This window comes from Triturus cristatus, chromosome 2_1 (genome assembly GCF_964204655.1).
Source record: "Triturus cristatus chromosome 2_1, aTriCri1.1, whole genome shotgun sequence".
NCBI classification, from domain to species: domain Eukaryota; kingdom Metazoa; phylum Chordata; class Amphibia; order Caudata; family Salamandridae; genus Triturus; species Triturus cristatus.
Genome location: NC_140581.1, coordinates 394,454,179 through 394,992,305, shown reverse-complemented (window position 1 = coordinate 394,992,305; position 538,127 = coordinate 394,454,179). Strand labels below are relative to the sequence as shown.

At 46.1% G+C, this 538,127-nt stretch overlaps 1 protein-coding gene across 8 annotated transcripts; it reads right to left on the bottom strand.

The window, feature by feature from the left end:
* Window positions 1-85,781: 85,781 nt before the first annotated feature.
* KIF2A (kinesin family member 2A) lies at window positions 85,782-504,231 on the bottom strand. 8 transcript variants are annotated; one of them, XM_085631526.1, is made up of 22 exons: window positions 503,952-504,115; window positions 499,196-499,298; window positions 433,226-433,320; window positions 412,901-413,020; window positions 401,025-401,079; window positions 375,382-375,507; window positions 368,889-368,989; window positions 357,048-357,143; window positions 322,342-322,396; window positions 321,816-321,978; window positions 311,804-311,894; window positions 304,733-304,796; window positions 286,338-286,429; window positions 260,148-260,290; window positions 240,394-240,598; window positions 233,989-234,099; window positions 225,379-225,446; window positions 205,386-205,499; window positions 194,002-194,152; window positions 148,151-148,252; window positions 138,120-138,255; window positions 85,782-86,718 (listed from the first exon to the last, which is right to left on the bottom strand). In XM_085631526.1, exons 1-22 carry the CDS (start codon window positions 503,973-503,975, stop codon window positions 86,633-86,635), a joined length of 2,301 nt encoding a protein of 766 aa, XP_085487652.1. In that variant the 5' UTR covers window positions 503,976-504,115; the 3' UTR covers window positions 85,782-86,632. The 8 variants fall into 8 exon arrangements, with proteins under 8 accessions (XP_085487652.1, XP_085487660.1, XP_085487686.1 ...); XM_085631534.1 differs by having other exon boundaries at window positions 375,439-375,507; XM_085631560.1 differs by lacking the exon at window positions 499,196-499,298 and having other exon boundaries at window positions 375,439-375,507; window positions 503,952-504,231.
* Window positions 504,232-538,127: the final 33,896 nt, after the last annotated feature.

The window sequence follows — 538,127 nt, the reverse complement described above, 5'->3', positions numbered from 1 at the left end:
CTTCATTGAAGTCATAAATATTATCATAAATCCCCACTGCATGCAGGGACCCCAAAATAATAATTGTCCATAAATTGACATCAAGGGTGCAAATGTCTATAAAATTAGCACAACCTGCAAGAGACTACCCAAGGCTAGATTTTAGATTAAATATAGACAGCCAAAGTGCAGAGATGTCTACTTCATGACTGTATTGTTGCATCTGTATTGAATAAAATGATGACACCAAGTCTAAGAATGCAGGAAAACCACAGCCTTGTAGGCTTACATTGTATAGATGGGATGAACAGTCTCTTGTGCCGTTTTAGGCTCCAGGAGTTTCCAGACCCATGAGTCAGTTTTGCAGAAAGTTTTAACCCTTTAAGGCCAACCAGGCTTTAAATGGTTAAAAACTTATTTATACCTTTGCCGCTGAAAATCAAAAGTTAAACCTGTCAATCATATTTAAAAAAACTTAAACCTTGTGATTGGCTGAATTATGGATCAGTTGTGGTGTACCTGCAGAGTCTGACCTCCCTAGAGGTAAAGGTGGTATACAAGGAGATCCTGCTTCTGGTAATTGCAGGGCATTATCAGCTACATGGATGTCAAACAAGAGAACATTCTTGGTGGTGGAGGCAGATCAAGAGGTTGCAAGCAAACTTGCAATAGGTTTTGTGGTGGTATGACAAACCCTGGAAGGCCTGATGGTAGAGGAGTCTCTTGAGGCGTGAGTGGTAGTGTTTTCTTTGGAGCAGGAGTAACGGGCAAAATCGAATCTCTTGATCAATCTTTATGCCAGTGAGAAATGTGACAGAGTTTACCCTCGGGAGTTCAGTAGTGATGTAGAGTGTATCACCTGTGATAAGGGTTTTGACATCATTAGTTTCCTGGGCCGCAACAAGGCATAACTGTGTATTCCAATCCTGTCTTTGACAATGAATATGTTGGGACCAAAACCTGCCACGTCGTAATCTTTTACATCAACTAGGAATGCCACTGAGAATAGTGGCAATAATGCATCTTGTTACCGTTACTCGACCTCATGTCTTCAGATCTCCCTCTGTGAGAGTCTTTGTGAGAGGCTGGATCCTTTTTTAGACTTAATCTTAAGGACATTTCAGTCTTCTTTTTGTTCTTCGTTGGCCCTCATGTCCTCTAATTTACCATGTAGCCTGCTACCTTCTCTGTCCTTTAATTTTATTTTTTATATTTTCTGGCAAAACTCAAAATTTGTGACTAATTGTGAGGAGGGAAGACACACCACACACACTTTGTGTGTGGCAGTGGTAGGTTTCTTCCTTTACTAAGAGAACGCATTTTAACAGACACAAATCTCTGTAAAATGCAACAAACCAGGTTTAGTCGGTAGATGGAAGATTAAAGTTACATTTTGTGTGATTTTTCTGTGAAAAAATGATGGGTAAAAGTAAAACCTCCAATGTGTTCTGCGATACTTATAAAATGAGTCAAAAAAATGATCGGGGGGGGGCCTGGCCAACCATCATGGCCAACCGGACGTAACGCCGATCGCTCCGCGAGGCCCTAATGATTTGGTAGCTTGCGAGGCACTTGCTACCCCAAAGCCGGGACGCCTGCTCATTGGAGGAGCCCAGGGGTGTGGAGGCTTGCGGACGGTGCACTCGGACCCCACTGATGAGGTTTGCGGGGTGAAAATATCTCTACCGACAGACCCCCGTGGCACGAAGTGCGATGGCGGCTTCCACTGCACTTTGCTGAGGAGGCGCACATCGTTGCACCGTGGCTTGTGAGCCGGAGTCGCCTGCTAGTCTGAGGCGCCCAGAGGTGTGGAGGCTTGCGGGCGGCTGACTTAGATCCCCCTGAGGTGGACTGCGGGGTGAGAATATCCCTACCTCCAGAGTCCGCAGTGCGAGACAAAATGGCGGCTCCTGCTGCGTTCAGCTGCTGAGGCGCTCGCCGCTGCACCGGGACCAGCAATCCTGCACTGTGTGGTCTGCGGGGTGAGTCCATCCCTAACAGTGGAGCCCGCGGTGCACAGCAAGATGGCGGTTCCCGCCGAGACGTCCCGCTGAAGCACTCACCGCTGCGCCGAGGCTTGTGGGGGTCCACACTACCTGCACGCTGGTTGGGAGCCTGGCGACCCCCCCCCCCCTTGCTTTTCCCCGGAGGTGTCCGCCAGTCACAAATCGGCAGCACCTGACTACCAGTCCCCGCGTCTGGAGACGTGAACCTCCAGCTGTGCCCTGGATTGAGGGGTGGGGTTGTCTGGCCGGGCGGAGACACAAGGGAGCCTTCACAGGTGACAACGATGGACACAGAGAGGAGCGGAGGTCCCCCCTATTACACCGCACACTGCCAAAACTAATCCTGACTGATCGGTGCCTGACCCTAAGATGGCGGAGGTCAGGCACCTCTCCATAGATTCGTGAGGAGCCCTTGGGTGGAGACTCCCTATTCCTGATGGTTGTCCTCCTTTGCAGCGACATGTCAATACCCCTGCCTCTATTCATAACCCTCCCCGCAATTGCTCTTTGAGAAGTCACCCTAGCTTCTTCGTCAGGGGGCATCAGAGCTGATCATCGGGATTCCCATGAGCCCATGGAAGGCGGAGCGACCCTGCTGAAGGTGACCTTGAGCTGCTGACTGGGCATAGTACTGACTAGAGGTTTGGACAGCGAGGGACCTCTGGATCCAGATGAATAGCGCAGCGCCCCCGGGAGGCTGGCTACGCTCTCCGGGCCATGAGATGCCTATATCCAAGGAAGAGCGTCTCGGACCTGCCCCCGTTGTACTCGTGAAAACCTCTAGCTGATAAAACCAAAGGGTGGCGGGCTACCCAACCTACACCCCCGCTCTTACACCTGCGATCCCTGGGCCCTACGGTGCATTGCGTCAGCATCTTTGAGCCCCTATCATCCAATACAGAAAGGTCAATTCAGGTGAACAGAGTTGGGGTGCCACGATTGTCACCAGGCTCACCTGCAATTTTTTACTAAGTGTTGGCCCCGAACACGCGGTGGGTGCGAGTCCCTATGCCACCCAAAAAAGTACAGTCCACAAAAGTCTCCAGCTTCTTCTCCCACACCACCAAGGGGGCAATCAGTGAAGAATCGGCACGGACTGACAGCAAAATGGTGCTCACAAGGAAAGACCTGATGGCCTCGCTCCGAGAATTCAAACAAGAACTCAGGGACGATATTAAGGCAGACATGGGAGCCTCTTTCGATGCGTTCAAAGACGAAATGGGGGGCAGGTTGGTGGCTCTACAATCTGACGTTGATTCAATCGGGGCTCGCGCTCTTGATTTAGAGGCAAAGTATCAGGAGCTGGAGAATCCGGTACGGCCCTTGGAGGCCCAGTCTGATGATCTGCGTGCTCAGTTGAAAACGACATTGCTCGGTTTCGAGGATCTGGAGAATTGCTCCCGTCGAAATAACATTCGGGTGAGAGGCCTGGAAGAAGGATGCGAAGGCCCAGATCTGGATGCCTTTATGGTCGGGCTTTTTTCCATGGTGCTTGGAGACTCTGAATCAGAGATTCCTATGGGGCGAGTATACAGGGTGGGGCCACGAGCTCCGGGAGATTACAGAAAACCCAGGGACGTATTCACAAAATGTAGTTCTTTTAAAACTAAGGAGTTGGTCCTTCGGAAGGCGCGTGCCCTCGACAAAGTGTCATTCCAGAACTCCACTTCTCTTTACCAGAATGTTGCACAGGCCATCCTTGCGTGACGTCAGCAGTTCTGACCCGTCACTGCAGCCTTTAGAGAACGCAAGGTGAAATACCGCTGGACTTACCCCTTTGGCCTGGCTTTCACACTAGACAACAAAAACTATCACTGTACGGAACTCGAGGAGGTGTTTGCTATCCTGGGGCTTGAGATGCCAGCCATGTCGCAAGTGGTGGAGTCAAGCGGTGGGGAGACGGCAAGCTCGAAGAAGCAGGGGGGTCTGGCTTCAGCAGCTGAGAACAAGCAAGAAAACTCCGAGATGATGCGGTCCAGGTGCTTTGTCGTTCAGAGACTTTGTTACACCGGAGATATCTGGTCTGTTTAGCAGTCTACGGTCCTTGCTGGCTGCCAGGGGAACCCGCTGGTCTGCCGTAGGACATTCTGACTTTCAAGCGGAGTCAGGGAGGGGGGAGAATGCTCAAAGTAATCACGCCGTCCACAGCACACAAAGATATTGTTAGCTCTTCTCACTTTTTTAGGTGCCTACAAAGCTGCGCTATGGGCCCTGGTGATGGACTTTGGTCCGCCCTAAGTACTCCGCGAAATGAGGTTCTCCTCTATTATTGAGGTCCTCCGAGCTCAAAGTTCGGATTCTTCTATGTTACTGTTCATTTTTGTTTTGGTGTCAGTCTTTTTTACAATTTTGTTACGTTGCTTGGGTGGGGCGGGAGGGGTAGGAGAAGTTCATTGTGGGTGTTGACCCTGGGAGCGGGGCTGGGGAGACAAGCGGACAACCTTTTTGTAAGATGACTGATGGGGGGTTAACTGTTTAACGTGGAATGTAAAGGGTCTTAACTCCCCTAACAAGAGGCAACAGATTTGGAAGTTTTTTAATGACCACCAGAGTAAAATATCGGTCCTGCAGGAGACCCACTTCCCGCGCAAAGAGGAACAACGATTAAAACATAGGGCCTACCCACAGATCTTCCGCTCTTCAGCGCACTCTAAACATAATGGGGCGGCACTTCTTTTTCACACTTCCATCCCGTTTCTCCATCACGACACGAAAATGGACAAGGAGGAAAGATTCCTGATGGTTAGGGTTGAAATACGGGGTAGATTATACACTATTGCCACGATCTATGCTCCCAACGCAGAGAAACATGATTTCCTGATCTCCTTCTTAACCTTGCTTCGCCAGGAGTGACATCTTATTGCTGGGAGACTTCAATTTGATATGGGATCTGGCCCTGGACACTACACATTCCCATAGAGCAGCGGAGCAAATCACTTAAGGCAACTTTGCAGGGAATGGGGCTGGTGGATGCTCTGAGGGATGCCCATCTCACGACCCGGGATTACTCCTTTTTTTCACATTCACATAGGACATACTCTAGAATTAATCACGTATTCATTAGTCAGTCCCTTCTTCACATGATGGAAGGATCCCAGTTTCACCTGATCTGCCTATCGGACCACGCTCTCCTAGAGCTTGCCCTTGATTGGCCCGCCCCGCGCTCTAGGCTTGTCTGATGGTATTTTCCTAATTTCCTTTGTAGGGACCGGATTCTTGGAGATGATCTTCGAAAGGCAATCACAGAGTTGTTTGACCTTAAAGACCCAGCGCAAACCTCCCTAGCTAACAACTGGGACACCTTCAAGGCAGTTATTAGGGGAAAGTACATCGAATTAGATGCCACCCTCAAAGTACAACGTAAGGGGGAACGTCTTCTCGAGGGGAGCTCCAAAAGGCTGAAACTGACCATAAATCTAATCCCTCGATCCAAACACTTCGTAAGACTACCCAGGTTAAGGGGAAGCTCCAGGCTATTTACACGAACAGGGCTGAGAAGACCCTAGCAAGCCTGCAGCTACGAGGGAGGGAACAAGGTTGGGTCCCTTTTAGCACGCCATCTACAAGTGAGACAGGAAAAGGTCTACATTAAACACATAATAGATGGGAAGAGGATCTCCCACCTGAGCGAAACAGGGAAAGCCAATGCCTTTGGGGACTTCTACCGCTCCTTGTATACTGCGGACCCGTTAGATCCACAGGTTCAGGACCAATACCTAGGGGCTCTGGACCTACCCCAGGTCCTGCTCTCTACAAACGAGGACTTGAGTAGACCCATATCTGCGGAGGAGATCCAAAAAGTGATTTGACTCCCTCAAGCTCCAAAGAGCGCCTGGCCCTGATGGCCTTACTGCCCACTTCTTGCTCCTGAATTAGTTCCACCGCCTCCTGCTACTCTTCAACGATATAGCCGACAGGCAAGAGGGTACCCCTTCTATGAGAGAGCCTTTGATCTCCGTCATTTCCAAACCGGGGAAAGACCCCACTAGCTGCGCCTCTTACAGGCCTATAGCGCTCCTAAACTTGGATGCCAAGTTATACTCTAGAATACTGGCTTTGCTCCTGAAACAGGTTATGCCGGCGCTCGTGCATCCAGACCAGGCGGGCTTCATCACGGGGAGGCAAACTCATGATAATCTTCGGAGGGTGGTCCACATTATTGAGAAAGCCCAGCGCAAGGCCATACTTACGGTACTTCTCTCGCTAGACGCAGAGAAGGCCTTTGACTGGGACTTTCTAACCCATACCCTACGACGATTTGGTTTTAATGAGTCCTTCATTGGAATGATCCAGGCAAATTATTCCCCTCTGAGATCCAGGGTCTTAGTGAATGGGGTTGCATCGGAACCTTTTAACCTTTCCCGGGTAAACAGGCAAAGATGCCCGCTATCCCCCCTACCATTTGCGCTCAGCATTGAACCTCTGGCGCAACGCATTCAATCCAATCCAGACACGGGGGGAGGGTACCATTTGGCATGGATGAACATAAGATCTCTCTCTTTGCAGATGATGTGCTACTCCCAGTCACAAAGCCGCAGTCCTCTCTGCCGGCGATTCAATCTGAGCTGACCTACGAAAGGGCCCCAGGATTTAAGGTGAATCTCTCAAAATCTTTCCTTCTCAATCGAACCGTACCTAAGGAGTCCCTGCGGGTTATCGAAAGTGCGCCACCCTTCCAGGCCACACACAAATACAGTACATATCCTGGCATCAAACTCACCCACAAGCTGGAACATCTCTACGGGGCAAATTACCCGCCCTTGCTGCTCCAGCTTAAAGCAGATTTGACTAGATGGAGGACTGCCTATCTCATGGATTGGGCGTGTCAATGCCATCAAAATGAATATCCTCCGGTGCCTGCTGTATCTCTTTCAAGGCCTTCCTATTCCAGTGTACCGGGCGCTTTTTTCTGAGTTGAAGACAATGATGAGCAAGTTTATTTGGCAAGGTCAGAGAGCGTGACTCTCTAATCGAGTGCTAACCAAGTTGAGAGAGGAGGGGGGTTGGCCCGGCAGGACTTCCTGGGGTATTCTAGAGCGGCCCAACTTCAAGTGATTACGGAATGGTCCCTCCGAGAATCCGATAAACTGTGGCTTCACATGGACGACAAATAGTGGTTAGGACAATCTGAGACCTCGTGTGGAAGCAGAAACACAACCATCCACGTAATGCTTATATTAGCACCCCTACTGCTACCACTTTAAGAGTCTGGGATGAACTAGCTAGATCCCAGTCTATCACCTCCTTCCTTTCTCCCTACACGCCCATCCACTTCAACCCTGAGTTTCCTCCGGTGCAGCGGGAAGGGTCCTTTGAGGCTTGGCGGGAGGGTGGTTGTCTCATGCTCTCATCTGTTTGAAATGGGGAAATTGCTGTCCTATGCGGAGTGTGTTAAAGCCTTTCACCTTCAGCCCTCGGAAGAGTATCACTACATGCAGCCTAAACATTGGGTTCTCCAACTGCAGATAAAGCAGGCTGCCGCTAGGGATCTACTCCTGATCGAAAAATTTGCTCAATCAGGAGCCTCTTCGAGGGGGACCATCTCTTTCCTTTACTCATTCATACGGTCTCTGGGTTCATGCCACACCCCTAGACACCAAAGGTTCTGGGACTCAATTTTAGCCACCCATCTGGAGAGGAAACAATGGTCTTCCCTGTATAGGGACATTCCCAAGTATAACCGCTCCATGTTTTTAAGGGAGGCTCATTACAAAATGATGTACGATAGGTATTTGTACCCTCAGAGGCTGCTCACTATCTTCCAGATCTCCTCCGTTAGGTGCTGGAGGGGATGGGCTTCTTGGACACTTCAGGCATATTTGGAAGGATTGTCTGTCCATCAGGCCCTTCTGGAAGGAGGTTCTCTCCCAAATCAAACTAATCCTAGGTTATCCGATTCCGGACACACTAGAACACACTCTCCTGGGAATCAGGGATCCCAATTTGAAGCACCAGACACAGGGCGATCGCTCCGTGATGTGGCTGTGCCTAGGGGCCACTAAGATGGCTGTGGCGGCTGCATGGAAGAAAGTGGAGACCCCCTCTCTCACCCAGGGGCATGCCAGATTGTGGCGTGCATTGGCAATGGAAAGAATGGCGGACATTGTGGAGGACTCTAAGAAGGGGTTTGATTATGTGTGGGCTCCCTTGGTGGAATATCTATCGGAGCGACTACCTCTGTTTGCGTGTGGGCCATGACTGCGAGCTTTCCATCTCTTTCATATCTAGAACGACCGTAAGCTCGCCTGGACTGCCGGAGTGGTTCATGAGGGACGAGAGGTCCCCCCCTTCTTCATAATCCAGCCCTCACCTGCAACCACATGTGATCTTTGCTTGACCGTGACACCATAGTTCGTATTCTGTTTGTATTTTTGTGTTTTTTGTTTGGGAGTTAAGGGGGAGGGGGAAGGGAGGGATGACTGTCATTAACTTTGTTGACCTTTCATGAGACCTTTTTGACATATGCAATGTGAGGGGTCCGTGGGAGACCTGGGAGGGTCACGTTAAACCTTTTTTAAGGGCTCACCGAGCCCTAGTGCACAAACTGTATTTGATGCTTTAGCTTTCTGTAGCTCTCGGCATATATGATGCATTGTTGTCTCTTTCTGCAGTCTGTTTTTTTTTTTGGTGTACTATCTTACCTTTGAAAACCAATAAAAATATTTCTGACAAAAAAATGATCCGACTCTGCCAGCATTATACATAATGGGTAGCGGAAACTCCTGGAGTCTTAAAGGGACAGGAGTCTATCACAACTCTAGATGTAAGCCTATCAGGCTTTGCTTTTATCTCAATTTTTCTTCATATAGCTTCTGCAATCCAGTGTTAAAATGGACATCTTTGAAATTGGGCAGTTAAGATTTTTTTAAACAAATCTTGCCTTGGATAGGCTTCTGAAGGGTGCTGTTCATCATATGGACAATTGCACCATGGATGTCAATTTGTGGACAGATATGTGGAGAAGAAGTTTTCCAGGGCCCATATACGCAACGAGGACCATTGCTCATACGATGCAAAACAGTGCTTTATTATTTTGGGGCTAAGAACCATTGGAGGCAGTTTGAGCAGTGGGAGGTGAGGCATTTTTTGTTTAGGTGTCAGTGAGGTTGGAGATTACTAAACTAAATCTGTAATAATTGTTGCAGTTTATCCCTGGTGTCCTGGGCTCACAGTATTATCGCTGTCAAACTAAATGGCCAAGTACTCTCTTTTCAGACTTGACTCTTTCGGGGTAGTACGATTGAAAAGTCAAGGTTGGTGTGAAGGATTAGGAACTAAGAAACAGTAAAATACTTTAAAAAATATTGAACTTGAATGACCAAGCAGTTCTTTACTTTAGAGAAGGACGTTATTACAGATACGTAAAAGGTCTACACACTAAGCCCATAAAACTGTGACAAATAGGCCACAAAACCAGTCTCAAACACGTTTGTAGTTCCTTAGTGCGCTATGCTATACTTTAGCTAACACTGAGCCATGCAGCCAGCGTTCTCTGTCACGGGGCTGTTCATTTGTGCTCACATTTCTAACTAGAGAAACGAACTGCCTGTACTTTCAGTGGTTAGTAAGGAGGAGTGACCTGGACTCTGCTCATCTATGTCCATTGGAGGAAGCCCAGTCATTGAAGCTGAAAATCAGTAGTAACTGGGCTAATGAGGGGACTGTGGCTGGCTAGTGTGCCAGTTTACCACAGGACTCAGTTGTGCTCCGTAATAATACCGATCCACAATCTGAACTCAGTTAGACACATGGAGGTGACTCAGTTCACAATGTGCACTATAGAAGAGTCATAAAATTACAAATATGCATCGGGGAAAAAAATGCTCCTAGGAAATGAAGGATGAAATAAAAATGAAGGTAAAAAGTAAACGGGGTCTGCTTTGCAGACATGGATTACTTGTGGTTTTTACATGCCCTACTGAGAAATAAATAGGCCTGGGCTAAAATTCCGTTCCGCTCGTGGAAATTGCGATAATTTGACATTTTCGCGTTCCGCGGAGAGCGCGAAAATGTTAAAATTTCCGCAATCCGCATTTTACGGGAACATTTTTGCTTGCTCACGCTGTAAATAATACATTCTCGCGTGCGCGCGATCGCCTTACCTGAATCCCCGCGTTCGCCGACAAGTTTTCCCGATCCGGTCGCGTTCTCCACGAGATGTTGGATTGTTGGTAGCCATTTGCGCTGTCTCGCGACAGTTCGCGCCCGCAGTAAAGTCATTCGTCGCGCGATCACGTCTTTCTTCTCGCGATCACGTCTTTCTTCTCGCGATCATGCACCGCGAGACAAGTGAAAACAAGATGGCCGCGCCAGTGAGCAACCGCATGGGTAAGTTGGCGAGCCGCCACCACGCAGAAAATACCGCAAACGGGTGGGAAAAAAACGTCTGCATCTTCGCGATATTTCCGCGTGTTTGCGGAGATTTTTAACATTTTCGCGATAATTTGCAAAAGTGAATTTCGCAAATTCCGCCCACCCCTGGAAATAAATACATGCTTTTACCTTAAAATGTAAGGATATGAACATAGGCCCCTTAAGGGACCAATTTCAAACTTACTTTTAGGACCTGCCCCACTTACAGCCCAGGGTGGATGATAGTGTAAATGAGCTGTGTAGCCTAATGAGACTTTAGAGGTCGGGCGGCGTGGCTTGCCAGCCAAGATGGCGGACACGAATTAACTCCGGTCCCCGTCCTTTCACCTTGTTATCATTCGTAATCACCCTGAATTAAGACAATGCTGGACCATCAGCAGCTGTGGGAGCTGCTCTGGAGCTGCCCGCCTAGAAATCATGGCAGATCGCGCCGACAATCCTACCCAAGATGGCACTGCCAACGATGCGGATCAGGCCCACGCCTGAGGTCGCCACGGCGCAACTTCCCTACTCTGACCGGGTCCTGGAGCGGAGGCAGCATGCGCCCTGGCCGACCAGTTCTGTAGCGGATAGAGGGCGGCTGCACCGCACTGTCAGGGACTGCCTGCTCACTGAGGTCTGGTGCTTGGAGAGCCGTGACTACTCTGAATTCTATGGCCGGCAGCGCATGGACACACAAGCCGCTCTAGGGCCTTGCGAGGTGGTGATGTGTGCCATGCTGGCTCGCTGCCCGACAGTTGGTGGATCTGGGTGCAAGGCTGGAGCATGCCTGAAGACTGTGCCTGGGACCCCCACTCCGTGCCCTTGGTCGGGGACAGTGACCGCAACCTATCAACAAGCAAATGTGATCACATGGAATGTGAGGGAATACATTCTCCGTTGTGAAGATACTCTACTCCTACTTGCAACGCAGGACCACTAGCATTGCTCTCATCCAAGAAACTCACCTGACTCGCTTGGAGGTGGACCATCTTCGCTGACGCTGGAGAGGGCAAGTATAATTACTCCTCCCAAGCTAGTGAGATCCTGATATGAGCGAAGGCAGGAGTTCCTTATGTAGTAGAGGAAGTAGAAACTTACACAGAGGGCAGGTATATATTCATTAGAGGTAGGCTGAATGGTCAAACACTCCTCATCGGCTCTATATATATGCCCGTAATGTGGAGCAAGGCTCATTCCTTCATAAGTTGACTGAGGTACTAGTGCGCTGGAGCAGTATTCCCTGGCTTAAAGGTGGCAACTTCAATTCAATACTTTATGTGGGGCTGGACCGTTTACTCCCGCCCCTGTCCCGCACCTCGGCCGCGTCTGATGCACAAAAATGAACAGCATGGCTAGCCCTTTGGTCCCTTATTGACATATGGCGCACTCGCAATCCCGACAGACGTATATACACCTACTACTAAGTCCATGGACACCATATACGATTAGATCGTATTGTAGGGTCTCCCTCCTTGCTCCCCCTAATGAAAGGGATCAAATACCTGGGACGCACACACTCTGATCATAACCCTCAACTTCTACAGCTCAACTGGGAAGTAGGACCACCACCAGTTCCCACTTGGCGCCTGCAACCGGTAGCGTTAAGATGATCAGGCATTCCGGGTGTCGTTGGAGGGCCGCGACTGCGAAATACTTTGAAATAAATAGTGGCTCTACCATTGTCATACTACTAGAGTGGGAAGCTTTCAAGGTGACTATAAGGAGGCACTGGCTCAGACTTGCATGGAATATTTGCAAACAAATGAACGACTCACTCAGTACCATAAAACACGAGCTACTCCAACATGACACAGATGTTGCTACACATCATGGGGACACAAGATGGTTAGATGAATTACGCAGTGACCATATAACATTACTGGATTGGCTACTACACCAAGAGCAGCCCCCCGGCCTATACACGCTATGTGGGACAGCACGGGACACATGCTCTACATGCAACACGAAGTTCATGCAGCAATGACGAGGCACTATGCAGCGCTTTACAAATCCTCATTTTACAGTGACAATAGGCAGCTGAGGCCTTTCTGGATTCAGTGAACCTTCCCACGATAACCCCTGACTAACACATGGCGCTCGTTGCCCTAATCACACCTGATGGAATTAGCGATCACTGCAATGGCGACAGGTAAAACTCCTGGACCTAATGGGCTCCCATCTGAATATTGTAAAACATATATCACTACACTGACTCCAGACCTACACCCCCTCTACACTGCAGCACTATAAGAATCTATTCTACCCTCATCGATGCAGGAAGCAAGCGTAGTCTCCATGTTGAAATCGGATAGAGACCCCGCAGACCTAGGCTCCTATAGACCACTGGCCATACTGAACGTGGACTACAAAGTGCTGGCAAAAATTCACACTGACTGTCTGGCGCCTCTCATCCCCACCCCAGTTCACTTGGACCAAAACAGGATTGTTCCCTCACGCAGCACCTCCCTGAATCACCTGCTCTTCTTTCGGGTCCCCACATATGTGATGTATCACTGGCCACACTTACTATGTTTAATATTAGACCTGGAGAAAGCCTTCAACTCCCTTGAATGGGAGTACCTGTTTGCTGCTTTGGCCAAATACGGCCTTGGTGCGGCGTTCATTGGCATGGTTAAATTACTTTGCAAGCACCAGACTGTTCGGGTGAAGACAGGTCCATACATGTCCAAGCCTATTTCAGTAGGACAGGTAATAGTCCGGGATGCCCATTGTCCCTGCTTCTCTTTTCCTTAGCCATGGAGCCCATGGCTGAGGCCATTCTCACTAAAGTGGATGTTGGAATTCCCCTCTGGGACGCAGAGCACACAATCTCACTATACGCGGATGATATCCTGAAGTATGTGAGGGACAACCGATCCATCTCCCCCTTGCTGGCACATATCCCAGGAAAGTTTGCTGAATTGTCTGGGCTAAGGGTCAATGCAGCAAAATCCTGCCTATACCCCTTTAGCAAAGCCTGCAAGGAACCTATATATGTCCTTAATGGGCCGTGTACAATGGAATGCCGACACCTTCCACTACCTTGGCATCTGGACCTATTAGATGGCAACCTTGATAGAGCATTGACTGCCATCCGCTCTCAAATCTCCTTCTGGAGTACACTCCCGTTATCCGTGACCGGACGGATTGCTCTCACTCAAATGGGAATCCTGCTGCGATTTTTATATTACTTTACGAAATCGCTCCACACCTCTCTCCGCCCTTTTTTAAAGCCCTCAAAAAGACAGTCAGGGACTTTATTTGAGACAACCCTCACCATCAAGTGGCCATAAAAATCTCTACCTATCCACAGACCGCGGCGACCTTGCGGCACCTAATATGGAACATTACTATCTTGCAGCGCAGCTACAGTGGGTGGCCAGATGGCTAGCTTCCCGCCAACTTTGTGACAGGGCGGCCACAAGTCCACCCCTGTCTCTTGCCTTTCTGTTAGGCCTATTCTGCCCTTGTACAAAACCCATTGCACTTGAGCCTTTACTTCTTAGAGTGGCGTACAGATGCTACCGCAGATGTTTATACATTACCCGAAACACAACACCATATGCACTTGACATACCATTCCAGGGAACGCCATGGGTCACTTAGTCACCACAGCAGCCGAACTACACAGCTGGGGTGAAGCAGGTATCCAAGATATAGTTGACCAGTATCGAGATGGAGCCTTGATACCATATGCTACGTTAGTTGAAGAGGACGGGATACACCCCGTCCGAGATATGATTAACAAACCCACTACACACTTGACTATCCAGTACTTGCATGTGATGGGACTTGGCAGGCACCTCGCGCGGTGGTTTGCCGCTTCCCTTAGGCAGCATTCCGCGATCACATTGGCACCACTACGGCTCAGCTGTGGAGGGGACCTAGCCCAACCGTTCACTGACCCAGAATGGGCAGCAGTACTAGAGAGCCCCACTCATATCCCCCGAAACATGCGCTTCCACCAGATCCAGTATTATAATCACACATAGAGCATACCTCACAACAACTAAGATTAACAGATTTTTCCATTGTAATGATGCTGCCTGCCCTTGTTGCCACCCTGATGATGCAGACCTTCTACACATGCTATGGGAATGCCCCTCCCTTCAGGGATATTGGAGCACGATTTCGGATGCCATCTCCCGATGCACAGAACGCGACATTCCTTTCAAATGGTAGACTTACATCCTGCACCTTTATAGCAGAAACAAGAAGCACAAAAAGTTTTCTAGACGTAGGCCTTGCAACAGCTAAAAGACTGATCACTAGGAGATAGAAGGCCCTGAGCCCCACAATTGCTAGCTTGGCGGTGCTCCCTATTGGTATGGGCTAAAGCAGAACGTGTTGTGTTGCATCTGGAGGACACGCTAGACATTTGCAGACTCCCCATTGCCACAAAGTGGGATGCAATAATGAATGAACTACAAAACATACACAATCCTGAGATAGATGTGGCGGGTTTGGGAAGCATTAGCACCCCTGGACATACACGTACAGGCTGATGTAATGCTTGTTGTGGCTGTGGTACAGTACCGCTGGCAGGTGTACAGGCTTTGTCCCGACTGCGCAGCTCTTGGAGTAAGCGCTAATTCATTTACACTGACAGTGTATGGATGGGTCAGATGGAAGGGCGGCGAGGGTTAAAAAAGTGCCCCAGTTCCACACGCAAACTCTACATTATGTTTATGTTGTCCCGGTTCATTATAATCCGCTTCCCCTTTTCAAGGACCATTACTTAGTGGACATTTACTAAAACTGCTATTAAAGTGAACCTGGGTACAGGAGGAGGTGGCGAAAGGGGAGTAGTAGTGATCGCTGGCAACGAGGCTGTGGCTAAAGTGTAAGGGAAAGACAGGGATTCCTAGTGGAGGGCGAGTACCCATGTCTGATTTATGACAGGGAAGGGGCACATCGGGAGCGAGGTGAAAGACAGGAGGCACACTGACATGGGGTGGGGAGGGAGGGGGGAGGGCCGGTAGGGGCCGGAAGCTCATTCTCCCGGTTGTTGGCTGGTAACTTTATGTGTACTAAACATTCTTTGGCCGTGGAGGAAGCGGGTTTGTACTGTGTTGTTGCTATGAAAACAATAAAAAATGTTTCAACAAAATTAAAGTGAACCTGGGTGCTTAAAAATTGAAATTACCTTCTGCAGTCAACTGTGCTATGATTCTACTTTCTTGTTGCTCACTGTGGCAAACTGTTGGACAATGATGCTTGTTGATACGTCTCCTCTGTATCACTATTTGCTATCCATCAGTGCTATTTACCACCCATGTCTAGGGCAACCAGCGTGTTATGCTGTATATGTCTCTGTTATTCCCAAAAATCAACAGGAACAGATTCAAACAAAACAAAAATGTTACTGTACAGGTCGGAGGTAAAAAGTGAGTGGGACAGTGCTAATGAGGAAGGGGAATGGGGTGGGGCAAGTGTTCAGCTGTTGGGGGAGGGTATCACTAAAAGGTTCAGGAAAGGGGTCTTTTTTCTTTTTGCTCCAAAAGCCTTGCTTTCATTTGGTCCCCAAACAAACCCATCTGCTTCTTTCCAACACTAGGAGCTTTAGTCTAGTCTGTGCTGCTACAAAAAGGCACCGACAAAGGTCCTATATATTATTTAGTGCTAGAGTAAGTTGTCACAGTGAAGGACTTAAGAGTGGAAGGCAGGGACTCATCAGAGCATGTGATTATCTCCTTCCTGGCATTGTAAGTAGAAGGAATGGGCCTCTTGTTGTACTGTGATGACCCTTTCAGCTTGCCAAACCAATCATGATGGAATTGCTTTAACACCAGGGCGGTTTCTTAATATGTGTATCATTGTGTGGTGTTAATCCTGCAAGAATAATTAAATATACTGGTTAAGCATACTGTTTTAGGAGCCACATTACTTGGACTTAATTAAGATGGGTTATAGTCTGCTCTTGTAAAGTTCATCCATCAGTGCCAGGTTTAGATTTGTGGTGATAGAAGTGCCAGTTAGAAAGTCATAGAGGGGATCAATCCTCAAAATCAGTAACGATTAATACAATTTGGATATGATTGCAGAAGTGTCCAATGAAACTCCTCCCATTATACGCATATTGAATTGAAATTAGATGTATGGTCAGAATGTTTCCTGAAGGCTGTTTTTTCATACTTTGCAGGTTGCAACTTTGGACTGGTTTTTGTGCTTATACTAGTCAGAGCTGAGCTGATTTTGGGCTTGAACCTGGAGAGCTTTAGGCTTGGGATGGGTTTCAGAATCTGGCAACACTGGTTGGTGCACCCAGGATCACCTGTGTGGTTCTTTTATAGTAATTACGATAAGTTCCTAGAGGATGTAGAAATAGCAGTTTCACTTTTGCACCCTCCTCCACCCTCACGTGGACTTAAACCAACAACCTAATTTTTTTCTATGTTTCAAAAACCTTCATTAAGTGCTTACAAGTTTGCAATACATACATTATAAAGATGTGGCAGTCACTTTTTTCAATTGCACTTACACACATACGTTTAATCGGGGAGGGATTCAAAGTCACTTGTTATGGGGAGTTAGTCATGGTTTTAGTGGGTCATTTGAAGGAGCTCAGTGGAGAAGGAACAAGGATGGACTGTAAAATAAACCGACAACCCCAAGCCGGTTGAGGAAATAAAGCTTGCTGAGGGTGGATGATTTTGGCTTCTCACCAGGTGACTGTGCGAAAGGAGCCGATCTTGTGTCACATACTGTGGGTGTGAGTTGGCAGGTAATGGGTCACATGCGGTTTGTTTAATGCCCTTCCACCGCTGGTGAAGAAACAACTCTGTAGCGTCCAAAGACTGTGAGTAACAGAAGCTTTCCCCACTATCCTTTGAAAAATATCTGCATACAAACTCTCTTTCATTCCTACAGGCATAAATATTCAAGAAATTATTTTCACTGCCATACAAAGTGCAAGTGATCATCACACTTGGCGTTGATTATTGGACATTAGGCAAAGCTGCTTGTTGAGAGAACCAAAAAAATCGAATTACCTGATAATGTTAGTGCGAAACTGCAATTTATAACGATCAACAATAGAGAGTATGCTACAAAAACCTTCAACATAATCTGTTTACATAGGATTCATTAAAAGCTTTATTTTTATCCTACGAGAAGGCAGTGCCGGTAGAAAACCTGCCAGGTGGCAACCCTAGCTGCGAAGCTCAGGAAAGGGGGCCCACCTGCCCTGGGCCTCGCAGCACTACATAATGGCTACAGGGCCCAGGAAAGGGGGCCCCCACACATGGAACTTGCAGCTTGACCCAGTACTTCAAGACTCGGGGAAGGGGGGGCCCCGCTCCTGGGCCTCGAAGCAGTAACGAGGCACTTCGCAAAACACTGCTGTACCACGGCAGTTCTACATACATTTTAAATGCACATTCCTATTTACAGAAAAAACATTTGCTATTTCTGATGCAAAGGTTAATAAAAGCCAGTTGATATGGCTGTTCCCTCCTCACCTACCTCTCCTTACCTTTGTCCGGCTTGTCCTGGAAACAACATGGCCTTCTGTTGCCTAGAAACAAAATGCAGAAAGGGCAGACTAGAATGGCCTGTACTTAACTTGACACTGAGCCAACATAATTGCTGGTTCAGTTGCTGTCCGCCCCCATTCTATTTGTCCCTTACTTCCACCCTAGCACCCCTAGGAATGCCACTATGCCCTGACCAGCTAGGTCACATTCATGTGATCGGGTGGGGAAAGGGGCCCTGGAAGAGCAGGAGGGCTAACTGTGAAAGTGTGGCCTTTCACAGTGAAGCGGCCCCCTGTTTTTTAGCTGAACACGAGGCCCTGGGCAGCAGCCCACATGCCCATGCCTAGCGCCAGCCCTGGCCTCAGTAGTCCACACAAAACCTAATTTCTCACTTTCCACCCTGTAGATGAGGTTTAGGGACTAGGATCCCACTGGGCTGGCCCAGAGATACTCGAGCATTTTGCTGCACTCAGCCTTGATGCTTTCCTTAACTTGGACAGACTGGTGATAGATTTTGTTTTTGATAGGCAAGCTGCCTACTGTGTCCATATCATGGGCACGCCAGTGGGTGTGAACAGGTGTTAAGGAAAAGAGTTGTGCATACTGTTGCAAGACCTGTCTGCAATTAGCTTGCTGTTGGGCAGAGAGGGTGTCTGAATAGACAAGGCAAGTAAACCTCTATGCCGACCTATTTAATTTAACAAACAACCAAAAAAGGTTCTATGCTGCCACTAATCCTTCAGTACATGTTAGCTATTTATACACGTTTCATAGCATTTTGTAAGTTTCAAAGCTTTTTATTATACATTAACATGGTGGCTAAACCTTAGGCCTCTCCATACATCGCGAGATTTGTGGGTACGAGAGTAACCAGGTTTTATAAACGCATTGCGGGGAGATAGACAATTTATCACGATCAATCACTATAATTTTCAATGGAATATAGCATATATGGGGAGCAGCATGTTAGCTGCTCCCCATGTGGAAAAGCAATGCCACGCAGGAAGCGGGAGTCAGCTGGGACCGTGGGGGGGATTGGGACCCCCCATGGTCCCCAACGAGGTGGCCAGGCCCCGGGGGATGGGGTCCCCGGGGCTATTAGTGGCCCGGGAGGGGGGGCCGCGCGGCCCCCCTCCCCAAAATGTTAAAAAATATTTTTTTTTAAAAAGAGCTGGCCCCGGGTGATGGGGTCCCCGGGGCCATGAGTGGCCATAGGAGGGGGTCAAGGCAGCCCCCCTTCCAAAAAAAAATTAGTTTAAAAAAAGGCCCATGCATCGGGGGATGGGGTCCCCGGGGCAGATTAAGGCCGCGGGAGGGAGGCCACGCGGCACCCCTCCACAATTTTAAAATGAAAAAAAAAAAAATTAGGGGGCAGGCCCTGGGGGATGGGGTCCCCAGGGCCAAAAAATAAGAAAAAGAAGGGGGGCTACACAAAGAAAAAGATTATTTTTTTTTTTTAAACGGGATCGGGGAGGAAGCCATGCCCCCTCCTTTGGGGCGCGTTTGCAGAGGGAGAACGAATTCCCCTTCAATACTGGGGGTCCCTGGGGGCCAACTAGCCCACCAGGAACCTCCAGTATGCGCCAGGGGGCTGCGTTGCAGAGAGGTGTTCTGAGGCCACGCCCCTTTTTACACCTCTGCAACGCAGCTCTGTGGCGCTTAATGGAGGTAACTGGTGGGTTAGTTGGACCCCAGGGACCCTCAGGATTCAAAGGGACATAATCCTCCAACTTAAAACGCGCCACGGGGCACGTTTGCACAGTGGTGAAGGTAGGGGGCGGGGCCTGAGGTGATATGTGTGCACACACGCCCTGTGGTGCGTTTTAAGTTGGGGAATTAATTCCTCTTCAATCCTGAGGGCCAACTAGCCCACCAGATACCTCCAGTAAGCGCCACGGAACTGCATTGCAGAGTGTTGTAAAAAGGGGCATGGCCTCTGCACACCTCTCTGCAATGCCGCTCCCTGGCGCATACTGGAGGTACCTGGTGGGCTAGTTGCCCCCCAGGGGACCTCAGGATTGAAGAGGAATTAATTCCCCAACTTAAAACGCGCCACAGGGCGTGTTTGCAGACATGTCACCTCAGGCCCCGCCCCCTTCCTTCACCATTGTGCAAACGCGGCGCGTTTTAAGTTGAAGAGTTAAATGTAAATGTCAAGGTACTTATAGAGCGCACTGTCACCAGACGGCCACCTTGCGGTGACGCCTTTGCGGTTTCCTGGCGCTGATACTCATACCGCTGTGGAACCCCTCCTGGCTTTCCCTGTGAAGTGTCCACTCCTGGGTACCCCCAGGGTGAAGCCAGGCATCCTTAGCGCTGTTGGGGCCGGTGTGGAGGCTAAGCAAGCTATTGCCCAGAGTTGCAGCGTGGGGCCCGTGATTAGAATAGGCACCGAGGCGAGAATAGACATGTCTGAGGAAATTGAGCCTAAGCCCCGCCGAGGCAGGAATCGAACCCTGGTCCCTGGCCAGAACTCTGCTTCAGGGTCTGCCGCTCTAACCATTGAGCCACACTCCTCCACCGTTAATTCCCCTTCAATCTTGAGGGTCTCTGGGGGCCAACTAGCCCACCAGGTACCTTCAGTATGCGCCAGAGAGCTGCGTTGCAGAGAGGTGTTCAGAGGCCACATCCCTTTTTACACCTCTCTGCAAGGTGCTTACTTGAGGTACCTAGTGGGCTAGTTTGACCCTAGGGACCCTCAGGATTCAAGGGGACTTGATCTCCCAACTTAAAATGCGCAATGGGGCGTGTTTACACACTGGTGAAGGCAGGGGATGGGGCATAAGGTGATGTGTGCAAACACGCCCTGTGGCGCGTTTTAAGTTGGGGAAAAAATTCCTCTTCAATCCTGAGGGACCCTGGGGGCTAAGTAGCCCACAAGGTGCTTCCAGGAAGTGCCAATGCGCTGCGTTGCAGAGAGGTGGTGCAGGCCGTGCGCCTTTTTACATCTCTCTGCTATGAAGCTCTGTGGTGCTTACTGGATGTACCTAGTGGGTTAGTTGGACTCTACGGACCCTCAAGATTGAAGGGGAATTATTTCCCCAACTTAAAATGCGCCTCAGGGCGTGTTTGCACAGTGGTGAAGGGAGGGGATGGTGTAGGAAAGTGGCTCTATATATACCGAAGTAAAATCAGCCGAACTACGAATTCCGATTTACTCACCTGTTATCAGGAGAGACCTCAGTGCTCCATCTTTAAGCCCAGTACTGATCCTGAAAAGTAATTCTAACCGTACTTACCAGTAACTTGAATTTCATTCCATAGGCTAACATTGTCTGGTTTCACTTAGAAATTCTTCTAAGTGTGGAGTTTTGGAACTTTCAAATATTTCTCTAAAATCAGATGAACTACGAATTCCGATTTACTCACCTGTTATCAGGAGAGACCTCAGTGCTCCATGTTTAAGCCCAGTACTGATCCTGAAAAGTAATTCTAACCGCACTTACCAGTAACTTGAATTTCCTTCCATAGGATATCATTGCCTCCCACCCCTGTTCTTGTTTAATAGTACTTCCGTGAGTCATTGAGCTGACGAGCTCGAGGATGAAGCAACCGCATGCCTGTGAGAGGTACCAGACCTGAGAAAGATGTTGGCAGCCTACTCAGCAAACCCCAAATTTCAAAGACTGTAATCTCTACTGATGATGGTTAAAGAACCAGAAACACGTGTCAAGAGATCAGCACTATCTGCGCCAACTGTGGCGAAACACTCGAACACTCTTGAAGCAAACAAGTAACTGCAACTGCATTTACCACAATGCCAGTGTGCTTACCTTGCTGGGAGGGGAAGCAGTGTGCTCCCACCCCTGTTTCTGTTTAATAGTACTCTCGTGAGACATTGAGCTGACGAGCTCGTGGATGAAGCACCCGCATGCCTGTGAGAGGTACCTGACCTGAGAAAGATGTTGGCAGCCTACTCAGCAAACTTCAAATTTCAAAGACTAATCTCTACTGATGACAGTTAAAGAACCAGAAACACGTGTCTAGAGATCTGCACTATCGGCGCCAACTGTGGCGAAACACTCGAACACTCTTGAAGCAAGCAAGTAACCGAAACTGCATTTACCGCAATGCCAGGGGCGAACCTTGCTGGGAGGTGAAGCGGTGTGCTCCCACCCCTGTTCCTGTTTAATAGTACTCTCGTGAGTCATTGAGCTGACGAACTCGTGGATGAAGCACCCGCATGCCTGTGAGAGGTACCAGACCTGAGAAAGATGTTGGCAGCCTACTCAGCAAACCCCAAATTTCAAAGACTGTAATCTCTACTGATGATGGTTAAAGAACCAGAAACACGTGTCAAGAGATCAGCACTATCTGCGCCAACTGTGGCGATGCACTCGAACACTCTTGAAGCAAGCAAGTAACTGAAACTGCATTTACCACAATGGCAGTGTGCGTACCTTGCTGGGAGGTGAAGCAGTGTGCTCCCACCCCTGTTCCTGTTTAATAGTACTCTCGTGAGACATTGAGCTGACGAGCTCATGGATGAAGCACCCGCATGCCTGTGAGAGGTACCTGACCTGAGAAAGATGTTGGCAGCCTACTCAGCAAACCCCAAATTTCAAAGACTGTAATCTCTACTGATGACGGTTAAAGAACCAGAAACACGTGTCTAGAGATCAGCACTATCGGCGCCAACTGTGGCGAAACACTCGAACACTCTTGAAGCAAGCAAGTAACCGAAACTGCATTTACCGCAATGCCAGGGGCGAACCTTGCTGGGAGGTGAGGCGCTGTGCTCCCACCCCTGTTCCTGTTTAATAGTACTCTCGTGAGTCATTGAGCTGACGAACTCGTGGATGAAGCACCCGCATGCCTGTGAGAGGTACCAGACCTGAGAAAGATGTTGGCAGCCTACTCAGCAAACCCCAAATTTCAAAGACTGTAATCTCTACTGATGATGGTTAAAGAACCAGAAACACGTGTCAAGAGATCAGCACTATCTGCGCCAACTGTGGCGATGCACTCGAACACTCTTGAAGCAAGCAAGTAACTGAAACTGCATTTACCACAATGCCAGTGTGCGAACCTTGCTGGGAGGTGAAGCAGTGTGCTCCCACCCCTGTTCCTGTTTAATAGTACTCTCGTGAGACATTGAGCTGACGAGCTCGTTGATGAAGCACCCGCATGCCTGTGAGAGGTACCTGACCTGAGAAAGATGTTGGCAGCCTACTCAGCAAACCCCAAATTTCAAAGACTGTAATCTCTACTGATGACGGTTAAAGAACCAGAAACACGTGTCTAGAGATCTGCACTATCTGCGCCAACTGTGGCGAAACACTCGAACACTCTTGAAGCAAGCAAGTAACTGAAACTGCATTTACCACAATGCCTGGGTCGAACCTTGCTGGGAGGTGAAGCGGTGTTCTCCCACCCCTGTTCCTGTTTAATAGTACTCCCATGAGTGATTGAGCTGACGAGCTCGTGGATGAAGCACCTGCATGCCTGTGAGATTTACCTGACCTGAGAAAGATGTTGGCAGCCTACTCAGCAAACCCCACATTTGAAAGACTGTAATCTCTAACTATGACAGTTAAAGAACCAAAACCATGTGTCTTGATATCAGCACTATCTGCGCCAACTGTGGCAAAACACTCTTTAAGCAAGTAAGTAACTGAAACTGCATTTACCACAATGCCAGGAGCGAACCTTGCTGGGAGGTGAAGTGGTGTGCTCCAACCCCTGTTCCTGTTTAATAGTACTATTGTGAGTAATTGAGCAGACGAGCTCGTGGATGAAGCACCCGCATGCCTGTGAGAGGTACCAGACCTGAGAAAGATGTTTGCAGCCTACTCAGCAAACCCCAAATTTCAAAGACTGTAATCTCTACTGATGACGGTTAAAGAACCAGAAACACGTGTCTAGAGATCAGCACTATCGGCGCCAACTGTGGCGAAACACTAGAACACTCTTGAAGCAAGCAAGTAACCGAAACTGCATTTACCACAATGCCAGGGGCGAACCTTGCTGGGAGCTGAAGCGGTGTGCTCCCACCCATGTTCCTGTTTAATAGTACTCTTGTGAGTCATTGAGCTGACGAGCTCGTGGATGAAGCACCCACATGCCTGTGAGAGGTACCTGACCTGAGAAAGATGTTGGCAGCCTACTCAGCAAACTCCACATTTGAAAGACTGTAATGTCTACTGATGACGGTTAAAGAACCAGAACAATGTGTCTAAAGATCAGCACTATCTGCGCCAACTGTGGCGAAACACTCGAACAGTCTTGAAGCAAGCAAGTAACTAAAACGGCATTTACTACAAGGCCAGAGGCAAACGTTGCTGGGATTTGAAGTGGTGTGCTCCCACCCCTGTTCCTGTTTAATAGTACTCCCGTGAACATGGAGAGACCTTAGTGCTGCATCTTTGAGCCCAGTACTGATCCTGAAAAGTAATTCTAACCGTACTTACCAGTAACTTGAATTTCCTTCCATAGGCTAACATTGACTGGTATAACTTGGAAATGTTTCTAAGTGTGCAGTTTTGGAACTTTAAAATATTCATTTAAAATCAGCTGCACTACAAATTCCGATTTACTCACCGGTTATTAGGAAAGACCTCAGTGCTGCATCTTTCAGCCCAGTGCGGATTCTGAAAAGTAATTCTAACACTTATAAATTCACCCAGGCACTCTCCTTGCAGTACTCTAATCATTCAGTCAGTATCCAAGTACTCATGCAGCGAGCCAGGCGTTAGCACATGGACTGCCTCAAACCCCTATCCACTATGCATGCAGTACCCTAACTAACCAACACACTTATAGTTCTGCACTTATAAATTCAACAAAAAAACAATATTTAAGTTTCAATATTTTAACAAACATGTTTATTTCCATTTATATTAAAAATATTTAATGTAATTTGAAAAAGTAAATATGTAAAAATACAGTTAAACTGTAAAAATCAGTATAAAAAATACATATAACTATTATTACATTTAAAAATTATAATTTAAAAAACCTTCGAAATTCACTGAAAAAAACATAGGTTTCAGGGCTGTTATAGTTAGCTGGACATTTCACTCATACAAAACCATTGAAATTCCTCCGTTATAGTTAGTTGTACTCACTATAACTTGCGCGCCCGCAATCCACTGCTGATGATGTTACGTATTACATCATTCATGACATGGTCAGTGACATCACTGATGACATCATCCACGTGACAATCGTACACCTTATCATACACTAGTATAACCTTTCATCACTCACTGTAAAATACAGAGTACCATATTTGAATCCATTGACACACCAATACAAGTTTCTAAAAACCTACTCAGTGATTCCTAGATCTACACATACATCTAATCACTTACCTATAGATTCACTCATACATGCTGTCAATGATCAATAGAACACTATCAAATATACTTATACACCTATATCGACATTACACACTAGCACACATCCTATTCACTTATGCAGTCATCCTACTCATTTATGCAAACAACGAATCCAACTTACATTTACTCAGCTACACACATTATACAAACACCACTTCATTTATTCATATAGATAGTAACTCATACTTAGTTTGTTATAAAATCACTATTACAAGTATACAGTTATCCATACAGTCACTCATACAATCACTGAGTCTTATGTATACTTATTTATATACAACAACTGTCACATACACTGCCTTTTATTTTTCTAGTTTGTTGGACATGTACCATTAAGAGATAGATTTGTTCATCAGCACACCCATAAAGATATTCACTCACCCAAACAACTGTTATAACATGTAGTCTTAACCTCATATACCTACTGAATCAACTATTCACACATCTTTCGGCAGTCACACACCCCCACCGAACCACACACACATTTACTCTCCCATACAAATACTCAGTTAACTAATCAACAACTAATATAGACTTTCACATAGCTAGTAACCAACTGGTACAGCAGTTTACACAACAACTGACAAAGTGATACAGATATTTACACAGTTTAGTCCAGTTTCAGTTTTCAGTTTCAGTTTTTAACGTCTTTATTTCGAATATTCTTCATAAAAGACAAAATATTTACAAACATACAATTAATAGCAATATTACATAATCAATGACGTTATATACAATATAAAAACACATAAAACCTCAATTAAATTAGATGTGTGCATAAAGACGATAAGGAAAAATTATTGTTATACAAATACAATTAAAAGATACAACATCAATACTGGTCAGAGACACAATCTAGCAAAGTAACAAACTATATAAGATGTTCATGACAGGGTGTTACAAACTATCTTAGATCTTAGTAACCAAGCCCATCCAAGAAATTTAGCCATTCCGATTGAGAGACATTCAGAAGTATTAGTTCTTAAGATGAATAGGGCTTCTCTGCTCGACCTGGTCTTTAGTCTATAGCAAATAGGTTTTAACCACTTATGTCGTGGTTCACGGTAAGCATTACAAACGAACAAGAAGTGACCTATTGTTTCTTTATGGATTATACAACATGGACAAAATGGAGTCACCGGCTTCTGCCAACCACTGGTAAAGGTCCGTAATGGCAGTGTACCAAGACGGAACTGAAAGTAAAGTTTCCTATCAGTGGTTTTAACAATTATATCCCAGAAACATTCTGTATGGGGGACTATTTTATATAGCAGAAACAAACCAGTCAAGTTTGGTTTCTCCGAAAGAGCAACGTATTCATCCTTGACCATGGACCAAAAGAGAGATTTAAAATCTTTCTTAGAAGGAAAGATATGGGAGCCCGGCTCAGACCACAACAGTGGGAGGCCCATTCCCAAAAGAATGTTTCTAATAGACTTAAACCAAGGGATATCACCAGCCCCCTGTTGTGATCTAACATCCTGAAGTTCTTGGGCGAACATGGCAAGTTCCGGTGTGGACCATATTCGTCTCCATAACGCCACCAACCTGTACTGGGCTTGATGTTTAAATGAGTGGAGCCCCATGTCCATCAATAGTGGCAGAGTTGGTGTTGATGGCGGAAGACTAACTAAATTTCGGAGAAATTTGTTTTGTATCCTGTCAAGGACAGCCAGGTCTACACAGCCCCATATATCCGCCCCATATAATATGGCTGAGCTAATTTTTGCACTATATATTTTGAGGGCGGGCAACACCCTTTTGGTCAAAGAGCTCCGCTGCTCCTTCACCAAACAACCGGACAGGCGCATTAGTTTCAAGCTAAGCGCTGTTATTTGCTCTTTCCAGCGTAATCTATAATCCATTGTGACACCAAGATAGGTCATAACTTCAACCTGTTCCAGTGTTGACCCGTTCATCGTGACATTGCCCCTTTGTGCTTTTTTCTTCGTAAAGACCATAAATTTGGTTTTATTAATGTTAATTTCTAAATCGTTCTCTTTGCAGAAATCCACAAATTTATCTATAGCAACCTGCAAACCCTTCTGAGTTTTGGCCAGTATGAGTGTATCATCCGCAAATATTAAAAGGGGGAATTTACTCCCCCCCCCCCCCAACGATGGGGCGTCTGTAGGAGTTTCTGAGAGAAACTTAACCACTTGATTAATAAAAAGTATAAAAAGGGTAGGGGCCAGGACGCAGCCCTGTCTCACTCCACGAGTCACCGGGAAGGTTTCAGTAACCTGGCCCTGACGACCCCACCTTACTCTAGCAAAGTTTCCCTCATGCATCCTGATGGTAAGTTCTAGGAGCGCAGAAGGAACACCCATCTTTCTCAATGCAGCCCACATCTTTCCTCTGGGGACCAAATCAAATGCTGATTTGAGGTCCACAAATGCAGCGTAAATCCTGCCACCTCTCAGAAACACAGTTTTCCAATAGATCATAACGAATCTTAAGATCTGGTCAACTGTGCTAATGTAAGCCCTAAAACCAGCTTGTAGTGGGGAAAGAATGTCAACTTCGACCATCCAAGTGTCAATTTTTCCTAAAAGCATTCTAGCCACAATCTTTTGAAGGGCATCGATAAGACTAATTGGACGGTAGTTTCCTGCATTAGTTTTATCCCCTTTTTTATACACGGGAAGGATCTCTGCCCCTTTCCATGAATTTGGAATCTCCATCCCTCTAGCTATCGCATTTGCTAGGGTGGTTATATACGGAACCCAATGCACCTGATCATACTTAAAAAGGTCCGCAGGGACACAGTCCATACCAGGAGCCTTACCGTTCTGAACTTGTTTAAGCGCAGCTACAGTATCTAATTCTGTAAAAACAACGTGGTCAAGTAAAGGCGCCGCAGTCTGAACACTGGCATCTTCCCAATGTTGGGAGATCCGTACCGTGTCACTAAACTGCGTAGCGTAATGTTTGACCCATTGTTCTGCAGACACGTGGTTAACAGGTGTTTTCGAGTCCCCAGTCCCACCCCACCTCACAACCTCCCAGAATTTTTGTTGGTTAGATGAGGTGCTTGCTTGATATAAATCTAACCAACGCTGTTCATCCCAATTGGTTTTGCCTCTTTAAGTATTTTCTTGTAGTTAACCCTAGCTAGCCTAATATCAATGGCTGACTTCAATTTAATAGCATCTATTAAGGTGCTATGTGCTAAACGACCAGATTTATCGTACCATTTAGTCCTAGTTGGTACTAGACTATTGTTCCCTCCTTTTATGGGTTTGTTAAAAAAAGTTTTTATCTTATTAAACAATGACTCATGGATCATCCCTATTTCTTCCGGGGAGGTACCTTCATTAAGTATCGGTACCATCAGATTAGTGGCTACTGAGACCTCCACCGCAATCCTTTCTAACACGGTAGGGTTGTCTATAAGCCTAGTCCAGCGTACTCTTCTACAGTCATTCGTGAGAACAGCCTCAGCTGTAACAGTAGTAGACGCAGAAGCCAATCTGTAACCCTCATTCAGTATTAATTTAATTGCCAGAGGGTTATGGTCGCTTTCAGGTCTTTGGACTACTTCCATATCCTCTAGGATTTTCCAGAATTTTATCTTTATTAAGAAGTAGTCAATACGACTCGAATACTTGGAATTGTCAAAAGTGACCTTTCCCATTGAATCTGATTTAGTTCTGCCGTTAGCTGCACGCAAATCCCATTCAAGACAAAGGCCTAGCCACTGCATTGCTGCCTCGGTAACCTTTTTGATGGGGGGGATTGATAATGGTGGAATATTCCAGATTTGATCAGATTCCCCGTATCCTTCATTATCAAGATTAGGAAAGGGTTCAAATGAGCAATTAAAATCACCAGCCACCATTATACAATTATCGCTAGAAATGGTGTTTAATAAGCAGTCTGGATCACTGACTGCTCTCGGAGGCTTCCCACCAGGTAGCCCTCTTGCATATATATTAATCAGAGAAAAAACCTCTTTATTTTTACCAGACAATTTCAAGGCAAGAATATCACTACTTAAAGTAGGAATATCTTCAATTATAAGGGCTAGAGATTGCCTGATCCAAATAACCAAATCACCTGAGGGACGGCCTTTTGGTCCTTTACAGGCTGGTTTATAATAATTAAGATAGCCAACCCGAAAGATGGCAACAGTTGACCAACTTTCCTGAAACATAATAATATCGAAAGAATCCACAAAAGAGCCCCAGTCAACTTCGGACATTTTCCCCAACAATCCCGCTATGTTCCATGACAGGACTGTAAGAATATTACTTGTGTCTTTCAGCAGGTTGTTGGGTGGGTTAATAGTCTCCTTCAGTACTAGAGGACTATATATGGGATTCAAAAGTTTTACCCCATCTTCCTCCCCTTGGGAATTACCACTCAACCCTGTTACAATCTCAGCCCTAAGAGATGGAACAGGGTTAGGGGAACTCGGTACGACTTCACTCCGCCCTGGAATCAACATTGGATCATCAAGTCAATCCACACCTTCCAAGCCGGTCAGCGGAGCAAACCGGTTTGTGAGTTGCGGGTAAAACAAAGGATAAGCTGGAGTGTCTAAGTGAAATCTCCCTCTTGGCCTGTCTCTTCTAGAATATTGAGGTGGGGTGTGGGGACCGCTTGTGCAAAAAGCGGGATAAAAATAATTCAACAATAAGGTTTGCACATCCCCGACTCTTCCAAATCTAGGTTCTCTGCCAATAAAATTAGCCACCCATGATTCTCTAAAATTAATCACCACACAGTCCCCTTCGAGATCTTTCTTACCATAACCTATCCAGTCCACCCTTCTTACATTAAGAATTTCAGAATACGTATTGGGTGGAAGCGGGCGATTTTTGTTGAGCCAAAATGTAACCTTATTGTGGAGGTCCATGTGTGTTTCTCTTTTACCTTCAACTAATGGAGCCACGCCAGTTAAAATGATGGTATAGGGCTGTGACTCAGGGGGGAGATTAACACATTGTTTCCTCGGGATAGGTTTAGAAAATGGCCGAGGATTATGTTCATGACTGCTAGGTGTTTTCTTGGGCTGGGGTTGTTTTATGGCCTTCTGTCTAGGTGTAACACCAGAGCTAACTGTCATCTTAGTGGCCGATACTGATGTTGGCTGCGGGGATTTTAACATATGAGATCCCGCCTTTAAGCTTGACGTCCCAGCTTTTTTTTTGTTTATCGGTTTGGATTTCGGTGGTGGCGGAGCAATGGGGATCACACCTTTAGGGATAGGACTGTCTAGCTTTTTATTTGATGGTGCTATATTCTCTTTAAGCAACCTATCCAGTGAGTCCATTTTTTCATTCAATAATCTTGTCCTTTCTAATAGCGGTAAAAGCAAGGACTTCATTAATAACTCTATCTTTGCCAGGAGTATGCCTTCTACAATACTAACAGTGGTATTATGATCTACGGGTTGACCTGCCACGTTAGTGTTACGCAGCCGAGTAGAAGAATCAATAGTGCTTCCCACCCCCTCATTATGTTCATCTATGTGGGGAAAGTCTAGCCTTTTGCGTTTCCCAGGGTTCTGTGAGGGAAAAAGATGTAAAATGGGGGGGGAGATCACTTGCTCCTTACTAAGATTTAGATTAGGTGAGTCCGAGAGACCTGAATTCCCTCTAGACTGATCTAACAAGATAGTAGTCCGACCGTTTAGCATGTTATCATGAGCAGTGATTGATGAGCTATCTTGACCCACCTCCGCCATCTCCCCTATTTGGGTCTCAGGGACAGTTATAGGCACAAGATCAGTATTAGCAACATTGCTATCAGAATCTATAAGGGAAAGCGAAATAGGGGAAACTGCCTCATTAATTTTCCCAAGAGAAGATCGCTTGCCTGTAATTATATCTAATGAAAGACGTTTTTCAACTATAGCAATTTCTTTCTCCAGTATAGCAGTGGAGCGTTTAAAAAATTGGTCAATTGTACCCGTATAAATGCCATTTGAAGTAGAGACCTGGATTTGCCTCTTTTTTCCAGATCTTAGGGTCATCTTTAAATCGACAGATAACCAAATTAATAACTCAAAAAACGTGTATATTGGCAGTCAATGATGGATCTAAGAGATTATGCTAACAATGGGAACACACGCCTAACAATGGTTAGATGCAAAGATAGAAATATGAGCATTTACATCGACAATGAGGAGCGACCATGTGATGTTTGAACGAAATATTTTAAAATGTTAGGGAGGTGGCCCAGCCCAGCCGCTGCCAGCCCCTGACGGCCACAGACGGCCCGCCCTTTGCCCGGGCTTAGCCCCGGGCGCTCCCGCGCGCTCCCGCGCAGCGGGAACAGTGGCTGGCTATAAGCTAATACGTGGGCGGGACAGGCAGGGAGAGCGACCCAGGTGTTACGGGTCAGAACCTCACGCAGGGACTCCTGGAACACTGAGTCCCTGCGGGTCCGCTCGCAGCCCCGCGGTCCTGCACAAGCGCGCGCAACCACGGCAGCAGCCCAGCACAGTCCAAGGGAGGCACAGTGGATAGCCCAACAGCAGTTTCGAGGGTCCAAGGGAAGTCCAGGGGTCCAAGGCGACGAAGCGGGACCCGCGAAGCGGGTCCGGCGAGGAGCAGCAGCAGGGAAGAACAAGAGGTGAGTTTCCACACTTTGAGAGCAGGTGTTAGTCCCAAAGGTTTCCTCTGACACAGCCCTTCTTAATGACTAATACGAGGGCGGGACAGGCAGGGAGAGCGACCCAGGTGTTACGGGTCAGAACCTCACGCAGGGACTCCTGGAACACTGAGTCCCTGCGGGTCCGCTCGCAGCCCCGCGGTCCTGCACAAGCGCGCGCAACCACGCCAGCAGCCCAGCACAGTCCAAGGGAGGCACAGTGGATAGCCCAACAGCAGTTTCGAGGGTCCAAGGGAAGTCCAGGGGTCCAAGGCGACGAAGCGGGACCCGCGAAGCGGGTCCGGCGAGGAGCAGCAGCAGGGAAGAACAAGAGGTGAGTTTCCACACTTTGAGAGCAGGTGTTAGTCCCAAAGGTTTCCTCTGACACAGCCCTTCTTAATGACTAATACGAGGGCGGGACAGGCAGGGAGAGCGACCCAGGTGTTACGGGTCAGAACCTCACGCAGGGACTCCTGGAACACTGAGTCCCTGCGGGTCCGCTCGCAGCCCCGCGGTCCTGCACAAGCGCGCGCAACCACGCCAGCAGCCCAGCACAGTCCAAGGGAGGCACAGTGGATAGCCCAACAGCAGTTTCGAGGGTCCAAGGGAAGTCCAGGGGTCCAAGGCAACGAAGCGGGACCCGCGAAGCGGGTCCGGCGAGGAGCAGCAGCAGGGAAGAACAAGAGGTGAGTTTCCACACTTTGAGAGCAGGTGTTGGTCCCAAAGGTTTCCTCTGACACAGCCCTTCTTAATGACTAATACGAGGGCGGGACAGGCAGGGAGAGCGACCCAGGTGTTACGGGTCAGAACCTCACGCAGGGACTCCTGGAACACTGAGTCCCTGCGGGTCCGCTCGCAGCCCCGCGGTCCTGCACAAGCGCGCGCAACCACGCCAGCAGCCCAGCACAGTCCAAGGGAGGCACAGTGGATAGCCCAACAGCAGTTTCGAGGGTCCAAGGGAAGTCCAGGGGTCCAAGGCGACGAAGCGGGACCCGCGAAGCGGGTCCGGCGAGGAGCAGCAGCAGGGAAGAACAAGAGGTGAGTTTCCACACTTTGAGAGCAGGTGTTAGTCCCCAGTTTAGTCACTATCCAATATATTTAGTGAGACACTATAAAATAGTCAGGTAAATAGTCAATCACACTGCTACTAAATCCTCCATCCAGATATTTATATTTATATATCCACTCATTCTTCAATGCAGATTGCTATATACATCATACATATTTAACTAACAATCCAAACCACATTCACTGGATGATGTCATCAGTGATGTCATTTGAGATGTCATCAGTGATGTCACTGACCATGTCATGAATGATGTAATATGTGACATCATCAGCAGTGGATTGCGGGTGCGCGAGTTATAGTGAGTACAACTAACTATAACGGAGGAATTTCAATGCTTTTGTATGAGTGAAATGTCCAGCTAACTATAATAGCCCTGAAACATATGGTTTTTTCAGTGAATTTCTAAGGTTTTTTATATGCTAATTCCGAACTATAACATGTCTGAAACCTATGGTTTTTTCAGTGTATATATATATATATATAGAGAGAGAGAGAGAGAGAGAGAGAGAGAGACTGAGAGAGAGAGAGAGAGAGAGAGAGAGACTGAGAGACTGACTGAGAGTCCTAGTGAGCGCTCACATTTATTCCACCACAGATGATAGCTGTACCTATGGTTTTCACCATAGACGGTTAGCCACCCCAGCACACGACAGTAATGTAAGAGGATGCCATCTGTACGTGTCGGCTATATTTTAAACTACGACTGTGTAGACATCACGTATATTAGTTCAGCTCCAATTCTGCTAGTACATACCGGGGCAATTCTACTAATATATCACCATCGTACTGTGGCATTCTTACCTCCTACAATGAAGGGAACTCGAATGACCTGAGGCCCTTTTGTAGTTTTAGCCTATCACCCCGTATTTTGCAATATTTATTATGCCATATTTCCATCGCTGGATCACATATAGGATCAATGTACATATACAGGATTAATGGTCAAACCTAAGATGAATATTCTTGTTTCCCACAACAGTATTGCTCCTCAAAGGACCTTTACAGCCTTCAGAAGTAGAAAAGTCGGGGCACTCCATTGTTTATTAAACTAAGGAATTATTTGAAGAGATTCCACCAGCCGAATCTCGTGTACTCCTATAGAAAAGAGGCCCCTGTGCCACTTTTGGTAATTTATCCCTCTACTATAAGAGTTCTAACCATTATCATTCACTAGATTTCCTTTATAATGACAACTATAAATTTTGTGCCCGCAGAACCCTGGAATCAGATTGCTGACTGATAGGCGACTCACTAATTTGATCAGTTCATCTTTACATATAAATTAAGAGGTAATGTCTAGGCGTCTATATTGCCTGATATTTTAAGACTATCTAGTGGTGTAACTCACTATCATTTTCCTGAATATTTCTCTTCTAACACTGAGGGGTCTCCAGCTCTCGGGTAAAACTCTACTTCTTTTTCCTCTTTCACTTTTCATGCTGCACCAATTAGCACTTTTTTCCATTTTATGTTATGTCACATATTGGTTGCTGTACAGTGAGACATCACCCTATAGTCACCACCTTATAGTCATGCACCAGTATGAGTAAAGATGTAAACTCATTTTAGCTAAAAATATAAGAGATTTCGATTGCCACAGTCCTTACAGACACAATTGTTTTCATTTTTCAAACATCCCATTCCCTTTAATGAGTTTCAGTACACCTTGGTCCTGAGGAAGGTGGTTTGTCCACTGAAACGCGCGTAGACCATAACAGTTTCTGTAGAAGTGGTCCCTGCGAGCCATCGAGCTGGGTGTTTCTTGGAAACAACTCAACCTACATTCCTGAAATTATTTGGGGACCCTCCACAGGGTCGAAACTCTTTTATCTTGAATGTTATATGTGTAGTGTGGAACGGTAGAATGAGGTTTGAATGATATTGGATTTTGGCAATGAATGATGAGAGCTAGTTCTTTTTTATTTTGGGATGTCCAATGTTACGTATCATGGTGTGATACTTACAAGAATTAATTCGTGAAAATTTAGGAATCTCATATGTCACATATGATTGTATTTTTGCAGTAATCATTTTTATAGATATGTGTTTATACAAAAAATAAATAAAAATAACTTAATGTATAATAAAAAGCTTTGAAACTTACAAAATGTCTGATGTTCAAAATAAAATGCTATGAAATGTGTATAGATATCTAACATAAACTGAACGAATAGTGGCAGCATAGAACCTTTTTTGGTCGTTTGTTAAATAGGTTGGCATTTAGGTTTACTTGTCTATTTGTATACGTTTCTCCCTATCTCCTCTTGGACCTAAAAGTACTACGGGGGGCCTTCATCCTTTAGGTTGTATGAATAGACAACTCTATTTACTGACCCATCTTGGGGGCTGTAAGAGAAGAGGTCAGGGAGAGGTTCACTCTCTGTCACCTGATCCTCATCAGTAACCATCAGCATGGTGACAGCCCTGTTACAAAAGAGTTTACATGTATTGCCCTTTTGGGGGACTTGCTAGTGCCCAGGTCTGCCAAGTAGGTGACCTCACACCTTTATTTTCAGGATAGGTAAGGACCACTACATTTCTCCTTGAGAGCCCTTGGTGCAACAGGCTCCAAAACCCATACCTGTTACCCTGGTTAGAACTCCATCAGTGCAGCTTTTTGGTCATACCAAAGCTTCTTTAGCTCCTGGCTGGCCTCAAGATTTTTTGGGTGTGCTCTGCATGAACAAAGGCCTAGTACATAGTCCACCACATCTTGCTTTGGAACATGATAGTGTTTCTCCCATCCTTCCCTCACAAGAGAGAGTGGTTCCCTTACAGGGTGGCCAAACAGAAGTTCAAAGGGTGAAAACCCTACTCCCTTCTGAGGCACCTCTCTGTAGGCAACAAGCAGGCAGGGTAACAGAACATCCCATCTCCTTTTACATTTTTTAGGGAGTCCCATTATCATGCCTTTCAATGTCTTGTTGAATCTTTCAGCAAGGACATTAGTTTGTGGGTGATAAGGTATTGCAAACTTATTGACCACTCCACACTCATCCTACATGTATGTCAAGTATGCAGACATGAAGTTGGAACCTCGGTCTGATACTACTTCCTTAGAAACCCTACCCTGGTGAAGACAACAATGGGGGCCATGGCTGCCACAGGGACTGTAGAAGACCTGAGGGGTATGGCTTCAGGATACTGGGTGGCATGATCCACTACCACCAGTATGCATTTGTTTCCTGCGGCTGTGGGAGGTTCAAGTGAACCCACTATATCCACACCTACCCTCTCAAAGGGTACTCCAACCACTGGTAGTGGAATTTAGGGGGCCTTTGCCACCGGCTTCACAAGTGACACAGGAGCTCACAAACTCCTTCCCTTTTTGGGACATCTGTGGCCAGTAAAAGTGGTTGACACGTCTTTCCCAAGTTTTTGTCTGACCCAGAGGTCAAGCTGGGGGATGTCATGGGCCAATGTGAGCAGAATCTCTATATACAACTGAGGCACTACCACTCTCCTGGTGGCACCGAGTTTGGGGTTTCTGGCCTCAGTGTGCAGGAGCCCCTTCTCCCAATAGACTGTGGGAGCCACTAACATGTCCTTGCTCCTGTGCAGCAGCTTGCTACCTCGGGCTTTCAAGAGTGGGGCAGACCTGCTGCCCCAGGTACAGCTGTTCCCAAGAGGATCCCCCTGGGTACAAGGTTCAAGTTCCATGTGCTCAGTTCCTCTCGGGCTGACAAGTCCTCTCTCTGAGGAAAGGGGTTCTGATCCCTTGGCTATGTGGAAGCTGTTTCACCACTCTTCCTACTCTTCCTCTTGGGAGGTTCCCCATCATTTTAAGCTCCAACTCTCCTTTTTCCCCCTGTGCTAGGCACTGTGCTCCAGTTTTCACACACATTATCTCAGGGATGTTTAGCATTGCTGCATGTGTCCTTCTTTCTACCTAAGCCCATGCTGCGGTCTCCAGATCATTTCCAAGCAGACAGGTGACTGACTGGTAGCTTTGGAGAGACCACTACTTGTGTCAGGCCAACAACCCTCCCCCCTAGTCTAAGTCACCATGGCCATTGCATGGTTAGTAGTGACACTGTCAGGATTGGTGACTGGATAGACTTTTCTAGTCGGGTATTGCTCAGGAGAAACCAGTGTACTCTCACCATCATGATACAGGCACCTGTATCTCTCAGGGCTTCTATTTTGGTCCCATTCACTAATGGGGTACTGTTAGTACTTGGTCAAGTTAGAGGGCCAGATAGCTAGGGTTGCCACGTCTACCCCACCAATGGAGACTAGTATAGCTTCTATGTGCACTCTGATTTGCTAAGGGCACACCATTGATTCCATCTGGAGATTTGCCATTCCAGGGTTAGCTGGAGGTGGACTAGGGGACGAGGTACTGGTTTTGTTGAAAAAGGGAGGATCTCCAGTTTGGTGCCCCTTCTTGTTACAGTGGGAACACCAGGCCTAAGCAGGATCAAACTTTTTCCCCTTATATCCACTGGTGGGCTGGGGAGGATTCTTGGGCCCACACCCTTGAACAGGATTTTGGGGGCCTTTAGAAGACTCTTGGCTATTGACTTTAGGCTTATCACCCTCTTTCACCTGGGGAGGCTTTGTAAGCCCTTTCTTTTGGTCACCCCCACTGGTTGTCTTGGTCACCCCTGTCTTGACTCAGTAGTCTATCTTCTTTCTTAATTCTTGGGGAGAAATTGGACCTAGGTCTACCAGATGCTGATGCAACTTTTCATTGATGCAGCTACTTAACATGTGTTTCCTCATAAACACATTTTATAGTCCCTCATAATCCTGCACTTTACTTCCAGTCAACCAGCTACCTAGTGTTCAGTAGTGAGTCCAAATCCCTCAATCAGGGTACCCTTCATGAGTTAATAAGACTCAGCTCCTGTCCCAGTAAGGGTTAGGAGTCTGTCCCTGCACTTGCTAGAGAACAGTTCCCAAAGGAGTGCCCACCAGTGAGTCCTCCTCACTTGTATGGCTTTACAAGCCCTCGCAATGGCTGTGAACCACTTGGTGATAGCACCATCCTCAAATTTAGGGACAATCCCTTTGGGGATTTTAGTGTCATAAGACCCTTCCTCCTCTCTGTTGTTTAAATTGCTGGCACAGTTGATGGGTCCTAGGCCCATCTCTGTTGTTTCTTTTTCTAGAGCTAGGAGCCTAGTTTCTAGCTGTAGCATTTTGGCCATTCTTGCTAAAAGGTGGTCCTCCTCAGTGAAGTAGTCCTCACTGCCTGGTATAGAGTTAGCACAATCTCTGTGGGATCGAGACCCTGTACGCCTTGGGTTTGGAGGGTAGGGCACAGAGATCCCATCCTCCCTAAGTAGCGTTAAGGTGGGTGGTTTAATCATGCTCACTACTTTCCCCATCTGCCTGGAAATCTTTTCTTTCAGTAGTGGGGTGGTCCTTTGCATGCCCTGCCAGAAACTCCTGGAGTTGCATTCTAGTAGGGTTGGACCCAGTTCTTATTTGTTTAGCTTTACAGAGAAGCCTTAACTCTCTAACCATTAGGTTGGAGTAAGTGGTGAGGTCGAGCTCCTCAGCCATCTTCTCTGGGTTGCCCATTGTTTTACTAAAGTGAGGTTCTTTTTAGAAGACCTAAAACAGTTCTAAGTACTTTCCCCTTAACTTCAGTGACTTTTAAGTTTAAAAAAAATTATTACAGAGACTTAATACAAGGCCATAACAAGACTTGGAATTTTGGAAAATAGTCAATTCAAAAAATGAGTTGTACTAAAGTAACTTTTTGGATTCTTGTTGTGTGATCAGGTGTTTGACTAAGTTAGTCCAACAAATGCGAAGTCTTAGACCCCACCACTGATCCACCAATGTAGGAAGCTGGCTCTGTATATACTATACCAAAGTAAGGTATAGTGTGCACAGAGTCCAGGGTATCCCCCAGAGGTATAGCAGAGGCTAAATTAGATGATCACTAACCGCTCTCTTTGTGGTAGTGTGGTCGAGCATTTAGGCTTATGCGGTGGGTATGTTAAGCATTTTTTTGTATTCACTCCATCAAGGACAGATTACACACACTCAGAGACAGAATCCAGACCAATTAGGTAAGTATGAAAAAGGTATACTTATGTTTTATTTTTAAGATCAAGCCGGACTTGGTATAGGTAAGTAGAATGTGCTTTCAAATGCAAAACTTTACAAGGAAATGCAGTTGTGGATGAAATTGCAATTGTTACAGGTATGTATTTGATTTTTTTTTTTTTATTTATTTTTTTTTTTTTTTAAAAACCTTTATTGACATTTCAGTCATTAACAAGTATGGGCCTACAACCCCCCGGGGCCGGCCGCTAAGCAATCAGAGCAATAAGAGCAAATGTAAACACAGGCGGCACCTCGGAGAGCAGAATCTTCATTCCAATATAGTCCGGCCAGTGGGCCGCGCAGGTAGGACACCAGGAGAAAAAGGGTTTTTCATTTTATAATGAAACAAGACAGTAGGATCAGGTGCCAAACAATTTCCCAACAGCGATAAGGAGCAAGAATAATAGACGTAAGCAATAAGCAGCAATCTATTGGATCAATGGCGCAGACACGGGAAATTCCGGATGGGGAAGAATATCAAAAACAGTTGCGCCTGCAGGCCCCGGTACCTAACGCCCAGAGAACACCCCGGAAACTGTGGCACACATGAAGAGGCGACGATTCACAACAAAGGAGGTGTACCGCGCTGATCCCAGAAAAGAAAAAACAAGAAGAAGCGGAGAAGAAAAAGGAGGCCATGGAAAAAGAGATAAAGACTAAAGAGTTCCCTCCCCCAACCCCCCACCCTGCACCTCTGCAAATGAGTATGGCCCCCCCCCCCAGCAGTGTGCCTGTCGCCCTGGAACTAGACCCGAAATATAGAAGAAACAGGGAAAAAGGAGTAAGAAAGTATAATAAACTGGAGGAGGGCCTTCAAAACATACCCCCGGCTTCTCCCTCCCGCACGGTGAAGTCTCCCCACAGCAAACAATAAGCAGCACCAAATCGACCATATCAAAAAAGGGGAATGGGGAGCATTATGCACCAACTATGCTAATAACCATGAGAGTACGCAACCAAGAGTCCGCCCGTCTACTAGATGACCACCCCCGAAGGATCAGCCTCATCCTTGACCACTCTTTGCAATTCTGCCCATGCCTACCCCTCGACCCAGCACCATGTCCGATGTTCCAAGGTAAAGGAGTGTCCAAAAACAACCGGGAAGCGACGCACACAGGTGGGGTGGAAGTCTCTGAGTACCAACACAGTCCGCATCATGGAGGGACGTCTTTCCCAGTGCTGCCCCAGGATCTGCACTGCACACAAGGTCCAGGAAGGCTGAATCAGCCAAAGTAGACAAACGTTGCTGGAATTGTCCCTGGGTCGCCGGAGGCCGTGCACGGAACAAGGCCACCACCTTCCACTCAGGTCCAATACCTCCGGAACAGATCAAACCCTCAGTTAGCCGATCACACGGTAGCATACTGTCCGGAGTGTCTGCCTGTGCACTAATCGCAGGGGTGGCCGCGACATTATCCTCCTGTGTGCAGTGTGGGAAGCCCCTGTGTACCTGTGGACCAGCATGCCGCCACTGTCCCAACGCTGATGCCACACCATCGAGCTTACTCCCCAAGACCCCGGCGCCACGAGCCAAGGAGAAATGAAGGGCACCAAGGGCCTCTAGGAGGTCGCCGTACCCCAGCACAGCTCTCTGCGATCGCTCCGCCACACTCCCAAAAGTCACACACTCCCAGTCCTGCTGCGACCCAGTGGACAGGATGGTAGGCTGCATAGCAACAAGATGGCCGCCGGGAAGGCCCGACTCGTATTGGGGCCGGGACCCAGGGACAAGCGCCTCGAGGTCCACGTCGCTGAAGACAGGGGTCCGGGGGCAGGCACAAATTCAGCCGTTGCGTGGTCACGGGCAACAGTCGTCCCCGCCACGGACCAGCTCCCGCGAAAAGCCGGGAGCAGCCCGCAAGGATCAGGGCGAGCTAGGGGCGGCGTCCGGGCAGCTCACCGTCAAAGGCAGGGGCAAGCACCGAAGAATCTGAGAATTGCACCCCCGGGCATGTCCTCGGTCCGCTACGCTTAGCAGTGGGAGCGACTACGGCAAAATGCAGGCCGAGGGCAGCACCGCTCCGGTGGACCGACTCCACCCAGTCACCACAGGCCGCTGTTGTTAAACTGCCACCCGGCCAAGGCGTCCACTCGAGGTCCCGGCTCCGGGGCTGCACGGGCCGCAAAGTTCAACTGCAGATTTCTCCGGCGGTACGGCAGCCAGAAACCTCGGAGTCACACGATCGGTTGCCACTCTCATTCACAAACACGATCTCATAGCGCAGACTGAGGATCTCGTGCAGGATATCCGTGCGGGATGCGGAGGTTCACGGAGCCGGGAATCTACGCTGCCGTCCCGGTCGCCATCTTGGCTCCTCCCCCGCTGCCATGTATTTGATTTTAAATCAGTTTAAAATACATAGGAATTACTTTTGGATTACTTTTCAGTTACTTTGAGTATTGGAGGTGATATGCCAAGATAGCACACACTAGAGTTTGCCACTGACAGGTAGGTACTACAATTTGGGGTTTAAAGCAAAGTTACCTTGTTTTCAATACAAAAGTTCAGCTCAATACATTTTCAGGAACAAAACATCACAACATTGGTTCCTATGTGAAAAAGAGGTCATGAGTTTGCAGGTAAGTAAACGACCAGCAAGAACAGTTTTAGGTAGTTAGAACCAGGGTTCCCCAAGGCTCAAGTAGGCACTCAAACTGCACCACCAGCGGCACAGTTGACTAGAGGCAATGGGGCCTCTAGTCAGGGGCTGCTTTCGAGCAGGCCACTCGGGTGTAGGAACAAAGCTCCTGGGGTTAGGATCAGCACTGCAGAGTCCAACAATCAGCACAGGAGCTGCACCACCACCAGCAGCACGGAGGCGGCAGGATGCAGACTGTCAAGAAGACACCGGGAGGATTGTGATTCGCAATAGGGATCTCCGGTTTGGAAAAGATGCTGCAAGCTCGGTCAGAGAGGCTTCCTGAAGGCGACTACTGGCCAGAAAGTAAAGTTGGGTTCTTGGGGGATTTCTGGACAACGTCGGTTGGGCCACCCAAGGCTGTGGGTCATCGGGTGCATGGGTGTCTTTGGGTATCTGATCTTCTTACCCTCCAGGTTGCGGCTGCAGGCGTTGGGTTGGAGCTCGAGGTAGGTCGGGATCACCAGATCAGGATTACTGGGGAGACCGCCTTGTGGTGTTGGGCCACTTGAACTCGGGCCGTGGGTGTCGTGTGCAGAGTGGTGCAAAATTGCAGAGCTGCCTGGATCCGGATTCTGTGGTTGGAGTCTTTGTTGAGCAAATTCAGTGCTCACGGGAGACAGAGTCCTTCAGATGAGTTCAGGGCAGGTCCTGTAGGCTCTGGGGGGCTGCTGAACATGCTGGGGTTTCCTCTCTAGGCAGGTCAGAGTTGGGACAGGCCGGTAGGGCTGGGGCCAAAGCAGTTGGTGTCCTCTTCTTTCTGGGTCAGCACGGCTCTTTGGTCTTTCTTCTTTTTTCCTTGAATATGAGGAGACAAGGTTTGGGGTTGCATCTAAATAACAATTTTGGGGGCGTTTACAGGGCTGTGCAGGTTAGGACCAATGGATCCCTTCCTTGGGCTGTGTACACCCCCTAGCATGCTACCCTCAAGTGGGAGGGGCGGCTTGAGCCTCTCCCAAATTGGTTGGGTCCCCTCAACTTTAAGATGGGGGAACTGAGATGGGTGCTTCCCCTCGCCTCCCCCACCTGAGGGGTGGGGTTGGCAAAGGTGGGCACACCTCTCCTCCTAACTTGGTTTTCCCGCCAATTCTTCCGCCCAAAATGGGGGTCAGAACCGGTGGGAGCCGGTTGCTGGGGACAGCAAAAGGTAGGGACAGCCTACAAAGGCAGCAGGCCTTTGAAACTTCCCCTTCGTGGACCCAGCTCGCCCTGGAGGACACAGGGGTCCAGAAACCTGTCTCGTAGTGGCAAATGGTGGGCAGCCATTCAAGAACCACACCTGGGCTGGTTGTTTTACAGGGGGCATCTCTAAGATGTCCTTTGAGTGCATTTCATATTAAATCCCACACTGGCATCAGTGTGGGTTTAATGTGCTATGAAGGTTGCTACTAAGCTTCCCTGGTTTCAGTAGAGCCATTATGGAGCTGTGGAGCTCGTAATGACCTACTCCCAGACCATATACTCTTTATGGCTCTACTGCACTTACAATGTCTAAGAATGGACTTAGACACTGTAGGGGTACAGTGCTCATGCAACTGTACCCTCGCTTGAGGCTAGTGCACCCTGCTAGAGTGATGACTTACCTAGGCCACACGCAGTGGGTTGTTGGCTCTTCACTTTTCTCTGCAGCAAAACACTCAGCCTGCAATGGCAGAGTGTGGGTGTTAGGGTGCAGGGCCTATAAGGGTGCACAATAGGTGCTATAGACCATTGTGCCCTTGGTACCTTTTACAAGGGGCCAACCTGTGGCCAGAGATGTGTCAAATGTGGATACAAAGATATAGGTTTGGTAAAGAACACAGGCCCTGGGAACCTGATTGGCAGCGACATCAAGTCAAGTTGCATCAGATGTCAGGCAAAAAGCGGGGGGTAACCCTGCAAAAAGCAGCACTTTCCTACAGTCATCAGCACTGATTAGCCGAGACCCACAGACAAACTCGATAAGGACATCAACAACTGGATAAAGAATTGCGCAGACTCCCTCACATCCATCAATCCCAACACGCCTAGAAGATTGAACAAGATGGCCAGGTGGCATGCAGAAGTACTCTGAGACACCAAACACTGTAAACAGCTAGAAAGGAAATGTAGAGCCAGCCACAACACCACCGACAGAACTACCTACAAGGCTGCACTCAGACACTTTCACCAACAAATTAAAGACACCAAGAAAAAAGCACTAGTGGACCAGATGGAAAACAAGCTCCAACAGCTACAAGGAGATCTTCTCTATTGTCAAGGATTTCACTTTGCCCTCAGTCAACAACACTGCTGCCTCTCAACGACACTGCTACAACCTATCCAACTTCTTCCACAGTACCATCGCAAACATATACAGCAGCTTCGCATACCAACCCAACCCGAGAGAACTCATTGCTAACCTACCAACCAAAACGGCCACCTGAACAAATGGTCAACCCTCACCAATCATGTGGACCATACACTCAATGACCCTATTGGATCAATGCCCCAATCACCTCTACAACCTGAGAACATCACCAATCGGTACCACCCTGACCCACATCATCAATGCTTTCATTAGGTCTGCCACTTTCCTAAGTGAATGGAAACTTGCAGAAATGAACGCTCTCCTCAAAAAGCTCACAGCCTACCCGAATCAACTGAGCAAGTTTTGATCCAAATCCCTACTCCCCTATCCAGCCAAAGTGATTGAGAAGGCCATTAACAAGCAACCCACCTCAAATTTCACTATCTTGTAGACCATACACAATCAGGATTAAAAAAGAACCACCGAAAACGCACTCATCACTGCCACCAACGACATTCGAATCATCTTGGACCGAGGACAAACCGCATCGCAGCATTGTGATTGGCTTAGGGGAGGGAGCCTGGCTGCCTGCTTCCTGGAGTCTGTTGCAGGAGTGCAGGAGCAGAGACAGCAAGACTAGGTGGCAAGGTAAGTAAAAACAAATTTCCCATTGCACCCCTCCCAACCTTCACTGTCCCCACCCCCACACACCTCGCCACCTGCAAGCTGTGCTGGCCACCACTGCAGGACATTATCACCTGAGGTAAGAGGAGTGTGAGGGGGGTTCTGAGCTAAAGTTAGCTTTGTGTTTTTTTTTTTTAAAGACCTTTATAAGATTTGCATTACACAAAGGGTGAACAGTTTAAAAAATACACAAAGTTATGACTCAACCTACGTTACAACTTTACACCCTTCAACTTTAAATCCGATCTAATTGATAGGATTTAAAGTGGATTTTTGAAAGCTGATTGAGTGTGCTTTGATATATACCTTAAACAATTCACGTAGTCCTTCACATAAAATCACAGTGTGCTCCCTGAATATCAAGGACAGAATATTGATGGCACAGAATATCGAGGACAGACTATTAAATACAAAATATCGACATATAAGTAAGTATGAAGTTTCTGTTCCTTTCTCCAAATATATGTACCTAGGCAAAGTGTAGATATATATATATATATATCTTCAAGGTATAACACATGGCCCTGACTTTTCAGATGAGAACATTTTGACACAATAGAAAATCGAAAAATGTGCATAAATGATTTTTGACGAAAGTCAATTGTGGGTTTCTTAATGCAATCACCTATTGACCAAGTGGTATCAGCTAATGCAAAGTCTTGTATCCCACCGCTGATCCACCAATGTAGGAAGCTGACTTTTTACGCAGTGTACCAAAATGAGGTACACTATGTAGAAAGCCCAGACGACCCTTATTGTTTTACAGGGCTGAAATTAATAATACCACATGCTCTCTTTATGGTAGTGTGGGCAAACAGTTTAGGCTTATCAGAGGGTAGTGCTAGGCATTTGTTGTACTCAAAGAATCAATAAATGAGACACACACTTAAGAAGATACTCAAGGCTAATGTAGAAAAAATAACTTATTTGTATATAAATTTTGACACAAAGATTATCAGAATCAGGTAAGTATTTTAGATGTTATCAATGTTTACAGTAATAATAGTAGAAAATGAACGCTATCAGATTTGAGGCATGAGCCTTGAACGCGGAAATGTTATCCTATAAGAGGAACATATACTGCATAGGCACACTTACAGGTGACTTAGAGGACTGTTCTTCTGGATTTAAGGTAAGTAGGGGCCAAGGTCCAAGAAAGCACCAACAGTTCAAGTTAACCTGCTCTGGGGTGTCCGGGTGGAGAGGTGCTTTACGCGGTATTAGCCTTGAACACTACCCGCTAAAGTCAATGGGAAAAAGTACCTGTAAGAAGGAGGCTACAAGGGGGAGGGAGGTGGGGGACCAGTCAGGCAGAACACAAGGGGCGAGCTCAGCTCTTGGGGATCTCAGGACCACAAAGATATTGTCGGTTTACTTAAGCTCAGGCTGGGAAGTTTGGGTGCAGAGGTGTTTTGTCCGGTGGGTCAGTGAGTTAGAGGCCCTCATGGTTCTTGGTGTATCTGCATAAGAAGGAAAGAAACAGAGCAGGGCCACTTTCGAAGAGGAGCTGGCCTCTCTCAAATCCCCTTGATGTGAAGGTACGTTCTGGTGACAGTGGTGTTCCGAGTAAACACAATCAAGCCTTGGTGCTTGTAACTGGCACCTTGGGTATTGGCGCTGTGCCTCCTGGGGTCTCCACACATGGTAGGGAGATGGATCTGACCTCCTGGAGCAACAATTACTTCTTTTGGGGGTGCTGCTGTCTTGGTGGACCCGGGGGGTCGACAGCACGCTGTATTAGGCAGATGCGGTCGGTTCCTGCTGGTGCAGGGAAGTAGCTCCTCCAGCAACATCTCTCTTGGAGTGAAGTGCTGGGTAGACCTTCAAGGGTTTGGGGAGGCTGTTCACCTCTGGACGAGTCAGAGTCAGTGATAGTTGGGAGAGCAGCAACCAGGCAGGGTTTTACGGCAAGTTAGGTGCTGGTCCACAGTTCTCACATCTTCGGCCCTTCAATGTCCTTTTTCTTTCAGGGAAACTAATCTAAGTTCTGGTGTGGAGGGGCCAACTAAATACTAAATTTAAGGGCGTTAAATAGGTGTGAAGAGTAGTGGCCAATGGGCTCCTTACCCCTGGGGTCACTACACCCCTATATGACCACTTCCTGTGGGGAGTAGGCATAACCCTGTCCCAGAGTCTCCAAATTCCACCAAAAACTAGATGGTGGAACCCTTCTTACGTGGAGCACATCAGGAAGCCCACCTTACGGGTGTGATTAGGCTGGAGGTGCAACACACCTACTGTATAGCTACTTTCCTGCCTGTCTAATGGGCCTCAGGGCAGGGGGTGGCATCTCCTAGGTCTGGGGGAAGCCGGCGTCGCATATCAAAGGTGGCAGGGGCTTTGAAGTCCCTGGCCTTGATATGCTAAATCACTAGCCATCCTGCTGGAGGAGGTGTGAACACCTTCCTTCTGAGCAGACATTGTTTCTGACCTGAGAGAGCATGGGCTTTCACCTGAAGGGAGTCAGAAACTTGTCTGTGGTAGCAGGCTGGACAATACCAGTCAGCCAGCACAGTACAAACTGGTAGGTTGTTCAGGGGGTACCTCTATGGTGCCCCCTGGTTGAATGTCATAATAAATATAGTACTGGTAACAGTACAGCTTTATTAAAACAAAGTGGTTGATACCATACACCATAGGTTTCAGTAAAGCCATCATGTAGCTGGGGAACTTGTAATGACCAGTGCCTAGTATAGTTACTAAAGATGACTTCCTTGCTTACTTTTAACATCTTGTAATAGAACTAGACATAACAGAGACATAGCTGCTCTTTCAGAAATGTCCTCACATAGAATATAATGCACCCTGCCTTAGGGCTACACAGCTTGCTGTATGGGTGACTTGCAAACATATATTATAGGAACTGACTTTGTCAGGTCACACAGTGAGTGTGCCATGTTGTGTTTTCACACATGGTTTGCCCCGTCACATAGCCTGCAATGGCAGCCTGCATGCAATTTGCATGGGGGTCGCTTAGGGTGGCATAATACAAGCTGTAGTCCTTAGGGACCCTCTTTAGAACCCATGCCCTAAGTACCAGTGGTATCATTTGTTAGGGCCCAACAGGGGTGCTAAAGTGTGTGCCAATAATGTTAAAAGTAGACTATTTTACCTTGTGTGTAGGGAAAGAGCACTGGGTCTGGTTAGCAGGGACCCAGTGCACACCAGTCGAAAACCATCAGCACTAGTGTCAAAAAGAGGGGGTGACCATGGCAGAAAGGGGCACCTTCCTACCTTCCTACCTTCCTACTGTATGTAGTATTTATTTTTAATAATACATTTTTCTTAAATTTAAAAAAAAAAAAAATGGGAGAAACTCAGATTCATTGTGACTGGAAAAGAGCTGCACTCTGCAGACTTTGTGATGCTCAGCAATACGTTGGGAAATGTTGAACTGCATAGCCTTGTGAATAACAATTGTTTGACTTTCTAGGTGGTGAAATACACCTTGTTCTTATACACCCAATTCTCTTTCCCTCCTAATTGTAGGTAATTTGAGTTATTTCTAGTATGAAGACAGCCAGTTCTGATCTGTCTTCTCTTCTCGTCGACAGGTGTCCCTCTCCCTAACCCTCTACCTCACGATTTTGTTACAGTCATGGGGTTTAACCAGTAATCCACAAGTGTACCAGCAACTATTTAAATTTTGCTCCCACAAAAGTATTCAGGCGTTGACGAATATGGACATTTCCACATTTACAGACAATTCGATCACATGGAGATTATGTCTTTAAGCAAAACCTCTTTAACTATAAGGATGTAACATGTCTAGCCGCATTATAAAATTATTGCAGTGTCCGCAATTTTGAAATGGAATTGCACCTTTGTTGCCTTAGCTTTCTTGATAGCTGCGTCTAATGGATACTTCTACCTGCAGATTCTTCTCCTTTCAATGTATTTCAGAAGCAGGCGTAGACTTGCGATGAAATCATTGTAGTCTTAAAGCCCCGAGAAATCATTGTAGTCTTAAAGCCCCAAGACTGGAGTCCCAATGGCAGTTCTGTTTTTTCCACCTATCGACATGATCCAGAGCTTTGCTCTATTGTGTGAGATTTATTACAGTTCAAAGTTTCACTTTGGTGCAGGTAGGGTCATGTCCCCCTCCGAAAAGATTGGTCTTTAAGGCCTGTCAGCGTTGTGAAGGTTGTATGACTATCATGGACCCTTTTGACAACCATCTGTGGTGTCTCAGTTTAAGACAAGACACATGATTGTGTGACCCGTGTCGACTGTTGCACTCAAGGCCATCATAGAAAGCTGATCCAAACACTTTAGAACGCATTCAGAAGGCCATAGAAGTTCAGGACGAGGTAGAGATTGTGACAGATCAAAAGCCCCTCAAGATCTTCCCAGTCCACCAAGTTTTCAAAACCGAGAAATGGCTTCAGTAATAGAAAAAGCATACCACCACTTCTCCTTGCAGGGCCAAAAGTACGTGTAAGTCTTCTCCAGCTTCACCCAACTCGGAGCCGGTTTTAGTGGAAATGTCCCTAGCACCGTCCTCTGTGGCCTGGAACCAATGCCGTTGACTCCATCTCCACTATTGTTGGTGGCCATTTATTTGGAGAGCCCGGTGGCGCCAGAAGCAGGTCCATCTGGCTTAATGCAAGCCATTATGAATATCTTTAGGAGAGCTATTGGCCTCTGGTGGGCTGGCTGGCCCCATAGGACATGCTGGTGGACATTTTGGTCTTGTACCACCCCAGCATTTGGCACCAGACAGAGTTTTCCAAGCACCTCCATAATGTGGGTTTACACCTGGTGCATCACAGATTCCAGCCATACATGGACTGGTGCTGAGACCTGCACAAACGTCCACTTCAACTCCACAAATGGTGCTGATCCACTCACCACCTCAGGTGCATTCTGATCCATCGCTGCAACCTTTATCAGCGCCACCTCTGCAAGAGTAGATCCAGAAGGGAAGCCTTACATTTACAAAAGCAGACGGAGAAACATTTCCTCCAAGATGATATAAGCAAGGGGGTGATGATGACCTTCCTACAACCGATACTCTTGCGCTTTAGCAAGTAAGCGGCCTAGCTAGATACACCTCAGATATAGATGTAGATCTAGCTTCAGGTCCTACTCCACCTAAAATGGCTTAATTTCACTCTGTGGTGAAAAAAGCCATGGAGATTCTTGAACTACCTCCACCAGCAGTGGAGCATAATACTAACATATGAGCTTGAGATTGGTCCCTACACCAGCAAACTCTTGCTTCCATTTAATGAAGCTTTGATGGAAGCATTACAGAAGCCACTTTCAAAACCTTTAGTGTCCCCAGTTGATCAGCGTAGTGGTTCAGAGTTCCTCAATTTGTTATGGTATATTGAATGGTATAGCGCACTAATTACCCGAGAGGGTATTCAGTTACTTGTGTAGGTGTGTGGTCCCCAAGTTGCTTATAAGGAGAGGCAGATCTTCAGCTTCTTGCAGAACTCAAGAAGTGAAGAGGAGGCTCTGATGTGTTTAGGGATGATATTTAATGTCTTGGGTGTGATGTAGGAGAATGAGCGAACTCCAGTTTTGCTTTTACAGATGCGGGGAATGTGTGCGACAGAGTGAGGCACAGGGTAGGTGTCTGGTGCGTTGGTGAAAGTGTATGTAGAGGTTCAGGTATTGTGGTCCTGTATTGTGTAGGGCTTTGTATGTGGACATGAGAAGTTTGAATTGAGTGTGCTTGTGAATTGGGAGCCAGTGAAGCTTATTGAGGTGAGGTGTGGTGTGTTGTGGGTGCAGCATGGGAGGTGGTGTATGAGGCTTGCAGCAGTGTTCTAGATGGTCAGGACTCCATGAAGAGTTGTTTGGAGATTCTGGCATGTTGCTGTTGTCCAGCCTGCTGGTGATGAGTGCTTGTGTATGGGTCCATCTGGTGTTCTGAGGAAACCATTTGAAGATCTTGTGTAGCATGCGCAGGATGTGGAAGGAGGAGGTGCACACTGCATTCACTTGAGCAGTCATGTTGAGCTTGTCATCTAGGGTGATCCCTCGATTTCTTGCGTGATCTTTGAGTGCACATGTTGGTATTAGTCCTAGGTCTGACGGCCACCAGATGGAGTCCCATAGGGAGGTCTTGTCGCCAATGATCAGTACCTCCATTTTGATAGAGTTGGGCTGCAGGAAGCTGGTTCACACCCAATCTCGGACCATGGTCATGCAGTTGGTGCTGGTGGGGGTTGTCTTGCCTGTCAGGGAGAGGATGAGTTGGGTATCATTGGCGCAGGCGATGACAGTGATGTCTTGCAACCTCAAATCTTACCCCAAGTGCATTACAAATACACCTTTCAGATAGAGAATTGAAAAGTCAATTGGAGACTATGGGTAAGAAATAATTTTCAGCAGGAAGTCTCACACTCAAATATATTAATGCTGCATGTCTTCATAGTTGCAGCTAACTTACCATACGAGGTAATATACAATTCTTAGGAAGTGGTTAAAAATGGAGAACATGCTTCTAAACATATTGCGAAAGCCTGCTTAGTCACTGCTGACTAAAGCTAAAGCCCTTGTTTCATCTGTTACCTTTGGAAGATATTCCTGGCTCTGAGTTATAGGGTTCTCCATGGATGTTCAGAACACCTTAAAGGACCTTCCCTTTGATGGGGAATGTCATTTTAGTCAAGATTCTGTCTTGGAACCATTTAAGTAGAGTAGAGCCACTGCTAGACCTTTTGGACTAGAAACCTATGGTTCTTTTTGTCCTTTCAGAAAAATGTGTCACTTTACATGGGGTTTTCCCAAACAACAACCCCAAGGGCAGCAACAGCAGCAAAATCCTTTTTTTCCTCCAACACAGAGGATAATTGAAAGGACAAGCAGTGGTTCCAACATCGTGAAGACATGATGGAATTCATTACAGTCTCCAAGCAAGCTGCAGTAGAATCAAGCTGGTGGGGAAAAAGAGGACAATCTCACTTAAGGGGGGTAGGGTTTGGCCCTCTTCAGTGGTGACCATAGTTGGAATGGACGCCTCCACCTTTTTGTAAGGTGAGCATCTAGAGGACCTAGTGAAGAGGCCTTTGGTCTCCAGAATAGCAGAGGTTACACATCAGTCAGCTGGAATTGAGGGCTATCCGGTTGAGGCTCAAAGCCTTTCTCTATTTATTTGAGGTCAGTGGATCCAAATCTTAATCGATAACATGTCCACAATGTGGAATCTTAGCAACAAGTGGGAGTAAGGTCTCAGGCTGTCTGTCAAGAAGCCCTGAGGCTCTGGATCTGGGCACAACAACACACGATATGGCAGGTGACTAATCACTTGTCAGGCGCCTTGAACAGCAGAGCCAAACGTCTCAGTTGGTGGCATCTTGCGGATCATGAGTGCACACCTCCGGTAGATCTATTCACAACTCAGAGCATTGTTCATTACAGGAAGTTCTCCTCCCTCCACTATCCGCAGCAAAGTGCACTGGTGGATGTGTTTCAGTTGCAATGGAAACTTCCACTTCACTATGCATTTCATCCCATACGCTTGATTCCTCAAATTCTATGGAAGATTTGCCAAGTTCGGGCTCAATTCATTTTCATCGCCTCTGATTGGCCAAGAAGGGTGTGGTACACAGATCTATAGCACCTCACTTTAACAGCCCCTCTTCATCTATCACTCAGAGATACCTGTTGCCTCAATTGAGAGGACATATTCTGCAACCCAATCTTCAGTCTACACCTTCATGCGTGGAGTTGAATGGTGTGATCAGAATACATTTCAGATCCCACCAGAAGTGGTGGGCTTGATCCTTTCTGTATGATGTCCTTCTATCAAATGTATCCAAACAAATTTCTTTCCTGGTGCACTGAGAGATAGACCCACTTAAAGCATCCCTCTCCAAAGTACTACAATTTGCGCTGTTGTTAGCTCAACAAGGCAGCGTGGTAACTCCTGGGAAGGGTAATCTTTCAGCCCAATTAGCATTTCTTTGTCTAACCAACCCACTCTTTAAAACTCCGGGGGTTGCAATATTCCTGAAAGATTTGACAATTGCGTCCGCAAATCCCACTCATTATGGCACAATGGGATCCTAACCTTATTTTGACATTTCTCAAGAGGACTCTGTTTGAGCCCCTACACATTTGTCAACTGGGACTACTAACCCTTAAGACTGCTATTACTTCACTGAATGTGTTAATGAGCTTCAAGCCCTTTCTGTTCACCCCCCGTTATGTGCTTCTTCTGACGGGAGTTGGTGCTGTAAACTAAGGCAGCTTTCCTGCCTAAGGCGGTGTCCCATTTTCATCTGGGACAATCCATCACACTACTAACCCTTTGTCCTCCTCCCCATTTTCATGAAGAAAGACTGCACATATTAGATCCTAGAAGAGTACTAAACTATTATATTAACCGCACTAAGGACTGATCAGATGACCAACTGTTAATTGGCTATACTGGTTCCAAAAAGGTTAAAGCAATACAAAACATATGCTTTCCAGGTGAATTATTCTGTGTATTAAGATCTGTTATGCCTTGGCTAAATAAAAAAAATCCATCTGAAGGGATAACAGCTCATTCCACCAGAGCTAAATCTTCCTCAAGAGCTCTAATTAAGGGTGGATGCAAAGCGGCTACTTGGTTCTGTGAAATATTACGGTTTGATTTCAGAAGTTAGATGAGACGTACACTTTGCCGGTTTTGTACTTCAAGATTTTCTTATACAAGTACAACGTTTCTCTACTTCCTCCCCCAAGTTGTAGCTTAAGAATGTACCCAAAGACGAGGAATTTGCAGGTAGAAGTATCCATCAGAAGAAAAAGTTACTCATCTTCAGCAACAATATTTCTAGTGGACACCCTACCTGAAGCTTCCTCACTGCCATCTCTATATCTTCCCCTCTAGTAGAGATACAGCCCTTAAAACTTGTATATACTTTTTTTTATACAGCACTAAATTCAATTAGAAATAAGGAACAGTGTTGGATGCCTGTGGGATCTCGTATAATTATCTTTGGTACAGAAGTATAATCACAGGTAAGTGAGAAGCACTGCATCCTATTTCAGAAAACATCGTTTTCTGACTCCAGGGACCTATGACTTTACTGGTGGACACCTGAACCACCAAGTACTCTGGTGTTGGATGCTGTGTGAGAAACCCAGGGTCAGCTGAAACTGGTATAGGATGATTAGCAACCTGACTGTTGAACAGAGGACCAGACTATAGGTTTGTCCAAGTAGCCATGAGTGTATTTATAAGGGCCTCATTAAATGGCAGGAGACGTTTGGTAGTAGCCAGAATATGGGTTTGCTCAAGTAGCTATGAGTGTATTTGTAAGGGCCTAAGAGTAGTTTGGTAGGAGCCTGGCTAGGCTGAAGGATCTCCATTAGAACATATGATGTAACCTCCATAGCGGGGAGCTTCAGGTCATCGACCTCGGCAGCCCTTTTAGCCCAGGATCTGAGGAGAGACTAATCCAGTTTTTGGAGACGTGTCTAAGCCACTAGCACCCTGCAGTTCCTCATAGTGATGATCTCCATTGTATTGTAGAACAATTATCCTCAGAAATCTGGCTTTGATCAGAGTTGAAGCCAAAATGTTGATGTGGTGTGTGTGTGGCTGCATAGTAAGTGTAGTGTGTTCGAATACAATTGATAGCCAGTGGGCTGTGCTCTACTGCCGTCGGAGCGCGGCCCCAGCCAAGGTCGGGGTGAGTTCAATTTGGAGTCAGAGACCACTGTATGGTGTTGATCCTTCTTCGGCACTAACATCATCGACTGACCTGGTTCAGAGTGTGGTGCCAATACCAAAGCCAGTGTGAAACCTAAGGCAAGTTTGAGGCACAGAAAGCGCCATGGGTGAACCCTCCAGCAGAAGTCTGACTGTTGGCCCCTGTGGATCCTTGGGGCCCAAAGCCATGCCAGAGAGAGTCAGAAGCATGCCCACAATGTGCAGCTAGGTTTCCCTGAAAGCCATGTGGTCGCCAATGAACCTGGAAGTCAAGATGCATTGGCATCAGACTCTGAACCTGCTCCTCGGGAGTTCAATAGTGAGACAGAGTGGCATGCTCAAGCCCTTGCACCTTCTCGGGTGATCTAGGATGGCCAGAAGGGGCCCTATTGAATTTCTTGTTTTTCTTCTTTGACTTTCCAGAGTACTTTGACCGCAACAATAATCTGCAGTGGGAACGACTTGGAGAACAGGAGCTGGAAAGGAACAGGACCTTCTTTTTGACTTTGTCTGGTCACAGCATGGAGTCTCGCAGTGTTTTTTAATGTAGAGCTTCACTTCACAATCCCATATGGTCTTCAGGTTCATCTGTATGCAGTTAGAGTAGGCCCTGGAATCATGTTCTGACCCTGTGCATCAGAGGCAAAACTTGGGGGAAGGGGGGGAATCTGTAACAGACATCTGTTTGCAGCAGTTCCAACAAGGTTTAAGTCATAATTTAAGGCAAGGACATTTCCCTCGCACACTGGTAAAATTTTGTGAAAATGATTACAAAAATCTTGTCAGACTAAAAGAATAGAGATCTGGATCAATGGCTAAAGACCCAGAGAGAAAGGAACTGATTTCAGCACACGAGGGGTGCATAATGTCGCTCTGTTCATCACTTTTGGAGTGGAACGATGTTGATACAGACCCACACAAAGCTACCAACCTGCGCAGTAGTACTGCTTTTGAGATTTCTGACACTAGTCTGGAATCATTCTGATGTCTGGGTAATATTCACATGGTGAGGAATCTGTGGTTATAAATACATCCATCACAAAAGCAAGTCTTTGGACCATCGTACAGACCACCTGTTCGAGTTCTTGGGATAGAACAGGAATGTTGCCACAGCTTCCTGGTGCAAAGAAAAACAGGAAAGTGTTAATCGATCAGATCAAAAAGCACAATGTAGCCGATTTTGTTCAGCAGACCTCCATAAGTGCTTTTGGAGTAGGTCAATGCATACTCTCCTTATTCTGGAGGATCCACCCCCAAGAACAGTACAGACATATTGAAATCCGACTGATTAATCAAATGATGCAATACAAATGCCAGTTTCAGCGAGTGACCCTGATGATGTGATATCAACAATTGCAATCTCTGCAACAACCAACATAAACCACAACAGTTGAAATGATACCGCAAGAAATGGTGCTACGCAAAAATTATTGATTCGGGTTTGAAATAATCAACTCTGCAGTTCGTCACTACAAATGGATTCTTGCTTGTTGTTCCATGATAGGTACCTCTTTTCAACAGGACTATATATCTGGATTGCTATTGAAGTTCTTTCCATTCTAATGTGGATTATTAAATTGATTATAATCTTGCTATCGGTACATGGGAACGACATTCCTGATAAAACAGCACCACTGACTTTGGTTCAGGAACTGCATCTGCATTCTTCGGGTCACCGCGTAAAAATGGATTATCATGTCGTAAACATCACGATGTATCCTACGCCTGGTGGTGTTGATTGGGAAAGTTCCGTATCAAATTATGGTTCAGACAAAGGATTCAAATGCTCTACATTTTCAAAATCTTCCTGCTTGACGCACTTCCTGGTCCTTTTGGAAATTCATGGGACATACATGCTGTTAAACAAGTAATGAATGTTTGAGGTTGCATGCGTCATTGGACAATGAAGGTCCCTACGCAATACAGGAAATCATCAACAGCCACCATTACATTCATCAATCTAACAGTCCTAGAGAAATATATAATTAGATTCAGTTGGAGCTGTAAACAGTCCTAAACATTTTGAGATGGTTTTCCTATTTTTACCAGTGATTACAGGATTGATCCACGTTTTATTATTCTCAAGAACCAGAACAACTGAAAAAGATTCTTATCACAAATCACAGGTTTAGTTAATCCACCCAGTTAATGGATTTATTTGCAGAACTAGGTTATTTATATTAGAAAGTATAAATGAAAAAAGAATATGGGGGAGCTACGTTTTAGCAAATTAAGTGAAATGATAACAGGCTTAGGGCATGCATGAGTTCCAGAGAAATTACATTATCAAGTAATATGGTTCAGCAAACTACATGCATGAAGTTTGCATCTTTTACAGAATGAATGGTGTCTTTAATTGCAAAAAATAATTTGGCACAGTTGGCGGATTTTAAATGATTGTTAAATATTCCTAGTAATGGGAGGAAGGAAGATGGTGGATTGAGTCAGCTCTGGAGGAGACTTGTAGCCTTCGGTCCCTCAGCTGTTGTAAGGGAGGTGTAGGGGAGCGCATTTATATGGTGCATTTCTGCCGAACATTAAGTTAAGATTTATGAAGGTAAAGGGTCCACAAAGTCCTCTCATTATAAGTGCTGTACAAACTGAGTAAACCGTGAGAGCCAACAGTGAGCCACAACCTATAAGAGAGGTATATTGAATCTAATGAAAACACATCAGTAGAAAGAAGGGGGGAAGGAACTGTCCAAATAATAGAGCTGAACAACAGTAGGGGATTAGTACCTTCATTTATCAGGGTGTGTACAATGAATATATAACGAGGTGCACAGAGAGACTTGAATTACTTATGGTCTTGAAAAAGATGGAAAAGTAATAGAAACCATCGAAACGAGTCAACGCAATTTGTGGCATAATCCGTGGGAATACTTGGCTTTATAGATGTTGAAAGATTTAGTGCATCAAAGCGAAGTTATTAAATTGTTCCAAATGAGATGCTGTACGAATGACAAAGTATATTGTCAACATCACATATAGTTTGTGACTTTTAAAGACTTGAAAATTGTATACAAATGTTTTAAATAAAAGTAGTATTTGTGATAAATTTGGAGTGGTATAACAAATATTTCTCAGGAATATAGAAGGGTGTTGAATACATGTGAAGGAACCATTGTGTGATGTAAAGGTTTGTTTTACTATTGTACTATTTGTCCTAATTATACTCTAAGGGATAGTGTTTTTCTAAACCTACTTAATAGTATCCCAGTCCCTTGGTGTTGAAAGGGGTCTCTCTCTATCCTTATATACATTGGAATGCCAACTACAACAGAGTCATTTGCAGGTTCTGGGCATATCCATCTTGCTAATCCTTTCTCAGACACTAAGGCCTGTGCCCAGCTAGAGTCCACGGTTCAGCAGATGGATGCAGCCGATAAGGCTGGCCAGACTGACGAGATCCCAGAGTCGAGTATATTAAATGCACGCACCCCGGCGGGGGAGAAGTGTTAAAAGGCGAAAGATCCCAAATGCTCCAGAGGGGGTAAAGGTGGCAAAGGCCGCGGTCACACTAAACCCCCACTTCCTACAGCAGTGGGGCGACTCAAGGACAGTGCTCGAGTGGCACCAAGGCTGGTCCTCACTTTAGTCCTCTATGCAAATTGGTTGCATCTAAAGGAGAGATTAAAGCCATCATCTCTCAACTCTCTAACTCTGGCAATATGGAGGCTACAGCATCTTCGGCCGTTGAGGCGGGAGACCCTTTATCACTTTCTCACTCTCGCCTGAACATTGTGGCCTTGCTAACGGCTCAACCAGGCAGCTCTGAGGGGAACCCGGGCATAGATCCTGAAGCACTTGGTTCTGCATCCGCCCCCCTACATCGAACGGAGCATATCGATCCTATGGAAGGGCAATCTACTGGTGACCTGCAATCTCTCGAGCATGAGGAGCCCTCCCAATCTACAATCTTGCAGGCACTATCTATCCAGAAAGCTTAGGCTCAAGAGTACTACCTCCAAGCTAAAGTGGATAGCAGGGAGATTAAGCAGGCATTGACGGATGTCACCATTAAGGTCGCCTCACTGTCCTTGGAAGTTACAGATTTGCAAGAGTGGGTCGCAGCAGTCAAAGAAGTCAACACCCTCACCTCAAGAGTAGTTAAAACTTGTGAGACTCAGATGGGATTCCTACAGGCTAAAGTCGAGGATCTTGAAAATCACTAACGGCGACATAATCTAAGGATCTTCGGTATAACAGAAGGGAGGGAAGGTTCTGACCCACGAGCGTACGTAGTCAATCTATTTCAGCAAGTGTTCCCAGATCTGGCGGATTGGGATATGGACTCAAGTCCAACGGGCGCATCGATTATCTCTCACTATTCCACAAGGGAATCTACCCAAGTCATCTCGCCAACGCCCGATTCTGGTCTTCCTGGGCAATTTTTTGATGCGTCAAGCAAGTTATATCAAAGCCTGCCCTTCCACCCCTGTCAAACTAGATATGATCTCAATGTTTGTGCATTCAGACTTGTGCAAATCTACAATGGACAAGCGGTGGAAGATTTGTCAGTTCATGGATCCCTTCAAGGCAGTCTGCTCTCAAGTTTTTTTGCAGGAACCAGCCTGCCTAAAGATTATTAAAAACAGACACTTGCATTACTTCTATACTGAACATGCTGCTAGACCAGCACTCTCAAAATGGCAGTCTGAATCTGCTGTCTAAATGCATAGAGAAGAGAAGGCAAGGCATTCAAAAGGAGCACAGAGCTGCTTTCTTTTCTTCTTCTCTCTCAGTGCCCTACTTTTTCAAATATCTCAAATATTTTCTTTTCTTACTCTATGCACTTTTTTTCTTACACACTGGTGGGGGACACAGAGGGGAGGAGGTCTGCAGGTCTGTGGGGGGAGGTGCTCTCCTCAGGCTGTCAGTCATCGACAGTAGGGAAGGGAATGAATCCTTTCTGCAGGTACCGGGGGGTCCAGTAGGGGTCAGGTGGGGGTGGTATTGTCGGATAGCAGCTTTTCATCATGCTGTTGAAGGGTTGGGATGGGGTGGTGGGGGCTGGAGGAGGTTAAGTAGCCAAACAACATTTAGAAATGTAGCCGCAGAACAAAAGGGGCAAGAGGACGGAATCAGATGGGAGGCGGCGGGAATAAAACTATGCAATGTCTGATTTAAAACTTGTGTTGGAACGTTGTAGGGCTTAAATCAAGCTCAAAAGCGGTGACTAATTGGGGAGAAACTTCGCATATTCAAACTCCATTTACTTGTCTTAACCGAGACTCATCTTACATACAAGGATAGATCACTGCTGAGACAGCTTGGGTTTGACACACTAATATGTACTTCACAAGAAGTCTATCCGTGGGGTTGCTATACTGAAATCCAGGAATTTAGCGGTTACTGTTCTGCACACATCAGCCGATATTAGGGAAAGATGGGCAATTGCTCAGCTGCTATCGGGCGCAAGGCTACGATTTGTCTAGTGTATGGCCCTAATACGGACCGTCCCGATGTCTTTGACCACTTAAGTTCCGAATTGTTGGGGAGGGCCGGGGACTTGATTATCATGGGCGACTTTAACTGTATTATGGATAATAAAATAGATACTACTAATAGTAAAATACGAGCCAGAATGGTAAGGACTAGGGCAGCTGTGCAGGAACTACTGCATATACATCAGCTTGATGATGCCTGGAGGACACTGTTTCCAACGATGCCAGGGTATTAAGTTCTACTCTCACCCACACAAACAGTACTCCCGTATTGACATGATTTGTATTACGAGTGTAGAAGAGTAGGATCTGCTTCTTATAGTTACCCCCACTTTGTTGCTGACGTTTCACTGTTTTTGACTTAGTCTGGCTCGGATCCTACTATCCAGGACCCTAGCCTAGCTGCTTTCTCCTCTAAATTGATCGCATGTACTTTAGGTACACTCCAGATTGGATTCTGGGGTACCCCTATAAGTCCCTAGTATATGGTAAACTATGTACCCAGGGCATAGGTACCCCAGAGGCCTCTCAGGGGCTGCAGCATGTATTATGCTACCCCTGGGAGACCATTCAAAATGACACCACAGGTCTGCTACAGCAGCCTGTGTAAGGTGGTGCATGCACCCCTTACTTAGATATAGGATCACTATATCTACTCCATATCACTGAACATATAACCTATCAGTCACCCCTATGGCAGGCCTTATCAATCCTGAAGGCAGGGTGCTGGGTTTTATGTGAGAGGGTGCACCTGCATGGGCAGAGCCCCTCTGTAACCTACGGAACCTATATTCTGGGGTGGTTTGTGATGCAGCCAACCATATATATTTAAGTGCATTATAACATCGCAGTAAATGCTAACTTTAAAACGGCTGCATGGAAACATGTCGTGTTTGGTGTCAAACACCTTGGAATCTGGTGTGGGAGGTATGATTCCACCCTCCTAAAGGGACATATGTGACAACACCAGTACACCCGGTACCAGCTTTCTCGACCCTGGCATCAAACAATGGATGCTGCCAGCCACAGACACGGGTCTGCACTCCTGCTGCTGGATGAAACTCGAGCAGAGGAAGGCCTGACAATAGGTTTCCTGTCACAGGGAGGTGTGACCACCTCCCAGGCAGGATTTAGTGTATTGGGGCTGGGTGGGTGCACTCAGACTGCTTTGATGTCTGCACTGGGGGCACATTTGGTGTCCCTGTGCATAGTCCAGCTCAAACCGGTTGCAGGAGCCATTTGCTCCTGCTCTGGCGCGAAACTGGACAAAGGACATGTGTGTAGCCACCCCTCTGTCCTGACCCTCCCATAGGTGGGTCCCCAGAGTTTGTCCCACCCCTTCCTTGGGTATAAAGTAGGAACCCTTGACTACAGGACTTTAGATTTTACCTGGACAAAACTCTGCTACAGTAACCAAGTAGTTTGACGATCTGCACAATGCTGGTGCCTGAAGAATCTCCCTTGGAGTAAAGGAGTTACTCCCCTGCAAGGCAGGCATCTGAAACGCATCTGACCGGTTTGCATCTCCCAAGCTCCTGAGGACTCCGAAGATTTCTGCAACACAGGAGGTGGGGGTTCCCAAGGTCTCTGAGGTTGATCTGTGCTCTCAGCACTTCTGAGGCATGTATCCCTCGTGGGGACCATGCAACCTGAACCCCTGTGCACTGCGTACATTTGCAGCAGCATATGCTTTTTGGCGACCCCTGAGGCTGTGCTTTGGGCTACTTGTAGTCATGACCCAGAGCAGTAATTCCACTGAAGATTTCCGGCCTACACTCCACGAGTGTTCCGTGGGCTGGTATTTTGTTATTCAGCTCGAGGTCCGTTCGCGATCCCTGGTCCGTCGACCTGGGGGTCCCTGTGAAGGTAACTTTAACTTTCTGTGGGCTTTCCTGGTTGCTCCAGACATGCCCGGACTCTCTATAGCTTTGAGAGTACTCAGGACCTTGCTGGTCCTCACCGAAGCATCTTTCTCCTGACCGTATGGGTTGCTGTTGCCAAGGCTTGTTGGTGTTCAATCCGGACACTGACCCCCACCCCAGCACTCTACATCCTTCATGGGACAGCTCACCTCCGGACTTTGGTTGTCGTCGACGTCTCCTGGTCCCCGTGACTGCAGAGTCAAGCTTCACCTCTTCTCACCTGAAACACCCGACATCGGTGGGCATTCATCTATCGTGCCCCTGGTCACTGTCAAGTGACCCAGACTATGTCCCCTCTGCTTTCAGGTTCTTCTCAGCTCCGATCCAGGCTTGGATCACACCAGCCACTTTTCATTTCCATGGCAGCAGCACTTTTCCGCATCACGCCAGTGAAAATTACGAAGGTTTCCGACATCACTTGACCCATATGCACCCGACTCCTTTGGGATAGGTAACATGGGTATCTCGGTACTCTCAAGGGTGCTGACCTTAGAACCTTATATGTTTAGCTGGGTTTGCTTAAAGTCCTCTCAGAAGTGTCCTTAATCTTTAAAATTCCAACTGCGACTTTCTTATAGAGTTGTACGGAACTCGCGTCTGTGTTCTCACACTGCACCCGTCCTCCGTGGGTCCCTTATGACACTACCTTGGGTGGTTCCTTGGGGTCCCAGCGATTCTACATGCTCTAGGCACTGTGTCTAGTCAAGTTGTGGTTGTTATACCACTTTCTTAGTATATGGTTTGGTCTCCCCCTGGAGCCCACTGTGTATTGTGCTATTTACTGTCGTTCTAGTGATTTAATACTGTGTGCTTTATTCTCTGATCTCATAAAGAGGTTAGTAGAGAGTGTTTAGTAATAAATATATATATATTATATATTCCTTATGTGGTTCTCATTTCATTTGGTCATTCAGGAGGTTTTACACTGGTAAAACAAGCTGCTTTACATTCCTATTCCTTCGAGACTTAGCCTGAAGGCTGCTCTCCATAGCTACCACTAGCATAGCTTTCAATAAAGGTTGTCTTTAACCTAATCATCAATAAGGGTTGTTTGGACTGGTACAAGGTGCCCACTTTAATTAGTAGTCAGCATACACCAGGCCAACTTCTCACAAAGAGGTCATTATTGGAAAACGCACAGAGAGAGGTCTGTCCCAAAATTACATCTGACTATAATCCAGTAATGCTAACCCTGCAGAAGCACCTCAGGGCCAGAGAAGTTCCTCTGGGTTTTTCATTTCCTAGACACTTATTTAGCAATTCTGAGTATCAGGCACACATAAGATGAGCATTGAGGGAATATTTAAGTAACAATCTAGGTACTGCGTCTACCTCAACGGTATGGGATACTATGAAAGCCTTTGTCAGAGGGGCTACTCTCGTGTTCATCATAGCACAAAATCGGCAGGCAACCCAAGAGGCAGAACAGGATCGTCTTGACTACTTAGACTTGGAATCCCAGCATGCAAGGACAATTGTAGCAAGGGATCCAATGGAGCAGTTAATATATCTTCGGCTCCTAGAAGTCCGATCTAAACTCGACACAGGGCTGGGCTAGATCCAACATTAAATTGATTAAAGGAGATGGCGGTCTGTCTTCGACTCAGCCACCGGATAGAGTTGACCAGTTTAGATTATTTTATGCCAACCTATATTGTGAGTCAGCCTCATTTATTAAACACACTTTTCTTGAGTACTTGCAGGAGAGTCATTTGCCTCCTCTCAACCCTCTGGACTCTATAGGATTACAAAAAGAGATGGAACTGGTTGAGGAAGCTATTAGGTCTCTACCTTCAGGAAAGGCGGTTGGCGAGGATACCATCCATCTCAAATTTTACAAAATGTTTAGGGATATTTTAGCACCTGTCTTCATGCAGTTGAGTATTGGTATTACTATTGGGGGGGGGGGGCATAATGCTCCTGCCTCTTGGAGTACTACTAATATTGTGGTATTCCCTAAGAAGGGGAAACCAATTGATGACAGAGGCTCTTATCAGCCAATATTCCTAATTAATGCAGATGCAAAAACAATTCTCTTATCCATCAGTTCGTTTCGGAGCAGCAGCATGGCTTTGTCCCTGGCAGACACGACGGCTCATAACAACACAGCTGTTGCTGCCTTTGATGTCTCTGGCCAACTCAACAAACAGACAGGGATGGCTATGCTTGACGCAGAAAAGGCGTTTGACAGAGTTGCCTGGGAGGCACTCTGGCTTACCATGGCAACATTTGGCCTCAGTTCTAGGTTTATTTCCTCTGTGCAGAAACTGTATAAAAACCCGGTAGAAACCATTAAGTTGAATGGCATGACAACCGCCCTCTTCACTGTTCAAGGGGGTACACAGCAGGGTTGCCCACTCTCCCCTCTATTATTTTCCCTTTACATTAAGCCTTTTATAAGGCATTTGTTGCAGAATGGAGGGATCTCCCCAGTGTGTCTTAATGGTGTGGAACCTCTGGTAACTGCGTACGCAGAGGATATCGCCGTCTTCTCCGCCAACCCAGGAGACGCTATACCTGATATCATGTGAGAGGCCAAGTATTTCGGGTCTTTTTCCGGCTACAAGCTAAACTTAGCAAAAACTCAGACAATACTAAATTTCCAACCTGAAACTCTGCCTCCCGCATTAGGGATTACGAAAACCGCTACTTATCTAGGCATATGTCTCAGAAGACAAGTTGATGACATTGTATCTTTGAACTACAAGCCGCTTCTAAAATAGTCTCGGCTAAATTGCATAGTTGGCATCAGCTCCCTCTCAGTATATATAGGAGATGCAACATAAGCATGAATATCCTTCCTAGATTCTTATATTTATATTGTTCAATACCTCTGCGGGTCCCATGGTCTTTTTTTAAGTGATTAGACGGTGTCATAGACAGCTTCATTTGGGGGTAGACGTGCCAGGAGGGCTCTTCGGCTTATTAAATTACCCTATACACAAGGGGGTTTTAAGCTCTCAGACTTTAGGCTTTACTACTGGGCTGCGTTTGTAGGATGTATCCGGGGCTTGCTTAACGGGCTGGATGCTGACCAGCCCGTTGTCTTAACAGTTAGCCTTCGGACTGTCTGTCGAGTTCACGTTATGCAAGACTTCTGATCCCAACTACTTTAAGCGTGCCATGTTTAAGGTAGTTAGAGACATCACCAGGATCTGGCAAGAAATTAGTAAGAAATACTCTTTGCCCTTGCTGCATCAATATACGGTGCTTTGGGGCAACTCTGTGTTGCCCGATTTATTTCAGGACCCTATCGGAAGAGGCTGGCAACGTAGGGTCATTAACAGAGAAGGACAATTGTATGATGAAAGGGGGGGGGGGGGTTCGATTCTTCGTTGTATTGAAAGATGAATTTGGGCTTCCATAAAGTACCTTTTTTAATATTTGCAAATAAGGGACTTTTTTTCTACGAGGTCAAAGGGTATTAGTAATGCCAAACTTGTCAGAAATATTGTCTGGAATATATATGAGCCCTGTTCGAGGTACAATTGGTGCAGCCTACCAGAAACTACCAGAAATTCCTTGCAGCAGCTAGTGATGATAGCTCACAGATAGCTACTAAACTAAGTTGGGTTCTTAAAGCAGACGTTCCGGTTGAGGAAGTACAGGAGTCAATGGGCACATTAGATCGAGTAGTAACCTCTGTTAATTTAAATTACAACAGCATCGGACAGTCTTTATGCTGTATTACATTCCAGAGATTATCTTCAGGTGGGTGACATCTCGATCTTCCGTTAAGTCATTTTGCCCAAAATGGCAACTTTTAGCTGCAGACTTAAGGCACATGTTGACTGTCCTAGACTTAATATAATCTGGAGTGAGGTCTCCAGTGTTCTCATCTTACATCTTGGACGAAACTCTCAGCTTACTGAAAAGGAAATATTCTTGGGGATTAAATATGAAGTAACTAGTTATGAGAGTCTGCTAGCTACTATCATTATAGCATGTGCCCAATTATGTATTGCTAGAGCCTGGATCAAGAATGACAACCCAAATGTTAATGAAGCTTGGGTCTTACTTAGACAGGTGTACGAGATGGAACTTGCTCTGGCTAAGGCAACAGGGCCCCGCTCTTGGCTTAAATGTAATCGGATGTGACTAGACTTCAATGGGATTAACGTTGCACTGTCACTTTCTTATATATGCTTTATTATGGTTCCTTCTGAGATTGTGATGTTTATTTTAAATCTAAACTTCAGTCTGAAAATTGCTTTGTTTCCCATATGTTCGTTTTTCCTTTATTTTTTGCTTTATCTGTGTTCTGGCTACAATGTAGTCATTTACTGAATTGGATTCATGTGATGTTAACATTTCTAACCTTAGTATGAAACTTATGTCCTACCTATTTTTGTTTCTTTTTCATCAATGGCTAAATAAAAAATAATATTCCTGGCACTGAAAACTGATGTGGTGCAGAATAGAACCTACAACGCAACAGCGTTTGGTTCAGATGGAATACCCTTATGGCCAATAGATATAATGATGTGTGTATGCACAGGTTTTCATCAAAAGGGGCTGGTCCATTGGCAAACACACCAGATTTGAGATACGGCTGATATTCTCACATGACTGTAACTATGTACAGTGTTTGAAAGTTATATTAGAGATGGCTATTCAATTCCATTTTGAATGCTGTGAAATAACACCTATCAAAGTGTGAGTGAAGATATGGACTAAGGTAATTTTAATGGGGATGCAGCATGCAAAAAATGAAATATTTATATATAACCCTAATATATTCTGCTATGAAAGAAGTATGTGCATATTTTGAAAGAAAAGCTGCAGAAAGGAATTAGGAAGACTGACAAAGAAATAATGCAGAGCACATTAAAAATGATTGATAATGGCTTTCAAACTCTTGCCAAACGAATATAAACAATCCTAACCATTATCTCTTACCTCTCCATCTTTTAAAAGAAGATACAATTGCCTACAATAAGAGTAGACTCATGCGGGCCATAACAAAATTACATTGGGAAAACTCTGAAAATGAATAAGGTACCATGGCAGCTCATAATCAAATTAACTGGGTTTCTCCCCTATAATGTAACTTCAAGACGGATAACGATCTCCAAGAAGAACAGATAGCTCCTGCATGGGGTAATTTGCTTGCCCATCACTGCTTTTAATTTATATGATTGTCAAAAACATACATCCTTGGGTTGGTATATAAAACGTTTATTCAACATGTCTGAAAAATTCCTTGTGGTTCAGCTGTTGGACAAAAGACAGACCTGAAAAATCTAGTGCAGTTTTTGTGTAGGCATGGTGTATAGAATCTATAAATTTAACAAAAGTACTTGTGGGGTTCCTATAACAAAAGAACACCACAGGTATCTTATTGGTACTAATAAAGGCCATGTGACCCACATGGGAAGGAATAATCAACTGTAACAAAAGCACTAATATACTCCAAGAATACTCCTATTTTCTAATATTGCTACACGTCCCAAAGGTTAAAAGAACTGTAAATAGGGCATTCCTAGACGCAATTTTTAACCATTAATTATATAGATCCCCTTGGCAGAATAATATCTCAAGACGACAAAATGTTCACTTCACGTCCCGTGTTCTGCTCTCTTACTTTCTCTCCATTCCCCACTTCGGAGATTCTACGTACAAGCGCCTGGTATTTGCTAAGAATGTTAGGATGAGTAATAGCCTGAGGTACTGTGCTTTGGTTCAGAAACGGATACTGTGCCACTATTGACTGTATAAAGAGCTGTGTTTTGGGCAAATTGGTTAAAATCGTCACAGATCCCTCTCTTGCAACAAATACTTTTTCTACATCTGGGTGCAACTTCAGACAAAAAAAAGAAAAAAAAAAAAAAAAAGGAGCTTTGTCAAAGAAATCCAACTAGAAAAGGGCAGTAAACTGGCTCTTTGCCTATTTCATGTTATATGGCAGACCTTGTATCCCACTTGTCAGCAACTCCGCCTGGTCTCAAAATATTTATAATTATTAGCTAACATTGACAATTTAGTTCTGACTCACCAGACTCCAAGAAAATCACACAGGTTGCTGGGCTCCCTAGTAAGACTAAAGTTCTAACCTTGGGAAAATGTCTCCATTGGCATTCCAGGTTTATAAGCGGAAAAAGTTGCATCTCATTACAATAGCTCGGCATTAAGTCTGTTAGATTACTAAGCTACTAACCCTATTTTAACAATCGGTCTCTTAACACCAAGAGAATGTGGTTAGCCAGTCTCGTGATTCAATGCTTTCTACAAAAGTTGCTTCTCTTCTGCCTTTGTGTAAAGTCAATGTGGTTGAAGCTGTCTCGGTTTTAAAATATTGTTGCTTTGTCCTCAATTATGCTGTTTTATAAAGTTCTACTTCTCCTCAATGAATGGTCGAGCTGGGCTTGCGGGCAGTCTCTTAAGCATCCTGACAAAGCAATGATCATAAACGTCAGTAAACTTAGATTGAGCCCCCACTAGTCTAGCTGCGATAATTCGAATAGCTATATCATACTAATGTTGGATTAAAACATGCTTTTAGTGGTTTGTAACTATTTGAACACATGAGGTACTGTCTTTGGAGAACATCTTAACTAATAAAAGATGAATTCAAAACAAAGTTTCAGTACAAAGCTTAAATGAAAACTTAACACCTGAAAAAGCTTAAAACGGTTATCATGTTGAAAGTCATAGGCCTTGAACTACAAACCTATTTGGTAAGTGGTGAAAATCCCTGTACAGAGTGCTAGATGTAGGGGTTGGTAGATCCCATCAGATTAAACTTTTGTGCCATCTGACCCTGTCAAATAGATAAGACAATCACTAATGACAAATGTAGATTCAGCTCTATTAACAAGAATCACTATTTCATATATTAACAATATGACTTGGTGTATACCAATTGAGAAAACATTATTTAGCCCCAGTGTTCAGAGAATTTAGATTTCAATCCCTTTGGGAGTTCATGAAACTGTGCTTGGTAGGCTCCACCAATAAGTTGTTTATAAAATAACAAAACGTGTTACAGAAGCAACCAAAATGCTTGAGAATTTGAATTTGGAGGGCTGTTTATAGCCACTGGTGACCAACTAAACTATTTTACATTTTGTAAATGTAGGCTTACCAATTTGGGTAAACCAGTTTAAGGAATACACACCTTTGACGCATCTTTCTCTGCAAGGAATCAGCCGTGTGCAAAACTGTGCTTGTGATTAACACATCCATTCTAGTGTCTACACATTTACGACTAGTGTTTGGGAGAACAGGATTTTGGGAACATAAAATTTGACATACCACATTTTGAAATGGATGTGCTATTTTCTTACTTGATGTAACTTTCAATTTTCTATGAAATTACGTTATTTCATCTCAATGGACAGCTCTGTACTACTTTAGTTAACAATTTTAACTTTGGCGTATTTTGGTTAGTATTAATCCTTTTTGCTTCAAAAGAAACTTGAAGCAAAACTACTGTCTACAGGTGGCAGCACAAATAGACATCCATATGACTGGAGGTGCTCCAACATCTTTCAGCAAGATGAGCCTTCTTTCTATTTATCATCATCCATTGTTTTGTTTGTTTATAACGGATTAACTGCTTAATATTAGGTTTTAGGCATGTTAATATCTTAAAGATCCAGTGGTACCGAAGAACCAAGTTAGTAATATGTAGGTACAGTTCTCCTTCAGTGACATCTTTCACAGATTCAATGGATCCAACCCTCAGTCTCAAGAGAGGTTAACCAACCAGTTACGATCACTTTACATTTGTGCTACGTCCATCAAACCAAGAAAATATCCATTTTGAACATACCCCGCAGGGTATGTATTTAGAGGAGCTCCTCGCTGCAAATGCTTTGGTTTATCCCGCTAATCATACAGATGAAATCCCAACATACAAAGGAAGTGGCCTGGGCTCTACCATTGATTATATTTTTGTTAGTACAATTCTAGTAGATAGTGTGAGTCAGTACAGGGTCAACTGGTCTATTTATGGTGACCATAACTCTGTCCAGTTGACCTTGTCTGACGACTTAAGGAAAAGAATCTGACACTCTTGCTGCTGGAATTTTGGATATAAGGCCCATTGACCAAACACGTCGTCTGAAATGGTGCCGATACCAAAGGACTTTAACGAAAATTTGTTGGGAAAGGTTGGGGAGGAAATGTCTACCTGTTTGAAAGATGGGATTACTGGCGATGAGGTCCTGGTAGCCTATGGTAAAATTTGTTTACAGGTCAATAGTGACCTTAAAAAACTATGGAAGGGGCAACCCATGAACGGGGAGAAATGGTTTGATCATAATTGCTCAATAGCCCAACGGAAGTTAATGAGAGCATTGAAAGCTGTGCCATCTGACAAAACTGAAATCGCTGTACTTAGGAAAGCTTATAAAAAGGCTCAGAGTAAGCGTAAAAATGAAATTAGGGAGGAAGCATGGAATGAACTTTTATCTACAGATGTAATTAAAAATAGTGCCAAATTTTGGTCCGTGGTCAATAAGCCTTTTTTTCATGGCAAAAATAATAATGAGCTTGACTGCGGTATTCAAGAAAAAAAATGGTTTAGTCATTTTAAGCAGGTGTACGATGGAGATGGGACAAGGGTGGCCCCTACACTAAACTTGGAGAATTATACTCTGTCTTTTACTGAACTAGAGGTTACACATGCCATCATGCAAATGACAAGCAATAAGGCACCGGGACCCGATGGAGTCCCGGCAGACCTTTTTAAGTCAGACATAACAACTTGGTCCAAAATTTTATACAATGTCTTTGTTAATGCCTGTCAACTGGGTCTTCCTCCCACTTGGGCGAAATCGGTTATAATACCTATATACAAAAAAGGCGACAGAGGTGACCCGAGTTGCTATCGCCCAATATCCCTAATAGATTCCTCAGTGAAAGTACTGGGTAGGGTGGTCCTTGCCCAACTGACTGGTTGGTTAGAGGAATCAGGAACACTCTCTATGGCTCAGTACGGATTCAGAAAAGGGATGGGCACCATAGATCAATGTATAAATCTGCAATTATTAATAGGCAAATATACGGTGGCCAAGAAGGGAGTCCTATTGGTAGCTTTCATGGACCTATCATCGGCTTTTGACCATGTAAATAGGTCAAAATTGTGGTCCTTGCTCCTATCCTACGGAGTAGAAAAAAACATCGTCTACTTCTTAGCTGATTTACATAGGGATTTATCGGCCACGGTTCGGTATGACCAATTGGGCAACTGTACAGAAGACATACCCATATCTAATGGAGTTAGACAAGGGTGCATTTTGGCACCCCTGCTCTTTACCCTATATATAAACAAATTAGATAATGCTTTAATCACCTCATGTAATGATATTCCGCGTGCAGGGAAATGTCTAATTCCCGCACTTTTATATGCGGATGATGCCGCCTTACTTGCAAGAACGGGGGTGGGCCTTCAGTTATTGTTAGATTCATTCGCGGGTTTCATGAAGGCGTTGGATCTTACTGTCAATTTCTCAAAATCGCATGTAATGGCCATTGGACCAAAATCCTCAAAGATTAAAACCTTCAAATGTGGGGGCCATCCATTATCCAGGGTATCATCATTTCCCTACTTGGGCATTCTTTTTGATGATCAAGGTTCCTGGGTAACCCAAATAACAGCCAAAAAGATTGTTTTATCTAGAGCGACTGTGGCTGTTTTAGGCTTTGCTAGGAAGTTAGGCGCTAGGCCAATGAAGGCTCTTATTCAAGTATATAGAGCCAAATGCTTCTCTCTAGCAATGTACGGAGCCGAGGTATGGGGTATTAAAAATGTTAAAAGTATACAGATTGTTGAGGATAGGTTTTTAAAAACCTCCTTTCAGTTCCGATTTCAACTGCTAATTATAATACTCATCAGGAGCTTGGAATTGGTTTTGTAGAAGACTCTATTGCCTTGGCCCCTTTATTGAAATGGATCAGCATTTGGTTAAACCCGGACCTACAGTTCAATCGTACGATCATGAGAGATTGTATGTTACTACATCATGGGTCATCTATACCCTGGCTGAAATATATTCAGAAACTGGCAAAAAAGTTGGGTCGACCTGAATTATACCATTCACCAGAAGCCCTAGTAAAGGGAGACATAAAATGGTGTAAGAAAACCTTTATGTACATAGCTACTATGGATCGGGAAGGAAATGAGCTGACAAAGGTTACTGTCAGGGCTCACCAGCTATGTAAAACAACACCATCTATGGAACCATACCTAGGTTATGTCACAAATGCAAATCACCGTTTTTTATTGACCAGATTTAGACTAAATCAATTACACCTATTGTTTGGAGATAAGAAAGGTTGGAAAAGGGTTGAGGATCTCGGCCCTTGTTCCTGTGATAATTTTTCGCAACAGGATATCACACACTTTCTCTTCTTTTGTGAGCACTTTATTGATATTAGGAAACGCTTCTTACTCTCTATTTTAAAAAACAAAGGTTTTGTGCAGGTGAGACCTGCTCTTCTCTACCTTCAAATGTTAACCGATGTTTGGGAAACTTTTAACATTGCGAATTTTTTATCTGTTGTCATTAGATTTTTGAGGAAATGAATTGTGTCCTCTTTTAAATGTTTTTTAACTGGTATTGTTCTTCCTATTTAAATTGTATATTTAGCTGTTTTTATATGTTTATAGGTGCTATAGATTATTTAAAATGAAATTTGTCTTTTATCTATTATATTGTAGTATGCTTTTATGGTTTGCACTTAAACCGAATAAAGACTTTTGACTGACTGACTCCCAGATAATAAATTTAAAAAAAGAATGTGCTCTAGCTTGTGAAAGTGTTCAAGGATTTTGCTCATAGCACGAATATATTCAAGATTCATAAATGGTGGTGAACTGCCTATGAGGAATAACCAAGTATACCATGCTGCACAAACAGGCCTCTTAACATGATGCGCTGACGAACAAGTTACTTACCTTCGGCAACGCCTTACCTGGTAGAGACAGGATCTAGCCGTAAATTCCTTACCTTTGAAATCTCCCCAGGCGCCAGACTAGATCTGGAAAGGGTTTCAGCAGTACCCCTGCACATCGGTAGAGGGCACCGTGCAACTCCATAGTGATGTCGTCCACCGGATGTGATGTTGACAGAGTCCATCTAATACTCCTTACAATGAGCCACTTATAGAAACTGCCTGAGAAAACAGTGTACCAATAAAGAGACATTTTTGTGTCAAGTAATTATGAACCCCCAATGAAGGTATCTTAATGCCAAGGAAGGGACCTATTAGGCAAAAAGAAACAAGTTCGCAGAACAGGGAGGATGGGAGGGCGGGTAAGGAATCTGAAGCTAGATCTTGTCTCTACCAGATAAGGCGTTACCGAAGGGAAGTAATTTGTTCATCTGATAGAGACATCTAGCCGCAGAGTCCTTACCTTTGAATCGGATACCATAGTAATACCATACCCGGAGGGTCTGCAAATGGATCCTACTAAAAGTCACTGACTAGAACTAGCTAGTCTGCAACAAGAGAGAAAAGACCTATGAATTTAGGTAAGCAAGAGCATACACTACACCATAAGAACTGTGGTAAGGACCACAGGCAAGTGAAGTCATAAAGGCATTAAAAAGCAGGAGAATGGCAGTGGAACAAAAACGTGTCGGAAGACAATAGTCCTATATAAACAAACACTACTCGCTCCCATGGTGGTATGGGACTTGGGGGATCAGAGTCAACAGGCAATGCCAATTAGCTATAGCTCTTTGCAGTAGAAAGCCACTATTTTAACCAAACCTGCTCTGTAAAAACACAGAATAAAGGGGGTTCCAAGAACCCATCTTTTTTTTTTTAATAATTGTTTTTATTCGTCAAACACATACATTGCCGGCCCCTGAAGTCCCAGGGGTACCGGCCCAAGCATTGCACCAATAATGACATTGACATTTTTATCGTAATAGGATACTTGGAATGCATCTCAGATGAAAACAAACCCCCCAACTCTCTCCCCCCTCCCACCTCCCGGATCCCCCCCCCCGACCGCACCGTACCGTATCCAACAAACGACATCTTGAATGAGCATAAGCCTGACAGATCCAACCCCAGTCCCTGCGCACGCCCCCTCTCCCCCGGGGAACTATATGGACACCTCCTCCCGCTCCTCGGGAACCGGCTCCAGGGGGAGAACCCTATAGTCTGCCCAACGCTTCAATATCTTGTAATGTTTACGGGGGCACGCCCTAGCTGCAAATATGGGGAGCTCCAGGCCCATACTAAAGTCCAGACCCCTCTTCCACACATTCAGCGAGGGAGCCGCCGGAGCCTTCCATGCCCGGGCGATATCCCTCTTGGCCAGTGTAGGGCCCAGCAGCAGTAAATGTCTCTTGTATATGTTGCCACCAATATCCTCCATAACGTGCAGGAGTATCAACACCCCTCTCCAAAACCGGGACAATGACCCACAGAGCCAGTGTGTGTGGAAGAAGGAGCCCTCCTCCCGTCCACAGCGGAGACACTCCGGAGAGATAATAAGGCACGCCCGCCACAGGCTCCTCCGAGTAAAATAGGCCCCATGCAGGTATTTAAATTGTATGAGTCGTAGTCGGATAGCTATGGCCGCCCCCCGAGGTGAGGTCAGCGCATCCGTCCAGTCCGTCTCGTCGAGGGGCCCAACATCGTCCTCCCATTTCCCTTTGAGCTGCTGGAGCGAGGGGGCGCAGTGGATAACAAGCGTTCAATATATCTTGGAGATTTTCTTCTCTTGGAGGTCACCCATAAAGAGCTTCGCCTCCCCTGGGCTAAAGTCAGCTATGGAGTCTAAGCCCGCCAGGCTGGGGGAGAGTGCGTGACGAAACTGTAGGTACCTATAGAACTGCGTCCGTGGCATGCTGAATTCTTGTTGAAGATCCTGGAAGGACTTCGGAGCGCACCCCCGCACCACATCGCCTATGGTGGAGATGCCTATCCGATCCCACCCCTCAAACCCTGCCAGGGCCGCCATCTGTGGTAGTCGCCCATTGTGCCACAGAGGGGTCTCCCGCGTGATCACGTTCCACCACCCAATGCGCGTCAGCGCCTGGCGCCAAACCTGAAAGACTACCTGCGTCACCGGTGGCAAACGCGCCCGATGCACGGCGGAATAAAGCAGAGTATGGAGTGTGTGTGTGGGGCCGTGAGCCGCCGCTCCACAGCGTATGCCGGGTCCCCCCCTTCCCCATACCACCACTCGTTCAGAACTAGCAGGTGGGAGGCATGATAATAAGAGAGCAGATCCGACGTTGCCAGACCCCCGTGATATGTTGAGAGGAAGCACGTCCGTAGGGCCACTCGTGCCACCCCACCCTCCCACAGGAACTGACCCAGGGTCGAGTTCACCCGACAGAACCAGTCCGGTGGAATCACATACGGATGATTCTGCAGCTGGTACAGCAGGCGAGGAAGAGCCACCATCTTGAAAATCGCAGACCGGCCAAAGATAGTGAGCGGCATGCGAGACCACAATTTGATGTCGCGACAAACACGCTGCCACACGGGCACCACGTTTCGCCCCCAAAAGACCGCCGGAGTAGGTGATAAGAACACCCCTAAATACTGAAGCCCCCCCCACCGCCATTCGCACCGAGGACGCCCACCCCTGCAGCTGAGTCGAACCCCCCAATACCCACAAGGTGGACTTCCGGGGGTTCATGAAGAGACCCGACGTCTCACCAAATATCTGCATGATACGGAGCAGCCGGGGCCCCGTGCGGTCGAGGTCCGTCAGGAAAAAGAGGACATTGTCCGCATAGAGGGCTATACGATCGGCCAGGCCATTTTCCCACTCAAATCCGGAGATCTGCGCGTCCATCCGCACCCACACCGCCAATGGTTCCATGGCCAGGGTAAACAGATATGGGGACAGGGGGCACCCCTGGCGTGTTCCACGCCGTACGGGGAACGGCAATGAGGAAGCCCCTGCCACTCTGACCAAAGCCGTAATCTCCGTATAAAGAAGCCGCACATAGGACAGGAACTGCGGCCCGAAGTTCAAGCGTTGCAGCAGCAGGAACATATAGCGCCAGCTAAGGGAATCAAACGCCCTATCCATATCCGCCAACAACAGAGCTGTCGGGACCACCAACCGCTGCACTTCAGCGATCGCCACATGGGCCCGCCGAATATTATGTTGCGTGGCTCAAGAGGGCATGAACCCCGCCTGATCCGAATGGACCAACGAGGCAATGTATGGCAGGAGACGACTGGCCAAGGCTTTCGCCAGAATTTTGGCCTCCACATTGAGGAGGGAGATTGGACGATACGAGGCATGCTCCTCCGGGGGCCTGCCCGGCTTGTGGAACACTACAATCTCAGCATGCCTCCAGTCCCGGGGTAACAATCCACACACTCGGGCCTCCTCCACCACCGCCGTATAATGCGGACCTAATTGTAGGAAATACTGCTTAAAAAACTCACTCGGGAACCCATTCGGGCCCGGGGCCTTGCCCGGGTTCAGGCCACCCAGCGCCTCCCCTGATTCTTCAACCGTTAGCGGAAGATCCAATGCCATCCTTGCCGTCTCCGATGACGCCGTGACAGGGTGATCACTCAGGAATCACTCCACGGCCGCCTCCGTGAGGCTCTCGCAGGGACTATATAGACCTGCATAGTATGTAGCGAAGCTATTGGCTAGCGTACCCGGGTCCACTATGGGCGTGCCCCCGGGGTCCACTATCCTCGGGAGGTCCTGAGTATGATACATCCCCCGACATAGCCTGTGCAGCATTGCACCCGACTTGTCCCCCCACTGGTACACTCGACTCCTAGTGGCTAGCCACACCGGACGTGCCTCGTCGAGCAGCAGGGAGCCATATGTCTGCTGTGCATAAAGTAGCCGCCGACAATACGCCGCACTCCCATCCCCCCGGCCCCTACGCTCCAACTCCAGAACCTCAGCCTCTGCCCGAACTAGCCCCGCTCGGCGCTCACGGCGGGCCGCCGCACAGAAGGAGATATCTGCTCCGCGTAGTGTCCGCTTCAGCGCCTCCCACAACATGTCCGCCCTGGGCACGGATCCCACATTCCGTGACAAATATTGATCTACCGCCGTGTTCATATGCACCCTATAGTCATTTTGTTGCAGGTGCCACACCGAAAGCCGCCAGCGAAACGACCGCCCCACGCCCCCCATCCGTAAGACCGTAGACACCAGGGAGTGGTCCGAAAGCCCTCGCGAAAGGATCTCCGCTGCTTCCAACCGGGACTCCGCGGCCCCCGATAGGAAAACGTAGTCTAGTCGGGAGAAGGAGCCGTGCACCGCCGACAAATACGTGTACGCACGAGCAATACCATGGCACCGCCTCCAGGCATCCACCCACGCCAGGCCACCCACCAGCGCATTAAGATTCGTCCGTCCACCCTCCCCTCTCCCCCGGCCCCCTGTCGGTCCCTAGAAAGGTCCATCACATCATTCCAGTCCCCTCCTATGGTCCCCGGGACAACCGGGACGTCCGCCCAGTGCGCCATGAGCTGTTCAGCAAATGTCCAGGACAGGGGGGGCGTACACACTACCAAACACCACCTGCTCCGACCCAATCCGCCCCAAAACAAAAACGTACCTCCCATATGTGTCTGCCCAAGTCCGCTAATGCGCAAATGAAACCCGCTTGTGTACCAATATACCCACACCCCTGGAACCCTGAACAAACCCCGCATGAAACACTTGTGTGTATCCGTAGCGTTGAAGGCAGAGCACTTTCGTCCCCAACAGATGTGTCTCCTGTAGGAGCAACACATCCGCCGAGGCCCTCTTCGCGTACTGCAGGATCGCCCCCCTCTTGATCTTATCTAGGGCACCCGAACATTCCAGCTCAACACTTTGATCGTGGCTAATCGCCCACTAGTCCCCCGGGAATCTGCCTCCATAGGAAACATAACCAAGACATAATGGCCACCCAGGGACTCCGGCGTCCGTCCCGGCCCAAGCCCAGCTCTGTACTAAAGGGCGGTCAACCCCTAATCTAAAACCCGCACTACCCAACAGACCCTCCCAACCCCACCCCCCACCCCATACCTCACAAACATTGAAGTACTTGTCGCGGTGAGAAGCTTCCCCAGGCCCTAACCGTGAACCTCAGGAGTTCCCAACCATTGGATCCCCAACGTGCCCTCCACAACCAAACCCCAAGGACCCCACCCGCAACCTGCTACGGTGGTGTCCGCCCTTCACATCAGTCCCCCGGGCCAAGCCAACCCCATGCACCAAGGAGGATGAAGCAGCCGACGGCAAGTCCATGACGCGAAGACCCATAAGACCCGCTCCCCAGGAGCTCCCGGGCCATCAGGATACAACCGGCAGGCGGCCTGCCTCCGGGCCAGCCCCACGCCGGCCCCCCCCGGACTTATTGCGACGGCGGGATCTGGAACGCCACTGTCTCTTAGAAGTATTTCCCGCCGCCTCAGTCTGGGATGAGTCTGATTCTCTACCGGGGGGTGTATGAGGACGCAGCTTTACTGTCTCATCTGTCCATTTAAATACGTCCTCCGGCGATTCAAAGAACAGTGTTCGGGACTCATACACGACCCTCAGGTGCGCTGGATAGAGAAGAGCGAATGATACATGAAGCTCTCGCAACTTGGCCTTGGCTGCTAGGAAAGACTGACGCTGCTGCTGGACCATACGTGTATAGTCCGGGAATATGAGTATACGGGAATTTTCAAACTGCAGAGGTCCTTCTCCCTGGCCTGACGGAGGATGACATCCCTGTCGTGATAGTTCAGGAGTTTGGCGATGATTGGCCGAGGACGTGCCCCCACCGGCGGCTTCTGGACAAGGGCCCGATGCGCCCGCTCCACCACGAAGCAGCGGGACAGCGATTCAGGCGGGAGCCAGCCCTCCAGCCACTGGGAGAGGAAGCGCTCCATGTTGTTCTCCTCGCAGCCCTCCGGAAACCCCACAAAGCGAAGTTGTTCCTGCGGGCCCGCCCTTCTGCGTCCTCGACCCTGCCTGCCAGGCCCCGCTGGGTCGACTCCAGGGCCGCAACCTGCTTCCTCAGCGTCGCAACCTCGTCCTCCACACTCGACACCCTGGTTTCAGTCTCTGTAACGCGGGCCACCGCATTTCGCAGATCCTGGCGCAGCAGCATCACGTCCGAGCCAACTGCCCCAATCTTGGCATACAGCATGTCTCGGGATTGCGTTATGGCTGCTAGGAGGGCTGCATTGTCCGGCGCCACCGCCGAGGAGCCCCCCGCGACCGTCCCCGCCAGGCCCGGGCATTTATCAATTGGCCCCTGCTTCGCTGCACCTCCACCAGGTTTGTCTTTGGTCATTGTCGCAGCCCTGTACTTCAAGGCCACGGCCGTGCAAGATCCAGCGGGCCCAACGGTAGATCTTCTCCCCCCCTTGCGTAGCTACCTCCAGGATAATGCCCCCGTTACCAGTCCTCCGCCCCAGTCGTCAAGGAGGAACCACGGGGGTCGGGCCCAGCCGATCCACTGACACCCAGCCCACTCCGGACCAGGCCCGATCTCTGAAAAGAGGAGCCAGGCGCTGCCTCTCCAATACTGTCCCGGGGCAGACGCGACGTCCACCCCAACCCAGCCGGCCAAACCAGTCGTGTCCCGTCGTCTCCGGGATCCAGCAGGCTGCAGCCCTCACCAACCGGGCCGGACGGCCGTCTGTCAGCCTCCGTCGCTCCCCACCAGGCTCCTCACCCCCTGCGACCAGAATCGGCCGCCGAACCCCCAAAATCTCTGCCACATCCAGGGGGGGGGGGGGGGGAAACCGAGCACAGCACACTGGGGACCGGGGCACCACACCAACTCAGGGCCGGGACACTCACCACACCTCGCTGTCATGTCGGCCCCTCCGGGCCGGGACCCCCAGGATGCCTCCACCGAACCCCTCCAGTCTGGGCCAAATTGTCGTCCCCAAGGCGCCGCTCTACCTCCAGCCTCACAGCGTCGCCGTCCGGTCGCCGCCTGCACAGGGGGCCTCGCCGCCGCAGCCTCTCTCAGGCAGGCCCAGCCCCGCCTCTTCGCTCACACGAGGCCGCGGCTCCCAGCGCCGTTACAGGCTGAAACCACCGCTCAGCCACCCAGCGGAGGTCCCGGGCCGTCAGGATCGCTCCAGGTGCCGCCGCTACTAGTCACCCTTCACAGCTCCGGGGGCAAGGATATTTAAGACGGATAAATGAAGCGGGCGGGCGGGAGCCGGCTCAAAGCGCGTCCGCCATCTTCGCTCACCAAGCCCAAGAACCCATCTTTGATGGAGGAAGGATAGATCAATGCTTTAACAGAAATTTGTTGAATACAACAACAAACACTATTGGCATAGAAATAACTCGTCCTAACAAATAACTGCCAGAGGTACTGTTAACACACCTCTGGGATCATCCATTATATTTATAAAGCACAGAAGAGGAAAACTAAAATAATTGCCTATGTAACGACAAAGAAATATGTATCAGCCATAGACAGAAGCCCTCAATACAATGATGTCATAAATAAGTATGAGGACTGAGCCAGGTAATCAGCAAGATAGTTCTAATATAAGAATGGAAAGTATGGAGGACATCACACACCCCAGTAAAGTAATGGCTTCCAGGGCATTTAAACCAATGCTAACTGACTTAGTCGACAATCAGGCCGCTGATAGCATATTCTTGAAAGACAGCAGGTGTGGAACAAAAACCTTGCCAGTAAAGAAAAAACAAGGCCACAACTGGGATCCACAAGAAGGTCATGGGAAAACAAAGTCCTACTCATGGGAGGCCTAGAACAGGTATCCAGCATTAATAATGAACAATACATTAGATCAGAAAGAGCAGCACCCGACTAAAGGATGGAACGGAATAGTCCTCTAGGGACAACCCCTCCACACCCCCAAGTGGAAGTCCGAAAACTAAAAACAATATATTAAAAGCTGAATCAACGGAAGGAGTTGCAACCTAAGTAGAACGTGGAAGCATGATAACTAACTCCTAGAAAATATGACACCCTGTAGAATAGAATGAAAGGAACCGACCAGGGAGATTGTGTCTGAAGGCAACAACCAATCTCCATTGCAAAGTAGTCCCAAGAAAAAACAGAGCCATAATGTTGAAGGAACATGTGTAAACAACAAGGTATCCACCGTAAGATTGAAAATAGACATTAACATAGAAAATGGCATATGGCTGCGCTATAAGAATATATATTTAGAAATCTTGATAACCTGGGTCCTGTGTGAATTCTTGCATAAACAAAAGGAAGTGGTCGGGGCAAGGCATTGTCAATCGAGGTAGCACTAACGCTGCTTGCTAGGCAGTTTCCGGCCCACGTCTGTACCCTCTATTAACGGTCATGAAAGCTAAAACCTCCAACTATCTATCTTATGGCCAGGAGATAATGCTGGGGAAAGACTCCTGTCTGGTGAACAAGATAATAACAAGAATTTTCAAGGGAGTATCGAGTTTACCAAAAACCTCATCCCCAGCTCAGATAAGACTCGAGTTCGGCCTATTAGACCATCGAGGGGTTGGGGCCAGACCTTTTAAGAAGCTGTGCAATAAGCTGCGCATCTTAAGCAAAGGAAGCCTGGAGGATATGCTGTGGCAGGAAATATCAACTAGCCAACTGGGATGAAAACACAGTTGCCACCTAGAACACTCACTGCAAATGCTGGACGCGAATGAAATCTGGGGAATTAATCCATCCCAGCAGGTCCTAAAAACGTTCATTAAAAAAAAAAAAAGTCCAGTCCTGGTCGTTTCACTCTGACAGGGCACAACTGGCAAAACGTAAACATGCCTGGACAGTTATATCGGGGTTCAAGCCAGGGACCGCGGTGCCATAACTATCGTGCACCTATGCAGTAGAATGGGAAAAAAAAAGTTTTGGGGCCCTTAGTTGGGGGAAAGGGCCTTTTTTGCACCACTTACCAGATTGGCACCGTTCGAATGATCGTACAACGTGCTGGGGTGTGGGTGCAACGCGGAGTAGGTAGAGCATGTGGCGTGTTTGCCCAGCCCTACTTAATGACCAAAGGATGCTGCTACGGGACGAATGGAACGAACCTGGTGTTCGCTCTTGCCGTCAAGCCATCTTAGCAGCCATGAACCCAGAGAACCCGGTGCTCAACATCCGGTTCACTAAGTTTGTCGCAAGAGCGTCAAAAAGGATAATGCAGTGGGAGTGCCAATAACCAAATCACTACATTGCACCGGGTCCCATGCAATTAATGGTCACCTTCTCTCTGGATTTTATTGTTAGTGGCCTTGGGTGGCATACCGGCCGCTCATCTCACATCTCCGAGTTCTGTTGTGACTCTAGAGTTTTTCCTTCTCTATGCACGGTCTATCCTCCTTTCAATCAGAGCCCCAAAGTGAGTCGTACTGATAGTTGGACTTCTCTGGACTAGTGCCTCGTCCATTTATTTTTTATTTATTTTTAATAGAGGTTTTATGATATTAGGAAAATCATGAAAAATCAAATCTGGTGCCATCTTGGCTTTAAGTAATAATGTATCGTCACACATTTTAACCTTTGTAATCACTTTTTATAACATTTTATTATTATTTTTTATAACTTTTTTTTTGTAATTAATCGAACATTAAAGTTTCATTACTCTTGCATAATAGGTGCCTGTGGCAGCAAAAGTACAAGACCTTGCCTCTAAGCGATAAGTGAGTATTGCAGATGTCCATGCGAAAAAAAGTCAGTGTAACGACAACAAGACTGGCAGTTCAAGAGAAGAGCGCCGAATTAACATGACCCGCACAGACTAGGAATGTAAGCAAGATACCACAACAAGGAAGACCAGCAGTATACAAGGATGAAGGATAAAATCCAGATTCTATAGAGAACACAAATAGAAATTTGAACCCTTGTACCACCAGTACTGGAGAGACCAGCAGCAAGAGCATATCCGGCCGAGGAATAGAGAGAGCAGCTCGCTAAGGAAGTACAAGGACACAATGATGTGGAATGGCGTTACCACTTGTCTCACTGCTCTACGGGGAAATTACTAGTCTCTCAGGAGAAGTAGAATAAGCCCAGAAAGAGAAATATATGTAATGCTCCATAGATTGAAGAAAGGAGAAACGGGAAATTCACCGTAAATAGGCTCTTGTGCAAAGCGGTGACCGTGCACAAAGTCTCTCAGAGAGTTATAATTATAAGCTCGCTAGAAGGAACACTAAAAGTAACGCAAATGCACCTATTTATGTCTATATAGCATACAGAAGATGATCTACAGAGGGCTGGGAACATACCATACAGGCAACTATCTCTAGTGCAGGAAGCACATCTTCAGAGAAGACGAAAAAACCCTGTCCGGTGTTAAACACACCTAGGGCCACAAAGAAAATACATCCTAGATAGCGGAAGTTAAAAACTGTCATCGACAGGCCTTAAGAAATACCTGCACAAGGCAGGAACATCTCACTGGGTGCCATCAGAAAGTGGGATGGTTCCTATGAAGCAAAAAGGGTGGGGTAAAACCTACAGGGGAAGGCCGTGGAGGGGGGTTGAAGCTTGCTCTCCACAAGTATAGCACTCCAAACTTGTATGGGCCCACTTGTACGAAGAATCAAAGATGAGCTTCTCCCTTACCACCTGAGTAAGTAGGGAGCCAGATGGTACAGGAATAGACATTTTTAAGATTCTGTAGCCCCAGCTAAACCTAAAAGCGCTGCACTGTAGAACTGACATGTGTGTTGAACAGGCGGGCGCCACTGAAGGGCATGTCCTCCAGGGTGGCTTGGACAGCCTCCGAAAAGCCAGAGCGGCATAACCAGGCATGATGGCAAAGTGCCACCAAATGACCCATGGCTCGGCCTACTGAGTCTGTGGTATCAGTACCACATCTTATGGCAAACTTAGCTGTCTCCCGCCATGCTGGAGTGTCAGAGCGAGTTTGCTTCGGGTCTCCTTCATAAGCGAAGCCACTGAATTCCACAGTGCTTGGGAAAAGTGGCCCAAATCGCATGCATTGTTTACTGACCACAAGTCTGAGCTGGCTGAGGAGAAGAGGTTTCACTGTAGAGGAGCACAGACTCCACTCCTGATTGGCTCTAGTACCGCAGCTGCCCTCAGTGAGGGAGGAGCTCACCTCTGTAGCAAGGCTTTGTGTGGGGGAGGAGCACTCAAGGTCTCTAGCCTCACCCAAGTTAGTCCGTAAACTAACCTGTAAAGGAGACTGGGCAGTCTTGTCCATGGGGTTAATAAACCCCAGCTCCTCTCCTTCACCTCCAAAAGACTGTTCTCCCATGGGAAAAACAGCAAGGGACTGAAGGAGGACGGAAGGTGTCCGAGCCGGATGGCCCCACTGTCGCAGCAATAGACACCGTCTGGCATCACAGAGGGTAATCGCCGCAGAGTCGATGGGTGCCGCTGACTTCACTGTCGCCGTCAAATGATCATATTTCGCCATTGCAGCAGGGAAGCACGAAAGGCTGTGCACCGGAGCCGGCACAGATTAGACTACATATCCAGAGGGCCTACCTGACGCTAAGAGCCTGCCAGTGCTGATTCAGGAAGGACACCTCTCACTTCTTTGGGGCTCAAAAGCACACATGAGGAAGATAGGGGGCCCACAGATGTCATGGAAGGAATCATAGTAATCAGGCATCTGGGCTAGAGTCTCCCCAGCCGGCAGCTGGGAGAGGGCATCGTAAATGCAGGGTCAACATGGTGAAGTTAGGGGGTCCGGCAACTTTGACTGTCCGTGCTTTGATGTCTTGTCCCTCGACGTCGCGACAGACGCTCGCGAGAACGGCTTCTGTATGGTCTCGCGATTGCTTCCAGGACGTTAAATGAGATTGACCATGACGGAGAGCCTCCTCCTGTCTCGCGGCGAGATCTTCATGCGTCGTTCCCGCAAAGCCTGCTGGCGAAGGCAGGAGCCGTAATTCTCTGAGTCGTGGTGCTTCCTGAGGCACCACATACAAATACTATGAGGGTCTGTTGCTGACATTTGCCTTCCACAGGGCCCACAAGGTTTGAACCTGGAGGACATGAGAAAAAAAAGGCACACCATTCTTAGACAAAGAAACGTCGAGACATGCCAAACAAGCATTGGCATAGCCAATAGGTCTCGCCTTTGGGACCTTACAAGTGTTTAGCATAACTAAATACTTATAAGGTCCCAAAAGCGAGACCTATTGGCTATGCCAAGCGGCTGTGTGGCCGCGAAAGAGATCGCGATCAAACATCAAAGCGGGCGCTAAAGTGAAAGCAATCACGGTGAAGCGCGGCGCGCGCGCATGCACTGTAGCTCTAGGCTGGCCTGGTAGCACTTTTTGGAGCCCTCTCAAAAAGTCTCGCCAGACCAGCGCATGCGCTGGGTCAGGCGAGACCTAAAAACGGCCTGAGGAACAACTTCGGATCTGATTTGAAAGCGCAGAAAAGGAGGAACTGATGTAGGCGCATCAGAAAGTGAATATATGCACTCAGTTGACATCACAACCGAAGGACTAGGTCACTACGGAGTTGCTTGAAGCCCTCGACCAACATGCAGAGGTACTGCTGAAAAAAATTCCAGATCCAGTCTGGCGCCTGCAGAGAATTCAAAGGTAAGGAATCTGCGGCTTGATATCTCTATGAGATGTAGCAAATACCAACCATAGAGTCTGGTTGGACCCTTTCCCACACAGTTACAGGGAGCCACTAGAGGTAAGCAGCTACATAATGGCCAACTAACAAATGCATTTTGATTAACTTAATGTAGTACTTCTGTATTACTCTTGTACGTATTCTTACATACATTGTTGATTTTCCTGCAAAGCATCTAAAATGGGAATATTCATATACAGATAGTACAAATAGAAAGGACTGTATACGCCTTAAACTTTTACTAACAGAGAGTGGCAATTCAGGGAAGATTTGCAAAGGCATCTAAAAGTACATAAAAGAGTACTCTTGTACTAATACTCCCAGCACTCGTAAATGCATTTGAGGATCAGCCCTAAATATTTCCACTCTATAATATAGTCTTGGGGTCTCTGTATTTGTATGTAACACCAGCATTTTCTCGATAGTGCCATGCAGCATAGCCTTGGTTCCAAATACCACCACTAATGGTATGACAACCTTAAAGAGTTTTATTGTGCTACTATACACAAGCAGTCCACAGTGTGTGCCGAGCTGGTGAGTATTGGAGCGTACGTGTAGAATTTTAAAAGGTGTGAGATAGATTGACATAAATCTCTAGTGTCAATGAAAGTCTTGAACAGTATTCTGTACTTGCAAGAAAAGATTTCCAATAGGTTGGTCATCTGAAGCACAAGGATGAAGCGCACATTTGTTTTAGGATCAGTCTTTCTTTTTAGCATTTTCATTTAGTAGTATCAGGCATTGCCCATAAGCATTGGTTAAAGGTACAACTTCTCTCAATTTGTTAGGTTACTTTTTTTTTTTATTATGTCAACTAACATAATAGTTGATTTATTTTACAAATAAAAAATGGTTAGAAAATTAAAGAAGCACTTTTTACAGTATTGCAATAATATGGTTTGCAGATTTTAAACAAGTGGAGAATGAAATATCCAGCTGTTTGCCCATTATTTTGTAACAGTTTTTGCTTTTTGTTCAGTGATATGGCACATCCTGGAAAATAAATGACACAAAAATCTGAACACATTAAAATGTATGCACAAGAAAAGCAAATTTACATTGACAAACAAGGAATGTTTTATTAAGTTAAGGCTGTGCTTCATCGAGATGAAATTGGGGTTAGAAGCCTTCACTCAAGGCACCAAGTGGGAGAGAGGGAGCACAGCTATCTCTGTAAGAGGGAACATTTTGTACAATCACTGATAGGATGTGCATGCATGCAAACACAATTTAAAACTGCACAGCTGGTGTGTGACAACGATTTTGTTTTTAAAAAAAAAACTGTAACATCATCGCATCACAGTTGTAATTCATTATTTTTGAGGAAAAAATATTGGCAAGAATTTCCAGACATAAAACTTCTTGTTTACATGAATGAAACATCATACAAAGTGCTTAATGAATTCTAACCCTGCATGGTTGTGCTGTCTGGCCAAAGGAACAGTTAACGACATCACTGAAGCGTTTCACACAAATTCGAAATGCCTTCTAGGGAGCAGGTAAAGAGCATTTCCACTGTGGTTTTAAAAGTCCTGAAGCGTTCAAGTCCGTGTCCTTTCATAGCCAGAGGTTCATAACGTTATTTTACAGTAGAGAGGATTTTATACAATGTTCAGCAGCTGACGATTATTTTATAGGGCTCGTGGTCTTTTCGGATTGATCTGCTTACTAGCCTGTTCCTCTTCTTGTAGAGCAGCACGGAAAGATTTCACTTTATCTATCAAAACAACAACAAAAATAAGATGAAACCATAATGAGAATTTCAACAAAAGGACATGAATTCAACAACACATTTATAAAAGCATTGTTCAAGAAAAAATATTCTCTGTGTTGGCCAATGAAACTGAAGAGAATGTTAGTTTTGACAGAAAGCGGTTTCTTCAGATGCGAGTTTGAAAGAGGACGCACATTTAAGAAGAAACAATCTGAACACTCTCCTAAAATAAAGGTAAGGTGCAAGGAAAATGTTACTTACATTGTAAGTAAGCATCTGTCTGTAGAATGTAACGTTGTAAATATGCATGCTCTGCATACTACTGCCAGCTAGTGTTGGGCTTGGATGTTTGCAAGTTGTTTTTTTTCCGAAGTAGTCTTTCGAGTCACAAGGCTGTAGACAAGGACAATGTGCACGTGCATATCTAGTGGCGAATGAAAGTGGCATGACAACCATGTGTACTGAGAGTGTAAAAGTAGGAGACAAGACGAGACGTCTGCAGCAGTACACTCTGTGAACAGATGATTACAGAGTAATATTTTCCATTCATAGCATGTGTGGCTGTAGGTACAAACCTCTGAATAGACTGTAAAGCATTACCCTCTATAAGCGATGGCTAGACTCTGGATGGTGCAGAAGTCTGGAACAAAGATCTTATTACAGTCTGGATAACCATATGTGGATTATGGATTGGATACCCACGCAATGGTTGGTGAACTTGTGTGTCGTTGACCAGGTGGCCGCTTTTCATATGAGCTAGCATTATGTGGGCCAAAAAGGCGATGGTTGCACCTCTATTGCGGCCCGAGTGTGCCCCAGCGGAGAGGATATGGTACATTTACTTGTATAGCGCACTAATCACCCGTGACAGTATCCAGGCACTATGCGAGGGAGGGTTCTTTTCACTGACCACGCTTGACTATCCACTTAGTTATGCCAGTCTTTGAGAAGAGACGGCCTTTGTGGAGTTAGGTAAAGGCGACAAAGAGCTGGATAGATTTGCTGAAGTGCTTAGTCATATCAGTACAGTACATGAGAGCTTGTTTCACATCTATAGTATGCAGAGTTCTCTCCGCTACATAGTCTAGCTGCAGAAAGAGGACTGGTAGCACTAGAGTCTGAGGCGAAAGGGGAATACTGCTTTAGAGAGCAATTTAGAATTAGTTCTGATAAAAGCCATAGTCTGTGGACCTGAATGAAATGCTGTTGCAGGGTACGTGTCTGCAGCTCACTGATGAGTCTGAGGGAAGTATGGCTTTGAAGATCACCAGCCAAGAGAGCAACTGTGAAGTCAAAGATCGAAGAGGTTCCAAGGGAAGATCTACAAGTGTGGTGAGCACATCATTAAGGTTCCAAGCAGGAGCATGAGACACCCAGTGAGATAGGATCCTCCTGAGGTCCTCAAAACATTCCTTAATAACAAGGATCCTAAAGGAGGGAATGAGGGCTTCGTGGACTATTGTAATGCACACTTGTGGGAGACTAAGGTATCCAAATATTAGGAGCTCAGGTGCTAGATCACTAGGCTGAGCAGTCTGATTTGGCCTTGGCTCGGTTTGAAAATGTCTGGCCTGTTGGGGAGCTTCTTGTGGAGGCTGATGGACATCTTGAGGAACATTGAGAACCAAGGGCGTCTGGTCCCAGTGAGAGAGACTAGGATGAGTGCGAGAGAGGTTTGCTACATCTTCCTTATCACGTGTGGAAGGATTGGAAGAGGAGGAAAATATCCCTGACCAGTTAATCTACAGAGCACTTCTCTTGGATTGTGGGTACCTGAATGCAAAGTTTGGGCATTTTGCGTAATGGGTGGTGAACATGTCTATCTGTGGGACCCCAAACGTGAAAGCAAAGGAGTATGTTTTGTGGGTGGACTACCACACGTGGACTTGTTGACAGATCAGCAAAGTCTTTGTCCACTCTGGGATGGTACTCTGCCAGGAGATGTATGCAGTGGCAGATGTCCCAGTGCTAGATCTTTGGCGCTAATAATGATAGTTGGGGAGGATGTGTACCACCCTGCTTCTGGAGGTAATACATGACAGTCACTTTGTCTGTCTTGATGAGGACTAATTTACCCTAACTGACCTGAAAGAAGGCTTTGAGAGCTAAGTGAATGACCAGAAGCTCGAGGTAGTTGATGAGTACCACTGGCAATGGGGAGACTGCATCCTCTGTATAGCCATTTCATCTTGATGTGAACCCTGAGAGAGAGAGCAGTCTGTTGAAATGGTAACCTGCACAACGCAGTCTTGGAAAAGCCTGTCCTGAAAGGCACTCCTACAGTGGGCACATTTGAAGGTATGCAGGCTATGGTGAGTCCATCATACCTAGGAAGCGCATTACTGTTCTGACTGTAAGCTGAAGATGGGGCTGAAAAGGAAGCAGCAGCTGCTAACATGCCAGCACCCTCTGTTGGCAGGGGTAGGCTTTACCTGCACCAGCATTTAGGGTAGACCTCAGGAAGGGCTGAACTTGCAGGGGTTGAAGGTGGGACTTCTGGCGTTTATGGTTAATCACAGGCTTTGGAGTAGGGAGACTGCAGCTTGAGTGAGGGCTAGGCATTGCTGCAGGCTGGTGCTCCTGATCCACTAATCGTGGAGCTAAAGGAACGCAAGTTCTAGCCCTCTTTAGATAAGCTGCTAACATTGTTAAGCACTTGACGAACGCTCATGGGGCAGAGATGACCACAAACGGCAGTACTTGGCAGGGCTGGTCATTTATCACAAGGCAGAGGTAGTGCAGGTGCAGAGCATGTATGAGTATGTGAAAGTAGGTGTCCTTCCCAGCTAACGCAGTCATGTACCCTTGCTGGAGCAGAGTAATGACATCCAGCATGGTAATCATGGAGAAATGTTCCAACAGCAGCATCTGTTGAGGGGCTTGAGGTCAAGGACTGGCCTGAGGGAACCATCCTTCTTGAGAAAGAGATGGTAAGGGTGTGAGTGTGAGGGGTTGGAGGGGGGTGCGATGTTAGGACTGTTTTGAGGAGTTATAGGCAGTAACCATGGCAGATGACGGCAAGAACCCATTGGCCTGAGATTTCCTTCCAGCGGGGGAGGACATCTTGAAGCGCCCTCCTGAAGAAACCAACAGCCGACCCCTCCGACCTCAAGAACTTTCGCCCCATCTCGCTCCTCCCTTTTCCTGCCAAAATCATCGAGGACCGTCAACAGACAGCTTGCCGCCTTCCTCGAGACGAACGGATCCCTCGACAACTCGCAGTCCGGCTTCCGAGCCAACCACAGCACCGAGACAGCCCACATCGCAGCCACTGATGACATCAGATCCCTGCTCAACAACGGGGAAACAGCGGCCCTCATCCTCCTGGACCTCTCCGCAGCGTTCGACACGGTCTGCCACCGCACCCTAGTGCAGTGCATCAGCGACATCGGAATCCAAGAGAAGGCACTGGAGTGGATCATCTCGTTCCTCGCTGGAAGAACCCAGAGAGTCCGCCTCCCCCGTTCAGATCCGAGGCCACCGAAGTCATCTGCGGCGTACCACAGGGATCTTCGCTCAGCCCCACCCTCTTTAACGTCTACATGAGCCCCCTTGCAGCCATCGCACGCCAACACAACCTCAACATCATCTCCTACGCCGACGACACCCAGCTGATCCTCTCCCTCACCAACGACCCAGCCACCGCCAGAACAAGCCTACACGAAGGGATGAAAGACGTCGCCGAGTGGATGAAGAACAGCCGCCTGAAACTGAACTCAGACAAGACGGAAGTCCTCATCCTGGGATCATCGCCCTCCGCCTGGGATGACTCCTGGTGGCCCCCTGCCCTGGGCACCACCCCCAAGCCAACCGACCACGCACGTAACCTGGGCTTCATCCTGGACTCCTCCCTCTCGATGACCAGACAAGTCAACGCCGTCTCATCATCGTGCTTCAACACCCTGCGCATGCTCCGAAAGATTTTCCGATGGATCCCCACCGAAACCAGGAAGACGGTTACCCAGGCACTCATCACCAGCCGACTGGACTACAGAAACACCCTCTACGCCGGAACAACAGCCAAACTTCAGAAAAGACTCCAACGCATACAGAACGCCTCCGCACGACTCGTCCTGGACATCCCCCGACACAGCCACATCACCGGCCACCTGAGAGACCTGCACTGGCTCCCCGTCAGCAACAGGATCACATTCAGACTCCTCACCCACGCACAAAAGGCTCTCCACGACTTGGGCCCCAAGTACCTCAACAGCCGCCTGACCTTCTACACGCCCACCCGCCAGCTACGGTCGACCAGCCTCGCCCTTGCCGCCGTCCCACGCATCCGCAGAGCCACTGCCGGAGGAAGATCCTTCTCCTACCTGGCAGCCAAGACATGGAAGTCCCTCCCCATCCACCTTCGGCTAACTCAGGACCAACTCTCCTTCAGGAAGCAACTCAAGACCTGGCTTTTCGAGCAGTAACGGACCCCTCTCCCCCAGCGCCTTGAGACCCTTCCGGGTGAGTAGCGCGCTATACAAATGACATGATTGATTGAGGTCTACCACAGACAGGTGATTTGTGATCAGGGTCTTGGGAGGTGGTGCAAGTCAGTGTTAGGAATTGGAGGTCCCATAGCTAGAGCCTTCTCTACCCCAGGCCGTATAGTTAATGCCCTGTAGACAAGCCTCCTCTTTCGAGGCAGAGATTCTGCTGGCTTCGACAGAGAAGGTTTGACTGAAATCTTCCCATTGACAAAATGAATAAAGAAAAACTTCTGTCTTGCATCAAGCTCCTCTTAAATTCTTTGCAGGATGGGCTTTTCTGAAACATCGGAGCTGGTAGTCAATGGTGCTCTTGGCATCGACAGGTTACTAGGTGCCAGTGCCTAAGGCTTCCAGTGGTATTGAGGCATGTGTGTGGCTTTGGGCTGTGTGGGACTTGACAGCTGTGAGTGGACAATCCCCCTAGCTGGGTCCTTTCTCAAATCTGTGACTTTCACCCTCTGCCGACTGGAGGCCAAAGGTGGTAGAGTTATTAAATGTGGCAATATCTTGTGTGCTGGGCTCAACACAAGACTCCCTCAAAAGCAAAGATCTACCTCAGCATGAGGCCTCTTGTGAGTCTTGATGTGAGAATCGGAACTAAACTTAGGCCTTGGTGTGGTCTTTAATTGAGGGCTGCTGGTCTTGGGAGCTTAGGGTCTGCGGTGCTGGGTGTGGCAGAATGCTGGGAAGTCCGGCATCCTCTCCTTCCTTAGCTCCGAAGGAGTCTTGATCATCCAACATGTAACGGGTATCGCAGTGGACTGCTGCTACGTCTTACTGTGCATCCAATGACTCTCCCTTCAGTTTGTTTTCTTTGAATGAAAGGGGAGACAAGATTCACGTGAGCCATCGTCATGGTCCAGTGATGGGTGCCCATTTCACCACCCTTAAAGCTCCACTTTCTCCAGTGTGAAAAGCTGGTGAAGAGGGCACACAGCCCAGAAAAAATGCTAGAGCCACGGTTATTGGGGACTTGGTCACTCGCCATCTCCACAGTATGCGTCACCTAGCCTTCGTGGGAGGGGTAAAGCCCCGGAAGGAAACTACGTGGCACTTGGCTCATTTTAACTTTTTAATTGACTGAGCATTCGTTATGTCCGTCTTTCAGCCCACGTTCTTCCGTCACGGGTTTGTAGGCCTTGGGTAAGAGTACTTCGCCCCTCCTTGAGCTCGCCTGGCTCCTTGGTCACGTTCTGGAATTTTATGCCCCTCGGGCAAAGAAAGAAAAACTGGTGATCGTCGGGAAACCGACCATAGCTTGCAGGGTATAGGGTAGTGCGGGAGGTATCACCCAAAGAAAAAAACAATAGGAACCACCACCAAGTGAACTCTGGTTAACGCACCGGTTCCCGTCTTGTCAGCCAAGGTGTATCCTCCCCTTACTTATTTTGCTCCCCCATCCAGTGCCCTGTGATCCACCCGCAGTCTGAACGTACCTTGGTATGCCACACTCCTCTGGAAGTGTGGCGGGGTGAATTGCAGGACCGTTGGCCTCCTGGCGTCTCCTCTTCTTCGGGGAAGATTTCTCCGCTTTTCGCTGGTGCTGCTTTTCCAGTTGTCTTCCACTCTCTCTGGTTCTCATCAGTTTCTCTGCGTTGTCTGGGGCTTGTTCTTCCTCCAGCCTCAGTTCCTGCATCCTTTTCCGGCTTCATCAGAGCGGTTCCCTCTCCCCATTGGTCAGGGGGTGGAGGGCTGGCGGACCGCCTTATTCTGGTAAGTTAGACTCCGGATGCTTAAAGGGACAGGCAGGAGACGAAGACTGTGCACTACAGACATCGGGGAGTATGGCATTTTCTCCCCTACGTCCTCCTCGACAGTATGTCAATAAGATCGGTCAACAAATTGTTTTTACCAATGGTGTCTGTTATCATCATGTAGGCCCGAAAAAACGAGAGAGACTCATCAAATCTCAGAGCCCTATCGGTACATGTCCAAACCAGATGGAGAGAGAAAAAATATATAAATCAAACATGTGGTCAGTGCCCATGCACATTGTCCACATAGGGAGGAGTCGTAGTGAATCCCTTGACTCTAAAGACTTCTTTGATGTAAGCCTCAAAGGCAACCACTACATGGCTGGAATATGCACAGCCTTTGTATATAGTGACACACATGCTATGAACACAAAAGTAACTTTCCCTCAAATTCTCTTTCACCTTTAACCAATTTACAGACTTTTTTTGCGTAGTACCTCATCCCATCTTCTTCCCAAAGTTGTTCCTCAACTTGCCCGCTGCAGCCTTCCATTCCACTCAAGACTACTTTCATGGCGCATTAGAAGTGAAGGTCCTTCGCTGCTGCCCTACATGCCAGTCGGCAAACAGGCAGTAAATCCTTAGACCATCTGGTCTGCTCCCATATTACCTAGCACTTTGAGAAGGGCGTAGAGCAGTTTAAAGGGATATAGAAGCGACAAACTGAACATTAGATGTCCCTATGTGTGGGTAAAGTGGTCTATGTGCATGAGTGCCTGTTTGCTGGTATGGGTGTGGACAGCTGCAGATGTTTGTCTTTGAGTAAACACATGAATGTTTGTAAGTTTGTTGTTCTATCAACATATTTGAATGAATGTGTCATGATGGCAAGGTGGCTGGCACATAAACTTGTAGGTATATGAGGCACAGCAGTTAGAATCTCTGCAAATCAGATTTTTCAGAGGTCCGTGAATTTAGTACTAATAAAATGGGTGATACGGGTTTCAGGCTTCCCTGCTCTTGCTCACAGGCCATGCATCACAAACTGGCCTCACGGTCGATTATCATTCATGAATAAATATTCCGCCCGCAGGTGAGTTTAAGTGCATTCTGGTAATCTTAGTTCTGCAAAAAGTGCATTACCCCAGTGGGTTTGCTGTTTCTCCCCAAACAATCCAAATATAATTCTTCACCCCTCAGTGGGATGATTAAATGGCAAATTTCCGTGTTGCTGGCAATACTCTCACATAAAAAAAAAGTCTGCAGCCCCATTTGTGACTGTCAGTCCGAATCACAACAGGCCTGCAAAGCAGAGGTGCACTTCCACGGCTGGACCGACCGCCATAATTTAGAAGAAAAGGTTTGCCCAAAGACGGAAATTTGACATTTAATCAGCCCACTCAGGGGTGAAGAATTATATTTGGATGTGATTATTCCTTGTCAGCGTTGAAAATAAATGATTTGGTGCAATTGTTCATGGAATGCTGGTCTCTTCTTTAATTACAAGGAAAGAGAGTGGAGTCTAGTTTAAGACGCGAACAGTGGCCACGTCATATATAGTGCATTCACGATGAGTAGTACCCTGAGACAAGGAGTAAGGCCCTGGGAGGGAGCAGAGGCCCCACGGGAAGGCATTTAACGGAGCACCGGATACGAGGACCATAGACCGAGAATGATGTATGCATACTGATCCGTAAAGATTGTTTTGGGAATGGATTGGTCGGAAAGGCCCAAGAGAGGTGCTATCAAGCGCTGACTAGGAGCCCGATCAGAACACGTATGAACCCGAAGGAGGAAGAAAATAATCTAACAGTGGAGCCGTTGCCAACTAAGGGACTCAAAAGATTTCTTTGAAGAAAAAGAAGTTGCAAATGTCTCAAGTCCAACACTAGATAGTTGAAGTATGGAAAGCATGTCTATTTACAGCCACACATGCTAAGAACAGATTGTTACGAAGGTAAGTAACTTGTCTTCAGATAAATACTTCTTACCATGGATTCCTCCCCTTGTAAATAGATACCAAAGCAGTATCTTTGAAGGAGGTGGGTCCGTAAACTGGGTCCTGCAGGACCGAGTAGGCACAATGCCCCTCTTGATGGAAATGACTCACGAGGCAGTATTGCTTTGGGAAGGTGTGTACTGAAGCCCACGTGGCTGCCTGACAGATGTCCAGGGCAGTCACTCTGCATGCTAGAGCAGAGGTAGCAGCTTTGTCCCCTATAGAATGAGCCTGTAAGCTTCCGGAGGCTGTTTCTTTGCTAAAGTGAGGCAGATCTTTATGCAGAGAATAAGCCATTGGGAGATTGTCCGTTTGTGCACTGCCTTGCCCTTCTTCGCAGCAGAACAACCACTGATTGTCAACCCAATGTTCCTTGGTACATTTGATATAGTAGCTCAATGCTCTTTTAGGACCCAAGCAATGGTCTGTCTTCCTCCTTAGACGGATGAGGCAGACAAAGAATGTCAGGACTGTGGTAGCCTGACAGACATAAAAAGGAATGATCACTTTAGGTAGAAAGGAAGCCCAGGTCTTTAAACCACTATATCAGGGAAGAGGTGGTGTAAGGTGGAAATACACAGAGAGCTTGAAATTTGCTAACACAGCTAGAGGTGATGAGAAAGACTGCCTTCAAGGTCAACTGTGCAGCGGCTCAAAAGGGGTATACAACAAGAATGAGAGGGCTCAGTCCTCTGAGGCATCACTAACGGTTTTAGTAGGAGCAAGTGTTACAAACCTTCCAAAGCCCTCATCGCAAATGTTGATTTAAGTAATGAAGGCTGATCCGCCAACAGCAAGAAGACTGAAAGAATCGATAAATAACCCTAAATAGTGCCAAAGACAAGTCCTTGATGGGCTAGGGACGAAAAAAAACCCGCAAAACTTCACACAACTTTGCCTGTACAGGGTCAATTTGCTGGGTGTCGCACCAATCCACACATCTGTCCCAATGACTGGCGTATATACATTTAGTGGAGGAATGCCTCACCACCAGGATTACATCAAAGACATTGGCATAAGTCGAAGGAGGTAAACTGTTGCTGCTCAATCTCCAAACATGGAGATGGAAAGCTTTCAGAATTTGGTGGAAACCGGACCACCCTATTGCAAGAGATGGTCAACACATGCGGAAGAGGGGGTGGGGGAGAGTGCCAAAAGATCTGTGTTACTTCAGAGTTTAGCTCGCACTCGTGGTCCTCCAGTGAGAGGAGACTGAGCATCCATTATCACGTTGAGGTGTACTGCTGTCAGGAAAGATCGGCCAAATTTACAACTCACTAGACAGCATGGTGCTGCAAGTTCTGCCCACCTCACACAAAGGTTGAATGGACAGACACAAAGATTAGGCATGTGCATCAGATTGTGCATAAAGGGGGCAGAAGCATTGAAACCAGCAAGAGACTCAATTGGCCAAATGTTCATGACAATTGAGAAACTCCTGCAAGAGCAAAGAAATATCAGCAGCCATTCTGGAAGATCAGACTTTAAAATGGGACCGTGCCCATACCGCTGGGTTGTGGTTCCTGGAAGCAGTTCAAGAGGGAGTTTAAGACCATGGTGTAGCGAGCCCTTTGGCCGCCGTGGCGGTTCCTGGTGTTTGCCGCTCGTGGGCGTATTGAATAGAGGGAGGGGGGGGGGTGCTGGCGAAATACCGCACCAAAATGGCAGGTAAGAGCGGGAGGAGGCCGCCACCCCCAAAACTTGCCAGTGTCCCCTTACTACGCCACTAGTTTAAGAGTACGGGAGAGCAGAGCTTTGGGTATTCTGGAGTCCTGAGTGGCAATCTGTGCAGAAAAGAAACCTTTCTAAGAAGATCACAGTGATTTTTTTTAGAACTAAGAACAGTGAAACGTTTGTCAAGTCAAAGAGAAAAGAACGTGATTTTATTCACCACAACAACCACCTTTCTAGGCTTTTTATAGATAAAGGACGGAAATTCAAGGGAACAGGAAATTTAAAGTTAAAGGCTATTTTATCAACAACTAGCCAGTTAATAAAGAGTAACCACAAATTTGTGCAAAGACCGAGTAATATTTAATTTCTTGTGAAGAATTCAGATTAGCAATTTCTAAACTAGCTTGAAGCTTTTGATTTTCAGAGGGAAATCTGTGTTAGGCTCTGAAAGACGGTCATCTGATTGTTAGCTCAGAATCAAAATCTTGAACCCATTTATATTCTGTATAGTGATAAACATAATTTATGAATTTTTCAGTCATTAACCAAATGTTGCTTAATCTCTTAGACCTGCACGCTGTGAGTGCAGAATAACTTAAGAGTGAAATTTCAGATAGCAAAAAACACAAGTATTCCTAACCAAATTTCTTTCAGGTCAAGGAGTTTTTTCTTTTTTTTTTTTGTTATAACTAGTAACTGTTGCAAAGTCAAGTCAATAGGATCAGCCCTAGCTTTTGGGCCTTCTCATTCCTGATCATTCATGAAGTAACCTCTCTAAAACCTTTCCCCCCATTTAGCCACACTGAGCAGCTGAATTATTGCACATAGCAGAAGCGGTGCTGCTGAAAGGTGGGCCTTGGGAGAACTCCTGAGAACTAGGGTCCCGATACCTACAATGCACGCTTGTATATGGAAAATAAAATGCTTTCTTACCTGTTGGAGTAGCTTTGCAGCTTGAAGAATTTTCTGGATTCACATGCTGTGCATTATTCCGCCATCTAGTGGTTGGTCCGAAATTTTCCAGTGTTCTGGTAGCCTCTCTCATTTATTGTTTTTGTTGGGCGTCGACTGTCCCACCATTTGGTATCTAATACAGCCTCTTCCTTACGTCACACGCCCTCCCCGGAAGCTTCCATGCATTGTCGCCATCTTCAGATTCTTTTTTTTCCTTGCTCCCCTGTCATCTGGGTAGCTTGGTCATTGCCTGTGAATCCAGAAAATTCTTGAAGCTGCAAAACTACTCCTACCACTCCTCCTAAGAAACCATTTCGTTTTGTAGGATGAATCTTTTATGGATTCACATGCTGTGCATTGTTTTTGTGGCGGTTGGGATGAAGATGAGCTTGAGTTTGTAAATAGATGTTTCAATACCTTTTGTTCAACTTGAGTTTCCTTATTCATTTGAATGTCTATACAATAATGTTTCGTGTACGTGTGCACCGTGGACCATGTAGCTGCCATGCAAGTATTCTGCAATGGTATATTTCCTAGAAAGGCTATTGTTTCTCTTTTTTGCAAGTAGGGTGTGCCTTTGATTTGGTTTGTAGTTGTATACCCACAATTGTGTGACACATTTGGATCGTTTCCGTAATCCATCTAGAGATTGTACCTTTTGTCACTCGTTTCCTCATGTTATTGTCTGTGAATGACACACTCCTGATTGATTCTGTTTTCGCCATATAGTACATGATCACTCTTCTTGCTTCTAGTGTATGTAACACTCTTCCCGCGTGGTTCTTTGGTTTTTTGGAAAAAAACTTGGTGTTTGAATTGATTGTTTTATATGGAAATGTGAGATTACCTTGGGTAGGAATTATGGATCAATCAATCAACTCGGATTTGAATAGCATGGTAATCACCTGTGAGGGTATCCAGGTACTATGCTGAGATCACCTGAAAATCCAGGTCTGGAGTCCTTTTCAATTCAGGGAGAGAGGATGATGTTCGGAGGTTAAGGAGAAGGTCATTCCAGGACTTGGTGGTGAGGAAGAAGGAGCGTCCTCCACTGTACCTTTGGTTGGATGTTGGGGTTTGAGTGGCAGAGTAGGTTTCTGGAGGGTTGGGGTAGGTTCAAGCGGTGGTTGATGTATGCAGGTCCTTCGTTGTGGAGGGCCTTGTACGCGTGTAGAAGGATCTTTAATTGGCATCTCTTCTGGATAGGGAGCCAGTGCAGGTTCTTGAGGCGAGGGGTGACGTGGGTCCATTTGGGGGAGTCAAGGATGAGTCTGGCAACTAAGTTCTGTATCATCTAAAGTCTCTTCACAAGTGGTGAGTGGTGATTCCAACATAGAGTGCATTGCTGTGGTCCAGCTGACGTTTTTCCTAGTGTGTCCAGAGTGATGGTTTTCCATGCGAAGGCTTTGGAAGCAGGCGGAGAAGTTGATCTGCATTTCATTGTGAGTTTGCTGTCTAGAATAATGCCAAGATTGTGGGCCTGGTCCATAGGCGTGGGAGTGGGTCAGAGTTCGGGGGAGCCACTAGGTGTCATTCCTTGGAGAGGTTTTCCCAAAAATCAGCACTTCCATTTTGTCTGTGTTCAGCTTCAGGCAGTTAGTCTCCATTCAGTCGGGGACACTCGTCATGCAGTTGTGGAAGTTGTTCCTACTGGTGGAGGGGTTGGCTGATAGTGAGAGGCTTAGTTGGAGGTCGTCTGAGTCGGATATGATGTTGAAGCCATGGGTTCTGATGTAGGCCAGTGGTGTCATGTAAGTGTTGAACAGGGTGGAGCTGAAGGATGATCCTTGAGGGACGCGGCAGATGATTATCTTGGGTTCTAAAGTGAAGAGTGGTAGGCATATTCTCTGGGTTCGTCCTCTGATGAAGGAGGCGATCCATTTGAGGGCGTCTCCCTGGATACTGATGTGGCATAGTCTCTTGTGGTGGGATGCAGTACTGAACGCTGCTGAGCGGTCGAGGAGGATCAGGGCTGCTGTTTCTACCCATGCTAGGTGGGTCATGATGTCGTCTGTGGCACCGATCAGCACAGTCTCGGTGCGGAAACCAGATTGGGAGGTGTACAGCATATTGTTGCTCTCCAGGTGTTTGGTGAGTTGACGGTTGATGGCCTTCTCGAGGATTTGGTGAGAAAGTGGAGCAGAGGGATGGGGGAGTAGTTCTTGAGTTCGCTGGGGTCAGCAGAGGTGTTTCTTGAGGAGAGGTCCGATCTCTGCATGTCTCATCTGGGAAGGCGGCCGTGGTAATGGATGCATGAGAATGGAGGTCAGTTCGTTGCCGATTTCCTTGCTCCTGAAGTTGAAGAAATGGTGGGGGTAGGGGTCTGCAGGTTCTCCAGAGTGACTGGTGTTCATGTTGGCTGTGGTGCACTGTGTGGTGAACTGTTTTCCCATGCAGCAAGCGGGTGGCATGAGGAGGCTGTAAAGGTTGGTGGGTTGGGGATTGAAGTTTCTGTAGATGGTGGATATCTTGTTGTGAAAGTAGTCCGCCAGGTTGTCGCAGAGTTCCTGATAACATGTTCTCTGTAGCTGACGGGCAGGAGAACTCTCTGAAGATGTTGAAGAGATCCTTGCAGTAGTTGGAGCTGGCTTAAATGTAGTCTGCCAGGGCGCATCTTGTCATCTCTTTTAGGTGTTGGTGGTATTTGTTGAAGGCTGACTTGACGATGGCTCAGTCTGTGGGTTTCTTGATGGTGCGCCATCTTCTTACTAGACGTTTGCAGTTGCGTTTCATGGTCCTGAGTTCTGGTGTAAACCAGTTAGCTTGTTTGGTGGATCTCCACGTCTTGGTGGGCCCGATAGGGGCAACCCAGTTGGTGATCCAGGTGGAGATATTCTTAACGGCCTGCTCAACGTTAGTTGCAGAGTCAGGATGGGTGGTGTTGAGGGCATTCATCAGTTTGATCTCTGTTACTTTGTTCTAGTTTGTGGTGGGAGGAGCTGGGAGGCTTGGTAATGGTGTGTGTGGGTCCTGCGATGGTGAAATGGACAATGGCATGGTTTGTCCAGGTGAGTTTGGTGACATGGATGTACTTGACTTTGTAGCTGGCAGTGAAAATGAGAATGTGTCTTGTGCTGTGTGTGGTGTTGGTGACCAGTTGTGTGAGGCAGGTGCTGCTCATGCTTTTCAGGAAGTTGGCGGTGTTTACGTCATGAGGTGGAAGTTGAGGTCACAGACGAAGATGTAGTGCTTGGAGTCAATGGCGAGTGGGGCGATGAATTCGGGGATAGTGTTGCAGAAGCTGGGGTGTGATCCTATCTTCTGCAACACCCTCTGATGGTGGTTCTGCTGTAGGTTTGGAGTTGGAAGTTGAGGTGTTCTATGATCGGTGTGGTGTCGTGTTCTGCAGTGGTGCAACTGATGGTTTCTTGGATGAAGTTGATGCCGCCTCCGTGTTTGTTGGTGCAGTCTCATCTTGCAGCCATTGGGCGTTGCTGTGGCAATGTCGAGGATGGCGGAGAGGTTGACTCATGTCTCTGTGATGATGACGCCGCGGGGTGACGGTGATGATGTCTCAGATTTTGAAGGCCTGTTTGCAGAGTGATCAGTCATTGAGTAGGAGGCAGTGGAGTGGTTCCAGGGTAGTGGCAGTCAGTGAGGCAGGTGTTGGGAGCGTGTCCGTGAGGGAGGGAGGTCTTGAGTTACACCCTTGAGTTACGTGTAAAGCCCTACCGTTGATCGGAAAGTTGCGATGCAGCAGCTGTTGCGCATCTGGGGTCCAGGGCTCGGAGTTCTGCAGCAGATCATCTGTGAATAGCAGGAGGGCCAGGATTCCTGGTGCTGGGCGTGGTCTGGTATCAGACGAGCTTTTCTTCGATGCACCAGCTGCACTGCCATACTGCGCCCTCCATGAAGTAGATCTTGGGAGGGGCAATGGGTGTGAGGAAGTGGGAACCGTGAACAGGCAGGAAAAATGAGCGCCCAGCGAGAGCCAGCTCCTTAAAACTGGCGTGTACAACAAAAAATATACAGCAGTGACAAATAAGCATTATACAGGCAGAAAAGACTAAGTTACAGGCAGAAAAATGGATGAAATTACTGGCAGTAAAGAACAAGTTACTTACCTTCGGTAACGCTTTTTCTGGTGGATACAGTATCTGCCTGTGGATTCCTCACCTTGTGAATATCCCCTGCGCCAGCTGCGCCAGCATTCCATGGAATTTTTCCCCCCAGCTCTCCAAGCCGATGTGGACGTCAAAATACCACGGCTCTGCTCGCGACTCCGTATGACTTCACCGGAGCCATAAGAGAGCCACGTCGGAGTGATGACGTCAGTTCCACCCATTTTTTCCATGCCTCCGAGGCGAACAGGTGGACCGACAACAGATTCAAAGTATACATAGTATACAACATTCGAACAAATATACATAGTACATAAACAAAAGGAAAGCTAAAGAACATAAGCATTTCCTATAAGTGTACCAGATAGAAAGAAAATACAATGTAAAACAACATGTCAAACAAAGCATCCTTTAAGGTATACAAAGGTGGACAAAGGGGAGGCGGGTAGGTTAGTGAGGAATCCACAGGCAGATACTTTATCCACCAGAAAAAGCATTACCGAAGGTAAGTAACTTGTTCTTCTGAAGGATACATCTGCCAGTGGATTCCTCACCTTGTGAATAGATTGCCACAGCAGTCCTGCTCCTGGAGGAGGGTGTCCACCTTCCTATACCAAAAAGTCTTGCACGACAGAGCGCGCAAAATGGCCCTCCCTCCTCGTCTCAGAGTCTAAGCAATAATGCTTTGCGAAAGTATCGAGGGAGGCCCAAGTCGCGGCCTTACAAATGTCTGCAACTGGAACACCCCTTACCAAAGCAGAGGTGGAAGACTTAGCTTTAGTTGAATGAGCTCTAATACCGTCAGGAGGAACCTTACCAGCAAGGGCGTAGCAGATCTTGATGGTTAGGTTGATCCACCTGAACAGAGTGCGCTTGTGCACAGCTTTGCCTTTAGAGTGTCCAATATAACCCACGAAGAGCTGATCATTCAAACGAAAATCCTTTGTTCTGTTCAAATAAAAGCTCACTGCTCTTTTAGGGTCCAAGTGATGAAGTCTCTCCTCCTCCTTGGAAGGATGAGGGGGAGGATAAGACACAGGGAGAGTAATGGACGGCCCCAGATGAAAAGGAGTAACTACCTTAGGTAGGAAAGCAGCCCTGGTCCTGAGAACCATCCTTTCAGCATGGAAGGATAACAAGCATTTGCAATGCAATAGGTCTCGCATTTGCGAGAGTTTGAGCTATTGACATTGTAAATGACACTGCCTTTTATTTATGTGTTTTGAAAACCTGCATGCGGTGAGTAAACACGTACTTTGCAGGTTTTCTTAACACATACATGAAAGGTATTGTCATTTACAATGCCATATTGCATTGTAAATGCTTTTCGCAGTGTTGTTTATTCTATAAACTAGCCTTTCTGTGCCTTCCCTCTCACACATTTTTCCATCATTCTCTCCTTTTCCACAGTTCGCTCTCCGCATTACTTAACCAGTTTAAACAATGTAGTTAAAATAAAGCAATCAATGCAGCTATACATAACTTTCTTGGCGTTTGGATCTTTCACAGAAACAATAGGCTGCAGCTAGTGAATAAATAATTCATGGTCCTGGAAAGCACTTTTGAGTGTGACATCGCAGATATCATCGTGGATAAGCATGTTGAAGTTAGCAGCTGGCTGGGCTGCAGTACATGAAGAGGGAATGTCCTGAAAGGAATATCCTTTGATAGGACAAGCCTGCTTATTTACCAGCTACATAATGTTCTCGTCCGGCGTATTTCAATATAGAAAGTGGTCAAAGCTGGTGAAAGAAGTTCAGGGGCCTGTCTTGAAGTAGCAGTGATCCCCAGATCACACAGCGAGGAGTCCAACAAAATAATTGGCTTGGCTCAGCCAACCAGGTCTAGCACTTCCTGCAGGTCCACGCGGTGTGAAGAGAAATCCCAGGCCTCCACGGGGCTCAGATGCCGCACTGTGTTATCAGCGGCACCATGGCCATCTAACTGCTGTGACTAAATGGAGATTAGGAAGGCCCGGGCAGCGGATGAAACGCCAGGCCTTCCCAGAGCAGTGGGATGAGAGGTGGGATAGTCCGACATGCCGCAGCTTCAAAGAAAGTGCAGCAGAAGGTACCGGCGCATCCTGTAAGAGGAGGCGATAACGAAGGACCGAGCTAAATCAGTACCGCCTGCTGACTGAGCCCTAGGGGGTGCAGAGCAGGAAAGCCAATGTTGTCCAGCATTCAGATGCAGTGAGATCTGATTGGATGAAAACGAGTACTGCAAGTTTAAAGTTTCCTGTCGGGGGAGTCAGTCCCTAGATTAAGGCGGTTGGTATGAGAGTCTGGAGTCAAGACATGCCGCCCAATGGGTAGAGAGGTAGGGTGGGTAAACAAACACAAACCTACATTTTGGGAAGGAGCTGGGAGGGGGTGCTGAAGGGAACGAAGGTTGTGTTTGTCTCTTATTCCGTTGCGGAATAAAAGAATGCTGGACAAATTAGAAGGCTTCGGAAATACAGGGTTTCGGCTGCTTCAATAATATCAGCTAGGTGAATTGTGAGCCAGGATTTTTTTTTTTATATGCATCTCTTGAGAAAGAAAAGAGAATGTCACTGAGGAGGAACTGACACGGAGTTAAGGGAATGGCCACTCCTGGCACCTAATGTATTGTGCTTACACAAGTATCCTGAAAACAAATACTGTACATACGAATTTGTGCAGGACATAAGGCTGTGTCATCATTATTCCTGGATGAAGGATAAAACCCAAGTGGCCCTAGAAACCAAAAAGGTCGAGTGTGATGAGCTCGAATGCCTGATGGTATGCATTTTGCTCTGGCCGAACTTGGCGAAATCGTGTCTGTGATTGATGAACATCGTTGAGTTATATGAGTCTAGTTGGTGAAATAATGCTTAAACTATCTCTGGGTAAAATTGCATTTTTAATCCAAGAAGCTTCAGAATGGGAAACGGTGGACACGCCTACAGGCTCAGCCTCAGTTCGGGTGTAAATGGCTGAAACGGGATGGTTTCAAGACAAAACTACGGTGCTTGGAAATCTAGAAACGAGAAGCATGCCATGATGGAGCACAACACACGAGGGACTGCAATGAACACTGAGTATGAAAGCAAACGTGCTCTGCAACGTTTTGCATCCGTCTCTTATCCACTGAGCGGATGCAGCAGTGAAAGTGAAACCGAACGCGCTGACACGAGAATATACAAGCCCGGCAGGCCGTGGCGCGCGCGGGGGCGGGGGAGCGCATTCCAGGCGGGGGAGTGAACCCTTTGAAGTGCTCCCAAAAAGCGGAGTGCATGGCGGCACCAAGTGCATGATTGTGCGCGTGCTAGCAATGCAATCCGCTTTTTGGGAGCACTTTGAAATGCCCTTTTACAATAGTCTCGCTTTGCCATCGCTTACGCGATAGCAAGGCGAGTCCTAAAAACGGGGGTTTCGAACTAAGAGTTTGAAGCTCACTCACCCTCCTTGCCGAGGTTATGGCTACAAGAAAGACTGTTTTAAAGGACAACAGTCTCAAAGGACAGCTATGAAAGGGCTCAAAAGGGGACCCCATCAAAAAAGTTGAGACAAGATTAAGGTCCCACTGTGGCATCACAAAGGGAGTAGGTGGAAACCTGTTAGTAAGACCGTTGATAAATCTTAATACAATAGGAGATTTAAATAACGACGGCTGATCTGGAAGACACAGAAAAGCAGATAAGGCTGATAAATAGCCCTTAACCGTGGCCACAGCACAACCTTGCTGAGTCAAGGAAAGAGCAAACTGAAGCACATTAGAAAGATGGGCTTTTAAAGGGTCAATGGATCTCTCTCCACACCATTTAACAAATGTCGACCACCTGTAGGAGTAAATGGACGTAGTGGAGTTTCGCCTGGCCGATAAGATAACATCCACCACGTCAGGAGGGAGAGAGAAAGAACTCAGGTTTCCCCGTTCAATCTCCAGGCATGAAGGTGCAGGCTCTGAAGGTGGAGGTGTAGAACCTGCCCCTCCGATTGAGAGAGGAGGTCTGCCCTGAGAGGGAGACGGAGCGGAGGGTGCGATGAATGGTGAAGTAGATCTGTGTACCACACCCTTCTTGGCCAATCCGGAGCGATCAATATAACTTGGGCCCGGTCTTGGCGAATCTTCCTCAGAACACGAGGAATCAAGGGTATGGGAGGAACGCGTAAAGGAGTTGTGAGCCCCAACTTAACTGAAACGCATCCCCCAATGCCCCCTGCATCGGAAACTGGAGACTGCAGAATGACGGGCAATGCACGTTCTCTTGAATGGCAAACAGGTCCACCCGAGGAGTCTCTCACGTCCGGAAGATGTGCTGAACTACCTCTGGATGAAGCCTCCACTCGTGATCGACGGAAAACTGTCGTCCGAGACTGTCCGCACATACGTTCAGCACCCCGGCCAGATGATTCACCATCAAGCAAATGCTATGGTCCTGAGCCCTGGACCAGAGTCGCAAAGCCTCTCTGCAGAGACGGTGCGACCCTACTCCTACCTGCTTGTTGACATACCACATCGCGGTAGTGTTGTCCGTCAGGACTTGTACCGACAGACCGCAAAGGGAAGGGAGGAAGGCCTTGAGCGCCAAACGTATCGCCCGCAATTCTAGAAGATTGATATGAGACAATCTTTCCTCTGGAGACCAAAGACCCCTGATCTCCAGATCCCCCAGATGAGCACCCCACCCCAGGGTGGAGGCATCCGTTATCACTGTGGCCACCGTTGGAGACAGGTTGCCCTCCACGCTCCACCAAGACAGATCCACCGCAGCTTCTCTGGAGATCCTGACTGACTCCCTGAGATCCCCGTTGTGCTGATAACACTGCTTGCGGAGAGACCACTGGAGCGCCCTCATGTGCCAGCGTGCATGGTTGACCAAAAGAATGCAGGAGGCGAACAGACCGAGCAGGCGAAGGACCTTAAGAACTGGAACAACCGCTCCATTGTGGAATAAAGGGATCATCTCCTGAATGTCGAGAATTCTCTGTGGAGGAGGAAATGCTCGACACACAGTAGTGTCCAGTACCGCCCCTATGAACAGGTTGCGCTGAGAGGGCACCAGGGGAGATTTGGGCACACTGATTGAAAAACCTAACAGCTGAGATGTTACCTGCAGATGATGTTGCACCATCCCTGGCGACTCTGCTTTCAGAAGCCAGTCGTCCAGGTAGGGGAAAACCGGAATCCCCGACCTCCTGAGATGGGCAGCCACCACCGCCATCACCTTGGTGAAGACTCGAGGTGCAGTAGTAAGACCAAACGGGAGACCCGCAAACTGGTAGTGTTGCAACCCAACCGTAAAACGGAGATACTTCCTGCACGACTTCAGGATTGGGATGCGGAAATACGCATCCTGCAAGTCGATCGACACCATCCAGTCTTCTTGCTGCTACGCCTGAAGAACCTGTGCAAGGGTTAGCATCTTGAATTTCTCCTGCTTTAGGTAAAAGTTCAAGACTCTGAGGTCCAGGATCAGACGCAATCTGCCGTCCTTTTTGGGAATCAGGAAATACTGGGAGTAACATCCCTGAACCCTTTCCTGCTCTGGAACCTCCTCTATCACACCTTTTTGTAGCAATGCAAGAACCTCCTTCTGCAGAAGAAGCAGATGGTCCTCTGAGCAAAAACCTTGGCAAGGAGGGTAAGGGGGGGAAGAAATTCCCATTAGGGAAGGGCGTACCCATTCTCCACGAGGTCTAAAACCCAAAGGTCCGTCGAGACCGATTTCCAACCTCGCAGAAAGTGGGACACCCGACCCCCAACAAGCCGCACATGATCCAGGATGGGGGATCTAGGGCTGCTTCCCTTTAGCATCATTGGGAACAGAGGAGGCTGAGGAGGAGGAGGGATTGCGGCCAGAACCACGCCGACCCCTTTGTCTTCCTCTATAGGATCTGTAGAGAGGATTTTGTTGCTGTTGCTGCTGCTGCTGCCGAGGTTGACGTAAGGAACGAAAGGATGACCTTCCAAATCCCATATACTTCCTGAAGCCAAACCCTTTAGACTGCATCTGCAAACCTAAAGACTTCGCAGTAGCTCTGCTATCCTTGAAACTTTGAAGGGCGGAATCCGCTTTCTCCCCAAAAAGCTTTTCCCCATCAAAGGGTAAGTCGACCAGAGTGGCCTGAACATCCGCAGAGAAACCGGAAGAGCGAAGCCAAGCCTTCCTTCTAGTGGCTATAGAAGATCCCATAATTCTGGCCACGGAATCAGCCGTATCTAGGCCCGATTGAATAACTTGCCTGGCAGCAGCTTGAGTGTCTGAAACAACCTCCATAAAAGAGCCTTTCTCCTCATCAGGCAATTTCGGAGCTAACTGCTTCAGAGAGTCCATAAAAGCATGAACGTAGCGGCCCAATAAGCAAGTGGCATTTGTTGATTTAAGCGCCATACTTCCAGATGAGAAGACCTTTTTAGCCGACTGCTCAATCTTCTTTGAGTCCCTGTCAGCTGGAGCTTGTGGAAAAGCACCTGAAGATTGTTTTGAACAGGATGCCTGCACTACAAGACTCTCTGGAGAAGGGTGCGAGGAAAGGAAGCTCGGATCCCCCGGAGCCACTCTATATCTTCTCGCCACAGTCCTGGAAACCGCAGGTGAAGAAAGTGGCTTGCGCCAAACGTCCATAACAGGCTCTAAGATAGCCTCATTAAAAGGCAACAGAGGCTCGACAATAGAAGAAGGAGAATGAAAGACTTCAGTCAAAAGGTTTGGCTTATATTCCGCAGAAGACAACTAAGTCCAACAGCTCCGCAGCCTTCCTGATTATCAAATGGTAAGGAGCCAACTCTTGAGGAGGAGAAGACCTGGAAGAAGAATGCTCCCATTCAGGAGTGGTGTTCAATCCACTTGCCTCCTGAATACCGTTAAATTCATCAGTGGAGTCACCCACATCACCTTCCTCCACTTCCTCTGCCCTATTTAGCTCTTCCTCTATAATCCTCTGAGCTTCTCTTCGAGAGCAGATCAGAGGACACGGCGTCGGCGTACGTGGAGTCGGCGGCGTCACACACGGTGCAGCTGGAGTCGGCACCGGCGTTGAGGGAGGCTCCGGCGAAGGCACGCGAACCAGTCGAGGCCGGGAGGAAGGCTCTTGTTGGGCCCGGGTGTTTGCACTTGTTTTTGTCTTGGAAAAGTCTTTGGAAGTCACAAGATAGGGGACTTCTCCTTTGGACGATAGTGCGCATGAGCATCGGCTCCATCTTCAGATTGTTTTTCGCCAGCAGGGAAATGATGGAGTTTTGTAAGAAACAGATAAGATGCCCATGTATGCTGTATCTAAATAAGATAGTACTGGAACAGATAAAGGTAGCCGGGGAGGCGGGTGGGCGTGTGTGGATCTGCAGCTCTACATGCCAAGAACAGATGCATACTGGTAAGTAGCATTTTCCGTTCGAGGCATATGAGCTGCAGATCACACACTATGCATAGATTGTATAGCAGTACCCATTCCTAGCGGCGACCACCAGTATCTGCTGCAGTAGTTTGAAATAATGCTTTGAGGACAGCCTGGCCCACACTAGCTTGCGGTTTTGTTTGCACATCTACACAATAGTGCTTTGTGAATGTGTGCGGTGTAGACCATGTAGCTGCTTTGCAGATGTCATCTAAGGGAATGTTTCCTAAAAATGCCATTGCTTTGTGATAGCAAATCTGTATGTATTTGACAATCCACCTTGCTATCCCAGATTTTGATATGGGGTTGCCTTTATGTGGTGGTGAGAAGGACATGAAAAGTTGTTTTGTCTTGCGAAAAAAGCTTTTGTTCTTTCAATGTAATAAAGCAGTGCTCATTTTACATCTAAAGTGTGAAGAGCTCTTTCTGCTCTGTTTGTGGTTGCGAGAAGAATACTGGCAACTCCACAGACTGGTTGAGGTGGAAGGGAGAAATAACCATAGGGAGGAATTTTGGATTGGTTCTGTGAACCACTTTTGTTATGATGGAGTTGTAAAAAAAGGTTATTGAATAGTGAGTGCCTGTAGCTCACTGACTCTTCTAAGTGAAGCAATGGCCACTAGGAAAACGACTTTCCAGGTTAGAAATTGTAGCTCGCATTTGTGCAGAGGTTCAAAAGGAGGGCCCATTAGTCTTGTGAGAACTATGTTTAAATTCCATACATGTGAGGGTGGTACCCTGGGGGGAATTATTCTTTTGAGGCCTTCCATAAATGCTTTGATGGCAGGTACTCTGAATAGCGACAAGTGTTGTCTATTTTGTAAGTAGGCTGCTATGGCAGCGAGGTGTAACCTAATAGATGTGTATGCTAAGTTACACCTTTGGAGATGCAGTAGATAACCTATGATGTGTTTAATAGACACATCTAGAGGATTGATGGTGTTATTATGACAATATATGACGAATCGTTTCCACATGGCTGCACAGCAGGCTCTAGTGGTGGGGCGTATAGCTTCCTTGATAATGTTCATACTGTCAGGGGAAAGGTTAAGGTAAGCAAATTCTAAGACCTCAGGAGCCAGATCGCTAGGTTGAGCTGTGCTGGGTCCGGGTGTCTGATTTCTCCACGGTTCTGGGTTAAGAGGCGTGGGGAGAGGTGTAGTTTTTGGTGCGGGACTACGGATAGTTCCAGTAATGTGGTGTACCACAGTTGTCTGGCCCATGTTGGAGCAACTAGGATGAGAGTGAGTGAGTGTTGCTGTAGTTTGCGCACCACCAGTGGAATGAGTGGGAGAGGCAGAAAAGCCTATGCAAATCTGCCTGACAAATTCATCCAGATCGCATTTCATTTGGACAATGGGTGTGGATATCTGGCGGCAAAGCTTGGGCATTTGACGTTTTCGTGTGTGACAAAGATCTATCTCTGGTTGCCCCTACATGTGGAAAAATGGTTGAAGAACTTGCGGATGAAGTTCCCACTCGTGAATCTGTTGCGTCTGATGACTTGAAAGATCGGCTATTTTGTTCTGGACTCCCGGGACATGTTGGGCTAGGAGAAAAATGTCCTGAGGAATAGCCCATCTCCATATGCTTTGCGCTAGTTGAGAGAGCTGTAGGGAGTGTGTCCCGCTTTTTTTTGTATGTAGTACATGGCTGTCATGTTGTCGGTGCGGACTAAGACAGCTTTGCCTGATATTTGTTTCTGGAATGCCTTCAGGGCTAGGAAGATGGCTAGTAACTCCAGGTGATTGCTGTGGAGTAACTTTTGTTGAGGCGTCCACCTGCCCTGCATGGTGTGATGTAACAGATGAGCTCCCCAGCCGGAGAGCGATGCGTCCGCTGTTAGCACAATCTGTGGAACGGGCTCGATGAACGGTCGCCCTTTGGAAAGGTTTTTTGCGTTCCACCACTGCAGAGAGCGGTTTGTGCGACCGTCCACCAACACCACATCTGTCACATGCCCTTGAGCCTGGTTCCACTGACGTGCGAGACATTCCTGTAGGGGACGCATCTGGAGTCTTGCGTGAGGTACTATGAATATGCAAGAGGCCATAATCCCTATCAATTGCATGAACACTCGAGCTGGAAGAGTGTGTTGCGGCTGAAATTGTGATACGAGGCTTTGTATGCTTGCTATCCGGGCTGGGCTGGGATATGCAAGTGCTTTTGAGGTGTTTATTGTGGCACCGAGGTACTGTTGTATGTGGGATGGTTGTAGGTGAGACTTTGCGTGGTTTATGGTAAACCCTAAGTCGTGGAGTAGTTGGATTGTGGCGTGAGTGTGATGTACACACTGATGGTATGAGTTGGCTTTTATGAGCCAGTCGTGTAAGTATGGGAAGACGCGACTGTGCTGTCTTTTTAGGTGAGCTGCAAAAACCGCCAGACACTTGGTGAATACTCTGGGTGCTGTGGTAACTCCGAATAGGAGGACCGTGAATTGGTAGTGCTGACCGTCCACTACAAACCTGAGATATTTCCTGTGAGAGGTGTGAATGGGAATATGAAAGTAGACGTCCTTGAGATCTAAAGTGGCAAGGAAATCGCCTTGTGAGAGAAGAGGAAGGACCTGTTGAAGCGTGACCATGTGAAAATGGTCTGAGTGTATGTACAGGTTTAAGGGTCTGAGGTCTAGGATAGGTCTTCCTTCTTGAGAATGAGGAAGTACAGGGAGTAAACCCCTGTGTTTTGCTGCTGCAGGGGGACTGGTTCTATTGCATGTTTGTGCAGGAGGGAGGTTACCTCCTGCTTTAGCAGCGATAAATGTTCCGATGACATTGGGCGCTGTGTGGGTGGTATGTTTGGGAGGGTAGAAGTGAGTTCTAGACAGTAACCCGATCGAACGATTTGTCTCACCCACCTGTCTGTGGTGATGTTGTTCCTGACAGGTAGGAAATGTAGTAATCTTCCCCCGACCGGAGTGGCATGGTCTGGGGGGAGTGGAGGGAAGTCATTGGGTAGGGGTGGAGGCGGAGCGGGTATTATTGGTATTGCCTCTACCCTTGTTATTATTGCCTCTGTAGCCTCCTCTTTGATAGGCTCTGGTGAATGTGGTCTGGGTGGGAGTTTTATAGGACGTGGAGGAATTGTCAGAGGAGTAGCTTCTTGAGGTGCCCCTGTCAGAGGAGCTACGAAAGGAACGTCTGGGAGCCTGTGATTGCAAAGCTCCCATTGATTAAGCTGTGTCTGTATCTTTTTTCATCTTTGAGAGACGATTCCACGGCAGGCCCAAATAGATGCTCCTGGTCAAATGGTTGGTTGAGAATGGAAGTCTGTACCTCCGGTTTAAACCTTGAAATGCGGAGCCCTGCATGCCTGCGCAGGAGGACACTTGTGTTAATGGCCCTGGAGGCGGTGTCTGCCACGTCTAGAGAGCAACAAATTGTGGGGTTTGTGATCATTTTACCCTCCTGTATGAGGTCAAAGGCCTTAGTTTTGTATTTATCAGGGAGGTGTTGCAATAGGGACTCTAACTCATCATAGTGTGCTCTATTGTATCTGGCTAACAGAGCTTGAGTATTGGCGATGCGTCATATATTAGCCGCTTGCGACGCCGTACGTTTACCAGAGGCGTCCAAGAGTTTCGACTCCTTGTCGGGAGGTGGAGCGTCACCTGAGGTTTGCGAGTTAGCCCTTTTTCTGGCACTGGAGACCACTAAGGAGTCCAAGGGTACCTGGCCTTTAATGTAAATAGGGTCTGCTGGAGCAGCTTTATATTTTTTCTCTATCCTGGGGTTTATAACCCTAGCCCTAACAGAATCTTTGAACACCTCAGGTGCATGTTTGATGACCCCTTTTAACATAGGGAGGACAGAGGTGGACTATTGTGAAGTGTCAAAGGTGTCCATTAAGAAATCCTCTTCCACAGGTTCTGTGTGTAAGGCAACTCCGTGGTATTGTGCAGCTCTGTGAACGAGCTTGTGAGACCTATGGTATCCTCTGGAGGGGAAGGTCTAGAGGGGTAGATGTCGTCCTGTGGTACATTAGGGACATCTGGTGTGTTGTAATCATCCCAGGGGTCTGGGGTATAAGGTAGACTAGTGTCCCCTAGTGGTTCGTCGTCCGCCCCCTCCCCTGTGTCATCAGAGGTGTCATCATCGTCCACTGGTGGAGGAGATGGTGGAGGAAAGTGGTGTGGTGGGGGAGGTGAAGGAGGTGGAGAAGAGACTCAGAGGCGATGTCGCAATGTCTGTTTTCTTAGGTGGTGGAGGCGTGTCCAGTGGTCAGTGGAGAGTCAGTTGGCCAGTCTTTGGGTCTTTTAGAAGAGTTTTTTTGGTGGGATCCGGTTTAAAAAGCTCTTCTGTTGGAGGCGGATGTTTCGGCGCCGATTTTTTCGGTTCCGAAGGCTCACGTGGCACCGATTCTGGAGTGGACTTATGCTCTGTAGTCTTTGAAGCGTAAGCTTTTTTAGTCTCTGCAGGAGTTTGCGGAACCGGTTGTTTTTTCGGTTCCGATGTTTTCCTAGGTTCCGGTGGGGTTTTCGGTTCCGAAGCTTGCGAATGTGAAGTCTTCGGTAGCGTCTTTTTGCTCGGTTCCGACTGCTGCTTCGGAGTCGAGGGGTCGGTGCCGGTAGTTTAGGGTGCCGAGGCAGCGGTTGGCACGGATATGGAGGAAGGTCTCTTTTTCGGTGCCGGGGCTTGAGTTTGGGCACGGCAGGCTGACTCGAGCCCGAGTGGCCTGAAGGCTTCGTTGTGGGCTTCTTTGCCGGGCCTGAAGGCGGGGTGTGAGAAGTATTGTCTCAGTGTGCACCTGGGCCCGAAGGTGAAGGTGTCACCGAAGCCTTTTTGGGTGCAGGGGGAAGGGGGTTGGTGTTGACGTCACTACTTACGACCCGTTGCCCAGGAGTGATGTCCTCGAGGTCGGAGTCATCGGCTTCGGAGACGCTGACTGGGCCTTCTTCGATTTGCTCCTGTTCTGGTACATCGACACCCTCCTGGAAGATGTCATCGGGAATGGGTGCCGACGAGGGAGCCATTGTTCTTCGAGCTCGACGATCCCGAATGGTATTTGGCCTCGTGCTCTGGTGAGAGGCAGAGGATACACACCTCATGAAGATCTGTGTGTGGGAACTTCGACCCACATTAAGGACACTTCTTAAAAGGGGTCCTTTCCATGAGCCAGATGGAACGGCCTAAGTAGGTCCAAAGGCCTTTGTCGACGACTGGAATAGAGGACTTCGAAATTGAAGAGATGCACGACGACTAGGGATCGCGATCGAGACAAAAAACCGGAGAAAGGGTGAGGATTGCACGTCGAAAGTTGGAGCGGTAACGGCACCGAACTGGAGCGCGATAAACAGATCTGAGCCCGACGGTGGAAAAAAACAATCTGAAGATGGAGCCAATGTCCATGCGCACTATCTCGTGACTGCCAAAGACTTTTCCAAGACAAAAACAAGTGCAAACATCCGGGCCCAACACCAGATGGCGATCTATGCATAGTGTGTGATCTGCAGCCCATATGCCTCGAACATCTATTTCTGTTGTCCAAAATTGCCTGAATATCTGTTGAGTACTGTTTCATTGAGTTCCCACTCGTGGGAAGGAGGATGCTTGTCTGCTTAGTCTGCCTGCTTAGGCATTGTCTTTTCCTGGAAGATGTATTGCTATTATGTTTGTCTCTGAATGGCCCACCTCCAGATTTCTTGAGCTAGACTTGTAATAAAACAAATGATTACCTTTCTCCCTGCTTGTTGAGATAGAACATTGTCGTTGTATGACTGCTTCAACTAGCAAAGATGTTACCCACAGCTCTTTCTGGAAGGCTTTTAAGGTTGGAAGCGCTGTTTTAGCTCTAGTACATTGATATGTTGTACCGCTTCCTGTTCCTTCCATATTCCTATGACCTTGGGCTGGACAATATGAGATCCCTAGACCATATGTGAGGCATCTGTAGTAATGGTTACTGTGGGAGTGGGGTGTATATATAAATGGTCTTCCTGCAGTTAATTGTGACCTGTTCCACCACGCCATCCCCTCATCTACTTTTTGCTTGGTAACCACTCTAGATCTTCCCAACTCGATGTGGCTTGTGAACATTGGTTTTGAACCCATTCCTGAATTGGTCTCATATGGAGCAGTGCATATTCTTTTAGAGAGATGAAGGAGGCCATCTTCACAGGTATTTTGCCCAATGTCCTCACTGTCACAGACTTCCCCTTCTGGTAGAGGCGATTTCTTTAAGTATTGATATTATCCTTTTCTCGCAATGATAAGCCTTTGCTTCTGATGAGTTGATTCTTGCTCCCAATTTTTTTTCCCATATTTTGACAATGACCTTTCTTTACTTATTGAAAACCCCAGACCGAATTGATATGACCTTTTGTATATCTTTCTTGCATTTGTTTAGAGAGTTTGTTTTCACCAGTAAGTCGTGTAAGTAAGGATATACATGTATTCCTTGCCTTCTTAAGTGGGCTGCCACTGCTGTTAGGCACTTTGCAAACACCCATGGTGCAGATTATATTAACAAGGCCAGCATCTTGAGTTAATCATGTATTTTGTTCATGGCAAAACACAAATATCATTTGTGTCTGTAATTCATTGGGATGTGTAAGTAAGCATCTTTCAGATCTATAGTTGACACATAGAGTGCTTGTTGTAGCTGGGGTATGACACCTTGTAGTGTTGTCATCAAACAAAGAATGAAATATTTCCCTTGGGGAGACTATTGGACATGAATTCATCGCAAGCGTTTTTGAAACCTATGGACATTTTCCCCCGATGAGGGGCTACCCCGAACTGCATTGTGATTCGTATTAAATTAATTGGAAATATTTCAATCATTGTGTGATGTTTCAACACTATGAACATTAATAATTTCGAAATTTATTAAAAGATTGACATTACAAGAACTGATTACTGATTGGTTACAAACAAAAAAACTCTGAAAAATGTCATAATTGGAATGCAAAGTGGGGATGTTGTTCTGTTCTAGGACAACGCAATTAAAGCATTTTTCTACACACGGAGTCAATAAATGAGACGCACTCAAAAAGAAACTCGAGACCAATTTAGAAAAATATTAGGTATTTTTATACATATTTGAACACCAAGAACTTTGTAATTGGGTAAGTACTGTGATATCAACGTTTACAGGTAAGTAAAAATGTCACACAAATGTGTTTTTATGTGGTAATGCTTTCCTATGGAGAATGAAACATATACTGCATACAGGTACTTGCAATCTTATTTTGGGGGATCCTGTAGGACTTAAGATGCTAGGGGGCCAAGGTCCAAAGAAACACCAGCAATTTGGGTTTATCTTCCCTGGAGTGTCCGGGTGCAGAGGTGCTGGACGCGTTGTAGCCTTGCGTGCTACACTGTTGACAAGGAAGGGCGGGCACTTAGATACAAGCTGCACAGGGGGACAAGTCCAGGAGCTCTCAACAGAAAGCTCAGTTCATGAGGGCCTTGGGAGCAGGAGGAACACTGGGTGTTCGTGGACCCGGGCCCAGAGGGTTTTGGTCAGCTGTTCCCATGCATCAAAGGCGCTCTTGGTCAGACCTGCAGAGGGAGACAAAAACAGGATGGCTGGGCCATTCTTGGTGCTGACCTCTACGATGCGGACGTCATGCGTCGGCTGGTTAGTCTTTGCAGGGTTGAAGCCCAGATTGGACTTCAAACAAGTATTGGTTGCTGCAAGGGGTGTTGGTACAGGGCGGCTCCTGGGGGTCCTGGCATCTCCAAATTTGGTGGGGAGACGGATCTGACCTGGTTGGCGGAGTGCTGGCAGCCCTCCAAGGCTTTTGGGGGATGCACAGTTGCAGGAAAAGTCGTGTTCTCCGCGATTGTCTGGACAGGAGCAGGCATGCAGGGTTTGGTGCCAAAAGTCCACAGGTAGTCCGCAGGCCTTGCTTCTTCAGCTCTTCTTTGTCTATCTTCATCTTTAATCTGGCAAATCTAAGGTCCTGGTGTCAAGGGGTCACCTAAATACTGAATTTAGAGGTGTTAAGGGGAGTGAAGGGCAGTAGTCCATGGGCTAATTACCCTTGGGATCACTACGCCCCAGATGACCACTTGGAGAGTGGTCAAAATAGAGGGTAAACCCATATATAGTCACTGGGACCTGGGTATAGAGCAGTATGAGAACAGTGGTCCCAGCATACAGAATCACTCAATACAAAACATTTAGACAACAATGTACCAAGAAACCTTATTAGAGGGGTTCAAATGCCTATTTAATCACATTGAACAAAAATAATTTCTTATTACTGAGCTCCATAGTACAGACAATATTTGAATATCATAACAGTGCCCAGGAAAGAGGAGTAGGGGTAGGGAAGTGAGTGATAAAGTGTAGGATTTGGAAGGAAGTGAATACAAGAATTAGATGCATTAAGAACACAATCAAATTTGTCGGCAAAATTAACTCTCTGCCGCATTTATATTCCGATCAAATCATGATTCAAATATCGACAATTTTTGTAAAAGCCATATATATGAAGAAAAACACAGTACATCCTGAACTGGTGATAATATTGGCAAAGATGTTGTGTCGACGTTTCGACCCCTTAAGGTATGTAGGTACTCATTGCGACCTTACGGGATGGGGTCTTCATCAGGACTGGGGTGCATGTGGAAGGGGGGGGGGGGTTTTATAGTGGGCACCTAAAAAACAAAATTAAACGTGCGTAAGGCTATTTGATCTATAAAAAGGGAAAAATACCTAATTACATAGTTTTAAAAGAAGGTTACCCTATCTGTCAGAAGACAGGACTCTGAGACGTCAAAGGATCGTCAAAGGTAGAGGGTAGCAGACTCCTCGAGGGTAACGACAGAAGCGGGAAAGACGAAGGTATCCACCTAGAATGAATATGTGAGTTAGTGGATAAGGTGGAGATAAAATTCCAAAAAAGTCCGCTCCATGATTGAGCGCATAACTTACTGAGTCGCAGAAGAGCTTTTCTGTCGAGTTACATCGGGAGGCTCCTATTAATCGGCAATCCCGGAAAGAAATCCATTGTAAACAAGGCAAATGGGGACTAGTCACCACTGGTTCACCATCAAGGAATTAATCTAACAAAGGGAAGGGAGGGAGGGAGAGGAATTACACAATCAGAAGTCAAGCAGGACCTGCATAGATCACAAAACATGAATGAACGCCCTTAATGCGCGCGTTGCCATCAGAATCACGAAGGTATCGTGATCTCAGAAATAAGACCCCGAGGGTTCTTAAGTGTGTTAAAGAATACCCAAAAGGGGGCCGGTCACTGTGGGAGGTAGGACCGTGTCGATCAAAGGAATAATCAAAAGTTTAAAAGAGCGGCTTGAGTCTGGGGTTGATACAGCATTACAGGAAAAAATTATACAGTTGTCAGGGAGTTAAATGGACAAACTGTACAAAGCATTGCCAAAGTCAGTTAAAGCGAAGCTACAGCGATGCTCTTACCCTGCTTCTCTGGTCCCGGATGAAGGATGAATGGGGAAGCGAGCCGAGTGATCGTAGGTTTACTTAAGACGCGAGATCGTCACGTGATCTCTGTTATTGTGCTGGCGCTAGATGCCGGTGACTTAGCGTAATGGAAAAAAGACTTTGGTTGGAAGGATTACCGGGAGCGGTGGACGCAGTTCTGTGGTTGGCAGAATTCTCTACAATGTAAAAGTTGTCCTAGTATGGTTCCAACATAGATGAACAAAATGTATATATACATACGTTATAGCAGAAAATAATAAACGTTGTCCATAGGTAGTTTAAATATAACAGTCAATTGTCAAGTAAAGTTTATCATAAAGTCATATCACATAGAACAATAGTTCGTACAGATAGTAAATGAACTGAGTACTCATTAGTATTAGTTGACAACCAATGATTAAAAAAGGGTGTTTAGTAAACGGTACAGGAAAATTTTTTTACAAATCCATAAGATGGCCCAAGAAGTTAAATTCTAAGGACTGCTAGCTGGGCATAGCTACCATCAAGTTCATTTAATCCATTGATTACAGTGTCCATTTTGGTCATCCATTTAGATTCTCTTACATTTAGAATAGCTGAGAGATTGCCGCCTCTAGGTCCCACTTTTACCTTTTCTAACACCAACCATTTGAGATCATCAGGCTTGTGATTTTTTAGGACACAGTGTTCAACAAGGGGTGCACCCACTACATTACACCTAATACGGCTGTGGTGTTGCAGAATGCGGGATTTGACTTTTTGTTGTGTCTGTCCAATGTAGAGAAGTCCACAGGGACACATGATGCCATAGATTACATGAGTAGAGTTGCAATTGGTAAACGAGCTCAAAGTGATCGAGTGTTCTTTGTAGCAGAACATTTTAGTGATAACAGTAGATTCACAGGCCTTACAATGACCACACTTAAAATGCCCCATCACTGGTGGCAGGTTCCAAAGATCTTGGATGGTTGGCACTGCAGTGGTTTCAAGGAAAGACCGAACTACATAATCCTTCACACTTCTGGCTTTCTTGAAAGAATGCATAGGTGGGGTGTGTTGGTCGATGTCATCCGCTACCAATTTCCAGTGTTGGTTAATCACTTTCTTGATTGCGTTGCTACGTGTTGAAAATGTAGTAACACAAATCATTCTCTGCAAAGACGAGTCTTGTCTAACCTTGGGTGTTAGGAGAGTTTCTCTCGGGTTGTACCAAGCCCTCTTACGTGCTTTCTTGATCAACCTCCTAGGGTAACCCCTATTGGTTAGTCGGTTACTGAGGTCTTCAGATTCTTTGAAATAGTCATCCTTTTTGGTACAGTTTCTGCGGATCCTCAAGAACTGACCAAAAGGTAGATTATCCCTTAAGCCACGTGGATGATGGCTGTTGTATCTTAGTAGGGAATTTCGTTCGGCAGGTTTGCGATACAGTGTTGTGTTGAGTTTGTTGTCCTCACTGTAAATCTTAATATCCAGGAAAGGAAGCTCATTGGCATCGGAGTGTATGGTGAACTGAATATTATCATTGCAATGATTAAGCCACTCATGAAAGTTCGTCAGATCCGCCGCATCCCCATTCCAAATCATGAGAATATCATCGATGTAACGTCTCCACAAATCAATCTTGTTAGAGAATGGATTGTTATTGAAGATGAACGACCGTTCAAAGTGATCCATATAGAGTATTGCTAAATCTGGAGCAAAGGCTGCTCCCATGGCTACGCCCTTGGTTTGGACGTAGTATTCTCCTTGGAAAACGAAGAAATTCTTATTCATAGCAATCGTCAAGAGTGAGATTATGAACTCAGTTGGTACTCTCATCGGGGTTGGTCGTGTGTCCAGAACTTCACTAATCACAGCCAAAGCAGGTATCTGTGGAATACTTGTGTAAAGGGACACGATGTCACAGGTCACCAATAGCTGGACGTTGGGATCAAAGGCTAATTGATCAACCAGGTTGATCGTCTGCATCGTATCCCTTAACCCCTTCCATGCTGGGCGGATTCCCCTGCTGTGCTGATCTTTTCCTGCGCGGGCGTGGTCATGACGGAACGGTTCCGTCATGAGCACAGCTCAACCGACGCTCATGACGGAACCGTTCCGTCATGAGCGTCGAAGGGGTTAAGTAGGCTTCCGTGTTTTCCGCCAGTGGTTTCAGGAAAACATCCACATATTTGCATAAAGGTTCCAAGATGGAGCCACATCCTGACACGATAGGACGTCCAGGTGGTTTCTGGAGATCTTTATGTATTTTAGGCAAAGTGTATATGGTAGGTAAACGGGGATGTCTCTGGTTGAGGTAGTCAAACTCCAGTTTGCTCAGAATACCTTGCCCATAAGCTTCAGTAGTAACTTTTAGAATTTCCTCTGCTAGGTCATTAGTCGGGTCGGATCGTAGTTTGGAATAACTGACTCCATCTTGAAGCTGTCTCAAAATTTCATCTTTATATGTTGATGTATTCTGGATAACGATGGCTCCACCTTTGTCGGCAGCCTTTATGACAATATCTCTATTGTTCTTCAATTTGGTAAGAGCCGCCCTTTCCAATTTGGTAGTATTTGGGATGGCCACTCGCAAATATACCATCCCAAATACTACCAAATTGGAAAGGGCGGCTCTTACCAAATTGAAGAACAATAGAGATATTGTCATAAAGGCTGCCGACAAAGGTGGAGCCATCGTTATCCAGAATACATCAACATATAAAGATGAAATTTTGAGACAGCTTCAAGATGGAGTCAGTTATTCCAAACTACGATCCGACCCGACTAATGACCTAGCAGAGGAAATTCTAAAAGTTACTACTGAAGCTTATGGGCAAGGTATTCTGAGCAAACTGGAGTTTGACTACCTCAACCAGAGACATCCCCGTTTACCTACCATATACACTTTGCCTAAAATACATAAAGATCTCCAGAAACCACCTGGACGTCCTATCGTGTCAGGATGTGGCTCCATCTTGGAACCTTTATGCAAATATGTGGATGTTTTCCTTAAACCACTGGCGGAAAACACGGAAGCCTACTTAAGGGATACGATGCAGACGATCAACCTGGTTGATCAATTAGCCTTTGATCCCAACGTCCAGCTATTGGTGACCTGTGACATCGTGTCCCTTTACACAAGTATTCCACAGATACCTGCTTTGGCTGTGATTAGTGAAGTTCTGGACACACGACCAACCCCGATGAGAGTACCAACTGAGTTCATAATCTCACTCTTGACGATTGCTATGAATAAGAATTTCTTCGTTTTCCAAGGAGAATACTACGTCCAAACCAAGGGCGTAGCCATGGGAGCAGCCTTTGCTCCAGATTTAGCAATACTCTATATGGATCACTTTGAACGGTCGTTCATCTTCAATAACAATCCATTCTCTAACAAGATTGATTTGTGGAGACGTTACATCGATGATATTCTCATGATTTGGAATGGGGATGCGGCGGATCTGACGAACTTTCATGAGTGGCTTAATCATTGCAATGATAATATTCAGTTCACCATACACTCCGATGCCAATGAGCTTCCTTTCCTGGATATTAAGATTTACAGTGAGGACAACAAACTCAACACAACACTGTATCGCAAACCTGCCGAACGAAATTCCCTACTAAGATACAACAGCCATCATCCACGTGGCTTAAGGGATAATCTACCTTTTGGTCAGTTCTTGAGGATCCGCAGAAACTGTACCAAAAAGGATGACTATTTCAAAGAATCTGAAGACCTCAGTAACCGACTAACCAATAGGGGTTACCCTAGGAGGTTGATCAAGAAAGCACGTAAGAGGGCTTGGTACAACCCGAGAGAAACTCTCCTAACACCCAAGGTTAGACAAGACTCGTCTTTGCAGAGAATGATTTGTGTTACTACATTTTCAACACGTAGCAACGCAATCAAGAAAGTGATTAACCAACACTGGAAATTGGTAGCGGATGACATCGACCAACACACCCCACCTATGCATTCTTTCAAGAAAGCCAGAAGTGTGAAGGATTATGTAGTTCGGTCTTTCCTTGAAACCACTGCAGTGCCAACCATCCAAGATCTTTGGAACCTGCCACCAGTGATGGGGCATTTTAAGTGTGGTCATTGTAAGGCCTGTGAATCTACTGTTATCACTAAAATTTTCTGCTACAAAGAACACTCGATCACTTTGAGCTCGTTTACCAATTGCAACTCTACTCATGTAATCTATGGCATCATGTGTCCCTGTGGACTTCTCTACATTGGACAGACACAACAAAAAGTCAAATCCCGCATTCTGCAACACCACAGCCGTATTAGGTGTAATGTAGTGGGTGCACCCCTTGTTGAACACTGTGTCCTAAAAAATCACAAGCCTGATGATCTCAAATGGTTGGTGTTAGAAAAGGTAAAAGTGGGACCTAGAGGCGGCAATCTCTCAGCTATTCTAAATGTAAGAGAATCTAAATGGATGACCAAAATGGACACTGTAATCAATGGATTAAATGAACTTGATGGTAGCTATGCCCAGCTAGCAGTCCTTAGAATTTAACTTCTTGGGCCATCTTATGGATTTGTAAAATTTTTTTCCTGTACCGTTTACTAAACACCCTTTTTTAATCATTGGTTGTCAACTAATACTAATGAGTACTCAGTTCATTTACTATCTGTACGAACTATTGTTCTATGTGATATGACTTTATGATAAACTTTACTTGACAATTGACTGTTATATTTAAACTACCTATGGACAACGTTTATTATTTTCTGCTATAACGTATGTATATATACATTTAGTTCATCTATGTTGGAACCATACTAGGACAACTTTTACATTGTAGAGAATTCTGCCAACCACAGAACTGCGTCCACCGCTCCCGGTAATCCTTCCAACCAAAGTCTTTTTTCCATTACGCTAAGTCACCGGCATCTAGCGCCAGCACAATAACGGAGATCACGTGACGATCTCGCGTCTTAAGTAAACCTACGATCACTCGGCTCGCTTCCCCATTCATCCTTCATCCGGGACCAGAGAAGCAGGGTAAGAGCATCGCTGTAGCTTCGCTTTAACTGACTTTGGCAATGCTTTGTACAGTTTGTCCATTTAACTCCCTGACAACTGTATAATTTTTTCCTGTAATGCTGTATCAACCCCAGACTCAAGCCGCTCTTTTTAACTTTTGATTATTCCTTTGATCGACACGGTCCTACCTCCCACAGTGACCGGCCCCCTTTTGGGTATTCTTTAACACACTTAAGAACCCTCGGGGTCTTATTTCTGAGATCACGATACCTTCGTGATTCTGATGGCAACGCGCGCATTAAGGGCGTTCATTCATGTTTTGTGATCTATGCAGGTCCTGCTTGACTTCTGATTGTGTAATTCCTCTCCCTCCCTCCCTTCCCTTTGTTAGATTAATTCCTTGATGGTGAACCAGTGGTGACTAGTCCCCATTTGCCTTGTTTACAATGGATTTCTTTCCGGGATTGCCGATTAATAGGAGCCTCCCGATGTAACTCGACAGAAAAGCTCTTCTGCGACTCAGTAAGTTATGCGCTCAATCATGGAGCGGACTTTTTTGGAATTTTATCTCCACCTTATCCACTAACTCACATATTCATTCTAGGTGGATACCTTCGTCTTTCCCGCTTCTGTCGTTACCCTCGAGGAGTCTGCTACCCTCTACCTTTGACGATCCTTTGACGTCTCAGAGTCCTGTCTTCTGACAGATAGGGTAACCTTCTTTTAAAACTATGTAATTAGGTATTTTTCCCTTTTTATAGATCAAATAGCCTTACGCACGTTTAATTTTGTTTTTTAGGTGCCCACTATAAAACCCCCCCCCCCTTCCACATGCACCCCAGTCCTGATGAAGACCCCATCCCGTAAGGTCGCAATGAGTACCTACATACCTTAAGGGGTCGAAACGTCGACACAACATCTTTGCCAATATTATCACCAGTTCAGGATGTACTGTGTTTTTCTTCATATATATGGCTTTTACAAAAATTGTCGATATTTGAATCATGATTTGATCGGAATATAAATGCGGCAGAGAGTTAATTTTGCCGACAAATTTGATTGTGTTCTTAATGCATCTAATTCTTGTATTCACTTCCTTCCAAATCCTACACTTTATCACTCACTTCCCTACCCCTACTCCTCTTTCCTGGGCACTGTTATGATATTCAAATATTGTCTGTACTATGGAGCTCAGTAATAAGAAATTATTTTTGTTCAATGTGATTAAATAGGCATTTGAACCCCTCTAATAAGGTTTCTTGGTACATTGTTGTCTAAATGTTTTGTATTGAGTGATTCTGTATGCTGGGACCACTGTTCTCATACTGCACTTGGAGAGTGGGCATAACCCTGCCCCAAAGTTCTTAATTCCACCAAAACCAAGATGGTGGAATCCTTCTTTCGTAGAGCACATCAGACAGCCCACCTTAGGGGTGTGATTGGACTGGCAGTGCACCACGCCTCCTTGCATAGTTAGCTTCCTGCCTGTCCTGGTGCCACAGGGGCCGCAGGGCAGGGTGCGGCATCTTCCACGTCTGGGGGAAGCTGGGGTCACATATCAAATGTGGCAGAGACTTTGAAGCTCCTGGCCTTGATATGCTAAATCACTAGCTATCCTGCTGGAGGAGGTGTGAACACATTCCTCCGGAGTAGACATTGTTTCTGGCCTCAGAGAGCGTGGGGCTCTCACCTGCAGGGGGTCAGTCATGTCTGTGGTGGCAGACTGGACAATACCAGTCAGCCAACACACTAAGGGGCCCTCTGGGTGCATATCTTAATAAATCCACTACTGGCGTCAGTATGGATTTATTAAGACAAAGTGTTTGATACCACACACCATAGGTTACAGTGAAGCTGTGGAACTCGTAATGACCAGTGTCCAGTGCATATACTTAAGATGGCTTTCTCTACTCACGTGTACTATCTAGCAAATTAACTAGACAGCACAGGGGCATATCTGCTCTTGCAGATATGCCCTCACATATAATATAATGCACTCTGCCTTAGGACTACAAGGCCTGCTCTAGGGGTGACATATATACTACATGCAGTGACTTTGGCATGGCAGACAGCGAGTGTGCCATGTTGTGTTTTCACTCCGGGTTTGCACCACGACACGCAGTCTGCAATGGCAGCCTGCATGCAATTTGTGTGGGGGATCCTTTAGAATGTCTTTAAATGCTGCAGCCCTTAAGGACCCTCTTTAGTACTCATGTCTTTGGTACCAGGGGTACCATTTACTAGGGACTTACAGAGGTGCTAAAGTCCATGGCAACTGGGTTACAGTTGGACTTTGCTTGTTTTAGGGGAAAGAGCAATGGCACGGAGATATGGTTAACAGGCCTCATAGCACTGTCAGAGTCAAAAACCAGCATCTGGTAGTTCTAAAAGGACGAAAAAAGTGTGGGGGTTGGGGTGACAATTGAAACAAAATTCCAGTTTCCTACAAGGCCCATCCCGTCCCAACCCACCAGAGGATGTTTGGGAGAATACTACGTCCAAACCAAGGGCGTAGCCATGGGAGCAGCCTTTGCTCCAGATTTAGCAATACTCTATATGGATCACTTTGAACGGTCGTTCATCTTCAATAACAATCCATTCTCTAACAAGATTGATTTGTGGAGACGTTACATCGATGATATTCTCATGATTTGGAATGGGGATGCGGCGGATCTGACGAACTTTCATGAGTGGCTTAATCATTGCAATGATAATATTCAGTTCACCATACACTCCGATGCCAATGAGCTTCCTTTCCTGGATATTAAGATTTACAGTGAGGACAACAAACTCAACACAACACTGTATCGCAAACCTGCCGAACGAAATTCCCTACTAAGATACAACAGCCATCATCCACGTGGCTTAAGGGATAATCTACCTTTTGGTCAGTTCTTGAGGATCCGCAGAAACTGTACCAAAAAGGATGACTATTTCAAAGAATCTGAAGACCTCAGTAACCGACTAACCAATAGGGGTTACCCTAGGAGGTTGATCAAGAAAGCACGTAAGAGGGCTTGGTACAACCCGAGAGAAACTCTCCTAACACCCAAGGTTAGACAAGACTCGTCTTTGCAGAGAATGATTTGTGTTACTACATTTTCAACACGTAGCAACGCAATCAAGAAAGTGATTAACCAACACTGGAAATTGGTAGCGGATGACATCGACCAACACACCCCACCTATGCATTCTTTCAAGAAAGCCAGAAGTGTGAAGGATTATGTAGTTCGGTCTTTCCTTGAAACCACTGCAGTGCCAACCATCCAAGATCTTTGGAACCTGCCACCAGTGATGGGGCATTTTAAGTGTGGTCATTGTAAGGCCTGTGAATCTACTGTTATCACTAAAATTTTCTGCTACAAAGAACACTCGATCACTTTGAGCTCGTTTACCAATTGCAACTCTACTCATGTAATCTATGGCATCATGTGTCCCTGTGGACTTCTCTACATTGGACAGACACAACAAAAAGTCAAATCCCGCATTCTGCAACACCACAGCCGTATTAGGTGTAATGTAGTGGGTGCACCCCTTGTTGAACACTGTGTCCTAAAAAATCACAAGCCTGATGATCTCAAATGGTTGGTGTTAGAAAAGGTAAAAGTGGGACCTAGAGGCGGCAATCTCTCAGCTATTCTAAATGTAAGAGAATCTAAATGGATGACCAAAATGGACACTGTAATCAATGGATTAAATGAACTTGATGGTAGCTATGCCCAGCTAGCAGTCCTTAGAATTTAACTTCTTGGGCCATCTTATGGATTTGTAAAATGTTTTTCCTGTACCGTTTACTAAACACCCTTTTTTAATCATTGGTTGTCAACTAATACTAATGAGTACTCAGTTCATTTACTATCTGTACGAACTATTGTTCTATGTGATATGACTTTATGATAAACTTTACTTGACAATTGACTGTTATATTTAAACTACCTATGGACAACGTTTATTATTTTCTGCTATAACGTATGTATATATACATTTAGTTCATCTATGTTGGAACCATACTAGGACAACTTTTACATTGTAGAGAATTCTGCCAACCACAGAACTGCGTCCACCGCTCCCGGTAATCCTTCCAACCAAAGTCTTTTTTCCATTACGCTAAGTCACCGGCATCTAGCGCCAGCACAATAACGGAGATCACGTGACGATCTCGCGTCTTAAGTAAACCTACGATCACTCGGCTCGCTTCCCCATTCATCCTTCATCCGGGACCAGAGAAGCAGGGTAAGAGCATCGCTGTAGCTTCGCTTTAACTGACTTTGGCAATGCTTTGTACAGTTTGTCCATTTAACTCCCTGACAACTGTATAATTTTTTCCTGTAATGCTGTATCAACCCCAGACTCAAGCCGCTCTTTTTAACTTTTGATTATTCCTTTGATCGACACGGTCCTACCTCCCACAGTGACCGGCCCCCTTTTGGGTATTCTTTAACACACTTAAGAACCCTCGGGGTCTTATTTCTGAGATCACGATACCTTCGTGATTCTGATGGCAACGCGCGCATTAAGGGCGTTCATTCATGTTTTGTGATCTATGCAGGTCCTGCTTGACTTCTGATTGTGTAATTCCTCTCCCTCCCTCCCTTCCCTTTGTTAGATTAATTCCTTGATGGTGAACCAGTGGTGACTAGTCCCCATTTGCCTTGTTTACAATGGATTTCTTTCCGGGATTGCCGATTAATAGGAGCCTCCCGATGTAACTCGACAGAAAAGCTCTTCTGCGACTCAGTAAGTTATGCGCTCAATCATGGAGCGGACTTTTTTGGAATTTTATCTCCACCTTATCCACTAACTCACATATTCATTCTAGGTGGATACCTTCGTCTTTCCCGCTTCTGTCGTTACCCTCGAGGAGTCTGCTACCCTCTACCTTTGACGATCCTTTGACGTCTCAGAGTCCTGTCTTCTGACAGATAGGGTAACCTTCTTTTAAAACTATGTAATTAGGTATTTTTCCCTTTTTATAGATCAAATAGCCTTACGCACGTTTAATTTTGTTTTTTAGGTGCCCACTATAAAACCCCCCCCCCCTTCCACATGCACCCCAGTCCTGATGAAGACCCCATCCCGTAAGGTCGCAATGAGTACCTACATACCTTAAGGGGTCGAAACGTCGACACAACATCTTTGCCAATATTATCACCAGTTCAGGATGTACTGTGTTTTTCTTCATATATATGGCTTTTACAAAAATTGTCGATATTTGAATCATGATTTGATCGGAATATAAATGCGGCAGAGAGTTAATTTTGCCGACAAATTTGATTGTGTTCTTAATGCATCTAATTCTTGTATTCACTTCCTTCCAAATCCTACACTTTATCACTCACTTCCCTACCCCTACTCCTCTTTCCTGGGCACTGTTATGATATTCAAATATTGTCTGTACTATGGAGCTCAGTAATAAGAAATTATTTTTGTTCAATGTGATTAAATAGGCATTTGAACCCCTCTAATAAGGTTTCTTGGTACATTGTTGTCTAAATGTTTTGTATTGAGTGATTCTGTATGCTGGGACCACTGTTCTCATACTGCACTTGGAGAGTGGGCATAACCCTGCCCCAAAGTTCTTAATTCCACCAAAACCAAGATGGTGGAATCCTTCTTTCGTAGAGCACATCAGACAGCCCACCTTAGGGGTGTGATTGGACTGGCAGTGCACCACGCCTCCTTGCATAGTTAGCTTCCTGCCTGTCCTGGTGCCACAGGGGCCGCAGGGCAGGGTGCGGCATCTTCCACGTCTGGGGGAAGCTGGGGTCACATATCAAATGTGGCAGAGACTTTGAAGCTCCTGGCCTTGATATGCTAAATCACTAGCTATCCTGCTGGAGGAGGTGTGAACACATTCCTCCGGAGTAGACATTGTTTCTGGCCTCAGAGAGCGTGGGGCTCTCACCTGCAGGGGGTCAGTCATGTCTGTGGTGGCAGACTGGACAATACCAGTCAGCCAACACACTAAGGGGCCCTCTGGGTGCATATCTTAATAAATCCACTACTGGCGTCAGTATGGATTTATTAAGACAAAGTGTTTGATACCACACACCATAGGTTACAGTGAAGCTGTGGAACTCGTAATGACCAGTGTCCAGTGCATATACTTAAGATGGCTTTCTCTACTCACGTGTACTATCTAGCAAATTAACTAGACAGCACAGGGGCATATCTGCTCTTGCAGATATGCCCTCACATATAATATAATGCACTCTGCCTTAGGACTACAAGGCCTGCTCTAGGGGTGACATATATACTACATGCAGTGACTTTGGCATGGCAGACAGCGAGTGTGCCATGTTGTGTTTTCACTCCGGGTTTGCACCACGACACGCAGTCTGCAATGGCAGCCTGCATGCAATTTGTGTGGGGGATCCTTTAGAATGTCTTTAAATGCTGCAGCCCTTAAGGACCCTCTTTAGTACTCATGTCTTTGGTACCAGGGGTACCATTTACTAGGGACTTACAGAGGTGCTAAAGTCCATGGCAACTGGGTTACAGTTGGACTTTGCTTGTTTTAGGGGAAAGAGCAATGGCACGGAGATATGGTTAACAGGCCTCATAGCACTGTCAGAGTCAAAAACCAGCATCTGGTAGTTCTAAAAGGACGAAAAAAGTGTGGGGGTTGGGGTGACAATTGAAACAAAATTCCAGTTTCCTACAAGGCCCATCCCGTCCCAACCCACCAGAGGATGTTTGGGTAGAGGGGGGGGGGGGGGGTGGGGGGGGTCAGAAGTTGTGAGCCAGCAGAAGATGCCAAGATGATTGGTTTAGACTGGTAGTGATGTCATACCCTACATCGATCTGCCCCAAAAGGAGTGGAATATTTGTTGGGGCATTCGGATCACTTGTTAAAAGTTGTCTCTGGAATAGCGTTGACATTTTCTGTACTGTTGTGGGAGCCCCAGCAGTGCTGTTCTTGAATCAATCCAGTAAAGATTCAGCCTTCAGTTCAAACAGTTGCTTGCTTTCAAATGGAATGTCCATGAAAGATGCCTGGACAGCTCTTGAGAATTCAGTGGTACGCATCCAAGCATAGCAGTGCAGCATGTTGGCTGTGCCCATGGACCCAGCCAGGGTGTGCGCAGAGTACAAGCTGCACTTCAGGATCTCTTTGGTGGCACTGAAACAGTCATTGACAAGACTGGAATGTGATCTTGTACATTGATGACTAGATGTTATCCTGTCTTGTCTCCACAGGGTGCGACATTACTGTTTGAAATGTGAGACTGCAAGAGGTGAAAGCTTTACAGCCCATAGTGAATATGCTACTTACCAGTATGCATCTGTTCTTGGCATGTAGGGCTGCTGACATTCATATCTGTGCATAGATCGCCGCCTAGTGTTGGGTCCGGATGATTGCACATTGTTGACCTGGAAGAGTCTTCGAAGTATCACGAGATAGGTGGCTCCTCCCCTGAACTACAGTGCGCATGGGCATCCTCTCCATCCTTAGATTGTTTTTCGCCATTGTGGCAGTGATGGAGTAGCTACAGTAAGTGATGACGATACTATACAGTAATTCTGAGTGCTGCAGCCGCTACAGGCGCCGGGGAGGAGGGTGGGCGATATGAATGTCAGCAGCCCTACATGCCAAGAACAGATGCATACTGGTAAGTAGCATATTCAGTTCGAGGCATGTGGGCTGCTGAATTCATATCTGTGCATAGAATACATAGCAGTACCTCCTATTAGCGGCGGCTACCAGTGCCAGCTGCAGCAGTCTGAAAAAGAGTTTTGAGAACAGCCTGTCCTACAGCTGCCTGCTGTTTTGAGTGTACATCTACACAGTAGTGTTTGGTAAATGTATGTATAGTGGACCATGTGGCTGCTCTACATATTTCCTGTAAAGGAATGTTTCCCAGGAAAGCCATGGACGCCCCTAACTTTCGTGTTGAGTGGGCTCGTGGGGGAATCGTTAATGTGCGTTTAGCTTTTTGATAACAAATTTGGATACATTTAACGATCCATCTGGCTATACCTGCTTTGGAAATGGCGTTGCCCTTGTGTTGTGGAGAGAAGGCAACGAAGAGTTGTTTTGTCTTCCTAAAGTTTTTAGTTCTGTCAATATAGTACATGAGGGCCCTCTTTACATCTAGTGTGTGGAGCATTCTCTCAGCGACATTTTGTGGGTTTTGAAAGAAAACAGGCAGTTCAATGGTTTGGTTCATGTGGAACTGCGATATTACTTTAGGCATGAATTTGGGGTTGGTACGTAGTACGACCCGGTTTGCGTGAACCTGTATGAATGGCTCCTGAATGGTTAGTGCCTGGAGTTCACTAACTCTCCTTAAGGAAGTGATGGCAACCAGGAAAGCCACTTTCCAGGTGAGGAATTGAATCTCACATGAATGGAGAGGTTCAAAGGGAGGACCCATTAGTCTGGTGAGGACCAAGTTGAGGTTCCACACCGGTGCTGGGGGGTGCCTTGGGGAAATCACTCGTTTAAGTCCTTCCAAGAAGGCTTTGATGGCAGGCACTCTGAATAAAGAGAGGTGCTGCCTGTTTTGGAGATAGGCTGCTAGTGCGGTTAAATGGATACGTATTGAGGTGTATGCCAGATTGCATCGGTATAGGTGTAATAGATAGCAGATTATGTTCTGAATAGATGCGTCTAGCGGGTTAATGTGATTGTTGTTGCAATAAATGACAAACCTCTTCCATTTAGCTGCATAGCAAGCTCTGGTAGTGGGTCTCCTGGCCTCCTTGATGATCTCCATACAGTCAGGTGGCAGGTTTAGGTAGCCAAACTCTAGGACTTCAGGAGCCAGATTGCCAGGTTCAGCTGTTGCGGATCTGGGTGCTGAATTTCTCCATGGTTCTGCGTCAAAAGCGCAGGTTTGATCCGCAGCCTTTGATGCGGCACCACGGAAAGTTCCAGAAAGGTGGTGTACCATGGCTGGCGTGCCCACGTTGGAGCAACCAGGATGAGTGTCAGTGAGTGCTGTCGCAGTTTGCGTGCCACCAGCGGTATCAACGGCGCTGGGGGAAAAGCGTACGCAAATCTGCCGGACCAGTTCATCCATATCGCATTGCCCTGCGACTGTGGATGTGGGAACCTGGCGGCAAAGCTTTGGCATTTTGCGTTTTCGTTTGTGGCGAATAGGTCTATCGCTGGATGACCCCACTGCTGGAAGTACGGTTGGAGTACTGATGGGTGTAGCTCCCACTCGTGCATCTGGTGGCTGTGTCTGCTGAGCAGATCCGCCATCTGGTTGTCCTTGCCGGGGAGGTGTTCCGCCATGAGGAATATGTTACTTTGAATGGCCCACTTCCACATGCTCTGAGCCAGATGAGACAACTGTGGAGAGTGTGTTCCTCCCTGCTTCTGTATGTAGTACATGGCAGTCATGTTGTCCGTCCGGATCAACACGACCTTGTTGCACAGGTGTACTTTGAATGCCTTCATGGCTAGGAAGATTGCCATCAGTTCCAGAAGGTTGATGTGCATCTTCTTTTGTTGTGTAGTCCATAGTCCCTGCACTGTGTAATTGAGTACATGAGCTCCCCATCCTTGGAGAGACGCGTCCGCTGTCAGTGTGATTTGTGGAACAGGCTCTTGGAACGGTCGTCCCTTGCAAAGGTTTTGTGGATTCCACCAATGCAGAGAGTTGTATGCCCGACCGCTCACCAACACTAGGTCTTTTAGTTGCCCGTGAGCCTGATTCCATGGACGTGCTAAGCACTCCTGAAGCAGGCGCATATGTAGTCTCGCATGTGGGACTATGAAAATGCAGGAGGCCATCATGCCTATCAACTGCATGAACACTCGCGCCGGAAGGGAGTGTTGAGGTTTGAATTTCGAGATCAGCAGTTGCATGCTGTTGATTCTCACTACAGTTGGCTGAGCTGTGGCAGCCAGAGTGTTGATTGTCGCGCCTAAGTACTGTTGTACGTGCGCAGGTTGGAGACTTGATTTTGGGTAATTTAGTGAGAATCCCAGATCGTGAAGAAGGTGAATGGTGTGGGATATGTGGGTGGCACATTGTTGTGCTGACTTGGCCTGAACGAGCCAGTCGTCCAGATAAGGGAAGACGTGAATGTTTCGTCTTCTCAGATGCGCGGCCACTGTTGCCAGGCACTTGGTAAAGACTCTGGGTGCTGTTGTTACTCCGAAGGGGAGAACTTTGAACTGATAGTGATTCCCTTGAATAGTGAATCTGAGGTATTTCCTGTGTGAAGGGTGTATTGGTATGTGGAAGTATGCATCCTTCAGGTCTAGCGTAGCTAGGTAATCCCCCTGACTGAGTAGTGGGAGAACCTGCTGGAGGGTGAGCATATGGAAATGCTCTGACAGAATATATAGGTTTAGGGGTCGCAGGTCTAGGATAGGTCTGAGCGAGCCGTCCTTTTTTGGGATTAAGAAGTACAGAGAGTACACCCCTGTGCCCTGCTGGGCGATGGGCACTACTTCTATGGCCCCTTTTGCGAGCATAGCAAGCACTTCTTGCTGGAGTAAATCTAAGTGTTCGGCTGACATAGGACGGTGCTTTGGTGGTATGTTGGGTGGAGTGGAAGTTAGTTCTAGACAGTACCCATGTTGGATGATGTCCCTGACCCACCTGTCCGTGGTGATGTTCTTCCATGCGGACAGGAACAGCTGGAGTCGTCCCCCGACAGGTGTTAAGTGGTCGGGGGGTAAGGAGAGGGCGTCACTGTTTGTTTTTTGGGGAGGACCTGGTGTTGCCATAGCCACGTCCCCTGCCCTTGGTGCTGGATCCACGATATCCACCCCTGTTGTTTTTGTCGTAGGTGCTTTGTGTGCCACCTTTAGTATACTGTTGTTGTGACCCCTGACCCCTTGACGTTCCCCTATTTCCGGTGCGACGAAAGGAGCCACTACGAAATTGTTGTGTTTGTAGAGCCCCCATAGATTTCGCAGTGTCTGTGTCTTTTTTCTTTTCTCTAGGGTAGTGTCAACGTCTGGGCCAAATAAGAATTCTGTGTTAACTGGTAAGTTCAGGATATTGTTTTGGATCTCGGGTTTGAAGCCGGAGATGCGTAACCAGGCATGGCGTCGCAGCATGACACTTGTGTTTATTGCCCTGGCCGCTGTGTCAGCTGCGTCTAGGGCGCATTTTATGGATGCATTAGTGAGGAGTTGTCCTTCTCTAATGAGGAGTTCCGCTGACTCTTTATACTCCTCTGGTAGATGTTGGAGCAGTGACTCCAGCGTGTCATAATGTGACCTGTCATAACGTGCCAGGAGTGCCTGTGTATTGGCAATGCGCAGGATATTGGCTGCTTGCGCTGCAATGCGTTTGCCCGATGTTTCAAGTACTTTTGACTCTTTGTCTGGGGGAGGAGCATCACCAGTTGTCTGCGAGTGGGCTCTTTTGCGAGCGTTGGCAACCACCATAGAGTCTAATGGCAACTGGCCCCTAATGTATTTGGGGTCACCGGGTGCAGGCTTATATTTCTTTTCAATCCTCGGGTTTAACACCAGGGCTCTTGTGGTGTCTTTGAAAATGTCTTTGGCAGGTTTCAGAACCCCTTTTAGCATGGGCAGAGTTTTGAAAGTCCTTTCTGAAGATGCGAAAGTGTCAAGCAGGAAGTCCTCCTCAATGGCGTCAGAATGTAGCTCCACCCCATGATGAGCAGCAGCCCGTTCGATGAGGGCATTAAATGCGGCCGTGTCCTCTGTAGGAGATGTTTTAATGTTGTAGAGTTGCGCATCCTAAATATGTGGCGCGATACTTAGGTCTGTGGGGTCATCCCACGCCTGTTCAGGGTCTTGTAGTGGTTCATCGGGATCCACGTCCCCGGGGTAGATGGTATCCTCCCCGCCATATTCCTGCATGGGGTCCGATTCGGAAGGGGTAGGAGAAAAGGACTGCGGATCTAGGTGGAGGGGATGGAAGTGTTCTTGTAGCCCTGGTTCCTGCTCCGCCGGCAGCTTGCGTTTAAGAGGAATTTTGTATGGCACCTCTTTGACTGGCGTTATTTTGCGCTTGTGGAGCATTAACCTGCCAGTGTCGGCGTCGATAAATTGTGGCCCCGAAGAATCTTGTTCTGTTAGGCCAGTGGTGGTGGACTGTGTGTGGAGGACACGTGTCTGAATTTGAAATAGTTTCGGTGCCGATGTCGGTCGCAGCCCAAATGTAATGTTGGTGGGCTCCGAGTGCACTCTACAGGGTGAGGTAGTGTCAGGACCCGAGGTAGAGTGGAGGGCTACCCGGTCACGGATGCGTTGTAGAGATGCAGAGACCTGCTGCACAGCAAACTCAGATGGTGGTTTGGTGGGCACCTTGGTAGTAGACGTCGAGGCCGGCCCGGACATTTTTGTCGGAGGGGGGGGGGGGTCACTGGTCTGAAGGGATGCATCGACAGTCGACGTAGTCGAGGTCTTAGTCGGCATCGGTGCTTTAGGCGTCGACATAGCCGGGGCGGCATTCTTGACTGCGGAGGTTACGGTCTTCGGTGTCGGCACCGAAGGTCTCGGCGCCTTGTGGTGCCCGAGGGCGCGCTTCTTCTGTGCGTCTGCTGCGGTGAGCTCGGCGCCGAAGTCTCTCTGTACGCGGTCGGAGCCGACGACTTTTTTCGGCGCCGGGGCAGGTTTGGATTGTTGACGCCTTTGATCCGACCACCACCAGTTTTACTTTTGATTTTGAAGGGACTGGAGCGATGGATGTGTTTGGGTTTAACAACCCAGTTGTCTTTGGTAATAGTGGCTCTTGCAGAGTGTTCGAGGCCGGGCCGGAAGGCGGGGCCGAGGAACCATGTATTAGGTCTTGGGTAAGGCCCGAAGGCGATCCCTCGACCGGAGCCTGATGATGATGTACAGTTTCGGCCTCCGTTTCGACGGATTGGCCTAGCTCTTCGGGAGAGCTGTCCTCTTCGGCCCAATAGGCTCCGTCGAAGTCCCCTACCTCGTCGACTGCTTCTTCACGTCGAAAGATCACTTCGTCATTGTTATCCGATTGGGAACCACGTTCTGAAGCGGGGCTAGAAACTATTTCTTCCACGCTCTCGGCGTCCTCGTCCTCGGTACTGAATATATTGGTGGGTGCGGGCGCTGCCTGCTGCGCCTCGAGCCTCGCTGCCCGTCGGTTCCACAGAGTCTTCTTGGATCGGAACCGTGCACAGGCCATGCATTTCGATTCGCCGTGATCCGGTGAAAGACATTTATTACAGACTGGGTGGACGTCGATATGAGGGTACTTGGCGTGGCACAACGGACACCTCTTGAACGGAGTCCTCGATTCCATCGTCGATCGAGCGTCGAAGTTTGGACTAATTCGGTACGAAAGTTGGAAGAGGGTGTGGAGCACTAGAGCTAGTAGTCGACACCGAACGGAAACTGTACCGACGCAAACTATAGGCCTTTTGGCCTAAAACTAAGTATTCCGAAGTTGAGCTAAGATAGTTGCATCCGAACCCAATGGCGGAAAAAAACAATCTAAGGATGGAGAGGATGCCCATGCGCACTGTAGTCCAGGGGAGGAGCCACCTATCTCGTGATACTTCGAAGACTCTTCCAGGACAACAATGTGCAATCATCCGGACCCAACACTAGGCGGCGATCTATGCACAGATATGAATTCAGCAGCCCACATGCCTCGAACATTCAAGTTTCTTCTACTCTCCAACCACAGAAGCTGTTAGAACGTAATTGGGATACAGTCTTAAGGAAAAAGCTTTGACCATATAATTCCCAATGAAGGGCGTTTGATGCCAGGAATGGTTATCACCCAGGCACAAGGCCACAAGTCTATGTGGATTTGCAACTTGTCTGTAGGCAGCTGGGCCTGATAAGGGTTTCTTTCCATGCAGAAAGGACATGTTTCAGAAGAGCCTCAATGACAACAGAACAAAGGCTCTGAAAATGAAGAGCGATTGTAACATTTCAGTCAAAATGTTAGATAGAGTCTACATAGATGCTGTTCATGCTTCTCAAGCCACTGTGGTGAAATAGGAGACTTTTTCTAAAGAAGAACGTCAAGGATCCCTTTCTAGTTAGGTTACCAGGCAACTTGCATTTAGTAAATCTAGGTACAAGCCAAAATCAGTATTAGAATGAGAATCGGGTTATCATCCTCTGAGCATTCCTCTTCTACGTGGCTGTAATCCTCATCAGGCATGACTATGGCAGCAGTAAGAACCATATAGTTTTTCCATCCAGGCAAATCTTTGGGAAGAAGCTCTTTCAAAGGTTAGTCATAAAAACATGCTTTCATACATTTTAAAGCTACCAAATGACTTAGTCTAACTCTGAAAAAAGCACTGTACACTGCCGAAGAGCAATAGCCAGAGAAAAGTCTGCAAACATGCCTAGCGCCTGGAGGGATAGTCATAAGGTGGAGAATCTGCAGAAGATGTATTCATCAGATATGGATTTGAAAACAAGCACATGGAAAACAACAAGCAGATTTTGTAGAGCCGAACAAAACGTAGAGTAGAGAAGAAGGTAAGCGCTTTAGTGTCATGTATCTATCACTGCAGACATTAGAATGTTGGTTAACATTCGATACAAGCCTTTTGCCCCTAGACACACACATATCATGGTCATTAACACATTTCTCAGTTTCTGAACTTGAAGCCTCTATGCACACTTTTTCATCTTGTTTCCCTGTTTCAACAGATGCTGGAATATGCAGAACCAAAAAACAGAAGTCTGAAAGAGCAGGGGTGATGTGGATGAATATCAGATGGGCTGAACACTCATATAGGTTCCTAGTTTTCCATAGTACCACAACCATTTCCCCATAATAGCTCTGAAGAGCTTTAATAGACTAATCACAGGGGACCCACAGGTTGCAGCTCACTACCCCATGTGTGACTACTGCAGCATACCTCGTAGTTCAGTAAGAATATCAATCTTCTGTTCTAGGATTATTTCAAGTTGCGTGGCATAGGAATCAACATCATAGTCCACTTCTTCAGTCATTTCTAGAAGAGCTTTTTCATCCTCCAGCCATCGTATGGACTCCTAAATAACCAAAACAACTGAGTTACTAGAAGTATGTAGTAGACATTTTTTGTTAATTAATTATTCAATGAATGTCCCATGGTACAATATCAGATTTTAAAAAATCCAATGATTATTATAGTATCTTACTTAACAAAACGACATCGTGCACAACTTTACCTTTCAAATGCTTCAAAAGTTACTTTTGGTAATGCTCTTTTCGCTGCAGGTTCCTCACCTTTTGAATTCTCCAAGACACCAAACTGGATCAGAAATGTTTTATAGCAATTGCTCCCAAACATCAATAGGTGGCACTACTGAAATGTATGGTAACCTCTTGCCTTCACTGAAAGTGAAGACACTGAACCCTACATTATCACAATCTATACATACAGAAGTCTGTTCTGCTTGGAACTCTTTCATGCCCTCAAATACAGATTGACAGTGACAGATTGCAAGTGTGACTGTGTCTGAACCCTCGAAGTCAACACTACATAACAGGCAGGCAGGCAGGAGCACGGCGAGATATCTGCAACTGGCTAGAGTGCCCATTTATGAATAACAGATTCCTGACATATTGAACAGATGTCAAAGAATACAGCCAAAAAGGTGGAGGGTCTGACGAGAGGACTTACTTCAGGAAGTCCTGCAGGATCAAGTGGGCGAAATGACCTTCCCTGTGGACTTGATTGTCGAGACAATGTTACCTTGAGAAGGTGCGAACACAGATCCATTGATAGCCTGATAAATACAGAACACCAAAACCCCTGTAGCCAATAGCAGCCTTAGCTAGGATGGAATGAGCACAAAGGCTCTTGGCAGGCTTCTTTTTAGCCACAGTATAATAATATACAGAATGAAAAGACTGGATTAGGTTCACTTTTGGACTGCTTTTCCCTTCTTAGGATGAAGAAAGTCATTTAAGAAGCTGATCTTCAAGTGTCCAACCTATAAGTCCCTCTTCCTTCTTAGAGGGCCGGAGTGGAAAAGGCAGGGAGAATGATGGATGGTCCCAAATGTAATGGTGACACCACTTTTGGCAGAAAGAAAGGACAAGTTCACAACACTGATTTGTCCAGAAAGAAGGTGGTAAATCGAGGCTGCACCGACAATACCTGCAGCTCACCGACAGCATGCAGACTAACTGCAATCAGGAATACTGTCTTAATGAACAAGTTACTTACCTTGGGTAATGCTCTTCCTGATGGAGACCAAAAGACCAACAGCAGATTCCTCTCCTTTTGATTATTCCCCCAGATGTGAGACTGGATTTGGAAAATCCTCAGTACTACCCCTGCGCAGCGGCCTAATGTCATTCCGTGCACAGGCCTATATAGCGCACAGACATTAGCTGCTTTCTGATTGGTTCTCACCTGAAGAGTGTAGGAAAGGGCCTTGTTTGGTATAACCACCACATCAATCCCCCCCATGCCCCTCCTCAAAGTTTACAGACTGATGCTGCTGGTTTTGTGCCCTGGGGTCGGCTGTCCAGGCCACAGCGCATGTGCTCTGACCCCCAAAGTATGTGTACAATTGGCTAATTCCTGATTGGCTCATTTAACTTATCTGTACGTCTCTAGTATACGATACCAGAGGTACCCAGAACTAGTAAGTTAAATGTCACTAGTCATCAACCCATAGCAAAGGAAATTAATCCTTAGCAAAGGAAAGCTTATTATGATAGATAGGAATATGCTACTTACCAGTATGCATCTGTTCTTGGCATGTAGAGCTGCAGAGTCACACACTGAGGATAAGATCGCCATCTGGTGTTGGGCTCGGATGATTGCAGGTTGTTGTTGTCTTCGGAAGAAGCCTTTGGTCACGAGACAGGTGACTCCTCCCCTGGACAACAGTGCGCATGGGCATCCACTCCATCGTCAGATTGTTTTTCGCCATGATGGGAAAAGATGGAGTGTATAGGAATGAAAAGAAAGGATGTCCATGTGCAATGTCTAAGTAAGACAAATGCTGGAACAGATACAGGTCCCGGGGAGGCGGGTGGGCGTGTGTGACTCTGCAGCTCTACATGCCAAGAACAGATGCATACCGGTAAGTAGCATATTCCGTTCGAGGCATATGAGCTGCAGATCACACACTGAGGATAGACTATATAGCAGTGTCTCCCCTTAGCGGTGGTCACCTGTATCCGTTGCAGCAGTTTGAAATAAAGTTTTTAGGACAGCCTGGCCCACTGAGGCCTGTTGTTTGGCTTGCACATCAACACAGTAGTGTTTAGTGAAGGTATGCGTGGTAGACCATGTGGCTGCCTTGCAAATGTCTTCTAAGGGAATGTTACCTAAGAAGGCCATAGAAGCCCCTATTTTACGCGTGGAGTGCGCCTTAGGGGGAACTGTAAGAGTACGTTTAGCCTTTTGGTAGCATATTTGGATGCACTTAACTATCCACCGGGCTATACCGGATTTGGAGATGGGATTGCCTTTATGTGGTGGTGCGAAAGCAACAAATTGTTGTTTTGTCTTTCGAAAAGGTTTTGTCCTGTCGATGTAATAAAGCAAGGCTCTTTTAACATCTAAGGTATGTAGGGCCCTTTCAGCTACGGAGTCTGGGTTAGGGAAAAAGACCGGTAGCTCTACTGATTGGTTAAGGTGGAAAGGGGAAATCACTTTTGGAAGAAATTTAGGGTTTGTCCTAAGAACTACTTTGTTACGGTGTAGTTGTAAGAAAGGTTCCTCTAGCGTAAGGGCTTGTATCTCACTTACTCTTCGTAGGGAAGTGATTGCGATAAGGAAAGCTACCTTCCATGTTAGGAACTGTAATTCACATTTGTGCATAGGTTCAAATGGGGGACCCATAAGTCTTGTTAGAACAACATTGAGATTCCACACTGGGGAAGGTGGTAATCTTGGGGGAAGAATTCTTTTAAGACCTTCCATAAACGCTTTGATGGCTGGCACCTTAAAGAGGGACAGGTGTTGCCTATTTTGCAAGTAGGCTGCCAAGGCTGCTAGGTGTAAACGTATAGAGGAATACGCTAGATTGCATCTTTGCAAGTGTAGTAGATAGCAAATGATGTTTTGGATGGAAGCATCCAATGGATGTATGTCATTATTAGCGCAGTAGATGGCAAATCGTTTCCATTTTGCGGCATAACATGCTCTAGTAGTAGGTCGTCTGGCTTCTTTTATGATATTCATACAGTCTGGAGGGAGGTTGAGGTACCCGAACTCTAAGACTTCAGGAGCCAGATTGCTAGGTTCAGTGTTTGAGGATCTGGGTGTCTGATTTCTCCATGGTTCTGGGTTAATAGATCCGGGGAGAGGTGTAGCTTTTGATGTGGAACTAAAGATAGTTCCAGAAGTGTGGTGAACCACGGTTGGCGTGCCCAAGTGGGAGCCACTAGAATTAGTGTTAGCGACTGTTGTTTCAGTTTGCGTACCACAAATGGAACGAGTGGGAGAGGAGGAAAAGCGTATGCAAATCTGCCTGACCAGTTCATCCATAGGGCATTGCCCTTCAACTGTGGGTGTGGAAACCTGGCGGCGAAGGTTGGGCATTTTGTGTTTTCGGGAGTGGCGAACAGGTCTATGTCTGGTTGTCCCCATTTTTGGAAGAATGGGAGTAGAACCTTGGGGTGTAATTCCCATTCGTGGATCTGCTGTGTGTGGCGACTTAGGAGGTCGGCCACCTGGTTGTGGATTCCTGGGAGATGTTCTGCTAACAGGTAGATGTTTTGGGGAATTGCCCATCTCCAGATTTGTTGTGCCAGATGGGACAGTTGGAGAGAATGTGTCCCCCCTTGCTTCTGTATATAATACATTGTCGTCATGTTGTCTGTGCGTATGAGGACGGTTTTTTTCTTTAGGTGTACCTGAAAGGATTTTAGTGCCAGGAACACCGCTAAGAGTTCTAGGTGATTGATGTGGAGCAGTTTTTGTTGACTGGTCCATCTGCCCTGAGTGGTATGTTGAAGGAGGTGGGCTCCCCACCCCGTGAGAGATGCGTCGGTAGTCAGCACAACTTGTGGAAGAGGTTCTAAGAACGGCCGCCCTTTGGACAGGTTGATGGTGTTCCACCATTTCAGTGAGCGAAGTGAGCGACTGTCCACCAACACCAGATCGGTAAGTTGTCCGTGAGCCTGGTTCCACTGTTGTGCTAGACATTCCTGTAAGGGATGCATTTGAAGTCGTGCGTGTGGGACTATGGAGATGCATCAAGAGATTGATGAGTTTGAAATTGAGAGATGAGATTTTGTATACTGGTTATCCTGGCAGTGCTGGGATAAGCAATGGCTTTGGATGTATCTATGGTTGCTCCTAGATACTGGTGTAAGTGGGAGGGTTGTAGATGGGATTTGGGGTAGTTGATAGTGAATCCCAAGTTGTGGAGGGTTTGAATAGTGTGATGAGTGTGGAGAACGCATTTTTGGTGAGTATTGGCTTTTATGAGCCAATCGTCCAGATAGGGGAAGACATGGATCTGTTATCTTCTGAGGTGCGCTGCCACGACTGCTAAGCACTTGGTGAACACTCTGGGTGTTGTTGTTACTCCGAATGGGAGAACTGTAAATTGATAGTGTTGCCCGTCTACTACAAATCGTAGATATTTTCTGTGAGCGGGATGCATAGGGATGTGAAAGTACGCGTCCTTGAGGTCCAATGTGGCGAGGAAGTCTCCCTGTTGTAACAGTGGGAGGACTTGTTGGAGGGTGGTCATATGAAAATGATCTGATTGTATATACTGATTTAGTAGTCTGAGATCCAGTATGGGCCTTAACGTTTTGTCCTTTTTGGGAATGAGGAAGTATAGGGAATATACTCCTGTTCCCCGATGTTGAAGAGGGACTGGTTCTATTGCATGTTTTTGTAACAGGGATTGAACTTCTTGTTTGAGGAGAGAGAGAGATGATGTGAGGACATTGGACGGTGTTTGGGCGGTATGTTCGGGGGGGATTGTATTAGTTCGAGGCAGTAGCCAGACTGGATAATTTGTCTTACCCACCTGTCTGTGGCGATGGAAGTCCAGACAGGTAGGAATTGTTGGAGCCGCCCCCCGACCGGAGTGGAATGGTCTGGGGGGAGTGGTGGCAAGTCACTGTTTAGTGGCTGGGGAGGTGCGGGTGGTGTTGTTGTTGCCCCGCCCTCGACCTTTGTTGTTGTTTCCCCTATAACCCCCTCGAAAATATCCTCTGTTAGGGGATGTTTGTCCAGAATTTTTAAAGGTGGACGTGGTCTCAGTTCCCAGATTTTTGGAGGCTCCTCTATAAAAGGAGCGACAAAAGGAACCCCGGGTTTGAGGAGACTGCAGTGCTCCCATAGATTTGGCAGTCTCATTATCTTTCTTCATTTTTTCTAATGCAGTGTCCACTGCAGGGCCAAATAGCTGCTCTTGGTTGAAAGGTTGAGCTAGAATCGTGGTTTGAACCTCCGGTTTAAAACCGGAAATACGGAGCCAGGCATGTCGTCTGAGTAAGACGCTGGTATTGACCGCCCTAGAAGCAGTGTCTGCCGCATCTAAGGCGCATTTAATGGAGGCATTAGGTATTAATTTGCCTTCTTGAATGAGGTCAGTAGCCTGGGATTTAAAGGGCTCAGGCAGATGTTGCATAAGGTCCTCAAGTTGGTCATAATGCGCTCTATCATACCGGGCTAACAGGGCTTGGGTATTGGCAATACGCCAGTGGTTTGCCGCCTGTGCGGCGACTCGTTTGCCTGAGGACTCTAAAAGCTTAGACTCCTTTTCCGGGGGAGGCGTTTCTCCAGTTGTCTGTGAGTTAACACGCTTCCTGGCATTTGACACGACCAAGGAGTCTAAAGGGAGCTGAGCTTTAATGTATGCGGGGTCCTGCGGGGCTGGTCTGTATTTTTTTTCGATGCGGGGGTTGAGAACCCTTGCTCTAACAGGGTCTTTAAAGACTTCAGTGGCATGCTTTATAACCCCTTTAATCATGGGCAGTATATGAACAGTTTTTTGTGACTGCTCAAAAGTATCGAGGAGAAAGTCCTCTTCAAAGGCGTCCGTGTGCATCGTGACGCCATGGAATGTTGCTGCCCTATTTATGAGTTGGCCAAACCCCAAATGGTCATCAGGAGGGGAGGGCTTGGAAGGGTAGGTAGTGGGGTCAGGCATGTCAGGTATTGGATAAGACCAGTCATCTACTGGTGCTGTGTCTGGGAATGTAAAAGGGTCGTTTGGATCAAGAGGATCATTAAATAAATCAGGGTCCGCCCCTCCCCCTAAATCATCATTATCATCCTGTGGAGGAGGTGAATGAGAAGGAGATGGTAAAGGTAAAGGAGAAGGAGGAGGAGGAGGGGGGGGATGGGGCAGGAGGTAACACAGGAGAGGAAGGACGAAGCGGTGAAGTAGCACAGTCCTTCTTCCGTATGGGAGCTGGAGGTGGTGTGATGTCCAGCTTCCGTTTTTTGTATGGGACTGCAGTCACATGTCCGGTTTTGGGATTAATGTAGATCCGCTTTTGAGTAGGATCTGGGCGAAAAAGTTAATCCGGCTCCGAAAGTGGTGGTGGCGATGGCCGTTTCGGGTCTTTATGAACTTTTTTCGGTGTGGACAGAGTTTTCGGTGCCGATGGATTTTTCGGTGCCGATGGAATCTTCGGTGCCGATGGAATCTTCGGTGCCGATGGAATCTTCGGTGCCGATGGAATCTTCGGTGCCGATGGAATCTTCGGTGCCGATGGAATCTTCGGTGCCGATGGAATCTTCGGTGCCGATGGAATCTTCGGTGCCGATGGAATCTTCGGTGCCGATGGAATCTTCGGTGCCGATGGAATCTTCGGTGCCGATGGAATCTTCGGTGCCGATGGATTTTTCGGCGCCGATGGATTTTTCGGCGCCGATGGAATCTTCGGTGCCGATGGAATCTTCGGTGCCGATGGATTTTTCGGTGCCGATGGAATCTTCGGTGCCGAGGGACTTTTAGGCATCGGTGTCGAAGAACGTTTCAGTGCCGGTGGAGACTTCGGTGCCGAGGAATGTTTTGGTGCCGAAAGAGATTTCGGTCTTGAAGCCTGTTTCGGTGCCGACAGTGGAGTTTTCGGTGCCGAAGGTATTATAGGTACAATAACATGAGGTTTGCTCGAGCCGAGCCACCTACAGGCTTAGATGTCTTCGGAGCCGGGCCCGAGGGCGGGGCTTCTGAAGAGGATTTTCGGTCGCGACTGGGCCCAGCTGGCGGAGTCTTGACCAATGTCTTTTTGGATGGGGTAGGGGCAGGGGGGGTGGTACTCACACGCTGCCCTGGAGTGATGAGGTCATCGGAATCGTCGGCCTCGGACACGATCTCGAGATCTTCGGTGTCATCTTCAGGAACATCCTGAGCAAAGATGTCCTCCGGTTCTGGAGCTGGTTTGGCCATAATATGGCGTCGAGCTCTTCGGTCCCGGAGGGTCTTCTTGGAACGGAAAGCGGCACAAGCTGGGCAGTTCGATTCGTTGTATTCCGGCGACAGGCAGAGGTTGCAAACCTCGTGGTGGTCACTGTGGGGGAACTTCGCTCCACACTGGGGGCATTTTTTAAAAGGTGTCCTGTCCATCAGCCGCTTCCGGAACCGGTCCGAGTTGATTTCGACGTCGATGGAATGAAGATTGAAGAGTTAGTTTGATTGCTGGAAGTTTTCTGCTGGAGCGGAAAAAAGTTCATCCGAACCCAATGGCGGAAAAAAACAATCTGACGATGGAGTGGATGCCCATGCGCACTGTTGTCCAGGGGAGGAGTCACCTATCTCGTGACCAAAGGCTTCTTCCGAAGACAACAACAACCTGCAATCATCCGAGCCCAACACCAGATGGCGATCTTATCCTCAGTGTGTGATCTGCAGCTCATATGCCTCGAACATAAGCTTTCCTTTGCTAATTAGGTCAATGCCCTGAAACCTCCATGTTATCAACAAGATCCTAGCTTTTAATCCTGTAAACTCTCAAAATAATTGTCATATCGGCCCTGGTGATGGCCAGGTTAGATTACTGTAATGGATTATACCTGAATCTTCAGCGACAACATTTAATAAAAAATTACAGGTATTGCAAAACACAGCAGCAAGAGTTCTTTCACGCACTCCTAAATATGTCTCTGTGAGGAAAGTCATTAAAAAGTTGCACTGGTTGCCAGTGAAAGATAGGATAACATTTATGGCCCTGTGCTTTGCTTATAAAGCTTTGCACAATCAAGGACCTTCCTACCTCATCCAGATATTCAGATGGTATATTTCTAATAGACCACTTAGATCATCCAACTTCAAAACGCTGGTACCAAGATTCAAAGAAATGAACTGGGTGGAAGAAGTCTCTTCCTAGGAACAGTAGAAATCTGGAATGAACTACCTTTGCAGATATTTAGAGGGTTGTTGAAAACATGGCTTTTCAGTAATTCAGATCTCTGTTAGGATTTCCGTTCTTTGTGCCAACCCCAGTAAGCCAGAACCAGGACACCTAAGGGTAACAATGCGCTTTCCAAATCCATTACATTAACATTATGCCATGGGTGAGATAAGCACGTAGCAGCGGAACTTTAGAAATACGAGTAAGCCTGTAGGCCTCACTTCAGTGACACTGGTTAAAAAGGACCTGTTCACTCTTACTGATCACTACAAGGTATGCCGCCACAACCTCACGTGTGCTGCTTAACTCCTGGTGAAAGAAGTAACCTTCCACCACTATGAGGGTGGAGCTTTGGGTGCCACTCTTGGTCCAACAAGACCCCAATCCATGAGACAGACCTATGTCAAGGCACACTAGCATGATCCAGTTTACCTTTGACAACAAAAATAAAACTTAGGGATCCAGACAACATTACAGGTGGGCAATGAGGGCAGTGGTACACACCATTTAACATGCAGAGGACGTTTTCGTCCACACAGTGCCGATTGTGGTTCCATGTAGCGAATTGCAGGGTCGAAGTAGTATGGCGCAGACTCTGAAAGAACAGCTCCAAATGGTATTAAGAGCAGAAAACAGTGCAGCTCCACTGGGCCCAGTGGTGTGCTGGATGGCTTCGACGCTTTTGCGACCGTCGCGTCACTGCGTTGAAAAATGTTGCCGGGTTCGCTCCCAGTGCAAGATACTCTGGCAGAGCCAGAACTGGAGGTCTATACAAAGCTGATCCCATTGGTGGAGTAGAGCTGTACGGAGGATCCTCTGTGGGAATAAGGACAAGCTCCCGCTCAAAGGATGAGGGGTCTATTGGAGATGGAGAACAACATGGTGCATAACCTCTAGCCCGCTGTTTCTCCTTTTGCCTGTGCCTTTGCTTCTTACTGCCAGACGATTATGGAGAACTGGAGCGATGGGAGCGTTTACGGCACCACTGGTCATCTCTTTGCTCGGGCCATAAACAGTTTGGCCTCCTGCAACTTAATGGCCTTGAGATTCATACTGAGGCATGATGATGTCAAAGGTCGTACCCCAAACAGCGCAAACAGATAGCATGAGAGTCCGTGATGGACATCTTTCCCTCACAAAACATACAGGGTTTGAACCCAGAATTTTTGGAGGAGACATTTTTTGTACTACTTTTAGATTAGGGAAAGGTTTGTGAGGTACATTTTTCCTTAAAAGTGAAGCCCCAGATTCTCTTATAAGGCGAGAAAAAGAAAAAAAAAGGCTGGCAAGCTGGGTCAGGTGCTACATGACCTCAGTGGAGTCACCTGACGTCTCTTATGGCAACGATTGAGACCAGCAAACTCTACTGGCTTTTGAGTTTTCGGATCCAGTCTGAGACCTGGGAGTCTTCTACAGGTGAGGAATCTGCAGGTAGAAGCACCCCTTAGAACTGGCAATTTAGAAGTTTTTGAAAGCTAAGGATATCTGTAAAAACCAAAACAAGTTCCATACACAAACATAATCAAGACATACTTTCTCAAACAGAAATCATTATGTATTATTTAAAATAACGAAGAAACTAAATTCTTGTTAAAAAAAAAAAAGTTAATACATTACCTGGAAGACTGCCCTGTGGTCTTCTACAACTTGTTCTTCCATTTCTACCATTTGTGAAACAGCTTCATGAAAAGTAAATAACTGGGGAGAAACCTCTTCCTCCTAAGAAAATCAAAATACAGCATTGAAAGTAAAGTAGCAATAGATCTACAAATGTCAATGAATATTTCATATGATGCAGCAATTAACTTTACAATATTTAATACTTAACACAATAAACCTAATAGAGATGTTACAGAACAGACTTGCCAACTGTCTAAACCTTAAATTAGCACTTCAAAGTCATCGTTCAAAGTACCTTGCTAGAATATTTACATGATATATTCTTAAGAGTCAACCACTGTTGTAAAATGTCATTATTATGGCCTAGCAAACTCTTTAGTTTATCCTCTCCTGCTCAGATATATTGAAGAGCTTAGTCAAACTGCTCATCTTCAATAGAATTTCTTTAACAGCCCTCTGCAAATCCAAAGAAAAGGGAAGCGGAACAGTGGCACCTTGTAATATGGTTAGGAGAGGTGAAATGGTAACATAATTCAAATATAACAGCAATATTACACATCACTTAAAAAAAATGTAGAGCTCCATGCAGTTAACCTGTCGGATTGACTGATGGTAAGCCAGAGAGGGGACCCAACATCTCAAACCCGAAATTACCCCCCTCCACCAGATATTACATTGGTGGAGACACCAAATAGCTTGCACTGTTATAGGTACGGCACGAGAGCTACAACTGAGAACCCTAACATTCCAGAGCAGCAAATAAGGCAAAGGGCTAATTGCTCCAGCAGCAGAACGAACATTAATATGGAACACGGTCATAGAATTTTGCTGGGGTCAGATCTAAGTGTGGAGATCCACAATGGGGCTCATTTATAGACCATCCCTATATAGCCCTACTGCAGTACAACATGGGCCACAGAACCAGTCTTTAGATCTAGATATATCTAGTTTACTTGAAATACAGTACTTTCTTCGCAGGGAGGGCGTCCGGAGGGTTGTTTATTTGGCTGAGGATGACCTTGTTGCCTTCAGTCAAGACACTACCCACCAAGATTAGAGACTTGCTGGGGATAAGCATTAAAACAGGTACTATGCTAGGGGCCAGGCAAATCGACATTATAAACATCTACTTACGTTCTGTTCCCCCAAATGTTCAGTCAAGTACCATAGTCCATTTTTCGGCCCTGACTGAGCAGTTACATCACAGATGACTTTAAAATCAATGCGGGTCATTGCAATATGCAAATCTCTTCTGCTCCTAAAGCTTTGCCTCAGATGGGTCCAATAAATGACCTTAGGGTTTCGTCTTGTGTTCCACCTGCTCCTGAAAATAGGCTTCACAAGGCTTCCCTACAACTTGGTGATTTATTGGAAGCACAGGGGATGAAGTTCATGAATGGAACTGTCATCTGATTCTCCCCCACAACCAACTTTTAGGAGAGCATCTTTACAAGCAATATCGACTCTATATTCCTGGATAGAACACTCTGGCCCTCCTTAGTTGATATGAGGGTAGTACTCAGATCCGATAGCAATCACAATGCACTGGGCTCCCTTTTCCAAGCAGACCTGTTGTTAAGTGCTAAACCTCTAGTACTATTTCCATAAGTCCACTAGAGACCTGCAATAATAGAAAGAACATAAAATGGAATGGTCAACATCACAATAGAAACTCAAATATATCATTTATATTTGGAGATACTGGCCCCTCTAGAGTAAACAGGTGAGACAGAGATAAATGTTGTCAATTCCCACTGCAAACTAATGGACTCCCTAAAATGCTTCTTACTAAGGAGGGGTGAAGGGGACATTACTGAATAAATTTTCTAGGATGGTATAGAGGAGAGTGTAGGCAAGCAAAAAACACGACTTCTCAAAGCAATAAAAAAAAAGGGTGAACGAATGGCAATAACTGATGCAAGAAAAGAGCATAAAGTTACCCTAACCTATGCAGAAAGTCAATGGGAAGCACATCTATGGGACAAACTAACAGATTCCCTACAGAATAGGAATGATAAGACTTTTTGGAAGCTGATAGCTGCTGGTTCTTAAACTATAGATAACCATCTGGAAACAGTGGTGCAGCCATATGTGTGGGTAGCCCATTTTAGAGATCTATATAGCAAGTTGTCTGATAATGATGAAATCCAGTGGGAGACTGCCCCTATCTTGGACCACATAACACATGAAGGCAGACCTAACAATGAAGACTTGGTTGACTCTCTGTACTTAAAGAAGAAGGGGGGGGGGGGGGGGGGGGGGACCGGGAGCTAGTTATGGTCCAGTGTCTGTGCTCCGTGTTATATCTATAGTATTCAAATGGAGACACTGTTCCTAGAGAGACAGAGGGAGATATATAAATGAAGCGAGAAGCCTAGGCTAATATTAGGCCCAACTACCTAAGGATAGGGGGGGCATTCCTTAGTTTCTCATGTTGCCCTCACACACCCCGAAGGATGTCATGCTTCATCATTGGGCGTTTGCTCCTCGTCGGGCCGGCGCTGCAATGCCCTACGGGTCCCCCGAAGGGTCACTTTAGCGGAGATCTTTTCGAGAAAACGCCGTTTGGTGCATGCGGGTGTGTGGTTTGGGTCCTAATAAAAAGATGTGTGGTGATGGAGTGTGTTAGTGAAGTGGTATCCTAAAAATGTCTAAGGGTTACTGGGATAAAGTTTAATGTGAATAGCACCCTTGACATAATAAAAGACCCGTAGGTTAGGTGTTACCTTATTGAAAGTAATGTACCAATAGGTAACTTGTGTGTGGTCAAGCGGTCGACATGTTTCGCGCCCCAATGGTCCAAAAAAGGATCCCTGGCGCTTCTTCAGGACCAAAAAAAGAGTGAAAGTGAATGTGCCCTAAGGGATATTACCCTCAGTATACTATCCGGGCGTACACTCCGAAGTAGCACTGCTCTCTGTGTGAGAGTCAGGTCGCACCAGGATAGACAGCCTAGGAGAAAGTGGAAATAAAGAGAAAGGAGAACATCCTACCTATTAAAGAATGTTCACCTATTCAAGATATTCAAAAAATGAGTGCATAATCAAAGTATATACAACAGGGATATCACCTCCACTCACGGGTGGTGGCGTGATGGGGTCTCAACGGTAAGCTTACAGGTGCCTGGGCCAGGAAAAAAGGGGCCTGGGAGGGAGACAGCCCGTCGCCGACCGGAGTCGCCCATCTGCGCAGGCAGTAACCGTGGTAGAGGTTGAACCAAATGTCCACAGACTAAAGTGGTATCCAATCTATAGGTCTTTTATTACGATTCTTGCTCTATCAAACCAAATTAAGAACATTGTGAACCATAACTGGAGAATTCTGAATACAGGTAATCTCATGCTGGAGCGCCCTAGGTTTGCGTTCAAGAGGACCACCAACCTACGGGACCAACTGATCAACACGAGACCACGCGTGAAGACCATTCGTCAGGATTCCACCTTATGGTCCCTCCCTGCTGTTAAAGGCCACTACCCATGCGGTAATTGTAGTGCATGTCCCTTCACAAAACATACTACACACTTGGAGCTGGACAAAATCAGGTGGGACCAACGGAGCCACACGAATTGCAACACAAGAAACTGCGTGTACCTCATCACCTGCCCCTGCACACTGCGCTACGTGGGGATGACCACGAGACAGGTGAAACTAAGGATAAGCGAACATAGAAGCACGATCCGACGGGGGAGAACAGCAACCAGACTTACGAATCATTACATGGAAAAAGGACATACATGTGACGACATCAAGTGGACAATATTGGAAAACAATCAACATTGGAATAATAACACCCTTCTACGTAGAGAACAACGCTGGGTACATCGCCTCCGGACCAATGAGGTGGGCCTGAACGACGATATACCATGGACTGAACTATAATCCAACATGTGGGTTTGGCAGCGAAATCAGCAGTACACACCTATGACTACCTGACCACGAGGTCCCACTGAACAACATTCATGTCCATGGTCTCCCCTATCCTCGCGAAACCTCTCCTCTTTGAGCATCTTTATGAGATCAGAGGGTCAAGAATAGGCTTCCCGGGGTCACTTGCCACACAACGAACCCCCCCCCCACCCCCCCTCTTTCCCCCCGTTCCCCCCACCTTCCTCGATCCCCCCCGAGACTCACGTAATCAATCATAATACCCTCTCGAGTCCACCATTGACTGTACTTCAGTGGCACCATGAGGCTCCTACAATTATACGAGTCATTCATACTATTACCGCCCGTTTATTACACCAGATGGGCTTTTTCGAAACGTTTTGACAGTTTACGAGCACTATTCAGCTGGACATACATAACACTTAGTACTACACAGAGACGTAACCATGGCAACAACAATACGTGAGCCGGAACCACTTTTTTAGATACACGCATGCGCATCGCTCATCTGTCTACCCTTTGCGCATGCGCGGCAAACACACACTAGCGAGAACACAGCTGCTCCTCGTTTGAAGACCGGACACGGATCCCGCCCTAATTAAGTCAACACGGGCAGTACTTAAGAAACGCGGGGTGATCTTCGTCTCCATTCCAGGTAGGAGGACGACTGGGGTAGGTGGTAAAGAGGCCACGCCGGAGCAAAACTGTGAGTAAAAACGCTCTAATGAGTACTGAGGAAACTGGCTATTTACTTAAATACAGTGTACAAGACAGCTCAGACCAGTTTGGAATGTGAAGGAGTTGGATTGACTAGCAGTTGCCTGTCGTTTATTCCTTTGTTCACAGCACTAGAAGGTGTGTACGCTCGTCCCCTAACCTATGGAGCATTATTCTCCGCGCCTTTAGGTGAGTTGCTTGCAACATATCTTAGCAAGAATCGTAATAAAAGACCTATAGATTGGATACCACTTTAGTCTGTGGACATTTGGTTCAACCTCTACCACGGTTACTGCCTGCGCAGATGGGCGACTCCGGTCGGCGACGGGCTGTCTCCCTCCCAGGCCCCTTTTTTCCTGGCCCAGGCACCTGTAAGCTTACTGTTGAGACCCCATCACGCCACCACCCGTGAGTGGAGGTGATATCCCTGTTGTATATACTTTGATTATGCACTCATTTTTTGAATATCTTGAATAGGTGAACATTCTTTAATAGGTAGGATGTTCTCCTTTCTCTTTATTTCCACTTTCTCCTAGGCTGTCTATCCTGGTGCGACCTGACTCTCACACAGAGAGCAGTGCTACTTCGGAGTGTACGCCCGGATAGTATACTGAGGGTAATATCCCTTAGGGCACATTCACTTTCACTCTTTTTTTGGTCCTGAAGAAGCGCCAGGGATCCTTTTTTGGACCATTGGGGCGCGAAACATGTCGACCGCTTGACCACACACAAGTTACCTATTGGTACATTACTTTCAATAAGGTAACACCTAACCTACGGGTCTTTTATTATGTCAAGGGTGCTATTCACATTAAACTTTATCCCAGTAACCCTTAGACATTTTTAGGATACCACTTCACTAACACACTCCATCACCACACATCTTTTTATTAGGACCCAAACCACACACCCGCATGCACCAAACGGCGTTTTCTCGAAAAGATCTCCGCTAAAGTGACCCTTCGGGGGACCCGTAGGGCATTGCAGCGCCGGCCCGACGAGGAGCAAACGCCCAATGATGAAGCATGACATCCTTCGGGGTGTGTGAGGGCAACATGAGAAACTAAGGAATGCCCCCCCTATCCTTAGGTAGTTGGGCCTAATATTAGCCTAGGCTTCTCGCTTCATTTATATATCTCCCTCTGTCTCTCTAGGAACAGTGTCTCCATTTGAATACTATAGACTTGGTTGACTCACCTCAAACGAATATTGCCTCCTCCACGGCCCCCAGCAGCTAATACATCATCTATCAAAGTGGATAGCACTGGCGACGCACCAGGCTTCAAGATGCTGGAAGCGATAAGGGCCCTTAAGCTAACTAAGGGAGAAAGACCCAGGGAGACCCTGACCCCGATGGTATCCCGAGAGATCTTTACCTGTCACAGCCCGAAATCTGGCTCCCCTACCTGAACAGAGCCAACAACGGTAACCTGAAAACGGATCTCTTCTTTTACTCTAAAAGCCCTGCAAAAATGGAGAAACACTTTCCTACTCCACCTACATATCACAAAAACAATTACAATTCCTTATTGAAGTAAACTCACAACCGCCCTCTACCCCAGAACTCCTCAAACACTCAATCCACCACTTCCCCCTCCTCCTTTACATGCCTTAGTCCAATGAGTGCAAGTAAAACCAACACCACACACACCCTTACACTTGATCACATGGCTACACTGCACCTTGACATGCTCACGGAACGCGAGAGCGCCAGCTCAACTTCTAGTCCTTACACTACTGTTCCCCCGAACACGATTCTCCATGTTCAACCCTCCCAACCAAATCAAACCAAACCACCCTTTCCTCCCAACTTGTTGAGTCTGCCTCTTCCTCCACCTTTGTGGATCGCCTGCCGAGCTCTGAATGTAGACCCTCAGCCTGTCCATGCCCCCCAAAACAGATAGCCTCCTCGATACTCTCAACTAGCGCTTAAGCCAATAGAATAAACACTTGACTGCCTAACTATAGACCTCTCTTATGTAAAATCTGCTTTTCTGAGTCTGGCTAAATCACCACCCTACTCCGCCATGAGAATAGAGAACTACTCTCCCCAAAACAGATCTCCTAGCAACAGCCAACACCCCGTCCTGTCCACTATACCCCTGAGCCAACGATCCCACAGCCCCCCACCACCATGAGCCTTTAACCCCTCTATCCCCCTTGGAAGCAGAATCACTCAGCAAATGCTACAACACAAATACCTCACCTGCAGACCTTAAACCTCTCACTAGAATCCCAGTAATCTTGAGCACAAACAGATTCCCTAGAGCAAGCACATCACCCAGACCATACACTCAATGCACCACCATTCAGACTTTACACTCCATGAATACTAGTCCTAGCTCACTATCCTGCATGCTCCTTAACAGCAGATCAGCAGTGAGACACGCCACCGAACTAGCCGAAACGATACTCGAGGACAACATTGACACAGTACTTCTGACTGAAAGCTGGCTCAATGAACACTTTACCCCACTGCTAGACCTGCTCCTTCTGCCTGGCTATTGTATCCTCAGACGGAACATACCAGAACAAACGGGGGGTGGGTTAGCGACCATCCACGAAGAAGAAATTCACCTCATTGCGCTACAACCCATGAACCTACGAACCTTAGAATACAGTGGGGTCAAACTCACAACTAAAGCCACCACTCCCATCAAGCTCCATACCATCTACCACCCCACTGGTGATTGCACAATCTTTGCTGAAGAATTAACTGACTTCATCACACACCACTCCCTTACGGACTCCATTCACATTTTTCTTGGTGACTTTAATCTGCACTAGAACGACAATGCTGATACCACAGTCCGTAACTTAAACAACCTTCTTGATATCAATGACATTAAACAACTATGCAATGACCCAACCCACAAGAAAGGCTCAAATCTCGATGCTATAATCTCCAGATAAGAGCTTGCCTTCCTCTGATTCCTCAGGGCTGTTGACTGGTCCGACCATCATACTGTTCAATCTCAATGCCCCTCCCAGACTCCATCCAGCCCCTGCCAACAAACCCTCGCACTGGGAAAGGAACATCAAACACATCCCCCCAACGGACCTGTAATCCATGGTCCGCACCCAGCTACACTCGCAACCTTTCCTTCACACTGTTGATGACCTTACTGCCCACTATAGCTCAGCGATGACCACAGTGCGCAACCAAGTTGTACCGCTTAATTTTAAGTGATCCAGAAAAATGTAATCCAGATCCTGGTTCAACTATGACCTCAACATAGCCAGGAGACAATTAAGACCAACTGCAAGGCACTGGAGACAAAACCCCTTACTGGTTCACCTCTAACTCTTAAGATCGGAACAGCACACCTACAAGAAATACATCTTTCGAGAAAAAGCCACCTTCTTTCGCAAACAACTTTGATTATGCGAATAAAAGACCCAGAGAGCTCTTCAACATAATCAAACATCAAACGACCACTACCTCCCAACCAGATTAACAGTCACCATTGAACACTGTGAAGAAATCGCTAACTATCTCACTGACAATGTTGCGAATATCCAGCAAACGTATAGCCATGATACCAGTCTGTCATCCCTGCCCAATTGCACCATTGACCTCTTGGTCGCCACTGAAACCCCCTCCCAGGGCTCAATCAATGACCATCACATCCCAACAAAACCTAAATTTAATTAGGATCGCCACCAGCTAAAACAAGCATTGGTATAGCCAATAGGTCTCGCCTTTGGGACCTTGTAAGTGTTTAGCCATGCAGCACATTATCCCCCACTGGGCAAATTTCTGTTATGGAACTAGTGCTTATCTAATGCGCTTTGATACCTTGATTTGTGCTATATAAAAATGCAAAAAATAAAAATTAATGAAAGGAGAAGTGCTTGCAGGTTCCTGAGGTTGCGGGGCGAAAAGATGCACTCTGTACAGTGATTAAATAAAGCATGTTTCTCTGTGAGACAATCTGGCTGGGGTTGCTTGAGAGGGGGGAAAGAGGCGACGGAGGAAAGGTTTGAGATGAGCAGGTAGTTAGTTGTTCTAAACTGAGGAGGACAGGTCTTAGATGAGCAGTTAGGCGTTCCAAAGTGATGAGCCCTGCACACAGCGGCATCTGCCTCCGTGGTTCTTGAGTCAGGCTGGGATGGTGAGAAGTTTGTTTTGAGTGGCAGATTTCAGGGAGAAGTGTATTAAGGCTTGAGACTAGCAGAAGTAATTTGGGGTTCGTTTTTGGATTACCATATAGGTAAAGCATGGAGCCTTGGAATGTCCTCTTTCATGGACAGAAGGTTAGTGAAAATATAAGCCCGGCCACATCGTACTATACACTCAGAAGAATGGCGAGCACATTACTTGGGAGGCTAGTAAAGTCGATGGCACTAACCTTTACAACCTATTGTCCTTGCCAATGCCTTTACATCATGCTGTACAGCATAAACTAAATAACAAACAAGCATGCACAGTGCACTGGGAGAACATCAAATGAAACGAGGAACAGCGGGAGGAGGATAGAAGGGGTCAACAAGATAGGGGTGAAGTGGAGGAGGGTCAGGAGAAGTCAGCAAGAGGACAGAGGGCGGGGAGGGAGCGGTCAGGAACATAACAACCAAGAACGGTGGTAGGGTGAAGAGGACAGCACACAGAGAAACGGTGGGTGAGAGGAAGGGGAAAGCAGTACACTGAAATTAAATATTAACGCAGCACCTAAAGTAAACATCAAGAGAGCTCGGTGGCTGTGAGGAAAGATCAAAGCAAACACAAGGAGATGACAGACGGAGTGATAAAACTTTTCAAACACTCACCCCCAGTCACAGATCTGGGTTGAATCCATCATCATTCTTTAGCTCACTTTGCCACCCCAGTTCAGACACAGCTGCATGTAAATCAGTCTTGATCCTGTGCCTCATGGGAACAGTCCAGCCCAAACTGTACTGGGGTGAATGTATGACATTGTTCTGCTTTCTGTCCATCAATTGTTCTTTTTGCATTTGTCACCCTGAGTGGGACGGGTATGCCCAGACGTGGGTCCCGTGCTCTCCATGCCACTGGAATCAAGCTATCCTGACTGATGAGGGCTGAAAGCCCGAAACCGGTCCTAGGATGCTTGTTTACAGTCCAGGGAGGACCTGGCCTGGCAGTTTGGGCTGGACTGTTCACATTGGGCGCATGGCCAAGACTGATTTGCATATGGCTGGGTCCAAACTGGAATGGCATGGTGAGCAAAAAAGCGATGGATTTAGGCCCAGATCTCTGTACTGGGATGAATGTATGACATTGTTCTGCATTCTGTCCATCAATTGTTCTTTTTGCACTTGAGGAAAGATCAAGCACAGCAAATGATGCACGTCTCTCTCTCACCTCCTCGTCCATCATAACACTAAGCTCTGAAACTCATAAAACGATAACGCAATTCACTGAGCATCATGCGCCACACGGACACTTTCCATACACGATTAAAGCGAAAACAACACTGTCCCACCACACACCCACAAGTTGTAGCATGGACATGCGTTTCAGAGTATGCATGTCTTTCATGCTGACCCTGGTCTTGGGTGAAGCGATTAGAAGCCTTGGGAAGGACTATCCAAAAAGCACCAGATCCATGTGCATTGGACAGGCCGCTTTTCCCATCAGCAGTAAGAAGACCCCCACTCTTACATCCACAGGTGTTAAATATTTTCACTTTCGTCCTCGGTGTCCTGAGAGTTGGTGTGGGGCTGGACCTGTTTACGAGCTTCCATGATTTCTACGGTAACGGCACGCGAGACTGCTGGCTGGGAAAACGGTATCAATGTTTTGAGACGCATTTATAGTACGCTATAGTACCCCACAATCAAGGAAGGCTGCAGGGGGCGATCAGTGAACGTATGCTCTCTGGATACACAAAGACGGGGTTCTCGACACACTTTGCAGTCTCGGTTACACAGCCCCATCTCCTTGTTACTCACCGTGAAGGGCTGCTCGCTGGCGCTGCCCACGGAGAAACAGTGGTCCCCGGGGTTGACAGCCCCGGTCAGCACCTGGTGCAGGTTCATGGATGCTGTAGCGCCGCTGGTCCCCCAGCTGTGGCCTCAGCTGTCATCGGGGCCGTGGGCTTATCACGGGAAGCCCCGGAAAAGAGGAGGAAGTGCAAGTGACAGCAAACCGGGTCGCTGTGGCGGAGGCGCTTACAGCACGTCACGAGGAACAGTGACGCGGTGTGCGGAAGGGGCTGGGACGTGCTGCTGGAGCCACGTGACGCTGCTCGCAGTAGGCACCAGCGTGCTTTAGTGAGATGTGGCATGCTAAACTCGCACTGCTGCTTTTCGTGTGTGTGAAATGCTGATCTTTCCTGGAGGATCGGTGTTCTCCATCTCTAGTTGCTCTTGACTCTCTGTGATCCCCAAATATCGTGAGGTTCACGCTCTTCTTGTCGTGTTCCTGAAAGTAAAACGTAAACAAACACAACCTCTACTCTGTGGCGAGTGTTGCTCAAACGGGCCGGCAGTAATAGGTGATAAGTGGAACTACATCATCTGATCCAGTGACGCGCTGAGAGAAAGACCCTGTGTTCTCAGCTTTATGGGGGCAGTGAGATTCTAGGCCGAGGTCTGTGCGATTGATTAAATGTAACTTTATTTCAAAAACAAGTCATAACCTTGTAGCTAAGTAGAAATTAGACAATCAATTGGTCAAAGTCGGGGCAGGGGAAAGAATTCAGCACAGCACGTCGCAGCTCAAGAGGAGTGTTGAGGGCGGGCACAGGGAGACAAGGGGAAGTGGTGCAGGGGAGACAAGGAGGCACTGCAGCTGCCACCCAGTGCGCCGCTGCTCGCTCCCGCAAGCAAAACGCGGTGGGAGTGAACCTTTGTAGAAGAGGTGGGACATACACCCACCTTTAGCCATTTGCAGGCTATGATTACAAAATGACACACGCAAATGCCAACCCAATGCTCGGGGGAGTGAGACCCACACAGTAGTTTAGAGTAGCTACAAGAAGCCTCGCAGAGCAGCGCATGCATGCTGCGCTAGGCTTGACCTAAAAAAATGCTAAGTGGACAGACTATGACTGAAAAGGAAGTCTTGAAATTAAAAGCAAACTTGAAGCCATGCTGCCCGCACTTCTGACCCACTGCTCTTCACCCAAGTACAGAAACTCAACCATATCTCTACCCGTTCTGGAACAAAATCAATAATGCTTCTCTTTCTTCAGGCTGTACTCCGGATTCCCTCCAAATAAGTCAAGTCACTCTCATTCTCAAAAATACACAAACGGACTCCAATGACTTCAACAACCTCAGACGGGTCACAAACCTTCCCTTCATAGCCAAAACGATTGAGAAATGTGTTCTCTTTCAACTAAACCACCACATTGAAAAGTGTCATGGAGGTTGAATTCCTCAATCAGGATTCAGGAAAGGTTGTAGCACCGAACCACTGTGCTCAATATTTCTGATCACATTCACAGACCCTGCATGAAGATGATCCCTACCTTCAAATCATACTTGACATATCAGGGTTATTCAATACAGTAATCACCCCACTTCACTTGAAACTCTCACATATCGCACGGGTGTCAATGGCACAGTCCTGAAATGGTTTACACCCTATCTGCAACATTGCTGTCAGCAAATCAAAATCCACAGCCGTCTCTGCAACCCGTCTTCTGTGACGCAAGGCGTATCCTAAGGCTCTATCCACTCCTCAGCCCCATTTAATCACTTCATGGAACCCCTCACCGCCATTTTAAACAAAGCAAAGTCGAATAACACCTATATGCTGACGACATACAACTCTACTACAAAATCAAATCACTCTGTGACCTCCAACAACTGAACATCACACTTATTAATATACAATCATGACTCCAAACCAATCATCTTAAACGAAACCCCAAAGAGACAGAACTACTTCTCTTCTCCCCAGAACTAATTGTTTCCCTATCCTAGAATGGATCAAGAATCTGGACGCTCCTAACTGCTCTTTCTCTCGCTCTAACTCCATTAAGTCTCTGGGCATCACTCTGGACAAAAACATGTCCATGGAGGAGAACATCAACGACTCTGCCAAAGGAGCGCTCTGTACACTCAGACATCTCAAGAAAGAAAAGCCGCTTATCCCCCAGACGATAGTGCAATCTCATATCTCAAAACTAGACTAAGGCAATTCCCTCCGTACAGGAATTCCTAAATGTTACCTGGCGCCCCTTAAAACTGCTCTCAACACGGCTGCCAGACTCCTTACAGGTACTAACAAATTTGACCACATCTCTCCTGCCCTCGGTAGTCTTAAATGGCTTTCCATCAAAGGAAGATACTTTTTCAAGAAAGCCTGCATCCCCACAAAGTGATTCATACAAAGCCCCCCCCCCCCCCCCCCGAATACTTAAAAAACTGAATTTCAAGAGCTGGAAGAGCCTGAACACTAAGAAGCTCCAACATTCATCTCAACTTCAAGAAGAAATAATTTCAGGCTCGCTCCTTGGGTAATGCTCCGAAGATCTGGATCCAAAGATCTCCGCTGCAACTCCTACCTCCCCTCCTTCAAATGGGATCTCAAATCTCTCCTCAACAGCTACCTCAACATGCACACAAACTGTTCTATGTTTCGCTCATTGATTAACGCCTTCTAGATGGTCACACAACTTGCTCAATCGTCTTTTTGTCCCTGTTACCCTTTCTCCTCCATGTGCCCTGTGTTATACTTTGTGACTTAATAACCACTTAGTGATGTACTGTCTTAAGACTTTCACATTACGAATTCCCTCATGTACTTCTTGTAAGCGTATTTATGTATTCTCATAACCTGTAAAGCACTCCAATACCCTCGGGTCCAGCTGGCGCTAGGTAAAACTCAAATTAAATAATTAAACACCATTGTGAGAGGGGAGGAGGTTCCTCCTTCTCGGAAGGGAGCCACCATCGTCCCCAGCTACATGAAGGGGAGGCGGGATGCCCCATCCAATTATAGAACAATCAACTTAACTGATAACCTCCCAGGCAGTTTCTAGCAAGGTTCCAATCTTGGATGAAAGACAACATTCTCTCAGATTGTCAAGCTGTGTTTGGATCCAAGACCAATACCCTTGATTAAGTCTTCAGATTCAATGATGATATGCTGAAAGTATGTAGTCATAAAGCTAGACCATCTCTAGGTTGCCTTCATTGACTTAAGTGTGGCATTCTGATTTGGTTTCGTGGGTACTGGAGACATATGGCATTCCCACTGACATTTTAAGAATTATTAAGGCACTACATAGGGACATATATGCACAGGTCAGGTGCAATTCAGGTGGGGATCTCACAGCGAGGACACCAATTAACTGTGGTGTAAGGCAAGGATTTGTGCGTGTCCCACCCTATTTAGCTTGTACATCAACGGAGCAGTAGACTGGTTGGCCAAGAGCTTTTCCAATTTCTGCACAAAGAGGGGACTCGAGGGGAACCACTCTAAGTCCAAATTCATGGCACAGAATCGTCATAGATTCTTTGGAGGCAGGATGACACTGGATGGGGTGTCCCTTGAACAAGGAAAATGATTTGACTACCTATGAGTCCGACTGTCTGACAACCGGTCTTGGGCCCCTCAGGTGTTGAAATGCAGGGTGATTCCCCCCCAAAAAGGGCGTATGCTATAGGTAGAAAATATAAGGCTACCTCCAGTGGTGCTGTTTCCCCTGCCCTAGAAGCGTATAGGGCTAATGCTCTGGCGGGGGCCCTTATATGGGGCTGAGCTATGGGGTTGTGCTTGAGAATTTGCACTTAAACAAATAGAAAATAACTTTGAGGCACTGCTTAATCTTCCTCAAAGCACTCTCCTTATCCCTCTTCGTCTTGATCTTGTATTAGCTAGAATAGTAAATGAAGTGCTGTTAAACCCATTGCTATATTGGGTGCGCTTGAGGTCAACGCCAAAACTGGCCTCGTACAGGGACGGCCTGGCACAACTAATTGACATTGACATAGGAGTACGTGTCCCGTGTTTAAGTAAGGTCAAATTCCTGAGCGAAACCAACATGATGGGGTTAGTGTGGTATTCTCCCGCTACACTTAAACAAGGTATCCTCACAAACCTTAAGCAGGTTTTTTTGGAATCTTATAATGCACCAGATCTGGAACGAGCACCAGATCTGGAACGAGCAAAAATAAGAGAATACCACTGTTGAAAATGTTTTATTGTTTAAATGTCATTTTAACTTTGAGCTGTATCTGAATAGGATTCATGCTCTACAAGCCTCTATATGAAACTCCATTTCAGTACCCTTCCCTTGGCTTCTTTCACAAGTGTATGGGACAAAAGAAATTTTGTAACCCCAAATGGTATATTTTGCCCAGGGTCCTTCGAGACAGATGATCATTTCATTTTTTTCTGCACAGTGTACATTCGTCCTCATAGATTAATTATTCTAATATGTAAGATTTTGGGCATCTCACACTATTGGGAAAAGAGCAGACTTTTTAGATGTGATACAATGATTTTACTCACCATGTAAAGTATTGTAACAAATATTATGCAACAATGTGGTTTGTAACATTGTTTTATTTGATTGTACATTTTACTGCATGTGCAAAAAGTCTCTTTAACTAGGTATGTATGTTTCGCTGTCATGGTGTGCACAAACAAAAATAAAGAAATTGGATGACCAGCAATATTTGTCCAGAAGCAGTTCCTTAAATGCCAAAAAGGTGACAAGCATCCACAGGCCTCTCCCTACACCTCCATCATCAGCTGCATAACTCTTGCTACAGCATAGCAAACCACATCAAAAACGTTGCTTCCATGACAAGAGATGTAGACCCTAAAATATTTCCATTGTCATTGCTTCTGGAGCTGGAGACAGCAACAATGTTAATATCCGAATGACTAGTTTCAGAAGATCAGTGATTAGGAGTGTTACACCTGTCCAAACAGCTCTAGGCATGAATATCCACTCTCCTTTAGGACTGGGCTTATATAGACCCACTATCTTTTGTTTGAAAAACTGCCTCAAAGAGATGAGCGATCACTCCAGATCCATGTCTGGTGGCACAGAAGAACAGGCATTTGCAATAGGTCCTGCATTCATGCAGGTTTGAGCTACTGGCATTGTAAATGACAATTCCTTTCATTTATGTTTTGGGTTTTAAATAAATAATAAATAAATAAATAATATAAAAAAATAAAAATAAAAAAGCATTGTCATTTACAATACTAATAGCTTAAACTCTCGCAAATGCAAGACCTATTACATTGCAATAAAGGGCCTTCTCGACCACTTGGTAGAATGTAAATATCAGAGGAAGAGACCTGCCTGCGACGTCTTCAAAGTAGTGATAAATAGTGCAGTGAAGAATAGGTGTAAGTGTTGTAAATTACACAGACACAAAGTGTGAAGTGAGAGTTACATATGATCCAAGCTATAAACACCAACAAAGCGCTCCAGCTCCAACACCTTTCGATCTGTGATTACACTGTGGCAGCTCAGGAGAAGGGCGGGGGTGGGAGAGGAGGCTATTTCCTGCCCTCTCCGTGATTTGAATGCGCAGTGTGGCATTGCGTAATGTCATTTCTATCTTTGGCCTAATAAGGGGGGATTAAAACAGACATGAGATAATTACCAGGTTAAAGTGATTGCAAGCAGGCTCCCGTGTTACGGGGCGGCCATGCTGCTTTAAAAAACACAAGCGGTTTTAGCTGAAGCAGCGCATGTTCGGCCTGCAGTTAGAGAAACTCAAAGTAATTAGTGCTTACAGACTAAATAACAGGTTCCATGTAAATAATGAAGTAAAGGGGCCAGTAGCCATGGGAGGTTACAAATGAAGACAAGGCCATACTAAGGAGGGACTATCAAGCCTATTAATGAATCTGAAGGCAGCATTTAAGAAAGACAATGACACAAGCCAATGAAAAATATGGGCGGAGAGTGGGTGCTGGCTTCTCTCCCATAATCTACTACAGCACTCTCGCAGAGCGAACAGTGCATGCGCACTGCGGCTAGCTCGACCTAAAAAGCAACCAACGTCATCTTGTGGGAGTGACACCTATATAAGTCTACACGTTATTTTCGGTGTGGAACTGCACCAATGTGTAGCCGCATGGCACCACCTACCGGCACACAGAGGTACTGCTCAAAAGTTTTTGGATCCACTCAGATGCCTGGGAAAAAGGTTAGAAAACTACAGTTAGAAGTCTAACTGGATCCACTCAGATGCCTGGGAAAAAGGTGAGGAATCTAAAGTTAGAAGTCAATCAGAAGCAAAGAATATAAAAAACATGCAACAGAAGCCAAGGCAAGCCACAACATAACAGAAATCGACATATCTAAAAATCAACCGAGAAAATGGTTTCATTCCGTCTATAATCTAACCAGTCCAAAAACTGTCCAAACAATCCTTATCAAAGAAGCCTGAGAAAAATTTGCCCTTTTTAGGTTTCGCCTGAGATAGCGCATGCGCTGTCTCAGGCGAGACATTTAGTATACGGGTTTTCGAAGTGCTACCCACCGGCTTTTGCTGGCCTAAAGCTTGCATTCACGCGAGCGTGAACGTGCACAGCTGCCAGCTTTCAGCGCCCGAGGCACCATCTGGAGCGTGATTGCTTTCTCTTTTGGCGGTACTGCGCGTGCACCACTCGCGTGTTTGCCGGCGCGCGCGCACACCTGCTTTTATGTTTTTCGCGCGATCGGGATCACTTTACTTTTCCCGTGCGGCCAATGCTTGTTCTTTTTGGTACTTTCCTTGTCCCCGTTATCTGCGGTTACTAATCCCTTATTCCTCATTGGTCTGTTTGATGACCAGCACTTCCCATTAACAGATTCCTTCTGTATCCTAGCCCCCTCCTGCTTAATCATGCCTTGGTGTTTGTTGAATTTCTCCCTGCTGCCATCCTGCAATCTGTTTCTTGGGCTTATCGATTCATTACTGCAGTCATACACCTCCAGTATCCAACAAGGTACGGCTCATTGCTCTGTTTCTCTCATATTGCCTTCAGTCTCAGTGTGAAGTTTACATTGCTTTCACTCCTTTGCTATTCTGTTGCTAAAGCCCCTTTCTCAGTCTTTACCTGCCACGTAGGTACGCTCAGGGGCTGTTCCTGGTTGTTCATTCCGCTACCTATACTGTGTTTCCTGTCGGCTGTCTTTCTACTCTGAGCATTTGTATGACACAGTGCTCTCTCACACACACACACCCCTCAAGGCCATATGACTGCACAGGGCCTTTGGTGCTGAAACAGTGACTTCTATAAACATGTTGTATTTGGAGCAGTTCAGATGGTTCTGATGGCCTTCCATATACTACAAGACAACACACTAATTCTGCACAATATCAATAGGCATGGTGACGGGTTCTGACCTGGTATTGAGAGCCCTTTGCTTGTGGCACTGTGCTCCTAAAATGGGCATCTTCCCAGTGGCAGCCCATCTTCTGTGATGTCATTTGCACCATGTTGCCTCTAGCTCAAGGACCTAGAGAGGGCAGGCCTATCCAAAGGGATGGGGATGTTATCTTCTCAGGAGTGGGATGCCCACTTGGGTATCTGTTTGCCACAGCCCAGAATATGAAGTGTCCCCTGAGGTTATGAAACAACCCATAACTCCATCTCTTTGGATGCCTTTAGAATTGACAAGCTGCAGGGTCTGCCCTTAATTATTCCTACTAATTGACTTTCCCCCCCTCCAATGGAAATTGCGCTGGGCTAAAATCTGGGCTGAACCCCTGACTTGGCTTTATTTTTTATTTATTTTTCTCGCCATGCCTCCTAAGACCAGAGCCAGACCTATGCAAATCAGCCATGGTCCTGCTCTAGTAAGAAAAGCCAAGCCTGAACTGCAATGCCTCGCTCCCTTTGAACGGTAATACATGCATTCTCAGACTAGTTTTGGCCTATTTGGGCCTCATGAGAGGAATGCAACTTGGATTCTATGGCACAGTGAACACTGTACCCATGTCTTGGCAGATTAATCTGTTATGCCACTGATTCTGCGGGTTCTTCGATATAGGGGTGACATGCTTTCACAGCAAAAGTGTCAGCTTCTCAACACCAGTTGTCTGACAGTTTATTGTTCCACGGTGGGATTTGAATTTCTTGTTACCCCCTTAGTCGTGGCTTCACCTTTCAAAGTGTCTTTACAGTTATCCTGTACTGTTACTGACATCAAAGTTTCTTACCAGTAGAGAAAACATTGGCCTATAGACTTGGCAAGCTTCAGGGTCTTTCAAACTAACCACATTACAAGTTTGTTCTAGTGTGCCAAATTGTTCTTTGAGCGCAACCTTCAATCTGTCCGAAGGTTTTGTCTGTCTTCCTCATGGGCCAAGTTATTACTTTTGCATTTTTTTCCCTGCTCCTCATCCCACCCAGAAGGAGATACTACATAGGCTGGAACCAGGCGTGTGGTGCCATACTACAGCACCTGTAAAAAGCAAGAGAGCAGATCCGCTCATGGTAGGCCTTGCTGGAGCCAAGAAGGCTGATTCACACAGTATTGTGTTAGGTTACTGTTACACAAAGATGTGTACTTCCGGCTGAAATTTGTGTCCACTGTAAGAGATCTATGGCAGTGTCTGCTGCTCTTACTAGTAATGTCTCAGTGACTGAGGCGTTCAGCCACTTTGGAACTATTTGCATACCTTTGCAAATTGTCTCACTGCTCAGGCTTGCAGTAACCAAAAGTTTGCCAGGATCGTATTACATTATAGTTCATAAGAATCTGTGGTAAGAAGCATCGATCAGAAGCAAAGTTAATTAATGTCTAATGTTGTTTCTGGTGGATACTATATCTTCCTGCAGTTTACTCACCACCTGCACTCATCCCATATTAAACAAGCATTGGCATAGCCAATAGGTCTCGCTTTTGGGACCTTATAAGTATTTAGTTATGCAGTACAATATCCTTGGTGCAACAACATCAACTATTGCATGGCTAAACACTTATAAGGTCCCAAAGGCGAGACCTATTGGCTATGCCAATGTTTGTTTATTTTACAACAAAAACAAATGATTGAGCTATCTCTCAAACCAATTTCAGACTCCATCCCAAAGGAACAACCACAAAACACAATCAAAATAGGCCTCCTTCCAGGACGTTTCATACTTGGATGTTTTATCTACAATCGCCAACCTCAAGAAGTCCAATTATTAACTGGATCCCTTACAGTTTAAAATGCTCAAAGGGATAAGGACCTCCTTTTCCCCTAACATGGCAAAAATATTAGTGGCTCCCTGTCAAATGGAATTGTCCCAGACAGTAGTAAAGAGTGTTAGGTCACCCCTCTTCTAAAGTAAGAAAAAACACAATGCCGATACTGAAGACATGAAGCACTTCGGAACAGTCTCCACCCTCCTTCCCTTCCTTGAATAAATATTGAAAGCTGCATAAAAAACAACTAAACGTCTTCATTAAAGAAAATAACCTTGACTGACACCATTCCAAGGACCCTGCCGTCTAGTTCTTGAAGACGTTTCGCAGCAGAACATGATCATCTATGCCTCCCCGTTAAACATCCACAAAAAACGTATCTGTTCTTTCATGGTTCAAATCATACCTTCACTACAGCTTACAACAAACACTGTCAAAGACTTCTCAACCCCTAGGCCCCTCGAAGGAGAAATACAAGGCTCCATCCTCTACATTCACACTTTTCTACTTATACATGGAATCTCTGATGTCCCTAAGGTGCAACTTCAACATCTTATTTCAGCTGTATGCCCATAACATCCAATTGTAGTGGTGGAGTCATGCACAGGACCAGGATGGCTGCTTCTCAGTGAGACTCTGAAAGACCACAAGAAACATGTGACTTCTGCTTCCGAGCGTTGCAGAGATTACCATCTTTATTTGCTGGCATGGTGTTTCTCAGACACGTGTGATCACTGTGAGCCCTATTACCAGAAGATTTCTACCTCAAGTACTGCAGAAACTCAACACAGCATCATAGCCCTGAGATGTGCCCATCCCTTCTTTTCGCCATTCTTGAGGAAATGGCGTGGACAAAGCCGCACGCACCTGAGACTACAGGAGCATGCCTCGTTTTATCAGACGCAGCCTTGCTTGAACTTTACTCACCATGACTGGGAGTCAGTACGGTAACCAGGGGTTACTCAATGAACGATCACTGGCAGGTGCCCCTGCATGCTAGTATGGGTGATGAGGGGAGCATTGCGCATGCAGAGAAACCGGACTGGACCATCGTGGTGACACTGGGGTCCAAAGGGTCCTCTCAACTGCAGGTGGGAGGTAAGTGAAGAGAGATCCTCCACTCCTCTCTCTCTCAACCTGGTGACAATATGTCCTACAGAGACGCATAAAATCCAATACTGGCAGTCCAGTTCTGCTTTTACCTGCACACAGGCACCCACTTATGGAGCTAATATCGGGAGATTACCCGGGGGTGCAAACCCTTCAGGAACTGTTTGTACGATACACAGATCTTCCTCTTTTCTACTCCTTGGCGAACTATCCACTAGTCGGTAAAGGGTGACACCTGAACCACCCACGCCACCTTCTGTCATGCGTACCTTCCACAACATCGACTGACAACATAGATATTTCTCCTGGAAGCCAAGGCCTTGTATTGCATGGAGCAGCAGAGCACCTCCAACCACAACAATGGGTCAGGTCAGTATCTTAAAACGTATACCTTTTGAGAAAAGACAGCACTGCATAAAACACTAGTGGTGCTACAGCCTGGAGTAACACAGCACACCATCACGATCTTCCGCTGAAAGAGAGAATAACTGGAAGAACCCCAGGTGGTGACCTGCCTCTCCCTTTCTTGCTCAACTTTATTTATACAATGGTGGAAAAGGAAAGTGCTACTTACCCGGTATGCATCTGTTCTTGGCATGTAGAGCTGTAGAATCTCATGCTTTGCATAAGATCGCCATCTAGTGTTGGGTCCGGGTGTTTGCACTTTGATTTTCTGGAAGAAGTTTTCCCTACTCACGAGGTAGAGAACTCCTCCCTTAGGTGATAGTGCGCATGGTGATCGGCTCCATCTTCAGATTGTTTCCGCAGAGGGTAAGAGAATGGAGTAGTAGTAAAGATTAGAGATGTTCATGCGTAAGTATTTGTAGTAAAACAGAGCTATAGCAGTTACAGGTACCCGGGGAGGTGGGTGGGCACATGAGATTCTACAGCTCTACATTCCAAGAACAGATGCATACTGGGTAAGTAGCATTTTCCGTTTGAGGAATGTGAGCTGTAGATCACATGCTTTGCATAGACTATACTGCAGTCTCCCCGAAGCGGTGGCGTTCCTGTAACAGTTGGACTTGTCTGAAATAACGTTTTAAGTACTGCTTGGCCCACATTAGCTTGTTGTCTTGCTAACACATCTACACAATAGTGTTTGGTGAATGTGTGTGGTGTAGGGCATGTTGCAGCTTTGCAGATATCCGTAATAGGGATATTCCCAAAGAAAGCCATAGTAGCCCCTAACTTGCGAGTGAAATGTGCTCTAGGGGTATTGTGAGAGTCCTTTTGGCTTTTTGATAACAAATCTGAATACACTTGACAATCCACCTAGCAATTTCTGATTTGGAGATAGGATTGCCTTTCTGAAGTGGTACAAAAGCTACAAAGAGTTGTTTGGTTTTACAAAATGATTTTGTTCTTTCACTGTAATACAAAAGAGCTCTTCTGACATCTAAGGTATGTAAAGCTCGTTCTGCAACAGAGTCAGGTTGAGGGAAGAATACAGGTAATTCAACCGACTGATTGATGTGAAATGCAGATACAACCTTAGGTAGGAATTTAGGGTTGGTACCAAGAACCACTTTATCTTTATGTAACTGGAAAAAGGGTTCTTCTATGGTTAGTGCCTGTAGTTCACCCACTCTCCTTAATGAAGTGATTGCAATGAGGAAAGCTGTTTTCCAAGTAAGGAACTGTAGTTCACATTTGTGCATGGGTTCAAATGGCGGACCCATTAGCCTTGTGAGGACTATATTAAGATTCCATACTGGGGCAGGTGGGAGTATTGGTGGTATTACCCTTTTTAGCCCGTCCATGAATGCTTTGATGACAGGCATTCGAAATAGAGATAAATGTTGCCTATTTTGAAGGTAAGCTGCTATGGCAGCAAGATGCAGTCTGATGGATGTATAGGCCAATGCTGACTGCTGCAAATGCAATAGGTAGCAGAGTATGTTCTGTATGGAAGCATCAAGGGGGTTGATGTGATTGTTATTGCAATAGATGACAAAATGCTTCCATTTGGCTGCGTAGCAGGCCCTTGTGGTTGGCTTTCTGGCCTCTCTAATAATGTTCATACAGTCTGGTGGAAGGTTGAGATAACCAAACTCTGATTTCGGGAGCCAGATCGCAAGTTCAGTTGTTTGGGATCTGGGTGTTTGATTTCTCCATGGCTCTGTGTGAGGAGACTGGGAGTCAAATGTAATTTTTGGTGTGGTACCAGAGAGAGTTCCAACAGGGTTGTAAACCAGGGTTGACGTGCCCATGTTGGAGCTACTAGTATTAGCGTGAGTGATGTTTGCCTGAGTTTCCAAACCACTAGTGGAATGAGTAAGAGAGGCGGAAAAGCGTAGGCAAATATCCATGACCAGTTCATCCATAGAATAGAAAAAAACCACAGGAGTGTAACCCGTAGACCCAACTGAGATCAGGGTGATAACAATGTAATTGCAACAGTATCTCAGTAGGAGTTATTAAATTATTTGTAATCGTATGTACAAGACATTACAAACACACAAAGAGAAAAAAGAGGCTACAAGAGTTTTTTGGTCAATGCGCCCGTAGGCGTCATATATTAAGGGAAGATTAACAAATTATAGCAGCACTATACGGTATAATTACCAAAACAACCCTAAGGGAAAAAGTGTACAATGTGCTCGTGACAAAAGTGTGACGGCGCAAGTGACAACGTGTATAAAACCATAGCAAGGGGCGCAACACAGTAAATACAAGGTATGTACAATTCAAGGTTCCGAGCAATAGTTCCAATTATTCATTTAAAAGTTCTCAGGGAGTAATTTTTCGGGGAACCAAAAAAGATCAAAAAGCGCCAAAAGCATTTGGAGCTGATGGGAACAGATTTTCCCTTCTGGTCCTGTCTCTCGCCCTATAAGCAATTCTCCTTTTTTCAACCCCCCCCTATTATCACCTTCAGTGCAGATTGCAATTCACAATCACCTTGATCGTGCCATCGCATCTTTAATTTACTTCGGCCTCTCCCGCCGTGCATACGTGATTAGTTTTCACGCGTCCCCGTAACTTTTCTCTTTCCCTCTATTCACGTTCCCCAGGCGTCCTTGGTTACCACCCCTGATCCTATCATCCTTCCTTACTCACTCCCCCCTCTCCCCCATTGGTCACTGCCCCAGCGTCCTTAGTTACCGTCCCTCCCCCCTCACATTGGTCCAATCGGCGCTCCTCACCATGACGATTATTTTCCTTTATGTAGAAGAGAGCCCGGCTTCTCTACACAGGCTTCGGTAGAGCTCCGCACACATCCGTGGCGGCTTGGTATACCTTGTGGAATTTTTGGACCACGACTCCCCTGACCTGCCTTCTGTAAGTTGACACCCCTTCCCCTTCACCTTCCCTCTCATCCCTTGCTAAGTCTGCGGAATCACTCATCCGATCCTTTTCTCCTTTCGCAGGAATACATTGAAGCGCCTCTCTGCGCCCCTCCGGTTCCGCTGCTCCGCTCCTGCGGTAAGTGGACAACTCGATAGCGCAGGCTATCCTCCACTGTTATTTCTCTCTCCCTATTCCCTGGCTCATTTCACCCTCTTATCCCGCAGAGACGCTTGAACTTACTCCGAGTCCCTAGATGTCTCTCCTGGACACACCGTGACCGTGAATCTACTTACCCGGAACCTTAGCTAACCAAGTTCCCCTTAACCTGGGCCACAGGTAGGCTTTAGTCGAGACCCTCCTACTCCCTCGCCTGTTTCCTATGTCCGTTTTCCCACCACCGCTCTGATACTGACCTTTATTTTATACAGCACTCCCTGAAATTAACGACCCTGGTCCTGAGGATGATCCGAATTTATTAAGGATCGAAACGTCGTCGACCTGTTCCCATCAGCTCCAAATGCTTTTGGCGCTTTTTGATCTTTTTTGGTTCCCCGAAAAATTACTCCCTGAGAACTTTTAAATGAATAATTGGAACTATTGCTCGGAACCTTGAATTGTACATACCTTGTATTTACTGTGTTGCGCCCCTTGCTATGGTTTTATACACGTTGTCACTTGCGCCGTCACACTTTTGTCACGAGCACATTGTACACTTTTTCCCTTAGGGTTGTTTTGGTAATTATACCGTATAGTGCTGCTATAATTTGTTAATCTTCCCTTAATATATGACGCCTACGGGCGCATTGACCAAAAAACTCTTGTAGCCTCTTTTTTCTCTTTGTGTGTTTGTAATGTCTTGTACATACGATTACAAATAATTTAATAACTCCTACTGAGATACTGTTGCAATTACATTGTTATCACCCTGATCTCAGTTGGGTCTACGGGTTACACTCCTGTGGTTTTTTTCTATACTGTGAGCAGCGGCTTCGCTGCGAGAGTAGGCCTTAGGGCTTTTTATCTCCAACTAATTTACTTAGTTTTTTCTGTCAGCATTTTTTCTGATTGAAAATGTCTAGAGAGGCTCCTAATTACACAGAAGATTATATACAACGTATTTTGAGCGGTCCCTCTCTCCTCACGAACCCGACATCCACCCCCTCCACCTCCTCTACCACCACCAATCCCTCCAAGATCCTCCTTGACAGACTTGAGAAACTAAAGAAAAAACAAATTCGTACCACCCTCCATGCCCGTATGCTGACAGAATATCTCAAATCTAGAATTATCCCATTGGGCTTACAAATTCGCAACGTCCCGGCAATATTCACCCAAGACCCAAAATTCCGTACTGGGTTCAGTCACTTGGCCACCACTTGCTCACGCCACTGGATGGTGCTAGGAATCGATACGGCTTTAGAACACAGCCAAAAGGAACTAGAAGAAATTGCCGAAATTGAGAAGCTTATCTTGGAAGACAGCTCCATCCCTGAAGCAAAGAACCTACTAGATAAAATCAACTCATCCATTGCCACCTTCAACACATTTGAAGTGAATAAGAAAATTACTAAAATACAAAAGGACATAAAATATTACAATATTGACAAAACCTATCCTTACCTGAAGGAAGAATTCTACAACACTCCTTATAATCCGCCAAGAACACGCAATTGGGGCAGATTTAGGAACAACCAACGTATCACCTTCTCGGACTCCTCCAATACCTCAATCGAAGAAGTTGACACAAACGAGGAACCCAGCACATCCAGAAACATCAACAGACCTGCACCTCTTTTGCCTCCCGGTTTTTTAGAACAGGGCCGCGGACGCGGCCAGAACCGCCGACGAGCACGCAATCACTACCAAAATCAATACTCCGGAGAGAGACAAACCAGAAACAAATTCTACCGCTGGGGCCCCCAGCAATAACTACTCCAGAGATGCCAGCAAATGCCCCCATCATAAACCTGGACTCTATTGCTCCTGCCTCGAACTCCAATTTGGACTTAATCCCCATTTTCAATCTTTCTAAACACAATCTCTCTGAGAATGAGACTAAACTACTCAGTAGAGGCCTGAGCTTTGTACCCACGGAACGAAGTAACTTCTTTGAACTACATACACACCTACTACAGTTCTTCCGACGAATCAGGTTACGCCAATTCTTTGCAGATAAACCTGGTCCTATTCATTCCAACACCAATCTCTTTCATCCACCTTCCACCTTTAATCCACCCTCACACACCATGCCTCCTGAAATTCTATCCTTTGAGAGAATAGTACTACATGAAGTTGCAAATGTACAAAAGGCTTTTGAATTTGTTCCCTACAACCTCCCACTGGTCGAAAAACAAGCCTTAATCAGCCTCAAGAAGAGAACAGATTTGACCATCAAGCCAGCGGATAAAGGCGGAGGTATTGTTGTCATGGACAATGAAAAATATGATGTGGAGATCAAAAGACAACTGACCAACTCTGCCCATTATCGCAAACTCACCCAAGATCCCCTTCCTGATCTCAAAATTAAAATCAACGATATTACCAAGAAAGCACAGATTCAAAATATCATCTCACCCAAAGAGTTTACCTTCCTCAACAATGCCCATCCACGTACACCAGTTATTTACGTTCTACCGAAGATCCACAAGGACACTCAAAATCCCCCCGGTAGACCCATTGTCTCCGGATGTGGCTCTATTCTGGAACCCCTGGGCAAATACATAGATGCCATCATCAAGGAATTTGTTCCTCTCACGGATACCTATATACGAGACAGTATGGACCTGATCAGAACCATTGAAGACAGACCCTTTGATCCAGAAACTGAACTGATGGCGGGTCTAGACATCGAATCCTTGTATACCAATATTCCACACGATGAAGGTCTACTAGCTATTCAAGAACTACTGGAAAACAGACCAAGACCTACACGGATTCCCACAGAATTTATCATGAGTCTCCTACGCATTGCCTTAGAGAACAACTATTTTCTATACCATGATGATTTCTACCTTCAAGTCAAAGGAGTTTCAATGGGAGCTTGCTTTGCCCCAAACTTTGCTATCCTGTTTGTTCACAAACTTGAAACATGCCTCATACTCAGTCCCAACAATCCATTCCGACCTCAAATTTCCTTATGGCGACACTACATAGATGATGTCCTCCTATTTTGGAAAGGTGATGCTGACACTCTCACAGCTTTTGTAAATTGGCTGAACAACTCCCAACCACATTTGAAGTTTACCTATGAATACAAAAGCAATGACCTTCCTTTCCTTGATCTTAACATACATGCGGAAGAAGGAGTAATTGGTACATCGCTTTATCGCAAACCGACGGAAAGGAACACCTTACTACACTACTCCAGCTACCATCCACGTGGACTCAAAGATGGCTTACCCTATGGCCAATTCCTTCGCATCCGAAGAAACTGTAGCTGGCGTAAAGACTATTTCAGGGAATCCGATGTCTTACTCAAAAAACTTATAGACAGAGGTTACCCTCGCAGATTGACCTCACGCGCCCGCAAAAGAGCTTGGTATTGCCATCGCGACGTCCTTCTCACACCACAGCCGAAAAAAACAAACTCTCGCATCCCCTTTGTTTCCAAATTCAGCCCCAGCAGCAACCAAATCAAAAAGATTATTTCAAAAAATTGGACTATTTTGAGAACCAACAAATCCTTCCAAGAGCCACCGCTCTTTTCATTCAAACGAGGCAACAATCTTTCTAACCATTTGGTGCGTGCTATCACCTGGCCCATCAAACCTGCTCACTCTAATGCCATCACCACCGCGTGGGGACTACCACCTGTACTAGGTCACTACAAATGCCAGTCATGCAGTGTGTGCGATCTTACCATCAATACAAAGGAATTCAAATTTGACAACCAAACACACTCCCTCAACACTTTTACCAACTGTCGGTCACAAAACGTGATATACGCCATTGAATGCCCTTGTCATCTCCTCTACATCGGTCAGACAACTCAAATGGTCAAACAGAGGATTATCCAACATAAACTGTAAGGTCATTACAGCTCCCTTGGTATCACATTTTCTTGAAAAAAACCATGATGTTCTTGACATGAAGTGGCAAGTTATTGACCAACCGCGGCTTCCTCCCCGTGGGGGTAATTTACAACAACTCTTGAACAGATGCGAATGCAAATGGATTACTCGTTGTAATTCTGTGAACCATGGTTTGAACACTATCGATGAGTGGAATAGCACCATTTATCTTCCTCCATGATCTCCCAGTGGTCCTTCTCCTCTTCCCCTGCCCCCTTTCTGTATTAGTCATGCTGAACACCTTTTTTTTTTTTTTTTTTTTTTTTTGATCATTCTGAAATTTATGTTAAATAGATTTTCCAGAAATTGTATGATTTATACATGTTGTTATTGTTCTTAATGGGTCTCCATTTACATGTATCACCAACCAGACATCGCCAACAGAAGACGATTTTCCCTTCTGGTCCTGTCTCTCGCCCTATAAGCAATTCTCCTTTTTTCAACCCCCCCCTATTATCACCTTCAGTGCAGATTGCAATTCACAATCACCTTGATCGTGCCATCGCATCTTTAATTTACTTCGGCCTCTCCCGCCGTGCATACGTGATTAGTTTTCACGCGTCCCCGTAACTTTTCTCTTTCCCTCTATTCACGTTCCCCAGGCGTCCTTGGTTACCACCCCTGATCCTATCATCCTTCCTTACTCACTCCCCCCTCTCCCCCATTGGTCACTGCCCCAGCGTCCTTAGTTACCGTCCCTCCCCCCTCACATTGGTCCAATCGGCGCTCCTCACCATGACGATTATTTTCCTTTATGTAGAAGAGAGCCCGGCTTCTCTACACAGGCTTCGGTAGAGCTCCGCACACGTCCGTGGCGGCTTGGTATACCTTGTGGAATTTTTGGACCACGACTCCCCTGACCTGCCTTCTGTAAGTTGACACCCCTTCCCCTTCACCTTCCCTCTCATCCCTTGCTAAGTCTGCGGAATCACTCATCCGATCCTTTTCTCCTTTCGCAGGAATACATTGAAGCGCCTCTCTGCGCCCCTCCGGTTCCGCTGCTCCGCTCCTGCGGTAAGTGGACAACTCGATAGCGCAGGCTATCCTCCACTGTTATTTCTCTCTCCCTATTCCCTGGCTCATTTCACCCTCTTATCCCGCAGAGACGCTTGAACTTACTCCGAGTCCCTAGATGTCTCTCCTGGACACACCGTGACCGTGAATCTACTTACCCGGAACCTTAGCTAACCAAGTTCCCCTTAACCTGGGCCACAGGTAGGCTTTAGTCGAGACCCTCCTACTCCCTCGCCTGTTTCCTATGTCCGTTTTCCCACCACCGCTCTGATACTGACCTTTATTTTATACAGCACTCCCTGAAATTAACGACCCTGGTCCTGAGGATGATCCGAATTTATTAAGGATCGAAACGTCGTCGACCTGTTCCCATCAGCTCCAAATGCTTTTGGCGCTTTTTGATCTTTTTTGGTTCCCCGAAAAATTACTCCCTGAGAACTTTTAAATGAATAATTGGAACTATTGCTCGGAACCTTGAATTGTACATACCTTGTATTTACTGTGTTGCGCCCCTTGCTATGGTTTTATACACGTTGTCACTTGCGCCGTCACACTTTTGTCACGAGCACATTGTACACTTTTTCCCTTAGGGTTGTTTTGGTAATTATACCGTATAGTGCTGCTATAATTTGTTAATCTTCCCTTAATATATGACGCCTACGGGCGCATTGACCAAAAAACTCTTGTAGCCTCTTTTTTCTCTTTGTGTGTTTGTAATGTCTTGTACATACGATTACAAATAATTTAATAACTCCTACTGAGATACTGTTGCAATTACACAGTTCATCCATAGAGCATTGCCTTTGGACAAAGGGTGTGGCTACCTGGAGGCAAAGCATTGGCATTTTGCATTTTCGGGTGTTGCGTACAGGTCTATGTGAGGGACTCCCTAAGCTTGGAAGTATGGGTGTAGAACTTGAGGGTGAAGTTCTGTAAGGAAGTGGGTTTCTGTTGCAGTAACCCTCCCACTGTTTGCCTGATAACTGATGCACTTTTCCTTGGTGTGCACTGGGCTCCTGCCAATCAGTTGCCCAGGGCCTGTGTTCCTTCCCTAAAAACTGCTTAACAGCCAAAACCCAACTGGCATCTCTGGTCACATGCCAGCCCCTGGTAAATGGTACCCTAGGTACCCAGGGCCTTGTGACCAGAGCAGGCCCCTAAGGGTAGCAGCACTTATTGGGCCACCCTTAGAGGCCCTGTACCCTGACACACACACACACACACACACTGCCTTTGCAGACTGAGTGTCTTGGTGCAGAACAAAACAAAGAGTCGACATGGCACACATCCCTGTGTGCCATGCCCACAACACACACTGCCCTGGCATACCTCAGTCACCCCTCTAGCTGGGTGCCCTATGCCAGTGGTGTGGGCGCAGGTGCATGAGCCCTGTGCCCCTACAGTACCCAGGTCCATTCCTGGGCACTGTAAGTGCAGTGCTGCCATTAAGAGTATATGGTGCTGGGAAGTTGTCAACACGAAGTCCACAGCACCATGATGGCTACACTGAAGACTGAAGTTTGGTATCAAACTTATCAGCACAGTAAACCCACACTGATGCCAGTGTGGGATTTACTGTAAGATGCACGACAGAGGGCAATTTGGAGTTGCCCCCTGAACCTAACCTACAATCCACGTCCTGTCTGAGGGGCTGCCTAGGCTGCCACACAGCAGACATGTTGCTGGACCCCTGGGTAGAGAGCCATCCGCTCTCCTGGGCCTGCAACAATGCACATCCTGGGCGAGGTGCTAGGCCTCCTCCCCCAGGATGGGCAGGGGAAGCTTCAAAGGCATGCCGCCTTTGTGAGCTTCTCCAGGCCACTTGCTGCACTGGCCCCTACCGGTTCTGACCCCCACTCTGGCGGGAAGACTGGCCGGAAACCCCAAGGAAGGAAAGGGGTGTGCCAGCCTCTGCCAACCCCACCCCTCAGGTGGGGGAGGCGAGGTGAAGCACATCCCCGGGCTCTCGCCATATTGAAGATGTGGAGACCTGCCCAATCAGGATTAGGCTACTGCCCCCCACCCACAGGAGAGTGGCAGGATAGCGGGTGTACCCATCCCAGGGAAGGGACCCATTGGTCCCTGCCCTTTACCTACCTGTAACGCCCCTAAATTTAGTATTTAGGGGCACCCTGAACCTTCCTTCCTCAGATACAGATTCCGAAACAAGAAATAAGAACAAGGAACAAGAAGACCTGCCGTGCAGCTGCTAAAAAGAGGAAGACACCAACTGCTTTGGCCCCAGCCCTACCGGCCTCTCGATCCTCAAACCTGCTCCTGCTAAACACCGGCATCTCCAGTGGAGGTGTTATTCTACTCCATGGTGTTGCTGGGGTAGGGAGGCTTTAGAAATTTGTCTATCAAGGACCTCCAGCCTATTAGCTCCCAGGGACACCGCATATTGAATATGCGGTGTCCCTGGGAGCTAATAGGCTGGAGGTCCTTGATAGACAAATTTCTAAAGCCTCCCTGCCCCAGCAACACCATGGAGTAGAATAACACCTCCAAACAAAAACATCGACCCTATACAACTAAGAAATTCTTGGTGCAAGGGAATCGTATGTATGTAGCAAACCAAATATGTTACAATAAGTATAAAATCAACAGAGTGTTTTTTTAATGCACGGAGTGGTACACGCAGGGCTGGTACTTGTGTAGTCCCAAGGAAGTGGTTGGGGTAACCACGAAACATGTCGACTAAGTAAATAGGGACAGCTTCACATAATGGTTACTGTGCTCTGTTACTAGCCCCATTTTTATTATATATTTACCAGATAGGAGCAGAATAAAGTTAGGGCTCACTATCTAGGTAACTTTTATTCATTTTTTTCACTTTTCACTCCACACAGCACATCACTACACATAGTTTAAACAAAAAAAGTGCTCCTACGTATTTCGCTAAGTTGTAGCACGCCCCAGACAGTAGATGCCTGGGAGGACTCCTATGATGAAGCATGTCACCCAGGGGAAACCCTAGGTGAGTGAGGGGACTCTAGAAAAACAAATGTCTTTTTCTAGTACAGGACTCTAAAAAAATTGTGGAATATACAATTTTTGGTAGGTTTTTATTAGGATCTTTGCGGATTCTTTTGGTAGATATATCTAACTTTAGCCTCTGCCAAACCTCTGGGGACTGTGGACTCTGTGCACACTGTACCTATTTGGGAACAATATATACAGAGCCACTTTCTTACAAGTTCCCACTTGTGTATTTGATACATCTGCCTGCTGAGGAGGTCCGCAATCTGATTGCTGATTCCTGGGAGGTGTTCCGCTGGGAGATAAATGTTGTGGTGAATAGCTCACTTCCATATGTCCTGGGCTAAGTGGGACAGTTGGAGAGAGCCCTTTTGATAGGTTTTGTGTGTTCCACCACTTCAGAGAGCGAGGAGTACGGCCGCTTACCAACACTAGATCGGTTAATAGACCTTGAGACTGGTTCCGGAAGTGACTGAGTGGGATGAAATTTGAGAATGAGCACCTGAATGTTCAAATTCTGGCTGCATTGGGATACGCTAGAGCCTTCTGAGTATCTAGAGTGGCTCCTAGGTAATCTTGTACTTTGTTGGCTTGAAGATGTGGTTTCAACACATTGACTGAGAACCCTAGCTGTTGAAGAAGCTGAATGGCTAGTGAACTACTGACTGAGTTTATTGAAGGGATGAACCTACTGCACCCAGCTCAGTCAGGCTTCCGGACCTCCCATGGTACTGAGTCAGTGCTCATGGAGATCTCAGAGGCCATCCAGGAGTGTATGGACGCTGGCGGGAGAGCGGCTCTAGTTATGCTCGACCTGTCGGCGGCGTTTGATACGGTGCCACACTCATTTACTACTGACTCGACTCGCTGAGATTGGCGTCTCGGCCTGGGGCTGGCTTAGGTCCTTCTTGGTAGGATGGATGCAACAAGTCTGGCTGCCGCCGGCCGAGTCAGCCCCCCGCCCCCCCCCCCACTGGGGTTCCGCAGGGGTCCTCCCTTAGCCCCCTCCTCTTTAACATCTATGTCACTCCTCTGGTCTATTTGGCTGAGGAACTGGGGGCTAAGGTCATTGCCTACGCGGATGACACCCAGCTTCTTTTTACCTGGGGAAAGGATGCGGACTACGTCTCTTCAGCTCAGCACTGCTTGGCCTCTGTCTTCAAGTGGCTCGCCGCCGCACAGCTTAAGTGCAATGAAGACAAGTCGGAGATTCTCCTGTACGGTAACTTACCTGCTTTAGAGACTGGCTCTGGCCTCCAGGGTTCCCTCTACCGACATCCAAAGGGAACTCCGGCAAGAATTTGGGAGTGTGGTTTGAGGATAATCTATTCTTCTTCAGCCAGGTTAAGAAGCTCGCAGGCAATTGCTTTGGACTTCTAAAAACCTTAAGGAAATTCATCCCTCTTCTCCATAGACCCGCAAAAGAAACAGTCATTCGCGCGCTGATCCTTTCTCGCCTGGACTATGCCAATGCGCTGTATGTGGGCATCACGGGATACTTACTGAACACGCTTCAGGTTGTCTAAAATGCGGCTGCCACGCTTTTCTTTGAAATTCCCACTAGGTGTAGTAGTGTGCAACATCACCTGCGCTCACTTCATTGGCTTCCCGCAGCAGAACGGGTTAAGTTCAAATCACTAGCCATCGACCACCGTGCCCTTTATGGCTGGGGTCCCTCCTATTTGCAGAAGCGGTTCTCCTTTTATGTCCCGCTGAGACAATTGCGCTCATCAGCACAGCTTCTGGCACAAGTTCCCCGCTTCTTTCGTCACAGGCTGGGCGGTTGCTCGCTGGCTGTGAAAGCGGCTCAGGCATGTAATGCCCTTCCTTTCAAGCTTCGCAATCCCCAAGATCCCCCTGTCTTTAAGAAAAAATTAAAAACCTATCTTTTTGTCTGGTGGTAATCAGCTGACCCCTTTTGGATCGCGCCGGGACACTCCTCGGAGTAGCCGCGCGCGTTATAAAATTAAATAACATAACATAAGTGTGCGTGTGACATTGCTGGTACGTGCTGGCTTTGATGAGCCAGTCGTCCAGATAGGGAAAGACGTGTATGCTTTGTCTTCTGAGATGCGCAGCTAGTACCGCAGGACATTTTGTGAAGACTCTGGGGGTAGTGGTGACTCTGAATGGGAGTACTTAACTGGTAGTATTGACCTGCTACCACAAACCTGAGAAATTTGCGGTGAGCCAGATGGATTGGAATATGAAAGTAGGCGTCCTTTAAATCTAGAGTAGAAAGAAAATCGTTCTTTTTCAAAAGAGGTAGTATTTCTTGCAGTGTTACCATGTGGAAGTGTTCTGACTGTAAGTAAAGATTGAGTTCTCCGAGTTCCAGTATGGGTCTGAGAGAGACGTCTTTTTTTGGAATTCGAAAGTAAAAGGAGTACACGCCCGACCCGTGGTGTTACGGGCTCTATGGCTTGTTTTAGGAGCAGGGATTGTAATTCCCGTTTGAGAAGGTCTAGGTGATCCAATGAAAGTCTGTGCGGCTTTGGGGGAATGTTTGGAGGAGTGTTGATGAACTCCAGGCAGTAACTAGAATGGATAATTTGATAGACCCATTTATCTGTTATTGACTGCCACTTTGGTAGAAATTGTGACAGTGTCCCCCCCCCCCCAACAGGTGTTAAGTGGTCGGGGGAACTATGGGCAAGTCACTGTTTTGAATTCGATGGCGAGGTACATGTGTTGGAACCTCTACCTCTGCCCTTGCTGTTGTTTCCCCTTTAAGTGCCTAGAAAGAAACCCTTGGAACCGGAGGGCTGGTTATTGCCCTTATAGGTAGACGCATTGTCTGAGGAAGTAGTTTTGGATCCTGCTCGATAAAAGGAGCGACGAAAGGAACAACGCCCATGTGGAGACTGAAGTGCTCCCATGGATTTAGCCACTTGAGTATCCTTCATTTTATCCAATTAAGTGTCTACCACCGGCCCAAAAAGGAGATCCTTGTCAAAGGGTGTGTTTAGTATGGATGTTTGAACGTCCGGTTAAAATAGCTGATATGCGCATACAGGCGTGCCTTCTTAAAAGAACACTATTGTTTACCGCTCTGACAGATGTATCAGCAGCATCTAGGGAGCATCTAATTTGGTTATTAGAAATGAACTGCCCCTCACGAACCAGGTCTTGCGCTTTTGATTTGTGTTCTTGAGGGAGAAACTGGATGAGTCGTTCCATTTCATCCCAGTGTACAAGTCATAGGTCGCTAGAAACACCTGTATATTGGAAATACACCAGAAGTTAGCAGTCTGGGAGGCTGTCCTTTTTCCTTAAGCATCAAGAAGTTTAGACTCTTTATCTGGTGGTGGTGTGTCTCCAGTAGTTTGGGAGTTTGCCCTTTTACGTGCATTAGAAACTACTAGTGAATCTAATGGTAGCTGACCTTTTATGTAAACTGGATCTGATGGGGCAGGCTTGGATTTCTTTTTATCTACCCTCGGGGTAAGGACATGTGCCCTAACAGGATCCTTAAGAATGTCGGCTACATGTCTGGTCATGGCTTTCAATTTGGGCAATAGGTGTGTAGACTTTTTAATGTTTTGTAGAGTCTCAAAAATAAAGTCCTCTTCAAGGGATTCTTTGAGTAGTGGGACTCCATGGTAAGTAGCAGCCCTACTTAACAACTTGACAAATCCTACACTGTCATCTGGTGGAGAGGGTTTGGTAGGATATATGTCTGAGTCGTTATCAGTGGGAGAATCAGTATTATAGTCATCCCACACGTCTCCAGGGTGATCGTCCTCATTATCCCCATCCCCCTGATTGTCAGGTGTTTGTGGTGGTGAGTGCTCAGGTGAAGTTGGCACATGTATAGTCCGGGTAGAGAAGGAAGAGGAAGAGGAGGAGGGGAAGGATTTGTCCCAACAGTTCTCTTCTTCAATTGTATGTGGTATTCCTTTTCTGTAGTAGCACCTCTTTTTAGAGTCACTTTAGTGGCGATATGTCCAGTTTTTGGGTGTATAACAAGGATTTTTTTGTTTAGGATCCAGTTTGTCGAGTGGATCACCGAAAACAGGTTTTTTGGGTGACTTTGGCGTCTGTGGGTTTCAGCTCTGAATGTTTTGGGCCGATGGGTTTTTGGCTGGAGTTTTCGGATCCGAAGTTTGTTTCGGTGCCGATGGAGGCTATTCGGTGCCAGACTTTTACTTCGGCTCCGAAGTCTTTGGCTCGGTGCCCGATTTATCATGGGGCTTTTCGGAGCCGGAAGGCTTTTTACTATGCTTCGTTGCCAAGCCCGAAAGCGGGGCTTCGGAAGCTTGTTCCCAGCACCTGAGGGCGCAGGTTGGTGCAGAGCCTTTTTCTTGGATGGAAGTGGAAGGTGGGGCGAGGTAGGGGCCGTACTCAAGGTACATTGTCATTGCGGGATGTCTTCATCCTCATCGTACATATCTTCGGAAACAAAGATGTCTTCCTGTTCCTCATCGGCTCCGATGGGCTCGTCGCCTTCTTCCTCTTCTGATTGAGGTCCGGAATGGAACCTGCTTGTTGTCTCTGCATGTCGCGTCGTCGGGCCAGAGGATCGCGAAGAGTCTTTTTGGAGAGGAAAGCTTGTCACGCGTCGCAGTGGTCTTCTCTGTGGTCGGGTGACAAACACAAATTGCACACCTCGTGTGAGTCGGTGCGCTGGTATTTTGCGTGGCACCGAGGACAGAACTTGAAAGGAGTTGGTTCCATCGAATGCAAGTCGAACCAGGGGCTAGGCCTGACTGCCTACCACGAGCTCTCCTATCGAATTAGGAATAACAGTCTGCGAAGAAATGGGAACACAAATGGAAACAATATCGTTGATTGTAAATGTGATACGCGCAGAGAAGGATCGAAGTCAAACCGGAGCGCAGCGAGGTACATCCGAACCCGATAGCGGAAAAAAACAATCTGAAGAAGGAGCCGATGACCATGCGCACTATCACCTAAGGAAGGAGTCCTCTACCTCGTGACTAGGGAAAACTTCTTCCAGAAAAACAAAGTGCAAACATCCAGACTCAACACTAGATGGCAATCTTATGCAAAGCATGTGATCTACAGCTCACATGCCTCGAACTAGCATCTTTCCTCAACTACTATTCACAGAGATGGTATGGGCAAACAAAAACAACTACTACCAATCCGACTTTATCCTCAAAAAGTCCCCTTAGTAGTGGCCAGCCTTCTGCTCACTGATAATAAGATCACTGATCTCACCCAAGATGTTAAAACCTTCAAGAGAGATATGGGATCAAACCAGGAAAAGGTGGTGAGCACTGATCAGAGACTAACCCACAAGGAAGACAGAGACTTTAACAAATGGAAAATGTGGGACCAGGGATACTTTAAACAAAACCTTGTGGACCTGGAGGACTGCTCAATTTGCCATAATGGCAGGTTCTATGACATCCAACAACAAAATGGAGAGAAACGATCTTTTATGATTTTTATTAATCGAATATAGATAATTGACTGACTGACTGACTGACTTGAAAAGATTTCCTAACTTAACTTATAATGTGCATCTCTAGTCAAAGAGTGCAGAGGACCCATTGACAACTACCATCTAATAAAGTTCTACACAAGTCCACGCCAATTATTGCATGCTTCCTCCATCATACACAACAGAACCTCTTTGAGACAAGAAGGCATGGACCATACGATCTGGGCGGGAATAAAATCCAAGTTATGGGAACTTCTCTTTTGACACCAATGTATAGCGCAAGACCTTTCACGCTCTCTGTCCACAGATCAAAAAATGGGATATTAAGTGTGGCCTTCTTGAACCGGAAACCATGTGTGTAACTAAATATAGGACTTCTAATGACTCCGTCAATCCAGAATATATGACCTGCTTCCTCACCAGCTTGGAAAACCCAGAGGCACAGCTTCCCCAACGTTACGGACCAAATTGGTACCTAAGCATAAAGACACTGACTTTACAACATGACAAGGGAGACCACCTAATCGAATGTTCCGGAACTACTCAGAGAGAAAAAGTGCTCAAAACAGTGCTGTTTATTCCCTGTGACAAATCTTGATCACCATTGAAACTGACAAACTCCATCTCGAACAGTACCACCCATAGCGTCAGTGAGACCAGCTAAACACAACTGAGTTTAACCGAACACTATCTGAATAGATTGTTGTTGGGCTCTCCGAACTACCCTGCTATTACTTCTTTCTTTTTATATGATAATGCATTTCATGTTCTTGCTTTACATCTTTTCTTGTTAATGCACTTCCTACTCCCTTTTGATCATATGCTTGATTGCGGTTTTACTGATTCACGATAGGCACCTCCAACTGCAGAGTGAGCACAAGTGACATGATAGCTGGTTGAGCATTCCACCTTCTGCTTGCAATTGTCTTCAAGGATACCACACTCCTTCACGCACCTCTGAGCCACAGGACAACTCTACTACTTACCTACAAAGTGTTCCCTGCAGACTTCTAACCTGATCTCCTTCCCACCCACAGCTCTCCATTTTCATCATGTTCGACCCCGAAACAATTAACAGCACATTGGAAGTCAAATAACAAGAGATGTGGGGCAGTATCATTCTACTTTCTCTATTCTTCAGGTCTAAAAAACACAAGAAGCTACCAAATCCTCATGAAAATTCCCCACTTATCAGACCCTCCAGGATTTCGCAACTTTGCGATTAGCAAACAAATCGCGAAATCAGCAGTTTTTCAAAGAGGCCGTAATTTTTACAAAACTGCCCATGAAATGCAGCATCCTAGTGCAAACCAAACCGGAGGCATAGGTAAACAGATATTGGAATGAAACTTCTATGCCCAGCTTTGGTAAACGGTGCCGCCCTATTTGTTCACTTTTCTGGGCTAGTCATGTCTTTTCTCCAGTGACCTCTGCAATAATCCAAGCTTGATGCAGGTGCTCCCTCTTTTTGTTTCCTCTTAGTCAGGAGAGCTGTACTTTTTCAGACAATGGGCCACCCAAAAAATACCCATCTCCTGAATCAAGGTTGCTAACACCCCCTTAACCAAGCTATCAACTGAATGGTGGTAGTGCTGGCATCAATAATTAGTCCAGCGGTAAAAATCTTTTTATGTGTTCCTCTCATAATAATTAATATCAACTGGCTCTTCCCAGCTAAAGGTATATCAGATCTCTGGGGTCCTTTCTCTTCCTTCTGTGTGGAAGATGTGGGCATGTGTTTCACATCAACTTTGTGAATAGTGAAGTCCACTAGAAACCTCTGAGTGTGCTGGTGTCCCATCTCCTTCACACAGGCTCCTGTTCCGCATATACTGCTGCTTAGGATCCCCCCTCTGAAAACTGATTTACCTTGGGCGTTGAGGTGAATCTGCCAACTCTCTGCTGTGTTACTGTAGATTCTTATAAGCTGGAGTACAATCCACACCTCCTCCATTCTTCCTGTGTTGTTATTGGTTACTTAGCAGAGGGGACCTGTGCTGGGATCGGTCTTACTCGAATACACATCGGTCTTACTCGAATACACAAACGTTCCTTTACCAGTTCAATCCGGAGACTCCTCAATTTAGGAGTTTGGAAAACCCAGACACAAAGAAAGGATGGAATTCCCTGGGATTGAGGTAAGTGTTTGAACTTTGAAAAGGGCAGCCTCAGGTTCACTTTACTTTCCCGGTTTAATCTCCAGGAGAACAGAGTCACTGGCACCACTAAGCCAGTACTTTATATATATCTTTGACTTTTGGCAGACTTTCTCCACTAGTGCACGCAAATTGTCAGTATTCTGGGTTGCTGCTCTCCTACTAATAATGGTTGCAGTTTCACTCTAGTTCCAGAAAGACTGTCCCATTTCTCCCCAGTGCATGCTGCTACATGCAGCCAGTCTTTTACTCGCTGTAGAAAGTTGCTGCTTTAATGTTCAAGAGCAGCTTTGCGCTTGATAACCTTGACACATGTTTAATATCAGTACACTTCTGAAGGGTAAGTCATGGTGGAGGAGGGCTTCTAGACCTGCACCAAGTCCGGATTCCTGCGCAAAGGTTTGTTGCTGTAGAGGGAAGGAGACCGTACCCGCCTGCCTGCAGGAGAAGCTAGACTGTGCCTACCAAGAGAACAGCCATCAACATCCCAGCAAGGCCTGCACAAGGCCAGCAAACTTGGAGAGTCTGCATGGAAGACTCCTCAGCTGCCCAAGACAGCTCAGAAGCCTCTAAGTTCCCAAAAGCCCAGCAACCCAGAATAAGAAATAAAAATAATCTGATCTGTGAAGCTCCAACAACATTTGTATAGCATCAAGTGGGTGAGCCTGCGCCAAATACATGTTCACAACCCTTAGCAGCCTTAGGCAGAAAGTCTTACACCATTGACTCTCAACACCATCACCAGCAAGAACTTTGAAAGAATTTAAAGGTCCACTTAGTATACCACAACATGAATCAGTACTGTGACACTGACCAGAGGTGTCCTGCCTCACGGATCCGGGAGGCAGCGGTGTGCCCCGGTAGGGGTGCATACATGGGCACTAGAACATCCAAGCGAGAAATACAGCTCCCTCCCATGAGGTTAGGAGTGGAGCTGTGCTTCCGTAGAGCTGCAGACACATTAAACATGCCTATTTCAAAGTGGAATACTCTGCTAAAACAGTTTCTATTGATTTCAGGCTGAAGATGAATGATTATGAGTCAAATAAAGTGCAGCAAAAATGCTGCTCGATTTCCATATTTGTGCTGCTAAATTTGCTAATCCATGCTGCAATACCCTGGGGGGGTCTGACTTATTCATGCCTTATAGAAATTGATAGCCTACCCCCCTCATCTCATCCCACTCTCCTTCCCTGGACCCTTTTATGGCAACTAAACGTCTTACTATTATCACATTAAATGGCTTAACCAACAATATTAAGAGAAAGTATTATCTCATCTCAAATAAAGCGGGTATAGGTCTGATACAAGAGATGCACCTATCCACAAACATAACCAAGATAGATAAGAGAGACTGGGTGGGGAAAGTAATTTATAGCCATAAATCTGTAAATGAACCCCCATGAGCTCACTCTCCTACTACAGCACCCAACCCCAAAAACATGTACATGCACATACACAAATCACTCATGTGCACAATCCTCCGATCCTGGACAGACGATGAAGGAAGATTCATCTTTGCGAAACTGCGGATCAACCCTAAAGTACTATGTATAAGGTCAATCTATGCCCCTAATGGTTTCATTACTCCTACATCTCAATAGGATCATTATAGGGAAGGATGGGCTAGAAACTGGCACCAGATGCGATCCTGGACCGCACTGGTCCAATAGACATTAACAACAATAGAAACAGGGCACTACTATGGGACATCCTGGATCATCAAGGTCTTCTACATATATGGTATCTTCTTAGCCCACAAGATAAGGTATACTCTTTCTTTTTGGTCGTACAGAGCACCCAATCACGGCTCGACTACTTCTTAACCTCCCACCGACTACACCAACCATATTAGGCTGCTATCTTAAAAGTGCCCCTTACGGTTCATGTCCCAGTGTGCTTGAAAGTAGACTGGAACATCAGTAAACCAATCAGGAAACCGTGTTGTCTCAATATTTCATCCTATACACTGCCCAGGGAAAAGACGCAACTGAAACCCCATATGCATAACTAATTTACAGACAACGGTATGGTTCAGTCGGCACAGGCAATATGGACTGTGGCTAAGGCCACTATCAGAGGTTGACTGATGAGAGATGTTGCACAGGCAAACAAACAAATACTACAGCAAAAACATACTTTAGAACAGGACATTAGGGCATATAGAGCAAACCCGTTGGACAAGATTAGGCAGACACTTAAAATTCGATCTAAAGGACCAATGTACCTCCAAAGCAGACGACACACTTTACAGACTCAAAGCCCAACATTATGAAACAATAACAAAATGAGCATGGGAAAAATAGGTGGCAGCAACACATTTTGCAAACAGCTTAAAACACTTCTGTGTAAGATGTCTAAGACTTGGCTAACAAAAAAACTACAAAACATGGCACCATTGAGATTTAGAATCCCCTGCTAATCACTTCATTTTCTAAAACGAAGATGCAAATGCTTCTGCATAAAGTCAAGTGGTCACATGCTCAGTCTGTTCATCCCTCTAAAGTTTGCCATTTTTAATATTACATTTATCACCTTTGCAAGATGTCCCCTAATATTGGAAATGCCTATAAGAGGGACCCTCCACCTTCCATGTGACACATTCTTTTTTTTTTTTTTTAAATTGTTTTTATTTGTCAACAAACACATAAATTACCGGCCCCTGAAAATCCAGGAGTTCCGGCCCAAGCATTGCCCCCATGATGACGTTGACATTTTACCAAAGGAGGATATCTAAAAATGCATTTCAGTTGAAAGCAAACCCCCCCAACACTCCCACACCGTACCAAATCTAACCAGCAACATCTGCAATGAGCCTAAGCCCGACAATTCCAACCCCAGTCCCAGCACATGCCCCCTCTCCCCGAGGGACCTAGATAAACACCTCCTCCAGCTCCTCCGGGGCCGGCTCCAGGGGAAGGTCCCTGTAATTCGCCCAGCGCTTCCATACCTTATAGTGTTTACGGGGGCACCCCCTGGCTGCAAAGATGGGGAGTTCCAGGCCCATGCTAAAATCCAGACCCCTCTTCCATACATTCATAGAGGGAGCCGTAGGGGCCTTCCACGCCCGCGTGATGTCCCTCTTGGCCAGGGTAAGGCCCAACAGCAGTAAGTGTCTCTTGTATATGTTGCTGCCAATATCGTCCATAATGTGCAGCAGTGTCAAATTAGGATCTGCGGGGAGATCCCACCCCAGCATCTCGGATAAGCATGACAATACCCCTCTCCAAAACCGGGAAAGCGACCCACAAAGCCATACTATATGAAGGAAAGAGCCCTCCTCCCGTCCACATCGGAGACACTCCGGAGAAGCTATCAGGCCCGCCCGCCACAGCCTCCTTCGGGTAAAGTAGGCCCTATGTAGGTATTTAAATTGTATGAGGTGTAGTCGGATAGATATGGCTGCCCCCCGGGGCGAGGCCAGCGCCTCCGTCCAGTCCGTCTCATCAAGGGGCCCTACGTCATCTTCCCATTTCCCTTTGAGATGCTGGAGCGAGGGGGAGCCATGAATAACAAGCGTTCAATAGATCTTGGAGATCTTCCGCTCCTGAAGGTCACCCATGAAGAGCTTCGCTTCCACTGGGCTAAAGTCTGGTATAGAGTCTAAGCCCGCCAGGCTTTGGAAGAGTGCATGGCGAAACTGTAGGTACCTATAGAACTGCTTCCGCGGCATGCTGAATTCCTGTTGGAGGTCCTGGAAGGATTTCAAAGCGCATTCCCGCACTACATCGCCTATGGTGGATATGCCTATCCGGTCTCACCCCTCAAACCCTGACAGGGCCGCCATCTGTGGTAGTCCCCCATTATACCACAGGGGGGTTTCCCGCGTGATCACGTTCCACCATCCAATGCGCGCCAGCGCCTGGCGCCAAATCCGAAAAACTACCTGCGTCACTGGCGGCAAGCGCGCCCGATGTATGGCGAAATAGAGCAAAGTATGTACCGTGTATGGAACCATGAGCCGCCGTTCCACCGCGTATGCTGGGTCTCCCCTATCCCCATACCACCACTCATTCAAAACAAGCAAGTGGGAGGCCTGATAATAATACAGCAGGTCCGACGTAGCCAGACCCCCGTCGTACTGTGAGAGGAAGCACGTCCGCAGGGCCACCCGAACCGCCCCACCCGCCCACAGGAACTGACCCAGGGTCGCGTTCACCCGACGGAACCAGTCGGTGGAATCCCATACGGATGGTTCTGCAACTGATACAACAGGCGGGGGAGAGCCACCATCTTAAAAATCGCGGACCGGCCAAAGATAGTGAGCGGCATGCGGGTCCACAATTTAATGTCCTGACACACACGCTCCCACACGGGCACCACGTTTCGCCCCCAAGAAACCGCCTGGGTAGGTGACAAGACCTCCCCTAAGTACTGAAACCCCCCACCGCAATTCGCACCTGGGACGCCCAGCCCCGCAACTGAGTCGGACCCCCCCCAAAACCCACAGGGTAGACTTCCGAGGGATCACGAATAGACCCGACGTCTCACCAAAAATCTGCATAATACGGAGTATCCGGGGCCCCGTGCAGTCCAGATCCGTCAGGAAAAATAGGACATCGTCCGCATAGAGGGCTATACGGTCGGCCAGGCCATGCTCCCTCTCAAATCCAGATATTTGCGCGTCCATCCGCACCCACACCGCCAAGGGTTCCATGGCGAGGGCAAACAGATACGGGGATAGGGGGCAGCCCTGGCGTGTTCCACGTCGTACCGGAAATGCCGACGAGGACGCCCCCGCTACCCTGACTGACGCCGTAAGTTCCGTATAGAGTAGCCGCACGTATGACAGGAACCGCGGCCCGAAATTCAAACGCTGCAGCAGCAGGAACATATAGCGCCAGCTAAGGGAGTCGAACGCGCGGTCCATATCTGCCAACAACAGAGCTGCTGGAACCCACAACCGCTGCACTTCAGCAGTCGCCACGTGAACCTGCCGAATGTTATGTCGCGTGGCACGCGAGGGCATAAATCCCGCCTGGTCCGGGTGGACCAACGAGGTGATGTATGGCAAGAGACGATTAGCCAATGCTTTCGCCAGGATTTTGGCCTCCACGTTGAGGAGGGAGATCGGACGATATGAGGCGTGCTCCTCCGGGGGTCTGCCCGGCTTGTGGAACACTACAATCTCAGCGTGCCTCCAGTCCCGGGGTAACAGTCCCCGCTCCCGGGCCTCCTCCACCACCGCCGTATAATGCGGACCCAGCTGTAAGAAATATTTCTTAAAGAACTCACTTGGGAACCCATTCGGGCCTGGGGCCTTGCCCGGGTTCAGGCCACCCAACGCCTCCCCTTGCTCCTCCACTGTCAGCGGAAGGTCCAAGGCCGTCCTCGCTGCCTCTGATAACGTCGCGATAGGGTGATCGCGCAGGAACCGCTCCGCGTCCGCTTCCGCGAGGCTGTCACAGGGACTATATAAACCCGCATAGTATGTAGCAAAGCTATCTGCTAGCGCCCCCGGCTCCACTATCGGCGTGCCCCCTGAGTCCACTATCCCCGGGAGGTCTTGACTGCGGTACACCCCCTGACTCAGTCTGTGCAGCATTGCACCCGACGTGTCCCCCCATTGGTACACTCGACACGTGACACATTCTTAAAGAATAATCTCATTTCTCCATGGATGGTCCTTGCACCAGCAACCATTCCTCCATCCCCAATCCTCCCCCCCCCCTCCCCCAACAGAAAACCATTTGGAAATTTCACCTTAAACATCCCGGTCAAGAGTCTTGCATGACAAACATGACATAAAATGCAAGTTTAAAACCCTGAATAAACAATTCTGTTGTATGTATAATTCCTAATCGTTACAGTATGATTCTACATGAAACTGAAAGTTTAATACCGGTTTTAATAAGTGTATCTTTATCAAGGACTGTAAAACATTTCAATATTGTCTAAGGTCTTCTCATGGTAAAAAAAAACGAATTCCGACTCTTTGAAAAACAGGCCTGCTCAGTTCAAATGCCTCATAAAAATTAATATCAGTGTAGCGTTCATATTCTGGGTAAAATACTAAAACTACAAATAGCTTTTCCTAAAAAGAAAGGTTAGACGTTACAAGTGAAATGAATGAGAGAAAAGGACCAAGGTGCAGTGATTGTTTAAAATTAAAATGGAGGATGTTTTGTAAAAAATGTAGTTCACTCACATTTTGCTCACAAAGCAGTTTCAAATCATCCCTCTGAGGAGAGCTTCCTACTCCCCACTGCATCTCCAAGTCATCAATCTGATTTGGTCCATGATGTAATACAGGACGGATATCGCCAGCAGCACTCGGATCTACAGTTAGTTCTTTTACTCTGGAATGATGAAAAGCACAATTATACTCCCAAAAAAGAATGTGAGTTTAAAAGAAAAGCAAAAGCAGCAATAAAAATTAAATATGCAAAAACAAAATGGCAAAAATCATGCAATGTTTGAATGGTGATGTCAACTTTTCTTATTACTTTTAACATTTAACCCATAGAAAATATGTTACTGTAAAAATTCCTAACCTGTCTGTTGTACCATTATATATTTGGATGTATAAGTGAAGGTCTTTTGTAGAGTCATATTTTAAAGAAATATGTAATGAAAAAGCACATCTTAAGAATCCTCAGCAATGGGGTGATTTTATTTTTGCGAGTATAACTAAATTGCTCATATTTGATGCCGCCAATGGCCTATATGGATGATTCAAACTGTTAATTAGAGCTCAAATTTATTTCAAGACAAAGATGGTTTTTCAAAGCATTTTTGGTTGAGGGGTTAAAGAATGAATTGTGTATTAAAGAACAAAAATGTTGAATCAGTTTTTAGGAAACGCAAGTTCTAGTAATATGTACCCTACTGGCAAGTGAATGAAAAACAGGCGGATTCAAATCACTTCAAAGTAATTAAAAGACAGCAGACAAAGACTACATGAAAAGAGTCAATCATGCTCACTGATCAGATGTCTGAGATGTCATTTCCATTTCTGGAGATTACAGGAATCAGAAAGATGTCGATAAAGAAGGGAGGCAAGGGCTATAAAATGGTCTGGATGTAAAATCAAAAGTTCCATGAAAAGACAATCAAAGGCAATAATGTAAAAGGATGAATGAGTGAGGCTCTGATGTTGCCCGCAGTGAATAAACAAGAAGTAATCACATCTCAGGTGAAGTAGCAACTTCAAAAGTGAGGTTTGTGTTACAATAGTAGAAAAAAAGAGATTCTTAAGTAACACTACTGACAAACTTTGGCAGAGCATGTCGTTATCCTCACCAGAAAAGTTCACATAAAGCTTGCCAAGCGAGTGATACACAAGGTACCCAATGAGGAGGAAGGTACAGGGTGCTACTCTCAATACTTCTTAGTGCCAAAGAAGGAAGAGGGGCTGAGGCTAATATTAAACCTTAAGTTTCTGAACACCTTCATCAGGACTTTAAGCCAGGTCTTGCCTGACCTATACTAGGAAGACTGGATGATATCCTTGGTGCAGAATGATAAATTATTTTCATGTTCCAGTTCTGTAGTCCCACTGACACTTCCTCCTGTTTATCGTTGGGGTGGAACACTCATTTCATCATTCTTCCCTTTGTGCACAGTAGTAGTTGCTGCCCATCTTTCCCTATTCCTAAGACTAGCTGCTGAAGGTGGGTTCACTCTCAGTCAGTTGCAGCCCCCCGGCAAAAGACATCCCTACATTTCCACTTCGGTTTTCCCCATCGATATGCTGAAGTTTAATCTCCAGCTGGTACAGAGGATTGCCTTCACAGGGGACTCAATAACTTTGAGAGGTGTTCTGCACTCACAAGGAGTCTGAGTAATTCAGGATATGATCCTGATGTTTCAGCCTTGTGCCTGTGTTCCAGCCCAGACAATTATGAATCTTCTTGGTCTTCTGGTCTCATACATCCTGCTGGAGCCTCAAGCCTGATAGCATATGTGGACCCTGAAGTGGTACCTTTTCAGTCAGTGACGTCAGCAATAAGGATTTCTCTCGAACATTATCTGCTTTGTAGACAAAGCTCCCTGGCGCTTCTGTGGTAGATGATGGATGCCAAATTGAAGTGGAGCATGTTTCTCCCTGCCCCATCTAGACCGCACAGTGCCCCATTCAGCCCTCATAGTACAGGCATCATCTCGGAGTTGGGTCCACAGCTGGATGAAATTGGATCAGGACACTAGCCTCAGGTGGAGCAGCGACACCCATTTATCTTCTGAAGCTGTGATGAATTTGAATGGTGCTCACGGCCTTTCTGATGCCAATCAAGGGTAGGTCTGTTAACAACACAACAGTTATGTGGTACTGCATCAAGCAGGGCAGTGTGGTGTGGTGTTTTGTGCGCTGTGGCTGGAGGCTCTGAGACTGTGGTGGTGACTGGACCATCACAGGATATCCCCAAAGGTCAATCACCTGGTGAGCTCCAAACTCAGCAGGCATCATCTTGCCGGCCAGTAATAGCGTCAACATCCAGAAGTAGTTCTAGGTGACTTTCCAAAGTTAAGCATGCCTGGGGGAGATCTTTTCGCTACCGATGAGAATGCACAATATTAAACCTTTCGTGCCCTAGAGTTACTCTCTTAAGGCCATCTGGGAGATGCGTTCCACCTTCATTGGGACTCTTCCATGCTTTCCATCCTCTGCCTCTGATCCAGAGTTCTTAAGATCAGGAGGGATCAAGCATAGATCATCCTAATATCCCCTGGTTAGTCTATAGAGTGTGGTATTCAGATCTGCTAAACCTAAGGCTTTGTCATCCACTTCTAATTTATCTTTGTGATGATAAGCTGTTCCAGCAACAGGGCAGATTTCTGCACCAGAAGGTCCACAATCTATACCTAAACGCCTGGAGATTGAGCAGAATCAGCTGACTGGTTTTGATCTGCAAATGGAGGTGGTGGTTGTAATTGTGATTCTTTAGTACCTGCATGCAAACTCCATCTGCTATGTCCGTTGAGCTAACCTTGTAGGCTTGCTGCCAAGAACTACAGGCCGAATCTTCAGGCTAAGGTGTCTGATTGCCTTCTATTTGGTTTGTCCCTGGCCAGAAATGTTTTGCTGTGGGCAATATAAAGAATTACATGTCTGCCCTTTTGGCCTTTCTAAATTTGCCTGATCAGCCCTATTTAAGTCACTGGTTGGGATACATGTCTATGTCGCAGTGGCACTTAACTTGGTCTTACTTTTTTGATGTGTACATCACCCTTGCAAAGTTGTATCCAGAGGCTGATTCTCCAGACAGATTTCCGAACTGTAATCACGTCTGTGCATTGGGTCAGTGAACTGCAAGCACTATCTGAACACCCACCATATATCTCCTTTGGTCTTGACAAGTTGCTACAAATGACCAAGGCCTCCTTTCTTCGATAAGAGGTGTCTTTTCATTTGAGGCAGTCCATCACATTTCCCACTTTTTTCTCTCAGTTACCTTCCACTAAGGAGAAGAGGAGACTTCAGTGCCTGGATTCTAAGCAGCTCTTTAGTTTCCACGCTGAAATGACCAAGGAGTACTGGATGAGCAGCCAACTTTTTGTTGGATTTGCCAGTACGATAAAAGGGAAAACAGTCCAAAAGAAGATCTTATCTTTGAGGACTGTTATGTGTAACAAACTCTGCTATGCTTTGGTAAAGAAGGATCCTCCAGAGAGCTTACGCCATACTTTAGCCCCAACTACAGACACCTGCCAAGCTGCGACATAAGCATCCGTTCATATCTTTATCATTTTCTGCTGCATCACCTCTTAGGGTTGTATGGAGGGCCTTTTTGCATGGACTGTTCTGCAAGTCTTCCAGATGTAAACTCCACTCCTGAGAATCACCTCCAGTGGGAGGATACTGCTATGGTACGGATTCAAAAGGTCAGGACTCTGCGGCAAGAAGTATCCATCACAAGTTACTTACCAATGGTATCTGTATTTCTGGCGGCTAGTCTCACAGAAGATTCCTCAACTCCTGCCCTCATTCCTGGTCTGTGGAGTGGGTTTCTCAATTAAGTAGTACACCGTGTACAACACTCGTTCTGTTAGCTTCTCAGAGTCTGAGAAAGCAAAAGTTGTTTTGAGGGACCAACATCAGCACACAGGGTGGCATCTGTCTACAACTCCTTGTCGTCACTATCGGGAGCTATTGCAGGAAACAATTCTGGATCCAGTGTGGTACCCGGTGGTATTCAAAGGAATATGCTACTTACCAGTATGCATATGTTCTTGCCATGTAGAGCTGCAGATCTGCACACTTTTGCATAGATCGCCATCTGGTGTTGGGCCCGGATGTTTGCAGTTAGTTTTTCCTCTTGGAAAGTCTTTGGAAGTCAGGAGGTTGGTGACTCCTCCCTTGGTTCGTATTGCGCATGGGCTTCGGCTGCATCCTCAGATTGTTTTTCGGCAGCAGGGAAAGATGGAGCGTAGTAATAATAGTGAAGAAACCCATGTGTGTTGTATCTAAATAAGATAGACTGGAACGGATACAGGTAGCCGGGGAGGCGGGTGTAGATCTGCAGCTCTACATGCCAAGAACAGATGCATACTGGTAAGTAGCATATTCCGTTTGAGGCATATGAGCTGCAGATTACACACTTTTGCATAGACTATATAGCAGTACCCAACCCTAGCGCCGACCACCGGTATCCGCTGCAGTGGTTTGGAATAGTGTTTTTAGTACAGTCTGGCCCACACTAGCTTGTTGCTTGGTTTGCACATCTACACAGTAATGTTTTGTGAAAGTGTGCGGTGTTGACCATGTCGCTGCTTTGCAGATATCATCTAATGGGATGTTACCTAGAAAAGCCATAGAAGCTCCTATATTCCTTGTAGAGTGTGCTTTAGGGGGAACAGATAGCGTTCGTTTTGCCTTGTTGTAGCAAATCTGTATGCATTTTACAATCCACCTAGCTATCCCTGATTTAGAGATGGGGTTGCCTTTATGTGGTGGAGAGAAAGAGACAAACAGTTGTTTGGTCTTTCTGAAAGGTTGTGTTCTCTGGATATAGTAAAGTAAAGCCCTTTTAACATCCAGAGTGTGTAGAGCCCTTTCTGCAACAGTTTGAGGTTGCGAGAAAAAAACCGGTAATTCTACCGATTGATTTAGATGGAAGGGGGAAATGACTTTGGGTAGGAATTTTGGGTTGGTCCGGAGGACAACCTTATTGTGGTGCATTTGAGGAAAAGGTTCTTGTATAGTGAGTGCTTGTATCTCACTGACCCTTCTAAGGGAAGTGATGGCTACAAGAAAGGCTGTTTTCCATGTGAGAAATTGCAGTTCGCATTTATGTAAAGGTTCGAAGGGCGGTCCCATTAGAATTGTGAGAACTATATTTAAGTTCCACACAGGTGAGGGTGGTACTCTGGGGGGAATTATCCGCTTGAGGCCTTCCATGAAGGCTTTAATGGCAGGTACTCTGAAAAGTGATAGGTGCTGTCTGTTCTGTAGGTAAGCAGCAATTGCTGCGAGGTGTAACCGAATGGATGTATATGCTAGGTTACACCTTTGTAGATGGAGCAAGTAGCATATGATGTGCTGGATAGATAAGTCTAGAGGGTCGATTGTGTTGTTATGGCAATAAACAACAAATCTTTCCCACTTTGCAGCGTAGCAGGCCCTAGTAGTAGGGCGTCTAGCTTCTCTGATGACGTTCATGCAGTCAGGGGGAAGGTTAAGGTATCCGAATTCTAGGATCTCAGGAGCCAGATCGCAAGGTTGAGCTGAGCTGGGTCCAGGTGTCTGATCTCTCCATGGTTCTGGGTTAGGAGGCATGGTGAGAGGTGTAACTTTTGGTGTGGCACTACCGAGAGTTCCAGCAGCGTGGTGTATCACGGTTGTCTGGCCCATGTTGGAGCTACTAGGATGAGTGTGAGGGAGTGCTGTTGTAGCTTTCGCACCACTAATGGAATTCGTGGGAGAGGTGGAAAGGCGTACGCAAATTTGCCTGACCAGTTCATCCATATCGCATTGCCTTTGGACAATGGGTGTGGGTATCTGGCGGCGAAGCTTGGGCATTTTTTGTTTTCGTGGGTGGCGAAGAGGTCTATCTGTGGATGCCCCCACATCTGAAAGAACGGGTGAAAAACCTGTGGGTGAAGTTCCCACTCGTGGATCTGCTGCGTCTGTGTGCTGAGCAGATCTGCCATGGTGTTTTGGACTCCTGGGACATGTTGGGCTAGGAGAAAGATTTTGTGTGGAATTGCCCATCTCCATATGCTCTATGCTAGTTGAGAGAGCTGTGGAGAGTGTGTGCCGCCCTGTTTTTGAATGTAGTACATGGCAGTCATGTTGTCTGTGCAAATCAGGACTGCCTTGCCCGAAATCTGCGTCTGAAAGGATTTTAGGGCTAGAAAGATTGCCAGTAACTCCAGATGGTTGATGTGGAGTAACTTTTGTTGAGGCGTCCATGTGCCCTGCACTGTGAGGTGTAATAGATGAGCTCCTCAGCCAGAGAGCGATGCGTCTGTTGTTAGGATTATTTGTGGAACCGGGTCCAGGAACGGTCGACCTCTGGAAAGATTTGTGGTGTTCCACCACTGCAGAGAGCGATGGGTGCGACCGTCTACCAACACCAGATCTGTCAGTTGCCCCTGGGCCTGGTTCCACTGGCGTGCTAAGCACTCCTGGAGTGGACGCATCTGGAGTCTTGCATGAGGCACTATGAAAATGCAAGAGGCCATCATCCCTATTAGTTGCATAAATACTCTTGCTGGGAGAGAGTGTTGAGGTATGAATCTTTGACGCAAAGCCTGGATGCTTGCAATCCTGGCAGGATTGGGATAGGCTATGGCTTTTGAGGTGTCTATGGTGGCACCGAGGTATTGCTTTGTGTGGGATGGTATTAGCAGGGACTTTTGGTGGTTCACCGTGAAACCTAGCTGGTGAAGTAGTTGGATTGTAGTGGCGGTGTGATGTACACATTGATTGCAGGACATGGCTTTTATTAGCCAGTCGTCCAAATATGGGAAGACGTGAATGTGCTGTCTTCTGAGGTGTGCCGCCACTACCGCTAGGCACTTGGTGAATACCCTTGGTGCTGTTGTGACCCCGAATGGGAGCACCTTGAACTGGTAGTGTTGCCCGTCCACTACAAATCTGAGGTACTTTCTGTGAGCATGGTGTACCGGAATGTGAAAGTATGCGTCTTTCAAGTCCAGTGTGGTGAGAAAGTCGTTCTGGGAGAGGAGCGGAAGTACCTGTTGAAGGGTTACCGTGTGAAAATGGTCCGAATGTATGTAAGTGTTTAGAGGCCTGAGATCTAAAATAGGCCGTAGAGTCTTGTCTCTTTTTGGTATCAGAAAATAGAGGGAGTAGACCCCTAAATTTTGCTGATTGGAGGGGACTTGTTCTATGGCATGTTTTTGTAGGAGGGAGATTACCTCCTGCTTTAGTAACGTGGAATGTTCTTGTGACATTGGGCGTTGCCTGGGTGGAATGTTTGGGGGGGTAGATGTTAATTCTAGACAGTACCCTGAACGAATAATTTGGGTCACCCATCTGTCTGAGGTGATGGTCTCCCAGACGTGAAGGAAATTTTGTATCCTGCCTCCGACCGGAGTGGGATGGTCTGGAGGGAGCAGGGGGAAGTCATTGGGTAGGCGGTGTGGCAGAGCGGGCAGTATTTGTTTTGCCTCTGCCTTTATTGTTATTGCCCCTATATCCGCCTCTTTGATAACCCCTTGTGAAGGTGGATTGAGCAGGGGATTTGTAGGAAGTGGACGCGCTGAGGAGTATCCTCTGGCGGTACCCCGAAAGGAAGAGCGGCGAAAGGAGCGTCTAGGAGGGTGTGACTGGAGGGCTCCCATAGATTTCGCCGTATCTGTGTCCTTCTTCATTTTCTCCAGGGCCTCATCCACCTTTGGACCGAATAGATGTTCTTGGTCAAAGGGATGGTTTAGAATGGAGGCCTGTACCTCAGGCTTAAAGCCTGAGATTCTGAGCCAAGCATGGCGACGGAGGAGGACACTAGTGTTAATGGCCCTGGAGGCTGTGTCTGCTGCGTCTAAGGCACATCTTATAGAGGTGTTAGTTATGGTTTTACCCTCTTGAATTAATTCATTGGCCCTATTTCTGTATTTTTCTGGAAGATGGTGCATGATGGTCTCTAACTCATCATAATGCGCTCTGTCGTATCTGGCCAATAGCGCCTGAGTGTTGTCGATACGCCATATATTGGCTGCCTGTGACGCAGTGCGCTTTCCTGAAGCGTCTAGCAGCTTTGACTCCTTGTCAGGCGGTGGTGCTTCTCCTGACGCCTGGGAGTTTGACCTCTTCCGTGCAGTGGAAACCACTAGGGAATCCAGTGGCGCCGGCCCTTTGATATAGGCAGGATCTGTGAGGGCAGCTTTGTACTTCTTCTCTATACGTGGGTTAATGACCCTAGCCCTAACTGGGTCTTTAAAAACCTCTGGTGCATGTTTAATTACCCCCTTGAGCATAGGTAGTATAGCGGTAGACCTATGTGGCGTATCAAAGGTGTCTACCGGGTCAGTGTGTAGCTCTACCCCGTAATAATGTGCCGCGCTCTGAAGTAGGTGATGGAAACCTAATGAGTCTTCCGGTGGGGATGGCCTGGATGGGTAAAGGTCATCTTGTGGGACATGTGGAATGTCTGGATTATTATAGTCGTCCCATGAGTCTGGGGTTCCTGTAGGGGTGGGGTCTTGTGGCACATCCCCTGGATAATATGGGTCCCCCTGATCATCATCGTCTGGAGACGGGGTCGGGGAGTGATGAGGTGGGGGTGGAGAAGGTGGAGGGGGCGGAGGTGGTGGAGGAGGTGGGGAAGGAATTCTGAAAGGGGAGGTAGCAGAGTCCTTCCTATTTGGAGGTGGAGGCGGAGCCGGTTTGTCCAAGTGTCTCTTTTTAGAAGAGAGAGTCACATGTTCAGTTTTTGGATCCTTGGTAAGTGTCTTTTGCAAGGGATCCGGCATAAACAGTTCCTGTGACAATGGTTGTTCCGTCGGCGCGAAGGTTTCAGGGCCGATGACTTTTTAGGCTTGTCCGTGCTGTGCTTTTTAGGAACCTCCGATTTTTTATTCGGCGCCGAGGTGGACTTCGGCGCGGGAGTCTCGGTGCCGAGGGCCTTATGTGGTTTGGTCGGCACCGAAAGGCTTCGGTGCGGAGATCGGTGTCGAGGTAGAGGCCGATTTCTTTTTCGGTGCCGAAGTGTGTTTTTCGGCACCGCTGGCAGGCTGGCTCGAGCCCGAGCCGCCGGAAGGCTTATTTGGCTTCTTCACCGGGCCCGAAGGTGGGGTGCTTGAAGCAGTGTCTTTGGTCTTGCCTAGGCCCGAAGGCGAAGGCGTGACGTGACCGGAGCCTTTTTGGGTGTCGGCGCGGGTGTGGGAGGGGGTATGGTACTCACGACCCTCTGCACCGGGGTGATGTCCTCCACATCCGAGTCGTCGGCTTCGGAAGCACTGACGAGGTCTTCTTCTTCGGTGTGCTGCTGTCCCGGAGCTTCGGCGTCGTCCCCGAAGATGTCGACTGGAGCGGAGGTCGAAGCGTGCGCCATGTTGCGTCTGGCCCTTCGATCTCAGATAGTCTTTTTCGATCTGAAAGACTTGCAGGCGGGACAGTCTCGAGCCTCGTGTTCAGGGGAGAGGCAGAGGTTGCACACCTCATGAAGATCGGTGTGGGGGAATTTGGACCCACATCGAGGACACTTCTTGAATGGAGTTCTTTCCATCAGCCGAGACCGGAGCGTGGATAGGCCCGAAGGCTGCCGTCGACGACTGGAATCGAAGAAGTGTCGAAGAGAAGGTGTTTGAAGAGATCTGATCTGAACAATACCGATGAGCGAGGATTTTGCGTCGATCGTTGAACTGGAAAAGTTCGGAACCAGAGCGCAAAGTATTACATCCTAGCCCGATGGCAGAAAACAACAATCTGAGGATGGAGCCGAAGCCGATGCCCAATACGAACCAAGGGAGGAGTCACCGACCTTGTGACTTCCAAAGACTTTCCAAGAGGAAAAACAAACTGCAAACATCTGGGCCCAACACCAGATGGCGATCTATGCAAAAGTGTGTAATCTGCAGCTCATATGCCTCTAACACATAGTTACTAAAGGTAAGTGTCTTATTCTTTTTGTAGAAAAAGCTATCTTCAGAATCACTGCAATTGCGGTATGAAAGAGAATGTAGAATACTTAAAGTAACTCTGCATAAATTCTATATAGGTGGCCTTTGCTGCTTTGCATAGCAACCGTTATCAAATGGTTACTGCTAAATTCAAGACTTAGGGCCTTCATGTCCAGTCCTTCAGTGACCTGAGAATCCAATATCAAGGCTCTCTGTTTACAAATCTACACTTGAAGATGACAGGGTCAGTTTCACCAATGGTGTTCAACAAACTTTGTTTGGACCAAAGAGGTACTTTTGGTTTAGTTATTTTTACAGATCTTGCATTTTTTTCTGAATTTCTTTACAGTTGGGGAATCCAGAGTAAAGCAGCCCCTACCATCCATTTCCTACTTTAAAACTGAAAAAAGTTCACTAAGAAGACACAAATAAGTCTAAATGTGTAGAACATACAATGGTTATAAATATAAGGTATGGGATTTTGAAATCATGGAAATGCTGCACAGCACTGTGTACCATTAATCAGAGGTGACAACGGTCTCACTCGTTATTTACAATGTAATGGTTTATTCTATTTATTCATGGCTTAAAGGGATAGACGAATAAAAAGACTACTGTGACTGTGTAAAAAAACTTTTTAAAGCCTGAGGAGTGAAGAATGCCAAGGACTACTAAAATAAGTAACTACATGAATACATTTAGAGGCATTACATATGTTTCACCTCGCTTGCTCTTTCTTGTAACTAAAATATAGCCGACGTTATAAACAGGTATTATCCCATGGAAATGTAACTGGCACTCAGAAGCACATGCCCCATTTGATAATTTTGGGGTGAGACACAGGGAGTATGGAAGAACCAGCGTCAAATTGTAAAACACCCATTACACTTTCCTCTGTTCTACATTTAGTCTTAAACATTTGGTACAAGTAGGACTTATAGGTTGAATTATCACTTTGTTATACAAAGCCCAAAATACATCACAAATCTTATGATTTACGTTACCAATCTAAACAAGCAAATCTTGTTGTCAAAGCAACATATATATCCCATTGCATTTAATGTGCAAAGTGCTGTTACAATTTTTCAGCCAGTTAACTATTCTCTTTACTGAGATTAAAGGATAAGATTCTGTAAATTCGGTGCACTTAAATGATCTTTTACTTTTATTTTTATCGTGTTATTCCTTCAATGACACTGAACTATGGTGGGGTATTCTAAAGCTACTAAAGCCATAAATTATGAATGACATCACCAATTATCAGATATAAAAGTAAAATAGCAATAACCACAAAAAATGCAGAAATAAAACAAAAATATACATCTCGTGCAATTTGTCTGACAAACTGAAAGGAAAAAAAACTATAAAGAAGCACAGCTAATAAGAGCATTCTGCAAATTATAGAAACATGTTCTGCGACATATCTAGAAAAAAAGTGTTTTTTAAAATTGTTCAGGAAAGTAAAAAACGAAAATAGCAATAGATAATATACAGAATTAAGTAGACCTGGTAAGCGTAGGAGAAAAGTCGTCATATTCATAAGAAGGAGACAGATCAGAGCGACTGCCACTACCCTGGGAGAAGGGAATGTCCGAAGGACTAATTCCAAATTCCTTTACTCTGCAGCGCCAAGATAAAGCAAATTGGAAAAGGTTTAAAAAAAAAATCTTTATAAGGCCTTACACGTTTTGCATACTTATTTCAGCTTACTGACAGAACAAAGTAAAAAATTCTACCCTACATGTTTCTAAACGTGCAACTTCCAACTCCACAGATCAATGCCTTCTCTGTTTTTCTAGTCACATTACTGTCATTGGTGGACACCAAGCATCCCTTAAAAATATGCTCACAAAGCCAAGGCAGTAGTACACTTCAAACCAGTATGAACACAGTCACTTAAAAATGTGCAGGCAGGCAGCCTGTGCAAATCAGTTTACAGAACATCTAAAAGCCACGCAAGAGAAGGGCTGTGGTTCCAATGGAGTCAAACTCTTTTTCAAGGGTCTCTTGAGTTCCCAAAGCTGGTTTTCACTCTCACAGGTTGGAACAGCCTATCCCCAATGCACTGTGACATGTGCTGTTTACTCACATTCAAGTTATTTTTGCAGTTAAATATTTGCTAATTTGTACTGTAAATGCCCAGAGGGTTTTCATTTTTTGCCATTTTCAGAGGGTGCCAGTATTCCTACCATTCTGGGGTTGACATGCTGCTTATTTATTAGTATGTAATAGCAATGCAGACATACGCATGTACATTAAAGTTGCTGCACCAGAATGCCGAACAAGGTTTTAAGAGATTTTACAATACTGTAGGTACATAAATAGAGAAGAACGTCTCTATCAAAGGGAAATCCCTTTAACACATATTTTGGTAACCTGTGATCATCAATAAAGCATATGCTTATTTACGGTGGATATTTGATTCAGCCCAGATCTCTTATTAAGGACCAACACACAGCACTTTAATGAGGGCATTTTTATTACAACAGGAGTACCTCTAACTTGGGTTGAATCATAAGATGTGTGTGGAATCTGATTAAGAATGGGTCACAAAAACAACAATGTGACTGGGCTGAGAGTAAAATGACTTGAAACAGTTCTAAACAGCACACAACACAGTTGCTTTTATACATATTTACATTATGAGGCAAAGATTGAGTGACTTTCCTAGAACCTGGGAAATGCTGGATTAGAATGTGCTTCTCCATGATAATAGATAATCAACTAGACCACATCACTTCATTGCCAGTGAGTAGTGGAGAATCAAGAACCTTTAAAAACTGTGCCAGAGTATACCACCTCCTCATGCACTGTAGAAAGCTGGGAAGCTGTTCAAAATTGATAAAAATTGTGCAAACAATGTTAGTTTTCACCATGCAATTCACCTGCTCTTTGTTTAATTTAAATGAAAACCAAACAAAATATGCTCTTGGTTAAAATACAAAGCCTATATTTCATTCACTTGCCTGGCATAACTTATACGAAAGACATGAAGTTTAGGTTTAAGTCATCATCATAATCAAACTAACTTAATTCGAATTGACAAAGCAAATCATAAAAGTACAGATTTCATTAAAAAAGACATTTCATATCACTTTAAGAATCATATATTAGCATGATACAAACCAGCTACAAAACATGTACTATATTAAAAAAACATAAAAATTCTCTAAAAACTGCAAATATAATAATGCCGGCTTAGCTTGTTGGAAATTCAAGAGTAAAAGAAGGGAACAAATATACTTATGTCATAAACTAGCCCACCTTGACAGATAGGAGTAATGTGTAAAGTGTCTAGTGCAACACCCATAATCAAATGAACAGGTTAAGGAATCTGAGGGCCAATTTTCTTTTTTTTTTTAAAGAATGAGCTATAATTAGCAAAGGACCACTGACAAACGGAAGGGTCATAAGATTAGAGACATAGCAAAATCACAAAGTAAAAGGTACAAGTATGCACATCTGTGCTGTTGAAGAACCAAGACTGCACGCTCAAGAAAAACCTGTCAGGACCTTGAATGGCACAGGGATGCTGCACCAATAATTACAATCACAAATTTAATCATTTGCTCTTCCTGACCCCTCTTGTTCTACATACTATCTTGCTTCATTTCTAAAATCTTTATTATTTGTGATTCTTTTCGATCCTCAAACCCCGATTCAACACCAATTCCTCCTTCTACCACTTCTACACATACTTCCAAGTCTGTTGCTGAGGCTTAGGTTATGGCCCTTTTAAGCAAAGCATAGCATAACATAGCTGCATCATGTTAATTTTTTCCACGTAGGTCTGTCCTGACTTTGCCTTTCAATCTTTGTCTTTAGGAAGAGTTCCTTTCTCTTTCAGATCTGATATTGTTCCCGCTTTACTGAAGTAACCATCCTTTAATCTTGACTATCTTTCCAATTTTCGACCTATTCCTTTACTAAAGCATTCTATAGAATATTTTTTTTTCTGAATTGCCTTCTTTTCTACATGTTCATAATTTTATTTCTCCTGATCAATAAGAGCTTCATTCAGGATACTCAACAAAAATGGCACCGGTTTATGCAACTAACTGTCTTCACGACAAATATTTTTCGATGCACATTTTGTTAGACATATCTGCAGCTGTTGACAAGGAGGATTGCTCTATTCTTTCACTTCTGTCTGCTTTTGGTATTTCTGGTATAGTTGTAAACTGCTTTTTTTCTCATCTGATTTCTCAATCTTTAAGTCTCAGGGAAGGATTTAGTTTCTGATCCCATTCCTATTCAATACTGTGCTTCCCATTTTTTTGTTTTCGGGGGAGGGGAGGAAGGGTACGGACATGCATAGTGTAGTTCCACTTGGACTGAAACTCATCCCCTAATGGTCCTTGAATTATGTTGGAGGGCGCAGAGTTTCGGTCAATGTGAACTGGAAAGAGTTCCAAACAGATCCATGTGGGGCACTCCCCGTGCATCGATCGAAAATGCTCTTCACAAACTCAGGGCAGAGACACCACTTGTGGTCGGCAAGATGACAGACATAGGGAGGCAGCTTTGGTGTTCAACAAGTTAGTAGATGATTTGCCACCAGCTACATTCCCTGGTTGTGCATCCATGACCAGATTATCAGGGCTTCTTGGCAGGAAGATTAGGACCCTACTCCACCTTGCTTGTTAAAATATCACACCACTGTCCTATTGTCTGAGAAGATCTGGAAATATCCAACAGTGAAGGGAATGAGGAAATATCAGTTCAAGCAGACTGATGTGAAGATTCTTCTCCTCTGGAGGACCTGATCTCCAGGTCCTCCAGATGAGCCCCCGCACTAGAGTGGAGGCACAAGGTCACAACCATGGCCACAGCTGGAGGAGAATGGAAGACCTTGCCTCTGGAAAAGTTATCCTCCATACCCCACCAGGCAAGCTTAGCTGCAGTATTCCTGGAAACCACAATGGAATCCGCAAGTTCACCCCCATGCTGGAACCACTGCCTGCAAAGACACCAATGGAGAGCCCCCATGCCAGCAGTCATGTATGACCAGGAGAATGGCAGAAGCTATCAAATCTAGCAGGCTAAGGATATACAGGACTGGAATTGTAGCCCCTTCCTGGAATCATGGAAGCAGTACTTTGAATGTCTTGAACTTTCTGCTTGGGTGAAAGGCTAGTCCCAATGTGGGTATCCCAGTACTGTCGATATAAACCCTAGGCGCTGAGAGCGCTCCAAGTGAGATTTGGGTACACTGAACCCAAGTCATGGTGCAGTGATGCTATTGACTGCAGATGTGACTGCACAATCTCTGGAGCACTGGCTTTCAGAAGCCAGATGTCCATGTAGAGATAAAGTGAAATCCCCCGACCTCCTGAGATGGGCTGCTACAACCGCCATCACCTTAGTAAAGACCTGTGGGGCTGATGTCAGGCAAAAAGGAAGTACCACAACTAATAGTGAGTCGAGCCTGACACAAAAAGCAGGCCCATCCAGTGGGACTTCAGGCTCGGTTTATAGACTATCCAGTCCTCAAGCTTGAGTGCCAAAAATTCTGGCAAGGACCAGCATCTTCAATTTCTCTTTGCAGAAGAGGTTCAAGACAAACAAGTTACTTACCTTTGGTAACCCTGGACTACTGGCAAAATGCCTATCCTGAAGGACTTTTGTCAAGGCAATAGTGCATTGTGAACGTATGCTCTGATGTCCATATAGCAGCCTGACCGGTTTTGAGGACAGGACAGTAGTAGTAGCCTTGAATTGAGTGAAATGAGCGCTCAATTTCAGGTGGCTTCTTCCTACTTAAGTAGCATAGTTTAATGAAGAGGACTATCTACCTACAGATGATTCTTATCTGCACTGTCTTGCCTTTCTTTGCTGCTGAGAACCCCACAAAGATTTTATCATCCACCTGAGGGTTCCTGGCATGATCAATGTAGAAGTTGAGGGCTCTCTTGGGGTCTAAATGATTGAGCCTCTCCTTCTCTTTTAAAGAATGAGGTGGGGAAAAGGATGCCAAAAGAGTGATACCCAGCTTGACATGGAAAGGTGTTACCACTTTCAGCAGAAATGCTGTTTGACTTTTCAACACTAGCTTGTCTGGAAAAAATGTTGTGTAAGGCAGCTGGACCGAGAGTGCAAGCAGCTCATTCAGGAAGCAAGCTAACATTCTTGAGACCAGAAAGAACATTTCCAGTGTCAAGAGCAAAAAAAGGAACATTTAGAATGTACTTACCTGAACAGCTGTCTCTCCCACGTCGTCTCTCCTCTGCTCCTCAACCAGGAAGCACCCAGGCTCCCCGAAGCCAATCACAACTGCAATGCAGCGTTGTGATTGGTTCCCCTAAGCCAATGGCAATGCTGTGTTCGGTTTGGTCTGAGCGTTGTGGTTCGGTGCTCAGACGAGGACTGGAGCCCGGGCATGTTCTCCACCCAGGCGGTAATGTAGCCTGGGTGGAGAACATGCAAAGTGCAGATGACTGTTTGGCCAGGCCAAGACGACTGCAACAATGACTCCTCCTCCCCGACATCACGGGAGACAAGCCCCGCCTAACCTGGCAGATATTGAAAATAAAATGATAATAACTTCTGCTATTATCATCTTATTTCTTTTTATTACAATGCTTTGAGAGCAGTGGGGCGACACTACTCTACCTTAGCGAGGAGCCGCCACTGGCTACCGCATTATCTTTATGCATGGAGGTGCAGATTGTGGAGGCCAGGGAGCAGGACCCTGCCATGTAGATGCAACAGTAAATACTCCCGAAGTTGCAGTTTGATCGTAAGACAAACGCTCATGCTCAGAAGTACTGAGTACCACACTATCCTAGCCCAATCCTGAGCCACTAGGATGACGAGGGCCCGGTTGGGTTTTATCTTATTCAGAATTCAAGCTAGCAGGGGAAGGCATAGCGGATTCCTGAGCTCCACTCTAGGCAGAATGCATCCCCAGGAGAGAGATTTCTAGGGAACTCTAGCCTGCAAAAAAGCAGACATTATGAGTTCTCCGTCATGGTCAAAAGATGAAGCCAGGGCTCTCTCCCCATTGCTGAAAAACATCCTGTGCCCTCTGGGTGTAACTCAATTGTGATTCGCTAGGAGTCGGTGACTGTGTTAGTCTGCGCAGGCATTCAGAGATCCTGCCAGCCACTTACAGTGGCGCATAGCCTCCTGACACATGACTTAGGACCTCACTCCACCCTGCTTGTTGAGGTACCACATCATGGTGGTGTTGTCTTGTGAGTACATGTATAAACCTACTTTTGATCGATGGTATAAAGGCCTTCAACGTCAAGCGGTTTGCCCGCAATTCCAATAAACTAATATAGAGTCTAGTTTCTGACGAAGGCCAGAGTCCTGATTTCTACCCTTTCCCAGATGGCCTACCCAGCCCAGTAGTGATGCATCCATCATACCTTTTAGGTCTGGGTGGCATAAGGAAAGGTCTCTGCCACTGGTCTAATTGCAGTCTAGCAGCCACCACTGTGCATCTTTTGGAATCGCCTCCGAAACTTGGATGGAATCCGATAAGATTCCCCAGGTGATGTGCGCACTTCAGATCCTACTGCAGAGCCTGCATGCGTCATCTGGCGTGATCGACTAACAGGATGCGAATAGTTCCAGGAGCATCAACATCATCCTCACTGAGCTCTAGGACAAAGGCTATCAGGTCATGGATTCTCTGTTCCTGGGGAAGGTACAAAACTGCACCGTATCAAGGATAGAAACAATGAACGGGAGCACGTGTGACTTCAGCACGTTGACAGTGAACGGAAATGATGTCAGAAGGTTCACAAAAATCTGGAGGTAGTCTATTTGGGGCGACACTGCAGTCAACAGCCAGCCATGAAGGAAGACTGGCACACCCAACCTCCGAAAGTGTGCTGCAACCACTGCCATCAGTTTTGAGAACATCTGAGGGGCAAAAGTAAGGCCCAAAGGGAGCACCGCAAAATAAATGCTCCTGGCACATTGAAAAGGGCAGATAATGCCTGTGGGCCTGAAGGGAATATGGAAATTTGCATTCGGCAGGTTCAAAGCTACCATCCAGTCTCCAAGACAAACAAGTTCTTGGCCTGCGTAAGCATCCTGAATCTGTTATTCCGCAGGAAGGTGTTTAGAGGGTGTAGCTTTCAAATAGGATTTAAGGCATCTATCCTATCCGTTTGAGGAGTTGCACTCAGTTCCTACTTCTGAGGTTGAAGTCCTCCCTGTGGCTCCTTTGGCCCAAAATGGCCTGTACTTCCTGCTCAAAACTGACATTTGATCTTCCGTCAGCTGTGCTAATGGGCTTGGAAGGTGACGCAGGGTACAAAGAAATGGGAGGGTGCAGCCCCTTTGGTCAATTTGAAAGATGCATGTTTCCCAAGTGATGTCTCTACACCTTTGGAAACAATATCTGACCCTGTACACAAACTACACAAAAGTAGTTTTACAGTTGAGGGCTGTGGAGGGGCGGGGGACTAAGCTGCATGGGGGACCCGATACCCTGAAAGTTGCCTCTGGGAGCCTTGGCGGGGTCTGGCAATAATAAAAACTTCTGGTATAGCCCCAAAAGGTGCTGAACGTTTGGGAAAATTGAGCAGACAACCCCCAAGTAACGTGCTGTGGTGTGATTTTCTTCAAAGCGTTCCAGGGCAGAGTCAGTTTTCTCACCGGAGAGGTGAGAGACCTAGAATGGAATGTCTATTAAGGATGAAGCCTGGACATCCCCCGAGAAGCCGGCAGACCACATCCAAGTATGGAGCCGAAACATCACACTTGTGCCCCTTGCCAATCCAAGCAATCGGTTATGTCACGTCAGACCGAATAACACATTTTGCTACATCCCGGCCATCTTGAAAATTCAGACTACAGACATCAGGAGGACCTCTGGAACTGTCAGTAGCATTTGAGCTACCATATTCCACTAAGTATGGGTGTAGTGACCCAGGAGGCAGCTGGAATCGAAAGATCGTATAGAAAGGCTGGAAAAAGAGAACATGTGCTTGCCAAATGTCCCCATGCACTTGGATTTGGGGCCAGCTAGGATTATAGAAACAACGAAATGTCCCCATGCACTTGGATTTGGGGTCAGCTAGGATTGTAGAAACAACGTTCGGGTCTATTCCGCTGGTGGATGTGTGTACCAAAACTCTCCAGCATTGGATATTGAGTCAGGCAGTGGGGGTTGCCCAGCACTGGTCTGTGGCGACGAGCTACCAGACTACTGACAGAAAACCCAGAACATGGTTTTACCCAAGTGCTGAAGAGGATATCTGTGAGGCAAGAGAGATTCAGTAGGTGCCTTGCCAGGCTGGAGAACCTCTGTGAGGATGCTGGTCTTTATGCCCATGGTAGAGAGCTGCAAGTCAAGCACCTCTGTAGCCCATTGCATGACAATGGTGAAATAAGCACTCTTCTCTGTGGAGGGACCAGGGGGAGAGACAATTCTGGTGTCTGGTAGGGGGTGTCTAGACCACGGTCTCCCTGTAATTCTGCATAGCAATTGTTCTCCTGTTACTGTGGGACAAACTCATCTCTCTTAATCATAGTCATTATGAGCCAGACTAAAGGCCTCTATGGATCCTTGGGGTCCAAAAGCTTGCTGGAAGGAACCAGAAGCGTGCCAAATATGCACAGAATGGCTTTCCTAAAGGCCTCGATCGGCAGATGGACCAAGAAATTCTGGTAGCCGTAGGACCAGATCAACAGTAGGAAGTCATGACTTCACCTACAAAGGAGCCACCTCAAACCTATGACTTAATTCCACCTCATTTCCCAGGTCTCTAGAAACTAGAGAAAACTTTACTGAAAAATCCTAAAACCCCAAATGAGAGGATGACAACGATATAACAGAAGGGATTGAGTACCAATCATAAAAACTGATACAGATGGTAACTTCTAACGGATACTTCTTCCACCCGATAGCTCCTCTGTTGAACAGCTACATTAGCAATGGTACCGAAACACATAGCAACTGTGGAAACTTAAGAACAAATCAACCACGCATCAAGAAAAGACTAACTGCATCAACCAACAAATATCTAGTAAACTTAAGTACTCAATCTCTGATACCCACCTGGCAGATATTCAAAAGCAAACCTCCGAAAATGTCAAAACTAGTAGAACATCTTGTGGACAAATGAGTTGCAATCCTCTGTGGTCTACTTAAAAAGCTCATAGCAATTCAGAATACAAAAAAAACATTGACTGAAATTGCCTGCTTAAATTACTGCCTTTCCAACTTGGTACCAGAAAAATCACAAAAGGATGGTAAACTGTTTGGAAAACGCTTAATTTCATAATGAATTAACCATAGAAGGATGGGGAAAAAATACGACCAGCAACCACCTGTTTTGTCACAAATGAAATTCTATATGGTAGGAAGAATGGTTAAGGGGAGAGAATGTGGCCTAACGGCTAGGGCGGCCGACCTCGGAGCTGGAGAACCGGGTTCGAGTCTCGGCAGGAACGCTCAACATTCTGTGATTCTGGGAAAATCACTTAATCTTCCCGTGCCTACTAAAAATGAATGTGTCCATCTGTAACGTAACTGGTGCTCATGTAAAGTGCTCCGATACCTCCCGGTCCAGTTCGTGCCTTATAAAACTCAAAATAAAAAATGGTTAACATTGAGGACACTGCAGAAAATACGTGAAAGAATCTGGAGCTCACAAGATTATTCTGAAATGCCAGTCTATAAAGCACAGCATGACCACATGTCACAATCCCTCCTGAAAGTGTGCCAAGACAATTTGGTGTCAGAGAGGAACAATTGTTACTTACCTGTAAACAGGTGGTTCTCCAGTATTGGTGTCTTTCATAGATTCACATGCTTGAATATTCCCCGTCGTCGGAGTGGGAGTCCCACGGTAAATAATATAGCAATATATACAGCCATAATATATATATATATATATATATACATATACATAAGTAATCATATAAAAACAGAGATATAAGTAAGTGATAACATCAAGAATGTCCCTATATGAAATCTCCATAGAGATACATGGAAAGAGAAAAAAGACATTCGCTGTCTATCTCTGTCATTATTTTAGTCCAAACTACGGCCAATCAGGCGCCAGCTCCTCTCTAGAACCTTCTCCTCAGAGCTCCTCACCTCAGATTTTCGTAGGACCAAAGTGACTTTTAGAGTGTATGAGGAGAAGAGAGCCTCTGAAGGAAGGAGGGAGGGTCGCATGTGAATCTATGAAAGACACCAATACTGGAGAACCACCTGTTTACAGGTAAGTAACAATTGTTCTTCTCCAGTATTGGGGTGTCTTTCATAGATTCACATGCTTGAATATAGAATAGCTAGCAGTAACAATCATCATTGTTTCCATGATCACACAGCTTCGAAATTGTAATGACAATCAATCTTCTTATGCATATGACAGTACTGAATAACTGTAACAGTATAAATGCATCATTATGTCAATTATAAATGGAAACAATATGGAGGAGGGAAGGAAGAGGCTCATCTTATTTAAAAAGATTGCGAAGCACTGCCTGCCCAACTGCAGCATACTCCTCGTTTAAAGATTGTCAAGCAATAGTGTCTTGTAAACGTGTGTCTGCTCGACCACGTAGCTGCTCTGCAGATCTGATGCAAAGGCACTCCAGCAAATAAAGCAGTTGAGGAAGACATTGCTCTGGTGGAGTGAGCCCTCACTGGTGACTGCAATGGCTTGTTTGCCTTTTTATGGCAGAAGACGATGGCAGCTGAAACTCAACGTGCAATAGTTGGTTTCGTCACTGGACGACCCTTGTGAAAGCGTCCAAACGCTATGAATAGTTGATCAGTCTTTCGTAAAGCAGCCGTTCTGCTGATGTAGAATGTTAAACATCGTTACACATCCAGGGAATGTAATCTCTGCTCCGCAGGAGTTTGCGGATTAGCAAAGAAAGTTCTTAAAATCACTGGTTCATTAATATGAAAGTCTGAAGGCACCTTCGGCAAGAAAGTTGGATTTGTACGCAATACCACAGAATCTGGTTTGAACTGTAGGAAAAAGGTGGATTTATTGTAAATGCATGAATGTCACGGACGCGACGTGAAGACGTTAGCGCCCGAAGACGAGCCACCTTACATGTTAGATACTTCAACTCGACCTTGTGAATCGGTTCGTACGGTGGTCTCATTAGTTGAGCCAATACGATGTTCAGATGCCACAATGGAGGAGGGCGTCTAACAGGAGGAAAATTGCAAAATAACCCCTAGAAGAATTGATGGATAATCCTTGAAGAACAAAGGGAAGTTGAACCATCCTGACGGAAACGGGAAATTGCCGCCAGAAAAAACCCCTAAAGGTTGCATGAGAGAATCCGGAGTTAGCGAAATGCAAGAAAAAACGGTAACAATTGTTCTGGATTGGAGTGAAAACGGGTGCACCCCAATAGATGCACACCAGTGGAGAACCTTTTCCACTTTAATTTGTACGTTTTCACCGTAGAAAGAGCCCTCGCCTGAGCCAAAATGTCTCTACAGTCCTGTGGAATGTCTAAATGGGTAAATTCACAGTGCTCAGGTTCCAAGCTGATAAGCTCAGTGAGGAGGGATTCGGATGACAATTTTTTTTTTTTTTTTCTTGTCCATCGTCAGAGATCTGCACGAGGATGTAGAAGGATTGGTTCGCATTGAGACAGTAGGAGTAGTTCTGAGAACCATGCCTGTCGAGGCCAACGGGGGGCTATAGAAGTAGATGGCAAGGTTGCCTCCGCATCTTCCACAGAAACCCGAGGTATGAGTAGGATTGGGGGGGAAGAAAAAACGTAGTCAAACAGATTGTACCAGTTCATCAAAAAAGGCATTGCCCAGAGATCCTTTGTGGGGATGCCAGCTTGCGTAATCTCGGCATTTCCGGTTCTCTAGTGTGGCAAAGAGATCCAGCTGTGGGCGACCCCATCGTTGAAATATCCTCTCTAGAGTTGGTTGATGCATCTCCCATTCGTGGGTCGATGAGGAGGACCTGCTCAGGGAATCCGCCAGGATATTGGATACTCCCGGTCGATGAACTGCTGCAATCGTGATGCGATGGTTGACAGACCAATCCCAAATCGACTGAGCTAGTCGAGACAGTTTCGGAGATTTTGTTCCGCCCTGCTTGTTTATATAGTGCATGCAGGTTGTATTGTCTGTCTGTATCAGGACTGATTCTCCTTGGATTAAAGGATGAAAAGCTTTGAGAGCCAGAAATATATAGCCATGAGTTCCAACCTGTTGACGTGGCAGGTTTTTTGACATATTGACCATTTTCCTTTTATTGATAAATCCTCCAAATTAGCACCCCATCCTTCCAGAGAGGCGTCTGTTATTGTCATGTCTGGTACCATTGTCAGAAAAGAAATGCCTTCCGTTAGATTTAACGGTTGTGTCCACCACCTTTGCGCCAACCTCATCCGATCTGTGACGTTTACAACATCGTCTAAAGAACCTGTAACCTGGCGTTCTTGGACATCCAGTACTCCTTGGATGGGGCGTGTCTGTAATCTGTAATGAGGGATCAATGCATGATGACGCCATTTTCAGAAAAGACTTCAATATTCTTACAGAAACGGATCTTTTTGATCTGATAAGGGTTACCAGTCGGAGAATTTTTTTTTTTTCTTTTTTTTAAAACGGTCTTGGGAGAGAAGTGCCCTTGCTGACACTGTCAGTTGCTCCTAGAAAATCCGTGCGATGAGAAGGCTGTAGATGGGACTTTGTGGTATTTATGGAGAGCCCTTAGGCGCGAAAACACCTCCTGTCAAAGATGTGTGTGTTGTAGAAGTTGAACTTTCGATTGTGATTTTAGGAGATAGTCGTCCAGAAATGGAAAGATCTGAACACCCTGGAACGTAGGACGCTACCACAGGGGCTAGCACCCTTGTAAACACTCGAGGGGCCGAGCGTAGTCCGAATGGTAATACTTTGAACTGGAAAATCCTCTCGACCCACTCGAAAACGAAGAAATTTCCGATGTTGTCGTAGTATGGAGATATGTAAATATGCATCTTGGAGGTCGATTGTTTCCATGAAATCTCCTTGTGAAAATAATCGCAAGATCTCTACAAGCGTTCGCCTACGAAAAGATTGTTTCTTTAGATACCTGCTGAGAGCCCTCAGATCTAGAATGGGCTTCCATTCCCCCTTCCTTTTGGTGATAAGGAAGAATCGGGAATAAATCCTTTCCCTCTTTTGAGATCTTGGTACTACTCCTATGGCTCCCTTGTGTTATAGAAATTGAACTTGTTGTAACAGTTCTTTGATATGAGCCGGTGGTAGTCCGGTAGGTGGTGTGGGTGGAGGGAATTTGATGAACTCCAAAGTGTGACCTCTTTCTATAATTTCCAAAACCCAACGGTTCCTTGTATGGAGGACCATTGAAAATAGTACCGATAGATTCGACCTCCAATTTTTTGGGACTGATGGAAGTCATGTCTCTTAGGAGTGTAACCCTTGTAAGAGGATTTTCCTCTGTATGTCTTGGAAGACTGCTGTCGAGAAGTTTGCTGTTGGTTAGAGGAATATCGGTTTGAACCCTGGTTATAAGGTCGATATTGATTGATTCCTCTTCGAAAATTAGAGGAGGTGCCGCGTCCGCGTGCACCCCGAAAGGGCTGTTTTCAAAATTGCAATGTGCCCAGAGAGCGAGCAGTATCTGTATCTTTCTTTATCGATTGGAGAGCTTCATCCACCTGATCTCCGAATAAAACTTCTTTGTCATATGCCATGGTCTTTGACGGTTCCGGCAGTTGCTCAACTAGTGTTGACATATCCGCCCATACTTGACGGTCCTAACGACCCAGGATGGCTAAAGCATTAGCCGCTCTCACCATGGTGGAAGCCATCGAAGAGAATTTTCACCCTATGGCATCCAAACGACATCCACCACGATCAGGTGGTGCAGTGATCGTAGATGCAGGGTTTCTAGCCCGGCGTTGCGCTGCCTGTGTAACTACAGAATCTGGCTTCGCTTGACCAGTGAGGCACGCTGGTGCTCCTAATGGTGATTTGTACTTTTTCTCCAATCTAGGCACCCGTGCCGGAAGACTATGAGGCCTTCATAATCTTTTTGCCTTCCTCTCCAATAAATTCGATTATAGGGATTGTATGTGTTTGTTTAACAGGCTGATTTTTGAAATCGTACAGGAAATAATCCTTCGTTAATTTGAACGTTAGTGCTGTCCTATCCCTTAACTGGTGGAACTTGCATATCAACAGGTGGTGAGTCACCAGGTAGCACCGGAGAGGGAGATGGTGTTTGGGCATGATAGTTATCCCACTCCGCCATACCATCATCATCATCATCGCCACCATCATCGAGAATCTCACCATCCTCCCTGTCCTGAGGAATTTCTTCTTCAGTATCATGAGGAGGTACTGTCCGAGTTGAAGAATGTCTCAGCGGTACTGTAGGTATTACCACAGAAAGTATTGGAGCCGGTACCGGTTCCGATATAGTTGTTGGCACCACTGGAGTAAGCGGAACCACAGACACTTGTGGTGATAAAGGAAAAAAAACGCCGATTATAGTCGTCCAACATAAGTTGCAGAATAGTTATCAGTGACAATGGTAGCGTCGCAGTTTGTCTTCCGTAGGAATTTCTTCCTGATAAAATTGTTCGTCACTATTATCTTCCTGGCATCTTATTACTAAATCTAAGGGACTGTGTGCCGTCACAACCGATTCAGCTAAACTTTCTTCTGAATCTTGATCTGAGTCAGTGGTAAAACAATGGTGAAGGAAGGCGGGAATCCTCCACCGATATAACCTCACCCGACATATCTTGTCAAGTACTCGGTGGTAATGGTATTAAAGGAACAGCAGCAAAGGACGAAGTAGTCGCTGTATATGTGGAAGAGATTTGGATTTTTAATGACCTTTGTGCAGAAGTCGTCTTTTTTAAACCCCTTATTTTCACCGATGAGACTGCAGTCGACGGGCTCTGAGGCATAGAAGGCTATTGAAGAGATCTTCGTAGACTGAATCGTCGACGTAACCATCGTCGACGGAACCACCATCGAAAGATTCATTGCCGACAGAACCATCGTCGACGGAATCACCGTCGACGGAACCACCGTCGACGGAACCACCGTCGACGGAGCCACCGTCGACGGAGCCACCGTCGACGGAGCCACCGTCGACGGAGCCACCGTCGACGGAGCCACCGTCGACGGAGCCATCGTAGACGGAGCCATCGTAGACGGAGCCATCGTAGACGATGAAGCCATTTTTTTTTTTTTTTTTTGAAAAACTGGAAAGTTGAAAACCTCACTAGCCTGAGAACTATGTCTCGTGGGCGACACAGCAGTATTCAAAGAAGAAGAAGTGGCAGATGTCATAGTCAAAGACATTTTCTTCTTTTTAAGGAAAGGAGTAGGTAACTCCTGTACACTACTGCGTTTTGAGGCTGTGTGGGAACGGCCAGAAGTAAAGTTTTCTACCTCAGAAAATTACTTCATCTTCATCCTTAAGTCTCTGGAGCCACAACAAGAGACGGCCTTCCCTGTCTTTCAGAGTTTTTGTAGAAAAATTCTACAGAATTTACATTCACCCACTTCATGGTTAGGGTAAAGACAGTAAATACACTTACTGTGTGGATCTTCTGAGAATAACGTAGCTTTCCACAAAAGAACAAGGTCTAAACAAAGACTTCTTACTTGAAGTCATCCTGAAGAGAAAAAACTGAGCAGAGCTCAGGGAGACTCCCTTTCACACGACGTGCGGTAGAAAATCTGAGGTGAGGAGCTCTGAGGAGAAGGTTCTAGAGAGGAGCTGGCGCCTGATTGGCCGTAGTTTGGACTAACATAATGACAGAGATAGACAGCGAATGTCTTTTTTCTCTTTCCATGTATCTCTATGGAGATTTCATATAGGGACATTCTTGATGTTATCACTTACTTATATCTCTGTTTTTATATGATTACTTATGTATATGTATATATATATATATATATATATATATATATATATATATATATATATATATATATATATATATATATATATATATATATATATATATATATATATATATATATATATATATATATATTATGGCTGTATATATTGCTATATTATTTACCGTGGGACTCCCACTCCGACGACGGGGAATATTCAAGCATGTGAATCTATGAAAGACACCCCAATACTGGAGAACTCTTGATATATCGTAGCACCCTTTCACCGCACTCACTCCCCACCCAAGGTGACTGGTTTAAGTTCTGGAGAGGACCGAAAACCCCTGTCCTCTATCTTGGCAAGGGCCATGTATAAAAGTCGAGCAAACACTTCTAGAACAGTCATGTTAGTGCTCCCTCCAACTTCCAATACTTAGCTATCTGTCAGACAACACAATTGCCGTTTGCCACCTATTTACTTCTCAGAAGATTCCAGAATGTTGTAATAATCCCCACAAGGATTTTAACACTGAGAAATTTTACAAAAAAAATAATGTTCAAGCCACCAGAATCCAACACACTGAACCACATGCCTATTCACAATGACATCCCATAGTCTGTTATAACGTCCTTCTGGATCCAATGCATAAATATTATAAATATTATATATCTACAATTCTTTACCTTACCACATTGGCAAGGCATGATTATGGCTTGATCAGTTACCTCTTCCTGTCTGTTACAGGCTTCAAGCCGATAAAAGACATATGTACACACTACATTGTGCACATCAATTTTGGTTAGGAGGAAAAAGAATCCTTGAATTGTTATGCACATTGATATCATCTCAACAGGTCTCTTGGAACATTTCTGGTTCCAGTAATACATAGGAACAGCACGTTGTAGTGTTAAGCTGGGTGATGTTCCATACATATGTTATGCTGTGCATCTCTTTGGCAAATTTCAACTATAAATCACCAGTGCGTGTTACCAGGCTTCTTGCTCGTATAATTGTAATTGTTAAGGTTTACCCGGTAATTAAGCATACTCTTTTCACTCACTGAATTATAGTGCATGTTAGAAAAGCGATTTCTGGTTGGCTAGGGCTTGCGCCTAAGTCAGGCAGAAACCATCACTCTAGTCAGGTCAAGGGAGTTACACCCCAAAGATAACCCCTGCGCACCATCTTGGTAGCTTGGCACGAGCAGTCAGGCTTATCCCAGAGGCAATGTGTAAAGCGTTTGCGCAACACACACAGCAGCAACATACTAGGCACACCACAAAAGAAACTCCATACAAGGTTATATAAAAATACCTTTGTATTATCCAAAACACATTAGAATCATAATCACACAATATACACTGTGCCAACTGGCACCAGGTAGGAATTCACAGGGAATTATATACATGACAGGGCCAATCGGGCCACTGTCAGAACCATCACAAAGCACAAGTAGCAAATATAAAACACAACCAGTAACTACTGGCAAAATACTGTACTCCGCATAAGCCCTAGCAGCATAAACGCATTATGTCTGCAATACATTAGGCATAAAACACATTATGCATAAATCGCAATTTGGAGAGCACCTTGGTAACACTCCCCAGGTGCATACATCACCTTACGCATACACGCATTATCCAATCTTTTAGGGCCTTGCACCCAATCAGCACACATAGGTACCAAACATGACCCCAGGCCAACTGGCCTTTCTCTGGGGCCCAAATGCCCTTTGTCCGAAATATCGGGGAGTAATGCTAAAGCCTTCCAAGAGGCCCTCTGGCTGCCACAGCAGCAAAAGCAATGTGTGTAGAGCACTGGGGTAGGGGGTGCCACTCACCCCTTCCTCATTATCAAAAGAAGAAGTGACCCCCTTCGTTGCAGCTGCCCATGCTCTCGGCATCAACTGTGCCTTTGGGGGGCCCCCTTCAATGGGGCCCATAGGGTGCTGCTCTCGGCACCTACAATGCAGCCAAAACGAACTCTGCACTGGCACTCTCCGTGCCTCTCAAGTCCCAGTCAGGAAACCATATTGACCCCACTCACTGGGGCTCTTTGGGAACTCCTCTGGTCTCCGTCGAGTCACTCCCTCGGAATTAGACAGAGAGCGGCAGAAAGGGGCCTGCGAGACTCTGCTCTTCACATCTGGTAATGCACCTGGAGCGAAGTCTCCACCGATCTCGGCTTCCTTAGAACCCTTTCATGGGGTTACAGCCCCAGTATATATACTTAATTTTCCTTTGTCTGCCCTTGGCACAGGGCTTTGGGAACCAGTCTCAACTGGTTCTGGGGGGTAGTGGAGCACTTTGTTTACCGGGCTCCTCTTCCCCTTTGTCAGGTGGGGGCTCAGTCATCAGACACACTACAGGGGCGGAGCCAGCATTCACCCAGGCAAGCACAGACCTATTCAGGGTCAGGGGACTCCTCCCACTACTCCAAATGCAGATCTCCTATTCAGCCTCACCCTGCCCTCCCTGGAGCCAGACACACCTCACCAGCCCCTGTCACTCCAGAGCCAGACATGCAATACACATGGCAAACAGAAATGCCAACTTCTAAAAGTGGCATTTCTAAACTAGCGATAATAAATCTGCGCACACCTGTGCGCCGCATTTATTATTACTATTCCAAACATAACAAACTTGACCACGCTGCTCCTCTCATATCAAGAATTACCACTGAAACACTTATCAGGGAATCCACAATGCATTCCTATGAGAGGGCAGCCTCACAGCAGTCAGAAACCAAAATGGCTGTTTGTCACTACCAGGACATATCACGCACTTAAGGTACATGTACTACCTTTTACCTACAATGCACCCTACCTATAGGGCTAGATAGGGCCTACCTTAGGGGTGACTGACATGCAGTAAAAGGATGGTCTCAGACGTGGCACACACTTTATGTGCCATGTCACAGCGGCAGTAACACTGCGCGCACAGGCCTGCAATGGCAGAGGCCTGAGACAGGTTTGAAAGTCTACTTTGGTGGGTGGCGCAATCAGCGCTGCAAGCCCACCAGTAGCATTTAATTTACTGGCCATGGGTATCTGAGATACCACTTTACAAGGGACTGACAGGTAAATTAAATACGCCGAACAGGTGTAGACCAATCTTACCATGTTTACCACAGAGAGCACACCCATTTTACACTGGACAGCAGTACTAAAGTGCCCAGAGTCCTAAAACCACCAAGACCATGCCAGAAAAAAGGCTAGGAGGAAGGCAAAAAGTTCAGGGATGACCCTGCAAAAAGGGCCAAGTCCAACAGTACACATTTAAAGACTGAACGCCCTGGCACCCATTTCCAAGCTGTTCTTCTCTTGTTAGAGAAGGGTAAGAGTTTCATATAGGAAATCTACAGAAAGACAAAAAAAATTAAGAAACCCATGTGCCGCCTTGCATCTGTTTGCTGTGTTTATCATCACACGGCTGGGTTTAAGCAGCTTTTATGTGGCCTTATGAAGAAAAAAAGATCCAAAGCTACACTGATTTTAATTAGGTGAAAATCAGTATATATTTCTCTTAGCCATACAGGTGTAATACTATATTTCATCAATATGAATTTGCATTCCAACATAAGCATAACAGATTGCAGACTGAAGGATTTGTTTATTACTATAAACATTTTTTTGCTTATTCTTATCACATTGATACTCCTTGGCTACCACACAATAATGCAAGATTTCACAGAGAAAGATGAGGAGAGGGTAATTCAGTCTCTAGTCCTGAAGAAAGCTATAGAACCCAGTTGTGGCTCCAGTTTTTTGGCTGAAAATGTTGAATGATTTATATTGGGGGGATGGTAACCACCCTTAACATCCACTTACATTGTAATGTTACTACAGGAGACACAAATAAAACCGAGTCTAATAGTTAATTTGAACAGTGTTTTGGATCTTGCCTACCCCAACAACTATAAAAATAGCAGGAGCCCACTGTGTCGGGTGAGAGTCTTGCGTCCACTAAACAAAAATCTCTGTAGACATAATCCAATTTAGCTTTAATTGATACGCCATCTGATTTCCCTACCTTAAACCGGTCATGCTTGTTGTCTGTATATTTAACGCTGGGACACGCTATTCTAAAATCTCTTACTGCTCTTTGGTTTTCACAATTTCATTGACCATATTCTGAACTCCAGCACTCCAAGATGGCCAAAAGGTAAGAAATAGTACTCTTTAAATCGGCAACATGAAAGGGATACCAGAACACAAACCTTGATGTAACCATATCAAGTTGGAATTTATGACTATAAGTAGCTTACAGTTCTCTAAAAAAGAAATATTATGAGCCAAACTCAAGAGTACATTGTGCTCTATACAGTTGGATCACAAAACAGTAAGTCAAACAGTAGTTTTTTTTCCCCTTAAAGCAAGTACTTCAGTATTGATTACACAAGTATATTAGGATGTTACGTTTTGAAATCTACACCATGAATAAGGGAAAAACTGACATTTCAACCACGAGTTGGGAAACAGTGAAGACAAAAAAGTAGGAGGAAACAGTGAAAGCAGAGAAATATTGATGGGAAAGGAAAATAGTTAAATATTTTACAAGTACAAACAATTAAAAACATATATGCAAAGTTAGATCAATAAAAATGTCCTACAGTGCACAATTTCCATATTACACATTAAAATACTTCCATTCTGAAAACAAAAAACATACCTGTTTGCGTATCTTAAAGTATTTAAAGTGTTTTCACAGGATGCCATTCCTGGTGAGATAGTAGCAATCTGTGGAAATTTAAATAAGATTTTAAATGAGAAAACGACAAACGCGAACTAGGTCGAAATTACAGCAGAGATCATTCCCTTTAGCATAATGTATATATTTTTGTGTTAAAGGAAAACCTACTAGTCACACAAAATATCACATCTATCGGACTAATTTCAGGAGTTAAAGGCCGAATCATTATAAGGGTACATTATTATTACGATTGGCTCCCAAAATGTACCCTTCCTGTACGATCCCTTAACTTCCATCCAGGAACTCGCTAAAATGGACCAAGCCGCTCGTGGAGTTCATGGAGGGCCCAGAGAACTGGTGGCACAAAATTTAGCAAACACATTTACGCCAACTTTCTCATATTGGTGTCATGTTAACAGCAGAGCTCACTCCAATGCTGATGATGAATCATACAGATTAGAACAGACTTTTAAAAATGGAAAACTAAATAAAAATGTTCAGAAGGTGAGATGAATAATTAACAAATAAAAAGACAACCACAATTTTACATGTAGTTGTAATTTGATTACAGCCAGTATTTAAACAAAATGAAGCTTCAAAATGCAGTCCATGAAAAGGAAAACCAGATCAGTTTGTGGGCAATCACAAGAATAATAGAATTTAAGATGTTTGAAGGTACAATTATCCAACCTAGGGTTTGAAACGCAAAAAGTCTCCAGAAACACTTGGGTTTCCACATACACTGTTCTTCGGAAAACATAAATGCACCATATTGAGAAGCTAAACATAACTTTACAATCACTGTGTGAAGGGCAAACAAAAGGGCATTGACATCCATGACAACTGAGGCACTTGCAAACACAGGACAAACAATCAGCAACTACCTGTCTACAACAAAGCACAAGAGGAAAAATGTTGACAACAGTATCACCATCCACATTTTTATTTACAATTTACAGATTCATACCAAAATACAAGTTTACTTCTATCAGCTAAGCTCCTAACTAGATTATACATGAATACCAATTTTTATAACCAACATTGTAAATTGTAGATTTATATAGCACAGCTTATCACGTGTGAGGGTATCCAGGCACTGTCCATGGGCACAGGGAGAGTAAGTGCTTTGGGCAGAATCACAGGATGTTGAGCAGACGGCGAGATGCGAACCCAGATACCCAGTTCCCAAGTCGGCAGCTCTGCCCACTGCGCCAAATCCTCTCCCTTGTCAAAGATAAAACAATCAAACAAACAATTATACTTGTATAGCGCGGTGTAGGGGTTCCCCAAAAGTGTACAGGGCTCAATGTAAAACCCAAAGTGCTCTATTAGTGGCAGTGTGGGCGAGCAGCCTTAGACCCAACACAGATGAATGTAAGACATATTTTGCACAACAGCGATCAGTAATGGACACATGACTCAAGAAGGAGATACAGACCAATTTCAGAAAAATATACGCTGCTTGTTTATTTTAAGACCAAGGTCTTCGTAATAAGATAAGTACGTTTTTAATTAAATATACTCTGCACTTTGAAAAATCAACACTTTTCAACACAGTCCAATGTTATCCTATGGGGAAAACAATAGTGCAGTTAAACAGTTAAGTATTAAACTTCCAATCCCAGTTTTCAAAGCCAAATGTCAGCAAGGGTCAGGTGAGTACCAAAACTGCACGGGAAACATCCTTTACCCCGCATGCTTTACAACGCATGCCATTACCCTGCATTTTTTACACAGCAAAATCATTTACAAAGCTGGGATTTACACCGCAAACTATTACAAAGCATTCCCGTGGTGGAGTTAGAATAGTAAATTGGGTTGTAATGGGGAATGCGTTGTAATGGATTGTGTTGTAGAGCCCTGCGTTGTAAAATATTTTGCGGTGTAAAAACTGTGGCGTAATGGCACGCGGAGTAAAAGTGTGCAGGGTAAAGTGTCCAATTCAAACTACACCACCAAAGGCGCAGGGGTGGCTGGGTGAGGTGGTCAAAATCGGAATTCGGCCCAATGCTTTCCAAGTAAGTATATCAGTTGCAGGGACTAGGCTTTGGGGGTTAGGTTAAGCACAAGGGGGGCCACAATGCAGGAAACATACACGACCAGAAGCACACGGGCGACCGGGTGAAGGGTGCAATTTCGATGTCGGGTGCCCAATGCTTTTGAATGAGGATTCTTCTTGCAGAAAAGAGGCGGAAGCCGTGGTACCCGAGGTTGCAGAAGGAAGACACACGACAGCATAGCTAAGTTGGGATGTAGGGGGTCGTAGGGACACCGTTGATTCAGCTTACCAAGGCCCAGGGGCTTCGGGTGCATGGGTGTCTTTCGACGTCTGAGTCTTCTTACAGGAGCCGCTGGATTCACACTGCATGCGCCGTAATGGAGGGTGGAGAGGCCAGCCAACACTGGACACAAAGTCAGGCTCGCCAGTGAGACTTCAGTGCACAGGTGAGCCACTCCAACTCAGCCTGTGGGTGTGGACGGCAGAGTGGGCACGAGACCAAATCTCTCTGGATCTGGAGTCCGTGGAGTAGGTTTCTTCAGGGCAGGTCCGCTGTCCACAGGAGATTAGAGTCTTTTTTGAAGGCAGCAGTCCTCCAAGGTGTTCCAGAAGTCGCAGGATTGCAGAAGCTGAAGACAGGTGGTTAGGGCTGGGGCCAAGGCTGTAGGCGTCTTCAGTCTTTCTTTCTTAGATCGTGGCAGATCTGAGTTCTAGGTCTGGGGGAGCCACCTAAATAGTATATTTAAGGGGGTGTTTTAGGGGAGTAGCCGGTAGGGCCAATGAGCACCTCACCTGGGGTGCCTACACCCTCTATTATGCCACCCTCTTGTGGGAGGGAGGCATAGACTTAGCCCTGATTGGAGGGGTCTCCCCATATTCAAGATGGCAGGGACTGAAAGTTGTTCTTCACCTTGCCTTGGGGTTAGTAGAGGTGGACACACCTCTTCTTTTGAATTGTTCCTGCCGGTTTCCTCGCCTATAGTGGGGGTGTAAACCAAGGTTTGCCATCTTCTGCCAGCAGCAGAGGCTGGGGGTTGCATTACAAACGTGGCAGGCCTTTGAAGCTCCCCTCTTTGAGCACTGGACCGTCATTGAGGAGGAGGCATGAAACCTCTGTCCAGGATGTACATTTTGTGTGGTACCAGAGAGCAGGGGCTCTCTACCCAAGGGTCCAGAAACATGCCTGGCGGTGGCTGGCTGCCTACAGCTGTTCAGAGCCACACCTGGGTTGACAGGTTTTTAGGGGGCACCTCCGAGGTAGCCTCTGGGAACATGGTACAATAAATCCCACACTTGCATCAGTGTGGATTTATTGAGAGGAGAAGTTTGGTACCAAACACTCCTGTGTTCAGTGAAGTCATCATGGTGCTGTGGAACTTGAGTTCTCTAGTTTCCAGTCCATGTACTCTCTATGGCTTCACTGGCACTTACAATATCAGGAAATGGACTCCAATATTGTAGGGGCATATCTGCTCATGCAGATATGCCCTCACCTGTGGAATAGTGCACCCTGTCTTAGGGATGTGAGGCCTGCTAGAGGGGTGACTTACCTATACCTTCAGGCAGGGTGCCGTGTGGACTTTGTCGTTTTCTCCCTCACAGGGGCATGCAAGCTGCAAAGGTAGTGACATGGTCCAGTTAGGGGGGTCCCAAGGCACTTTCCAAACTCAGCCAACCCCAGGCAATCTTAGTCCTGATGAGACCCTATTATCCTTAAAGGGTCGAAAGGGTCGAAACGCCGTTGAAATCATTAAAGAATCAGACAACGTTTCCATATTGCCGATACAATGATTGATACTTTGTATCCAAAATTGTTTTGATTAGAAACTGCTGCCTCTTATGTGTATCAACCAATACACCTCCTATGCTAATGTTTCATTTCACCTTTTTCTGTTTTACTTTGGTTCTGGTTTGATTACACACCTGGGGTCTTCTTATCCTAATTTTCTTTTCCTTGAAAACACTCGTTATATGTTTTGTTATTATATATCTTTGGTCGAATTGAAGTTCTAGGTGAATAAAAACTCAGTTCAGCTGAACCGCAGTTCTGTACTTAAATACTGACTGTGCTATTATTGCTTGTTTAAATGCCTAATGAATGTTGCTTTATTTTGATAAAGTCCACACAGAAAAATCTATGACATTCATAATTTTCTCTCGAATGAGTACCATGTGAAGGCCTGTTTCAAGGATAGCAATTGCAATGCTGCATGCCTAAAGAGGAAACCAAAAAGAAATAAGCATTGGCAAAGCTAAAAGGTCTCGCCTATGCAAGAGCTATTTGGCTTTGGCAATGTTTTTTAACCATTATGTACACCATTGTGGTTGCTGTTCTGCATGGTTAAAAGTTAGTCAGATGGGGTAGAGCGTAATGGGGTAGACTGGCGTGGAGTGGGGTCGAATGGGGTGGATGTTTCAGATTGGAGTAGGGTGGAGTGGATTGGGGTAGATTGTAGTGGGGGGTTGGGTAGATTAGTGGGGTAGATGGGAGTGAGGTAGACTGGATTGTGTTGGAATGGAGTGGGGAAGATTGGCGTGGGGTAGATTGGAGTAGGTTAGATTGGGGTAGAGTGGAGTGAGATATATTAGTGTAGATTGGAATTGAGTGGGATAGTTTGGAGTGGGGTAGATTACAGTGGGGTATGTTAGAGTAGGGCAGATTGGGGTAGACTGGAGTGGGATACATTGGGGTAGACTGAAATGGAGTGGGGTAGTTTGGAGAAGAATAAAGCAGGGTGGATTGGAGTGGAGTGGGGGTTGACTGGAGTGGAGTTGGGAAAATTGGAGTAGGGTAGACAGGGTGGATATCGTAGGGTAGAATGGAATGAGATAGATTGGGCTAGTTTGGAGTGGGCTAGATTGGAGTAGGGTAGATTAGGGATAGGTACATTGGAGTTGGGTAGATTGGGGGAAGGTAGACTGGAGTCCAGTCTACCCCACTCCAGTCTACCTTCCCCCAATCTACCCAACTGGGTGGAGTGGGTTAGAGTGGAGTGGGGCAGATTAGGGTAGAGTGGAGTGGGGTAGATGAAAGTGGAGTGGGGTAAAGGAAAGCAGAGTGGGGTAAATTGGGTAGATTGGAGTGTAGAAGACTGGTAGATTGGAGTGGGCAGACTGGTAGATTGGGATGGAGTTGGATACATTAGAGTGGAGAGGAGTTGGATAGATTGCAGTGGAGTGGGGTAAATTGGACTGGGGTAGAGTGGAGTGGGGTGGATTGCACTGGAGTGGGGTAATTGCAGTGGAGTGAGGTAGACTAGTGGAGTCGGGTAGATTGGTGTGGAGTTGGTTGGACTGGGGTAGAATAGTGGGGTGGATTGGGGTTGATTGGAGTGGGGTTAATTGGAGTGAATTTGGGGAGTGGAGTAGATTGGAGCACAGTAGGGTAGATTTGAGTAGAGTATAGTAGACTGGGGTGGAGTGGGGTAGCGTAGAGTGGAGAGGATCTGGATGGATTGCAGTGGAGTTTGGAGTGGGGGTAAATTGGCATAATATGAGTAAATTGGACTGGGGTGGAGTGGGGTAGGTTGGAGTGGAGTCAGGTAGATTGTAGTGGAGTGGGTTGGATTGGGGTACATTGGAGTGGGGTCGATTGGGGCAGATTTGAGTGGAGTGCGGTAGATGGAGGTGGGGTGGAGTGGAGTGGGGTTGATTGGGTTAAGCGGAGTGGACTGGGGTAGATTGTAATGGGGTAGACTGTAGTGGAGTGGGGTAGATTGAAGTAAGGTGGGTTGGAGTGGGTGGGATAGATTGGGGTGGGATGGAGTGTGATGGGTAAATTAAGGTGCGGTAGATTGGAGTGGCGTGGGGTAGACTGGGGTGGTGTGGGTTAGACTGAAGTGGAGTGAAGTAGATTGGGTGGAGTGGGATAGATTGGAGTGGAGTAGATTGGAGTGGGGTAAATTGGGGTACATTTGGGTGCAGTGGAGGGGTGTAGAGTGGAGTGGCGTGTTGCGTTGTGGAGTGAATTGCGCAGCTTGGAGTGGAGTGTAGTCAAAAGGTGTGTCAGAGTGTTTTAGAGAGGAGGGACGTAGAATGAAGTAGCAGGTCTTAGAGTGGAGTGTTGAAGAATGGAGTGGCGTGGCAGAGTAGAAGGGCATAGAGTGGAGTGGCTTAGTGTGGAGTATGCATAGTGTGGTAGCGCACTGCCATTACAGAAAACACATTTTAAATGGAAATGACCATTACATTTTCACCGAAATACAGTTTTATTGCACACAAACGATAATGTGTGCAAATGCCATCACCTAGTATTTAAATATGTTTCCACCACAGTTCAGAATTTAAAAAACAGTGCTTCATTTGTACTAATTCTGATATATTCTGAAACATCAGCACAGTTCATGTTTTTCTGTGTGCTAGGGGAAAAAAATCCTACACCCTCTTCTCTTACATGGATACTTAGCAGGATTGTAATATAACTCCTCTCACTTTAACGTCAGAGAAAGAAAAGTAAACACCAAGCTCCTTCGGAAGAGCGAGTTTGACATTTAACCTCGGTCTTTGAATGCACAGCAAATGTGACAAGATGAGAACAAGATTTAAAGGCCTGTTTACAGAAAGCGAGTTTGTGGAAGAATACAGTAAATAAGGTCTGAGCAACAGAAGGAATAAACTCAAGCTGAACAACCTAAAGAAAATAAAGCCAGCAAATAGAATGCCACCAAATTTGAGTTACAAACCACAAAGCCAATGGTAAGTAACGGACAGAATGCATTCCTAGGTCAGCATTCTGAATGTCACAAAAATGCCTTTAGTGACTGGTAGGCTTCAACCTAAAAAGGATGCTATGATGCGGCCATGTCACTTTGAAGGCGTGCCATCACTCACGTGTGCACCTCTAAAGTGGGTCAGGAGAGGGAGGGAAGCAACACAATTAGGCAACACAATGCATGGAGAAAGGCAAGCAACACAATGGGTGGAGAAGAGAAAAGCATCACAGTGGGTTAAGCAATGCAGTGTATGGGGTGAGGGAAGCACCAGAGTAGGTACGGGGAAAGCAACAAAGTGGTTGCTGTGAAAGCAACAGAGTGGGTGGGGGAGGAGGAAGCAACGCAGTGTGTGAGGGGAAGAGGAAAGCAGAACAGTGTAGGAAAAGCAGCAAGGAGAAGCAGCACAGTAGGTGGGGGTTGGGGATGTAGCACTTTGGATGAGGGAGGGAAAGCAGCAAATTGGATGGGTAAGAGAAGGCAACACAGTGGTGGAAGAAAGCAAAACATTGCGAGGAGGAAAACCAACAGCGGTTGGGGGAGAAAAAGCAACACAACAGGTGGAGGGAGGAAAAGCAACCCAGCGGGAGTGGGAGGAAAATCAACCCAGCGGGTGTGGGAGGAAAATCAACACAGCGGGAGTGGGAGGAAAATCAACACAGCGGGTGTGGGAGGAAAATCAACACAGCGGGTGTGGGAGGAAAATCAACACAGCGGGTGGGGGGAGGAAAAGCAACACAGCAGGTGGGGAAAGAGAAAGCAACACACTGGGTGGCGGGAGAAGAAGAAACACACTAGAAGCAACACACTGGATGTTCGGGAGGGGGAAGTAACACAATGGGTGAGGAGGGAGGAGGAAGCAACTCTAAGGGCGGGGAGGGGATGGAAGATACATGGAGGGAGGGGGAATGAAGGACCAGAAAGAGCAGGGGGACAGAAGCAATACATAAGGGGTGTAAGAAACTGGGAGGGTGGGAGGAAGGTAACACTAGGATGGGAGAGTAGAAACAACACAAGGGCGGGTGGAAGCAAATAGAGGGTGGAAGCAAAACTAGGAAGGAAGCAACAAGGGGGAGGAAACAACATGAGGGGTAGAGCGGAAACATGGGTGCAGGGGTGGAAAAACAGAAGGGCGGGGGCAGAAACAACACTAGGGCGGGGACAGAAACAACACATGGGCGGGGACAGAAGGGGGCGGGGACAGAAACAACACGAGGGCAGAGGCAGAAACAACACAAGGACGGGGGCAGAAACAACACGAGGACGGGGGCAGAAACAACACGAGGACGGGGGCAGAAACAACAAGAGGGCAGAAACAAGAAGACAGGGCAGAAAGCAACTCAGGGGTGGGGGAGGAACCAATAAGAGGGTGGGGAGCAAATGCAACAAGGAGGGCAGAAGGCTGAATGCAACACTACGGGCACGAGAGCAACATTGACTACACGAAAAGAGAAGCACATGGGGGAGACAGGAAGGTGGAGCAGGGGCAGAGAAGCACATGGGTGAGAATAAAATGTAGGGTGAAGAAGCGCAAAGCATGGGAAATGGGTGAGAAGCAAAAAAGCGCAGCAGAGGCGAGTAGAGCAGTACATGAGGGAGATAGTTGGGGAAAATTATGCATTTTCATGTAATGCTTAACCAAAATGCAGAAGAAAATGCCTAAAAAATAACCAGTGAAGGACACAAGTAACAAGGCTATGCTCTAAGGGAGGGGCAAACACAAGAAGACAATGAAAGCCCACACGAGCCAATGGATAAAAAACAAACAAATAAGAATGACGATAAAGCCAATCAACTGTAAGAATTGGGCGGGGTCTAAGCCCCCTGTAAGCGGACAGGTCTTTTTGTCTGGTAGACAAGACCTAAAAAAAGCAAACTTACCATGCAAGTGCGCGAGTTTTCACCTATAAACGAATCCCTGAGGACTTGTGTGAGCTTACTCGCACGAAATGGTGTGTGAGGTTTGTTTCGGCCCAAGGCTCTGATGCACTCCTGAAATGAAAAGCACACAAGAAATATCCAGTTATCCACTAGCAAAAAATAGAATCTTCCCCCCAAGGAGGACTACTTGTAATCCAATTAGTGCCCTTTTTTGTGTCAACCTGAGTCAGTGTTATTTCCCTACTTTTGTCTTCAGTGAGGTTGTCACGTCTCAGATCAAATGAAGTGAGATAGAAAGTTAGGGAGGCAGAAAGGTACAAAGTAAGTAGGCAGAAAGATAGAGTGTTCTGTCAAAATAAAATGAAAAAAACTGCTAGCAGAACAAAATGTTAAAAAAAAACATCTCAGCACCCAAATATACACACACAGAACCTTACACCACTGGTCTACCTCACCCACCCTAAAAAAGTAGAAATCAAATTAAACAATTATTCCATGGTAATCTCCTAGGAGCAAAGAAGAAGATAACAAAGCAACTGAATGAACACAGTACCCACAAAAGCAAGATGGCCCAGCATTTCAATGTTAAAGACTTACAAAAAAAGTATATCTTACAGCTTTTAACATTACTTTTCAATAGGGATCGATCAATCAATCAGGTGTTTATTAAGGGTGACTACTCACCCGTAAGGGTCTCAAGGCGCTGGGGGGTGGGGGAGTCGCAGGTTCCAGTCCATCAAGGAGGGGGTCTGTCGAAGAGCCAGGTTTTGAGGTTCCTTGCGAAGATGGGGTGCGATGTGGTCTGTCTGAGGTGGAGCAGAAGGTCGTTCCAGGCTCTGGCTGCGCGGAAGGAGAAGGAGCGGCCTCCCGATCTGGTCTTTCTGGTGCGAGGGACCACGGCATAGGAGAGCTGGGCTGATCGCAGGGTCCTTTGGGGTGCGTGGAATTTGAGTCGGCTGTTCGGGTATGCTGGTCCTGTGTCGTGGAAGGCCTTGTGCACGGGGGTTAGCATCTTGAAGCTGACTCTAGCTTCGATGGGGAGCCAGTGGAGTGTGTGCAGGTGCTGGGAGATGTGACAAGTTCTTGGCAGGTTGAGGACCAGTCTTGCGGCAGCGTTTTGGATGTTCTGTAGCTTGCGGGTTAGGTTTTTGTTTATTCCGGCTTTGAGTGCGTTGCCGTAGTCGAGCCAGCTGGTGACCAGGGAGTGAGTGACGGTCTTTCTGTGTTCGAGGGGGATCCATTTGAAGGTCTTACGTAGGAGGCGGAGGGTGTGGAAGCAGGAGGACGAGACTGAGTTGATCTGGCCATCCATTTTGAGCTCCGAGTCCAGGATGAATCCCAGTTTGCGTGCGTGGTCCGTGGGGGTGGGCGAGCTTCCGAGAGCGGGGGGGCCACCAGGTGTCGTTCCAGGCGTCGAGGTTTGGGCCCATGAGGAGTACTTCCGTTTTGTTGGTGTTTAGTTGTAGGCAGCTGTTTTTCATCCATTTGGCGACTGCTTCCATGCCTTCTCGAAAGTTGTGTCTGGTGGTGTTGGGTTTGTTGGATAGGGAGAGGATGAGTTGGGTGTCGTCTGCGTATGACAATGTTGAGTCCGTAGGTTCAGACGATGGGGGCGAGCGGAGCCATGTAGACGTTGAAGAGCGTAGGGCTGAGGGAGGACCCCTGGGGGACTCCGCAGGTGGTAGGTGTAGTGTCCAACAGGAAATGGGGGAGTCTGATCCGCTACGTTCTGCCGGAGAGAAAGGAGCGGATCCAGTCGAGGACCTTGTCTTGGATCCCTGCGTCGTGGAGTCTGCGTAATAGGGTGCGGTGAGAGACTGTGTTTAACGCCGCTGAGAGGTCGAGGAGGATGATGGCTGCTGTTTCTCCTTTATCCAGTAAGTTACAGATGCCGTCTGTCGCTGTGAGGACAGCCGTTTCCGCACTGTGTTTTTTTCTGAAGTCGGATTGGGAGGAGTCGAGGATGTTGTGCTCTTCGATGAATGTGGTGAGTTGGCTGTTGATGGCTTTCTCGATGACTTTCGCTGGGAACGGGAGCAGGGAGATGGGTCTGTAGTGTTTGAGGTCGGTGTGGTCCGCCGAGGGTTTCTTCAGAAGGGGGTTGATCTCAGCATGTTTCCAGTCGTCCGGGAATGGCAGGGAGCGGTTCATGGTGTGGCAGAGCATGGGTGCGATGGTGTCGGCAGCTCTGTTGAAAATGTGGTGGGGCAGGGGTCCGTGGGGGCCCCGGAGTGGATTGACTTCATCGTCTTCAGTGTGTCTTCGGTGGTGAGGGCTATTCAGTTGTCGATCGCTGGCTTAAGGGTGTCGGGGGTGGTTGGTGAGGGTTCAGTGTGTTGGTTGTCTTCGAAGTGGTCGTAGATGCTCTTGATTTTGTGGTGGAAAAAGGTGCTGAGTTTGTCGCAGAGGTCTTGTGAGAGAGGGATGTTGGTGGACTCGCTGGTGGGTAGGGCGAACTCCTTGATGATGTTTTAGAGTTCTTTGCTGTTGTGTGCTTGAGTGGAGATTCTGTCTCCAATCACTTTTTTCCTCGTTTTTCTGATGAGTTGGTGGTGGGTGTTGCTGGCGGCTCTGAAGTGGTTGTGGGCTTCTGTGGATTTGGTGTTCCTCCAGGCCTTTTCGAGGCGGCGGCAAGTGCATCTGGACTCTCGAAGTTCGGTGGTGAATCATCTAGCTTTCTTGGCATGGGTGTTGTTTTTCTTGAGGGGTGCTATGGTGTTGGCGCTGTCGGAGATCCATCTGTGCAGGTTCGGGCTGTGGTTTTGGGGTCGTCGTTTTCCGCGATGGTTGGGGTGGAGTTGCTGAGAGATGAGGTTAGCTGGTCGTCGGTGATTCTGGTTCAGTTTCTTCGTGGAAGCAGGTGCTGGTGTCTGTGGATGGTGGGTGTGCTGAAGGTGAAGTGGACGCATCGATGGTCAGTCCATGGGAGTTTGGTGGTGTGGCTGAAGGTGATTGAGTTTACTGTTGTGAAGAGGGGGTTGAGGGTGTGTCCTGCTGAGTGCGTGGGTTCGGTCACAATCAGGCAGAGTCCAATGTTGTGGAGGTTGTCCAGGAGAGATGTGGTTCTGGGGTCCAGTTGGTTGTCGAGGTGGAAGCTGAGGTCTCCCTGTAGGGTGTAGTTGGTGGACGCGATGGCATGTGGGGAGTTGATGTCCGTGATAGAGTTGGCGAAAAATCCGCAGGGTCCTGTCGGTAGATGAGGGTTCCTCGGAAGGTGGAGGTAGGGCTGGCCAGTATCTTGAAGTGAAGGGTTCCATCAGGTCTGTGGGTTCGTCGGGGAGTGTGTTCAGGCGGAGGGTGGATTTGTGGACGATGGCGATTCCTCTTCCCGGGCGGGTGGGGCGGTTCTTCCTGGAGATCTTGTATCCTTGGGGAATGGTGATGGCAATGTCCGGTCCCGAGGTGGCGTTGGTCCAGGTTTCGGTTAAGAATGCTATATCTGGGGTGGTGCTGTCGAGGAGGTCCCAGATTTCGGTGGCGTGTTTGTGGAGGGATCGGACGTTGAGGAGGATGCATTGCAGGGTCTGTGGTTCGGTTGTGTTCCTGCTGGCGGGTTGCGCTGGGTCCGTGGTCTTGGCGGTGCTGCAGGTGTGCCGGCAGCGGTGACAACTGAAGGGTCCGTGGGTGTCGGCTGGTGATGCTAGCTTGCAGTTGTTGTTGCGACCTGGGTTGAGAGCATGGAGTGCCGCTGGGTCGTAGCGTTGGCGGTGCAGACATCCAGGGTTCCTGGCACTGGTCGCAGTCGGGTCGCGGACGGGCGCATACGGGCTTGCCTTTGTCGTGCCGGCGGGGCACCCGCTGTGCGATTAAGTATGGGTTGGGGAGGGATGGACAGCTGGGAGGCGGGAGCGGGGAGGGGAGCTACATTGGGCCGGTCGCACTGGTCGTGCTGGGGTTAGGGGCCGCGGGGGCAGCAGCGGCGGGGAAAAACGGACTGAAAAAGGTCAAAATGAAAAAGGCAAAAAGTGAGAAAAGTGAAAATAAGGCAGCAAAAGTGCAAGAAAGAGTGAAGTAAAGACAGAGGACACAGAAGGAGAGTCAAAGGGGGAGATTGAGATGAGGGTAAAAACGAGTGAAAAACAGAGGAAAGACACAGAAGGACAGTGAAGGGGGGAGCTTGAAATGAGGGGAAAACGATAGAAAATGGAGGAAAGACCCAGAAGGAGAGTGAAGGGGGGAGATAGAAGTGAGGGAAAAAAACGAGTGAAAAAGGAGAGAAAAAGTGGAGCCAGAGAATGGAGACAGAGGTCCACTGGACCACCAGGGATGAGGCGCAGGTGAAACCTGCGGGTGGAGGAGGGCCTCGAACACCAACACTCAAGAGTGCAGGGGCTCGGGGGAAGGCCTCACTTAATGATGGAGCTGCGAGGGAGGGAGAGCAATTTCACTAACAATGAGTCAGTGGTCTTGCTCGCCTGTCCCCGCAGTGTCCGCCATTAAGTAGGGGTCGGGGAGGGCTGGACAGCTGGGAAGCGGGAGCGGGGAAGGGAGCTGGATTGGGTCGGTCGCACTGGTTGCATAGGGATGCAAAACGCTAAGCTTTAAACCAGTTTGCTATCTTGTCACTAGCATACTAAAATAAAAGGCTATGAGACAGGAGTAAGAGAAGTTTGGAACATTCTCACCCGTGATGTAGACACCATTAATAAACAAAACTTAAATATTCTAACATATTTAACTGTTATATTATGAGAAATGATAATGTAGGAGTAGGCAGTCCTGGTAAAAGTATGTCAAATACATTTCACACATCTGACTATCAGTTTTTGCGCGGTTGATCAGTAACTTGTACAAGTGACAATAATTTATAAATCTAAATCTATGCTCTAATTCAGAAGGTACCTAACCTTTTGATATCCTGTCATTCCTATTCAAATACGGATTGGAGCCAGGGACCCTCGCTAAATTTCTATAATTTGAACCTCAAAACAACAAAATTAATGATACAGGCATGCATCAAACACAAATGATGAAATACTGTATTTACTTTATAAATAAAAAAGGGAAGGTTGGAGCTTTTCAAAACGTAGTTTGATTTCCAAAAGGTGAAGGGATGTGCTAGACTCAAATCTTCTTTTGCTCCTAATGCACGCTCTCTTTTTGCCTGTGCACAACTGTGCTTCAATTGAGGCCATCAATATTCCATAGAAGATTCCATTTGCTATACTTGTACTGCTCCTACAAATTAAGAGAAGCACCAACTTAATTTTAGTCCCCAATTTCGAATCCCTTTACATTAACAGAATGGTTTAAAAGTTATTTGTAATTTCCAAGTTGTATTTCACCTCTTATTCAAGAAAACAGAATTAGTATAATATTTAATTCCTGTAGGTTTCCATGCCTCCATGTTTTCACTCCAAAATGCTTTCTATCTTAGAAGTTTTTCTTTTAGTTTTCTCCCTTTGTTATTTCTCTGTGTCATTTCCAGTATTTGTTAATGGATAAGTGTGATGTTATGTCCTCATTCTTTGAAATGTTTTGCTAAAGGATATTTAACATTTTGTAATTTTAATAGATATGAACAACTTGTTTCGTCTCACATACCACCTAATCTTTTTACCTGTGTATGGATGATGTGGAATTGATACCCATAATGCAAATTACCAATTCCTGCAATTTAAATACAGGTCTGTTCCTCTTATTTTTCGTAAATTAAAGTTATTGCTCTTTTTCATGGTTATAGCTCCAATCAAATAATCTAAGTAATTTATAACAGTTTTACAATTGTATGCATGCAACACATTGAAGAATTTGGATTTAAGAATAAATCAATGACGGAATACCAAAAACATTGTATTCACTTATATCCTAAGTGAGCATAGCTTTTCCATTTAGAATTGATCTTGAATGCTTAAACAAGTTTTTTTACTAAGCACATATATAAGATACTTGCTCTTACAAGAGAAGGGAAGAATTTGTCACAACATGGTCAATGTGATTTATTGTATTTTTATATAAAGCAATGCAGCAAGTTGCTGAAAGAATTCAGGAGCACTATTTTTGATAAAAAAACAATGAGGATGCCTGTGGAGAAAAAACATGCTGGCACAATAAATGCATGTCTTTAATCACCTATGACATGTTAGCATAAAAAAACCAGAATATGAATGAGTGAAAATGGGTTCTTATAAGCAGTTCGGTAGGAATACAAAAAAAACTTTAATATCTGAACTCAAATTGGTTGTGAATGAAACGTTTTGGCTAAAGAACGTCAGACGTTTCCACAACAGTAGAAAAGAAGCAAACTAAGTTTGCAATGTATCAGAGTTAAGAAAATCAGGTATAGAAATAGCAAAAAAACATATTTCTAAATGATATATTTATAATATGCCACCTACGAAAAATAAATCTCTAGCAATCCTTCAACAAAAACTACGTAAAGAAATAAACTGTAGCTCTAGGTACCTTAAGGGCTAAAAGACTTTTGTTGATTTCAGCACCTTCAAGTCTTGTTTGCCTATCTGCACTGGACGTATCTGCTCCTCTTTCATTGCCAGCCAAGTCAATTAGGGAAAATTTTCCATGCATTTTCCCTTTCCTTCGCAGAATGATTTGAAACACAGCATGGCTTCGAGATGAGTGTGCATTTGCAGATGTCTGACCAGATGTTCTGATGAGAGAGGAAAAGAAAAGCCAATTAATGGGTTAGTGAAAATAAGCACCTCTGTATATACAAGGCAGAATGCCATTATGCAATTTGAAGATCATGCCTGGTCAGAAATCAAATCAAAGATTCCTAAATGATCAGCCCAGGTTGAGGACACACGATTATTAATCATTCGTTAAGTAACAAGTTTAGAAAATCTGTGCTACCCGCGTAGCCAAAATAGGTAAAGGTATTGAGATGTTTAGAAAAATAAACATAAAATTACTTACTTGTAATCCTCGTTCTCCATCATGGGTATCTACCTATAATTCATAAATATGGACTATCTCCACTTATGTGTAAGATCTGGAACACTTCTCAAACCGAAATATCCACCCCCACAATATTTCCCCTCTGCAGACACTACTATACTATTTTAATACTGCAAATTTAAAATTAAAACTTGTTTTTGTAAAGGCTTAAACCTCTAAAAGATTTGAATTTCCCCCACCATGATACCAAATGTAATGATTAAAGGTTCTTCAGCAAGAGGACTCCATGGCCACTGAACAGAAGATCTGGCCAGCAAGACAGTCATCTTCTAGGAAGAGGTGTGGCGCCGCGGCCAGGGCGACTGACTCCGGAATCTGGGGATCACGGTTCGATCCCCGGCGGCAGATTAGCCCAGCACCATGTGACTCTGGGCAATAGCTTGCTTAATCTTCCCGACGGCCCCCAGCGCCTAGAGACCCTTATGGGTGATTGTTCGAGCTTTACAAATGTGGATTATTATTATTCTAAGAGATAAAATAGCACTGTAAATCTCCAATAACAAGTCCACTATAGAACTTTAATCAATTTCAACTAATAATGGATGAATGCTGCACAACATTATGTGAAAAAAATCACCAACACTTTTTTTATCTTTTTTTTTTTGTCTTAACTTGACCTTCATCTTACAGCCATAATCACAAATAAATGTTTCATAGATACTTTTGGTCAACAGTTCAGTATATTTTGTGTTAATCAATCAATCACGAAATTTATAGAGCGCACTACTCACCCGCGAGGGTCTCAAGGCGCTGGGAGGGGAGGGGAGGGGAGGGGGGGGGGCTCGAAGAGCCAGGTCTTGAGGTGCTTCCTGAAGGAGAGATGGTCCTGGGTCAGTCGTAGGTGGGTGGGGAGGGTGTTCCACGTCTTGGCCGCTAGGTAGGTGAAGGATCTTCCTCCGGTGGTGGTTCTGCGGATACGTGGAACGGCGGCGAGGGGGAGGCTTGCGGAGCGGAGCTGGCGGGTAGGTGTGTAGAACGTGAGGCGGTTGTTGAGGTATTCGGGACCCATGTTGTGGAGAGCTTTGTGTGTGTGGGTGAGGAGTCTGAACGTGATCCTCTTGCTGACGGGGAGCCAGTGCAGGTCTCTCAGGTGGGCGGAGATGTGGCTGTGTCGGGGATGTCCAGGACGAGTCGTGCGGATGCGTTCTGTATGCGCTGGAGTCTTTTCTGAAGTTTGGCAGTGGTCCCTGCGTAGAGAGCGTTCCCGTAGTCCAGTCGGCTGGTGACGAGGGCCTGGGTGACTGTCTTCCTGGTTCCAGTGGGGATCCAACGGAAGATCTTTCGGAGCATGCGGGGGGTGTTGAAGCAGGAAGAGGTGGCGGCGTTGACTTGCCTGGTCATCGTGAGGGAGGAGTCGAGGATGAAACCCAGGTTGCGTGCGTGGTCCGTGGGATTGGGGGGGGGGGGGGTGCCCAGAGCCGGGGGCCACCAGGAGTCGTCCCAGGCGGAGATGGATGGGCCGAGGATGAGGACTTCCGTCTTGTCTGAGTTCAGTTTCAGCCGGCTGAGCTTCATCCATTCTGCGACGTCTTTCATACCTTCCTGGAAGCTGGCATTGGCGGTGGCGGGGTCGTTGGTGAGGGAGAGGATCAGTTGGGTATCGTCGGCGTAGGAGATGATGTTGAGGTTGTGCTTGCGTGCGATGGCTGCGAGGGGGCTCATGAAGACATCGAAGAGGGTGGGGCTGAGCGAGGAGCCTTGGGGTACGCCGCAGATGATCTTGGTGGCTGCTGCGCGGAAGGGCGGGAGACAGACTCTTTGGGTTCTGTCGGAGAGGAAGGAGGTGATCCATTCCAGGGCCTTTCCTTGATTCCGGCGTGGTGGAGGCGGGTTTTCAGGGTGCGGTGGCAGACCGTGTCGAAAGCAGCCGATAGGTCGAGGAGGATGAGGGCGGCAGTTTCCCCGTTGTCCAGCAGGGTCCTGATGTTGTCGGTGGCTGCGATGAAGGCGGTCTCGGTGCTGTGGTTCGCTCGGAATCCGGACTGCGATGGGTTGAGGGAGTCGGTCAGCTGCTTGTTGACGGTTTTCTCGATGTCTTTTGCAGGGAAGGGGAGGAGCAAGATGGGGCGGAAGTTCTTGAGGTCAGTGGGGTCTGCGGTGGGTTTCTTCAGGAGGGAGTTGATCTCCGCGTGCTTCCAGCTCTCCGGGAATGTGGCGGATGCGATGGAGTTGTTAATGATGTCCCGGAGTTGGGGTGCGATGATGGCGTCCGCTTTGTTGAAGATGTGGTGTGGGCAGGGGTTGGCTGGGGAGCCTGAGTGGATGGTGTTCATCGTGTGGGTGGTGTCTTCTGTGCTGACGGGGGTCCAGGTGCGGAGGGTGGTGGTGGGGTCGCTGGTTCGGTGGTAGGGTCTGTGGTCTGAGCAAACTCAATTTAATGCATTTTCATGCTCATGCACAGTCCTCAGGAGCCAACACAACATTGTTATTATGCTGAAAAACAAACCAAAAATTAATCAGTCTAACCATCATTTTTTGTTAATCAATCTTTTCACAAGTCTTTCAACTCCAGTCCCACACCTGCATTTCGTTCGTAGTGACATCCCCAACCCCAGTGTTCCTCTGCTCAGTGTGTTGCTGGCGACCAACTGCTTCACAGTTATTTTGCTTTTCAGATAAAACACAAACTTCTGTGACTCACTGAGACCATTTAAGATTTTGATTCACTTTACAATAAATGTCTCCTGCCTCCAGGTGTTAGGGAATCAAGTCCACTACTATGCTATCAGCATCATTTTCATTTTATATTCTTTCAACTTGAACATAACCTTTAGTATTAGGAATATTTATGGTACTGCATTAGAGATTAAGAAAGATCAATTCATCAAAATAGTTATCCCATTTTGGCCTCTTGGTATCTGGTTGCAGAGTATGGCATTTGGTCTTTTCAGGGCTAGTAAAAGGTTTACCTGTGGTATCTGTGGTGTTCGTAGTGATAGAAGATCTATCCAAATACTTTACTACAGACGACCATTTCATTAAGAGTTGGAACTGCTTATGACATCAGCTTGTACAATCTGGACACGTAGATGAGCCACTGCTACAGAAAGAGCGTGAGTGATCAACTAATGCCAAGTTGCCCAAATATCCATTTAAATGCGAGTTCAGGTATAATATGATCATTGGGTTATTGTGAAGCAAGTGATGTGGACATTTTGGAGGCAAGAATTAACTTCAGGGCATAATGGACAGACTTTAAATTACAATATTTCTGTGATAAAGTGATTTCTTCAGAGAAATATGGCTGACGGACGTGAGCCCACTAACCAAACATGAATTATGTTTTATTAAGGACTTATATGAGAAGAATTGTTGGAATGAAATTCAATCAATATGATCCAGACTTCAGTCCATCACGGAAAGGATTGAAGAGCTGCTGCTGAATGTTTCAACTGCTATCCCACTGTACTGGGCAAGGGTAAACCTGGTTCCTTAGGAACTACTGTGCATGTCCCATATGTAGACATTCATTACACAAAAATACACAGAAAGCCATTACACTGAGAAAAACTGACATCTGGTGAGCTCCTGGATCTGACTCCGTTAAAAGAAAAAATAAGAAAAAACAGTTCTCCAAAGAAATATACACTTTTCCCCCCGTTTATATCTATCAAAGGCCCTAGGCACAGATTCTGCAGCACTGGACAAGAATTATTGGGACTGATCTGAACCATCAAATTCTATAAAACACTGTAGGTTACCTGCAAATCCTGAAGAACCTTCTGGAAGCTACTGGCATTTAGCAACCAATCATCAAGATAAGAAGAGACAAAAGGATTATGTCACTTACCCAGTAAGCACTTGTTCTTGGCATGTAGAGCTGTAGATTCACATTATTTGCATACTCCTGCCATCTAGCATTGGGTCCAGATGTTGGCAAGCTGTTTTACTTTGAAGAAGTCTTTCCTATCATGAGGTAAGGGGACTCCTCATTTTGGAGATAGTGCGCATGGGTATCGACTCTAATGTTAAGAGTGTTAACCCGCGAGAGGGTGAGAATGGAGTAAGTGAGTGTAGTAAAGAGATGTCCATTCATAGATTAAGTAAATAATGAGAACTGCAACAACTACAGTTGGGGACATGTGAATCTACAGCGCTACATGCCAAGAACCGATGCTTACTGAGTAAGTAACATAGGGCCAGATGTACGAATATTGACATTTGCGAGTCTCAAATTACGTTGAATAGTGACTCGCAAAAGTGAATGTACAACAGTGTCTCGGACACTGTTTGCGATTTTCAATGGGGTCCCAAATTGCGTGCCTCAGTAATATTCATGAGGCCGTTGCAATTTGCGACCCCTTTGCGAATGGCTAGCACTCACAGGGATGGTGGCCTGCTGGGGTCAGCAGACCACCATGTCTGTGACTGCTTTTTTAATAAAGCGTTTCTTTTTTTTTTTTTTTTTAAACGCAGCCCGTTTTCCTTAACCCCTTCGCTGCTAGGCCTTTTCTCCCCCTGTCCTAAGCCCTTTTTTGGTTATTTGGGGTAGTTTGCGCTTTGGACTGTAACTTTTAGACCACATAAAGTATCCACGCAAACACATCATGGGGATTCTAAAGCCAAAATACAGCTACATTTTGGGGGGGGGGGGGGGGTCTTGGGGGCTAAAAATGGGAAAAAAACTGCTGCAAATGAAAGCGTCTGTTTTTTTCCCTGCAAATGGTATCAAAATAGGGTTTGTGGAGCTGAAATCACCATTTTCCCAGCTTTTAGGGAATGACAGACTTTTGTCAGTTAATGGTAGAAATGGGTATGAAAGCAATAATGGATCCTGGAAAGCTATACATTTGTGAAAAGTAGACAAAATTCTGAATTCAGCAAGGGGTCATTTGTGTAGATCCTTCAAGGTTTCTTTATAGAAACTAACAGTTAAATATAGGACAAATTGAAAATTAGTTGAGAAAAGCAGCTTTTTGTGTCAACGTTTTCACCTGTAACTTCTTCTAATTATGGTAGCTCTTTGAAAGCAATATACCGTTACATCGGCAGGACCTTACTGGTTGTGGGGATATATAGGACTTGTAGGTTCACCAAGAACCCGACGAACCCAGAGCCAAAAACTGAGCAGCGACTTGCGATGGTTTTTTTATTATGTAGCGGGTATATAGCAATTACTCTGGGAAAATGTATACATGGAAACATTGGTATGAAAGACACCTATGTATTTCTGAAATGGGAACAAAATAGAGTTTAGAAACAGTAGATATTTGCACATTTCCCAAATTGGGAACACTCATACTAGTTGCTGCTGCCCCCATCTGCCCCCCGGGGAGGGCAGAAAGGCTGTAATGGTGGCGAGGTGGGGGCATTGGCGTGCCCATTTCGGCAGCCCCCACCCTAAAAAAAATGCACCAAATAAATCCCTGGTGTTTAGTGGGCGATAAAGGAAAACGGGCTGCATTTAAAAAAGAAAAATGAAACTTTTCAGTTTAATCTTTTAAAGGCAGGCAGTGGTCCCTGGGACCACTGCCTGCTTTTACAATTTTTTTCACACCCATTCACAAAGGGGAAGGGGTCCCTGGGACCCCTTCCTTTTTGCGAGCTTCTTACCGCCCTTTTGAAAAGGGTGGTAAACTGCGAGTGTTTCGCTACCGCAAATGCGGTCTCAAAACAATCATACATTGCAGTCAGACTCGCTATTAGAAGGGACGCCCTTGGCATGCCCCTTCCTAATAGCGAGGCGCAAACCATATTTTGTAAGTTGCTAATAGGTTAGCGACTCATAAAATATGGTTTGTACATGGGGCTGACCAATTTTGCTGTCGCAAACAGGCTGAATTCCCGTGTGCGCTTTAAAAAAACAGTTGTACATCTGCCCCTAGATCCGTTCGAGGCATGTGTGCTGTATGCATGTTTTGCATAGACTATATAGCAGTATTATCTCTAAGAGGTGGCTAACCACTAGATGCCTCCCCTACATTGGCTTGTTGACGTGCCGTAATAGTACATCCACACAATAGTGTTTGGTAAGTGTGTGTGGTGTAGACCATGTTGCTGATTTACAAATGTCAGCTATAGAAATGTTACCTAAAAAGGCCATAGATGCCCCTATTGTGCGAGTGGAATGCGCTCTGGGGGTATAAAGTTCTTTTAGCTTTTGCGTAGCAAGTTTGAATGCACTTAACAATCCATCTTGAAATGCCAGATTTAGAAATAGAATTGCCTTTGTGAGGTGATGTAAATGAAACAAATAGTTGCTTTGTTTTATGAAAATCTTTTGTTCTTTTGATGTAATACAATAAAGCTCTTTTGACTTCAAGTCAGTGAAGAGCTTGTTCTGGTTCATGACAGAACACAGGTAACTCAACTGATTGGTAATATGGAAAACAGAAACCACTTTGGGAAGGAATTTGGGATTGGTGTTAAGAACTACCCTATCTTTATGGAGCTGAAAGAAGGGTTCTCCCAAAGTTAATGCCTGTAGCTCCCCAACTCTCCTTAATGAAGTGATTGCAATGAGGAATGCCACTTTTCAAGAGAGAAACTGTAAAGGACACTTATGTAGTGGTTCAAAGAGTGGACCCTTAAGTCTTGTAAGTACAACATTAGGATTCCACACTGGTGCCGGAGGAATTCTTGGTGGTATAACTTTTTAAGCCCTCCATAAATGCTTTGATAACAGGAACTTTGTAACAAGAACAAATGTTGTCTGTTTTGCAAATGCGCAGCTAATGCTGCAAGGTGCAATCTAATAGACGTGTAAGCTAGCCCACATTGCTGTAGGTTTAAAAGGTAACAGACAATGTTCTGAAAATAAGTATTTAGAGGTAGAGTTTTGTTGTTACCGCAGTAAACAACAAATAGTTTCCATTTTGCTGCATAGCAAGCTCTGGTAGTACGTTTTCAAGCTTCTTTCAAAATAGTAATACAGTCCATTGGCAAATTTAAATGTCCACACTCTAGGACTTCAGGAGACAAATCGCTAAGTTGAGCTCCTTGGGATTTGGATACTTGATTTCTCCATGGTTTTTAGTGAGGAGACTGGAGGTGAAATGTAGATTTTGATGAGGAACTACTAAGAGCTCTAACAAGGTGGTGTACCATGGTTGACGGGCCCAGGTGGGAGCTACCAAAATCAGTATCAGCGATGTTTGCCTGAGTTTCCAAACCAGAAACGGAAGGAGTGAGAGAGGCAGAAAAGCATAGGCAAATATCCCTGACCAATTCATACGCAGGGCACTGCCTTCGGAGTGAGGGTGTGGGAACCTGGAGGTGAAGGTTAGGCATTGTGTGTTGTCTACTGTGGCGAACAGATCTATTTGTGGGTATCCCCATTGTAGAAAGTATGGAAGGAGAACTTGGGGATGAAGTTCCCACTCGTGTATTTGCTGTCTCCTTCTGGTGAGGAGGTCGGCAATTTGATTGTTCACTCCTGGGAGGTGTTCTGTGCCAGAAGGTGAATCTTGTGATTGATAGTGCTAGAAGCTCTAGATAGTGGATGTTGAGACGTTTGTGTTTGTTGTCCCATAGACCCTGAATTGTTTAATGATGGAGATGTGCACCCCAACCCATGAGAGATTCGTCTGTTAGCATGAACTTGTGGAACAGGGTCAATGAAAGGCCGCCCTTTTGATAAATCTTGTGGGTTCGACCACTGCAGAGAGCGATGGGTGAGGCTGTCGACCAACACTAGATCTGTTAATTGACCCTGTGACTGATTCCACTGCAATGCTAAGCATTCTTGTGATGGACACATGTGTAGTCTTGCATGAGATACTATCGCAATGCATGACTCCATCATTCCCAGTCGCCGCATAAAAATCCTGGCGGGCAAGGTTTGGTCCGTTTGAAACTGCAGCAACAGAATTGGATATTGGAAATTCTGGCTGTACTGGGGAAGGCTAGAGCCGTGTGAGTGTTGAGAGAGGCTCCAAGATAAGATTTATCTGTGAATACTGTGGGTGAGACTTTTGAATGTTGAACGTGAAACCCAATTGGTGGAGTAGTTGTAGGGTGGTCTGAGTGCTTTGTAAACACTTTTGGTGTATGCTGGCTTTGATGAGCTAGTCGTCTAGGTAGGGGGAAGACATGAACCTGCTGTCTTCTGAGATTAGCTCATACTACTGATAGGCATTTTGTAAATACCCTGGGAGCAGTAGTTAGTCTGAATGGAAGTACTTTGAACTGATAGTGTTTGCCTGCTATCACAAATCTGAGATATTTGTGATGAGCTGGATGAATGGAAAGTGAAAATATAGATCTTTTAACTCCAGTGTGGATAAAAAATAACCTTACTGTAGGAGAGAAAGAATATGTTGAAGCATCACCATATGGAAATGTTCTGACCATATGTACTGGTTCAACTCTCTGAGATCCAAAATTGGTCTTAAGGATCTGTCCTTTTTGGGAATTAGAAAATAAAGAGAATAAACCACTGAACCTTAGTACTGAAATGAAACTGGTTCTATGGCTCCCTTTTGTAATATCTATCGCGCACTCCTGAGGCGGAAGCCGGGAGCTTTTAGAACTGTTAAAACTTCTTTTTGTGTCACGGAAATAACTTGTTGATTTCAAAACTCACCACACGCTAGCAAAGCGCCAGGGCACTCACCTTTTCTAAAAGCACAGCGAGCAGCGGAACTAGCGCTTACTCGTAACCGAACCAATCTCGGACAAAACGCCAATCTCGGCGAGGACTGAGGCCACGCCCCCTGAAGGCCACGCCCCCTGTCGCAGTACTTAAAGCGCTGACCACTAGCGCCTAAGTCAGACTATCGCGCACTCCTGAGGCGGAAGCCGGGAGCTTTTAGAACTGTTAAAACTTCTTTTTGTGTCACGGAAATAACTTGTTGATTTCAAAACTCACCACACGCTAGCAAAGCGCCAGGGCACTCACCTTTCTAAAAGCACAGCGAGCAGCGGAACTAGCGCGGACTCGTAACCGAACCAATCTCGGACAAAACGCCAATCTCGGCGAGGACTGAGGCCACGCCCCCTGAAGGCCACGCCCCCCCTGTCGCAGTACTTAAAGCGCTGACCACTAGCGCCTAGGTCAGACTATCGCGCACTCCTGAGGCGGAAGCCGGGAGCTTTTAGAACTGTTAAAACTTCTTTTTGTGTCACGGAAATAACTTGCTGATTTCAAAACTCACCACACGCTAGCAAAGCGCCAGGGCACTCACCTTTTCTAAAAGCACAGCGAGCAGCGGAACTAGCGCTGACTCGTAACCGAACCAATCTCGGACAAAACGCCAATCTCGGCGAGGACTGAGGCCACGCCCCTGAAGGCCACGCCCCCCTACCCCCTACATCATGTGCTGTCACCGGAAGCGCAGCGGACGAGCGCAGCGGGAGCGCCGTTTGCGCACCGAAGGCGCGCCTAAGGCAAGCCCGTCTGCGCCCGTCATCGCCAGTCCCCCTGGTCTAACCAGGCCCCACTTGCTCATACGATATGACCGTGAGGAACTCCCTGGCATGAACCCTAGCCAAAGATGCTCTGATGCTACTGGCATCCTGGGCCACTCGCAACTCTACTGCAATCGATGCCATTTTTCCACCAGCATGCCTACTCGCGTGTGGGGAGGCCGTGCCAGAACCACAACCCCGCCTCTGACGATACTACAGCTCAATGTCAGATCCCTCTCTAAACACCATCTAGAGGTAAATTCACTCTTACTGGATGAAAATCCTGACATCCTCTTTCTCTGCGAAACATGGCTACGAGACGGCGTAACTACCATCCCTAACCTGATGCTCCCAGATGAGTTTCACCTGGCCACCATAAACCGTGAAACTCGAGGCGGCGGCATCGCAGTCATCTATAAAAAGCACCTCACCTGCTCTTTTACCAAAGAATCTCTCCCAGACTGTGAATGCGCCCAATTTAAAATCAGCATTAGCCCTCAGTCTACGATATCTGGTCTATACATATATCGCCCACCAGGCCCGTCCTCGAGGTTCATTGACGCCCTCCTCGAAACGTCCACGGCGCTCATCACCAAATCCGCCAATTTCACGATTCTAGGTGACCTTAACCTGCATTTTGATTTAACTAATGACCATACAATCGCTAATCTTCTTGCAGATCTCTCGGCACTGCAACTTAACTCTCTTATCCATGCTCCTACCCATACAGCCGGCCATACCCTAGACCCAATTTTCACCAACATCCAAGAGGCAGTTACAGAGATCCCCACCCCATGGGATGGACGGACCACTACCTCATCAAACTAATGGTCCCAGCACCAAAACGTCAGTATAAAACTGAATCCAACCGTCGCTTAAAAAGACCTTGGCACAAACTCTCCACCCCCGCTCTTCATGAAACCCTAGGAGATTTCCACTGCGAAGCCAATCAGGAGATAGATGCGACCTATACCTCGTTCACTACCTGGATTACTAATGGGCTTGACACTCTCATCCCAGCCAAGCTGACTAAAGGACGTAACACACCCTCTAATCCGTGGTACGATGATACCCTTAAAGCGATGCGTAAGGACTGTAAAAAAGCCGAGCGTCAATGGAGGAAAAACTTTGACAATCAGGATAAGGCTAACTATTTATCCAAGCTTAAAATCTATCACAAAGCCATCAGCACTACCCGCGCTACTTTCTATGCTGACAAAATTAGCTCCAACCCGAACCCATCTAAAGTGATCTTTAAACTAGTCAAAGAACTCCAAAACCCTAGGTCGCCCTCTCCCAAAATCTCATCCAACGAACAATGTGAGCAGCTGGCCACATACTTCGTTGAAAAGGTCCAAAAAATCTATGCGACCTTTCTGCAGAACCCTCCTCACTCTGGAGAACTTAAGACACCAGCTTCCACCATCACCCCTCTTACCCAAATCCCTGCCATCACGGCTGCTGACCTGACCAAACTCTGCAAGAAAGTGAAGTCTGGCTCCCCAGCTGACCCTATGAGCCCCTCTCACTTCCTGGACTCGATTGACTTTTTCCTATCCCCCATGCTGGATATCCTCAATCTTTCCTTCACCTCTGCTTCTGTACCCATAGCTTGGAAGCAAGCGTGGGTATCACCGATAATCAAAAAACCCATCCTGGACCCTTCCAAGCCGGAAAACTTCCGGCCAATATCCCTCCTCCCCTGGATATCTAAAATAGCAGAAGCCCATGTCAATGGCATCCTCTCGAAACATGTGGACCACCACGGAATCCTGGATCCATCCCAAAATGGCTTTCGAGCGGGCCATAGTACTGAATCTGCCCTACTGGCCACCACCGAACATCTCCGGACGATTTTAGACTCCGGTCAAAGTGCTGCGCTGATCCTTCTAGATCTCAGCGCAGCCTTTGACACGGTATCCCACGACATTCTTCTGAAACGTCTGGAGATGGCCGGTGTGACTGGCATCGCTCTTGCATGGTTCCAATCCTTTCTTAAGGACAGATCCTTCAAGGTGTCAGCCCCCCCATTTCTCTCTAAATCCCATCCCATAGCTCCAGGAGTCCCCCAGGGCTCAGCGCTGAGCCCCTCCCTCTTTAACTTATATGTCCAGCCACTTGCGGATGTGGCCAAAGAGTGGGGGCTCACGGGGGTTTCGTACGCTGACGACACCCAGCTGGTCGTCACCCTCTCGGAAAGCCCGTCCATCGCGGCATCCAAGTTCAGAGAGGGCATGGCAGCGGTGGCACAATGGATGACGGATAATTACCTCCAACTTAATGCTGGGAAAACCGAGGTGCTCCTCCTTGGCCGAAACACCAGCCTATGGAACGAGCACTGGTGGCCGTCATCGCTTGGCACCACTCCACTCCCTAAAAACTGTGTAAAAAATCTGGGAGTCTGGATGGATGCTAACCTTAGCCTCCAGTCACACACTAAAAAGGTGGCAGCCGCCTGCATAGGTCTCCTAAGGAACCTCAGGCCTATACTCGGACTCTTTGACTCAAAGGCTCGCCAGCTAATTGTCCAGGCAACCATCTTGTCACGCCTGGACTATGCGAACGTCCTCCTCCTGGGAGCAAACAAAGCAGAAAAGGCTAGGTTCCAACGAATCCAGAACGCGGCGGCTACAACGCTGGTCGGTCTCCCACGCAGATGCTCAGCCAGAGCCACCATCCGCAAACTCCACTGGCTGCCCGTGGAACACAGAGTTAAATTTAAAGCTCTCATCACGATCTTTAAAATTGTCAAACAGGGAATTCCCCTCTGCTGCGAAACCTGGCCCGACCCTATGTTCCTGGGCGTGAACTTCGCTCCTCTAACCAACTTCTTCTGGAAGTACCCAGAAGTAAGCGCTGTCGCACTGGAGGTCGCTCCTTTAGCGTTCTCGGTCCCAAACTATGGAACGATCTCCCGCTCAGCATACGTTCCATAGACTGTCTCCCAGTCTTTCGCAAAGCAATCTAGACCCTCCTCTTTCCTGCTCTCTAGGGCCCTTATCTACTCCCCCGTCTAGTAGGTGTGAGCATGTCTCTCAGCGCCGGGACGCCCCATTGCTGGGGTAGCTGTTGCGCTTCACCAAACCTAGAAATTAGAAATTAATAGAAATTGCACCTCCGGTATGAGTAACTGCAAATGGTCTGACAACAGTTTGTAAACACGAGGTGGAATGTTTGGTGGATTGGAGGTGAGCTCCAGACAATAACAATGTTGGATAAGGTCTAGTACCCATTTGTCATTTGTTAATGGGGAGAAACTGTTGAAGTCTTTCCCCATAGGTGTTAAGTGATCGGAGGGAAGTGTGGGCAAGTCACTGTTTATTAGGGGAAGGGGTGTTACGTGATGTGGCGCCTTTAACCCTGCCTTTGGAATTGTTTTCTCTATATCCTCCTCTGCAGAAACCGCCAGATGAAAAGGATTAGTTGTTCCCTTTGTAAGAGGAGACATTTGGGTCTGAGGATGTTGTTTTGGACCCTGCTCTGTAAAACGAGAGGAGCCTCTATTAGATGAGGACTGGAGCGCTCCCATGGATTTTGCTACTTCAGTGTCCTTTTTCATTTTTTCTAAGGATTGGTCAACTATAGAACCAAACAGGTGTTCTTTATCAAAGAGGGTGCTCAAAATGGACTGTTGAACCTCAGGCTTAAAACCTAAGATCCTAAACCATGCATGCCTTCTATGGAGAATGCTGGTATGGATCTCTCTAGCTGCGATGTCAGCTGCGTCTAAAGCACACCTTATTAAGGAGTAAGAGATGAGTTTTCCCTCTTAAACTAACTACTGTGCCTTATTTTTGTGTTTGTCTGGGAAATATTGGAGCAATTGCTCCATCTCACCCCAGTGTGCCCTGTCATACCTAGCTAATAGGCCCTGGGTGTTTGCGATACGTAAGTGGTTAGCGGCTTCCTCACTTTGCTTTGGGTACACGGACCGCCGTGACCCAATTCTTCGTGTGTGCTACCGAAAATCGGAGCATTTGTATTCATTTTGGAAACGCTTATCCTTCCCATGCTTCTCTCCGGGTAACTATTGTTCTAACCAACTCTAGTGTTACACACTGTGACAACCGCTACAGTAGTAATAACCCCTTGTTCTTAACAGAGGTCACACTGGACTGTATGTTTTCATAGTACAGCGCCACCTGGTGCTCTTGTCTCCCTGACAGCGCCCTTCCCCTCGCTGGGGTAAGTTCATTATCAGTTGACATACATGGTTATTCACACTGGCACGATTCTGGCAGTTTTACAAACGATGACCAACGGCTTATTTTGCCTTGTTTTTTCCCCCCTTTACCACATGTGCAGTGCCCGGCTGGGTCCCAAGTGAGTACCCCCCTCCATTTGACTCTTTTCACTCCCCGAGGCGCCATTGTTCACGCTGTCAGATTAACCTCCGTCTCAGGTATAGGCCGTTCCAATATAGCTACGCTGTTGCCTTTATGGCTCACATTGATTATACTATTTTCCTCTTACATTGTAGATGTCTCTATATCACTAGGTCCTGAAGAGACCCCTTATCTCCATAGGGGTTGAAATGCCATCGACACTAACAAAGCGAACCATTCACTAGTGCCTATTATTATATAAGGACGCGGTTCCTACTACAAATGTTTCTTGATGGTCGACTTTAACAATTAGTTGGAAACCAAATGTATATGTCACAAATATGTCACAATTTTTTCTAGGTTCCATGTCCACTGGGGACACATTGCACTGTTGTTTTGACAAAAATTGCATCTGTGTGTGTGTGTGTGTATATATATATATTCACTGAAAAAACCATAGGTTTCACACGTTATAGTTAGCGGAAATTTTACTGATAAAAAACCAATGAAATTCCCCCGTTATAGTTAGTGCAGGCAACTATAACTCACGCGACCGCAATCCTCTGCTGATGCTAATACTGTATTTAGACACTTATTTGCCCATGTCTTCTTCCATACATTTTTAGCTATACATATATTACAAATATTTTTTTTTCATAAAGACACATATGTCATCAGCAGAAGATTGCGGTCGCGTGAGTTATAGTTGCCTGCACTAACTATAACGGGGGAATTTCATTGGTTTTTTATCAGTAAAATTTCCGCTAACTATAACATGTGTGAAACCTATGGTTTTTTCAGTGAATTTGCAAGGTTTTTTAAATGCTAATTCCTAACTATAACGTGTGTGAAACCTATGGTTTTTTCAGTGAATTTGTACGGTTTTTTAAATGCTAAGTTACTTTACGCCATTCGTGGCGTGCGCACCCACTTAACGCAGTTCGTTCCGTGCGCGCACGGTGCGCTTCGCGCACCGTGCGCGCACAGTGAGCACGCGGTGCGCTTCGCGCACCGCGCGCCCACTTTACGCAGTTAGTGCCGTGCACGCACGGTGGGCACGCGGTGCGATGACAAAGCAAGAAAGCACGTCAACAAATCTGTTTCTGCTTTCCTCCGTGACTATGGTATGGGTGCCATTTACCACAACAACTTGCGTTATGACATGCAAGACATTTATAGAGGAGATGGTGTGCACTTCAATGATGAAGGGAACAGAGTCTTCCTCTTAAACCTTAGACTCTGCATCGGTACTTACTTGTAGGTACCACTAAAAAATCATTTCATAAACACAACGGCTCTTTTTAGAGCCCCCTAATATCTAAACACTTAAATCTGATTTTTTTTTTTTTTTTTCTACCGTACGCTTACCGTAAGCTTACCGTACGCGTACCCCGTGATTTTTTTTAAAATCAATAAATAATTTCTTTGTACTTTACAGTCCTTCTTTGACCCCCTCACAAATGTAAGGGGGTCTGTAACTCTCCTCATTGCCCCCTTTCCTTGTTTTCACTCTTTTTTTTCAGACTGAAATACACAAAATGGCGGCCGCCGCTTCCTGGTTTCGGCCGATTCGAATGTTTACTAAGATCTAAGAGCCAATCAGAATCGCGCTCGCGCACGCCACCGTACGCTTACCGTAAGCGTACGGTAAGCGTACCGTAAGCGGGCTCAGATATATATATTGATTTAAAGGCTATTTTCTCAGAATCTACTGAACAGATTTACACCAAACCTACAAAAGGCACTTCCTTGACCTAGGGACTACCTCTCTGCCAAATTTTGAGTAATTCTGTTCAGCCGTTCGGGCTGTAGCTCGTTCTAAAGGTCCTATGGAAAAATGCATGGGAAAAACGCGTTTTGGGACCCCCCTTTTATCTCAGCCCCCGCTTGACGGATCCCCCCGAGACTTACAGGGTAGGAGCGGAGCGTAGCGCCCCACCTATTTTGAGAAATTCGCGAGGATTCGTCGACCGGCGCCAAAGTTATTCAAAATAGAATGTTGAGGTTTTCCTATGGAAACGTGGTCCTAACTATAACTACCTACTGGCGACCGCCAGTAGGTAATATATATATATTCACTTAAAAAACCATAGGTTTCACACATGTTATAGTTAGCTGGACATTTCACTCGTAAAAAAACAATGAAATTCCCCCGTTATAGTTATTGCAGGCAACTATAACTCACGCGACCGCAATCCTCTGCTGATGACGTCAGATATTACATCACTGATGACATATGTGTCTTTCTGAAAAATAAATATTTGTAATATATGTATAGCTAAAGATTAATGGAAGAAGACATGGGTAAATAAGTGTCTAAATACAGTGATGTAATATCTGACGTCATCAGCAGAGGATTGCGGTCGCGTGAGTTATAGTTGCCTGCAGTAACTATAACGGGGGAATTTCATTGGTTTTTTACGAGTGAAATGTCCAGCTAACTATAACATGTGTGAAACCTATGGTTTTTTAAGTGAATTATTTATATAACTACATATATATATATATTCAGTGAAAAAACCATAGGTTTCACACACGTTATAGTTAGCGGACTAGGTACCACTAAAAAAAATCACTTCATTAACACAACGGCTCTTTTTAGAACCCCCTAATATCTAAACACTTAAATCTGAATTTTATTTTTTTTAATTTTTTTTTTCTACCGTACGCGTACGGTAAGCTTACCGTACGCGTACTCCGCGATTTTTTTTTTTTAAATTAATAAATGTTTTTTTCGTAATTTTGTGTCCTTCTTTGACCCCCTTTCAAATGTTAGGGGGTCTGTAACTCTCTTCCTTGCCCCCTTTTCACGATATCTCCCTTTTTTTTTTCTGTTTGAAACACACGAAATGGCGGCCGACACTTCCTGATTTCGTCCGATTCGAATGTTTACAGTCATGTGACAACCAATCAGATTTGAGCTCGCGCACGGCACCGTACGCGTACGGTAAGCTTACCGTAAGCGCACGGTAAGCTGCCACAGATATATATATTGATTTAAATGCTATTTTCTCAGGAACTACTGAACAGATTTACACCAGACCTACAAAAGGCACTTCCTTGACCTTATGGCTACCTCTCTGCCAAATTACAAGTAATTCTGTTCAGCCGTTCGGGCTGTAGCTGTGTCTAAAGGTCCTATGGAAAAATGCATGGGGAAAACGCGTTTTGGGACCCCCCTTTTTTCTCAGCCCCTGCTTGACGAATCCCCTGAGACTTTCAGGGTAGGAGCGGAGCGTAGCGCCCCATTAGTTTTGAAAATTTCGCGAGGATTCGTCGACCGGCGCCAAAGTTATTCCAAATAGAATGTTGCGGATTTCCTATGGAAACAGGGTCCTAACTATAACTATCTACTGGCGACCGCCAGTAGATAATATACACACATATATATATATACACACACACACAATTACTGTTCGTACTAAATACTGCGTTGTATATGTTTTTTCTCTTTTTGATATCGACCTAACCCTTAGTAATTGCGATTGCGCACGTAAGTATTATTATCACATACATTGCCCCACAGGAACCATTGTTTCTGCTTATATCATCATGCCTTTAAGCATAGGGAGTGTTCGACTTAACCCATGTGTGGACTCAAGTGTTTCAAGTAGAAAGCACTCTCCTAATGTTTCTCTATGTAATGGTACCCCATGATATTCTGCTGCTCTAGCAATGAGCTGTTAATAAGCCAAATTATCATTTGGTGGTGATGGTTTTGCAGGATAAATGTCTGGCTCACTGTTTACTGGAGGGTCATGGTGCAATCATTCCATGGGTCTGCAGGCAAATGAGTATCATCATCACCCTGATCCACATCTGGATCTGTATGAGGAGATCCCTGGGGTGTGTAATGGATCTTCAATTATTAATTGTGGAGAAGATGGTGGAGGTTGAGAGGGTTGTGTGGCAGGACAAACAGGGTTAGTAGCCATGTCCTCCTTCTTTAAGGGAATCTTATCAGATGTGTTCTCTGCAGGAAGCTTGTGTTTTGCGGTTTTGTTTAGCCAAAATATGTCCAGTTTCAGGATTAATATACATTTTCTTTTGTATGGGATCCAATTTGGGCTTAAGAACATCTAAGATTGGTTCTGGAGGCTCGAGAACATTGTCTTTGGATTTCGGTGTTGAAATCGACTTGTCTTTAGAATGTTTTAGCTCCGAAGCCACTTGTAATACCACTTTATGCTTAGCGCACGCTTTACAAAGTGCAAAAATAAATAAATACGCGTGTTTGTGCTTCGAAGAGGAGGGTTTCAGCTCCGACCCAGATTTGTCCTTGGAGCAAGATGATTTCAGATCCGAAGGTAATTTCGGCTGACTCGGTCCCCATAGCCGGAAGGCTTGACTGTTTGTTTCTGTGCAGAGTCGAGAGGTTGGGCGGGGCGTCGGAAACATTGTCTCAGTGCCACCCTTGGCCAGAAGGCAGAGGTGGTACCGTAGCCTTATGAGTTTTAGAAGAGGACTTTGGGAGCAAAGGGTCTTCGGTACTCACAGCACCCTGGCCCGGAGGCACATCTTTGGACTCCAGATTGATCTTGAGTTTGGAATCAGACTCTGGAACGGAGAGGGCCTTTTCTTCTGTATCGGACGCTTCGATCTCTTCTTGTTCGGATTCCTCCCCGAAGATATTCGGAGTGTGTTGGATGCTTTGGCGCTGAATCTCTTGTCTTTGAAACCAACGATCACGTGGAGCCTTCTTGGACCGAAAAGACTTACATGCTTCACAGTCTTCCTCTTTGTGCTCCGGAGAGAGGCACAAGTTCCAAACTCGGTGTAGGTCGGTGCGAGGGTACTTGGCGTGGCACCCAGGACAGAATTGGAATGGAGTCCAATCGTTCGGCAGAAGGCTGGCGCAACGTGGCAAGGCCAACAGCCGCCCACGAGGTTTTAGATCGAAAATGGAGAGTTTGCCGATTGGTCTGATATGTGGAGAACAGGGAAATGCATACGGAAACAATACGTCAAGTGTAGAGTGGATTGTGCACAGAGGGGAATCCGAAGAACGGTTTCAAATGGGAGCACGGCAATACATGTTCCAACCCAATGCACAGAGAATCAAATTAGTGTGGAAAGATTGGGATTTTTGGACTTGCTACAGGTATCCCCATTCCATAGTGAAAAGAAATCAGTTTGTCCTTTCTATGAGGATGCAATTGCAATTTATAGAATGTCCTTCTACCTTTTGATTTGTGTTATTAAAAAGTGCTGACAGATTTGAACATTTAAGAATGTACTTGAAAGGACTGAATTAGATAAATAAAAATGTGTCTTTAGAGATGCGATAAAACAAAAATTTTACAAAGCATTTGAGGATCTCACAATTAGGCAGAGATAACTAGGATAAGTGATCAATAAACCTCCATTGAAGAAGCAAACAACCAATCCCTACCACTATTCAAACTGTACGTTTGTTAATGACATTGGTTTTGACAATTCATAATTTTTTAATTTATAGAACTTACAATGAATGTGGAGTCAAAAATTAAAACACGTAAATAATTCAACAATGTTTTATGATTCCATTAAAAAAATACACAAAAAGACTAACTAAAACAAGTCGTATACCTGCAGCTGTTTCCTATTTCAATAAGCTTCAATACATCTTCAACACATTTCACTTCGCGTTCCTGCAGTCCTACCACCTGGACTTGCTGTTTGCCATCCTCCAGCACTCTTAGCTTGGTCTTCCGGTTCAACAAGTCGAAAACCTTGAATCAGTGTTTTTAAAATGATTAGAAATAACAGAAAATACACAAATATATTTACTGCATACTAAACTGAGCAAAAGAGTGCTGAAAAATAAGCTTGCCAAAAGCTAGTTTCTAAAACAGACTTAATGCCATTTTCATGTAAAGCCTAAGAAACCAAAAGACTTTAATTCCATAAAATGGATTAAACATTTTAATCAAGTTTGGACATTTACCTTAAGTGCCCATATCTATACTCGGGATGTGTACCATGTAACAGTTGACACTGCTCTGTAAGCTTTAAGTAAAACTTGTTCGCTATTATATAATATAAGCAAGCCTTTCTCTACAGTATGGAATAATACATTATCACTTTCATTACTGATACAATCTACTCAAAATAAATATGTATACAGACATGTGGTAGTGTCTTAACTGAAAGGTCATTTGAAGTCTAGAGTTCAGAGAAAGCACTAAAAGCATTGTACAGTAAAAATCTTATCAAATATCTTATATGAGACATACGTTGCAGAGCAACAGATTCTTTCACAATATCATTCACCTCTCTATGCTTGACAATGTTACATCTGTGTAGTCCATTAAATTAATAGTGCGGATAAAAGTGAACCAGGTTAAGCAAAGTCATGCAACATCTATTTGATTGCTAGCAATGATATCATGAGGTTCTTGAGTGTTTGATTTCAGAGCAAGTATGTAGCAGACAGCAGTTCCAAACAAAAGAGGGGTTGGCGGGGGTAAAGACAGTAGTCCGAGCCACAGATGCTGCCATATGGGTAAGGGAGAAGAGAGCTAGAGGAGAAAGGTTATACAAAAAAGTCAGTTGCATGTTGTGCATGGAGATCTTTGTAGGTCCTGTCAGGTGTAGCTAATCAAAGGAATTTATAAAATGCAAACCAAGCACCTTGTTATTATACTACCGCCAGAATAAGTCAAGATGTGGAATGGAATCCAGCTTGGTAAAAGATGTACCTCAGGGAATGCTGCCATTGTTTGGTAAAATACCTGCTTCGGTAAAATAATAGTAAAAGAAAAACCTCTATCAAATGAACTTTATTTTGTGGACAGTTACAAAGCAACAAAAATACGCTGAACAATTTACAGGATCAAGGGGTTAACAGATCGCTGATATTCTTGACATTACGCAAGTCAGCAGTAAAGTGCGCTAAATGTTAATCTTTGAAGAGGAACTTAAGAACAGCCAAGTAGTAAGAGCATTCTGAGAATGAAAAAGGTAAAGACAATCCTGTTGATACGTTTAAAATATCAGATTTAACACTGTGCACTCAACTGCAACTGTCTTGCCTTCAATTACAATTAAGTAGGTAGCAGGAGCAGCTGTGCACTTTTAAAACGGCGCAGTATACTAAACCCTAACTTGTGGTAATTTCAATTAAGAAATGTGTTAAACGTCATGGGCTTCAGCTAATAATGTAAGATGAAAAAAAAGTAATCACAATAAAGAGAGAGAAGAGAGAGAAAGAGAGAAAGAGAGAGAAGAGAGAGAAGAGAGAGAAAGAGAGAAAGAGAGAAGAGAGAGAAGAGAGAAAGAGAGAAGAGAGAGAAGAGAGAGAAGAGAGAAAGAGAGAAGAGAGAGAAGAGAGAAAGAGAGAAGAGAGAGAAGAGAGAAAGAGAGAAAGAGAGAGAAAGAGAGAGAAAGAGAGAGAAAGAGAGAAAGAGAGAGAAAGAGAGAGAAGAGAGAAAGAGAGAGAAGAGAGAAAGAGAGAGAAAGAGAGAAAGAGAGAGAAAGAGAGAGAAGAGAGAAAGAGAGAGAAGAGAGAAAGAGAGGGAAGAGAGGGAAGAGAGGAAGAGAGGAAGAGAGGAAGAGAGGAAGAGAGGAAGAGAGGAAGAGAGGAAGAGAGGAAGAGAGGAAGAGAGAAAGAGAGAAAGAGAGAAAGAGAGAAAGAGAGAGAGAGAGAGAGAGAGAGAGAGAGAGAGAGAGAGAGAGAGAGAGAGAGAGAGAGAGAGAGAGAGAGAGAGAGAGAGAGAGAGAGAGAGAGAGAGAGAGAGAGAGAGAGAGAGAGAGAGAGAGAGAGAGAGAGAGAATCTATTGCAATTTCCATCTAACACTTTAGATTCCGGGAGCACACTTAACTCTGGGACACTTTTCGGTAAACTGCATCACTGGGGTACAACATGTACAACATCTTTTCGCAGAGTGAACAAAACTAAGCAGAAACAGTGTGGATATTTATAGTTTGATGTGTTTCGATTGTCTTATCAACCACAGCTAAGGGACTAATATACAAAATGCTGTTCATCCATTATCTTTTGCCGATAGTCAGAAAGCAAAATGAAACAGGAGAGTATGCAAGATTGTCTGTTGCACGCTGGAAGAGTTCCAATCTGTCTGGTGAAGGACTAAGATGAGATGCTGTGTAATCCTGAGGTGCAGAACTGTGGAGTAATTACTTAAAATTACACTGATCGTAAGTTCCTACACAGACAGAGAAGTTCTTACCCTCATTTTTAACTTCGTATCTAGAGACAGTCATGGTAGTAGGAAGCCATGATAGTAGGGAGCAACAGTATTGAGAGGTGGCTGTGCACCAAAATCAACTGATGAATATCTTGACTTTCTCATAAAACGCCCTGTACCAACCACTAACAACTATGTAATAAATAAATATGATGAAATGCATCAAATTGAAAATGTCCCTTTTGATACGGAGCACATCTTCTAGTTTGCCTCACATAGAATTCCACTACACAAATACCCACCAGGATGAAGGGGTCTTAGTAACAGAAACGTGGGTCATTGTTGAGGATAACACTCAACAAGAACTTCTTATAATTGGAAGGTGATTTTTACATTCAAATCAAAGGTGTATCTACTGGCGGAAACGGATACCAGTTTTGCTTAGTTGTACTGTCTGCCAAGCAGGTACTGGGAGAACATGGCGGCCGGCTAGGAGGTCTGGTCGGGAGAACCCTGCCTGCTCTGGTGATTAAGAACGCTTTGCGCATGTAAAAGTCGACACTCCACTCCATGTGGGGGAACGTGAAGGTGATTTGGTCAATATCGCGGGCTTGGAAAAAAAACATAATCTGTAAAAGCGGACGCTACGGATTTTTCTCTAGTAAAAGATCTATATCCTGGCCAGTGTGGCCAGATTGTTAGACCCGTCCCAAGCCCAATGCAGCTCAAATATAAGCCCAAAATAAGCCCAATCAGACCAGTTCCAGACCAAAAACCAGCCCAAATTAGCAAGTGTCCAATTAAGCGCAAATCGACATCAGAACCAATTTTAACGACAAATATACATTCTATTCAATATACAGATGGTGGGAGGGTGTTAGCAGCAAGGCACATACTTTGCATATGCTTCATTTAAATTGTTTTTATCATTAACATGGCCATGGATGCAAGGCAACATTAAAAAATGTCCAGCGAACTGGTGATTAATGATCCTGCTGGAGAGCAGTCCTTTGCCTGTTTGTAGTTTTGAAATGCAGATAGGCTGTATTTTATTTGGATAGCTCAGTGGGTTACTGCCTTTGTCACAGAGATTCTTGTGTTACTTGCAGTTCAGAAATTACAATCCTAACATAGGACAGTGACCTATGAACTGTCATCAAAGAGCTGCATACAAACATGGATGGTATAGTTAGAACTTCACTTTTTGTGTTACTATATAGTTAGAAATTCCCCAGTCTTTCATTATTTTAATGTTGCTCAAATGAGTTTGGGCCGATATACATTTTTATTAGTAAAGCCAACCCCCAACCACTGGGTATGCTTTAAATCTTGAGTTTGTGCTTTCCCAGCCCAAACCCGCTTAAAATATACTGCCCAACAGTATGGATGACATTTAATTCCTACACCTTGTAATCCTCATTGACTTATGTGACATTCCCTATAGACTGAATGACATACTTGTATGATTCATTGTCTCTGTATATTGTGATTACGAGTAAGTGAAAATAAAACAAAACAGTACCTTTATGCCACAGCTTCTCAATATAATGTAGCGAAACGTACACCGGGACGTAGCAGTAATTGAAGGAACTATATGTGTATGTGTTGGTTCATTTGAAGTCTTCAAACGTAGATAAATGATTAGTTTCCACCTCACTCACTCACTGTGATGAGGCACAAGCAATCGTTGCCAAATAGATGTGGATAAAATCATGCACACCTCAGATTTGCACAGTTGAGGAGCGTGATCCCTCTCTCGCACACTACGTCAGTCTCCTCTCCTGAGCTGCATAAGTACTGTGACACCCTACACTGTCATATGAATAGCGCTATACAAGTTACAACAAATGAAATGCATATGATAGGGGGCTACAGAGACATGAAGGGCACTGTTGGAGGTTGGTAGCAATGGTATCTGTGGAGAAAGAGGTCATTGGTGCGGCGTCAAAAAAGACTTTCGCACTAGCGCTAAACACGGCCCTGTCATTGCCTTTCTGTTTTCATTTAACTAGCAGTCAACTCAGGTCATTAGGGCAACATATTTTAAAGTGCGTGCTAATTATATCCCTTTTACTTTCAAATAACTCTCGACATACACACAGAATTGATCCTTTGGATCATGGGGTGACTGATGTCTCACTTACCTGGTCCTGGTCGGTGGTGAGTCACGCGGTCACCGGTGGTGGGTGGCTGGAAGTGGACTGGAAACGAAAACTAAAGCTGCCTGGCAGCAGGCATGGTGGCGTGGCACTGGCAGTGGCTGGGCCTAGGCGCTGGCGGGCCTGGGGCTGGGCGCTGGGGCAGGCCTGGGCGCTGGCGGGCCTGCCCGGCTGCCCTGGCTGGGCACTGGAGTGACTAACCCTGGGGGCTGGGGCTGGAGCGAGGTGGGCCTGGGGGGCTGGGCCTGGTGATGATGATGAGTGCACACACACGTCGGAGTCGGAGGACTCGTTGTCGCCGTCTCCAGTCCTCTCAGGCAGCACAGTGACAGACATCTTCTTCTTCAGTCAGACAGTAAAGTAAGTAACAGTGAGTTAACACTGCCTGCTGGCTGCTGCACTGCACTGACTTGACTACACTCGTCATCAGCAGACAGTCAGCAGTGGCAGCACCACCAAGCACCAACCATCAGTGATCACTTCACTTCACTGAGATGGATCAATCGCCGCCGCACCGTGCCGAAAAGACCGTGCTGAGTGCTCACGTCAGCCCCCGCATTATATGGGAACCGCGGGGGCTGACCTAAAATTAATTCCAAGTGCCGTCATTGGTAGCGTTTTCGCGCGCTACAACATTACGGCCCTGGAGACCCCCACATTGGCTAATTATTTGCCACGAGGGGTACGGTAAAGTTAGGTGGTGCCTGCGTGGTCTGGCTCTTCTTGTCGGTGTGACGTCACGTCGTGACTCGTGACTCACAGTAGAGTGTGTGTGCACTGTGCCTGAGCCTGCCTGCGCAGCTGCGTTCTGATTGAATGATTTGTGCATTGCTGCCAATGCCAATTAAATTCCAATGCCAATTTAATGCCAGACTCAGACAGTGCGATCTCATGCATGTGGCGATGGTGGGCGCCCGCCCCAGGCCAGTAATTCCCGCACAACTACATAAATCCAGCCCAAAAGTAGCCCCCCGCCAGGCATGGGTTTTTCCCGCACAACTGGGGAAAAAGTCGCCCAATTGTGCGGGAAATAGCCCAATCTGGCAACCTTGATCCTGGCGTTGATGCGAGGAGTCACGGAGACTCAGTGCGGGGGCAGGCGGGTCGCGGAGGAACCAACTCCGGAAGGCTCTTTACGGTGGGTGGAGTCAGCCGTCAACGCAAGGCGGTCCAGGAGAGCTGTGGGAAGGATTTGCTTTCGGGGAACGATTAGCTGCTCTGGAGCAATACCACAGCAGAGCCAGCACAGGAGCCTGTCAGTGGAAGGTGAAAACTACGTTGTGGAAGCAACATCTTGCATCACTAAAAAGGGCAGGGTCAGCGAGCATGACTTCGGAAAGTGTCTTGGGGGTAAATAAATAAATAAGCATATGGCCTTCACTTTCTGACATGGGGAAGGAAGGAGGGGATCAGAGGAACCAGGAAAAGGAAGAAACTGTACAAACCCCTCAAAAAGAGGGCAGGGAACTTGAAGCAGGGAAAAAGCTACTGCTTACAAACAAGGAAATTAGGTATCCCCCCCTCCATCATCTCCCCAATTAAAAGCGCGTCTTTTTTACTAGTATATATTTCTCAGAAACAAAATAGGGGGCACGCTAAACTTCTAGCCCCACCGCTATCTGCCCCGTCTAGGGAAAAGGGTAAGGCTCTTAAGCCTAAAATCACATTGTCTCTGTGCTCTTTTTTTAAGGTGCAAGCTAGGCTGCCTTCTCCTCCAGAGTCTGACGATACAAAACTCTGGGAAAAAACCCTGCCTCGGAAGAGTCACAGGGCACCTGCGGAGGCAAATATTGCGCTCAACAATAGGTTTCAGGTTCTGGCGATGAGCGATCAGGAAGTGTCTCAGGAAGCGACTCGGGTAGAGTCTTCAACCCCGCAATTACATGGCGGCCAAGACGACGTACAAAGCCAAGGCCGGAGCAAACACCTGACTCCAAATCCCAATAACCCCAGTAGTTTAACCAGTATGCGGTCCGATCAACAGATATCTAAGGAAGCTGTATCAAATTCTGGGGTGGAAAAACTGATGGAGTCCATGATCTTGGAGATGAGAGAGAAGTTCGCCATCTCGGAGAGAAACCAGGGCAAGATTCAGGAGTCGTGTGAGGCATTGGAGGACAAAAATGACCGCCTTGATGAATCGAGTGGCAATAGTTAAGGCCTCTCTGACAGATCTTGCCAAGGAAGTCGTGGAAAACCGAGAGGAAATAAAGGCACCAAAATCAAGGGAAAAATACCTTAGGGACAAGATGGAGTCCTTGGAGAATAATGCCCGAAAGAATGACTTGAGATTGTTAAATATTCCGGAGGGGAAAGAAGGTGAAAGTGTCAAAAGTCTTCTAGTGAAGATGCTTTGTGAGTTTATTCCGGGCCTGGATCCATCAGTACTGGAGAAAGATATACAAAGGGCTCATAGAGACCCTTTCAGGAGTACTGGGGCAAGGAAGAATCCACGGAAGTTTCTTATTAACTTTGAGTCCTATTCTCTGAAAGAGAGGATCTTAGCATAGGCGGGTATATACAAAAAAGACGATTGGTCATTTAGGATCCGCTCCGACATCTCCAGGGTCACCCAAGATCACCAATGGGAACTAAGCAAATTTATTCAGGAACTGAAATAACTGGGGGCAACAGCGCAAATGTGTTTCCCTGCGTCCCTAAGAGTTATGTGGCAAAACAAGATGGATAACTTCAGAGATCCCCAAGTAGTGGAGTTATTTATAAACCAGATTAAGCCACAGTAGAAGATGTTAGATAGGGTCCAGAGCAGGCAGGGCCTCGAAGGGCAAACATATTCAGCCCAAGGAAGGATGGGAGGGTTCTCCGGGGGTTGTTCACGAATCTATTAACACACATTTTTTCACAGGGGAGTTGGGAGCATATAGGGGGGGGGGGGGAAGGAAAATGTCCAAATTTGTGGTTTAGAGGAATTGTGGACAGAGGGTGAAAACAGGGTCTGAAGCACATAACCACTAATCTTAATGATGATTAGAATATAATCCTGGAATGTTAACGGGTTGAGGGTAAGGAGGAGGAGGCAGAAGATATCGGAATATCTGCAAGTGGTCGATAGCGAGATTATATTGTGAAGACACATTTGATAAAATCGGAACGGGAGGAGGCAACAAAGAAATTAAAATGGGTGAATGTTTTGATATGCACCAATCAAAACTGCTGTGTCAAGGGAGTGGCTATCATATTTAAGAAAGCAGCGAAAGTGGTAATAATAAAAGACTACTCAGATCCCAGAGGGAGATGGGTGGTAGTTAAAGCTAAGATTCAGGGGAAACCATATGACATTGCTGGTTATTATGGGCCGACTATGGATGACCCCCTCACCATTACAATCCCTGTATAACCAATTGTTGGATTTTACTGCCCCCATAATCTTGGAAAGTCATTTTAACTTATCACTAGACCCCAGGAAGGATAGGTGGCCGATTATAAAGCCATCCATAGAATCAAACTTACCTCAAATGAGGTCAGCACTCAGATGTTGCATGCAGGACTCTGGACTGCAGGATGTGAGGAGAGAGAAGGGGGTGGGTGATCAAAAGTACACTCTTAAGAGTTGAAGACATGGCCACGCCTCAAGGATTGATTATTTTCTTTTGGATAAAGGAGAGAGTAGGATGATTAGTAAGGTGGAACATCTGCCAGCCCACTTGTCAGACCATTCGGCAGTCAGTCTGGAACTGAAGGTGGGAGTTAGGCCCCCCCTCCAAGATGGACGTTGGACAGAGCTCTATTACAAGGTCATCAAGTGGTGATGCAGTTGAAGGAGAAAACAAGGGAATATTTCCATATAAAGTACATGAGTACTGCACCACTGACGGTCTGGGATGCGTATAAGGCTGTCATAAGGGGGAGGCTGATTGGTATGGCTGCTTTCAAGCACAAGGTTAACAGAAGCAAAATAGGGTCCTTGGAGGTTAGGTTGGAACAATTGCAGGGATTGGTTAAGCAGAGTCAAGGACAAGGGACCCAGGGTGTTAGCTTGTTTGAGGAGGAAATGAAGGAAAGGGAGGAAGAGTTAGCTTGTTCGTTGGAGGGAATAGTTGAAGGAAAGTGGGAGGCGTGCAAGCTTGCACACTATGAATAAGGGGAGAGGTACGGCAAACTGTTGGCTTGGAAAGTAAGAGCCAGAATAAAAATCCAGCCATCAGGGTAGGAGGGCAAAGTGCGCTTAAGTGTGAGGACGGGGAGATAGAGGGAGCCTTCACAGAGTTTTTTCAAACACTATACACAGAAGAGGAAGGTGTGTCAAAGGAGCAATATGAGAAGTATTTTGAAGATTTGCAAATACCAACACTGTCAGATGTGCGGATATGTTGCCTGTTGCTCCTGCGCCGTTTCTTTAACCATAGGTCCTCAATGAAGATGTGTGTCTGGGCGACAATATATCAATGTCTGTTCTGGAGTTAGTGTCTTTAGCGTCTCGATTCGATTCACTTTCGCGATGTTGCCTGTCCGGGTCAGGCGTCAGTGGGAATTGCGATGACGTGCCTGTGTATTGTTGTAGTATAATGAGGAATGCTTCACATTGCATAGCTATTGGCATTTTCCTAATGCCTGTGGTTTCTTCCTGATGAATTGCTATGCCTTCTGCCCTAGCCCATGCGAATGAGGAATTATTTCAAGCCTGAAAGTGCAGGGGGTCGATCTTCTTCCATCTTTTCGTGATTAACCTTTTTGCAGCTATTATACCCAGATCCAAGAATCTGGATGTGACCTTTGTGTTGCGCGTCCTGCGGAATCCGTGCAGTAAGTACACCGGCCAGTCAAAGGGTATCTCTCGTTCGGTGCAATTATGCAGTGCTTCCGCTACCTCTCTCCAGTATGTACTAAGGCTGGTGCAACTCCACAGCATATGTAACAGGTCTACGTCTAGAGCAGGCAGAATCAGTACGGTGAAAATATCTGTTGATTTTGGCTGGGGTATAATACACCCTGTGTATAATGTAGAATTGGATTTGTTTGAACCTCATGTTCCTGGGGATCTGGATCGGGCTAGCCAGCACTCATCCCCATTCTTTGTCTGAAAATTGCCTGCCTGAGTCTTGCTCCCATTTTTGTCTGAGGAAATCTAGCTTGATCGCGGCATGTTGGCGCAGCGAGGCTGCGAACCACCGCGTCAGATGTCTGCCTTGTCCCATTACGTGCAACTATTGTATGGTAAGGTGTGTGGGTGGTTCAGTGGTCAGGTCTCCCCATCGCACCGTGAGTGTGGCTATCAAAGACCGGTGTAGGAGGAATTGTCCTGTCGGGAGCTCATCCTCCTCTACCAGTGTCTCATAGGGAATTAGGACGCTGTCTCGGTAAAGGTCTCACAGGGTCTGCACCCCTGCCGCGAACAATGGTTGTAGCTCTGTTGCAGTAAGTGTTCCCTGTCCTTTAGGAGCGCCCTCCAGTGGGAGAGCGGGGGCGTATGGTGTTATGTGTCGACTTATGTAGAGGCTCCTTCTATAGCATTTATATGCTATGTTTAGCCACATAGATTCCAGAGGTCGCGCTCGTGCGCTGGGGTGGAATAGCTGGAGGGTCTGTGACGGTGTAAGTGGTGGGACCATGGTCGCGGTATCTTCACACAGGCGGTCTGCTATCCATCTGGCCACCCACTGGAGCTCCCTGCTAGATAGTAGTGTTCGAGACATAGCATGGCTAGACCACCCTGGTCAGTGGGTAGATAGTTTTTTAAAAATGTTTTTAATCGCCACTCTGTGTCGGCTGTGGCCCCATATGAAATCCCTGATTATCTTCTCCAATGTAGCAAAAAAGGAGACCGGTATGTGGACGGGTAGAATGGTAAAATGGTACAAAAATCTCGGTAGGGCTACCATTTTCACAAATGCCACTGCCCGTCACTGCAAGTGGGAGTGTGCTCCAGAATTGCATCTGGGATTTGATGGGCGTTAGCGTCCTACCTAGATTACCATCTAGAAGATCTGTGGGCTGGCGATGTACTCTGATTCCAAGGTAGCGGAACGTGTCTTCAACCCACGTTACATTCACTCCATTTAGTACGAGGCATGGATCAGGGATCCATGCATTAAATGTATGAAGTTTTTATTTGACGATATTGACCTTTAGCCCGGATATGGCTGCAAACTCTCTTACAATTTAGGCCAAGTTGTCTGGCACATTGTTTATAGTCCTGAAGATATATTACTAAGTTGTTCCCATAGAGCGACACTTTATGTGTGCCATCACAGAGCAGTATGCCTTCCTGTGTTAGTGTCCGTATCAATATCGCCAGCGGCTCCATTGCAAGGGCGAAGAGAAGGGGGGACAAGGGGCAGCCCTGCCTCGTCCCCCGTCGAACTGGAATTGCCTCCGAAACATATGGGCCCGTCTTTACTCTTACCACTGGAGTTGTGTAGAGCAAGTGGGTTAATTGCAAGAAGGCGGGCCCAGCTTGTACTTCAAGAGTGGTAAACACGTAGTTCTATTCAAGGGAATCAAAAGCTTTTTTGAGGTCAAGCACGAGACAGCCTGCCCTCGGCCTAATGCTCGTGGAGTATGCGGCTATTCGGAAGAAGCGGCGCAGATTAAGGGAGGTGCTGTGAGCTGGCACAAAGCCATTTTGGTCCACATGTACCAAGGCGGGAACCACCTGCGCTAACCTGTCAGCCAATACTTTCGCTAGAAACTTATAGTCGGTATTTAGTAGGGCGAATGGACTATAGGAGCCCATGTCAGGTTGGGTCTCTGTCGGGTTTGGGCAGCAAGATCAGATGTGCCTTGCATAGTGAGGGGGAGGGGGAGCCGTCCAGCGTCTATGGCTGCTGTGTAGAGGTATGTGCAGTTTTAGGCCTATTGTCACCCGGTTTGCCTTATAATATTCTGCTGGGAGCCCATCTGGTCCCGGGGTCTTTCCTGTGGCCAGGGACGAAATCGCTTCTTCAATCTCCTCCACGGAGATCGGTTCGCCTAGCATCTCGCTGTGTGTCAGCTCCGCCTCTGGTAATTGTATGCGATCTAAAAAGTTAGGGCATGTGGCTCATAGCTACATTGGGATTGATACAGTTGACTGTAATGTCGTGTCAGAGCTTCATGGATGCCTCGCTGAGTGTGTATTAATGTTCCTGTGGCGGTTTGCTATGCTTCGATGGGTTTGCAGGTGTGTTCTTGGCGGATTAGCCAGGCTAGCAATCGACCTGCCCTATCGGCAGTTGCATGGGTGCGGGCTGTGTGTGCTGCGTTATTGTGGCAGCGAAGGCGCTCTAATAGTTCAGCATGTTGTTTGCACAGTGTTTGCAGGCGCTGTGTGTGTCTGCCATTATCTTCCCCTCCACTTCATATCGCAGTAGCTGTTTTTCTATTTTGCTTAGGTCAGAAGACAGGTGCCTCCATATGTTCTAGGTCATACTCAATCAATCAATCAATCAAAGCATTTATATAGCGCACTACTCACCCAGAGGGTCTCAAGGCGCTAGGGAGGGGGGGTGGTCCGCTACTGCTCGAACAGCCAGGTCTTGAGTTGCTTCCTGAAGGCGAGGTGGTCCTGGGTCAGGCGGAGGTGGGTCGGGAGGGAGTTCCATGTCTTGGCGGCGAGGTAGGAGAAGGATCGTCCCCCTGTGGTGGCTCTTCGGATGCAGGGGACGGTGGCGAGGGCGTGGCCGGTCGATCGAAGCTGGCGTTTGGGAGCGTAGAAGTTGAGGCGGCTGTTGAGGTATCCTGGTCCTTGGTTGTGTAGGGCTTTGTGTGCGTGGGTGAGGAGTCGGAAGGTGATTCTTTTGTTGACCGGGAGCCAGTGCATGTCTCTCAGGTGTCCGGAGATGTGGCTGCGGCGGGGGATGTCCAGGATGAGTCGTGCTGAGGCGTTCTGGATCCACTAAAGTCTTTTCTGTAGTTTGGCGGTGGTGCCGGCGTAGAGGGAGTTGCCGTAGTCCAGACGGCTGGTGACGAGGGCCTGGGTGACCGTCTTCCTGGTCTCGGTGGGGATCCACCGGAAGATCTTTCGTAGCATGCGCAGGATGTTGAAGCACGACGAGGAGACGGCGTTGACTTGTCTGGTCATGGAGAGGGAGGAGTCCAGGATGAAGCCCAGGTTGCGTGCGTGGTCTGTTGGTTTGGGTGCGTTGCCTAGGGCGGGGGGCCACCAGGAGTCGTCCCAGGCGGAGGGTGAGGCTCCCAGGATGAGGACTTCCGTCTTGTCCGAATTCAGTTTCAGGCGGCTGTTCTTCATCCATTCGGCTACCTCTTTCATCCCTTCGTGGAGGTTGGCTCTGGCGGTGGCGGGGTCGTTGGTGAGGGAGAGAATCAGCTGGGTGTCGTCGGCGTAGGAGATGATGTTGAGGTTGTGCTGGCGTGCGATGTATGCGAGGGGGCTCATGTACACGTTGAAGAGGGTAGGGCTGAGCGAGGAGCCTTGAGGAACGCCACAGATGACTTCGGTGGCTTCAGATCAGAATGGGGGGAGGCGGACTCTCTGTGTCCTGCCAGCGAGGAAGGAGATGATCCACTCCAGTACCTTCTCCTGGATTCCGACGTTGCTGAGTCGCTGCACTAGTGTACGGTGGCAGACAGTGTCGAAGGCCGCGGAGAGGTCTAGGAGGATGAGGGCCGCTGTTTCTCCGTTGTCAAGCAGAGCTCGGATGTCATCGGTGGCTGCGATCAGGGCGGTCTCGGTGCTGTGGTTGGCCCGGAAGCCAGACTGCGAGAGGTCGAGGGATCCGTTCGTCTCGAGGAAGGCGGCCAGCTGCTTGTTGACGGTCTTCTCGATGACTTTTGCAGGAAACGGGAGCAGCGAGATGGGGCGGTAGTTCTTGAGGTCGGTGGGGTCGGCTGATGGCTTCTTTAGTAGAGCGCGGAGTTCGGCGTGCTTCCAGCTCTCCGGGAAGGTAGCGGTGTCGAGGGAGGTGTTGATGATGTCCCGCAGGTGGGGTGCGATGACAGCGTCGGCCGTGTTGAAGACGTGGTGAGGGCAGGGGTCGGTAGGAGATCCGGAGTGGATGGAGTTCATTGTGCGGACGGTGTCTTCGGTGCTGATCGGGGTCCAGGCGCGGAGGGTGGTGGTGGGGGGCGGTGGTTCGGTCGTGGCGTGCGTCGGTTGGGAGCTGAAGCTGTTGTGTATGTTTGCGATCTTGTTGTGGAAGTAGGAGGCGAGGGAGTTGCAGAGGTCTTGCGAAGGGGTGATGTCGTTTCCGGCGTTGGGGTTGGAGAGCTCTTTAACGATGTTGAAGAGTTCCTTGCTGTGGTGTGCGTTGTTGTCCAGTCGTTCCTTGAATGCGGTTTTCTTGGTGGTGCGGATGAGTTGGTGGTGTTTACGGGTGGCGAGCTTGAGGGCAGTCATGTTGTCCGGTGTTGGGTCTCTGCGCCAGGTTCTCTCGAGGGCTCGGCAGTTCTTCTTGGAGCTCTTGAGTTAGTCGGTGTACCATGGGGCTTTCTTGCTACCGGGTCTGCTAGGCGGGGTCTTCAGGGGGGCGAGGTCGTCTGCGCAGTCGCTGATCCACTTCGTGAGGTTGGTGGCCGCTTGGCTGGGGTTCGTTGCGCTGGTGGGTGGGTTCTTGCTCAGGGCGGTCGCGATCTGGTCGGCTGTGATCTTGTTCCAGCTTCTGCGTGCAACCTGTTGCTGGTGATGGTGGGTCGTGGTCCTTCTGAAGCTGAAGTGGACGCAGCTGTGGTCCGTCCAGTGCAGTCCGGTGGCGTGGCTGAAGGCGATGTCCTTGCTGGATGAGAAGACGGGGTCGAGTGTGTGTCCGGCGTAGTGGGTGGGGGTGGTTACCAGCTGCTTGAGTCCGCGATTGGCGAGGTTATCCTGCTGGGTGGTGGTGTTGCGGTCGTTGTTGTTCTCCAGGTGGAAGTTGAGGTTCCCGAGGAGGATGTAGTCAGCGGAGGGGAGGGCGTGCGGGCTGATGAAGTCGGCGATGTCTTCGCTGAATTGTGTGCGAGGTCCCGGGGGTCTGTAGATGAGGGTGCCTCTAAGGGTGGTCTTGGGGTTGATGTGGACCTGGATGTGCAGGTGTTCGGCGGGTGCGATGGTGTCGTCGGTGTTGGTCGTGATGTGGATGGTGTTCCTGTGGATGATGGCAATCATCCACAGGGGGACAATATTACAGTACTCGCTGTGTTTTCATTAGTCTCGCAATAGGCAAGTAGGGCTGTGTTAAGTGAGGAGCGGTATGCCGGGTCTTTTAATGCTGCAGTTTGGAGCCTCCATGTGGGGGCAGGGGGCCGCCCAGGTTCCCAATTAAGTTGTAATATTTGTGGGTTGTGGTCAGAGTGTGTCCGACAAATATTCTATCTGGCGTACCAGGGGGAGGAGTGCTGGGGATCCCACCATTCTATCAAGGCGTACATGCTGCCAATGTACTGCTGAGTAGTATGAGTAAACTCGGACATTGGGGTTGATGGCACGCCATATGTCTGTGAGCGCCCAATGTGTCACCCAGTCTATGAGGGCCTGCGCATTGGACGCTGTTGTGGTCCTGGACAGGGGCGGGAATGATTTATCCAGGTCTGCACTGAGTACAGAATTGAGGTCCCCCCCCGAGGAACCAGGGAATTCCACTCCACAGCTAGTATCTATGTGAGATTTTTCAAGAAGGCCGGCTGGCCTACATTCGGGGCGTAGATGGAGCTGAGGAGTATCAGTTGATCATTAAGCCTTCCACTTTCTAACACATAGCTTCCTTCAGGATCTGTTACCACCTTTTCACATGTGAAGGGGACCCCAGCTCTCACCCAGATAAGAACGCCTTGCGCATGTGCTGAGTAATTTGTGCCGTGTACTTGATCTCTCCATCTACTACGCAGGCGCCCCAGCTCCACCTGAGACATATGTGTTTCTTGGAGCAGCGCAATACCAGTGGATCTGCGCTGCAGGTAGGAATAGATAAAATACGTACGCGCCGGTGAATGCATGCCGCGCATGTTCCATGTGATTACGTTGACCTTCACCATGATTCTTTCTTGGGTTTATCACACTGGCGACAGGAGGGCAGGGCATTTTAATCTCAGATTTGTGTGGGTGTGCTCAAACTCTGTATTATCAACAACAATGTATAGGTATAAGCTGAACTATGCATAACTATCTGGGGCGAATTCCAACGGGATGTTCGTCCAAACTAAACTGCGTTTTGTGTGGCTGTAACAGTGATGCTAAGTCTTACAGGGTGGATGTGTGTGATGTGTTGTTGGTGTGAGTTGCGTCAACCCTCAGTGTTGAGTTTTGACTATGCGTCCTCTCAGCCAATCCATCATGTCAGGGGAGCGTGTGCGCTGTGTGTGACTCACGTTGTGTCAATGGGCAATCGCTGTTTGCGGTGGTGTGTCGGGGAATGCCATCGTTCGTACAGGACCTGGACAGGGGGAGATGTATAGTATTTTACACAACATTTTTTTTTGCCAGTAGTGTAGGGACTTGCATGTGCTTGTTTCCAGTTCTGTGCGGTAATTTGTCCAGAGTCATATGATGTCATCTGCCGTCTGCGGTGTGACTTCTGGCAGCAGATACTCATCTGGATCACCTATTCTGAGGGCGTGGAGGAGCAGCGTCAGAGGACCTGGATGGGCTCCGCTGGTGTTCAGAGTTTTGTGACGTGGTCCCCAGTGCAGCAGCCACATGGATCGCCTCCTGTCTCTCCATCCTTCTCTGTTCCAGTGGTGGATACAGTAGTGTATGACCAGCATCTGCCACGGCTTCCAAGATTCCGCTGTCTTCTGTTGTGATTCCGGAATTCGGCCTCTGCGGACGGTCTGGGCACAGTCCACGTTCCAGACTCTTCCAACCAGTCCCAAACATCTGTGGGTGAGTCGAAGAAACGAGCCACTCCTTTTGCAACTACCCACAGCCTTGCTCGGAATATCAGAGAGTAGTTTACTCAGAGCTCTCGGAGTTATGTTTTGACTTCTGTGTATGCGCTCCGGCGACGTTGAACTTGCGCGGTGTAGTCAGGGAAGAACATAATCTGATTATTGCCTATTTTTATGTCTGGTATCTTGCAGATTTCACGTAATATCAAGTCTCTGTCCCTATAGTTGAGGACTTTGAAGAGGAAAGGCCGCGGTCGGGCTCCCGCTTGGGGCTTTTGTGCAGGGACGCGGTGCACTCCTTCGAATACAAATTGAGGAGACAGAGTGTCAGCTGGTAGTAGGTCTCTTATACAGCGTTCGGTAAATTCTTCTGGTTTACGTCCCTCTTCACCCTCCGGCATTCCCACTACTCAGATATTGTTCCTGTGTGAGCGTCCTTCTGAGTCTTCCACTCTGTCTTTCAGTTCATGCACTCAGTCTATTAGATCATGCAGGGCTGCAGTGTGACTTTGGGTGATGGGTTTTTAGTTCTGTGAGCGTTTTTTCTTGTTATCGCTCTCTATCCCCTAACTTGTGGTGGTCGGCTGGTAGCAGAGTCAAGTCTGAGGTCACCTTGTCGATCTTGGACTCGAGCAAGTCTGGTCAAGAGTGGAAACTATCTTTTCGACCGCTGCATGTACTGAGTCGAGTTTGGCAGCGAGTGCCATGTGCGGTGTCTCTGAAGCCATGCCTCCGGTCGTCGTTTCCGCTGTGCCAGTACGCGTGTGGAGTTGTTGGGCGTAGTCGGCCCATTACTAGTTGTTGTGCCGTCGGCATCCAATTTGATTCAGTTTGAGCAGTACTAGTCGCCTGTGTCGTAGCTTTTCTAGCGGGCCGAGGCTCTTTTATGGGCTGGTAGGTGTCTTAACAAATTTTGCCCTGTATGGTGCGTGCGTCTTTTGGTTGTGGTGTCGACGCGTGGCTGAATGCTGTGGTCCTCTATACGAAGGGTCTATCTGTGTCCCAGTTACGGGGTCTGTGAGGCTTTGCTTTGGTTCTTGCGGTTGCCCTCTTCCGTCTTTCTGGGCATGGGGGCCGTCTCCGCCACCTGTCTTATCGTCTCGTGCCGGGTCCAATTTGTTGTACCAGTGTGGGAGCAGGGCAGGTCTATGCTACTCCTATCTTTTCACGGTAACCCGCTTCCTAATGCAATATCTCCACAGGAGGCACGCTTGTTGCAGGGTATGTGGGGGAAATCCCTTAGTTTCTTTCCTGCCCCCTGTTGTCTTATGGGCCCAGTTCAGTCGTCACGCCTGTTGCAAGGTAATCCCGCTGTTTTTGTCCGGCCCTGTTGATCAGGCGCGTTAGGGGCCACGCAGCGTCGTTTGGAGTCTTTCTTCCTCGTGCTCCACACCAGGCCAGGTACGTCCTTGGTTGTTGTGGCTACATACAGGCGGGGGTTGCTGGATTCTGATGGGTGGGACCACCTGTGTACACAAGCCAGGGCCCACAAGGGTCTGTTTCTCCATTGTGGACGCCCTGTATAGTATTGGTGTCCCCACTGTCTGTACCACTGCAGAGTCCTGGGTTCAGTCTGCTGCCTACGTCCGAGGGGTGGATGGGTTTACGCTGTCTCTTCCCTCTCCACAGCAGCCACCCTTGCTCTTGGGCCTGCGGAGGGGGGGGGGGGGGGGGAGTTGTCACTGCTCTCACCCGGGTTCAGTCCAGCGTGTATGTCCAATGCAGGGCGGTTCTGCGTAGTTCTGGTGCTGCCTTTCCCTCTTCTTTGCTCGTTTCCCGCTCCCTACAGGTCGAACACCACCTTGTTAGTACAAGGGGGGCCTCTTCTGTATATGTATGTACAACATCGCGCCACCCTCGTGGCAAAAAGCGTCTTCAGGTCTTGTGGTGTTCCGCTTGATGTCTCCAAGTTGTACTCACCCCGCTAGACTGCACGCACCTCAAGTGGGGCTGGGGGAGTCATACAGCCTTCCCACGCGTAGCTGTAGAGTGGGACCGATCTGACCCTCGCTCTTTGCAGGGCCAAAATTGTTACCCCACACTGCAATCCGGTCTGACCACGTCTGGGTTAAATCGGGGGGGGGGGGGGGAATAAAGGGGGGCCCGCACACCCAACACTTCGTATGCCTTGCAGTATTAGCTCACTGAAAGCAGCCTCCTCAGGCTGACAGATTGCTTAGTCAGCGGTGCAGGGTGAGCGTATCTCCGCGCAGCCTCCTGATCCCGCCTCCTGGGCCAGATCCGACCTCCGGGCTCAGCATAGGGACGAGCGTCTGCCTGCTTCATTATTCCCTCCAGGCCCGCGCCTGCGCCTCTGTGGCCTGGATCAGTCTCGTCAAGTAGGGCAGGTGAAAAGGCAGGGAGCGGGGAAGGTCAATCCCCACAGCGAGGTACATCATTTTGTGTTACACCACTGCTCTAAGACTCCGAGGTCTTAGACCCCTCTCTGCCCCCTCATTTCCTTCTGCACCTGATGTGATAGATAGTCACTCTGGGGTCATTTCCCCCCCCCCCCCTGCACACCATTAGAGAGACAGGCTAGCTCTATGCCTGAGGGGGCGGGTTGGGGGTTTACTGCGTACCAGAGAGGACGAGGTCTGCAAGCCTCTCTCCATTCCCAGCAGTACGGGGGGCTGTGGGCTTTGCAGAGGTCTCTGTGCGCTATGGGATGTGAGGAGGCCGGTGAGTGGGGCTGTGGTCTGAATGGGGTACTCTAGGGAGCTCTTTGAAACTAAGGGGGGACTGGACCTTGGAGAACTCTGTGTGCTGTGGGGGGCACTGGGGTGCATGGTAAGGCCCAGGCTTTGGGGAAGCTGTTGATAAAGCATTTTTTTATTTACCTTTTCTGCTGTATTTTTGTGTCATGGGATTTGCACTGCGCAGGTTGTTTGTTTGTATCACATAAGATCCCCCCTACCAACCTTACACACCCTCTCCTCGACGTTGGGCATTCGCTTCATATAAAATCGATTTTCAACAGGAAATGGGAGATGTGACTTCCTGTCAATGGCTTCCTGTTACTGCTCCGTTGCCAGCACCAGTGTGGTTCAAGGATGTGTCTATGCTGTCACTGCAGTTCAGAGTGAAGCTGGTGTACCTACCGCACAGGAATTGTGTTAAGGCAGCTCAGAACGTATGCCAGTGCAGCCCTGGACCGGGGCCTCTGCAGCATAGGACAGAGTCCGTGCACTTCAGTGTCACCCAGGGCTCAGAGCAGTGCAGTGCTTCATTGGCCTAGCTCAGTTCGGCACCAGTGGAGCGCACAGCCAGTGTCACTGTGGCTCAGAGGCAGCGTCAGTGCAGATCGGGACTGACTTCCTTGCACCTCAGTGCCACTCTGGACTCGGGCGACGGTGAAGTGCAGTCCATGACTGTCTGATGTCGCAGGGATTGGTACTTCAAGAGAACGTTGTCTTTTGTATAGCGCTTTACACCGCCATAAGAACGCCGACAGCCCTAAGGGGGAACAAGCCATACAGGAATGAAAGCGGAGTCTTCTTGTCAGAGTTGCCGACTTTAGAAGTCGGGAGACCTAGGTTCTAGTCTCAGCGTCGGTTCAACGTTCCGTGCTTCCATAAATTCACTTAATATCAACGTGCCCAAAAGAATTAAAAAAATAACAACGAACGTGTGTGTCCTTGTGTAAAGTGACTGGTGCTCATGTAACGCGGCCCAATACTTTAGGGTCGAATTTGCGCTACATTAGAAGAACAAGCGCTTGGGTGACCGTTCGCACGGGCCTCAGTGTGCAGGGTAGTGCCTGCAGACTTTCTTATCTTTAGGGGGGGCCACCTGTTTCTAATTAGTATGGCCGCGCTAAGGCCATGCTAATTAGAAACAGATGCCCCCCCCTAAAGATAAGAAAGTGCTTCACGACAGCCGTGAAGCACACAACCGAGTCCAGATGGGCCGGACGAAAGGGAGAAATGGCAGTGGCGAAAAAGCATCCTTTTCAATTCCAAGCCAGCGTTTAGCATAAACGCTGATGCGACCCAATGGAAAGGATGGGTGGGGCTTCAAGTCCCCTTCTGAAATCTCCTCTCTCACTATATGTCTCGCCGAGCAAGCAACGCATGCGCTGCAACGCTAGGCGAGACCTAAAAAGGGCTACCAGATGGTTGGTCAACAAAGTGGTGACTTTAAGTCACTTTTGCCTTCAAAGTTACTTTAAATATGACTTTAGCAATAAATCTAGTTAAATGCAACAATAAGTCTGAAACCTTTAAGTAACACATTCAGTGGTCCCATAATGAAGGTAGCCCTTAATGCGGGGTGGCTCATGAAACTCTAGGTCAGCCTATGGGGCTACTGGCCTTACCAGTAACGACAACCATTGAGAGTTTTTACTGTCAGTACATGTAAAGTATAAATTCAACATGTCCTGCTTTTTAGTATCAGCACCCTGCCTAATGGGTTTATAAGGCCTTTCTTGGTGACATAGATATCACCAAGCATTAAAAACAACAGGTCTCGACTTTGTTTAAGTTAAAGCAATATTGTTTGTGAATGGGGTTGCTTTTCAGCTGTGCTTTTATTATTGTTTTTTCAAAACTTGTATGTACACATATGCATATATGGAGCTCCAACTCCAGCCATCACCAGACTACAAGCAGTCTGTCCTATGGGCACGTTGCCACCACACACCGCACCGGTGCCCCTCTCCACGTCAGAATGGCAGAGAACTCCAGCTGTCTGCTTTCTAATTTGCATCCCAGTGCTTGTCACCGGTTATAAGGAAAGGTCCTGAAAAATTTAGATTTTAAGCACTACAAGGACACTCGTTCTCCTTACACAGAATTCCACAATCAGTAACATTTGGAATTCAGGGCCATCGGAAAAATGGACGAGAGCGCGCAAGTCCATTTAAAGTAAACCAAGAGGGCGTTCAAGTTGTCCAGGCGAGCGCGCATGCACATGTCAGTCTGTGCGCATGCATGATCCCCTGCAGCCACTCCAATGCCACCTGTGCTCACCAACACATATGCATATATGGAGCTCCAACTCCAGCCATCTCAAGACTACAAGCAGTTTGTCCTATGGGCGCGATGCCACCACACACAGCACCGGTGCCCCTCTCCACGTCAGAATGGCGGAGAACTCCAGCTGTCTGCTTTCTAATTTGCATCCCAGTGGTGCTTGTCAACGGTTATAAGGAAAGGTCCTGAAAAATTTAGATTTTAAGCACTACAAGGACACTCGTTATCCTTACACAGAATTCCACAATCAGTAACAGTCGGAATTCAGGGCCATCGGAAAAGTGGACGAGAGCGCGCAACTCCATTTAAAGTAAATCAAGATGGCGTCGGGTTGTCCAGGCGAGCGCATGTGCATATGTGTATGTCTGTCCATGCAAGTGCATTTTATGTGCCTGTCCGTGCATTTTTTTGTAAACCAAGATGGTGTTGGGTTGTCCAGGTGAGTGCGTGTGCACATGTGTAAGTGTCACTCCGTGCGCGTGCATTTTTTTGTCCCTCCGTACGCGTGCACATCTAGCTTTTCAATGTGAATTGATTACAAAAAGCCCTCGCATGGCAAGAGCAGCGCGGCGTCCGGTTGTCCAGGCGAGCGCGTGTGCACATGTGTATGTGTCACTCCGTGCGTGTGCATTTTTTTGTCCTTCTGTACGCGTGCACATCTAGCTTTTCAATGTGAATCGATTACAAAAAGCCCTCGCATGGTGAGAGCAGCGCTGCGCGCTGCTAACACCAGGCGAGACCTAAAAAGGAAGGTTTGGACATGCAAAAGGGTATTTTGCCATGTCCAGTTGGTAGTTTAGAAGCTGCCTGACTAGGCTGAGATGGCGGATCTAGAGCCATGTCTTCACTTTATCATAACAGTGGTGGCACAACAAGTGCTGTAGTTCTTTGGGAACATTCAACCTACTAAGCCTGGGTATACTAGGGTCTCTGAAGTAAGTTAACTCTGCCCAGCAGGGATTAGCCAATTGGACATACACATGAAGGATCAGAGCACATGGACTCTCACTTGACAGCAGGGTCTAGTGCACTACATAGTCAAAAAACAGCAGCATCAGTCCTAAATTGGGGTGGGTGGGTAGGGGGGGGGTGTAATCATACAGAAAGAGGTACTTCACTATGAAGGTCTTCCATACCAATGCTCTGGAAAGTACAGTTCAGATCCTGTCCATCTCTCTACACTCTGATAACTAAACAAGCGCTTGCCAAACCCACAAATTTCTAGGAGCGAGGGGTTTTCTCCTCAGTTTTTTTACTTTGTATATAATTCGCTCAGACAGAGGTACTTGCAGTGCGAAGAAATGCTATGTACCAGAGGTGCAGCACTATGAAGAGGCAAAGCATCTAAAAGATGTAGGATGCCCATAGCCAATAGGACTTCATAGAGGAGGACATTATATATATGCAAAAAGAGCAACTGATGGACAGAATGATGAGCAAAAAATGCATTTAACCCAGATGGGTGACTGGGGAGGGAGGGGAGCAGAGGAGGGTGTGAATGTTTGACAATGTTCACCATTCCGTCCATCATCTTTTTGTGTTGAAATAATATACACGCCTTATTGAAAGGCCTCCTCTGATTGTACTGCTTGAAGGTCAATGCACTGAGTAATTTTAGCCACCTAGAAACCCCTGAGTAAAAACTGAAAATGAGGACTAAATGCAACACACAGCCACCACTTGCCAGGAGGGGGGATGAAAAAAGCTCTACTAGAACCATGTATGATTCAGAGAAAGACGAAAATTCTGTACACTCCAACACTAAATGCAAGGCTGTACCATCTTTTTCTTGCGTTAGTATCTCAATTTAGGGTTGAAGACATCCCACATTTCAGGGCCTTGATCTCTTGAGGATCTGCTTCTATATTTCAAATTTGGTTTGATAAGGATGACAGAGGTGTCTTTTTGGTTTGTTGTGTGCTGTCAATTTCTGCAGGTAGTCTAGTCTTTTACCCCAATACCCTTTATAACTGATAATCTGCCAAAGGAAATCGGTCAGGTGATGAGTTGAGCTTATTTAAGGATTACCATGAAGTGCTTATGTGATAGTGCAATCTGTTGCACAAAAAAGGAAACATTGTTGCATCCTCGTGTGGATGGCCAACATTTTGATACATCTGTCACCTGGGATTGATGTTGTCCAAACTGGTAGTGGAGTTGGAAACGGGTTTCTGCCATTATTGCACAGACCACACATTATCAGCCACAGCAGAATACTTTATCTGAAGACAAACATGTTTGGTGGCCTGAACTCATAGACCCTTAAGGTTTCCAGCAATTGGAAGTTGATTTTAGGGGTTTTCAAGATGATGAAGGGTACCTGGTGCCCATGCAAGATATACTAGTTTTCAATGTCACCTGAACAAGCAAACTCTACTCCTGCTGGAAACCAGACCAGGAAGTAGTACATGCTTTCCTGCAGGATTAGAGAGGAAGCAATGAGGAATTAGGTCAACTGATGCCGCTGTGTAAATTATAAGTTTGGTTTCCAGTTCTTCTGGAACTTTTTGGGGATTCACCAATCTTTCTACTTTAGTTTCTGATGAAATTCTAGGAACATTAAACTCCACTGGTGTAGTAAGACCACTTGTAGGGTTAGACAATTCCTTTTGCAGGATTATTTCTATTCTTTATTTAATTGGCAAAGAATTCAACTTTGAATATTTTAATCAATTTGTGGTATGACTTAATAGCAGCTCTGTACAATACTGTTCTTGAAAAATCATGATTACCTCCAAGAACTTTTTTCACCAATATCAGAGATTCCGTGAAGAGGGAGGCAACCTGCTTTTTCCTGCCCTAGGCTGGTCTAAAGGGGACAAAGGTGTGTAGCGCAGAGAACAGCCAATACTGGACATTGTTGTTTACATCTTCCACATTTGGTTCCAGCATCAGCCACCACATCTGAAGAAGTCTGCAAATTTTGGGAGATGGAGCTTGTGTCATGGATGTTAAAACTAAGGACTGAGCGGGAAGCCTCAGAGAATGATACATCAAAGTCATAGGAAGAGGAGTAAGTACATTCGAAGAATTAAGATTGGAAAAAATTGGATCCAGGAGCTGCCCCGCATCGCGAGTGGCGCCAACAACACGCTGCGTAAACAGACATGCAGGAAGGTCATCTAAAAAATTAACAATACCACCATCCTGCCTGGCATCCAAATGAAGATTCAGATTGCCCACTATAATAAAACTGGCTGGCTTGATAGTCAGGGAGGCCATCAGATTAGTTAGTGCCTCCCTAAATGTGTTGGAAGGGCCAGGAGGGCGGTAGATTAACATCCCAGATAACATGAAGTTACTGTTCAATTCAATATTAAAGAGGGAACTTACACAGTCTATGACGTTGCCTAGTGACATCATGCAAATATAATGCTCTTTAAAGATCACTGCAATACCCCCACCCCTACCACTAACTCAATGAAATTTTTCAAGTAGCCCTGAGGGAGTACAAGGGCAGGTTCTGCCACGGAGTCCTGGGTTAACTGGGTCTCCATCAGGAATATAATGTCAAGTTTTGGACTTGGATCGGAAAAGTTTTCAAAATGTTAAAAATCCTTTAAAACCAATTCTCAAAGCCCAAATTTAATACAGCATAAATGAGTACATTAATCGCAGTCTGGGAGAAGCGAGGTTAAGACATCTGGTTAACACTACTAGAAGCTTAAACCTATCTGTTAAGGAGGGCCTCACTTACAACTCTATGGACAGTTACATCTATTTAAGAATCAATGCACAGAATAAACAAGTCATATACCTATCATTGTAGTTACACAGCTTTACATGATTTTGAATTACAATCAGTTACAGATTTACATGTAATTGAAACATCCGTACAGCAGGGTTAATATGTCCACTACTAATTGGACACAGTAGGTATGTATTCACATAGCTGGCAGGCTAAACATTTCAAAGAAAGCACCAAGGCTTGTGTTCCTGTGTGCTGTGGTAAACCTCTTTAGGATTCACAATTCAGACATACATTTGAAAACCAATCACAACATTAAATATTACCATCATTATGGGTCTAATCACAAGATGACAGGGGTAGAAATTAATTATAGGACCTTTTTAATGGAACCACTTACCGAAAGATTACAATCTTGTAGGACCTTAATACGTTTGCCTAAATTTGCACACTGAATAGCAAAGAAATATGTAAATGGACAATATTTAATGTTCTCATAATATCGGTGTTCTGACGACAAATTAAATCATTAATCCAATATATATATATATCGTGAACAAGGCAGCGTGAGACTGCTGAAACACGTAGATGTAACTTCGTCTGATAATAAAAACTGACCGAGTGATGACCAAATATATATATATATATATATATATATATATATATATTTCTTTTTCCTGCAATGTGGTTTGATGTCGGATCGCACAGCAGCGGGTGCGAGCGTTGGGCCAAACCCAGGCCAAGTTCAATTTTCTGACAAAAGACGCCGCACTCTGGCGCCAGTAATTTAAAAATTTATTTAAGCATAGCCCAGTCGGCCGAAACGAGTCAGTACGACAGACTGGGCTATGCTTAAATAAATTTTGAAATTACTGGCTCCAGAGTGCGGCGTCTTTTGTCAGAAAAAAAAAAAATTATATATATATATATATATATATATATATACACACACACATATATATTTTTTAATGCATACACACATTTAGCATTAGATGTTCTATCAACAAACAAATATGGCATTCCGTGAACAATAACATGAACATATACTCACCTTACCACTATAAATCTCAAAAAACGTTGCATAAACTTGAAGTTCTAATTTCTTATTGTTTGGTTTCTTTAGCATTAAAAACACATCTCTAGCTGTAAATAAAAAAAAGATTAATTAATTGGAATTTTGTAAACTTTTTCTTAATCTAGCATAAACATTTACAAGTTTCAATACCAGCATTTCTTTTTCGTAAGCGGAGATACAACTAAATGAATAAGTTACATATGCTTGTTAATGCTCTTTATGGTGGGTACTCTACCTGCATATTCCTCACCTTTTGAATTTTCCAATGGGTCACATTGGATCTGGACCAAGTTAGCTCTTGAGGCACCATTAATCTGTATTACTTCTAAATCTGTAACAAATCAGTCCCTACCTGTAGGAAGATGTTTTTTTATATTGTGGACTAAAATGAGGTATACTGTATAAAAAGTCCAGGTAAGGCCCATAGGAATTACAGAGGCACAAATGACATCCCAAATGCTCTCTTTTGTGGCAGTGTGGGCGAGCAGTTTGACATATCAGAGGATAGTGCATTTATTGCACACACCAAGGCAGTAAGTGAGACACATTCAATAAAGAAATCAGACACCAAATTATTATTTTTTTTTAAACAGAACATACTTTTATATGAATTTAGATACCAAGATTATTGAAATCAGGTAAGTAATTTTCGAGTTATGAATTTTTACAGTTTTTCAAAGTTGACACTGCAATTTTGGGCGGGGGTGAGGGGAGGGGGATGGGTAATGGTATCATATGGCAGGAAAACATGTACTGCTTTTGGCCAAGTAACAACTTATGGAACCAATCTTATGGAATTAAGTTGTGTATGGGTCAAGGTCCAAGGCAGCACTGACAGGTTACCTCAGAATGCACTGGGGCAGCCATGTGCAGAGGTGCTTTTCAGCTTTGGGTGCCCAATGTTATCCTATGGGGGAAAACCATGTACTGCATTCAGGCACTTCACAGCAACTTAAGGGACCAATCTCTTGGACTTAAGGTGAGTATGAGGCAAAGTCAAAGGCCACACCAACAGGTCACCTCGGGAGACTCTGGGGCTTACGAGTGCAGAGGTGTTATGGCTTCGGGTGTCCTATTCACTTTAATGGGGAATGGTCCAGTTGCAAAGAGACTGCAAGCTGAGACTGTAAGACCAGTCAGCCTGGACCAAAAAGGGGGCTCCGCTTTCTCGATACTCTGGTACACCTTTGGTCCAATGTCTTCTCGGGCCAAGGTGGTTGGGTGCAGAGGTGTTCTGAGGCGTTGGATTTTCGTACCCGGAGACACTCTCAGTAGTGGGGGCCTGCACAAAGAGGCTGCAAGTGGCATTGTTAGTCCACTGTGGGCAAACCCAATGTGGACTTTGTCTCTGGAGGATTGGGGGACCACCCTGGCACCATTGGTCCGCATCAACTTGGGCTAGGGGGCACGGTGCAGGGGTGCCTTTCGGTGTCAGGTTTGCAGCAGTCCGGAGTCCTCACAGTTCTTATGGAGTGCCTGCAGGATGCAGGGAAGCAGCTCCGCTACTCCATGGGAGTTCCTTGGTCCTTGTTGAAGGAAGGTAGTCCTCCCACACTTTTGGATGCACAGCAGCTGTAGGACGAGGCCACCTTAGCGCAATTTGGTGGGACCAGCACACAGGCTGGCACGGTTGACATCAAGTCAGTTGCTTCTTCACAGTCCTTGCTTCACGTCCTTCTTAGGTCGGCAGAAATCAGATTTCCTGGTGCCAAGGGGCTCCCCTAAATACAGGATTTATGGATATGAGGTGTCGGAAGCTGGCACTGTATATACTATACCAAAGTGAGCTATAGTGTGCACAGAGTCCAGTGGAACCCCAAAGGTAGGCAGAGGTAAAGGTAGATAGCACCTCACTCTCTATTTGTGGTAGTGTGGTCGAGCAGTAAGGCAGTATCAGAGGAGAGTGTTGAGCGTTTGTTGTGCACACTCAGTCAGCAAATGAATTCACATACTCAAAGACTGAACTTCAGACCAATTGTTTTGTATGAAAATATCCTTTTAGTTATTTTATTTCTAGAACCAAGCAAGCCTGGCACAGGTAAGCAATAAATACTGTACATTAGCAATGCAGTTTGCAAACAGTTTGAATTGAAATTGTATATGCACTTTGTTTTGACTTACAGTATGGTTTCAGAGAAATGCAATGCTTTGTAAATACAGTACATAGACTTGAATGGGCTTTTCAGTAAAATTATAGGTAAGTTACTTTTGAGATTACTTTTCTTACTCAGAGTGGTATACCTGGATACTACTCTGGGACATTTCCTGTAAACAGGTAAGTAAAATTGTTTTTGTTAGTTAGTACAATTTTAAAGAATTTCTCAAGGTTTTCTAACTCCACACTTTGAAACTGTTCCAAGAAAAAACTGTTAATGTTATCCTTACAAGGAAAGGAATATGCTACTTACCAGTATGCATCTGTTCTTGGCATGTAGAGCTGCAGATCTACACACTGTGCATAGATCGCCATCTGGTGTTGGGCTCGGATGTTTGCACTTGTTTTTGTCTGGAAAGTCTTTGGAAGTCACGAGGTATGTGACTCCTCCTTTGGATCATAGTGCGCATGGGCATCAGCTCCATATTCAGATTGTTTTCCGCCAGCAGGGAAAAAATGGAGCTTAGTAAGAAACAGGAAAGATGCCCATGTGTGCTGTATCTAAGTAAGATAATACTGGAACAGATAAAGGTAGCCGGGGAGGCGTGTGTAGATCTGCAGCTCTACATGCCAAGAACAGATGCTTACTGGTAAGTAGCATATTCCATTTGAGGCATATGAGCTGCAGATTACACACTGTGCATAGATTGTATAGCAGTATCCCCTCCTAGCGGCGACCAGCAGTATCTGTTGCAGTAGTTTGAAATAGTGTTTTGAGTACAGCTTGGCCCACACTAGCTTGTTGCTTAGTTTGCACATCGACACAATAGTGTTTTGTGAATGTGTGCGGTGTAGACCATGTAGCTGCTCTGCAGATATCATCTAAGGGAATGTTCCCTAAAAATGCCATTGAAGCCCCTATCTTTTGTGTAGAGTGGGCTTTAGGAGGAACAGATAATGTACGTTTTGCTTTGTGGTAACAAATCTGTATGCATTGGACAATCCACCTAGCTATCCCAGATTTTGATATGGGGTTGGCCTTGTGTGGTGGTGAGAAAGACACGAATAGTTGTTTGGTCTTACGAAAAGGTTCTGTTCGCTCTATGTAGTATAGTAGTGCTCTTTTGACATCTAAGGTGTGAAGAGCTCTTTCTGCGACTGTTTGTGGCTGCGAGAAGAATGCAGGCAGCTCCACAGATTGATTGAGGTGAAAAGGAGAAATTACTTTAGGGAGGAATTTAGGATTAGTTCGGAGAACAATCTTATTATGATGCATCTGCAGAAAGGGTTCTTGAATGGTTAGTGCTTGTAGTTCACTAACTCTTCGCAGAGAAGTAATGGCTACGAGGAAAGCAGTTTTCCATATTAAGAATTGTAGCTCATATTTATGTAGAGGTTCAAATGGAGGCCCCATCAGTCTTGTGAGAACGATGTTTAAATTCCACACAGGCGAAGGTGGTACTCTGGGGGGAATTATTCTCTTGAGTCCCTCCATAAAGGCCTTTATGGCAGGTACTCTGAAAAGTGAGAGATGTTGTCTATTTTGTAGATATGCTGCTATGGCAGCAAGATGCAGTCTGATAGACGTGTAGGCTAGGTTGCATCTTTGGAGGTGTAGTAAGTAGCCTATGATGTGTTGGATAGACACATCTAGGGGATTAGTGTTGTTGTTATGGTAGTATATCACAAATCTTTTCCACTTGGCTGCATAGCATGCTCTAGTGGTAGGCCGTCTGGCTTCTTTGATGACGTTCATACAGTCAGGAGGAAGGTTAAGGTAACCGAATTCTAGGACTTCAGGAGCCAGATCGCTAGGTTGAGCTGAGCTGGGTCTGGGTGTTGGATCTCTCCATGGTTCTTGGTTAAGAGGCGTGGAGAGAGGTGTAGTTTTTGGTGCAAACTACAGAGAGTTCCAGCAGTGTGGTGTACCATGGTTGTCTGGCCCAAGTTGGAGCAACTAGGATGAGCGTTAAGGAGTGTTGCTGTAGTTTGCACACCACTAGCAGAATGAGTGGGAGAGGCGGAAAAGCGTACGCAAATCTGCCTGACCAGTTCATCTAGATCGCATTGCCTTTGGACAATGGGTGAGGATACCTGGCGGCGAAGTTTGGGCATTTGGCGTTTTCTTGGGTGGTAAAGAGGTCTATCTGTGGTTGCCCCCACATCTGAAAAACGGTTGAAGAACTTGTGGATGAAGTTCCCACTCGTGGATTTGTTGTGTTTGACAGCTCAACAGATTGGCTATTGTGTTTTGGACTCCTGGGACATGTTGGGCTAGGAGAAAAATGTTCTGAGGTATAGCCCACCTCCATATGCTCTGTGCGATCTGAGAAAGCTGCAGAGAGTGTGTACTGCCTTGTTTTTGGATATAATACATGGCTGTCATGTTGTCGGTGTGGACTAAGACAGTCATGCCTGATATTTGTTTTTGAAATGCTTTTAAAGCTAGGAATATGGCTAGTAACACCAGGTGGTTGATGTGGAGTAACTTTTGTTGAGGTGTCCACCTGCCTGCATGGTGTGATGTAGTAGGTGAGCTCCCCAGCCGGAGAGTGATGCGTCCGCCGTTATAACTATTTGGGGAATCGGCTTTAGGAACGGTCGCCCTTTGGAAAGGTTCTTGGTGTTCCACCACTGCAGAGAGCGATGGGTACGACCGTCTACCAACACCAGATCTGTTAGCTGACCTTGAGCCTGGTTCCATTGGCGTGCTAAGCACTCTTGGAGAGGACGCATCTGTAGTCTTGCATGAGGCACTATGAATATGCAAGAGGCCATCATCCCTATGAGTTGCATGAACACTCGAGCTGGAAGTGAGTGTTGCGGTTGGAATCTGGTGAGAAGAGCTTGCATGCTCGCTATCCTGGCGGGACTGGGATAGGTGAGCGCTCGAGTGTCTATTGTGGCACCGAGGTATTGCTGTGTGTGGGACGGTTGCAGCTGGGACTTGGCGTGATTTATTGTGAACCCCAGGTCGTGAAGTTGTTGAATAGTGGCGTGAGTGTGTTGTACACACGGATTGTATGAGCTGGCTTTTATAAGCCAGTCGTCTAGATATGGGAAGACATGAATGTGTTGTCTTGTTAGGCGTGCTGCCACCACTGCTAGGCACTTGGTAAATACTCTAGGTGCTGTGGTGACTCCAATTGGGAGTACTTTGAATTGATTGTGCTGACCGTCCACTACGAATCTGAGATATTTTCTGTGAGCGCTGTGAATGGGAATGTGGAAATAGGCGTCCTTGAGGTCTAGAGTAGCAAGGAAGTCGCCCTGGGAAAGCAGAGGGAGGACCTGTTGAAGTGTGAACATGTGGAAGTGGTCTGAGTGTATGTATAGGTTTAGGGGTCTGAGGTCTAAAATAGGCCTTAGAGATCCGTCCTTCTTTGGTATGAGAAATAGAGGGTGTAAACTCCCTTGTTTTGTTGGTGTAGGGGAACTGGTTCTATTGCACTTTTTTGTAGGAGGGAGATTACCTCCTGCTTTAACAGTAACAAATGTTCTTGTTACATTGGACGGTGTTTGGGTGGTATGGTTGAGGGGTAGATGTTAGTTCGAGACAGTAGCCTGATTGAATTATTTGGTGAACCCACTTGTCTGAAGTGACGTTTGTCCAGGTAGGGAGAAATTGGTGGAGTCTTCCCCCGACTGGAGTGGAATGGTCTGGGGGAAGTGGAGGGAAGTCATGGGCTGGGGGTGGGGGTGGAGGCAGAGCGGGAGTTGCTGTTTTTGCCTCCGCCTCTGCTGTTATTCCCCTGTAACCACCCCTTTGGTAAGCTCTAGTAAAGGTGGACTAGGCGGGAGCTTTGTAAGAGGTGGAGGGGCGATCAGAGGAGTAGTCTCAATGGGTGCTTCTCAAGGATGAGCGACGAAAGGACCGTCTGGGAGCTTGTGATTTCAAGGCTCCCATAGATTTGGCGGTGTCTGTATCCTTCATTTTCTCAAGGGATACTTCTACATTGGGGCCAAATAGGTGTTGCTCATCAAAAGGTTGATTGAGTATAGAACTCTGGACCTCGGGTTTAAAACCTGATATGCGTAAACTCGAATGCCTGCGCAAAAGGACACTGGTGTTTATTGCCGTTGAGGCGGTATCTGCTACATCTAGGGGACACCGGATGGAGGTGTTAGTGATGGTTTTACCCTCCTGGATGAGTTCACTGGCCCTGTTTTTATATTTTCTCAGGGAGGTGCTGCATTATGGACTCAAGCTCGTCATAATGTGCCCTGTCATACCTGACTAGCAGCGCTTGGGTACTGGCATGGGTATTAGCAATGCGCCAAATGTTTGCTGCCTGCGACGCTGTGCGTTTGCCAGAGGCGTCTAGGGGTTTTGATTCCTTGTCAGGTGGTGGTGCGTCACCTGACGTTTCGGAATTTGCTCTCTTCCTTGCATTAGAGACTACTAGGGAGTATAGTGGTGCGGGCCCTTAATGTATACTGGGTCACTAGGGGCAGCTTTAAATTTCTTTTCTATTCTCGGGTTGATGACTCGAGCTCTAACTGGGTTTTTAAAGATCTCTGGTGCGTGCTTAATGACCCCTTTAAGCATGGGCAGTGTTGAGGTGGACCTTTGTGTGGTATCAAAGGTGTCCATAAGAAAATCCTCCTCTACTGGGTCTGTATGCAGGGCAACCCCGTGGCATTGGGCAGCTCTGTGAAGGAGCTGGTTGAATCTGATATTGTCCTCTGGGGGGAAGGCCTGGAGGGATAAATATCATCCTGTGAGGTTTAAGGGAGATCTGGGACACTGTAATCATCCCAGGGGTCAGGAGAGCCAGTAGGAGTAAGCTCCCCAAGGGGTTGATAGTCTGCACCTCCCCCTGCATCATCTGAGGTGTTATCATCATCTATTGGGGTAGGTGATGGTGTGGGAGAGTGGTGTGGTGGGGGAGGAGGAGGAGGAGAAGGGATCCTTAATGGAGAAGTAGCAAAGTCTCTCTTCTTAGGTGGCAGTGCTGGCGCAGGCATTTCTAGGGGTCTTTTCTTGATGCTGCGCATTAAATGACCAGTCTTAGGATCCTTCATTAGAGTCTTTTGGGTAGGATCTGGATGAAACAGTTCATCTGTGGGAGACAGATCCTTCGGAGTCGAGGGCTTCGGTGCCGTAAGCTTTTTCGGCGTCGACTCGGTAGCGGTTCTAGGCTTGGATCCGTGTAGTTTTGAAGTGTCTTTATCAGTTGGAACCGGTTGCTGTTTTTTCGGTTCCGAGGTCTTTGGCTTGGAAGAATCGGGGTCTTTCGGCGGGCGTTTTTTTGTCGGCTCCGAGGGTGTTGTCGGTGCCGAGGAACTGGTGCTAGCCTTCGACGCCGAGTGCTTCAATGTGGGAGCAGCGGTCGGCGTGGATGAGGACGAGGACGCCTTTTTCTTCGGTGCCTGAGTTTGCTTTTCGGTACCGAGGGTAGGCTGACTCGAGCCCGAGTCGCCTAAAGGCTTAACAGGCTTCTTTACCGGGCCTGAAGGCGGGGCATGGGAAGCAGTGTCTCGGCATGCACCTGGGCCCGAAGGTGGAGGTGGTACAGAAGCCTTTTTTGACAGTGTCGAGGAGGGGTGTGGGTCGGGGTCGACGTCTGTACTCACGGCCCTTTGAGCTGGAGTGATGTCTTTGACGTCGGAATCATCAGCTTCGGAGGCGCGGATGATGGCTTCTTCGACCCGACCCTGCTCCGGAACATCGACGCCCTCTTGAAAGATGTCGTCGGGGATCGAAGATGACGAGCGCGCCATTGTTCTTCGAGCTCGTCGGTCCCGGATGGTCTTTTTGGAGCGGAAGGAGGCACAAGCGGGACAGTCTCTCGCCTCGTGCTCCGGTGAGAGGCAGAGGTTGCACACCTCATGTAGGCCGGTGTGGGGAAACTTCGACCCACATCGAGGACACTTTTTAAATGGCGTCCTTTCCATGAGCCGGAGATAAGGCACAGGTAGGCCCGAATGCCTTTGTCGACGACCAGAATCGAAGACTTCGAAGTGGAAGGGTCGCGTGTGATTGGAAAACGCGATCGGAACAATACCGTCGAGAAGGGAAGGATTGCGCGTCGAAAGAGAAAACCGTTAACGGTTCCGAACTGGAACGCAAGAACACATCCAAGCACGATGGCGGAAAAAAACAATCTGAGGATGGAGCTGATGCCCATGCGCACTATGATCCAAACGAGGAGTCACATACCTCGTGACTTCCAAAGACTTTCCAAGACAAAAACAAGTGCAAACATCCGGGCCCAACACCAGATGGCGATCTATGCACAGTGTGTAATCTGCAGCTCATATGCCTCGAACACAGTGTTATCGGTTTTAAGGTAAGTATTAAGTAGTGGGAGTTGAGGTTCTGGGGATAGCGGGCTTCCGGTTGGTGGCTGCTGACGAGCAGGCCACTTGGTTGTGGGAGCAAAGCTCCTGGACTTTAGCTCAGGCCAAATGAGTAAACAAAGTAGCACCAAAGGTCTGCCCTCAGCGGCACTAGGGCAGCAGGGTGCTGTTTCGACATCGGGCGCCCTGTTGTCAATGGGGAACCTCTGGTTTGCAAAGGCCCTGCAGGCTTAGGGACGAAGGTCTTCTGGGTGCGACTAGCACTTTGAGAGGTAAGTTGGGAAGTTAGGGCTGGTTAGGCACCGTCGGTTTGGGCACCAAAGGCCATGGGGCATCGGGTGCAGGGGTGCCTTTTGGAGTCGGATCTTCTTACCAGATCCTGGTCGTGGTTGGGGGGACCTTCTGGAGTTAGGCTGCAGGCGTCAGCTGGAGGCTTGAGGCAGGCCAGAGGTCGCCGAATCTCAGGTCAGGATAGCCAGGGTGACGTCCTCGTGATGTTTGCCCACTAGAGATCGGGCTGTGGACGGCGGGTGCCGAGTGGGGCAGATTCACGGTTTCTGGTCGGAGCCAGAGGTTGCACATGAACAAATCCGGTGTTCACTGGAGACAAAGTCTTTGTAGTTGAAGGCAGGCAGGTCCTCGGGGTTTTCAAGGTTGCTAGCTGCAGGACACACCGGGATTTTGTAGGAGCAGGTTCGAGGAGCAGACAGGCTGGTAGGGCTGCGGTCAAGTCAGTGGGCGTCTTCCTCTTGTTAGCTGCTACACAGCTGTTCGGTCCTCCTTCTCCTTGCAGTTTCTTCTTGTCTGAGGAAGCAAGGCTCAGGGGTACCCCTAAATACTAGATTTAGGGGCGTTACAGGTAGGTAAAAGGCAGGGACCAATGGGTCCCTTGCCTGGGGTGGGTACACCCCCTATTATGCCACCCTCCAGGGGGAGGGGGGCATGAGCCTGTCCCTGGTTGGCTGAGTCCACTCATCTGCAAGATGGCGGGGGACGGAGTTGTGCTTCACCTCGCCTCCCCCACCTGAGGGGTGGAGTTGGCAGAGGTGGGCACACCTCTTCTCCTCACTTGATTTTCTTGCCGGTTCTCCCGCCCAAAGTGGGGGTTAGAAGCAGTGGGGACCAGTTGCTGAGAGCAGCAAGTGGCCTGGGGAAGCTCACAAAGGCGACAAGTCTTTGAAGCTTCCCCTTCTTGAACCCGGCCTATCCTGGGGGAGGAGGCTTGGCACCTCATCCAAGGATAAGCATTGTTTCAGGCCCCAGAGAGCAGCAGGCTCTCGACCAAGGGGTCCAGAAACATGTCTGATGGTGGCAGTTGAAAGCAGCCACTCAGCCTGGACACTAGTGGTAGGTTAGTTTTCAGGGGGCATCTCTAAGATGCCCTCTGTGTGCATTTTTCATTCAATCTCACACTGGCATCAGTGTGGGTTTAATGTGCTGAGAAGTTTGATACCAAGTGTAGCCATTAAGGTGCTGTGGAGTTTGTAATGACTAACTCCCAGCACCATATACTCTTAATGGCAGCACTGCACTTACAATGTCTAAGAAAAGCCTTAGACACTGTAGGGGTATAGGGTTCATGCACCTGTACCCTCACCACTGGTATAGTGCACCCAGCTAGAGGGGTGATTGATCTATGACAGGGCATTGGGTTGTAGGAATGGCATAGAGAGATGTGTGCCATGTTGAGACTTCAATTTGTTCTGTACCAAAACGCGCAGCCTGCAAAGGCAGTGTGTGAGTGTAAGGGTACAGGACCTCAATCAATCAATCAATCAAAGCATTTATATAGCGCACTACTCACCCAGAGGGTCTCAAGGCGCTTGGGGAGGGGGGTCCGCTACTGCTCGAACAGCCAGGTCTTGAGTTGCTTCCTGAAGGCGAGGTGGTCCCGGGTCAGGCGGAGGTGGGTCGGGAGGGAGTTCCACGTCCTGGCGGCGAGGAAGGAGAAGGACCGTCCCCCTGTGGTGGCTCTTCGGATGCGGGGGACGGTGGCGAGGGCGTGGCCGGTCGATCGAAGCTGGCGTTTGGGAGCGTAGAAGTTGAGGCGGCTGTTGAGGTATCCTGGGCCTTGGTTGTGTAGGGCTTTGTGTGCCTGGGTGAGGAGACGGAAGGTGATTCTCTTGGTGACCGGGAGCCAGTGCAGGTCTCTCAGGTGTCCGGAGATGTGGCTGCGACGGGGGATGTCCAGGATGAGTCGTGCTGAGGCGTTCTGGATCCGCTGAAGTCTTTTCTGGAGTTTGGCGGTGGTTCCGGCGTAGAGGGAGTTGCCGTAGTCCAGACGGCTGGTGACGAGGGCCTGGGTGACCGTCTTCCTGGTCTCGGTGGGGATCCACCGGAAGATCTTTCGTAGCATGCGCAGGATGTTGAAGCACGACGAGGAGACGGCGTTGACTTGTCTGGTCATGGAGAGGGTGGAGTCCAGGATGAAGCCCAGGTTGCGTGCGTGGTCTGTTGGTTTGGGTGCGCTGCCTAGGGCGGGGGGCCACCAGGAGTCGTCCCAGGCGGAGGGTGAGGATCCCAGGATGAGGACTTCCGTCTTGTCCGAGTTCAGTTTCAGGCGGCTGTTCTTCATCCATTCGGCTAACTCTTTCATCCCTTCGTGGAGGTTGGCTCTGGCGGTGGCGGGGTCGTTGGTGAGGGAGAGAATCAGCTGGGTGTCGTCGGCGTAGGAGATGATGTTGAGGTTGTGCTGGCGTGCGATGTCTGCGAGGGGGCTCATGTACACGTTGAAGAGGGTAGGACTGAGCGAGGAGCCTTGAGGAACGCCGCAGATGACTTCGGTGGTTTCAGATCTGAACGGGGGGAGGCGGACTCTCTGTGTCCTTCCGGCGAGGAAGGAGATGATCCACTCCAGTGCCTTTTCCTGGATTCCGACGTTGCTGAAACGCTGCACTAGTGTACGGTGGCAGACAGTGTCGAAGGCCGCGGAGAGGTCTAGGAGGATGAGGGCCGCTGTTTCTCCGTTGTCAAGCAGAGCTCGGATGTCATCGGTGGCTGCGATCAGGGCGGTCTCGGTGCTGTGGTTGGCTCGGAAGCCAGACTGCGAGAGGTCGAGGGATCCGTTCGTCTCGAGGAAGGCGGCCAGCTGCTTGTTGACGGTCTTCTCGATGACTTTTGCAGGAAACTGGAGCAGCGAGATGGGGCGGTAGTTCTTGAGGTCGGTGGGGTCGGCTGATGGCTTCTTTAGTAGAGCGCTGAGTTCGGCGTGCTTCCAGCTCTCCGGGAACGTAGCGGTGTCGAAGGAGGTGTTGATGATGTCCCGCAGGTGGGGTGCGATGACGTGGTGAGGGCAGGGGTCGGTAGGAGATCCAGAGTGGATGGAGTTCATCGTGCGGACGGTGTCTTCGGTGCTGATCGGGGTCCAGGCGCGGAGGGTGGTGGTGGGGGGCGGTGGTTCGGTCGTGGCGTGCGTCAGTTGAGTGCTGAAGCTGTTGTGTATGTCCGCGATCTTGTTGTGGAAGTAGGAGGCGAGGGAGTTGCAGAGGTCTTGTGAAGGGGTGATGTCATTGTTACCGGCGTTGGGGTTGGAGAGCTCTTTGACGATGTTGAAGAGTTCCTTGCTGTTGTGTGCGTTGTTGTCCAGTCGTTCCTTGAATGCGGTTTTCTTGGTGGCGTGGATGAGTTGGTGGTGTTTTCGGGTGGCGAGCTTGAGGGCAGTCATGTTGTCCGGTGTTGGGTCTCTGCGCCAGGTTCTCTCGAGGGCTCGGCAGTTCTTCTTGGAGCTCTTGAGTTCGTCGGTGAACCATGGGGCTTTCTTGCTACCGGGCTGCTAGTCGGGGTCTTCAGAGGGGCGAGGTCATCTGCGCAGTCGCTGATCCACTTCGTGAGGTTGGTGGCCGCTTGGCTGGGGTTCGTTGCACTGGTGGGTGGGTTCTTGCTCAGGGCGGTCGCGAGCAGGTCGGCTGTGATCTTATTCCAGCTTCTGCGTGCAACCTGTTGCTGGTGGTGGTGGATCGTGGTCCTTCTGAAGCTGAAGTGGACGCAGCTGTGGTCCGTCCAGTGGAGTCCGGTGGCGTGGCTGAAGGTGATGTCCTTGCTGGATGAGAAGACGGGGTCGAGTGTGTGTCCAGCGTAGTGGGTGGGGGTGGTGACCAGCTGCTTGAGTCCGAGGTTGGCGAGGTTGTCCAGCAGGGTGGTGGTGTTGCGGTCGTTGTTGTTCTCCAGGTGGAAGTTGAGGTCCCCGAGGAGGATGTAGTCAGCGGAGGGGAGGGCGTGCGGGCTGATGAAGTCGGCGATGTCTTCGCTGAATTGTGTGCGTGGTCCCGGGGGTCTGTAGATGAGCGTGCCTCTGAGGGTGGTCTTGGGGTTGATGTGGACCTGGAAGTGCAGGTGCTTGGCGGGTGCGAGGGTGTCGTCGGTGTTGGTCGTGATGCGTATGGTGTTCCTGTGGATGATGGCGATGCCTCCTCCGGTGTGGTTGATGCGGTCCCTTCGGATGATCTTGTAGCCGTCTGGGATGGCGATGGCAATGTCGGGCGTTGAGGAGGCGTTCATCCAGGTTTCCGTGAGGAAGGCGACGTCTGGGGCTGTGGTGTCGAGCAGGTTCCAGAGCTCGACGGCGTGTCTGTGGACGGAGCGGGTGTTGAGCAGGATGCATTTCAGGTGGCTGCTGCTGTTGCTCGTCTTGGTCTTGGTTGGTGCTGGAGTAGTGCAGGTCCGGATGCAGGTGAACTTGCAGGAGTAGCAGCAGAAGGGTCCGTGGGTGCGTCTCGGGGTGGCTCGGTAGCATCCTGGGCTTCGGCCAGCGTTGAGTGCATTGAGGGTGGCGGCATCGTAAGTCCGGCGGGTGGGCTGGGGTCTGCGGGGGCCAGGGGTCCTGGCGCTGGGCGCGGTCCAGGCGCAGACGGGCTTAGCTTTGGCGCACCTTCGGTGCTCAATCGGTGCTCCCGCTGCGCGCGTCCGCTGCGCGGTCGCTCTGGGGACGTCATAAGAAGGGAGCCGGTCGGGAGGGTCTGCGGGGAGCGCGAGCCAATCGGCTGGCGGGGGGGGGGGGGGCGTGGCCACAGGCTGGGGCGGCGGGAAAGCTGGAGCGGGCTTGGCGGCCCTCGGGTGGCTGGGGCTGCGGGAGGCTGGTGTGGGCTCGGGGGCCCTCGGGTGGCTGGGGCTGCGGGAGCAGGCACAGGAGCGTGGGGGGGGGGACCAGGCCGGAAGGCGCAGTGGTCACTCCCTGGTTCTGGTCAGGCTCCCCTTAAGAAGGGAGCCGGTCGGGAGGGTCTGCGGGGAGGCGGGAGCGCGAGCCAATCGGCTGGCGGGGGGGGGGCGGGGCCACGGGCTGGGGCGGCGGGAAAGCTGGAGCGGGCTTGGCGGCCCTCGGGTGGCTGGGGCTGCGGGAGGCTGGTGTGGGCTCGGCGGCCCTCGGGTAGCTGGGGCTGCGGGAGCAGGCACAGGCACAGAAGCGTGGGGGTGACCAGGCCTCTAAGGATGGCACAATAAGGGATGCAGCCCTTAGAGTCCTTCTCACAGTGCCCTGGGTACCATTTACCTGCCTTTTGTTCTGGGTCTTCTGCGAGCCAAGGCTCTTACCCTAGGACGTCAGAACAGCATCTTGGGTGACTGACTGCCAGACACCAGTCAGCAAGCACAACAGAGGCTGGCAGGTTTTCAGCAGGCACCTCTAAGGTGCCTTCTGGGTGCATGGATTGGTATTTGGGTTTACCAATACGAGATGTTTGATCGCTAGACAAAAGGCACGTCTGTCAAACCACCAGTAATGTCAAGAGTATTTAATCTACCATGTAGGAAACTGGCTCTATATATACTACACCAAAATGAGGTATAGTGTGTATAGAGTCCAGGTGACCCCAGAGGTAGGCAGAGGTTAAAATTAGATAGAACTTTACTCTGTTTTTGTGGTAGAGTGGTCGAGCAATAAGACAGTATCAGAGGACAGTGTTAAGCATTTGATGTAAACACACAGTCAGCAAATGAATTCACACACTCAATAACTGAACTCTGGGCCAATTGTCTTTGTATAAAAATAGATACTGTTGTTTATTTTTAGAACTAATCAAGCCTGACACAGGTAAGCATTAAATACTTTTCAGTAATAAGTTACTGGATATATAACAGTTTGAAAATGCAATAGAACTTGTACTTGGTTTGATTTACATGGGATGCAGCAGATTGCAACACTTAGCAAATACAGTACATTGAAATGAATAGGCTTTTTTCAGTAAATTACAGGTTACTGGGGTTAGACTCAGGGGTCCCCCAGGGGTGTGTGTCATGTCGACTCTTCACTTTATTCTGCACCAAGACACGCAGCCTGCAAAGGCAGTGTGCGAGTGTCAGGGTACAGGACCTCTAAGGGTGGCACAATAAGTGCTGCAGCCCTTAGAGGCCTTCCCTGGTCACAGTGCCCTGGGTACTTGTGGTACCATTTACCAGGTGCTGACTTGTGGCCAGAGATGCCAATTGGGTTAGTTTGGGGGGAAAGAACACAGGCCCTGGGAACCTGATTGGCAGGGACCCAGGGTACACCAAGAAAAAGTGCATCAGTAGTCTGGCAAAAAGTGTGTGTGTGGGGGGGTTACTGCAACAGAAACCTACTTTCCTACATACCCAAATTGAAGACTTTGGACACATTCAAGTATACAAGGTTTCAAAAATAAAAATTGCCCTGAAGTGTGCCTTCGCAATTGCAGAAGGTTAGTTGTGACTAAAAGCGTTCTTCTGGATTCTGATGAGATGCCACAGACGGGGGCTCAAACGGCACTGCTTGCCGCTCGGCTGGTGCGTGTGCAATCACAGCAACTTTAATTTTGCCGTGGCTCGGCATTAGCTGTCTGCATCTATCGGTGAAACTTTCACTTTCCCTCCCCAGCTCAGTTACACTTTGCTATCTGGTGCACTGTCCTGCACCCCGTGCGCCAGAATATGTACCTACAAGGTTGTGCATGCACCCAATTACAGCGCAGACTTTAAGGTACCTCGAAGTATACTATGAGCGGTGAGGCCTTCCCATTAATGTAATATATTCCTACATCCTACCCAGCGATCACCAGTAACTACATTAACACATTTGGAGTATTATTTAAAAGGCACTGGGTGACGTATGTTTTAAACTGGCAGTAACACAATTACAGCTCAATGGCTTCGGCGAGAACCTATCTAGAAGGGAGAGAAAGAAAAAAAACGAGCAACAACGCGGAAAGGGTGCTGGGGATGAGCAGGTGAATTTTAGTAGCCGGAGACAAAGAAGAAGTTTAAAAAACAAAAAAACAACAACAACAAATGCAGGCAGCATTTGGAAGATTGAATGATTTGCCCTCCACAAGACTTGTTCTAGGGAAAATACACGGAGGGAAGCAGCTACGTGCGGCAGGTACACAGGTAACATACAACAAATTTGGGCAGCCACATGGAGATTAGGTTAAGGGAGGCCAGCCATGAGGAGATTGGATGGAGAACAAAAGTAAAATCACGTAGCCGTCAAACACGCTTGCTCACAAATAACTACGTAGGTCGAAAATTACGGATGAAAAGAACTACTTGGACCAAGCTTCACCGATGAGAAAAACACACAAAGAACAGGAAATAGGATGCGACAACCAACAGAAAAGAAGAAGAAAGCAGAGAGCACATGGACAAATAAAGAGTATGGGCAGGATGTAAACCCCTTTTAAGAATGATATTGATTACAATAGATTTGACAAGCACAGTCCAATTGCTGTGCAGGTGAAACAAACACTATGGGAAGAAAAAGCCTACAAGTAAGAAACAAATGTTAAGCATTCTCTCACAACAAGCTAACATATAACTTCGAGGGTGATTTTTAAGCAGGGTACAAAGTTAGAGGGGGGCTCTGAAGCGGTTAGTTTTAAATCAAGAGGCTTTTTGCAGCTATTTTCAATCAAATGAGAGGCATATATGTTCCTGTGTATTTTTGCAACTTCATGTGATTGTGTGTATGATAAGGTGGGCATTTCTGAACTATGAGTTAGCAAAAGGTTTGTACAGATCACATAAATTGTATCATTCTGCTTGAGTGAGCTATGGTTGTTTCCTATTTGATAGAAGTTTCATTATGTTGGGATACGAGTAATCTCAGGAATGAGGGAGGGTGTGTGTGTGTAAAATATGGTTTGGGGGGAATACTAATACTGTTTTAGAAATGCATTGATCCATCTGCAGAGAAGAGAAAGTTTCACTTTGTATGTGCCAACATGACGGAGGCTGTTTTGCAACTGGTGAACCATAAGCAAGTGTGCCTTTGATGCCTATTCTGTCTGGCTGAAATGTATTTAAAGCAGATCTGTGCAGAGATCGGCACAATTGCTTCTGTATGGATATTAGAATTTGAAAGATAGGTGTGCCTGAATCAAAAGTCATTATGTATATGATTGAGTCGGAAACATTTACAAATGTGCTATTCACATAGGATGATAGGGTTGATCTATATATGGATAGTTTAAGGAGACATAAGTGCCTGACAAGGGTACAGTAAAATAAACTATGATGTTGTTAAGGGCTTGATGCAGAGGTCTTTCATTTGCCTCCTTCTTGAAACTGAAATGCCACTTTACCAAAGCCACATAGTCTGCTCTCACAGAACAGAGAAAACCAATGGGGCAGAGGATTCTAGGCAGGGGCGCTCAACATCCTGTGATTCTGGAAAAATCCCTTAATCTTCCTGTGCCCAACAAAATGAATTTGTCTGTAACGTAACTGGTTCTCATGTAAAGCGCTCTGATACCTTCTGGTTGTGTTGATGCTATATAAAACAATACAAAAAAATGGATATCTTCAAGAAAGCTGTGCCAACAGTATCAGAAAAAAAGAAGCATAAAAACCTTTAAAGTAATGGTATGAGTAAAGTGAAGAAAACAAAACAGTGGTAGCACTAGGACCAGAACGATAGTGTAGTATTGCTGGAGGCAGAGTGTAGAATTTTATAACGATGAGTCAAAAGGAGGTCATGCACAGTGGTTCCGTTCACTCACTCATTTATAGCGCCAAGCCAGGATGCGGCAGAACGTAAAACGTAGGTATAATTAAGGCCATCATGGGATGGAATTCATCCCCAGTGAAGGTGGCCAACTTCAAACAGTTTTCCCCAAAAGCGAAGGCGGTCATGTTGGTGGACCCTTTAAGAGTGCTGTTTGAAATAAAGGTACCCCTGAGGTCTAAAACCCTCAAGCAACATGGCACCTTGAGAATCTACAAACAGTCTCCTTTAAATAATTAAGCAAAGCAGCGCTGTAGGAAGGAATTCTGTTACCAACCATAATCAGTTTTAGTAGGTCACATGATGCCGTAGGAAACCACACTCAACCCTGCCCAGCAGCACATTCACCAGCTCATTGACCTCAGACAATAAATCACAGACATCAGTTCTCTCAGCCCACTGAGTATGCCACCATCCAATCAGTGACATATGTGGTGTCACAGTGAAAAAACACACACATTAACAATATCTTTGTGAGGACCAGTGGGTTAGGGGGACCAGTAGTTTGTTTAGGTACTATCGAGTTCATTTATCAAAAAATTAAAAGCGCAGTTATATTTGCCTCAGTCCGCTTTATAACCTATCCTATCAATGCGCGCATGGATTTAGAACAGTGAATTCAAACTTACTGTCAATGGCTGGTTCTCATAATAATGGGTATGTTGTGTTGTGTGTGTGGTCCAACATGAGTTAATTTAAAAAGTAGATCAACTCCTGTTGGTTAAAGCAAGTTAGGAAAGTGGTTGCCTTCGCTGTCCCATCCTCCATGCCTGATTACATGCTATAAGGAACACAATGCTGTGGTGTGACTCGGATGGAATGTAGAACATTAAAAGTCAGAAACGTCAATTTGTTTACACCCTGAAATAGGCATTATAATCAGGTCACAGGCATGATAAGACATAAGGATATGTAGAAGGGCCATTCAAAAAGCAATACGTAAACGACAACTGCATGTTGATATTTAAAAACAAAAAAAATACATTAGGGATTCAGATATGTTGCTTGAAGAAAACTACTAACCTGCTAGTGCATAAATTCCTTTGGAACAATCTTGGTTCTTTCCTGAAAAATCTCCACCCATGGTCTAAAGTTTCAAAAAAGAAAATTAAATGAAACACATTAGACATTTTAAACCTCTTCTTTGCTTGTGAACTAACACTTCATTGCAAAAAAATAGCTGAATCCTTGCACAATTAGATTGAACTAAGATGGGCCTGATTCAAAGAGCATTCTTCAATGAATAGGTGTGGTTAACTCCTGGAAATTTAGGAGCAAGTCTAGGCCTACTCACAGAAACATCTTTGAAAATCCGCCCATAGTGTATTTGGCACCAAATTACCAGACATGGTTAGCAACATGATACAAATGCACTGAACCAAACTCTTCTTGCAAAACTAAGATTGATAAATACATAATCTTGGAACTCTCACCACCATTTAAAAAATGACTTGCAGTTATGAAAGTCAGACACCATAGATACATTAAATTAAAAACTTCAAACAGTCTGAGGTAGATGGGCTACTTATGTAGAGACGATAGTAATGTGTTACACAGAAAAGTCAGTACTTGACAGGAATCAGCCTGGATTGGCAAAGTACAAAATACAAGATTAGGCAATCCATTAATTTACACTGGTAAGACTTGTCGGACAAGTCATGAACATTAGTTATTTCACTTGCCATTGTTTGTTTTGAAAAGCTAGGCACACTCATTTTAAAGTAGCTGGTAGCCATACTACCCTGTTTCTGCAAATCTACTTTTTTGCAGTGGCACCAAAAATCCTAGAGTGAAAGAGGAAGATGTCTGCATTCTGCACCCTTGGTCGGACTGAGACAACATTGGCCCATCAGGGTAGCTTGCTAGGCAATCTAGGAAGAGGGCATCCCAATAACAGGGGCCTCCCCTTACTCAACTCCCTCATCCTTCCCAGAACCGTCAAACCATGAGAAATAAGCAGCCGTTGCACTCCCTGCCCAAAATTCCTTCTTTATTTGTAGACTCACAGGCCAACATTTCTATTAACTTGCATGCAAGGTCTAACAGTAACAATCTGGAGAGTTGCATGGGAATCAGTCTTCTGCATCCGTGGAAACAGGGTAGCATGATTTCGAACCTTGAGGTAGGTTCTGATACCTCACAGAGTAACCACTTCCCTCTATCGTCATCTTCTTCATTCGCCTGTTTCCTCCAGTTCCTCTCTACCAACCCTGATCCATCCCTCCCTAACAGATGGTGTATATTGCTGGTTTAGTCACAAATTATCTCACCATCTACTTAGATACTAGTTTTTTAGGAAAGACCACTCAGTCTACATGGCTACTAATCCACTACCTCAATTTGGCTCCCTCTACTGGTTCACCTTTGGTAAGTCTTGTCACTCCTTCAGCTCTTTGAGTGGATCTTAAGCGTGGCAAATACAAAGCATCAAACCATATACATGAAAGAACATTCATATTTCAGACCTGGACAGAGAAAGATGAAAATGATAAACAATTGTCTTATATTTTAAAGAGAAGGGCCAATTTATCAACAGATGCTCTAAGTTTTTATTTCTTAACAGAGTAGAAGCAATACATAATCTGATATGCCCTCTAAAGTGAGGCAAATAGCTGGGATTCTATGTCAGGACCGGAGATGAGGATTATGCTCAAAACTTTCTTCCTTTATTATTCCAGCAGAGTTCAACTTTAAACTACCTTTTTATCAATCATCGTGTAAGGACTACAAAGACAAAGTAATACTAAAGGTCAGGTGCACAACATTAACTGTGCCCTGGGTATCTCCTCCTTTCTTTAATGCTTCCAGGGCGAAGCCCTTTTCATTTTACTCCCTTGAATGGTGCTTTGTTTGCAGTTCTGTAATTTGCTTGGTGACATTTAACAGAGTTAGATTCTATTTAGATACCCGCTGTGAGAGCGTGGGTCCGCTCTCCATTTGCAGCTTGTGTTTTGGTCATTTTACGGGACCGTGCGAGTGCAGTGAGGCGATTAGCCCATCAGGGGGCGTCCGCAGGGTTCGTGCTCTCTCAGATTCGGCGAAAATGATGAGCGACCGACCATGGAACCCTCTGCCCATACCGTACTGGAATCCGTGACGCCCCGGCAGGGGTCTGTATTTCACTCGCATGAGCAGATTCTAAGACTGGTTTCCATCAGCCAAGGTTGGCAATTACGTAGCAGGTAGCCTTAGAAAGCCCCTTGAGAAAGAAACGTATGCGCACCTTAGAGCAGAATGTCTGCGCCCCACCCTAGCTGGCAAGGTGGCTCTAACTCCTGAGGGCGACACTAGATTGGCCACCTTCCTTCAGAAATATGTTTGGGATCCTAAGAAAGTGATCGACAGATCATTGAAGTAGTCAGGACAAATTACTAGATGTCACTGGGTCCTTTAAAAAAATCTTGGAGATTGCTGAAGAGGCCAAAGGCTCCGGTTCTGCCAGAGTCTCTATCCGGCTGGGTGCAGCGTGAAATCATTTTCCTTGGAAATGCTAACTGCGCTCTATCAGCTGAGAGGCGCCGCTCCTTGCTCCTCCACCTTTACCTCTGTCGACAAGGAGCAAATCTCCATTAAAAAAATCTTCCACTCTTAAAGTTTTGTTGGGCCTGCCGTGGCAGAGGGCGTCCAGCTGGCCGCTTCTATACACAAGGCCCTCCCCGAGAGCAAGGCTTCCAAAAAGGGCAGGACCAGACCCGCCCTGGCACATTCTTCCCCACCACATGAGGATACAGAGGCCATAACTGCAGGGGCGCCTCCATGGGACCATTACAGCCGCCCCAAGCAGGTGATTATTCTTCATGGTGCATGTAGATTAGAAGGACGCATTCCTAACAGCTCTCATTTTTTCCCTTTACCACATATTCCTCCAGTTCAGATGGAAAGAGCAAATTTACGAGTTCATGACTACTGTTCGGACTCTCCTTGGCCCCTTGGTTTTTTACCAAGGTATTGAAACCGGTCAGAGAGAATTTCAGGGCTCAAGGTTATCGATTGACTATTTATCTGAATCTCCTTTAGATAGACCAGGGTCCGACTACCTTGTCGCAACAAATGCAGACAACAATTCATTTGTTGGAGAAGTTGGGGTTCGACATAAATGAGAAGGTGAGGCTGACCCCCTCCAAGCACACCGCTTTTTGGGGTTTTGTGGTCAACTCCGAGGCAAAGACGCTCCGTCTCACATCTCGGAGGATTTTCAACATCCCGATGGGAGTTGCGGAAGACTCTGTTCAGGCTGGTAAATTCCTTGCGATAGATTGCGAGGGTGGTAGCCCTCCTCGATTCCTCAATTCAAGCAATCCTTCCGGACCTGTTACATTACAGTGTCCTTCAGAGTCTCAAAGCCTCATGCATCCTCAGGGGCCTCCAGTATTCGGAACAAGTACCGTTGAAAGAGGAGGTCAAGGATGAAATGAGGTGGTAGCTAGCGCATATGGAGGCCTGGAAAGGGTGTGCCACTTTTGGTTCGGATCAAGACCTAATCATCGAGTCCGACACCAGCAAGTCCGGATGGGGCGCTTGCAGTGGGGAATCGTTTGGAGGTGGAAAGTGGTGTGCTGAAGAGAGGTCACTACACACAAATTGCCTGGAGCTCATGGCCGGCTCTTTCGCAGCCCAGTGTTGGACCAAAGAAAACATTTCCTGTAGCATCCTACTCAAGATGGACAATCTGTCAGCGGTTTGCTATATCAATCACCTGGGAGGCTCCAAATCGAAACTCCTGGTGTACCAAGGAGTTCTGAACCTGCTGTCTGGCCCACAACGTGTCAGTGACATCGGAATTTCTTCTGAAAGCCTCCAACAAGACAGCAAAGTGGTGCTCATGAGAATAGGCAGACTCGAGTTGTAGCAGTTAGACCAGAGCGTCTTCAGGAAGTTGGAGGAACGTGGAGCCAATTCTCGGTGGACCTGTTTGCATCCCAGATGGACCACCAGGTGGCCAGATATTGCAGCTGGAAGCCAGACCCAGTTAGTGACAGATGCCTTCCGTCACCAGAGCATGGGTACGCGTTTCCACCTTCGCGATGATCATGTGCCTCTTGGCGCAACTTTGCCGTCAAAGCGCGTCCATGGTTCTGATCATGCCCTATTGGAGATTTCAAGTATGGTTTCCAGTTCTTCTGGAACTTTCTTGGGATTCTCCAATCCTACTACCCCACGCTCCGGATCTCCTTCGGGATCCTTTGGGCAACTGTCTCTCGCTTACTCTACAACAGAGAATGCATCTCACGATGTGGCGGATTACGTGGACCATTGGCGAGTTCCAGGCCTTTCTCCAGAAGCTGACAATCTGTTGGCCACCGCTTGGGCGGAAGGCACCACGAAGAGATACAGATCAGCATGGTCCATATGAGTTTGTTTGAGTCTTCAACTCGGTGAGGATCCCTTAGGATGCTATGATGTTCTGGTAATACATTTCTTGGCCTTTTTGGGATCTCAGGGCCTAGTATGCACGATTAACTCGTATTGCTTAGCTATCTCGGCATGCCACATACCAATCCTAGGTGTGACTGTAGGAGAATATTGTTTGGTGTGCAAGTTGATATGGGGAATTCGTCTGGCCCTTCCCTCCAAACCGTGCTATTGCAAATTGTGAGATGTCAAAAAAAGTCATGCATCTTTTTAAGTCTTGGCAGCATCATGATTTTTGACTCGAAAGTAACTAATCAGCAAAATTGGCCATGCAACTCTGTTTACTAGCTTGTCGCAGTGTTTATGATGTGATAGCGCTTGATATTACTGGGAGAGGTTTTACTCCTCAAGAAGTTACCTTCAACATTTCACGACATACAAAATCCAATACGCGAGTGATGTCTTACCCGGCTTTCGATAAATCCCCCAAACTGTGTGTGGTTAGAAATTTAAAGGCTTATGAGAGTATTACGGAGGAACAACAAATGTTAATAGCACTGAGGAAAACTTCTAAAGCAGTCTCTTCTCCCACCATTGCCCGATGGATCCGTCGGGTCATGCAGGAAGTGGGCATTGATGTGTCGCATTTCGGAGCTCACTCCATTAGAGGGACACTGGCCTCCAAAGCCTTTACTCTAGGGACTCGATTATAGGATATTCTCAATGCGGCTGATTGGTCATCAGACTTGATGTTCAAATGGTTTCACTTCAGACTCGATGTTCACATGGTTTTACTTTAAACCGGTGATTGATATGGCATTTCTGGTGGTTGACCAGCTCTGAAAGAGCATAATCCTCGCCTCCGGTCCGGAACTAGAATGAAAAATGTCCTAACAAACGTAACGGAATAGCTCAATAGAATTCACAATTAAGGACACGGAGGAAAGGATTATTCCTGCCAGGTTTCTACAAACATCCACCCGCTGGCTTATTTGTTCTGAGCTCATGGCCTACGGTCCGAGTGCTCTTAAGGTTTAAGTATGATACTTTCATTTAGGATGAGAAGTTTTAGGATTTGTTATCCATACAAATTGCATATAAGGAGGTTTATCATAGCCAGGATATATTAATGACAGTTATTGTTTTTCTCCAGGTTCCGAGTCGTCGAAGGAGAGTAAATTTCGGTACTGGAGCATTGTTGGTCGCACTCAAGAAAAGGGGGATGACCAGGACACAGTGGTCGTCATGCACCTGACCTTTATTGTGATTGGCTGAACTTTGCTTTTGTAGTCCTTTTCCTGGTGGTTGATGGGAAAAGTAGTTTAAAGTTGAACTCTGCTGGAATAATAAAGGAAACAAGTTTTGAGTATAATCCTCGCCTCCATGTCCTTAATAGAATTTAAACTTTCTGTTACACGATTGTTAGAAAACGTTTCATTGACTAGTATACGGGAAGGTACCCCCTTAATCATAGTTTTTGACTCAGGCAGCATTACTTATGTAATTTCCAGGCAGTTTTTAGCAACAAAAATCACATATCAGAGGCAATTGCCTTTAAGTGCCTCATTTCATTTTGTGGTCACAAATGTTTACTTTCAAATAGATATTCACAATTTCTTACTAGGTTTTGTTTACATTTTTTTTTTTTAATTGGGATTTTACAGTACAGATTACCATTTGAGACTTCAGTAATAGTGCATTTTAACAAATATTTGCGAGTATTTGAATATCATGTACAGTTACAAGGTTCCCGATGTCATCATATATCTAGCCCATTAGGTAGATCATCTTACAGTAGTTCAGGTGTCATCTCCTGGCTAGTCTCGCCTTATGTTGGTATGGTCTGCTCTCTCAGATTAGGTGAGTAACTCGGGGGCGAAAGTTGGAAGGTCGCCCTCTCCTTCATCCTTGTATGTTGTCCCCATTAGGATACCTGAACATCTTCTCTGTCGCATTAGGTCGGTATCGGAACTGCCGATGGGGAGAACAGAACTGTGTGTGTGTGTGTGTGTGTGTGTGTGTGTGTGTGTGTGTGTGTGTGTGTGTGTGTGTGTGTGTGTAGGGGGGGGGATTGCGGGGGATGAGGGATTGAGTGGGGGGACACGCAAAGCGGACGAGGTGTACAGTTGTGTCAACTTGTGATGTGACTGGCTATAATTTGGTTGGTCTGTGCTGTTGAGTATGTGAGGGAGAACTCCGTTGTAAGAGTATTTTTGGAATACAATTTCATAGGCATCAAGTGAGCATTAGATGGAGCATAGAAGTATGGAATAGTAAAGACTAAAATATCCTAAAAACGTATAAAATCATTAAAAAAAATAAAAATAAACTAAATGAGACCTTGACGAGAACAGAGGTGAACAAGAGACGTCTTATAGGAAATCGATCGGATTGTGGTGTGTTAAGACAGCTAAACAAGACAAAATCCTTAGTCTGCGTTTCAATGCTCTACAATGTTTGGGCTGCAAAAGTACACAAAAAGCATATGAAAGTAAAGGTGGCTGTAAAGTCTGTGGGAAAAAGGGCAAACTGGCACACACTATGAACTTCAACAACATACGTCTTCCTGTTTACACAATACAATAACAAACTCATACCATACATATGCAGTTTACAACCTCAAATGACAAGCGATCAATGTAAGAGGATTGGAAAATTACTAAATAGGCTATTAAAGAGAAAATGACTATCAGCCTCAAGCAAAATCCAGCATGAACAATATTTAGCAATTACAATACATACATGTGTTTTCCCACTGCCCGTCTGTCCATATGCAAAACATGTAGCCATTCCTCTTTCAAAGATAGTTTCTACCAGTGGTCGAGCTGTAAACCTAAATAAAAATGTGCAAAAAATATTTAATCATGTTTATAATATTTCTTAAGAATAAAAGCTAAAAATGACATGCGCTGGTTTCATAGATGTATCAAATTATGGATATGATATATTCAATCTTGGTCCTGGGTAGTCGTGGAACAGAGCAGTCAGGCTTAATCAAAGGAACAAGTGTAAAGCATTTAGAAGTATTGAAACAGTCCAGCATAAGAATTGTGTTACTGGATGAGGGGGTGGGGGCTAAACCCTACTCAAACAGCAATCACAATCCTCGTCAGGGTGAGTCACAAGCAAATACCAAATTAACTTGTGCTCAACTGTCTGGTAGCTTGACACAGAGAAGTTGGGCTTAACTTAGCGGCAATGTGTAAAGTATTTGTGCAGCACTTCAAACAGTCAAAGTGAAAACAAAACACAAAAAATCCCACATCAATTTAGAACAAGCACTGGCAAAGCCAATAGGTCTTGTCTATTTGAAATGTATTGGCATTGCTAATGTTTTATCTATGTTTCAAATAGCTGCAAGTAATGTATGAAAATTGAATGACACAGCCAGCTTTAAGCGTTATAGCACTTTTACAAAATAAATTCAGTTATGCTGCACAGAATCTAACGCTGCTGTATAATATTGCTAAAAAAACTCTGACAACGCCAATAGATCTTGCATAGGCGAGACCTATTGGCTTTGCCAATGCATGGTATGGAATGCCATATGGTAAGATAAGTATTTATATAGTGTTTACAACGGCTGAAGTGCTAACGTTATAAAATGGGGACTACCCTTTCCAAGGTGTTAGTGTGGCAAAATTCAAAAGCATTTTAGCACCATACAAAAACGGTGAAAATGTGCCATATAAATGCGCTGAACGTAACAGAAATTGCAAGTAGACAGAAAAGTCCAATGGGTTACAGCATTTATTACAGTGATGCTATAGGCTATGTGATGCATTGGGAGCAATGATTGCACAAGAATCAAAAAAGCAGTCCTGATATCTAGTTTATTAGGAAAATATAACAATAATCAGTGTTGACTGGGTTTCCTAGACTTTTTGGCCCCTGTGCATACAAATCATGGCCCTTGTGCCTGCAAGGTAACTGCACTTGTGACTGTTTAGCAGTAAAATATAGCAATAATTGATGTTCAGTCGGTTTCAGAGAGCTTTGGGTCCCTGTGCCACTGCATCTGCTGCATCATTGTAATTATGACCCTAGTGTCTGCAAGGACAAATGAGGAAATTGTTTATATCCAGTAATGTATGTGTTCTGAAAAAGGTACAGTTGCAGATGGAATACATAATTATTATGTAGCTAAACAAACACAAAAGAGTTCATAAAAAGTGTCTTTAATCTTATGCAACTCTCCAAAAGGAGTTGGCACAGATGTGATAAAGTATATGCTTTACACATCAAATTAAAAACCAAACATTGTTAAATTGTGTTAGTGTGACTGGCTCTTTTCTGTGAAGAGATCTTATCCTGTGCTTGACAGAGAATGGGGCATAAACAGTGTAAATTGGCCAAGATCACCATAAGTTAGGATGACGCTGAGACTGAAATGTGGTTTTGTACTTTGGCCCTACAAAGGCAGTTCCACAATTAAATGTACTCCCCAAAGAAGAGGAATTTCACAAAAAAACGTGCAAATATTTTCTGCAGATGAAGAACAAGAAACCTTTTAAGATGGCTATGTCTAAAATAAAAAAAATAAAAAAGGGCATAAGCAGGCTCCATGGAGAAAGTACGCTGCATTCCTCGTTCCTATAAACGCTCTCACTTTGAAGTCAGCCGAAAGGGAAATAAACACCAGGCTCCAACGGAAACATAGCTTGACATTTGAACCCTGTCTTTGAATTGCCCAGCAAACGTGATGAGATAAGAACACGATTCAAAGGGCTGTTTATTACAAAAATGAGTTTGTGGAAGAAAAATGTAAAAATGGCTTTAGCATAGGGAGGTATAGCCTCAAGCTGCACAGCCTAAAGCAAATAATGTAAGCATATCGAAAGCCAGAAAAAGTAAGTTACAAACCACAAAGTCAATAGCAAGCCTGAAGCTCCTACTCTCCTCAGTGATATAATAGCTATGAGGAAAGCTACCTTCTAAGTGTGAAATTGTGCTCAGATCTGTGCAATGGTTCAAAAGGTGGACCCATCAGTCAGATGAGGACAATGTTGAGATTCCACACTGGAGCAGGTGGAAGTCTTGGGGGAATGACTCTTAAGTCCTTCCATAAATGCTTTAATGACAGGCACTCTGAAGAGAGACAGATGTTGTCTATTTTGAAGGTATGCAGCTATTGCAGCAAGATGTGAGCATATGGATGTGTACACTACGTTTGAACGCTGTAGATGTAATAAATAGCATATGTTCTGAACTGAAGCATCAAGTGGGTTGATTTGATTGTTATTACAATATATGACAAACCGCCTCCACTTTGCTGCATAGCAAGCCCTTGTGGTAGGACGTCTAGCCTCTTTGATAATGTTTAAGAAGTCTGACGGCAGATTGAGGTAGCCAAACTTCAAGACTTCAGGTGCCAGACCACAAGGTAGAAATGACTGGGATCTGGATGTCTGATCTCTCCTCTGCGTGAGGAGATTGGGTGTAAGATGTAGGTTTTGGTGAGGAACTACTGAGAGCTCCAGCAGGCTGGTGAACCAGGGTTGACGGGCCCATGTGGGAGCAACTAGGATTAGTGCCAGGGACGCCTATCTGAGCTTCCGAACCACTAATGGAATGAGTGGGAGAGGCGGAAAAGCGTAGGCAAATATCCCTGACCAATTCATCCACAGTGCATTTCCTCTGGACAATAGGTGTGGAAACCTGGATGCGAGGCTTAGGCATTTTGCGTTTAGGTGTGTGGAGAACAGATCTATGTCCGGGAAGCCCCACATCTGAAAGAATGGGAAGAGAACTCGAGAGTGGAGTTCCCACTCGTGGATCTGTTGTCTTTGCCGACTGAGCAGATCTGCTATTTGATTGTCTACTCCTAGAAGGTGTTCTGCGAGGAGATACATTTTGTGGCGTATGGCCCACCTCCAGATGTTCTGTGCTAGTTGTGACAACCGAAGAGTGTGTGTCCCCTCCTGTTTTTGTATAGCAACTCTAGATTTATGTGAAGCTGCTTTTGCTGCAAGCTCCACATGCCCTGAATTGTGTGTGTTTGGAGATGAGCTCCCCAACCAGTGAGCGATGCGTCTGTTAGCACTCTGTGGAACCGGGTCGATGAAGGGCTGCCCTTTTGAAAGGTTTTGTGGATTCCACCACTGCAGAGAGCAGTGAGTGTGGCCGTCCACCAACACTAGATCGGATAACCGACCCTGAGCCTGGTTCCACTGACGTGCTAAGCATTCCTGAAGGGGACGCATTTGAAGTCTTGCATAAGGGACTATTAGGATGCAATACATCATCCCTAGTAACTGCATGAACACTCAAGCTAGCAAGGAGTGTTGAGGCTGAAACGGAGATAGTAGAGTCTGAATGTTGCGGATTCTGGCTGGATTGGGGTAGGCTAGAGCCTTTTGTGCATCTATAGTGGCTCCCAAATATGCTTGTGTGTTGGATGGAGATGGGATATGGACAGATCACTGTGAATCCAAGATCGTGGAGCAGCTGCACTGTTTTGGGAGTGTGACGTAGACAGCTTTGTTGTAAGGTGGCTTTTATGAGCCAGTCGTCTAAGTATGGGAAGACGTGAATGTGTTGTCTTCGTGGATGAGCTGCGACTACTGCCAGGCATTTGGTGAAAACCTTGGGTGCGGTGGGGACTCCAATTGGGAGCACCTTAAATTGATAATGTTGGCCCGCTACCACAAACCTGAGGTATTTGCGGTGAGGAGGGTGTATTGGGATGTGGAAATAGGCCAGAGTGGACAGAAAGTCGCCTTGCTGGAGGAGCGTGAGCACTTGTTGTAGTGTCACCATATGAAAGAGGTCCGATTGAACGTATAGATTTAGGTCTCTGAGGTCTAGTATTGGCGTGAGAGAGCCATCCTTCTTTGGAATTAAGAAGTACAGGGAGTATACGCCGGCCCCTTGATATTGTAATGGAACTAGTTCTATAGCTCCTTTTCCTAACGAAGAGAAAACGCCTTGCTTGAGAAGGTTGAGATGTTCTCGTGACAGTGCGTGTGATCTTGGAGGAATGTTTGGGGGTAGTGTCTTTAAGTTCCAGGCAGTAACCATATTGGATAATTTGTAGAACCCATCTGTCTGAGGTGATTGTATTCCAGACAGGTAGAAATTGGGAGAGACTTCCCCAGACAGGGGTGGAACGATCATTAGAAAGTCACGGTTTGTTGTTTGCAGGGGAAGTGTGTGTTGAGTTGCCTCTGCCTCTTCCGTTGCCGCTGTTAACTCTAAATCCACCTCTAAAATAACCTCTTCAAGAGGGCGATTGGTTGTTGCCCTTGTAAGAGGAGGAGGGATTCTCTGTGGAAACATTTTTAGAGCCACCCCTGTAAAAGGAGCGATGAAAGGATCCCCTATGAGATGGTAATTGCAAAGCCCCCATGGACTTGGCGACCTCAGTGTCCTTCTTCATTTTTTCTAGCGAAGTATCCACTGTTGGGCTGAGAAGGTGTTCTTTGTGGAATGGTTGGTTGAGAATAGAGGCTTGAACCTCCGGTTTAAACCCTGAAATTCGCAACCAAGCATGCCTGTGTAACAGTATGCTGGTGTTTACTGCGTGGGCTGTTGTGTCTGCTGTGTCTAATGCACACCTGATGGAGCTATTAATGAATCATTTACCCTCCTAAATAATGTCATTGGCCTTTGATTTGTGCTCATCGGGCAGAAATTGCATCAGTTTCTCTAGCTCACTGTAACTAGCCCTGTTGTAGCGAGCTAATAAAGCTTGCGCATTAGCAATGCACCAATGGTTGGCTGTTTGTGACGCTACTCTCTTGCCCAAGGCATCTATTAATTTGGACTCTATCAGGAGGAGGGGCCTCACCTGTGGTTTGTGAGTTTGCACTTTTGGTAGCGTTGGAAACTACAAGAGAGTCTAAAGGAAGCTGACCCCTGATGCAAGTAGGGTCAGTAGGGGCTGGTTAAAACATTTTCTCCACCCTAGGTGTAATCATTCTTGCCCTCACAGGATCTTTAAATATCTTGTCTGTATGCTTAAGAATCCCTTTGAGCATTGATAATGCGTGGGTAGCTCTCTGAGAGGAACTTAAGGTTTCGAACAAGAAATCCTCCTCAAGAGTCTCTTTGTGTAACTCCACCCCATGATAATGAGCAGCCCTGTTAAGTAGCTCTATGTATCCCATGTTGTTGTCGGGTGGTGAGGGTTGGAAGGATATAGATCCAAGTCATTATCAGTGTTCGGATCCGTGTCATAATCCTCCCATGGGTCATTAATGTCCTGGGGCCTATCCTAAGCCCCATCCCCTTGATCCTGTGGGTCAGGTGATAGTGGTACTGGAGAATTTGTGAGTGTGATGAGCAAATTTGGAATAGTGGATGAAGGAGGTGGAATGTAAGGTGGAGAAGGGTTAGTACCTACATTCTTTCTCTTGGAAACGGATCCCTCGACCCATCGCAGTCCGGATTCAGAGCCAACCACAGCACCGAGACCGCCCTCATCGCAGCGACCGACGACATCCGAGCCCTGCTCGACAACGGTGAAACAGCGGCACTCATCCTCCTAGACCTCTCTGCAGCATTTGACACTGTCTGCCACCGCACCCTAGTCCAACGCCTCAATGACACCGGCATCCAAGGGAAGGCTCTGGAATGGATCATCTCATACCTCGCCGGCAGAACACAGAGTACGCCTCCCTCCGTTTCGCTCCGAGGCCACCGAAGTCATCTGCGGCGTCCCGCAAGGATCGTCACTCAGCCCCACCCTCTTCAACATCTACATGAAACCCCTCGCTGCCATCGCACGCCAACACAGCCTCAACATAATTTCCTACGCCGATGACACCCAGCTGATCCTCTCCCTCACCAGAAACCCAGACACCGCCAAAGCCAGCCTACACGAAGGGATGAAAGACGTCGCCGACTGGATGAACATCAGCCGCCTGAAATTGAACACGGACAAGACAGAAGTGCTCATCCTTGGACCATCGCCCGTCGCATGGGACGACTCCTGGTGGCCCCCGGCCCTAGGCACCGCGCCGAAGCCAACCGACCACGCACGCAACTTGGGCTTCATCCTGGACTCCTCCCTATCGATGACCAGACAAGTCAACGCCGTCTCCTCATCCTGATTCCACACCCTCCGCATGCTCCGCAAAATCTTCCGATGGATCCCGACAGAAACCAGGAAGACGGTCACCCAGGCCCTCGTCACCAGCAGACTGGACTACGGAAACACCCTCTACGCCGGTACAACAGCCAAGCTTCAGAAAAGACTTCAGCGTATCCAGAACGCCTCCGCCCGACTCATCCTTGACGTCCCCCGACGCAGCCACATCTCGAGCCACCTGAGAGACCTGCACTGGCTCCCTGTCAACAAGAGGATCACGTTCAGACTCCTCACCCACGCACGCAAATCCCTCCATGACATGGGCCCAAGGTACCTCAACGACCGCCAGACCTTCTACACGCCCACCCGCCAGCTACGATCCGCTAACCTCGCCGTCGTCCCACGCATCCAGAGGACCACCGCCAGAGGAAGATCCTTCTCCTACCTGGCGGCCAAGACATGGAACTCCCTGCCCATCCACCTGCGGCTGACCCAGGACCACCTCGCCTTCAGGAAACAACTCAAGACCTGGTTGTTCGAGCAGTAGCAGACCCCCTCCCCCACGCGCCTTGAGACCCTTCCGGGTGAGTAGCGCGCGATATAAATTCCTTGATTGATTGATTGATTATGCCCATTTGCCTCTTTTCTGGCAATTTGGCATGAATTTGTCCAGTGTCTGGTTCGGATCGTCGAAGCAAGGCTCTTTTGATGGAGTCTTTTTCTCTTTGGGCGCCATTTTCGGCATCAAAAGTTTTGGCTCTGCCGATTTACTCTTTGGTAGCGAGGGAATGGTCATCAAGACATGTTTTGGTTTCAATGCCAAAGCGTTCGACTCGGTCCAGCATGGGGCGGAGGCGAGCCTGAGCCAAAAGGCTTTTCCTTGTGTTTCGGCGCCGGGCCGGTGCGTCCGAAACTTTACTTCGGTGCCAACCTTGGCCCGAGGGCAGAGGAGGGACCGGAGCCTTTTTCTTGGTGTAGTGCTGGGGCAAGGGGGTTTCTGTACTCACACAACGCTGACCCGGTGTAACTTGCCCCTGTTCTTCCATGTCGGAGTCAGCCTCGGACACGGAGATATCCTCTGCTTCTTCTTCAGCTACTTGAGCGTGGAATTCTTCTTTGTCGTAATCTTCACTGAAGATGTCCGGTGCAGAGCCTCTTTGATGTTGCAATTCATAACGTCGAGCCCGAAGGTCACAGAGCGTCTTCTTGGATCAAAACGATCGGCACGCGTGGCAGTCTTGTTCATCGTGTTCCAGTGATAGGCAGAGGTTACACACTTGGTGCAAGTCGGTGCGCAGAAACTTTGCGCAACATCCGGGACAGAGCTTGAATGGAGTCCGTTCCATTGACGGATAACGAACCCAACGCGGGTAGGCCCAACGGTCCTCCACAAATTTTCCGATCCGAGACCTTTGAGTCGAAACGATACGCGGAGAATGGGGAACACGATCGAGAAACAATACCGTAGAGGTTAGTGGATTGCGCGTTGAAGGGAACCCGAGAAACGTTGGCGAACCGGAGCGCAGCAATTCACATCCGAACCCGATGGCGGAAAAAAAATATCTAACAATGGAGTCAATGCCCAGTCACCTACCTCATGACTGGGAAAGACTTTGACAAAAAACAAAGTGCAAACATCCGGAACCAACACTAGGGAGGCAGGCTATGTAAAGCATGTGATCTACAGCTCACATGCCTCGAACGCCTATTTTTCTACCTTCGCCTGCTCAAGCTTGGCTCAGCAGCAGGAGGGCAGAATCGTGTCTGTGGTCGGCAGCAGCCCTAACTTGCTGCCAGACCCTGAAAGGCTGTTACTAGAGTACAGGGGGTACCCCAATACATGGGATCATACTTCCAACATTGGAATTTGTGTTGGGGTATGATTCCAACATGTTTGATAACAAACATGACCGGGTTTGGTACAGCCACTATACCGTTAGACATCTCGTAACGATTGAAATCCACTATATGTATTAAAATGCCAGACTGCACTTACAATGCCTGGCGCATCGACTTCAAGATTTGTATGCAGGGGCACCCTCACACTTATAACCAAGCACCCTGCCCTCAGGACTGAAGAGGTTGCAAAACGGTGAATTATTGTTTTTAAGTGTGGTGATCTCAGATATAAGGAAACTCATATATGCTGTGAGAGGTGCAAGCACCAACTCACACAGGTTGCAATGGCAGGCCTGTAGTCAGAGTTTAAGTTAACTCCCATGGGTGGTTCAATACATGCTGCAGCCCATGGGAGACCCCTTAGTACCATATACTAGAAACTTACAAGGGTACAACAGTAGCCAATTGTGGATGTACAAAAGTACTTACCATGATCATTTTAGGTAGAAAGCACAGTGAGTGGGGTACCGAGTAGCAGGATTCCAGTCAGACTAGATCTAAAACATACTGACACCAAGCAAAAAGTGGAGTAACCATGAAAGCAGATCCTACTTTCCTACAGGAACTTTACCTATGACTGAATTTAGCGTTTGTGGGCTGATGCCCGGTGTAGCCGATTGCGCAGCTTGAGCAGTCCTTGAAGGATTTAATGATAATGTTCGCCCAGCCATCTATGTCAAACACCTGTATAGTGTTACTAAGTTTTTATTTAATGTATGCACTTGTGCTGTTATCAAATTATCAACATCAGGATGCAGTGTGTATCCGACTAATACTGTCCATGTTTCTCCCTCATTGCTAAGGGGACCTAGTCTAATGTCATCTGTTGTGTGTGGTAGAGCACCATCAAATAATTTCTGTGTTCTTGGTATGTGATATTTCTTCATATGGTGTGTAGTGTTTTGGAGCTTCATGTTGTGTGTAGTTGTGAAATAGCCTTGTCATGTTGTCTACTGCTTGGAATTTAACCCATGAATAGAATACCTTGGTCCATTATAGTACAGTCAAAGTGTGAACTGAACATCAGCAGTACGGCTAACCTAAGCAACTCGAATGTTAATGACTAAGGCTATTGTGGCAACTTTTCTCTAAGTCAAATGAACCTTTGACATCCCTGGAAGGTGTCTATTTATTTCCCGATAACACATCTGTATGCATGACACAATCCATCTACCTATTGTTTCCATTAATTACTAACACACTACACCTGCAGGAGAAGAAGCAATAAGCTACTTACAGGTTCTCATTAATTAGTTTTGTCTAAGTATTGTCATGTTTTTTTCCTGTGCAGATTTGATGGAAGACGTTTTGAAGTGTTTACACCCCACCTTCTCCATTCTCTTACCTGCACTATGGGAAACTGGCATATCCCAGCTGAACTGTTGTAGAAGACCATGGGAAAGTGATCCTTAAAAAATGACTTGGCATTAACATGCTATTAGTTCCACTTTTTTTCAGCCTTGTTAAATGTTCTCTCTTTTTTTCATACATCAATGTAGCTGCATCACTCTTGCAAGTACTGGTTTTGCATCAAGATAAATATAACGATAAATATTTTTTTTTACCAATATGTAAGGATTTTGTTTTTCATTGTGTGTCGCAAATTTAACCCAGATAGGGTGAAAAAAAGCATTCCTAAACTAAGCATATGTTTCAACAGTAGTGGTTTATCCCAGTCTTCGGTCTCTTCCACTGCTGACCCTCGCTTGGTTCTTAATTTATTTGTACGCATTTATCAATAGTAAACTTAAAACTGTAAAAACATAACAAAATTCATAAAGTAGAAAAGCATGTCACCAGAAAATGAGCAACTACAGTGCATACCTGTAAACCATTTCATTCGGAGCGGTCTCATCAAAGGCATAGTCGAAGCGAAATGTTTGGTTTTCTAAGTACCTTGTTAAATCAACCTTTTGCTTTGGCTCATGTACCATCACCACATCTTTACTAGGGATTGTAATTACATCCAGGTCTTTCATTGTATTTTCTAAAAAATAAATTTTAAAAAAAACAATAATGTAGATTATTATTTGAGAACTGCAACATGTAAGCAGCTCTTTATAGCTTTGGGCTAGCAGCTATCAATTTACTTCTCAATATAGTCTCACATCCGTCAGTAGCTAAAGATATAAAGTTTTTTCTTTTCAACTTTCATAACTTTTAGCACATCACTAATGTCATGGTAAATTTGAAAGCCAGGCTACAAAGTGATGCTTCTTCGCCTCCTATTCAATTTTTCGGTTCCTCTGTTCCATACTGCCTGTCCCCCTTATTCCTCTGGGGTAAATGGCATAAAACATTTCAAAAACACCAATGGCAATGTAAAAGCAAAGAACTTAAAGTAGTATACCTTTTTTATTGAGAGGTCGTTTTCTAACGCAAACACATATTCGGTGTTCATCAATCTAAAAAAAAAAAAAAATCAAATAAGTCAGATGGAATGTGAGAAGCATGAAAACAAAATTAAATATGCTTCTCAAAACAAAAAATAAATAATGCAAAAAACATTATTTCTCCGTCATGTGCCTCTTCATTAAGGTAATAAACCCTGAACATGCATGACCGTGCAACAAAAAAAAAATCTCTTCAGGTGAAGCCAAAAACTAATACAGAAGTAAAACCAATGTTTTCTTTCGGTTACTGACCTTTTAATAAAAAAATTAGAAGCCAAGGAAGATCACAGTTGCAGCATTAAGCACGACTGATCCGGAGGACTTTGACGAGTAAGAGGTTGGCTGAGAGGTGGTGTCTGGCAAGATGGTGAAACTGGATGCAACTGTTGAGGTGCATTGGGTCTCGGTTGTGTAGTACTTTGTAGGTGCGTGTGAGGAAATTAAAGAGGGCACGTTTGTGAATTGGGAGCCAGTGGAAGTCATTGAGGTGTTTGGATATGCGCATGTGGTGTGATAGTTTGAGAGAGACTTACTGCTAAGTTCTATATGACTTGAGGGCTCTAAAGGAGTCGGGAGGTGATGTTTTCATAGGCCAGTCTGCTGGTGAGGAAAGCTTGCGTGACAGACCTTCGGATGACCAGTGAGAGACATTTGAAGACTTTCATTAGCTTGAGGGTGTGGAAGCATGTCGATGCAATCGTCTTAACTTGGTTGGTTATCAAGTTTAGGTTATCAGGTTTTGGTTGTCAATTACAATTCCTAGATTCCTTACTGAGTTGGTCCTAACTCTGTGGGCCACCAGCCCCAAGACCAGATAAAGGTGTAATTTCCAAAAAAGGACCAATTCCGTTTATCACTGTCAAGTTTCAAGCAGCTGATTTTCATCCAGTCCGCGACCTCAGACATGCTGCTGATGAAGTTTGCTTGAGTGTTTGAGGTGTTCTCAGTTAGGGAGAGCATGAGCTGCGTGTCACAGGCATATAAGATGATGCAGAATCCACTTGAGTTGATGATGTTGGCAAGAGCAGTCATATATATGTTGAAAAGTGTAGGGCACACCAAGGATCCTTGAGAGACGCTTCCGTATTGAGAAGGGCCCACAAGGTGGTTGGCGTTGAGGTGGTCGGCTACTCAGGCAATGATGAGCTTCTCAATGACTTTGGCTGGGTAGGAGATGATTGATATGGGTCTGTAGTTGGCCAACGTCATGTGGTCTGTCGAGGATTCCTTCAGTAGGGGTAGGATGGTGAGGTATTTCCAAGAGCCAGGGAAGGTGAGGATGGAGAGAGGCGATGAGAATGGGCAAAAGGACTTTTCAGATTGGCTCAAGTTATTTGGTGAACATAGATATGGGCAAGGATCCGAAATGGCTCAAGAATTTATAGAGCAGATGGTGTTAGCGGTTTCTGTAGGGACTGAGGGCTGGTCAGCAGGTTGAGTGGATTACAGGGTGTTCTTGTCCGAGGAGAGGGGGGGGGGGGAAATGGGCTTTACTGGGGTGGCAATATTGTAGATGGTGTTGATTTTGTTGGTGAAGTAGTGGGAGAGTTGGGAGCAGAGTTCTTGGGACGGGGTGATGGCGTGGAGCTAGCAAAAGCGGATTTTAATTATTTCCCTATGGCAAAGACTTATTTTGGGGTGTTGGAGCTGTTTTGGATCGGATTAATGAGGGCTAAGTGCTTAGTAGTTCTAATTCGCTGGTGGAAAATCTGAAGTGAGTGCGTGTGTGTGTGCGTGTGCACGTGCGTTCATCACCATTCCATTTGCTTGCAGTGATGCTTGACGAGTCGGAGGTCTTTTGTATATTAGCTTACGAGGAGCAAGAGAGTCTGCACAGGTGGTGATCCATGTGTTTGTGAAGGAACAAGTGAGGTCATTGTGACTGAAGCTTGGTGATCCAAACGTCTTCCGAGTTCTTGTTCCAATTGTACCAAGAGGTCTGAGCGGTTCTAGACTGGTTAAGTAGGTGTGGGCCAAAACTGATGAAGGAATGGTTGGCAAAGGGGAGAGGGGTGGACTTGTCCCTCTGTGTTGATGGGGTCATTTACTTGTTGAGCAATTCCTAGGATACTTCGGTAATCCAGGAGATTGGTGGTGTCAGTCAGGTCATCCAGGTATAGTCAAATCAGAGGAACTTATTAAGTGCACATATCACCAAAAGGTCTCATGGTGCTAGTGAAGACTCCGTGAGGACTGACTATCGGATCTAAAGACGTTATGGATGGTCAAATAACCACGTTTTTGGTTCCTTACGTAAGAGCTTATGATCAGAGGTGGAAAGAAGATGCGGCGGAAACTTGTTTCAGAAAGCTGGTGCAAGAAAGGAGAAGGGTCAGCCACCGTTCCTTGCGGTGTGGAATTTGAGGGGTGAGGAGACATTTAGTACTTGATCTGAGTGACCTACGCAGCTGATACCAGCTATTTCTTGGCAAAATAGGATGTCCCGGTTCCATAAATGCTCTTGTGAGCAGGACAGAGGATTTTGAAGAGGCATGGCTTCTTAACAGGAAGCCAGTTAAGAGTCCTCAAACAGAGTACTAGTGGAGCTCTTGGCGGAAGGCATAAGTTTAGGTTGCTGAGAGTTAATTGCTGAGAATAAATTCAAGTGCCAGAGGGTAATGCGGTTCGTGAGTGTGGAGCTGAAGTTGGATCCCAGTCCAGGGGACTGGCAGAGTACAGTTCCTCCCAGGGTGGTGGTCCTTGACTGGTTTGAAGGCCATGTATTCTAGATCAGTGGAGTTAGCTGAGTCGATTTAGCAGTTCTTTATCTAGGTAGATGACAGCAAGTCCTCTTCCAGGTTTGTTTGTTCCATCTAGTCTTGCGATCTTGTAGCTTGTAGGGGAATGGGAGCAGGTAGAGGACCGTTGGACTGACTGGTGCCGATGGTGGATTCTAGACCAGGCTTCGGTGAGAAACAGTAGGGCCAAGCAGAGGTCGCACAGGAGGTTTCAAGCTTCTATGGAGACTATGGTGAGTGATCAGGTGTTTAAGGAGTAGGAGGGTGAGTGTGGTGTATGTGTTGTGTATGGTGACGTCAAGCTGGATGAGGTTGTGTGTAAGCAATGGGTGGCGGTGGGTAGTGTGAGGTGAGGGTGGGCAAGGGCGGGAGAGCACTCAAGAAGCAGAAGGAGCACAGACAAATGCACCTTTGTTTGTGTGGGGGAGGAATGGAAGCAGAGCGGGGAGAAGGCGAGAAGGGTTTCAACCAAGTAGCATCTCTGGCTACGATGAGTGGCTGGCGAAGCTGGGTTCTAGGCTCTGGTTGAGGATGGGCGCAGACGAGTTTGCCTTTGGCATGCCAGCGATGCATCCATGCTACTGCCACCATTAAGAAGGTTCAGGGGTAGGACTAGCACAGAGTGGGAAAAGGTAGGCGGGAGCAGCGGCGAGAAGCGGAAAACAGGAGAAAGCAGGTAAGTGTAATAGCATGAAAAAGGGCGAGGAAAGCAAAGCAAGGGTGAGGAAAAAAAGAGACAATCCAAAGAAAAGTTAAAAGATAGAGAAAACAGGGCAAACGTTACAAAAATAATAACCGTAAAGGGGCAAAAATTTAAATAAAATAAAAAAAAACCCTGAAAATGGGAAAAAGCAAATAAGAAACTGAAAGGAACAAAAGTAAGAAAAAGGTAAAAAAAAAAAAAAAAAAAAAAAAAAAGAGCAGCTGGGGCATAAATGAAGAAAAGGAATGAAAGCATGGAGAAAGAGGAAAAGGCGTCAAACACGAGAGGCAAAAGTAAAAGATTAGAGTAAAGCAAAAGCGCAAGAAGTCAGGAGAGGACAGAAGGCAAAGGCTACTGGGAGCGCAAGGAGAGCGAAGCAAGCAGAGGTCCAAAAAGGCCAGGCCTGGTCAGAAGACCGGGCACTTCCAAGCAGGTAAGGCGGTCAGGCATCATCAATGAAATAAGCCTGCAAAATGTGACTGTCATGTAGTTCCCACTAATCCGTAGGATCTGCACGTTTGTGGACAACAAACTTTGGGTGAGGTGCCTAGACTGATTCTATGCACCACCACAGTACATGTTGGCATAGAGAGCAGAAAGCTCACAGTGCCGCCACAAGCCCCCCTAGCCTAAACAGGAAACAAATGGTTTCTGGCAATCACTGACCAGGACAACCCTGACCCCTCAAACATTGTGGTACAGATTTAGAAACCCTTTTGCTCAGTCACTCGTGTGCTCTTGCTCTCAGAGAAATATACAGAGAATACTCTTCAATATATTTATTGAACTAACGTTATTCTTGTATACAATACATGTGCTGCGATAATCAGTAGACTGAAGCATATGAAGTGATTACAAGCACAAAAATAGTAAATAGCAGGTATAGTTCCACCATGGTGCTAAAACAGCGTACTTATGCAGGCATATAAAACAAGTTAATGATCAGGCGTACTCCTATTATGCAATCCCTACCGTATGCGTTTCTAGAGAGGGGGGTGTGTGTGTGTGGGGGGGGGGGGGAGGGGTTTGTGTTACTATCCTTGTGGGGACTTGGGTGTGATAACACACTCACGCTATGGGGACTTGATTGCACTGTGGGGACCTGAACCCAGGTCCCCACAAGGCAATGTCTTCTAAATTATAAATAATGACTCCAGGAACATCTATGTCAATTTTTACAACTTTTAAAAAAATTGCCTTGTGGGGACCTGTGTTTCATCAAGTGTGTTTAGATTTTTGCTCAGCTCTGCCCCTGTAGACAGGAGGCGGTACTGCAGTCTTAAACACACTGCATTTAAACACACTTTGCTCACCAGAAACACATACTAACAGCAGAAAGGACTACATTTAAACACACTTTGCCAAAGTAAAAGCTGCATAACCCTGTGTTTATCCAAATATTTTCCATTCAAATTCACTTTTGCTCTATTGTTTAAAATAAACTTATTGTGCTGGATTTACTCTAAAATAATAAGAGAAAACCTAATGGCTAAACGCTTTTTCAGGAAACAGTCAGGGTTTTAATTTATTTTGCTGTACAAATACAAATGATGTGTAAGCGGCCTCTGTGACAATTTTCATGTCCAGAAAAGAGTTTATTCACCAGTGCAGTATTAGGCAGGACTGCTGGCTGAATTAATGGCCACTGTAAAAAGAGCATACACTCAGGGCCACTGCAGTGACAGCGTGGTGCAGGAAAAAATTGTTAGCGTCCAACAAATTATGTGCCATGAAAAGGCAAAGAATACAAAAAATAAGCGGCATATTATGAAATTAAGTCAAACACACAGGGGCAGATTAACAAGCCCCTTGCGCTGCCAGTGCGTCACTTTTTGTGACACATCGGCAGCGCATTCTTCTGCCCCATATTTACAAGGACAGGAAAAGCCATTGATTTTTATTTGCAGTGAACCCGTCCTGCACATAAACAATCATCCCCGTGACGCAGGCATCCTTGCACCATGGTGCAAGGGTGCCTGCATCAGCGAATGGCAGCAGTTTTTGCACCAACACAGGGGGAAGCACAGAGATGCGACATATTGTTGTAAAAATGTCACAAACAGTGCTTCCAAACTAGTGCAGCGCAGCAAAATGACTTGCTGCACTGCGCTGCATTTATTTATTGTAAATCCGCCACTCAATATTTACTAGCAATTTTGTCTTTATGACACGTTATAATTTTGATAGATAATGCACATGTTTTTTTAAGAAATAATCAGCAAATTCTGTTCGAAATATTATACATCAGCAACATAATGGGTTTTCTGCTTTGAGGAAAAAGAAGAACATATTTTTAAAACGGTTTGCGTATGACAAATATATTGCACTCTATGGAAAACATAAATATACTTGTAATAAAATGTGCGCTTTTGTCATTCTACACATCCCATTTATGTTTTAAAATTTGTCTTCAGTGTTGGGCATAAGCTGCATTCACACTGCAGAGCCTCTGGGCGCGCCTGTTTTCATTAAGACACATTTCCTATTTAACACAAATGTTTAATTAGGAAGAATCTCTACATGGAAGCCCTGAATCTTTAAAAAAGAGATGCGATATATTAGATATTATTTTAAAATGCGAGTGCCCTCTTTAACCAATTACCAATTCCAGAAAAGTCTGTTACATAAATCACTGCATTTAGAAAATTTCCTGTAATTTACACGTGAACGCTCATCAAATGAAAGGAAGAATTTCATGTCTAAGAAGACATTCTTATTCACATTGCTTTTAAGCGCGAGTTACAGCATGCAAGCCGTTTTTTTGCTCCACCAACAACACAAAATTCTTCCCCGGTCTGCCATTGGAGATGCTTCTATCAGCCTTGAGAGGAAGTTCAAGGCAGGACTTCAGGATGGGCAGCTGCCCCCATGCAAGCAGTCACCTGCGCATAACAAAAGGTCCATTAGCATGTGAAGAGGCCAGTGCGCCGCCGGAATCCTTCACACTGCAGACTGGGGGATGGGCCCTGTGCATAGAAACACCTTTGAGAATCAAGGAGCGTCAGGTGCCTCTGATCTGAGACCCTGGCTGCAGCAAGGACGGGGCTAAGGCCTTCAAAAAGGGGCTGACTCGTAACCTCCAGCTCGCAGCGAATTTCTTTAAAAGGAATAAAGCAACATACAAACGTTTTAGGTGCATAGTACATTTAAATGGATCTGTTCTTCTAATATATGTACATTTGCAAAAAATTCCTTCTGTCCATGCCAACAGCTGGTTCAGGCGCTTGCATTAAGTAAAAGGAACATGCGTCTGTAATCCCTTCAAAAGCTGAACACCGACATATTTTGTAGCGTTGTCAGAAGATTCTCACACTGAGCACAATGTGCCCTACAAATGGACAGATGAAGAGAAGGGCAGATTGAAAGGGATGGAGACTGAGATATTCAAATGCATTTAAGGGTGAGAAGGGGAGAAGCGGCAGACAGAGCATGAAAGGTTTGTAGAGTGTAATATGAGGAAGGTAAAAAATAGGGAACCTGTCAAATGAAGGAACACGAAGGAGAAAGTGGAAAGAGTTGAGGCTGAAACCGGAAAAAGGAGGGAATTTGAAGTCTGGTATGTGGAATATACGAGGAAGTAGAAATTGTGCAATCTAGTGTGATAATAGAACATTTGTAAATACAGAAAACATATTTAAGAGGGTGAAGAGTGTATTGTAGCCATGGATGCAAAGACAATGGGTAGTAATAAAAAAGACTGATTTCAATCTGCAAAAAATAACGTGCAGAGTACCAAACCATTTGTAATTTGTCCAACATTATAAGAAAGGCCTAGGAAAGGGAGAGACCGGGAGAGAGAGAAACAAAGAGAAAGAAGACAAAGATAAAGTCAGAGAAGAAGAAGGAGGGTGGGGAGAGAGAAAGCAAGAGAGAGTCAGGGGGAGAGAGAGAGAGAGAGAGAGAGAGAGAGAGCGAGCAGGATAAGAAGACAGGGAGAGATAGAGAAAGACAAAAGGAGAGAGGCACACAAGAAAGAGACGTGGACAGATATAAAGAGAAAGATATGGGCAGACATGGAAAGACAGAGAATGCCAGGAATGGAGGCATAAACACAAAGATAGATGAACTGGGAGAGTCAGGGGAAAAAAGAAAGACAGAGAGGTAAAGCCATGGAGAGCCCGGAAAAACGAAGAGAGGGAGAGGGAAAGAAAGACAGAGGTAAAGCCATGGAGAGCCCGGAAAAACGAAGAGAGGGAGAGAGAAAGAAAGACAGAGAGGTAAAGCCATGGAGAGCCCAGAAAAACGAAGAGAGGGGGAGAGAGAGGGGGAGAGGGAGAGAGAGAGAGAGAGATATGAATATGTACAGAAAGACCACGAGACAGAAAAAGACAGCAAGAGATGCTAAGAGAAAGATTGAAAAAGACTGGCAGAGAGACACAGAGATAGTGGAAGAGAAAGATAGGGAGAACACTGGACAAGAGACCAGTAGGGTGAGAAAAAGCGAGGGAAAGTCTGAGAAAGCAGGTTTTACAGAATGATAACCACAGAGCGATATATATGGAGGTAGTAAGAAAAGAGAAAACCAGCTAGACGAAGACAGGGAAAGGGGGAAAACACGAGGCGAGGCAGGCACCCCCTGAATTCACTATGTCCACCATTCATTCTATTTGTCTCCGTTCATGGTTATCTGTCTATTCATTGCTCCCCCTCTATCTGGTTTCACCTCTATCTGGCTCTTCATCGCTAGCTGTCTCTCTGCCTCTCTCCCTCTTTGTGTCTTTATCTCTCTTTATCTTTGTCTCTGCTCCCCTCATACTGCCCATGCTCTGCATCTCTAAATCTTTGGAGCTGATTTAGAGTTTGGTGAAGAGGATACTCTGAGTCAATGGAGAGAGAGTGCCCTCTCTTCCAAACTGAAGTTTCACCTGCGTCAGTTAGAGTTAGGTGAACCTTCGGCATGCCTGCAACCGAGACCACTTCACCTCCATCACTGACAAACTCCTCTGATGGCCTGACGGAACCAGTTGCCTATGGTCCCTATGGCTGCATTATGTGGCCAGAGGAGTATAAAAGAAAGGCTCTGACACATGTTTGTGGTTGTTTTGAATATAAATACTTTGTTGGCAATATTGCTGATGAATGTTGCAATGCTTATGATGATTACCTTTGAATGTCTTTATTGTCCTTATTGATTTTAATAGAGACATGTGGATTAATTGATTAACGTGGAGATGCAATGACAAAGCCAGTAGGTGTGCCTTATTTAAAATGACATCCCCTTATATTGCAGCTGGCAAAGTTGGGGTATTGCAGTTATTGGGTTCAGAACCCGTAAGGAGTGGAATAAAATATGAGGATGTCACCAATAGGATTTCCATCTAACTTAGGCATATATTTGTAATTTGATGCATAGTATTTAGTAGTGTGTGTGTGTGTAATAAATGTAATTTTCCTTTTTAAAAGAATAGGAACTGACAGGAAAATATTTTGAGTGCTGTTATTGTTACTAGTCTGCACCACCTCCCCAAATATGCCTTTGACTGCTCTGCTTAATTACCCTGATAGGGCCTAGTGCTACGATGGGCTACCTGGCTCCCAGTTAACAGGTAATTGCGGAATTATTACTTGTGCAGGACCCACATACTTCACAACTAATAACCTAATTACTTATATTGAATGGGTTCCACCACCCAGATATCACTATATTTTTGACCCCTTCACGACCACGCTGATCACCTCTTTCAACGAGAGTTTTTCCAAAATGGCTGACCTGATTTATACTAAATAAAGAAAAGCAAACTTTCATTGGAAAGTTCTAACGGTTTGCCAAATTTGGTGTAATTCAATTCAGTTGTTTTTTCTGTATCACTTCCTAAAATATCCTATAGGAATTTACATGTTGTAGGACACCCCGTTTCTTGGCCATATTTTTGTGACGATTTATCAGCAAACGCCAAAGTTAATTTCAAAACAAGCAAGCATTAGCAAAGACAATAGTCTGCTAGCCTTTTGCAGATCTTTCTTTGTTCTATCATGGTTTGTGCTAAACTTTATTATTAGGAAAGCAGCAGCACTGTCATCAATAAACATCATTTGATAAAGGCAACAATATTTGGGGATAAAACCCCCCCACAAATTACTGTAGTAGCCCCTGACACAGAAGGGGACTGCTTTGAAAGTTCATGTCGTTCTTGCGAAAGGGCAGCATACCATAGCTACCAGTAAAGTCAGCCCAGCCAGAGGCTTAAGTGTGTTGGCCAATTGCAATATGATGCATAATTTAGTAGCTGGATGAAAAATGTAAATGACACAACAACAGTGTAATGGATGAAGTCTGGTTGAAACCTCCTATAAGTAACTATTTTATACATAAACTTTTAGAAAAATCAAAAGGTTTTGTAAAACGCTCTTCAAATAGAGATGCTTATAAAGACAGACAGATAAGGTAGCTTGCAAAGACAGATAGACAGACTTGCAAAGACAGATACATAGGGTATGATAGATAGATATATAGAGTTGTATAGATAGATTTGTACAGATAGAGTTGTATCACTGTGTATAGATAGATTGAGTTGTGATAGAGTTGTATAGATAGAGTGTGTATATACAGATAGAGGTGTATGGATAGAGTTGTTTGGATAGAATTCTATGAATAGAGGTGTACAGATAGAGTTGTATTATTATTATTCAGCATTTGCAGAGCGCATAGCTACCCTCAGTCATCCCAGCGCTGGCGACTGAACAGAGAAATGGGTGGAATTATAAGACAGACTGTTGAAATAACCAGGTTTTTAGAAGTTTCCGAAACGGAAAGAGATGGGGTTCTAAGCGGAGGTGTGGGAGAAGTGTGTTCCAGAGTTTTGCCATATTGAATGAAAAGGATCTTCCTCCGCTTCTTGTCCTCCTGATTTTGGGAACCACTGCAAGATTGAGATTAGCTGATCGCAGGTCCTTTTTAGGGCGATAGGGGGTGATGAGGGATCTGTTGATGGCCGGGCCAGTTCCCCACATAGTCTTATGAGCAATGCAAAGAACCTTGCATTTTACTCTTTCAGGAATTGGCAGCCAGTGTAGTGTATTTAGGGATGGTTTGGCTGACTGGATTTTTGGAATCCCGAGCAGCATCCTGGCGGCACAATTCTGAGCAACTTGGAGCTTCCTTAATGTTGCTTTGGGAGCCCCTAGGTAGAGGGAGTTGCCATAGTCTAGTCGCGACAGGACCAAGGCCTTAATCATGATTCCTTTTACAGCGGTTGGAAGGAGAGGGAGGATCTTTGGAAGTAGTCTGAGTGTACCAAAGCAAGCCCCTGTCACCCTCACTGCTTGGAGGTCAAATGTGAGAGAATTGTCTAGCCGGACAACCAGACATTTTATCCTAGTTTTGGGAGTTGGTGGGTTGGGGGGGGGGGCTAGGCACTTGGTCCATATCTGTTTAAGATCCATGCTGGAGTGGTTACCTAGGAGCATGAGTTCTGTTTTTCCTCCGTTAGGTTTGAGATAGGATTGCTCTGTTAGACCTGTCAGCCCTTTGGGTGGTCCCTCCTCATCATTATTTATTTTGTCCCACTTTTGCCTCAAACCCTGTTTGAATTTTTCCTTTTTGGGAACCACCAGACTTTTTCGTGTTGCTACAGATTCAGGGAGCCATTTTAGCTACCCCTGAAACTTCTGTCTGAGGGCCTGAAGCACAAAATGGTGGCCACCTGTGACATCACCAGCATCCACTGGAACCTACCAGCACCTTCCAGAACATTCCAGGAGATTCCAGAACCCTGTGACCGTTGGAGGCGGTTTAGAATGTTGGGAGGATAAGAGAGGCAGTTGGCAGTTGGAGCTGGCAGTTGGCACCTGACTGGTGAAGAGAGAGGAGCACAACAGTGAAGGAGGAAGGAGTGAAGCAGCAGGGGTGGAAACTTGTGCCTGGAGTGGGGTCCATAAACCCACCCTTGATACTTGTCCCTACTGATGGATCCCAGCCTATAGCCCTGTGTGGGAAGAAGACAGAAAAACTCATCCTAAGGACCTGGACAGCAGGAACAGGCCTTAGAAGCAGAAAGCAGCAAGATCCTGACCTGGAAACTGGTTTCCCTGGAGTCCGGCGTCGAGTAGCCTGAAGACCTGGAGCCCGAGGTGGAGAAGCGGCGCTGACTGAAGTAGCAGACGTCGTACCCGGAGCCGCCTGAGGTCGTGAGAGGGCGCCGACAGAGGTCGTGAGGAATACCAGAGGTCGAGGAGGAAGTGAACCGAGGTCGAGCGAGCGGCGTCATCGGAGGAGTGAAGTCCGCCCTCCGGAGTCGTCGGAGACCGAGGTAGAGGAGCACCGGAGGTCGGGAGTGAGGATCGCACTCCGGAGTCGCCCGGAACCTGTGAGGAGGAGCACCGGAGGTCGGGGGTGAGGATCGCACCCCGGAGTCGCCGGAAGTCGACATCGAGGCCAGGCCGGCCGACGTCATCGGAGCCGAGAGCGCCATCGGACCGGAGCCGCCCGAAGTCGACATCGTGAAGAGACTGCCCGACGCCGTCAAATCGGAGGTAGAGATCGAACCGAGGCCGCCGACATCGGACCGGAACCGCCTTCCGGCGTCGACAAAGAACTGACATTGTGCCGAGGCCGCCGAGACCGAACCGGAACCGCCTCACGGCGTCGACACGACTCCAGCGGCGTCGGAACAACAGAAAAAGGGCAGTAAGTGGAGTAGAGGGCGCCTAAGGCCCTGTGGAGACCTGAGAGACTGCTCTAAGGGGCTAGGGAGGTGCTGAAACTCACCTGACTGTGCCTGGGGTGAACTGGGACTGACCTAGAGAGGTTGTGTGGAGACGGGAAGCCAGGGCATTGGTATTCCCCCCTTTGATCTACCTCAGTTTAGGCCTCAGCCTTGTCCCAGCCAGGGAGTAGCCTCCCCCCTCAAGCCTTCCACAACCCTACAAGCTGTGCCTGGGCCAAATCAGCCCTTAAGAAGTGAAGTGTCATCTGATTATATGAGGGTTGCGGTATACTTTTAATTATTTATTGGGGATACTGTATTTATTGAATTTTTATCTATTTATTGCTGCACTATATTTATAGGTCCACAGGACTTGTTGGTGTACAATATTTATTGGTACAGTATTTATTGCCTCAAAGTATTTAATTGTCTGTATATATTGCACTTGTATTTATGCCCTGTTATTTATGATCACCCCTATTTATTTCATCAATCAGCCAATATTTATTTGACCTGCACTAATTGAAACTTGTATATTGTGATTGACCTATTTATTTTTCCAATCAGCAACTAAGAGAAAAAGATAAAGAAAGAATATTTTCATAATTTTTACGGTGTAGAGTCGTTTTTGGAACGGATGCACGCATGGTTATTGTATGGGTATATTGTATGCTTAGCACTGTGCCTGTTTCCTGACCACTCGAGCCAAGCTACCCCATTGTGTTGGGAAGGTCCGCCACCACCCTGCGGAGTGGGAGTGGGGCTGTTTCCAACATGCTCCATCCAAGATGCCACTTTCTCTAGACATGTTTCAAAGTCGGAGGGGAAATTATGGGGGCCATTAAGAGTGATGACCAGCTGTGTGTCATCCGCATAGGTGACGATTTTAAACCTGTGAGGCAGGATGATCTCAGCGAGTGGCCTCATATATACATTAAATAACGTGGGGCTCAATGAGGATCCCTAAGGGACTCCGCAGCTGAGCACTAGTCTCCTAGACATGGCGTCCCCTGAAAAAGTTCAAAGGTTCTGTTGTCTAGGTATGATTGTTTCCAGGTGATCGCCTCATCTTGAATCTGTAGCCTCCTGAGTATCTCTATTAAGATGGTAAAATTGAGTGTGTCGAAGGCTGAACTTAAGTCAAGGAGGATGATGGCAACTGCTCCTCCTTGGTCCAGGATTTGTTTAGAGTCTTTGACCACAGCCAGAAGGGCCGTTTCAGTTCCGTGTTTAGGACGGAACCGATCTGGGTGGAATGCAGGTCATGGGTCTCTAGAAAGTCAGAAAGAGTAGCGTTCACATGTTTTTCAAAAAATTTAACGATCGCCGGCAGCAGCGAAATTGGGTGATAATTTTAAGTCATCTGAATCCAGGCTGGGTTTTTTCAGTAAGGCCTTGACCATGGCATGCTTCTATGGACTGGGGACTAATCCCGTGGAAATGGACCGATTGACAATTTCCAAAATATTAGGGAGGATCACATTTCCTGCTTTATGTACGATGTGTGGGGGGCTGGATCTAGAGGGGAGCCTGATTTTATTTGGGAGAACATTTCTGACAACTTATCCAGATTCAGAATTGAGAATTCCTTAAGCACATATTATGGATGGAGCATGGGCTTGTCCATTAATAGGAGGTCACTAGGGCGGGGGTGCTAGGGAATGTAGTATAAAGCTTTTAGATTTTTCCCTGAAAGAAATCTGCCAATGCATTATAATGATATGGGGAGGCCACGAGAGCTAGTTCAGATTTTGGGAGCTCTAGGAGACCTTTCGCAGTGCAAAACATTTCCCTAGGACTATTAGTGGCAGCGGTAATGATGACTTTGTAGTAGCTGGCCTGCGCTGCTTTTATTTCCTTTTGATAGCCTTTTATGGCTTCTCTATATTTTAGTTTATTCAGGTCCTGATAGTCTTTCCTCCATTCCCTCTCCAGTCTTTTGCATGTCTGTTTAAGTACTCGCAGCTTGGGGGAGTACCAAGTAGTCTTTTTCTCCCTAGTTTTGTGGCTGGGGTTAGCTGGGGCGACCATATCAAGTGATGCCTCAATCCAGTGAGTAAAATATTCCGAGGCTATGGTGAGATTTAAGTTGGCTTTAGGTTTGAGATTGCCAAGAGCTATAATCCATGAGTCTACAGAAAGTTTAGCCCTAGGGTGTACTTTCCTATTAATGGCTTTGATGCCCAGGGGTCGCAATAAAGGGCTTATGCAGAAGGGAACCAGGAAATGATCCGACCAGGGAATGCAGATGGGATCGCCCACCAACAGTTCGGTGCTGTTACTAAAGATAGCGTCTAGTGTATGGCCTTTCTTGTGTGTAGGGCCTATGACCTTCTGTGCAAATTGAATAGCTAGAAGGTCCTGGGTGAGCTCCGATGCATCCGCCTTATTGGGGTCATCAAAATGTAGTTTGAAGTCCCCCATGAGGGTGCTATTGGGGGACATGCCCACTAACGTAGCTGCCACCTCAGGAAGGGATTTAAGAAATTGGCCGTACCCTCCTGGGCTGCAGTAGATGAGAACTCCAGAAAAGGAGTGGGAGGGAGATAGTGAGATGTGAAAGAAAAGGCTTTCACAGTCCAGAATGATTGTATAGACAGAGTGGTATAGATAAAGTTATAGAAAGATAGATAGATAGATAGGTAGATAGAGTTGTATAGCTAGATAGATAGATAGACGGATAGACAGATCGATAGATAGACCGATGGACAATGATGTATACATAGAGTTTTATAGATAGTTATAAAGATAGAGTTGTATAGGTAGATATAGTTGTATAGATAGAGTTGTATAGATAAATAGATAGACAGAAAGAGTTGCATAGATAGATTGATCAATATATAGAGTTGCAAAAGTAGATAGTGTTATAAATAATTAATAAAAAAAAAAAATCATTTACAAAGCGCCTGGTTACACCATCTGGCCTGTTCCAGCGCTAGGAACTACTACGTAATGATGGCTGAGAGAACCCAAAAGCAGTGAAACAGGGGCAATACCAACATAAGACCTCAGAGCTGGATAGTTAAGTTTTAAATCTTTTTCGGAAAATGTTCTCTGATGGCTCTACTCAAAGAAAAAGGAGGTAATGCATTCCAGTTTTTGGCTGCCAAATAACAAAATGAACGTGCACCCATTCTTGCTCTTTGGATTTAGAGACTTTAACCAAGTGAGCCCACATTGACCTAAGGTGACGCCTCGGATTATGGGGGACAAGAAGATCATGGAGATAGCTGGGTCCTTTGCCCAGCAGAATCCGGTGGCAAAAGCACAGGGTTTTAAAAATAATTATTTTATTGACTGGCAGCCAGTGCAGGGAGTCAAGGGCTATCACAGAGGAAGCTCTCCTAGGTAAGTTGAGAAGTAGGCATGCTGCCGCATTCTGAATACATTGTAGCCTATGGAGACATTTTTTTGTTGCTCCAAGATAGAGGACATATCCATAGTCCAACTGGGACATTACAAGAGTGTGGACCAGGGTTTTCCTGGCTGAGATGGGGAGGATGTCCAGAGTTTTCCTCAACATTTTGATTTTTAACTTCTTCCTTAGGGATGGGTTTGGGACCCAGTGTCTGGGGCCACCACGCTGAGGACCATATGGAAGGGAACCTCCCTACGACCAAGACCTCTGTTTTAATGCGGTTCAGCTTAAGGCAATTACTTGACATCCAGGAAGCAAGGTCCCTCAGACAGGAAGAGAACTGGATGACTGCATCTTCGGATTGTGGGATAAAGTGATAACAACTGCATGTCGTCCACATAGGACACAATGGTGACATTGTGTTTTTCCACAATCTCCGCCAGGGGTCTGATGTAAAGATTAAAAAGAGTTGGGCTCAAAATTGAGTACTGTGGGACCCCTTTTGAGAGTGGAATACTTTTGGACATATGCGGACACTGTGCAACTTGAAAACTATGATCCTGAAGGAAGGAAATCATAGACTTTAGAGTTGCTCCCTCCAGCCTACCTGGCCAAAGTCGCTACAGGAGAAGTTTCTGGGATACCGTGTCAAAGGCTGCACTGAGGTCCAGCAGGACCAAAGCTACAGTCTGGCCATCATCCGCACGACTGCATAGTGTCTCCGTAGCGAGGAGTAACCCTGACTCTGTAGAGTACGTGGCTCTAAAGCCTGATTGCGTGGGGTGGAATAGGTAAGCTGGTTAATATGCGCAACCAATTGCGTATTCACGCAAGTTATCCAACAAACTCAGATCTGCAGATGATTTTTTCTTTAAGGGGAGGACAATTGCTTGCTTCCACTTGCTCAGGACCTCACCACAATGGAGGGATAGCTCCAGAAGTTGCTGTACATAAGGTAGAATTATGTCTAGCCCTACCCTAATGGTTGTAGGGAAAGCTGGGTCCATTGGAGAACCAGATTTGATACTTAGATCTATACCTTTTAAATCTTCCGGCGAGGGGGCAAAAACTCTGAGAGGTAGTTGGCCCCAAGTACAGAAGTTCTCTCTGATTGGGAAAAATTGCCATTATGGGCCTCATGAGGAAATGAATCGTGTATTTTAGACACCTTCGAAGCAAAGAAGTCAGCAATCTGGTTACACTACTCTGGAGAACTAATGGCAGAAGTCATGGTTCTCTCTAGGGAGGATAGGTCTTTAAGGATAGCAAATAATTCTCTAGAGGAGTTTTCCACCTGCTGTATTCTAGCATTAAAATAAGCAGCGCAGGGTTTCCTAATAAGAGACTGGTAGTTTTTTTGTGCTACCTTATAAGCAGCCTTATTGCCGTCAGATTAGTCTTCCCTCCATAGCCACACTAAGCGGTTGCAAGATTGTTTAACCATCCTTAAATCTTCATTGAACCATGGTGCTGATTTGGTTAGTCTCTGAAGGGTATTGGAAGTCCATGGAGCAATTACATCCAATGTGTCAGCGATCCACTTGTCCACTGCTGAGTTAGCAGAATTAATATCTTCTCCCAATCAAGGCCTTCTCTGTTGAAGGGCTTGAATAAAGCTCTTAGCGTTGAATCTGTCCCATTTTCTGCGTGGAACAATTGAGCCTATTCTAACTTTGAGAGGAGGTTTGACTAAAAAACATAAAGAACGCCACAAAATGGTGATCGGACCAGGGAACTACAATCGGGGCTTCAGCCACTAACTCTAAGTAGTTTGAGAAAATAGGATGGAGTACGGGACCTAATTGATGTGTCAGATAAGTGGATAAGCCTCAATTAGCCAAGTTTCCGTAAGAAACATGACATCAGGTGGATTGTCTCCAATATAATTGTGAATTTCAATCTTATGTTTACTAAGTGACCTACACTTAGTAAACCTACATGTGGGACCTACCCTTAATACAGTCGATTTAAATGGGCAGTGAGTACAACATAATTAGATAGGGTTATACAGGTAGATCAATAGGGTTATACAGGTAGATTGATAGGGTTCTACAGATAGATAGGGTTCTGTAGATAGATAGATTTGTACAGAGTTGCATAGGTTTTCTTCAGTGCCCGCTTCATTTCAGCTCTGGTATTCCACTTGGGGGCAGGTCTTTAATACCAAATAGATGTTATTTCATTGGATTGCAGTGCTGGCCAGTCTCCATGACTTCTGGCTGCGCCCATCCTGCAATAATCTATGTTGAGTTTTGTGCTTCCTGTAGTGAGAGCAAATACAGTGATTTGCATATTTGTATACCAGGTGGTGTCCCAAACAATGCTGGCTACGGATGAACACACCAATCCAGCAGGAAGAACAGGAGACAGTGAAGGTATGTCTGACCCAAATCACCTTCACGCAGTGGGAGACTGCTTCCTTTCTCCCAATGTGCCTGTAAAATGCAGTGAGTATCTTATGCCTTCTTCCAGCACAGGGACTCCACTCGCATTTAAAAGAGAGTATCTTTTTATTTCGGTTCTCATGTAACACGTTTCGTCTGTATCCACAGGCTTGCTCACACCAAAGTCGCTGCGCCAAAACCACAGACTCCCGATCACGTGGGTCACTGTCTACATAGCCATGGAAGACAGACTGCAGTTCCCATCGTGTTTAATACATATTTAAAAGACATTCACTGCTTAAAATCACTTTAAATGTAGCAATTCGTGTATTTTATATTTGACAATGTATACCCGATATTTACTAAGATTATAAACATTTTCATGACATTCATTAGACGGACTGGTTTTCGGCAAGTGCCTGCATCATCCTAAGTCATACTAACAAACTTCATGATTTTAATGTTTTGTGCAAATCTCCACATAAATAGTTCATCTCTCTTCTACATTTTTCTAAAAACACCATATTTAAATTCATAGGTATTCTTAAAATATTTACACTAATAAAACCCCTTTAAAAATCAATTATTTTCAGAGAGATTCCATATATGTTTCATCATTTTGTTCAATATGGATTAAATCATATTACTCAATGCACTGTGCAATTTATTTGCTTTCTTATTTCTGATTTGTTCGTTCCAAACGATAAATAACCATTAATTGATCACATTGGTTTACTGGCTCAATGGTCCTATTTAAAGTGCCTGTGCAAAATATAAAGTGCAAATATACAATGAGCAAATGCAAACCATACAGTATATCAAAGATTAATGTAGTGCACTTTTTTATATATATATATATATATATATATATATATATATACATACACGTACATATATACATATAAATGCTCGTTTGCCTTACCCCCAAAATTGAGCTGCACTTGAATGCTGGACCTAAGGTGGCAAGCCTTTATTAAAGAGTGCAGGCAAGATGATGCTGGTAGTTACAATCGGACAGCTGCAAACGCGATAAGCCCGATGCGTTTCGAAGGTAAATCCTTCTTCCTCAGAGGCAGTCGTGGTCACAAATACGTGCTCGGGTCTCCATCCAAACGAGCATTCATGCATAAATATATAGCCTCGAAATACGTCGGCGACATGATGAAAGTTAAGGCAGTCGATGAGGGAGCTGCAACGAGGCTTACACTTACCTGGTGGTACAAGAACGCAGTTGAGTGCTCTTTCAATGCTGGGGCATCTTTGTTGAGCATGAATTTACGTGGCGGTCCGCCGCGGAAAGAAGCACCCTTTTCTACGTGGTGAAAGGCTGTGGGGAGGAAACCTTTCCTCTCTGTAAGCACGGCGTCCTCTGCAGATTTATGCCCGCACTGACCCGGTCTACCTACTAAGGTTGAAACTAGCTTTTAATTAAGAAATGATATTGAGCCTACTAAGGAACTTAATTGCACTCCCATGGAACTACGAGTCCCACAATGTCGTGATTACTATAATCCTATCAAGCCTAGCCCACTGGGGGCGTGTTTGTCAATTAAAACCTGCTTATGGGAGTGCCTTTTCAATGCCGGTTTTCTTTCAGAGCCCATGAAGAAGAGGCGTCCTAGCCTCGAAACGCGTCGGCGACATGATGAAAGTTAAGGCAGTTGATGAGCGAGCTGCAACGAGGCTTACACTTACCTGGTGGTACAAGAACGCCGTTGAGTGCTCTTTCAATGCTGGGGCATCTTTGTTGAATATATATATATATATATATATATATATTCACTTTAAAAACCATAGGTTTCACACATGTTATAGTTAGCTGGACATTTCACTCGTAAAAAACCAATGAAATTCCCCCGTTATAGTTAGTGCAGGCAACTATAACTCACGCGACCGCAATCCTCTGCTGATGACGTCAGATATTACATCACTGATGACATATGTGTCTTTATGAAAAATAAATATTTGTAATATATGTATAGCTAAAGATTAATGGAAGAAGACATGGGTAAATAAGTGTCTAAATACAGTGATGTAATATCTGACGTCATCAGCAGAGGATTGCGGTCGCGTGAGTTATAGTTGCCTGCACTAACTATAACGGGGGAATTTCATTGGTTTTTTACGAGTGAAATGTCCAGCTAACTATAACATGTGTGAAACCTATGGTTTTTTAAGTGAATTTGCAAGGTTTTTTAAATGCTAATTCGTAACTATAACGTGTGTGAAACCTATGGTTTTTTCAGTGAATATATAAACATATAAATATAATCTGCATATCTATATAAATATAAATTCATGCAAACATATACATATATGCATACATATGCATGGTATGTACATGAAAGTTTGAAAAACTGTAATACAAGCAAAGCTAAAAAGCCACCTAATTACAAACAGAATTGCTTTAACTTAAACGAGGGCGAGACCTATTGCATTTTCAATGCTTGTTTACTTTGATTCCATCAAGAAGGCATTCAGATGTGTCCCACATTTTCCATAAATTCTGAATGGTAGCACTCTAGTTGCTCATTAGATCACTGTAGTAAAGCTACTGCTCACCAGGGAAGTCTGCTGCTGGTATTGAAAGTGCATGTTTCAGTCTGCATGTCAGAATTTTTTAATGAAATAGAAGAGGATTTGATAAGTCCCTCAAAATGTGCCCTAATTTTTCTTTTTTCCTCACTAATCATAATTTCTATGGCAAAATGAACCTCCTCATTGTGTTCCTTTTAAATTAAACTACTCACTCGCTACTACTTTCTACTACTCACTCTCTACTACTCACTCGCTACTACTTTCTACTACTCTCTCTCTACTACTACTCACACTCTACCACTCACACTCTACCACTCACACTCTACCACTCACACTCTACCACTCACACTCTACCACTCACACTCTACCACTCACACTCTACCACTCACACTCTACCACTCACACTCTACCACTCACACTCTACCACTACTCACTCTACTACTCACTCTACTACTCACCTGCTCTCTACTACTCACTCTACTACTCACCTGCTCTCTACTACTCACTCTACTACTCACTCTACTACTCTCACTCTACTACTCTCACTCTACTACTCTCACTCTACTACTCTCTACTACTCACTCTCTACTACACACTCTACTACACACTCTACTACACACTCTACTACACACTCTACTACACACTCTACTACACACTCTACTACACACTCTACTACACACTCTACTACACACTCTACTACTCTCACTCTACTACTCTCACTCTACTACTCTCACTCTACTACTCTCACTCTACTACTCTCACTCTACTACTCTCACTCTACTACTCTCACTCTACTACTCACTCTCTACTTCTCTACTACTCACTCTACTACTCTCACTCTACTACTCTCACTCTACTACTCTCACTCTACTACTCTCACTCTACTACTCTCACTCTACTACTCTCACTCTACTACTCTCACTCTACTACACTCACTCTACTGCTCTCACTCTACTGCTCTCACTCTACTGCTCTCACTCTACTGCTCTCACTCTACTGCTCTCACTCTACTGCTCTCACTCTACTGCTCTCACTCTACTGCTCTCACTCTACTGCTCTCACTCTACTGCTCTCACTCTACTGCTCTCACTCTACTGCTCTCACTCTACTGCTCTCACTCTACTGCTCTCACTCTACTGCTCTCACTCTACTGCTCTCTCTCTACTGCTCACTCTCTACTGCTCACTCTCTACTGCTCACTCTCTACTACTCACTCTCTACTACTCACTCTCTACTACTCACTCTCTACTACTCACTCTCTACTACTCACTCTCTACTACTCACTCTCTACTACTCACTCTACTACTCACTCTACTACTCACTCTACTACTCACTCTACTACTCACTCTACTACTCTACTACTCACTCTACTACTCTACTACTCTCTCTACTACTCACTCTCTACTACTCACTCTCTACTACTCTACTGCTCTCTACTACTCTCTACTACTCTCACTCTACTACTCTCACTCTACTACTCTCACTCTCTACTACTCACTCTCTACTACTCACTCTCTACTACTCACTCTCTACTACTCACTCTCTACTACTCTCTCTACTACTCTCTCTACTACTCTCTCTACTACTCACCATCTACTACTCTCTCTACTACACACTCTCTACTACTTGCTCTCTACTACTCACTCTACTACTCACTCCCTACTACTCCCTACTACTCACTCTACTACTCACTCTCTACGTCTCCACTACTCTCTACTAATCACTCTCTACTACTCACTCTGTACTACTCTACTACTCTACTACTCTCTACTACTCACTCTACTACTCATTCTCTACTACTCACTCTCTACTTCTCTCGTCACTCTCTACTACTCTCTACTACTCAATCTCTACTACTCATTCTCTACTACTCTCTCTCTGCTACTCAGTCTCCACTACTCACTCTCTAATACTCACTCTCTACTACTCCCTCTCTACTACTCCCTCTCTACTACTCTCTACTACACCCTCTACTACTCACTCTCTACTTCTCACTCGCTACTACTCTCTACTACTCACTCTCTACTACTCACTACTACTCTCTCCTACTCACTCTCTACTACTCACTACTACTCTCTCCTACTCACTCTCTGCTACTCTCTCTACTACTCTCTCTACTACTCTCTCTACTACTCTCTCTCTCTACTCTCGATTACTCATCCTCTACTCTCTACCTCTCTACCTTTCTCTGCCTCTCTCTCTACCTCTACCTCTCTACCTCTACGTCTCTACCTCTCTACACGCACACATATGCACATATATGCATTTATATATATATGTGTATATATATGTATATACATACATATATAAACATATATATAATCTGCATATCTATATAAATACAAATATAAGTGCATGCATACATATACAGATATGCATGTTATTTACATGAAATTTTGAAAAACACTAATAAAAGCAAAGCTAACAAGCCACCTAATTACAAACAGAATTGCTTTAACTTAACGAGGGCGAGACCTATTGCATTTTCAATGCTTGTTTACTTTGGTTCCATCAAGAAGGCATTCAGATGTGACCCATTTGCCATAAATTCTGACTGGTAGCACTCTAGTTCCTCATTAGATCACAGTAGTAAAGCTACTGCTCACCAGGGAAGTCTGCTGCTGGTATTCAAAGTGCATGTTTCAGTCTGCATGTCAGAACTTTTTAATGAAATAGAAGAGGATTTGAGAAGTCAAAATGTGCCCTAAGTTCTTTTTCTGCAGCACTAGTCATAATTTCTATGGCAAAATGAACCCCTTCATTTTGTTCCTTTGCAAATTAAATGTTTTAAATGTTACCACTTTATTCCAATCAAGATGGCTGCAGGTGTGCCATACCTTTGTCATAAGTAAGACTGTTAGCGCTCTAGTTGTTCTTTAAAACACTCTGGGATTTCTGTCATTGGGCTATACGTGGGCTACATCTCGGTGATATTTGTGCTACATTTGGGCTCTTTTGTCTCTGGTGGCCATCTTGGGAGACTTGTTATGAAGTTTCCTAATTTCCTCATTTACTGCAGTCTCCTCAGTAGGCATACTGTCAGTGTTTTTACTTTGATTCAATGAAGAAGGCATTCAGATGTGTCACACATTTGCCATAAATTCAGAATGTTAGCACTCTAGTTGCTCATTAGATCACTGTAGTAAAGCTACTGCTCACCAGGGAAGTCTGCTGCTGGTATTGAAAGTGCATGTTTCAGTCTGCATGTCAGAATTCTTTAATGAAATAGAAGAGTATTTGAGAAGTCACTCAAAATGTGCCCTAATTTTTCTTTCTGCAGCACTAATCATACATTCTATGGCAAAATGAACCCTCTCATTTTGTTCCTTTTTAAATTAAATGTTTTAAATGTTACCACTTTATTCCAATCAAGATGGCTTCAGGTGTGCCATACCTTTGTCATAAGTAAGACTGTTAGCGCTCTAGTTGTTCTTTGGAACACTCTGGGAAGCTGCAGTAGAACACAAAGGAATCAACTGACAGTTTCTGCCCTTGTTGGATGTACATGTTTTACTGAGAATGTCAGACTTCATTCTCACATGACTGAGAAAGATAATGTGAATTTACAGAAAATATGCTCTCAGTTTAGCTTATAGATCACCTTCCAAACCTCTGTGGGAAAAGCATGTCTAAATAGTTTTCTCTCAAACATGATTCATGATATCCCAGCAGAAGGCTTTTTCACATGGTAAAATCACCTTAGAACATACTACAATTCCTAAAATGAGTATGGTACCATCAACAAATGATTTATAATGTAACTAAAGTCTTGAAACCTTCTATTAACTGCAATGCTTTTTAATGAGGTGCTATCATGTATATTGGTCCCAAGATGGCTGCCAACACTTCTTGGATGAAGTGCTGACAGCCAATCAGATCTCACAACGAGATGTGTGGTTAGGCTCCGCCCAGATATGTATATGATTTTACTTTTGATTTTCTCAGGAACTACTGAACGGATTTACACCATGTATGCAAAAGGCACATGCCTGACCTGAGGACTACCTCTTTGCCAAATTTCAAGTAATTCTGTTCAGCCGTTCTGGCTGTAGCTGTGTCTAAAGGTCCTATGGGAAAATGCATGGGGAAAACGCGTTTTGGGACCCCCCTTTTTTCTCGGCCCCCGCTTGACGAATCACCCCGAGACTTTCAGGGTAGGAGCTGAACGGAGCGCCCCATTAGTTTTGAAAATTTCGCGAGGATTCGTCAACCGGCGCCAAAGTTATTCAAAATAGAATTTTGAGATTTCCTATGGAAACAAGGTTGTAACTATAACTATCTACGGTCGACCGCCAGTAGATTATATATATATATATATATATATATATATATATATATATATATATATATATATATATATATATAATCTCCAACGTAACAGGTTGCCCCAAATGAATACAAAGCATGCTGGTACTTGGAGTTCCCCATGAGTTTAACCCCCGTGGGTGCCGCCACATCTCTCCCAGTGATCCAAATAAAAGGCCCAGTGGATTCGGAGGGGGCTGAATACACTGCCATGCTGATTTGTGAATGTCCAACAACACGGCTATCCCTGGTTCCAGCATGTTTGAGTTTGCAAACACAGGATCTGCACTCGTAGCAGGGCGTTATATATAAATATATATATATATTCACTTAAAAAACCATAGGTTTCACACAAGTTCTAGTTAGCTGTACATTTCACTCGTAAAAAACCAATGAAATTCCACGTGATAGTTAGATCAGGTAACTATAACTTGCGCGCCCACAATAAACTGCTGATGACGTCACATATTACATCACTTATGACATGGTAAGTGACATCACTCATGACATCAATGATGACATCTGAAATGACACATTGTGCATTGCGGTCGCGCAAGTTATAGTTACCTGATCTAACTATAACGTGGAATTTCATTGGTTTTTTACGAGTGAAATGTACAGCTAACTATAACTTGTGTGAAATCTATGGTTTTTTAAGTGAATTTGCAAGGTTTTTTAAATGCTAATTCCTAACTATAACGTGTGTGAAACCTATGGTTTTTTCACTGAATTTGTACGGTATTTTAAATGCTAAGTTATGTATTTATTTTAAATGTTTGCGCGCACCGTGCGCGCGCAGTGGGCACTCGGTAGGCTTCGCTCACCGAGCGCCCACGTTGCGCATTTCGTACCGTGCACGCCTCGCCATTGTTTACAAAATATCAAGTGTTTTTTGCTCCCTTGGGGGTTCTTAGATTTATATATTAAATGTGATTGTTAATTCTTTTTTTTTTATTTATTTTTTTACCGTACGCGTACAGTAAGCTTACCATACGCGCACTCCGCGATTTTTTTTTAAAAATTATTAAATTTATTTTTCATACTTTTTGGTCCTTCGTGAACCCCCTGACGAACGCTAGGGGGTCTGCAACTCTCTTCGTTGCCCCCTTTTCATGTTATCAACCTTTGTTTTTCAGTGCGAGAGACAGAAAATGGCGGCCGATACTTTCTGATTTCGACCGATTCGAACGTTTACAGTCATGTAACCACCAATCAGAATTGAGCTCGCGCACGGCACCGCACGCGTACGGTAAGCTTACCGTAAGCGCACGGAGCGCGCTTACAGATATATATATTGATTTAAATGCTATTTTCTCAGGACCTACTGAACACATTTACACCAGACCTGCAAAAGGCACATCCCTGACCTGAGGACTACCTCTCTGCCCAATTTCAAGTAATTCTGTTCAGCCGTTCGGGCTGTAGCTCGGACTAAAGGTCCTATGGGAAAATGCATGGGGAAAACGCGTTTTGGGCCCCCCCTTTTTTCTCAGCCCCCGCTTGACGAATCCCCCCCGAGACTTTCAGGGTAGGAGCGGAGCGTAGCGCCCCATTAGTTTTGAAAAATTTGCGAGGATTCGTCAACCGGCGCCAAAGTTATTCCAAATAGAATGTTGCGGATTTCCTATGGAAACACGGTCCTAACTATAACTATCTACTGGCGACCGCCAGTAATAAATAAATAAATATATATATATATATATATATATATATATATATATATATATATCTATCTATCTATCACCGGTTGACGAATCCTCGCGAATTTTTCCAAAATAGGTGGGGCGCTACGCTCCGCTCCTACCTTGAAAGTCTCGGGGTGATTAGTCAAGCGGGGGCCGAGAAAAAAGGGGTGTCCCAAAACGCGTTTTCCCCATGCACTTTTCCATAGGGACCTTTAGTCCAAGGTACAGCCCGAACGGCTGAACAGAATTACTTGAAATTTGGCAGAGAGGTAGTCCTCAGGTCAGGGATGTGCCTTTTGAATATCTGGAGTCAATCTGTTCAGTAGTTCCTGAGAAAATTTCAGTTAAAAGTACATATATATCTATAAGCACGCACCGTGCGTGCACCGTGCGCGAGCGCAATTCTGATTGGTTGTTAGATGTCAGTAAACATTCGAATCGGTCGAAATCAGGAAGTGGTGGCCGCCATTTTGTCTCTCGCAGTCTGAGGCAGTGAAAAACAAAGGTGGAGAACGTGAAAAAGGGGCAGGGTGGACAGTTCCTGACCCCCTAGCCTTTGTCAGGGGGTCACTGAAGGACCCCCAAGGGTGAAGAAAACATTTATTTTTTTGTCGAAAATGCGCGGGGTGCGCACACGGCATTCACAACGCTTCGTGGGCGCTTGGTGCGCGAAGCGCACCGAGTGCCCACAGCGCGCGCACGGTGCGTGCACGGTGAAAAACCTGAAAAAATATATATATTAATAAATACATAACTTAGCATTTAAAAAACCTTGCAAATTCACTTAAAAAACCATAGGTTTCACACATGTTATAGTTAGCTGGACATTTCCCTTGTAAAAAACCAATAAAATTCCACCCGTTATAGTTAGTGCAGGCAACTATAATTCACGCGACCGCAATCCTCTGCTGATGACGTCAGATATTACATCACTGATTACATATGTGTCTTTCTGAAAAATAAATATTTGTAATATATGTATAGCTAAAGATTAATGGAATTAAAGGAATCTCAAGTTACTAGAACTTATGCACTAAAGTAACTGTGACTTGCACCCTCGTCATGCACAGTTTTGTTATCAATGATGTACTTTTAGATATCATTAGGGATGTTATCAATGCAGTCATTGAAAATGTAATCAGTGATGCAATATGCAAGGGTAGAAGAAGTGAATGATTGTGTCATGAGTTATAGTTACTTTAGGGTATGAGTTAGATTTGCTTGAGATAACTAACTAGTGGATTACAGTATCCACTCTGTACTTTTAGGAAGGGTTTCTAGAGATAGGAATTCCTTGAATTTAAACATTAATAATTGGGCCCATTTTGCAGAGATTAATCAATCGGGTGTGAAGAAAAAAGGAGGGTCTTAATACCTGTTTGTGCACCAATGCATTTTCCATAGACTTTGTACTCAGGAGCATCATGAAGACAGCTGAATAGATTAGAATTAAATTTGGCAGGATTATATATTATTGTGCACAGATAATTCTTTTGGGGACTACAGGTATATTTTAAGTTGCAAGCTATTTTACCTCAGTGATATCTGTAGTTGTGGTATTTTTCCAACATTTTGCAGTATTTTGTAGAAGTGCCGCAGTATATAGTGATAACAAATTATTATGTGATTGGCTAATGATTGCCTTTACAAAAGTTAAAAGCAGCCATGTTGTTTTTAGGTACACTTTGACAGTGTTCCTCATTAAGCCTTCAAATATAGGTAAGTATTAGGTTTGATATTTCCCCCCTACCTATTACCACTTTATTAAAGTCCCTTCCTGCACATAAACAATCATAAAAAATGATGTGTTTAAACTTCTGTGTGCTACATTAAGCAGCACACATAGAAGTTACAAAACCCCATTTAAAGATTGTTTATGTGCAGGAAGGGACACCTTCCAACACATAAACAAACATTACCCTCAACACAGGCACCCTTGCACTATGGTGCAAGGGTGCCTGCGTTGGTGCTAGGCAGTTAAATTAGTGCAGCGCAGGGGGAAACACATGGCTGCACCGTAGCACTTTAAATATGGTGCTGCCTTAAGTTTTCACATGTGGCGGAGCGCTACATTAAGCCAAGGAGGCTAACGCCGTGCTCTGCCACTCCCTTGTAAATATGCCCGTAGCACGCCAGAGGAAGTGTCTCCATTATCCAAGGCCTCAAAGGCAGAGCCCGAAGCGTTTGCGGAATGTAGCTGCTGGCGCCTGGGCCATCTACCTTTTTAAGGGAGTAGTTGGGCCACTGTGGGGCATGGAGACCCGCACACAGGGGTGGTAGGGAGGTCAGTCCCTGGGTGGCCGTCTTAATGAAAAAGTTGGATGTGAAGCTGTGGTGGGGGACCAGGTCTTTCAACCAGGTAGTCAATCATATTGCGGCTTTGAAAATAATGTTCAGGCAAGAGCGGTCCTACGCATCCTCTTCTCTGTGTTCCAGAGTACGTACCAAGTCCTGTACCGGAGTATGAAGGTCAAAAGTTTGCGGCTCAGCCAATATTCTCTGTGAGCGAATGATGTGCTCCACCAGGCACTTGTGATTGTTCCGCAGGAGTTTCACATTGATTGCCACAGAATCCTCCATCACTTTGAAGGAGATGTTGGAAGACTCTATGGACTTCAGTATAGTGTCCAATTTGTTTAATTCAGTGGCTGCCAGGCTGGTGGGTGGCAGTCCAGGCAGAGACTGGGACCCGTTCTTTGCTGCTTTGGTGCATCACATAATATAGGTAGGTGTTGGGGACAGCAAAGGTGGGGAGATTGGGGGGTGAGTGGACACACTTGCAGCCGCCAGCCTGGGAGCCCCACAGCAGACCAGTGGTGTAGGCGATGTCACAGGGCTCCCCTGTTAGATAGCTTTGTTATGTAGGAGCATTCACAAAGTGGAGGTCACTGACGAATACCCAGGTTCTAGGCCTGGAAAGCACCTCCTGTTAATTCTCTTGGTAAGCACCTACTCTGCACCTATAAAACTAGGCCCAGCCACCAGGGTCCCATGCCACCATCATACCTCCAGACCAGTGTCAGACAATGAGTCCAGGCTGCAAGCCCTGAAAGTCCGGACTCACCAATGTGCAGTGCAGGTGCTATGCAGGCAACTATTCTGGTATAGGAGGGGGCTGCTACAGGGCTACCCAGAGTGGTTAACCATCAGCTGCTTCTGATCAGGCACCATGGGTCCACTGTGAGGGCTTGCCAGCCCCAAGGTCATTGCTGATCGCTCTGAGCTGTGGCTCTGCTGACTCGCTGTGTGGGTCCTCCGACTCTCCAACATGATTAGCAGTAGGGCACTGCAGCATACCATTGGCCCGCCCGGGACCAATTGATTTCCTCCAGGAAGCAATCCGCAGGTCAATTTACCCAGCCAATAGGGGCATTGCCGGGCCGAGGTGTCCCCATTGTGCCTCCGGCCCACGAGGCCCAGCGGCGGGGCCCAGACTTTGGCTCAAAGCAGGACCCGGAAACAGGTGGCATGTTCCCCAGCCCCTCCAGCATTGGGTCACAGACCTGGGGGTGAAATTTCCACTGGATGGACGGATAATAGCCTGATTAAAAGAGCTTTGAGCTGAGAGACTTGCTTCAAGTGTCTGCCATATTGGCCACGCAGGCTGCACCCCACATAATGAACATCGCAGTAATCACAGGCAATCTTTATGGAGACTTTAACTTTACTATACCAACACACTATCTGTGTGGGTACTTGATCATGATTTCTTTCACACACTGTCTCTAAGGGAACCTGAACATTCTTATCATTACGCACAAATTAATTTGGACTTGAGCATCATTATTTTCACACTCTCCATGTGGGGATTTAAACACACACTATTTCAGTGGAGACTTGAACACAATGATCTTCATGCACTATTTCTGTGGGAACTTGTACATCGCTATAATAACACACTATCTCTGGAGACTTGGTCTACACCAACCACCGTCATCTCCGCCTTCACAGCAGACGCATCACTCACTGGTTGGGGCGCTCACCTACAGACTCACATAATCCAAGGATTATGGAATAAGTACAGGAGCCTACATATCAATCACCTAGAGCTACTAGCAGTGTTTCTAGCGCTCAAAGCCTTTAAACTCACCTTGTAGGCAAAACTGTCTTAGCCCGCACAGACAACATGACAGATATGTACTACATACAAAAACAGGGGGGGGCACTCTCCTCAACTGTCCCGCCTAGCACAATCCATTTGGAAATGGGGTCATACATCACAAAATGTATGTCCTAGCAGAACACCTCCCAGGAGTAAACAATCAAATTGCAGACCTTCTCAACAGACCGAGTCAGTAAATCCATGGGTGGGAACTTCATCCCCAAATTCTTCTTCCATACTTTCAGGAATGTGAATTTCCTCACATAGACCTGTTCGCCACAGCTCAAAATGCAAAATGCTCAAGCTTCGCCTCCAGGGTCCCACACCTGCTTCCCAATGTCAATGCACTATGGATGCAGTGGTCAGGAATATTTGCCTATGGTTTTCCGCCCCTCCCACCAATTCTGCTGGCAGTTCGGAAGCTCAGGCATAAATCCCTCACACTGATTCTCATAGCTCCTGTAGGAAAGTGGGTGTCTGTTGCAGTAACCCCCCCACTTTTTGCCAGACTACTGATGCAGTTTGACTTGATGTGCCCTGTGTTCCTGCCAATCAGGTTCCCAGGGCCTGTGTTCTTTACCCAAAACTAACCCAATTGGCATCTCTAGCCACAGGTCAGCCCCTGGTAAATGGAACCACAGGTCCCCGGGAAGACCTGCTAAGGGCTGCAGCACGTAATGTGCCACCCTTAGAGGCCCTGTGTGTGTACACACACGTACACACACACACACTCGCACAAACACACACACACACACACACACACACACACACACACACACACAGTCTCCCCCCCCCCCCCCCCTCCGGATTGTTGGTAAGCTCGAGGCAACAACCATGTTGGATAATTCCTAACACCCATTTCTCTGTGGTGATAGATTGCCAAATTGGAGGAATTGGAACAGACGTCCCCCGCCCGGTGTTAAATGATCAGGGGAAGTGTAGGCAAGTCACTGCTTGTTGGGGGAGGGGAATTACGCAGCGCAGAACCCTTGCCTCGACCTTTCGTTGTTGTTACCTCTATATCCTCCTCTAAGGAAACCCCTTGTAGAGGAAGATTGACTGTTGCCTTTGTAAGAAGTAGCAGTATTGTCTGAGGACATAGTTTTCGGTCCTCCACAGTAGAAGGAGCGACGAAAGGACTGCAGCGCTCCCATAGACTTGGCTACCTCTGTGTCTTTTTTCATTTTTTCTAATGACTGATTTACTTTGGGCCCAAAGAGATGTTACTTGTCAAAAGGAGTATTTAAAATAGACTGCTGTACTTCTGGTTTAAAACCAGAAATCCTTAATCATGCAGGTCTTCTTAGAAACACACTAGTGTTGATCTCTATGGTGGCGGTGTCTGAAGCATCTAAAGTGCATCTTATTGAGGAATTGGATATGAGCTTTCCTTCTTGGACTAAATACTGGGCTTTTGCTTTGTGCTCATCTGGGAGGTGTTGTAGCAACTGCTCCATTTTGTCCCACTGTGCCCCATCATATCTGGCTAGCAGGGTCTGGGTGTTGACAATACACCAATGATTTGCTGCTTGGGCAGCTACTCGTTTACCAGAGGCGTCTAATAGTTTTGGCTCCTTGTCTGGAGGGGAGCATCACCTGTAGTCTGTGAATTGGCCCGTTTACGGGCATTAGAGACCACCAAAGAGTCTAGTGGTAACTGTCCTTTAATAAAGACTGGATCTGAGGGAGCAGATTTGTATTTTCTATCAATCCTGGGGGTGAGAATGTGAGCTCGCACTGGATCTTTAAAGATGTTGTCGGCATGTCTCTTCATGCCTTTAAGCATAGGTAGAGTGTGAATAGCCCTTTGTGTGGTACTGAGCATTTCAAATAGGAAATCTTCCTCTAGAGATTCCTTGTGTAACTTTACCCCATGATATTCTGCAGCTTAAGTGAGTAATTCTAGATATCCTACATTGTCGTCAGGAGGGGAAGGCTTTGCAGGGTAAAAATCTGGGTTGTTATCTGTAGGTGAATCTGTGTGATAATCCTTCCAGGGGTCTACTGGTAAAATATTACCCCCCCCCCCCACCCAATCTCCATCATCGTCAGGTGATGGTGGAAAGTTAGTTGGTGTATTCAGTAAATGACGCAAAAGTGGAGAGGTTGGTGTAGGGGAACGTGGTGAAAGAGGAGGAGGGGAAGGGTTAGTGCCCACGTTCTTCCTCTTGAAAGCAATAAAGAAAGGTGCGTCCTCTGACCCAGTTTGCGTTTCTGAGGGGACACGTCCTGTATCTGGATTTATATAAAGTTCCTTTTGTTTTGGGTTCGATTTGTGTTGGGGCGTCGAAAATCAGATCCTGCAGGTTCGGATGAAAAGTTTTAGGTTTCGGCACCAATGATTTTGGTGCCCGGGTAGAATCACTTTTCGGCGCTGAAGGTTTTGGTGCCGAAGTGGGCTTTGTTCTTAGTGTCAACAATTTCAGCTCCGAATCGGTTTTCGGCTTCAAGTCTGGAGATTTCGGAGCGGCGCCAGATTGTGTCAGACTCGATCCCGAGCCAGAAGGCTTAGAGACGTGCTTCGGTGCCGAGACAGAGGGCGGGGCGTCAGAAACATCTTGTCGGTGCCGACTGTGGCCCGAAGGCGGGGGTGAGACTGAGGCCTTTTGTTTCGGATGAGTTGGAGTTTGGGTTAAGGGGCGTTCGGTACCCAGGGTACGTTGAACTTGTGGCAAGTCTTCATCCAACTCTGAATCCGATTCTGGAAGGGAGACAAGTTCCTCTTGTTCTTCCTCTGTCCCTTGGGCGTCAAATTCGTGCTCGGATCCTTCCCCGAAGATGTCCGGCGTGTATTCAACATTTTGACTCTGCACCTCGTGATGTCAAGCCTGATGACGCAGAGCGTTTTCGTCCGAACCCAATGGCGGAAAAAAACAATCTAACAATGGAGTAGATGCCCATGCGCATTATCACTGAAAGGACGAGTCACCTACCTTGTGACTGGAAAGACTTCTTAAAAGAAAAACAATGTGCAAACATCCAAATCCAACACTAGATGGCAGAAGTATGCAAAGCATGTGATCTACAGCTCACATGCCTCGAACACAAAATTTCAGAGAACAAAAGCACTGCACTGAAAAAGTCCTTTTGAATCATTTGAAGAAGTTCTGGAAGACATTGGGAGATCTGTCAGCATATGCATCCTGGGATTTTCATTTCAGTCTGAGCAAGGTGTGTCCCTTGACGCAGACTTCTAGAGCACACTAGAGAAGCAGGTTTGGCTAAATGAAGACAGGTTTTAGAAGACAGTGATTTTCGGTCTTTGCTTTGAGGGAGTAAACTTTATCTATATGTATTTCTGACATTTACATCACTGTGTTTGGGGGAGTGGAGAATCTAAAGTCTCCCTTCCTGCCATTCAATTTCTATTGAGTCGCCCAGTTGGCTGTTAACAACAACTGGACTCCATCAGGAAACAAGTAGTGTTGAATTGTTTTAAGGTGATCCAAATGATGATATAGCAACCATACACTAGATTTAATTTCGGTAATACAAAAAACAGAGACAAGTGCCACTATCAGGTAAGATAAGAAATAAAACCACAGTCTGGGGAACCACAATTACTTTGGTAAATCCAGCAGAATGGCCTGGGCCAAATTTAGTCTGATATCCAAAAGTGCCTGGTGAATCCCTACTTATGTGACCTGCAACCTGCCAGTTGATAGTCCTTGCCATAATTGGTTAACAGGACTGGTGCAGTTGGGACATCATAATCCATTATAATACCTTTGCTAGAACATGTTGGTCAGAGATAAAGGCTTTTTCAGCAAGGGTCAGATTCCATTCCATTTTTGTGGTACACAACAAACTGTAAGGCAAACGGTCATCTAACCATAAGGTGATGAACTGCTAAAAGGTACTGACTGCGTCCGCAGAAGACAGACTGAATGATGATGTAAATCATATCGTTTAGGATGCCTTTCTTAGTTTTTAGTGGTGCTTTTTTGATGTGAAGTAAATGCTACAACCAACAATAAGAATATAATGCCTCACATTGTGTATAGTTTCTATTGATATAGCATTTGATGAACCCTCATCTGTAAGATAAACGGGACTGAGCATGGCCCGCAGGTTATACAGAAGAAATTGCATTGTACTTTTTCAAACTTGTATTTCATTACTCTTTTGACCAGATGTACGTAGGACGTAGAACACACAAAAATACAATTATAATTAATAAAACAACAAAAAATAAATAAACTTACTGCATCAGCCGTGGTCAGCGGTCGATAATCCAAACTCCCCCTAAAATCTCTAATCATGTACATAATTTCGTAATTTGGCACTGTAGTGTCGACTTCCTGTGGACAAATTAACAAACCAATGTCAAAACAACTGTAAAAATAAAAGAGGAAATGATTGATTCTATCACTTGCATGTTATGATTTTGAAGTTAAAAATAGCTAAATTATACATTGACTTCAAGTGTATAACCTCTTCTCTCTCCTTTTAGTCCAGACTAATTATGGTCTGCTAACTGTACAACATGGTAAAGTGCAGCTCTGCAGTTCATCGGAGTGTCAGTTACATGAACTTTGCCTCTAAACTATACAAGATTTCACAAAGGTGTTATCAAACAGGCTTGAATAGCCACCAAATAGTACCCAAGAACAAACAAAAGGCAAATTACTAGGAGCGGTTTGCTTTAACGGTGTAAAACAATGGTTTAGTGAGCAAACACACATCATTCTACTGCAATAAACAAGAGAACAAGATTGGGGTTAAGGTGGGTGGTGTGTGCAACATATTAACCAGTCCCCTTCAATAAAGCTCTTTGTAGGATGCATACCTACACACAATTGTGAACACTTTCCACACAGGACCTGTAAATGGATTAGCAACAAAATCCTGTCATCGGCTTAAAGTGGCACTTGCGACTACAGCCACAGTACTGCAAGGCTCCACAGAATCTACATATACACCAGAAAGAATGTTCCTAAACATATGCAGTTTATCTTCCGAGAGATACTTGTTCCAACAGATTCCCTGTGTAAATCAATACCATAGCATTCTCCGATCAGTCTACATGAGGAATATCTGAAGTACAGAGTTACCATTCTCTCCTCATATCAGCACCCACTTAACATTACCTGAAAAGCAGCGCAAAGGCCCTGGTAACCACCAGGCAAATCAACTAAATGTGAACTCCACTAAGGAAGCTGAAGTTGGCACACCTGGTGCTCTTACAATGTTGAGGCACATATGCACCACATAAGGCACAACCAAAAATGTAACTATCGAGAATAGAAAAGGAGGTGAATACGACCAAATGTACACTACCGATATATTGATATTTGTTAAGTGATGTTAAACAACATCTGCAGTAATGTGTATGGTCGAGCTTGCAGAGAAGATGAGAAAAGGCTTCAGACATTTGAAAAGAGTACAGCCAAGGTGAGCAAGAGAGGAAATTGCCTACTGCAAAGAGGTTCGGGGGGCTCCCGAAAGTCCATGTTCTGCATTTCCACGAGCAACGTAAGACAGTCAGTGCAAAACATACGAGACCTTTGTTGTGCTCACTGCTGCTACTGTGGACTAAGTGATTCCTGACTACCTGTCAAGGGGAGGAGTGCTGCTGAAGGACGTTGCGCTGCCCTGTTGGGATCTGCCCTGCCAAATCTGCCGCATAACCGGTACACGGCGCTCCAACGCCCAGGGTGTGGACTCCAGCTCCCAGGGTGCACCAGGCAACCCACAGCTGCCGTGAGTGAGGGGGAGGCGTGGCCATCGCGCTTAAAGCGCTGCCTCTCCATCAGCGGCGCGGGACGAAGCTCGGACCAAGGGCGGGCCCGTCTGAGGCCGTCCGAGACTGGACTGGGCCACCTCCCTAAAAAAACGCAAGTTGCAGTATATACCTGTAGTACTATCTATCGTTGTGCTCACTATTGAAATCGACTTAACATGAACAGGCAGAAAGTCCCCCCCCCCCCCCCCCCCCCAGAGAGCACTGTTGGCAATAGCGCAGCCCTATCGAGCAGCTCTACAATTCCACCCATTTTGCTCCCAATGAATCCTGAAACTGCCGATACGGGCAACGTATCATCAGTCCCCTGCATTCCCACGGTAAATACAAGAAGCCATAGAACGAGACAGCCCCAATGTGGGGTTCCACCCTCTAAAAAAAGGAAATTGCGGGCTCCCCCCCAAACACACAAAATTGGCATCCAAACCCAGTGCACGGAAGGTGGGCGAAAATGGGAGTGTAGATAGCACCAACAACGGCACATCCCCCAACAATATAAATATGACCCCGAACACACCCGCTGTGGCAGACTTAACCACCCGTATTCCTGAGGATGGTCTCCTCACCCAGATTGGTAACAAACTTGCGGCCCTGATCAACCGATTACTAGATAAATTGACCCAGATAGAGGGTAAGTTTACAAAAATAGAGCAGACTTTATTCAGTGTCAAGATAACCAACACCCATACTAAGGAGGGACAGGGAGAAGGATTGGTCGCTCAGAATGAATATCGAACATGTACCAGGGACTGTGTTGACACTCCGCTTTGACCTGCTCAAGTTACAGCGCCAACTAGGTCTAACCAAACCCCGACCAACACCAAAAGCGGTACTAATTCCCTTTGCCCGTCACTCGTAGGGGATGGGCGTACTAGAGTGTGTCTGAGTAGGAGTACCAGCTTTATTCCACACAACCACAACACGCTGCACCTGCCTCCGGATGCAACACCATACACGGTGTTTCTGGCTAACATTCCAGCTATCCAGCCTGCGGCACAGGACTGGCATCAAGCAGGAGCTATTTTCCAATTTCAAGATGGTTCGTAGGGTACCATGGATTGGTAGTACACCCAAATCTCTACCAGGGGATTGCGTGGTGTTGTTTTGGGTCCCCAGGGTTGGTCCAACACATTCTGGATAGGGCTGGCAATTAACAAATCAAGGAGAGGGATATCAACATCTTCCCCTTGGGCTTTTTTTTACCAACCGATTACAAACCAAAGGACCACAAATGCGGGGTTGGTGCGATTAGCTCATGGAACACTGAGCTATTCAATCCCTACATACTACCACTATGGGGTGTTCAACTCTCTGAAAGATATAGACTGACTTGGTCTTGGCACCGATCCACTATCTCAAGGCACAAATAATCGCATGGGTGTCCCGAAGGATGAGATTGTATCCTACTATCAACCCCCCAGAACTTTAAACATAAGTGGGAACAACAGATGCATAGAGGCCGGGTATGAGGAGATTAATTCAGGCAGGTTGGGAAATGCAGAAGAAGGGGTGACCCCGAGAAGGGTAGCAGAAGAGGACCGCCCAGCCCAGCCAACCCAATTTTTTACTGGCAAGTTGGAATATTGCTGGTCTTTCAACCAAAACCCACTCCTCCGAATGGTCAACATTTATTGATAAATATGACGTGGGCGCTTGACCGAATCTGCCACCCAGGATTCTTAATTTTTTTTTAAACCGGCACAGAAGGGACAAAGGGGTAGACCAAAAGGGGGTCTAGTCATTTGGATTTAACAGAACGTGGGATACACAGTAGAGGAAATTAAGACCGATAGTGAGAACCTTTTGGCCAGAAGACTGCAGATGGGAAAGGTTTTGAACATACTGCTCATGAATGTATATGTGAGAGAGACACCTGGAGGCAAAGAATCAAGTACAGTCACGACACTGGATGGGGTTTTGGATAGGCATAGGGGACGTAGTAGCATGATTATCATCGGGGATTTTAATTGCACTTTTGAGCCCCTTGACTGTGAAGATGGCAATCTGAGCAGCGAGGAGGATGCACAATGGGACATTCCACTGCTTGATCTACCACCCATTAAAAAGTGGACAGAACAGGCTCGCCAGCTGAAAGGGCTGTGCTTAGAACTGGGCTTAAGGGCAGCGAATGGGAGGTCACGGTCTGATAGGCAGGGTATACACACCTTTAATAATGGCACGAGAAGCAGTAGGATTGATTATATTCTCCTTAGCTTGGAATTATGGTTGTATTTACAGGATATGGAAGTTCAGGATCGGCCCGAAAGCGACCATAACCCATTAGTATTGATTATGCAGGTCCCAGGCCTACCCAATCATGAATCTCAGGAAATAGTAAAATCCGTAGCAGAAGTGGAGTCCACCAATGATTGCAGGAGAGTCAAATGGGTTAGTGTTGCAGCCAACGAAGGACATCTAAGACAGATGGAGGCATTGGTTGAGTGTTCCTTGGTGACTATCCAAAATTGTGACACTCAAGAGGACATCAACTAAATTATTTTGCAGGTCCACAATGACTTGTTCTCCAAACTCAAATCCTTTTTTGTAAAGAACCTAAAGAAATGGCTAGGAAATTGAGTCCAAAGGCAGCCCCTTGGTACAACAAATTATGAAGAGAGGCATACAGGAGATTAGCAAGAGCTATTAGATCAAGGAATAAGGAAGAGATTAGAGAGGCAAGGGCTGGATATAAACACATTTTATTACTATCGAAACAGGAATGGGATGAACCAACACTGGCAAAATTTGCTTAGCGCTAGCCAAGAAAAAAACATGGCTAATTTCTGGTACCTTGTTAAATGGGGTAATGGTATATTGAAACCACTTCCCATTAATCACGTTGCACCAGAAGCGTGGATCTCCCATTTTGAGGCTCAGTTTGCTGTCAGTAGTGACTATATAGCCTAATTTCCAAAACCTAATCCTACCATTACCTTGCACTTCTCCATACAAGAGGTTGAAAAAGTCTTCAAACTAATCCCGAAAGGTAGGGCATCTGGACTGGACTGCATTCCAGCGGACCTGTGTATGTACAATAGAGATAAGTGGGTGAGTTACATTCAGACCCTATCTAATGCCATATCAAGTGGAGCCCTCATCCCCGAGATGTGGTCTGGAGCTGAGATCATTCGATCTATAAGAAAGGGGATCGATCGAAACCAGGCAATTATAGGCCTATAAGCCTTATTGATTGTATTCAAAAGATCTTTGCCTGGTTGGTATCAAGCAGAATCCAGACATGGATGGATGAAACAGGCATTTTATCATCCATGCAGGCTGGGATCCGGCCACATACAGGCACTATCGACCAGGTTCTCAGGTTTGTGATCATCTATTGGAGGGTGGTGATCTTAGGGGGCGGGGTCGCTATTTGCAGCCTTCATTGATTTAAAATCGCCATTCGATTTGGTGCCCAGAGATAAAATGTGGAGCACCTTTTATGATATGGGGCTGCCGCCTGCATTGTTGGCTGTTTTAATCACCCTGCACAATTCAAACTTCGCTCAGGTGCGCTGGGGTGCGAATGGGGAAGTCACAAACACGTTTCCCATTGCCAAGGGGGTAAGTCAGGGGTGTGTTCTTGCCCCGACCCTTTTCTCCCTTTTTATTAACAGGGTCGTGGAATACTATTCGAATTACCCAACAGATGCTCCATCTTTAGCTGGTCAGAAAATACCATTGTTAATGTTTGCGGACGACACCTTAATACTATCAAATACCCAGAGAGGGCTGCAGCTAGTCCTCGCTAGGTTCGAGGAGTTTTGCCGCAACCATGACCTAGAGGTCAATGTGGAGAAAACAAAGTTCATGGTTCTCCACAACCGAAAGGCCATTAAAGGGAGGGTTTTTATGAACAATGTGCAGCTAGAGCAAACTGATGTTTTTACATATTTAGGAGTAACTCTCGAAAGTAAATTAAAATGGAAATCCCAGATCAACAAGTTGGCTCTCAAACATACTCAACTGGCAGGTGCCCTTTTGAAGGAGCAGAGACTGCCCCGTACAAAACCAGTGGCTCCTGTACTGAAAATTTATAATTCTAAAATTAGTACCTCAGTACTTTATGGGGCAAAACTTTGGGGGTTTTCAGATTTAACACCTCTGATTGTAGACCAGAACAAGTTTGTGAGAACTTTGCTTTCCCTTCCTCCATCGACCCCCCCTATTGCCCCTTTATCTTGATTTGGGCTGTAACCAGCTAGAGGACATCGCTCGCTTTAGACCTGTGGCTTTATGGAAAAGACTAAGGGCTACTCCTGAATTGTCTCTGTATGCCCGGGGACTGTTAGAAATCAGGCAGGCTGACACCTCATGTAAGATTTCCTGGCTGACAAAGATTAAAACCATCCTGAATGACATGGGGATGAATGGTATATGGAAAAACCCTGAAGGTAACCCTCTCCCATCAAAGAAAGAGTTTAAGCAGCCTATTGGGACAGTTAGGAAGAAACGGTTTTCGTCCGCTACGAGTCCAACTCTGACGAGGGATTTCCTTGAGAGGAAACATGAGTACCGTTATGAACCGTATTGGGATTATATTACGGTCCTGCTCGACAGGAAACTGTACCATCAATACAGGGTGGGCTCACTCCCAATAAAAACTTTTACCAGCAAATGGCACCCCCTGAATGACGATAAATGTAACACATGTCCGTTGCAGCGGGAAACCATAGCACACGTTCTCTTTGTCTGCCCAGCCTATAAAGCCCCTCGATACAGATGGCTCAAACCAATCGGTCTAAACCTTGGTACCAGGGAAGGTCCTGAGGCATTAAAGATTTTAAGGACAGATACAAGCGAGCCCATAATAATTGCCCTAGCGAAATTCTTAGGTTGGATGTGGGCCATCCGTAGCAAAATTGCCAAAGCTCGGAATGTAGCCAACATGTAAAGGGATAATTCCCTTATAATTAAGTTATTGTAGCTACATTTAGATATATGTTAGTTTTTAAGATGATCTTAATAATGTTTCTATGTAATTGATTTTATAAAAAAAATGTTTACCTTCTGAATGGGAAATATGAATGCACAGTAGGATGGATTAATTTATGGTTTGTGAAATGTGTATACCGGTTTTATTAATTTTAAAATATTCGTATGATTGGGCTGTTACAATTATTAGTTTGTAATGGAATTTAAGGGTCCACAATATGAGTTTATTGATGTATGTGGTCTTTAATGATTTGATCATCGAAATAAAGACTAAATCAACAACATATGTGAATAAGGAAGACTAGCACAAAGGAAATCAATCAGCTGGTACACCTTCAGTGTGGAGTAGGACAAACATGTTCTTTACTTGAGATGTCCTAGGGAGAGGAACCAGGGACAACCTCAACTCTGGACTCTGAACTCTTTTCTAGAGATGAAGACATTTCTATGGTCCTCATCAGTATCTGTGCATGGTATGTTCAAATCAGCAGTCTTTAGTTCCTCACTGGCGTGCAAACTCAGTAACAGGGCCTCAGATTCCTACGATTTCAGTAACAGACAAGGACTATGGGATTACTTTGCGTTTTACGAATGCAGAACAGTTCATACTGAAAGGAACCAGAACTAAAACAGGGGTCATACTTAGGTCTGTTCTGGTGGTCTCAGGCACGTGTCCAGTGTTAGGACAGAGCATTGGGCTGGGCCCTGCTCCAGAATTAAGACAATCAAGGAAACTGTGGTTGGTGGGTTGATGGTGCATCTTGTGTTCACCATCCATGCATCCTCTGGAGACAACAACTTGCTGTCTGCAAGAGCCTTCCCTGGGAAAGGCTGATCTTTAAATACTTATACTCTCCTTAATATTAAAACAAATACTCAGATTTGTTGCCCATTGCAATCAATATTTGTAGAAATCTTTCAAAATGTGGTCTAACACATTACTCATTGCAAAACCACCTAGAAGTGCGTGGAATGATTATTCTACAGGCTCTCCAAATATGACAGATGAGAGTTGCACGGTACAGAGATTATACGGCCACGTGGAGACAGTGCGCCTGGGGACTGGCGCCGATGGCAGAGTGTGCTGGTGAGGCGTAGATGGCTGGCGCTTGCTGCTGCTAATGAAGTGCCCTGGGGAAAGCCTCCTGCTGCCCGCACACGCTCCCTTGTGCTGCATGAGACTGGTAGTATTATGCAGCCTTTGGGGCCAACCTTTCTCCTTGCCTGCTGTTGGTCTATCGGGAAACACATTACCAGGGTATCTTGTCGGGATCTCTACACAAGGCCCTCACTGTGGTGCTTCTGAAATCTCCTGAGGTGAGCTATTGTCCGGCGTGCCCTACCTTCTAGTGGCGGTCTCCCTGGATTTCAAAAAAGCATTTGAAACGCTGAGTTGGTCCTATCTATTGCAGGTATTGGACATGATTGGAATGGGCTCTACTTTCCTTATATACTGCCGTGCAGGCACGAGTCCGTACCGGCCATCAGATCTCGCAATCTTGTTCCATTGGTAGAGCGAGGCGTCAGGGGTACTCTTTATCCCCAGTCATTTTTGCCCTTATCTTACAGTTTTTGGTAAAATCGTTATAAAAATTCCCAACTTTTTGTCAGCAACCATAATTAAAGTGATTTGTAAAATTTTACAACACGTTAGAAAAAGGTGCTTAAGTTATTAAAACATTCAGCAGGTTTGTCATATTGACTAAGTAATGTTTCGACTATGCCCAGTCTTATAATGATTATGTCAGTTTTTATAATAAGTGATCGTTGGGCAGCTCGGTCCGGTGTTTCAGTCTTTTTGCAGTTATGTCAAGATATTTGATTAGCCGGCAGTTTAACTGGACCGGCTCTGGGTTGAAACACAACATTACCGCTTGTCTGCATGATATGACTCCATACTGTTTGAATGCTGGCTTTAGCAGGGTGATTCTTATATCTTTTAGCTTATTGCAGAGGCATATAATGTGGATTGCGTCTTCAACACCACTGCCACATAAGCGACAAGGCTGGACACCTCCCTTTCTCTCCCAAGATGGCATAAATTGATTAAAGGGGCCAACCCCCAGCCGGAGTTTTAGGAATTTTTCCTTGGTGTTATTTTTTATTCCAATTTTCAGGTAGAGCTGGGGTTTTGGCATTTTGTATGTATTTAGCACCATCCAGCCATGCGATCGTTTGGCTAATGTTTTTTTGTCCTCTATTGCGGATAGTACGCAGATTACCTTTGATACGGATTTTTTGAATGTGAAGTGATTCACCGGGGTGTCCCACAAGTCTATTAAACCTAGATGTATAATAGATTCCTGGAGGTATAGGCTTGCTGGTGATTTTCCTGGGTGGGAAAGTTCCGTACAAAGTTGTTTATTCAGGGTTCCTTTTTCGTCGCCTTTGATTTTGTGCCAACATTTCACATATGCTTCCATGCGCTCCAGTGACTACTTATGAAGCCCAAATTCCAAGCGTATTTGGGCCGGGGGAACCATTTTGGGGAGTTGAAAGATCGCTCGATATGAATTAGATATTATATTATCAAGGGTTGTTGCGTCTTTTCCCTTCAGTGCTTCGCTTCCATAGGTTATTGTTGGCTGGAGTTTAGCTTGCAGGACCCTTAACAGGGGGTCAAACGTCAAGTCCGGTAAAAGCTTCTTAAGGGGCTTTATGGCCAGACAGGTTGTTACCCCCCTTCTCCGCAAAGATTCTATTTGCGCTTTTGATGAATGATTTTGGTCCAATATTACCCCTAAATATTTGTAGCTTGCTACTTGTTTCATACGGTGCCTGTCAAGAAACCAGTTAAAGTATTTCTTCTTATGGTAATTGACTGCCATCGTTTTTGTTTTATTGAAATTTATTTTGAGTGCGTTTTCTTGCGAGAATTTGTAAGTTACATTCAGTAAATGCTTGAGTCCTATTTGGGTCCTACTTATCAAGACTAAGTCGTCCGCGTATAACAGGTTTGACAGAGTGGAATTCCCTAGTTTCGGGGCGTGGGCTACACAGCTGTTCAGCTCCCCCGGAAAGTCGGCTAAAAAAAGATTGGATAGAAGGGGGGCTAGCACGCACCCTTGTTTAAGCCTTTTTGTGGTATGGATTTTTTTTTATATATGCAGTCCTTCGCCGAGCTTTACCCTAACCCATGTGTTGCTGTGAAGGTTCCTTAATTGGAGTAATAGAGTTGGAGGAATCCCCCAGCCGTCCAATTTTTGCCAAAGTTTTGTTCGATCAACATGATCGAATGCTGCAACAAAGTCTATAAAACAAAGGAAAAGCGGGTACTTTCCCTGTTTAGCTGAGTCCATGGTTGTTGTACCTTGCCTTTTCCGGAATCCTGTTTGAGTTGGCGATATTATACGATTCTCTTCGGCCCAGGTGGTTAGGTCATTTAGGAGAAGCCCTGCAAAAAGTATTTGGCGTCGATGTCAATCAGGGTTATCAGGCGGTAATTTTTCGGCACAGACCTTGCTCCTTGTTTATAAATTGGGCTTATAATTGAGCCTCTCCATGACTCGGGAATTATAGAGTTTTCAACTACGTACTTAAAGACAGGTTCGAGTGCATTGCTCCAATAATCCGTGTCGTCTTTGTACAGCATTGGTGGAATGCCATTGGGGCCGGGGGCTCCGGCCGGTCGACCCCTTGCTATTTGTTTCTTTATCTGTTGAGTGGTATACTCCTCCACTAATCTCCGTGTTTCTTTTTGTGCAGAGATTGGAGTTGTTGCCCGTTGTTGTTGGTGTGGCACTGTTCTTTCGCTATACTCAAAAGAAGGTGGGCAATGTAGCGTTAACTCTTTTGCAATCCTGCTAAAACTCTCAGATCCTAGACGTTTTGTGTGTGTAGCGGTTTGTTCGATGTCATTGAAATGATTTGAGAGAAAGTCTGTCCAGGCTTCTTCAGTGATATGAGAGCTGATCCCGTGGTGATTTGGCCGGTGTAATTTGTTTACGGACTGCCAAAATTTGGCGCTATTTTTCTGTTTTGCGTCGTAAAGAAGTCTAGCCCAAAATTCATCATTCATGGTAGTCTTCCTGACCCATCTTCTTTTCTTAAAAAGGGCCTTTGAGTCACGCAGAGACTCCTGGAAGCACTAGAATGGCTGCTCTCGCCAGGGGGACCGGCCAGGGGACTGGGCAGATTATGTGCATCTAAGCTTGTTTGGCTCCTGTACATACAGCCCCAATGAGTCCAGACCCCTTATGAACCGCAGCTGCTGGCTAACTCAACTGGGTGACCTATACAGTGATGGTGTTCTGCTATTTCCTGGAGCTGCAGGGGACCTTACGGGCTTGGAGCATGTCTCTTCCTTAAACGCAATGCAATCGTGGCAGCGATCTGGGACTCTTGGACTCTGAGGCAAGCCGAGTCACCCGTGCACCTGGGCTTGCAATGCTTAAAATACGGACGAGGTTGTCTGGTGGTATTGGCATTATATGCGGCGCTGCAGGGGGGTAGCAAATCATTTTTAAACCAGGAAAGCCCAAATGGGACCAGTGCCTGGGTGCAGGATTGACTGCTAAGCAGTGGACCATGGCCTGCTCGAAGAGTGTTTCGTGTAATGTCCACCTAAAATTCACGCAATTTAACTGCTTACATCAAACTTACTTTACACCGCTTCGCCTGCACGAAATGTTTCCGATGGTGTCCCAGGTGTGCCCAAGATGCGGCCACGCTGTTACGTTTCTGCACATGGCCTGGGAATGTCCGCCGCTGATGCACACATGTACCCATGTGATGACGCATGTGTTGATAGTGGTCGATGTCCAGTTACCAACAGACCCACTTCTCGGTCTCTTGGGGATCACAAGGCACATTTAACAGTACCTACGGCTTGGCGACCTGGCCTTAGTCTTTTTTAAGCGCTTGATTACAATGGCCTGGAAATCTCCTCATCTGCCCACGAAACCTCGGTGTAAAGACTGTAGTAAGTGCCAGAAGAAAATCCTGCATAAGTGAGATGCAAAATGTGCATGGAATTATCCAATCCATAGGACGGCAAAAATGGTATTAGAGCAGGCTGCAGCACACTGGGAGGAAAGAACACAGATGCAAGCAAGCCTGGCATGTACACACACTCCAAATTGAGACTCGAGTTTATTCTGTAAAAATACATATCAGAGCCTTACTGGACAAGCAAGATATTCCAACTGTCTATATAAATAAGATCTTTCGAATAGGAGTAGCAACTATTTCATCTGTGTGTTTTCATGTAGGTCACCCATCACTTTCAGAGTGAGCTGTAACATTTAATTGATTAATAGAATAGGTTTTATATAACAAAGTAGAATATACAGTCATTATTTTGGCACAGCAAAAACTTTGAAATACTTGCAGCAAATATATACTTTTCAACCAACAGCTAAAAAACACAAACCTGAGCTCTTTTTTCTCGGAGTTCTTGTTGTTGTAACCTTCGCCTCTCTCGTTTTTCTTGTAATTTTTCAACTTCTTTCACACAGTTAGATTTTCTTCGGGCTACCAGAGAATAAAAGTAATGGGTGAAAAAATGTGCATAACTAACTCATCAAAACAGTCAAATTAGAACCATTAAAAAGGTGCTGTTCATTAACTTAAAAATTATGGTAAATACATTTCCTTTTTATTAGCAGTATATTTTCAGGATTTCTGAAAAGTAATTTTGCTATGTGCATGCAGAGTAGGCATTTCCCTCCAAATAACTTTAAAACTATTTTTAAGTAGTATGGTGTGGTCTACAAGGCTAACCAAGAACTGCAGTAACATGTAAACTGAAATGAGGATTGGCATGATAATTTACAATGTTAATGCAACTTTACAGTAATACTTTCAAATAACAGGTAGAAGTAGTCCTGACTATACCAAAGTAAAAGCACGCCTACATAACCAAGTGTCCTTCAACATTAAAAAGACTTCTCTTGCACTGCCATATCTATCCAAGACCTCCGTTCACAACCAAGCAAGGACTCAAAGAGGAGGTATACTACATCTCATAAACTGTGGCAGGGTTTCAGAAGGTGAAAACAACCCTGTTATCCAAATATCCAAGCACAGGGTATGTACAACTCGGGTCAAAGGACAGCGCCTTGCACTCTCAAAGTCAATGACTCAGCTTGCCTAATGGGACTGCTGTGTAAGTAAACTAAGTTAAGCATATAGGAGAACAATCCCATAAATCTTGAAAAAACAGGATTATTTAAATTTTTCCAAATCCAGGCTCCTTGAGTAATCTGGATTAGAAACTATGGTACAGTCCTAGAATGGCAATATTGATTCCACTACACCAGTTTTGACATCTTTGAACAGAGTCAGACACTTAGTTAGCTAAGAGGGAGGTGAGGATAAACCTGAAGCCCTGTGCTATGCCTTATTTGTTGCAACTGTGAAAACAGTTCCACGCCCTCTCTCCCAGTCCTAACTTGGGTCGGTTACATGATGACCTGTGCAACACTAGACTCATTTGAGTGGTTTCTGTTTTTGCCTGAATAGGGCAGAGAAAAAGAAAAACTATTTGGACGTCTTCCTAAACATTCATCTATTTCCACAAGCAGAAGAACAAGTTACTTACCTTTGGTTAATGCCTTATCAGGTAGAGACTATCTAGCTGCAGATGTCTTACCTTAGGATATTCCCCTGGTATCAGACTAGATCCTGAAAATCTTGATCAGTACCCATGTGCTACGCTAGGTGGCTGCAAACAGCTCTACGTCGTCTGCACCAGATGTGCTGTGTGTGGTGCCCTATTGGGACCACCTCAGCTTGAAGGATTAATTTTTTGGGGGACTATTTCCACACCAGAAGTATAGAGCCACATCAGAAGGCTGAGTGACCAGTGTGCCGATACTAAGGAACCGTTTTAGGTAGAAAAATCAATTTAAAGAATGGGGAGGATCGGCAAGGAATCTGCTGATAGATAGTCTCTCAACCAGACAGGGCATTACCAAAAGGTAAGAAACTTGTTCAACTGACAGAGACTTCTAGCCGCAGATTCTGTACCTAAGAATAGATACCAAACTAAAACCTTCCCGGAGGCGGGTCTGTGAACTGGCTCAGACCAAAAAGTCCTTGAGGACGGAACAGGCGAAGTGCCCATCAAGATGGACCCGACTGCCCAGGCAGTAGTGTTCTATAAACCTGTGCAAAGATACCCACGTAGCAGCCAGACAAATATCCAGGAAAGGGACTCCGCGAGCTAACGCAGTAGGCACAGCTTTTGTTTGGGTGGAATGAGCCCATAAGCCCTGACAGGGTTGCTTCCTGGCCAATGCATAACAGATCTTTCTGTAGAGTACAATCCATCTGCAGATGGTGCCTTTCTACACCACCTTCCATTTCTTTGTTCGAGTGCACACCATAAACAGTTGTTCTTTGGTACGGTTTAAATAGAAGGACAGGGCCCTCTTAGGGTCCAGGCAGTGGAGTCTCTCTTCCTCCTTGGAGGGATGAGGTGGAGCAAATAAAGTAGGTCAACGTGAAAGTGTCAGATTCTTTGGTAGAAAAGAGGGATGGGTTCGGAGAACCAGTTTGTCCAGGAGAAGTTGGTGTATGAAGGTTGAACAGAAAGAGCCTGTAGCTCGCTGACCCTCCTGGCCCATGTGACGACCACTATTAAAATGGTCTTGAGCATCATGAGTCTGAGAGAACAACTATGCATGTGTTCAAAAGGGGAACACATCAGGTAAGTCAAAACCACATGAAGGTCCCACTGGGGCATTAGGAAAGGTTAGGGAGGAAAAATGATACAGACTTTCAAAAAACATGTCACAACAGGTGACTTAAACAGGGGCGCTTGGTCTGGCAACCATAAAAAAGTTGAGATGGACAAAAGATAACCCAGAGACACCACATGCTTGTCCCAATGCAGACGTATATAGTTTTCATTGATGGACGCCTGGCTGTCAAGATTACCTCACAGATTTCAGAAGGAAGGTCGAAGACCCTCAAAGACGCCGCTCAGTCTACATGTTTAAAAGTGGAGCGTGCGCAGGATGGGATGCAGAACCCTCCCATGTTGCCGCAACAGTAGATCCACCCAAAAGCACAGCCTGAGCAGAGGAAATATGCTTAGGAGCTCTGGATACCAAACTCTCCTCGCCCGATCCAGAGCCACCAGGATGACTTTAGGCTGTTCAAATGTATCTTTTTCAGAAATCTGGGACGAAGAGGTATTGGCAGAGAAGAGTATTGGAGTCCCATATTGCAGTTTAGTCGGGATGAGTCCCTGAGCGAGAGCCGCTTTGAAAACTCCACAGTGCAGAAGTGGTGACATTGCGCGTGACCACTAGTGGAGAACAGATCTAGCCAAGGTACTTCCCAGTCCTGAAAGAGACCTTGTGCCACCTCTGGGTCCAGATGCCATTTAAAGTCTGCGAGGCATTGATTGCGGAGTTTGTCCGCCCTGGAGTTTAGAGATTCTTCCAGGTGCTGCATGACCAGGAATATGTCCTGACCTTCCAGTCTTGACCAGAGGCGCAAAGCCTCCTGGCACAGGGTCCACGACCCCATTTCATCCTGCTTGTTACGGTGACACGTCAGTAGTGTCTTCTGTGAACACCTAGACCAGATTCCCTTTGACGGATGGCAGGAAATCTTTCAATTTCAAGCAAATCACCCTCAGCTCCAGAGGACTGATGTGGAGCTTAGTCTCTGCCGGAGACCAGAGGACCCTGATCTCCACCTATCCCAGATGGTTGTCTCAGCCCAGAAGCAATGCATCAGTCACCACAGTCAGATCTGGGTGGGGCAGGGAGAGGGGTCTGCTGCTGACCCACTTTCTGTTCGTTAACCATCACTACAGATCTTTTGCAGTATCTCCTTTGAAAACTGGACCAGGTCGGAGTCATTCCAGTAATGCTGAATCCAGATCCCACAGCAGAGCCCACATATGCTATCAAGCGTACTCTACCAGCAGAATGCAGGAGGCAACCAGTCCCAGCAGAAGTCATCAGACCCAGCAGTCTCGGAGTCAGTCTCACCAAAATCCAGGACAGAGGATGAAACAATGGATCATAGCCCAAATGTCCTGGACTCTCCGCTCCTGCAAAAAGGAACGGAAGTGTACTGTGTCCATAATGACTCTAATGAAAGGGAGCATCTGAGAAGGAGTCAGGTGCGACTGCAACACATTTCTAATGAACCCCTGCAACTGCAGAAAGCCTGCCATAGTCTCTAGGTGGGTGATGGCTGCCTGTGGCGAGCCCCCTTTCAGCAGCCAGTCGTCGCAGTAGGGTAAGACCGAAACCCCTGACCTAGGAAGATGTGCTGCAACCACCGCTGTCATTTTCGTGAACACCCGAGGGGCACCGGTGAGGTCAAATGCAAGCACAGTGAATTGAAAATGCTCCTGTCCCACTGTGAACAGCAGTTAACACGGTGGGCCCACAGAATAGGTATTTGAAAATATGTGTCCTGCAGGTCCAGCGCTACCATCCAGTCGCCAGTGTCCAACGCAGATGGCACCTGAGCGAGTGAGAGCATTTCGAATTTCTCCTTTTTCAGCAAAGCGTTGAGGGGGCTCCACGATAGGGCAGAGGCCTCCGTCCTTCAATGGCACAAGAAAGTAGCAGGAATAGCAACCCCGATCTACTTCTGATGCTGGCACCGTCAATAGCTCCTTTAGCCAAAACAGCCTGCACTTCCTGACAAAACAAAGAGGTGATCATCGGTCAGCCAATCTAAGGACAGCTAAGGACAATGGCAGGAGCAGTGAATTTTCTGAAATGGTATGGCCTGACCCCATCAATCAATTTGGAGCACCCACTTGTCCAAAGTTATGGCCTGCCACCGGGGCAGGTAGCGTCTGAACAACAAGTTGCCCACGTACCTGTGTGGGGACATTAAAGAGAATTGGAAACTGCAGTTGCCAGGGGGAGGCAGATGTGGCCGATTGGGCAGATGTCTGGCCTAGGGCCATACAAGACTTGTGGAAGCATGTCTTTGGCTATGAAAGGACTGGGGAGGCTGCATCCCGTGGTGGCAAGAATGCGGCTGGTAGCCCCTGCTGTAGCCACAGAAGGAGCAACAGAAAGAGTACCCCAACAACTGGGTGGTTACCGTACTCTACTTTAAGTGCCCGAATTGGCCTTGACGCCAAACAGGTGTGTGCCATCAAAGGCTATGTCCATTAAGGAATGCCTGGAGATTCCCTGAGAAGCAAGTTGATCCCAGCCAGGCGTGGTAAAGGAACACCACCGATGAAGCAATGGCCCTACCCAGTGAGTCTGTTGTCACTAGTCCGGCACGCAGGAGTAATGCATACATTTTTCCAGATCCAGTCTGATGTTGGGGAATATTCTAAAGTAAGGAATCACACCTAGAAGTCTTTATCAGATGCTGAAATTTAAATTAGCATTTACATATCATTTCTGAAAGAGAAGATGTGGGAATGAGCACAGAGATTAGTGCAATTTCCCTGCATGAGGTCAACAACACTGCTTTACAGTTTTCTGAGGCAATCTTAATCTGGTTGAAAATATAGTCAGCATATACTTTAGAAAAGGATATTGTACTATTATTAGCTTAGAAAAAGAAAGGAATGAATTCTGGTATAAGTTCTTTGCGATCAAGTCATTACCCTTTCCTTTGTCAGGCGGTAGAAAGAAAGTCACCTAACTTCTATAATGATCAAAGGTTGCTTAGACTAAGCGCGATAGGAATGACAGGCGTGAAAAGTATAAAACTCATTACTATGTCACTATAGCCTTTAGTGTGCCCTTTTCTTCTGTGGTCTGAACCTGAATTTAAGGAACCCGCTTTTTACAGATGTGCTTTGAGAATGCAGCAATTCTTCAGCGGTAAGAGGATGAAAGATCTTAGCCATGTCTTGCTAGCAGCCACTTGTCTGAAAGGAGGCCTTTAGTTCTCCTTGGTGCGTGTTCACCACAGCAAGCTTTCTACTTTTCCTCCAAAATGCAATTTCACTGAACCATTGGCTGTGGTACAATGGGCAAAGATTAAGGCGTAAGAGTAACAACTTGTAAAAAGACACTTATTGATCATGTGCAATCTAAACAGAAGGAAACGTATGCTAAAGTAGAATGTATTACATAGGGGCTAAATGTCTGGCCAGATCCTTTCAGAAATGGGGAGAAATGCAAACTACCATGACATTGAGGGGCACTCGGAAAATCTAGAAATCCCCCAAAAATGTACACCATGTTCCTTCATGACACGGCAATTCAAGCAAGCTTACAAGTATAACACCATCAAAGGTCTTATGTTGTAGAAAGACAATGAAATGCTCAAATAGACCCCACACGTGAGTTCAGCGTTAATCCTAATGTGGGTGGAAATAGGAATTTCTGCCCTATCTGGGATTAAGGGTGTGAAACCTGCAGAAATGGATGTGCAAACAGATTCCGGCAATTGTTCCTCATTGCAAGGGTCAAAACTCATAATGGTGCGGCAATACCACACCTGATAATTAGAGCTCCGATATTACTACATCATTTTTCAAAGGACATAGTTATGATGGTCTATGTGGGGAAAGAAATACTGTTATCCCTAGCAACCATAATCTGTGGTCCACTGCAAATATAGGCAGAAAATGGATAATGTACTTAGCAGCAAATAGAAACATAAAGCAATGTATGCACCTTAGAATCTTCAAAATATTATGCAGGGCATGCAGTGTTAAACAAAACGGATTAACAGAAGAGGACACTTGATTACCGGAATAGTTACAACATATGGCACTACCTAAAGGCAGAAGTGAATACAATTCTAAACTGAAAGGATCCAAATCAAACCGTGCAGGACCTCTAAGATGTGCAAAACCTCCTTATCTGGCCCCAACAAATAAAACCTAGCAAGCAGTTTTGGTTGTTTTTTTCCCGTAAATGTGAATAAGTGAGCACAGAACATGAAGGAAGCCTAGATATATGGTTACATACAAGGAGGGCCAAAGTCCTTTTTTCCAGGTTGATCAGGAGATATATCTGAAACACTACCATTCTGTTGTGCAGAGGCAGACTGTTCTGGTGGGAGTTGATTTGGCCGTACCCGAGCTGAACCAACCACTGCAAAATAAAGTAAAACACAATTGAAGATGAAATCAACAGTATACATAACATGCTAATTCAAATGTGTAGTTCATAACACTATACCTGAATTAATACACAAACAGAGCAGGACTTAAGAATTACAGAGGCAGTGGAAAACGCCATACAATTTAAAAGGTGCAACAAGGTGGCAGAACATGCTTCCATCTAGCTGCCAAAAAATGGAATTCTCTTTAAGTTCACCTTCATCTTGCCACAATGCATTTCACAAACGTCTTAAAAGCTGTCTCTTTACTCAATATGTCTCTTTCACACCCAAGCAGGAGGAGAGAATATTGGCCTTCATGCGTTCTCCCAATCAATTCATACATTAGTGCGAAGGCCCTACTGTGCAGTTCCTCTGTTTCAGGTTAAATGAAACTTCCAACAGGAACATCCTTTACATATTAGACCAGACACATCGCCCTTTGTATAGCAGCATGCTTCATCATAGGTGCCTCCCATGGGTAGGTATAGTACCACCCAAGAGGGCTCAATCACAAGAATATAACTCTGGGAGCTCGTAATAAGGTAATACTTTGGCCAAGTGCAGGGTTCTTGTTAAAATATTATTTAGGTTACAACTAGGATTCCCCTTTATTAAATGGTTACCCTTGACATGGTTAAAAAAATGCGTCGGATGCATTTAAAAAACATAATGGTTTTCCATCGAGTCACCCATGTTGCCTACATGTTTCAGCTGGAAAACACTTTGCCCATAGGGGTCGCTCTGCTTGTTCATGGCCAGAACTACCATGCCTGCCTACCCATAACACTAAAAGAGGTCTAATAAGGAGGCAGTTAAAAAATACGGCATCCCGATTGCCCCTTGGGCCAATTTGTTTCTGTAGAGTTTCAGACTCCCGCAGGAGCGAAAGCTCTGATTGGCTGAGGACGACCAGAGGACCGACACACCCTGTCCCCAGGCAAAATTGGAGGGGGGGAAAATGGCAATTTTGCTGCGATTCAGCAGGGCTTCCATGGGATTGGAAAAACAAATGGCAGCCCAGACTGATTTTTTACTTAGGCTCCTTCTCCCGTTAAAATAAAATACAGCCTTTAAAAAAATAGACAGCCCTGGGGAATGCGGTCCCTGGGGCTTGACAAGGCTGAGGGACGGAGGCCGCACAACCGCCCCCTAACAATAAGGCACACCCCAGGGGATAAGGTCCCCATGGCCTATAAATGGTTTGGGAGTGGGGGCCGCGTGGTCCCACTCCTCTTATTTAAATTCCACCCCCAGGTGATGGGGGCCTGCTTATGGAGAGGGGCCACGCGCACGATGTTGGCAGCCATATTAAATCACCATATAAACACCTCATGACATGAGCATAGAAACAATACCATTACATCTTCCTTAGGGGTTCTACTTTATTATTCAGGCGTCATCTTGGTCTATCTCATTTTTTTTTTGGCGGAGTTTTATATAGCGCGAACTTGACCCGAAGGTATCTGGTATCAAGAGCGCTTTACATGAGCACCAGTAGCGTAACATGACGACACATTAATTTTTCGTAGGCACGGAGAGATTAAGTGATTTGCCCAGAATCACAAAATGTTCAGCGTCATTGCAGAGACTCGAACTCGGTTCCCAAGATTCGAGGTCGACCGCCCTAGCCGTTAGGCCAACTCCTCTCTTGCTTTACCACTGTAAATATAAACTATAACAAATAACCAATTAATTTGTGGTTATATGCTTTTGTTCACAAATATTTTTTAATAAAATTCATTTCGATTACATCACCTTATTTCCACATAATTTCATAAACCCGGTACCTTCTCTCATTAACACCAACCACAATTCGATCACAATTGATTAATTAACTTTGTTAACATTACTATCCATAATAGATATCTATGCTTAAAGCATTGAAATAATTATCGTATCCTGACACAATCTAGCCCCAGCAGACTTAAATTACATCACTTTGCAATAGATAATTGCAATGTTATTTATATAGTGCTTACTACCCATGGCGAGGCTTGGAAGCACGTTTCATCTAGTAGCAAGCTACTCCGGAGCCCAAAGGATTTGAGGAGTCGTCGTATAGGGAAATATAAATTGTTAATTTGACCGGTAGACATGCAAGTCTGTTAGTTTGATTGAATAGGAAAAGAGAAGAGTCTAGATAGTGTTATTTGGGAGATCATATTAGTAAGATGAGGTTTGGGATGCGTCATAGGAGGAATTCAGGAGGGCAGAGTCTTGGAAGTGTTATTTTGGAGATCATTGTACTAAAATGAGGTTTGGGGTAAGTCGTGGAGGGACAGAGGATGGAAGAGTCAAGTACGGGTCTTAGGGAGATTATAGTAATAGAATGAGCTTTGAGATGACTCGGAGTGGAAGTAGAGGATATTTTAAGAAAGGTGTAGGATGAGTCAGACCAGTGTGTTGGACGGAGTTAAAGGATGTTTTTAATTTTATTTTTTCTTTCCACGCGAGTAGTAAAGTAATAAATATATAGATACATAACTACATAGAAAGGGTATACGTACTTATAAGGAAGATAACATACAAATATAAAATTGTATTGGATAAAGCTCATTATGTGCATGTATGAATAGATTGTACGTAAAGCTAATTTATTTGTGCATTGTTATAGTACTTTTTTTTAAAATTTATTTCATTTTTATATTTTCCTCAATATTTCAATAGTAAAACATTGGAACGGTTATGATTATATTTACATATTTTAATAAAATAAACAGAGACCCAAAAGCACCTAATCAAATAACTTATTATAACACTACGCAGTGTCTTATATACATGCTGAGCATAAAATAATGTGTATATATATATATATATATATATATATATATATATATATCTATATATTAACCATAAGTAGTATAAAAATGTGTTAAACAGACCTAAAGAACATCTATATAGTTTTAAACCATAAGTACTTAAACATTATTGTAGAAAGGCATGCACTTATCTAAATACATACATGCAAATCAATTATATATGTTTACATGTACAGGCATATGCTGTACATTTGTGCTTGAGTGAGGCAGTCATGTAGAAAAGAGCTAACTCTTGAGTAGTCTTCTGGAAAAAAAGATAGTTATCCGTTGTTCTTGTGTTTGGGGGTAATGAATTACATAGCTTGGCTGCTTGAACAGAGAAAGATGTTCCACCCATGTTTTTTTCATGTATGCCGAGGTTTTAAGGCGAGGTACCAATCATCAGCGGAGATGTCCGAAATGGGGAATAAAATGAGCGCCACCCTTAATCTTTAGAGAGATGATGGAGAAAAGAAGAGTGGCCCTGCACCCTACTGTAGGATAATAGAACTGTGTGTAAATAAACACTTTCATGACACAGGGGCACCACCCTTTTCAAAAACCAATGGTCATCACTCCATAAGACAGCTAGGCAAGAACTTTAATGATGTTTGCGATGAAAAATCTGTGTGTTGACTGCATTCACCCTGATATGTCCATTTATACCTGTAACATATTCCCTTTTAAGTACCGTCATTGCAATTCTCTACACCTTACCATTATGTTACAATGGTGGCATGCCCTACCAATATCAATCCTTTTATTAATATTTGCATTTGACTCCCTTACAGCTCCAAAGTGCCGCCACTGCTACACACATTCGCAAATCACAAAATATTACATTCATTCTTTTGCTGCACCTTGCCAAGGGATTCAAGGTGCTTAGCCAATACTGAAGTTTGATGTCACTGTAAAAGACAGACCGCTCAGAAATGGTGCTATTCTGGGCAGTCTATTGATCCACTCTGTCCCCAGGCCAGATCACCAATCGACGGCTCAGGGTTTCCCGCCCCGCTGACTGCCGGAGGAAACACCATACAGGATGGATTCATAATTTTTATCCGAAATGTTGCAGCCCTTATCGACGAATCTCCAGATACGAACCTCCTGATTCACTCCTTGAATAGTTCCATTAACGATTACCTTTTGGTACCTTTGGCTGTTTGAACGGTTTCCGGACAAGATTGATATTGATTCTCGGTAGCCCGGCGGATTACTGATATTACCCGATTGTATTGGTTGGTCCTAATTTTGACCGTGTAAAAGGAATCTAAGTGAATATCTCCATTTTCCAGGTGTGCCTGTTTGTCCCACACCATTTATCCATCTCCGCCCTGATGAAGGTGTTGCGCTGTCTTGGGCTACACACCAAAACACGCGTTGGCGTTTAACTCAATTCGTGTCCTTCGACTCCGTTTCCATTCACCACCGGGACGATATACGAGAACTTTCCATTTGAACATCATGTGGCAGTTTTACCACCTTGATCGATTTGTGATGTCTTAGAACTGGGTTTGTTTTGTGGAATGAATGTGTATGCCACTATGAGTGCATGCTAGTATGACTGATAGTTTTGAATGTGAAGTGTGGGACATTGTATATATCTATTGATGATACCTTATTTATCTATCTATGTATTCTTCGAAGTTTGATAACCATGCTTGATATAATGATAATAAAAGAAAAATAATTTTGCTAATTAACTCGATTGTTGGAATCTTTGAATATATGCAGTTGTCAGCCCCAGTTATTGGTGTATAATATTTGGACCCTCTCTCTTGGACCTTTTAGTAATTCCTACATATAGGCAGGTGATCTTTGTTAGTGTTGGTCTCTACTAATTTTCCCCTGCTCCACCTGCCTATCATTCGCCTTCTGGGGTCCCCCTTTGTATCGGTTGTCAGATCACCAATCTATTCTAACCCGATATCATGGTCACAGCCTCCCAAACATAAAAACATGACTATCCACTCTGTAATCTTTTGAATCCGGCAGCTTGTCATCTGGGATCATCCTTCAAGTTTACATTTTCAACATAGGTTTTTAAGCTCTGCATGAGTCAGGTCCTTCATTAGAAGCTACTGGAGCTGGACAATCGCTACAGAGTGATTATGTAATAGTGATACTGAATCTATCAAACATTTTAGTGATATGCTCAGGACCAGTGAAAGAGAGAAAATAAGTTACTTATCTGTAACTGAAGTTATCCAGTACTGGCATTTTTCATAGAGTCACATGCTTGAATTATCCCCTGTCGAAGTGGGAAGTCACACGGTACTATAGTAAAGCAGTATGTATAACTAACATAGCCTACAATGGCATTAGGCCATGAATTCAATAGCCTATCTGGGACCTATTTTTTTTGAAAAAGGACCAACCTTTAACTATGACCAATAAGGTGGTGGCACCCTCTAGAAATCTCCCAAGAGAGGCTGATTCCCTCAGATTTGTAAGCACAAGTGAGAATAACATCCCTAGTCATAAGGGGAGTCTCTCAGGAGAAGAGGGTGGGTCGCATGTGAATCTATGAAATATACCAATACTGGATAACTTCAGTTAAAGGCAAGTAATTTATTTTCTTATCCAGTATTGGATCTTTCATAGCTTCACATGCTTGAATCAGTATAGCAAGCAATATTGTAGGTAATTGAAATAACCTTGGATAGCCAGTAGGTAGTTATAGTTAGGACCAAAGTTTACGTAGGGAAATCATTTTTGTTTTGCAAATAACTTTGGAGCGGCTTGACAAATCTTCACGAAAATCGCAAACAACTTACCCTTTTCGGTTCAGCTGCTGTGTTTCGGGGTGATCTGTCAAGCAGGGGCCGAGGAAAAAGGGGGTCCCAAAACGCATTTTCCCCATGTTATGTCTATGGGGATTTTTCATTTTTGAACAGGACTACAGCCTGAACCGCTGAATGGAATTACACCAAATTTGGCAGAAAGTTAGACATTGGTCCAGAAAGTGTGCTTTTTCTGATTTGGTGTAAACTTGTTCAGTAGTTTCAGAGATATTTAGGTCTAGAAAATATTGATATCTGGGGACGCGTGTCCTTGCAGTGGACTCGCAGATCTTACTGAAATTGGATTGGCTGATAACACTTCAACCAGGAAGTGTTGGCAGCCAACTTGAGACTCTACTTGAAGCAGAGTCCCACCAAATAAATAAAAAAAAATGGGGCAGGGTAGGAATACTCCGAGCCCCAGATATAGTGGGGGGGTTAACAGTACTTTTATTTATTTAATTTAGCCGCATATTCATGGGTGGACCTGCGGATCCGCAGCAAAATAAAATTTAAACAAAATAAAAAAGAAGATAAAAAAAAGATGCATGGACTCCCCCTCTTGGAGCCAAAGATGACCCTGAGGACCGCCACCCCCCTCCCACCCCCCCGGGCCAGCTCCTTTGTCCGGCTAAGTTATAGCAAACTGTGCTTGCTTTCAGCAAGCGAGAGCAGAAAAATGCTCTTGCTTGCTGAAAGTGAGCACAAATGCTTTGACAGAGAGGGAGCTGCATGTTAGCAGCTCCCTCTGTGTCAAAGCAATGCCTGCGTCTGCAGGAGGCGGAGACCCTGCAGGGACCGTGGGGCCTGAGCCTTCCCTGCGGTCCCAGACTTTAGTATATGTCCTGAGGCGCCTACTTTAAATGGCCAGGCATGGGGATGGGGTGCCAGGGGCCAAATTCAGCCAAGAGAGGAGGTCCACGCAGCTCACTCCACCCCCCCCCCCCATCTGTAAATGTCTGGGCCCCGGGGGGATTGGGTCCCCGGGGCCGAAATCGGCCCTGGGAGGAGGGCCAGCAAGGCTCAGTTTTAACCTAGAAAATAAATAAAGGTGGCAGGTCTAGGGGGATGCAATCCCCGGGGGCAAAATCGGCCCTGGAAGGAGGGCCACGCAGCCCCCCTCTCGTTATAAAGAATAAATAAACATAACAGCAAGTAGCAGGAGGCCCCACCCCTTCAAACGCGCCTCCTGGCACACAAATGGTTTGGGGATTAAGTTCCCTTGACTGCAGAGGGTCCTTGAGGGCCAAGTACCCATCCTGTTACCTCCAGTAAGTCCTACACAGCAGGAATAGTGAGGTCTTAGGAGGCCACGCCCCCTTTCTCCACCACTCTGCAAATGCGCCTCCTGGTGCGTTGCTAGTAGGGGGGGGGATGTCATCCTTTTGGATGCTGAAGGTTCTTGGAGGCCCAGAAGCCCTTGTTACCTCCAGTAAGTCCGACATAGCAGGATTCCTGAGATGTGGTTGGAGGCTCCGTCCCCTTTCTCCACCACTATGCAAATGAAACTACTAGTTATAAAAAACATAGAAATTCACTTAAAGAACCAAAGGTTACAGGTACGTTATAGTTAGGAAATAGAATTTGAAAAGCCTTAGAAATTCACTGAAAAAAACAAAGGTTACAGGGACATTATATGAAGGCTCAGGTTTTACTCAGAAAAAAACAGTGAAATTCAGGAGTTATAGTTGGGTTAACTGTAACTCACGCCTCCGCAATGCCTGTCTGTGTAGACGTCGTCCAGAGGGAGTTGGAATAAGATTTTTACCTCGTGGACAGGTCAGCAGAGGAGGCATGAAGGCGATCTGTGTCCTGGGCAGATGGCGTTGATGGGCCTGGTAAAGATGTTTCTGAGGAGAAATGTTTTCGTTCTCCTATTACTTGGAGCTGTTAGGCTGATGAGAAGGCTTCAAGGATTTTCTGGACTCCTCTTATGCTCCTTCATGGGATCTAGCCCTTTTGTGAGACCTAGAACAGGTGTGACTATCCTCCTCAGAAAATGTTTTCGAAGTTTGTTTTCTGAAGCCACAAGAGTTGCCTCCCTTCCCCGTCCCTCGCGGCTCCTGGAGAATTGGAAGACTCTCTGGCTGCAGGGAGTGTCGAGAGCAAAAAGGAGGAACCGCTTGCTGGTAGAAACGAAGAGGAAAGGCTGGAGGAGCAGCCCCCCCCGACAAGGCAGCCACACAACTGAGAGGTAGGGGAGCTGGACCAGAAAACCAAATTACAGGCAAGGTTAAAATAAGGGCAAAAGGAGGTTATCAATCTAACAGAGGGAGGTAAAAAAACAACAACTTCCGGATCAGTCCCAAAACAATTCTCCAGTTTGTTTGGCTGCTATACCTGTTACTACTGATCATAGTGCGGAAGGGACTTCCCTTCATACTCAGAGGTTTAGACTCAAGAAGAGGTCTGGAAAGGAGGTTCAAAGGACAGGAAGAGTGTAGAGAAGGAATGAAATCCTAGAGCACAAGATAAAGATCATGCTCTCCTTGTTTGAGGTCCTTCCTTAAGGTTTTACCCCCCATGGTGACTCTCCGAGAACAAGAAACAAGTTTTGTAGATTAACCAGTTTTATCAAAAATGGCAACGGAGGGGAGTACATACAGTCCAGAGTGGACTAGTCAAGAAGTAGCTCTGGATGGATCTGGGCGAGAGAAAGATGGGCCCCAGATGGATGACCTTATACAAGATAAGGATAAACTTTCATCAGATATAGCCTTAATATCCCTACGGGAAGAAAAAAAATAGATGTAGAGATTTCAAGTAGTTACCTGGAGACTATGGGGCATATTAACAAGCCAGGCGATAAAATTATCGCCGCTTTAGCGGCAGAAAACTGCCGCTAAAACGGCGATAATGGGCTTGATAATATGCTCTATGGAATTACAATTGAAGCTCATGTTAAATGTGAAGGACGTCTAACATGGGCTTCAATTGGAATTCCATAGAGCATATTATCAAGCCCATTATTGCCGCTTTAGCGGCAGTTTTCTGCCGCTAAATCGACGATAATTGTATCGCCTGGCTTGATAATATGCCCCTATGTTCTCTTCACTCTCTGGTGATAGTAGGAAGGTTTTCGTGATATCAGAGGCGAATCAGGGCGAGATACGGAGTTTTTGTGAGGGCCTTGAGAAAAAGATAGATTTGTTGTCTGTACAGAGGCAAACGCTTGGGACCACTGTTGAGGAACTGAAAGAAGATCTAAGTAACAGTAAAATGGAGATACAGGCGCTTCGGCGGGATGAGCAAGAATTGCAGGAGAAACTGAAGCAGCTAGAGAATAATTCGAGAAGATATAACCTGAGAATATTGAATGTCCCAGAGGGGAAGGAAGGTGATCTAAAAACCTTTGTGGTCTCTCTTATAAAGGCAAAAGTTGAGATTGATGAGAGTGAGGCAGACACCACAAAAGATATTCAACGGGTACACAGAGATCCCTTCAGGAAAAATCCAAAGAGGGTGAAGTATCGGAAGATTCCCCTTAATTTTCAGACATACGTTTAGAAAGAAAAAATCCTTTAAATATGCATTAAAATTGAAGACATTAAGGGGGAAAGATTTCTCATTCGAGATCAGATCAGATCTGTCACGGGTCACCCTAGACAGACAATGGGAACTGGGAAAGCGCCAAGACGGATTAGAAAAAGTAGGGGGAAACGGTACAGCTTAGATTCCCGGCATCCCTGAGAGTTATGCACAATAATAAAATGCATTTGTTAAGAAGTGCAAAAGAGGCAGATGACTTTTTGGAGGCTATCAAGAAGGGAGGAGTAGGAAACTAGGAGATGATATGTAAAATAATAGAGTATAGAGGGGCATCGAGGTTCTATATACGTACGAAAGGGATAAGATATTACAGTACCTCAGAGATTCTAACACATCTGGTGAAAGAGGAGTGTGTGAAGCTATTTAGAAAGCAAAGATGGGTACAACAGATGGAATGTACAGATCAGAGCGCAACTATAAGAGGGGTAGCAATAGTGGTAAAAAAGCAGGGAAGAATATGGATCTTGGATACGAGGGTGGATAAGGCTGGTAGGTGGATCTTAGCAAACCTAAAAATAGGAGAAAGATTACTGACATTGGTAGGATATTACGGTCCAAACTATTATGATTGTGAGCCACAAAAAACGTTTTAACCAATCTGTTAGACTTTTCAGGTCCTGTAATTGTAGCAGGAGATTTTAATGTCATTATGGATCTGAATTTAGATAAATCAAGTAAAAGTAGAGCTATACCTACTCCCAAATCACATGCTTTTTTGAAGTCCATGATGAAACAACATGCTCTATGCAATATGTGGAGAGAGAGGGTCGGATCCTTGCAGGGCACCTCGTTCCATAATAAGAAATATAGGCATAAAACGAGGATAGACTACTTTTTAGTAGAGTGGAGCTGTAGAGAGGATATTCTGGATATGGGATATATGGCGGCCCATCAGTCAGACCATTCAGCTGTGACAATAACAATTAGGGCCACTAGCAAGCTTACAGAAAGGAGATGGACACTAAATTGTACTATACTAGCAGATACCGCTGTAATGGAAGCTTTGAAAATAGAAGTAGGAGACTTCCTTAAAATTAATAGTGGCTCAGCTCCCACTGGGATAATATGGGACATGCTCAAAGCCGTTATTAGGGTTATGATTACAAGCACTGTTTGTTACAGAAATAAACACTATAGGAAGGAAGTGTTTCGGCTAGAGGATTAAATGAAAAATCTAGAGACTGAAATACAAATAAACCTAGAGGATGATAGTAAGATTTTGGCAGAGGGAAAACTGGGTTTACTAAAAAGATAAAATGGAAGAAATCCTTTAAACTCGGATTAAAAAAAGATGTAATGCTAGTAAGTTGGCCCATTTTGAGTATGGGGAGGGAGCAGGGAAGTTATTAGCTTGCAAGATTAAGGCAGACCAAAACCGTAATCGGATTAAAGAAGCCAAGGAAGGGCCGCCAGGCTGACCAGGGAGATAGAGCTGGAAGAGGCACTTATAAACTACTTCCGGGGAAGGGGGTGAGGGGGGGGGGGGGGGGAGGGGTTAGCCGTGGTCTAACTGGCAATGCAGTAGGACGCACGCTGGAGGAGCTCCGGCAGGCCGCCGCGCATCAACGCTATTATCGCAAAACTGGGGGCCCCCTGATGCGCATCTCGGGGGTGTTCTCGGTGCCAGGGATCTGTGGCAACCCTTGACGAGCAGCGGACGGAGTTCGAGCAGTGGCAGCGGTGTCCGGTGGCGGAGCCGCGCTCCGGTGGTTGCCGCGCCCGCCATTTTGTTGTGCCTGGGTAGGAGGCTCTCCGATTGAAGACGTGGGCGGACGTTCCATCCCCATTGTGGAGGGAACAGGCGGCGGATCTGCGACAGGAGCGCAACCGGACGGGCGGAGCGCCTTTGGCCGACCCGGATCCGCCATTTCCTGCGCTGCAGCGGCGGGGTGCCTCGGAGCTCGAGGCCCTGCTGGGGGGCCTCTCTCTGTGTGGCGAGCCGACGGCGATCAGGGGGAGCTGGCGAGAGACTGAGGCTCGGCTCCCTGTTGCTTTTCCTGCCTTGAGGGCTCTGCATTGGTACCCGTGACAGGCCTGGACTTACCAGCTTGCGGTTGTGCGGCCTGGGGCCTGGCTTGAGCGGCGAACAGAGGGGACAGAGGCGGCAGCACGGGGGTCCTTCGGGCCCTCACGAGTTTGTCATAGGGGAGGCCACCACCCCACCAAGGACTGTGAGTACGGGCTTTTTCCCCTTGCTGCGGGCCCTGTGGGGGCGCTGGGGGTGGACGATTACTCTGGCCGGCACAGCGCCACCACTGTCAGGGAGGCCCAGCTCTCATCGAGGCCCTTACTGGTGCGGGGCGGGAGATGCCCCAGAGACTGCAACAGGCAGCATATTGTAAAACTGTGGACCGGGACTGAGTCGTTAGGCGGCCCAGCGACGGCGCTTCCGGCGAGCGCCGCTTGCAGGCGCAGAGACACGGCGGAGGTGGACTGGGGTCAGCCCTTGTGTGTAGAGTCCCCGGTGGGACCTTGACTGTGTGCCGTGAGGGGGTCCTGAGCTGGGGGTTTCTTGTGGCCCGGGCCGCCCTCGGACGAGACTTTGGAGGTCTGCGGATCCGGGTTTTCTTGGGCTGGGGGATCTCGGAGACTATTTTGGATGTTGCCCGCTCCTCGCTGAGCTTCCTGTACCAGTCCCTGGCCCCCCGGTGCGATTTCCATGACTGGTTTGCTCCTTCTGCTGGCCGGTGGCTGCCCTTGATATTGGAGGGGTGGGGGGGGGGGGGGGGGGGTGGGGCGGTACGCTTCGTTGCTGGCGGGTGGGGGCCTGCCTCTTTGACCGGGCATCGTGGCTGGTCAGTGCTGGTCACTCTGGTGGACTGCATCATCCCGGTGGTCTGCGCGTCCGCCCCCCCCCCCCCCGCTTGGAGGCTACCTGCTACCATCTTGCCTACCGCTGGTGGTGTCGGGGGGGGCGCCCTGGGCGTCACTTGCTTGGCCTGAGCCTGGTCTGTCAGTTCTTGCTGTGGTGGGGTGAGGGCTGGAGCTGGGGCCTGCTTGCTTGTCTTTGTAGGGCGTGCGCTGGCTTTCATGGGCTTTTCCCCAGGCTGAGAGGGGGCTACCAGGGGCTCCTGGTATTTTGAGTGGCCTGGTGCGTCAGAGTTGTGGTGGTGGTCTGCTTGCTAACGTCCTCTGCTCGGCAATCCCTGGGTCTGCTGGCTCTGCTGGGTTTGCTGGTCCTGCGGGGGGGCTGGTCCTGCGGGGAGACTGAGCACCTCTGCCGGAGTCTGGGGTGGAGGGGGGGATTTCTCCCAGGACAGGCGCTTTGCAGTAGCGGCAGGGGGATCTCTGTGGGCTGTTGGGTCTCCGCGTCGGCAGTCCCCCATTTCCTCCAGCATGACGCGCACTAATAGAGTCAAGGATGCCCCGGGGTCCGCTCCGAAGGAAAATTCGGTGGCGGCCATGTGGGGCAAGATGGGCTCGTCGGCGTCAGCAGAGGGTCAGGCGTCGGCCGGGGGGGGGGGGACTCGCACACTGTGACACAGGCTTTTATGTCCTCCTTCATGACTGAACTGAAGTCCGAGATTGGCTCGCTCCGCACCGAGGTACATTCCTGCGTCAGAGAGCTTCGGAGAGAGGTGGCGGACCTGGGGGGTCGGGTTGATGGCTTGGAGAAGACACTTGATGCCCGGACGGAAGATCAGGAGTAGCTCTGGCAACGTCTGGTGGTTCTGGAAGACCAACAAATAGAGTTGCAGCTGAAGCAGGAGGATTTGGAAAATAGAAACCGCCGAAATAACCTCCGCATCCGGGGGGTCCCTCTTGGTGCGGAAGGGAAGGACATCCTGACGTATATGGCGCAGTTGCTGCATGAAGTATGGGGAGATGACGATGCCTCTCCCCCGGCCCTGGATCGGGCCCACCGGGTCACTGGGCCTGCGGGCAGACCGGGCCTTCTGCCGGATATATTAACCAGGGTCCATTTCTTCACAGAAAAATAACCTATTCTTCGGGCGGCAGGGGCCAAACAAGACCTCAGGTATGAGGGACATAGGAGTCAGATTTTCCAAGATCTGGCCCCCACTACCCTTCGGCGGCGTCAAGCCTTCAAGCCGGTGACTGATAAGCTGCGGAGCCTTAATATTTCCTATCAGTGGGGTCCCCCTTTGCGCTTATCTTTACTTGGGAGTCTCGGAGAAGAGTGATCCGGTCCTACAGAGATGCGGCGCAGTTGCTTCGACTCCTCGAATCTCGGTCTGATAGCCCTGTGCGCCCTTCCTCTTCTGCAAGGGTTCCTGCTGAGCCAGCCTGGTCGGTCGTGCGCCGGCATAGGCACCCCTTCCCCCTCAATGAACAGGACTCTCTGCAGGCTAAACAGGACATTATTGAGCACATTAAGTCCTTAGAGGGTGACAAATCGGATGCTAGCTCGGAAACTCCGCCTCCGTGAGCAACCGTGCATGTTTGCGGTGGTTCCTGGTGTTCTCCTCCGCGATCACAGCTTCATTTGGTCCAGGGTTCTCTAACTGGGCTTGGTCTTCGGGGGGGGATGGTCCTGCGGTCCCTCAGCTCTTACCTCCTCTCCCTCTTTTTTGCATGCGGGGTGGCCAAGGCCGGAGCCTTCTCTCCTGCTCATCGAGACCGGTGGACAGCGTACCCCCCTCTGATCCTGTGAGAGTGACATCTCTTGGCTTGTCCGAACCCTTGGGTGTAGGCTGGCCGGTGATTGGACCAGAGATATGTGGCCCGGTTGGCCGACGTTGGGTTTATCTCCTCCTACTCTCTACCCTCTCACTTACCTATATCTTTCCTTCCTCTTTTCTGCAGGTGCTAGGTATGGCGGACGGTTGCTGCAGCTATCACGGCGAGCGCTTAGGGCTACAGTTGGCACGCTTCTGGGTTCCCTCCCTAATCCCCAGCAGCGCTCTCTGCGGCGGCGTGATGGACAAATTTGGCACTTAATTTCCCCATGACTGTTGCTGGCCCCTTAAAGATACTAACCCTTAATGTCAAGGGCCTAAATTCCCCCAATAAGAGGCAGAAGGTGTGGCGCTACCTGCGGCAACCTAGCATGGACATTCTTTTTTTGCAAGAAACTCACCTGCTGCGCGTAGATACTTCCCGTTATGGCCCACCCAAGCTACCCCCTCCAATTCTGGGCGTCGGCGGACACCAAGACCGCCGGGGTAGCTATTCTCTGCAGACTTGGTATCCAGCAGGGGAGCGCTCAAGTTTACCGCAGTCATGATGGGCGCTTCCTAAGGGCGGAGGTGCGGTTGAAAAGACGCTCACTCACTTTGTGCAATGTTTATGCTCCAAACCAGATGCAAGACTCATATCTCCGAGCTCTTCTGCGGGAGCAAGTGCCACATGACGAGCCCTCCTTAATTTTAGGGGAAGGTTTTAACCTTGTGTGGGATCCTGCGATGGACCGTAGTGAGGCCTCCTCCAATGGGGCGAGCGCCATGTCCTCCGCGTTACGGAAGCAGATAGTGGATCTTGGTTTGCTGGACGTTTGGCGTAATCACTCCCCGCAGGTGCGGGATTACTCGTATTATTCTCACGTTCACCATTCGTACTCGCGTATTGATTATTTATTTATCTCCCATGACGCCATGCGGGACACGGTGGGGGCATCCATGTCCGACATATCGCTCTCTGATCATGCCCATGTGGAGCTCTTGCTGCAGGACCCGGTCGCCTCTTCTGCCCGCGCCCGGCGGTGGCGTATGCCGTTGCACGTCCTGCGCGACCCGGCAGATGTGGAAAGCATACGGTCTGCCATCGACTCCTATTTCGTAGACAACGATCTCCCTGAAACGCCCTTTCAAGTGGTGTGGGATGCATTTAAGGCTACTATCCGCGGTCACATCACATCCTTAGCGATTGCACGTGCCCGGGAGGCGCACCACTTGGAGGACACCCTCTCCAAGGACATAAAATCACTTGAGAAGCAGGATCACGGCAACTCCTCGGTCACGCATCGGCAGAGGCTTGCTAATCTGAGGGGCCAGCTCCGCACGTTGCGCACTAATAAGGCAGAGCGCTCCCTGCTACTCATAAAGCAACGATATTTTGAGGGGGGCGATAAAGTGGGCAAAGTATTGGCGCGGTGTGGGCAGGAAGGCAAGCAAATTGCCGCTGTACGCGCGTCATTGCCGCTACAATATCACCCGGAGCTACCGGTTACCCAGGAAGAAGTGGGTATGGGACTGCTTAAGCAGGTGGGATTTGTTACTATGGGTTATCTCTACGAAAATGGGGCCTTCAAGTCACTTGCAGAACTGACATTTATACGTAATCAAACGCTGCTATTTCAATTCACATATCACCGACTACAGGGAGCGCTGAAGGCGTTATACCCGACACACCCTGCGGAGCCACCGCTGTTGGCTACGCTGCAATTACTGATCACGACTGCCACGGCTGGACGTCTTGTTTCGAGACTATATACCTCACTGCAGGACGACATAGCGGGCAATACATATAACGCAATGGGTAAATGGAGCAGTGACTTAGAAGATCCACTGACAGTGGAGGAATGGACTACTGCTTGCTCTCTCACTGGTATGCTGACACCTAATGGAGGCCTGCGTATGATACATTACAAATACCTCCATCGAACTTATTACACTCCAGCAAAGCTTTGCAAGTATGGTCTACGGGCAGACTCTAAATGTTGTCGCTGTGGTGCGGAGGGCGCAGGTTTCATACATTTGGCATGGTATTGCAGCGCAGTGGCTGGGTACTGGGTAAAAGTGACGCAGATGGTGGGGACAATGGTGGGTGTTAATATTGCATGTACTATCCGAACGTGTCTGCTGGGACTGCTCCCTGGGATAAGGGCGACCAAGCGGAAGTTCTGTGTTGTTGCGTTGCTCATGGCCAAGAGAAGGGTGTCGTTGTGTTGGGGCGGTAGGAGAGCGCCACGGATTCGGCAAAGGATGCAGGACCTGACGTATTGTAAAGAAACCTTACAAACCTATGAGGAGGAACTACCGACGGGGTCTAAACCAAGAGACTACTGGCAATACTTGGTGCAATACTTACAAACTAACCAGGTCGACTAATTATAATTGTACGCTCGCACTGTAATTGCTGAGATTTACAGACACATGATTGGATTGTGCACACTGGATGAAGAATGTTGTAGCGCCATAGCCTGTAAGTTGATTATATGTTGGCTTTGTATATTTTTTATTGGTGGCAAATGTCAATAAAGGAAAAAAAAAAAAAGTATTGGCGCGGTGCCTGGGGGCGCGCGCGGCGAAGGCTCACATAGCGAATATTCAAACGACGGGTGGGGTGTGGGCTGTCACGGAGCGAGATAAGTGTGAGGACTTTCGGGCCTATTATGCTGCTCTCTATGGAGCAGACGATCCCTCGCCCGCTGCAATAGACGACTTTCTTACCCAATGCCCCTGAACACCAATTCACCCGCAACACGCCCAACAATTAGAAGACCCTCTCACGGCGGAGAAGCTGCGCATGGCGTTGAAGGATTTACCGCTCGGGAAGACGCCGGGGCCGGACGGCCTGCCCTTGGTTTTTTACCGTATGTTTCTGCCGCAGCTCCAGAAACATCTTTTGCGGGTGTACAATTCTTTCACGGGTGCATTGGGGCCCGTCGCCCTCCATGGATATGGCAGAAATAGCCCTTATTCATAAGCCGGGCAAGGACCCCACGCTGTGTGCGTCTTACCGCCCTATAGCCCTGCTGAACGCAGATCTTAAAATCTACACTAAAATGCTCGCTAGGCGCTTGGATCCCCACATGCCTGGGCTTGTGGACCCAGACCAAGTTGGCTTCATTCACAACCGACAAGGGGCGGATAACGTGCGCAGAATCGCGCACCTGGTGGGAAAAGCCCGACACTGGAAAATACCGGCATTCTCTCTCTGGACGCGGAGAAGGCATTTGATCGAGTGGAGTGGGGTTTTCTTCGAGCGGTGTTGCGGAAGGTCGGGTTGGGGGAGAATATGATCTCTATGATCATGGCCCCCTACCTCTCTCCGCAAGCCCGGGTTCGAGTTAATGGGCAGCTTACGGACCCCTTCCCCATCTTCAGGGGTACACGACAGGGCTGTCCTTTGTCACCTCTGCTGTTCGTCCTGGTGGTGGAGCCCATAGCGGAGATGATTCGGCGACACCCGGACATACATGGGATCCCCCTTGGGGGCCGGCAAAACAAGGTAGCTCTCTTCGCGGATGACCTTTGAGAGAATCTCGGGCCTCAAAATTAACCATGGCAAGTACTGGGCTCTGAATCTTACGATTCCGCCAGATGAGGTGCCGGTCCTGAAAATGCTTGCTCCTTACCAATGGGCCACGAAGAACATCCGATACCTTGGCCTCCAACTGACTCCCACCTTAGACACATGGACGCGGGTGAATTGGCGTGCGTGCCGAGGGGCCGTGCTGGAGGACCTGAGGGCTTGGAAAAATCTGGCGGTCTCCTGACTGGGTAGGCTTAACGCCATAAAGATGTCCATACTCCCCAAAATGTTATATTTATTTCAATGCCTCCCCACCCCAATACCCCAACACCAAATACAGGGCCTGCAGCGCAATCTCACGGTTTATCTGGGGTGGGCGCAGGCCGCGCTTCTCCCATAAGACCCTCATGTCGCCGCGCGACAAGGGAGGTCTTGCGTGCCCTAACCTCCTGGACTATTATTGGGCCTCCCATCTCCGTTTCGTGTCGGAATGGATAGCCGTGGAGAGTGAAAAGGTGTGGTTCCACATGGACAGGACGGTTACCGGACGCTCGATTTGGGACCACGCCTGGCATTCTCGCAAGGCACGCTCGCACTGCACGCTTGCGCAGTGCCTACATGGCAGTCCCTACCAAAACTGTGCTGGGTATATGGGTCACGATTGCAGTACGAAAGGGTTTAACAATCTTTCCTTCTCCTCACACTCCTATTGCGGGCAACCCAGACTTCCCCCCCGGCCCTTCATCCGCCAGCCTTTGCGAATTGGTTACAGGGGGGGTGTAGGGTGATCGGAGATCTCTATGAGGGTGGCACGCTTAAGACGTTTGCCCAGTGTAGAGAGGACTTTGGACTCCTGATGACTGCGAGTTTGCAGTACGCGCAGCTGCGGCACTGGGTGTCCTCCCCAAACAGAGATGCGCAGGGCTGCTACCAACCCGTTCACCCCATTCGAACGGCTGGTCCATGCCTTTGATGAGTCAAGGGGCCTGATCTCTCGTACATATAAGATTCTACAGCATCCCCCGGTACTGTCCCACATTCTTATCAGCGCCAATGGCAGGCGATCTCGGCCATGGAGATCCCTCCAGCGCAGTGGCATCGTCTATGGCGGGATATTCCGGGGGTGTATCGCAGTGTCCCACAGAGGGAAAATGCCTATAAAATCATGACGCAATGGTACTATACACCCACTCGCCTGCACAAAATGTTCCCTAGCGTGTCCGCGTTGTGTTGGAGATGTCTGAAGGCTCTTGGAGATTTTATGCACATCTGGTGGGCGTGTCCGCTCCTGACCCTGTTGTGGTAGGAAGTCCTTAGTCATGTTAAGGGGTGCTGGGGTTCCCGCTGCCAGATTCCGCTACCACGGTCCTTTTGGGACTTAAGCCTGTCAGTTTGAAAGCCCTAACTCGCAGTGATTGGACCTTAGCACTTCATATGCTAGGGGCGGCGAAACAGACTATAGCATTGCACTGGAAAAAATGGACTCTCCTCCAATAACGGCTTAGTACACGCGTTTATGGCATGTGCTCACTACGGAACTTTTTACAGCACGATTACAGTCACGGGACACGCGTTTCACTGCTGTTTGGCGGCATCTAGACCAGTACCTTTGTAAAATAGGGCATGCCCGCTATCTACCCTCCAAGCTTAGAGCGCTGCGCCTTTTTGAAGATGTCCTACTCCCGTCAGACCCCAGCAGACTCCTCACCTGACCAGGCTAATCCTCTGAGATGGCATATGCGACCAACCCCAAACCTAGCGCGGCCTATGGTCGGCGTTGTTGCGTACACAAACCTGTCCGTCAGCCTAGTCACTACTGCTGCCGTCCTTCCCTTCTCCCTTTTCTTCCTCTCTCTGTCTGATATCTCTCTAGCTAGTCTTCTCTGTCAACTTCTGACGGGCCTTGTACTCTCGTTCTTATTGTTTTAGGTTTTTGTATTTCAAAGGGTCCCGACGCTCCCTATTATGCCTTTATGTTGTCATGTGTTTTGATACGCGGCCGGCCCCACAGGGGTTGTAGGCGGCATGCTGTGTTTAAACGATGTTTTACACTATTCTCTTATAAGCATTTTGAGGAGCCTTGCCTGATACGCGGCCCGGCCCTACGGGGGTTGTATGCTTAACGCTGTGTCAATGTGGACCTCTGTTCCCTATTGTTTGCAAGGGAAAACTCAATAAAAAGAAAATACAAAAAAAACCCTACTTCCGGGACCTTGTTCGGAAGAGGGAATAGAGTCGGAAGAAGAGGTGGATGGCTGGTTAGCAGATTCCATTAAACCCCTGGTCTTAAGGTAGAAACATTTTGTAAACCAGGATATTACAGAGGGGAGGTTAAGATGGCTGTACAGTCAATTAATGGGGCAGAGCTGCAGGACCCGATGGTATACCAGTGGAGCTACATAAAAATCTTTAGGGGCGGTGTTAAACCCCTTTTTTACAGTAACGATCAGGGAGATTTTAGATCAAGTGGTGCAACTACCAAAATCATGGGATGAGGCAATAATACCGATTACTTTGAAGCCAGGGAAGGATCCCATTAGCTTCGATTTGTATAGACCGATATCACTTCTGAATACGGACTATAAAATCTTTACAAAAAACCTGGCAGGGAGATAAGTAGGAGGTGATACATAAGGATCAGAAGGGGTTTATTAAAGGAAGATACCTACATGAGTTAACCTACGGACTTATAGGAGCTGTAGATGCTGCAACTGCTCATTCGACCCCCTAGCAGTAATAACTTTAGACGCTTCTAAAGCCTTTGATAGGGTAAGGTTGTCTTACCCGTTTACTGTTTTAAAACAATACAAGTTGAGGATAAATTGTGGAGAGCAAGCCAATTGACACATCAGGATCCCTCAGTCAGAGTTTTAGTGAACGGGAACCTACCTTCACCTTTTAAAATACTTAAGGGCACAAGGCAGAGTGGCCCCCTGTCCCCCCTCTTATTTAATCTCTTTATGGAGCCCTTTGCACATAAACTTAGAATAGCATCTAACATTCCCCCTTTTTCCCATGGGGGTTGGGTAAAGAAGGTAGCATTGGTGTGGTTTAACCGGCCACCCTATAGATGGTGCTACAATTTGGCAAAGTGTCTGCTTGAATGAGGGGAAAACAGAGATCATGGTATGGAACCAGAGAAAGGATAGCCCGTTGATTAAGAATGAGATGATATCATGGCTTAAAAATTGTAGAAGATCTAAACAAAATACCAGAAATAAGTTTGGGCAAGATATCAAGAGAAATTGTGCAGTTAATCTAGGAATGGGCACATCTACCCCCAACGATTTTTGGGCGGGTTAATCAGGTCAAAATGGTGATATTGCCAAAAATAACTTTTCTATTGAACACAATCCCCATGTATTTTGAGTAAGCTGCAATAGGTGAAATCCAGCAGGCGATAAACGCATTTATGTGGGCATAAAAGGGAATTCGAATCTAATGGAGAAAGGGCGATTAACCTTACCAGAAATCCAATATTATGCCTGGGCCTTCCAGCTGAAAAACACCAGAATGCTTTTTAATACACCAGATGGATCAGAAGTATGAACTATGTTCTCGGCAATGATACAAGAAAGCAAGATGGGTGTAGACAGATCTCTTCAAATTTAGAGACCCTCAATATATATTTTTTTAAATCAAATTAAAATGCTGCAAGCATTGACTAGAATGTGGTACATTATTTGATGATGATCAAAACAAGATTATTACTCCTACTCATCCCCCATCTGGGAATCTACAGGGACACCAGAGTGTCTTAAAGATAAACTGGAGCTACCAATAAGAAATGCAGGTGTAAATGTTTGGGGAGAGCTTACTCAGAACGGAAAAGTGGTATCATAGAATGAGTTAAATGAGCTGTTAGGCAAACTTTAAGATTTAAATATGTACAATTCAAGAGCTGGGAACAAAGCTGGAAGCTGCCCTTGGGTATTGGAAATGTCTTGGAAGAGCAACTTGTTGGAAAACCCCCAGGGAACAAAGAAGTTTCTTTCTGGTACTTGGATGGAGATTTCAGTTTGGCAGAAGAACTGTGGAGAAGATGCTTGCCGAGGGAGAAATGACAAAATACAAAGCAAGTATCGATGTGCACATTATATTCCATTGTCAACCCTGCTTTTTTTTAAAGAGAAACCACCTCTTTTCACTCCATAGGGCATATAGAACACCAGAGAAGCGGTCAAAGATGGGGAAGGACAGACAGATTGCATGTGCAAAGTGTGGTTTCGAAAAGACAACGGATATGTTTCATCACTGCCCAGAAATCGGAGGTTTTGGGATGAAGTAGAAATGACACTTTCAGGTATTTTGGGGCTACAGATTAAGGAAAGCCTTTTATTGATCATTTTTGGAGTCATGGAAGGAGTGCTAGGAATTGCTATAGACTTGCTGTTTTATGCACTTTTATTGGCCAGAAGAGAAATCTGTAGTAACTGGTTGGGAGGAACCCCGCCCCAACATTCGGAGTGGCTAGATTCCCGGTTTTATATGTCTAGAATGGACTTATTAGGGAAAGACTCCAAGAAGAAAAGATTCTGGGCCCTGTTACAAAATTGGGCTGGGTGTAGTGGAAAGTATTGGTTATTGAGGATGTAAGTGACTACAGCTTTGCCTAATGACAGCACCTACATAACTCTGTTTTTGCTGCTATGTCTCTCCTTCTTGCTCTATACAATGCACCTGCCGTGAATCGGGCACTCAGAGAGATGTACCTGCAAGGAGAAAATGTCTATCTCTGATGCCCATCTGATGTCCTCTCTCTCTCTCGCACTTTTGGGGCTAAGATACTAGATATTAGAACCTGAGGTGAATGAGGGTCAAATAAAATGGAAAGTAAATGGAGTAAGCGTCTTGGTTCTTTTCTTTTGATGGCACCTTTTCTATTGCTTTCTTGATTAAGAGGTATGTGACCTCTTGAGTTAGACACGGCTGTTCTTCTCTGGAGAAAGTCTATGTTTTTGAAAAGTTTTTTGAAAGCTATGTGCAATAACCATTTTTGATTATGTTCAATAGCCATTTGTCAGAGGTCATTTTCTTCTGGGTGAAACCTCTAGTTTTGTCTCCTAAAAGGTGTTTTGTGTAGGAGGACATCTGTTGGCAAGTCAGATGCTGCTGGGTTCCATCCCTCGTGGGTCGGTACTTCTTCATCTCCCACAATAGATGTGGCTCGATAAAGTTGATTACTGACAGTGACCTGGGTGTAATCCCGCCTTAGCGGCTATGTTGTCCTCCACGCGTTGAAGCACGTTGCAGCCAAAGTAACTCTCACCATGAAACGCAAAAAAGCACATTTATGACCGAAACTTGCACCTTAAAGCACCCTAAGCCAGACGTGTCTTACGAGAATGGTTGCCGCTTGCAATGGTATACTGGTTGTGTCTGTAGCATCAAGTGGCGACATTAGGCAGATGCTGGTAAAGTTTTTGTCATCCTGAATGAAAGTCTTTGCTTTCTTCCTGTATTACTCAAGGAAATACTGCATCAGGTCCTTAGTTTTGTCTCACAGTTACTGGTCATATATGTTTAGCAGCGTATTAGAGTTGGATATGTGCATCTGTGCTAGTGCTGATCTTGCCATTTTTCAGGCCCACCATGTCCAATTGTTTGCTGTCTCTTTCACAAGGAGGCCGACTGCAGTTGGTGAGTTAACCGTTTTACAAGTGGTTGTGACTACGAAGGAGTAAACAGCCACAGTGCCCTTTATTTAAAGTGGATCCAGGGTACAGTACCAGTCTTTTCTTTCTACCCTTAGTGTTAGCACATTTGCAGTAGTTGGCTCTCTGAAGACCTGTTGTCCTTGCTCATTGACACAGGGCACTATGGGCAGGCACGGTTTCTTTTTATGTGAGAGCAGTAGCTTTTCAACGGGGAATCATGAATCGAACTGCTCCTCTTCCAGCTGTATCCCATAAGTGCCCTTTTTATCAGGACTATGTGTACAGCAATGACATCCAGAAGCAATGGCTTTGATGAGTAGGTGTTGACACCTTCCTCAGGAGGAATCAGTGGATACTGCCACACTTCTGTAGCCTATCCGCTCAGTAAGATTTATGCTCAAGTTGCATATCATCTGGTTCCTCTTTGTATTTGAAGAATTCCCCTTCTGCGCCCCCCCCCCCCCCCGCTACCCTCGTGCCCCCAGGCTCTAATGTGGTTGGAGGCTCCAACTCAGTATGTTCCCATTTGCTATTCCTTTCCCTTGATTTATTGGGCATTCAGAATGTTTTCATGGAGTCATACTTCTTCCTCCTCCTCAGTAGGGCCTCAATCTCAGCCTTGAGGTTCTGCTTCTTCCTCTCAACACTGAACCTTTTGTTCAAAATTGCAGAATTTGTTTTAGAGACTCATTATCCCTCCCGCGATTTCAATCACCTTTCAGATGGAAAGCCAGTTCCGAGGATTTGTCTCGGACAGGGTCTTCAACTGTGGGGTTCTTTTTGCCTTTGCCTGCCATTTGATCGCCACTGTGTTTTGGGTGTAGAGGTAGACTTTGCATGCTTCAGCTGCGCCCTTAAAGTGTTACCTGGCACTTCCTGTTCTCAACCTCATTTGAAATTATCTTCGGCATCTCCTCTATCGACCTTGATGACTTCTTCGGTGTTGGAAACTTCCCATTGGGCCAGTTTGGTTTCTTCAGGGTTTTCTTCATCGCCATGTTTGTGCTGGGATTGCGCCACCTGTTTTTGCTCGTCTTCTCAGTCTAAAGCTGGAAATTGTCTAAGCATCACACCTCAGCAACTTGTGGTCCTTTGAGAGACAAAGGTTGCACACATTATGGCTGTCCTTCTATGCAAACTTGTGGCAGTTGAGGCAACATCTAAATCAGGTGTGCTCAATTTCCCAAACTCATTCTCCATCCCACATGGTCAAGGTGCTGTTTGGAAACTCTTCCAAGGAATTTAGTATTTTTTAGTGTTTTGGTGATCTTCCTCAACATCTGTTGGCAATACTATTGAAATTCTCCAACTTTTGGTGACTTCTTGAATCTTTTAGCGAAAAGGAAAATGTTACTTACCAGTATGCCTCTGTTCTTGGAATGTAGAGCTGCAGATCCACACACTGAGCGTAGATCGCTATCTGGTGTTGGGCCCGGATGTGCGCACTTGTTTTTGTCTTGGAAAAGTCTTTGGAAGTCACGGGATAGGTGACTCCTCCTTTGGATCATAGTGCGCATGGGCATCGGCTCCATCCTCAGATTGTTTTTTGGCAGCAGGGAAATGATGGAGATTTGTAAGAAAGAGAAAAGATGCCCATGTATGCTGTATCTAAAAAAGATAATACTGGAACAGATAAAAGTAGCCGGGGAGGCGGGTGGGCGTGTGTGGATCTGCAGCTCTACATGCCAAGAACAGATGCATACTGGTAAGTAGCATTTTCCGTTCGAGGCATATGAGGGGAAGGGACGCTCAAAGCAATGTTTTTTTAAAAAGTGTAATTAGCTGACATTGAATTGAGCTGTAATCTGATTATCTGAGTGATAATGCTGCCCCCTACAGGCATATTTTATTTGAACAATTATTGTCTTTTTATCCAGTTATTCATGAAAAGTGGAATTTCTCAAAGAAAATCACCCAAGGAAGAAAAGTTTGTGTGAGATACAGAGCAAGCTAAAAAGGTTTTAGAGCATCAGTTTGCAAAATAAAGTATGCATAACAATAAAGCCTTGATGTCCTCTAGAAGCATGCAAAATAAGGATGGGTGGAATGAGAGCCTTCCCTGGAGATGCAGATTAGGATCACATTTCAACTATTGTGTCAATTCCCTACCCCCACAGACCCGCTCACCACTCCCTTACCCCATCTGAAAGTCATGAGCCTTCACGTCCAAGAGAGGAACTAGTTGCTAGAAAAAGAGGACAGCCATACATCCAATAAACTGGACTCAAATGACATTCAACCTTTGAGGCCACAAGGAGCGACTGGACATTTCTGTGCTCTTAAATGGAAAGTTTAAAGCACTACAATCCAATCCAGGCTGGCTAAATGAAATGCTGGGGAGAACATTTGTTCCTCTTCAAGTGAAATTAAATGCCCATATCCAGTGCTACGGCTACATATAAACCATGTTCAACAAAATGACAAATGTCCTAATAACAATTATCAAGTAAGTCTACTTCAACATAATGCAATACTGCCCGTGTGGCCCTTTCCTAAAATATTCGTAATTACATGAGGAAAGGATGTTTTGTTTCAAGACTATCATTAATATTTCATCACTTACCTCGATTGTCTCTGGCAGGAGTTTCATTCTTAATGGGAGCTACCGTTCTTCGATTCTACAGAAACAAATAGCCAATGAATCGGTCAATTCTATTGTATCAACATACAATCTCCATACACTTGGATTTAAAAAACACGTAAACTCAGTTGTTCTAGAAAGGCACATGCACTATTCAGCAGGTGGTGCAGAATCCTGGTCAGTTTTTCACACAGTTGGTCCTGACTAGGTTGCAGTAACTTTCACGGACTCACAACATATAAAAAGTGATATTTTTACCCTTTAAGCATCAGTTTGTGGCATGTAGTGCTGTAGATTCACATGGTCTGCATACTCCTGCCATCTAGTGTTGGGTTTGAACTTGTACAAGTTGTTTTTCTTCGAAGAAGATTTTCGGGTCATGAGGTATAGTAACTCCTCCTCTCGGTGATACTGCGCATGGGCATCGATTCCTTTGTTAGACTGTTTCCCGGCAGGAGGGTGTGACAGGAGTATAAGAAAAGTGTAAAAAAATAGAGATGTCCATGCTAAAATGTGAATGTATCAGAGAGAGGTGTCAAAATACAACTACAACGGCCACAAGCGTCCAGGGAGGAGGGAGGGCGCATGTGAATCTACAGCACTACATTCCACGAACAGATGCTGACAGGGTAAGTAACGATCTGTTCAATGAAATGTGTACGTATGCTCTGCATAGACAGTAAAGCAGTCCCTCCTTAGAAGCGGTGACTAACGTTTTGGAGTTGCAGTAGTTTGAAAAAGGGCACATAGCACTACCTGACCTACATTAGCTTGTTGGCATCCTAAAACATCCACACAGTAGTATTTAGTAAATGTGTGTGGCGCAGATCATGTAGCTCCTTTACAAATATCAGCTATTGGGATATTACCTAAAATGGCCACAGTTGCTTCTTTATTACGATGGGAGTGTGCTCTGGGAGTTTCATGTACAAGACTTTTGGCTTTTATGTAACAAGTTTGTATGCATTCGACTATCAATCTAGCTATGCTTGATTTGGATGTAGGGGTGCCTTTATGAGGTGGAGAAATGAGGTGGACAAAAGGCTAAAATTAGTTGTTTTGTTTTCCTGAACGTTTTAGTTCTATCTATGTAGAACACAGGCGCTCTTTTAACATCCAAAGTGTGGAGAGCTCTTTCTGCAACAGAACCAAGTTTAGGGAAAAACACACGAAGCTCTAGAGATTGATTGAGGTGAAACTGGTACTTTAGGTAGGAATTTAGGATTAGTATGGAGAGCCAGTTTGTCTTTATGTATTTGAAAGAAAATGTCTTCAAAGGTTAATGCCTGGAGCCAACACTCCTGACCAACAACCAAAAATGCTACTTTCCATGATAGAAACTGAAGAGAGCATGAAGTGTAAAGGCTCAGGAGGAGGACCCATGAGCCTGATAAGTTCCAAAAGGCAGCTGAGGTGCATGAGGAAGAATTACTCCTTTGAGTCCTTTCATGAATGCCTTAATGACTGGAATCCTGAAGAGGGACAGATGCTATCTGTTTTGGAGATAGGCAGCTATGGCAGCAAGATTCAACCTAATGAAAGTATAAGCTAAATTGGATTTTTGTAAATGTAGCAAATAATAAATAATGTCCTTTACTGTGGATTTGATGGGATTTTTTTGTTTAGGTTGACAGTAGCAAACAAAACATTTCCACCTTACAGCATAACAAGCTCTAGTTGTGGGTCTGCATGCTTGTTTAAGAAAGTCCATGCATTCTGTTGGTAAATTCAAGTAACCAAACTGTAAACCTCAGGAGCCAGATCGCTAAGTTGAGCATCTTGGGGGTTGGGTGTCTAATTTGTCCATGATCCCGAGTGAGAAGGTCTGGCATGTTGGGGAGTTTATCGTGTGGGACTACTGGGAAATCTAATAAAGTTGTGAACCAGGGTTGCGGTGCCCAGGTGGGAGCTACAAGAATCATGTTTAGTGATGTTTGCCTGAGTTTCAGAACCAGAAATGGAATGAGAGGGAGAGGTGGAAAAGCATAAGCAAATATCCCTTACCTGCTCATCAATAGTATGTTGTCCTTGGATAGTGGGTGTGGGAACCTGGAGGCAAAGATTAGGCATTTTGTGTTTTTGGTTATGGCAAAATAGTTCATCTGAGGGGCCACCCCACTTTTGAAAGTAGGGAAGGAAAACATGTGGACGGAGTTCCCATGCGTGGGTTTGTTGGTGCATGCTTCTGAGCAGGTCTATAAGAATGCAGACTGTTACCGGCAGCTATTCATCCAAGAGATGAATGTGATGGTGAAGAGCCCAAACCCATATGGTCTGATCGGGGTGTGACAGTTAAGATGACCGGGTCTCACCCTGTTTTTGTGTGTAGTACATGGTTGTCGTATTATCTGTCCAAACTAAGACGAGGAAGGAACACTTTCAGTACTAGTAAGACTGCCCGAAGTTCCAAGTATGCAATGTAAAAGGATTGTTATTCGGTATCCCACTGGCCTTGTATTATACCTGTTTCTGATGAGTCTGTGGTTAAAATGATGTGCCACTCTGTCTAAAAAAGGCCGCCCCTTCAACAGATTGTTGGGATCCACCATTGCAGAGAACAGTGAGTGTGGTGGTCCATCAACACTAAATCCTGGAAGTGACCCTGTGCTGGAGACCACTGGCAAGAGACACTGTTGCAGTGAACGCATGTGTAGTCTTGGGTGTAGAACTATGGCAATAAAAGATGCTATCATTCCTAGTAGACGCATGACAGTCCAAAACTGTCAAGTGTTTTGTTTGGCTGGAACTGAGGTAGAATTGTTTGAAAATTCTGTATAAGAGCTGGATTGGGATAAGCTAACTCCAACTGTGCGTTGAGTGTTGCCCCCAAATATGGTTGAATTTGAAGAGGTCAGAGGTGAGATATGCAGACACTGATGGTGAACCCCAAACTGGGCAGGACCACTGGCAACTAAATGTGTTGTTGAAATTGTTGATAGGAGCTGGCTTTGATAAGCCAGTCATCTACGTATGGAAATATGTGAACATTTTGCGTCTTAGGTGTACTGCCACTACTGCCACACACTTTGTGAAATCGCGAGGCACAGTAGTGACTCCTAACGGAAGAACTTTGAATTGATAGTGTTTTCCTGCTATGACAACCTTGAGGTGTTTGCGATGAGAAGGGTGTATGGTTATGTGAAAGTAAGCGTCCTTTAATGTCCAGTGTGGCCATAAAGTCGCCCTATTGTAGAAGGGGAATGACATCAGTAGAGTGAACATTTGAAAGTGTTCTGAGAGGATGTAGTAATTGAGGAATCAGAGATTGAAGATTTGTCTTAAGGACCCGTCCTTTATTAGAATGAGAAAGCATATTGAATATAATCCTGTGCCCTGTTTTTGAAGAGTTACTGGTTCTATGGCCCCTTTGAGGAGAAGGGCTAGCATTTCTAGCTTGAGAAGTGTTAGGTGCTTGTGTGATAACCTGTAAGTGTGAGGTGGAATGTTGTATGGTGTGGTGTGGTAACACGCTCCAGACACAAACCAAAGCTAGTACCCACTGGCCTCTGGTAATGGATTCCCAGACTGGATGGAAAAATGTATGTCTTTCCCCAACAGGTGTTATGTGGTCAGGGAAGAAGAGTTGGGCAGTCACTGTTTTGCAGTGGAGGATGCTCAATGGGCAGAAGCACCCCTACCTCTGCCCTTATTGTACCACCTCTAAACCCTTTGGAATAGGTGGACTGGCCCTGCTTCGATTAAGAAATGAAGGAGTCTGTGTTGGAGGATTCATATCCACCCCAGTAACCTGAGCGCCAAAAGGAGCCTCTAAATGTATTAATTTGCAAGGCTCCCATGGCTTTATCTGTGCCTGTATCTTTTTTCATCTTGTCCAGGGCGGTGTCCAGCTGAGGGCCAAAAGGATGTTCCTTGTTAAAGAACAGGTTAAGAACTGCTTGTTGAACTTTTGGCTGAAATCCAGATCACCTGAAGCAAGCCTATCTCCTGAGAAATACACTGGTGTTTATTCCTCTTGCAGCCGTATCTGCTGCATCTAAGGCACATCTCATAGAGGCATTAGTGATGGCATGCTCCTCTGAAACAATTTGTTGTCCCCTTATACAATGCTCCTCAGGGAGATGTTGTAACAACTCTTCCATCTCATCTCTATCGTAGCGTGCTAGAAGGGCCTGGGAATCGGCAATATGCCAGTGGTTAGCTGATTGGGCTGCTATCTATTTCCCTGCTGCGTCGATAAGCTTGATCTCTTTTTCAAGGGGTGGCTCCAGCTGCTGGACTAGTAGCTCTTTTACGAGCAGTGGTGGCAGCTCCAGTGTCCGGTGGTACTTGACTAAGAGGGTCTGATGCGGAGGGTTAATATTTTTTTTATCTACCCGTGGATATGGCATGGATAGGCTCCTTGAAAATATCAGATTGCTCCAACATACCAGGAAGCATAGGTAAATACTGTGTGTCCTTGTGATGAGTGTTAAAAGGGAAATCTTGTTCTTCTGATTCCTTATGTAATTTAACACCATGGTAGGTAGCTGCCCTTGCAATAACCTGTTGGTAGGCACTAGCATCCTCAGAGGGGAGGGTCTAGCTGGATATAGATTCGGATAATTTGGTATTACAGTATCAGTATTATACATGACTCATGGGTCTGGCTCTCCGAATGAGCCTCCCACACCCCCAGTGTTTGATCTAGGTGAGCCTGGAGGTGTAGCATCTACAGGATTATGATGTGGAGATGCATGAGATGAAGTAGGGGATTGTGGAGGTGGTGATGGTGGGAGAGGTGGTGGATGATGCGTAGGGCCTGTAATAGTGTCCTAGTCCTCTTTTTTTGAGGTATAGGAGTGTCCAAAGCCATCTCAATAGTCAATTGCCTCTTTAGTGGAGGAGAGGGCATTGTTCTCCTAGTTAGGTGTTGAATTTGGATTTTGCTCTAATATCAATGGTTTCGAGAATAGGGTCAACAGGCGATATGGAAATTTTGGGATGCCTCGATGGTTTTGGAACCGAAGAATGTTTCAAGGATTTAGTTTGTTAGTTTAGGAGAACGAAGCTTTCGAAGCGGAAGGGTGTTTTTTGGTCGGCACCGAGCCAGAAGCAGTCAGCTGCAGAGTCGGTGTGGGAGGAGACAGATGCATGTGTTTGAGCCAAGGAGGTCGACAAATAGGCTTTAACTGTGGCGGCAATTTTCAGTGCTGAGCCCGAAGGAGGGGCATCCGACATGTCTTTTCAGATTTAACAACGGCCAGGTGGCAGATCCAGCCCATGTACTCTACGGCTTCCCTGGCACTTAACAATATCTAAATATTGTAGAGGTATATCTGCTCATGCAGATAGGCCCACACCTGTGAAATAGTGCAACCTAAAAATATAAAGAGGGGGGACGGGGAGCTAAAAGAAAGAAAGGTACAGACCCCGCGCTCCCAAGGCTTACATATTAATCACTTAAGGGTGACTGTTCCTAAAGAGAAGAGAGAGAGCTAGCCTTTTTGGTCGCTCGAGAAATTGTGAGTGAGACTATTTCACAGAGTAGGTTGGAAGCAAGACATTCTGAAGGTGGGGGAATTCCTTGTTTTGGATAAAGTACCCTCACACACCCATGCAGGTGTCATGCTTCATCATTGGGCGTTGCTCCTCGTGGGGGTGGCACTACAGTTCCCACGGGCCCCGCGAGAGGGCTCTTTATCGGAGTTCTTTTCGGAGAAATGCCGCAGTGGTGAGTGCGGGTGTGAGAAAGTGAGTGAATTAAAAATACTCGACTGGAACCCTAAAAAACTTTATTCAGGGGTCCGTGTAGTATGGTTAAAACAGATGACAAGAGAAGGCCTCTAAATTAATTATATGAGAGGGGTGAGTATTTTTCTTCTGCTTTATTGTCAACAAGTGAAGGTGATAGTGATAGGTGAATCAGTTAGGCCGACATGTTTCATGCCTTAAATAGGTCCCTAATAGATCCCTTGGCGTTTCATCAGGACCAAGCTAAAAGGGAAAGAGGTTAAAAATAGGAATCTGAGACAACGAAACCCAGTATCCATATAGCACCGATGTTCAGGTTTTTTTTAGGCGTCAGTGCACCTAGAGGAACGCCCACTAGGAGTTCCAAAATCCAACCTAGAAAGAAAAGAAAAAAGAACAAAAAAATTTGGGGAGAGATAGTCATAGCACTCATTAGTATCATGGAAAAATAATGAGTTTGATTCATACACTACACTCGTGTCATGATTGGGTGAGTATTTTCCGTCTGGCTTGCACATCGACAGAGGTATGCTCTTGGCCATAATCGCCCACCTCTCATATTCCATCATATCACTCGCAGGTAGTCTTCTTCATTCAACGCTTCAACGCCGATGAGGCCAGCCTTAACTACTGGTGGGGTAGGATATATATGTTGTATGTCTATTTGTTTGTCTGTCTCACGATTATTTCGGACACCGCTACTCGCACCGGAGTAACTTTGTTACTGGAAGTGGCATAGCAGGTGTATATATTTTTTTAACGGACTGCACGACCAACCATGGCTCCCATGCCATTTCGATAGACATCACAGACATGTGTCATTTTGCTCTTATCATGAATGTGGATACACATATGAGTTTGAGCACACCAGCATGCCGATTCTTCTACACAGCCCCGTGATTTCACGTCAGGCAACAAACTGTGGGCATTGATATTGTGGTGTGTGTGACCACTGCATAGCCAGTTCCCAGCGACTGGGGAATGAATGTGACAGCATGCCTCCTTGCCCCAATCTTGACAAGAATGTAGTGTATGAGTCAAACGCACTATTTTTCCAAGATACTAATGAGTGCTATAACTATCTCTCCCATAAAAATGTTGCCCTTTTTTCTTTTCTTTCTAGGTTGGATTTTGGAACTCCTAGTGGGCATTCCTCTAGGTGCACTGGCGCCTTAAAAAAACTGAACATAGGTTCTACAGGGATACTGGGTGTCGTCTTCTCAGGTTCCTATTTTTAACCTCTTTTGCTTTTAGCACAGTCATGATGAAACGCCAAGGGATCCATTAGGGACCTATTTAAGGCATGCAACATGTCGGCCTAAGTGATTCACCTACTACTATCACTTTCACTTGTTGACAATAAAACAGAAGGCAAATACTCAACCCTCTGATATAATTAATCTAGAGGCCTTCTCTTGTCATCTGTTTTAACTATACCACATGGACCCAGAAAAACGAGTTTTAGGGTACCAGTGCAGTATTTTTAATTCACTCACATTCTCCCCCCCCCCCCCCCCCCCGCACACACCCCCACTCACCACGGCAGCGTTCCTCCGAAAAGAACTCCAATAAAGAGGCCTCTCGCGGGGCCCGTGGGGGACTGCAGGGCACCCCCACGAGGAGCAATGCCAGAAAATGAAGCATGACACCTGCATGGGTTTGTGAGGGCACTTTTTCCAAAAGGAGGAATTCCCCCACCTTTAGAATGTCTCACTTCCAACCTACTCTTTGAGATAGTCTCCATCACAATGTCTCCTAGCGACCAAATAGGCTAACTCTCTCTATTCTCTTTAGGAACAGTCACCCTTAAGTGATTAATATAGTGCACCATACCATAAGGCCTGCTAGAGGGGTGACTTGCCTATACGTTAGGCAGTGCCAGCTGGCATGTATCCGATGCTTCCCCTTCACCTTGTGCCTGAGACTGGAGTGGGGCAGGCAATCCAGAGATTGAATTCCTATCAGTGATCAGTAGTGGTGGGAGAATACAGACAGCCATCTCCCACAGTGCTTCAAGGCAGCTGAGCAGTGCACATGGTGGCGGAAATGGCTGAAGGGCTCCCCACAATCCCAGCGGCGTGCACCCTCTGAAAGTAGGGTAGGGGTGGAGGGGGGTGGGGGACAAAATGCCTTTCTTTTCATGGCATGAGGCGTAATTAATGAATGTCACTGTAAAATGGTACCACCGTTAGTGGTTTAAATCGTGTTGTATTAGTCTAGTATAACATATTTCTGGTTTTATTAATGTGCAGACACCCGGATAAAGGAAATAAGACTCTTTTCAAAACTACACCTTAGTATGTGGTGTCTAGTATTTGTGGGGGATATTGTGGATTTATGGTGCGTGAACCGTTACTGACACCATGTAGATATTTGGAATTAATATGCATTACGAGTACTGTGTATTTAATAAAGTATGTTGTATGTTGTATAAGTAAAAGCACTCAACAACAATTTATTGGGTGGTGGGTGTTGCTTGCCTAAAGATTGAGGTACTAGCCCGCACCACCGCCCTTGAGTAGGCCTTGAACTGTTCTGTCTACCTATCCTGAGAGAGTTAAGTGCCACAATGGGATACTTGATTTCCAGTAACAGGAGGCTGGTGACTTATTACTTGTGAAGCCCCCATTCTTCACAACTAAGAACAATATTTCTGACAACAGCAATTTTGAAAATAAAGGAAGTTAATATTTCCATGCTAGGCCTGTGCTTACTTTCCTGCTAATAGCTGCAAATGTAGGGCACGCACCATCAGCCCAACATCAATTATATTTTTTAAGGAAAAGGTGAAACTAGGCATTTCTGAAGGATAAGCTAAGATGAACAGACATGTCAGAGTATGCTACACTAACAAAAACTAAGAAAGGACAAATATTTTGTGTCTCAACTACTGACTTAGACCTTACCCTGGATGGAACTTTCATCAGCTCACATCTTCACCAATAACACCGACCTGGTGGATCCGATATTGTGACACCAGCTTTGGTGATCTCAATCAAATTTGTGTCACAAGAGGCAGTGAACGCCTTACCAGAAAGAATACATTCTTCAGGCCATCAAGTGCCTCTTAACATCCTCGTTGTCGTGAGGGATTCTTCAGGTTTGTCCCAGTACATCTCTATGACCCCAAGACAAGTTTTGCAGGTATCCACCTGCACTTCTGACTCGCCCAGTTGGTGGGGGAAAAAAGTACATCATGGACTGAACATGTAAGCAATATGGTGTTCTTCACCAACGCTCAGAGAACAGAATGTCAGCCATTAGCTTCTGGACTGGGCTCTTATGGTGGGTTCTTCTTTTCACAGTGCCTGGTAAAGAGACACATGACCTGCTGCACTAATATACTTTTATATGCATCTCTCACATCTTAATGCCAATCTGGTGGAAAGATGTGTAAACTCTGAGGTGATGCTCAAGTTGTGAAAGGTCATCTCCTCAGGAACAACGTACTCAAGATGAGATGGTAGGATGGAGTGTAGCACTCTCCCTCCATGGGCAGGAGATCCATCCTCGTGGGGAGGTGGTGAAGTCACGGTGGAGTGGATAAGAGAATGAGACCAGACTACAACAGAACCATCAATATCACTGCAAACCCAGGCTATCCAGATATTTAGAATACCTCCATTAATCAGCGGGGTTGTGCATAGTTATAAATTAACACCCATGCATAGACATCTCAACGATAAGGTTGAGGACCTCTTGGATGATTTCCCGGTCAAGTGACTAGTACAATACTTCTATAAGCTGTCCACTCTGTCATTCTCTATCCCAGTTACTTTGGAGACTAGAAGCAACAAGCCTTGGTAAAGTGCCCATTTGACAGAGTTACATCCAGCCAGCACAGCTGTATAAACTGGGTACCCTTGGATTTCCTGATGCAAAAGAGGACCATGCTGTTCACTATCTGCACGCACTATCATCAACCTATATTTCAGAAGTGTCTGAGATTAATTTAAGAATTTCATCCATCACCTTTTGGTTGTGCACTTTGAACTTTCAGCACAACCTTGCAAAAATTATTCACTCAACCAGCAATGAGGTAAAGGTCCTCCACAGTTTGTATCTGAGGCATGGTGTAGGTATACAAATGGCTTCCTCCTATATTTAACATTATAGTCATAACATTGTTCTTTGAAATTCCCTGGTCTTATTTTATGCATTGGCATCTTATTCCGCCACAATACAAATCAAACACTTAATTCCAACAGCATACACATTCCTCAGTGCTCCCAGTTCTTGACCATAGGATAAATGAGGTAATGCCTAAGTTCTACTTTACTTCTTCCTTTTCTCTTACTCCTTGCCTTTCTTCTGGTGCACCCATCAATGCTGGAGAAATACCATGAAGACACATCATTCCCTCCCCCTTCTTTAATTTCTCTAATGTGCATTCAATCAATCAATCAGGATTTGCGAAGTGTGGCTGCTTCACATGAAAGGGTCTCGAGGTGCTGTGGAGGTACATGTTGCTGGATCATGCTGGCTGTGCCTACTTTTTGAACATCCAGGTATGGAGTTCCTACCTGAACTGCTGGTACAGTGACGAGGCTCGCAGGAGTCCGGTGTTCCAGGTCTTCACCGCCAGGTGGGGGAAATGTGTTTAGTGGTTGGTAAAGAGCAGGAACCAGAACGGAGTTTCCTGGTACGTTGGTGGAAATTCACTCATTTGTTGACGTACGGCAGTCATTTGTTTGATAGCGCCTTGTAGGCGTGGGTGAGCAGCTTGAACTGGCATCTCTTTGCGACTGGTAGCCAATGGAGTTTCCTGAGGTACAGGGTGATGTGCGCCTATCTGGGGAGTTCAAGGATGAGTCTGGCTGCTGTGTTCTGGATGGTCTGAAGTTTCCTCATGAGTTGGGCGGTGATTCCTATGTAGAGGGGGTTGCCAAAGTCGTGTCTGCTGGTGACGAGAGCTTGTGCGAGAGTTCGCCAGGTGTTGGGTTGGAGCCATCTGAAGTCTTTCCTGAGAATTCGGAGGGTGAGAAAGCAAGCGGAGGAGGTGGTGCTGACCGGCTTCTTCATGAAAAGCTGGCTGACGAGGAGGATTCCTAAGTTGCAGGAGTGTTCGTGGGTTGGGGGTATGGCCCAGCTCATGTGGCCACCATTCACTGTTCCACAGGGTGGGTCTACCTTTCCCAAATAGGAGTACTTCTGTCTTGTCTGTGTTGAGTTTGAGAAAGTTTTGACCATCCACATGGCCACGTACTTGATGCATCTTTGGAACTTCTCTTTGATTGTTGTTGGGTCGTTTGTCATCGGTGTTGAGTCTGTGGTTCCTGATTATGTTGGCCAGGCATTCTATTCTCTCCATCAATAAAAGATTCCAGCACTGGTTGAAGCAGCCAAGAAGTGAAGACATACGTGATACAGAATAAACAAGAAAAAGACCACATCTACACTCAGACATAAGTTTCTTTGAAAGTCTTTAAGAGAAACAGGAATATACTTCTTTGTCTGTGAAATGTAGTACCAACACTGCACTGAAGAATAGGAATCTATATACTATGATAATGAGTAAAGCTAAATTAGTAAAAAAAAGCCTTAATTTTCTGTCTGATGATATTACAATTTGTAACTTGCCCTTTTGTACTTCCTATTCACCATCATCCACTTTCTTTTTTTAAATATTTTATTTCAGGTCTGATCTCAGCAACGGGTACATATTTGTAGCCCGTGGAAAAAAGTGTGTAAGGAAAACGCGTGTATGATGAGTGTCCATACTCGCACTCAAGACTTACCTCTCGCACCCACCTCAAATACCTTCACTGGCTTCCCATCTACAAACAGACACTCAAACTACTCAAATACATATACAAAGCCTTGCACAACATCAGCCCCACCTAACTCAACAATCGCATGAACTTCCACATACCTAACCGAAACCTCAGCTCAGCCTGACTCCTACTTGCACAAATCCCCCGCACATGTGGAACCAGGTCCGACAGTTTGGCCTTCTCCTACCTCACTTCCAAAGCCTGGAACAACTTAACCCTACACATCAGAGCCACCTCCTCAGTTCTTGGATTTTGCAAGAAACTGACGGCTCTCCACCTATTCTTGGCCCTGGGTCAGCCCACACCGCTTCTGCTTTTCAGCACCATGATGCTGTTTCAGGCGAGTTGTTCACTTTACAAATATCCGTAACATAACATCCAAAATGCACATACCTTTGCAATTTTGTTTACTTTAGCAGATGGTGTGGATGGTGGTGGAGTTTCTGGACTCGGCTCGATTTCCTCATCAGGTGCAAGGTCTGGGTTTAGTGCAAATATACTTTCAAGATCAATCTGTTGGAAAACAAAATACAAACTCTTTAGTACATGTTTAACGCATTTCTAAACAAAATGTACACCTAAAGCAACATATGGAAAACAGGCCAACTGAAAAGATGCTATATTACAAAATTACCCGGGAGGATGGTGTAAGGAAGCCAAAAAGAACACCCTTCTATTAATGTGAAGGAAACAGATACATTTTGGCACAATGTTTACGGGAGAGTCTACTCTATAAGATCATATGGTGAGAATAAATAAACATCAAAACCTGAGCAGTGAAACAGCAACGCAAAACATCTAAACGCTACCTTTTAAGTTATTTGGTAGACCCCAACACATACCAATAAAAGTAACTTTCAAATACTTATTTTAAACATTGTAGGCACTCTGCATGAAACCAAAATTCTCCTTTTTTACTGCAGCTTCATAACAGTTTATTGAAGTGTGTGCATTACTTCTAACAACTAGTGGTAGAATGTAGTACTGATGAAAAACTCTGTAAGTAGGCTCAAAGTGAAGTCTAATTTGTTCTGAGTCAGCTAACCACATCAGAAGTTCTATTGTATTTTTTTTTGGTTTTTTTTGTTAAGTCCTCATTGCTACCATGGTTTCAAAGCCAGACCAGATTAACCTGCACCCAGCTGTCTCAGTTCATAACAGAGCTGGCAGGGATATATAGTCGAGATAGTGGGTACACAATATCCCTTAGCTATTGCAGTCTCAATCTTGGAAGGCAAAGAACCAAACGGTTCCCTTCTTGTAAGCCACCTTGGTGTGGGTGGCAGCCAAGTCAGCCCGGGCTAGAACCAGGAAAAGACTAATCACATGGTGCGAAAGGCAAGGGAGGCACCATAATAGGGTAATCATCGGACCCGGGGGGAAAAAAAAAACGGATATTTCAGTGTAACCAAGATAACAAATACCAGAAAGCCCTTTTGCTCTGATTACCAGCTCTAGCAAGGTCCATACGTGATGTGTACAAGACGGAAGCCTGCCATTCACCGAAAGTAGGAGGGGACGGGTCTTTCCACTTCCTGCAGATCTCCCTTCTTGCCAACAACACCGCATAGAACACCAAGCTTTTAGCAGCACTTTGAGCTCCTTCCAAGATCCCGAAGATCACAAGAGGCAAGTCTATGTTAACTTGAAAACCCAATGAAGTAGTTAGAGTATTACTGATAGCTGCCCAGTATGACACTAAACTAGGGCAATCGAAAAACATATGGGTGTCCGATGCTGCCTGAAGGCCACACCTTGAACATGCTATTGAGTTGCCCTCGGAAAATTTAGATAATCTGAGGGGAGAATAATATGCCCTATGCAAAGTAAACAAGTGGTTCCTGCGTAGCCATGATGGCTTCACTATACTACACAAAAGGCCGAATGACGCTGACCAGAGATTTTGTAAGTTTGGACCAGAAATTGAAGGGCTCCACAACAAGTCAGGCAGATCAAAAACTCCATCCGTTTCCTCCAGTAGGAGTCTATACCACTGTGAGGTCTCCTTTTTACCCAATGGGTTGTTAACCAAGTTATTTATAAGTAGGCTATATCCTCCAAGTGGAAACTTGTTTCTTTCGAGGGCTTGAGATTTGTAGGCCTGAGTCCAACTAGACATTTGAAAGTATTTGAACCTTGATAGGTTAGGGCCAATCTTGGCCTGAAGCTGTTCCCATGAAAGCAACTCCCCTTCAAAAAAGAGATCTCCCCAGACCTCTAAGCCTGCGTCTCTTATAGGCGCAGCTAAGGTGTCTCCAAGCCAGACGGGGTTTTCAGGTAGCCCCCATAGCGGAGTCCTATCACAAAAATACACTTGCTTTATAGATCTTGTAACTTCGGCCCACAGTTTTGCCAACCCCTGTAACACCTTCAGTTTGATTTTTTTAAAGTACTTGGGGCTGCCAAATTTGAAGAGAAAGGCCGATTGACTAACTTCTTCCCCTTCTAGCATGGCTGAAAACATCCGGCCCACCCCGTAGTCTAAAGGTATTTTTAACAACATACGGGAGTGAGTTAACTGAAAAGCCCAAGCATATAATTTCAGATCCGGGGCAGCCAAACCCCCCTTGTCCCTTCGCCTCCTAAGCTTTTTCCATGAAATCCTTGCCTGTCTGTTGTTCCTGATAAAAGATGTTATGTCGGACTGTAAATTAGTTAAACAAGAATAATCAAAGTGCAGAGGAATGGTAGAAAACAAAAAAGAAATGTTAGGAAGAATCGACATTTTAATTAAATTGACCCTCCCAATTAAAGATAGTGGAATGTGAGACCATGAATGCAATAACCTACGGCAATCTTTAGCTACTGCAGTTAAATTAACTTGAGCAATATTTTCAATGTCCTTCCCAATATGAAGACCCAAATACCTCATCGAGGAACCCGCTTGTAAATCTTTAGCTTGCCCATCATCATTCCAGACCAGCATCTCTGTTTTGGTATCATTAATTTCGTAACCGGAAACTTGGCCAAATGAATGGGCGATCTTTAAAATTAAAGGGAATGCAGTGCCTACATCCGAAGTAAGAATAAGCACGTCATCGGCGTATAGGGCTACTTTCCTTTCCCACCCTTTATAAGAGAAAGGCTTGATACTAACCTCCTCCCTCAGTTGTTGCGCGAAAGGTTCGATATAAAAATCGAACAGTAGGGGGGAAAGTGGGAAGCCCTGCCGTGTCCCCCTAGTGATAGTAACCGGGTCAGATAATTCTCCATTGACCAAGAGGCGTGCTACTGGGCTATGATATAACAATCCAATTGCCCTACGAAACCCTGCCCCCACGCCAAACTTAGCCAAAGCCCCCGACAGGTATACCCAATTAACTCTGTCGAAAGCCTTGGTCGCATCCAACGTGGGGGCCGCCAAAGGGAGAGTCCGAACCGATGCTATATCTATGGCACCTATTAAATCATAGGTTAGCTCGAATAATTGTCGCCCCTTGACAAAGCCTTTTTGATCAGGGTGGAGGACCAAAGGCGCAATCTCAGCCAACCTTGATGACAACACTGTGGTGAAGATCTTATAATCCACATTAAGAATTGAAATTGGCCTGTAGGATATCCCTGGTTTCAGAATAAGGGTGATTGAGGCATTATCCCAGGAGGCTGGCGGGAGCTGTCCTTCCAATAAAATTTGATTGAATAGAACAGTGAGGAATGGGACTAATTCTGTTTCAAGGGCTCGATATATTTCTGCCGGCAAGCCATCAGGCCCGGCCGCCTTCCCCTTCTTACTTTTTTTAATGGCAGATCTTACCTCATCCTCAGTGATGGCGTTATCTAAGAATTGAGATTGCTCGGCAGATAATAAAGGAAGATTGATGTCCCTCAGCCACCCCTCAATAGAATCTATCCAGATCTCCTTGTCCTCCTTGTAGATGACCTGAAAGTAATCTCTGAAGGCACTCCTGATATCCTCATCTGTAGAGAAAGTATTATTATCTACCGTTATTGCGGCAATGTTATTTCGAACCAGATCTGTTTTGGTCTTCCAGGCCAGTAGTGTCCCGGCGCCCTCGCTGTATTCAAAATGGGCCAACTTACTGGCTTCCCATCTTTGTTGAAGTCGAAGATTTAATATGGAGCTCAAACTACCCTTCAGAGCCAGTAATTGATTACAAAGAGTGGGCAGATTTAATCCGGAAGCCTCATAGTTGGAGTCTATATCTTGTTGTATTTGACATATCTGAGCTTCAATAGAGGTGACTTCCTCTCTATGTAGCTTCCTATGGTATGAAACTTTCCCCATAATAACCCCTCTCAAGAAAGCTTTAAATGAATCCCAGATTATTCTAGTCGTAGCTGAACCCCTGTTGGAGTTCAAGAAATTATGGGTTTCAGATTTAAGAAATGTGATATCCTCAAGGGAAGAGAGAAGAGAGCGGTCGAAAGACCATGTAATGGAACACTTCTTAGTCGGACTGACAAGTTCCATAACTACAGCCGCATGGTCTGATAGATGTAATGGGAGGTAGCTAATAGCCTTTACGGAATCTACCAGCCTCAGACTTATTAGGATGAAATCTATTCTGGACTGGTGGCGATATTTATAGTTCCGAAAAGAAACCCCTTGTTGTTGCCCCGACCTCACTCTCCAGATATCAACATACCCATATTGCTTCATAGCACTTTGCAACAAGACTCTAGTCTTAGACAAAACAAGGGATCGATTATTAGCCGATTTATCCAATACGGGGTCCAATACGACATTAAAATCGCCTGCCAGGATAATGGGTTCAGGGATGGAAAGGAGGTGCAAGAAAATTGACTCCAAGATAGAAGGGTCGTCCTGGTTCGGGCCATAATATCCCAAAATTGTATTTTGCATAACCGACATAACCACGGACGCTATGGCCCATCTGCCACCTAGGTCAACCGCCTGTGATAACAGCCTAGCTTTAGCTCCTTTTTTAAATACAACTGAGACCCCTCTTGTATTAGTTGTTTGGGTAGTTGAAACTGCAAAGTCTATCCACCTATTCTTCTTAATAAGGGCAAGCATTTTAGTATGAGTTAGATGTGTCTCCTGGAGCACTATTACCTGCGCATCCAAGTCCCGCAAATATTGCATGATTCTATTAGCTCTGGGCTTGGTGCGGAGGCCGTCTACATTCCAGGAGATATATTTTACGCTACCCATACTTAAGAAAAAAAAAGAAAAAAAGGCTAAGATTACCATTTGTTGCATTAATTCTTTGCTCAACATCTGCCTGCTTCCATCCTTTATGATACTACTTCGAACAATGAGGACCATTTTATATTTTTGCCATATCCCACCCCCCCTCCTAACCCCGTGCATCTCCTCAACCTCCCACCTCCCCCCTCCCCCCTGGAAAACCCTTGTGTTTTCTAACCGGCAAATTATCCGGTAGATAGCACCCCCTCAAGAAAAAAAAAAAAAAAAGGATACACAACGAAAAAATATGAGTACATAAAAAGTGAAGCCTCCACCTATCATACTGTAAGAAAGAAGTTACCAAAACTACTTTTAAACATTTAGCTGGACCTAAAAAGAAGAGGACATTTTAGATCGTGTAAATAAGTGAATGTGGCCTAAGGTAAAGAGCATACAGCTTTATGTTAATAGTGACACGTGCTCTATTAGGTTTATCAAAAACAAAAAAAAAACAAAAAAAAGCCAGCCATGCTATCTCAAAATATATGTAATCTACTTGTGCTCTTTCCCTTAGGTAATCAAAAGCTCATCGGCTGCCTGTACTGTCCTGATGTTATACATCCGATTGCTATGCATAACTTTGATGGCTGCCGGAAACATGAGCTGAGCTGTTGCTCCTACCTTCCTAAAGGCATCCAAACGCCTCCCAAACTCCCATTGTTTCTCCAATGTAATTCTGGAGAGGTCAGACCGAACTAAGAAAGTATACCCAGACCCTGCGAGGGACTTTTGCTTTAATGCCAGGTTAAGAATCCGCTCCTTCAACACGCAAGTGTGAAAATTGACCAGAATTTTACGCGGCTTCGATCTCTGGGGATTCCGCCGAAAGGGGTCCCTATGGACTCGCTGTATGTCCGCGGCTAACTCCTCAACTGAGTTCTCTAAGCCCAGGGAATCCTTTAGCAGAACAGAGATGAAATAATTGAGCCCTCAGATCCTTCCGGAATATTGAGAATCCGCAAATTCCCCCGCCTGGCGTTGTTTTCTAACATCTCCAGCCTCTCGCTTAGGTTTTGTTCCTCTCTAGTAAGCTTCTTTATATCATCCTTAGCTTGCTCCAAGTTAGTTGAGAGTGCTGCTGAGGTCTCTTCCAGAACGCCTGTTCTGACGGTCAAATCCTCAATCTTATTATCCAATGCTTCACAATAGTTCCTTATCTCCAACTGATTTGCAGAGGACTCAGAAAACCCTTTCCTGATCTCCATTGTAAGCGCAGAGAACATCCCCATCAGAGAGGCGGCTGAGATAGAGGACTCTCCCTCAAAGTTGGCAGAACTAACACCAGCTGCGTCATCCTTCTGATACTGAACCTTAATATTCTCTCCATCCGCCCCTTCTCCACCATCTACACCCTCCATCTCCGATGTTACTGCCACATGCTTGTTAGAAGTTGGCCCTACCGCCGTCTATTGTATTTTATTGTATTGCGGTATTTATATTGTGGTTATTACCTTTATCTGGGGCGCTAAAATGTTTGTCCAAACAGGTAGCATGCTACACAATGTGGGTGTGGGGTTTGAAGACTTGTCCTTGTTGGAGCCTTTATGGGACGTGTTTCTATGTTGCGTGTGATGACCACTGAGATGTGGGGATTGGGTTATGGGATGCAGAACTTGGCGGTGCCATGGTTGAGGCAGTGTAAAAAAACAGATGTGCATTTTTATAATGTGCTATGCTTGCCGTTCTGATGAACTCTAGAGGTCCCATTATTGTGTTGGCAGTTTATCACTTGGGTTGTCAATCCGATTCCCTCCAATGGCTGTGGCAAGATATCATGCACCCTGATTTTAAGAATCTTTGAGTGGGGCAAGAGGAGTCAAGAGATCTGCCTGGGCAGAGTGTGATACAGTCCTCCTTTATGAGACTGCCATTATGACAGTCAATGGAAGAGATTTGCGAATTGTCATCATTTTGTCATTAGAGGATGTCAGTTCTCAGAGTATCTGTTTATTTGGAACCTGGAGGGTGGGTGGACTATATTAGATTCCCTGATTACCAGCAGTTTGTGGCAGATCTCTTTGGTTTCAGCCTAATTACAATTGAGTGGTTATTTAAACTGGTTTGTATAGACTGTATGTGTGCCATCCAGCTGACAGCAAGATTCCACAAGTCTTTTGATACATTGTATGTCTGTGAGAGATTGAGCAGATTTTCTTCTACCGTTTAGGTGCTTCATCTGAATGCCTACACTCGGCTGAAGTGAATGAATGGGGGCTGGCCCAGATGCTACAAAAAAAAAAAAAAACACCATGTGTCAAACGTAAATTATGGAGAGGTTCCCCAGGGAGACTGAAGTGGAGAACAGACCATCACACGGCCTGCCGATCGGTCAGAAAAAGGGATGCTGATTCAGCCACAACGGAACGCATGTGAGCCTCAACATGCTGTGACAGAAGAAATCTGGCAGCAAGGGGATAGGTGCGACAGAGTGAAAGCACTATTCCTACATTTCTCTACGAGAACAGACAGGAAAAAAATCTGTCAGTCCCACATGTGCCCTTTCCCCTTCTATCCCACCCCTTCTATGGACTTTGCTGCTGTACAAGACTGGCAGGCACCTTAATATTTTTCCAGTCGTAAATGGGAAAATTGTGACAAAAATGGGGGCAAAATAGTCGAAAAAAAGAACAACTCAAAAAGGTAATGCCACACATGCAATGCTCCACTTGTATGGAAAACGCACTTGCAGGCATATAAAAAGAGTAGGTTGGACTCACTAAAGAGGATGGGAAGACGTCTTTTCTGAAGGAGGGTACCTTTGATCTTTGATTAACCTTAGAAAAAGACTAAGAGAGCCCAAAAGTAAGTCAGACGCAGATCAGTGGTCACTCTTCCTGAATTATTATGAGGAAGGTAACAACCACAAATATGAATCACAGTTATGAAAGAGATTCACAAGATACTCAAGTTTCAAGTAACGCGATAGGGTGATAGCTAGCAGAGAAAATGAGCAGGTTCTATCAGATGCCTTGAGCTTCCCCATGCCAGCACACCTAGAAATGTGGCAGCTCCAGCTGACCAAATAGTGGGAGGTGGAGTGAAAGAAGGGGTGTGTCAAGGGGGAGCTACCAGCAAATAAGGCATTTATTGTACCTGCCTGCGCACTGAGCTAAAAACTGGCAGCGAGGCTAATGGTGAAGCACTAGAAAACAGAACACGCAATATGAGAGGCCAGCTCCACAAACAACTCTTCTCGCTCGCCATCCTACTAGACTGATGCTAGACATTGAGCAGCAGGGCACGAATGCTGGCTATATCCCAGGATAATTTGAGACATACCACTAGAGGGAGTGGGAGGGAACTTGAGAGAAACTCCAAAAACAATCCCCTGGATGAATTTTTCCCTTGAGAGAATACTTGGGACCAGAGGTAGGAGGCAAAGTCATCATTCATGTCGCTGCAGATCTTGACAATATCAAGAAAATTCCCCAATACCTGCAGAAATCCTTTGAAGTTCCGTGAAGAACTCCAAATAGTATTAGAATGTTACAAACCTAACTGTTGCAACTTGTAGTACATAGGGAGGCCAGGGACAGATTGGTGCACAAGAGAAATTGGCCTCGACAAGACCCTGATGAAGCATGTACCTTTGCATCTGTAAAGGATGATTTGCTAAATGCTGCAATGGAGGCATGTCCCGTCAAGACTGACTGGACCAAAATATACAATTGTAAACGAAATAAAGGCAAATCTCTGGCTGATTATTTAGCTAATTTAAAGGATGTTTGAGCGATATCCTGGTATTGCTCAAACTGCTGAAAAAGGTCAGGGAGTTGTGGGTGGGTGCTGCTTTTGTTCAGGGTCTATTGCCCAAAGTCAATGAGCAGCTCTGACCATTTCTATTAGGTGCAAACCAAGGCACTAGCTGAATTGGTGTCAGCAGCTAACCATTATTTGGCAGCACAAAAAAGGATTAAGGGAGTACAAAGAATCTAGGCTGCTGTATTTACAAATGCAATCATTTCAACAGAGAGGGCCAGGGGAGGAATGGGCAGATCAAGGAAAAAGCATGGACAAGGTGAGGAAGAACGGGTCAGTACTTGGGACGGAGTCAGGAAGATTTAGCCCAAGTAGGAGGTGGTTCTTATTTCTACTCCTATGTAGGTCCCTGGAAGCAGGATTACACCAAACTAATTTCTAGCACACACTCACAAGCTGACCAGCCCGAGTTTACCCAACTTTTCCAGAGCCAATATCCTACCTCTTAAGGCAATCCTAGAGGTACAGACTGCTCTGTAAATACCCAGATAACAGAGCAAAACTGCACCCATGTTAAATGCGTGACCTTGATGACCTTCAGTGACCGTTGCTCCCGCGCTGTGCAGCTCCAGCTGGTAGCTGTTGCCCCCTCTGCGCTCCAGTCCTCACACTGGAGGCCCCTCCTGCATTTCTCTTTATTTTGTGCCTTTTTTCCATGCCGTTCTGTGCCTCTTCACTTCCTGCCCGGGCCGCTGCTTGGTCCCTGCGGCCCACCACCTTCCAGTGCCGCTTCGCACGTCCCAACTAACCAGCCCCTCCTATCTCCCTACCATTACTTAATTGCGGCTGCTGCGCGGTTAAGGAGCGATCTTGCCGACCTTCAGCGGCCGTTGCTCCTCCACCATGCAGCTCCACCTGGTAGCGGTTGCCCCCTCAGCGCTCCAGTCCTCAAGTTTGAGGCCCTCCTCCACCCGCAGGCTCCTGCCTGCGCTCCATTACGGTTGGTCGAGTGGCGAGTTCGGGCTCTGCTTTTTTGTCTTTTCATTTTTTATGCATTTCTCTTCATTCCATTCTGTGCCCCTTTCCTTCCCGCCCCTGCTCGGCCCTTATGACCCTGCCACCTTCGAACATCGCTTCCTGCCAACTAGCTGACGAGCCACTCCCACCTCCCTACCACTACATAAAGGCGGCCGGTGTGTGCGGTGAAGAAGCGACCTCGCTGACCTTCAGCGCCCATCGTTCTGCTGCAGAGCAGCTCCATCTGGTAGCGTTGTCCCCTCTGCGTTCCACTACTCGAGTTCGAGGCCCTCCTCCACCCGCAGGCTCCTGCATGCGCCTCAACCCTGGTGGTCTCGTGGGGAGTTCTGTCTCTGCATTTCTCTGCTTTCCTGCCTTTTCATTGTTCTTTATTTCTCTGTATTTCTCTTTATTCAATGCCATTTTAGTGCCTTTCTCAGCACCATTCTGAGTCCCTTCGCTTCCTGTCCCTGCTCAACGCCTGTGGCCCGCCACCCCCCCACAATCACAGCTTCCCGCCTCCCAGATAACCAGCCTCTCCCATCTCCCAACCATGACTTAATGGCACACCAAATGCAGGTTCTTCCGTGCCTGGACCACGCCTAGTGCCACTGACTCTGGTCCCCGTGCATTTCACCGCTATAATGCCAGAATCCTCCACGCCCTCAACCGCCTGCCAGCCTGCATCTCAAAATGACACCCAAGGACTGTTTACCCGCCGCAACTGCACCTTCTCTGGACTTCGCAAGCCAGACCTACCAAACGCATGGCCCCCAAGAACCGGACTCAACCACCTCAGCTGCATCCTACTCAGCACACGCTCCCTCAACAAACATGCTGTGGAAATTTCGGAAATGATCGACTCCATCTCACCAGACGTTGCCTTCTTCACAGAAACGTGGACGAACCCCATATGTGCACCGGATGTCTCCCAACACCATCCCCGACAGATAAAAAATCATTCACAAAGACTGCGCCAACCGACCAGGAGAAGGCATCTCCGGACACTAAAACACCCTCCGCCTCACAACATGCTCAGATGACCACTCACCCAACATGGAGCACCTTCACCTCCGCTTCCAGAACCAGACCAAGCTGAACTCCATCCTCCGTGGCACCCTCCTGTACAGACCCCACCACCCCTTTCAGCGAATCCATATAAGACTTCATCGCACACCACACCCTCGCCGCAACAGACTACATCCTGCTCGACGACCTCAAGGTCCACCTGGACAACCTCAGCAGCCCAAAACACCTCAGCCCTACTGGAGAACCTCACCACCATCGGACTAAAACAAATGGTCACGTCACCAATGCACTAAAGCAGGACACACGCTCGATCCCCTCCTCTCCTCAGGCAACATCTCCTTCAGCCACACCTCTGCACTCCAATGGACTGACCACTGCTGCGTCCACTTCTTTACCAAACCCCACACAACACCACTGCGCCCAGCGCTACCCAGGCAGAATGTGGAACAAGGTTTCCCAAGATCAACTCGCCAATGCACGACACCACTGCCGACCTCCATCAGCACACAACCTCCAACTATGGCTATCCGACTGCACCAACACGCTGACCCCCCCCCCCACCCCCACACAAAACCAAACAGCCCACAGAGAAACCAGCTGGTTCTCCCCTCCCTCCAAGAGTCCAGGCGCACCTGTAGACGACGCAAGAAAAGATGTAGGAGCAGCAAGTCCCCAGAAGACTACACAGCCTTCAAAACTGCCATCGCCACGCACTACCACATCATCAGAGCCTGAAAGAAAACTCCCAGACAGGAACCTATCAACGCCAATGCACACAACAGCAAAGAACGGTTCACTGTGATCAAAGAATTCACCAAACATAGCACGGATGCCACTGACATTGCCCACCTCCCAAGCCCTCTGTGACAAGATCACAGACCTCTACGACAGCATCGCTACATAGGATCCACCAACTCCACGAGCTGACCCTGCTCAACTGGACGACCATCACCATCGACGACACCTTACGGGATCAATAAAACCTTCCACTCTATATCCCCTCGAATCCCTGCACCCTTCAACCGAACCACCATCGCTCCCAAACCCTGCTGCACCATCAACTGCTCCATCGAAACCGCCACCTTCCCTGAAGACTGAAAACATGCAGCGATCAACCCCTTGCTCAAAAAGTGCCGAGACAGACCTCAAGAATTACAGACCCATCTCTCTGCAACACTTCCCATCCAAAGTCACCGAGATGGCTATCAACGCTTAACTTGCCAATTTCATCTAAACAAACCACATCTTGGGCACCTCCCAATCGGCTTCAGAAGCAACCACAGCACTGAGACTGCACTCCTCGCCACAACAGACGACATCTGCAATCTCCTTGACCGAGGCGAAACCGCTGCCCTCATCCTCCTGGACCTCGCAGCCGCTTTTGATACAGTCTCCCACCACACCCTTTACGCACAACCCCACGATGCAGTCACTCGCGGCAAAGCCTTAGGGTTGATCCTCTCCTTCCTCACTAGCTGAACCCAGAGAGTCAGGCTCCCACCGTTCTCCTCAGATCTGACAGATCAGCTGCAGAGTACCTCAGGGCTCCTTCCTGAGCACCACCCTCTTCATCATCTACATGGCCCTGCTGGTAGACATCGTCAGAAACCAAGGACTAAACATAGTCTCTTATGCCGAAGACACTCAGCTGATTCTCTCCCTCACCGTCGAAAGTACAGCCGCAAAGAAAAACTTTCACAGCAGAAAGAAGGCAGTCACCACCTGGATGAAGGACAGCTGCCTCAAACTCAACTCCAACAAAACCAAAGTCCTCATACTGGGAACCACCCCACCACCTGGGACTACTCTTGGTGGCCCATAGTGCTCTATACCCCCCTCCACCCACCGACCATGCACGTAACCTCGGCATCATCCTTGACGCCTCGCATTCGATGCACCACCAAATCAACGCCAAGTCGTCCTGCTGCTTCCACACACTCCACCTGCTTCAAAAGATCTTTGTATCAAAAGATCTTTAAGTGGATCCCCACCGAGTCCAGAAGAACCATCACCCAGGAGCCTGTCAGCAGCAAACTCTACTACGGTAATGCACTCTATGCGAGCACCACCCAGAAGCTCCAAAAGAAAATGTAAAGAATCCAGAACGCAGTTGCAAGACTTATCCTGAACATCCCTCTGCTGCAGCCACATCGCTGGTCACCTGACAACCTCTGCTGGCTCTCGATCAACAAAAGAATCACCTTCAAGCTCCTCACGCACACCTACAAGACCCTCCACAATATCAGACATGCACACCACCTCTCCTCCTACACTTCAACTGAATACCTACACTCTGCCAACCTGGCCCTGGCCACTAGCCCATGGATTTGCACAACCACAGCCAGAGGAAGATCCTTCTCCTCTTTCACCGCAAAGACCTAGAACTCTCTTCCTCTACATCGAAATCACCGTCACGGTCTCAATTCAGGAAGGACCTAAAAACCTGGCTCTTCGACTGAACTGCAGAACTTTCCCCCGCGCCTTGAGACCCTAACAGGTGATTAGCCGCACTCTATAAGAATCCTGATTCAGTGATAAATGGGAAATCCATTTCATGCCTTACTGATATCGGTGCTAGCCAACTGTCGCTGAAGGCTTCCAAATGCCTGTCATTGCCTCACTGATGGAGTTGGCAAGCCAAATACAAGATTCTCCACTATATTACTGATCCCGTACCACACTATGTCAGCATGCTTTTTTGTTGAGCCATACCTCTCCATGAACCTGTTGGGGAGGGATCTTCCATGTTAGATGATTTGTACAGTTTACTGCAAAATTGGTGGTGTTCATTTGAATGTACTGAAAGTTCGTGGAAATTAAGTTTCCCATGTCTCATGTGAAACTACTCATTAAGTTGATGTTTTGAAAAGTAAAGCTTGAAAGCTTAAATCTATCTCAAACATAATAGATAAAGTGCTTTCTAGTTTGAACTTGCAAGTGATGTTGGTTGTGTCTAGTCAGCAGAGACGTTACACTCTGAGGCCTAAAAGAATTCGACCTGGTATCCCTACCTTGATAAAACATGGGGTCCTAATGTCTGCTGAAATAGTGTGCACTACTCCTATTTTACCGATAAAGCCTGGTACGAACCCATACAGAAATGTATACGGTATCAAAGCTATTAACACAGTTGCAATACCCAGGTTTCCAGCTGTGCCTAACCCTGAGATCATATCCTCACTGTACTCCAACTATTATCAAATGGTTCTGTATTTTAGATCATTGCTTTGCCTTTTTCTCTATTTGCATGCATCAGGGCAGCAAGGATGCCTTCAGGTTCTCATTTTACCGGGCCCATTAACGTGGTGTTGACTTCCACAAGGAGTTACTGAATCATCATCCATCTTCCCTGAATATTTGAAGAAAGATCTGGTAATCCTCATCTTCCCGAAAGGATCTACATTAGATCAATATGCTATTGAATTTGTCTGACTCTATGCAAGGATGATTGACTGTATCTCATCTCTGAACTAGCTAAAAAGGTGCATACGGCTTCATGGGAGAAAATATTTGTGTCGCCCCTCCCGTTCGCTATTAAGGCCACAACATTTCAACAGGAGAGAACCAACTGCCTGCAAACTAGATCAAAGCCGTTCATAAGTGGTCATCTCTCAGAGGCACACTTTATTCGAAATGGGCTTTGCTGTTATAGTTAAGCCTCTCCACGATTAAGTAAAGAAAAAAATACCCCAGAGCCATTGAATTGGGCCAGAAAAGCAGACTAAACTTTTGCAAATCTGAAATGGGTTCTTTCCACACACCCTAACAATTGCCAGATTACTTTAAAACTTTCATTTTCTTGCCATGAAAAATATGGGTTTTCCTCTAAGTTATTGGTGCAGGATCACGAAGATCAGAAGTTACTCAGCTCTTGATGGAGACACGATAGGACTCCCGCCTTGTTTAAAAGCTGCAAAGGCTACTGCCCATCTTGACGGGGCATCCATATACACTTTCCTTGGTTCAACCCTCCCAGTGGCTGTTACTCATGCTGTAGCTGTTCTCCTACTCAATATTAAAACCCAACATTTATCCATGGGTGTTATCACTGTCGAAATTCTCTTTTTATCCGACTCTCACATCACCCTAGTCCATTCTCCTGTTTTGAACACCACATCCTTGCTAACCACAGCTCAATGTCTTTCTGATTCAACTGCACTTTAAGATGGACTTCTTGACCCGTTTTAAAATACTTGTTCATTTGACTATGCTTTTCCAGACTGAAATTGGATGGGTCCACACGGATCTTTAAAAAATTTTTGTTTTTACAGCAGAGTAACTAGTTTGCCTCCACCTTGTATTAACGACAGATTCCATAACAAATTTAGAAGATGCGAGGAGGTGGGTTTGAAGTATACAAAGTGAATAGAATGGTATTTTCTGTAGGAGCTCAGTTCATTTGTGTCAGAGTCCGCACTGTAATAGTTAACTTGGTTATTAAGCAAACACATTCCAAATCAGACTGTAAGATGTTTGGAAAGCACCAAGACATAAAATACTTCTAGATATATGAAACAAACAGGAGAATGATGGAAGGTTTAAGGGGTTGCTTGCCTCGATACTACCAACAAACCCAACTTTTGATCGGAAACATCGATCTGGCAGAAGCGAGAAAAGACCCACTGGCAGTAGTGGCAGTAGATGCCGCCAAAGCATTTGATCGCGTGTGTTGAAGATATCTGTGGCATGTTTTGGAGGACATGGGAATAGGCCCCGTATTTGTACAAACTATTAAGCACTGTTACTCAGGCACCTCGGCTAAAATCCTCCTAAATGGCTCACTAACTCCTAGCTTTCCTATTCAGAGAGGGACAAGGCAGGGATGTCCCCTGTCTCCCCTTTTGTTCAACCTCTATAGAGAGCCCCTAGCCCAAACAATCAGACTGAATAATGACATCACCCCTTTTAAATGATTAAGCTACGAATGTAAATTAGCATTTTACGCAGATGACGTGATAGTTTACACTAACGATCCTGAGAATACAATCCCACAATTGGAATTTACTTTAAGGGAATTTGGTAAGGTCTCAGGGTATCGGGCCAACTCAGATAAGACCGAGATAAGTGCTGGAACACCACATACAACGGTGGCCCCCTAAGTAAGGAATTTAGATATCTTGGAATAAAAATTGTCAAAGATTTAAATAAAATTACATCAATAAATCTTGTGAAAATCGAAAAGGACATAGATTATTTATTTGCCAAATGGAAGAATCTCCCTTTGACCATCTTTGGAAGGGTAAACTTGGTCAAAATGTCTGTGCTCCCTAAACTAACCTATATTTTCAATGCTATTCCATTAACTTTTCCTGGTCAAACCATAGCCAAGATACAGGGTAAAATAGGTAGCTTTATTTGGGGTCAAAAAATTGCTAGGATGTCGTGGAAAAAGCTTAGGAGGAAGTTACTCAAAGGAGGATTAGCCCTACCTGACATTAACTGGTATCTAATGGCCTTCCAGTTTAAAGCTGTGAGAATGCTATTAACCTACCCAGACACAACTGCATGGGGGAGAGTACTGGGGGAAATGGTGTTAGTCGAGGGCAGCAGCCGGCAAGGCGGGTTTTAGTACAAATATGGTGCACCAAGGTTTTTTAAAAGGGTCCGGCTAAAGGTATTGAAATCTGCCTTATTAAATTGGTATCAAATGAGGAGGATATGGGGTATTGGTTACTTTTCGAATTTTGCTCCAATTTGGGATTCTCCGGCGACCCCTCCTTGTATGTGTGACAGTTTGGCAATACCAATCAAAAACTCAGGTATGGAGAGGTGGTCAGAACTGGTTGACTCAGAGGGTATCCTTCCTTGGGAAATACTATCAGTTAAAGTAGGCTCTCATTTTTCAAGGTTTAAATATCTACAATTAAAAAGTTGGTACGAGTCAGAAAAGTGCGACATCGCCGGAAACTGGGAACTAGAGCAACTATTACAAGATACGTCCCCGAGGAAGAAGGAGATAGCCTTATGGTATGCTCGAATTCAAGAAGCAGAGGAAATCAAGACCCCTCCTCCCTCCTCAGTTTGAAATGGATCACCTTTAGACACTCGCATTGAGGAGTTATTTAATCCATCATTAAAATTATTGTATAAATATATAAAGCCGGCATCCCTGAAGAAAAATCACTTTTTTGTAATAAACAGACTATACTATACCCCAGCCAAAATTGCAAAATTTGGACCAATCCTGCCTCCAAACTGCCCAAGATGCAGCCTTGTTCAAGCCAATGATCTACACATTTTCTTCCAGTGCCCCGAATTAACAACATATTGGAAAGGCTTGAAAGATGTACTGTCATCTATATTAGAAGTAGACATAGTAGTAGACCTATCCCTGGTATTTTTTGGTAAGAACGATTCAACCAATGGCGTGTTCTCACAGGATCACATGATCCTCGTTCTATACCTGATCCTCCTGGCAAGAAGAGAAATCTGTATTAAGTGGAAGGACAACATTGCTCCGAGCAAGGAAGAATGGTTGAGAGCCGCCATAAAAATGGCGCGAATAGACCAAGACACCAGGGACGAAAGTCATCATAACATTTGGCAACCTTTGATAAGTTGGGCACGGCAGAGACACCTGATTTGACTCGATTCGATCTACCAACGAATCGAAAAACAAAAAGAGCTTCACCTGTAAGTTCCCATGATTACACCAGTCCTCAAATACAAGAGGAAGGCCGTGGGGCCTTGACGGAAACAGTGAGCCATAGAGGCCCTCAGGAATGAGACGATGTTGGCTTGTCAAATCTGTGTAAGTCTTTGGTGAGAGGAGGACAAAAAAAACCAACAAAAAAAAAATCCTGAAAAGCAGCAATTATAAAATGCATCTGTCACTTATGAGCTCCAACAATACATACTCAAAATTAATATATCTATACCGACACCCATGCCAGCATGGCCACGGTCTGAGTACATTTTCACCTCAATTCTATCTGTTCTGGATGCCATACAAATAATTGCTGTGCCACAAGCTTTCATGTCTTGCTACTCCTCTAAATGCAATAAACAGGACATAATTTGTCTTTTTTTTTTTTTTTGTCCTCATTTATGCGATCTTAATAAAAGAAGTGCAATCAGGTCCTCTTGAGTTTAGGCGCCCTTGGAATAGAGTTAGAGGCCTTGCTTCAATACCACCGAATCCATAGATCAAAACATTTTGGTTCCTGCATCTATGAGCCAACGGTTTTGATCGCGGTGTTAAATCATTGGACAGCACACACATAATTTGTCTTGACTGAGTCTGAAAAGACTCAGCACATTCATATAAAACTTTGCCTCCTTAGATTTCAGCATCAATCTGAGTGATTGGAGTAGCATTTAGAAGTTTCAAACCAAACAACCACACTTGACATTCTAGACAGGCTATTTTCTCCCTTTGGAACAAGTCTGAATATTGACAATTGTAGGGTAGTGGTTGGATATAGGAATGATGGCGCCACTCAGGAGATTATCATCTAGGTATGTACACTTTGTTGAAATTGATGACGGTGCTGTAGGGTGAGGAACACCACTGATCCCCCCCCAAAAAAATTATCAGCCGTAGCTAACAGAAACAAGAAAAAATTGGGCAATCTCCCGCAACTTTATCAATGCTCTGTCTTTCTTTACAGTGATTTGTTCGACGTCGAAAATGACACAGACACCGTAACGGATACAGGCATCCTGCTTTTGGGGACATATTTGGATCCCTTGGTCCTTCCTTACACAGTAGAGGGACGTCGCGAGGAACAGAACCCTTTTTGTGGGTTGGAATTATCACCACAAAAGAAATCACTGTCAAGAAAGACAGAGCCTTGATAAAGTCGCAAGAGATTGCCCATTAGCGACGAAACACGTGTCGGTTGTCGGAAGATCTTGACAATAAAAGAAAGAGAATTACAAAACTGTACTCAACTTTGTTCACTCGTTGCTCACAATATGCAATTATACTAGCTTTAATGACTGTCTACGTGTGCTGGGGATAATTTTTTCAAGTCTGAATATTGCTTCTGAGCCTTTCTCCAGAATCATTGCCTTGGCCCACCGGGTTTTACAAAGTGGCTTATTCCCTTTACATGGGTTCTTCATCTAGAGCTAGCAGAATATTAATTTGACAGGATTAGTAGCAATGAATTAATTTTTCTCAGAATGCATCTCATCGTTTAAAGATAGCACTTTATGCTTTTTAATCACATTGACAAAACGCAATATTGGAGCCCAGCTTCTCTTACTTCTTTTCTAAAACATTCATGAACATGGTTAATACTGCTAGCTGCAGGAATGGCCGAAGGTTGTTGAAGAGGAGTAAATTGAAGGAAGCACAAGCTCGATTGCAACTTTTACTACTTTTACACATAACCGCACAGGACAACTATAATACATAACTAAAGTGGACCTGAATATTTTGACAAATATATCATTTTAACTATAGACAACTGGGAGGAGAGAAATGGAGGCTAAAACACTTAAGACTCATGCAACTCTCTGCTGTGAAATCACTTGAATTCATTTCTAGCAAACATTTATCTAAACCCGGGGCAATGGTACTTTCAGTTCCTCTTGCGAAGTCCTTACCTAAACACCCATCAGAAATTGGGAGGGCTCTTGGGCTAAGTACTCTTCTACACTGAAGTAGTCTTTATTGATTTTTTTTCTTTGATATCTAATTTTTTCTCATCAGATGATAAAATCAGGATATTCCCCAAAGGCAAATGATTCTTACCTGGGAATTGGTAAACAACCAACTGCCTACACCATACAAGGGAGTTAGGTCTGCCATTTTCCACCCTACATGCACGCCTATCAGACAACCCGTCTGCAGTCTCCACAGAATGTGGTACCCAGTATGGAGCAACACTGCCCCCAACCAATTCATGCAACCTCATACAAAACATAACCAAAAATACAAAACATTTAACCAATGAGAAATTCTTGTTTAAATTGACGATGTCTGTTATGCCAGATGGTGACCACAGAGTGTACAAGATCCTAACAGTCTCCCTCGTCAACAGCACTACGGGGATCCCTCTGTGAATGGTCTCCTCAGAAAACAGAGACATTCAGCACCACATCCGCTATTTACATTCCACAGCTATGAAGTACAAGAAAGCATGAGAGGAAGCTTGGCCATTAGGGACAGGGAGTGTAGCATCAAAACCTTACAGGAACATGGAGAAGAGCAAAGATTCACAACACAAGGTATCTGCATGTGCGTTTCGTCATTATTTTCCTAATTTTCTACTTCAAAAACATTAAGGAACTCTGGGCATCTACTACAAAACATCAAAGAAGATATCTGGGAGTTAACGGCCCGAAGCTGTGAAATTCTTTGGCTTCATTGTTGAGGTCAAGACCCAACTATCAGTGTTTCAGTCAACTCCTAAAAACTGAGTTATTCAGGCAAACCTTTGGCTATACACAAAGTTGTTGGTGAATGAAGAACATAGGGCAGGAGTCATGCACTACAGACAAATAGACACACGTTAATTGACAGTCTCAGTTTTATCTGTACAGTGCATCTAAGCAGTCACTAAGCGACAAGCAACACAATGTAAAACTTCTAAATAAATAACCAGGCATTCAGGCAGCCAGCTGCCAATGGCACACTCTGCTGCCATTTTTCCAGCACCCCATTAGTCTCTGACTACCGTGCATACTGTCTAAAATAACCATGTTTTGCAATTCATCTGCCCAAAAAATAAGATTTTGATAAAAATAACCACAGACAAACTATTCCATTCTGACTTTAAATGAGAAAAAAAATAACAAAAAAACCAGATATAGATAGGATTCAAGGACACATTAATAAGTATGCGATGTACCTCTTTTCCTTTAGTGTCTCCATTTTCAATCCACTCCACAGTAACACTTTCATTGTCTTCATTTAGAGATGTAACCATAGCTTGATGTATTCGTCCTATAAAAGGAAGAAGGTAATTAAGCAGGTGTAATACTAGAGCTATACACTTTACTGAATGTGCACTACACACAAGAATGTGTGTGTTAAACACAACTAAGCATTCACAACTACTTCACGCATGACAAGGAGAGAAAATAAAACAATTTGTGCATGCTGACAGATACTGTGTAAACAAATGCATGTACAGGAGGAGCTTTGGTTAACAGCTTATTGGAAAGAGATTTTAGGACTTCCAATAGAAATCAAAAATAGAAGAAATCATCATATTGAGGACTTTTAGGCAGTGTTTTAGGTCTCGCTGAGCCAGCGGATGCGCTTCTCTGCGAGACATTTAGTGTGTGGGCTTTTAAGAGTCCTACCACACGCTTTTGGCTGGCCTAGAGCGTGTGGTTATGCGCACAATGACGAGCAGAGGCGCCTTATGGCTTTCGTCTCTCATCATGGTGCGCGCACACCAATCGCCAGCCTGCGGGTTTTTTATTTTAATTTCCTTTTTGCGCGCACAGACACACACACAACTCCCAGTCACGGCCGCACGTCTTGCTCGCGATCACTTTCGCGCGCACCATTTGCTGCTTGTTTTACTTTTAGCCACTTGTTCTGGTGTGTGGCAGGCACTATCGGCCTTTCGGAGGGGTAAACTCACAACAGTCTGCCATGCGAGTGAGTAGCTGCCAATCCTTTGAATGCTCTTCGTCTGAGGTCACTCGCACGCGAGCTCGGGGGGGGGGGGGGGGGGGGGGGCAGGGGGTGTCTGTCTCTGTGTCTGGGTCTATGTGTGTGTCACGAGAAGGTCTTGGTTTTCCCCTGACTAGAAATGCCAATGGTGAGGTTTGCTTGGCTCGTAAATTTTTACGCAAAGATCTCCCCCGACCCTACACTTTAAGGAATTTGTATAGACTGCGTGCTGCTTCTACAGCAGAGAACACTTGACATTAACACTATTAGGGTGTTTTTTTAATTTACATTCCATCCCATCCGGAATCCACTCGGCGCCCGTGTCCGGAGTTCAGTGGTGAAGCTGCGCATTCACTTATAGTGTGTTGCATGGCACGTGATTTTTCTGAACAGTAGCATAACTTTGTAGGCCACGCTTTGGTTGTTGAGTCTGGACGCTATTCAAACTATAGATGCCTTTGGACTTTTCCTTGCCTGTTCTACATATTGCATGTGATTACAATGAGGCATTATGGAACTTGCAGTCCCGCTTGTTTGAACATGCTATTCATGGATAGGCACTTGAGATCATAAACACACATTATGTGTCACATTTCAAAAGTATGGCATATGGTCTATTGACCTTAAGCTTCAATCGCGCCTACTTGTTTATATTTAACTCGGCATTGAGCAGCCATGCATTTTATTTCAATTACGAGTGTGTTTTACGGGCTTAGCCTTGAGCGGTTTCTTTACTAATTAAGGAATCAGCTGTACTTAATCCTATCTCCCAGACGCCTCATATTTACACAGCATGCTTTATTTTTAAATGTTATACGAAAGGGGTTTGCGCAATTTTTTAAGATATATGACAACGACTGCAGATGTTCTTATATAATGAAATAGATACATTTCCACTACAATTGTCAATTCTATACATTGCATATATATTTCAGTGGTCCGATGATGCACTTTGCAGTTAATGGATTCATGTTAAATGCACTATGCGTTTTAAAATTGTTTAGTTATTATTATGACCACTTATTTTACCGAATGTATTTCACGTGTGTATTTTGCGTGCACTTTCTCTCAGTTTTAATCTGTGTGTATCTGTTTTCAAAAAGTTGGAACCAAGATCTGTTTTCTAGGTCTATGATAGTGACATATTATAAATGTTCAAAGTAAATGGCGCTCACCAGATTGAACAAGCATTGGCATAGCCAATAGGTCTCGCCTTTGGGACCTTATAAGTGTTTAACCATGCAACAGTTAATGTTGTTGCACCAAGGATATTGTGCTGCATAACTAAATACTGATAAGGTCCCAAAGGCGAGACCTATTGGCTATGCCAATGCTGGTTTCTTTTTAGTGCCCAGTGGTGCATAGACTGGATATCCGAATCATTGCATTGGTGTATGACATACCGATGGGGCCAATAACTAACATAAGTCATGAGACAAATAACTGCATGCTTTCTTCACCAATTGCAGCCTTTCTGTAAAACAGTGCTGCTAACAGGTTTGACACTGTTACACCTTGATGCATAGTGGTCGCAACCGATGCTCTCTTTCCCACCTCTTAATTGCAACCCACTCCTACTGTGAGCCATACCCATCTGCCGTCGTAGTGCTGCCTGCTTGCAGCAGGATATGAGAACAAGCTGTTGGGAGAGGAGAGAAGCCTGTCTGCTCTCAGGCATAAGGAATTAGGAGCATGCAGCCTCCAGAGCACACAACGCCAAAACACCAGGACTCGCACTGAGTCGTGATGTTCTTATAGACAATGCTTACCATCAACAATGTGCAGTGTTCTACTGGAAGTTTTAGCACCCACTCTTTGGCCATTTTCAATAATCAAATGGGTCTACTGCATGAACAAAAAGATACTCATTTTGCAGCTGTATGTTTTGGATAGAGGTTCCCTCTCTAGTTAGAATTTAGAGGTTGGGCACACTGAATTGAGATTTTGCAGTGTACAGATCCAACTCATTATGGCATGCTGTATCTCAACTATGTTCATGACAATGCAAGGTATATGTACTACGGCGAACACCCATCGCAACGATGTGCTTACTTCGCGGGTACATCACAACGCAATTAGAACATCGCATTCACGTTAACATCGTAAGGCAGAGCAACTTAAGGAAGAGCAACGCAACTTTAAGTGGTAAACGTGGTTGTGATGTGCCCGCGAAGTAAGCCACACGCGTTGTCATGTTCGAATTGTAAATACAGTAGTAAGCACATCGTTGCGTGCACAGATGACTATAATTGTGTAAATACAGTGACGTTTGCGAAGTAAGCCACACGCGTTGTCATGTTAGAATTGTAAATAGGAGGTGTATTTCTTGGTGCAAAGTCTTGTTTAGAATCTTGGGGGACAAGGCTTTACAGAAAAAAGAACTGGTGGTTGCATAGAAAAGCCCTTTCACCATCCGTGGAATAAACCTTGACACACAGTAACGCAAAGTGCAAAGCGCCAGTTTGGTTACTAGTGAACAACTTTCCACCACAAAACAAAAATTCTGTGGAAGGTAAATAGGGGCATATTATCAAGACAGGCGATAAAATTATCGCCGCTTTCGCGGCAGAAAACTGCCGCTAAAACGGCGATAATAGGCTTGATAATATGCTCTATGGAATTCCAATTGAAGCTCAGGTCCTTCACATCTAACATGGGCTTCAATTGGAATTCCATAGAGCATATTATCAAGCCCATTATCGCCTTTTTAGCGGCAGTTTGCTACCGCTAAAGCGGCGATAATTTTATCGCCCGTCATGATAATATGCCACATAGTTTTTCACGACTTTGCATTGGTACGTACGGCTTTTTGTCACTTTGCACCAGCGCAATCTAGTGAGTAGCATTTACGCAGGTGTGCGTGTGTGTAAGTGAGCTGCAAAGGGGCGTGTCACTTTTCATATAGGCGGGGCATAGAAGCTAGACTTTGTGTATAATAAAGATGGCAATCCAGGGAGAGCTGGTTGTTCTGGAGCCAAAATAATTGAAAAGGTTGTTTAAATGGAACGTAGCCTGTCTGCTCTGCTATCAGGAAGTGGCTAAAAGAACACATTTTCAAACAAACTCGTGCTAAAGCAGGCTTATAAAAATCATTTTTTGGCTGAGAATAGATAGATTGCTTGGACTGATTTATTGTATTTTTCCGCATTGTGTGTCTGCTTTCATTGCGAAAACACCGCCGTACTAGAATAAATGTGAATTGTTTTTGTTCATGAGAGGTGATTCGAGGGCCCCCAAACGTGTGTGTTTAATGCACTTAAGATATAATAAAGCGAAAGAAATGCTGAACTCAGCCAGAGCCTTCAAACGCGAAATGTGTTTCTTTACCACCTGGAGGTCTTGTTGTAGCTCAGTGGGCTAGCGCACCGCCTGCAGGGAGCAGTGTCTGACCCCTTGGTCAAAGGGTCCAACTCGGGTCCTCCCAGCTTTTCACCCTTTAAAGTCGATACGACAATTAGTATTGAGGTGGGTAACAATAAATATCCGTCACTTGTCAAGAGCGCCACGAGACCCGTCAACGGTGAAGATGCGCTACAAATGTTGTGCTACTCTACGAATTAGTGAGCCCACAAAAATGTGGAGCATACGACTCCCCGCCCCTGAGGAAACGATGACCAGAAGACCCCGCCCTCACTCCACCCCGAATGAGTTAAAAGCAACACATGTTTAACTCGTGCGGGCATTTATTGTGTAAATATGGACCGCGCTGCCGATAGCATGTTATGCACATCTCACTGGTGAACCAAAGTGCCCAGTTCACTTGTGTTCATCCGCTTCGGTGATGTCATGGGCCGGCGAATGGAGAAGGCCTCGTTTACTGCCTTGTTTATTCGCCAGTTCCTATATTTTTCCTGGTTATGTAGCGCACTAAGGCGATCATTCTAGAACGTGGCGCTAGATAAAAACTTAGAAACAACGGTGTATTTAAGTGTACATGGTAAATCTTATTTCAGAGCCTGTGACAAGCGTTCTGGGGTTGAGGTGACAAGATGGCTCCTTTGAGTTAAATGCTCGCCGCTGACACGTGCAGTTCTCAGGTGGCCAAGAACTCGAATCCCAGCAAGGACAGATCACGTTCCATCCTCCAGAAAATGGAGTAAAAAAGCGGAGTAACATTATTACCTGTTTCCAGAGGGCTTCAGTCTACAATCCTTCAAGTGGGCCTTGAACTCCATTCTCTTCAAGGCGGCTCCCTATACCCAATCACTCACCTCTAGGCCCCACCTGGCCCCGCCCCCTCAAGAAGGGACCCGAGTCCGTCTGTAAGGCGAACATATTTTCATTGTTCATTAAAAGAAATCATAAGGCAGTGCGCACTTACACTACGCTTACGCCTGCAAATTGTCTTCCTAATGGACAAGCCACCTTTGTAATGCATTGTAATTGACAAAACAAGTGAAATCTGTAAAGGCCATAGGTTTCAATGAGTAAGCAATCATTTTGAGCAGTTTTTTTAAGCAGTCTTTGATTATAACTTAAAGATTTTGCACGCTGAAACAGCGAACACAGTTTTGCTTAAATTAAGCGTTGTAATGGCGTGCGCTTTCATAGTTTACGAGGTAATACACTTTGCAATAGGTTACACGGCATCGGTGTTGAAACGCCGTGCGTCGTGAAAACTGCCGGTGTGACAGTCTTTGCGATGTGTAATACGCGTGGTAAAAGCTAGTGTTCAAAACGTGTGCGATGTACCGACATACATCCATGTACTACACTCCACAATTAGGCAGAACCAAGAAAGGGTTCTTTGTGACCAACCAATAATAACAAGCACACCGCCCATTAAGAATACAAAGTAGAGACACATTTTATATGATACCAAGTACTTTACAACAGGTAGCATAGAAAGGAGGGAGTTAGGTTTCTGCTACTATTCAGCCACATTTTAGATCAGCATGGCTAGCCCACCTCTCATTCATGCCCAGCGATCGAACATCTGCGGGCCACCATGAGTCGTCTCAGGTGGAGGTGGATGGGGCACAGGATGAGGACTTCAGTCTTCTCTGAGTTGAGCTTGAAGCAGCTGTCCTTCATCCAGGTGGCACCAGCCTTCATCCTGTAGTGGAAGTTATTTTTGGGGACGGAGGGTTTGTTGGTGAGGGAGAGGATCAGTAGGGTGTCGGCATAGGAGATGGTGTTGTTGAGTCCATGGTTCCTGACTATGTCTGCGAGCAGGGACATGTAGATGTTGAAGAGAGTGGGGCTCAGGGAAGAGCCCTGAGGCCCTCCTCAGCTGATCTCTGTGGGTTCAGAGTAGAACGATGATAGTGGGACTCTCTGCGTTCGGCCAGTGAGGAAGGAGTGGATCCATTCCAGGGCTTTGTCGCGGAAGTCAGCGCAGTGGAGTCTTGGGCTTAGTAGGAGACTATGTCGAAGGCGGCCAAGAGGTCCAAGAGGATGAGGGCTGCAGTTTTGCCTTGGTCGAGGAGGGTGCGGACTTTGTCTGTGGTGGCGAGGAGGGCGGTCTGGGTGTTGTGGTTGCTTCGGAAGCTGGACTGGGAGAGATCAAGAATGTGGTTCGCTTAGATGAACTCCGAAAGTTGGCCATTAACGTCCTTCTCGATGACATCGGCTGGTAAGGGGAGCAGAGAGATGGGTTTGAAGTTCTTGAGGTTCTTCTGATCGGCAGAGGGTTTCCTCAGCAAGGGGTTGATCTCTGTGCCTTTCCAGTCTCATGGGAAGGTGGCGTAATTGATGGTGTGGCAGAGTTCGGGAGCGATGGAGGTGCCAGCTCTGTTGAAGTGGTGCGGGCAGGGGACCACAGGTGCTCTGGAGTGGCTGCTCTTCATGATCTTGAGGGTGTCTGCAGCGATGAAGAGAGTCCAACTGAACAGGGTCTGCTGGGGTCCGGTGTCGTTGGGTGCAGCAGATGCAAGTGGGGTGAGAGGGTCTTGGGTATCGAGGCTGTAGAAGCTGTTGTAGATCTCCTTAATCTTGCATTGGAAGAAGGTGCAGAGGTTGTTGCAGAGGTGTTGGGAGGGTAGGATGTATTTATGTCTCTGTGATGGGTTTGGCAAATTCTTTGACCACAGCAAAAAGTTATTTGCTATTGGGGGTGATGGAATTGATCCTTTTTGTAGGGCCGCCTTATTTGTTGTACTAATGAGATGGTGGTGTGCTGTGACAAAGGTTTTGAAGGCTGAGTGGTCTTCCGGGGTCTTGCTACTCCACATTCTCTTCTCGAGCCATCTACACCTTTGCCAACAAGAGACAAACTATAAAAAACAGCTGTAAAAGAGAAAACTTGTGAGATGGAAAAGTTCAGCTCTCTGTTGTGAATTTACCTTCAAATCACATTTATAGATGAGTTTTCTGGATGCATGACTAGCAGTGTGATGACCTATAATCTTGTAGATGGGTTATCTGTATTGCTACTATGAACGCTTGGAGTTCAGTAATTAAGGTTTCCTTCCAAGCAATTTTAACTTGATTAGAATTCTCCTGTCACTGTGTAAATATGCCCATCTCAATTGTAATCCTTTGTTTCAGAGAGAATAATCCTCGTTATTTATAGTATTTGTTTCTGACGGTTGATCGATTATTGTGGTGTGGCAAAGCGGTGGATAGTCGATGTGATCTTTCCAGCACTGCCTCTACAAAGACCACATGCAACGACCAACATGGACTAAGTTCAAAATCATTATTTTGCTAGCTGTAGAACTTTGTGCACTTTCACTGCTTACCAGTGCTAAAGTGCAGGTGCGCTGCATCTAAAATGTGATAACAATTGGTTTATCCCGGATTGGAATATTTGATTTACCTAAAAATCCCTAGTGCAGTGCACTAGATGTGCCCAAGGACTATAAAAAGCAAATACTACTGGCGAGTCTGCAGCAATTATTGTGCCACCTACCTAAATAGCCCTTTAAACAGGTATCAAGAGTACCACTGGAGAGCCTGTATGAGCAGTTTTAATTGCCATTTCTACCTGGCAAGTTAACCTACTTGCCAGGCCTAAACCTTTCTTTTTATTACACATACATCACAGTAGAGTAGAGTAGGCCCTGGACAGCTCATGGGCAGGGTGCAGTGTACTTAAACGTTCAGACATGTACTTTTAAGTTTTACATGTCCTAGTAATGAATTAATCTTATATTTATGCAAGTCATCTCTCTCCCATAGGATAACATTGAAGCTGCCTTGTATCATTTTGTAAGTGTAGCTTCCAATTGGCAAAAGATAGGAAAACCACATTTGGTGTCTCAGTCCTCACAATTTAAAAACACATCTTTTAGTGAAGTTGTTTTTTTAGATTGCAGTTCTGAAAATGCCACTTTTAACAAGTTGGCATTTTCTTACTTAAATGATTTGGTGTCTTCTGCCGGTCTCTGGAACATACAACTGGAGTGGGTGACAGCTGGCTTCCTGCTTTCCCTCTAGACAGCCACACACAAAGGAAGGGTAAGTGTGCCTGAATGGTCATCTGATTGTGGATGGGTCTGCCTGTGCAGGATGAGGGGGAGGGGCTGGCACTTCTACCTTAAAGGGTTGTGTCCTGTACCCCCACAAAGGGTTGCATACCTACTGTAGTGAGTCTGCAGCCAGGGCAGGAAAAGAGCAGGATTTTGTGCACTACAGAGACCATTTTTTGTCCCCAAGTCTCCCTACTTCAAAGCTAAAAAATGGGTATAAATACTGGAACTCTGACACCGTGTACTCCGAACACTGTTGAAACTAAGGACATTCTGCCAGGAAGAAGAGCTGTTGTGTTGGCCTGCTGCTTCTTGCCTGAAAGTGAGGCGGACTGGACCTGCTCTCTACATCCTAAGCACTTAGGTTTCTCTAAGGGCTTGTTGGCTTGCCTCCTGTTGATGAAGTCTCAGGAATATCAAAGACTTCACCTTTCAACTTTATCAGCCAAGTGATGCCATTCCAATTCAGGGCCCTTGGGTGGGAGTTAAACGTGCTGCACTTGCCAGAACCAGTGCTTCGACACCTCTGCGCCAATCAAGCCCAGACGCAGGATCGACATATCACCGCCGATGTGAGGTCTAGACCCAGTGTACTGCACTCGGCACCGCTTCAGTGCCTCTGGAATCAGGGATCAGCGCATAACCGCCAGCACATGGAGAAAATCAACACATTGTCCCCAGTGTGGAGTAACCCGGCACATCGCTGTCGCGTTCCTGACAATGCATTTCATCCACAGAACATACGCCTCGCCATTACTGTATTTCGTTCTGTGACAAGACTTTGCTCAGCGGGTCCTATAACTGGAATGTGCTCCGTAGCGGGTAACCTGAACTCTTGACTTTGCCGCTGTCCAGCACGACCTACAATAACTCCAAAACGCTATTTGCTTCTAAGAGCTATTTACGCTCATTCTTTAACCCCTTGCATGCTGCGCACATTTTCGCGCTGTGAGGGCGATTTGAATAGTGGGCGGGATTTGGTCAGCCCCCGGCCGTCCTCCGCACACGCCCACCGTGACGTCGGACGGCCATCCGAAGCATGCAAGGGGTTAAAAAAATAATATCTTGACTTGTACTTATTGGATTTTTGTCGTTTTGGTCTTGTGTATTTCAGAATATAACAATTTGGTTTTTTTAACTGGTTTGAGAGTGTGTGAGTGAGTGGGAGAAAGAGTGTGAGTGTATCAATCAAGCTATTTGAGGGTGAGCACAAGCTTTCTCTTATTGTGTCCCTCATTTAGCCTGACTAGGATTGTGGTTTCAGCTTGGACAGGCTGCGTACCTCTGCCTACCAGATACTCTGGGGCATATTTACAAGCCCCTTGCGCCACTTTTGCGTCAATTTTCCCATGTTAAAAGTGACGCAAAAGTGGCGCAAGGGACTTGTAAATCTGCCCCATAATGTCTAACTAAGTTATACTACCACAACCAGAAGCAATTCTAAACTTCATAATCGGAGTGCTAACAAGCACTTGTGAAAAGAAATGTCAAGCAGGGACACTGTCATACTGAAATTTAAGTAAGGCTGCACAAGTTGGAAAACAAATCATTTTAATCTACAATGATGATTTTCAAAGCAGAGGAAATCTAAAACAGAGGCAAGTATAATATAAATTGTCTTAAAAACTAGATTAAACACATTTTAATTTAACACAGGTTTATAAATAATAACAATATAGGACTGGATTGAAGGTGTGGTCCATATGGCAACAGTGTTTACAGCACACAGCAGTTAAAGCAAACATATAAAAAAAATACATATATATGAATGCTGCATGTTGGCTGGCCTATTGCCATCAAGAATCATTTGTTCAGGTCTGCAGACAATTTAAGTGATCTTCCTTTCTGGAGGGTGTAAAAGTAGACAATAGTCTTAGAAGTACAACTTTGAACCTAGAAATAAATCTATTTTCAGTACATACACATCTAGATCTTCAATGCGAAATGTGATCAGCAGAAGTATTTAAAGCAGGGTGAAAAATTCAATTTTCTTGCATTCCTTTAAGCAATTCTCCACCTGCTGACTGCTATTTGCATTTACCATTCCCCAAATTTGCAAACCTACTACGGGGATTTTGAGGTCTTTAAACTGGCAATCGCATACAGAGGACTCCACTAAGCAAGGAGAGGTTTATTGTGTTCCTATAGGATATAAGTCTGTCATCACAACAATGTGGCTCAACAGCAGCTGGAAACTCGGGGTATTATTACCGTTACACATTCTGGTGTGTAACGCTTAGCAATATATTTCGCCGTAGTTGCACTAAAACAGAGCGTAAAAGCATATTAATAATTGAGCATTTGTACAAAAGTGATAAACGCCAATGGAAACCTAGCAACCCCATGTCTTACAATTCTCTAAAGGAACTAGGAATCAACTGTGACTAAAGATAGTCGGAAAAGATGAAAATATGAAGCAGCTTAAAAAAGACAGTCGAAACTTATAAAATGGGTATTAGTACAGTTAATGCAATTATTTGCAACAATCAGTTTCACAGCCCAATCCCCGCGATGGATGGTCGTTAGATCTAATCACATCGTAATTAACAAGTTGTACCCCGAGTTCACTAAAAAGTTGCTCTTGGGGAGAAGCCACTCGTGTGTTGCTATAACAAATGAGTGCATCGGTTGCGCAGGCTGAATAGGTTTTGCAACACGAGGAGATCTGTTGCCAAGATACATATCAACAAGAAAGGCTGATGTCATGTTTGGCTACAAAATGCCTCGTAGACCCGAGAACCAGACAAGCAGGTTTGCTCTACGTGTACTGTGAAGCCTCAGTACACACTTCATGAGAACGCCCCATCTTAGCCCTAAATAATGTGTACATTAGTATCAAGAAATAATAATAACACTATATATCATTTCTGAAACTGAGATACCGTACCTTCCGCAGGGAATCTCAACACGGAAACTTACTTGCACGACCTTTGAGATAGGCTAACAGTGCGAGGGTTTCAACACAGACAAGTGTCGGGGTTTTAGGGGGTTGGGGGGGATAATCAGCATTTTCACAAATACCCATGGTCCTTCGCACGAATTATGATGCTACTGCGGATGAAAAGCGGCGTATATGTGCAGAAAAATATGTAAGGAGACCAGCGTAAACAGAGAACAATTGTCTCCGTGCGCTCCGACACAGGGACATTTCTGTATTCTTAATATACAGCAAAATGATAACACGGGTATCATAAAAATACTTATAATAGATACACGGTCACATAAAACCCAGTGCACAACACTTTTCTCATGACAAGGCCAAAGCTTAGAAATCTACAAAACTCCTTCAGTACGAATCCCCAACTTAATGCAGCGCTACACCGTCGAGTCTAAAAATAAACACGGCGGCGCTTGAAAAGAGCTTTTTACCTTGCTGTTGGGGACATTACAAGTAAATAATACAAATATTTCCTTAAAAAAATTACCGAACTTACTGAAAAAACAAGTTACTTACCTGTACACCATGGTTCTCCAGTATTATCTTTCATAGATTCGCATGCTTGTATCTTCCCCGTGGTCATGGTGGGAGTCTCACGGTAACAGAATGACCACAGCAGTACTAGAAAAAACTGCATAGCAAAATCCCATAGGGAATCATATTATTTGGTAACCAAACCTCATCATTGTTTGGTCCAAAACTCAGCCAATCGGCTGCCAGCCCTGACATCACACTCCCCAGCAGAGCCATCCTGCCTCAGATTTACAGCCGAGAGACCAGGATATATCTAGAGATAATGAGGTTCTGCCTGAGAAATGGGGAGGTGGGCAGGTCACATGTGAATCTATGAAAGATAATACTGGAGAACCATAGTGTACAGGTAAGTAACTAGTTTTTTCTCCAGTATTCAATCTTTCATAGATTAACATGCTTGTATCAGAATAGCAAGCAGTACTTATTCCAAACTGCATTTCCAGGATAGAACCCCAAATAGACAGTGGGCTCTGCTCCTTTGTGTAGAATGTTAACATACATTACAGTTTTCAAAATATCTCAGAAAATCATTAGTTGAGAAGACATATAAACATTTGTAATATGCAAACCAAAACCTTTACCTAAATATATACATATATTTCTCTATATATACACATCCATTTATATCTTAATGAATACCTTAATGAAATAGATGCCGTAGAACCGCCTGTCCCACTGCTGCATCCTTTTTCCATGCTGTGTCTAGACAATAGTGTCTAGTGAAGGTGTGCATATTTTTCCATGTCGCAGCTCTGCAAATATATGGCAACGACACCCCTGCGAATAGAGCTGTAGAAGTTGCCATCTTTCTTGTGGAGTGCGCACGTACCTTGGCTTGTAAAGATTTTCCAGCTTTGACATGACACAAGGAGATCTCCGAAGTTATCCACCTTGAAATACTGGATCTGGAGAGTGCTAAACCTTTCCTGGGGCCAGAAAAGGCTACAAAGAGTTGATTTGTTTTTCTGAACAATTTCGTCTTATCGATGTAAAATTTCAGACATCGTTTAATGTCCAAAGAGTGTAGAGCTCTCTCTGCAGATGATGAAGGATCTTTAAAAAATGTAGGTAAAACCACCGGTTCATACAGATGAAAGTTGGAGGGGACCTTGGGAATAAACTTTGGGTTCGTTCTCAGAATAACTCTGTCTTGTCTGTATTGTAGAAATGGTTCTGCAATTGAGAAGGCTTGTATCTCGCTGACCCTTCTTGCCGCCGTGAGCGCTAATAGTAACGCTGTTTTCCATGAGATAAACTGTAAATCCGCCTTATGTATTGGCTCAAATGGCGGTTTCATGAGCTGTGCAAGAACCGTATTAAGCTGCCAAGTGACCACTGGTCTTTGGACTGGTGGGAACATCCTGAAAAGCCCTTTGAGAAATTCTTTAATAACTCTTTGATACCAAAGAGATGGGCGGTCAGGAACTCTTGTGTACCTTGAAATAGCGGCCAAATGTACCTTTATAGACATATGAGAAAGTCCAGATTTGGTCAACATTAAAAGATAGGAAAGAATTTGATCCGAAGAGACTTGAAAAGGATGTAGACTTTTAGATGCACACCAATGACAAAATCTCTTCCATTTAGCCAAATATGTTTTATTTGTGGAAATTGCTCGAGATCGTGACAGAATCTCCCGGCATTCTTGAGGGATATTCAATAGTTGGAACTCATGTTTGTGAGGTTACATGCTGACAAGTTCAGCGATTTTAAATTTGGATGCAGTATCTGGCCGCTGTTCATAGTTATTAGATCCTGCACTAATGGAAATTGTATCCTGGGTATCACTGAGAATTTGAGAAGTTCTGAGAACCACGCTTGTCTCTGCCATGCTGGGGCAATTAGAATCAGATGGCACGGCTCTGATTTCATCTTTCTCAAGACCTTTGATGTTAGAGGAAATGGGGGAAATGCATATGCAAACATCCCTGTCCAACACATTTGCAGGGCATTGCCCCACGACCCTTTTTGTGCAAACCTGCTTGCAAAGTGTTTGCATTTTGAATTGTGGCGATCCGCGAACAGATCTAGCTTTGGAGTGCCCCATAGCTTGAATACTTTGAGAAGTTGCCTTTGGTCCAGTTCCCACTCGTGCGAAATCTTGGACGATCTGCTCAGAATACCTGCTCTTGTGTTGTCCACCCCTGGAACGTGTTGGACTTGAAGTGAAATGATGTGATTCAGAAGCCACTTCCAAATTTCTTGTGCTTGCTTCGACAATATTTTTGATTTTGTACGCCCTTGTTTTGGAAGGTAAAACATGGATGTTGAGCTGTCTGTCTTGACAAGCACTGTCGAATCGTGAATCCTGGGAAGAAACGCTTTTAGACCCAAGAAAATAGCCTATAGTTCCAGCAAGTTGATGTGGAGCTGCGCTTCGCTCTTTGACCAGTGACCCTGAATTTCGAGCTCCTGCAGATGCGCTCCCCAACCTTGTAGCGAAGCGTCCGTCATCATCACAAAACTATAGTTCTGTGGTTCGAAAGTCAGTCCTTCCGCTAAATGATCTCTGATCTTCCACCATGACAGGGCCTTTAGGATCTGAGGAGTGATAACTATTCGATCTTCGAAGGATCCCTGAGACTGAATCCATTGCTTGTCTAGCAGTTCTTGAATAGGCCTCATGTGAAGTCTGCAATTGGGAAGTAGGGGGGATACAAGAGGACCTCATCCCCAACAATGATTTGTAGGTTCTTACTGAAACAGACTTTATCTGCAAATGCAACGTCAGCTTTATGATTTTTTTGAATACGTTCCTCTGAAGGATAAGCCTTCCCCTTCTTCGTGCGAATTAGAGCTCCCAGAAATTAAAGGTGACTGCGATGGCATGAGATGTGATTTTTCTAGGTTGACTCTCAGACCTAGACTATTGAAAAGGTTCATGCACACTTGTAGAAAATGTTGGGTTTCTCTGAACGAACCACCTTTTATGAGCCAATCGTCTAGATAAGGGAAAATTTGGTGACCTTGAAGTCTTAGATGTGCTGCTACTGGCGCCATACACTTCGTAAAGATTCTTGGCGCCGACTTTAGACCGAAAGGCAATACTTTGAATTGATAATGGCGCCCCGCCACCATGAAGCGCAGACATTTTCTGTGATATATGAATTGGGACATGAAAATAAGCATCTAAGAGGTCCAGGGATGCCAAATAATCTCCTTTGCCAATCAAAAGGAGTATTTCTTGCAGGGATAACATTCGAAATGATTTCTTTTGGATGAATTTGTTCAAACCTCTCAGTTCCATTACCTGCCTCCATTTTGATGTGTCTTTTTTCTTTATTAGAAAGAAATGCGAATAAAAGCCTTTCCCTCGATGAAGGTGCGGAACTTCTTCTATTGCTTCCTTTTGTAGAAGAGATGAAACTTCTTCCTTGAGGGCTGAAAGATGTTCTTGTCTCCTGTGTATAGGAGGATGATTTGGGGGCTTTTGTATGAACTCCAGGGTATGGCCATGTTGAATCACATCCAAAACCCATCTGTCTGTTGTTATCGACAGCCAAGCCGGATAAAAGGAGGATAGGTAATGATTGCTGCGGTTTGAACAAGTGGCGGGTGCCTCGACAGAGTCCCTGTCGTCAATTGGATTGTTGCGATTTGCCTCTCGCAGATGATCTACTTCTGGACTGTTGTTGGAAAGTGTTTGATGAACGAAATTGTTGATTATTTGAATATTGGCGATATCCCTGCTGATTATACGGCTGATATATATTGGATTGGAAAGAAGATCTTTGCATAAATTGTTCTCTGCATCCTCTCCTCCGAAAGGACTGGAACCTGCCCTGCTGAAGAGATCCCAACGCACGCGCTGTATCCGTGTCAGTTTTAATACTTTGGAGAGCATCATCTACATGTTTTCCGAATAGGATCTCTCCGTCAAACGGCATGTCCACTAATTTTGCTTGCACTTCTGGTCTAAAAGAAGTGGCTTTAAGCCATCCTTGCCTTCGTAGGGCCACTGCACCTGCTATTTGTCTGAACGCCACTGAAGACAAATCCATCGCAATGTCTATGGATTCCGAGGCTGCCCGAGCCCCATCCTGTAAAATAGCAGCCGCTTCTTCTTTCTTATCCTCTGGCAGATGAGATAGTAAAGGTGCTATATCAGACCACATCTGCCTATTGTATCTGCTGATGAGGGCTAACGCATTCGAAGCCTTTATGGAAGACGCTGCCATCACAGCAAAACATTTCCCCGCACCATCCATTCGCCTCCCTTCTTTATCCGGGGGAACTGTAAATGTGGAAACCGGATTTTTGGAGTGCCTTTGAGCGGCCTGCATCACCACAGACTCCGGCCGCGGATGTCCAATTAAACAGACCGGAGAAGAATCTGGGGCTCTATATTTATTTTCTATCCGGGGGACTGAGGCAGCTACCGAAGCCGGGTTCCTCATTATTTTTAAACCTTCCTCCCAAATGTGAGCGATTATTGGAATAGATCTAATGAATTTCCGTGAATCTTCTTTGAAATCATAGAGGAAACACTCAGCTTCTTGTACTGGAAGCGGAAGCTCAAATCTTTTTGACGCTTTCTCCACGATATCATGGAAACCTTCAATGTCTTGTTGCGGAGAATTCGCCGGTGAAGGAGATGGAGACGGAGTTGTTGGAAGGATATATGGGTCCCATTCATCCCCAACCTGAGAATCCTGAAGAAGTTCTCCTTCCGGTTGATCCGCGTCACTTTGCTCTAAATCATCCCTAATTGTCACAATAGGGGGAGATTGAATTTTCTGAGTTGAACTCTTGGGAGAGGAATGAGGTGTTTGAACTTGAGCAGGCTTATCTGAAGTTTTTGACGCTTGAGTGTTAGCGTCAGGAAAACGTCGATAATAATCATTTATCATAAGCCGCAAGTCTGCTACTAGGGAAATTGGCATGGAGATAGTGTCCTCTCTAAAATCAGGCTGAGGTTTTTCCTCCTCTTCGTAGTCATATGTCTGCTGAAATGACTCATACCTCCTTGAATCTTGTGCAGGACGATCCTGGAAAGAAAAGACTTCCTGAACCTCCTGATATTCTTCATAGTCAGTCTCCTGGCTCTTAATTTGAAGTTGAGACGGACTATATGCCACTTCTGGTGACTCTTCATCTTCTGACTGTAATTCCAGCAGATTAGATGGAGGAAGCGGAGAGATCTTTGTCCAAGCCGTAAAATCTGAAGATTTCTTCCTAGTCGACGAGCCCGTCGACGATGGAATAGATTTTAATGAAATTGTCTTTGCCTTGGGAGACTTACAGGATGCCGTCGACGTGGACAGATGAATTATCGTCGATGAGGTGGTCGTCGACGAAGTCATTGTCGACGGAGCCGCTGTCGCTGACGATGGAGTCGTCGATGAGGACGAGACCGGCCTCCCCATCGACGGGATCGTCGACGGGCCTTTCTTCGACGGCGACGATGTCTTAGTCGTCACAGTCAACGCAGCTGTCGTCGTCGATATGGTAGTCGACGACGGATTCGTCGTCGACGGAGCTGTCGATGGTTTTATTGAAATCAAAGCCGGCGACGCCCCAATTTTCGTCGACGGAGCTGAGGAAACTTCTCAAGTCTGCAGACTTTTTAAGAGGAGTACGAGGAAGTGAAGACGAAGAAGCCTCTTTGCCTTTTGTCTTCTGCTTTTTAAGCTCTATCTTTTCCTCAGAAGCAGAAGATTTCCTCTTTTTAGATGTTCTAGATTCCTCTTCAGAGTCAGAATCTGAAGTGACCTTCTTCTTTTGAAGCCACAACAGTAGCCGTGCCTCCCTGACACGCAGGGTTTTCGCAGAAAAGGTTCTGCAATGTTTACAGTCTTTAGGCACATGTTTAGGATGTAAACAATACAAGCAGTCCTTGTGGGGGTCTTCAGAAAACAGTCTAGCTTTTCCACAGGATCTGCAGGGCCTGAAGAGCCTCTTTTTAGAGCTTTCAGCCATAATAAGCAAAAATATGAAGCACAGTACCTCAAATCCAGTAAACAGAAAGGACTTCCAGTTGAACAAGAGGTCAAAAGTTCACACACAAACAAAACTGAGCAAGGCTCAGGGAGACTCCTCCTCACACGAAGGCAGTTGGAAATCTGAGACAGGATGGCTCTGCTGGGGAGTGTGATGTCAGATCTGGCAGCCGATTGGCTGAGTTTTGGACCAAATAATGATGAGGTTTGGTTACCAAATAATATGATTCCCTATGGGATTTTGCTATGCAGTTTTTTCTAGTACTGCTGTGGTCATTCTGTTACCGTGAGACTCCCACCATGACGACAGGGAAGATACAAGCATGTGAATCTATGAAAGATTGAATACTGGAAAAGCATCGTTTATGCTGCAAAGGGGGAATGGCAGTACAGGGAGCAATGCGATGTTTTTAAAAGCCTGCTTGAGTGCAATTAGCTATCGCTTCTCAATAAATAAAATCTTCACTTCAAGCAAAGCAAACCTGGGCAGAGCCGTGGCAGGGAGAGTGCGGAGACTGAGAAAGGCACGCTATATGGCATGAAAGAGGGTGCACCTTTACCTCAAGTTCGTCATAGCAAGATCTAGATTTTTGACCCCCATCTTACCATAAACAACGATAATGCCGGGTCTGGTGGCTTAGTGGGCGAATGCATCCACTGTAGTGGCCGGTGTTCAACCTCATCACAAGTTCAAATACCCACGGTCCATTCAACTCAGCCTTTCATACTTCTGAGGTTGATAAAATGAGTGCCACTGAGTTTGGTAACAATAAACGTCTATTATTCAGCGCCAAGATACCCTTGGGTAAACGTGCGCTTTACAAATACACGTTATGTTACCCAGGGCCGGCTTCAGCGTGGGTGGCGCTTGGTGTGAATCATTTTTGGTGCCCCCAGACCCCATGACCTCCCCCTTGGATTATCTGACTACTACCAGGCATAAGTGCCCCTCATCTTTCCAATCATAAGTTATTGCTAAACACAGCCCCACCGAGGCCGGCACCCCCTCCACAGGTCAACGCCCGGTGCGTCCGCACCAGTCGCACTGCCCTAAAGCCGGCCCTGATGTTACCATGCAAGCCTGCAAAAGGCGTATGTGACATGGATTGAGTTCCTAAGTGACGTTCTGTAGAACTCGCCGGCTGAAGAGCATGGACTGTGGAGGCAGTAATAACGAGTATAGTAGCAAGGATGGCTTACCAGTACGGGTGGGCGTAACTAGTCTACTTCGCTGTGGAAGAAGTACACAGAATGACAGCAGCAGCCAGCAATCGCTTATGCTTTATTCATGAACGGTGCAATAGTGTAATTCTCGGTAATTGTGCATCACAACAGTAATGCACTATTATCCTGATTATTCCAGCATAATTAAACATTTCAGCCAGGCCTACTTACTAGCTGACCCTTCAAGGAAAAATCTCCTACTTGCCTCTCCCACCATTTTAAATTGGCATACCAGTCTTTGCAACCAGGTCATTCACCCATCCATACTAGCGACATGGATGCCCTGTAAATACTGGTTGGGTGGGGGGTTGGGACTGCGTGGACTGTGTGATACATGTGGCAGTAGGCACATGAGAATCACTTATCACTCAGATGTAGCAGATAGTAAAAGTGAATTTCAAGGCACCTTCAGGATATTCCATGGCTCCTTTGTTGTGGGTCAGGCATTTAGGTGTGGATGACAGAAGGCATCTTTGAAGCTAGGGAGTTTGCTCCTGTCCTTTCTTGGCTTATTGTTCACTGAAAGGCTAGCACTCCCACAGTTAATAGACAGTTAAGTGGGACAGCTCCCTCTCATTCTGCAGCCTTGTTCTGTGTCTCCCCTGACTGCCATCTGCCTCATCGCACCTTCCTGCTACCACCTTGTAACAAAGACCATGGGTCGACCAGTTTGAGAGGAATAAACAAATAGCACAGAACTAGTCTCTTAGCAGACTGTTGGAATACACGACCACAGTTTGTAGCATCTTTAGTGTATAGATGGGACTGAAACTTCCAGTCAGTGTGCCAAGGTTTCTCTATGGGAAACTATGGTCCCCACATCAATCGTAATGAGAAACTCTGTGTACTAGGGTTTGGATATTCATCACCAACTCCCCTTGCCATGCTTGAGACCAGACACTTGGAATCTTCAACCAAGACTATCACGAGAAGCTACATGGCTCCAGCTTCAATGGAGTCACTGCTCAGAAGGAAAGGGGCCATGAATGAGCCAAAGCAAGTCAAACCCAAGAGGTTGGATTTAGCACCAGGGAAGGATTTGAAATACTCTGCAAGGGTGAAGCCCAGTCCTCAAAGTGGCTCTACAGTGTAAGCAGACCGAGTGCCTTCGTGAACAGAGAAACTATTATTGTTCGAGTTCAGCTACTCAGCACTAAGAAGCACTGGAGCCAAGAAAAATCTGGCCTGCTTCTGGATCTATGTACTTCTCATATGAGAGCAACTAGCTTGTATGGCTGGTGGATTTTGTGTCTGGAAAAGAGGAAGATCACGAGATGCAAGATTTGCTGTTGCACGAAAACCCTGCCACTCCACTGTAGCTTCCTCAAATGATGCTTTCTCTGCTTACCTGTTATACCCGTTGGCACTTTAGATGCCACTTGCGCACCAGTCAACAGGGCTCTGCAGTTAAAATACAAGAAAAACAGAAGCATTGCTTGCCCTACTCAGAGTTAACAAATGTGCTGTGCCACCCAAAAGAAACCAGCCAAAAATGGGTTGGAGGATAAAGACCATACTAATAGGGAGGGGAGAATCACCAGAAGTGATCAATGATCAGGTCACCCACCCGAAACACTTTCCAAATCCTACATCACTGTTGAAGGGAAGCCACAGACACTAAAAATGGGAACAGTGACAGAAAGAGCATCTTATGAGGTTACAGCAAATGCGCAGCCTTAACACCTTCCTCAGTAATCGCTGGAGGGTTTTAATAATACACAACTTAATTTGCTGCTTCTGAAATATTTTGTACAATATTACTATTAAGATGTAAATGATTTACCTAAATTAGTTTTTCTTTTTCAACAATTAAGCACTGGCTAGACATTGAGTTAATAACTTGCAGCGATTGATGTATTGAGTTATGAGTCTCCACGACCCCCATGAGTAAGCCAATGACGTATTGACTTCTTTACCTTGAGGGTCAAGTGCTATATGGAAATGCTTGCAGTTCCGTTTTGGGCTCAATAATTGAGCCCTAGGACTCCTAGAAAAGGTCCCATAGGTAGACATATGAAAAAACATGTTCAACACATGGACAACTACCAAATTAACAACTCTCTGTCATTGAAAATCGATTCTGAGCAAGAACACATTATGGGTCCAAGGGAACTTTGCAAATTGGAGGATTAAGCAGTATTACTGCTTTGAGCAAAGCAAACTGGTATATGAAGATGCACAGAATGTTGCAATAAGTACAGAAGCATTAAATAAATGTCTCGAGAAATTATATAAGTATAGTGTGGACATTTACAGAAGCAGCGGATAGTGGATAGGAAGAAAAATCTTTATGTAATCTTTTAGAAAAGAAATGGACTCTGATATTTTTGCTTCTATACTGTGGGATTTGTTGGAATAACATTTATTTAATAGGAAGTGAGCAACCGTTTTGTGAGGGGTGATGATGGAATCCATTTCAAGTGTTTCCTGGTTAGACTTTTGCAAAGAGATTATGAAATTACTGGGTACAAAGAAATTTGAAGGGTGCACATGCAACAACATTTGATTTTAGGACGGACATAGGCATTCAGACTTCTGACAATCTTTCCCTTTACCGATCACTAGATGCAATACCAAAGAAGTCAAGAGGACGAGAGTGAATTTGGCTGACAAACTTGGCTGCATTCCCATAAAGAGACTGAGATTAGACAATGGCAAGATGGGTAGTCTGAACCATGTTTGTGTCGCTCTATAAACCAAAGATGATACTCTGGAATCTGGATTCCCTTCCTTTCCAGGTTTGGTGAAGCCAAACCATCATGTACCATACACACAGTGTGGGCTTTCGTTCAGGGTTCTTCGTCAACTGGCAGCTTTGGTCAGCTCTATTTCGCCAATGCTTTCAGTAGGGCTGGGCAATATTTTTGTTCCATTCCGTGATAAGTCGAAATTGATTGCTGCAAAACTATGAAAGATTCCAATCCTCTGCTTCCCTCTGTGATCTACAAAAAAAGAGATGGGAGGAAGCCAAAAAACTTCCTAGTTCAGGGGCAGTTTGTATAATGTAGGCTGCTCTTCCTGGACTACCTTTTGTTGGTCGGAAAGAATCAGAAGAAACAACTAAAATCCACCTATTTCTCAAGTTCAATTAAGGACTGGATTTAGAAATTTTTAAGGCTACACGCAGGCAGAGAAATTATATTTTTTCCCTGTTTAAGAGTAGCAAAATCTTATTTGTGCCACCACTAGCTTTGAGACTACCAATCACATCTTAGATCAGCCTGCGATCTTTTTTTTTTTTTTTTAATATAGAGGTGGGGGCTGCCCAGCAAGAGCATGGCTATGCCCCCACCCCAAGTAGATGAGGCAAATCTTTCTGCCCCCCCCCGGGGGCATAGGGGGGGTAATTACCCCAGATCTGCACCCCACTAGGCTCCAGGGAACGTTTTGTTTTTTTAAATATAGGGGTGGGGGATGCCCCACCCCAACTAAAGGGGGCAACAGTCTTTCGACTGGGGCAACTACCACCAATCTCCCCTCCAGGGGTGGGAGCACAAAGCCCACTAGACGCCAGGGATTTGCTTTTATTAAATACTAGGGTGGGGCTGCCTAACATGGGCCTGGCCATGCCCTGCCCCAAGTAAAGGGGGCAACAGTCTTTCTGCCTCCCAAGAGAGCGGAAAGCACAAGGTAAAGTTTTTTTTTTTTTTTTAAATAACCACAACTAAATGGGACAATCTTTTTACCGCCCCCCTCCCCTTGCCCCCCGAGGCCGATTGGGGTAACTACCCTAATCTGTCCCCATGGGGCCAAGAAGCACACTAGGTGCCAGGGAATGTTTTTTAAAAAAGATATAGCAGTGGGGGTGGCCCGGCAAGGCCATGCCCCCCCCTCAAGTAAATGGGGCAACAACCTCAATGCCCCCCCCGGGAGAAGATGGGGTAATTGTCCCTGATCTGCCCCCGGGGGAGGGCAGAAAGCCCACTGTGTGGCAGCAATATATATTTTGAATAAAATGATTGGGTGGGTCTTTCTCAGCCTAGCACCAGGCCTCAGGCGCACCTCTAAAACTTCACCAGTCTTTCTGCTCCTGTGCGCACTAATGCATCCCATCTTAATGGCAAGCAAGAGGACATTTGATTCTTTTGGATGTTGTTTTTACATATGGGCCAGGAGAGTGTGGCTAACTCCCAATATCGTCACACTTGCAATGGTGAATGGCTTCACTTTTTGGGCTTCGGTCGGTTGCCACATGGGAAAACCTACCAGACCCAGACAGTTCTGAAAACCCGACATCTGGGGGGAGTCCAGGGTGGTGTGCTGAGCATGCATCCTACACCATTTTCTTACCCACAATGTCTTGCAAACCTCAAACGTTGACTAAAATCGCACTTTTCCTCACATTTCTGTTAGGAAAACTTTGTGAATCTGCAGGGGGCCACACTTTTCCTACTACACAGCATTCCCTTAAGTTTCTCGATTAAAATGGTACCTTGCTTGTGTGGGTGGGCGAAGAGACTGACACAAAATGCCCTAAAATGCTATGCAGAGAGATCAGCAATAGTGGTAGCTTTGAGATTTGGGGCCATGCTAGGCGGCACCCAAGGAAAACTACCATCCACAAACATTTTTGAAAAGGAGACAACCAGGGGATGCCAGGGTAGTGTACCTTGTCTGAATCCCACAAGGTTTTATCACCAACAATGCTCTGGAAACCTCAAACTTTGCCTGAAATCATTCATTTCCCTTACATTTATGGGATGAAAGCTTCCAGAATCCGCAAGAATTCACACAATTCCTAATACCTAGCATTGCCCCACTGTGCCGATTAAAACGCTGTGCCCTTTGTGTGTTTGGGCCCAGTGCCCGCAACAGAAATGAATCAAACCATGGCTGACAGGTGTGGCCAACAAGGGTTCTGATCCATTCTTGTCGCGTGCACTAAGCCCACCCACACAAGTGAGGTACCATTTTTATTTGAAGATTTGGGAGATTGCTGAGTGGAAGGATGTTTGTGGCTCACCACAGATTCCAGAACTTTCCATCAAGAAACAGGTGGAAAATGTGTTTTTTAGTCAAAGTTTGAAGTTTGCAAGGAATTCTGGATAAAAGAGCCTGGTGAGAGCCACACAAGTCATCCCACCCTGGATTTCCCCAAGTGTTTAGTTTTTAAAAATGTGCAGGTTTGCTACGTTTACCTAGGTGTCCCCTGAGTTAGGGCCCAAAATCCTCAACTACCAATTTTTCAAAAAACAGGTCAGTTTTGAGTGGAAAAATGTGATGTATTCATGTGGCGTTTTGGGCCATTTCCTGTCATGGGCACTAGGCCTAGCCACACAAGTCAGGTACCATTTTTAGGTCTAGCTGAGACAGCGCATGCGCTGCTCTGCGAAACATTTAGTGTACGGGTTTTCGAAGTGCTGCCACAGGCTTTTGGGGGCCTAAAGCTTGCGTGCATGAGAGCAGCCACCATCTGTCTTTCCTTCGCCGCGCTTGATCGTGATCACTTTCACTTTCGCGGGCCTCGTGCTGGTTTACCATGTCCCTCTACCTTGTTATTAAAGGGCAAGTCCACCTAGTCAGTTAAACTGGGGCTGCAAAAAATCTATTGGCCCAGAGCCGTAAACGGCTGGGAAGGCCAACCCCCAACTTGGGATCCCTCCCCACTGCCTGACCTCATTCACAGTGGGCTTGCAAGGCATATCGTGTCACCCGATGACCACCTTAATCGGTTCCTTTACTGCGGAAGGCATAATATGACATGCAGTGATTTTTTTATTACGAAAATCTTATTAGCCATAGTGTTTTACCTTTCTTGTTCTACAGTCAAATTTGTATTATGTTGTACTATTTAGCTGGAGCAGTAAACCAGAGGAACATTAACCCCATGGTATTTCAGCATTATATATTCAGTAGCAACATCATCCCATCAGAAACACTCGTAGTGCCAGGCAGATACAAATATTTATAAACACGACCGCCTGCACAGTGTGGCATGGACCAGAGGGCAGATTCCCGCCCTATCATCGCAGAAGCGTTCAAACCCACCCTCGGACAGTATTTATGTTGCCTGGCCAAAGCACTGCCAGTGCCAATCACCCACCAATAATTGCTCCGAAAGCTGTCCCAGGCAAGCGTCTGGCAGCACTTCTGTGCGGGGTGGCGGCCATCTTAAAGAGGATCTGTCGTGACAATATACAATTAAGAATGAGACTTGTCTTCGCGTTCCCCTCCGCCTACATATATACAAAGTGCAATGCATCGTATCTATCATATTTAAAAATACAATCCTATGGATCAGTAATTACAGTGAGAACTGCTCATCACGGTATAGACTGCACCGTATTAAAACTCTGCTCCAGATTACGTTATTGCACTGCGGCATAAAGGACAAGGTGTGGTTCTTTCTCTGTCCTTATTCCTTAATCACGTCCTGAACTCGAACGGGGAGGCAGACCTTTTTGCTTTAAGATGGCTGTCATTGCCAGCATCGGAGGAAAGCAGGGGGCAGGGCGGACTGGTTCTCGTCCCTGCTGCGCGTTGTTTGCTAGCTGGCAGCCCTGTGTTGTGGGTGTGACCCTTTGGGGGGTGTGTGTGTATAGTTGTTGTCCCTGCCACTTGCAGAGGTGCGCATTGTCGGTACAGCTCTTGTTTGTGAATCATGTTGTGTGCTGGTTGGAGCTGTACACTTTATCCTGCCTAGGTGTGCGCTCGAGTCCACTTGCTATTCATTGTTTCCTGCTCTGTGTTGGAGTCGTGGTGTATACTTTGCGGCAGCGATTTTGCACCTGTTTGGGAAAAGGAGCTAAGTTTAGCCATCACAACCCAGCTGCAGCCCTGCCGGGCACCATGAGCGACCCGGCGGGTCCGCGTGTTGGTTCTCGTCGCCAAATTTTGTAAAGAATTTATATGCACGATGAGTAGTTCTACAACTCTTTATTAACGTAGATAAACCAACCCAGGCTCCGCATCGCGGAGCGCAGGGAATGCTGCCGCTCGGTTGTCATCAGCTGTTCAACTGTCAAAGCAAACTGACAGCTGGTAACAAGGAGGACGGTACGGTGTCCTCCCAGGGACACGTGACAGCATAACAACATATGGTGTCCTCGCAGGGACACCCTAGGCAAACATAACAGCTATGTTCTTCGAGCTGGCTGGTTGGCAGTCACTCACCCGTAATAGGTCTGCCTGCGTTAAAAAAGGACAGTGCAGCAACCATGCATCGCAACCTAGCGTTCCCGTCGTTTTCACGAAAAAGGTAGTAGCTAGTACATGTCAACAACATTCCTGTATGTTTTGATAATCTTTGTTGAACTGTCACCGTTGTCCAAACAATACACGTTTGGACTGTTCCTGATGATCGAATGAAAAATATTAAACTTTTACACGCCGATTTAACGTCAACAAACCTGTGTGCTCGAAATTGTGATTCAAAATAGGAGCGTAACGTGGGCTCCTTTTTTTTTTTAAAGTGCCCCAGTCACTGCTGCCAAGACGTGCAACTCTGATGATAATATTGCAACCAGTGTAGATGACCATTTCGTTTCAAATTACCTTTATCTCCATTCTGAGAAGTGATATCTTTCTAGGGTGTTAGTGCATATATCGAACGTTTCCACAATAGTTTATTTATTAAAGCTCTCTACCAGATGTTGGATCTTCCCTTGCGTTTGAGTAGAATAAACTTAATGTGCTTGAGGGTTTTTTAGCATTGTGGATAATACATTTTATCCTTAGACTGGATATGCATTGTGATGAAATGCTCTTTAAAAAGGCACGTTTTCTGCTCTTTCTAAATTCAAGCAGAGTTGGCTGTCCTGATGCATACGGAGATGTTATTCCAGATTATGGGTACATACATGGAAAAGCTCCGCCTTGATTTTCCTTGTTTAAAACTTCCTAGTCTGCAATCTAATGGTGTCTTGCTGCAGGTGTGCCGAGAACCACCAAGGATGGTGAGCTTCCTCAAGTCAGTTATTTTCCAGGTTCTAGGATTTGTCTAGGATCTAGACTGTCTAGAGCATGGTTACTCGCAAACATATCGCCGGGGGCCGCAAAGTACTGTCTGTGGCATACCCAAGGGTTGCACTGATGCCAATAATAATAAATAAATAAATAAATATTGAACATAACTATGCTACAAGTGGAAAAGAAGACTAATTGAATCAAACCACTCAGTTCTGCGATGCAAATAGTTGTAGATTTAGACTGACCAACCTCAGACAGTGGGACACTACCCTTCGACCTTTGGTGACTGGGCAGAAAGAGGGTGATATATGCTCCCTCAGTGACTAAATGGCATGGTGCAGGTCTGCAAGATGCTGTTATACCAACAGCATCCCAAAACTAGTAGTTTTGGTTTGCCCCTTGCAGTTAACTCCATAGAAAGCAGATGTCTTGCGTTTGGTTGTAGTCAGCAAGGTCCTTGTGGAAATATATATATTTTTAATTATGACTACTACTCCGATTGTGGTCAGCTGCCTTTGATTTAGGAATGGTGACAGCAGAAGGGCGTCTCCCAGAATACTAGGCTTGTTCCAAATTTCAGGGGGGAAAAAGTGTCTTTCAGAGTTCTATTCCTCATAGCATCTGCCCCTGCTAGTTTAGTAAATATTATCTTGAAGTCCGGAACACATCTCCCTAGTATAAGGGGTTGGGAGGTAGTATTGACCAAATAAATATGAAATCACTGGTTGGAAACCAAAACCAGTCAAGTTGGGGTGCTGGGTCCTCAAATCTTCACACCAGCCAACCAACATAAATAGCATCCATGTGACCTGTGCTTTAACAAAGTAGAGGAAAAACAAGCTCCAGTTGGTGTTGAAAATGTGGATTCTACCGCATCCCTGGAGAAGCATGTCGCTGTTGCAGCAGCTGTCGTCGCATCGCTGAGGAAGCTTGCCGCCGCATCGCATCACCGAAGCGCCCCGCATCACCGGAGAAGAGTGTCGCCGTCGCAGCAGACACCGTCGCATTACCGGAGAAGCGTGTCGCAGGGCCTGTCGCGGCAAAGACGATTCGTTGAGTCGCCGCACGGCCTTCGGGCGCGCATGCATTGTTGTTGCATCAAGAAGATGCCATTTTGTTTTGATTGCACCAGATCTTCATCGCATCACGGCGCTAGTGGTCGCAATGGCACAGAAGCGCAGTAAGAAACCGACACATCACTTTCCCACGCCGAGAAGAACCGACACATCATCGTCCCCTACGCAGCATTAGGGAACCGACGCATCACCGTTCTTGCGTGTAAGGAACCAATGTATCACCTTCCCTGCAACACTTTCGTTGAATGGCGTTACGCATTCAAAGGTACATTGAACTTAAAGTGTCGCATTTACCATCTTTTTTTTTTTTTTTTTTTTTTGAAAAACCTTTACTGACATTGCAAATAAAGACAAGTATGGGCCTACAACCCTCGGGGCCGGCCGCCAAACAGTGAAGGTAACAGCGAGCAGATTATAATCACATGCAGCACCTCGGGAAGTCGATTCTCAATGCCAGTATTCTCTTATCCACTGAACAGCCCAAGAGGGAAACCAGGATATAAAAGGTTTTCATTTTACAATAAAGGAGAGAAGGATCAGGTGGCAATCAAGTTCTCAACAGCGAAAATTGGCAGGCAGAATAGTGAACGTCAAACAATAAATAGCAATCTATCAAATCAATGGCGCTGAAACAGGAAGTTCAGGATGTGGAGGGATATCACGAGCCGTTTGCGCCTGCAGTCTCCTGCCCTAGGACCCAGAAAACCCCACGGAAATGAGGCACAAATGAAAAACAATGATTGGCCACGAAGGAAACCTACCGCACTGACCCCAGAAAAGAAAGACGAAGAAGAATAAGAGAAGAAAAAGAAGGCCATAGAAACACGATAAAGGACTATAGAAGCCCCTCCCCCAACCCCCCACCCTGCACCTCTGCAGATGACTACGGCCCCCCCCCCCCCCCCGCAGCGTGCCTGTCGCCCCAGAACCAGACCCGAAATATAGAAGAAACAGAGAAAAAGGGAAAAGAGAGGAAATCCCCCCTAACAGAAAAGGGGAGAGAGTAATAATAAACTGGAGGAGGGCCTTCAACCAGGCCCCCGGCTTCTCCCTCCCGCACAATATCTTCCTCCCCAACGAACATTAAACAGCAAAAGTCCGGCCATGTCTGAGGGAAATGGGGAGCAGTATTCACCGACTACACTATTAGTTACATCGTGAAAGCACACAACCCCCAAGCCCGCCCGCCTGTGAAATGACAACCTCTAAAGGATCAGCCTTATCCTTGGCCACTCTTTGCGAAACCACCAGTGCATACCCAGCGATCCATTATCGTGTCCGAGATTACAAGGAAGATGAGCGTCCAGAGTTGACCAGGAAGGGACACACACATGTGGGGAGGACGTTTCGGAACACCAACACAGTCATCATCATGGGAGATCACCTTTCCCAGAACTGCCCCAAGGCCTGCGCCACACACGAGGTCCAGGAAGGAGGAATCAGCCAGAGCAGGCGACCGTTGCGTGAAGATTGCCTGGGTCGCCGGATGCCACGCATGGGACAAAGTCACCACCCTCCGCTCAAGTCCAAAATCTCCAGAACAGACCGACCCCACAGCCAGCCGACCACACGCTGCCACAGTGTCCAAAGTTTCCATCCGTCCCTTATTCACAGAGGCGGTCACGGCACTTTCCTCCTGTGAAAGGTGAGACAGTGCCTTATGTACCTGGGGACAGGAAGACCGCAATTGTTCCGACGCCAACACAATACCATCAAGCTTCCTCCCCAATACCCAAGCGCCATGAACCAGGGTGGAATGAAGGGCTCCGAGAGCATCGAGGAGGTCACCGTACCCCAGCACGGCCCCTCGCACTCGCTCCGCCACGCTCCTCTGCGCCACACACTCCCAATCTTGCTGCGACCCAGCGTACAGGATGGTAGAGTCCATCCCATCAAGATGGCCGCAGGGCAAGGCCACCCCAGATGGGGACCGGGTCTCAGTCACAAGCACATCAAGTTCCATGTCGCTGCAAACAAGGGTCCGGAGGCAGGCGAGATGTGTATCCAGTGTGTGGTCACAGGTGACAGTCGTTCTCCCCCTGGGCCAGTGTCTGCGAAGACCGGGAGCAGCCCGTGCAGATCGGGACGAGCCACAGGCCGCGACCGATCAAATCATTGGCGAGGGTCCAGGCGATCGCCGATAACCCCCGGAATCGTCACCCCGGGTATGCACCCGTCACGCTATTCTCGGTGATAGGAGTAACCACAGCGAGATGTAGGCCGATATTCGCGCCGCTTCGGTATTCCGACTCCACTCGGTCACCAATGGCCGCTGTTGTTGAACTGCCGCCCGGCCATGTTGTCCACTCGAGGTCCCGGCCCCAGGGCTGCCCAGGCCGCAAACTTCAAACGAGCATTTCTCGGGCGGTACCGCCGCTAGAAGCTTCAGGATCACACGATCGGTTGCCGCTCTCAATCACCAACACGGGCATGTAGCGCAGGCTGAGGATCTCATGCAGGATATCTGTGCGGGATGCGGAGATTCACAGAGCCGGGAGCCTACGCTGCCATCTCGGTCGCCATCTTGGCTCCTCCCCCCCGCATTTACCATCTTAAGAGAACTAAGCTATTTCTACCATTTGTAAAGTACAGTATTGTGGATTTTTGTCGTTTGTGGTCTTGTGTCAAGTCTATATAAAAATACTTATTTTTTTACTACAACTTCTGTGGTGTCCATCTGTAGTGTTGTCACTGGGTTACTGTACGTGTTCACAAATGCTTTACACACTGCCTTTGAGATAAGCCTGTCTGCTCGTGCCAAGCTACCAAGGGGGTTAGCAGGGGTTATTTTAGGAGTGTACCCCTTACCCTGACTAGAAGCAAGGGTTCCTACTTGGTCAAAGGTATCTACCTCTGCCAACTAGAGACCCCCAGTTCTAACATTGGTGGTCAGCGGAGAGGATTCTGGACTTGCATTTGTAACTCATATACAGTGATTGGTGAACACTACTAGTGAGTGCAGACCAAACGCAACCAAATACATTTTGGTAGATTGTTTTTTCTGGGATTTTCTATTTTTGTCAAGAACGGTCACCATAGTAAAGCAGCATCCATCGCATCTGTGGATTTTGATTGGGAAGAGGAGAAACTAGAATGCTACAATGTGAAACAGCTAAAGCACTTCTGCAGGAGATTTAAAGTTGCTATGACCGGTTTTTCCAAGAAGGAGGAGTTCCAGAAGGCGCTGAGGGCCCGGGTGGAAGCAAGGAGAACCCCTGAGAATGTGGTGGGGGCTGGAGATGCAGATGGGCAGCTGGAAGGGCCATTTGGTCCAGGGCCAATTCCTCCAGCAGGTAGCAGTGTTTCTGCCAAGGGCCTATCCCCGGAAGTGTTGGAGGACAGGGAGAAAAGTAGGATGCACGAAATGGAGCTGGCCAAGCTCAAGATGGGTGGGGAGTTGGAGTTGAAGAATAGGAAATTGGCCCTAGAGGAAAAAAGGATGCAATTGGAGCATGAGAGAAGTTTGAGGGAGTTGGAGATAAAAGCTAGGAGCTTAGAGATTACTCCCTCTGGTGGCAGCAAACCGTCCATGCCTGTTGAAGCAAGAGTGTATATACCCAAGGATGTGGTTAAAGAATTTTATAAAAATTATGACATTGGGCAGTGGTTCAAGGCCTATGAGGTAGCCATGTCCTCCCACTGGGTCCTTGAGAAGGATTGGGGAGCGGGGTTGTGGGGGCGGTTCCTTAGTGAGGGGCGGAATACCGTGTTAGACTTGCCTTTTGAAGTAAATTCTTATAGCCATATGAAAGAAGCATTGATGTCCAGGTATGGATTGACTCCTGAACTGCATAGACAGAGGTTTAGGAATTGAAAAAAGATTGAGTCAAGCACATGGGTAGAGTATGTAACTTTCTTTTGCAGAGCATTGGATGGTTGGGTGAAGGGTCGCAAAGTGAATGATTGGAGGGGCTCTTCGATTTAATTGCATGGGAGAACTTGTCAAGTTATTGCTTTCCAGAGCTATGCCAGCACCTGATTGATAGCAGGCTGACTAACCCTAGGAAGCTTGCTGAGGAGGCGGACCGCTGGGTGAGCACCCAGGTCCAAAAGGGTCACATGGGAGACTCCGCCTAGAGTGGGCAGAGTCCCCAGCAGAAGAGTGGAGGGGACAAGGGTAAACAGAGGGAGTTTCAGACAGGGCCCCAAAGTAATTTTCAAGGGAACCAAGGGAAAGGTTCCCAGCCTCCCCCTGAGAAGAAGCCTGGGGCCCCGACAGGTAGAACTTTTCATAGGGGATCCCTAAGGTGCTTCAAGTGTGGGGAAGTGGGCCATAAATCTATTGAGCCCCGAAGCCCACAGTTTGGAAAGACAGGACCCACTGCAGCACCACCCCAGCAGATGGAGAGTATAGCCCTGGGGGAAGGAGATGGGTGCCCAAGGTGGGTGGGGTCCCGCAGAAATGTCCCTTGTCTCTTTAGGAGACTGTGAGATGGTCCCCAGGACCCAACTGCCTGATAACACTAAAAAGTACAGGCAGTGGGTGACCATCAATGGCCATAGAGTGGAGGCTCTGAGAGACACAGGAGCCAGTGTGACAGCTGTCAAGTGTCATCTGGTGTCTGAAGAGCACATGGTCCCCAATGCATTTTACCCAGTTATTGCCACTGACAACACAGAGAGCCACTGCAAGGTGGCTCAGGTTCCATTTGAGTGTGTGTGTGGGGGGTGGGGGAGGAGGGGGGAGTCTCTGGTACTCTTCAAAGTAGCTATGAGGCCAGCCATGCCTGTTGACTGTTTATCGGGGAACGATTTGGAGAGCTCCCCTTGGGCTAAGGTGGAGCGAAGTGCTCATTTGGAGAGGTTGAGTCTGCCTGACTGGGCATATGTGACCACACGGTCCATGGCAGCCAGTAAGGGTGTGCAAGAGGATCTGGAGCCCGAGAGGGAGGCCCAGGTGCCTGCCTTAAAGAGAAGAGGCAGGGGGCACGGGAAACTGGCCTCCGAAGTTCCCATGGTCCAGGAGGAGGCAGACCTTGAGGGGGATGCCCTGGAGCCTACAGGGGAACAGGTAGCTGAACTGGGGGACCTGCCTGAGCTGACCCACTGGCAGTAGAAAGGAGGACCCTCCAGGAAAGAGTTCTGCGAGCAGAAAAAGTGTCCTTCGCTTGTGGGTTTGCTGCAGCAGGCTGCAAACCAGGCAGCAGGTGATCAGTCTGGATCACATTGGATCTACTAGGAGAATGGTTTCCTGTATAGTGAGCCTAAGGTTGCTTAGCCTGGGTCAGTCCGTGTCCTGGTGGTACCCCAGTGCTTCAGAGCCTTTGGCAGGGCATTTAGGGCAGGACAAGACCTTTGAAAGGCTTGTTACCCACTTTTATTGGCCCCAAATGGCAAGAATTCAGACACTCATTGCAGGACCTGTCAGACTTGCCAGGCAAGTGGAAAGAGTGGGAGAAAGCAAAAGGCTCCTCTCCAGCCGTTCCCTGTGGTCAGCACCCCTTTGAACGGGTGGGTATTGACATTGTGGGGCCACTGGACCCCAAGACATCCATGGGCAACAGGTTCATCCTGGTCTTGGTGGACCATGATACCCGGAAGCCATACCTCTCAGGACAGTGACTGCCCCCTTGGTGGGACAGGCACTGATGGGAATTTTCTCCTGTGTGTGGTTCCCTAGAGAGGTGGTGTCTGACCGAGGTACACACTTCATTTCCAAGTATATGAAGTCCCTGTGGCAGGAGTGTGGGGTAACTTATAAGTTCACCACACCTTACCACCCCCAATGGGCTGGTTGAAAGGTTCAACTGGACCCTCAAGGGCATGATTATGGGTCTGGAAGAATCCATGAGGCGTAAGTGGGACGTCCTCTTACCATGCCTTCTCTTACCGTGCATACCGTGAGCCTGCCTCTGCTAGGTTGTGTATTCCTTGTCTGGAGTTTGAGTGACAGGGGCTGGGGGATTCCAGGAGATAGGGTGAGTCAGTACAGGACTGAATAGAGAGATCTGCATGTAGATGGGTGGGAGGAGTTGCACCTGGGACCTGAGTAGGGCTGTGCCTTCCCTCCACAATGCTGGCTCCACCTCCTTTGGTGCGTCTGATGTCCCTGGCCTACACTGTGAAAGGAAAGAAGGAGTCTGGTCAACAAAGTGCTCCAGGACTGACCAGAACTGGTTTAGACTAGGCAAAGGCCTCTCTGCCTTCAGAGTACAAAGAGAAAATTAGTATAAAAGGGGGGACCCAGACCCCAGAATTTTAGATCACGTATGGGAAACAAGAAGAACCTTTGCTGAGGAGAGGAATCAGAGAAACTGAGGAAGAAACTATCCTTAAGCTGAGTGCTGCTTAGGGGATTGGCCCGCAGAAGCTGTCTGACTGCCAAAGAAAGGAGAAAGAACTTTGTGCTACTTTCATCAACTTGTGAAGGATCTCCAAGGGCTTGAGATAGAGCTTGCCTCCTGCTGAAGTCTCGGGGACAACAGACTTCACCAACCAGCTCCCCTGCATTCCCTTGCTGGGAATTGAAGTGCCTGCTGTTGAGCTGGGCCTTCTGAGAGACTGCATGTCGCGGGGAGCTGGAAGCGTGACTCAAGACAAAGAAGCGTGTCGCTGCCGCAGCAGTTGTCACATCGCCGAGAAAGAGTGCCGCCGCTGCCGCCATCGCATCGCCAAAGCGCCTCGCATCACCGGAAAAGAGTGTCGCCGTAGACGCCGTTGCATCACCGGAGAAGCGTGACCCTGCCGCAGCAGCTGTCGTTGCATCGCTGAGGAAGCGTGCTGCCGCATCGCCAAAGCGCCACACATCACTGGGGAAGAGTGTCGCAGCAGACGCCGTCGCATCGCCAGAGAAGCATGTCACAGGGCCTGCCGCGGCTCAGAAGATTCGTTGAGTTGCCGCACGGCCGTTAAGCGTGCACGCATCAAGAAGACGCCGCCATTTTGTTTCATTGCACCGGATCTTCATCGCATCATGGCGCTGCTTGTCGCATCGCCATGGTCGCGCAGTAAGAAACCGACGCATCACCTCCCCACGCCGAGAAGAACTGCCACATCATCGTCCCCTACGCAGCAGTAGGGAACCGACGCATCACTGTTCTTGCGTTTAAGAAACCGACGCATCATTTCCCTGCAACACTTTCGTTGTATAGAGTTACACATCCAAAGGTACATTGAACTTAGTGTGGCATTTATCATCTTAAGAGAACTAAGCTATTTCTACCATTTTTAAAGTAGAGTATTGTGGATTTTTGTTGTTTGTGGTCTTGTGTTAAGTCTATATAAAAATACTTACTTTTATACCACAACTTGTGTGGTGTCCATCTATAGTGTTATCACTGGGTTACTGTATGTGTTCACAAATCCTTTACACACTGCCTCTGAGATAACCCTGTCTGCTCGTGCCAAGCTACCAAGGGGGGTGAGCAGGGGTTATTTTAGGAGTGTACCCCCTTACCCTGACTATTTGTCACAAGTACCTACCTGTGCCAACTAGAGACCCCCAGTTCTAACAGCGACTATCAAACCTATTCATATTGTTGCTTTTAGTTAGAAAGCAACTATTTAAAATTGCTTTTTCATGCTACCTCCTACCAGTTGCCTGCACATGCTCTGAAGCCACAATGTCTTTACAAGTTAAACACTGGTATGCCCTGACACACAAATGGTTCCCCAGAAGACTTGTGAGGTAGTGGCTGCTCCTGTAGGCCGACACTTACTCTAGTGTGCTGTAGCCCGGCCCAGTCGACCATACCAACATTTAACTGCGACCAGCATATAGATGTGAAACGGGCTGGATGTCTGCCTGATTTCACATTCCGAGTCACAATGTAGCTGAGCAATATTGTAGGTATTGCAATGTGAAGCTCTCAGGCAAGTACATTACACCAAGATGACCCCTAAAAAATAAGGGCCACTTGTGAATATTTATTTTTTGCAAACTCAAACACACCTCCAAAGCTAGTGCTTGGGATATGATATGAACAGTTAATTCAATGTGCAATTGTAAAGCCTATGTCAACACAGTAGCTGAAAATGTGTTGCATCCAATAAAAGAGAACCAATTTAGTAATGCCACAACTTAGGGTGTAAACCTGCACTGCAATTTTGGCCAATTTTGTCAAAATCATTCATAGAAAGACAATAGTTTACACAACTCTGCACTCCTCTTTTAAATATTAATTTCATTGTGTCACAACCTCATCTGTTCTACATCACATGGCCAGAATCAAGGGTAATTAATCAATTCACTGTTAAAACATTTCCTTAAATCAATAAATAAAACTAAATTCCCTCCAGGGGGCATCATAAACTGAAAGAAATTTGAGGTGCAAATGCAATGAAGTTCTGAGATCTAAACAGAAGTCATCTGATACAAACATTCCAGCAAGGCTGGAAAAAGTCACCATTCCAAACCCAAAATAGTGAAGGCAGGTAACAAACAAAAGGTGCTTTTAAAAAGTCCTAATGAACCAGCACCTTTTAGTTCATCAAACAAAAAACTACCTTGTAATCAATCCTTTGGCAAAGATGACATAAGAGTTTTTTGTACAGAAAATTGATCATATTAGAGCCGACACAGCCAGTCAATATTGGATCCTCCGACCTCCTATGATGACACCACCTTTGACGGAACACACTTGAGGAAACTTTTAATTGCCAGACACAGATCCCATTCATTTTTACTGTTTTCATGATCTTCTGGCTCTTATTTTCCTGAAGATACTCGCCTTATCCCTTTTTTGGGGGCATTTCGTTTCAGTCAAGTTTGGCTTGCCAGCTTTAAGGAGAAGGTGTCACACTGGTTTATTTCCTTCTTAAGTTATCTCACAAAATAACTGAGGTTAGGTCATTATCATACTTCATCTATTACCTATCTTTGGGATGACCCTAAGGGCTCTGTGGTGTCCATCTGTAGTGTTGTCACTGGGTTACTGTACGTGTTCACAAATGCTTTACACACTGCCTTTGAGATAAGCCTGTCTGCTCGTGCCAAGCTACCAAGGGGGTTAGCAGGGGTTATTTTAGGAGTGTACCCCTTACCCTGACTAGAAGCAAGGGTTCCTACTTGGTCAAAGGTATCTACCTCTGCCAACTAGAGACCCCCAGTTCTAACATTGGTGGTCAGCGGAGAGGATTCTGGACTTGCATTTGTGACTCATATACAGTGATTGGTGAACACTACTAGTGAGTGCAGACCAAACGCAACCAAATACATTTTGGTAGATTGTTTTTTCTGGGATTTTCTATTTTTGTCAAGAACGGTCACCATGAGTAAAGCAGCATCCATCGCATCTGTGGATTTTGATTGGGAAGAGGAGAAACTAGAATGCTACAATGTGAAACAGCTAAAGCACTTCTGAAGGAGATTTAAAGGTGCTATGACCGGTTTTTCCAAGAAGGAGGAGTTCCAGAAGGCGCTGAGGGCCTGGGTGGAAGCAAGGAGAACCCCTGAGAATGTGGTGGGGGCTGGAGATGCAGATGGGCAGCTGGAAGGGCCATTTGGTCCAGGGCCAATTCCTCCAGCAGGTAGCAGTGTTTCTGCCAAGGGCCTATCCCCGGAAGTGTTGGAGGACAGGGAGAAAAGTAGGATGCACGAAATGGAGCTGGCCAAGCTCAAGATGGGTGGGGAGTTGGAGTTGAAGAATCGGAAATTGGCCCTAGAGGAAAAAATGATGCAATTGGAGCATGAGAGAAGTTTGAGGGAGTTGGAGATAAAAGCTAGGAGCTTAGAGATTACTCCCTCTGGTGGCAGCAAACCGTCCATGCCTGTTGAAGCAAGAGTGTATATACCCAAGGATGTGGTTAAAGAATTTTATAAAAATTATGACATTGGGCAGTGGTTCAAGGCCTATGAGGTAGCCATGTCCTCCCACTGTGTCCTTGAGAAGGATTGGGGAGCGGGGTTGTGGGGGCGGTTCCTTAGTGAGGGGGGGAATACCGTGTTAGACTTGCCTTCTGAAGTAAATTCTTATAGCCATATGAAAGAAGCATTGATGTCCAGGTATGGATTGACTCCTGAACTGCATAGACAGAGGTTTAGGAATTGAAAAAAGATTGAGTCAAGCACATGGGTAGAGTATGTAACTTTCTTTTGCAGAGCATTGGATGGTTGGGTGAAGGGTCGCAAAGTGAATGATTGGAGGGGCTCTTCGATTTAATTGCATGGGAGAACTTGTCAAGTTATTGCTTTCCAGAGCTATGCCAGCACCTGATTGATAGCAGGCTGACTAACCCTAGGAAGCTTGCTGAGGAGGCGGACCGCTGGGTGAGCACCCAGGTCCAAAAGGGTCACGTGGGAGACTCCGCCTAGAGTGGGCAGAGTCCCCAGCAGAAGAGTGGAGGGGACAAGGGTAAACAGAGGGAGTTTCAGACAGGGCCCCAAAGTAGTTTTCAAGGGAACCAAGGGAAAGGTTCCCAGTCTCCCCCTGAGAAGAAGCCTGGGGCCCCGACAGGTAGACCTTTTCATAGGGGATCCCTAAGGTGCTTCAAGTGTGGGGAAGTGGGCCATAAATCTATTGAGCCCCGAAGCCCACAGTTTGGAAAGACAGGACCCACTGCAGCACCACCCCAGCAGATGGAGAGTATAGCCCTGGGGGAAGGAGATGGGTGCCCAAGGTGGGTGGGGTCCCGCAGAAATGTCCCTTGTCTCTTTAGGAGACTGTGAGATGGTCCCCAGGACCCAACTGCCTGATAACACTAAAAAGTACAGGCAGTGGGTGACCATCAATGGCCATAGAGTGGAGGCTCTGAGAGACACAGGAGCCAGTGTGACAGCTGTCAAGTGTCATCTGGTGTCTGAAGAGCACATGGTCCCCAATGCATTTTACCCACTTATTGCCGCTGACAACACAGAGAGCCACTGCAAGGTGGCTCAGGTTCCATTTGAGTGTGTGTGTGGGGGGTGGGGGAGGAGAGGGGAGTCTCTGGTACTCTTCAAAGTAGCTGTGAGGCCAGCCATGCCTGTTGACTGTTTATCGGGGAACGATTTGGAGAGCTCCCCTTGGGCTAAGGTGGAGCGAAGTGCTCATTTGGAGAGGTTGAGTCTGCCTGACTGGGCATGTGTGACCACACGGTCCATGGCAGCCAGTAGGGGTGTGCAAGAGGATCTGGAGCCCGAGAGGGAGGCCCAGGTGCCTGCCTTAAAGAGAAAAGGCAGGGGGCACGGGAAACTGGCCTCCGAAGTTCCCATGGTCCAGGAGGAGGCAGACCTTGAGGGGGATGCCCTGGAGCCTACAGGGGAACAGGTAGCTGAACTGGGGGACCTGCCTGAGCTGACCCACTGGCAGGAGAAAGGAGGACCCTCCAGGAAAGAGTTCTGTGAGCAGAAAAAGTGTCCTTCGCTTGTGGGTTTGCTGCAGCAGGCTGCAAACCAGGCAGCAGGTGATCAGTCTGGATCACATTGGATCTACTAGGAGAATGGTTTCCTGTATAGTGAACCAAAGGTTGCTTAGCCTGGGTCAGTCCGTGTCCTGGTGGTACCCCAGTGCTTCAGAGCCTTTGGCAGGGCATTTAGGGCAGGACAGGACCTTTGAAAGGCTTGTTACCCACTTTTATTGGCCCCAAATGGCAACAATTCAGACACTCATTGCAGGACCTGTCAGACTTGCCAGGCAAGTGGAAAGAGTGGGAGAAAGCAAAAGGCTCCTCTCCAGCCGTTCCCTGTGGTTAGCACCCCTTTGAACGGGTGGGTATTGACATTGTGGGGCCACTGGACCCCAAGACATCCATGGGCAACAGTTTCATCCTGGTCTTGGTGGACCATGATACCCGGAAGCCATACCTCTCAGGACAGTGACGGCCCCCTTGGTGGGACAGGCACGGATGGGAATTTTCTCCTGTGTGTGGTTCCCTAGAGAGGTGGTGTCTGACCGAGGTACACACTTCATTTCCAAGTATATGAAGTCCCTGTGGCAGGAGTGTGGGGTAACGTATAAGTTCACCACACCTTACCACCCCCAATGGGCTGGTTGAAAGGTTCAACTGGACCCTCAAGGGCATGATTATGGGTCTGGAAGAATCCATGAGGCGTAAGTGGGACGTCCTCTTACCATGCCTTCTCTTACCGTGCATACCGTGAGCCTGCCTCTGCTAGGTTGTGTATTCCTTGTCTGGAGTTTGAGTGACAGGGGCTGGGGGATTCCAGGAGATAGGGTGAGTCAGTACAGGACTGAATAGAGAGATCTGCATGTAGATGGGTGGGAGGAGTTGCACCTGGGACCTGAGTAGGGCTGTGCCTTCCCTCCACAATGCTGGCTCCACCTCCTGTGGTGCGTCTGATGTCCCTGGCCTACACTGTGAAAGGAAAGAAGGAGTCTGGTCAACAAAGTGCTCCAGGACTGACCAGAACTGGTTTAGACTAGGCAAAGGCCTCTCTGCCTTCAGAGTACAAAGAGAAAATTAGTATAAAAGGGGGGACCCAGACCCCAGAATTTTAGGTCACGTATGGGAAACAAGAAGAACCTTTGCTGAGGAGAGGAATCAGAGAAACTGAGGAAGAAACTATCCTTAAGCTGAGTGCTGCTTAGGGGATTGGCCCGCAGAAGCTGTCTGACTGCCAAAGAAAGGAGAAAGAACTTTGTGCTACTTTCATCAACTTGTGAAGGATCTCCAAGGGCTTGAGATAGAGCTTGCCTCCTGCTGAAGTCTCGGGGACAACAGACTTCACCAACCAGCTCCCCTGCATTCCCTTGCTGGGAATTGAAGTGCCTGCTGTTGAGCTGGGCCTTCTGAGAGACTGCATGTCGCGGGGAGCTGGAAGCGTGACTCAAGACAAAGAAGCGTGTCGCTGCCGCAGCAGTTGTCACATCGCCGAGAAAGAGTGCCGCCGCTGCCGCCATCGCATCGCCAAAGCGCCTCGCATCACCGGAAAAGAGTGTCGCCGTAGACGCCGTTGCATCACCGGAGAAGCGTGACCCTGCCGCAGCAGCTGTCGTTGCATCGCTGAGGAAGCGTGCTGCCGCATCGCCAAAGCGCCACACATCACTGGGGAAGAGTGCCGCCGCTGCCGCCATCGCATCGCCAAAGCGCCTCGCATCACCGGAAAAGAGTGTCGCCGTAGACGCCGTTGCATCACCGGAGAAGCGTGACCCTGCCGCAGCAGCTGTCGTTGCATCGCTGAGGAAGCGTGCTGCCGCATCGCCAAAGCGCCACACATCACTGGGGAAGAGTGTCGCAGCAGACGCCGTCGCATCGCCAGAGAAGCATGTCACAGGGCCTGCCGCGGCTCAGAAGATTCGTTGAGTTGCCGCACGGCCGTTAAGCGTGCACGCATCAAGAAGACGCCGCCATTTTGTTTCATTGCACCGGATCTTCATCGCATCATGGCGCTGCTTGTCGCATCGCCATGGTCGCGCAGTAAGAAACCGACGCATCACCTCCCCACGCCGAGAAGAACTGCCACATCATCGTCCCCTACGCAGCAGTAGGGAACCGACGCATCACTGTTCTTGCGTTTAAGAAACCGACGCATCATTTCCCTGCAACACTTTCGTTGTATAGAGTTACACATCCAAAGGTACATTGAACTTAGTGTGGCATTTACCATCTTAAGAGAACTAAGCTATTTCTACCATTTTTAAAGTAGAGTATTGTGGATTTTTGTTGTTTGTGGTCTTGTGTTAAGTCTATATAAAAATACTTACTTTTATACCACAACTTGTGTGGTGTCCATCTATAGTGTTATCACTGGGTTACTGTATGTGTTCACAAATCCTTTACACACTGCCTCTGAGATAACCCTGTCTGCTCGTGCCAAGCTACCAAGGGGGGTGAGCAGGGGTTATTTTAGGAGTGTACCCCCTTACCCTGACTAGAGGCAAGGGTCCCTATTTGTCACAAGTACCTACCTGTGCCAACTAGAGACCCCCAGTTCTAACAGCGACTATCAAACCTATTCATATTGTTGCTTTTAGTTAGAAAGCAACTATTTAAAATTGCTTTTTCATGCTACCTCCTACCAGTTGCCTGCACATGCTCTGAAGCCACAATGTCTTTACAAGTTAAACACTGGTATGCCCTGACACACAAATGGTTCCCCAGAAGACTTGTGAGGTAGTAGCTGCTCCTGTAGGCCGACACTTACTCTAGTGTGCTGTAGCCCGGCCCAGTCGACCATACCAACATTTAACTGCGACCAGCATATAGATGTGAAACGGGCTGGATGTCTGCCTGATTTCACATTCCGAGTCACAATGTAGCTGAGCAATATTGTAGGTATTGCAATGTGAAGCTCTCAGGCAAGTACATTACACCAAGATGACCCCTAAAAAATAAGGGCCACTTGTGAATATTTATTTTTTGCAAACTCAAACACACCTCCAAAGCTAGTGCTTGGGATATGATATGAACAGTTAATTCAATGTGCAATTGTAAAGCCTATGTCAACACAGTAGCTGAAAATGTGTTGCATCCAATAAAAGAGAACCAATTTAGTAATGCCACAACTTAGGGTGTAAACCTGCACTGCAATTTTGGCCAATTTTGTCAAAATCATTCATAGAAAGACAATAGTTTACACAACTCTGCACTCCTCTTTTAAATATTAATTTCATTGTGTCACAACCTCATCTGTTCTACATCACATGGCCAGAATCAAGGGTAATTAATCAATTCACTGTTAAAACATTTCCTTAAATCAATAAATAAAACTAAATTCCCTCCAGGGGGCATCATAAACTGAAAGAAATTTGAGGTGCAAATGCAATGAAGTTCTGAGATCTAAACAGAAGTCATCTGATACAAACATTCCAGCAAGGCTGGAAAAAGTCACCATTCCAAACCCAAAATAGTGAAGGCAGGTAACAAACAAAAGGTGCTTTTAAAAAGTCCTAATGAACCAGCACCTTTTAGTTCATCAAACAAAAAACTACCTTGTAATCAATCCTTTGGCAAAGATGACATAAGAGTTTTTTGTACAGAAAATTGATCATATTAGAGCCGACACAGCCAGTCAATATTGGATCCTCCGACCTCCTATGATGACACCACCTTTGACGGAACACACTTGAGGAAACTTTTAATTGCCAGACACAGATCCCATTCATTTTTACTGTTTTCATGATCTTCTGGCTCTTATTTTCCTGAAGATACTCGCCTTATCCCTTTTTCGGGGGCATTTCGTTTCAGTCAAGTTTGGCTTGCCAGCTTTAAGGAGAAGGTGTCACACTGGTTTATTTCCTTCTTAAGTTATCTCACAAAATAACTGAGGTTAGGTCATTATCATACTTCATCTATTACCTATCTTTGGGATGACCCTAAGGGCTCTGCACACTCCTCATACCTATTTAATCTTTATTTACAACATCTTGCTGCTGTTGTCACACTCCTATGGACTAAACATTTATTTGGAAACAGACAACCCCCAATTCATTTTCCGATTCAGTTATTCTTCAAAGGATGCATCAATTCTTCGAAATGGTCTCACAGCGGTACAAAACTGAATGAGACAACTAGATAACATTTAATACACATAAAACAGAAATGCTAATCACCAGTGGCAATTCCAATCTTTGGCTACCCTCTTCTGGTAAGAGTATTTTGGCACTTTCCCTCAATTTACCATAAAAGTTAAGAGCTTGGGCATCAGCACCGACACTGATCTCCAGTTGAATAACGAAGTATCCTTTGTAGCCTCCTCCTGTATGTTCCACACAAGACGCCTGTGCCCTGCATTGCTCCTGCTCTTGAAAAACTGCAGATATGCCTGTGTTGCAGCTCTGATTAGTTTAAGGCTAGACTACTGTAATACGCTTATATCTAGGCTTTAAAGCATTGTTGTTGTCCCGCCTGAAAACAATACAAATTCAGACCACGCTGGTTATCAGTGCCCCCTATTTTTCCCCATGCCAGGCCTTTATTACATGATCTACATTGGCTTTCTATTATGCAGTGCATCCCCTTCAAGATTCTTTGTTTCCTTCACCGTATTCCATATGGTTAAATGTACGTTTATCATCTGGAACCTTACAAATTATAACCCCACAAGAAATATCAACTTGGCTACCTCCGTGCATTTTTGGAATCCTTGCTTTCAGAAAACTTGTCATGGAAGCATGTACTTCTCTGTGTCAGTACCATATATCTGCAATTCACTGCTTGCTCCATTGCACTGCATAACAAATCATTTTTAATTTTGTAAAACCATCAAAAGTTTGTTAACCTATTTATTCATCTTTCTGCCAGTTATTAAGCTCCGGGGCTAGCGCCAAGAGACCCTTGGATGAAAGTGCACTTAAACCTCAAATATAAATGTAATCATAGATTCATGTCTTCATTTAGATGACATATCCGATACTAACCTCAAATAAAGAGTGCAACAGATTAGTCTTACTTTCGCATCAAGGGTTCTGCTGATATTGGCATACAAGCGGGAACCAGAAACAGGGCTTTACAGCAAAGCTGCAAAAACTGATGCTGCATAAGCCCTCACCATCGAGCTGGAGGAAATTATCCTGATAGTTTATTTTAAAGTCACACTTAAAAATAAAAATATATGGAAGAGGAGGATATTTCGTTTTTAAAACAATCAGTTCTTTATAAATTAATTTGGAGAAGTTTTCAGATATCTACTATTCGGTTAAGTGCAATTTGCAGTGTGGGGTGCAGGGTTCAGATGTGGTGAGGAGTCCATCAGCGTACAGAACGTTATGACTGTTGCCTGCCAATAGCTCATAAAGCAGTTGTATCATTGTGGAAAAAACGCATCAATAGCCCATGGTAGTGGTAAACAAAATCATAATCCCATGTTTATGTTCTTTGATTGATCCAATTTAGAAGGCTGATAAAGCAGAAGCAAAAGGTTAGGTACACCACATCAATTCATTCCCTGCTCCCATCTCAACAGCTCCTCCTACCAACCCACTAAACTGAAGACCCTTTGGCCGTCGACTGCACCCTCCAGCGAACAGGTACCATAAAACAGAAATATCAGATCTCACATATTCAGGATGGTTCCAGAAGGTAGTAACAGATACCTTATGCCTCGGCACTAGGTTGAAATCAAAGAACATTAAACCAAGTGTAGAACAAGAAAGGCGACGCCCAAGTAGAGTATAAGAAATTCTCTGGCTCTCCACCAACAGTTTTCAGTGGCTGTCGTGGATTGGAGTCAGATTTTACTTAAAAATGCGGCACTCCTAAATTATAAAAAGAGAAATGAAAGCAGTAATAAAAAAAAAGTCAGACTTCAGTCTTAATAGCATGCCACAATGCTAACCCATAGGACACTATACATAAATGCAAGAAAAGGGTCTACAAATATGAAAGAAGCTAAACCCACACCATTACATAGCTTATTTCAAACAGTTCTACAATACTAAGCCCCCCCCCCCCCCCCCCAAGTTACTTCAGCAGCTGTCTGGAGAGTTTTGGGCAGATTCATCAAGAGGGGCATAGAAAAAAGAAAAAAAAAAGGGAGGAGGTCCCCAAATCGCTTTTTCCACATGCAGTTTCCCATAGGGATTTCAGAAACGACTACAGCCCGAACCACTGAACGTAATTATACCAAATTTTGCAATAAGGTAGATCTATGTCCAGAAAGTTCTTTTAGAAATTTGGTGCACATCAGTTCAGTAGTTTTTAAGTTATTAAAGAAAAAAGATATATCTAGGGATGCAAATCCTCTGCAAATCTTGGGGGGGGGGGGGTTAGAGAGAATGCAGCCCCCTCTACTAAATCACCGGGCCTCAGGGGTTAGTTTCCTTGGGGCAGATATAGGCCTGGGAAAGGGGGTGCTGCATGCCCCCTGTCCCTTATGAACTTTGGATGGGCTCTGGGGGATGGGAACCTCGGAGCTGAAATCAGCCTGGGAGTGGGGCAATATATGCCCCCTCCCTCATAAATATGATGGTGGGCCCAGGAGGATGGTTACCCGGGCCAAAAAAAGCAATGTGCAATGGTGATTGGAACAACATACGTTAATTAAATATTCCTTTACTTTAAAACACCCTACAAACTCACTGAAAACAAACCAAAGATTACAGGGACAGAATAGTTAGGAAATAGAATTTAAAAAAACCTTAGAAAATCACACAAAAAAAACAAAGGTTGCAGGTACATTATAGTTAGGTTAAGATTTTACATACACAAAACACAGCTAAAAGGGTGGCGGACGCCATCCTTATCGAGATACAGACACTTGAAGGCCAGATTAAGACCACCATATCTAGTGCTGTCTTCAAACGGAATTTAGAAGAGACAAATAGGTCCAATAAGGAACACAAAGACACGATCCTAGTGACGAAAATAGAGAAGTTTAAGAAAGACTTGGCTCGCTTCTCTATGGAGAAAGTCTATCCCTACACTAGTGAGCAATATGTTCCACCACAATTTAATAAGAAAGGGAGAAGATATGGCTCTAACTACTCCTCGTCAGGATCTGATGCTTACTCTACCGATTCAGAGACCGAAAACAATGTGCAACCACCTAGGAGAGGAGGAGGACAACAGTCTCGTCCTTATCAAAGACGTGGTATGCCTAATCCCTATCAATCAGGAGGACCATGGTGGCCACCAGTCCCTTGGGGGTATCAGATTCCCCCCTTTACTCAACACATTCCCCCTTTTGCAGCACCACCTCCTTCATTTCCCGGACAAATGCCTTTTTTAGGGGTAGGCCGTGGACGAAGCAGAGGCAAAAGGAGAGGGCAGCCGCAGGTACATTGGCAGATGGACCAACAACTGCCCAATACTCGCAGCAGGAAAGGGCAACCACAACCACAACCAGGGACCAGCACGGACACAACGATCTAGTCTTGAATTTGAGTGCTAGGACTCTGACGCCACTTGAATTACAGGTCCTTAACAAAGGTTTGGGCTATGTCCCAACCAATCAGGGAGACTTGTTCCAACTCAGAGTTGAAATGGCCAAATTCTTTCGCAAAATCCGGTTACACTTTTTCTTCAAAGATAAGGAACTTTCTACATCCCCGGATGATCCCTTTGATAAGAATACAGGTCTCAAATTACCATCCACATTTAACCCTCCGACTCACTTAATACCTGATCGAGTCAAAGTGTTTGAACAAGCTGTCATCCACGATATCACTGGTCTCGAATCTAGAAAAGACAAAGTCTATCACAATCTGAGTAAAAGTGAGAAACAAGCCCTCACTATGTTGGCTAATGATGAATCCATCATTATCAAACCGGCCGATAAGGGTGGGGCCATTGTCATTCTAGACACTGAGGACTATCGTAGGGAATGTCTTAGACAACTTAATGACCCAAGGTCATATAAACGCTTGACTGAAGATCCCACCCCTAGACTCACTAGAGAGATTCTCGCCTTGGTTGAGGATGCGAAAACAGCTGGCTGGATAACCAAGCAGGAAGCTCGTTTCTTAACACCCTCACATCCTGTGATGCCTTATTTCTATGTATTACCAAAAATACATAAGAATCAAAAACCCACTCCAGGACGACCCATCATCTCCGGGATAGGTTCCCTTTTGGAACCTCTCTCCACTTTTGTAGACTTTTTCCTTCGCCCACTGGTCAAGGAAATGCCAACTTATTTGCAAGATACCAAGGATGTCTTACGGTTGTTACCAGATACAAACTATGATGTGTCAACCGATCTCCTAGTTAGTTTCGACGTGGAATCTTTATATACCTCGATTCCACAAATAGAAACTTTACAAGCAATTGAGAGTCTATTGGACACAAGAGATTTGGACTCTATAACACCAGTACACTTCATCATGGATTTGGCCAGGCTGGCTATGATGGAAAACTTTTTCAAATTCGAGGAGACAATATACCTTCAAGTCTCTGGCACATCTATGGGGAGCATTTTTGCTCCCAGCCTGGCCAATCTGTACGTCCATCTCTTTGAGCAGAACAATGTCCTCATTCAGACTAATCCTTTCCGGGATCGGATCAAAGTCTGGAAGAGGTATATTGATGATATTCTGGTGGTCTGGCAAGGATCTTTGTCATCACTCCTTGATTTTCATGCCTGGCTGAACTCAAGGAATGACTACCTGCGGTTCACAGTGACTTCTGACAAAAATCGTTTGCCTTTTTTAGACATAGTGATTTTTCCGAACGAAGGCGCACTTGGCAGTGAACTATACAGAAAACCGCTCTCAAAAAACTCACTTTTGAGCTATAACAGCCATCATCCTAGATCACTCCGTGAAAATCTGCCAGTTGGACAGTTTCTGCGAATTCGCAGAAATTGTTCTGAGACTAGCACCTTCAATCAGCATGCAGAAGATCTCTCTAGTCAATTGAGAGATAGACACTATCCGAAGCGCCTAGTGAAAAGGGCTTGGAAAAGAGCCTCGAATAATAACCGAGGAGCCCTTATTGAACCACCCGTGCCTAAGCCTCCGTTGTCTAGAATGACGTTTGTCAACACCTTTAGTACTTGGTCCACCCAAGTACAGAAGACGGTGCGCAAACATTGGCGGGTCCTTAATATAGGCGGTGAGAGTTTGCCTTATCCTCTTTTTTCATTTAAAAGAGGCACCAATTTCAGAGACAGTCTTGTTCATAATAGACCAAAAACCAAAGTTTCAACCAACGTTAATACCTTATGGGATCTGCCCCCAGTTCAGGGACATTTCCCATGTGGCCAATGTGCGGCATGTCCACAGACACAAGCCACCAAGACGATTGACATAGGCACTGGCATTCCCTGGGTCCTCAAAAAACACACTAACTGCAACACAGACAAGGTTATATATCTAATAACTTTTCCTTGCTCCTTGTGTTATGTGGGTATGACCACACGCAGGGTGAAGACACGCATAAATGAGCACAAAAGTACGATCAGACGTAGTAAACAGGCCACAAAACTTACCAACCATTTCCTGTCACTCAAACACAAGCCAGAAGACTTGAGATGGCTGGTCTTAGAACATCCGTTCATTCCAGCCCATGTCACAGATTTCACCAAATTCCTGTTCCAAAAAGAACAGAAGTGGGTTTTTAAACTCAAAAGTGACATTTGTGGCCTGAATGACGAAATCCCGTGGTCGTCACTTTAGTGAGACGAGACATCTGAGTTTCCATCTGCAACTATGTCTCACATCTATTTATGCCAGATCATAATAGGCATTCAGCATTTTATTTGTACGTGACCTTACTGTGTACATGTAGTATAGTAGGATTATTTTCTACTATGCATATAACTCTTGTGGTCAACTGGCGCATAATTTCCCATATGGGCGCTTTGAAACCATCTAAAACGGCAGCTTGTGGCTCCTAATACTTATGTGAAGTGCCTTTTAACGCTTAAATCACGCTTAAACTACACAAATCTGCATTTGGCTGCTTGGAACTACATTTCCCGGTCATTTCCGGTATTACGCTGGTGTGCCCAAACCACGTGTGAGCACACTGACCCGGAAGTGCTTGGTACTCTGCAACCTGATGCGTTATTACGGCGCAAGTCCCGTCCGTCGAGTGCCTCCCCTTCAAGCTCAGAAGACAGAGCGGGGTACCGACGGACAGGTGAGTGCTGCGCTCGTTCATTTTTAAATAACCATGTAATTATTATATCGGAACGCCGCGAAAGTGCGTGTCAACATCAGTATGTATGTGATTTTTGCACTGAATACTCTTTCTAGTATTTTGAATCTAGTGACCACAGGATTTAATGGAGCTCTGTCATATTTACGTCCTACGGAGCGTGACAAACCACAAACGCATCCCGTTTTGTGTGTTAATATTAGCGGACTTTGTACGCTTCACTTTAATACCTCAATCTAGGAGCTTGGCTAAATTTATTTCTGATTCGTATAATTCATGATGGTTCTGTTTTCTCTAATATGCACAACAGTGTTCCATCATTATATACAGATATACACTGTAGTTTCTGGCATCAAAGTGCGGTCATTGTTTTTCATTGTCTGTCATGAAAGATTTATTAAGAGAAGTGTTTCACTTACTCTGTTTTTAGACCAATTCTCTGCCTTGTTTTTACACTTGTCTAGCATAATGCTCATAAGATTATTTCTGGTAGTTCCGGTGACCTGAACATATCTTGTTCACTGGGATTAATTCTAAATAAGTTTACCTGAAATTACCTTTTGTAGAGCGGTGCCTCAATATCCTGAGCAGATGCCAGGCGAGGTGAGGTGCATGCCCATAACTATCCGGGTAAGTGCACAGTTTAAGTACTATTTTACTTCAAGTCATGTCAATACTAAGATTATGACAAATGAAAATACACAATATGTTTTCATACGTACGTTCTATATTGCCACTAACACCCAGCTGAACCTCCTTTTATCTAATTCACATTTAGGTTTCTTACCTGTAACAGTTCCATTGGGACATACAGAACAAACCAGGTTGTATGGTATACTTTACTGGTGGAAATCTTAAACTCTTGTGTTTATATTGTTTATCACATTTTGCAGTAGCGTATTTGGGTCCTGATGAGAGCTTGGACACACAGTCCAGATTGCCGAAACATGTAGACCATCGATCTAACAGTTATTTGTTAAACTGTTTACGCACAGGTTTTATCAATGGCATCACGATAGCGCCAGAATAAAGTTTATAGCATCTGGATAGCCATTTTTAATAGCACTTTTTTGTTTAATTTTTGCACTGCAACCGTCACCCTACCATTTGTTTCACCACTGGGACAACTGAGTGACCACCATTACCATCAGAGTGGTTGGTCCTCTCAGCTCAGTCCTGAATTCCCAGATGATGATAAGCCACCTTTGGTGGGTGATGGGAATTATAGCTTTCTTTTGTCACTCACTGTAGTCAATTTGGAGGTTTCATTTGTCTAGGGTGTTAGAGTTGTGTATATTTGAATCGTTAGACCCTCAGTATCTGTTGTAAAACGTATATGGATAAGGGGATTTATGCTGTAGCAGGTCTTTAAACTGTCCCTTGGACCCTCCTCCACTTTCACATTTTGTGAGAAATTCTTTGTATTCAGAAGATTTGTATTCTCCACAATTAGAAAGCTTGGATTTTACCAGTTCATGGGAATGTTTAACAGAGCTTTTCAGATTTGCCTTGCACAAGAGGATAATATGTAAAGTGCAAGACTCGATGGAAATTACCAAAAAACCTATGGGCCTCTCTTCTGGAAAGTATTTTAAACCCTGATGCAGATACTTACATTGAAGATATTAGAAATACAGAGGAAGTGAAGACCGAGTCATAATAGCATTTGCACACTCTGAACAGACCCTTAGAAGAACATTATATATGGACCGGAGATCATGGGATCAGAATCAATAACTTTATGTATACACGTTGTGGATACTGGGCACATTTCAAATAGGTAAATTAAGGTAATCCGAGAAGTCCTGTATCCACCATATCCTTCCAAATCCTGTTCCCTCATTTTTCCCTTGCTAGCAGTGAGAACTGCTTGTTGCACTCAGAGCTGCTTGAACGTTACTGATGTTAGAATTTCTTTGCTACCTTTTGGTTACTTAACAAGTGAAACATTCTAAATCTCCTCTGTGACATATAACATGAATTGACAGTATTACTGGTCATTCTAATATAACTGGAACCAATATCACAGATGTACTGCTCCCATTTGCTATTTACATTTAAAAAAAGAAAGAATAATTTCAGAAAAGAAGGCACATTTATGACCTCTGCTTGGATGTCTTCCGGGTGGGAGTAGACGGCCCCACTTGACTCACTGCCCTAGCCCAGAGTACACAATATCACAACCTGCCTGCAGAGCAACAGACAACCCATCCTATAACAATTCTCGAGTCGGTTGTATATAGTGCTTTACATGGAAATATAGAGGTGCTCGTACTCACCAATAAAGAGTACCTATTTGCTCATGAGAAGTGCAAGTACTCTGCTATTAAATGTATTGCAGCACTTCAGGTACTCTACCTTTCAAATGAAAGAAGTGCAGAAACTCAGTATGGGAAAAAACCTGCTCATTTAAAGCACTAGTTGTAACATTCTGGCAAGTTATGTGTGGCAAAGCGGTGACCTCCCACAAAGCATTGGTAGATCTGGCTAGTAAATGCAATGTTCATGATTTTTAAGTCATGAGACCTAAATCAAACATTTTCTTGGAAAATGTACCCACACCAGTAAATCTTAAAAGCTATTAAAAAGCTGAAAGCCAGGAAGGCCCTAGGCCTGGATAGCTTCCCTCCCTTCTCATTTTAGACCTGGAGTTCATCCCTCATTACTCCTCTAGATCAATCAATCAATCAATCAATCAATCAATCAATCAATCAGGCATTTATATAGCGCACTACTCACCCAGAGGGTCTCAAGGCGCTGGGGGAGGGGGGGGTCCGCTACTGCTCGAACAGCCAGGTCTTGAGCTGCTTCCTGAAGGCGAGGTGGTCCTGGGTCAGGCGGAGGTGGGTCGGGAGGGAGTTCCATGTCTTGGCGGCGAGGTAGGAGAAGGACCGTCCCCCCGTGGTGGCTCTGCGGATGCGGGGAGACGGCGGCAAGGGCGTGGCCGGTCGATCGAAGCTGGCGATTGGGTGCGTAGAAGTTGAGGCGGCTGTTGAGGTATCCTGGGCCTTGGTTGTGTAGGGCTTTGTGTGCGTGGGTGAGGAGTCGGAAGGTGATCCTCTTGTTGACCGGGAGCCAGTGCAGGTCTCTCAGGTGTCCGGAGATGTGGCCACGACGGGGGATGTCCAGGATGAGTCGTGCTGAGGCGTTCTGGATCCGCTGGAGTCTCTTCTGGAGTTTGGTGGTGGTTCCGGCGTAGAGGGCGTTGCCGTAGTCCAGACGGCTGGTGACGAGGGCCTGGGTGACCGTCTTCCTGGTCTCGGTGGGGATCCACCGGAAGATCTTACGTAGCATGCGCAGGATGTTGAAGCACGATGAGGAGACGGCGTTGACTTGTTTGGTCATGGAGAGGGAGGAGTCCAGGATGAAGCCCAGGTTGCGTGCGCGGTCTGTTGGTTTGGGTGCGCTGCCTAGGGCGGGGGGCCACCACGAGTCGTCCCAGGCGGAGGGTGAGGATACCAGGATGAGGACTTCCGTCTTGTCCGAGTTCAGTTTCAGGCGGCTGTTCCTCATCCATTCGGCTACCTCTTTCATCCCTTCGTGAAGGTTGGCTCTGGCGGTGGCGGGGTTGTTGGTGAGGGAGAGAATCAGCTGGGTGTCGTCGGCGTAGGAGATGATGTTGAGGTTGTGCTGGCGTGCGATGTCTGCGAGAGGGCTCATGTAGATGTTGAAGAGGGTAGGACTGAGCGAGGAGCCTTGAGGAACACCACAGATGACTTCGGTGGCTTCAGATCTGAACGGGGGGAGGCGTACTCTCTGTGTCCTTTCTGCGAGGAAGGAGGTGATCCACTCCAATGCCTTTCCCTGTATTCCGACGTTGCTGAGACGCTGCACTAGTGTACGGTGGCAGACAGTGTCGAAGGCCGCGGAGAGGTCTAGGAGGATGAGGGCTGCTGTTTCTCCGTTGTCAAGCAGTGCTCGGATGTCATCGGTGGCTGCGATCAGGGCGGTCTCGGTGCTGTGGGTGGCCCGGAAGCCAGACTGCGAGAGGTCGAGGGAACCGTTGGTCTCGAGGAAGGTGGCCAGCTGTTTGTTGACGGTCTTCTCGATGACCTTTGCAGGAAACGGGAGCAGAGAGATGGGGCGGTAGTTCTTGAGGTCGGAGGGGTCGGCTGATGGCTTCTTTAGTAGAGCGGTGAGTTCGGCGTGCTTCCAGCTCTCTGGGAAGGTGGCGGTGTCGAAGGAGGAGTTGATGATGTCCCGCAGGTGGGGTGCGATGACAGCGTCGGCCTTGTTGAAGACGTGGTGAGGGCAGGGGTCGGTAGGGGATCCGGCGTGGATGGAGTTCATCGTGCAGACGGTGTCTTCGGTGCTGATCGGGGTCCAGGCACGGAGGGTGGTGGTAGGGGGCGGTGTTTCGGTCGTGGCGTGCATCTGTTGAGTGCTGAAGCTGTTGTGTATATCAGCGATCTTGTTGTGGAAGTAGGAGGCGAGGGAGTTGCAGAGGTCTTGCGAAGGGGTGATGTCGTTGTTTCCGGCGTTGGGGTTGGAGAGCTCTTTGACGATGGTGAAGAGTTCCTTGCTGTTGTGTGCGTTGTTGTCCAGTCGTTCCTTGAATGCGGTTTTCTTGGTGGTGTGGATGAGTTGGTGGTGTTTTCGGGTGGCGAGCTTGAGGGCAGTCATGTTGTCTGGTGTTGGGTCTCTGCGCCATGTTCTCTCGAGGGCTCGGCAGTTATTCTTGGAGCTCTTGAGTTCGTTGGTGAACCATGGGGCTTTCTTGCTAGCGGGTCTGCGGGGTCTTCAGAGGGGCGAGGTCGTGCGCAGTTGCTGATCCACTTCGCGAGGTTGATGGCCGCCTGGCTTGGGTTCGTTGCGCTGGTGGGAGGGTTCATGCTCAGGGAGGTCGCGAGCTGCTCGGCTGTGATCTTGTTCCAGCTTCTGCGTGCGGCCTGTTGCTGGTGGTGGTGGACCGTGGTCCTTCTGAAGCTGAAGTGGACGCAGCTGTGGTCCGTCCAGTGGAGTCCGGTGGCGTGGCTGAAGGAGATGTCCTTGCTGGAGGAGAAGACGGGGTCAAGCGTGTGGCCGGCGTAGTGGGTGGGGGTGGTCACCAGTTGCTTGAGTCAGAGGTTGGCGAGGTTGTCCAGCAGGGTGGTGGTGTTGCGGTCGTTGTTGTTCTCCAGGTGGAAGTTGAGGTCCCCGAGGAGGATGTAGTCAGCGGAGGGGAGGGCGTGCGGGCTGATGAAGTCGGCGATGTCTTCGCTGAATTGTGTGCGTGGTCCCGGGGGTCTGTAGATGAGGGTGCCTCTGAGGGTGGTCTTGGGGTTGATGTGGACCTGGAAGTGCAGGTGCTCGGCGGGTGCGAGGGTGTCATCGGTGTTGGTCGTGATGCGGATGGTGTTCCTGTGGACGATGGCGATGCCTCCTCCAGTCTGGTTGACGCGGTCCCTCCGGATGATCTTGTAGCCGTCTGGGATGGCGGTGGCGATGTCGGGCGCTGAAGAGGCGTTCATCCAGGTTTCCGTGAGGAAGGCGACGTCTGGTGAGGTTGTGTCGAGCAGGTTCCAGAGCTCGATGGCGTGTCTGTGGATGGAGCGGGTGTTGAGCAGGATGCATTTCAGGTGGCTGCTGCTGTTGCTCGTCTTGGTCTTGGTTGGTGCTGGAGTAGTGCTGGTCCGGATGCAGGTGAACTTGCAGGCGTTGCAGCAGAAGGGTCCGTGGGTGTGTTTCGGGGTGGCTTGGAAGCATCCCGGGAATCGGCCGGCGTTGAGTGCGTTGAGGGTGGCGGTGTCGTACGTCCGGCGGGTGGGTTGGGGTCTGCGGGGGCCAGGGGTCCTGGCGCTAGGCGCGGTCCGGCCGCAGACGGGCTTACCTTTGGCGCACCTTCGGCGCTCAATCAGCGCGCCCGCTGCGCGTCAACGCTGCGCGTGCGCACGGTCGCCATTTATGGCGAAGTGCAGGGAGGGAGGAGCAGCTGGGGGGCGGGAGCGGGGAGGAAGGGGGCGTGTCCACACTCCCGGCGGCGGGAAGCGGGGAGCGGGGTGGGTGGGTGCAGGGGACAGCAGCACAGGGTGGGCAACAGTACTGGCACAGCAAAAAGAGGTACAATACAATTAAATTAAAATACAGCACAAGGACCGAACGAAGCTACAGGAAGACGGGGATGCGGGAGACGCGAGCGGCGGCGGGGGGGCGTGGCCCGAGGGCGGGAGGGCTCCGGAGGCTCAGGAAGGCTGAGGGCAGCGGCAGGCAGGCGGGGGGCACACGCGACAGCTGGTGGCCGTGCGGCGCGGGGGTGTCCTAAGAATAGGTCACACTCACCTGCGCTGCACGGTCGCCATTTATGGCCAAGTGCAGGGAGGGAGGTGCAGCTGGGAGGCGGGAGCGGGGAGGAAGGGGGCGTGTCCACACTCCCGGCGGCGGGAAGCGGGGAGCGGGGTGGGTGGGTGCAGGGGACAGCAGCACAGGGGGGGCAACAGTACTGGCACAGCAAAAAGAGGTACAATACAATTAAATTAAAATACAGCACAAGGACCGAACGAAGCTACAGGAAGACGGGGATGCGGGAGCCGCGAGCGGCGGCGGGGGGGCGTGGCCCGAGGGCGGGAGGGCTCCGGAGGCTCAGGAAGGCTGAGGGCAGCAGCAGGCAGGCGGGGGGCACATGCGACAGCTGGTGGCCGTGCGGCGCGGGGGTGTCCTAAGAATAGGTCAGGGGTGTCCTAAGAATAGAGAAACCTTTTAAACACTTTTCATCCACAGGCACTGTCGGAGGTTCTGCTGCTGAGGCAAATATAATAGTTATACCTAAAGAAGGGAAAGACCCATCCAATACCAAAAACTATCATTCCATATCACTTATAAACATTGACTGCAAAATGTATGCAAAAATCCTAGCTCCCAGACTTGAGCCTATCCTAAAAAATATCATTCATCTCTCCCAATCCAGCTTTATAAAGGGGAGATCAAGTGCTGATATCCTTATCTTGCCTGCCTACATGATAGCCTTGGATGCAGAGAAGGCCTTCGACAAGGTCTCGTGGGCCTTCCTCCATGCGATGCTCACCTCTTTCAGTTTAGGCCCCTCCCTATCCAAAATAATCCTCGGCTTGTATAAAGAACCTAAAGCCAGGCTAAAAATTAATGGGTAATTTATCAACACTTTTAACCTTCAACAAGGCACCAGGCAAGGATGCTCTCTCTGTCCCATGCTATTCTTACTAACACTAGAACCTACTCTTACATTAATAAGAGATGACTCTCATCCCCAGCATTCCTTTCTTTGCAGGCCCGCAGAAATTGGCCGCTTACGCCAATAATATACTCCTCTTCACCACAAATGTGGAATCAGCCCTCACTCACATCATGTCCACTATCAATAGGTACTCTGAAATGCCAGGATAGTGTCTTAATGAAAAAACAGAAGTACTACCTCTCAATGTCCATTGCAATAGTTCCAGGGACAGTACCTCTGGACTTAAATGGGCCTCTAACACATTAAGATACCTAGGCATATGGTTCACCCAAAATCTCAAAGACTCCATGGTCCTGAATAAACAAAAGATACCTGACAAAATTAAGGACAACATTGACAAATGGTCGTACAAATTTATCACCTGGTAGGGAAGAATAGAATCCATCAAAATGATGATCAAGCCCCTTATTATCTTTTCAATTAGTATGTCCCCTATATATCTCTCTGATACCTTGTTTGTGAAAATAGATGCAATACTTACCGAGTTTCTATGGAAATCCCCCAAAAACATCAAGACTCGCACTAAAGAAACTAAAGACTTCCCAAAAAACTAGGTGGCCAAAACCTACCAGACTACAGGAGATATTAACACGCTTTCCTTGCAAAACAAGGAAGATAGTGGTTTCTACCCACTTTCCAATACCTCTCCCTCCTGGCTAAACATTGGAAAAAATTGGCTAAATCGCTATCCCTCGCATCCCTTTTAAACTATTAAGAAATTCAAACCAGAACACTAACATACTTTATGTATAGCACAGGCCATATGCAAAATCAATGACAATTTAACCAACAAAATGCGCCACTCGCACTTAGCCTCCTTATAGCAAAACAAAAACCTGAAGGTAGAATGCTATTCATTGAGATAAGGGCGCAAAAGGGCATACTATCGGTAGGTGAGACTGGCACCCCCTCAGAACTCATACCCTTCTCACAGCTCAAAACGGAGTTCGACATCAAAGATATGGACTTCTTTCACTTCTTAAAAATCAAATTACTCATTCTCAGACGTAAACCACCAACTTATCCAGATCTTCCAAAGACCCTATTTACTTACAGCAAAGGGGATCACCTGGCATCCAATTATACGCTCTCCTTTCCCCCCCACTAAGTTCACGCTAACCAAATCCATCCAGGCTACATGGCAAACCCTACTGGCCAACCCAAGCTACACCCAAGTGACAAAACCGGACTGGTTGTCCATATGAGAAAAACCTTACCATCAACAAACTAACCCCCTCACTGGCACAATGTTGCTACTGGATTGCCAAAATGGCACACTGGACCCCGGCCAAACTTTATAAACTAGGCCTCCGCTCCTCAGACACTTGCTGGAGTTGCGAGAAGAAAACAGGGGACTTAAAAACGTGCTTTGGGAATGTTCCTTTACTAAACAGTAGTGGAAGGATATCAGTGAAACCATATCATAAATTCTTCACATAAAGTGGGCTCCAAGCTGAGCGGCCATTACACTAGATATTCTTCCACAGGAAGTAAAACAAACACTGAACAAAGACTAACAAATCTTTTGGGATATACAAGTTACAACTGGTCTCAAGGTCATCCTCTCATCCAAATTGCCCTCCCACGCCTGGTGGGAATGGATTCACTTTACAAGAGGCACAATTAACAAACTGAATACATATCTTAAATCCTCATCACAGATTAAGGGGAAAATCTGGACTAAACTAGACAACTATGTATCAAACTATCCCCAACACCCAAATTAGGGGGCACAAAAATGAAATAATAGCCTGAAACAAGATGGAGGGATAACGTTTTGAAATTCACATCTACAGAAGCACAATAAATAATGGGTTGAACCCCAGTTATGTGTGTCAGTATTCTCATGGGCCAGTGACTATCAATTTAGCAGGATGTGTAGGAATTACAAGTGTCAAGAAGTGGCTAGACCTGCTGTGGAAAAGGTTCTGGATGTATGCCCGACAGAAGGAAGCCGCCTAGAAAACGAGATCACAGCAGTGCAGAAAGGACAAAGAACCGAGATCAATCACGTAAGGAGGTCAGAAGAACCCAGGAAGGTGGGCAGGAGCCCAGTAGAGGAAAAAGAATATGGGTCCCCTTTACAGAAGGGTACCTTTTCGGAGCAGCTTGCTGCAGACTAACTTTGGTAAAGGTCCTGAAGTTGCTGCCTTTGAAGAGGTTAAAGTGTCCTGAGGGCTGCTACACAACCAAGGCACAAAAGGAAGAAGTCAAAGAGGATCTGTCCCTGCCTTAGTGAAAAACAAAGTCTGGCTAGAGTTTGGTGTTGCTTTCAGATGACGGACAATTGTTAATTATGACATGCAGTTTCTCAGTTCTGCTCAAAATTACTGTTTGTATCTCAGGTGAGTCACGCATGGTTAATGTTTAAATGCATTAATGTCTACCTGAAGATTGCTTAAGGTTTCTTTATACAAAAGGTCTTAATTTAATGTTTTGTGTTAAGGCTTGTGAGCTGGGTTTAACAAATGTGAATATATGTCAAAGGCAAGAGGCATTTCTTACTGAGAATGTTTTTCTTACTAAGAAATTACAAAGTCTGTAAAGCTGTGTTGATCATGAATGGTTCATGTTATTGCCACAGGAGAGTATATTGATAGTGTGGTTTTCATTATCAAAACCTGCAGTCGTGCAGGTTGTCCAGGGAAGCGTAATTTTTTCAACGGATGAGATGCTTTGGCAATCTACTTGCAAGGTAAAATAAGTCACTCCTCCTCTTCAGTGCCATGTAGTTAGGCAACAGATTTTGGCATTGTTGTATAGGAGCTCTTATAACCGCTTCTCTGATTATCCCACTGCTCATTATGTCAGTGTTTGGATTCCAGCAAGGCTCCAATTATGCCACCTTTCCGATTATATATGCTTCTCAACATAGCAGTTGTGTCAAATCATTGACTATCACAGTCTTTATGTATGCAGACGTTCTACTTGTGTATGTAGTCTATACAAGCCACTTTATTTATCTTTGTAGGAGTCTGAATTATACCTGCAGTCCAGGGCCTATGTTGTCAACTGTGACTCAAAGAGACTGGCACAAATTGTAATCTTTGGGCATATCACTTCAACTGACTGTGCCTCAGTTGCATTGTTTGCCATAACTAAGCATATATCAATCGCTCTATATCAATGACTGGACATTTACTTTGAATAGATGAGAATTGTGCTGCAAAGTCTAAGGGGGTCATTATGATGGCGGAAGTAAGGCCACCACCGGGCCTTCCACCATCACATAGTGATTTACCCACTGCCAAAATAGGATGGTAGTGGGTACTGCGGCGGACACAAAGTCCGTTCGCCGCTTCACCGCCAAAGGCAAACGCACCGATTGCCTGACGGATGGAGCAGGGCCACTAATATGGTGGCGGTGCCTAAAAGGCAACGTGTAACCAAATAAAGATGTGGGTTTAAAAAGGACTTTCCATGGCAGCATCGAAAGGCTGGCGGGGATTGGGTTTGGGGACCCGTTGCGGGCCCACTTTGTTTAGGGGGAGAGGGGATGTCGCTGCACTGGGGGGTACCCATGGTACCCCCCTGCATTTCCATGCACCAAGTGGCAGGCACCGCTTGGTTCCTGCCACGTAGTGCAGGGAAATGCAGTGCAAGCACTTTTAACATTGCGGACGGTGCTGCAGCCAGCAGCACCACCCGTAAGGTTAAAAGCCCAGGATGCGCTCGCCAGTATGGACGCATCCTAATCGCAGTGGCGGTCCCAGACACCGCCATGATGACGGGCAGACCAAGGATGCCCGTCATCGTAATCAGCCCCTAAGTCTTGTCTGAGTCAAAATGTTATGGGCCCAATTCTCAAAGTTATGATGTGAAAGTTTGTCTTACATGTGTACAAGTTAGTTTTATGCTCATAAAAAGAAGATTTCAGTGTGGACAAATATATTAACAGAGGCTGGAATTCCTTGCAAGTGTGAGCACAACCAGGGTCAGACTGGTACTACACATAGCCCAGGGCAGCAAAATAAAATGTGAACCCCCTAAGCGAACAAGAGAGCTAAAAAAAAAAAAAAAAAAAAAAAAGTCAAATCAGGCCACTTTTGAACTTGTAAAGACACGCTGTATGGGTATTTTGTAAGGATTGGAAAACTGCATGTATGCGTTTGCTCTGCAGTCAATGCTTAAGGTAATATCAGGGGAATCAAGAGTAAAAAAAAATGCCCACCAGGCTATAAGCCAGGCCCACAAACTGCAAAAAAAAGTCCGCCAAAAATGAAAACAGCCCACACACTGCATTTGTCAGACCAGGCCATCGGGCACTGCCCGATAGCCCTAGGAACCAGTCCGACCCAGAGCACAACTAGAAATGTACTGTAATGTAATGGAATATTAATGGGTAAGGTAATTCGCCAACTCATTCACACCCAGAAAAGGCGGTAAATGCACAACTGACAATGGTCATGATTTTCCAGGGTGGGAAGAGATCCTCCCAATTCAAGCGGAAGGTGGAAAAAAAGGAGAAATTAATCTGCATTCATCAGATACTCACATGAGCAAATACATGCTTGTATATTTGTTCATGAGAAAATGGAATTCACAAAAGTTTGCTAGAAGTAGGCCTGGACACCTACAACTGTTGTAGGTTTACAGGCCTACTTCTGTAAACTGAACAGAATTCCTGAAATAATGCACACCCATGCAAGGTCGAAGACCTGAGGGTGCAATTTTGTAACTTTCTTTAAAAATTGGGGCTTATTTTTTTTATGAATTGGAAACAATTTCCTAATAGGGACTCGCCATCAAGCACAGTTTCATTTAACGATGTCTTAAAGAAATTGTAATTAGAGTGGACCTTAAAAATTGCATAATAGTTTAACAAAGCTCCCTCTAACCACTGTCCGCCTTTTTCAATTTGTAAATAATTTTAGGTATATTCACTAAGCTTACTTCCATTTTTCCTAAATTATGTATATATAATCAAAAAAAACATTCTAGGATCATTTTAAGAAACCATACATTTTTTTAGTTTTACAAATGTGTATAAGATTTTATATTGGAACAGCTGCCGGGTAATGCGAGCGGAGTTTACAGCTTCCTTTATTTCATAAGAATGCTTCTATCAATGATGTCGGCTTTGAAGTAATGAATCAAATATACAATTGTAGATATACTATACTTGTAGGTACATATGCGATACCTTAGCAGCATACAATCTTCTATCCCACAACCATACTGTCCACATTAAACTGGCCGTGAAACGGTTTACTACAAGTATTGTAGCAAACATCTACTCATTAAATGTTTCAATTTTTTTATGTCAAATATATGCTACTACAGTTTGTTGCCCTGGTTGATTGCCTCTGAAATTAGATGTGCATTAAATTATCAGAAAGGCTTTGCATGGAATTTTTCAAAGAGCATTTCGTGAATAATTTTGGAATAGTCTACGTCCAAAGTCTGTTATCTCTATGGGAAAAGTTCTTAATTACCACCTCTGATGTTCATGAATGTGCCTCCTGCATTTCATGCCGTACATGTCCATTACAATAAATGATCCGAGATAAAAAGCGTAGCTGGCACGAAGTAACCAATGTACTACATTTTTTACCTTATAGACTCCTCATTTCTAGGAGTTGTACTCTAAAAAACGTTTTGGGTCTGGAGGTCCAGGTTGTGCCTGGATGGTACTTTTCTAGCCCAGTGTGCAATGACTTTGCTAGAGCATTCACATTTGAGCCTGGTAAGGCACAGTGCAGTTGGTGAAGAAACGAACTTCACTTGGAACGCTAAAATAGGACATTAGCCAGAATGCTTCATTTGGTTTTGGCTAATTTGTACATCGCTCTAAACTTAGGAGTAGTGTTCTTCACTGTAGTCTAGTGTATCCAAGTATGCCTTGTGAGACCAACTTTTAGAATATGTTGACAAAAGATTGGTGACAAGACCACAGAGTACCAAGTTACATTGCAGTCAACATTTCAAACTGTAAATTAATAGGCCAGTTGTCAGAAATTGCTCTTGGCCAAGGTTTATTTTAATAATATGTATAGACATACTATGTATCTAAATACACGGAAAATTATACAACATTATCTGGTTCGGAAAGACAACTTTTGTCACACTGATCACCTCCTAAAACAAAAAATTATTTGCTTTATTGGTTTTATCAAATTACTTTCAAAGTTAAAATTTCTCTTGGTTTCCTCCTCCGTTTGTGTTTTTCACATGCCTAGCACAAGCCAAACTGCCAAATTAAATCATACCAGTCAAAGTCAAAAATAATCTTTATTCGATTTTTGGGTTAAAATCATCAAAGCTTACAAAACATGATACAATGTAATTTGCAAGTTAAAATCAGACATGCATACAGCGATTACATTGTGGTCAACTGACAAGTAGTGCAAAGTGTATGAATTCATCTTAAAATAGCAGGAGCATTTTGGGTAAACAAGGATTTCCTAAACTGAATCACTACCTACAATAACTTGACAGAGCAACAATAACTAAAGTTGGTGAGGTTTGCAGAACAAATAAGCCGGGCGACATTGTGCAAATTTAAATTCTCTCAAGATATGTAATATTAAACTCTTCCTCAGACTCTTGCAAAATTTACAAAAAAAAGTCGATATGCAAAGTGCTCTGGTTTGAAGTGTTATCACGGAGACATTTGATTTTCAGACGCGTCATTTACACAGAGGAATCTTACCAGACGATGGAAAATGTTTAATCTGAAGCGAGTTAAAACAAACCTGCGACAGGCATTATGCACAAGTTTTAGATATGGTTGCATGTCGAAAGCGACCAACATCATTTGATTTTTAACCACACTGGGTTTAATAAATTCAGAAGACAATCTAAGATCCTTTTAAAATTAGAAACATTCCCTTTTTAAAGCCTTTCTACTGATGCGCTCTAATGTGTCTGGGATGTAAAAATATTCAAGATGTCCCAAATCCAAGCACAGTATTATGATATAATTCATCTATGGAATTTCAGTGAATGAGGAGTTTGAGACAATACCCGATGACCTTACAATTTAAAACTGTCATTGTTCATCCAAATCTTATGCTAAAGAAGAATTGGCTGGATTCTGACGGTGTCAGATAGAAAGGGGGGCCCAAGGTCAGGGCAGAAAAAAAATAAATAAATAAATAAATAAAGATGTATAGCGCACAGCTTTTAGGTTCCAAGAAGGGATTCCTTAAAAAAAATAAAAAAAAAAATAAAAGAAAAGAAAAGAAGAACTTTCTGCCAGTTGAAGGGGTTGACTTGCTGTATCCCCAAACTCCTGCCCCATACAGAGCGGTTGACAAACACTTAGCTTTGTAAATGATTAATATTACATTCAGGGTCTTCTTGTCAAGTTTAATCATAAAATTAGATAGTGCTGTAGTAGCTTTCATGAAAGATAGCATCCTAGCATTAATTGTTTGTTTCCAGGAGCCATGCTTCTCAAACAAAATACCCAAATAAGAAAATTTAGAAGTAAATTTAATCTTTGAGTCGCCAATCGTAAGGTCACAACACTTCGCTGGTCTCTTTCCACATTTCATTGCGTACGTTTTCCTTAAGTTAATTAATTGGCCTAGATCCTGCTTATCGTCAACAAAGCAGGTGAGTAATCATTGTCAACCTAGGGAAGTTTAGGCCATGAGTATGCCATTGTCAGCATACAGAAGGGCCAGAATTGGTTGTTGTTAGCCGATTTGTGGGAGATCACTACAATTTCCAGATAAGACGGTACCCAAGCTGTTAACAGATAAAAAAGAGAAGGGAGTGAGGACAAAGCCCTGTCTAACACACCTACCTATATTAATATAAAATGGTGCATTCTCCTTTAAGGCCATACTGAACCCTGGCCTTCTCCCCAAGTAGAATGCCTGTGGAAACTGTATAACAGGTAGGTCCACACCAAGCTCTGTCATAATTGACCACAGTTCACCGTGTAAAACGCAATCAAATGCGCTGGATAGATCAACAGGGGCTAAAACATCTGACCCGTTTTGATCAAAGTGTCCTTTCCTACAAAAAGGTTGATATTTAATCCTTGGTCAATTGTCCCTAAAATCCTTCAAAAACCATATTGGAGGTCGGAAAGAAACTTGTTATTTTCAGCCCATACTTAAAGTCTGTTCAGAAAGATACGACCTACCACTTTCACCAAAGAATCAAGTAGTGAGATCAGAGGGTAACAGGCTGGATTAGAACAGTAGATGGGAAGAATTTGTGATTCTGACAAAGTATTCAAGAATCCAGAACTGCAGCACGTCCTCGGCAACAGTCAAAATTGGGCCCCAGAGAGATGGTTTTGCCTTAAATAGGTCGACAGGTATACCATTGGGTCTGGTGCTTTCGGACCCTTGCTAGCCATAAGAGCTCTATTAACCTTGTCTAAGATAAATGCAAGACCAACAGGACTATGAGGAGAGTCCGCGGGTAAAGACTCTAAGTCGGGGGATACCATCCCTACTGGCACCATGTTGGGGTAAGAGCATATTTTAGTGAAATGTGTTACCCGTACCAGAAATCTCTATTATTGGACCACTGTCATCTCTTCAATAAGGACTGTTAATAGTACGCCAAAAAGCTGCACTATCCTTATTTAGGCTGGCTACAATCAGGAACTCCCAAGCTTCATTCTTTAGGGTTATTTTCATCCCCTTTAGGGCTAATCTATACTCGCGTCCACACATTTGTACTTCTTTTTTGCATCTTAGAGATTTATGGAGAGCTTCTTTAATACGTTTATAAGCTTTGGAGAAAATGGTGTCAAACCAGCCTTAACTATTATAGGTAGGTTGTCACCTAGATACCATTAGAAATTACCTAATACCCTTCGGAATAGTAAGGAAGGCCTTACGAATATCACTGGAGCTACCAGCCTCATCCAGGCAAGTCTCAAAGGCCTCTCTGTATTTAGTTACTAATCTTTCTAGGAGATCCTTTGGATTAACCCGTGTCCAGCGACGAGCAGAGACGTTACATTTAGATAGCTCTATATATTAAACTAGGCTTGATTTATCAAACTTTACTTATTTCATCATGCAGCTAAGATACAGATTAATACTCTGTGGAATGTGATCTCTCAGAGAAATACTGTGTGTGGTAAAATTGGATAACAATGATGAGAACCTGTGGGATGAAATTATGTAGATTGATGACAATATTATGGCCTCTTCCGTTAAAATTATATTTAAATGGCACTGAAGGATCACACATTTCATTACAAAAGGCAAAGTCATAATTAAACAGCAATTCGTTTAGCTGGTCACTGAAACCATTATGAATAAAATGTGATTGATCGTAATCGTGGAGGTCCGTCAAACCACAGACCTTTTCGGAAGGCAATAGGCACAAGTAAATATTGAAATTGACACCCCAAAGTAAAGTAGCTTCCTTCTTGTGATTCCTATAGATGGACTCCAGGTCTCTATCCAGCTGGCCAAGAACAATCAATAAATCGATAAACAGTGCGTTATTGTAAAAATTAACCAACACAAACTGACAGTAAGATGAAATTTCAATGACAATGCTTTGAAAATATAAGGTGGTCATCAGAACAGATGTATTGGAAAACAGAAAATAGTTATAGATATAAATGTATAGTCCACCTTTAGTTCTGCAAGTTTTAGGAGGCACCGCTGGATCATGAAAAGTTCTGCAACCATTAATATGAATAGGCTCAACAGCCCAAGTCTCCTGGAGACATAAAATCTGAAAAATAGATACAAATTTCAGTCATTCTGGGATGATCGCCTTTGCTCATAAACATGCCACATTCCAAAATTGAATTCTATAAGTAATGTGTTGATCGACTGCCGCAGGACATAAATCCGAGATGGGGGCATTAACCAAGTTATGTAAAGATGGGGAGGGGGAAGAAGGAGGACATGGCATGTAATGGCAGTCATCTGCTTCTAATGGTAAATTTGACTGAGCCCCTCTAATCACTACGGCTTGTACATTGCTCTGTAAAGTAACCCGAGTTGATTTAGCAACAAGTGAAGTAACCTCGTTTGATGTCGCTAAGATGGTAAAACGGTTGTAAGTTGGAATAGCTGAGTGAGATTCAGGGGCAGTAGTTGGCAGCGGTCTAAAGGCAGGCCCTGGAGACTAACAGTGGCCAAAGGTAGGTAAAAATAGACAAACAGGAGAACTGATATTTGGTTTGGGAACACTGATAAGGAGTTACTTCTACTCAAAATTGTATCCACTAAACTTAGGGATTCAAAAGAAAGGACAACACATTCACCAGCTAGTGTTTTGGTACCCCAACAAATCTGTTTAACCCTTCAGCCCATTTTGGAGTTATCGAAGAAGGCCTCCATTAGGCCAGTTTTATTGCCCAACCAGTTTAAGGACTTATTTCTTAAAGATTCCCAAGATGCAGATTTTACTCTAGATAGGATGGGTGCATTTGCCAAGATTATGACATTGGGAGTCGGTTTGGGGGATAGGTCTAGAAAATCGGAACTCCTACCAGCCATTACTATGGCTAACTCACTATGGGATTGATGTTGGAAGATGACGATGGACTCTTGTGGCTATTCGTAGGGCAAGATTATAGCACCATAAACAGGAATCTGCATTGAAGGATGGACACCCAATTTACAATGCTTGGGCACAACATTAGCATTGGGTGTAGAAATCTGTGGTGGTGGTTGATTGCCAGTAACATGAGAAAGGCAAATGGGAAGAGACAGAGGAAGAACCACTCTACTAATGGGTAGATGGGGAGTGTTAGTAAGATTTGTTTAAGCCTTCAATAGATCTAGCCAATTAGTAGTAAGGCTTTCTATATGTGTCAATCTAGAAAAAAGTCGAAGTGGAAGGATGTTTTCTCTTCCTCATGCTAAACTTTCTGAGTTTAAAAACAAAAAGGCACAAAGATAAGCTGCCAGCAGACTAGGCCCAACCGCCGTCTAGAGCTCACCCTTGAACCGCCAGCGCCAAAAGCAGCGGAATCAGGTTTGGATGATAACAGTGTCACTTACCTCCTTCCCTTGTCACTGATGATAACCACCACCCCCAGACACTGAAAAAATTAGTACTTGCGAGGCACTCCCAAGCAATGTACGAGCAACAGGCTGAAAACACTTAGGGCAAAACATATTTCAGTTTTTCCCTCTGTTTCTCTCTTTGTGGCTTTCGTTTTTCCACTTTTTTTAAGGGGGAGCCTTGGAGGCCTTCGAACAGCAAGGAGAAAGGTACCTTCCCCCCAACCCCTGCCGCGTGCAGCCCAAGACCACAAACAACCTGCTGCCCTGCAGCACACCAGATACTCGCCTGGATCCTCAATTGATTCGGGCACAGTGGCAGTTAAAGCAACAGTCTATTGGCAGGAGAGAGACAACAGGATCAAGAAAAAAAAACTCGCTACAGCGGCGACTAAGCAGTAAGAGCAGAAAGGCAGCTGATTTACCGCAGCCTCCGGCGCTCTTCCATGGAGGTCTTCCTTGGTTTTCTCACAGCTCGTCCCTGAAAGTCTAACCTGGTTCTCCTGCGGCTCTCAGTGCCTGCCCCTTTCAAATCATACCAGTTAGCCAATTGTTAAGAGAAATCGGGTGGCCTATTGCTTACTTTTTTAGAAAAATTACAGATTGAGAGAAAAGCTTCCCTGGGTAACTGAAGTAACAACGCTTTTACTCTTATTGGTACCAGCTTTCAATTTTTGACAATTTATCACATTTATTTGAGCATCTAGGTTCCTTACACAATACAGTAAAATGTATCCACATTTGAAGATTCTATTCAATTTTGGGTAAACATTTTTGCAAATATAAGGAAGTTGGGCAACTGTAAATACATACATTGTATATGCAGCATGTAAACTATACCTTAAATTGATATAATGAGGTATGGAAAGGAAGGTAAGAAAATAAATAAGACAATTGCAGCAAACTACTGGGCAAGCTATCATACCCCTATGGACGAGCAGCATTACAAATATAATCCTTGTTGAAATCTTAACGGACCTCACACTTCTAGTCCTGTACAGGACTTCTAGAAACACATCATTCAGAGATTTTTCTATACTGTAGGGATAACATTTTAACTAGTACAATCCCAGGCATTCAGTAAAATGAAGAACTCGTTGGTGTCAATATTTAACAACATGCCTTTAAATCTGAAGACAATGAGTGAGCCGGTGTTCCGATCTTGGGTCCAGCACCCTATGTTGCAGATTAAGATATGCACATGTGCACACTAAACCCAAATGGCACTTCCCATTTGCACTCATGATACGGTCCTCCTCAGTAATGCACCAACAGGTATTCCACACTCTCTGTATGTTTTGTGTACTGTTAATCTGAAGCTAATTTACTAGGAGTTAATCGGGCCAAATGGAAATCATGATTTTTGGTAACTATAAACCTAAAAATGTACAGGCATACAGCTGGGAAGAACATGGAGACTGTTCCATACTACTTCGATCTGGGGCTCCTTTTTCTTATCATCAGAAGCCAACAAAGCAATTATGAAGTGCGATGGAAACAGATTTTAATAGGATTAGAACAAACCAAGATACTTTACTTGGTGATGCATAAATAATAAACATTAACTGAAACTCGATTTCCATACATTATCTATGTGAAATATAGTATTATCAGTAAAACTGTATGTCAGTGCACATTTTGTGACCATCTCAATGGAAAATGTGATGTCTGTAAATGACAATGCGCTACCACTCAGTGCTTTAGTAACAATTAAAAACCCATGTCAATTTAAAGCTAGGTGGGTATCAAAGGTTTGTTGTACTAAAAAGTGGGCTGCGGTTCTAAAAAGTTTAGGAAGCACTGTATCAATGGATTGCAGTGCTCCACTGTGATGAGCACAAAGCACTGGCCTTTGGTCGGCTGTACCAATCGAGGAAATTCACATATACATTGTCTTGGCTACAGTCATGGAACTTCCTGCACTACGACTTTTCTTTAATTAGGAAGTTTGAACAGTGTTTCACTGGGTCAACTCCCCAGCGACTTTTTGCTTATTCCAATCTCGTCGAAAGGGGTTATATAGGTAGGCTGCGTTTCCCTATGTGACTTTGTTGCAGACTGAAAACTACAATGTTGGAATTTAAATCGCTTGTTTAATCAAGAACTAGACAGTGGCTTAATTTTTATAATGAACCACAAATCTTAAGACACATTTTGGAATTTGGCCAAACTTCCACAATATCAACCACAAAGAGTGCATTTTCCACACAGCATGAGGCTGTTTCTACTGTTTAGGGGAATTAAAGAACCATTTTTGAAGTATGTGGTTTCCGAAGGGGTATACGAGGGTGCCAACATAATGATGGCTATAATATATCCGTAGGGAAAATACACAGCATACATCATACGATTTTGTGTGGAAGTATAGGAACAAGTTAATTGCCCTAAAGTTAATGAAATCTTAAATCTAAGACCCAAGTACTAACGTTATTACTCAAGTCTTAAGTGTGGGGCGTGTGTGTTTTGTGGTATGTGATGACAGTGATAATTACTTGGTTCTTCTTTTTTCCATAAACAAACTGCTTTTTATAAAAAAAACATTTCATACAGACTAGAACTTACTTTCATATAACGAGGAATAACAAGGAGGAGACAAAATAAGAGAGGCGGTCATCGGAAGATACTGAACTAGTTATAATTCCTCATATGTTATCAAATACGTCCAATGTAAACCTATTAACGCAACTCACATTCGCGGGCTAGTACGGTGCCTTTCGTCATAGAAGAGTTTCTGGTTCTTCTAGAAAGAACTGTGTAATATACAACCTATCGAAATCCAGGAAATGCACCAGGAAGAGCGATTTTGCCACCTGAGTATCCACCAACCTGCCTGACAATAGGCGATCCATGGATTGAAGCTGTCCTTTGGAAGTCAGTACGCATGCGCACTCTAAACCAAGCCGGCACTTCCCAGGCGTATTTGAATGAAGTGGAATGAAAAGGAGCCGGTCACCGGAGGGAGAGGCTCTGCAATGCAGAGCCTGCAGCCGGAGTTCCGGCCCTCCTGGGTTCTCTATGGAATAGGTGCTACAGAAACACCTGCATATTTACCTCGGCTAGGCGTCGGCTACGGCGGTTGCAGCAGCCAGCTGAACCGGGGGGGCATAAATAAGCGGAGCAGCGTTAAAGATGCTTCTCAAAACGAGACGCCAAGTCCGTGACCTAAGTGTCTAATGCAGAAGCGAGAGAAGCGCATGCACAGTGCACCGCAGACTGAGCAGGGCAGAAACCAAGACAACCACAGGCCAAAGAAGGAAGATCCAAAGGAGGGGCTGCCCAGCCACAAGGCAGTAGAGATAGTAGGAGCTGTCAGACAGAGCGCTGTAGGGTGATCAAATGCCGGTGAATGAAAAGGTCTACATGCACTCACCATCGCTGCGCTTGATCTCCACATAGATCCCGATCTGCATCTTCCCGAATACGGAGGCCGTCATCCTGCCGCATGGGGGGCTCTTAGGACGACTTCGGGCTCCCGGCCTCTCCCCGGCGAACACAAGATCTCCTCAAACCCAATAAGACTGGGGAGCGGCAATAATCCCGGCGGAGAGGCGGGGCGCATTCGCCGGCGGAAGATGAGACCCGGCGCCCAACACAGGAGGAGGAGGCTCGGGAGAAAATGTAACAGAAAGGGGGACGGGCTGGCTGAGGGAGGAGAGTAGTTCACTGCGCATGCGTAAGGTTGCCGTCAGCAGCGCGCGAGAAAAAAAAAACAAACTAAAAACATAGACGGCAGGGGATGTACAGTTCAGAGGAGGGACTACGTCACACGCACCTCGGGCTACGCAGGGTTTGGCCCTTTTGCCGTTGTACCATGTCTGAATCAGGCACAGCTAGTCATTATTCCGTGATAGTGGCAGCATTATTGTGCCTGAATTCAATATGGCGCTAGTAATGCTTTAACTCCACCCGTGGGTCGGCGGCCGTATAAGAGAGAGAGCGGGAGCCAGAGCGGGCATCTGAAGGGTTGAAGTAAGAAATCGGTATCTAATTCAGATGGACAAAACCAATCGGCGTTTCTGTTATAAACAGTAGCTCTTGATGAACAGCAGGCAGGTCTACGTTGACAGAGGCAGCCCTTTCACTGGCATCGGCAACTCAGTTTTGTCACCGCGTCCTGCGTATGCTGAGCGGTTCTCTCACGGGCAACTCATTTTGGAACTGAGGTGGCTATGTGTTGGTTTCTAATTATTATGTAACGTAGCATTACCATGGTTACAGAATGATGGTAGTGGAATGTAGGGGAGAGTGGAATAGGGTGACCAACTGGCATGGGTGCCTCGCTCTCTCACATGTATTTTATGTTTTATAGCACCTCTCATACTAGTATAGGGTGCCAGAGCAATTTACATCACATACAGAGACAATGTGTAAATCGGTGTATAGAAAATGTTACATAAGGCAACGGGGACTACAAGTTACCGGATGCGCGTCGCCCATACTGGTAGGCATTTTGTAAGAGTGCTTGATCTGAAGAAGCACAAACTTAGGATCAGGACATAACACAGTAGTTATCGTTGACTTTAATGATAAGAATTAATTACTTCCCAAACAAAACCTTTTTAGCAACATCAAGATAATGGAAAAACTGAGAAGAAAACATAACTTTGTAACCTGTACCATGCAGCTTATTGATGGCAATTCATAGCTCAATGTGCTAGATTACATATGTAACTTATGAACTGCACAGTAACAAAAAGAATCTCCATGACAAAAGCAGTAACCCGCTTAGCTCTGCACATAAAATACAGTTCTTTTATATACATAGTACACATTCTATGACGCAGGCATATTAACCCTCTATGCTACCTTAGATGATTCAAAACTGCCATCTCTCCCCAGTGGTACATTAGTCACCAGAGTTGTTGTGACTCTTTTATTGTTGCCTGAAAACTGCTAGATATATAAGGAACATTGCAGTGCCAGCCCCCAGTAACAAAACCGCCCCACCCTTCCAGCCTACCAGTGAAACGCCCGATGCCGGGGATGTCCAGTCCAGTCTTACTACCACTCTCCAATTCTATGTCAGGACCGGAGGCTCCGATTATGCTTCTCATTTCTTTGCTTTATTCACAGCAGCCAAACTTCTTGTATACAAAAAAAACACAAATCCCATGAGCACCTAGTGCCCACAATAACCATAGGGTCCAGCCTATAATAGGTCCTGCAGAGGCAAACACCTCCTCTTTCTTTGCTGCTGCGCAGCCAGTTACGTACCTTTACTCTTTTTGTACCATTGGATTGTGTTTCATAAAGCGCGCGATAGCGTGATCTGTTTATTCCCCTCATTGTGTGCTTGGCAATATTGCTTTGTGCGCTCTTACCGCTTGTTATTTAGCTCTTACCGCTTGTTATTTGCCGGTCATTGCTGCGCTCTTGCCGCTTTTGCTTTGCCGCTATTGCAGGTGTCCTCTGTGTAGAGTAGCGCTTTTCTGTGCCGATTCCCTTTGTTTCGGGAGCGCTCCGGCCTCCCCTGCAGAGCGCTTCGCGCCCACCACAGTCTTTCAGTGGAGTGGGAGTTCGGGGGCGAGGACGCTCGATCGCGCAGTCCTCTTTCAATTGCTACAGGCGGCTGCGCCGCGCATGCACGGTGGCCATTTTAGCTGTCAGTTTCTCGCTGGCGGCGATCGGAGTGGCATTTCCCTCCATAGCTCCGATTTTATGTGCATTTCAGTGCCCGTTTTTGCCCCCAATTACGCCCAATGCATATATGAGCAGAGGGTTGTAAAATTAAGCATAGGCCTTGCCTAGAGAGGCTGCTGGCAAGCCCTCCCTCCACCATCAATTCATAGTTGCCAGAGTGCATTGGCTTGCCTGGGGTCTCGCCTCTCCCTCTTGAGTGTCCATTCCCTGGACTTTGGATTGAGGTTCTTCCTCCTTGCGACTGATTTCCTGTTCTGGGGTGTGACGTGGGTTACCACACTGCTCTATCTCTATACACTCTTTACGTACGAGCCTGTCCCTTGGGGTACGATGGCAGAGTACAGCTATGATGATTATTATGAAGAGGTTCCTTCTGGTTCCGTCGAACAGGACATTGTTGAGGCATTAGACAAAGGCGTTCAAAAGTCCATGAACACGGCTGTGGTGAAGGCGATTGCGCCCTTAAAACGCCATCTCAATAAGAATGCTATGCAGCAAGGCTGGATTCCGGCCTCAAATGTTCCCACCAAATCGGGGTCCTCACAGGAGAAAAACCCCCACAAAGCTGATTTTGCGTGGCTTGCGGACTCTTTGGCTCAGGGCCAACCCGAGTCGCAGCAGGCGGACCCTGCAGATTCTCTCTACGGAGAGATGGGCGATACTGACACCGACCAAGGATCTGATGATGAGGAGACAGCCCAGCCTGCCAAAAAAAGAAGGAGCATCATGTTGAGCCGCCCCCTCAACCCAAGGTCCTTACCTTCGAGCCAACTGACATCATCCATCCCAACTTCACTGCATGGTATCCCTCCCAAGAGGTTGCGGATTATGTGCAATCACACATCCGCCATCCCTATGATAGGGAAGTCAGGGCGCGGCTGCGTTCAGAATGTCCTCGGCCGGAGCTGGCAGGGAAAGTGGCGGACACCCCTGACATGGACCCCACTATGCTGACTTACCTTCGTAAATACGCCAAGGATCCAAAGAAAGGCATTGACCGTGCATGGTGGTCATACCAAGATAAATTGCTTGATCTCTCTGGCCCCCTTACAAAAGTCTTAGAGATGGGCTTCCGAGCCAAGGAAAGCGGTACTCTCGTTGACCCAGATGAGCTCATAGGCTGGGCACAGAGAGCAATATGTCAACTTGGCAATGCAAATTGCGCCATGTCTTCGGAAAGGCGACGTTCTACGCTCCTTAAGTTAGACCCCAAACTGGCAGAGCTCTCTACTTCAGAGGCCGGCCCGGTTGCCCAGGGCCTCTTATTTGGTCAACTGTTCCTGAAGGAGCTGACCAGGTTTGTGGCCACTTTCAGTGGCCTGGACAAGGCACAAGAATCATTAAAGAAAGCTTTTCGTCCGGTTCTTACTAGGGCCGGACGTCATAGAAGGCAGTCGTTCGGCCGTGGTAATTCCAACGCCCCACGTGGTCAGTATCCGCAGTACCACCAGCAACAGCAGTGCGGAGGATACCAAGACTCCAATTCCTCCTTTTACCCCTCTTGCAGGGCACGAAATAGGTTCCGCAGGGGCAGGTACAACGGCAACTCCAACAATCAGCACGACACCGGAAATGCAGGTGAGACTGATTTTGGCTTCCGAGGTGACATTGGGGGGTCGCATTCAGTTTTTCCTGCAGACTTGGCAAACAATCTCTCAGGATGCATGGGTCTTGGAGACTGTACAGGGTTACAAACTGGAGCTGTAGGGCACACCGGTCCAGGGCTTTATGCCCCTTCCAATATATTTTTCCCAACACGAGCGGAACTTTATCGCAGAAGAGATAACCTCTCTGCTGCGGAAAGGTGCCATTGTTGTGTCTCAAGTACATCCCCAAGGTTTTCTCAGCAACGTCTTCCTGGTGGAGAAAAAAGGGGGCGGGTCCAGACTAGTCTTGAATTTGAAGGACTTCAATGGTTGGATTATGTATCGTCATTTCAAGATGGAGGGCATCCATCTGCTACGAGACCTGCTGCAGGAGGAGGATTGGATGGTGCGCCTCGACTTAAAGGACGCCTACCTCTCAGTCCCCATTTACGACCCACACCGAAACTTCCTCCAGTTTGTCTGGGCCGGCGTTTGTTACGAGTACACTGGTCTTCCCTTCGGCCTTTCGTCAGCACCATGGTGCTTTACGAAACTTCTTCGTCCAGTGGTGGAGTCGTTGAGAGCGCGCGGAATTCGGATGATCGTCTATTTAGACAACATCATTCTCGTGGCGCTGTCTGCGCTTGGTCATCAAGCACTTGGAATGGTCGATATCTCTCCTCCAAGGCCTGGGGTTTGTAGTGAATCCTCAGAAGTCTGTGTTGTCTCCCACACAGTCCATAGAATTTCTTGGTTTCCAGATAGACTCTCGATCCTGCCAGCTTCTCCTCCCTCCCCAAACGATCAGAACCATCAAGAAAGAGTTACGGTCGGTATTGAGCAAGCAGGTTGTCTCGTTGTGGTCAGTGGCCCGGATAGTGGGGCTCCTAGCTACCTCGATTCAAGCAATTTTCCCAGGCCCTCTTCATTATCGGGCTCTACAACGATTGAAAAATTCGGCATCTCTGCAAATGCCTCGGATATGCAGAGAGAATTCCTCTTTCAGAGGAGGCGAGGTGGGAGATGCAGTGGTGGCTCGAACACATGGAGTCGTGGAATGGCGGGGCCATCTTCGGGTCCAATCCCGAGGTTGTCATCGAGTCTGATGCCAGCCAATGGAGCTGGGGAGCCCGCTGCGGCTCGACATCCATGGGGGGTCACTGGTCTCAAGAGGAGCTAGCCTTACACATCAATTGCTTGGAGCTGCTGGCAGGCTCTTTCGCGATTCGCAGTCTCTCGCCGCAGAAAGCAGATTGTTGCATTCTTCTACGAATGGACAACGTGTCAGTGGTTCGATACGTCAACAAACTGGGGGGGACACGGTCCAAAATACTGACAGAGATTGCCAAGGACTTCTGGCATAACTGTCTTCTTCACAAGATTTCTGTGGTGGTGGAGTACCTCCCGGGCCGCAGCAACGAAGTGGCCGATTGGCACTCCCGTTACCTGCGAGACTTCAGCGATTGGAGGTTGCACCCGCGAGTGTTCCGCGCTCTGAACATGTTATGGGGTCCGTGCCACCTGGACCTGTTTGCCTCGCGCCTCAATCAGCAACTTCCGGGTTTTTACAGTTGGCATCCGGATCCAAGTCTGAACTATGCATTTTCACCATTTGTGATGATACCGAGGGTGTTGGCTCAGGCCAGACGTCAGCAGGCGGAATTGATTCTAAAAACCCCATTGTGGAGGGCGCAGGTTTGGTTCCTGTCGTTTTTAGAGATGTCCTGTGCTGCGCCTCTACTTCCGCAGAGATGGAACCTGTTGCTGGACCCTCAGAAGAATCCTCACCCTTTGGTTGAGTCGGGACAACTGCCTCTGGTGGCTTGGCGAGTTTCAGGGATTGATGGGAGGTCCCAGGTCTTTCGAGAGACGTTCACAGGTTCATTAGCGAGGCATGGTCTGCCAATACACATAAAAGATATTGATCAGCATGGAATCGGTGGTGTAGCTGGTGTTCTCCACGGAACACCGATCCCACTACAGCAACTATCTCCATGGTTGTGAATTTCTTGGCATCCTTAGCTTCATCGGGTCTAGCTTATAGAACCGTTAATAATGTACAGATAGATGGAAAGCCCTTTAGGGTGCAGATTACTTAGGGGTATCCGGATGGTCAAACCCCCGCAATCTAAGTACACAACCCTTTGGGATGTTTCAATAGTCCTTCGGTTCCTAGAAACCTGGCCGGCTAACAAGTACTTGTCACGTAAACAACTTTCAGCAAAATTGGCCATGTTATTGTGTTTGATTTCTTGTAAGAGGGTTTCGGACATGCGAGCTCTGGATCTCGCAGGACGTCAGTTTTCCCTTGACTGGGTAACATTTACTATATCACGGCGTACCAAGGGTAATTTTATTTCAGTGTCATATCCGGTTTTTCCGGATAATCTCAAATTATGTGTGGTCAGATGTCTTAAAGTGTACGAGGTAAGTACATCTGAATTCAGATCTAATTCACATGGGCAACTGTTCATTGCATTACAAAAGCCTTTTAGACCAGTGACCCCAGCCACCTTGTCTAGATGGGTGTGCTGGCTCATGAGTGAAGCAGGCATTGATGTCTCCAAATTTGGCGCCCATTCGGTCCGTGGGGCAATGGCGTTCAAATCTTTTTCCATGGGTGTAAGTCTTTTAGACATAATGAATGCAGCAGATTGGTCTACTGAAACTACGTTTAAGACTTTCTATTATAAGCCTATTCTGGATGTTGCGTCAATTGTGGTGGTACAGCTTTGAACAAGCATAATCGGAGCCTCCGGTCCTGACCTAGAATTAAAAATTTGCGAACATACGTGACAAGAATTTTCAATTCTATTAAGGACAACGGAGGCGAGGATTATCCCACCCAGAGTTCAGTATTGTTACTTGTGATATATTGGGTTTCTTGCATTAGATGAGTTTTTTCCCTCCCTTATGCTTAGGTGATGTCTTTATGATCTCTGTAAGATTTTCCGGTATTACGGATTCCTGTTTCTGTTTCAGGTTCTGATGGCAAATGACGGGCCTACCCTCTTCATGCTGTTGGAAGTGGAGCGTTCCCTTCGGAGTTCAGTTGCGGTTGCCCGCAGTTTCGTCAGGGATCAAGGATTCGTCTTCACGTTTGAAGAATGGAATGTCTATTGCTTGTGAAGGACTGTTCCTCCAAGTTTACGGTTTGAGTTTGAACTTCGAATTGACTTGGGTTTCTCTGTTAGGAGGCTCAGGCAAAGAAAGAGGAGGTGTTTGCCTCTGCAGGACCTATTATAGGCTGGACTCTATGGTTATTGTGGGCACTAGGTGCTCATGGGATTTGTAGTTTTTTGTACACAAGAAGTTTGATTGGCTGCTGTGAATAAAGCAAAGAAATGAGAAGCATAATCCTCGCCTCCGTTGTCTTTAATAGAATTGAAAATTCTTGGCACGTATGTTTGCAAATTTTTAATTGTGCCCCTTATCTTCAAATAGACCCTCTCTCATGTGTATTTTATCTCTTTTATAGTGCTACTATTCCGAAGTATCTACGGCAGGGTGTCTGAGTGTGTTACATCACACACATATTCTTCAGAGACAATGACTCGTAAATGAGTAAGTCAATGTATAGGAAATGTTACTTAAGACAATGAGGGCTTCAAGGTGCTATAGTCAGATGTCATCCATACTAGTAGGCAGTGGTGTAGCGTGGGCGGGGCCACAGGGGCAGTTGCCCCAGGCGCAATATTCTTAGGGTGCAAAATTTAAAAAGAAAAATAATGGTGGTGGAAGGGACCTGAGTCAAGGCAGTGCTGTTGTCTGCTAGTGCTGGTTATGTTGTCTTGTCTGCCTTTCCCTGCTCAAGGGCTGCATGGAGCCATGCCCTCATGCATCTCTAATGGCCTCGAGGCAGGTGGAGGGTTGCTTTGAGGCACAACAGCAGAACGTCTCTTGTGGTACCACGGCGCCGTACAAGGAATTAGTTTCTGCTTTGAGGAAGGAGCATTTCAAGCCCGAGTTCTGCGCTTGCTGCCTGATGTCATGTGTCAGTTTGGAATGGCGGGTTGAGACACCTGGGGTTGTGGCATCCATTCATCCACCCATTCATTCATTCTTTCATCCATCATTCATTCTTTTACTATTCATTATATCCTTCCATGTGTGTACCTATCCCAACCTATTCAACCATATCCAAACTTATCTATCATTTATCCTTCCATCATTTCACTCATCCATCTCACCATCCACCTTTTCACTCATCCATCCTTTCACCCCATCCTTCAACTCATCCATCCACACTTCCCCACCCATTCATTCACTCATCCAGCCACCAATTGACCCTTTCACCCATCCAGCCATCCTTTCACTTACTTATCCGTCCAGCCATTCACCCAGTCACTCATCTGTCCATTCGTCCATCCATTCACCATTTCACTCATCCATCATCCATCCTTTGTTCCAGCTCTTCACCCTCCCTTTCACTCATTTACAAATTATTTCACTCATCCATCCTTGCATCATTCTTTTCACTCATCCATACACCCATTCACCCATCCATCTTGTCAATCATCCATCCAACCTCCCTTTCTCTCCCCATCCCCCTTTCACTTCCATCCCTTCACCCATCCATCCAGTCTTCCATTCATGAATCTATCCACCGACCCTATAACTCATCCATCCTCTCTCTCATCCATCCATTCACTCATCCATCAGTCCTTTTGCCCAGCTACCTTCCCTTTCAGTCACTCATCCATCCTTACATTCACCCTTTCACTCCTTCGTCCATCCACTCACCTTTTCATTCGTCCATCCATTCACTTATCAGTTCATCAATCCATCCATCATTTCACTCATCCATCAATCATTTCACTCATCCATCCATCATTTCACTCCCCCACCCTTTCACTCATCCATCCATCCTTTCACTCATCCATCCATCCTTTCACTCATCCATCCACCCTTTTACCCATCCATCCACCCTTTTAGCCATACACCCACCATTCCACCCATATATCTATTTACCCTTTCTCTCATCCATCCACTCACTCATCCATCCTTTCTCTCATTATCCAGCCATTCACGCTTTCACTCGTCCATTTATCCTTTCACTAATCCATCCAACCATTCTCCCATTCCTTCTCTTACTCACCCACTTGTTCACATTACTTATGAGCTGAGTCTTTGTCTGCAGATTTGCAGACAGAAGAGGCCCATTAAGAACGTCACCCTCACTGTAGTTCCTAAAGCAAGGGGTGGGATGGGAGAGGGTTCACTATGCCCCTGCACATAGGCAATCTGAAAACTTTGAAGTCATGAGTATTGCATGATGCACAGTGTCCGGGCGTGAGGTGACTGTGACATGGTGCTGTTTCCAGGGCTTTAAGTGGATTGAAAAAACTTGGGGGTCACTCACAAGGGCGTGTCCGATGTAATTAAGTGCGTGACTTAAGACATATATGCTAAAAATCTGTGCTTAGCATAGTGTGCTATCTGACTGGTATTCTGCTACTTCTGGTCTTGAATCCAGATTTATAATACATTACACTTACAACAAGCCTGGACTATTGGCTTTGTCAGTGGTTGTTAGTTGCATAAAATAAAAAAGCAGCAACTATGACTTTGTTGTGTTTAATATTGAAAATGCTTCAGTTCTAAAATGATGTGAGTGTGAAAGAACTATGACCCCTTCTTTTTAACTTCTTTCGCTGGCTTCTTATCAAGAACTGGATTCTGTACATTTCTTCCATCTGGTGAAGTGCAACATGTTTCTTAATGTACGGTTAAAACAGAATGTCCTGTCCTAGACTGAGGCAGGAGGAGGCCCATAACATGCTTTAACAGCCCAGACTGGCCCACTGTCATTCTGTATGTAACAATCAGCCGCATACAGAATGACAATGGGCGGGGTGCGGCTGCTCTTGTGCTCAGAGGATGAGTGCGAGGCGGCCCCATCAGGGAGCTGAGACTTCTCGCAGGGGAACAGTGCTGCTCTCTGCAATGCCCAAAATTATGGACAAAAGGCGTCCGTAAAAGGGATCATCATGGACAATGGATATGAGATCCAAATCACAGATGGTCCGTGAAATTTACGATAGTGGAATCTAGTGGGGGACAGTTGGACTGGGAGGTGGCTGTCTCTCCATGTATTACAGTCCTACTTATATTATATTTACTAATAATCTTAATAAAGATTTACCTAAACCTTCAACTTTATATTGGCAACGAGCAGTTCCAGAGTGACATACAGCGGGATGTAGGAGGTGCCAACCATGAATTCGGCATTCACTATACTGGAGTGGTCTGGCGATTCCCACAGCAAGTTTTCCTAAATCACCCTCATCGGGATTCCACCTCTGCGAGTGGGCACCATTATCAAGGAACTCTGCATTTTGGGATGAATTAAAGCGTGATCCTTTTTGCGCTCGAGGCTGCCTGGCATATGCAAGGCCACGAACCTCGTAAGTTGTAGTCAGACTTGTACAACGTAATGTGCAGCCATTTTGCATTGGACCACATTTGTGTACGTAAGCAACGTTGCGCGCCACCATTTTGGATTAGGCTGCATGTGTATTAGTTCTGCATTATATTAAGTGCCATTTTGGACTGGGGCTCTTTTGAATATTGGCCTCTACAGAGCTTTTATCGGTGATGCACACACTGCACTGCATTATCAGCTGTTTACACGTGCAAACACGCATCTCTTCGTTGGTGTGCCGTTGTGTATTGGGCTCTAACAATCTATTGTGCGTTCATCGGTAATGTGCACACCGTACAGCAATCTCAGCGGTTCATTCTGCTTTGTTCTTGACTTTTGGTGCTAATGTTCTATGCATTGTAATTCCTCATCATTTAACATAGTCTGTTCTCCAATATTACAAGTTTCATAATTAAGGTGGTGCTCACAATGTATCCACACAGTCTTAGGTGATTCGCACACATTTGCGAATATCTTTTACTATATCCATACATCTTCTGTTTGTGCATCTTTCATCTGAACTGAGTGGTGCAGTGTCATTTTCGCATTTGTAGTGTCCTGCACTTACAATTCTGCAAGTTCTTCATGAGCGCAGTAGTCTTTTTCATCTGCTTAGGAAATGCAAGCAGTTCAATTTTACCACCTCCTGCTTTTTCTCCCAACTCAACAACTCCAGAGCCTGACTGGGAGCAATGGAAAGAAGTGTTTGAAGCATATCTAGATGAATTAGATGGAGAATCATTTACACATAAGAAAAAGATTGCCATATTAAGACGTTGTGTAGGTCCAGATGGTTGGAAAAGTTTGAAACATATTCCCAGAGAAGTTGGTCTTTTGGATGCAGAAGATGATGATGGTGTTTGAGGTGTAGATGAGTTTGCATCTGCTATAATATCTTTGGACATAAAGTTAAAATCTAGTAAAAATGTCATAATGGAAAGGCATACATTTTACAGGCGGGTACAAATGGCCGGAGAAACTGCAATAAGTTTTGTTGGTGCATTGATGATTTTAGCAGTGGCCTGTGAGTACAAAGACTTCGAAGCAGAAATGATCAGGAACCAATTAGTGGAGAAAACAAACAACAAAAAAGTTCAAGAAGCACTGTTAGTGACACCTAATTTGACATTACCGAAAGCCATAGAGACTGCAACTAGAATAGAAAGTACAAGTTTATACATGGAACAGATGACTGTCAGATTCTAAGTTGCAGTCTCAGAGTGTGCTGGCAATAAAGGAAGTGACCCAACTAGGGCCACCCAGGTTACTCTCTACCTCCTCTAGCCTTCCAAGATTGAAGAGTCGATGACGCAGTGGAGAATACAAGCAAGCTGGTTTATTCACAAAGTACACTGCAGTGGAGTCCAGTTTGGCCATCCGCCTACCATGACAAAAAATGGTAGCAGTCATAATACAATGGGGGTACAGAACATAAGTTTCGATTCTGCAGCCTGGCACAAGTTATCTACAGTAAACAACCCTGACCACGATACCGTCAACACGGTCATTTCAACGACCGCGTTGTAACAACGCATACCATTACCCCGCAAGTGTTAACAACGACTTGCGAAGGGGGGAGAAGGTGTTGCATTTAAAATCCAACACCTTCCCTACTGTCCACACAGACTGGAGTTGGAATAGTAAATGATACTATTCCAACATCCAGCGCCCCCCTCCGCAAGTGGTTGTAACAACTTGCGGGGTAATGGTATGTGTTGTTACAACGCGGTCGTTGTAACGACCGCGTTGTAACGACATGCGGGGTGACGGGCAGTGGGAAAAAGAGGCATGTTCGTTATTTACTATCCAAGATCATCTGGCTTATCCTCCCCTCTAGACAGGTGGGAGAATGCCTCTATGTAACAGAAAAGGCATGCGTTAATGAGCAAGTTTCAACATTGCAGAAACGAAACTTACCAAGGGCCATTTCTCGTAAATGAGCAAGTAACAGTTTCGATGGGGGATGCTAGAGGGCTCATAGCGAGATGGCTGCGTGAAAGCGCAGCTCTGCCGGATGGAGCCTATAATCACAAAAAATCCTGCTGTTCCTGCTTTGTCTATCGCCCACAAACAACGAGGCTCAACTGATAATTGCCCCTGGCAGCTGACGATCTCTGTGTATTGGCGGTGGCTGCCCAAAATAGGGAGGGAAACGAAAATCCACGAAGCGGGACTGTGGTCTCAAGATGGCGGCGCCATTCGTCTAGAGCTCCGGTATAGGAGCTATGGGCAGCTGCTGTGCCCTGCGTCGGAGCCCGGTGAAGGGTCCTAATACCACCACACAGGGCTCGATCTGAAGGACTTGGTACACATGACCCCGGTGAGTGAATCGGCTAATGTAAAGCGACAAGCGCGCCTCCGTGCCAAAGGACCCCGCAGGCGAACGCAGCCGAAGAGTGTTAATATCGGCATGGGCTTTGGAGTGCGTGCTCATTGGGAGAGAATTCCGTCACGGGTGCTGCCGCGTGTAGCCGAGACGCCGGCTGTGTTCCTGGATGTAGTGCGGCCCGGCAGGGAAACTGCATTATAACGGTCAACCGAACTGCAACCACAGAGCGGCATTATTACAGTAGTGGCCTACGTGGGAGGTGTCGGCCAATCCAGCAACCTGTATGCGATGAACTTGGTGCTACACACTTTCTTATCCTGGCGGTGAAGCGCAACGCGTGCTGTCTAACTGCTCAGCGAGCCCATTGAGAAACGTGGTGTGAACTACCTGGCAGACCGGCGCAAACTAGGCCTGGCGCTCGCAGTGGGCAGCTTCTGCATCGGCTTAAAGGGCCTCGTCCCAATTACATTGTGAATAGAGAGCCTCAATAACTCACGCTGGGACTACAGCCCCTTCAGTGAACACGGCAGTGCTGGGGCTCATTCAGGCGCGCCACGGAGCGGCTTTTGGCCTGCGAGATCGAACCAGAGCCTGGCGAGGCCGCTAGTAATATTACCCGCCTCCTCCGGCTCCCAGTAGCTCATAGGGCCTGTGCAAACTAAAGACTGTAGTGGAGACTGGGTTCTATGGGCACACATTGCTATGTTCGCATACGCGCTTTAGATGTAAAACTCCATCTTGCCACTTTGCTGCTTTTGCACACGACACTGCAGGTAGCTGTTATTACAAGAAAAACTGGTTGCTTGCTTTTTTCTTCACATGAGAACGGTCTGTTGTTCACATCCCTAGACGTGCACCGTGACCTTAGTCTGAACACTGTGTGCAGAAGCCGTCAAGGTCAAATAACAATGTATGCTTTTGAATTCAGGTTGGACGGCCCACGCTCTAGCCATAACACGCACACGGCTGCAAATATCTGAAACTCGGGTGCCTTTAATATTGCATTTGCATGCATGATTCAGACATTTGGAGAAAACCTTTTCCAGACACAGAGCAGAGCTGATCCTGTGATGTGATTCAGCTAAGCTGATATTTACGGTATGGGGTTCCCCATTCAAGCCTAGAGACCTTCTATTAGTTTAATAAAACTAGCTTACTAGCAAAGGGAGGGTGGTTGTATTCCACTATCATTTGTAATATGATTTCTCCCTTCATTTTCTATGGTATTGTAACAATGCTGATGGTTTTGTGTTTAATCATTTGTCTGCTTATGTTAGCCAAAGTACTGCACCTTAGGCACGTAGTTAAAAATAAACATTTTAAACTTTACAGTGTCTCTGATTACTCTTGTTGTGGACTGATATGAGAATAATAACGAAAAGGTGTTTCTGATTCCCACCATTCCTGAGAGTACTCTAAGTCGCTTGTTCTGGGTTGTCTAATCATTGGTAGCTTTGAGATGATACGGAGAACGAATGAGACACTGATGCTAGTCGGATAGGGGTTCTGGGTACTGAGGTGAGTTTTTGGTACACCACAATTCACTGAGGTCCTTGTTTGCTGCGCATAGTTCTGTGCATGAGCAGAATCCCTGCAACAAGACTTGCTGGCGCCACGCAGCGGGGAATGGTGACACTCCATGAAATACTGTCTAAACTGGACATTGAGACAGACCTACCACCCGAGCGCTGATACTGTAGTGTGTATGCGGCTGCTCTATAATTGTACCCTTTGCAGCTGGTACGTAGCACGGTTGCGGTGAATATCTGGATTGATACTTGTTGCGCAACTTTTTCCTGCCTCTCAGTAATTTACCGCAGACAGACTTGAAGATGGGGAAAAACTGAGCGGAATCAGCCCGCTTGACATTCGAGCCATGCAAATCTAGCAAATCACGACAACAAGCTGCCTCGGATTCAGAAGTTGACGCTCCTTCAGACACCCTAGCTGCAATAAAAAAGACACTTCTCGCCGTACAGAACAGTCTGCACTCTATCAATGGCAAGATAGACAATCTAAACATAAGAATAGATCATATGTCCACAAAATTAGACAAGCACACGGTGCGTCTGGGAGAAGCGGAATCCCTCATATCTGATGCTGAGGATGGACTACAACAAACAGCTAAAAATAAACTCGCCATAGAGAAGGTGCTGGCTGTGATACAGGCCAAGAACGAGGATTTTGAGGCTAGATCCAGGCATAACAACATTCGCATCGCTGGATTGCCGGAATCCACCAACACTGGCCATCTCGAAACATACGTGGAATCCCTGCTCCAGATGATTTTTGGAGCGGAGAAATTATCATGGATGCTGATAGTGGAACGAGCGCACCGCTCGCTGGCTGCCCGTCCTCCGCCAGGTGCTCCTCCGCACCCCATCATTGCGCGGCTGCTGAATTACAGTGACCGGGATAACATTGTACGCTTGGCTAGGGAGAAAGGCAACATAACTCATGACGGAAACTCTCGGGCCTTCTACCTGGATTTTACAGCGACAGTGCAGGCAGCAAGGAAGGAATATTAACCGGCCAAAAAACATCTTATTGCCGAAAACGTTGCATATGCAATGCTGCATCCCCCGAGACTTCGCATAGACATCGATGGCAAATCGAAGATTTTCACCACCCCAAAATCGGAGCTGGACTACGCGAAGAACCTCAAGCGGAAAAACCGTGAAACCTCCAGCCCGTCAAATGACGACATGGACGGGTCCTCACAGCAAGGCCTGGTATGACAACCGGATCAAATCTGACTGGGACATGGCATCTGGTACCGAGGCTTGTTTATTCTCTATTCCTGAACTGAACACTGGTGATACAGACTTCACTCCAGTTGTAGCGGCCCTCCAATCTGCTGACCTGGACTCTGATTATGCAGATAAGGTTATATATTATTCTTGACAATGTCCTGACATGCCTGTTCATTATTGTTATGGGTGATTGGGCGGGAACAACGTCCATAATGCTCTCTGTCCGCCTCCTGTTCAATCTGGGAGGGTACTGGTGACCCAGCGCTCCCCGATGGGTGTTCCCCACAACTGTTTTCCTGATCAGTTGTACCTTTGTGCGTTGTTTTGTGGGGTTCGGGATGGCTTTAGCAGTTTGGGGTTGCTGAAGTGGGTGTGGGGGAGGGGGGTTGTAAGGGTTGTTTCATGTGGCTAAAATGTAATCAGACTTGGTATTACGCGATGGGCAAGAGTGCACAAATAACAACGTCATTATATATGCTGTTAGTGCCTTAAATATGCCATACACAGACAGTGAAAAAATTGGATGTTTGACCTGGAATGTGCGGGGGCTCAACTCGCCCAAAAAATACTTCAAGTGCTGGCATATTTGGATCGTCGCGAGGTAAAAATCGCATTAATACAAGAAACACACCTTACACGTTCTAATGAAGGGAGTATAGGATCACACTGGGCCAATTATAGACTGTCCTCTTCATATTCATCTTATGCCAGGGGTGTACTCGCGCTTGTCAAAACAAATCTTTCTTTCACCACAATCAAGAGCTGCACAGATGTTGTAGGTCGATATTGCATAACTCATGGCAAATTAGCAGGGGAGCTAGTCACCCTGGTGAATGTTTATGGCCCCATCTCAGGAGACCCTGAATTCTATGAAGAGATATTAGCCATACTGCGCACCTGGCTAGATGCGACGATAATATGGGGGGTGACTTTAATGCACATCTGGACTCCAGCAAGGACAAATGAAGTGGGACGGGGGGACAAGCGCCGAAAGCAGCCAAAGTCATCTATGGTGGGATGTCAGAGTTATGTCTAACAGATGTATGGCGTCTCCACAATTCAGACAAACTAGAGGGCACACACATCTCCACCGCACATGGTAGTTAGTCCCGCCTAGACTACTGGTTAATGAGTGACTACCCTACGACCTGGGTTTCGGAGGTTGCGTGTTTACCTAGAATGCTCTCTGACCACAATCCAGTCAAACTTACACTGTGAATCCCACAGTCTGTGAGTCGGCAATTCACTTGGCGCTTCCACTCTGAGGCGTTACTAGACCCATTATACACGCACACTACCCATGAGGCCATCATCCAGTATTTCGCCCATAACAAGGGTTTGGTAGACCGCGCTGCAACCCTTTTGGGAGGCGTTCAAAGTCACGATTCGAGATCAATGCATTGGCACGACAGCGGGGATACTGAAGGACATTAGAGGGCAATTATCTTAGGTTGAGAACACCCTTTACCATCTCGAAAGACAATACGAGACCTCACCCAGCATCTCTCTTCTAGCGCCAATTAAGGAGTCACTATGGGAATATAACGAACTGACACGTTCATGGAGACATGTTGCGCGAGCATACGGGGAGGGAGGACGCCCGGGTCACACCTTAGCTATGAAAATAAAGACAAGGGAAAATAGACACACAATCACAAAAAGAACGGACGCTTCAGGCGTGGACTATTACAACACATGTGATATAGTCTCCAATTTAGAACAACCTATGCGGCCATGTACATGTTGCAAACTGGGCCCCCTACAGACGAAATGGATGATTACATGGCAGACGTTGCCTTGGCGTGGTTATCGGAGAGACACCGAGATTACTTAAGCCAACCTATATCCGTGGAAGACATTCGACAGGCTATAAAAGCTCTTTCCAATAAAAAAAGCCCCGGGCCCTGATGGCCTCATTGGCGAGTTTTACAAAGAATACACGGAGGAAGTCTCGCCTTATTTACTTGAGGTCTATGCGAGGCTTATGAGGTGGGCACCTTACCACCAACTCTAAGGGAGGCTCTGATAATCACATTGCTCAAAAAAGGTAAACCGTCCACTTGCTGCGATTCGTATCGCCCGCTTTCGCTAATAAACATTGACGCGAAGATACTTGCTAAAATATTAGCGGCTAGACTATAGCCATTAATGTCTAAACTGGTCTTGCCGGATCAATCTGGATTTATTCCTGAACGATCTACCTCACATAATTTACGCAACTTTTTCGCCATGTATCATATTCTTGATCCGAAGTTAAAGGCGGCGGCCGTGATGCTTGATGCGGCCAAGGCCTTCGACTCCATAGAATGGGTATATCTTTTTTACATACTCCGCCGTATAGGGTTCCCTCTCATTTTTAGGTCTCGCCTGGCGTAAGACTGCTCAGACATGCGCTGTCTCGCTGGTGAGATTTAGTGTTAACAGGTATTTTTTGTAAGGGGCATTAAGCCCCGCCCCTCTTTTCCATTGGCTGGCGTCACCGTTTATGCTAAACGGTGGCCAGCCATTGGAAAAGAGGTGTCGGTGACGTATTTGCTTGGCTTTTCGGGCCGTCTCATTTGGACGGACTCGCTTGCTTTGCGTTGGTCGCAAAAGGTTTCTTCTCTTTATGGGGCCAAACACATGGCCCCATAAAGACAAGAAACCTTTTCGCAGGCGAGGCCGTCCAAGTGGAACGGCAGAAAAAGCCCAGCGAATACGTCATGGAGTGCGTTTGCTTAAGTTGTGTGTTCCTGTGTCTCTTCCCCCCTCCCATGGTTGAGACTCCACTCCGTGTGCGATGGAGACAGGGGGTGGGGGAGGCAGAGAGCACAAGCAGAGATTTTGCCGAGACAATTGCAGGAACTGCAGAGCATGCAGCAGCGCGGGCGACCATGCCATCGGATCTGAAAGGTACGTGGGGGTTCTATTCAAATACACCCCTCCGGGGATTCCGCGATTTGTAGTGAGTCCGTCTAGCGCTGGAGCGGTGATGAGGGGTGAGATGCAGTCTATAGATGCCAGGTTGCCCCATAGGATGGCAAGCTCCCCACCACTAAGTGCAAGTGGCACAACCACAGGCCAGGTAGCCTCACAGCGGGCACACCTCCCCACAGACAGGCCAGGTGCCCCACCAGCACAGATCTGTCCGTGCACACACGACAGACCTCTAGGCAGCGCCTGTCCCTGGCACGTGCCACTTCCGGTGTGTGGTGGCTCCTTTCCCCCTCTGCACAGAGCCCGCCGAGCCATCACAGTTTACACAGCTGAGGGCCTCGGCTTATCATGCTCGGCTGTCTTAAAATAATACACTTGCGCAGTCTGTGCTTTCACTGCATAAGCGCCAATAAACACTTCTTGTAATGGGCAATGATATGTCCCCAGTTATGAGGCGCTTTCGGCGCACCCCACGCATACGGGGCAAGAAATCATAGGGGAGGGAGCAGCTGAGTAAGTTCTGCCCCTGCTGCAGAGAAGTCGGCAGTGTGGATTCAATCATTCATTCTGACAGGCGCTACGGTGCGACAGAACGTGCAGAATACAGACGCCAGATATATACTGTGATGTACAGCACAAACCTCTCAGAGCTTAAGATTAGTGTGTGACTGCCTCCACTCTTCTCACATCGACCAGGAATGATGAAAGTCTGAGTAGGCCCTAGTGACCTTCGTCTCTATGGTGTTCAAGATACATCTACGTCTGTACAAGTGGGTCTCTGCCGACTTTTCAGTCCGACTGAAGGTGAAGCTCCCCTTATGGTTCCATGGACGGAGTGCGCTCTGAGCGGGGTTTTAGGGCACGGGGCGCACCAGGTGTGTACCACCTAACACCTGCACCTTTCAGGGGTTAATGCTGCCGTACCCAATATTGGTCTGTCACCAGCCCATCCCCTTACGAAGCAGGTTAGTACACACTCTTCGAAAGAGCTCCACACTGCTGGGGCGTTTGTAGGCGCTAGAGCCTGTCAACCCGACTTGAGACGGCTTCCCAGGCACAGGAAGCGAATCATTAAACTGACAACACGTCTCATTCTCTTTGACTTCTATGATGTTTCAGGGGATGCGAGAATCCCAACAATCTCTCATCGAATTAAAGCGATATAACTGAGATCACGTAGCGCCTGGAAAAAACTTTTCCGAGGGAACCCCAATCTACCTCTCTGCGGATTTACCTGCCCTGGAGTGCCAGCATATATCACGGTTCATGCTGGCACAGTGTTGCCGCCTTGAATTTCTGTTGAAGGCGCTACGGTTTCAATGAGCTTAATACAACCACCTCCTCTGTTGACCGTAGATTGAAGTGGGTGCAATGTTCGCAGTCTCGTGACACAGGAAGCCTGCCTGGTACCCATAGGGATGAAAGGCCGGTGCTCATGGGGATGAAAGACCGGTGCCTGCGCAGTGGTGAAAAAGTGAACTGTGTTTTCTGTTAAGAATTTATGGCCTGTTCAGGAAAGATGAAATTCTGAAGTGCACCTAAACCCCACCCTTGCACCACCCCCACGAGCCAGCAGCCCACCAATGACCCCTCTCCTCTAGGAGGAAGCATACGGGAGGGTCTTTCGGTTTCCGCCGAGACACACGCCCAAAACACTCAAGTTAGTTTAAACAAATTCAACATTACCAATCTAGACTCTAATTGTAGTTCAAGTATTAACATTTAATGTTCTTATATATTTTTTTTTAAGAAAGGTTGTTTGGACTGCAGCGAAGCCATTCGACAATAAATGAAGAACTGACGGTAACTATGGCACACATTTGCGAGGTAGTTGTACCAAAATAAGAGATTGTCCCGTTCTCCGCAGGGCCTAATGCTATCAATAAAATAAATAGCTGTTTTGTTAAAAATACCACTGACCGTGCCATGTGCCATCATCTGCAAAACAATTTTCGTTTCCTGCTGTACAGTTCATTCAAAACTGCCACAATATGAGGGGGAATAAAAACCCCTTAAAGGTGATTTTCACTCGTAAATACTTCAAACGAAAGTATAATTCACATCCATATATGAATAGTTGATTATATTTTGAATAGATAAGGCAAAGCAGTATGTTTTTAAACCCGAATAAACACATATTTCGATACATAAATGCAACTATGTATGCACTGATATTAAGCTGTAATTGTTTATAATTCCACAGCCATCGCACACAAGACTACATCTCTCAGTCAAAAAGGTCTCCTCTGGGCAACGCCAAATGACATTTAAGAAGGCCAGTCTCAAGGTCGGAAGTCTGCAAGGGGAGGTTCAAGCTACCTACCCGTTCACCCCTCTCTCTGGGGACAAGGGTCACTGTAACTGGCTCCCCCGAGATCAGACTAACTTCTTAAGTCAGGGGCCTTTTCGCCGTCCAAGCATCCTTCAGCAGGAACAAAGTCACTGCCAAGGTGGGTATCTTTCAAAGGTGCTTAACAATCACTGACACGTTTCGCCCACTTCTGGGGTTGTCCGTGGGATGCACTTGGGCTGTTTTGAAGGACATTAACCTCGCAGGCGATGACCTTCGTATTTTCGTGCTCGGCGGATGTAGGAACCCACACTGCCCTGATGAGCCCTGAAGGGGGTACCTTCAAGGAATGTGTTTCTAGGCACTTCACAACAGAGGACGTTTTTGCTCGACTTCTCAGACTTAAGTAACGCATAAAAAGAACTCCAACCGCAGCCTTACAGCTTCTTATTACCTTTGGGAGATGAAAGTCTGGGTAGGCCCAACTGGGTTTGGAACCACCACTCGCAGGTGCACTGACTCACTGAGTTATCTTACTGGGCGCTATCCTGAGAGGGCAGGATGCGCAGTGCACAGCGGATTCTGTATGCATGACCGCACATACATATTGAAACAGACCCCGCCCCCTCAGTTCCGGTAATCTCTACCCGAGCCTCGTCGCGGACACACCTGGCTCTAAGGGCCGAGACTCACCCCAAGAGCTGACAACACCTCCCCATCCTCCACTGAACCCCAAACACAAGCCGACCTGTTACAGCACCCCAGGTATGGACGTCCAAAGCTGCCGCAGACAGAGCTTCCAAAAGTCCTAAAAAAACATCTTTCTAATATGCACTCGTCAGTGCCTCAACACGCCTAGTTTCTCCTTCTGTCCCCTTCGCTGCCCCCGTGATTCTGTGCCTTTTTTCTCCTTCTGTCCCCCTCGCTGCCCGCGTGATTCTGTGCCTTTTTTCTCCTTCAGTCCCCCTTGCTGCCCACGTGATTCTGTGCCTTTTTAGGTCTCGTCTGAGACAGCGCTTTAGCGCTGCTCTGGCGAGACTTATAGTAAGCGAGTTTTGGCAGTGCAAACAGTGGCTTTTCAGGCCTCCAAATACAGTGCATGTGCCGGGCGCGCGCACCATTTGGAGGCCTGAAAGCACTCGTTTGCTTTCACTTTCGCCTGCCACACGGCCGCGCTTTGAAGTGTGATCGCGATTGCGATCACTTACATTTCGCGGGCGCTTTGATGTTTTCAGTGAGCCGCGCGGCCACTGAGGACATCAAAGCGCCCGTGAACACCATTTGCCACCCCCTTCCTGCTTGTTTACATTTGAGGAAGGAAGAAGAGACCATGTTAAGAGTGGCTCCCCATTATTTCTCTGCCACTGCATTGCAGTTGAAATTAGAAGCAGACAATGTCGGGGGCCATTTATAACAACAAAAAATTATAGCTGGGTAAAAACGTGAAAGATCCCTATTTTGCACTCTTGGTATTCTGTAACTCTATATTTAGCACACTGATTATGTACAGCACAGTACTTGTAATCACATTGCTTCCCCAACGTATTTTCTACACTATGGTAAACATAATGTAACTAATATTTTTTTCCCACAGAAGCCGGTCGTGCCTCGGGAGGATGACTAGCGTGTGACAGGTCACCTAATAAAATCTGGGCTAATGCTGCCCTCTAGTGGTAATATTAAACAAGCACAAGACGGAAGAAGTGCTTAAAGCTGCCTTTCTTGCTTAAGAAATATAAGCCAGGTAAATGTAAAAGTTGGTTGTATGGCTGAACTGCCCGTTGCCGGTTACATAGTAGGCGTTATATCGCAGCATTTCTTGATCCCGGAAGCATCATAGATTCTGAGATGTCTTGAACTATGTGGCCTGCAGGGTTATACAGATCCCTGCAGCGGGTACTTTAACTTACTGCGCTATTGTATAGCTCCGTGGGCTTCTCAAGGAACTGATGTGATATTACTGCGCCGTATTTATTCCACTCCCTCCTATCTCCGGGGCTATAGCATCACATAACATGATACTTTTATCCGGAAGACGCAACCATCCATGGAACTGTCAAGTTGTGGTAGAAGTATGTCAGATGCCCCCGACTGCAGCCGTTATGACATATCTCTGCAGTAGGCGCGTGAACCCGGCGGCTTGACTTTTACTCGAGTAAGTTCCCTGAGTGATCCGCTCTGGCTCATCGCCTCACATGACGCCTGCAGCTGAGAAACAACGCGGTCTTGTGATGGGAGACGAGGTCCCAGTCATGTGACTGGAACGAGCTGCGGGTGTCAGCTTCTTTAATTTATTCAATGGTGATTATATTTTTGAATCACCTGGCTGTAAAAGTAAGGCCAATAAGAAGGGTGATATAACCATTAAACACAAAGTGATATAGGTCTGTCTTCCCCCATTGTGTCATCTATTTAATCCTAACATCTGAAAAATAACGAACCATGAGGGGCATGAAGAAACGGCTGCCTGGCCCATGATGCATCGGGACCTCGCTCTCATGGCCCAGTGAGAACGGTACCCTTAGGACACCGTAAGTACTGCTGTCCGTTGAAACACCTGAGAAGAGGTGTGGGCAGGGCAGAAGAGTTGGCAGTCTGATCGTGCAACAAGGAGAGTGGTTGCATAGTCAATTACGAGCAGGGAGGGCAAGCACACTATACATTAACCGCAGTGCACCACAGAGGCCCTCACTCCACGAAGATACATTTAAACCACCATCGTAAGATGTACCAGAGGGTCGAGGGCACCCACACCAATCACTCATGGCAGCAGACGTTGCCCCCATTGCAGGAAGAAAATGCATCACTCTAAGTCTCCCCAGAGGGAGAAGGCAAGTGCCCAGGGGCAGGAGGACGCCTGCTAGAACTGTTTGCTGGTGCCTAACTTTTGCCAAGGCCCTGGGAGAGAGGACACCTGTAACTGTTGATGGGTCTAGGCAACAGCTAAAGAGTAACACAGGATGTGTGGCCCCTTTGGAAATTAAATGTAAGTCTTGCTGTAATTACGCTTTGTCTCTCGAGGGAATGCACTTTGTATTTATCGGTCTAGCCACAACACTGTTAGCCTCTTTCTACTGCATATTATTTTCATGTGTTACGCAGTTTGAGGACTGTCTAAAGTATGGTCCTTCTCATCAGTTAGGGGCCTAATTTAAATTACTAATGTCATTAGGCCTGACTTTATTTCTTGTGAAAGTGTTTAAGGTCTGTAGATCTCCGTTTTGAATTATCAAAAAACTGGTAACATTTGTAGGCCTAAGAGTTATGTGTGAAAAGTTAAATACTACAATTATTACCTTATTTAGGAAATATTGCTAGTTTTGTATGTGTTAGGCACCACTGGTGTGGAGTTTGCTTCATGGTAACTCACAGATAACACAAACATGCTAGGGTTAAGTGGTTAGTTTTTTCTGTGATGAATCCTTAAGGTAGGTGATGGGCACCCTGGTTATGTGCCAGGGTGCTTTTAGGAGGGTTTTAAATTTGAATTCCCATCAGGAACCTGTTGTCTATTGGGTATACTGTTTTGCCAACTGTATACTGTGTACTTATTTGTAATGTTTACAAAAGGTGTTTACCTGTGTGTAATATTTGGTAATAAGTGTTCAAAGTTTTGCCCGCCTCTGGGGCTCCATAGGCTCCCCGCGGTCAAGAAGTGATGTTTACTCAAATGTAAATTGGAAATCTCATTTAAAATGATTGAAAACTGCTCTTCATGCGATTTAATCTCCTTCTCGGTGGTTATTACATTCACACCATTAGTTATTCTTTATTGTTTCACAGCTCTCATCTTTACTGAATTCCTGACTCTGGGAAATTGGAAGGGAAAAGTCTGTAGAAAGCTCTACATGTGCCTATGTTTGCTAGCACTGAGTGGTTAACACTCGAGCTTAGCCCAAGGGGCTTTACTATGATGCCAAAGCCTTGCGATAGAAAAGTAACATTCTCTTGAACAGATAATCCTCTCTCATTATTTCCTGGCCTGTTTCTATGACGGTTTTTTGAGTGACTTGGTATGGACTATTACAAAGAAGACGATTGCTATATCTTTGTTTGTGAATTCTTTTATGTCTTCTCCCCTTTTTAACCCCTCAGACATCAATTTTAATAATAAATATGTTATATATAATCAGAACACCATTCTTTTACAAGCCACTTTAGTTACATTGAAAAAATGGCACATTTATATTAGGTTACACTATTATGCACCGAGTTGCAATGGGCACTTAAGTATTGAGCCTGATACGTCAACACAAAACTTACTGTTGACGGCCAGAATGGGTTTAGTTCCTCAGCACTCATACATATTAGTAAATGCTAATTATGAATACAATGATAAACTGCATATATGTTTATAAAACGCCTAGTCTAAATGCTTAACTTTTTTGTATGAAGCTTCCCAGTGCTGGAATTTGGTAGGTGACGCCTGTGGTTAAGTACAGTGCCAGGATATGTGCAAATGATTTTAGTTTTTTTGTACTAGGTAGCATGAAATGGATACTACAGCATCAGTTAGTTTTTTTTTTTCAATTAAGTGTAGTGCATTAATTATTTAATTGATGATGAAGTGTCCTCTTCATCATCACTCTCAGATTACAACATCAGAGTCATATGCTTCACCTCTACCTGTAGATATTGTGGTAGATGGTCCCAAATATTGTGTGTTTACTTTCTAGGTCGCTATCTTAGCCCTAGAAGGCGAGTGAAGTAACCAGCTGTTTGGGACCCTACACAAAGTGTTCCCGGGGCCCGTCCCCCTAGGAGCTGTAGTGTAAGTCTCCCTCGAGTCGCCCCTCCCCCAGTGCTCCCCCCCCCCACCCCCCTCCAGCCTCGTGGGAAGCCTAGATCCGACCTCGGCAGCATTGTGACTGCCGATCCCACGCCCATCTCTGCAGTTATAGGGGCTCCGCCCCCCAGCTACTTCCCCCTTCTAGCCAAGCATGTGCAACCCCCCAGTGTTCAAGACTGTTAAATGATTCTTGTTAATTTATTGCCTGAACACGTTTCCACGCTCGTAATTAATTATATATTTATTTATTTTTTACGATCGAACACCGGCGTCAAGGCGTGCCCTCTTCCCTGCACTCGGTGCCCCCCCCCTCTTCTATCTAAGAGCGTTTATGGACACTGCGACCTGTTCCCAGAAGAGGGCTCGGAATGGCTTTGTTGTGTCTGCCAGGACGGGTGTTACTGTAGGCTGAAGTGGAACAAGCATTTGCAATGCAATAGGTCTCGCATTTACTCGAGTTTGAGCTATTGGCATTATAAATGACAATGTGTTTTATTTATGTTCCAAAACCAAAACATAAATAAAAGGCATTGTCATTTACAATGCTAACAGCTCAAACCCACGTAAATGCGAGACCTGTTGCATTGCAAATGCTTGTTTCTCCTTCTGTCCCCTTCGTTGCCCCCGTGATTCTGTGCCTTTTTTCTCCTTCTGTTCCCTTCGCTGCCCCAGTGATTCTGTGCCTTTTTTCTCCTGTCCCCATGGCTGCCCCCGTGATTCTGTGCCTCTCTCGTTCTGTCCCCTTCGCTGCCCCGTGACACAAACACACAACCACACACAACCACACACACACACACCCACACACAAGCACACAAGCACACACACAACCACACACTCACAACCACACACACACAACCACACACACAACCACAACGCACACACACAACCACACACACACACACACACACACAACCACACACCCACACACAACCACACACACACACAACCACACACACACAACCACATACACAACCACACACACACAACCACAACACACACAACCACAACACACACAACCACACACACAACCACACACATACAACCACACACACAACCATACCGTCAGTGCACACATTCACCAGGCACAGACACCATCAGTGCACGCTTTCACCGGGCACAAACACCACCAGGCGTCACTGCACGCTTTCACCAGGCACAAACACCACCAGCCGTCAGTGCACGCTTCCACCAGGCACACACCACCAGACGTCAGTGCACGCTTTCACCAGGCACACACACCACCAGCCATCAGTGCACAATTTCTACAGGCACAAACACCACCAGCCATCAGTGCATGCTTTCACCAGGCACACACACAGCACCAGCCATCAGTGCACGCTTTCACCAGGCGCACACACCACCAGCCTTCAGTGCACGCTTTCACCAGGCACACACCACCAGCCGTCAGTGCATGCTTTCACCAGGCACACAGACCACCAGCCGTTAGTGCATGCTTCCACCAGGCACACACACCACCAGCCGGCAGTGCACACTTCCACCAGGCACACACACCACCAGCCATCAGTGCACAATTTCTACAGGCACACACACCACCAGCCATCAGTTCACACATCAATTGTTAACGCATCCACAATTAACTATTGTAGCAATCGCAGTATGACGCACTTTACTTTTAAACATATTCATCTAAAGCGCAGCATGCCACAATTGCTACAAAAATAAATAAAAATTTTTTTGGGCTACAAATTATAGACTTTTGTTGCAATTGGTGTTGCAATATTTAGCAATGCCAATAGCTCAAACTTAATTAATGCGAGACCTATTACATTGCAAATGCTTGTTATTAACTGGATACAATTACTGTACACTGACCCCGTCGCAAGGATACACGTGGAATGCATCGCTTCAGACCCTATACAGATCAGAAGAGGAACTAGACAGGGCTGTTCCCTGTCACCGCTATTATTTGCGATCACGCTGAAACCACTTGCCTGTATTATCAGACAAAGACACAGAGCGGCAGCGCTGCGTTTTGCTCACTGTCCAGTGAGCATATCACTTTACGCAGATGACATGCTGCTGTTTATATGAGAACTGCATGTCTTCATGGACCCAATACTAAGGAAATATATACGATTTGGGAGGTTTTCGGGTCTTACCATCAATTGGTCCAAATCAGTGGTGGTGCCGCTCACTGAAGTCACTTCTCCGTACGAGCTTGAATTCCCTCTAGTGTGGTCGGTGGAGCCAGTTAAATACCTTGCGGTGTGGGTTCATCGCGACCCTGAGATAGGTATTCGTGAGAATTATGGAACAACCTGCACTCTTTTAGACCAGCAAGTGGATAAGTGGATACGGTTACCACTGTCCTTGGCAGACCGCATGGCACTAATAAAAAATGGTAGTCCTACCCAAGTTCCTATACCTCTTTAGCAATATTCCAATACAGCTGTCCACTGCCTTTTTTTAAACGGTCCGCTCGTTATTAGTCAGGCTGATCTGGGGTGGCAAACAGGCCCGAATGAGCTTGACGACGCTCATGTTGGATTATAAAGGCGGAAGGTTCAATGTACCGGACATATACTTATACAATCTATGCGCTCAAGCTCAATATGCATACTATTGGTATAATACACACAATATTATCCCAAATGTAACCGTAGAAGACGGAGACACGCATCCTATTCCTCTACGTTCCATATTGACTCACACATAGAGGTACGCCCAAGTTAGAAATTAGTTCAGTTTACTCCACGATTGAGTCTTGGCAAGCACTGGGCCGTAGAGCGACGAAACTGCCTCTATACTCCCTACTTTTCCTCCTGTCGCATCACGCAGCTGCCTCAGTCACACATGAACTGGGTGCTCTGTGCTTATTGGCGCTAGGAGGGATTGAAAAAATGCAGGACGTCTTCCCTAACGGAACCTTTTTAAAGGCAGAAGATCTTAGCTATGCGCAAAATCAAACACCACTATTCATCTTCACTCTACAAAGACTGAAAAAAGCATTGCAAACACATTATCCCACATTCCCATCTGAACCCCCCACATGAAGTTCCTTGCATGCCTTATTCACTAGCCCCACGAGACACAAAATGATAACTAAGATATATAGGGCTGCGAGAGACGAAACGCCGCTACCACACAATAGGGCCATAGAACAATGGAACCTGAAACTAGATCCGCAGCTAGTGCAACAAGACTGGGAATATTGTGGCCAATTAACAAATTCGCTCACACCTAACGGAAACCTACGCATCATACATTTTAAGTATCTACATCAAATGTATCACACCCCACATATATTATTAAAAAATGGCTTAAGAGAACATGACAACTGTAAGCGATGTGGACGCGCAGGTGCAGACTTTTGGCACTTGGCGTGGGAATGTAGAAATGTGAGGGACTACTGGGAAGGGGTCATCCAACACTTTGCAAGAAATTACTACTTTACAGCTTCATTGCACTCCTCAAGTATGCCTGTTACACCTGGTGCCATTTCTAAAGGGCAATCTAAGTAGACTCGTGAAAATTGAGTTACTGCTATCCAAAAGAAGGGTGGCCAAGTTATGGGGCAGCAAACGTAGCCCTATATCCGAGCTGTAGGAGAGTACGTTCTGCTTCATATGTTTACTCCCACTTTTAGCTGCTGTAACACTGTTTTTTGACTTTAGTCTGGCTGGAGCCCTGCTATTCAGGACCCCAGCGTAGCTCATTCCTCTCTAAATTGATTCCATGTACCCTAGATACATAACAGATTGGATTGTGAGGTGCCCTTATAAAACCCTAGTATATGGTATACTATGTACCCAACGCATAGGTACCCCAGAGGCCTACCAGGGTCTGAAGCATTTATTATGCCACCCCTGGAAAGCCCTCCAAAATGACACCACAGGTCTGCTACTGCAGCCTGGGTGTCCTGCCACCACTACAAAACCACCCGATACTGCGGGAGCAAAGATAAATCCCAGTCCTCCTCCTTAGCACCCGTCGCCACCACCTATCATGAATACCGGCGGTGGCAAACAAGAACCACGGAAGAAGGTGGGGAGAAAAAACAAAAGACCAAATAGTCTGGACCAGCACTCGTGGTGTAATGCTCCCTTCCTCTGTATGGACTGGGACCCCAGGGCAACCTACAAAAAGCAACATAAGGCAGGTTAACACCACAGAACCATACTCCTATGCACATGATTAGGCATACCACTTTGGTGACAGAATAAACAGTCTTACCCCTTATACAGATTCCAACTGCTTTTTCTCAAGTTGTAGGGACTGTCCCAATTCGGTGTCCTCAGCACAGTCTTTTGAGCCACACTGCACAAAAAATTCAGGAGTACTACCATTCCATTGTCCAGGAGATTAACAGAAAAATCCCAAGAAAAAGAGCACCTTCTTATTAGCCCAAAAGAGAATAGACGACCAGGGGAAAAAGCCAAAAACACGGCAAAAAAAACCCTTCCTCAATCTAGAAAGGGAAGGATACTACAGTACATAATCCCTAATGGGTGCACCCCTTGTAAACACGAGATATTCAACTAGACCCCCAGATCCTTACTGGACAGAAGGAGATCTCCGGGTCATGGATAAGAGAAAAAACATAAGGGAATATGAGGGTTTACATGAAGTAACACAGCCATGTTTCGTTTCCTCTTTAACACCGCTACACCTACGATACCAGTATTGCAGCGGTGTAACGAAAATCGTAATCCATACTAAACTATAGAAAGGGAAATGGACATAAAAAAACGACCTAAAAAAACTTCCCTACCGCAGGAGAATCTAAAACGAAATGTCCGTTGATTCCAGGGATCCAACGTAAGCTTCATAGTCCAGAGTACTGGCGTTCAGCGTTCCGAATCCAACAAACAGGAAGCCAGGCAAAATCGGGACAACAGGAAGTTCTGGGAAATCCAGGGTTACCGGCATAGACCTTCCGGGTCACAGGACTGGGCAAGACACCAAGCACTAATCAGGTGCCGGAAAGGAGCTCATATACTCCATGTAAACCCCGCCCACCTCCAAGTGCACGCCCAATCAAGCACGCATAGTAGGCAAACAGGACGACTAACGGAGGTAAGAGAACACCGCTCCGTCATTTCCCAACACTGGGTAAGGTGGTGCATGCACCCCTTACTGAGATATAGGTTCACCATATCTCACCTATCACTACACAGAAACCTATCAGTCACCCCTATGGCAGGCTTTAGCAATCCTGAAGGCAGGGTGCTTGGTTTTGTGTGAAAGGGTGCCCATGCATGAGCAGAGCCCCTCTGCAGCCTTCGTAATCTCTTCTTGTCTGTGATACAGCCTGACCATGTACTCTTAAGTGCATTATAACCAAACGGTAAATGCTAACTGGCTGCACGGAAAAATGTTGTTTTTTGTGTCAAACACCTTGGAATCATACCCCCACACCAGTAACTGGTGTGGGAGTATGATCCCACCCTTCTAGAGGGAGAGACATGACAGCACCGGTATACCCGGTACCAACTTAAAAGAGCCCTGGCATCACAAAATGGATGCTGCAGCCACAAACACGAGTCTGGCCTCCTGCTGCTGACCGAAACTCCGGCAGGGGAGGCCTCGACAATATGGTTCCTGTCACAGGTGGTGCAGACAGGCTTTAGTGTATTGGGGCTGGGTGGGAGCACTCTGAGAGTACTTTGAAGTCCTTCATTGGGGACACATTTGGTGGCCTTGTGCATAGTCCCGCTCAAACCGGTTCAGGGGCTACCAGTCCCTGCTCTGGCGCGAAACTGGACAAAGGAAATGGGTGTAGCCACCCCTCTTTCCAAACCCTCCCATAGGTGGGTCCCCTGAGTTAGTTCCTTGGGTAAAAAGAAGGAACCCCTGGCAACAGGACTTTAGATATCCCTGGAAGAAACTCTGCAACTGAATCCTGGAACTTCAACGCTCTGCTCAAGACTTTCGGACTGAAGAAATCTCCCTTGGGGTCAAGGAGTGACTCCCCTGCTTGGCAGGCACCACCAAAGCATTTTGCCGGTCTGCATCTCCGAAACTTCCAACGGACTCCGAAGTATCTGCAGCCCAGGAAGAGGATTTCCAGACTTCTCAGAGGCCGACCAGAGTCCCCAGCAAAGCTGAGACCCGCAGCCCTCGTGAGTGACGTGGAACCGGAACTCCTGGACACCGTGCACATTTGCAAGTGCATTGACTTCTCCATGTCTCTTGAAGTTGCTCTTTGGCTTACTTGTAGCCCAAGCCCCCAGCATCTTTTGCACTGAAGATCGTGGGCCTTCATTCCACGAGTGTTCCGTGAGCCCGCTTCTTGCATTTCCGCTCAAGGCTCCTTCGCGATCCCTGGTCCGTCGACTGGTGGGACCCTGTGAAGGCATCTCTGATTTTCCTGGGGCTTCCCTGGTTGCTCCAGACGTGCCCTGGCTCCCCGCCGCGTGGTGAGTCCCTCAAACTTTGTTGGTCTGCACCGAAGCATCTTTCTCCTTTCTGCGTGGGTTGCCGTTGCCAAGGCTTGTTGTGTCCAATCCGGGCACCGACGCTGCAGCACTCGACATCCTTCATGGGACAGCTCAAATCCAGCTCCTGGTCGTCCTCGACGCCTCCTGGTCCTCGTGGCTGAAGAGTCAAGCTTCACCTTCTTCACCTGAAACTCCCGACATCGGTGGGCATTCGTCTATCGTGCCCCTGGTCACTGGCAAGTGACCCAGATTCTGTCTCCTCTGCTTTCAGGTTCTTCACATCTTCGATCCAGGCTTGGATCTCCTCGGACACTTCGCATCGTCCCGGCAGCAGCACTTCTTCGCCAGCTTCCATTGAAAACGACGACGTAACCCGACACCATTTGACACCTATGCACCCGGCTTCCCTGGGTGAGGTAACTAGAGTACTCTGGTGCTCCTGTGGGTGTTAACCCTAGAACTGCCTAAGTCCAAAAGGGTTTGGTCCTAGTCCATCTCTAAGTGTCCCTAATCTTTAAAAATCTAACCGCGACTTTCCCCATAGAAGCTAACGGGCATTGCGGCTGTGTTCTCACACTACACACGGCCCCCGTGGGTCCCCTGTGTCACTACCTTGTGTGGTTCCTTGGGGTCCCAGCGATTCTACAGGCTCTAAGCCTTGTGTCTAGTTAAGTTGTGGTTCTTATACCACTATTTTAGTATATGGTTTGGCTCGCCCCCAGGGCCTAACATGTATTTGTGCTACTTACCTGTAATATTTTCAGTGTAACTTATGTGTTTTGACCTCTAGCCTCATAAAGAGACTAGTAGGGTGTGTTTAGCAATACATACATATATTTTATATATATACCTGGTGTGGTTGCCTTTCCTTTAGTCATTCAAGAGAGTATAGACTGGTAAAACAAGCTGCTTTACATTCCTTCAAGACGTAGCCTGAAGGCTGCTCTCCATAGCTACCACTAGGATAGCTTTCAAAAAAGGTTGTCTTTAACCTATCATCAATAAGGGGTTGTTTGGACTGGTGCAAGGTGCGCACTATAACTAGTGGACAGCATATACCAGGCCAGCTTCTCACATTGGTGTGCAGCGTGAGGGATTCCAGCTTGCTATTGTTTTACCAGATAATCTCAATTGAGTGACTAACTGAAAACCACTAAAGGTACCTGAGGTACATATAATACAAGCTTTAGAATGCAGTAAGTTCTTGTGTGTCAAGGGCTTAGCACACCCTTTCTACAACTCAAGAGAGTTTAGTAGGCCACACTAGAGTAGGTAGTGCATGCACCACACCTCACTAGAGATGTCTTCAAGGCCAGGAACCAGTGGGTCCCTGCCAGAAGCCACTGGGCTTCTTCCAACCAAGTATGATAATCTCGCATTCTTGGAATTGAGAGCATTATGCAGTACTAGGAGACTGAAGACAGGCAAAAGTGCAAACACCCAACGCCTCATAGAGGTACTTCTGTTGGATGATCTCAGAAGACATATAGGGTCTGAAGGGGTAGGCAGAGTGGGTAGGGCAGCAGATGAGGAAAGGCCTAGGGGTGAGATTCCCCATGACCAGGACTCTGATGTTGACCAGAAAGATGACAATGATCTTGACCTGGAAAACCCAGTTCCCCTAGAAGATAAGGAAGAGAACCACAATGGTCCTCTCTTTGTCCCTTCTGGGAGAGTTGGTGGTTGGCCTAGAAGGTCTAGATCTCCCTCAGTGGAGTCTAACCATTCTGGTTCATCTGTAGCGACCTCTATCTCTGCTCATAGGAGTGAAACCTCACAGGAGAGGAGAGAGAGACTGCTGAAGTATGAGGAAGCTTAGCTTAAAATCAGAAAGCAGCAGCTGACATTAGACAGGGAATCCCTAGAGCTCATGAGAGCTAGGAAAAAGTTGGGACTAGAGTCCCATGGTGGCAGCAACTTCCCTATTGTTAGGGAGAGGTCTCATGACCATAGAAACCTCAATAAGATTGTCCCTCCCTACCAGAGTGGGGATGACATCCACAAATGGATTAGTGCACTGGAAAGGGCCTGTAAAGTTCAGAGGGTCCCCCAGGAGCAGTGGGAAGCAATCTTATGGCTCTCCTTTGCAGACAAATGTAGAGATAAGCTCCTCACTGTTAGAGAAGAGGATGCTGATGATTATACCAGTCTAAAAAGTGCATTGATTGAAGGGTTTGGCCTAACCACTGAACAATATAGGTTAAAGTTCAGAGATACCCAAAAGGCACAAAATCAAGACTGGGTGGAATTTGTAGATTGTGCTACTAAGGCTCTGGAGGGTTGGTTACTTGGCAGCAATGTGCATAACTTTCAAGGATTGTACAATTTGATTATGAGGGAGCAGATCCTTAATAATTGTCAAAATAAGCTGGACTCTGATCTGATCTCTCCCCAATAATTGGGAATGAAGGCAGACAA

Coding starts and splice junctions, on each gene's coding strand:
- KIF2A (XM_085631526.1), bottom strand. CDS start 503,975: ATGTGGAGATCAAGCGCAGCGATG. Junction 260,291..286,337: donor TTGAGATTTATAGTGGTAAG/GTGAGTATATGT, acceptor CACTGATTCAAG/GTTTTCGACTTGTTGAACCG. Junction 225,447..233,988: donor AAAACTCGCGCACTTGCATG/GTAAGTTTGCTT, acceptor AAATTTCCACAG/ATTGCTACTATCTCACCAGG.